This window comes from Phocoena phocoena, chromosome 2, assembly GCF_963924675.1.
Source record: "Phocoena phocoena chromosome 2, mPhoPho1.1, whole genome shotgun sequence".
Classification (NCBI taxonomy): domain Eukaryota; kingdom Metazoa; phylum Chordata; class Mammalia; order Artiodactyla; family Phocoenidae; genus Phocoena; species Phocoena phocoena.
This window is the reverse complement of record NC_089220.1, coordinates 13,322,723-13,882,045: the sequence shown is the minus strand read 5'-3', so window position 1 is coordinate 13,882,045 and position 559,323 is coordinate 13,322,723. Positions and strand designations below refer to the sequence as shown.

General features: G+C 42.8%; 5 protein-coding genes, 1 non-coding gene and 1 pseudogene across 7 annotated transcripts; 4 read left to right on the top strand and 3 right to left on the bottom strand.

Moving 5' to 3' along the window:
- The first annotated feature begins 45,201 nt into the window (after window positions 1-45,201).
- Window positions 45,202-45,450, top strand: LOC136119143 (cytochrome c oxidase subunit NDUFA4 pseudogene; annotated as a pseudogene).
- Window positions 45,451-97,749: 52,299 nt separating this feature from the next.
- On the bottom strand, window positions 97,750-241,308 carry EFCAB11 (EF-hand calcium binding domain 11). The gene is made up of 6 exons (XM_065872719.1): window positions 241,234-241,308; window positions 240,454-240,549; window positions 236,771-236,816; window positions 223,456-223,557; window positions 222,491-222,581; window positions 97,750-97,825 (listed from the first exon to the last, which is right to left on the bottom strand). Exons 1-6 carry the CDS (start codon window positions 241,306-241,308, stop codon window positions 97,750-97,752), a joined length of 486 nt encoding a protein of 161 aa, XP_065728791.1.
- Window positions 241,309-247,355: 6,047 nt separating this feature from the next.
- TDP1 (tyrosyl-DNA phosphodiesterase 1) lies at window positions 247,356-325,442 on the top strand. 2 transcript variants are annotated; one of them, XM_065871549.1, is made up of 15 exons: window positions 247,356-247,904; window positions 251,234-251,277; window positions 252,456-252,511; window positions 255,234-255,330; window positions 260,274-260,308; window positions 265,220-265,312; window positions 276,417-276,584; window positions 277,033-277,111; window positions 279,184-279,366; window positions 279,977-280,025; window positions 282,243-282,309; window positions 283,829-283,936; window positions 307,708-307,810; window positions 318,248-318,356; window positions 325,117-325,442. In XM_065871549.1, the coding sequence occupies exons 1-15, from the start codon at window positions 247,358-247,360 to the stop codon at window positions 325,188-325,190; spliced, it is 1,812 nt and encodes a 603-aa protein (XP_065727621.1). In that variant the 5' UTR covers window positions 247,356-247,357; the 3' UTR covers window positions 325,191-325,442. The 2 variants fall into 2 exon arrangements, with proteins under 2 accessions (XP_065727621.1, XP_065727622.1); XM_065871550.1 differs by lacking the exon at window positions 318,248-318,356 and having other exon boundaries at window positions 247,358-247,904; window positions 325,117-325,209.
- A 16,681-nt stretch (window positions 325,443-342,123) lies between these two features.
- On the top strand, window positions 342,124-454,252 carry KCNK13 (potassium two pore domain channel subfamily K member 13). The gene is made up of 2 exons (XM_065872747.1): window positions 342,124-342,463; window positions 453,194-454,252. Exons 1-2 carry the CDS (start codon window positions 342,124-342,126, stop codon window positions 454,084-454,086), a joined length of 1,233 nt encoding a protein of 410 aa, XP_065728819.1. The 3' UTR covers window positions 454,087-454,252.
- A 42,248-nt stretch (window positions 454,253-496,500) lies between these two features.
- PSMC1 (proteasome 26S subunit, ATPase 1) lies at window positions 496,501-509,648 on the top strand. The gene is made up of 11 exons (XM_065872550.1): window positions 496,501-496,541; window positions 499,695-499,748; window positions 500,349-500,445; window positions 502,140-502,264; window positions 502,878-503,063; window positions 503,252-503,380; window positions 504,454-504,550; window positions 506,720-506,909; window positions 507,390-507,541; window positions 508,117-508,271; window positions 509,290-509,648. The coding sequence occupies exons 1-11, from the start codon at window positions 496,539-496,541 to the stop codon at window positions 509,422-509,424; spliced, it is 1,323 nt and encodes a 440-aa protein (XP_065728622.1). The 5' UTR covers window positions 496,501-496,538; the 3' UTR covers window positions 509,425-509,648.
- On the bottom strand, window positions 503,519-503,591 carry TRNAW-CCA (transfer RNA tryptophan (anticodon CCA)). Its single transcript has one exon. It is a non-coding gene; the product is annotated as a tRNA-Trp (tRNA).
- Window positions 509,649-511,598: 1,950 nt separating the features above from the next.
- Window positions 511,599-542,590, bottom strand: NRDE2 (NRDE-2, necessary for RNA interference, domain containing). Its single transcript, XM_065872273.1, has 13 exons — window positions 542,490-542,590; window positions 541,222-541,485; window positions 537,995-538,144; window positions 531,618-532,068; window positions 530,441-530,846; window positions 528,721-528,854; window positions 525,815-525,935; window positions 521,519-521,694; window positions 518,879-519,265; window positions 517,170-518,098; window positions 515,506-515,644; window positions 512,243-512,314; window positions 511,599-511,724 (listed from the first exon to the last, which is right to left on the bottom strand). Exons 4-13 carry the CDS (start codon window positions 531,930-531,932, stop codon window positions 511,599-511,601), a joined length of 2,805 nt encoding a protein of 934 aa, XP_065728345.1. The 5' UTR covers window positions 531,933-532,068; window positions 537,995-538,144; window positions 541,222-541,485; window positions 542,490-542,590.
- Window positions 542,591-559,323: the final 16,733 nt, after the last annotated feature.

Here is a 559,323-nt window from a genome sequence, read left to right as displayed (position 1 = left end):
CCCGTGAGCCATGGCCGCTGAGCCTGCGCGTCCAGAGCCTGTGCTCCGCAACGGGAGAGGCCACAACAGCGAGTGGCCCGCGTACAGCAAAAAAAAAAAAAAAAAAAAAATCCTCATGAATGGGCTAGATGTGTGCCATCCCATAGAACTTTCTGCAGTGATGGAAATGTCCTGTATCCATGCTGTCCAGCAAGGTAGCCACTACATGCAGCTTATTTAACCCTTGAAACGTGGCTAGTCTGAATTGAGACATGCTGTAAGGGTAAAATACACACTGGATTTCCAAGACTTAGAATGAAAAAAAGAATGTAAAATACCACATTAAAATGTTTATATTGATTACACGTGGAAATGACAATCTTTTGGATAGATTATTAAATATTACATACTATTATTAAAATTAATTTCACCTGTTTCTTTTTACTGTTTTAACGAGGCTACTAGAAAATTTTAAATTTAAATGTAATATTTAAATCAATGCACACATTATATTTTTATTGAACACCACTGAGCTAGATCATGAAGTTCTGAGTCAGGTGCTATGGAAGACAGAAGGGTATAGAGAATCAAAAAGGAGGGGCAAGGAAAAACAAAGCTAAATTGTGCGCACCTCAGCAGACAGATTTTGTAATGCAACTTCCCCTTCCACACGGAGTGTTAGAATGTTGGGAAAATGCATCACGAGTTGCCTGTATTGGTCTAGGAGGAGAGGGAGACACACCCAAATATTTAAAACCATGAGCAGTACGTCTGAGTCTCAAGCATAACCTATATTCCCCTTAACCCTCCTTCCTTTGGTGGATGGGATTAGGACATGGTTTGAGAAGTTTCTACAGAATTCTGTGAGAAACTAGGCTCAAATTTTCAGTCCTGCTTCCAGTAGATGTGTCCTATTTCCAGCCCCAATCTGAGAGGAAACATTGTCGTGTTTGTTTGAGAATTTACGTCAGATCATCACCTACCTTGAAATCCAGAACCTCTCTTTTAGATGGGGAACCATAAAGCGTAGACTAAGGTGTAAACACCCTCAGTAAATCAGGAGGGCTGAGGCCATATAGGACTCAGATTTCATTTTTTTAATCTCAGGTCTTCCCTTTCTCAAGAAGATTTAAGAAACACAGCACAGTCATTCCAATACACTTGATGTCCAAGACCTACTTTTTGTTCTGTTTTTTAGAAGTAGGGGTGGCTTCTGAATCTGTCATCAAAAGCATCTCATGGAGGGCAAATGCTGCAGCCAGCAGAAAAAAGTTTAATTTCAACATATACAAAAAAGGAAAGATGGGGAAGGGAAATTTTTTTCCTACTGCATAGAAATCCAAACTTTCAAGCCTTCAGCCATAAAGGATGTGCACCTTAGTGAGACAGAAGTCATGTTCTAATCAGGAAACTTTGATCAAGTAGAAGTTAAATAACTTCCCACCTGCAAAACCATGAAGAAGGAAGCACAACAGGAAGCCCTGAGCGGTAGCGAGGCTGGTACACAAATCCTGACTGTCTCTGCACGCGCCTTCTGGGACTTTAACATTCACCCAGAGAGTGGGAACTATAAAAATAGACGACATGTTTCTGAAGAAGTGAAAGACTTATTGCATAATGGTGGCAAACTCTGTCTGCTAGAACAGAACGACTCTGCATGCAAACAGAAAACTAAAAAATAGCTACCACTCTAGACAAATGTATTTTTGAAATATTCAGCCTCCAGAAAAATGTATGGCTGCATTAGCAGAGTGAAAGCCTCGTCACCTGATATTGGGAAAATGGAGTCACCTTCCCTAGTCCACAAATCTGGCCCATAAATCTGGCTAATCCATGTTGACCCCTCCCGAACTGTAAGTCTCAGAGTTATTTCTCTCCTCTTTCCTTCCTTTTCTCTGCAAGACTTGTACATCAATAGAAAGGAAATAATTTGTGAACAGAAAATATCGATTTTGGCGGAAGCCCTGTAAGGCAGAGATCTACCGTTTCCTTCATTTTCATCGTGGGGAACGAGAGGAACGAGGGAAACATCCAGACGCAGACACAGCTGTCAGCTTGAAGAGGCATCTCCTCTGGTGTCTCCTTTGCTCTCTGCCCTCCCTTTTCCGTGTCCCCTCCAGAGTTTCATGCCGACTGCATGAGTCTCTGCCCAACCCCTTCTTCCTTGATGACTACCCATCTGCTGATTCACTGACCCTTACAACAAATATTTATTAAGCAACTAATATGTGCAAAGTCTGGATTAGATGCTCAGAGAGGGGGCTTTGGGGAGGGAGAGAGAGATGCAAAGACAATTAAGATATAATAATTTTCTTAAAGGAATTTAAAATCCAGGGGAGATAAATATGAAGATTGCAATAAAATACCGAGTATATCACGTGCTGTGATTGTGTGGCAGGAAACCTGAAAATGCCCTAGGATAGGGCTTGTCTCAGAGTGCCTGGAAGTCCCATGGGATGCAGGTGGAAGTCTAAATGCCCGATGAATTGAGAGGCCTTTTGGGAAAAAGTAAGGGGGAGAGAGATTAGAGGTACATAAGATGGCTGCAAATTCAGTGCTTCCGGGTCAGAGTAATGAGACACACTCAGTGCAACAGGGCTGTCAGCTGCATCCCTGAGTCTTACAGGGTGAGGCCCAAGTGGACAGAATCCTTCTATCAATTACATGCCCATGGGGGTATCTATGGCCCACGGTTACATTGTGTCCTCGCTGATAGACCAACTTCATCTCCCTCTGGAGTTATTGTTTGAGCCTATACAGACATGGCACTGACCCACAGTTCTAAGCAGCTGGTCAGTCCAGCCAGGAGCTGCACCAAAGATGTGTAAGAGGACAATGTGAATCTGCCATTGTGATTGTCAGCAGCAACCTGGTGGCCTCGGAAGATAGTTCCTTTGAAAGGCTTCTCTTTGGCAGGCGTCAGCAATTGTGCCTTCATAGCATCACAGATAGCAGAACAGGAAGGGAGAAAATAAGAGACCCTGGAGGGCAAGGCTAACTGCCGATGAACAAAAGTCAGGTGCCCCATGGAGCCTGTGTTCTTTACAACCTGAATGTTTATTGGGCATCACCCATGTGCCTAGCATTGGATTAGACCCTAGGGCCACAAGGACCAACCAGTCAGACACTAGCCCCTGCCCCAAAGGGCTGATGGTCTGCTGGGGGCAAACAAGTAGTAACTCATACTTGCATAAATGATTATTTCATTGGGTAAGTGCTCTGAAGGAAAAGCATCAAATTGGGAAAGTATAAAGAAGTTAGGGGCAAGGTCATCTGAGGGGTTATAAACGCTTCCTTGAGGCAAGGAGTAGTTGGGCAAAGGGAGTTGGATGGAGAAGTTCCTACAGTTGCAGGCAGGGACAGGACTGGAAAAAAGCTGGTTGTGACTGGTGTTATGGCTCTGTTATTATGCCAAGTCTGGGTATCCTGGAAAAACAGGGTACAAAACCTATAAAAAGGGACTGTGGGGACCCACGGGCAATTGACTTGCAACAGCTGAGAAGCCTTCTTAGAAAAGGTGGCCTTTTAGTTGAGCTTTGAAATATGAGTAGGGTTTTGACAGGTGGAGGATGGAGGCAAATGGCATTCCAGAAAAAGGAAGAAACAGTAAAAGCAAACACTAAGCATGAAGGGAAGAGATGAGCAATTGTATATCTATACCTATATCATATATATCTACACACACATCCCAATATCATGAGGTAGTTGTTATTTCTGTTTTGCAGGTAAGAAATGCAAGGTCTAAAAGATACAAAGGTTGGAAAGACTTGCCCAAGGTCATCAGAGTCTTAGGTGATAGAGCCCACATTTAAACCCCTGTCTAAATCTGCCCCATGTTGCCTTCCTGAAAGCTCATGGCACATAATAAGCCCTCACTAAGTGGATATCATTATAGATACAAATGCGACAGCAAAAATGATCACGTGATGCGCCCAAGGGCAGTTGGATGAAGAGGGGGGTACCGGGAATTGGGATGGAATAGCAGGAGGAGTCAAGCTTTGAACGTCTGTTAATGTAGCCCATGTGCAGTAGGTATAAAATGATCAAACAGCAAAGTCTCAGCCAAATCCATTATCCCAGGATCCTGTAAGGCAGAACCTGCTGTTTCAGTGCCTCCTGGGGTTTGTCCAGAGTCAAGAACAAAAAACAAAAAAAAAAAATAGGAGCAGATTATAGAGATATATTAATGGTAGTTGATGAATCCTCTGTAGTTGAGGCAGAAAGCCTGAATTTTAAGGACAGAGGTCTGAGAAACTGCAGACAGAAGAGTTTGAACACTGTCACCAAACTGGTGCATTTCAGCAAGGGGGTGACAAATCTCATGGCGACACAGCTAGGTTTCCAGAAGTGAACTGCAGACAATGATGAGCGGCAGGGAGCAATGACCATGCACATAGAGGATGCTGGCTGAGGAGAGGTGGTAGTTAATGCCATGGCCGCATTTTAGAACACCGGAGGTCATGTTAGTAATACGCTTTGTTTCAATGGATGCTTGTCAATCTACGGTTCAGTAATTTCATTTAGAGGTCAGCCACAGTATTTGCTTAGGAATTTCTCAAAAATCCCTTTTGATAGTCACTCTGATTTTATGAACTCTTTCAGGTTTTTAAAGAAGGGATATCTAATCAACCAGTATGGTCTCAGTGCTCTTGTCCTGGTTAAAATGCTTTCGATATTTGCTTCTTAAGTGGGAGAGTTGGGGTGAGGTGAGGACAGGGCAGGGGACCTTCCTGTTTGGATAAGGTGGATAAACATCTTTTACAATAAGGAATTTGATATTTATTCCATAGTAGATAGAGTCATCAAAAGCATTTGAGTTGGGGCTATGACAATCAGCTCTGTATTTTAGGAGGAAAATCCCAATAGCAGTGTGAAGGATGGATTAGGCCTTTCCTGCACTTTTCTTTTTTTTTTCATATACTTTATTTTATCAAAACTTAACTGCTCCCCTTTAATCAGTACGAGGGTGATATGTATTACAATGAGTATCTTAGTGCCTTACTCCTATTAGCTAATAAAAGTGAATGTAATTGAACTTCAGTTGAATTGAATAGTTCCTAGAAATGTAACGACAACCCTTCTAAACACTGGCTTTTTTTTTTTTAACATTTTTATTGGAGTATGATTGCTTTACAATGGTGTGTTAGTTTCTGCTTTATAATAAAGTGAATCAGTTATACATGTACATATATCCCCATATCTCTTCCCTCTTGCGTCTCCCTCCCTCCCACCCTCCCTAACCCACCCTTCTAGCTGGTCACAAAGCACCGAGCTGATCTCCCTGTGCTATGCGACTGCTTCCCACTAGCTATCTATTTTACATTTGGTAGTGTATATATGTCCATATATACACTACCACTCTCTCACTTTGTCCCAGCTTACCCTTCCCCCTCCCCATGTCCTCAAGTCCATTCTCTAGTAGGTCTGCGTCTTTATTCCCGTCTTGCTCCTAGGTTCTTCATGACCTTTATTTTTTAGATTCCATATATATGTGTTAGCATATGCTATTTGTTTTTCTCTTTCTGACTTACTTCACTCTGTATGACAGACCCTAGGTCCATCCACCTCACTACAAATAACTCAATTTCGTTTCTTTTATGGCTGAGTAATATTCCATTGTATATATATGTCACATCTTCTTTATCCATTTATCTGTCGATGGACACTTAGGTTGCTTCCATGTCCTGGTTATTGTAAATAGATCTGCAATGAACATTGTGGTACACGACTCTTTTTGAATTATGGTTTTCTCAGGGTATATGCCCAGTAGTGGGATTGCTGGGTCATATGGTAGTTCTATTTTTAGCTCTTTAAGGAACCTCCATACTGTTCTCCATAGTGGCTGTATCAATTTAATTTCCCACCAACAGTGTATGAGGGTTCCCTTTTCTCCACACCCTCTCCAGCACTGAGACAAAAGACCTGTATGCAGAAAATTATAAGACACTGATGAAAGAAATTAAAGATGATACAAATAGATGGAGAGATATACCACGTTCTCAGATTGGAAGAATCAACATTGTGAAAATGACTATACTACCCAAAGCAATCTACAGATTCAATGCAATCCGTATCAAACTACCACTGGCATTTTTCACAGAACTAGAACAAAAAACTTCACAATTTATATGGAAACACAAAAGACCCCGAATAGCCAAAGCAATCTTGAGAAAGAAAAACAGAGCTGGAGGAATCAGGCTCCCAGACTTCAGACTATACTACAAAGCTATAGTAATCAAGACAGTATGGTACTGGCACAGAAACAGAAATACAGATCAATGGAACAGGATAGAAAGCCCAGAGATAAACCCACGCACACACGGCCACCTTATCTTTGATAAAGGAGGCAAGAATATACAATGGAGAAAAGACAGCCTCTTCAATAAGTGGTGCTGGGAAAACTGGACAGCTACATGCAAAAGAATGAAATTAAAACACTCCCAACACCATACACAAAAATAAACTCAAAATGGATTAAAGACCTAAATGTAAGGCCAGACACTATCAAACTCTTAGAGGAAAACATAGGCAGAACACTCTATGACATAAATCACAGCGAGATCCTTTTTGACCCACCTCCTAGAGAAATGGAAATAAAACCAAAAATAAACAAATGGGCGCAAGAGGGAAGACACATGGGAGCATATGTATATGTATAGCTGATTCACTTTGTTATAAAGCAGAAACTAACACACCATTGTAAAGCAATTATACCCCAATAAAGATGTTAAAAAAAAAACAAAAAAACAAATGGGACATAATGAAACTTCAAAGCTTTTGCACAGCAAAGGAAACCATAAACAAGACCAAAAGACAACCTGCAGAATGGGAGAAAATATTTGCAAATGAAGCAACTGACAAAGGATTAGTCTCCAAAATTTACAAGCAGCTCAATATCAAAAAAAACAAACAGCCCAATCCAAAAATGGGCAGAAGACCTAAATAGACATTTCTCCAAAGAAGATATACAGATTGCCAACAAACACATGAAAGAATGCTCAACATCACTGATCATTAGAGAAATGCAAATCAAAACTACAATGCGATATCATCTCACACCGGTCAGAATGGCCATCATCAAAAACCTGACTTTCTTATGAAGGGTATTTTAAGTTCTAGGAGAGGAGGCAGTAGAGCAAACATTTTGGAGAAGTACCACCAAGCATAGCAGCCTTTGCCCTTGCCATCCCAGTCTTCTCCACCGCTACAGGTCACTCAGAAGTATCTGCTGCAAAGTGGGATAATGCCCTCATTTGAATATTTACATTTGAAAATAACAGAAATAGATTTTTTGCAGAACTTTTTTTTCTGCAGTAAATTTCTGGAAAACACAGCTTTTGCTGTGTTTAAATCAAATTGTTATGACTGTGCTTAAATGTGGCTCGCAGCTCTTCCACATTACCCAGTTTTCCTCATTTCCTGGGACTGCGGTTACTGAGAATTGACATACTTTGGGCAAGAATCTGTATAACAGATCTGTCAGCAGAGGCTGAGAAATAAATTTCATTTCAGACTGCTCTGTGTTTAAATTGTTTGAATGAGTATTGGTTCTCTTATTTCGTACTTTCTGAAACCTGCTTACCACCTGCACCTTTTTCTTTTCCTTCTTTGATTATTCATTCATTCCCTCAACAAATATTGGTTGAGGTGTACTTGTGCTGGGTACTGCTCTGGGGATAGAGATAAGAAAGGTCCAGTTCTCGTCACTGAGAACAGTGTGGTTTACTGGGGGGAGATGATGTGATGGAGGTTGGAAGGGGCTCCAGAAGTTCAGAGGAGCCATGTCTAACACACATTGCAGAGTCAGGGAGCAGTTCTCAGAGGACCTGGCCCTTGAGTCGGGTCTTCTGGATGAGTAGATGCTAATAACATCGGGAAGAAGAAGGAATTCTAGCCAGAGGCAAAGAGGTGTGTTTCCTTTTGTCACTTTCAAACTCTTATGCCTATATCCATTCTCTTTACCTTTTTAAAATTAATCATCCAAAGTGGATAAAGATGGAGAGGAAAACCCTAGAAAGTAGCAAAAGAAAAATATTTTTGAAAATACTTTTATCCAATGTCAAAAATACGCAATTCTGTGTGTTCATAAAGAAGCAAGGAGGCCTCCCTGGTGGTGCAGTGGTTAAGAATCCGCCGGCCAGTGCACGGGACACGGGTTCGAGACATGGTCCGGGAAGATCCCACATGCCACGGAGCAACTAAGCCAGTGCGCCACAACTACCGAGCCTGTGCTCTAGAGCCCGCAAGCCACAACTACTGAAGCCTGTGCGCCTAGAGCCCGTGCTCCGCAACGAGAAGCCACCGCAATGAGAAGCCCATGCACGGCAAAGAAGAGTAGCCCCGACTCACCACAACTAGAGAAAGCCTGTGCACAACAACGGAGACCCAATGTAGTCCAAAAAAAAATTAAAAGTTAAAAAAAGAAAAAGAAACACCAGCTAATGGGCATGGGTAATTATTTTTAAATGCTTAAAAAAAAAAAAGACTGTTGTGATGCTTTTCACCATCAGTTTATACTAAAAGATTCATAGCCCATATTGATTTTTCTTCCCCCAAAGACATCTCAGTTTTCAACAAGCCTTTTGGCCTGCCTCTTCCCATACACTCTTCTCCTTTCTTCCTCTGCTATCTCTAGCCTGTGGCTACCTTCCAAGGCAGTCCGTTTCCTAAACATGTATACTTTTAAAGAAATTTTAGCGATGATATCTGGTTTGAGATATTTTATTGCTCATTTGTTCTTTGAGGTTGTGTTGAGATGTTCAGGGAGAAACAGGTAACATTAGGTATCTCCGTATATGGATAGACTTGAACCTGCGCATTGAAGATGAACTAACAGGGCCAAAGTTTCAGCTAGAATTAGGGAGAAAAGCAGGGGAATTAGGGGATCTTCTTAGAGTAGCCACAGCAAAAGCACCAAGATACAAAGGCTGTCTTCCATACAGTCTCACTTCCTTATTTGGTGCCGTTCTGTCTCTCTGGGTTGGGCATCCTTGTTCCCCAACCCTAAAGATCTATTTTAGGGAATTAATTTTGTTTCCTGACATGTCAGGTTGGAAATCATTCCTGATAGGGTTGTAGTGAAACAAACAAAGAAACAAACCATAATAACAATAAAAAAAAACAAAACAATAGCCACCAAAAAAAAAGTCTCCTAAAGGTGTTTACAATGTGATTCACTTATTCCCTTAACAAACGGTGGCTGGGAGCCTACGTGTGCCAGACACAGTGTTAATGAAAGGAGATGAAACGATGAATATTCAGAATGCAGTATGTTAACTGCTAAGATAGATGTATGCACGAGGTGCTTGAAAGCTCAGAAGAGATCAGGCATAGTGGGCCAAGCTCTGCATGCATGATTTCAGTGCCTTCTCACTACAGTCTTGAGAGGTACATACCTTCATTACTCCCATCATGCACATGGGGAAATGGAGGTTAGGAAGGATACATAATTTACCCAAGGTCGCGCGGTGAGTACGTGGAAGAACCTGGAGTTGACTGACTGCAACCCCGTGCATCATGTTTTAGCCAGGCTGCTTCCCAGAAGAAGACACGCTCAGACTCAGTTTAGAAAGAAAAGGATTAAAAGCATCCCAGGCAAAGAGAACACATTCAAGGGTTCAGAGGCAAGAGTCATGGCGTGTGCAAGGGATCCCATGTGGATCACTGTGGCTGAGAGTGATCTAGTTAAAAGAGCACTGGGCCAAGGGCAAACCTGGGGAATCCCAACATTTTAGGTGAAAGGGGGAGAAACCTGAGAAGGAGTAAACCATAAGAAAGGAATGCCACTGAAGCCAAAGAATAAGAAACCTTCATGCAGGAAGGAGAGATGCAGAAGAATGAACGAAAATGAAGAATGAAAGCCCCAGGGAGTGAAGGGTGGGATTTCGGGCACCTGAATCCCAGGGGATGGGAGAGATGATTTAGAGGCCCTTCCTTAAATACATAAATGAAAATATACCGCACAGGTGGTCACCTATCTCCTCCCACGTTGACCACTGACAAGGCCTGCTGATGGGTGGACCGATGGATGGAATCACAAAATTTTAGAGAACAACGAGATGATTTAATTTAATCATCTAGTTTTCCACAAGAGGAAATGGAGACTCAGAACTCTGGAGTGATTTTTTTTCCTGACATCGCATAGCTAATTAGGGATAGAGCTGTGATTAGAATTCAGATCATCTGACTCTCTATCTCAAAGGGAAATTTTTCAGACATGTATTCTTTGCAAAGGACGTGAATAGACAATCCACAAACGGCCAACAAACATGAAAAAATGTGTTCAGCTTCACTTGTAATCAAAGAATCCTCAACAGTACAGGGGAGCAGGCACACTCACGTATTGCTGGTAGAAATCTAGATTGTAATAATTTTGGGGGGAAGCTATTCTGGCAATATGGAAGGGGCCATATAGTGCAGTGATTAAGAATATTGGGCTCAAAATCAGACAGACTTGGGCCCAAACACCAGGTCTGCCAACCACTGTCATGTAGTAACCATTTTCTGGGCACAGGCCTCAGTTTCTCCTGAAAAAAAAATGTGGATATTAATAGTACTTATCTCATGAATTTGTTGTGAGGATTAAATGAGAATATGTTGATAGCATACTCCCCAGCATATGGAGTCCAATAGAATGTATATTCGTGATCCTTACAACAAAGAGTTCTACAAATATATTCCTTGGACCAGCAATTTCATAGCTAGGCATTTATCTTACAGAAATAATCAGAACTGGGCATTAAGATTTATGTACATGGATATTCATCACAACATCATTTATAATAGTGAAAAATTGGAAACACAAATGTCCAACAATAGAGTGGGTAAATTAATGATGGTTCGTGTGGTTGACGGAATACCACGAGGCCATTAAGTATCAGACTGCGAAAGAACACTTCATCACTGGAGGAAACATCCATACTAAGTGACAAAAGCAGGTTGCACAACAATGTATACGCATAACACCGATTGTGTAATAAACCATACACACATATGTGCATTCTATACATATAGAAAGTACTGGATGGCAATTCGGTGAGAAAGGAAGGATCCCCACCCCCATAAATCCATGCTGGTCATACAAGTGCATGTCTGTGTGAGACGCCTGTCCCCCAAATTGAGGAAAACCTAGTTTTAGTGGACTGTGTTGTAAACTCTGTAACAAGACTAAGATAGAAGAAAAAATGAAAATAAGTTCCTTTTTCCGATACTATCAAAATGACATAAATATTTGAGTTTAATGAGCCATTCTCAACCTTCCAGATTTGAAAAGGCTTGGAAGGAAATTATATTTTACAGTTGTAAACTGATTTCAGCATGCTGGGATGTACACATTGAACTTCTATTAATGCTTTTCAATGCCAGCATGAAAACATATACCTTAGACAATCTTCCTCAGTGCTATTTCTTACAGGGAGGTAATTAGACTAAATAAAATAAAGTAGTAAACAAAACAGGCAAACCCTCTCTGGACAAACACTGAAAAAGGATGTTAGAGTTGATTTGTTTACTACTTTCTTCTATCGATAAATCCTAGGAAACCTACAGAGGAATTACAGTACAAATGAGAACAGTAAAGAACCCAAAGGAATGAGCGATCTTTTTTCCTACACCTATGATTCCAAGTGGTTCACTGTAGTAAACTTTGAAAAGACTATAGTACGCATTCTTAGCTGTAAAGCACTTATCTGCTCCTTCTAGTTGCACATTATTTGTGGAAGGTTTGGAACATACACACCAAATAGGTTCTACAAATACAAAGACTCCATCATTATTGGTTTAGTGCTTTAATTTACAATGGAATTAAGTTATAAATGTGCTTCTAATAATGTACTCTTGGACAAGTCACGTAGCCCATCAAAGCCTCCATAGCCTCATTTGTAAATAGTTATAGGATTGAACAGAATGATTTCTAAGATTCCCTCTAGCTCTGAAATTATACAGCAAGCTATTAACTTATAAATTAAAAAATTTGTCAATCTTTTAGGTCAGAGGTTGGCAAACTAGAGCCCATGGGTCCAATCTGGTAGGTTGCCTACTTTTTAAAATAAAGTTTTACTGGAACACAGCCACACCTGTTCGTTTACACATTGTCTATGCTTTGCTCTTGTGCTACAGCGGCGGCGGTGAGTAGTTGCAGCAGAGACCACAGGGCTCACAAAGCCTAAGATATTTACCACTGGCCCTTTACAGAAAGTTTGCCAATCCCTCTCTTGGGTTCAGTTTACAGATCTTATTATTCTTTACATAAAGTTAGCAAATCTTGACAATCGCTTTTAAGGAGACTTTTATAAATTCAGTTAAAATGCCATCAAACATTTTAAACTACAGGTATACGCTTGATGTATTAGATCTCCTTTTAATGTAACTCAGGTGTCTATCTTAACAACTTTCCAAGTGTTTGTATTATTCTTGTAAATCTAGTAAACCATGCTGAATCTTGTAAATATAACCATATATTCATATTATTTTTATATAACTTATAACCATTACTATAATCCTACAACTATTACATTCCCTTGAATGTTTCAATACTTTGTATAAATGTGGAAAAGTTTCAGTGAGAAGTCAGACGCCTAAATCAATTATAATTTCTATTTAAGATAACAAGACTGACCTATTTAGCCAAGAGGTTAAATTCTCTTAAAAATTAACAGATACGAACAGATGCCTTCTTGAAATAAAATATAAATATTAAAGGTTGGATCCTCTTACATGTTTCTATGCTTAATTCTAAATCATCTCAGAGTTAAAATATGGCAACCCATTAAGGAAATAATTATATCGTCATTATAAATAGTTTGGGGGCCTCCCTTCTCAATGATGGATATTGCAGTAATAGCAGTGGAGATAACAGACTGGACATTTCTTGGCAACAGCGATGGGACTTGCTGAGCTCCATTTATGAGCCATGACAAGGGCACCATACATTACAGTAGGGGTGGTCACAACAGTCTATATTAGTTTGCTACGGCTGCCATAACCAAATACCACAAACTGGGTGACTTGAACAACAGAAATGAATTGTCTCTCAGTTTTGGAGGCTAGAAATCCAAAATCAAGGTGTCAGCAGGCAGGGTTGGCTCCTTCTGAGGGCTGTAACGAAAGGATCTGTTCCAGGACTGTCCTCTAGCTTCTGGTGGTTGCTGGAAATCTTTGTTATTCCTTGGCTTGTGGAAGCATAACCCTGATCTCTGCCTTCAGCTTCGTATGACATTCTCCATGTGTGTATGTATGTCTTTGTGTTCAAATTTCTCCTTTTCTATAAGGACTTCAGTCATATCGCATTAGTGCCTACTCTAATGACCTCATCTTAAGTTAACCAACTATATCTGCAACAACCCTATTTCCAAATAAGGTCACATTCTGAGGTAGTGAGGGTTAGGACTTCAACATATGAATTTTGTGGGGGACAGAATTCAATCCACTGACAGAGTCCACATCCACAGGCTTGACAGCAGAGACTGGAAGGCTAAAACTATCTTTCCTGAATTCTCTTGACATTGGGATGGTGGCTCTAACGTAGGTTCAGTACTCAAGTAAAATTTGGAAGACAAAAATGGGGCAGAGGTCCTGCTTCTGCTGTTTCTTCAGGAAAGCATGGGCATGGAGGCATTTTGTTTCTCTGTGAGAGTTTTCAGCGCACCCCGATGGTTTGGAGCTGTGTCTAATGAAAGATTCTTGACTGTGGTCACTCCCTGAATATGGTAGCCTTCCAGACCATGGCCATAACAGATGAATCTGAAGGAAGCAACCTACACTGTATTAACGTGACTGATCCATTTACCAAGTAAGCTGCAGGGCAGTCAGTTTTGAGTGGGAGAGAGAGAGAGCAAGAGAAAATCCTCAAGCTGATCCAAAGCAGGCAGTTCTGCAATTTGGTTCTTATGATCCAGAGTATCTAATGGTGGGCACAGCATCTATGACAGGTCAGAGTGCTCTCTGGAGCCTGTGATGAGCCCCAGTGGGAGGGTCCCAGCATAGGATTTTGATATTTTGAAACTAAAGCCGCATCTTCTTTGCAAAGAACTATTAAGAAACAGCTCTCGGTTTGCTGAATGCTTGACAATGGAAAACCAAGTGATCTTGTGACCTGTCTTCCCATCATGAAGTGGGTGCTGCATGGATCCACTCACCCACAAAGCTGGCGGAAGTGGAAGTGGTCTGTGGGATACTGAGCCTGTGCAGGTTCAGATGGTCCAAGGAGCTCGAGTGGTTCGCTCACACTCCCACAGCGCCTGTTCTCGTTGCTTGTCTCCTTCAATCCACACATAAACCCTCATGAGGAGTTCCCTACGAAAAGACTCTTTTTAAAGGTAGAGAGAGAGAAAACCTGAACCCGGCTCATGGATGGTTCCAGCTAACATGGAAGCCTCACTGTTAAGGGACTGTGCCAGCATTACAGACTCAGAGGTGGAGAACAGCAATCTTCCCAGTGGTTAGAACTTTAAATGATTCATCCGGTTGTTCAGTTTGTACAGAAAGAGAGATGATCAAAAGCATGGGTTTATTTAGGGACTTGGAAATAAAAAGAGGTGACTGGTGACATGGTGGTCTGGGGAATAGGGATGTATACAGCCCTCCTGGAATAAACCCGGAGTGTGATGCGTCCCACAGGTTTGCTTGCCAAAGGGCAGCACGGCATTTGGGAGGGAGGCATGAACGCAAATGATAAGGCAGATAAGATGCCTTGTTCAGTGCCTGTGAGTCAGCTGTTTCCTCAGCCACCCCAGACTGCCCAGAAAGCAGCCAAAAAGCAAGGATGGGGGTCACACCTGGGCTCAGTCATAGGGGCTTCCGTGTATCAAGGCACATCCGGATACCTCCCACTGCTGAGGACCACCTTACCAACAGCGGACTAACGCTGAGCCCCTGGCGACACATCACACCGCCGGGCAGCAGGTTTCATATAACTGACCTCCTCCATCGTGGAGGGGGCGACAATTTGTCCTCACTGGACTATTTCGGTTTGGATTCGCCTTCTCTGTCTGCCATGCTTCTGCCAGCAATGCCATTTATGGACGCAACAAATGCATTATTCATTCTCACAATATTCCACACAACATTATTTCTGACCAAGAAACGAATGTTACTGCCAGAAAAAAGCAGGTGGCTGACCTCCATGGGACTCGCTGACCTACCTATGTGCCCATCACTCAGAAGGCTGCCACGCAGAGAGTAACGGCCAGGGGACACAGCTGAGCCACACCTCGCGAAGTGCTTTCCTTCTCGGTGTGACATACGCTCCAAAACAGGTGCTCTTAGGTGGTGTTGATGCTCTCACGGGCGGGTCTCACAGATCTGGAAACCAAGGGGTGGAAAAGAGAACGGCACCTCTCCTTATTAAACCTGGTGCTATGTAAAAGCTTTTATTTGCCTCACTGGGACTTGGAGTTATTGTGGAATTGGAGGTTTGTGGACTCCTCCATCGGGGAACACACGGTTTCACTGGACTGCAAGTTGAGGCTCCCACCTGGTCATCATTGGGCTCCTGACTATGAGGGAAAATGAAGGTCGCTGCTACACAGTGAGGGCCAGTAGATGCTCTGGAGCGCCTCCTAGGACTTCCACACCCAGGGGCAAAAGTTAGAGCAGACGTCAGCAACCCTAGAACTCAGACACCTGGGAAAGGAAGGTTTAGATCATGCCACTGGGCAAAGATGCTGGCCCACTGAGCAAACCTACTGGGAGCAAAGATGCCATGGAGCAGGTAGCAGAGGAAGGAAATTGTGACTGCCGGCTCTGGACTTGTGAACCATAGCGAAACGGAGGATCCTAGTAGGGATCATAGTTTTTTCTTGCTCTTTATGTATCATTTACATACATTAACCGCTTTCATTTTTTCCCCCTCCCCTTTGTCCCTAATGTTTTATAAAGGGTCTGAGGGGCATGATTAACTTTACAGTTCAGCCCACAGGTTGTGGAACATCAAGCCTGGATTGTGACTGGGCTTAAGAGAAAATGAACATTCCCCACATAGATACAGGGAAGGTTGGTCTCCCTTTGTGGGGAGGGCAAGTGCATTTGTATGTTAGGGAGGATCTGTTGTTATTGTTATAATTTGTTTTTTGTTTCTTTGGGTTTTTTTTTTTTGCTGTTGTTGTTTTGGGCCGCACTGTGTGGCTTGTGGGATCTTAGTTCCCCGACCTGGGATTGAACCCAGGCCCCCGGCAGTGAGAGCCGAGAGTCCTAACCACTGGGCATCCAGGTAATTCCCGTTATTGCTATAATTTGGAAGCTTAAGTTTGGGAAGAGCAGTGGACAAGGTTCCAACCCTTTCATATGCCTTCCTCGACTGCAGATGTGGTGGGAACGCCACAGTTTTCAGACATCCTTAAAGCAAAGTTCTGGATATAATTAGGTTCTCACGGCACACTGGCACCATCCCAGCTTCACTTCTGGGTTGGGCTGTTCCTGCCAGCAAGCACGCTCAAGAAGCCACTGAGGTGAACAAGGTAACACTGGTGCCAATACTAGCCTTCTAGGTGTCTGGACTTTTCTCCTTGTATGCTCCCCTCCTTAGTCAAAATGTCTGTTTTATGTCCTGTCAGAATCCTATCTGTGGTTAGTCTAATCTAATAAACTAATTTAGCCTAAGTTAATTGGTGACAGTGGCATCATTCACTGAGTGTTGATTTCGTGCCAAGTGCTTTACAAGAATTATGTCGTTTAATCCTTTAAAATTGCCAAACTTAATGAACTAAGTGCTATTATCTCCATTTTACAGATGAGGAAACTGAGGCCTAGAGAGGTTAAAAAAAACTTAATTAACATCACATAGCTGACATGTATACACTGATGTGTATAAAATTGATGACTAATGAGAACCTGCTGTATGAAAAAATAAATAAAATAAATTAAAAAAAAAACAAAACTTCATATAGCTAGTAAGCGTTAGAACCAGGATTTGAATCCCAGTCTGAGTTCAGTGTAGTAGTCTCCTAACTGCCTCTTCAAATCCTACGGAATGATCTGAGAATATCAGGTGACCTTGCAGCCGGATGGGAACAAATATTTTGAGATTTCAAGATGGGGGAATCATCCAGCAACAGATGCACATATATTTTCCCGAGATCGGGAGATCTAAACTTAAGACATTAAGAACTAATGTCTTAACTAAATAAGCACTAAACAAGAACACTTTGTGGTAACACAGTCATCTCTGTAGTAACAAGTAAGCATTTTGGTTTATTTCATCGTATAATGAAAGTGGGAAACATGAATATTTAAAGAAGGAAAAAGGTACGCGGGTAAATGAGCAAAAATAGAGAAATCTGGAAAAGTAGAGAAAGGTTATTCTTATGATAAAATATTTCATTAAAGAGCCCATATTATGATAAGCCTCTAAAGGATTGAAGTAGTACAGATAAAGCAGTAAATCAAGTTTAATGCAGGATTAAATAAGAGGCTGGTAGCCAGTAATAAGGATAAGATGCTCAAAGCTTAAGGTCACTGATTATTTGGAAAAGAGGAAAGGTGAGCATGAAAATGGATCCTGTGTTTGGTAAGTATTAGGTTCCTAAGAAACAATAACCATAAATGATAAGGTAGAAACCTTGTAATGATGGAAACTAACTGCGATGGCTATGTGGAGATCATTTTCACGTTAGGAAATTATGCAGAAAATCTAGTAAGGTTCTCGACATTCATGTATTCTTAATAAAGTAGGGCATGCAGTAACTCTCTAAAACGGTCAATGAATTCTAAGGAGTGAAGGCTGGGCTAACTCATGGGTATAACCAAACCTCTACCTACCTAGAGAGAACAACCAACCAGTTAGAGAGCTGAAATGGTCAGTTCTACGTGCCATGTCAGGCACGTGTGGGTCCGTACCAATATCTTGCAATCAAGCCGGTCTAAGCTCATACTGATAAATAACTTCTGTGAAAAGAACTTCAGGGTAATGAATGAAGAATCAGACACTAGGAAAATTACCAAAGAAAAATGAATGTTTGCAAATGCTAATATTTTATTATAAAATATATTGTTGTTTCTACCATTCTAACATTTAAACTACCGAATCGGAAGCACATTCGGCAATTTGCCTCACGCACAAAAAAGTTGTTACTATACATAGTTTTGTACATTCTTTTTTTTCCCCTCCAATTAGTGCTAAACATAAAACTATTATTTTCAGATCCTTGATTTAGCTTTCCGAATGCAAAATAAAGGTTCTGTTTTGATACTGGGGGAAAAAGATACAAACACACATATTCATATATAAATGTAAATAATATGATCATTTGCCCAATTACATTTTCAACCGAAGAAGTATGTGAAAGAGGCTTTCTGAGAGATTAAATATTCTGGCAAAATGAAGAATAAAGGAGTTCCAAGTGAATGCTCCTTTAAAGTGGGAAAAGGTTAGCTGTGAACATGCTTGTGAAATACGCTGAGGAGGATTCTCATTCTGAGATTATGGTCGTTCTTGCCTCCAGCTTCAAGTGTCGCTCAATCAGCAAGGTGCTCAATTCACGGTGATTGCTGCGCATTTGCTTGTTGATCAAGAAAATGCATAATCTCAGCCTAGACACATTTACCATAGAAATGAATATAAGAAATAGGATTTTGATTTAAATTTTCCAGTTGCAGCAGATCGAAAAAAATATATGCAGGAGAAGATTCCACTTGAAAAGCTCTGATTCAAATAAATCCAAAGAGAACGCATCTCTATGTACCTAATGCAGTCTTCGCATTACATAGCAAGCTTTTCTCGCTCAGATCCCTTGTCCATTTGATTAAACTCACGAACACGTGACCGACTCCGCCTCTGTTTAAAATACTCTCAACCAGGGCTTCCCTGGTGGCGCAGTGGTTGAGAGTCTGCCTGCCGATGCAGGGGACACGGGTTCGTGCCCTGGTCCGGGAAGATTCCACATGCCGCGGAGAGTCTAGGCCCGTAAGCCATGGCCGCTGAGCCTGCGCTAGAGGCCACAACAGTGAGAGGCCCGCGTGCAGAAAAAAAAAAAAAAAAAAAAAAAACCTCTCAGGTCAGAGAATGAGTGAGATCGTGTGGCTTTGTCTTTGTGACTGGGTCGTTTAACAGAGCATTCATAACACAGAATACTAGCTAGGGGCGTATACGTTTAAATTTAACACCCCACAACTGAATTCTCCAAACGCAGCTCACTGCAGAGAGGGATTTAGAAGAATGCAAATTCAAGTCCAGAATCCCGACTACCCTTCCAGGCACGGACAAATCAGTTTAAAATGGCCCTCGTGAAACATGATACTTATTTGCAGGGTTGTTTTTAAATGGCTGATTTGGAAGCCGCTCTGTTTTCTGCATATTCTCTTTCCAAGATTAAACATCCTTCAGGTGAAAGACGCTAGGCCATGTGTGTACGTGTTTCTTGCGTAGCTGGGGAAAAAAGGTGCGATGAGATTCCAAAACCAAACAGTTCATTCAGCCTAGACCTGGCCCGGACGACCAACTCCGTCCCCACGAGACAGACTGTAAAGTCTCCAGGCCGTTAGCTGGCTCAGGCGGCGGGGGACCGAGTCGGGACCAACGACCTTGCGCCCCGGCCACGGCTGCAGACAGCTCGGGTCCCCCTGGGCTCCAGGCGAGCGCCGGGTCCCCTCTAGGCCGGAGCTGGAGCAGCGGAGGTGGATGGGCGCCTCCCGACCGCCCACGCTGGGCCCGGAACCCTGGTTTCCCTCCGGCGCCGACGGCGTCGGGCGCGGCAGACGCGCTACCATGGCAACGGCGGCCCGCCCCCCCCTCCGCTTCCCGGCGCCGCCGCGCCAAGCCAGGCGGGATGGGGCGGGGCGGGTGTTGCTAGGACACCGCCGGCGGGCGTCAGCCTCCGCGGCGTGGGCTCTCGGCTTCCACCCTTCACCTACTTCAACCCTGCCGAGAGGGCTGTAGGGGAGGGTCGGAGAGGAGGTCGAGGAGCCACGTGGTGGCCGAGGGTGTCAGGGCCTTTCTCCTTTGAGGCCTGCCCTTCTGGCCGGCAGGACGTCCTCTTTCCCTTTGCCTTGCAAGTAGTCCTGTGCCCTGGGAGGAAAAGTGAATGAAAACACTTGGGCGTTGCCTCTGCCCAAGCTGGCTCTATAAGGATAGTGATGTCCCCGGACTCCACTGAAGACGCTGTATCCGCTGTTCTTCCCCTTCCGAAAGGAACCATTTCTTGAGCTTTACTAGGACAAGGAGCAACGCTAAGCACTTTGCCTACATTAATTCTCTTTCAGTTCTGTGAAGTAGGAGCTAGTTAACTCCATTAGAACACGAACAAAATGTGGCCAAGGTCATAGAGCTGGTTGGGTGGAGGCAGGATTTGAAGTCCTGTCTTGCTTAACTTCAAGGTCCCTGCTTTTTCACAATGCTTAAGTGTTCTCCCTCAGCTGCCTCTTGGCTAGCACATTATCCTTTGCTATCCAAACACCACACCACCTGGGACACACTGTCTGGAAATGGTCTGACAGGGAGATTAAAAAACTGAATTCAGGGTTGTCCAAAAAACCTGGGGCATGTGTTTTACATTGATGTATCACTGATAATTTACAGATGTCCCCGTCTGTAATATACTAATGCAATCGCCACTTAGCATCCTCAGATTCTTACTAAGGGAAGAGAGTCTAAACCAAAGAATTTGCCAAAACCCAGATCAACTCCTGGTAGGTATCCCATGCGGGGCTACATACGGTGGGAGATTAAAAGATTTTTTTTTTCCCCTAATTAGTGTCTATCCACAAAGAGCTTCTGTGCTACTAGGGAACTGTCTTGTCAAGGATTTCTTTGCAAGTAATTTATTAAGGACATGCTTCCAGGGGAAACTTGTAAGGGAAACAGAACAGGGCAGAAGAAGAAAAGGCAGCAATTTAAGGTCAAGTTCCAGCCTCAGCTTGATCCAAAGGCAGCTCTGGAGCACAAGTTACAGTGAGTTGATCCCACCTTGAGGCAAGGGACCTGGATTTTTATACCCCTGCACTAATCAGTCACCGGCTCCAGGCCTTCCTGGAGGGGGTGGGGGACATAACACCCAGCACTTCTGATTCCAGAGTGAGCCTGGGTGAAGTGGATCTGGTCGATTAAGGTAGTTCTCTGAAGGTTGGAGGTGTGAGCCATTAGGAGAGAAGCACCCAGTAGCTGGGGATGTGTACGGTGAACCAGTCAAAGGTCTCTGAAGGGATCTGGCAGAGCACCAGAAGCATCCACTACAGTCCACTCCTTACAACGCTCAGATTCACATGTTCTCACATTAAGTCTCCATCTTGTCATAGCTTATTCAAGATTCTAATTGGTCACAAATCTAGTGGGACAAACCACAGCCCTTGCTGCTGCAACTGGTCCCAAGATTATAACTAACATCCATCATCTCTCTTCTCTACCATCCATTCTAGACTCCTCTCATCCTCAACTAGCCCTTCTACCCATCTAGGGGTTTGCCTGGTGGAGTGTCCCAAATCTTCATCCTTGAGGGATCTGAGCTCCTTGCTACCAGGTCTTTATCAGGCAGTGGTTGCCACGACTGCCTATTTTCAGTTAAAACTTGGCAAGAGAGACTCCAGTGAATCAGCTGAGTGCCAAACACATTCCTCCCCCATTATGTAACAGCAGCCCTGCATTCTTATGATGATTGGGGTCAGTTACCTCTGCCAGTATGATCATAGCTTTCTTTGCTCACATGGAGTCCAAAACAATAGGACTACAGCAGTAGCTTTAGGTTTAGTGTGAAGTATTCTCCCTCTGGGAACTAGAACCTCTAGAACCAATGCCCTAGAGTTGTGAGGACAGGAAGCATGCATTCCCCAAGCAGGTCACTGAGAGTGGCAGTGAGCCAGGCTACTCCTCTTTCCACCCCTTGGTTCCCAGACCCATGTATTCCACTCACTGGAGACAACACAACGTAATGGCTTTTGGTTTAAGGCACACGCTGCATCCTGAAGGATGGTGCCCCAACCTCACAGGGTATCATTTCTAAGTTAGTGCCTTCCTCTGCCTTCAGAAGGTGGTTACAATATATTATGCTAGAATGGCGTGGTATGTTGTGGGATCCGTGGATCCCCTAGTCATTTGCCCATTACCATACCTCTTTGGGACAAAAAAATGTTTTGTGAGATTCTGTGTCCATAAATCAGACATTCTGAGACCTCAAATAGTGGATCTTATCAAAGCACTGCAGTCAGGAAAGGCAAATTCATACAATGAATTTGTACCAATCAGTCAGAACAGAATGCTGCCATTGCTAGGGTAAAAGGGGTCCTACGTAACTAACTTGCCATCAAGGCTCTCGTTGGTCTCTTCAAGGAACGGACCTATAGTGGGGACTCAAAGTCAACCTCTGACAGGTCAGACGTTCAGCAGTGGCAACAGCTAGATCAGCTGTAGTGAGAATGAGCCCCAGGCTTTTGGACTGATGTGTAGCCTCCAGTTTTGTTACTGTAACTACAGTAACAAAAATGAGCCTTTAGGACAAGAACTGAGGTAGCTGACAACAAATGCTGGCTGACATCTACTGATGAGTTATCCTGCCCGCCAGTTTGCTTAATGCCTCCTCTGCAGTCAGCGCCCCCTGGTGGGCATCAGTGTACAATACGAAGGTCTTCACTCCCATGGGTCCTCTTTCCTCAAACCTCCTTGTCCCCCATCTTCCAGTTGTGTGCCTTCCAGTTCCGTGACCAGCCTGTGGAGTTAGTGTCCATTGCCCATAAGTCTATCTGTATCTTTACCTTGGGCCACCTCTCTCTCCACACAAATTGCATCACCAGGTGCAATGCCCAAAGCTCTGCCTATTACAACGATTTATCTTCACTAGTCTCTTCAGAGCCACCTCTGGGTGGGGCTATAGTGCAGCTGTCCATTTTCAGTTTGTGCCAGTATACTGAGTCAACCCATCTGTGAGCCAGACTTGGGATCTTTCCTCTATCAGCTGGTCATGGGGGATACCCCATGAGGCCACAGGTGTGAGCTGATGAAGATGTCTTGGTTGGTGGATAACACAGAGTCTGGGTCTCTACTTTGTGCAATTTACTCATGTGTTCTGGACCTGCTCAAGCCCAATTCCACCCAATTACATAGTCCTTATAGTTGTTATTTCCTCTATTTCTCAAAGGCTAGAGATGTTGCACGAGCCAATGCAGCTCCTTTTAGCTGTATGCCATCACAGTCACCAAGAGTGAGAGTCTTAGTAACTTTAATGATACAAAGATAGAGAATGCCACAATTAATGCTTGCTACATAAAAAATATTCTGCTTTCCTCTTTTTTTTAAAATAAAGGTGCTTTTGTCCACTGATTTCTTTTTTTTTTTTTTTTTTTTTTTTTTTTGCGATACGCGGGCCTCTCACTGTTGTGACATCTCCTGTTGTGGAGCACAGGCTCCAGACGCACAGGCTCAGCGGCCATGGCTCATGGGCCCAGCCGCTCCGCGGCATGTGGGATCCTCCCGGCCCGGGGCACGAACCCGTGACCCCTGCATCGGCAGGCGGACTCTCAACCACTGCACCACCAGGGAAGCCCGTTGTCCATTTTTTTAAAAAAAGGTTTATTTATTTTATTTATTTTTGGCTGTGTTGGGTCTTAGTTGTGGCAGGCGGGCTTCTGTCTAGTTGTGGTGTGCGGGTTTTCTCTTCTCTAGTCGTGGCACGCAGGCTCCAGGGCGTGTGGGCTCTGTAGTTGTGGTGTGCAGGCTCTCTCTTTGAGGCGCGTGAGCTTAGTAGTTGTGGTGCGCGGGTTTAGTTGCCCTGTGGCGTGTGGCATCTTAGTTCCCTGACTAGGGATCTAACCCACATCCCTTGCATTGTAAGGTGGACTCCTTACCACTGGACCACGAGGGAAGTCCCTACTCTGCTTTCTTGATGCTTCATCATAAACTACTACTTAGAGGTTTGTTTGTATCAATATGTATGTCCTTAAATGTAAGTAAAATTACATAAATTATTATATGCAATTTTCTTTTGTATAAAATAAAGATATGCTGATTTTCTAACAAACACAGAAAAAAAAAATACAGAATGCCACCTACCACCAGAGATGAGATCTCCATCTTCATCTTGCTGATGAATGAGCTGTATCCAGAATCCCTTTCTTAAAGTCAGCTTCCTGGGACTACTTATGGCACCATCTGTTTTAAGCAGGTTCCCCAGATGCAGACCCCGAGGAAAGGGTTTTTGTGTAAATAATTTATTAAGCAAGTTGCCGCAAGAGAAATTAGAGAGGGAGTAGGAAGAGCAGAATAGGGAACAAAAATTAGCCAGGTAAGGTTGTGATTTCAAGTAAAGTTCCAGACTCAACTTGAACCCCTGAGGAGCTTTTGAGAATAAATTGCCTAGTAGAGTTTATCCTTCCTGAAAGTAAGGGAGCTAGGTTTTAATACTTCTGCACCAGTCAGTCATTAGCTACAGGCCAAAATGGGGATTTGTAATTTCCCAGGCTGTTTTGGTTCTGGAAGCATCTGAATGAAGTGGTTCCAGGGGATCCAGGGTAGTGCTCTGAAGAAAGTTATAGATATGAACTCTTTGGAGCACAGCCTGTAGAAACTGGGGGATGGGCGCACTGAACCAATAATGGGAGCTTACAGGGATTTAGACAGAGAGCCACAATTGCTAAAGGAGCTAAGATTCACATATGGAAAACTGACATAGAGCTTCCCGTTGCTGACAAGATGGTAAACTAAGTTGAGCTTCTACCTTCTCCCAGAATCTAACTCTGAAGAAACTGGTAGGGAGACAGAGAGAGGTTGGGTCCCCACGTGTGTTGATGGGGGGGCACAGTGCATGGACGTTCAGAGCATCACAGAGATGGGTGCTATGGAGACTTTTGCTTCCCTCACTGCCCTGAGCAGATTATTGCCTTCTGTGATTAGGCTACATAAGATTATGACTTCCATCTTGCCAGTACACTCTCTCTACTGCATGTCTGGGTTGCATGTCTTTTTTTTTTTTTTTTATGCGTTACGCGGGCCTCTCACTGTTGTGGCCTCTCCCGTTGCGGAGGACAGGCTCCGGACGCGCAGGCTCAGCGGCCATGGCTCACGGGCCCAGCCGCTCCGCGGCATGTGGGATCTTCCCAGACCGGGGCACGAACCCGTGTCCCCTGCATCGGCAGGCGGACTCTCAACCACTGCGCCACCAGGGAAGCCCTGGGTTGCATGTCTTGATAAAGCAAGCTGCCATGTTGGAGAGGCCCACGTGGCAAGGAACAGGTGGAGGCCTCCAGCCAACAGCCAGCAAAGATCTGAGGCCCTCAGTACAATAGCCCTCAAGGAACTGAATTCTACCAGCATGAGTTTAGGATTCTTTCTGGGTTGAGCCTTCAGATGAGAGCACAGCCCTGGCCAATACCTTGACAGCAGCCTTTGAGAGACCCTGAAGATAGTAGCTGGCTAAACCAATCCCAGATCCCTAACCCATAAGAACTGGGAGATAAGATGCATATGTTATTTCGAGCCACTAAGTCTGTGGCAACTGGTTATGCACCAATAGATAACAAATGCTAGCATTCTGCAGCTGGTCTGGAGGCTTGAGCATATCCTCTTTACAGATGGTTATCTGTGTACAGATTATATCTACCTGCTAGAATGCAGTGCCCAACTCTGGGTCTCCCTGTAGCACCTAGGGTATTGCCCTGCACATAGCAGTCACACAGATAATGATTTCTAGGCAGGAAGTCCAGGCATTTATGATAATAACAAAAATGGATTGAGTCCTTACTATGTGCCAGGCCTTGTTGTAGACACTTTACAAATCTTAATTTATTTAATCCTCATTGATGATCAGATTAGGTAGGCTCTTTTAGGATTTCCATTTTGGAGCAGAAAAATGAGGCTTGCAGAGGACAAATAACTTACCCAGGTCTGATGCTTGTGAGTGGCAGAGCTGGGATTCAAGCCCTAGATAGCCTGGCTCCAGAGCCTGTGCTGCTCTCAGACCTGGGAAGAGATGGGGATCAGTGCCACACAAACACTGTCCTTTTCTGAAGCACCAGAAAGAATTCCAACCTGTCAGCCGCTGCCCGTCAACTGTTGGAGGGCAGGAATATACCTTACCTGATATGAAATCTCACTTTTAATATTCAAAACATGGCTATAGTAGGAGCCTTAAAAGTTGGCTGGGGCTTCCCTGGTGGCGCAGTGGTTGAGAGTCCGCCTGCTGATGCAGGGGACACGGGTTCATACCCCGGTCCGGGAAGATCCCACATGCCGCGGAGCAGCTGGGCCCGTGAGCCATGGCCGCTGAGCCTGCGCATCCGGAGCCTGTGCTCTGCAACGGGAGAGGCCACAACAGTGAGAGGCCCGCGTACCGGAAAAAAAAAGTTGGCTGAATGAGTGAGTGAGTGAATGAATGAATGAATGAGATGCCTTGAATAGGATGCGGAGAGAAAAGAAAAGGGAACGCACAGAAGGCTCTATTTCTGAATATGACACCAGCAGACTCAAACGTCTCACCCCCAACACGTTTCTTTGCAGTTGCTACCAATATTACCTCTTCCGGTGCTTATCTGATAGCCTGGCTTAAGAAATACGATGTGTTTTTCTTGATTTGGAATTGAGAGCAGAAAATAATTCATAAGAGGTAAGTGAGGTGGAAGGCGGCTATTGTCCCTAACAAGTGTGTCCATTTCTTACTGGTCTGACTGCACGTGCACACACAGAAAACCCAGGATTATATCTAATTCTGCCTTCATAGCAGCTCATTACCTGCAGGGATAAGCGAGGTTATATAATGGGCTGGTTCAAAGAATGTGCTGTTTGTATATGCAAGTATCTGTCTAAATTACTTAAAATAACAAGCTGTTTAACACCCGCCACTGAGGGAATTTGGTTTGAAATGTTCAAACATTAGGCCTGCCTACTCCAAGCACATGAAGTGAAAGATGGTTGCTTAGCCACACAATTTGTCTGAAGAAGGAAAGACGCTCAAGTCTTGTCTCATACTTCATTGTTTTCAGGTACTAGAATCAGAATAATAGTTAACAGTCTTTATGATTAAGTTGCTTTGGTTTCTTGACACAGATGAAAACATATGGGAGAGTTTGACTATACAGTCATCCTTTGCTTAATAAAAGTGGACTCTGGGCTTCCCTGGTGGCGCAGTGGTTGAGCGTCCGCCTGCCGATGCAGGGGACACGGGTTCGTGCTCCGGTCCGGGAAGATCCCACTTGCCACGGAGCGGCTGGGCCCGTGAGCCATAGCTGCTCAGCCTGTGTGTCCAGAGCCTGTGCTCCGCAACGGGGGAGGCCGCGGCTGTGAGAGGCCCGCGTACTGCAAAAAAAAAAAAAAAAAAGTGGACTCTGACATTGTAGGCAGTGGTATTTGCTCCCTAATAAGATGTGAAGGACTGAGCTTAATTTCCTTGGCCTTTTTTGGCCTTCTTCCTCTCTTTTAGTGCCATCCTGACTGAGCCACACAAAGCTGATCACATCACACCTTGGTTAAAACTTTGTACTGACTCTCCCAGTCCCCTCAAGACAGGGCACACTTCTTGGCCTGATATCCAAGGCCTCCGTCATCCAGTCCTTACTCCTCTGACTGACTTCATCTTTCAGAGGTTTTCCCCACCTTCCGGCCTCCCTATTCCCACTCTTCTGTTCTATTTTTGGTTTCTCAAATTTTTTATGATCTCCAAAGCCCTGGGCCTTTGCATTTGTGGTTCCCTCTATCTTGTTCCCCTTCCTTTCCTACCCACCCCCGAGCCCGGCCGGCCTCCACCGGTCCCTGCTGTCACCGCCTGGGAAGCATTCCCTCCGCTGAGGCTCGGTGCCCTCCTCAAGGGTGCTATGGCTCCCGGCACAGCCCCACTGCGTTAGCGTTGTCTGATTCCCCTGCTGGACTCTGAACTCCTAGATGGGGTGTCTCGACACCCAGCACAGGGGCCTGATTCATGCAAGAAACTAAAAACACTAAAATAAAAATCGGTTGAATGTATTTCTCATTACTCTCCTGTAACCTTTGTTTCTCTACTCTGAGCGGATCTAAATTGTAATTAGTCCAGTTTATACATTTCAATCCAAATGAATGACAGTTTACTTAAAATAAAAACCGTTAGCACAATAGAAAATCTTCCTGAAAACAAAATTAACTTTTGAAATTTTAACCACATGAAATTCATTGCTATAATGTAAAGTGCAAAATTGGAAACCAGTTCTCAAATGTTAGACCCCAGAACTACTTCCAAATCCATCTATTTTCATTTCTCACAGACCCCCATCATTCTATGGGAATAAGCCCCCATGGACGACGCTGCCTCCCACCCTCCCTCCACAACTTTTCTTAGAAAGTGTGACATGCATTTTTTTCTGCTGGCATAATAATGAAAGGAAGGGTAAATACAGTAAGATGTGCTTCATGTAGTGCTGGTACAGAACAGAAAAACAGCTAAGAAGATCTAAAAAAAATGCTTCTAAAATATAGTGTTTATTAGCAAAATTGATTTTTATTTAGAAGGGAATTCTCTCTGTGCAGGGCACACTCTCGCTTTGATACCTCCTCAGCTCTTATCAGCAGCAATAACAGTTTAGTCAAAGAGATGAGACTTGATCATTCCTAATCGGACCCCAGCGCTCTCTAGAACGGAGGTGACTTTAAAACAAGTACTGGGAGTTGGGACTTTGTTATTATTTTGGAAGTTCTAGTGGACTTTGGTCTAAATACTTTGTAAACCATAAATCACTACTGTAGTTTTGCTCAGAGTCTTAAATTGCCTTTATCAGTTTGAATTTTTAGAGCCAGGGGGCCCAATTTGTACATTATGTTGTTATTCTGGGAAAAACTCCAATGTTTTCTGAACATTTTGTTCAGGAAACTGAAGTAGGCCTGACCCCACTTACCAGGACTGACTTCCCAGATCTGCTGAAAAGGCATTCAATGGCTCACCAGGCAAGTCGGGAAACAAGAATAAAATGAAAGAAGAAAGCATAAGATATAGAGGGTGTATTAGCTTCCTGGGGCTGCCATTAGAAATTACCACAAACTTGGCAGCAATAGAAATCTATTCTCTCACAGTTCTGGAGGCCGCGAGTCCAACATTGAGGTGTCAGCAGGATTGGTTCCTTCAGGAGGCTCTGAGGGAGAATGCATTCCATACCTCTTCTTAGCTTCTGGTGGTGTGGGCAATCCTGGGCGTTCGTTGGCTTGTAGATGCATCACTCTGATCTCTGCTCCATCTTTACATGGCCTTCTCTTCTGTGTGTCTGTGTCTGTGTCTCAAATCTCCTTTCTCTTATAAGGACTCCAGCTGCTGGATTTAGGGCCCGCACTTCTGCAGATAAGCAAATACCTTATCCAGGTTGACCTTAAGATCTTTAACATCTTCAAGGATCCTATTTCCAAATAAGGTCACATTCACAGGTACTGGGTTAGGACTTGGACATATCTTTTGGGGGGATGTAATTCAACCCACTACCCAGGGAGAGTTCACCTGCGTAAAAACCCTTCGTGCTTTGACCCTCCCAAGAGCTCTCTGCATTTTGACCTTCTCAACTTTCCCCTCCAGCCACTGAGACAAATCCCTGCCTCTTGTCTGCACTATTTACAATAAAACCAGAATCTGAGATACTATTGTGAGGAGCTCTTGAAGACTGAAAAAGAGAAAAATAACCAAGAAACAAATAAGAACGAAGACTGGTCCTAGAATCCTAAAAGATGGAACTTTAGAACTAGTGATGTATAACATGGCCCCTCTTTTTTTTTTTTTTTTCTTTTGTAAGGTTAGATTGTTTATTTGAGATTTTTCTTGTTTCTATTTCATTTATTTCTGCTCTGATCTTTATGATTTCTTTCCATCTGCTAACTTTGGGTTTTGTTTGTTCTTCTTTCTCTAGTTCCTTTAGGTGTAAGGTTAGATTGTTTATTTGAGATTTTTCTTGTTTCTTGAGGTAGGCTTGTATAGCTATAAACTTCCCTCTTAGAACTGCCTTTGCTGCATCCCATAGGTTTTGGATTGTCGCGTTTTCATTGTCATTTGTCTTTAGGTATTTTTTGATTTCCTCTTTGATTTCTTCAGTGATCTCTTGCTTATTTAGTAGCGTATTGTTTAGCTCCATGTGTTTGTGTTTTTTACGGTTTTTTTCCCTGTAATTGATTTCTAATCTTGTAGCGTTGTGGTCAGAAAAGGTGCTTGATATGATTTCAATTTTCTTAAATTTACTGAGGCTTGATTTGTGACCCAAGATGTGATCTATCCTGGAGAATGTTCTGTGTGCACTTGAGAAGAAAGTATAATCTGCTGTTTTGGGATGGAATGTCCTATAAATATCAATTAAATCTATCTGGTCTATTGTGTCATTTAAAGCTTCTGTTTCCTTATTTATTTTCATTTTGGATGATCTGTCCATTGGTGTAAGTGAGGTGTTAAAGTGCCCCACTATTACTGTGTTACTGTTGATTTCCTCTTTTATAGCTGTTAGCAGTTGCCTTATGTATTGAGGTGCTCCTATGTTGGGTGCATATATATTTATAATTGTTATATCTTCTTCTTGGATTGATCCCTTGATCATTATGTAGTGTTCTTCCTTGTCTCTTGTAACATTCTTTATTTTAAAGTCTATTTTATCTGATATGAGTATAGCTACTCCAGCTTTCTTTTGATTTCCATTTGCATGGAATACCTTTTTCCATCCCCTCACTTGCAGTCTCTATGTGTCCCTAGGTCTGAAGTGGGTCTCTTGTAGACAGCATATGTATGGGTCTTGTTTTTGTATCCATTCAGCAAGCCTGTGTCTTTTGGTTGGAGCATTTAATCCATTCACGTTTAAGGTAATTATTGATATGTATGTCCCTATGACCATTTTCTTAATTGTTTTGGGTTTGTTTTTGTAGGTCCTTTTTTTCTCTTGTGTTTCCCACTTAGAGAAGTTCCTTTAGCATTTGTTGTAGAGCTGGTTTGGTGGTGCTGAATTCCCTTAGCTTTTGCTTGTCTGTAAAGCTTTTGATTTCTCCATCAAATCTGAATGAGATCCTTGCCAGGTAGAGTAATCTTGGTTGTAGGTTCTTCCCTTTCTTCACTTTAAGTATTTCATGCCACTCCCTTCTGGCTTGTAGAATTTCTGCTGAGAAATCAGCTGTTAACCTTATGGGAGTTCCCTTGTATGTTATTTTTCGCTTTTCCCTTGCTGCTTTCAATAATTTTTCTTTGTCTTTAATTTTTGCCAATTTGATTACTCTGTGTCTCAGCGTGTTTCACCTTGGGTTTATCCTGTATGGGACTCTCTGTGCTTCCTGGACTTGGGTGGCTATTTCCTTTCCCATATTAGGGAAGTTTTCAACTATAATCTCTTCAAATATTTTCTCTGGTCTTTCTCTCTCTCTTCTCCTTCTAGGACTCCTATAATGCGAATGTTGTTGCGTTTAATGTTGTCCCAGAGGTCTCTTAGGCTGTCTTCATTTCTTTTCATTCTTTTTTCTTTACTCTGTTCTGCAGCAGTGAATTCCACCGTTCTGTCTTCCAGGTCACTTATCCGTTCTTCTGCCTCAGTTATTCTGCTACTGATTCCTTCTAGTGTAGTTTTCATTTCAGTTATTGTATTGTTCATCTCTGTTTGTTTGTTCTTTAATTCTTCTAGGTCTTTGTTAAACATTTCTTGCATCTTCTCGATCTGTGCCTCCATTCTTTTATCCGAGGTCCTGGATCATCTTCACTATCATTATTCTGAATTCTTTTTCTGGAAGGTTGCCTATCTCCACTTCATTTAGTTGTTTTTCTGGGGTTTTATCTTGTTCCTTCATGTGGTACATAGCCTCTGCCTTTTCATCTTGTCTATCTTTCTGTGAGTGTGGTTTTTGTTCCACAGGCTGCAGGATTGTAGTTCTTCTTGCTTCTCTGGCCCCTCTTTTTGACACATAAAATTGCATGTATGTTCATAGAAAATGTCTGGAAGGATGGATACCAAAAAGTTGACAGAGGTAATCACTGGGTTCAGTGATTATGGGATCTTAAATTTCTTCTTTATGTGTATTTATATTTTATAATTTTAGGTAATCTTAAAATGTCTCTTTAAACATTAGAACCAATAGTTTATTAAAAGAGAATGAGATCCCGGGATGGTAAAGAATCATTCACTTGGTCTGGTTGTTCAAAGAAGCAATTGCTCTGAAATCAAGTAGAGAAGGTGGAACAGGGGTCAGTTGGCATCTTTCTCTGAATCTCCTTTAATTGGTATGAATTCCACACAGCATATCCTGCTGTTTGGTCACTATCTGGATAATCTTACTGAACTGTAGACATGAAAACTGGAAGAAGCCATACAGATCATCATGAGAAAAAAGAGAACCCTAGAGAGGGTGGCACACTCTCCTAAGGCTCATGGACAGAGGGAGAGCTGAGACCCGGGGGGGCTTCTTCTATTACTGCAGGAGACTGCTATCAAGGTCTTGTACATGGACCGCTGGACTAACACAAGTCATAGCATTTATTTCCAGTTCAGCTTCCAATGAATAAGCCACTTGTCTATGCCAACATTTGTGAAGGCTTATCCATCGAACAATCACTGAATACCTGTACCCTGTCCCAACATATTCTGGTCACTGGGTATAAAGATGGAAGTCTTCAGGATCTACTTACTAAATGTCCCCAGGCCTAGCTAGACATTTAAATTTAAAGACATTTTAATAGAAAGGCCCAACTCTCCATGACTGAAGTCCCAAGTTGCTCTCCTGGGCATTTATCGCCCTCACCTTGGTTATTTTAGGGAGTCTCAAGACGGGGACATGAGGGTTAGGGTTTTGCTGGTAGTCTCTCACAGACATGTTCCCCACCCACCCCCAGGACCTCATTTGGGAAGTCAATGGTCCAAAAACCATTTGAGGAGATATGATGGTTAATTTCATGTGTCAATTTGCTTAGGTCAGATATTCAGTCAAATACTATTCTAGATGTTTCTGTGAAGATATTTTTAAATAAGATTAACATTTTGAATAAAGCAGATTACCCTCCATAGCCACTCAGTTGAAGGCCTTAATAGAAAAAGAAAAAGACTGACCTCCTGGAAGATGAGGGAATTCTGCCAGCAGGCTTGGACATTGGACTCAAACTACAACTCTTCCCTGGGTCTCCAGCCTGTTGGCCTACCCTGCAGGTTTTGGACTTACCAGTCTTTGTAATCATGTAAGCCAATTCCTTCAAATTCTCTGTGTCTGTCTCTCTGTTTTTGCTCTCTCTCTCTCTCTTTCTCTCAACCTCTCAATCTCTCTCTCTCTTCCCCCTACTCTGTGGATAGATAGACAGATAGATAACCTCCTTTTATCATTATAGATAGATAGATATCTAGATCCTTCCTATTGATTCTGTTCTCTCTAACTCACACAGGAGGAGAACCATCGCTAGCACAAGCCCAGAGAACCCTATCTTCTTGCTACTCTAGTGACTAACTGTGCTGCTACTTCACAGCCACCCCCAGGCCCTGCCGTTTTGTCCTGGGACAGAAATGGGAGGATGGATGCCACCTCCTCGACTCTGTGTCAAGCTTGCTTGAATCAACTAATATGACAAAGGGATGTAATGCCTAATGGCAAGAGAGACTTCTAAAACTTCTTAAAACATTTTCTTTTACTAAAATAAAACTATGAAAATAGCAAAATAAATAAAAATAGCATTAATAATAATTTATAGATTTAAAAGTACTCATAAAGACTCTTGCATACTTTTCCATTTTCCGTATTTTACTGTCTGGACACTTTTCAGATTTGCCTTCCCTATGATTTCACAATGATTTGCTTGTAAATCAACACTTTTTTGCAGATAATAGGCATGCTAAAAAGTTTTTTCTTCTATGTTGGATTCTTCATCCGCATATTCAGTGTGTTTGGCACTTTTTGGCATGGACTTGTGGGGCTTCTCTCTCATGTCCTATTGTGGTCCCAGGAGTATGGAATAACTTGAATAAAATAGTAGCCTCATTACGTATTACGTGAGAAAGGTGTTATTATCCCTATGGTACAGAAATGGAAACTGAGGTTCAGAGATGTCCGATAACTTCCCTCATATCCTTCAACTTGAATGTCCCAAAGCTGCCCCGAACCCAAGGCTATGTGGATCCAAGCCCACACTGACTTCCGTGATATAGATGATGCGGATCATTTTTATTTAATTAGCTCAGCCTAGCTGAGCAGTGACTTGCCGAGTTTGTGCCACCACACGCAAGGTCACTCAGCACCTTGCCGGTGTCCATGATAACCTCACGGCCTGGCCTGTGCTGTCTGTTCCTCTTAGATGTGACCCTGTTCTCTGCCTCCTCTCAAACTCAGCCAGCTGGTTGGTCTCCAGCCTTTGTTTACTTCCCCTCAGCTTCCATGATCCTTCCCAAGGCTTCAGTGCTTCTTCTCTGCCTTCTGCTGTACCTCAGTTTTCTATTCCTCACTCTTAGCTGACTCCCAACAACTGTTTTTTTCACCTGATTATTCTTAACAGAAATGAGTTTCATGTACATGAAGCAAAATTTTCATGGTTGCAAAAAAAGGCACCGTATTAGTCAGCACAAGCGACTGAACCCCGATTCAATCAGTTTTAGGGAATGAATTGGCTCAGGTACCTGGGATGTCTGGGGGCGCTGCCTCCGGGCATGGCTGTATCAAGTGGCTCAAGCAATGACATGAAGAGTTTGTCTGTTTATCTTTTGACTTGGTTTGACTTCTCTCAGATAGAATCTCTCCAATGTGGCAGCAAGAATGCCCTGGCATATCTAGGTTCCTATCCTACCTCTCTTGATCTCAGGGCAAGAGAAAGAAACTCACCCCTACCCAACCCTCACCCCCAGCTCTCATACAAACCCCCATAATGATTTTGATTTACCCTGTTTGGGTTGCATAGCCATCCCTTTGGCAAAGGGGTGGGGACATGTTTGACAGCCTCAGGGACATGACACAAAATTGGTGTAATGTTACCCATTACCTTTAGAAAGGGAAGCAATGACTATCCACCTTGGTCCACATAACAAACTTTCCCTGAGGAACACTCATGACAGCAGAGAGAACACGAGTTCTCCACTTAACCCCCATGATCACCACAGGCTGATTTGGGAAGATTTACCCCCCATTTCCAGCTGGCTTGGGATGGGAGGGGGCCCAGCATTAGAGCCAGACAGGCCAGGAGAGAACAGCCAGAGGCCACAGGCCTCGGTATCCGGAAGCCCCTCCCTCATCATATATGTCCCAGTGACCCAGGGACCTGCCTGAATCCCTGGTGAGGAGCGTGGAGAGTGTCCAGTCGCTCCTTCCACTGCTTCCCCTACCCAGGCAACCTCAGGGACAGTTTTCAATACACATATTCCCAATGGCCTTCTTTTTTCTCCCAGATCTAAATGATGATGGTGATGGCACTGCTAATGACAGTGACAGCGTAATAATAGAAAACTAAAGCTTACTGAACACCCAAGTACTGCTCGGGATGCTTAAGAGGCATTAACTCATCTAATCCCCGCAACAACTCTGTTTTACAGGTAAGAAACTGAGGCATAGAGAAATTAAGAAATTTGCCCAAGATCACAGAGCTAGCAAGTGGAGAGCTGGGCTTTGCACTCAAGCAGTCCCTTAACAGATAATGAAAATGAATGTTAACTGAGCACTTGGTATGTCCCAAGTGCTTTATAAGGATTATCTTTAATTTTTACAGCAGTGCAACAATGCAGTGACTATTATCCTTACTTCACAGAAGAAGAGAGTGAGGTGTAGGAGGAGTAAGTAACTCGCTCAGTCCCCAAAGTCTGCAGGGCCCCACCCGGCTAAGTAGTTGGGAGCCGGTTCCGAACAGCAGAAAGATATATCTGAAGCTGCACTTTTGGAAAATGAATCTGGCAGCGGCGTAGAAGAGAGACTGTCTTTTCTCGCCTCAGTAGTACCAGCTGGAAGATCTGACCACAGAGCCAGCAAGGGGCAGAGCTGGGGTTAGAACCACATCTGTCTGATTTCAGTGCCTGAGTTCATATCCCCTCGGCCAAGTGGACTGAAGCTGGATGAAGGCTTAGGCTCCACAGCCCTCTTCCCTCATTGTGGGTGTTCTGGTGCCTCATGGCCCCGCTGTGCTTCCTCTTGCTTTGAACCCTTCTATTGGCCCATCTCAGCGGCAGACAGTTCCTCTGAGTCAGATATGCTCAGAAAAGCCCAAATCCGCCACCAGTTGGAGCTGGTAAGGCTGCAGTACTTCCTGTTGAAATGGATCCTGGGGGCAGAAACTGCAATGTCATTTACACCCAAAGCTCTTTATTCGTGGGGCTTTACAAAACACAGAAGGCCGAGTCCTGTCTCACGGAGCCAACAGACCACAGACCTACATAAAATAACAGAGAAGAATAATAAACTCTCCCCCCTCTCCTTACACCATAACTTCCATTCTGCCTGAACAGCCCCCTCCCGCTGCCCCTTTTGTTTCTTTCATTACCTTCCTCTGAGCAGGCTTATTACTGACATAGACACCTAATTAACACATCAGTTTTCCCCTTTTCCAAAAAGTGTCAGAAATTTGCCTGTTCCCTGATGCTGTTCACTCGAAGCCCCCCCTGCCATCTTTATTTGTTCTGCTTTTCATCCTGGCTTGGATCATTTGTTTCTCTGTATTGAAAGCTTGTCAGCTCATGGAACCTGGCACGTATTAATTAGGAGGATGGTCCAGCGCACGTCGCAGCTTGATGGAAAGCAAGCCTGAGTGGGGAACTGGGCGGAGAATCAGAAATAAACGGAAGCAAGCAGGAGTGGGAGACGGCTTAAGACCATGACCCAATTTTCAGGCCCAGGGCGACCAACGGTCGGCCTTTTTTTCCCCTTTTTTAAAATAACTATATCTATTTATTTTTGGCTGCGTTGGGTCTTCGTGGCTGCGCACGGGCTTTCTCTAGTTGCGGTGAGCGGGGGCTACTCTTCATTGCGGTGCTCAGGCTTCTCACTGTGGTTTCTCTTGTTGTGGCTCACAGGCTCTAGGAACACGGGTTTCAGTAGTTGTGGCACGCGGGCTCAGTAGTTGTGGCGCACGGGCTTCGTTGCTCCGCGGCACGTGGGATCTTCCCGGACCAGGGCTCGAACCCGTGTCCCCTGCATTGTCAGGCGGATTCTTTTTTTTTCCTTTTTTTTCTTTGCGGTGCGCGGGCCTCTCACTGTTGTGGCCTCTCCTGTTGCGGAGCACAGGCTCTGGATGCGCAGGCTCAGCGGCCATGGCTCACGGGCCTAGCCGCTCCGTGGCACGTGGGATCTTCCCGGACCGGGGCACAAACCCATGTCCCCTGCATTGTCAGGCGGACTCTCAACCACTGCACCACCAGGGAAGCCCTGGCAGGTGGATTCTTAACCGCTGCGCCACCAGAGAAGTCCCAACAGTTAGCCTTTTGTGCCGTGATTCTTTACTTGGGCTAAGCCAGTCTTCAGCTTGTGCCATTAAAGCTCATATCGGGTCTCGCTTCTGTGCCTCCACCCAGTTTGTTTCCCTCGGCCAGGATGCCCTTCCTTCTGTCTTCCACCTCTCTGAATTCCACTGATTTACAAGGCCAAGATGAAGCCCCATCTCCTCCAAGAATCCTTCCATGATTCCTCCAATCCTAATTAACCTGCATTTTCATGACACTCTTACAGTATTTGTATCACAGAATCTAGCCCTTGACTATGTAGTCTTCTCAAAGAGGACTGTCTCAGCCTCTCCTTCCCTCAGTCTGGAGAGAAAGAAAAAAAGTGTTCCTCCAGACACAGGCTGAATAAGAAAGAGGCTTGTCAGGTGTTTTGGGTCAGACGTACCTCCAGAGCAGTCCTGCAGCCACTGCAATGAGGGCAGCAGGAGAAGAGCTCAGCAGGCACCTAAGATTATACAGCAGCTACGAAGGGGAATCACCAGCCATTGTTCAAAAGTATGACCAAGTATACACACCTCCCCTGTTGCCAGCTGCAACGGGTTGCCCACCCGTGAGGGAAGCAGCTCAACTTAAAACCAGCTTCTGCAATTTGAAGTGTCTGCCTTTAGAATTTTGGACTCATCTGAAATACCTATTCCTTGTCCTGTACACAGGTTTTAATACATGTGATGAACTACTGGGTGTCTCTGTGATCCCCTCAAAATTCTTTTTCCATTTCTGGATGCCCTACCCTTGGCTTCTATGTTTGCATCCAATGGCCCGCACCAGTGACTCTCTTCAGAAGACTGAAATTTAGATTCTCTGGGGGGGCCGTTGGTCGATGACTGACTGGTACCCAACATGAAAGCTCAGCTCTCTGCCCAGAGTCGGGATCAAGTCTGAGGTGTAACTTACACTCTGCGGCCCTCCCAGGGTCAGGCTGAGGCTCGGACTTGCCTGCAATGGCTCCCTGGCTTGGCTTCTTTGTGTTCTCTGTCCTGCCTGTCTGGCCTCCCACTCCCACCCCATCCCCTCTGATTTTCCCCAGGGAGCAACTCCTTTAAAAATTCCTTGCACATGAATCTTCATTTCCAAGTCTGTTTCTGGGAGAACCTGACCTAAGATAATACATATGGTGTGTGTTTTCTTTGGTCATTGGCAGTCATACACCCCACCCCACCCTGCCAGGTCCACGTCTTTGAGTGACGATTGTCATTCTCTTTGAAGTAGCCCTCCAGGACCCAACTCCGAGTAAGTTTCGCCACACAGCCCATATTTCACGTTACGTCATTGCAAACGTGCCCTCCAACCCAGTAAAAATCCACCCAGTCACTCCTAGGTGATGTGATAGCAGATACACAGTCAGAAACCTATTCTTACTTATTCCATTTAGAAGATAAAATGTATCTTATTTTTTCTTCTCGGATTTTCCCCATTTAAAATAATTTCTATGGAATACATTTAAGGACATCAATGTACTAAAATGTTTTGTCTGTGAAAGAGAGGAACCATTAGGACCAGAAGGAGTCACGGAGCTTGTATATATAATTAAGACTATGATGGTTACTTTCGATCCTGGGTAAAGGTTTCGTTTCATATTTATATCCCAAAGTTTGCAAAGATAACCAATTAAATGTCATCTTTCATCCTCCTAGAAAACAGTAATACCTTCGCCCTCTGTGGCTTTGGATGCTGTCAATGGAGTCACTGATAGATTTCATTCACTTTTCTAGATCCAGCTTCAGCACCCCTGGCCCTGCCCTAAACTCTTCTGAGAAGCTACCAATGAAGCAAAGGAAGCATTTACCTTTCTGTTCTTGGTCACAATCACTAAACTCTTCCTAACTTCATTAAAATCTATCGCTAAAACCCCACCAGCATGTTGTCACCTTTGTTGCAGGTGTGCATGTTCACTGCCTACCTCTCCAAGCCCAAGGCCAAGCCTTGTAGTTCTGTGTTCTCCTGTTTTGCTCGGCACGGGTCCAGAGTCACACCTGCCAAACGTATCAGTCTCATGGGAAATGAAAGTCTATCAAGCCAGGCAAATAGGGTCTGTACAAGATTCAACCTATTCGTGGGTCCAGGCGACTTTGCAAGCTAGAGCCTCAACTTGGCAGCCGCAATGTACTTTTCTACAATGTAATTTCTCACACTCCTTTAGCTATCTGCTGTAAGGTGCACTTGGTTTTCTTTCTAGCTCTATCGTTCTACAACTTGATCCATTTTCCTGCCTCCCTGAGATATTTACGTCCTCCTGAACTCAAGGATGTCAGTACTTCAGATTTCTAAGGAAGGCAGTTTATTAGGAAACCTGTGTTTACTCAAGTATGTGGCAAGTCCCACTTGGCCAGCAAGCTAAATGTGATTCCTTGAAATTCTCTTCCAAGCATGGACTCCAGGGAGCTAAATGTAACATTTAGTCATCAACAGGATAATTTAGGTTCACTCTTTCTACTTGACTTCTAAGAAGGGACTGGAGTTCACGCTGGTAGTCTCTAGAAAATGCAACTACCTTCCCACCCTGTAGCGGTATGTTATTATTGAAAGAGCCTCCTGTTTCCTGCGCTGGCTTCCTCTACGCTTTGGGACTCGGGCACAGTGTCTTTTCAGACGTGCTGACTCTTTATGGCTTCGGCAATGTAATAGTGGATAAATGCCTTTGGCCGTTTACCATTTGGGATTCAACTCCACGTCTGGATCTTGTTATGCAGGCATTTTCAGAGCATTACAGCTCAGCTGTGAAAGCACTCTGGCTTAAAGCGAAAATGCAGTAGAACCTTGCTAATCTAACAGCTTAATCACACTTACCACCCCTTCACAGCAAGGACTTAATAGTAAGACTCAAAGTGAGGCTTCACGTCTTCAGAATGCACAGGAACACATTCTTCTGATGACTGTGTTATCATAAATAATCTCCAACTTTGCTTATTGAAGCAAATGAGACATTACTTTACCGCTGTGCTATCCTTTTAATGCAGCCTTCCAGGATAGCTTCAAAATGCTGGAGAACTTGACTGAGATATTCTGCCTAATGCCTTGAATTCTATCCTTCAGTACCAAGACTCTGTGAAAATGTATTGTGATCCTGGGCCATTTCGTGTCTTCAGGTGCCAGAAGACAATCTTTAGAGGAATGTTCTAGACAAGGAATGTTTGGATTTAGATATGGAAATTCACACATATATAATTCTAATTATTTGGCCAGAGTAGCTTAGTCCATTTTCTCTCCCTTTGGGGGTGAGGGAAGCTTTCATATTCATATTGAAGTTGTTTCCAGTTAGCTAAACGATTTCCATGGCATATACTAGATAAATTTGTTTTCTATTTACCTTGTCGCCATTCATAAAACAGAGAGTGTGTTTCCAAAAGAAGAGAGACTGAAAAAGTGACCTATTGTTATTTTTGAAATCTAACTGATCTCACCTAAAATTCTACTATCTCTAACCAGGAGATCACAGTTGAAAGTTTCTCTGTGTGTGTGTGTGTGTGTGTGTGTGTGTGTGTGTCCAAAATCGTTATACTCTTCTATATGAGGAAGTTTTTTACAGATTCCAGAAGACAGCCTTCAGTAACAAAGCTTAATGGAGATACAAGAGGGAGAAGTTGACGGCTCAGGTTCACAAGTTCCCACGAAAATGACTACCAGTCTATCCAACAAATATGTTTTCTACTGAGTATAGTGCCTGAATCTGAGTACAACACAAATACCCTGTACAGATGGAAATGGCCATTTTAAGTGACTTAAAATGTCTTGATGGTTTGGGTTATAATCCAGTGTCGTGCAGGCTTCCCGTACATGGGGCTTTAGAATGCCCAGTCTCTGGTTATTTCAGAATAGGGTCTAGGTATGTGACTTGCTTTGTGGAGATCCCTTATTTTTTGGCAACAGGTTGCTCAAGACTTCCAAAGTAATTGGTATTCTCTCTTGTTACTTCATCTATTCTAGAGATGACATTTGTCAAAGATGGAAAAGACACCTCAGAGTTTTGCCCTGACTCAAGTTGTCCCAAGTGATGTCAATTCAACATCACTCCTTATAAATAAATTTCTACAGACCCAATCATCAGAACCAAAGTTTCTCTTCAAGAAAAGGGTATTTTTCCACATATGCAAATTGAGCCAGATATTTCTCTTGTCAGAAACTCAGCATCATTGCATGTGGCAGGAGAAACATCAGTAGTAATCCAGTATTCCAAAGAATTCTTAGCTGATACCTTCATCTGTGAGGGAAGGAATTCCTAGGAAATCAGTGGAGAGTAACCACTGAGGTCTGCATCTCAACTTTTCTGGGTTTCATGATCAGTATGATCTTTCCAAGTGAATTCTTGGGGGTCTACAGAAAATCTTTGCAAATTTAAAAATAATCCTTTACAAACATATGTGAAATTATGTCCCTGCCTTGCTCAAAACACTCCCCTGAGGGCTTCCCTGGTGGCACAGTGGTTGAGAGTCCGCCTGCCGATGCAGGGGACACGGGTTCGTGCCCCGGTCCGGGAAGATCCCACATGCCGCGGAGCGGCTGGGCCCGTGAGCCATGGCCGCTGAGCCTGCGCGTCCAGAGCCTGTGCTCCGCAACGGGGGAGGCCGCGGCTGTGAGAGGCCCACGTACCGCAAAAAAAAAACCAAACGCTCCCCTGACTTCCCATGACATTCGGAAGAAAATTCAGTCTTCACCATGCCTCCAGGTTTCCTCATGGCTGGCCTCTGCTTGAATCTCTGGCATCCTTGCCCTCCCTCATGGGTTCTGTTCACCACAGCCTCCTTGATATTACAGCCTCCAGCCTCCAGCCTGTGCACCCACTGTCCCCCTGCCAGAAGCGCTCTTCCCCCAGATGACTCACCCTACACCTGTGACTCGTTCCCTCATTCGGTCTCTGCTCAGATGTCTCCCCTCCTCAGAGAGGACCTCCCTGAACTCCCATTATGGGCTGAATTGTGTCCTCCCAGAATTCATATTGAAGCCCTAGCCCTCAGCATCTCAGAATGTGACTACATTCATCAACAAGTCCTTTAAAGAGGTGATTAAGTTAAAAAGGGTTTGTAAGCGTGGCCCTAATTCGATATGACTGGTGTCCTAATAAGAATAAGAGATTAGCACAGACAAACACACACAGAGATGACCAAGTGAACACACAGTGAGGAGATGGCCATCTATAAGCCAAGGAGAGAGGCCTCAGAAGAAACCCAAACCGCTGGCACCTTGACCTTGGACTTCTAGCCTCTAGAACTGTGAAAAACCACATTTCTGTTGTTTAAGCCACTCTATCTGTGATATTGTGTTACGGCCACCAAGCTAATACACTCCCCCAATCTAAGGGCCCTTCCCTGACTACTCTCCCCCATTCTGTGGTTTACATCTCTTCCTAGCCCTTGAGAGTACGAACTTGTTTATTTATTTATTTATTTCATTTCATTTTTTTCTTTTCCATTATGGTTTATCACAGGGTATTGAATATAGTTCCCTGTGCTATACAATAGGACCTTGTTGTTGATACATTTTAAAATTGAGATTTAATTGACATATAACATTATATGAGTTTCAGGTGTACAATGTAATGATTTGAGATATATATATATATATATATATATATATATATATATACTGTGAAATGGTCACCACAAGTCTAGTTAACATTCACCAATGCACATAGTTACAATTTTTTTCTTGTGCTGAGAACTTTTAAGGTCTATTTACTTTCTTAGCAACTTTCAGATGTACAATACAGTATTACTAACTACAGTCACCGTGCAGTATGTTACATCCCCAGGACTTATTTATTTTATAACTGGAAGTTTGTACCTTTTGACCACCTTCACACATGGTAGGTGTTCAGTAAATACTTGCTCAATGAATTAATAAATATATTAAATAATGCACAGTAGTCTAGCTCTACAATAACTCTACTAGGAGCTTTGAGCCATGTATAAATACAGATATTAAGGTCTTGTGTTTAAATCAAATGAACCAACTTATTCCCTAAATGTATAGAAACCTGGACTGAAATGATTATAATCCTGGCAGGCACCTCGAAAATGACATTGAAATGAACCTAAGAACTAGAAAGGTACTAAGTGGAAGCTGTGAATATGGTATCAAATTCAAGAACATAAAATGGTTTTTCTTTCTGCTTTCTGGTCATTATACTATATTTGGAATAGTTAAGAAAAAACACACAACAAAGAAGCTAATGTTCTAAAAGGCAGAGATACTTGAAAGTCTTTGAACACCTCACCAGAAATAATTTAACCCAATAAGATTAAAATTCCAGATCAAAGGTAGCAAAAATACAGAAAGGGAAGAAAGACAGTTGTAAGGCCTCCCATTCCCACACACGTTTACCACCACGCCAATAATTAGTAGACGTGGGGTTCCCATAGCAAATAATTTCCATTTCTACCACCCGTAAGAAATAGCATTACATCAGTGTTCTCGGAAACACAGCTGGTCTCCATCACTCATGATCTGATTGGTCTAGGAACAGATAAACAATAGAGAAAAAATAATGATACACAAGGATGAATCCTTACCATCATATAATCAATCAGCAAACATGTATTGACTACCTGCTACTATTTGAAATTCTATCCATGGTGTCATAGGAAAATCCAACATTATATTCAAAAGCTTCATATGATTTATGTAGTCAAGCAAACCTACATTAAATGGACATTAAGCCCCTCGCTGGAATGTAAGCCAGGGCCATGACACCGATTCACCTCTGTATTTCAAGATCCTTACACCTAGCTAGGGCTGCATTAATATTTGTTGAATGAATAAATGAATATCAAAATAGAAGTAAAAATATGGCAGTGGCTCAGTTTCTTGAGTAATCCATGAGTCATGAATTCAAAACTGTTAGAATCTTTAAAAGGACTTTCGTCAGCAAGCTTTGTAGGGAAAAAACAGGCTACTGGACATCCAATCCAAAGATAAAGATTCCCTACACTCAACCTCATGGTCAAATATCATCCAGTGTCTACCACTGACTGCTTTGCTGGCAGTGGCAACGAATGTCTGTTATTTTGGTCAGTCCTGCATGGACTCCCTCCTTCTTTGAATACCGACATCTCAATTTGCCTTTCTCAGCCTTGATTCACACAGTCTAGGTGGAGCCAAACCCTCTCCCCACCCAGCGAAGGTGGGCAATTGGCTCAGGTCAGGCCAAGCCAAGGTTGCCTTCCACTTGACCACAGTGATGGGTTTAGGGATATTAGGTGACTCAAGACAGGTCCACAGGACTCAAGGCCAGATTCACGCTGACTTTCTCAAGTTGCGGCGAGAGGGGGCTGCTCTTCGTTGTGGTGCGCGGGCTTCTCAATGCTGTGGCTTCTCTTGCTGCGGAGCATGGGCTCTAGGCACGCGGGCTTCAGTAGCTGTGGCGCACAGGCTTAGTTGCTCCGTGGCATGTGGGATCTTCCCGGACCAGGGCTCGAACCCGTGTCCCTTGCATTGGCAGGCGGATTCTTAACCACTGCGCCACCAGGGAAGTCCCAAACTCTAGACTTTTAGATGTAGGTCTGATGCTAGTCAGTTTAACCATGTTAGCAGAGAGGTGGGCAACTCTAGAGGTGGAGAAAATGTGTGTGTGTGTGTGTGTGTGCGCGCGCTCGTGCCTGGGTGTGCACACGCTTGGGCATAGTGGGGGGAGAGGGAAAGAGAAAGAGAGAGAGAGAGAGCACACCGAGAGAGCACGTGAGCCACCATTTAGTCACTTGGATACAGCTGTGCCTGAAACTGGATACACACCACCGATAAATTCCCATAGTGCTTCAGCAAATTTGAGTTGGTTTCCCAGGCTTTCTAGCAAAATAACTTGAATAATACAACAACACAGAGCAAGCCTCAAACTAGTCTGCTTCTCAGTGGAACATCCCATGGTGAAAGCAGTTGTCAAGAAAAAGGAATACGGTAGACTGTTCAGTCCCAGGCCTTGAAAGTTTGTTCTCTCCGACTGGACTCGAGGCTTCTGTCACAACCATGCTCCTCCAGATCATCCTTCAGGCCAAGAGGCATCCTAGCTCGATCCCCATCTTCATATATACTGGAGTGGGAGGTACTGGAGCAGCGCTGTATGTCTCGCACCTGGCGTTGTTCAATCCAGATGTCAGTTGGAACAGAAAGAATAACCCAGAACCCTGGAACAAGCTGGGTCCCAATGATCAGTACAAGTTCTACTCAGTGAATGTAGATTACAGCAAACTGAAGAGAGAAGGTCCAGACTTCTAAATGAAATGTTTCACTATAAAACTGCTTAGAATGAAGTTCTTCTAGAAGCCACCTGCACAATTTTCCACTTAACCAGGAAATATTTCCCCTCTAAATGCACGAAATCATGTTGGTGTATTGTGCTGGGGTTTACACTGATTAATAAATAGTCTGAAACTTGAAAAAAGACAAAAGAAAAAGGACTACAAATTTATGGACAAGCATGGAACTGGGAAAGTTACCTCCCCCCTCTGTGCCCAAGTTTCTGCATCTGTGAAATGGGGATAATAATGAAACCTCCCTCGTGGCATTATTGTGATTAAATAAGTCAATAAGAAAAGTGTTATATGAAAGTATCCCAAATGTTGGTACGATTGGTACTATTATTAGTTATTGTTACTATTATTGTTATTTCCATCGTAAAAATGATTATATCAATGCTAGAGTTCTATTGCTCTACGTGAAGGCTCTACTTTGGAGTCATATTTGAATTGTTACCAAGTTGAATTAGCTACCCATAGGGTCTATTATTGGATACATTGAGCATTTATTCAATCATTCAGAAAGGAAATCCCAGCCAAAAAAAAAAAGAAAGAAAGAATTACAAAGGAACTTCCCTGGCGGTCCAGTGGTTAAGATGCACTTCCAGTGTAGGGGGAGCGAGTTCAATCCCTGGTCGGGGAACTAAGATCCCACATGCTGCTGGGCTCCCCAAAAAAGGAAATCCACATCCAAGTCTGGGATCTGGCCTGACTCCTGAACCCACAGGGAGCACCCGTGGACAAATAGGAGACCCCTGGAGGAGAGGGTCCTTATCACTCCAAGAGCCTGTCAGGACCAGGCGGCCTGTGGCTCCATCTGCACCTGTGGAATCAGGCAAATTTCCCTTCTCTGTGGAATCCGGTAGGGAAACAACTATTTTTAAGGGAACAGAGGGAAAAGGATAATGGTAGCTTTAGCTTGAATCTGAGGCTGCTGTAAGAGAGAATAACAGTGTTGGTAATTTCTCCTTCCTGTTTAAGCACTTTGGTGAAGTGCCTTCCCCTAAATTAAACTGGGAAGTAAGAAAAAACTAGTTCACATGCCAGCATACAGACCCACAGGCCCACTTGGCTACAGATTTCTAGCACACGGGAGTTGTCTTAGAGGAGAACTGGGGAATTGGGCCAGACTGCAATAGCAGAATTTCCCTCCACTGCGGGAAAAAAAGAAAAAAGAAAATGAACTTCAGTCATCTCAGCCAAAAATGTACTGAGGTTGGGCTTCCCTGGTGGCGCAATGGTTGAGAGTCCGCCTGCCGATGCAGGGGACACGGTTCGTGCCCCAGTCTGGGAAGATCCTATATGCCGCAGAGCGGCTGGGCCCGTGAGCCATGGCTGCTGAGCCTGTGCGTCCGGAGCCTGTGCTCTGTAACGGGAGAGGCCACGACAGTGAGAGGCCCGCGCACCACAAAAAATAAATTAAAAAAAAAATGTACTGAGGTTTTCTTCCCAAACTCTTTATCTTTCTTCTCAGTCTCTTCTTCTTCCTTCTCCTCCGCCTCCTCTTTTTAAGAAAAACTGTGGTAACATATACATATATGTTATACATATATGTATACATATATGTTTAAAACTGTGGTAACACATACCATATCCATAATGTTAAAGTGTGCCATTCAGTGGCACTGAGTACTTTCACATTGTGCAACCGTCCGCACCATGCATCTCCAGAACTTCTCATCATCCCACCCTGAAACTCTGTCGACATTAAACACCAGCTCTCCATTTCCCCTCCCCCTAGCCTCTGGTATCCACTATTCTACTTTCTGTTTCTATGAATTTGACTGCTCTAGGTCTCCGATATGAGTGGAATCACACTGTATCTGTAGTTTTGTAACTGGATTATTTCACCTAGCTTAATGTTTTCAATGTTCATGTTGTGGCATGAGCCTGAATTTCCTTCCTTTTTAAGACTGGATAATGTTCCATTGTATGTACCACATTTTGTTTATCTGTTTACGGACACTTACGTTGCTTGCACCTTTTGACTCTTGTGAATAATGCTCCTATGAACATGGGTGTACAAACATACATGTTCCAGTACCTGATGTCAATTCCTTTGGCTGTATGCCCAGAAGTGGAATTGCTAGATCATGGGGTAAATCTACATTTAATTATTTGAGGAACCATCACACTGTTTTCCTTAGCAGTTATACTGTTTTCTATTCCCACTAGCTATGCACCATGGTTCAATTTCTCCACTTCTTCACCCATATTTGTTATCTTCTGTTTTTCTTTATTAAAGAAATAATGGCCGCATTAATGGGTGTGAAGTGGTACCTCATTATGGTTTTGATTTGCATTTCCCTAGTGATCAGTGATGTTGAGCATCTTTTCATGTGTTTAGTGACTTTTTGTATATCTTCTTTGATGGAATGTCTATATATTCAAGTCCTTTGCTCGTTTTTTAATTGAGTTATTTGGTATTTTATTGTTGAGTTGTAAGAGTTCTTTATATATTTTGAATATGAATCCCTTATTAGATATATGATTCACAAATATTTTATCCTGTCTCCTGGGTTGGCTTTTCACTCTGTTGATAATGTCCTTCCATGCACAGAAGTTTTAAATTTTGACGTAGACCAATTTATCTATTTTTTCTTTTGTTACCTATGCTTTAGGTGTCATATCCACAAAATCATCACCAAATCCAACGTCATGAACTTTTTTCTTTATGTTTTCTTTGAAGAGTTTTATACCTTTGACTCATGTTTAGGTTTCTGATCCATTTTGAGTTAATTTCTGTATATGGTGTAAGGTCCAACTTCATTTTTTGGCATGTGAATATCCAGTTTTCCTGTCACCATTTGTGGAAAAAAAAAAACAACCCACAATGTTTAGTTTTGAAAACACTCATAACTGTGAGGTGTAAAATCTTTTCTCAGTTCTTTTAGTGTTTGCTTCGTGTATATGAAGCTCTGTGAATAGGTATATACTCATGTAGAACTGTTATGTTTTTCTAATGAATGATCCTTTATCATTGTGAATTGTTCCTCTTTTTCTCTGGTTATATTCTTTACCCTGAAGTTCACCTGGTCTGATATTAATATAGACACTCAGCTTTCTTATTATTAATGTTTGTATAGTATATCTTTTTCTATTCCTTTATATTTAAATTAGATCTCTTGTAGGCAATGTTCCATTGGGTTTTACTTTCTTATCCAGTTTGACTTTTAATTAAAGTATTTTTATTTAATGTAGTTTGTGATATGGTTGGATTTAAGTCCAGCCTTACTATTTTATTTTCTACTTGGCTATTTGTATTTTTTTCCTCTTTTCATGTTATCTTTTGGATTATTTTTAGATTCTATTTTCTCTCTATTGGCTTATTATCAATATCTACTTGCCTTATTTTTTTGATGGAGTATAGAGTTCACAATAAGCACCTTTAACATCACAGTCTACTCTCAAATTGTAATATACCACTAATATGTACCCTAAGAACCACACAATAGCTGTACTTCCATTTCTCCCTTGGGGTCATTTAAACAATTGTTGTCATTCATTTTACTTCTACATATATAATAACCCCCACAATACATTGCTATTATTTTTTTCCTTAAATGGTCAATTCTTTTTAAAAGAAAATTTTAAATTAGGGAGACACATTTTGTATTTATACACACATTCACCACTTCAGTGTTCTTCCCTTCGTGTAGAGCCAAGCTTCCAACTGGTATCATATTCCCTTCAACCTGAAAAGTTTCCTTTAACATTTCTTATGGTGCAGGTCTCCTGGATAAAAAGCCTTGTTTTGCTTCCATTTTGAAGATTATTTTTTCTAGATATAGAATTCTACTTTAACCTTTTTTTCCCCCTTCCATCTCTATAAGAACACATTTTCCTTGTCTTCTAGCTTGCATTGTTCCTGACAAGAAGTCTGTGAGCATTCTCGTCTTTGCTCTGTATATGTAATATGTCTCTCTTTCTGGCTCCTTTTAGTAACTCTTTTATCACTGGTTTTCAGTAACTTGTGATGTGTTTTTATTTGTATATTTTCTGCTTGGGATTCATTGAGCCTCTTGAATCTATACATTTATAGTTTTCATTAAACTTGGGAAAATTTTGGCCATTATTTCTTCAAATAGCATTTCTGTCCCCCCTCTTCTGGTACTCCCATTTTATATACGTTAGACCACTTAATCTTGTTCCACAGGTCACTAAAGCTCTTTTCATTTTTTTCAGACTCCTTTTCTTCTCTGTGTTTCAGCCTAGATAGTTTCCTTTGTGATTTCTTCAAGTTCACTGATCTTTTTTTTTCTATAGTGTCCAATCTCTTGTAAAGCTTGTCCAGTGAATTCTTCACTCATTTGGTTCCATTGAAATTCCATTCGTTTCTTTTTTTATAGTTTGTATTTCTCTCCTCAGTATGATCATGTTTTCCTCTGATTTCTTAAACATATTAATATGAGCTATTTTAAAGTTTTTGTTTGATGATTCCATTATTGCTATCATTTCTGGGTCTGTTTCTTATGATTAATTTTTCTCCTGATTATGAATCATACCATCTTGCTTCTTTGAATGTTTAGTAACTTTTGACTGTGATTTAAAATTTTTTTAAATTAATTAATTAATTAATTAATTAATTTCTGGCTGCGTTGGGTCTTCACTGCAGTACGCAGGCTTTCTTTAGTTGCGGCGAGCGGGGGCTACTCTTCGTTGCAGTCCGCGGGCTTCTCATTGTCGTGGCTTCTCTTGTTGGGGAGCACGGGCTCTAGGCACAGGCTTCAGTAGTTGTGACTCGAGGGCTCTAGAGCGCAGGCTCAGTAGTTGTGGCTCAGGAGCTTCGTTGCTTCGCGGCATGTGGGATCTTCCTGGACCAGGGCTTGAACCCGTGTCCCCTGCATTGGCAGGTAGATTCTTAACCACTGCACCACCAGGGAAGCCCCTTGATGTGATTTTAAATTTCACATTGTTTTGTGTCTGGCTTTTGTTGTCTTTCTTTAGAGCATTGATGTTTATTTTGACAAGCATTAATTTACTTAATTTTTTTTATCTTCAAGCTTTGTTAGGTCGAATCTAGAACATCCATTGTTTTAGGCTAATTTATCTCTACTACTATGGCCTAACTGTTCTGAGGTCTCTAGTAAATGCCTCAGTGGTTGTAATAAGCAAAATAATGGCCTCCCCAAATGTCCACATCCTAATTCCTGGAACCTGGGAATAATTAAGTTAAATGACAAAGGGGAAATAGGGTTTAAGAATTAAGTTTTGCTAATCATTTGACTTTAAATTAGGGAGTTTATCCTGGATTGTCTAGGTGGGCTCAAGGGTCTTTAAAAGCTGAAGAGGGAGGCAGAAGAGAGAACCAGAGAGACAGAGTGTGAGAAGGACGCAGCTCAATGTTGTTGACTTTGAAGACGGAGGAAAGAGGCCATGAGTCAAAAAACAGTGGGTGGTTCCTAGGAGGGAAAAAATGCAAAGAAACAGATTCTTCCCCAGATCCTCCAGAAAGGAATGCATCATACCCGCATTTGGGTCTTACCCCAGTGAGATCTGTGTCAGACTTCTGGTCTACAGAACTGTAAGTTAATAGATTTGTGTTGTTTTAAACCACTATATTGAGAGTAATTTGTTACAGCAGCCGTAAAAAACCAAGGCAGTGGTCAGTGAGATTTCTCCACACTGACTGGGTGGAACTCAACTGTCTTCCAGATAATTGTGAATGCTGAGAATGTTTCTGTTTATGGCTCCCCCGTGGTTCTTTCACCTTGTTTTGTTTCCCTTCCCTCAGGGATTATAGTCCTGCTGTCCAACATCTGAAAATAATTGTATCATATATTTTATCCAGTTGTCTAGTTGTTTATGGCAGGAAGGGAACAAATAGTACTGGTTATTCCAACATGGCTAGAGGCAGAATATAATGTGTACAACTTTGCATATTGAGAAACAAATTTATATAGCATGACTTTTTTTTTAACATCTTTATTGGAGTATAATTGCTTTACAATGGTATGTTAGTTCCTGCTTTATAACAAAGTGAATCAGCTATACATATACATATGTTCCCATATCTCTTCCCTCTTGCGTCTCCCTCCCTCCCACCCTCCCTATTCCACCCCTCTAGTGTATATATGTCCATGTCACTCTCTTACTTCATCCCAGCTTACCCTTCCCCCTTCCCATGTCCTCAAGTCCATTCTCTAGCTCTGTGTCTTTATTCCTGTCCTGACCCTAGGTTCTTCAGAACCTTTTTTTTTTTTTTTTTGGATTCCATATATATGTGTTAGCATACGGTATTTGTTTTTCTCTTTCTGACTTACCTCACTCTGTATGACAGATTCTAGGTCCAACCACCTGACTACAAATAACTCAACTTCGTTTCATTTTATGGCTGAGTAATATTCCATTGTATATATGTGCTACATCTTCTTTAACCATTCATCTGACGATGGACACTTAGGTTGCTTCCATAACATGACTTTTTAAAAAAAAACTTCCTTAAGTATAGAACTGAAGACCCAGCTCAGTCTTACACTGTCAAATTAAAGCACAGCCTTCTTTTGGTCTTGGCAGCCACTGTTGATGACAAAAGGAACTTTATATGTCTTCACGTGGTCTTCCCTTTGTGTATGTCTGTAATCTAATCTCTTCTTTAAGAACACGAGTTATATTGGATTGGTGCCCACCTTAGTAACCTCATTTTAACTTTTAGTCACCTCTTTAAAGACCCTATCTCCAAATATAGTCACATTTTGAGGTCCTGGGGGTTGGGGCTTCCACATATGAATTTGGGAGGAGGTGCCCACGTCCAACATGTAACAGTGCTTTCCCATGCTTAAAGTTACTGTTTCCAAAAAGACTGGAAATCTTTTCTTCCTCTGTTTCTATGGCCCATTGACTGTTCTTTATTAGTTAATGGCAGCGGGAATATTTAATGATGTCAACTTGATTCTGGACAGGGTACTAGAATATGGTCAAGATACAATTCCTGCCCTCAAGGGGCTCTCTGCTTGTGGTGGAATTATATTTCAGAAATATTAGCTGATTTTTTTTTTTTTTGTCCTTAGTACCTTCTTCTACCGACTGACCCACAAACAAATTTCTATACACCCTGGACTCTCACATAAGCTTCTTTATCCTCACATACCTATAAGCAGTATGAAAATGCTGAGTCTTGGACCAATGGAGGGAAGCCCTACAGTCAAGAATGAGTGAAAAATCCCCAGTTAACTGACAATGAAATCCCAAACAGAAACGAGAATGCCTGCATCCAGTGATGATACTGAAGACCAGATGCCCATCCCCACAACCTAAAACTTAGATGGAACTCCAAAAGAAATTAGGAAAAACCCCAATTAACTAGAATTCCTTTTCTGCTATGTCAGAAGCATGGAAACTCAAGAAAGGAACTGAATAAAGAAAGTCACATTTCTTTTACCCTGAAATCAATACCTATGATATTGTCTATTTGGGAAAGGAAGACATTTCCATAAGAAGAGAAGCATTGACACTGGCTAGTAGATACAGAGAGTAAACAAGCTGTGTAGCAGATACTTTCTATAGAAGCTCAAGGCCTTTGAAGCCTGTGGAGGTGGAGAGGACACCACAAATGGCCAGTGACCTACTTGAATATTAACTGACCATACTGGTTAAGGCGGGGGTCCCCAACCCCCGGGCTGCAGACCCATAGTGGTCCTCGGCCTGTTAGGTATCAGGCCGCACAGCAGGAAATGACTGGCAGCTGCCGTTCCCCATTGCTCCCCATCTCTCACATTACTGCCTGAACCATCCCCTCCCCATCTGTGGAAAAACTGTTTTCCACAAAACCGGTCCCTGGTGCCAAAAAGGTTGGGGACCACTGGGTTAAGGTGAGGCACTGTGGCTAACAAGCTGGGTGCTATAATAAGCAAACCCCAAATTTATTTATTTTTCATTAATTTTTATTGGAGTGTAGTTGCTTTACAATGTGTTAGTTTCTGCTGTACAGCAAAGTGAATCAGTTATACACATACATAGATCCACTCTTTTTTATATTTCCTTCCCATTTAGGTCACCACAGAGCACTGAGTAGAGTTCCCTGTACTGTACAGTAGGTTCTCATTAGTTATCTATTTTATACACAGTAGTGTATATATGTCAATCCCAATCTCCCAATTCATCCCACCTCCCCTTCCCCCCTTTGTAACCGTAAGTTTTTTCTCTACATCTGTGACTCTATTTCTGCTTTGCAAATAAGTTCATCTGTACCATTTTTCTAGATTCCACATATAAGCGACGATATATGATATTTGATCTTCTCTTTCTGACTTACTTCACCCTGTATGACAATCTCTAGGTCCATCCATATCTCTTCAAATAGCACTATTTTGTTCCTTTTTATAGCTGAGTAATATTCCACTGTATATATTACCACATCTTCTTTATCCATTCCTCTGTCAATAGACATTTAGGCTGCTTCCATGTCCTGGCTATCGTAAATAGGTGCACGCATCCTTTGGAATTCCGAGCAAACCTCAAATTTAAAAGTTTAACCACAATAGTCTACTCCTTGCATGTGTAACAGTTTGACAGTGGTGATTCTGATTGCTTCCTCCACACAGTCATTCAGGAACCCAAGATGCTAGGTCTCCCCAGAGCAAGGTGGAACATTGAAACAACAATACAGAGAGTTCCTAATGAAAGGGATCGTCATAGTTCCCATTCATCGAGTGCTTCCTGAGTGCCAGGCACTGTGGTGAGACCCACCATTCCGTCCTCACAACAGCACTTTGTGAAGAAGCCAGGGTTTGGAAAGGCTCACGCCCAATTTTGCCCAACCCCAAGCCAGATTCTTAATCATTCCACTCTACATCAGCTTCCTGATTTATGCTGATATTGCATTCCTGAGAAGTGACAGTTAATTCAAAAACATGTAGAGCAAAACTGAATTTTCTCACCAGAAACGAAGGGAAAGAAATGCAAGAGAAATGCTCTAGCAGACTGCAAAAGATTCCAGTCATGTAAACGTTTCTGCTATATTGCATTAATACGAACAGTAAATAAGCAGTTTATGGGGAAAGTTGAATATATTAAAATTTATTCATGGAATAACAAGAAAAAAAGAGCCACTGACTAATGGAGAACTGGCCAATACAGCCTGCAAATGTGAGTATGCAAGTCTCCATTTTCTACATTATGAGAATTTTAATGTGTGAAGTCTCTCATCACATTACTGGTGTTCCCAGCCAAACAATCCTGTTACTCTTGGTGGCCCTGCTTACATCTTTTCTTAGCGTTTTCATCAGAGAGAAGCATACAGCCAAAGCCTATGACAATACTAATTCATGATAATAATAGTCAAGAGCAAACACTCACTGAGCACAATGTGCAGACACTGTTCTAAACACACGCGTTGATTCATTTCGCCTTCATGTTCACCCACTAGGATAGGTTCTTTTATTATCTCCATTTTACAGATGAGAACACTGAGGCACTGGGAGATTAACTTCCTATGATTGTTGCTTTTATGTGTCAACTTGGCTGGGCCATGGTGCCCAGATATTTGGTCAAACATTATTCTGGATGTTTCTATGAGAGTGTTTTTGGATGAGATTTATATTTAAAGCAGTGGACTTTGAGCCAAGCAGATTGCCCTCAATAATGCTGGGTGGGCCTCATCCAATCAGTTGAAGGCCTGAAAAGAACGAAAAGCTAACCTCTCTCTAAGCAAGAAGAAATTCTACCAGCAGACTGCCTGTGGACTCCATCTGCAGCACTGGCCCTTCCTGGTTCACTAACAGACTGCCTTTGGATTTGAAGTGCAACTCTTTCCTGTGTCTCCAGCCTGTTGGCCTCCCCCATCAGATTCTGGACTTGCCAACCCTCCACAATCACATAAGTCAATTGCTTAAAATAAATCTCTTTCTACATATGTATCACATCCTACTGGTTCTGTTTCTCTGAAGAACCCCAACTAACACACTTGCCTAAAGTTATATACCCAGTAAATGGCAGAACTGGCTTTCAATCCTGCAGTCTGGTGCCAAAATCCGTAGTCTTGATGGGAACTGTCCTGTTAGCCCTTGTCAGTGCAGCTGGTAACCTCTATTCTTATGTTAGTAGCTTTTTCCCCACTTCTTCAAATTAAATGACCATATTGGTTAAGATAGTGCAAATTGCCTAAGAAGCTAGCTGCCGTAATAAACGAACCCCAAATTTCAGAGGCCAAACACAATATACATTTGCTTCTTACATCTACCTGTAGCCATTTGACAGGGGCCATCCTGGTTGCTAGGTGACCTTCCTTCACACACTCATTCAAGAGACCCAGCTGCTTGAGGCTCTGCCATCTTCAACAGGTAGGGTCCAAGGTCACCCTGGGGCTTGACTTCACTCCAGCTAGCCAGAAGGGGAAAGGAACATGGTAGATCATGCATGAGAATTTTTATAATCACTATTGCTAAGGAATTTTTTGTTAAAACAATTTGGCAAGCAGTTTAAATTGTGTTATTCTGAAATTATTTTATGTGCATGTGTGTTGCTCATTCACTGTTCTCTTTTTTTTGCGGTACGCAGGCCTCTCACTGTTGTGGCCTCTCCCATTGCGGAGCACAGGCTCCGGACACGCAGGCTTAGCAGCCATGGCTCACGGGCCCAGCCACTCCGCGGCATGTGGGATCTTCCCGGACCGGGACATGAACCCGCGTCCCCTGCATCGGCAGGCGGACCCTCAGCCACTGTGCCACCAGGGAAGCCCCATTTTCTTTTTTATTGTTCATTTTAAAGAATGTAATTCTTTAAGATGACATTTAAAAGCACATTTTAAAGTTGCTCATTTTATTTCAAACTCCTTAAATTAACAGGGTGTAAAATGAGAGGCAGGTGCATTTCTTAATGAATCAACCAAATTGACTAGAAGGGTTGTTTATATAGAGGATATTATGAGAGAAGGTTGGAGGTGAAGTTGGGACAAGATTATGGAGGGCCTTGAATGCCAGGCTAAGCGGCTTGGACCTTTTCCTTTGAGAGATCTCAAATTCTTGCTCTTTCTCCTCTGAACTAACAGCCCTTATTCTCTACACTAACTAATCATAGGTGATGTTCACCACCACACTTGAGTGTGATAATATTTACCTCATCATTTGTTTGTTTCTCATTGCCTCTCCTCCCTCCACACCCATTGCCTGGATAAACTGTATGCATCTCAAGGGCAGGACCGTGACTTACACTCTTATTAATGCTGCGCAAGCCTAGCAGAGCATCTCGTATGTGAAGTCAAGGACTACATTCTGTTGAAATTCAAGAGATGTCCCTGCACCTTCAAATATCCCACAAATTGGTGAATGTAACTATGCATATAATTTTCTCCCCAAATGCAATATATTCTAACTGAAAAATATGAATGATGTCTTGAGGCTTCTGATGACTTTATAAACTACCATGTTCTGGTTGGGGTTCTCACCAAAATGACTTACCCAATTATGCTCCCTGGCTTGGGGATTGCATCCTTTAACTGTTTTCACGTCATAAAGCCAAGCTGCCATCACATTTGGCATTCTGTTCTTTGAAATGTCTATTATTAGGTGGGGAATCTCTATTTCTCAGGCCTCTTTATTTTCCTTTCACTTCTATCACTAAGACTAGCAGTCAGCTGATATTTTTTAGCACTTTTTTGGGGGAGCAAAGCATTTAAAAAAATTACATCAAAAAAAATTACATCAAAAAAAAATTACATCAAAAAAAAATTACATCAAAAATTTATTGCATAAGGAATGACCAGTAGAGAACAAAATCCTATTTGTGCCGGTAGTCAGCTAGGATCACTCACTAGCTGAGAAACTCGCTCCCACCCACGAGCCTGGGACTCAAATTCATGGCTCAGCAAAATTATACATGACCATACATCATGGATCTGGGATTTACAAATAATCAAAAGCACGTGTGCTGACTCTAGAGATGGTAAGTATCTAGGATATAATAGCAAATGTGACAATAGCATTGATACCACTAGTTACCAAGCTGTGTGACTGTGTGTGTGTCAAACTGGATATGTGTCTGTATGAATACATTTGCATACAAACGTGAGTGTGGGCATGTGTGTATTTTCAAGTTCTTCATTGCTACATAACAAGCTACCTCAAACAGTGGCTTGAAACAATCACCATCATTTCTTCTCCCACTCAGTTCTGGGACTGACTGAGCTCAGCTGGGTGACTCTCACTTGGGGTGGCTCCACGGCTGCAGTTAGCCTGTGAATGGAGCTGAAATCATCTCAAAGACCTCTTCACACACATGTCTGGGGCTTGGACCGGGAAAACCCAAAAGATCTGGGAGCTAGGGCTGGAAGATAGGCAGCTCCTTGGGCATCTCTATTTCTATTTGGTTTCTCCATGTGGTCATTCTAGTATGGTGGCCTCAGTGTAGCTGGACTTTTACATGGCAGCTCAGCACTCCAAAAGCATGGGTTCAAGGAGAGAGAGACAGAGACAGAAACAGAGAGAAACTCTAGCAAGATGGGTGCTATGCTCTTACAAAATCCCACGCACATAACCAAGTGCGTCTTATTGCCTTCGCCACCTTCCATTGATTAGGAGCTTGTCACAAGCTCCGCCCACACTTGTGGGGAGGGGAGTGACACAAAGGTATGAATACCAGGAGGGAGGGATCATGGGGTCCCCCTAAAGGCTGTCTGCCACATGTGATGAAATTAAGCAGCGTGTTCCAAATCACATAGCTAGTAAGCCCCACAAATAGGATTTGACCCCCGGTGGTCTGACTCCAGAGTCCCCATTCTCAGTTATCATACTAAAGGGACATTTGGTGTGAGTGCATATTTTCAGTTGTCATAATCCTCTTTTTAAATGAATACATTCTCCTGTGCATCCTCAGTTAGTAAGAAACTAAGCTGACAGAATCATGCTTCTGAGTGTGCAAAGCTGAAGACCAGCCCCCAGGACAGGACACGGCGACTTCGTGCAGGTAACGCCGCACCCGTCAATGAGGCTTCCTTGGTGGCAGCTGCTCCATGCTGATACCTTCAGGTCGTAATTATATACCTAATATATTTGTATAAACAGAGGAAGATAGCTTGTCAGAAGACCATACACTTCCTTGGAACATCTTCAGGCCAGATGGCACGTGGGCAGGAACAAACGGCTAATGTTGCGATGGAAGCAACTGGGGGAAAGTCCTGTAGATGCTGGGCCTTCAGCCTTGGGAAGGACTCCAGCAGCAGCTGATTCTCTACCATACAACGGGCTGGAAAAAACACATCTCTGTAAAAATAAAGAAAAGCCTAACTGAGTGCAGCTGCCATCCTCCCAATAATTAGATTCGGAGGATTATGCTGAGATGAATGGAAGATATCATATGGTCACTGCTAGAAATATTTGCCATCTTTGTCTAACTGCACTACCAGATACTAGAGTTCTTAGCGGACCCACACATGTTTGTTTTTAATTAAAATGTGCTGAATGAACCGTTAGCTACGCTGAAATAATGAAGAAAAGCAACACAAGACAAATCGGCTAATTGACAACTCCAAACATTCTATTTTATACCCTTCAGTTATGTTAATGGAGAGTTCCAATATGTTCTAGTTGAAATAATAATTACACAGCACAGTTACATAATAACCTAACAGGTAGATAAAAATGTTATAAATAACTACAGCAGCAAAACCCACAAATGGGTCAAAGGATCACAAATTCATTTACTCCGTCTTTATTCCAACAAGTACATGTTGAGTGCATATTGCTTATTATGTGTCAGGCTCTCATAGGTTAACGCTTATGATGAAATATTCCTAGTGTTTTCAAATACACATTTTTGTTTAAGACAGCACGTTCTGTGAGTATCGAGGTGCTACTCAGGGTACCTCTCCAACCACATGATGAAACAAAACAGCAAGCAACTCTTGAAAAGGAGAGACCATAATTTTAAGACATTTCAAAAGCTAGTTTATATGAAGGCAGAGAATCTGGCCAAGATCTTGACAAATTACATTTTATTCAGTGCACAAGAAACTAGCACAGCTGCCTGAAGGAAAATGTGTCCTGGGATAGTGTACACAGAGCAAGGCCAAAGGGCAGCCATATTCCAAGTAGACCGTGAACAGGGGATTGATCGGAAGCCTTTCCAAAGATCATGGCAGAATTTCAGCTGTGCCATACCAGAATTCTGGTCAAAATTGGGAGTGATGGAAACCGTCACATATCTTTGGATATTTTGTGGAGATTAATCCCTTGTCTGGGTCGTCTCTGATGAACGAAGGAGAATAATTCAGAGTCAGTCACAGAACACTCTTGCTCTTAACTGGAGGGGCAGGATATCAATGAGGTAAATTAACTCCAGGGCATTTAGAGTTTATTTACAACTAACTGCAAAGCCTCCATCTCATCCATATTCAATCAGAGAAAATTGTGGCTCATCCAAGACAAGATATGAGCCAAATTTGGGGCGAGGCGAAGGGTGACATCATCTGAAAGGGCTGGAAATGAAGTGCAAATTTGAATATCATCTGTATATAAGTGATAATTAAAGCTGTGAGACGCAATGTGCGCCAACAGAGAAAGTCAATACAAATGAGGAAAACAGTGTCCCAAGCTACGTGGTACTTCTGAAATGGAGATTTAAAAAAAAATAAGGTAGTGGGGACAAGATTTTCTTTCCTCTTGAATGATCTCAAGACAAATGCAGGTCATTCGTGAGAAAGACGCTCATCTACTTGCAGAAAGTCACTCAATCACTTGATAAAGTAGAGGAGTTTTCCTGTAAGATTTACATTCCAAGGAAATAAGTTACTTCATTTAGTTTAAGGAAGACCATTCTCTCTCCCCAAATAGATCATTTTGGTAAATAATAACAATGAGAATCACCCATTCAAGCTGACATTTGCTTGTCCTTTTCAAGTTCAGTATTATATTTGGGCAGGAAACACAAGTTGCTTTATCTGGGTGTTAGGTGATTTCATTCATGCAGTGAAGAAATAGTTTCTCTTTTCCTAGCTCTGTCTGAACACTGTAACAGTAGCATAACTAAAGGAAATGAAACATGAATCAAATGGAATGGAGACTAGTTCATAAGGAATTATTCATTACGAAAATGGCAGCTTTTGCCCTAATCATCCCTCTAGAGATCTATGACTTAGGGCTCTCTTTTTTTTCTTTCTTTTTTTTTTGGACTACCAGCTCTCCAGGTCATAGTATCTTCCAAACAACCTGTTCCTCAGTAGCATGGGCTGAGTGTGGAGTGACCCTCACCCTGAGTAATGAGTGTTATGGGCTGAACTGCATCCCCCCACAATTCCTATGTTGAAGTCCTAACTCCCAGTACCTCAGAACAGGACTGTACCTGAAGACAGGGTCTTTAAAGAGGTAATTAACTAAAATGAGGTCATCAGGGTGGGCTGTAATCCAATATATGACTGGTATCCTTATAAGAAGAGGAAATTTGGACACAGACAAACACATAGGGATGACCATGTGAAGACACAGGGAGAAGGCGGCCATCTACAAGCCAAGGAGAGAGGCCTCAGAGGAAACCAACCCTGCCGACACCCTGACTTCAGACTTCTAGTCTCCAGAGTTGTGAGAAAATACATTTCTGTTGTTTAAGCCTCCCCAGACCATGGTACTTTGTTATGGCAGCCTGAGCTGACCAATACAATGGGACAAAAGAAGCAGGGCCAAGGACACGATGTATTTTCCATGGAAGAGCCTTACGCTGAACCTTTTCTCTCGTGCTAATAGACCTACCTCATAGACTTGTTTGTTCTGTCATCATGAGCAACAACAAAAACAAAATTTATTTTACTTCTCTGAGCTTGAGTCTCCTTATCTCAAAACTGGGATGAAAAGTCTCAAATTATTGCTCTGGAAGTAGATTTTCTTTTTTTTTTTTTTTTTTCTTTATACATTTATTTATTTATTTATTTATGTTTGGCTGCATTGGGGTTTTGTTGCTGTGTACAGGTTTTCTCTAGTTGCAGTGAGCGGGGGCTACTCTTCATTGCAGTGCTCGGGCTTCTCATTGTGGTGGCTTCTCTTGTTGCGGAGCATGGGTTCTAGGCACGCGGGCTTCAGTAGTTGTGGCGTGTAGGTTCAGTAGTTGTGGCTCACAGGCTCAGTTGCTCTGCGGCATGTGGGATCTTCCCGGACCAGAGCTTGAACCCATGTCCCCTGCATTGGCAGGTGGATTCTTAACCACTGTGCCACCAGGGAAGTCCCCTAGATTTTCAACAAATTAACACGAACTTGTCTCTTTCCCCTCTTCCATTCCCTATACAGTCATAAAATACTATGGCTTCCCAAATATTTTTTTCATCAAAATATCCTATTAAGGTTTGAATTTAGTCTGGTTTAATCACTCACTATGTGACTTTGGATAAGTTACTGAAACTTACTGATCCTCATAACCTGCTTCACAAGGTTATGAAAATAAAAATTCAAGTGACAATTATTTAAGGCTTCTAGCAGAGTTCCTGGTACATGGTAGAAGTTCCGTGAAGGTTGCTTTCCTCCTTCTAAAAGCATGAGCCCGGCTTCCCTGGTGGCGCAGTGGTTGAGGGTCCACCTGCCGATGCAGGGGACACGGGTTCGTGCCCCGGTCCGGGAAGATCCCACATGCCGTGGAGTGGCTGGGCCCGTGAGCCATGGCCGCTGAGCCTGCGCGTCCGGAGCCTGTGCTCCGGAGCCTCCCGGAGCAACGGGAGAGGCCACAACAGTGAGAGGCCCGCGTACCGCAAAAAAAAAGCATGAGCCTGTTATCCACCAGCAGAGAAATGTTTATTGCATTTCATTGATATTATACTTGTTTTATTTATTTATGCCACTCTTCACTCTAAAAGGAATTTATCACTTCAGGAAAATATCTCCAGGATAAATTAGCCTTCATAAGGGAAAAATAGTATGGGGTGGTAGACAAGGCCATGGACCACATTTTTATAATGAACTCAGAAGGAAGTTCAGAGGGCTGATCCTTAAAGCATCCTGTATTTGCATGACCTCAAAATGCAGTGGGAAGGAGTAATGCTTTGCTAGGAAGGTAGAGGTGAAATGAAGTCTTGCTTTGCAGCTCCTTTATGGTTGGACTTCACCTCAAAATAAATGTAAAGTATCTTTAGGAATGGACGAGTTGGTCTTCCCTTTTGCTTTTTCAACCTCTTTAAAAATTTAAATATATAAAAACTACAAAGAATATAACAACCAAACTCCCATATTATACTCCCTAGAATTAGAAACCATTCACATCTCACCATATTTGCTTCCAATATTTTTTATTTTTTTTTAATCGGGATAGAGTTGCTTTACAATGTTGTGTTAGCTTGTGCTGTACAGCAAAGTGAATCAGCTACATGTATATATATATCCCCTCCTTTTTGGATTTCCTTCCCATTTAGGTCCCCACAGAGCATTGAATACAGTTCCCTGTGCTACACAGCAGGTTCTCATTAGTTATCTATTTTATACATATTAGTGTACATATGTCAATCCCTATCTCCCAGTTCATCCCACCCCCTTTTCCCCCCTTGGTGTCCATACGTTTGCTCTCTATGTCCGCTTCCAGTATTTTTTAAAGAAATAAAGTACTACATATAGCTAAAGTCACGTTTAACCAACTGATATGGAGGCAACCTCCAGTGCATTTGAATTAATCCTTCCAGAACACTGAAATGTTTATACATATACAAAAGTTATTTGTGTAGGTCTGTGTGTGTGTTTCATGCCCATAGTGGTGAGTGGTAGCATATGGCACATACTATTTTGCTAATCAACATAGATTTTGCAACTATTTTTCAACTCCACATTGTTTTCTGAGTTGAAGCGGCACTATTAGATGTGTATCTCACCCATTCCTCATGGGGGCTGTTTTATGGGATGTATTGTGTGCCCCCAAAACTCGTATGTTAAAGTCCTAACCCTCAGTGCCTCAGAATGTGACTATTTGGACATAGGGTCTTTAAAGAGATAATTAGGTTAAAATGGGGCCATTAGGGTGGGCCCTGATCTAATATGATTAGCTCTTATGGAAGAGGAGATTAGGACACAGACACACAGAAAGAAGACCATGTGAGAACACAGAGTGAATACAGCCCTTTGTAAGCCAAGGAGAGAGGCCTCAGAAGAAACCGACCCTGCTGACACCTGGGTCTCAGACTTCTAGGCTCCAGAATTGTGAGAAAATAGATTTCTGCTTTCTGTTTAAGCCACCTGATCTGTGGTACTTTGTCACGGCAGCCCGAGCAAACTAACGCAGGCAGCGAACTATTGCACAGAATACACAGCCTACAGTGTTTTAGCCATTCCCCCACTGGTGGACATTTAGATGGAAAAGCATAAATATGCATCCTTGAACATGGCTCCTTGTGCAGGAGTATCTCTAGAGCAATACCTAGAAAGGAAATTGCTGGGTTATACAGGAGGCACATTTTCAAACTTTCAAGATGCTGTCAAATTGCTCTCTGAAGCATGTGTCAATTTACACTCCCACTGACAGTGAATGAGAGGACCAGTTAATTCCCTCACATCTTAGCCAACATTTAGTATCCTCAGACTTAAAAATTTTGTGCCAATATGATTGGCAAGAAAAGAGTTTTCTTAATTGCACTTCCCTAATTATATATGAAGTTGACTAACTTTTCATACATGCATTGCCCATTCTTATTTCTTCTTCTATAAATTCTCAGCTCATATCCTTTGCATGTTTTCACTTTGGGTTGTATGTCTTTTTCTACCTGACTTGTGGGAATTATATACATTTTAGATAATAATCCTCTGTCTGCTAGCTGTTTTATAAATCCTTCTCCCAGGCTACCACTTGTCTTTTAATCTTGTTCATGGTGTTATTATTTATTTATTTATATTTTGCGGTACGCGGGCCTCTCACTGTTGTGGCCTCTCCCCTTGCGGAGCACAGGCTCCAGACGCGCAGGCTCAGCGGCCATGGCTCACGGGACTAGCTGCTCCGTGGCAAGTGGGATCTTCCTGGACCAGGGCACGAACCCATGTCCCCTGCATCGGCAGGCGGACAGTCAACCACTGCACCACCAGGGAAGCCCCCCATGGTGTTATTTTGGCAATAGTTTTCTAATTAGGTGTACCTCTATTTATACTTTGTCTTTTCTGTGTCATCTAAAAAAACAAACAAACCTTTCCTCTCCAAAATTCATAATTTATTTTCTCACAATTCTGGTTTTTTCTTATGTTTTCTTCTAATAGTTCTAGAGCATTTTCACCATGTTTAGATCTTCAGTACATCTTTATTTCTGTGATTGGGATAGGTAGGACTTTCTAATTATTTCCTCTTTGAGAGTCAACTGTCCCAACACCACCTACTGAAATAGCAGACACTTACTCTAAAAAAAAATCTCAGTAAAGCACCCACAGACCATCTCATTTTAAGTAGTGTAATTTTCTGATAACTCCTCCAAAATGTATTAGGAGGAAAATGTGCCCCTAGGTAAGTAAATAAGCTGACCTAAATGGGTATTTGGATATGAGCCAAGCAAATGCTAGAAGTTGTCTGCCAAAAATGGTTTCGATGTTGGAAGGGTTGATGTCAAGCCCTTCTTCCTGACAGTCACTGGATAGTGGGACCAGGTGTCTCTCCGAGGCCATTCCAAGTGTGCAATGATTAAACCATCAGTGGCATTTAGAAGGCTTGTCCTTCCATTGTCCCTGGCAAGGGTATGTGCCTCCTGCCCACCAGAGCAGTGACCCCTGCATGGAAATCTCTGTAGAAGGACATGCTGAAGCCAGCTACAGTATTGTCTCTGGAGATGGGGGATGCGTGTTTGTGGGGAGGCTGATTTTTTGACTGAATTCCCGCCTTTTTCTTTTGGACCATATGCATGTATTACCCACTCAAAATAAGAATTTCTTTTTAAAGCTAAAAAAGAAAAAAAGGCAATATGTCACTAAGACACTAAGTAAAACCAAGAGAAAACATCCCTGTGCTATTCTGTCTAAAAAAAGAAACATAGATTGATGAGAATTTTGGAGAGAAGTAATTCAAATAGAAATTACACTTCACCTGAATTATTTGAATAATTTAGACCATTGGTTTTCAGATATTTCTTAGCCACAAAAAACTTTGTTCAAACTAGACCTTTCTTGGGACCTCCTTGGTGGTCCAGTGGTTAAGAGTCCGCCTTCCAGTGCGGGGGATGCGGGTTCGATCCCTGGTTGGGGAACTAAGATCCCACATGCCGCGGGGCAACTAACCCTGTGTGCCGCAACTAGAGAGCCCGTGTGCCACAACTACAGAGCCCACGCACCACAGCTAGAGAGAAGCTCGCGTGCCACAACGAAGACCCAACGCAGCCAAAAACAAACAAAACCAAAAAAAACCCAACTAGACCTTTCTCAGAAGACCAATATATAAAATTGATGAAAATAAAGCAGTCTTGTTTAAAATGAGGATCCCCACTGAGGGTCTTTGAGGGGGATCTGTGGGACCCCCCCCCAGGGCTCTTTAGAGTACACTGAAAAGCCTCCTTTAAAGTCAAGGCATTTGAGAATTAGAGATAAGTTATATAATTCTCTTTTTCACTTTCTTCGTGTAGTAATTCTATTTCGTCTCTGAAATTCAGTGTTATGTGTTCGTAATTCTGTAAACATTTCTTGAGTACATCTACTGTTTTCCAGGCCCTGGGATAGGCACCCAGGAAGAGGAGGTGGCATGGAGATGGTGAGGCCTGAGAAAAAATTTGAAGTGTGAGGAGGAGACAGCTGAAAGCCAGGGAGGGCATGCCAGCCCAGGAGACTGCAGGGGAAAGCAGCAAGGAAGCAGGCTGGCAGATTAGAGGCGTGGCGGGCCGGCACAGCGTGGGGAGATGCACAGGGCATTTGTTGGTGGTGGCAGGTGCTGAAACTGGAGAGGCAGGGAGGACTGAGTTACTATGTGCCTGGAGGACCTTTCTAAGTTTGGACTTGGAAGGCCACGAGGAAGCGATTGAAGGGTTTTAAGCAGGAGATTGACACAGTCATATTTGTGCTTTGGAAGGATCACTCTGGCCCAAGTGAGCATTGAAAGGGCACGTGATTAAGGCAGGGAGACTGGGTAGGAGATCGTTGCAGATATCCAGTGAAGAGATGCTGTTGGACTGACCTGAAGCCGAGTTACAGAGATGAAACAGAAGGGGGCTGACTAAGACAAGATGAGTTGGATGTTGTACAGAGGAGGAAAACAGAAGTGCCTAGAGGATTCCTGGAGTTTGTGTTTGTATAACCGAAATGGGTTGGACAACCAGTGCCATTCAACACAGCAAGAGAGATGGGAGAAAGGATGATGAGTTCCAATGGGGGCGGGTCTTGTTTGAAGTACCTGTGAGATATCAAAGTGGAGATGCCCAGTAGGCAACCAGATATCCAGTCCTGAAGTTCAGAGGAGAGATCTGGGATGGAGGGGATGATTTGGGAGCCACCCTGAGCACGATGATAATGGTGGGTCAAGAAGGTGGTTAAAATCCTTGAGAGACTGGAAACAGTACAGAGAGTAGAGTCCCAAGAAGGCAAGGGAAGAGGACCCTAGGAAGTAGACTGAGATGGCTCAGCACAGAGGAAGAGAATCAGGGGGAGTGGGGTTCAAAGAAACAAGGGAGAAAGTTTTGAGATAAGGAGGATTTATGAGGAGGTTCAAACGCTGCGTTGAGAAGAAGAAATGAAAGAATTGTGATGATGAGAGAAGTGTGAGCTGCCTTGAGGTGGACGTGCTTTATGATTCTGGGGAGCCACACACAGAATGACCGGGTGGAGGATTATCAACTCTAACCGCACAGTAGAAACACCTGGGGACTTTTTTAAAAAAATAATAAATCCTGGGTCATAGATTTCATTGGTCTGAGGTGGAGCCTGGGCCAGAATACATTTTTAAAGCTCCACAAGAGAGCCTAGTGTGTGGCCACAGTTGGGAACCACTGTTCCAGTTATGCCCTATTTGAGCCACAGAGGATTGAAACAGGCTCCTCTGGGAGAGGTCAGATGACTTTCACGTTGATCTGTGTTGTTGGGATGCGCAGGAAGTGGAGTCCAGCCAATTACAACGCATCTGTGTGGACCCATGTCTTTTTGGTAGGGACAGGTCCTGAAATTGGGGGAATACCAAAGATGAATCCTCCATTGCTGGTGAAGGGAATTTTGCTGGCTTTCCCAGAATGTAAGAGATCTGTCCCCAAATCAGGCCAAGTTTATACCCACCAAACGTCTTTCTGGTTAATAATTAAGCTTTACCTGGTAATTTAAAGATTACACGTATTTTTCAAAATTTGAAAGGAATGCATATATAAGGATAAAAAGATACTACAGCAGTAGCATTCTTTCCCCTCAGATCATCTCTATCCACAACTACATCCCAAAGCCAACCACTGGGCCATTTCTGTCTATGTGTCTGGTGGTTACCCCATAACTGTAAATAATATGCCTACCTCTCTCTTTCCTAATTTATCAACGCTGTACCTTACCTATCAATAACAGAAGATCAGCGTTTACTTACTCTGCTTTTACTGCCCCTTCTCCCTTCCAAAGTTTGGTAGTCTCAGTATTATTTTTAATTCTTCTTTGGGTTACTTTCATAAAAGTATACTTTAGTGTATTTAAAGTTCTATTTCTCATTCCATGAACTTGACACAGTATTTCTTAACTCCACACAGTGTGAGATGAAGATATCAGCTCCCCCGCTTTCCTCTTTCAACTTCTGTCAGTTTGATCTGTGCATTTCCATTGTTCTGATTGACAGCATTACATTCTGTTCCGTAACCATAAGTCCTCTCTGCTTGGTCTGCCGGTTAATTCTGAGTTGAAAACCAAAAAACTGCATTTGAATTATTTTGAGTAGGGCTTCCCTGGTGGCGCAGTGGTTAAGAATCTGCCTGCCAGTGCAGGGGACACGGGTTCAAGCCCTGGTTTGGGAAGATCCCACGTGCCATGGAGCAACTAAGCCCGTGCGCCACAGCTACTGTGCCTGCGCTCTAGAGCCCGCGAGCCACAACTACTGAGCCCATGCGCCACAACTACTGAAGCCCGTGCGCCTAGAGCCCATGCTCCGCAAAAGAGAAGCCACCGCAATGAGAAGCCCGCACAGCACAATGAAGAGTAGCCCCCGCTCGCCGCAACTAGAGAAAGCCCGTGCGCAGCAACAAAGACCCAATGCAGCCAAAAATAAATTAAAAAACAAAATTATTTTGAGTAGGTAGATGCTGTTCCCTGGAGAGCCAAGGACTGTGTCAGCACCGCATTTCTTCCTTTTGGGTCCAATGCCACAGCTCTTGGGTGACTTAGGGAGAGTGTTCCCAGAGTAGCTTGTTCTGATTCTCTTTTATTACACTCCATCAATGACTCAAAATCATGGTTCATTTTAGTTTGCCTCCTTTTGGATCATGCTTTTCTTGTATCTCTTTTCCTAGACTTCTCTTTTTTCTTGTTGAGAAAAGAAACATATTCTGTCTTCATCGTGTCACAAACATTTCTGGCATCTTACTCATCCCATCTCTGGAAGAAGAATAATTGAATGCCTTCAATTTTTCTTCTTACAGAGAGATTTCTTGGAGCCCAATTACTTCCTGTTTCAACTTGAACCTGGGAAAAGGGGTGTTAGAGATAAAGAACACAAATATTTTGATCACTGCGAAAGGATGGTCTCATTGTAAACAAATCAATTTGCTGTGTATTCATTAGTCTTGTCTGAATTTAGTTAGTGTGACCTTGTCATGGAGATGCCAATTATCTATGGACACATAAAGAAAATTCCGGTTCTGGGTCTCAGAGATTAAGTATCTGAAGGTAGTCACTCAGCCACCCCAAGAGTCTCACCACAATCAGCCAAAATCCTTCAGTGCACTTGTAGTGGATGCTGTGATGTGTTGCCAAGACGTCCAAAGGACTAAGGCACTCAGCCCCTTGCCTCAGTTCAAGACATCCCTGAAGGGCCATCCCACGTTCAGAGTTCCCCATGGGATGGGCTGAGGCCTCTTTTGCAACTGCTTTGAACTTCAACTTCTTTTACTGTCCAATCCTTCCTTCACTCTCTGACAGGTGTTGTTCCCACAAGTGCTCCCCAATAAATATCTGTCTCAAAGTCTGTTTTCCGAGGAACCGAACCTACAATCCTACTTTTCTCTCATACATAAACAAACAATAATATAATAAACAACAGATATAAACAAACAAACAAGAAGGTTAATTTCTTACGGGGATATTGGGTTATTGTGGGAGGGGGTTGTTTTCTAGGCAGGAGATGGGATGAGGGGTGGGATTCAGTTTCAGGAGAGGCAGGAGGGGCTGGGATCCAGGACATCAAGGGATGGGAACAGGAACTAAGCTTCATCAGAGACAGGAAGGGAGGACAGTGAGGTGCTGAAGATGTTTAAAGGGGTTGGAATGGGGGAGCAAGTTGATGACGTGGTAATGATGGTTGTGACTCTGAATTTGCTTGAGGAGAAGAGCACTCTATCTCTAACTTCAGTTCTTCCTCCTATTATACCTGTACCTAGAGACCCTGACCGGAGGCGGAGTGGGGGTGGGGAGATGGGATGGGCGTGGACCTGAACTCCTCCCCCATGATGGTGCCCTGTCTAGATACTGCCAATGCCCTCCCTCAGGAGTCTGGTCCCTCTCTTTGCCGTGTCCTCCATCTCTCCAGACATAGGCCAGGGCCCTCTTTGGATGAAAGAGATCCCCCATTAGATCCCATCAGGGTCCTCTTTGGATGGAAAAGATATACCCACATCCCACTACCAGGCCATGGATGGGACTTTCAGTATCACTTCCTGCCTGGGCCATTGCCTCACCTCCCCCGACCTCCCCATTAAATTGTTCAAATTGTACTTGAACTTGACATGCTTCTCAGCTTCCCACCAATGATGAGGGTGAACAAAATCTTTTCCTCCCCACAAAGACTGATCTGGTAAAAACGAAAATCTGAGGGAATCCATATTTTTTTCATTCAAAATGAGAACTTGAGTCCCAAGGGAAAACGTGCAGCCTTGGAGCTTAGATCACCAGCTTTGAGAGGGGAGGGACCTCTCAGCTCAGAGAACACACACCACAGTCTCTGTCCCACCTCTTGCCAGCTGGGTGACTTGCGCCAATAACTTACTGTCTCTGACCCTCAGTTTCCACATCTGTAAAACTGTCATAAGAACAGCAGGTACCACGCAGAGCTTGGAAAAATGTTACGGAAAATTAAATGAGACAACCACGAAGATCTGCTGGCACACTGCCTAGCACATGGTAAGCACAAAGTAAATATTACCTATGATTGTGGTTATGATTACTGAATTTTAAATATCAGTAGATTGCCACTGATTTTTAGTTGCTAAAATGCTAATACCCGGGCCTTTGTGAGAAGTAGCTGTACAGAGTCAGCTTTCTGTTTTGTTCTGATATGTTGTCTAATCCCTTGTTTCTCCTTCCCCTTCGAGGTTCCAGCTGTAGAGGTCCCAGGATGCCTTAAATCCGAGGAGGTGTCACGTGTAAATCAAAATCAAGTCTGTTTCTCTTTGGTAAATACTTACACTGCCCCACGCAAATGCCTGCCTACTCCATGTGGCAGATTCATCTTTCCAAACCGTCATCTCGGAGATTGGTCTATCAGCCCACACACATCCATGGCGTGGATGTCACATCTTGGGTGGTACTCGAAGGCCTGACCAGGTGGAGAACTTGTCCTTTGGGGACAAGGCTGCATTCTCCCTCTACCTGCTCTTTCTTTCCTACACGTGGATTTCTTTCTGTCATCTTATTTTCTCTTTGTCATTTTTGCTTTCTTTTTCTACACAAGTGTGTGTGTGTGTGTGTGTGTGTTTACATATTAAATAAGTAACATATGCTTAATTTAGAAAACACAGAAAAGCAAAGAGACGGGGCAAAGTGTAATCCCACCACCTTGGGTGTGTATCCTTCCAGAACACCTAGACACGCATACAATTTTTGTTTCCATGAAAATAAAATCATATAGGCTAGACCAATGGTTCTCCATCAGGGAGATTTTTGTCCTTCTCTCAGAGGACATTTGGCAACGTCTGGAGACATTTCAATTGTCAAAACTGAGGCAAGTGGTGCTACTGGCATCTAGGGTAGAGGCCAGGGATGCTGCTACACATCCTACAACGCACAGGACAGCCCCACAGCAACTGACTGTCTAGCCCCAAAGGTCAAGAGGGCCAAGGTTAAGGAACACGGGTCTGGACCAGGGTTCGGCAGATTAAAGCCCCTGCTGGTTAGCTGCCTGATTTTATAAATAAACTTTTATTGGAACACAAGACGTCCATCCACTTACATGTTTTCTCTGGAGGCTTTTGCCTTAAACAGCAGCTGCGTAGTTGTTACAGGGACTGTGTGGACTGCAAAGCCTAAAATAGATGTGAACCACACATGAAATTTTAAGTTTTTCTGGTATCCAGAGTTTTTTAAAGTACAAAGACAACTCAGTAGCAAAAGAAACAACCCGACTAAAAAACGGACCAAGGATCTGAATAGACATTTTTCCAAAGAAGACATAAAAATGACCAACAGGGACGTGAAAATGTGCTCAACGTTAACCATCAGGGAAATGCTAATCAAAACCACAATGAGGTATCACCTCACACCCGTTAGGATAGCTATAATGAAAAAGAAAACGTAAGTGTTGGTGAGGGTGTGGAGAAAAGGGAACCCTTGTGCCCTGTTAGTGGGCATGAAATTGATGCAGCCACTATGGAAAACGGTACGGAGGTTCCTCAAAAAGTTAAAAATAGAACTACCATATGATCCAGCAATCCCTCTTCTAAACTTATATAATAGGAAACGAAATCATTGGTACTTCAAGGAGATATCTGTGCTCTCACATTCATTGCAGCATTATTCACGATAGCCAAAATATGGAAGCAATCCAAATGTCCATTGACAGATGAATGGATAAAGAGATTGTAGTATATATAGGCAATGGACTATTATCCAGCCTTAAAAAAATGAGACCTTGCCATTTACAACAACATGGATGAACCTGGAAGACATTTTGCTAAGTGAAATAATCCAGACCCCAAAAGCAAAATACCGCACAACCTTATTTATATGCAGAATCTAAAGGAAGTCGAATACATAGATGCAGGGAGTACAACGGTAGTTACCGAGGGTGGGGAGATGGGGGAAATGGGGAGATGTCGGTGAGCGGGTACAAAGCTGCAGTTGTATAGGATGAATGAAGTTAGAGATCTAGTGTGCGGTACGATGACTAGAGTTAATAATGCTGTACTGTGTGCTGGAAATTTGTTAAGAGAAGAGATTTGTACTTTCATCACACAAAGAAATTCTGTGAGGAGATGGAAACATTAATTAGCTCGACTGGAGTAATCATTTCACTCTGTACATGTATCAAAACATTATGTTGTATACCTTAAACATATACAATTGTTCTTTTTAAAAATAAAAGTAAATAAATATTTAAAATGTACCAAGAGGCAGGTGAAATAAATTTGAATAGCATGTCCAAAATATTATCATTTCAACATTGCAATCAATGTAAAAATTATTAATGAGATATTCTATATTCTTTTTTTCCATACTAAGCCTTTACTTACAGCACATCTCAGTTCAGACTAGTCACATTTCAAGTGCTTATGTGGCTCGTGGCGACTGTACCAGACAACACAGGACTGCACCATTACAAGCTACACCATTTACTTAATATAAAGGTCCTTTCTTGTCCACGCTACATTTTTATATCACTTTTAAATGGCTCAATTTATTTAAAAGATTCCCATCTTTTGGATATTTATATTGCTTCCTAGTTTCATAATTATAAACCATGCTGCCATCAACATTCTTACATTAAAACTTTATACCCCATCTTTAATTATTTCCTTAGGATAAATTCCCACGTGTGGGTCAAAGAGCATACATCTGTGCTCAAATTTTTAAGCCTTTTAAAATATATTGTTTAATAATAATACCTCTCCTGACAAGGTTGTTATGAGGATTAAGCGAGCTAGTACATGTAAACCAATTTCATTAATTCAAGTAAGGTTAATAAGACTTCAAATAGTAGTGCCTTGCACATAAAAGCATTCTATAAATGTCATCTATTATTATTACCAGTACTACGTCTGAATGCATCTCCAGCACTGTTATACTAATTTAGACCCCAGTTAACAATGTCCACGAATGCCTGATTGCAGCGTTCTCTCTCCAATACAATTATATTTATAGCTCTTACAAGTTTCATATGCAAAAGTGGCTTCCTGTTATAGTTGGTTTAATCTGACTGTAGTTCATTAGTTTTCTTAGAATTAGTTTTTCTTGGATAGACCTGTCACAACCTCAGTCTATATCCATGTATCTACCGATACTAAATAAAATAGTTCAACTATATAGATACACATATACACATATATCTAGTTGGACTATTTTTCAATGAACTGTGTAGGACAATAAATGACCATTTGTATCAGTCAGCTTTCATTTGGTTATGTTGTTGTAACAAACAACCCTAACATTTCAGGCACTTGAAACAACAAATGTGTATTTCTTACTCTCATTCCATGTGAGAACCTGGGCTGAAAGAGCAGTGTCTATTGGGGTTATGCCTTTCTAATGGCAGACAGAGAGGAACGAACGATCAAGAGTAAGAGTGAAGTCTGCTATAACCTCTACCCTTACCTGTCACTCAATCTCTCCTGCTCGCATTTCATTTTGCCCACGACAAAGCAAGTCACGGCACCAAGCTCAATATCAAGGGGGTGGAGAGGTGTGCTCCAACCATAAGAGACACTGCAGCTCACATGGCAATGGGTGGGGATTGAAAGGGTGAGCAAACGATTGAGGACTAATAGGATCCACCCCACCAGTCAAATCAATCCAGTTAAGTTAAACTGGTTATGTGGCTCCACCCACCTGAAGTCAGGAATCCTTTAGGACTCATTGAAGTCCCACAGGAGTGCTGTGGCCCCTACCCCCTAAGGGGACAGATAACAGACGCTGAGCTTCTGAACTGCTTCCAAGGTGCTCTAAGGACAAACTGATCCAGACGGACTAAGCTTAAAGCAAATATGGCTACATCTCCACTCCCTGCATGAAGGTACAATCAATGAAAAGAGCCTTGTACCTAAAGAAATCATTTCATCTTCAAACAACTAGGAAATGAGAAATCCCTGGGTGCTCTTGCAGCCATCAAACAAACTAAAGGTACCTCGATTCTCTAGGAAAGACGGTATGGCAGTCTCCTTAGGACAGGGGAGAGTGGTGTTCATATCCTGGCTGCATCACCTGTATGACCAATGGTTCTATCATCATCATCATCACCATCATCACTGCCACAACCACCACGTTTTAAGGTCCAGCCAGCTGCCATACTCCTGAAGCCAGCCAATAGCACCCCGGTTGGCCAAAGGGGCATCTCCATCCCAGATAACTGACCCCTGTCCTAAACAAATGAGCCACAGGCTTTGGCTGCCTGATTAAGTGGAAAATCACTAAGCTATTTGAAACTGCATAAAAATGTATTTGTAAAATCCGAACACTAGATAGTTTTGGAAATAATAAGTGTGTAGTAAAATCACAAGCCTATTTCACTGCAAACGTAAAAGAAAGCATTCCAGGAATATGAAAAATGAAAAGGAGAAATGCCTGTTTCCTATGGTAAGTCACTTCATATCTGAATCATGTATTTATATAACAAGCCTTTCTGGACTGCTTAAGGGAACTGCCAATTACACTCACCATCCTTTCTTCAGGTTACAGAGAAGCACGACGTTTGTTCTTGCTTTACATGAGAGCGCCTGGGCTGGAGATGTGTGTCTTGGCAACCAGACTCTTCCCCATGTGTGTCAGCCTCTGGAAGGATTCAGTGCTCAGAGGGAAGCACTTCTCATCCCGAACCAATGGCAGAGGAGAGAAAAACAACAGGGTCCTTTCCATCCCACAGTGCTACTGAGCTTGCCTGAGCCTTTGAAAATGGTCAGAAAAGAAAGTACAGTGTTTTCTTTTTTATGCATTTTTAAGCTCTAAGTCTTTCAAGGCCCAGTTCAAATCCCACCTCTGCTGTGAAGCCTTCCCAAACTCCCCCCAGTGACCATGATTTCCCATCTTCTGAACCCCAACTTGTATTTCCTGACTTTACCCCCTCTTCGGCACTGTCTTCACTCCTGGTAATGTTGGCTAACTTCTCAAGTAGACTGTTGCAGGTAGTGATTTTACAGATTCATTCCAATCTCCATCTGGGGTTCAGAGCAATGAGTTCAGGGGTGAGCCTGTGACCCCAGCAGGACCATCCAGCACTTGTTCTGCATAATTAAAAATATATGTTGGAAGAGAGAAGCTCCTGTCTTCTCCTGGGTCATGAACTATAAGGAGATTTTAAGCCTGGAATTTCTGAAGGCCATCTTCCCTGGACTTCTGCAGAAAGGCCAGACCGAGAGATGGAGAGCCCTAATGACATCGTTTGAACCCCTAGATCCAGCTATGCCTGAAATTCTTACCCCAGACTTCCGAATTACGTGAGCAAGTATACTCGTTTTGCTGCTTCAGTGGATTTGAGTTGACTCTTATCACCTGCAACCTAAGTGACTCATCTGCTCACTCAGAACTCAAGAAAAAGGATGCTTAAAGATTCTCTGGACCACAAAGCCTCCAGAATCTTCCCGTCTTGCTGCTCTGCTCTTGTCCTTACGCGGTTGAAGCTGACTGCTCCCCCCCCCCCCCCCCCGGGTTCCAGCTGGAAATGGGTAAAGCACACGGAGGAGTGCACAGCCAGTGTCTGAAGGCCCGGCTCGGGAGCTGGCACAACTGCCTCCCTCAGAGCCCTGTGGTCAGTACTTAATGTCACAGCTACACCGGCAGGGGCCTCTGGGACATGCAGTCCATCCAGGCAGCTGTGTGTCCAGCCATGACTCTATTCCTGAAGGAAAGAACAGATGTGAACGCACAACCCTCCGTCTAAAGCACACCAGCTGTTTGCAGATTAAAAACAGTTGAAATGCCAAGTCTCCTTGAAGTGCATTCGAGGCTGGTTGTGAGGTGGGGAAAAGCCACATCCTAAGTGAAAAGTGCTGGTGAGCGGAGCTCCACGTGGTCCACCGCGGAGGTGTGTTACCAGGGCAACTGCGCTAAGCGGGAACCACATTTCCTAGCGTGCCGCTCCCCATGTGGCTCCGCGCCGGGCTTGGCCACGAGAGAAGTGAGCATGAGGTCCAGAAGGTGGCGGTGAAGCAGCAGCCGTTACACTCTGAAGGTCGGCGCAGGGAACCTCGCATTGCCGCAGCTCGCGGGCCGCAGCTCTTCTGCTGCTCGCCTGTTGCAGGGGGCAGCGGCCTGCAGCCTCTCAGCCAATGCCCAACCTCCTCTTTCAGATTTTCCAAGTCCTCGGCCAAGTGCAAGCGTCGCTGCACAGCACAGGACGCCAGCAGCTTCCGTGGGTCACCCTGCATGGAGCTTGGACGCTGTGGGAGACAAACATGGGCTCCAGCCGGCCTCGCAGGTCCCAGCCTTTCTTTACCTTAACCTTGAGGTTTCTCAGCCTCAGCACTGATGCTGTTTTAAGCCAGATGATTCTTTGTTGTGTGGGGCTGTCCTGTGCATTGTGGGGTGTTTAGCAGCATCCCTGGCCTCTACCTGCTAGATGCTGGTAGCGACACTCACGGCAGTTGTGGGAATCCAAACTGTCTCTAGGCTTTGCTGAATGTCTCCTGGGGGGCAAATCACCCCGGGTTGAGACCACTGTCGTCATATCCATGTTTCCTTCCCAATTTCCGGCCTTGTGACCTACAGCAACTTCAGGCCCACTTTCACACGCAGAGGCGTATGACTCAGAGACTCCTTGAGACCTCGCCGCCAGCTCCCACGGTCACAGTCTAACCCCACAGTCAGTCCCTTATCTTGTGTTCCTCAGGGCTGTTCCGCTCAGGGCTGCATTATGACGTTCATGTAACCCTTCCTCTATAAAAAAATAAAAGATGATATGCAAAGGCTATTTTGGTATAAAAACAAATACTATGTAGGCTGGATTTATTATTAGATATTCATTTTTATACTCATTTTAACTAAAATTAGAGCTTTTGTGGGCCACTGCAAGGAAGGGGGAGCCCTAAGCATTGTGTCTTTGATAGAGGAGTTGGCCCTGGGCCTGCTTCTTCCCCCGGAGCCTAACAGGTGCTCTCACTTCCCACAATTATCTTCTTTGTAATCAGAACAAAAACACATGCAGCAGTGATTTGCTTCTTTCAAGACCAGCCTGACTTTAGGGGAGGAACTCCAAGTACTTGAGGCTGCAGTCAATGGGAGCAGAGCAAGATTGGGCTAGGGCCCTCCACGAGTCTGCCTCTTAGCCCACTAGCTGGACCAATAGAAATGACGGATGCGATTTAGGGAATTCGGGCAAAAGATGAATGTGAAATAAAACTCCCTTTTAAAAGCACATCAAGGAAAACACGTGTGTCTCAAGGTGAAATTGTAGACATGTGTTTGCTATGTATTTTCCACTAGATTGTTAATAATCGGATATAAATCATCCAGTGCGATCAGATGGACCAATCCTGGGGTCCCTTTCCCCACCAGTGACGGCTGTTTCTGACTAGCACAGAGCCCCCTGCCCTGACGAACAATGGTCTCCTCTCGGGCCATAGAGGACAGGAAATTAAGCCATCAGGCCTCTTGCCTATTATTCTCACGCTATCCTCAAGCTGTAAATCCATCAAATATGAAAGGCAGAAATATAAATTGGGGCCAAAGTGGAGGAAGTTGGAGATGCAGTTTTATTCCACACGTCTCTCAGAAAGTTTGTCCACAAATGTTCAGTATTCACTCTGGAATTAAAATACCCGCTTTACAGCAGATGTTTTATAGACGGGCACCACTGTAGATGGTAAGAAGTTTGTATCAGAGCACCAAATATTTCCTTTAGCAAGAACTCTGCTTTTATCTATGGAAATATCAGGAAATCATTTTGAGTCGAACAACCAAAATAAAGGCAGTGGAGTTTGAGATAAATGTTAGGAAAATTGCGTAACCCCTGGCGCTGTCAAAAAGATTTCTGAATCCAATAAGTAGCTGAAGAAGAGAATTCAATTCCATTTTTTCACTTTGTCTGCCAATTTTATAGCACTTCATTTAAAATGGAATCTCTAAAGAATCAATTCAAATTAGTTTTACAGTTTTCCCCCAAAGAATCTGCTTTAAAATAAATTGAATTGGAGCATGTGACATAATATGTGAGCATAAAATTCATGTTAACTAGTCCCACGGAAAAAAAGTTCTCATAATAAGGAAACAAATAATCACACATGACTGAGCTAAAAATAGTCTTTAGATTTGCCAGTTTCAAAATTGAACAAAAATAGGGAGAGTTGTTATAATAATGATATGGCACATTTCCTCCTAATGAAATGGCCTTGAATTCTGTAATCAATTACAGAAAGAGAATCCTCTGGGCAAAAAGAAAAATACCAGACATGAGTTGCTGTCATAAATAGAGTGACAGCAATGCAAATACCTTCCAGCTGGGACTAAGCTGCCTCTGCTGGAGGCTTCATTACTGAAGCCAGAGCCGAGCTGCGGTGAGCAACAGACTGAGGAGGACCCTTCATCATCTGTGGCCCCGTTTATAAAACAGCTTCTGCCGCTGTACTTGCTCTGTTTTGATCAGGTATATTGAGTATAAATATTTATTTGAAATCTCTTTATAAAGTTTATTAGGAGTCTCAGGCTCCTTGAGAATAGGGACAATAGCTTATGTGACTTGGTAACCACCCGTACCTATCACAGCATCCGACACGTGGTAGGAATCCCATACGTGTCTGAGGGAGGAACGTAAGAATGAATAAATCAATGAATCAATTTAGCGTTAAAATCACATTAAACTTAGTTATTATACCTTAAAAAAATTTCACAGTTAAGTTAGGAAATGTACTGTTAGTTTAATTAAGGAGGGGATAGTTGGGTGGTGGTGATTTTTTTTTTCCTCTGTTGAAATCAAGAAACAAATACGTAGGTTTATCACTGAATAAGGCTTGATGGAGATTCTTTTTTTTAATTTAACTTTTTAATGTATTTTATTAAAGGATAGTTGATTTACAGTGTTGTGTTAGTTTCTGGTACACAGCAAAGTGATTCAGTTATACATATATATAATAGTTTACATCTGCTAATCCCAAACTCCCACTCCATTCCCCCCTCACCCTTCCTTGGCAACCACAAGTCTGTTCTCTATGTCTGTGAGTCTCTTTCTGTTTTGTAGATAATTTCATATTTTAGACTCCGCATATGTGATATCATATGGTATTTGTTCTTTTCCTGACTTACTTCACTTAGAATGATAATCTCTACCTCCATCCATGTTGCTGCAAATGGCATTATTCCATTCTTTTTTATGGCTGTGTAGTATTCCATTGTATATATGTACCACATCTTCTTTATCCATTCGTCTGTTGATGGGCACTTGGGTTGTTTCCATGTCTTGGCTATTGTGAATAGTGCTGCTATGAACATTAGGGTGCATGTATCTTTTCAAGATACAGTTTGGTCTGGATATATGCCCAGGGTTGAAATTGCTGGATCATATGGCAACTCTATTTTTAGTTTTTTGAGGAATCTCCATACTGTTTTCCATAGTGGCTGCACCAGTTTACATTCCCACCAATAGTGTAGGAGGGTTCCCTTTCCTCCACACCCTCTCCAGCATTTGTTATTTGTAGACTTTTTTTTTTTTTGCGGTACGCGGGCCTCTCACTGCTGTGGCCTCTCCCGCTGTGGAGCACAGGCTCCAGACGTGCAGGCTCAGCGGCCATGGCTCACGGGCCCAGCCGCTCCGCGGCATGTGGGATCTTCCCGGACCGGGGCACGAACCCGCGTCCCCTGCATCGGCAGGCGGACCCTCAACCACTGCGCCACCAGGGAAGCCCCCCTGTAGACTTTTAAATGATGGCTATTCTGGCCAGTGTGAGGTGGTACCTTGTAGATTTGATTTGCATTTTTCTAATAATTAGCGATGTTGAGCATCTTTTCATGTGCCTATTGACCATTTGTATGTCTTCTTTGGAGAAATGTCTATTTAGGTATTGATGGAGATTCTTTAAGGCCCTGCCTGAAAGTAACCATATAGGAGAAGTTTAACTTAGTGGGACCCGATATCTTGGAATTTAACTATGTCTCGAAGTATGGGCCAGTCCCTCTTTCCACAATACCCATTGGAGCTTCCTTGCATTTCCACCTTACCTATCCTTCCATTCTTCAATTCACCCATGCATCGGTCTATAGCCATCTATCTGATCATCTGTCCATCAAATACTTAGGGGTACAGTGATGAACAATAATAAGAGCTAACATTTACTGAGGACTGACTTACTCTATGTCAAACACTGTTATTAACACTTTATGCTAATTAACTCATTTAATCATCCATCATCCGCTTCTATGAAGGATGTACCATCATATTCCACACTTAACATTCAAAGCAACTCAGGTGCAGCGAGATGAAACACCCTGTCCAAGATCACATCACTAGGAAGTAGGGGAGTCGAGATTTGAACCCAGAGGGTCTGGCTCTAGAGCTACCAGTCTGCTGCAATAATTAGGCAGAAATGCTCTTGACCTTCACAAGCTTTATATTCTAGTGGGAGAAACAGAATTTAAACACATAATTATGTAATTTTAACCATTAACAACTACTTTGAAGAAAAAGTATAGGCGTTACAAGAGTATGTAAAAGGGACATGTAGGGCTTCCCTGGTGGCGCAGTGGGTGAGAGTCCGCCTGCCGATGCAGGGGACGCGGGTTCGTGCCCCGGTCCGGGAGGATCCCGCATGCCGCGGAGCGACTGGGCCTGTGAGCCGTGGCCGCTGAGCCTGCGCGTCCGGAGCCTGTGCTCCGCAACGGGAGAGGGCACAATGGTGAGAGGCCCGCGTACCGCAAAAAAAAAAAAAAAAAAAAAAAAAAAGGGACATGTAGCCCAGTCTGAGGAATTCAGGAAGGCCTTGCTGCTGAGGAAGTCGACCCTTGGGTTGAGCGTGAAGGGTGGGTGGGTGGTGAGGCATAAGCAGGAAAGAGTGTTCAAGGCAGAACAGCATGTGCAGGGAAAAGAGGTGTCTGTGCTGGGGACCCATGGGGCCTTTGGTGTCTATTGATGTCAATATGATCAAAAGTCAATTCTAACATGAGCCTCTTCTGATGCTCTCCATCCCACTGACTTGCACCTAGGTAACCCAGTTATAGAAGGCAGACATCTCCAGTTAAGGAGACAGGCTTGTCATCTTCTCCCTCACCCAGTGCCCAGCATATCCACTCTTGCCATCCAGTGCCACCAAATTTAACCCACTGTCCCCATTAATCTATCAGATCCACTTGTTTCTTTCTGATCCCACCCCACCTCCTGAATACAAGCCACTTTCATTTCTTGCTTGGATGTCTGCAGCATTCTCCTGTATCCAACAGTCTTCCAGAAAGCACTCCAGAACCCCTCAGATCCGTTGTCCACCTGCAGCCAGACTGATAATTTCCAAAGGCAAATCTGGTCATTCCACCTCTGCCCTCACTAAAAACCTCCGATGGTCTCCCATTGCTCTCGAGAAAAAGACAAAATTCCCTGCCCTGGTTTAGAGGGCCCTGCATGGCCTGGCTGTCCCCACTGACAATGTCAGTGTAATCCTAGCCCCATGCCGTGTCTCACAGCTCCTCAGCCACCATGGTTGCCTCCCCTTGGTCTCTGCTTCCTGCCATGCCCCTCCCACCGGGAGGCTTGGCAGTGCCCTTCCCTCTTCCTGGAATGCCATTCCCCTCCACTGTGTTTAGTTAGCTCTTAATCATCCTTTAGATTCCCATTTAATCCTCAGCAAGCCCACCCTATGTCCCTGCTTGGGTACCCATTAATACCTGACCCTTCCCCATTAACATCTCCATCTGAACCAGATTACTCTCTGTTATGGCTGAGTGGTGTCCCCCAAAATTCATATGTTGAAGCTCTAACTCCCAGTACTCAGAATGTGACTGTTTGGAGATAGGGCCTTTAAAGAGGTGATAGTTAAAATGAGGCTGTTACGGTAGATCCTAATCCAATCCGACTGCTATCCTTGTAAGAAGAGGAGATTTGGACACAGACATGCACGCACACAGAGGAAAGACCATGTGAGGACACGATGAGAAGTCTGCCATCTGCAAGCCAAGGACAGAGGCCTCAGATGAAACTAAATCTGCTAAAACCTTGATCTTGGACTTCTAGTCTCCGGAATTGTGAGGCAATAAATCCCTGCTTTTTAAGCCACCCGGTTTGCAGTATTTTGTTATGGCAGCCTGAGCAGACTAACCCTTTCTTTCATAGAAACTGTCATAGTTAAAGTTAGTTGTCAAAATTAGTTGCAGCTTAACTTTCATTTCATTATTTGATTGCTATCTCCCTGATAAGAATGCAAGCTCTGTAAGGACAGGAACTGGGTCTGGTTTTGCCCACCATGGTATCGCCAGAGCCTGGCACAGTGCCTGGCATATAGTAGGTGCTCAGTAAATACTTGGGGCGTGAATGAATGAACAGACAAGTAAAAACACATGAGTGAGTGGATGAACACACATGGAGAAGAAACAGTAATTACACAGTGGTTTTACCTTTGGAAAGATTCACTTTGGGCCTGGGCTGCATCTGGAAGCAAGGGCACCTTGTCCTGGCCAATTTGAGTATTAACATGCATTTATGTAATTTCGCTAGATACAGCAAATTCCTGGAATTTCAAGTTTTTACTCCCTCAGAGCAACACTGTTCAGTGAAATTTAATCTCATGGATTTTATTTTTAAAGAGGCAAATAACTCTCTCTAGGGTAAAAAGAAGATAATTCTAAGAGACATAAATCCAGCATCCTTGCAATTGGAAGAAAATATCTTGTTTGTATCAAACCATGATACAAACGGCATGCTTGATTTCCGCTTGGAAAATGTCCTTGATGGCTTCCACGGGACAATGACACAGTGAGAGCACCGTGGAATCACCACACAGGAGGGAGGGTGGGACACACGTGAGAATTTCTGTTGCAGTTTTAAGAGGAGTCTTCTTTTCTGAGAAACTCATTATTCACTTAATTATTCATTCTGTTTATTTACTGTAGAGTTATTACACATAAATATGGTGCAAATCCCTGGAATCCTCAAACACCAGATGCCAGTTTCCCTCTGCAGTCCCAAAAGACATAGCCAAGCCATCACTGTGAGAATTAAAACAACAACAACTAAAACCCAATTAAAATTGTGCCAGCATGTTCATTTCCAAAATAAAAACCCTGGGAATGAATAAGCTTTTAGTCACTCCCCTGACTGCTTCTGCAAAAGAACAAACACAAAAAACTTTAAACTAAAACTGGCATATAATTAGTATTTAAATCACAGTTACAATGAACCTCGTATCTGCACAGAAAGGGCATTGGCTAAGTCACCGTCGTATTATTTCTCCCATTTTCAAAAATCACGTGATTGAAGAAAACGCCATTTTGCTTTTCAGAATTTCTGTGTGTCTGGCCAAAGCCCAACGATGGTGGAGGAAGAAGCCAAGATGGCGACATGAAGTTTGGGGTCTTGGAATCCACAGGTTACACAACCTCTTCCTCCTCATGATGTGAGGGGGCCTCACACCCAGGTGCATCTCACCCACCTGAGTATAAGACTGGGCACAGGAGGGGATGAACATGCAGCCCGTGTTCTTGGAACAAAGGCCAACAGAGCACAGAGGAGGCCTGTCTCCTTCAAGAAATTGTTGGGAGTGCAGAGAGAACCACACGACTGAGGGCAGTGCAGGGCTGACCGCTGGGCTGGAGGACGTTTGTGGGTGTGGGGAAGAAGGAGAGGTCGGGTGTGTGTGTGTGTATGTGTTTACAAGTCACCAATCCCCAGGTGATACTGGCTCCACGAAGAACCAAGTGGACTTTCTGATGAGCGTGTGACTGTGGTCACCTCCATTGGAGAGCTGCAGAGTGATGGGAGATCTGTCTGGCCTGCTACGCCCATACCAAATCACCGTCTGCCCAGGGCGTCACTGTGAGACCCGAGGTAACCTTGGAGGTGCTGGCAAATGAGTGCGTTAGTGGAAATATGTGAAGCTCTTCTGGATAGGCCAGAGGCCTGCGGTGCCTCCCCTAATCCGGAGCTCAGACCTGAAAGGCCAGGGGTCTCCATTCTCAGCGTTGTGGTTATAAGGGCGGGCTCAGAAGACAGGCTGTGCAGGTTCAAATCCCAGGTCTGCCACTGACCTTCACTGCTCTGTGCTTATTCCCCATCTTGACAATAAGGATAATGCCTCTGTCTTAGAGTTGCCACAAGAATTATCTGTGATAGTGCGTGTGAAGTGCTGACAGCAGTGTCAGCCAATGGCAGGCACATACTAAACACTGGTTTCTACCATCAATGCTGGTAAATTCCAGTCCGTGTGGCAATTTATCACAGGGCTGAGCTTTGTGCTAACACTGTTGTTTTCTACTTTGTATTTCCAAGGCAGCTGATAAACTGTTTGTTTCACTCCTGAGCAACAAGAATGTTGCTATTCCTGGCACCTCAGATTAAAATAAATTCATTGCCTCCTGTCTCACAATGCCCATGGCCATTTTTGTTACCTGTTGCAAATATTTTCTAGTCACGTAGCCTAATCTGGGGCCTATTTGCTGAGAAGGCAAAAACATTTTCTAATCTTTTTGGCAACCACAGTGTAAAGTATCAGGTCCACAAAAACACAAAAGGTCTTCATTACTAATATATGGAATAGGAACTCTGTAATATTTCATTATTGCTTTCTTATTAACATAACGTTAATAGTCTGTAGCTGCTTTAACAATTCCTGGGCATGAAAGCCCGGTATATTAAGTTATGGCTAAGATTAGATATATTAAATTTACCTCCATGATATGATGAAAGAAACATGATAGAGCTGAGAAAATCAATTTAAATTAAAATAAAATCATTCTGTCTTATGCTTCAGTTTTCAAGGCAGCTGCTCTTAGATCAGCTCTGACGTGACCTCACTATCTGAGGTCTGAAGTTAAGTGGGTGCACCCAGGTCTTTCCTTCCGGGTGTTTCAAGTCGAGTTGCTCAGTGTCTTCACTTGGGTAGAGCAGGGGTGCAAGGGGAGATGAGGAAGCAGGGGCAGAGGGAGTGGAAAGTTAAGTGTGTGGTTTATGAGTTTACAGTCACACCACTCGTCAAGTTAGGTACCAGGGACGGTAAGATGGCAGCATGTTCATAAGACACAAAAACATCGAACTGGAAGATCACTTAGAGACAGCTAATCAATCATTTCCCAAAGTATAATCCATGGAACATTACTTCTTTAAGACGGCTCTCTCTATATCCTCACGTGCACAAAACACACACACACACACACACACAAACACAGAATTACATGGTCCATCAAATAAGTCTGAGAATCTCTGCATTGTACCCATTCCTTGGAGTGCCATAACGGACTTCCACATTTTAAAGTTTCTGTGAACTCCTACAGTAAGAAAACACCCATTTGTCATGTTTGACCAAGTATTTCCTGAGCTTCCCTGGCCACGGCACCCTTTGTTCATATAACACTTATTTACGTCTAACAGGCAATGAGCAATCTTATCTAAGTCAACCTCCTCCTTGAAATTGATGAGGAAGAGGAAACTGAGGCCCAAGGAAAGTGTTTGACTTGCCAAGGAGCATAATTCAAACACTGAGTGGAGAGGGGAATTCACATCTTTGGATTCTTAGCTCTGCCTCTCAGAGAAACTTCCCTCTCATTCATCAACGTATGAAAACCTGTCCTGCACAGGCACGGTGCCAGACACTAAAGACACAAAGATAAAAAATGGTCCTGGGGGCTTCCCTGGTGGCGCAGTGGTTGAGAATCTGCCTGCCAATGCAGGGGACACGGGTTCAAGCCCTGGTCTGGGAGGATCCCACATGCTGCGGAGCAACTAGGCCCGTGAGCCACAACTACTGAGCCTGCGCGTCTGGAGCCTCTTCTCCGCAACAAGAGAGGCCGCAACAGTAAGAGGCCCGCACACCGCGATGAAGAGTGGCCCCCACTTGCCACAACCAGAGAAAGCCCTCGCACAGAAACGAAGACCCAACACAGCAAAAATAAATTAATTAATTAATAAACTCCTACCCCCAACATCTTCTTAAAAAAAAAAAAAAAGGTCCTGGCTTCAGGAAGCTCATAGTCCAAAGCTGGAGATGGAACTGGAAGTGTACCGGCCACGCTACAATGTGAGGAGAGCTCAGAAGTGACTGCTGTGGGAGTGGGTCCAGAAGAAAGTATGACTCATCTCCCAAGGGGTTAGGAGTTAGTTGTCACACAGGACGTGAGGTTGGCATGGGGCCTTGAAGGGTGAGCAGGAGTTTGCCTCAGAATGTTTTTATCTCCCTTAATCCCTTTCTAAGGAGTCCCCACAGTAGCTCCCTTGTGTGGGATGATGTTCGCATAAATCACCACAGGATTCTGTCACCTGACTGGACCAGGATCAGGGCCCCAGGGCAGCCAACAGGAGTGTCTAGGGAGTGCTGTCCAACAGAACTCTGTGCAATGATGGAAATGTTCTCTTTAGCGTGGTTCAACATGGCGGCCACCAATCATAGGTAGTTATCGAACACTTGAAATATGGCTACTGGATATGGCTATCCAGTGAGGAACTGAATTTTTTTTTTTTTTTTTTTGCAGTATGCGGGCCTCTCACTGTTGTGGCCTCTCCTGTTGCAGAGCACAGGCTCCACACACGCAGGCCCAGCGGCCATGGCTCACGGGCCCAGCCGCTCTGTGGCATGTGGGATCTTCCCGGACCGGGGCACGAACCCGTGTCCCCTGCATCGGCAGGCGGACTCTCAACCACTGCGCCACCAGGGAAGCCCTGAATTTTTAACTTTATTTAATTTTGATTAGTTAAAATTAAATTTAAGTAGTCACATGTGCTGGTGGCTTTAGACAGCACAGCTTTAGACTGATTAACAGATTCAGTTTGTGATCCCAATTTAAAATACAAGTTGGGGGACTTCCCTGGTCGTCCAGTGGTTAAGAATCTGCCTTCCAATGCAGGGGACACGGGTTCGAGTCCTGATCAGGGAACTAAAATACCACATGCTGCGGGGCAACTAAGCCCGCATGCCACAACTAGAGAGCCTGAGCACCACAAATACTGAGCCCGTGCACTCCAGAGCCCGCACGCCACAACCAGAGAGAAGCCTGTGTGCCTCAACAAAGAGCCCGCACACCGCAACGAAAGATCCCACACGCGGCAACTAAGACCCAACACAGCCAGAATTAATAAATAACTATTTTAAAAAAATACAAGTTGGTTTAGACTTATGATTTTGAGTTGAAATTCGAGTTTACAAATACTATTGAAACATTCAAGAGACTTAAGACATCAGATTATAGAGTCTACTTAATTATACTTAAAATTTATTTAAATACATGGGAAGACGTATTTGTTCACTGGAGAACGGAAGGGCTTAAAAGAGAATTGATTCAAGGATTTGAAAACATTAAAAATAAGTCCTCTGACCAGTGGAATTAGCTAGAAATCAATAACGAAAACTAGAAATGCCACATCCTTTGAAAATTTAACAACGCATTTCTGTACAGTCCATGGGTCAAAGAAGAAAGTACAACAGAAATTAGAAAATATTTTGAACAAAATATTAATGAAGACAAGACATACCAAAACTTGTGAGATGAAGCTAAATCAGGGCTTAGATGACACTTACAGTCTTTTTTTTTTTTTTTAAACATCTTTATTGGGTTATAATTGCTTTACAATGGTGTGTTAGTTTCTGCTTTATAACCAAGTGAATCAGCTATACATATACATATGTTCCCATATGTCTTCCCTCTTGCGTCTCCCTCCCTCCCACTCTCCCCATCCCACCCCTCCAGGCTGTCACAAAGCACCGAGCTAATATCCCTGTGCCTTGCGGCTGCTTCCCCCCAGCCATCTACCTTACTACGTTTGTTAGTGTGTATATGTCCATGACTCTCTCTCGCCCTGTCAAAACTCACCCTTCCCCCTCCCCATATCCTCAAGTCCGTTCTCCAGTAGGTCTGCGTCTTTATTCCGACACTTACAGTCTTAAATATAAGTATTAGAAAAGAAAAAAGGCTGAAAATCAGTACAGTATTTGTCTTTCTCTGTACGATTTATTTCACTTAGCATAGTGCCCTCAAGATCCATCTATATTGTCACAAGTGGCAGCTTTTCTTCTTTTTTTATGGCTGAATAATATTCCATTGTATGGGTACAGATACAGATATATTTTATATTTTCTTTATCCACTCATCCATCGATGGACACTTAGGTTGTTTCCATGTTTGGCTATATTAACATATTTACAGGCCTTCTGAGACTGGCCACAGGGAGAACCTAGGAACCATACCTGTGGGTTTTCTCAGTGCTGTAGGAATTATGAAGTTCAAAAGACATGCAGAGGGCTTTCATTTCGATAGGTCCAAGGCCAAGGGATTTCCTCCTTTGAAATGTATATTGCAAGCAGTATTATAGGAAAGCTAGGCACTTTTGTTTGTTTGTTTTTTTGAGGTTCTCCAAATGCAATTCAAAAGCAGATATATGAGGTCTCTTCTTCGTCAGAAATCAACCCATATAACAGGTTGTGAGCGTACTTCCCTATGGCAAAAGCCTGACCCCACTGGGACACTGCTGAGAATTCAGAGTCCTATAAAGTTGCCATTAAGTGGTGGCTTTCCATTTCTTGCTAATGTATCCTATAACATTATTTTGAAAAGCTATATATAACCCCTTTATATATATATTTTTAATTGACATCTAGACTTGTAATATACATTTAAAGTGGCAAGGGATATAATTTCCACCATACAGTAATACCTGAAAATTTTAAAATAAACTTTTATTTTAGAACAGTTTTAGGGGCTTCCCTGGTGGCGCAGTGGTTGAGAGTCCGCCTGCCGATGCAGGGGACACAGGTTCGTGCCCGGTCCGGGAAGATCCCACATGCCGCGGAGCGGCTGGGCCCGTGAGCCATGGCCGCTGAGCCTGCGCGTCCGGAGCCTGTGCTCTGCAACGGGAGAGGCCACAACAGTGAGAGGCCCAAGTACCGCAAAAAAACCCACCAAAAAACAAAATAGAACAGTTTTAGATTTACAAAAAAAAAATTGTGAAGATAGTACAGATTTCCCCTACCCCTCACACCCAGTTTCACCTATTATTAACATTTTATATTAGTATCATACATTTGTTATAATTAATGAAACAATTTTGATATTACTATTAACCAAAGCCCATGCTTTATTCAGTTTTCCAGGGTTTTTATCTAACGTATTTTTCCTTTTCCAGGATCCCATCCCAGCTATCACATTACATTTAGCTGTCATGTCTCCTTAGGCTCCTCTTGGCTGTGACATTTCTCAGGCATTCCTTGTTTTTGACCTTGACAGTTTTGAGAAGTGCTGGTCAGGTATTTTGTAGAATGTCTCTGAATTAGGATTTGTCTGCTGTTTTTCTCATGATGGGACTGAGGTTGTGGGGTTTGAGGAGGAAAGCCAGAGAGGTTAAGGGTCATTTTCATCACATACATAAGGGTACATAGTATCAACAAGATTTATCACTGTTGATACTGACCTTGATCACCTGGCTCAAGTAGTGTTTGTCAGGTTTCACCACTGTTACTCTATGTCTCCCGTCCATACAGTACTCGTTGGAAGAAGGTCACTCTATGCAGTCCACACTTAAGGAATGGAGAGTTATGCTACCCCTCTTTGAAGGCAGAGTACCTACGTAAATCATTTGGAATTCTTCTGCAAAGGAGATGTGTCTCAGCTCTGCCATTTATTTATTCAATCATTTATTTGAATCAGTGTGGACTCATGGATATTTATTTTATACTTTGAGTTATAATCCAATACCACTTTATTTTGTTACTCATACTGTTCCAGCTTTGGCCACTTGGAGCTCTTTCTATTGGTTCTTGTGTCCCTTTGATATACCCCTATCAATGTAAGTTGTTTTTTTTTTTTAATTTTGTTTTGTTTTGCTTTTTGAGCACTTCCTCACTTTCTGGCTCATCTTGCATATTTTACCACACTAAAAAAAAAAAAATTCCCTGTGCTTTACCTATTCAACCCTCCTCCACCACAAAAAACCCTTGATAATCACTGGTCTTTGAGTCATCACTACAGTTTTGCCTTTTCCAGAACGTCATATTGGTACCATACAGAATGTAGCCTTTTCACACTGGCTTCTTTCACTTAGAAATATGCATTTAAGATTCACCCATGTGTTTCTGTGGGTCAACAGCTCATTTCTTTTAATCACTGGATAATAATTCCATTGTTCGGTTGTATCACATTTTGTTTATACAGTCATCTCCTGAAGGACATCTTGGCTGCTTCCAGCTTTGGGTGATGATGAATAAAGCTGCTATTAATAATCTTGCACAAACTTTTTTGTGGAGAGAAGTTTTCAAACCAGTTGAGTAAATATGTAGGTTCATGATTGCTGGATCGTTTGGTAAGACTATGCTTAGCTTTGTAAGAAACTGTCAAACTGTCTTTGGAAGTGGCTGCGCCATTTTGCATTCCCACCAGCAGTGAGTGAGTAGAAGTTACTGAACTGAAAGTTAAACTGAGGGAGGAAGAGAGGGGGAGGAGGAGAACAGAAAATGAGAGACGTCAGGTCACATCGGCGGCCTAACATACGTGTAACTGGGTTCTGAGAGGACATTCTCTTCAAGGGTGTCAGAAAAGAAGTGTTTGAAGAGATAATGGCCAAGAGGTTTTCATATTTGATAAAATACATGAAGTATGCTGGAATTTTGGTTTCTATTTGTAGTGGGGGGGTGGAATCTGTTGACACAAGGACATCGGTTAAAAAGCAGGTCAGATAGAACCCTGGATGGCTCAGTGTATGTAATTCTATCTATGGATGTGATAGGGATAGCAGAAACAAAGGCAGGAAGGGCGGGAGGGAGGGAGGAAAGGAAGGAAGAAAGTAAGGAAGGAAGGAGGGAGGAAGGGAGGGGAGGGAAAAAGGGGGAGAAAAGAAAGACAATGGGCTTCCCTGGTGGCGCAGTGGTTGAGAGTCCGCCTGCCGATGCAGAGGACGTGGGTTCGTGCCCCGGTCCGGGAAGATCCCACATGCCGCCGAGCAGCTGGGCCCGTGAGCCATGGCCGCTGAGCCCGCGCGTCCGGAGCCTGTGCTCCGCAATGGGAGAGGCCACAACAGTGAGAGGCCCAAGTACCGCAAAAAAAAAAAAAAAAAAAAAAAAAGAAAGAAAGTAGCAGTAGAGAATGCTTGGTAAAGAAGTTGACTCAAGCACTATTTCCGCCATGTTTAACCTTAGAAACATCATTTAAAGTCAAGGTTGGCTTCCTTCTTTAAAACAAAGAAGATGACCAAACCTGGCTTCTACTTTACAGTGACTATTACTATAATACGTGGGATGTACTTCCAGACCCTTGGTCAATTTTTTGTAAAAATTCAGTATTATTGAAATTATTCTTCCTAATGAATATACTACAGCAAACCTAACTGCTTTGTTCTCCTTTGAAGCTTTTCCCCTGCCAAGGATCAGTAAATCATAAAATAAGGAGTATATTTGGATTTCAGTTTATGTTTTCATATAAATTAATCTGCATTTTCTGTGAAGTTAGAGTGATGCTCTTTTTGATTCACACTTCTGAGCATTTTACCGATTTAGCAATCTAAGAGAAATTTAGATTGAACACTCCATATTTTATTATGTTAAATTGTTTTCAGCCACTTTTGAATCCACGTGGCCAAGCCAATTTAAATTTGTTTTGTAAGAAAGGTCACTCTGTGAGCTGCTATCCCTAATGCCATTAGATTTCCATTTGTGTGGGTTTTAACTGTCTAATTCTGCAGTTCTAAACAGATTTCTCAAAAGTTACAAGAAAAAGGAAAGCAACCGTTTTTATTAAACCGAAATTACAATTCTGTAAGTGAAGCGTGAACCCCAAGTACCGTGACTATTGAAAACTACGGTTTAGAATTTACACACGTAAGTGAGTGTTGCCCAATGAGGATGCACATCTGTTTCAAAAATGCTTCCATTGTTCAGAGCATTTCTAGAAATCCTCTTTGAAAACCGCCTTTAGAGCTGGCAGCACATTTTAAAAGATATTGTCTCTGGTGGCAAATCTTTGTCTCTTGAAAGTGGATTTGATTAATAACCCAATGTAATTTGGATTAAGCTTGGTGATGTGTAAGATGGGAATTAGTATTTAATACCTACCATGTGATAGAAGCTTGACCTGGGATGGCCAATGAATCGGGATAAACTCATCCTGGATCAAAAACAAAGTGTGACCGAAGAATACGGGCCAGTGTCATAGATGATTTTCCCACTGGAGGTGATGTAGCAGAATAGCAGTTATTTATGCTTAATCAGGCTGGCAGGTTTGGCTCTCCACCCTGACACTCCACCCATCGCCACCAGCTGGCCTGAGCCGCGTTACTTAGACTCTCTGAGGTGGTTTCCTCATTTATAAGAGAGGATGCTAATGTCTGTCTCATCAATTTTCAAGAATAAAATAAAATAATACAAAATACCCAGCAAAATTAGCCCCCCTTTCCCCCCCTGAAGGTGACAATGGGGAAGGAAAAATATTCATACGGACACTAATATACCTAAAATAGATAACTAATGAGAACCTACTGTATAGCACAGGGAATTCTACTCAATCCTCTGTGGTAACCTAAATGGGAAGGAAATCCAAAAAAGAGGGATATATGTATGTGTATAGCTGATTCACGTTGCTGTACAGCAGAAACTAACACATTGTAAAGCAACTACACTCCAATAAAAATTAAAAAACAAATTCACTAGGATGAAGGTGGCCCAGTGTTTTTTTAAATGGAATTTTATCTTATGGTGTATTTTCCTATTACCTCATCAGATATGAATTCCAAGGTTATTTGTTAATTTTCTATTTGGGGCAAAGATCTAGTTGTTATTTTGGTGTTTTTAGGCTAAGGGACTTGTATGTGTGTGTGTGAGTTGCCTGGTTGTGGGATGGTATGGTAGAGGTAGTTGTGAAAGATAAAGCTGAACAGACAAGTGGAGACAAGACCGTAGAGGGCTTTGAATGGCACATTAAGGGTTAGACATGACCCAAAAGAAAAGATGGCTATTAAAGCTTCTGAGCAGAGAAGAAAAAAAAAAAACAATTCTATTTGTGCTTTGAGAAGATAACTGACACGCTGGACTAAATTTCATGACAGTGGGGTTTAGTTCTTAACTTGTCACCACACCCTTTACTCATCTTTATAGCAATGAACAGAAGAACATATGCCCCAACGGACGGATGGGAGTGGGAATAAGAACATGGGCCGAGAGATCATGATGCATGGAGGGAAATGTCATGAAAGTTTTTGCAGATGCAGACTCGAAGGATGCAGTGACTGACTGGATGTCACAGTGAAGGAAGATGGGGGAGATTTGAAAGAAACTCCTAGGCGTCTGGTTCAGATGAGAGCTTGGGGTGGGGGATGGGATGGATGCCATTAACAGAAATAGAAAACACAGAATGAGAAGCCAGTTTTGGAAATCAGAGAAAACAATGAGTCTGATTTTAGTTCAGTGAGCTTGGGTTGAGGTGAAAACGTCCAACCGGCAAATGAAAACACAGGTCTGGATGCAGCAGAGATCAAGACGAAAGATAAAGTTTGGTTGGTGGAGTCACACCCATAAAGGTGATAGCTGAAGTCTTGGGAGAGAATGAAATCATCCTTGGAGAATGTGTTGATCAAGAAGAGTGGCCAAGGACTCCCCTGGTGGCGCAGTGGTTAAGAATCTGCCTGCCAGTGTAGGGGGCACGGGTTCAAGCCCTGGTCCAGGAAGATCCCACATGCTGCGGAGCAACTAAGCCCGTGTGCCACAACTACTGAAGCCCGCATGCCACAACTACTGAAGCTTGCGCACCTAGAGCCCGTGCTCTGCAGCAAGAGACGCCACCGCAACGAGAAGCCTGCACATCGCAATGAAGAGTAGCCCTCGCTTGCCGCTCCTAGAGAAAGCCCACACGCAGCAACGAAGACCCAACGCAACCAAAAATAAATAAATAAATTTATTAAAAAAAAAAAAAAAGAAGAGTGGCCAATTAGAGTACCCGGAGAATACTAACACTTACAAGATAGTTGAAGATACAGGAAAAGAGAGTAGAATGGGAAGAATGGGCACAGAAATACCACGAGAGAGCAGTGCTATGGAGGCTAAAGAGAGAAGGACCCAAGAGAAAGGACAAGTGTGATGGGGTCCGAGAGGGGCTCGTGCGTTTGGCCACTGGAAATCACTGGTGATCTCTGAGAGACAGCTGTTGCCAGAGGGGAAGACTGGAGCTGGTCGCAGTGAAAGATCAGGTGGAGGCAGAGGAATCAGCGAGAGAGATCTGGCGACAGCTTCCTCTTCCATCTTGGCTGCTTCTTTTTAGTCTGTTTAGAAGACTCTTTTCTCTGCTGCCCCAGTAAATGTTGATGTTACCTAGTATCTGTCCTTGGCTCTATGCTTGTAACAGTTAGGGTTCTCTTGGTTTCAGATAACAGAAAGCAACTCCAGCTGGCTTGAGCAGAAAGATTTATTGGAAGGATACAGAGTTACCTCATAGGACCCGAAGGGTTATGACTGGGCCTTGTGTATAAGCTTTAATCAGAAATCCAGTACCATGGGTTTCTCTAGTTCCTCTCTTGTTCCCCTCTTGGTGTCTGTTTCATTTTCTGCTCTCACTGCAAACCAGCTGCCTTGGTTTTCCAGGCCACATGGTGGCAAACACATCTGCCCCTCGCCCCCGAGTCATAACCACTCATTCCACCGGAGGAGCGCTGTTCCGCCTCCCTCACTCTCACTCCTGAGGTCTTCCACGGGGAGAGATGCCCATCCTTGGGCCATGCAACTGAAGGGAGACCAACAGGATCACACTGCAGACAGCATCACGTGGCCTGGGAACGAGGGTGGGGCAGGGGCCTGGCAGTGAGAAGCTGGGGCAAAGCTCACAAGACAAGGATCCGGACGGAGTGCAGAGGGAGTGGTAAGGAGGGAAGGTGACACGAGCAGCTTCTCACGGCCCCTTCTTTTGGTCTGTGCTCTGCCCTGAGAGCCTGGGCCCTCCTAAGCATCAAATCCTCCAGGTGCTCTCCCTCCTAGAGAAGGTCCAGGTCATATTGCTTTCTTCTAAAAAAAGAACAGGGGATGGCCGCCCAGCTCTTATCAACTTCCCCTCCTGTGACCAGCCCTCAGCACACCTGGCTGAGTGCTTAGGGACCAAGCCTATACCCTCAAGATGAATCAGAGTTGACTGACCCAGGGGCCAACTGAAGCCTCTCTCTAGGGTCTTTGCATTTGCACAGACGACGGGCCAATTCCTTTTTAGAACGGTGTGAGGCTGCAGTGACCAGGGGACGGGGGCAGAGTCCGGAGGTGCTTGTGTTACTCGTTCTCATTTTCCTGGAAACCCAGCTGCACCACTGCCCTTCCTATGTTGGATTATATAAGCTAGCCCAGTATTTTCTAGTAAATTCCTTTTCTGTCTAAGCTACTCTGGGTAGGTTTCTGTCACTGAGACCTCACTGAGACCGAAGAGAGCCTGGACTAATCCCGGATCAAGGCAGTTGCCCAATAGCTCTTCCCACCCTGGCCTCCTGCCTGCCACTCAACGGGAGGACGTGACCTCTCCCTCTCTCTTGTCATGATTACAGGAAGAAATAAGGTCCAAAGAGTGATTGCAATACAAGGTTTTGGTATTCTGGCAATTACTGAAATCTAAGCATTTTGTTGGTAGATTACTCTAATTTTTATATTTTAAACATCTAAAAGCAGTACCACTTATGTACTGAGATGAGGACCAATGACTCACCTATTCAATTTATGATGAAAATACTTGCTGAATAAAACTCTACCCAAAGTCAGAAAGTGCTTTTCATGAGCCAGAACAATTTGTCCTAAAACGCACGTGATGCTCAATGATACCATGGATCCACTTTGTTCTTGAAATAATATTTCATGTGTACTTCTTAATGATTTTCAAAGTTTTCTTCATTTTAGATAGTGTTTAGTATGCTAATTTTGGAATAAGACTTTATTTTTTAACAACCTTTTAATTTTGGAATAGTTTTAGGTTTATAGAAAGATTGTGAAGATAGAATAGAGAGTTCCCATGTACTCACTCACTTTCCCCTATGATGAATATTTTCTATGAGTATGGTACATTTGTCACAATTAATGCACCAATATTGATATAGCATTATGAACTAAAGTGCATACCTTACTAGTGTTTACCTAATGTCCTTTCTTCTATTCCAGGATCCCCTCCAGAACACCAAATTACATTTAGCTGTTATGTCTCTTTAGGCTCCTCTGATTTATGACAGCTTATTAAGTTTATCTGCTAATACTTTGTGTCAGAAGGATGCTTATTTAATGTTTCTCCTTGACAAATGTACATATTTCCTTGACCTTTAATACTTTTAAAATTTGAATTATATTAGATGTTTTCACAGTGTTGTTAATGTTTAGCATTCTGAACATTTACAGATAAAATATTAGTACTGATATGAGTATTTATTTAAAATAAGTGCTGAAAGTCCAGGGTCACAGTTTTTGTTCTAGGACAGCAGTCCCCGGATCCCAGGTATGGATGGGCAGAAAACAGAGGACGGGAACACAGATGGCTAAGGCTCTCGTGGCAGGGCAGAGCCGCCCAGAACCAGGGAGGGTACAGCACAGGGCAGCCGGGCAGCCCAGGGCTTGTTCTCCTGCAGGAACCGTAGGCCCAGGCCATTCTAATGGGTTCTGCAGGTAAGTCTTTTGCCTCCGATATCCTTACTGCACCCTGTCCTTCCTCTGTATGCAGCTGGAGAAGACCTGTACTAACGTCAGCTCAATCTGGTTTTTCCATCTTGCACAACCAGCGCCCTAGGGCCATTTTTGCGATGATGATTTTTGATGACTACTAAGGATACATTGTCTTAGAGAAGTCTTAACTTTGTTTTCCAAAAGCCTTGCTCATTGCTTGGAACACAGTCAATACTCAGTTGCATGTACATGCTATTATTTGTTCAACCAAAGCTGAATGCAGGAAGGAAACTGGTACCACTGGCAGTTCCTGACACTAGGAACTGCTGAGGATCAGGGAGGCTGTGGGTAGGGTGGCAAGGACCAGTAAATGAGTGGAGCGTCCTGGCTGGCAGCATTGGTGCGGGGGGGAGTCGGGGGTTGAGGGTAAAGAGGAGGGGGGGTTGGGGGCCATCCCAGTGGCAGTGCAAGCAACTGTGAGCATCTGAGAACCATGATGAAGAATTTAACAGAAGGTATGCAGCATGACATCATTGGTAGAGTGGGATTCGACATCTAAATATATCACAATCTATTTCGGTCTCCCCACAGGTTGCCCAAAGCAGCACACAATAGTTAGGCTTACTTTTGTCCATAGTTCATGGCATATTCGAAGTCTTTAAAGCTGACGTGACCATCTGAGTCTTGATCTACTTCCCTGGAAAATGAAACAGAAAGTTATTCACAGGTTAGTTTCGTCTCACCTTATGCATCAAGAGTACATCAGAACCTTCATTTCTTTTCGTGTCTACGTGAGAGGCACGTATTTTAACTACTTGAATGCTGAGGTTTATGCTTATCTTTTTTTTTTCCTTGATAATACCTAAGGTGTGAAGGAAAGGAAAAGTTATTTACTAAAACCTACAGAAATAATATATTCAATAAATTTAAAGGAATGTCATCAAGTGCACAGGTTATATTAAAAAAGGCAGGAGTGATGATTTTTCTAGTCATCCTGCAAATTCTTTCTGTGATATGTCAATAAATATACATGCATTTGTCAACCAAAAACACAATGCAGGAGGCTGCAAAGAAAAGAGTTTATTTAGGGTCTGAAGAATTGCAGTTTGGGAGATACAAATTCGGGTAACCCCGAAAGAGTGTTCAAAGGGAGAGACGAAAAGCCACGGGGTTGTTAAAAGCTGCTTGGTGAAATCTGTGACTGACTCTGACTCAAGTTAGAAAAGATTTGCCCTTGTGGAGTCACACGTTGTTTTAAGGTAAGGGTCCAGTAAATATTTTGCGTCTCTGGAAGGTGTTCTGGATGACGTCACCAGGACAAAAGATTTTGATGTGCAGAAGTCACACTTCCTTAATGGTCTCCTGGCTCCATTTTAGAGAACTCTCTTAGCAACACCAACTCCATTTTGATTTTCCTTTCACACATTACACAACAGAAGTGTGGAATAAAGAATTAAGAGATAAGAAAAACATTTGGGGAGTAAATAATAACGATGGGAACAGTGACTGACACCCTGCCTCGCACTGTCTTTATATCACCTGTCTCAGCAAATCTGTGCACAGATGCCAGGACGGGTCCATTTTACAGACATTGAGCCTAAAGCGGTTCAGTGGTTTCTGAAGGATCATGTTGCTGGTAAGTAACCAGGTTGGAAATTCAAATCATGATTGTTAAATTCCCAAACCAGGGCTCTATACTCTATTCCACATGTCTCCCTATGTAAATAGGATGGTCCAGAGAGAAGCGGTTGTGTTGCAATTCCCATGCAGCTAACTCAAGCTCCGGAAGTTTTCACTGGCTTCATTCATGGCCTCGGAAGCTTCGTTAATTCCTCACAAACACCTGATAAGCTTTCCTGACTCCTATGGAGAGGTGAAGATGTGAGCCTCTGGCTGGTCAGTGGAGGGTGTGGGCGGCCTCAGCTGGGTTGTCCGTGTGTGTCCCTACAGACACTGAGACAGGGGCATTGCTCCTTGAACAGGGAGCAGAGGAATGGCACCCATTCCACCCGGTCAAGATAACACATGGCAGAAGGACAAAATCATGGCATAAGCAATACCTTCAACTGCTACCAGAGAAAGCAGTGTTTAAGAGTGTGTTTGAAAGATAACTGATGAGCTGTGGTCCCAATTCCTCTTTGCGGGGCACTCTAAAACAATGCATTACGTGCCGTATTTGCCTTATTGGGTTGGTGCAAATTATATTTTGTTGAAACGGCAAATGGTATTAACCATTACATCGGGCTTTTTAAAGCAAGGACTGGCCCGAGTAACAAAGCCACTAATCACTGTAATAGTTTTAAAGCAGGCTTTTAAAATATTGAATTCTAAAATAAACTTTCTGAATATTTCATGCCAAAGTCTCTGAAGTCTATAATGGTACTGGATAGAGTGATAATAATTTTTCATTCTTTTGAAGTAGAGAAAATCCCTACTTCTCTGCCCCAGGGCAAAACCATGTTGCAGTATGTTAGTATAAAATGATTGCAGACTGTAGGGGCCATTACTCTTGTTACTTCTTTTGGTAAAATATACATGACGATTTCATGCTATACAGTACCAAAAGCAGAATGTCGGATCCCTTCTAAGGGATTAGAAATAATCAGTATCACATGTTACTGATTACAGAGTATAAATCATCCCTCCTATTAAATTAGATAATTGAAGATTCTTAATATTGCCTACATATTTTTTCTCAAGGAATTGGATTAGATAAATGGCCTTTTTTCTTCCCACTCTGAACTGATATGATTGAACTATAAATCTCATAGGGTGAGTTAAGTGGATAACCTAGAAAAGTAATATTTAGAATAAACTGTTTCTGATATATATACATATGTGTGTGTGTGTGTGTGTGTGTGTGTGTGTTCATTCACTTACTGAGATGCTGAATGCTTGTAGAAAAGGAAATCCTTTTGCCTGATTTTCTCAGTAAATAACTTTATTGTAATTCTATTAACTTCTTATTTTTCTTGCTGCCTTTGCCAAAGCTTCCCATCATAAAATGGGCACAGTATAACCAAGAGGTAATAAAATGGAAAAGTTTATTCGTAAGGCTTGGAGTGGCGTTTTTATAATGAATGGAGGAACATCATGTTTATATTTAGAATGAGACATGGTAAAACACTGTCTTCAACTTTTCTCCCTCATCACATATATATACGGTCGTCTCAAGGAGAATGAAAAGGAAATTCACATTTCAGAGCTATAATTTTAAAAGCTAAAATACTGTTTTTCATTGCAGACGGAATTATTCCAAAGAAGGAAAGTTTCACAGCACCCACACTCAAGTCACCATGTGATGGATGAGCAGATGTGGCAGGTGGGTAGAATTAGTGGTATGCTGAGGAGATGAAGAAAACGTCATTAGGTAAAACGTTTCATTGTTTCTGTTTACAGTGTTTAACACTAAAAGGAGTATACTCTCCTTATGAAACTAGAGTGTGCTGTCTTGGTGTCACCAACATACATTCAGCACTGAAATATTCCACCACCGTCACTCCAACTAGAAATAAACTCTGGGAAGGCAAGGACTTTCTCTTGTTTGCTGCTGTGTCCCCACCTCTTAGCCCGTAGCGGGTAATGAATGTTTGCAGAGTGAATGAATTTGTGGAGTAAATGAATCTGGGGAAACAGCGGACAACATTTTGGAATATCTACTGCCTCCCAGGAGGTTTGGGGGGATTAAAGAAAGTATATCATCACTGTTTTTATAGAGTCTAAAATACTAGCCAGAGAAATAATAACACACTGAAGAAGGCACCTAGGAGCCATCACTCAGGGACCAATAAGGAACGGTCAATTGTGGTCTCCATGCCCCAGCACATTTTGTAAATACAGACCGGGTACAGAGAGATCAAGTAAGACATGGACTCTGAAAGATGAGGGTGCTTAGAGCAATGGATGGAAGGAACCCCTTGAGTGTCAGGCTGACAACTTAGAGATAAAGAGCTGGAAACTGGAAACAAAGGCAGAGCACTGGACACATCTGCGTCTAACCTGCCCTGCAGCTGAAGTCTAAGCACTTGAAGCCACTTAACGAATTGCTCTTTTACTGGACATGTGGCTACAGACACAGATATAGATACATGCATATATACACACATACATACAGGCTTATATTTCACAACTGTCTTTTTAAAGGAATGAACAAAGTTTATACAGATGGATGAGAGGAAAATAAATTGCTATGAACAACAATAACTGCTTTCTAGACATGTAAATCCAGTTAAATTAAAGGCTTTTTGGTTTGCTTGGTTTTGAGATGCAAAGGGAGAGCTGGAATTGATGTGGGGAGTACAGACTCAAGAGAGCTGAACTGCTCTGTGTAACTCAGTATGGACAATATAGGACCATCTGGGAGGAAGGAGATGATGAGCAAGATAAGACAGGATGCAGGGAGAAGGGCTTCTGAGGGGTAGGGAGGAGGTTGGGATGCTACATGACGGGAATTGGCCCAAGAAAAAGGCCCCAGTGATCAAAGGTCCTTTAATTAACCGCTACGTTTACTGTGTGCTCCGAAGTTGTTCGTGTTGTGTGTTATAACCTCTCCTTTATCTTCACCAAGGGCTTGATAGGCACACAGTCTAAGGGGGGATGGTGTGTTTGGGGAGTGTGTGCTGAGTTCGGCACTGGAGATGAGTTCTGTCTGAGCGGGTGCAGTAGGAAGCAACAAAAGTGGGGTATGGTAAGATGACCATCAACTGAATTAACTCAGAGAGATGAGAACTCAGAGCCACAGGCCTTCCAGAAATTTGCAAAAACCTAGGAAGTGCTTTAAAATTCCACAGGATATGGAATGGGAGTCCCAGGCAATACTATCTGGACTTCGAAGGGCAGAAGACCCAGGGTGACAATGGGATACACTGAGAATTTCAGGCAGGACTAGACTCTGCCATTCGGCTGAATTCCAATAGTTTTCATATCTGTTAAAATACAAACATTTTTTGACTCATCAGATAAGTGGTTATAATTACTTTTATCACCATGAGCTTTAGCATTTGTCTCTTTACATCCTGATTTGTTAAGCAAGATTCTGCTCTTTCCTTTTTTTTTTTTAAACATCGTTATTGGAGTATAATTGCTTTACAATGGTGTGTTAGTTTCTGCTTTATAACAAAGTGAATCAGTTATACATATGTCCCCATATCTCTTCCCTCTTGCGTCTCCCTCCCTCCCACCCTCCCTATTTCACCCCTCTAGGTGGTCACAAAGCACCGAGCTGATCTTCCTGTGCTACGCGGCTGCTTCCCACTAGCTATCTATTTTACGTTTGGTAGTGTATATATGTCCATGCCACTCTCTCACTTTGTCACAGCTTATCCTTCCCCCTCCCTATATCCTCAAGTCCATTCTCTAGTAGGTCTGTGTCTTTATTCCCATCTTGTCCCTAGGTTCTTCACGACCATTTTTTTTCTTTTTAGATTCCATATATATGTGTTAGCATACGGTATTTGTTTTTCTCTTTCTGACTTACTTCACTCTGTATGACAGACTCTAGGTCCATCCACCTCACTGTAAATAACTCAATTTCGTTTCTTTTTATGGCTGAGTAATATTCCATTGTATACATGTGCCACCTCTTCTTTACCCATTCATCTGTTGATGGACACTTAGGTTGCTTCCATGTCCTGGCTACTGGAAACAGCTGCAATGAACATTTGGTACATGACTCTTTTTGAATTATGGTTTTCTCAGGGTATATGCCCAGTAGTGGGATTGCTGGGTCGTATGGTAGTTCTAATTTTAATTTTTTAAGGAACCTCCGTACTGTTCTCCATAGTGGCTGTATCAATTTACATTCCCACCAACAGTGCAAGAGGGTTCCCTTTCTTCCACACCATCTCCAGCATTTATTGTTTGTAGATTTTCTGATGATGGCCATTCTGACCGGTGTGAGATGATGTCGCATTGTAGTTTTGATTTGCATTTCTCTAATGATTAATGATGTTGAGCATTCTTTCATGTGTTTGTTGGCAATCTGTACATCTTCTTTGGAGAAATGTCTATTTAGGTCTTCTGCCCATTTTTGGATTGGGTTATTTTTTTGATATTGAGCTGCGTGAGCTGCTTGTAAATTTTGGAGATTAATCCTTTGTCAGTTGCTTCATTTGTAAATATTTTCTCCCATTCTGAGAGTTGTCTTTTCATCTTGTTTATGGTTTCCTTTGCTGTGCAAAAGCTTTGAAGTTTCATTAGGTCCCATTTGTTTATTTTTGTTTTTATTTCCATTTCCCTAGGAGGTGGGTCAAAAAGGATCTTGCTGTGATTTATGTCATAGAGTGTTCTGCCTATGTTTTCCTCTAAGAGTTTGATAGTGTCTGGCCTTACATTTAGGTCTTTAATCCATTTTGAGTTTATTTTTGGGTTTGGTGTCGGGCGTGTTCTAATTTCATTCTTTTACATGTAGCTGTCCAGTTTTCCCAGCACCACTTATTGAAGAGGCTGTCTTTTCTCTACTGTATATTCTTGCCTCCTTTATCAAAGATCACAAGCACTGAAATTGAAACTGTGATTAAAAGTCTTCCAACAAACAAGAGCCCAGGACCAGATGGCTTCACAGGCGAATTCTATCAAACATTTAGAGAAGGGCTAACACCTATCCTTCTCAAACTCTTCCAAAATATAACAGAGGGAGGAACACTCCCAAACTCATTCTACGAGGCCACGATCACCCTGATACCAAAACCAGACAAAGATGTCACAAAGAAAGAAAACTACAGGCCAATATCACTGATGAACATAGATGCAAAAATCCTCAACAAAATACTAGCAAACAGAATCCAACAGAACATTAAAAGGATCATACACTATGATCAAGTGGGGTTTATCCCAGGAATGCAAGGATTCTTCAATATACACAAATCAATCAATGTCATACATCATATTAACAAACTGAAGGAGAAAAACCATATGATCATCTCAATAGATGCAGAAAAAGCTTTCGACAAAATTCAACACCAATTTTTGATAAAAACCCTCCAGAAAGTAGGCATAGAGGGAACTTTCCTCAACATCATAAAGGCCATATATGACAAACCCACAGCCAACATCATCCTCAATGGTGAAGAACTGAAACAATTTCCACTAAGATCAGGAACAAAACAAGGTTGCCCACTCTCACCACTATTATTCAACATTGTTTTGGAAGTTTTAGCCACAGCAATCAGAGAAGAAAAAGAAATAAAAGGAATCCAAATCATAAAAGAAGTAAAGCTGTCACTGTTTGCAGATGACATGATACTATACACAGAGTATCCTAAAGATGCTACCAGAAAACTACTACAGCTAATCAACAAATTTGGTAAAGTAGCAGGATACAAAATTAATACACAGAAATCTCTTGCATTCCTATACACTAATGATGAAAAATCTGAAAGTGAAATTAAGAACACTCCCATTTACCATTGCAACAAAAAGAATAAAATATCTAGGAATAAACCTAAGGAGACAAAAGACCTGTATGTAGAAAATTATAAGACATTGATGAAAGAAATTAAAGATGATACAAATAGATGGAGAGATATACCATGTTCTTGGATTGGAAGAATCAACATTGTGAAAATGACTATACTACCCAAAGCAATCTACAGATTCAATGCAATCCATATCAAACTACCACTGGCATTTTTCACAGTACTAGGACAAAAAAATTCACAATTTGTATGGAAACACAAAAGACCCCGAATAGCCAAAGCAATCTTGAGAATGAAAAACGGAGCTGGAGGAATCAGGCTCCCTGACTTAAGACGATACTACAAAGCTACAGTAATCAAGACAATATGGTACTGGCACAAAAACAGAAATATAGATCAATGGAACAGGATAGAAAGCCCAGAGATACTCTTTCCTTTTGTGATGCAGTGTAGACTTAGCCCAGACTAGATATGTTCCTGTGACCTAGAGGCTAAGTGGCCCCCACCTTGAAGGAGCCAGGGTTTCACATGGTTAATTTTTTTATTAAGCTCAGCACCAGTGCTGCTCTAATATTACATTCTAAAGAAAAACATAGGTTGTTTTTAAATTTTAAAAATACATAAAAAGCAAATGTTTCTCACAAGTAGTAAATTTACATCATACCAATTTCTTGTAATGTTTTGAAAATAATTTTTGTTGTAAAATAATTCAAGATGGGCTTCCCTGGTGGCACAGTCATTAAGAATCCTCCTGCCAATGCAGGGGACACAGGTTCAAGCCCTGGTCTGGGAAGATCCCACGTGCTGCAGAGCAACTAAGCCTGTGCACCACAACTATTGAGCCTGCACTGTGGACCCCGCGAGCCACAACTACTGAAGCCTGTGTGCCTAGAGCCCGTGCTCTGCAACAAGATAAGCCACCACAAGGAGTAGACCGCGCACCGCAACAAAGAGTAGCCCCCGCTCACTGCAACTAGAGAAAGCCCGTGTGCAGCAACGAAGACCCAAAGCAGCCAAAAATAAATAAATAAAAATTTTAAAAATAAAAATAAAATAATAATTCAAGAGTGCCCCATGGCCAGTTCTCCAAAGCCAGATTTCAAATTGGAGTGCGTGCTTCTGCTCAAGTTACTTTAAAAAAAAAAAAAAAGAAGAAGAAGGAAGGAAGGAAAGAAATGAAGAGAGAGGAATTGAAACAATGGAATATTCTCTATTAAAATGATGTAAAGACTATAAAAGTGACATTTTTAAGTAGAAACAAGAGTACGGACTATATATAACTGCTATATTATAAACACCTATATTCATTTGGGCAGAAGTTGAAGATTATAAGCTAAACACAAACTTGTCTTATGGGTTATTTTGGCTTAAAATAGTCTTTAATATTCATCTCTTTTTCAATTGAAGGAAGGAATATTTTTTTCTTTTTGGTCTGAATTTTCTCAACAAGTGACCTTATTTATGTATAAATCCTCAACAGCTAGAGCACGATTTCTCAGTGTCGGTGCTGCTGACATTTTGGGCTGGATCATTCTTTGCTGTGGGAGCTGTCCTGCACACTGTAGGATGTTTAGCAGCATCCTTGGTTCCTACCCACTAGATGCCAGTAGGACTCTCCCCTGGCCCTCCCCAGCTATAACAGTCAAAAATGTCTCCCCTTATTGCCAAGTGTCTCCTGGGGGGACAAAACCATCCCTGATTGAAAACCACTGAGCTAGAGGAGCCAAAGTTGGAGGCAATTCTCTGGAACATTCCAGCTAAATCTATACTTACTGGAAAATTGCTTTAAAGACTTTTTTTTCTAAACAAGTGATTTCGGGGCAGAGGAGGCACACGTTTCTTGGACAGATTAAGCAGATAATTGCCTCAACCCTCTGCCTCGCCGACACTAAGGTTTTGAATGGAGCCCAGAGAAGAAGGCAAGCTTTGCCTTCTGGTGATAACAGAGCCAGTGGCGGGCATATCTGTGTTCGCAGCACATACACTGACAGTCGGCAATTATTTTGAGTCACTGTGATAGTTACACGGGGTGTTGAAAGTTGACGCTGCATTTGATTCACCTGAAACATGAATGAGAAATTTAATGTGGAGGCAAAGATGTAAATGAGAAAAGTTTTCTGAGTGGAATTTTTGGGGCAGGGAAAAGGGAGAGAGGCCTTCTTTCTGATTCTTTACGGAATAATTTAAAGGAAAGTCAGAACTACCATTATATTAGGGACAAAGCCATCATACTGACCGAACAGTGAGAGTAAAAATTACCCTCCAAGCAAGGAGCCCCTGCTGGGCATGAGAGGACCCGCCAATTGAAGCTGCGATGCTGACAGCTCCTCCCGCAAGCAGCCTTCTCTTCTGAGGACCCTGCCGGTTCTCCCCACTGGCATGCTTGCCTCTTTGTTGATGAGAGTTCTGCAGGGCTCGACAGCAATTCAGTCGGAGATGTGTTTATTAATTTTACCTTTTTAGAGATGTGTTGTTATAAAGCAGAAACGAACACACCATTGTAAAGAAATTATACTCCAATAAAGGTGTTAAAAAAAGGAAGAAAGAAAGAAAGAAAAGCCATTCAGACACCCAGGAAAGACAGAAGAGCCACGTAGATGGTTTCTGGTCCTTTGCAGGTTCCTACATGGCTCTGGCAGATGCCTTCCCTTTAGTGTGTGTTGCACCCCCTTCGTGCCCCGCCTCACACTCGCCACCCATCTTTTGCTCCAGCCTTTGCTGGGGGTGCCTTGCATCACCAGGTACCTCCCGCTGTTCACCTGGGATTGCCTGGAATCACCTGGGCGGGGCCTAACCCTTACAGCCCTGAAGTATGAAAAAAGGAGTTAACGCCCCATAGGTGACCCTTGACCAATGAGGGGACAGGCGTCAATGGATAACCACTTTCCCTCAGTCCCTCTGAGGTTCTCTCGGCTCATGGGAGGTTCTGGTGGGACTGAGTCGCTCACAGAAGTAACAACCGCGGTAAAAGGTCCTTGCGCCGGTTTGCTTTCATTACCTGTTCTGCTCTTGCACACCAAGGTTGTGCCCCAAACAAGCAACCTGCAATGCAAGCCCTCATCCGAAGCTCTGCTTTCAGAGAGATCCCAGGCTGACACAGTGAAAAGTTTATGTTGAGAGATGAAGTTCTCACGGGGCATTTAAATTGCCATCATCAACAGCATGTCACATCAGATTCTCATTCAAGTAAAAGGGAACTCACTATTGAAACAGATCAGTTTCTTCTATGTGGAAAATGATTTTTAGAGCAAATTAAATATTCCCTTTAAGAAGAGCTCTGAAGGTTGAAGTTCCAGGCAGTTGAAATGCCAAAGTCAACCAGAAAAAGAGCAGCATTCTCTTCATTGTATCATATGCATGTCTTACTTAATGCTATCTAGCCTGCCAACAGTAAACGGTACTATTAGACTTTAGGTGAGGATAATGTATTCCTCAGTATAAGAGACTTCTGCCACTTGGATGCAGAGGTACAGCTATGGGCTGGCTGTGGACAGGTGGTGGAATTGGCCATTGAGGATGAACTGTGGAGGATAAAAGGATGGCCAGGAACAAAGAATGACACAAGCCAGGCAAAACTTTGGCCTCATTAGGATCAGGCTCAGCCCACTAGATGAAAGACACAGTGGATGCTGTCAGCTACTTCCCCAGCATCTATGCCCCCATCCCCTGTGCTACTCAGCAGCTGTGTGATTCGGGTGGATGGGTTCCCACCCCAAGCTCCAGAAGCGGGATCCCACTGGCCTAATAAGCCAACCAATTCAATCCCACTCTCCTTAGTGTGGTGACTGGTTTAAGGATTCGCTGGTTGATTAGTACATGGCATTCCTCCCCTGACCACTGCTGATGGGCAAAGAGTTGGGTCAACCATAATGAAGCCTGGAAATTTTGTTTGCGAGCTGAGAAAGGAGAAGCTCTTTCAGCTGGGATGCAGAGGTGACACGATATTACAATGGTCCTTCTCCTACCACAAGAGTACAAAGTCCACAACAGTTCTATGAGCCATTGATCCAAAAATTTTTGCACCTGCTTTTCATTGTCAATTATCAGCCTGAAAATGGAGCTATACACAGTGAAGGGAAGAATCAGAAAAATTAGAGTGAACTGGAGCCTAATCAACCAGGCCTGAAGCATGCCCAATTTCAAAACTCTTAGTCACCTGATCCAATAAATTCCCTGGGTTGTTAAAGGAAGTATGAAATGGATTTCCTGGTACTTGCAAATAAAAGTGTCCTGACATGCCAGGTATCCCATCTGAAATCTTTTCTAAACCTTATAATATCTGGAACTTGGTAGACATAGAGTAGACACTCATAAATTCAATATTTTTGAAATAAGTATTCCATTTTGAAAGAAACCCTAAAATAACTCAGATTTTTCTCTTTGGGTGCCATCTCAAGATCCTGGATTATTCTCCACAGTTCTGCATTCTAAAGAAGTTACTTCCTTGCTGTAATCCAACAAAAATCTTTGTTTACAGTGGCTTAACTGTGATTATGTGCTGAAAGAAGGTATTGATGGGACCGATATGGTTTTTCCCTAAAGAGTGACAGGATAGATTCTCCAGTCCAAGAAAAAGAAAGAAGAAAGGAAAATGGATGTGAAATGCAGTCACAGCTGGCAAAAGTGATTAACCATAAATAAGGACTCACTTTTTCCTATTTACTAGGATTTTAAAATGAGGAGTCTTATGTAAAGCTAGAGATATTTTAAAAGGAGGAAAGAATGTAATTTCAGTATGCCTGATTATTGACTACTTGTGTGCATGTGGATAACTGCAATCAACATATAGCCCAAAGTCTCATTTCTGGCAAAGAGTTTCATATTCCTTCTCTACCAAGTGTTTTAGCAGAACTGCTAATAAATAGTGACATGATCTTTTTTCTCAGTTTGAATCTCTGGAAGAGAAATTGTGATGGAAGAAAATAGCATGGATCAGACAGCTTTAAGGATAAAGAACAAAAACAAAAGTGAGCCTCTTTGGACTAAGCATAAAAAATCTGGTTCCTGTACTTTTGGGTCACTACGTCCTCCGTTCTCTCCCCACGCCATATCTGTGTAAGAGGCTTACTCTGAATACAGCAGGGAGGCAGTGTGATCCACCAGAAAAGGCCTAGGAGGGAGCTTTCATCTTAGCGAGGCTAGGTGACCCTGGGCAAGTGTCTCAGCAGCTGTGAATCTCAAGCTTCTCACTGGTCAAGCTGCTCGACTATGGTTGCTAAGATTTGATACAGCTGTACATTTTGATGAATCTATGCTGGATCTTAGTCTACAACTAGTGTCTCTGTACCGAAAGTCTAAAAAGGCAAGTCAACCCCCGTTAGCCATTTTTAGCCTTTAAAAAGTAGTTTGAGGGCTTCCCTGGTGGCGCAGTGGTTGAGAGTCCGCCTGCCAATGCAGGGGACACGGGTTCGTGCCCCAGTCTGGGAAGATCCCACATGCCGCGGAGCGGCTGGGCCCGTGAGCCATGGCCGCCGAGCCTGCGCGTCCGGAGCCTGTGCTCCGCAACGGGAGAGGCCACAACAGTGAGAGGCCCGCATACCGCAAAAAAAAAAAAAAAATGTAGTTTGACTCTTTAACCCACAGACAGTTGTAAGGAACCATAAACATATATACATGTAAATGGGAAAACAATGATCCTGCCTTCAATAGTATGAAATATGAATGGAGATAAAGCCATTTCTATTTCAAATATATAATCACTTCAGCTGAGATATCTAGTATCATCTTGAACTTGATTATGAGATAACAGAAATGGGACAGAGATGGCAATCATTTAATCTCTTAAGAACAGCTATTTTGAAGAGCTTTTCACTCTATGCTCAATAGATTTCTAGCAGGTTATGATCTGGCTAGAAAGAAAGCATAATGATGAGGAAAATTATGTTTTCAATAACACAGGCTTTTACACTACAAGTTCTTCCACAAAGGAGGCAATAAAATGAACTCTGACCACTTTAACTGATGGCATAATGGCTCCATGAACAGATGTGGCCTCTCTGAAAGCAACAAGTTCATATCCTTGATTGGAGGTTTAGAATGAGCTGAACTTTCAAGTGTAATGTAGGAAAGATTACATACTTCCAGACAAGAAAGCTGAGTATTAGGGGGTTCAGATGCTTGGAGAGACGGACTAAAAGAATAAAGCTTAATAAGCTTCATTTTGCTAATGCAACAAATAGAGTTGAAGTTGAAATATGAACTATAAACATTGAGTCATTTATAAATGCCCTGCTAATAATGCTGTTAGCCACTGTCAGATAGGAAGCTTGCTTTTTTAAAAAGCATACTTCCTCGGAGTCAGAAAACACCAATTGTCAGATAATGCTTATTTTCCCTAGTAGTATAATGTTTTCGAGAAGAATATATTTTTAATAATATATGATGGGGGACTGTGGAATTTTTTGTTTGCTTATTTCAAATTGGTGGGGATAAACAGGTTGGTAGGAAAAGGAGCTGGGATCATTTACTATCCATTTATCCATTTGGGAATGGCTGGAGTCTGTTTCCATGGCAGAGCCTGCTATGTGTTCAACAAAACTTATTTCCTTCTCTTCCTGAGAACGTAGCTAAACCACATTTTCCAGCCTCCCTTGCAATTAGATGGGACTGGGAGTTCTGGCAACAGAAGGATAATAATATAATAATATAGAAACAAAGAATATCCATTGCTCCATCTAATTAAAAGCACTCACATTTCAAAGGAGTGTACAGGACCTGACAGTCACCCCAGGGACTCTGGCACAGCCAGATCCTGAAAGATATTCTCATACTGTGTTAGTAGAGACTCACAGTAATCCAAGGGATTAACTCTATATAGCTTGGTAGAGGAACAATATTTTAAAATTCTATCAAGTCAGGGTGGTTTTTTTTTTTTTCATTAAATGAGAGTACAGGAATTTATAAAAATTAAGGTTTTTAACTGCTTACACTGTAGTTTTAAATAATCCACTAGGGAAAATAAGATTTTACATCTCAGGCCAGTTCTCAATGATATGCATCACTGAGCCAATAGAAAATCTGGCCTTACTTCATAATTGCAATAAATTATTTATGTTTTTGTTTACAGCATACTCTCAGCATTTAAAACCTCTGGGTCTGTGGACAATAATAAGCAATATGAAAAATGAATAACACTTCATAATGAAACAATTCCCTCAGATGATCAGAAGTAGCCTATTAATAAAGCCCACCTATAATCACAAAGTCACACCAAATGGAATAACCACAAGGGCTTTTTTAGAATTTCAGTCAAAATAGAATTCCAGTGGAAAGAGATGAAAGTTCAGAGGGCGTATGGCAAGTGTTTAGAAAATCATGAAATGCAAAGAGAATGAACATGGCCAAATTAATCAAATCCTAGGCTAAGACCAAGGGACTCCAAGTGCAACTGCAGAGGGGATATTTTAGGACCAGAACCTGGAAGGGCTTCTTCACACAACAGCTAGAAAACAGGACTCCTTTTCTATCCCTGAACTAATAATTCCCAAGGTTGGTATGGGGATGGGTGAAGAAGAGGGGATGTACCCCACTTAATGAGGTCTCACAAAGTACATGACACCCCCCTGTTCCAATCCTCACGGGCCTCTCCCCTCCCGTTCGGCACTGAGAATCACTCTCCAGCGGGGTGACCACAGTGCCGGGAGCTGGCATGACATTTGCCTTCTGAGCGGGTGGGAGGGTTGGAGAGTATCCGGAGGTCTCAGGCTGAGAACAGAAGCTGGCTCAAGGAGGGTTTCAGTAATGCGTAAATCACCAAGGGACATTAGGAGTGTGTTGGGGGGTAGGGGCGGGGCCCTTCTTAGCCTTGAGAAGAAAATGGACTCTCCCATAAACGGCCACAGCAATACTGATTTCAGGGGTTCAAATTACTGGTCCCAACCAGCGTGACGTTTTCTACCCATTATCTAGTCTCTCCTGCCCACAGGCAGGGCCACATCACTGATTACAGAGTATTCCAGCCACTAAAAAAGATCCCGATCTTCATTAAAGATACAAAGTGTTGATCTGTGCTGGCTAAGTGAGGTAAAATGTTTGTGCCCTTCTAGTAACAACTCAACGAGGCTATTTCAGGATATTTATTAAACCAATTAAGTATTTACACTATGCTCAGGTACAGAGGCACAGTCATAGAGTACATAAATATGAGAAGATGAAAACAAGAAAATTTATGCTGGGAAAACTGTTTTTCCGGTTTCCTCGAATTGGGTGCAGAGGACGCACTGACTGTTTGGGAACGAGTTTGCGTTGAGCAGGCATCAATGGTGACCTCGTGACCACCTGCACACATCTTTTTGCTGTGGTTGAACTAAGGTAACCAGGAAAAGTTCATCACCTCCCCAGATGTTTTCCTTGTGGGGTGTACAGTCTACGTCTTGGAAAGTGGTGATTAAGGGCTGGAAAGACAATTTAGGAAATCTTCAAAGCCTAAAGACTAAACGAAATGGGTCTATTCCTACAATTTTCCCCGTCAATTAAAATTTTTAGTGCCATGATGATGATGAACCCAAACTACAAATACTTTCTTTAGCCTATGGTGCACATGTGGCAAAGGAGTCCATGTTTTCTCAAATACAGTGATAGTCCGTGAATACTGGACCACCTGTGTTATATTATTACTAGTTTCCCTCCTCACTTGACTGTAAACTTGCAGTAGGCAGAGACCACATACATGTTCACTGTGCTGTTCTGAGACTTGATGCAGTGCCTGACACCCACACTGGCATTCAAGAAACATGTACTGTATATATGAACATGTGAATAGGAAAGTTTGGAAACGGGAGAAAAGAAATGTCACTTACCATCCCATGATCTTAAACCAGTTGCTATCATCATTGTGGCACTTTTCTTTCTGATTAGGGTAAGAAATTCTGTATTCTGCCCTTTTAAATGTGCTATAAACATTTCCCCCATTGTTATAGTCTTTATTATTTCCATTTTTAATGGCTGTATATGATTTTATCAAATGGAATTGTAATAATTTACTTATTTTTTGGACTTTTTTTTTTTTTCGGTACGCGGGCCTCTCACTGTTGTGGCCTCTCCCGCCGCGGAGCACAGGCTCTGGATGTGCAGGCTCAGCGGCCATGGCTCACGGGCCTAGCTGCTCCACGGCATGTGGGATTCTTCTGTATCGGGGCACGAATCCGTGTCTCCTGCATCGGCAGGCGGACTCTCAACCACTGCGCCACCAGGGAGGCCCCTATTTGTTGGACTTTTGAAATGCCCCAGTCTTTTTGCTTTTACAGCTGTGTCAATGAACACATTCACTAAAAATGCTTTTTCTGAGAAACAGATTCTTGAGTTCATTTACTTATTCATCAGACACACACTAAAAGCCACTATGGACCAAGTGCATTAGGTTCTGAAGATGTAGGGGTGAGCAGAAAAGAAATAGAGCCCCTTGCAGCTTTTAGTTCAGCCAGGGAGAGAATTAAATAATTCTACAAGAAAGTAGAAGCACCAGTGTGCTAAGTGCCCTGCAGGAGAGACAGAAGGTGGTGAAGTACAGGGCAGGGACGGATTGCCCAGAAGAGGGGACAGCATGCACAAGGGCCTCATGGCAAGAGACAGCAAGTACATTCAAGGAACTGGAAGAAGCAATGAGAGTACAGAGCGGGGATGAGCATGGAGCCCAATGAGGCTGAGGATGAATGGAATGAAATTGCTCAGGACCTGGTGGGCCACTTAAGGATTCTGGTTATAATCCAAAGAGCTATGGGAAGCTGCCAAAGTGCTTCAAGGAGAGGGCTAATGTGCTTAAATATACATTTTGAAAGTTCATCCTTGCTGAGGTAGGCAGAAGGATGGCCCTCCAAAGATGTCCATGCTCTAATCCCTGGAACGTATGGTTGTGTTCCATGGGAAAAGGGGGATAGGGTTGTAGATGGAATTAAGGCCGCTGACCTTAAAACGGAAGATTATCCCAGATTATCCAGGTGGGCCCAATGTAATCTCAAGGATCTTTAAAGGAGGAAGAGAGAAGTAAGTAGAAGACTCAGGAATGAGTCAGAGAGAGATTGGAAGATGCTAAGCTGCTGGCTTTGAAAATGGAGGAAGGTGCCCTGAGCCAAGGAATGCAGGTGGCCTCCAGAAGCTGGAAAAGGAGAGGAAGTGGATTTTCCCCTAGAGCCTCTAGCTGTAAGGCAGCCCAGCTGACATCTTGATTTTGGCCCAGGGAGGCCCATTTTGGATCCCTAACCTCTAGTATGGAAAGCTAACAAATGTGTGTTAAGTCACTAAGTCTGGGGTAATTCGTTACAGCAGCCATAGGAATTTAATACAAGGGGGCAGATCGTGGGTTTTGTTTTGGATAGTTGAGTTTCACATGTCCTCAACATAAAGAATAGGGACATTTGGAAGTATTCATCTATTTAGCTACTTTTCTAATAAGTTACATGATCTGTAAAGAAATTTGACTTTTCACGACCCCAGTTTTATCATATATAAAAACAAGTTTTATTTAAGGTCGGTTCTACTTCTAAATCTCTCTGAGTTTATAAGCTTGAAAAGAAACAAATATGCTTTCCCCTTAGATTCCTGTCAGTACTTGGCAGTCATTCGGGAAAAAGTGATATTAAAAATAGTGGATCTAAACTAAAGGGGGAAAAGATTCCATTAAAAATGCACCCCATATATAAAATTATCTTTAAATACCTTAATAAGAAATGTGTTGAATTTACATAAAGAAAACTACAGAATTCCATGGAGACCTACAAAAGGATATTTTAAAATGTCCATATGTGTGTTCCTGGATGGGAAGACTGAACGTTGTAAACATGCCAAATTCTTCCCAATTAATTTATAAGTTGAACGCAATTTTCATCGGAACCCCACAGGGAGGTTTTTGGAACTCTGCAAAAATGATTCTACCATCCATCTGGAAAATAAACAGGCAGGAAGAGCTGAGAACAATTTGAAAACAAGAAATACCAGGTTTTAGAATATATTATAAGAACTGGGGGAAAAAGTGTGTCCTTGGTGTAAGAATAAGGGAAGAGAGTAGATCACAGCCTGGAAAGGTCCCCTAGGATGTGAAAGAACTCAATACAGAATATGATAATCAAGACATTATATATAGGGCTTCCCTGGTGGCGCAGTGGTTGAGAGTCCGCCTGCCGATGCAGGGGACACGGGTTCGTGCCCTGGTCTGGGAAGATCCCACATGCCGTGGAGCGGCTGGGCCCGTGAGCTGTGGCTGCTGAGCCTGCGCGTCCGGAGCCTGTGTTCCGCAACGGGAGAGGCCGCAACAGTGAGAGGCCCGCGTACCGCAAAAAAAAAAAAAAAAAAAAAAAAAAAAAAAAGACATTATATATAAATAGGGGTTATCTAGCAAATTATAAGGGGAAAACTGGTTTGCAATTTGGAAACAAAAATGTTTAGATCATCACCCTATGCTAAATACCCAACTAAATTCCAAAGCACTAAACAATCTTAAAATTCAAAGCAACCAAGAAAATGGAAGTGGATATTAACCTGGCCTCTAGATGAGGAAAACTTTCTCAGTATAAAAGCAGTGGGAAAAAATTGCAAAGGAAAAGATCACAGGTTTGAATATATGAAAACTTAAAACTTTGCAGATCAAAAAATCATCATAAAATAAAAGGAAAACAGCACACTGGGAATAATAGTTGTGATAAAAATAGAAACAGGTCAATATTCTCATCATAGAAAAGAGGTAAATGACATGGATAGATAATCCACAGAAGAGAGAATAGGCAGAGCTAATCAACATATGAAAATGTTCAATATTACTAGCAATCAGGGAAACAGAACCAAACATGAGATACTGGTTTCCACCTATTAGATTATCAAAGATTTGAAAAATAAATAACATTCAGTCATCAGTGAGAGCACAGAGGGGCGGATGCTGCAAGAGGCAGTCACATTTGTTAATTAGGCAATTTGGTAAGAAGAATCAGGAGTCCTAAAAATGAAAAATAAGTTCATACTACCCAGTATGGTCTTCCCACAACTAGGAACCTCTCCTAAGGAAATAACTTAAAAGTGTGAACAGATACGTTGATTGTAGGGTTATTTATAAAGTGAAAACGGCAAAATGATTGAAAAGCATGGGATCTAAAACTCACTTAACAAAAACATGGAGAGAAACAAGAAAGACTAAATACCAAAATATTAACAACAGTTACCTTTGATTTGCTAGGGATGTGGTTGGTTTTTATTCTCTTTTTCTTACCTTTCTCTATTTCCAAAATATTGTACAAGGAGCATTTGTTACTTTTGTAGCCAGATCTCTTCCCCGCCACACACACACGCACAAGCACCCCCCTGCCGCCCCCCGCCCCCACAACCACCTCTTCTCTATTTTGCCAGCTTCCCCCTGCATGCAACTGAGAGCTAAGGGAAAATTCATGTTTGATAAAATCATGCTGCGAGTGATGGCCAACAAAGGAAAAACATTTAGCACTTCGAGGGCTTATTTGAGTTTATAAGAAAGGAATGGAAGGAAAGATGTTATGGACAGAACTGTTAAACAAGTGTGTTCAAAGGAGGGTCCCGGGTGCCGCCATCTGGGCGCACATCCCTCCGCGGCAGTTTTCTTTCTGTGACTGCATGGTCTGACTATTCGGCACACTTGACACTCTTTAGCAATAAATATATCCCGCGTATGGAAGTTTTACTGAAAACACCTCCCAGCGGGGAGAGAAAACAAACAGAACCCTTTTCTTAGTTTGAATCAAACCGCAGGGATAAAACGAGTCTGAACTTCGCGCTTGGTATTCTCATCTCTGGAGGATCGTACAGAACAAACACCCTGAGGTGGGAACGCTTCATGTCTTCTTTTCTTCCCTGTCACTTCTCTGCACCCCTACCCCTGCCCCCCGCCCCGCCCAGTGAAGTGGGCTGCTGCGATGAGGGCTTCAGATCTGCCGCCTGTCAGCCCCACGGGCTCTGGGACCCTGGGATGGAGGGGGGGTCTAACCTGCCCATCATGCTTCCAAATTCCCACCCCCTCCCCAGAATAAGAGCATGCAGGCATTTTTTCCTTTTACAGGAAACACCCAGCCCATTCTTTTTTTTTTTTTTTCCCAACCCACTCTTGCCATTTTATGGATGAGGAAATTGAGGCTCAGAAGCATAAAGCAACTTTCCTAAAGCTACCTATCCAGCTAGCAACAAAATTAGGCCAGAAAACCAGGTCTCTTGATTCATAGCACAGTCCCATGCCCAGCTAATAGTAATTCTGTGCTTTCCGAGATCATAAAGACCTTTGTCAGAAATCCACGTGGATCCTATTTTACACAGAAAGAAAAGCCAAGTTGTAGAATACAAACAGCTCAAAGCTACATACACACTGAATGTAGTACTAGAAGCAAGACTCTGGGACTCATTTCCAACTCCTAGGCTGTTCTCACTGTATGTGGGAATATGGGATAAACTCTGGGATTAGGATGACTCTGTTGTACAATCAGCCAAGCTTTTCACAGCTATGCAGTTACGGGCTGAATAAGACCTGGACCTGGAATGCCCTAGACCATGACATCACATTGAGTGTCCTCCCCAGAGCGCCACAGAACAGCACAGAGAACATTCCACTAATTCAGGGTTGGGAAAAGACAGCACAAAAACATTTCAAAATGTTAGTGCTTCAGAATTATGCAGTGAGTGTACATTTGAAAATTTTCCATTAAAGTTCTTAATTAGGTTTTTCTCCCACAGACGCTGGGTTGTACTTAAGAGCCCTTAGCAAACTTTGAGTTTAAGAGAAGCACTGGCATCAAGATTAGAGGAATTTCATTATAAAATACTTTTTAATTAATGCTACATAGAGAGCTGTAAACTTGAGTTTTGAGCAATGGTGAGGAGATAAACTATTAGAGGACAGTGAGTGCTCCTGGACCATCATGAAGATTAGAGTTTTGACGGATTTGATAGAGCATCTAACTGGAAAAATAAAAATCAAGGGGAAAGTTGAACGAACAGGTTAGAGACAGAGCTGAGACCAGAGAGAATGTGAACTCTACAGGAGCCTGAGCAACAAGATGAATGAATGCTAAAGCCTCTCAAAATTCAGGGCAAAAGATGAAAAATTTGTGAAGCAAAATGGAAGGTAACCAAAAAGAAATACATTTTTTTTTTTTGCGATACGCGGGCCTCTCACTGTCGCGGCCTCTCCCGTTGCGGAGCACGGGCTCCGGACGCGCAGGCTCAGCGGCCATGGCTCACGGGCCCAGCCACTCCGCGGCACGTGGGATCTTCCCGGACCGGGGCACGAACCCGTGTGCCCCGCAACGACAGGCGGACTCTCAACCACTGCGCCACCAGGGAAGCCCACAAGGAAACTTTTGATGGTGATAAATGTCTTCAATATCTTGACTGTGGTGATAATTCAAGAGTATATACATCTCAAAAACTATTAAACTGTATACTTTAAATATGTGCAGCTTGTTGCATGTCAATTATATTGCAGTATAGATGTTGAAAAATGCTTTAGGTAGAAAATCATCTATACCATCATCTTTTACGATGGCAAAAACCCAGTAGGAAATCCAAGTGTCCTACAAAAGGAATATAGCTCAGTAAATTATAGCTCATCAATGTACCATAAAGCTTTCCTGTTATTAAATAATATATGTGATGCCATGTAGATATAAACTAATATTTTCTCATAGTAGAATATGAAATGATATACACAACATTACTACAACTATACAAAACCCTGTGATTACATATGGCTGAAGACTAAAAGAGGCCATAGAGAAACCTAACAGCTGTTATTGCAGAGTAATACATTATACGTATAAATGTAGAGTTGTTGAAATAAGTTTCTTTTTTAAAAAAGAATAGTATGTTTGTATTTTAGAGTTTTGTTAACATCTTTCTAAAGCTCCCTCTAAAGTATTCTGTCTCCTGTGGTAAGGAGACAGAGAAACTAAGTGAAATTTCAATGCTGGTTCTCCAACAAAATAATTATTTGCCTCTTTCCTCTCTCTTTACAGGCACTCTGCTCCATTCCCACTGGTCCCACTACTGCCATGATCTTTCCATCCCCAGGATACTGCTTTCCTCAAGTCCTTGCCATTCTTCCCCCAGCTATCATCACGATTCTGCACGTTAAACCTCAGTTTCTATGCTGCCATCAAGACAGGCTACATCACCAATTTCCCTCATAAAAACAGAAGACTCCCACTCTGCCCACACACTATGGTTAACTCCTTAACATAAGTCTCTCATGAGCTACTGCAACCTCTACTTCCAGCCTTATTTCCAAAATTATTTCCTTATTCCCAGACTCTTATTTGTTAGTCCTTAATTCCTATGTACCACCCTAGGCTCTGGGGGTATAAAAATGAACAGTATTTGTGTGGTGGTTAATTTTTTGTGTCACCTTGGGTAGGCTATGGCGCCTACTTATTTGGTCAAACACCAGTCTAGATGTTGCTGGGAAGGTTAATTTTTTAGACGTGATTAACCTTTAAATCAGTAGACTTTTGAGTCTGGCAGATAACGCTCCACATGGGTGGGCCTCATCCAATCCGTTCAAGGTCTTACAAGCAAAGAGTGATGCTTCCCAAAGAAGAAGTGATTCTGTCTCCAGAATGCAGTATAGAAGCCTTGGCTGAGGGACTTCCCTGGCGTTCCAGTGGTTAAGACTCTGAGCTTCCACTGCAGCGGGTGTGGGTTCTATCCCTGGTCAAGGAACTACGATCCCACATGCCGTGTGGTGTGGCCCCCAAAATAAATAAATAAATAAAATAAAAAAAAAAAGAAAAGAAACCTCGGCTGAGTCTGCAGTCTGCAGCCTTACCTGTGGACTTCAGACTTGCCGGCTCACAATTGTGTAAGCCAAATTCCTTAAAATAAATCTCTCTCTAGATATGTCCTATTGTTTCTGTTTCTCTGGAGAACTCTAATACCATATGGCTCCTACACTTACGGAACTCGTAGGCTAACCCAGGAAATAGAAATATACACAAATAATTCAATCAAACTTGGAGAGTACCAGAGTAGCCCTTCTGCCATAAACAATGAAAGATATTTTTTTTTAAATTTGTTTTTTGATGTGGACCATTTTTTAAGTCTTCAATGAATTTGTTACAATATTGCTTCTGCTTTATGTTTTGGCTTTTTGGCCAAGAGGCACGTGGGATCTTAGCTCCCCGACCAGGGATCAAACCTGCACTCCCTGCAATGGTAGGCAAAGTCTTAACCACTGACTGCCAGGGAAATCCCGAAAGATATATTTTTTAAAGTGGCTTTCAGAGATTGGACAGCAGAGAGCAGGGCTTATGATTCCTGAGAAGAAAAACAAGTGAAGAGAGCCCTATAATTATCCTGGCTTTCTGCCTAGAGGCACCATCCGAACGGAGGTAAAGGGAAGGGAAACTCAAGCAGGGGATGGCGGTCTTACTGAGCTGAGGAGACAGAGGTCAGAGTCTGGGGCACAGAGCACCTAACATATTTGACACCAGGAGCCTATCATTTCTTAAACACCTCTCTTCTCTGTATGACAAAATTATTTTCAGCAATAATCGTGTAATAATCAGCAATAATCATTATGTTCTTGATTTATTCTCTGGTTTTAAAACAAACCATTAACGATGCAAAAAGGAGAATAAACATCATTTTACAAAATTATATTGAAATCTGTAAAATAGTTCAGGTGTAAACTAAACCTTACACTTAACAAACATAAATGTGATGCCTCACATTTCCCACTTGGTTTCACTATTTTGCATTGTAAACACAAAGTAAAACTCTTAAGTGGTCACATACAATGACAGACTTCAATAACTCACATTATTTCCTTACCTTCACAACAACTGTGCTATCATTGTTTATACCAAATCTATTCTTTAAACATGGGAGTTTCTTATACTACAGGAGATGGAAACACAAACTATATTTGAAGCCAGTCCAAATGATTCTGAACTGCTACTGCTAGAAATGTACTCTCAAAATAAGCACATTTAGCTGTTTAATAAAAGAAATACATAATAAGGTGCAATTTAAAGTTTACACGTGTATTATTAAAACTCAAATGTAACCTCAGCAATTGTTTAGAATGTAGGCCAACAGAAGTCCCGTTTCCCACCCCATCCCAAGTATTTTATCACCTGATTAGTCAGAGTTGTAGAGACATGATGATAAATACAAGATAGACTTTTAGTCATTTTTATAATTATTTTAAAATTCTCTTCCAACTACATACCTCCAAATTCCCAGCGCCTGCGTTGGACTGCTCCCTCACCCTAACCTTTGCGGTACCTAGGTTGGGAGTGGCTGAGGGTCTGGAATTTGCAGTGTGGAGTGCCATGGGGAAGGAGCCATGCAGAGAAAGAGCTCCAGAAATCTGCATGGGATTCCCTGAGGACACGCAGGGGTGAGAATCAAAAACCTGGGGAAGGAATTGCCAGGGATGAGCCAGCTGAACAACCGCTGATCTCACACAGGGCTTGTACCTGTTGAGGTTCCCACTAGTGAGACTGGAGAGACAGCATTGCACACCTTGGCTATAGAGTAGACACTGGAAAGGCCATACCTCCGGAGTGGGGCTAAATTAGCCGTAAAGGGTACTCTAAAACTATACAGTTCACCCTTGAACAACACGGGTTTGAACTGCATGGGTCCGCTTATCCGTGGATTTTTTTCAATAAATATAATACCTGTATTTTCATTTCACAGATCTTTAATCAAGTGTGGGGAAAAGTTTGTGTTTGCTTAGAGATCACAATATGTGGCATCAAAAAAACTAGGGTTTGAGACCTGATTCCATCCAAACAGTTTTAGCTTCCTGACCTTGGGTGAGTCATCTTTCAATTCCTTTGTTTTTCGAGGCAGAGATAGCAGTACATGGATTTTTGACTACAAGGGGATCGGTGTCCTTAACCTCTGCATTGTTCAAGAGTCAACTGTACAAACAAAGCTTATAAACAAGCCTTAAAAATCAAGCCTATTTCCAAGTAAATTTAAAACCTGTCAGAACTAATCTCAATACCCAAAAGAAGACATCAAAATCTCAACTCTCAACATCATAACATTCATAATTGTGGTAGGCAGAAGTTCTAGGAATGGCTCCCGAGATTCCATACCCCTGAGTCCTCAGAACCTGGGAATGTTATGAGAGATCATTTCCACGATTGTTAAATAAACCAGGTAAAATAATCCAGGCGGGCGTAATCTAATCCCATGAACCCTTAAAAGCAGAAAACTTTCTCCAGTTGGAAGCAAAAGAGATCAGAGAGACTCAAAGAGTTAAGAAGGATGTGACACACCACTGCTGCTTTGAAGATGGAGAGGACCACATGAGAAGGAATGCAGGCATCTTCTAAGAGCGCAGAGTAGACTGGCTGACAGCCGGCAAGAAAACGAGGGCCTCTGACCCACAGCCACAAGGAAGCTTCCAAAAACCCAGATGGGCTTGAAAGCAGATTCTTCCCATGAACTTCCATATAAGAGCTCAGCCCAGAGTTTGCATGCCACAACCAAGGAGCTGGTGTGCCGCAACTAAGGAGCCAGTGAGCCACAACCAAGGAGCTGGTGTGCCGCAACTAAGACCTGGTGCAACCAAATAAATTAAAAAAAAAAAAAAAATCTCAGCCCAGCCAATACCTTGACCCTAGGCATAGAACTCAAGTGAGCACATCTGACTTATAACCTGCAGAACTGTGAGATGAAAACAGAGGCTGCTGTAAGCTGTTAAGTTTCTGATAATCTGTCACAGAGCAATAGAAGATTAATAAAGTCTAGAATCCAATAAAAACATTATTATACACGCTAAGAAGTAAGAAAATGTGACCCATAAACAGGAGAAAAATCAGTCAAAAGAACGAGAACCAGAAACAACAAAGATGACAGAATTGGTAGACAAGGACTTTTAATTGTAAGTATGCTCCAGGATTAAAGAAAAGATAAACTAATGAAGAGAGAAATGGAAAATATAAAAGAGAACCAAGTGGAACTTCTAGAGACTAAAAGTATAATATCTGAAACAAATAATTCATGGGATGAGATCAACATCATATTAGACATTACAGGAAAAAATTGTGAATTTAAAGAAATGGAAATAGAAACTTCCCAAATTGAATCTGAGAAAAAAACAGCTGAGAGTGAAATGGAAAGAACATCAGTGACTTGTGCGGTAATACAAAGTGGTCTAAGTTACATGTAATTGGAGTTCCAGAATATCAGGGAAGAAGAAGAGACATTTGAAGGAATGATGGCCAAACACTGTCCAAATTTGGTCAACACTAGAATACCCCTGATCCAAACTCAACAAACTCTAAGCAGTATAAATAAAGAACACTATAAAAAGGAACATCATAATCAAATTGCTGAAAACAAACAAAATAAAATCTTAAAAGATGCCAGAGAAAATGACACATATGTTCAGAGAAAAAAAAATATAAAAATTACCACTGACTTGTCATCAGAAATAATGGAACCAGTTAGAATGACAACTTTAAAGTGCTGAAAGAAAATATCCTTCAAAAATGAAAGTAAAATAGACCATTTTCAGACAAACAGAGACTGAGAAAATTTGTCACCAGCAGACTAGAAATTTTAAGGAAGTTCTTTAGACTTATAAAAAAATTATAAAGAATGGAAAATTGGATCTATGCAAAGGAAAGAAGAGTCCTGGAAATAAAGGTAAGAAAGGAAAGGAAAAAAAAGGACAAATAGAAGAAACAGAAAATAAATATGAAGATGGCAGGCTTAAACCCCATCCTATTGATAATTACATTAACTGTAAATAGGATAAACACTCTAATTAAAAAGAAGGGATTATCAGAATGAATAAAAAAGCAACTCAACTGTATGCCATCCTTAGGAAATCCACTTTAATCATAAAGACACAGATAAATTAATAGTAAAAGAATAAAAAAAGATAACAAAAGAGGAATGGCTATACCAATATCACCTCAGAACAAAGAATACTATCAGAGAAAGAGGTGTTTCATAATAATAAGAGTCAATCAATTAATCAAGAAGACATAATCCTAAATGTATATATACCTAATAAAAGAGCTTAAAAACATATGAAGCAAAAAACTGAGAGAACTCAAAGAAGAAACAGACAAATCTATTATTATAGCTGGTTATTTTAATACCCCTCTGGTAGTAAATATCAACATCTAAAAGATATTCATTCTACTCCATTTCTAATGGAACATTCACCAAGACAGATGCTGAGACATAAAAAAACTTACAATAAATTTAAAGGAGTTGAAGGGAACAGAATTAAATAAAAAGTCAGTAACCAAAAAATCTGGAAAATATCTAAATATTTGGAAATTAAGCAACATATTTCTTAATAACCCATGGTTCACAGAAGAAAACACAAAGAGAATTAGAAACTATTTTGAACTGGATGATAATGAAAACACAAAATTTGTGGGATGCAGTTAAAGCAGTGCTTAGATGGAAATATAAAGTTTTAAATGTTTACGTTGGAAAAGAAAAAAAGACTAAAATCAACGATGGAAACATCTACTTGAAGGAGCCATAAAAAGATCAAGTAAACCAAAATAAGTAGAAGGGAATAATAATATAACAACAGCAAAAATCAAGGAACTAGAAAATGGAAGAATAATACAGAAAATAAATGACACCAAAGATGGTTCTTTAAAAAGATCAGTAAAATTAATAAACCTCTAGCTAGACTGATGAAAGGGAAAAAACCCCACAAATTACCTATATCTGGATTGAAGGTGAGGCAGATTTTACAGCCATTAAAAATATTGTTAAGAGAATACCATGCAAAATTTGTGCTAATAATTTTGAACTTAGATGAAATGGACACATTTCTTTTACATTTAACATTTCTTTTAAAAAAGAGAACGAGAGAGAAGAAAACACAATCAGAAGCAAATATGGCAAAATGTCAAAATCTGTTAAATTTGGTTGGTAGGTACCTGGGTGTTTGTTACGATATCGTCTGAATGCTTGAAATGCTTCATAACTAAAATTATAAATTAACTGAGGAAAAATTATTTCTCAGAATCATTCAATCAACAAATATGTATTGATCACCTACTATGTGGTAGGCATTGGAGCAGCGTCCTGGGAATACAGTAGCCAATCAGACAGACAGGTCTCTGCCCTAATGGAGTGCAGTTTGGTAGGGGGGAGATGAACAAGGAAGTAAAAAAGATCTACAAAGATTGCGGTAAGTGCTATGAAAGAAATGAACCTGTGATGACATATTTACAAGGGGAAAGGGTTGAAGGGAAGCAGTCACATACGAGAGCTTGGGGACGTGAATTGCAATGAGAGAGAACTGTAAAGGTGGGAGTACCACAGCTGGAAAGAGCTAGAAAGACTAGAACAACTGAGAAGAAGAAAGCGGTTTGAGATGAGGTTGAAGAGGTTAGATTTTAAGTGCAATAGGATGTCACTGGAGGTTTTAAGCAGAGGAGCTGGTTTTAAGGCACTTGGGTCATCATATAGAAAATGGGTTGTCAGAAAGAAGGACTGGAAGCCGGAAGCTATTGCAAACTTCAGGGGAGAAATGAGGATGGTGTGAGGTAGGATGGTGCAGTGCAGATGGAGAGAGGTGGGATCATTTGAGATTTGCCATCTATGACGACCTCAGTGTTTAAAGACGTGAGCTTGTCTTTTTTTTTTTCCTACAAATACACATCCAGGCAGAAATAGCCACCCCATTCCCCACTCTTAGTTGTCATCATTACTGCAATGATGGGTACACGCAGCAGCCTCAAGTTTCTTTCTTCAGTGGGCACTCCATTACCATCAACCCCTGGGGGTGATCTGATTAATCACGATGCCACTGCATGACATGGATTACTACCACTTCCCACTGGCAAGCTGCTCGGCACTGCATTCAGGGCCAGACACAACCAAACCACTGCCAGGCCAGCTGGGGCCACTGCTAGTACATCAGCTGGGATCCAAGTCAGGAAATCCAGTCCAGAAATACCACAGTTATTTTAAAAGAGAGATTTTAACCTAAGAAATAGTTAGACAGGTATTGGAGGACTACAAGGCAAAAGGGAAACACAGCAGTTATTAAAAAGAAAAAAAAAGTTGTAACTATGAGTATATGAAGCCTCTACCATCGTCAGGGCTGAAGAAACAGAGGGAAGAGGCTGAGGTAGACCCAGAAGGCTGGTGGAGGGTCCTGGGAAGCTGGAGCCCACCCTCTGGGAGCTGTGGTTGATGTCTCTGAGGGGTCCAGGGTGAGAAACAGTGGGAAACTGGAACCAACAGCAGGAAACTAGAACCAACAGCAGGTGCTGGAATGAAGTGACCCTTCTGGGAACCGGGAGGAGACAGGAAGGAAAGAGCCACTGCTGCTCCCTTCTCCAGCCGTCAGGCATCCTCTGGACGTTGGGAAGATGGAACCTGCTGAGAGGCAGCTGGTAAAGGAGAAATGCGGCCTTCAGAGTCTTAGTCCCAGCCTCACCATGCAGAGTAGAGAAGGGTGGGTTTGGGGCTGAGAGACAAGAGCTTAATAACCAACACACGCTGCTTTTCCCATGATCACGTTTCATGAAACAATTTTATTCATTCTTGACATGCGGCTTCATATCAATGTTTTCATTATCACCAGAGCCACTTTTAGAGACATTAACTCTATTTTCCAGCGCATGACACTTTCACATCTGTTAAAGTTGTCTGGAATACAGGACTTTGTAAATTCCGTGCTTGGTACTGACACTAGAAATTTTTACCTAAAGCCACTTGGTAGCTATTTGCGTAACATTATAAAATGTATGTTTTGGGTTTCTTTTTCATTCAATCTGAGATGTATATTTGTGATCTCTAATATGTAACCACTTACTGGATTGCTTTTAAAGTATCTTGAAAGGCTTGTTTACAATGACAGCCAATATTTGCAGTTATGAGTTTATAACATCAGGCAGAAGAACTGGATCTGTGTGACATTTCCTTCCTCCTTTATTTGCCAATTTCATCAGATAACCTCTGTAAGCATCAAAAACTCACACTGACTGAGGCTGCTTCAGGCTCAACACTCTTTTCTTGTTCAAAATAAAGTAACTGAGAACATGTCTGATAGTTTGAAAGACTTCGTAAGAGAACTAATTCTTTTCAGAGGGTATGTTTTGAAGAAAAGCCTCATTTTCTATTAAGTCCCCTAAGGCAGTGCTGCTTAAATTCTCTTTGGTAAAGGACCACTTTAAAAAATTTTTCCAGTCTGTTGCAAACTGCTACTTTGTAAAACTTAATACAAATTGCTAGAAAAATGAAATAAAAAGACTTACAAGTTAAAAGCTGCAATTCTGTATTACTAGTTCAACCAACAGGAAATTATATTGCAATAAATATTACCAAAGTATGCATAAGGAAAAAAGTATGAAAATTGTACATGTTGTTTGTTCATGGAAAGTATGTATGTAGGCAGCTAATATGCAGTATAGGCTCACTATTACACTTGCAACTTTTTTTTTCATTTTGAGGTAAAAAAAATGAATCCCCATATTAAATGTCTATAGGCACACTTTGAATGAACACAGTGTATATAAATGTTTAAAATTTTTAATGTCACAAGCTGACTTGCTTCTTGATTGATAATTTATCTAATCTAGGTGCTTTCGCCAGCAAGGCTACTTGCAGTTGATAAGGTACATCTAATCTATTTCTATGTTTTATGTTAATAATAATAAGAGGAAAGAAACCAGTCTCGCAGAATGGAATAGAAGAAGAGGTTTTAGAGCAATTTCAGCAAGCTCGGTTTGTTCATTTAAAAATTTTATCTAAAATGGAAAAAGTGCTACTATGTTTTCAGACTCCTTTAAATCCTTCAAAAGAAGTCAGTTCCAGTAATGTATCTTGTAAGTTATGGTTAAATTTATCTTTTGATGAAAGAAATGGATTCTGGATCCATGAATTTTTTAGGCGCAGATCTTCTTTTGATGGAAAATAAAATTCAAAATGCCTTATCAAATTTTAAGGTGTTTTGTGATAGCTTTTCACAGATATGCAGTATAAAGATCATCACCTGCATCATTGATAATTGTTAATTTATGGAACGTGTGTCGTAATAATCCGTAGAAATTCTGTTCTTCCAAGCTCCATTCTTTTTTTTTATCAGCCACTGAAAAACATGTTGCATTTCTTCCTTGCATGGAAATATTGAGATCATTAAAAATACTGAAGGTATTAGATACATACGCAATCCTGCTTGTCCAATTCATATCTTCAACAAGACGGGATCAAACTGTCTTCTGATTTTACAGAAACGTTTAGAGTTGTTCTATAAATTGAACATTCTCAAACACTTGTCCTCTTGATTATCATCACACCTCAGCATGTAGTAATAGCTGTTCATGATCTGCCTACACAGTGTCATGTAACACAAGAGAATAATCCAGAATTTAACACACCAGCCTTTACCTAATTCATGATTTTTAGGACGGCACTAAGCCCACAGTTTAGTTCCACCAATATTTCTTTTCATAGCAGGACTTCCTCATGAGAGAGACAGCCCACTGATTTACATTCTGGTGCAGCCCCTAAATCAGGGCGATGTCTTCAGGATGTTTTCTGCACCATCGGGACACGCTCCTACACAAAATGTAAACTCCAATCCATGTTTGTTGACAACTAATCCTTCATCTACACAGTTCAGACTTAGTTGTTTGTCAGCGACAAAACTGAAAAAAGAAATTCTTCCTTCGTATCACCAACATGTTCAAATTGCACATAAATAGGAATATGAGTGAAATTATCACACTACAATGAAAAAACATGTTGCTGGCTTCAGCTGCTCTATGAATTAGTCCTCCACACCATTAGCCGGTTCCAGAACAGGCTGAGCTGCGGGGGCCCTGGAAGTATACTTGAGCTACCTTCTGTGCGCGGATTCACCCAACATTTCTAGCAAATACCTTTGATACAATCCTTCACCAATGTCTCACCAACTGTATATGGATTTTAGCCTTGGCGAGCTGAAAACATTACTTACTAAGAAGCCTGTAGAACCCTCATGTTTATAAGTGAAATACTGAACATCTGTTTGAATCAGCTTTTTAATCCTCTATTCTTCCTTTCAAAAAATTCTCGTGGCTTTGAACTTAATTCTTTTTTTTTGGATGCCATTAAAGAATACTTTTTTTGTGTGTCATTGTGGATTCTACTACCCTATATGTTTATTTTTAAATTTTTTTTATTTTTGCGGTACGCGGGCCTCTCACTGCTGTGGCCTCTCCCGTTGCGGAGCACAGGCTCCGGACGCGCAGGCTCAGCAGCCATGGCTCACGGGCCCAGCCGCTCCGCGGCATGTGGGATCCTCCCGGACCGGGGCACAAACCCGCGTCCCCTGCATCGGCAGGCGGACTCTCAACCACTGCGCCACCAGGGAAGCCCCACCCTATATGTTTGGATGGTTCCATTGCTTCATAGCCACTATGTCTCTACAAATCACTAAACATTATGCTTTTAGGATGTCAACATCAATGACAGCTATAAACTGAACTCAGTATGTGAGGGATCACAGTTTTGAGGAAAACAAAGATGTACTCTTGGGCCTTTGTTTCTTCAGAATCACTTCCACCTTCACCATTTGGTTTATACTCTTGCCACATTCAGAAAAGACAAGTGTTTCCTTGCCAACAAGCTAACAAAAAACTCCAGTGAGGCTTGTTTTACCTTCTGTAACTTGAGGGTGAAAATAATCAACATAAATTTTATTTCCTTAATTAACTAATAATGTTAAATAATAAAAAGTTTTGATTAAAAATGAAAACTTGTAAATATAAGTTATAAAAAGAAATGCTTACATCTTCACAGGTTTTTATACACTTTGAGAATACAGCTGATAAACCAATCATAAAGTATCACATACTGTAATATGGTCCTATTGCACGGGATTATTTATTACACAACTTGCACCACATATGACTCACCATTTGAGCTTGCCAGAACTAAAGATGTCTATACCCTGTTCAATGAGATGAGTCTGCCATTGTGAATGTGGCATCATGACAATTTCAAACTGCTGTAAAAGCTTTTAATGCTTACTCTCAATGTCTATACCTAACTCATCATGGACCAGCACTGATCTGCTGACCACACTTTGAATGGCACTGTAATAAGGTATTATGAATAGAGAACCAATATTATTTGCTGATGAATTGCATTAGGGATGTGGGATAAGGGGAGGCAAGTAAACGGAAGGTAGGATTCAAGGAAGACCCTTGGGCAATTTTTAGCTTGAGTCAATGGATGGATAGTGATGCCACTTACTGAAATAGTAGGGAGAAATATGTTTGATTATGTGAAGTCTGGGATGCCATGAGTCACCCAAGTAGAGATGGTAAGTATGGATGAGCCTGGATCTTAGGGCAAGATCTGGTCCGAAGGTGTAACTTTGGAAATCACCAGCATTTTAGTGTTGTAACTCTGCATAAGATCACGTAGGGAAAAAACGTGGATAGAGAAGAAAACCGGGAACAAGGCCCGAGCTCTCCAACATGCAGAGGTAGGTAGAGGACGGGAGTGAGTCAAGGATGGAAAGGCTCTGGGTAGACGGTTCTGATGTGCATCACTGGATTAGTCTTTTCAAAGTTCCCCAGTGAGCATAGGCAAGGAGCAGATCTTCACCTTTGATTTGCAGAACTCTTGACACAGAGCACTGCCTATAGAAGCACTTAATAAATAAGCACTGGATGAATGAATGAAAGACATGATAGCCATGAATATTAGTGTATCTTCTATTCTGGTACCGAAATTTTGTGGCACTTTAATGGCCTAATGATTATCTGTATGACTAACTTACTCCTTCAAATGAATAGCAGCCCCTTCAACGAACAGAGCTCTTAACTGTTTTTGTACCATGAACCCTTGTGGCAGTTTGATAAAGACTCTAATTTTAAATGCATAAAATGAAACCAATTATACTGAAATAGATATGAGTATTAAATAAGAAATTAGCAATAAGGTATTATAGGTGCTTCTTTATTAACACATTAAATAACAAGATCTAGTGGCGAGACAAATAACTAGTGGTGGGTAAAGGAAAGGGAGGATTCAAGGGAAGGAGGATTCACTGTGATTCCAAAGCAGTGAAGAGGGTGAACATATTCAAGACAGCCACAACATTTATACTATGATACAAAAATATCTGTGTCTTCTGTTAGTGACAAAGTCACAGATACTGTTAAAATGACTGTGCTTTGTTGGCAACATTTCCAGTTTAAAAAGACACTGAATACCTTTAAAAAAATGCTGAATAAAGTTTATGTTCATGGACTCCAGATGAAGGATCCCTGAATTAAAAGGTCCCTTTCACTTGTAACCTCACCACTACATCCAGGTTAAGTTCTATTTTAAAATACATCTTTTTTTTTTTTTACAGGAAGAATCATATAGTATACCAAATGTACAACCTTTATGGAAAGCAATTTACAATACCTATTACATTTAAAATAAGCATGCCTTGGGCTTCCCTGGTGGTGCAGTGGCTGAGAATCTGCCTGCTAATGCAGGCGACACGGGTTCGAGCCCTGGTCTGGGAGGATCCCACATGCCGCGTAGCAACTAGGCCCGTGCGCCACAACTACTGAGCCTGCGCGTCTGGAGGCTGTGCTCCCTAACAAGAGAGGCCGCGATAGTGAGAGGCCCGCGCACTGTGATGAAGAGTGGCCCCCGCTTGCCACAACTAGAGAAAGCCCTCGCACAGAAACGAAGACCCAACACAGCAAAAATAAATAAATTAATAAACTCCTACCCCCAACATCTTCAAAAAACAAAAAAGAAAACCACAGCTTTTCTCCTTAAAAAAAAAAAAAAAAATAATAAGCATGCCCATTGGCTCAGCAATTCCACTTCTAATAATTCACCTTGAAGAGAAGCCCCACATGCAAGCAAATAAATATGTATGTGGACGTTCACAGCTGACATGTTCATAGCATCTGTTCATTCAACAAGTAGCTACTGTCAGCCTCCTGTGGGGCAGGCAGTCTTCCAGATGCTGAGGATTCCACAGAGAACCAAATAGACACATTTCCTGCCCTCCTTATCTTCCACGGGTAGAGACAGATAATAAAGAAAACAAAAAAGTAACCCCTATTGTAAAGGACATTAGATGGTGATAAGTACTACAGAGAAGAGGGCTAGAGAAGGCTGGGAAATGTTCTTTATAAATACCCTGGGCAAGGAAGACCTCACTGAGAAGGAGACTACTGAACACTTGAAAGTGTTAGGAAGAGCACTGCTGACAGAAGGCAGAGCATGTGCAAAGGCCCTGAGACAGGAGCATAGCTGGCACGTTTGAAGAAAAGTGAGAAGGCGAGTATAGCTGGGGCAGCATGAGCAAAGTGGGAGAGCTATAGGTGAGTATGGGCGGGGGAGTCAATGGCGGAGAGGGTGGCGGTGGTGGGGCTGATCATTTAAGGCCTTATCCACCAGTATAAGGACCTTGGCTTTTACGCAAGTGAGACAAGAATCCACAGAAGCATGGCCTGACCTGCCGCATATTTGAAAAGGATCCCTCAGGTTGAGAACAGCCTGTCGGGTAAAGGCAGAAGCATGGAGCTGACTTGGGAGGCTGAGCTGGTGCTGATATAATGGATGTGGAGAAAGAGAAGGGAGCCTGAGATGATTCCAAGGGTTTTGGCATAAGCAACGCAAAGGATGGAGTTCCGTGAATCATGATGGAAAACTTTGGGCTTCCCTGGTGGCGCAGTGGTTGGGAGTCCGCCTGCCGATGCAGGGGACGCGGGTTCGTGCCCCGGTCCGGGAGGGTCCCACATGCCGCGGAGCGGCTGGGCCTGTGGGCCATGGCCGCTGGGCCTACGCGTCCGTAGCCTGTGCTCCGCAGTGGGAGAGGCCACAACAGTGAGAGGCCCGCATACCGCAAAAAAAAAAAAAAAAGATGGAAAACTTTAAGAGAAGCAGGTATGGGGGAGAAGATCAGGAGTTTGGCTTTGAACGTGGAGACGGCTATCACACCTCCTTGTAGAGAGTTGGATGTAGAAAAATAGAAAAGCTAGAAGCAATTTAAACGTCACTAATAGGGACTGATTAAGTAAATTATTATATATTGATAAATAGCTGTTACAAAGAATGTGATATAATCATACTATTATGAATATTTGTGATGTATTATATGAAAAAGCAAGTTGAAGAATGGTATGCAGTATTTTAATATTATATTTATGCATAATCTATGCGTGTAGGTATGTGCATGTATATGTTAGTTTATATGTTCAGAAAAAATGTGGATGAATATACACCAAACAGCTAATAATATTTATCCAGGGAACAGGATTGGCAGAGGGGAAAAAGGAAGAAACTCATTTTACTTTAGTCTCTATACTGTTAGAACTTTTCAAATGAAGAACATGTATTTTATATATATAATATAAAAGCTAACAAAGATTGAGAAGTTTTAAAGTGTTTTAAATGATGCTTGGTTAATACGTACACACTCGCAAACCCAGGCACGTTTCATTAGTTATTATTACTTTTTTAGATTTTATTGAAGTATAGTTGATTTACAATGTTGTGTTAATTTCCTCTGTACAGCAAAGTGACTCAGTTATATATTCTTTTCCATTATGGTTTATCATAGGATATTAAATATAGTTCCCTGTGCTATGCAGTAGGACCTTGCTGTTTATCCATTCTATATATAATAGTTTGCCTCAGCTAATCTCAAACTCCCGTTCCTTCCCTCCTCTACTCCCACACCCCCCTCCCTTGGCAACCACAAGTCTGTTCTCTATATCTGTGAGTCTGTTTTTATTTCGTAGATACGTTGATCTGTGTCAAATTTTAGATTCCAAGTGATATCATATGGTATTTGTCTTTCTCTTTCTGACTTACTTTGCTTAGTATGGTAATCTCTAGGTCTATCCCTGTTGCTGCAAATGGCACTATTTCATTCTTTTTGATGGCTGGGTAATATTCCATTGTGCATGTACGTATACACACCACATCTTCTTTATCCATTCATCTGTCGATGGACATTAGATATTCTTTGAAATGAGGTAGAAACTTTGTGATTGCAGCTCTCGGCTGAAGTGGCAAGCAGTCCGAGATACAGGGTGGATGGTGGTGGGAAGTAAAAGAGTGAAAGAGGGTATGTGGAAAGGGGAATGGAGGACATAAAGCGAGGGATAGGCATACTTCAGAGATCTAACACTTTGGCTGGGACAGTACTCAATCTCTAGACATGTTTTTGTTTGGCGAGCACAGTGTTTTTCAATTTGTTAAACATGGATGCCTTTAGGCCACTTAGGAGCTCTCCAGGTTGCCAAAGCCCCACCACTGCCTGTAATCTCCCACCCAGCCTAAGTCATGCATTTATGTTACCACTGCAGGCAATGGCTTTTCCATTCCTAGGCTAACATGCATTGGGCTCTTATTCTGGGCTGGGACTGTATTCAATTCTGCCTTGTGCTCTCTTGGGCCCCTAGGTAACGCCAGAAGATTAATAGCATTAATAATGTTTCCCACGAAATCTGCACGTCTCATCTATCTCCCTTTTAGCCATATTCATTTTCTTAGACATGTGGATAAAAATTAAAGTGGCCATAGTATTACTGTTTTAGCTCATACTTACGTTGTAGAAACGTGAACTGTACAGATCAGCAGGCAATGGAACCCTGACTTCTGATTTAATTTTGACAAGTCCTTCTTTCCCTGGACTGGTAAGAGTTTCCCTCTGCTTAAGTATAGAGGAGCACAAAGATACCACAACCCAAATCACTATTAAAATGACTGCAACAGGGAAAGATGGAATATAATAATATGACACATACGCAAAGTAGGTCCTGCTGGCAAACACATTCTGAAGGTGGGGAAAAGAAACCTTGGCAGGTAAAGGCCAAATAAAGTAAAAATAAACTCAGCGTCTCTTTTTGCCAAGCATCTTTCTGCACATTAAATAATACCCATTCTAAGATGACTTTAAGTGGCTATTAACATAATTATTTGTGGAATGAATGATCAATGAATAAACAAATAAATGCTCTACATGTGGCATCTCTTTATCTCAATGAAAAGAGAGCCCTAAATAGTTCTCTGTGGAATTCTTTTTTCAAAGTGGGTTCCAAGATCTATTATGGCCCCTAGGCTGATGTTTGGCCCTGGAGTTTTGGGTTTGGAATGTGGAGCTAAGAGAAACTTTACCACGTTTCTCTTAGCTGGAAGGGAAAAGGCCATAATGTTTAATCACATGTCTCTAGGGAAAAAAAAACAATTTTGAAAATGTTCTATTTCTAATAATCATGGAACATACATTGCCTTTTAAGATTTGTTTCTCAGAACAGCAGAACTCATTTAGTCTAGGAGAACACAGTGTGGCTTAATTATTTTTTTTTCTTTTCTAGATTCTCTGCCAAGAACTACAGAGCAAAATGAAATGACAGTGCAGGAGACAGCTGCTCACTTATCTCTTTGTTGTATTTCTAATAAGATAGCGACATAATTTCTGTTGCTAACGTATAGCTGTGTTAGTTCTGAAATAAGCTATTATGATTTTTTCCCCCTCAGTGGACTCCAGTTCCAATAAGTAATACATCATTCATAATTGGAAATGTGTATCCCTCCAAAAAAAAGTTTGCTCCTTCTTGCTTAAACTTTTAAAGACTTGAGTTCCCTGCTTGAATCTGAAACCACTGCCTGATTTGCATACATAATTTGAGATCGATCGAGCACCCACAGGTCAGTGCTGAGAGTTTAATGAATAAGAAGAGAAGCAGCTGAGGGCAGAGCTCTGAAAAAGACAACAACGAAGGGAAGGAGACTCAGAAAGCTGCCCGGAAAAGCAGGAAGAGCATGGATGTCAAGGGCAAAGAGCATGTTTAGAAGGCCAGCTCACTTGTGTCAAATACTGTGCAGAAGGACTAAAGTACCCATCGGCTTTAGCCAGTAGAGGTGACTGTTGGACCTGATCGGAGAGGTTTCAGTGGAGTTACTGGGGCAGAAATAAGACCACCGTGGACTGGAGGGGATTTGGAAATGAGAGGCAGGCAGTGACTGCAGCTTAAAGGCAGAGTGTTAGAGGAGATCACTGATGCAGTTAGGTCCGCAGCAAGCAGGAAGGGGCAGAATCCAAAGTCATGGTGGAAGGATCTGCCAGAGGCTGGGGGGCGGGGAAGCAGCCCCTTCACCTCTGTGACAGGAGGAAGGCGCCATGGCGGCAGGTGGGGCTTAGGGGTGGGAAAAGTTAGCCATTATCCTCCATCTTTATCCTCACCATCATTGTTAGCAGTGTCCAGTAAAACTGCAGAGGGGGCAGGAAGTAAAAGACACTGTGGCTTTGGTGACTTCTGTTTTCTGAGAGAAATGGGAAGCGAGGCCATTTGATGAGAGTGACAGAGAAGAGGGGGGGCAGGAGCCTGAGAAGGGTGGTGAAGTTTTGAAAATGTTTCGGGGGAACCAGGAAGAAGCTGGTGGTCCAGAGGTCCAACTGGGATGTGTATACTGCTTATACTGTTCACACGGCAGGCCCTCACCAAACCGAGCGTGAAGCAGGAAGACGGAGACTCGGGCTGCCGGGTACGAAGGATGGAAGGACAAGGGGGCTAGGAAGTTGAGGGCCTTGCTGAGAGTGTGATGGACCAGAGGACCCAGACCAGGCAGGGAGGCTCACAGTCTGAGAAAAACATAGAGAAGAGAAGGGACTGGAGGTCTTGATGAAGATGAAGATCAGGTGCAATGGGACCAGCACTAAACCCAGGCCAGAGGGGACCCTGCCCTGAATTGTAGAGGGCTCTGCTCTGGCCCTTCTCTGGCTGCACCCCTCTCCACAAAAGGAGTCTGCAAGACGAACAAGATGTGCCCACCCCTACATCCTCCATCCTCCACCTTTCAGACCCCATTCCAGGTACCAGGGACCCTAGGATTCCCTACCCAAGCAGCCCTAAGCACGCTTTCAGTGCCCGTGCAGGCCTCTTCCTGAGGGTCCACCCAAAGGGTGGCTGTTTGTAGGTCATGTGGATTAAGGTGGGATGTGAGGGCTGAGTGTCCACACAAGTGCATGTGAGGCTCCTGACCACCTGGAGCAGAGCCAGGGACAGAGGGCAGCTCTCCCCCATGCCATGAGTGCCCCACGTGCATCTCCCAGGAACCGATGAGTTCCAAATCACAGCTTTGCCTTCGAGTCATTATTAAAGTGTATTTGTCAAGGTAGGAAGATAAAATATATTTTACCTAATAGTTTACCTTGATTTATAATTTTCATATCTATAGACATACAGCATGTGGGCTTCTGTTTGTACCTCGCCCCAGGCCCTGCAAACGTTAGGGGTGTGCCCGAATGAGAGATTCAGCTGAGTAAGAGGTTGGAGTAGGGATTATTAGACTTCTGAGTCAACATGGCAGGGTAAATGCTTGCTGAAAATTCTCAGTCTGCTGCAACATATAGAAATAACAAATGAAATTTTTTAACCAAAAAAATCACATAAGCCTTGTATTATTTATTTATTCTCTACTTTCATATCCCTCCAATCCATTCCCTGCCTTGCTCTGGGCCCCTCTGGGCCCTATTACCTGGGCTTCCTTGCTGGTACCTTCCATCTGGGTTTGGCCAACAGAAGTTACCAGCAAGAGATAGGAGAAGAGGGGGAGAGAGGATGGGGTATTTCTTTCCTGCTCCCTCCCTGCCTCAGGTCTTCCTTCTGGTAGTGGCTACTTCCCTCCAAACCCAGCTTCTACCCTCCTCTATAGCTCCAGCTGTCCCTGGCCTCCAATAATAACATTCTCTCCCTTGTCCCTTCAGACTGGGAGTGGCGACAGCTTCCTAGTCCCTGGCACCTCAAATGACCTTGTTGGATTCTTTATTCCTGTGCATAGTTCTGTAAATAGTTTCTTCATTAAAATCTCTTGAATTTAAGTATCTGAGTGATGCTCTATTTTCTGCTGGGACCTTTACCGATTGAAACCATTTTCAAAAACAAGACAGGAAAGTCTCTGAATAGAAAAGGATCATAAGCCCACGGTGCTAAGTGATGACTAAGATTCTGTGGCCATTGTGAGGATGGGGTGGGGGCAGGTGCCAGAAAGACTGGAGGGGTCTGAGGTTTCTACATCTGCAAAGGGGAAGGGACTGAATATGCCTCACAGGTATCAGGGGTGCGGTGGGGTGAGAAGAGCTCCATTTTTTTTTCGGTTAGGATCAAGACCCCACATTACCTGTGACTAGACATGAAGATAAGATGCATATATCTCACTAGCAACTGAGTCTGAATCACACGTGGGCACAGACATTTTTATGTCCCTGTAGTAGGATTCCCAAGCCATGCTTCATTTATGACTTGTTTCAGAGCTAAGAAATTCATGGGTCTGGGATTGAGGAAATCTCAGAACCATCCTTCAGAGAGAGCTCTTATATAGCAGATCCACAGGGGAGGTAAGCTCTCAAGAAAAGAAAAGAAAACTACAGAATATGCAAGGATATGCAGCATGATTAACTGCACTCTGACAAAAGAGACAATTCACATCTGAGGAAGTAGCTATAATAGAACACTCTGAAAGAGACTTTTAAAATCCTCAAAGCCATCATAATGGAGGGACTAACAGCTATCAAACAAGACTGTGAAATCAGAAGGGTGTAAAAGAAAAAGAGGTAGAAATGAAAAGAAACCAACAGAAGATCTTGTAATGAAAAAATATAAGTAGCAAGTTTCATACAGCTTAAGAGAGATTTAATGAACTGGAAGGCAAAACTAAGAAAATCTCCCAGAATGCAGTAGAGAGAGAGAAAAAAAGATAGGGGGAAAAACTGAAAGGAAAATTAAGGAGACAGAAGATGTAAGGGAAAGCTGTGACATTAAAGAAGTTTCAAAGGGAGAGGAAAAATGGAGGTAAAAAAAAATTAATGCTGTAAATATCAGATTAAGGGAGAAAAACAATATGAGAACTTCACATGTGTAGGAAAAAAAAATTCACAGAAGCCCAACATCTATTGACAAATGAAAAAACTGAGCAGATTTGGAATATAAAGGATTTTTTTCCTTCCACCAAAACCCTATAGCAATATCATACTAAATGGTGATATAAAGACTTAGAAGCATTTGCATAAAAAGCCAGAAATACAACATGGATGCCCACTACCATCCCTACCACTCAATACTGTATCAGAGGTCCTGACTCACAGAAAAGAGTTATTTGAATGTGAGACTTTAGAAATGGTGCACTTCCTGGTAATGGTCCAGACATTACCAGGACCAAACAAGGGTCCTGCTAAGTGAGCAGTCAGCTGAAGTAATGGAGATGAAGGTCGCTGGAACTGAGAGGGCGAAGGAGCTGAAAATCTAAAGTACTGGGTAGCACCCAGGATGATGTCAGGGCTTTGAGTTTGCAAAGAGGCTGTATGTGATGCAGGTGATCTGGAGCTTGATGGATGACAGTGCCATGGACACAGAAAGCAAATCAATCAGATTCGGGATGATCAAAAGGGGAGGGTCCACCGTAGGGTGGGAAATGTTGGTCTCCAAACAGCATTGCGCTTCTGAAGTAGTGTTCCCTCAAAAGACCAACTGGGCAAAGCTCTTGAAGAAGAGCTGAATGTCAGCTAAGGCAAAGAAGGAAGATGCCATGTTCTACCACTCAGTTAAGGATGCAGGAAAGTTCACTTACAATGAAAGAAAGATTCCAAGGATGTCCTTGGAAAGCCTGAGTGAGGGGAAGAGTGGAGGCCAAGTCAGAACAAATGAAGATCCAAGTAGAATAGGCATGAGACACCCAGAGAGAGTGGAGGAGCTTCTGTTTATAACAGAGATGGTGGGGCTGGGAGCCGGATGGGATTAAGTGGCATGGAAGACAAAGCTCTCTCCATTAGTCTGCCCCAGACTGGATATTGACAGGAGAATCCACTATACAAGTTAAGAAATGGAACAGACGGCCTCTTGGGGGTTACACTGGGAAGAAATAAAAAAGTAAACTCTGACCTCCTGGTCAGATCCACTAAGTATTAACTGCAGATTTCTCATTTGACAGTGCCCTTGTACTGTACTGTAGTCCACACTTATATGTACACAACACAGGGATATTCTCATTTACTAATATTAGAAATCTAGAGAAATTAGGATATGTCATTAAAGAATGTATCTGGGACAAACACCAAAGTCTTAAGTACGATAAATATTTAGTAGAGGGCTGTAAACTTGGAATCTGTAAGTATTTAATGGCTTAATCTTATACTGAAGCTACTTGAGATATTTTATTTTACGATTTCCACAAAGAAACTGTTTCATACTTTGCATAATTAACCTCAGAGAAATAGATGTTGGAGACCAACGTCTCTGTTGATCACTTAGCTTAGCTGTGCCCCCAAAGCAACTGTCTCCATTACATCTGTCTTATCATTTCCCCTGATGCAGACATGGCATGTACAAGTCTTAGGAAGCATCCCTTTCAATACGGAACAAGTATCAAAACAAGCAAGGATTGGCATCTGTTAGCCTATGAATCTTGACTGTTAATTATCTAAGACAAACACGGTGTATTCAAGAAAACAGTACCCATTCATCCACTTTTTTTCCAAAATAGAAACGCACTACATTTAATTTTCGGTTCTCTGCGTTTTAAATAGACAACTCAATAGAGCAATAAATGTGTTCATAATGAATAGATTTTTCTACATGGGGAACTCAGTGTCAGGAGCATAGCTGAAGATTTAACCCGGTGGACATAAAATTAAACAACAGAACACACAGGAATAATTTGAATTGGCCAGAAAATGTTTTGGTTAAAAAAAAAAAGCATCACTGTTATAGAGGGTGATTTTTAGGTTGTGATACAAATGCATCATTGTGCAAGAAGAAAAGATTAAATTACCAATATCTGTAATTAAATTACCAATATCTAAAATAAGATCCAGCTCTCTATGTATCCTGCCTGTCTCCTCACATAACTGTTCTACTTGGCCACTCTGGTGAGCCCCTCTAGGCTTTGTCTCCCCTGTCTTCTTCCTCACGCCGCTCTGCCTTTTTTCTCCTTTGATCCAAACGCCCACTACTCTCCTCCTAAAACCTTTCCAATGGGCACCACGGAACTTCCGTTTCAAATTAAACTACCCTACATCTTCTTCAGCTAATGCTCACTGTACCCTATGCCTTAATTGAAACTTGGTTCTCTGTTGGAGACATAGCTTCCCTCCACCTGTTCTCCAAATCCCCTTCCCTCCTTAGTCTTCTGGAACCTCACCATTGATTTCCCCTTGCCTCTCGTGTCTTCAACCTTCTCTCTCTATGGGCTCCTTCCCATAGAATTATAATAACTCAAATCTCAACATCTCTCTCTCTCTCTCCCCACTCACCCACCACACCTTTTTCTATTTTTCCCCTCCTGTCCTCCACCAACCCCCTCCTCTCTCCTCTTCCTCACTCTTCCAGCTCTTGGAGCCTAGCGCTCCATTGACATTGTTCTGGATACAGTCAATGACTCAACAGCTACTTTCTTGTTGCTCAGTCTAGAAGACTCTCTTAATCATTTCACTGACTTCTTGACAACACTGGTCATCACTGACCCCTCCTTCTTCCTCTCTCTCCTTGGTCTCAGTGACCACACAGTCTCTGGATTCTCTTAATTCTCTGGGCACTTTTCCCAGCCAACTTTGCACACTCTTCAAATCTATGTCTCTTGTCCAGTTCTTCCTCCTCAGCTTCAGAACCACATATCCAAATGCTGACCTGGGCATCTCCTGTTGGATAGCTTGGAGATGGCTCAAATGGAATACATCCTCCCCCTTTTACAACCTGTACCTTCCGTTTCCCTCTGTCAGTGAGCATTATCATTACTCCCAGGTGCTAAACCTGGAACCTAAATTCAGTCTTGTAAAAAAAAAATTTTAATTGAAGTATAGTTGATTTACAATGTTGTGTTGTTTTCAAGTGTACGACAGACAGATTCAGATATATATATATATACTTGAATCAGATACATATATAATCTTTTTTCAGATTCTTTTCCATTATAGGTTATAACAAGATATTGAATATAGTCCCCTGTGTTATACAGTAGGTCCTTGCTGTTTATCTATTTTATAAATAGTAGCATGTATCTGTGTATCTGTTAATTCCAAACTCCTAATTTAACCCTCTCCCCCACTTTCCCCTTTGGTAACCCCAAGTCTGCTTTCTATGTCTGTGAGTCTATTTCTGTTTTGTAAATAAGTTCATTTGTTCATCTCTTATATGTGCAATCTAAAAAAATGATACAAATGAACTAAATTCAGTCCTGATGCCTACCCTTCCCTCCTTAACCACACCCAATCTATTTACCTAGATCTGTAAACTTCACACAAATCTCCCTTAAATCTGTCCACATCTCTCCAACACCTGGGCCATACCCTAGCCCAGGTTCCATCATCTCTTGATTTGGTTGCCATGGTGACCCCTAACCGGTCTCCCTGCCTCTAGACCTCCATTCTCTACAACCAGAGAGATCTGTCTAAAATGCAATCTGAAGTCACTCTCCTGACTTAACCCCCTCCCCCGGGATCCTCCATTCCCCTAGGGGGAGGTCCTCACACCTCACACACTCACAAAGCCCTTCACAACCTGGCTACTGTCTTCTAGTCCAGCTTCACATCTCACCATCCCTCCACTCTGTGCTCCTGTTACACGCGACTTCTTTTACTTCTGCAGTGAAGTCATGATCTCTCACGTGGGGACCTCTGCACATGCTTTTCCATATACCCAAAGCAATCAAGCTCTCTTTGCCTGGCTAACTCTTACTCATCCTTCAAGCATCACCAGAGACATTAATTCCTCCTGGAAGTCTTCCCTAAAAAGGGCCAGGTGCTACCATATCACTTTGTGCTTCTCCTGTCATGACACTTCCCACTCTATGGGAACTATCTGTTTAATTGTAGGTGACTGCTAGCTCTGAGGGCAGGGCCCGTGTCTGTCCAGTGCACCATACTATCCCTGTACCAGTGAAGGCCCAGTACATGGTAAGTATTCTATATGTACTAAATCAGTGGTTCTCAAACTTTTTGCCTTCAGGATTCCTTTAAAAACTGAGAACTCCAAAGGCTTCTGTTTACATGCGTTAAATCTACCAATTGTTACCATACTAGAAATTAAAACTGAGAAAAATTTAAAAGATTAATTCATTTAAAAATAAGTTAATTACGTTTTAACATAAATTTTTAAAATGAAAACTAAGTAAACTTTCCAAAACAAACTAAAAAATTGTGGTAAGAGAATTATTTTACACTTTTGCACGTCTTTAAAATTCTTAATATATTACAGCTGGATTCTCCTATCTGCTTCTGAAATCCCTCTGTGGCATTCTGATTGGGGTATATAAAGAAAAATACAGCCTCACACAGATATGTAGTTGAAAAGGGAGGAGTATTTAAATAGTCTTTTCACATAACTGTAGATATTCCTTTTGATATTATACCATAACTCAGTAAGTGGTAATTTCTTACAGGCTAGCTGCAATGTATAATTTGAAATCATATCAATTAACTTTTCATACTTTGCTACATTAAAATCCTTTGGTGTATTTTGTATTTTCAATGGATCTTTTACCCAACCATGATTTTGTAACATCATGCATTGGTTATCTTCTAAATGTTAACACATTTCATTATACAATATTTTAAAAACTACATTTGTTACTATCACCACTGAATTTATCAGAAAAGTCTTTAAGTATTGAGAAACTGTCAAGCTCACAGTGGCAGATATAAGTCTCCCAAATTTTAATTTTCACTTGAAAGCTTGAATTTTAGCGTTGGCAACAAATACTGTCACAGTTGTTTTCCTTGAAATGACAGGCTCACTTCGTTCATTTTGAAGAAAATGTCGACCAAGTACTCAAGTCTAAATAACCGTAGTTTGTCTGTCAGTCATTCTTTCAAATAAAAATAGTGTTCCATTAAAACAGTGGCCAGTCTACATCTCAACTTAAACAACGGGGCAAGAGCTTTTCCTGGAGACAATCATCATGCCTCCACGTGTGACAGAAATGCAGTATGGGTACTTCCCAGAATGTTACAAAGAGGTGCACTTGAGAATTGAGATTTAATAAAACAAGTTTTTATTGCTTCATCAAGGATACTCAAGTGAAACTGACTTTTTTTTTTAGCTGTGAGGGCAAAGTGGCGAAGAATACAATGACTATCAGTACAATTTAGTGTTACTGCCTTGATTTATGCTAAAAACAGGTGAAACGATTCATGCAGTGCTACCTACCACAGATTTTGCATCATCAATGCAAATGTCAAGAGAGTGAGACAAGGCACACAGTGCCTTAGCATTATGAAAATAGTTTGGACCTCATAGACCCCTTGGGGCCGGGGATCATACTACAAAACTGCTGGGCCAGATGAATGAATACAAGGAAGGAGACCGCAAGCCAGCTTGGGTGCTGGTGACACTACTGCCCAGCACTGGCCCTCCCAACTGGAAATCCAGCCTGAGCACCTCCTGCATGGCTGACCCCTCTGCTCTTTACTCTTGGGCTTCTGGTTGCTTCCTCCCAGCCAACCCTTAGGTGTTGACACCTGCGCCTTAAGAAAGTCCTGGTTGGAACCTGATCTCCTGGTTTCATTTTTGTTATTTCTGGGACACGGCTTTGGGTATCAGCCCTCTGGCCTTAGGCCCCATGATGAGGAGTATTTTTCTGGACCATTCTGGGGGGTACTGGCCGGGTTTACCTCTTGCTAGCTCTGTGTATTGCACTGTGTGTGTTGGAGAAGGCAGTGGGGGAGGGGAAGTACAGGGTTAGGGATTTGGTACAAATTGATATTTTTTAGGGATGTACCTAACTTTGAAAGTAAAACAAGACTGTTTTGCTGTTTTACTTCTTGTAAGACAAGGTGAACTATTCTTATACTCTTGCAGATAGGGGTCAAATAAAAAACCTTCATCTGGTCAGTGAATATAAGTTGAAAGAAATGACCAACATATTACGGTTTTAAAGATGTGTGCTCATCCGTTTCTCTCCCATCAGTACCTTCTGAATACGCATCAGGAGTTCATCCAAGTATGAGACCTTAGTAAATGCATCTTTTAAATGTGAAAGTTGGAGTTGGGCCTGCACAAAACAAGGTATCATTTCCTGAAAATAGCTTTCAGCAAATAGCAAATTAATTTAGTAGCAAATTAGTGTAATTTTCAAGGTGGTCCTTCCTATTGAGTAACTCATTTTTAACGTTACACAAGGAGTGCTTTCTTCTCCTTGCATACTTCTTATATTACTTTTCTGAGTAATTCTTTTTTTTTTTTCTAAATTTTTATTGGAGTATATTTGATTTACAATGTTGTGTTAGTTTCCGGTGTACAGCAAAGTGAATCGGTTTTATATATATATATATATATATATCTCCATTCTTTTTCAGATTCTTTCCCATATAGGTTATTACAGAATATTGAGTAGATTCCCTGTGTTATACAGTATGTCCTTGTTAGTTATCTATTTTATATATAGTAGTGTGTAGATGTTAACCCCAATCTCCTAATTTATCACTTCCCCTTACGCTTCCCCTTTGGTAACCGTAAGTTTGATTTTGAGATCTGTGAGTCTGTTTGTTTTGTAAATAAGTTCATTTGTATTGTTTTCTTTATGAGATCCCACATATACGTGATATCATATGATGTTTGTCTTTCACTGTCTGATTTACTTCACTTAGTATGATAATCTCTAGGTCCATCCATGTTGCTGCAAATGGCATTATTTTGTTCTCTTTTATGGCTGAGTAATGAATATTCCATTGTATATATGTACACATCTTCTTTATCCATTTCTCTGTCAGTGGATGCTCCCCTATCTCGGCTATTGTAAGTAGTGCTGCAACGAACACTGGGATGCATGTATCCTTTCTTTTTTTTTTTTTTTAAGAAATTTATTTATTTTTTAAATTTATTTTTGGCTGCATTGGGTTTTTGTTGCTGCACGGGGGCTTCCTCTAGTTGCAGCGAGCGGGGGCAACTCTTCGTTGCGGTGCGCAGGCTTCTCATTGCAGTGGCTTCTCTTTGTTGCAGATCACAGGCTCTAGGTGCGTGGGCTTCAGTAGTTGTGGCACGCAGGCTCAGCAGTTGTGGCTCAGGGGCTCTAGAGCACAGTCTCAGCAGTTGTGGAGCACAGGCTTAGTTGCTCCACAGCATGTGGGATCTTCTCAGATCAGGGCTCGAACCCGTGTCCCCTGCATTGGCAGGCAGATTCTTAACCACTGTGCCGCCAGGGAAGCCCCATATATCTTTTCGAATTATGGTTTTCTCTGGATATATGCCCAGGAGTGGTATTGCTGGATCATATGGTAGTTCTATATTTAGTTTTTTAAGGAACCTTCCATATTGTTCTCCACAGTGGTTATACTTTTCTGAGTAATTCTTGAACTAAAGTTTCCATATCAGCATAACTACCTCCTTGTGTTTTGTTCTGTTCTGTTTTGTTTTGTTTTTGTGGTACGCGGGCCTCTCACTGCTGTGGCCTCTCCTGTTGCAGAGTACAGGCTCCAGACGCGCAGGCTCAGCGGCCATGGCTCATGGGCCCAGCCACTCCACGGCATGTAGGATCTTCCCGGACTGGGTCACGAACCCGTGTCCCCTGCATCGGCAGGCGGACTCTCAACCACTGCGCCAGCAGGGAAGCCCCCTCCTTGTGTTTTGAACAGTCAAGCTCCCATCATAGTAATGTGTCTGTATGAAACAACCCTTTAATATTTTCCAAGAGTTGGTGATAGAATGAAATGCTTTTCCTGCCATTCCTCAGCTCTCTTGCAATAAGAGGCCAGAGGTTTAACTTCTGGGGGGAATTGGGGAAGACTTCTCATGCTGCCCTGGCAGTGAGGGGCACTGTGGTGAGAAAGCAGCGCTGTATGGGGTGATGGATGCTCAAAGGCATAGAGTCTGTGCTCTGAGGAGAAGCAGGCTGAATGTGGGTGGGCACTGGGGAGATGGAGGCCATCCAGGAGGCCTAGTTCCAGTGGTGCATCTCTGGGACAAGGGATCTTGAGGGTGACCACCTTCCTCTTCCTTCACAAACAGGAATATGCTGAAGTCCAACACGAGGCTGGCCTAGGTATCCTCCGCCATTGAGAAGCTAGGATCTTGAGTTCTGAAGGGAGAAGGCCTGAGTTTGAATGCTGGCTCCGTCACTTACAAGCTGACTGACCTCGGGCAAGGGACTTCTCTAATCTTCAGAGCGCTTAACTGTGAAACAGCTAGAGAACGTGTACCCATCTTGTTATAAGGCTGTAAAGAATCCTCTACGTAAGGTGCCTGGCCCAGCAGCTGGCATGTGGCAAATGCTTAACAAATGACAGCTGCTATTATTAACACTCTTCTTCAGAAAGTGTAAGCTGTACATTTCCCAAAAGGAGAAAAAATGAATCTAGGACTTTTATATTGTTCCCCTACCAATCCCAGGAAGAGGTTCCTAAGAAAAAGTTGAAGATTCTGTCAGATTCCCCGGCCACCAAGTAAAGAATATGTCACTCCCCAAGAGGAGTGTTTATACCCTAACTGGGAGGGACATCTTTATTTTTTATTATTTATTTATTTTATTGAAGTATAGTTGATTTACAATGTTGTGTTAATTTCTACTGTACAGCAAAGTGATTCAGTTATACACATATATACATTCTTTTTCATATTCTTTTCCATTATGGTTTATCTCAGGATATTGAATACAGTTCTCTGTGTTATACAGTAGGTCCTTGTTGTTTATCCATTCTATACATAATAGTTTGCATCGGGCTTCCCTGGTGGCTCAGTGGTTAAGAATCTGCCTGCCAATGCAGGGGACACGGGTTCGAGCCCTGGTCTGGGAAGATCCCACATGCCGCGGAGCAACTAAGCCCGCATGCCACAACTACTGAGCCTGTGCTCTAGAGCCCCCGAGCCACAACAACTGAGCTCGCACGCCACAACTACTGAAGCCCGCGCACCTAGAGCCCATGCTCCGCAACAAGAGAAGCCACCGCAATGAGAAGCCCAGGCGCCGCAACAAAGAGAAGCTCCCACTCATCGCAACTAGAGACAGCCCGCGAGCAGCAACAAAGACCCAACACAGCCAAAAAAAAAAAATTTGCATCTGCTAATCCCAAAGGGGGGGACCTCTCTAGACATAAACATTTGGATTAATAACAAAGAATTATAAAAAGATGCACTCTTATCAGATGAAGGACACCAGTGTGAGGTCTCAACCACAATTCTAGGCCTTGAGTCCCTTGATCTCCTCAATTCTGATGACCTTCACCTCTACTCTGCTTCAAAAACTGAACTTAATGGCAAGACCGGGGGCCTTGCCAACTATCCAGAACTTCTCTGCATATGAACTGTTGAGTGTCAAGATCCCATTCACTGTGGATAACTCGCCATTCTTACGACTCTACTGTTCATTTATTCCCAACTTCCTTTCAACATCTTCTGAGACTCCTAGGACCCTGACCGCTTAACGTTCTCTCGGTCTGTGAATGGCCATCCAGGTTTACTTGTCCTCTCCCTAGCCTAGAGCCCACAGGCCAGCCTGTAGTTATACTGACCAGTATCCTCAATTCTCTGCCTCCTCATTCCTCCTAACACACCCAGCCCACATGACCCAAACTCAAGATCGGTCCAGTTATAATTCTCCGACCAGGCTTTGTTTTTGTTTTTGGTTTTTTTTGCGGTACGCGGGCCTCTCACTGTTGTGGCCTCTCCCATCGTGGAGCACAGGCTCCGGACGCGCAGGCTCAGTGGCCATGGCTCACGGGCCCAGCCGCTCCGCGGCATGTGGGATCTTCCCAGACCGGGGCACGAACCCGTGTCCCCTGTATCGGCAGGCGGACTCTCAACCACTGAGCCACCAGGGAAGCCCTTCGGGCAGGCTTTGGATCCCACCAACCACCTCCTAAGGCACTTGGCTCCTTCAATCGTGTTCCTACACCTTCACTTCTATCAATACTACTATTTCTTCCCAACACATATATGTTGTTAAATATCTCCCTAGGTTCCCAGTTCGTTCTCTAGCAGCTGATTCTTCAAAAGTCGTTTCCACCACTTCTCTCTACTTGCTCGCCATCAATTCACTCCTCGACCAAAGTAACCTGGCTTCTGCCGCCATTACCTTATCCAAACTGCATTTGTTAAGATTATCGATGTTGTTCATCTTGCCCAGTCCAAGGAATCCTTTCTAGTTCTTACCTTTTATGACTCTGCCCTGTGGCATCTGAAATGGTTGATCCTTCCTTCCTGCTCTAAATTCTCAGCTTGCCTTTTAAAACACCAGTGTTGCCTGGGGCTGCATCCTTGCCCTCTCCTCTTCTCACTCTATAGACCCTTCGGGTGTAAACCCACTCAAACCCAGGACGGCAACTACTCCCAAGACTAATAAACAGGTACCATCTAGCTTAGATGTTTTTGAGGAACGGAGACCCCATATGCAGTTTAAAAATGTAGACTCTGAATTCAGACAAACTCGCATCCAAGTCCTGTCTCTGCCCTTAGCCGCTCTCTGGCCATCAGAAAGTTATCTTACTTAAACCTCAGTCTCCTCAGCTACAGAATGGGAGTAATCATATCACTGGTGTCTATGCTAGAGTTCTTTTGAGCATTAGCACATGTAAATTATTTCTTTTGAAATAATACATGTAAAAGCACATACTTAATAACGTTCAACAATGTTAGCTACCGTTGTTGTTATTAAAGGATTTTTTTAAATCTAAAAGCCTCCAAAGCAACTCAAACTTCATGTAATAAAAAAAATTAACTTGGGACTTCCCTGGCGGTCCAGTGGTTAAGACTCTGCAACCCCTCTGCAGGGGGCATGGGTTCGATCCCTGGTCGGGGAACAAAGATCCCGTATGACACAAGGTACAGCAAAAAAGACAAACAAAAACCCCCCCATGAACTTAATGCCCTCACGCTCCTCCTTCATTGTAGTAATAATCATAATAGCTTCTGTCTTTCAAGTTTTAATTTTTATCACTAATCTGCAAGTTAAATATTAGCGACCCCATTTCACATATCAGGAAACTGAGGCTTAGAGAAGTTAATTACTCTGCTGGAGGTGGCAGGAAAGTGATGGTTAGGATTCAGACCCTGGTCCTTCTGACTCCAAAGTGAATGCTTCCTGGCCCTGATATCTGACTTTAGTGTTCGAGTTCCACACCAAAACCCAGGGCATTTATTCTGGACTTCTTCCGTCTTAGCCACATCTAGCAATGTGCTGGGGAACTGGCTCTCATGCAAAAAAGAAAAATCTCCTGATTTGCAGCATTTGCTGATTTCAAGCTACCAAGGTGACATCAGGGCAGAGCTGGCTTGAGGGCCTGCACCAGCAGCTCCAGCAGACTACCGGATCCGTAAGGCCCCAAATCCTGTTAATTCAGATCTAGATAACTTGACTGACAGCAATTTTCCAAAAGCAACTTAGTCAAAATCAGGTTGCTGAAAACAACAAAGTATACCGTTTGGTGACAGGCTGCAGACTTTTTCTCTTTTTATTTGCTAATCTCTCCAGCCTCCACACCCCTCAGCCTTCCCCCTCCACACTCCAGCCTGACCGGACAGCCCTCCACTCCTGCCAGGCACCATGGTCTCCGCACCTGCAGTGCCCTTGGCCTGGAACGTCTATCTCTCCGGCCTGCCGTCTTTCCCTGGCTGCCTCCTATTCTCACCTTTCAGTTTAGGCATCAGCCACGGGGGATTACCGGGAACAGAGTAAATGTCAAACAATGGGAGTTAAGTTGGAATAGTGCAAATGTGAGACAATTGGAAGACTGCTTAAACAAATTATACTAGTTTTCAAAACACACATGGCATGACCCTATTTCAGTAGGGAAAAATGTACATAGACACAGAGAAGGATCTGAGAAGCTAGTCTCTAGGGGTTTTAGCAGTGATTTTCTAAATAATGGGTGGGATTCTGTGCATTTTTTTTTTTTTGGTCTATAGTTTCCGTAATAAGCATGCATTGTTTTTGTAATAAGAAAACCTATTTCTATACAGCCCTTTTATTGTTAATGTCTTTGTATTCCAATTTTTCACAGTGATAGACCATTCTGGACAAGGATGAGTGGCTGACTATTCATTCGATAGAAAAAGAACCTGGAAAATAATGGAAAACAGGTAATTGTGTGTGCATGTGCTTTAAAATGACACGTTCATTATGTTACAGTTCTGGAGGTCAGAAGTCCGAAATGAGTCTCACTGGGATATAATCAAGGTGTCAGCAGGGCTGCGTTCCTTTCTGTGGCTCTACAGGAGAATCCATTCACTTGCCTGTTTCAGGTTCTAGAAGCTGCCTGCATTCCTTGGCCCATGGCCCCCTTCCTCTAACTTCCGAGCCAGCAATGTTGGCCTGAGTCCTTCTCACACTGCAGTCTCCCTAATTCTGACTCTCCTGCCTCCATCTTCCCCATTTAAGAACCCTTGTGATTACACTGGGTTCACCTGGATCCGCCAGACTAATCTTGTTAGCTGATTTGCAGCCCTATTTCCCAGCTGCAACTGTAATCCCCCCGGCCAGCCATGTGCCCTCTGCCCCAGTAACACAAACTCCATGTCCCTGAACATGTCATGTGGCTTCAGTTCTCCACGCCTCTGCATGTGCTATGTGCTCTGAAATGCCTTTAAAACACATATCTGCACACACAGCGCGACACAATGTGATTAACATGATCACATCATAGACCATCAGTAATAATACTATCTGCCCTGTGGACATGATTGTGCCTTCCTCACCTTGGCATTCTGAGTGTCTCTGGAACTCAGGTACCCAAAGCGTGCTCTGTATACCAGCAGTATCAGTATTACTTGGGACTGTGGCTACTAGATATGCACATTTTCAGGCCCTGCCACAATATCTACTGAATGGGCAACTCTGAGGATGGGGTCCAGGAGGCGTGTTTAAAAAGTCCTCCAGGTGATTCTCATGCACCAAAAGTTTCAGAAGCACTGACCCAGGTCCTCCTTAATGCTTGTTGAATGAACTGATAAATGGTTAAAAACCAGCGATGCTCCTTTACATTTTTAAAAACATACCTCCAGTCCAAGCTTTTGCTCTTATATGTGTCAACCTGGACCGATGTATATGTATATACATAAATAAAATAAATAACCAATCTTTTCAAGATGTCCAGTGAAATCTGACTCATTGGATCACTATAGGACATTACACTTTCTTCTCTATAAACAGGCAGTTAACACAGGGCTTCATTTATTATTTGTTAGTTGTTCAGCAGCTACATTTGCATTACAGTTCTGAATTTTGGTTGCAGGAACAGAACCCCAGGAAGGTAAACTCACAGTGCCTTGCCTAGGACCACACAGTAATTTAACGGGAGGCCAGGTTCAGACTGAGCAGCCTTGGAATTTCCCCCTATGGCTGAGTGTACAGAGTCACAATGCTGTTCTACCTTCAGGTATATCGCGGTAATTAACTTGGTATAGAGACCTCAGGTTACAGTAAATACTTTGTTTTGTGGTCAGGTAATTAAATGTGTAAAGGTCCCTACCCTCTATTTGATCCTTGCCTAAAGGACATTCCTATGGGGCCAGAAGTGATTTGTTGTTGTTGTAATATAGGCAGCCTTTTTACATCTCCCTCTGTAGCTGCTGAAATCTTGGCTGGCACCCAAATGCCCCACTTGGGTTTTGTTCAGGAAAGATTTCTTCCAGCTGCTTTATTTGTTGCACAATTACACGTATGAGCTTCCAGAATGTACAAGATCACAAGTCAAATGAAAGGCTTCGGTTCCCAGTTCGCATAAAAGAGATAAAATTTGAAACCAAGGAAACAACAAAACATGGCTAAATGAAGGGCTAAGTAGAAACGAGACTGAATAGTATTCTTACTAAAAGGTTAGCACGTGCCAAAACTCAAAGGAAAATGAGACACCATGGGGTAATCATAGTATCCTTGTGCTATATTTATGGCCACACTTGCAAAGGGACTCAGACTTCCTCTTTAACATTTACAATTTGGGGCACAGCAAGCTGATAGAAACAAAAATATATACCTGTATTTAAGCAACTATACTCCAATAAAGATGTTAAAAAAATAAATATATATATACGTGTACTTAAAAATAAAAACTTGCACACCCACATTCATAGCAGTATTATTCACAATAACCAAAAGGTGGAAACAACCCAAGTGTCCATCAACAGATGAACAGATAATGTGTTATATACATACAATGGAATAGTACTCAGCCTTTTAAAGAAAGGAAATTCCTTTTAAATGTGGATGGCCCTTGAGGACATGATGCTAAGTGAAATAAGCCAGTCAAAAATGAGAAATACTGTATGATATTACTGATATGAAGTACCTCGAGTAGTCTAACTCACAGAAACAGAAAGGAGAACGGTGGTTGCCAGGGGCTGGAGGGAGGGGAAATGGGAATTTGTTTTGCAAAATGAGAAATTTGTAGAAACTAGTTGTACAATATGAATATAGCTAATGTTATGGTACTATACACTTAAAAATGGTAAAAAGAAAATAAATAAATAAATACAACCACATATACAGGACTTCTGTTTTAAGGATTGGAAGAGTATATTTAAAAATGAAGTGAGGTATCCTGGAGATTGGCCATGATTTATGTCAAGAGCCTGAGGATCAGGGTAAACAGGCAGGTCTAAATGGAAAATGTAAAGTAAGGGGAGCGGGAGTCCACGGTTACTTGTGGCAGATGGAAGAGTAACTGCAGAATCTGCAGATAAAGATAGGACGTGAGAGGAAGGTGACCTTTGGCACAAACATGGAGAGTTGGACCAAAGGAGGAAAAAAAATCATCAAACGCCAAAAAAAAAAAGTCTGGAAAATTTAAGAAGCAAAAATTGGAGGTTTCATGAATTGCAAAATCGGGTTGGCCAAAAAGACCATTTGAGTTTTTAACAGAAGAAACCAAATGGACTTTTTGGCCAACCCAATATATACTGGAAAGTATTTAGAAGTCGATGGAGTCCCAAACATCATTTGAGCTTCAAACACATCACACACGTATCCACTGTGATTAAGCCTCGCAAGCTTGCTATCGGATTGGCCAAAAAGTGCGTTCGGGTTTTCCCCACATCTCACAAAAACCCGAATGCACTTTTTGGCCAGCCCAAATATATCACAAATGGGACAACTGGTGTATGTAAAGATCAAACACAGTGAGACCTTCAGAAGATCATGCGTAAGCAGTGAAGACGCTCTTATCTGAAGCCATCTGGACCAAAAGTCAATCAGCCAATTAAAAAAAATCTGTTGAAAAGGGGAAACATGCGAAAAATGGACACAGCCAGTTGTGGATGCTGGGGACCATCACATCCCCCAACTGGAAGTGTCACCTGCTGAGAGTAGACAGGTGAGAACCTCCTGAGCTTCACTTCCAGCCAAAGGAAGTTGCCTTGCTCAAGGTGATGCCCACCTCCACTGGGGGGTAGCCCACACCCCACGTCTGGTCATTGCAGGAGGACAGTATGAACTGCCTCACTCTGCCACATCTCTGAAGAGCGGTCGGCACTAGCATCCCCACGCCACTGGCTGAGGCCTGAGCTTCAATTCTCCTTCTATTAGTCCTGCCTCTCTCACTCCCATCCAGGCCTGGTTCCAAGAGCGCTCACTCCCCAGCAAGCTTCCTGCATGCAGATCTCCATCTCAGAGCCTGTTTCCCCGGAGCCCAATCTAAGACACACACATAACTTAAACGGTTAATTTAAAATTTTAAATATAAACATGCTTTCAGGGCTTCCCTGGTGACACAGTACTTGAGAGTCCGCCTGCCGATGCAGGGGACACCGGTTCGTGCCCCGGTCCGGGAGGATCCTACGCGCCGCAGAGCGGCTGGGCCCGTGAGCCATGGCCGCTGGGCCTGCGCATCTGGAGCCTGTGCTCCGCGGCGGGAGAGGCCACAGCAGTGAGAGGCCCGCGTACTGCAAAAAACACACACACACACAAAACATGCATTCATTCTCTGATATTTTGATCTATGCCAAAGCCTTCATCTTCGAGAACCGGTCCATGGATCAGCATGCTTTGTTCTCTTTCTTGCATAAACTACACCTAAAATTTTAGAATTACCTATTATTTCCGATTTTGGAACTTAAAGACCACTAGAAAACAACCTAGATGTGGAATTCCTCTAGCTTTTTAAATTCCACCAATCCTTAACAGGTATCTCATCCACAGTTAATGTGACAGATTAAAACAACTTTTTAATTTAATAAACTACATATAAAATTTACCATCTTCATTCAGTCGTATTAAGTGGTACATTCATATTGTTTCACAGCCATCACTACCATCCATCTCCAGAACTCATTTCATCTTGCAAAACTGAAACTCTGTCCCCATTAAATAATAACTCTCCATTCCCCCTTTCTCCTCAGTCCCTGGCAACCACTATTCCTACTTTCTGTCTCCATGAAAATAACGATTCGAGGTACCTTGGAAGTTTTTCTTTAATTTATTGAGTTACCTTTATTAAGTCTTTCCAAAATTTATTCTGTATAGAAAAAGCAGCTGTGGGTCTTCCCTGGCAGTCCAGTGGTTAGGCCTCTGCGCTTACACTGCAGGGGGCACGGGTTCAATCCCTGGTCAAGGAACTAAGATCCCACGTGCCACACGGCCAAAAAACTAAATACATATATACAAATGTACATGCATACAAGTTAAAAAAAAAAAGCACTGTCTTTTTGGATTGCACTTACATCCTGTTTGCTTAATGTTTAATTAAATCACCTAATTACAATTATAAGTTCAACTGGCATAAATAGGTTTGAGAACAAACAACACAGAACAGGTCTGGGGACAAATACAACTCAGACAGCTGGAGAAGTACATGAGGGCGCTAGAGAGAACGCTCCGATTACAAGTGTTCAACATGCTGTGGGCAGCCACTAGAGGGCTCTGCACAGGGACTGGAAGCTTCCTTTAAGCTGCTGAACTGGTTAAGAGAGCTGCTTCTACTGTATAAAAATAGATATTGATAGCATTTATTGAGCACCTATTATGTTCCAGACATTGTGCTAAGCATGTAACTGGCATTGTGTCACTTAATGTCCATAATCCGTAAGGCAAATATTATCATCTTCATTTTATAATACCTACAGGAAACTGAGGCACAGAGAAGTACTCAATCAATTTATCCAGAGTTGCACCACTAAGAAGTGGCACAGCTGAGATTTTCAAGTTGGTGTGAATCCAAAACCTGTCCCCACTCTACCTGCCACACTGGCTCTTCAAATGAATATTAAATAAAAGGTGTAACAAGAATAAAACCACAGAAGCGAGCCTTTGTTTTCTATTGGCATCACACAAAATGACAAAATATGTCACAGGTAGCTTTTTTAAGACTATAATTTAACAAACGGGATGCACTTAAATTCTCATAAGACAGGACTGTAGGTAACACAATCTGCAATTGTTATTTGTTTATATAGGAATGATTTCAGTTAATCAAAGACAGAAGAGTTTAGGCAGTATTTGTAAGGAAAGAGCTGAAGTCAGACATTTTAATTATGCTATCAGATTAGCACAAAAAAGAGAATAAGCTGGAAAGTTTACAGAATATAATAAAAGCTAAGTATGTTGTGTCTCAAGATAACTCTTTGGATCAAGAAAAAGAGAGAGAGAGCACATCTAAAATAATTCATAGAATCAGATAATAAGTGACTAATCAAAGAGCTCTCATTACAACCATCTATATCAACACCCACATGGAAAAACCAAGCTATAGGTTTTTTTGGCCACACTGCACGGCATGCAGAATCTTAGTTCCCCGACCAGGGATTGAACCCATGCTCCCTGCAGTGGAAGCGCGGAGCCCTAACCACTGGACTGCAGGGCATTCCCTTTTTTTTTTTTTTTCCCAACCTACAGTTTTATTAGAAGCATTTTCCCAAGAAAATAAAGCATGAATTTGTGGTTGTCTTTTAAAAAGAAAAATGAATGACAATTCAAAATAGATACAGACAACACTGAAAGCTAACCAAACAAAAAAAAAAGGGAGGTATTTAAGATTGCCAAATCATGAGTACAAGCAAGCTCCATTTAGCAGCCTCTGGGAGACCTGGCAGAGAGATGAGCCCTCGTCATCCAGGACAATGTGGCAGCTCCCTTCTACATCTACAAGCAAGAGGTCACTCATTACTCCCCAGTCCATCCAGGATGTTGAGATATAATGACAGCTATAGAGATTCCCAACAGAACAGCACAGCCAAGAAAGGCTGCCTGTACCACTGGGCTCTTTTCTACACCAACAATCCATGAACCATCAACAGAAACGCCTCTAAGACCTAGGCTCTCTCCCAGATACCCTGACAACTCCTCTCTCATGGGGCCATCTGACCTTGATGCCCATTTCTAGACAGAACACCTTCCCTGGTTGTCCCACAGACACATCCCAAGTTGACATCATCATAAACCCCACACCCGCTCCTCCTCCTGTGTCCCCTGTCACCCTGAATGGAGCCACCATTCACTCAGATTCCCAGGACAGGGCCTTGGGCCCATCCTCAACTCCTCCACCTTCCATATCCTGCTGCCATGGTGATTTACATGCAAAACATCACTTGAATGCATGTGCTCTTCCACTACTCCCTTAGTTTAGGACCTAGACTCTTGCAAGAAGGTTTCTTAGTGGTGATCAGTTTGGTCAGGGGATCAGATAGACAATCTCCTCATTTACTGAGCTCCAACTTCATATCTAAATACCATGTTTGATTCCTTTGAATCAACCAGGGTAGAATTCCTGGAAAAAATGGGAAAAGAGAAAGGAGATTTTCCCTTAGCAATTTAGGTGTGAGAAACTTTTTGCATCCCACTTAGAGATGAAAGAACATCAGGTTAACACCAAAAATTCATTTGTAGCCCAAATATAATAGGCCAGTTTATTTTCAATAGCCTTTTATTCAATCAGCAAACTGTCTCCTTCTAGCAATCTCTCTTAAATCACAGTGATTCATTCTGGGTAAACACAGAGACACCGCCTAAGGAATTTCTCCCAGGTGAAATCTGTAAGGGTGCTACTTGGGCCTCCCAACACAGGTACCTCCTAGAGTCTTCCCAACACCATGCTGATGAACAAAACATAGACCTGACTTTGAAACACAAACTCTGCCACTTACTAACTGCAGGGCTTCAATCAAGTTACACAATCTTACAGAGAAAAAGAAGACAATGGTACTTAGTTGTATATAAGGCTTGTTAAGTTTAACAAAAAACAGATCAGCTAAGGGCCAGGCATTGCCTTGAGCACCTGAGATTCAAAGATGAAAGTCACAGCTCTGCCCCTTGCACTTCCAGTCTAGTGGGACAGACAGATACGGACCAACAAGTGTGACAACATATGTGAGTGCTGCAATCAAGATGTGAGCAAGTTCCATGAAGAGGTAAGGCTGGGGATGATGGAGGAGAACTGAAAGAGAACTTATTTGAAATGGGATAATTATGTAAACACCTGATACCTGGCTCACTTAAAAAAAGCTTTTTGGTTGTTTTCTTAAAATTAATTAATTAATTTTTAAATTATTATTATTTTTTAATATCAGGTTTTTTAAAACATCTTTATTGGAGTATAAGTGCTTTACAATGGTGTGTTAGTTTCTGCTGTATAACAAAGTGAATCAGCTATACATATACCCCCATATCTCCTCCCTCTTGCATCTCCCACCTAGAGGGGTGGGATAGGGAGGGTGGGAGGGAGACACAAGAGGGAGATTTTTTTTTTTAAACCCACATTTAAGCTTACAACTGTTACTGATGTAACCTTTTTCTTGTCTTCCTGAAAGTTCATATATAAAGTCACCAACAAAACACCTGATGGTCGGGCTTCCCTGGTGGAGCAGTGGTTGGGAGTCTGCCTGCCGATGCAGGGGACACGGGTTTGTGCCCCAGACTGGGAGGATCCCACATGCCATGGAGCGGCTGGGCCCATGAGCCATGGCCACTGAGCCTGCGCGTCCGGAGCCTCTGCTCCACCGTGGGAGAGGCCGCGACAGTGAGAGGCCCGCGTACCACACACACACACACAAAACCACACATACACAAAACACCTGATGGTCACTCTATTATGAAGACACTCAAAGAGCCCTGACAAGAGGGCCTCATGCAAACAAAAGACAATAAATTACCAGGTGTCTGAAGGAGGCACCTGGGAAGTGAATCCTCCAGCCCCAGTCAAACCTTCAGATGACTGTGGTCCTGGCCAACATCTTGAGTGTAACCTCATGAGAGGACAGGAGTCAGAACCACCTGCTAAGCCATTCCCAGATTCCTGACCCACAGGTATTATGTGAGGCACTAAATATTAATATTTATTGCTTTAATCTGCTAAGTATCAGGGTAATTTGTTATTCAAAAATTCATAACTAAGACACAGGTCAATAGGGTATTAGTGATAAGGTTTTCGTATTCAGGACAGCATAATTTTCTTAGTTAAAAACCAATTCCATTTCTTTTCTCTGGAGCACAGAAATATGATACACACGATGGTAGGTTGTGAGGCAATGAGGAGTTAATGCTGGTTCTACTTCTTTCCTTGCCTCACATCACCACCCTCCAAAGGAAACTATAGTTTAAAATACCAGAATTATATAACTAAAAGAGAGTGATGTGTTGTGACTTCTTAAAGACAATTTAAAACAAGGTATATGGCAAGGCAAGTAATAATGAAAGCAAATGAGTTATCACTAGATTGTAAGAATTAAGCGAATAAAGCACCGTAGTTCTAGCCACAATTATTAGTAACAAACTATGAGTTTTGAATTTATCAGAACTGATGATTTGGGCCCTCAATCTATTTCATTTCTTTAAAAATATAATTTATTATGGGTAGTATAAATTAGTATTTAAAGTTTCGAGGTGTTTTATCTGTAGCCAAAAGAAAGGGCATTTTATTCTCATTTATTATTGATCTCAAAATTAAGATTCATTTATTCACACACATTTACTGTACACCTAATTTCTTCCAGAAATTCCCCTAGGGTTTGGGAATGAACTGATGGAAACTATAATCTGTGACCTCCAGGAACTCACAGAGGGTAGACCACTGCTTCTCATATGAGCCTGACCTATTTTTAAATATGGATGCAAAGGCCGATTTCTAGAAACTCAAATATTGACGGCAGGGGAGTGGGACCTGGAGATCTCCATAGTTTTACACTCATAAATGCTTCTGATGCTTGGTCCGATGGTTCCCCACCACCAGGGTGGACGATAATACAGTACAGCCCATTTACTCGATCATCAAATATTTACTGAGCACCTGATCTGTACCGTGGGTGCTGGCTGCTGGGGGGTGGGTGGTGGGTGAGGCTGTATACCAGAAAATACACAACATGAAGTTAGAAGGATAAGAGAGTCAGTCAAATGAAGGAACAGATGATGTTCCATCATTAGCAGAGCACCTCCAAATGTGGAATCACACCGTACGGTAGGCTTGGTGACGAAGTTAAATGATAAAGTATATTCACGGATTCTGATTTTTTTTATTCGAAAGAGACCTAATTGACCCAACATCACGCAGCAAAGAAGGGAACTGAATCTAGGTCCTGTGACTCCAGTTCTTACGCACTTTTTTCTTGATCGGTTCCTCTCAGGAGTAAAGCACATCTTCAAGGACCAGAACAAGAACAAAGAATATTTCTCAATTCTAAAAAGCTTGTGTTGTTAGTACAGGCATACTATATCTTAGGAGCTATCAATCTGGGGCGTTTTTGAAAAGATGCAATCAGTGAAGAAAAAATCAAGGTGGATGTGAAAAATGTCTTTGAAGCTATTTCAGTTGCTACTGCCGGAAAATGTTTGATTTTCAACTCTAGTAGGCATAAAATAAGCTTACAGAAAACACTGGTTTTGGAATCTGAATCAATGACCTAGAAATAAATCTCCAAGAGGGATAGGAAAATTTTGAAAGAGTAGAATCAAAGAAAATAAAACTGTTATCTCTAAATGGTTTGTAAAAATAATGTTTTGGGTTACAGTTGGAAATAGGTTCATTTTAGAGCTACAGGTATTAATGATATACTGGAATTTTGTGACATAACACTAGACAGCTAAGGAGTAGATTTCCTTCAAAGGGGTTTATCACTGGACATAATTGAAGGAAGGATCTTGTCTTACAATCTCACCAATAATAAAAAAAATCTTCTCCCTATTCTGGGTCTTTGCCATCTGGCATCTACTCCTGCCACTTTCCTGAGGTTACTCAGACCTCTTATTTTTTGATTTCTCTGCTCACCCTGTCTTCCTGAAACATTGTCTTCCCTTTGTTCCCATGAAACTGTAGGTTCCTGGCTCTCCTCTGACCTCTCCTTGCCTGGCTTCCCTCCGAATCATGGGCATTCTCTCAAGGTTTTGTCTGGTCTGCTTCTCTTTCTAATCCTGCATTTATGCTAACATGCAACCATGATTCTCCCACTCACACAGGCTCCCCAGCCCCAGGAGCTAACTGGCATTGCTTTGGCATTGCTTCCCAATATCCAATCAGCTTTTGAGGCTATCAGATTCTTTCTGTGTAACATTCCTAAGACTTGACCTTCCCTTCATATGTCCATTTCCTTTACTCTGGAACCTCATCGATTAAGCCCTAGTCAGTTACCATGGCTTCCTGTGGGCCAGCTCGTCATTCTCTGTACATCCTGCAGCCTGAGGCCACATGAAGATCCTTTTCATCATGCCCCTTCCTTGTCCACGGATCAGTACATACCTTGCTGAATCCAACCTCAGTGCCCCATACCTGGAATGACTTTCCCCTTTGTAAGCCAAATATTCTGCTTTCTCCAAGATCCAACATGAAATTCCTTCTCGGATGATACCAACCTAATCCTCTTCCACGGTGAATTTTAATTTCCTCAGCAATCATATCTGGATCACTCTGTCTCAAACTCGCTTTATTGCAACTAAAGGGCAGTTCTTGTAGAGACTACCATAATGGGGGGTGGGCAGCAAAAGCATCTCCATGTTTGCTAAATTGAACTGAATTTACTGCAGCTCTGCCAAAATTCAATTTAAATTATATAAAGATTGAAGGAACGTAGAAAGCAGATCTTGCTTCAACCATAACAGTTATTACTTCAATTTCTTAAAGTATAATAACAGAAATAGATACACACTAAAAGCATTTTTTAAATTAGGAAAATCAATGGAACAAAAATCTTTATATATTCTTCTTCGTTTTCTCTCCCCTGACATTTTAGGTGATCTTATCACTCCAATTACAAGACGGTCTTTTGGCATCTGAAGAGCTAAGGATGGATGACAATGAATCGGTGGACTCAAGTATGTGAAGGATGAATTGTATCCAGAAGGCTGTGGGTCAGAGAGAGATTTTCCAAATGGGAAATGAATTCTGACAGGAAGCTGCCTGCTGGGAAATGAAGGAAGGCTTTGAAAAGCTAGCAATCTTGATCAAATTGTAGTTGTGTTGACTGGTCAGAAATACACATGTGGAATCTACAATGCAGAAGTTGTTCTGAAAAGAACTTAATTATGCAGAAGAGGAAGCCAAAGATCTTTTAAAATGTGATCATCCACATCGTCAAACGTGTTAATACGTCACAGATAACAGGTCTGTCTCACAAAATAACCTATGTTCAAAAGTTCTTTGCGAGACTCATAAATCTTACCTCCTTCAAATCAAGATTAGCTCCTGACTAGGTAAAACTAGCAGGAAGTTGCTTTAATAAGATAGATTGTTTAAAAAAATGTGAAAATTAAAATCATACACATGTATTTATACCTAATCTCTTCTCTATTATTTCTTTCTAATCATATGTGAAATGTTGTTTTCATTCATTCACTGAACATTTATTGAACACTGTCCAAAGCTCCAGGGATTCAATGATTCCTACCCAAAATGAACTCACAGGCCAAAGAGGGGCACTCACAGGCTCAGTGGAAAGAAATGGAGAGTAAAGAACAGGAAATAACTAAAACGGAAGAAGTAACACTTAAATGGAAAATTTTATGTTTACTCCTAATTTACTAATTAAAGAATAATCCAACAAATCAATGTCAAATAAAGCCAGTGAAGAACTCTGCCAACTTGATCACAGTCAGATTCAGTTTTCTGAAATTCTCATATGTGAATGTGTCAAGCCAAGACAGCAGTGAGGAACAGTCTGGAACACTTAAAGATGCTGAAAAATAGTGACTGTGTAGGTAGAACAGGCTTTAGCACCTACAGATAAGAAATGGTTCCTACATTTATTTCACAAGAAATATAACTGTTGATACTTTTATCTTCTAGCTTGCTTTTGGCAATAGTTTATCACTATAAAAGAAATTTAGAATTATATATCATTATAAAACAATTCTAAAAGGACAACAGGGAATCATTACAGAAATTTTGGAAAATAACAAACGGTCGGAAGTGATCCATATAACCAAATCCTAACAATTCTACAGGAAACTGTGATACAACAAAGAAATTCTTGGAATCAAACAATATGCTCAATAATAATTTTAGGGAAACTGGAATAAAAGGCAACTGCAAAAGCAAAGTTACCTGGTGGCCTGGGGAGCTCTCCCCTTCCCTGCTGTATCTGAGCCTCTCCCATCCTCTGCAGGACCACCCGTCACCCCAGAAACTGCTCCCTCTTCTGAACTGCTTATTTCATCTTACCCAGTGGAACCAGACAGTGAATAACCTGCTACTATTTATTTTCCATGTTTTCGCCTTTTCCCCCCAAATAGATCATATGCTGTTTCCTGAGGACAGGAAGTACGCCTTCTATTTCTCCGTATCCCCAGCAAATGGGAAGCACCCTGCACAGGATAAATGTTTGTTGATGAGGGTGCATATGCTCATTTTTAATGCTTATGTGAATATTAACAAAATCTAGTTGGTTACTATTTTGAAGAAAGGACCTGGGGTTAAAATCTTCTAATATTATATATTTTGCCTTATTTGGCAAGATTTCTGAAGCAGTCAGTAGAGCTTTGTATTATTTAGCCAAGTAAAAATGGTAATAGAACAATTCTCATTAAAAAAGTAAAAATTCATTTATTCTGAATTTTGAAATCTCTAAACTTCGATAAAATATACAGAGAACAAAAGGTTATCAAACCTTTCACTAACCAGTAACCCATATTTGTCCTTCCCCTCTGCTAAACTCCAGTTTATAAAGTCATTCTAATATATCAGTGAGGAACACTGTTTAAAAAAATTTTAATAACAGTTTTAAATAATGCATAATTATATGGGGATATATGTAGATGTATAGCTGATTCACTTTGTTATAAAGCAGAAACTAACACACCATTGTAAAGCAATTATACTCCAATAAAGATGTTAAAAAATAAATAATGCACGGCTTCCCTGGTGATGCAGTGGTTGAGAGTCCGCCTGCCAATGCAGGGGACACGGGTTCGTGCCCTGGTCCGGGAAGATCCCACATGCCACGGAGCAGCTGGGCCCGTGAGCCATGGCCCCTGGGCCTGCGCTCCGCAACGGGAGAGGCCACAACAGTGAGAGGCCCGCGTACCGGAAAAAAAAAAGCATTAATTGTCCTAACCAAAAAGGACCCACACCTTTTTTGAATTCCACCTAGCACACCCCCTACACTTAGCCTATGTAAACTTCAGACTCCCAGGTTCAAATGCCAACAGCACAGGCGTGTCAGAGACAAAACTCACTGTGTAATCTGAGAGCCGACTGAGATCAGCTACACTGAGGAAATGAGACTTGGGATGGGTGGGGGAAGAGAGAGGAAGCAGCAGGTGATTCTGGAGCAGTGCGATCAGAGGGCTCTGGGGACCCCTGAGGGAGGAGGACACGAAAGAAAGGGTGAGCCCAGAGCCCAGAAAGGCAGAGGAAAAGCTCCCCCTCCTTCTCTCTCGGCATTTTAACGCTGACAGGCCCACAGGCATTAGGGCGGGATTAAAGATGCTGGTGGGCTAGCCTGGGAAACTAAGCAGCAGTCTACTACACTCCAAGCTCCAGATTCCACTTTCCCAAACTTTAGAAACCAATCCGTTCTTAGTTGGGGGCTATACTCTGTCACTTCCAAAAGGGAAAAGTGTGTACTAAGCCCATAGTAAGTGTGCCATAAACACCCATTTAACTGATGGATCAACAGTGTACGATCTGATCACTGCCTCAAAGAACCTGATCCCTGGGGAGAAACTCAGGACTAAACAAAAGGAAACGTTTCTTTTTGATCATCTTCCAAGACCTGCGCGTAGTTTGTGAGAGTGGCCTGCGTTTCGAATTATGCATTATATTTCAACCATCACTGCGCATGAGATTGTGTGGTCCTCAGGAAGTTTATGATATGAGATATTCCTACTACAAGGATCTTGATTTTGCATCAAGCTCCACCAAAAGAAGGCATGTATAAGTACATATCGAGGTAAAAGTACCCCATAGAGCTGAGGAGTGAACCTCTCCTGTCAAACGCTTTCCTGGAAACACTACAGCTGGGGGTTCTCTCCCTGAGTCATAAACACCCAGCACTCGCCTTCCAGGTGCTGCCAGACTGAGGCACCCTCCGGTGCAGGGTCCTCCTGCTATCTTTCTGCTGCAGTTCCTTGTTTTAAGTGCTCTGTAAGTCAGATTAAAGTATTTGTTTATTTTTTCAGTAGCCAACTAAAAATAAATCTGCAAGCTAAGGATAAAAAAAGACACTTCAAACTCTGCCTTTGAAGCCCATTTCATGGCAAGTAATTGACTTCCCTCCTAGGGACCAGTTATAGATCAGGGGGAAAACAGCATTCAGAGCTTTCACCAGAATACCAGAGACTGAAACACGATTCGCACCCAGCTTACTTTCTCCTAGAAACAAAGGTGTGCATGCCCTGTCTCCTTCCCTCACGCGAAAGAACTATCACCATGTTTAGCAAAATAAAAATTTCTCTAAGGTGCTTGTCCCTCCTCCTCATACTTTAGGAATGTTACCTCCAGCTTTTCCAAAAATATCAACCACCCAGATACCAACGACAGGGTTTTGATAAGAAGAAAAAGTATAAGATTCACTAAAAAAGAGGGGTAACGGGATCTCGGCAACGTAGTCTCCCTCCTGCCTGCAGGCCACAGAGCTTGCCCACTTGTCCCTACTATGTAACTTCCTATCGCCACAACCCTGTGGCATTCTGATATCCATCAGATAAAAACATTCTGTATGCTCACATGACACTGTTAGAATTAACGGATGAGATGACAAGGCTGTCACACTGCTAAAAGTATGAGCTGTAGTATCCACAAACAGACTGCATTCTGGCTGGGAGAACATGAAGTTACTGCACTTCTCTCTAAGCCCTGCTTCAATAAACAAAACGGGGGTGATGATAACAGCCACCCTGGGGCTGCTGAAAAGAGTAAATGAAACAAAGTATGAAAAGCGTTTAGTCTCCAGTAGGTGATAAAAATATTTAGCGGTAGTATGATGACAACCTAAGGGTGACCTCACAAAGAATCTAGTGTCTTAACTCTCAAGGTCAGCTAGAGAAGGGTTGGAGAGCTCCCAGAGGTCTTGTGTGGGGTTGTCAGCAAGGAGCTGCAGCCATTCTTGAGGGACACAGAAGGACAAAATTCTCCTTAGAGTTTTGCCACCTGAGAAAGGCTTGAAGGGCCCTTGCTTTTCTCTTGCCCTCCCTCTCCCTCTCCCTCTCTCTCTCTCTCTCTCGACTAGATAGAAGACAGAGTTAGGAAAGGAAATAAGACTTCTCCATTCCCCTTGGACAGAGAAGTTGGTAGAGTACATATAATATTTCCCCAAATTTCCCAAATGCATGGGTAATGCCCTCTTAGTACTATAAATATACAAAGTGTTTACAGTCTGTTTTTAGGAATAATGAAAAAGAACAGTATCTAGAATTAGACATCAAGCTAAAAATAACTCTTAATTGGTCTTAGTTTAGGCAAATATGAGAGCCTTAATTTGCAAAAATTTCATGATGTATCCTCTCTCCAAGAAAGGTCAAACACTGAACCTCCCCAGTATTTCTTGCACAAAGGTATAGAGATTGTACCATTTTCCTATTGCATGTGGTAGGGCTCTCAAGGGAAGACATTAACCTCTACCAAAATCCATATAGAAATCTAACAGATGCTATGCCATTCATAGCAAACCAATAATTTTAATTATAAACTAAATTTCCCTAAGCTGGTCATAAAAATTTATTATGTAATAGTTGATACACACAAAAGAACGAATATATGTTAACAAATAGCTACATTATGAAGCTTGATAATAAAACCAAAACCTGTGAGCCCAACCCCAACTTAAGAACTAGAAAATTTCCAATATTAGTGTAGCCACCTGCGTGCTCCTTCCCGATCTCAGCCCCGTGGCTGGCCTGCAGAAGTAATCGCTTTCTTAAACTTTGAATTTATCATTCCCTTCCTCTTCAAAATATTTTTTTGCAAAGATGGATCTTCAAGTGTGTATTATTTACTTTGGCTAACACTGCAAAAACTTGGAGACCTTTATCTCCAAATGGATCTAATGTTGGCGCCACAGAGCCTAGGATGTCTCAGCTGTTGCCATTCTTCCTTAATAGGCATTATGTGCCCGGCCCCTCATCTCCCAAGAGAGTCAACAGAAGTTCTAAGGATTCTCTCGGTTTGTGCCCACAGCAGTCACAAAATTTCCTGCATTCTCAGAATAGGTGTCTGTCTACACAGCTGCTGTCTGAAATGGGTAGAACTTTCTACCCACCCAATATGGGGGGGGGGCATGTCACTGCCAGCATCCCATCCTTGTTGATAAAACTGTTAAGAACTGCGAAGGGCCTGAGAATTCAGCCTCCTTGCAAGCTACCAAGGTAGCTTGCCACAGTTTCACGGATGCTGGCAGAAGATCCAGGTCTATTGGTTCAGAGACAAAGGACTTCACTACTCACGGCACAGAAAGCGGCACGAGCATCACACATTTGCATCAGTTTCCTGTACCCCCAGATTCTACGGGGTAGTGTGGATGGGCTCAGATAGATGCCTGTGCACACACAGGGCTGCATCACAGAAGAGGGACCTTGAGCTTATGGCGTCCAGCATGCCTGCCTTTTGTTCTGGAAGGAGACACTAACTCCATCTTCCAAGGATGTTCACTATACAAATATCCTTGAAAAGAGACTGTGGAACAAAAAGCAGTCAGTGCCTTACTCATAAGATGTGTAGAAACAAGAGAGGTCCATGGAGTTCCCATAGTCAACCATTATCTGTTATACTTCAATTAAAATTTTTATTTAAAACGTTTTTAATGGTATGATTGTTTTAAATTCTATCTTGAATCCAGAAGTGACAATCATATTTACAGAACCTCGTGGAGGAATGTGTGATGATGTGCAGGAAAGGGTCCCCCAAAAGATACTTGTTTATTACAGCTGACAAATATGTACTTTACAGGTTCTGGACTTCAGAGGCTTTGAGGGCATCTTTCTGACTCCGTTTTTTTTTTCTCTACTAAGCAAGAACAGTAATTTTCCTCTGTAATATTAGCTTAGAATTTAATTAATAATTCTAAAAGACATAAAGATCTGCTGTGAGATAGAACTATAAGAATACTGAAAGTTCTAGCCACGGTCTGCATGGCCAGCAAGCTTCCTTGATATGATGTAAGCTCATCTTTACAGTAAAGCCCCTACTTTACATTATCCTACGATTTGCACCTTTTCTTCCCAAATCTGCCAGTTTTCTCATGCTACTGATGTACTGACCTCTTCTTTATATTACTCTGTAATTTATGCCTTTTCTTTAAGTCCATCACCTTCCCTGCATTACTAACAGACTGACCTCCCCTTTATATTATCCTGCAATTTACACCTTTTCCTTCTGACTCCATCAGATTTCCTAATGTCACTACTAATGTACTGACAGCTCACAATTTGTACTGCATTTCTTGCAATTTGTACTCATTTTTCAGAAAAGCTGGAGGAAAGCTGCCTTGTTACTGTGTGTCTAGGGCTGAAGACCAGAGACTGCTGAGCGTGCGTGCTTCACTACAGGCCTGTGGACAGGGCTCCTGACTTAGGACGGCAATGTTACGAAGTGATGAAAGATGATGAGCTGGGTCCTAAGTTGTTGACTAAGTATCAATAGATGATGAAAAGGAAGATGTACATTTTATTTTATATTTTTAAATTTATTTATTTTAGGCTGCGTTGGGTCTTCGTTGCTGCGCGCGGGCTTTCTCTAGTTGCGGCGAGTGGGGGCTACTCTTCGTTGCGGTGTGCGGGCGTCTCATTGCGGTGGCTTCTCTTGTGGCAGAGCACAGGCTCTAGGCATGTGGGCTTTAGTAGTTGTGGTGCACGGGCTCAGTAGCTGTGGCGCACGGACTTAGTTGCTCTGCGGCACGTGGGATCCTCCCACACCAGGGTTCGAACCCGTGTCCCCTGCATTGGCAGGTGGATTCTTAACCACTGCGCCACCAGGGAAGCCCAGGAAGATATACATTTTATCATCTGTCCTTTAAGAAAATTTCAGGGCCTCCATAGGATGAGGAAAGTCTATCACAACTAACTTAACTTACATTTAACACATACTTTTTCACTGAGTTCAAATAAAAGAGAGGCTTTTTGACATGTTAACAAGTTTCCCTCAGTTTGTACTCTTGCTATTTGCCATATTTCCTCCCGGTCACTCTGAAGTAAGACTTCCTGCAGAATGTGCTACCTATGTGGAGTTTGAAATGAATTAGAGTTGGTAAAACAAAGGGAGGTAGGGTTAAGAAAAAGAAAATTCCAGATACAGGACACCGCATGCGCAAAGGCACAGAGGTGCAGGTCCAAAACCTTTAGGGAACTTCAGCTATTTCAGAGTGGCTGGAGCACAGACTGAGTAGGAAGGTGCCTGGAGCAGATAATGAGGATGTGCCATCTGAAGGAATCTTGACAATCTATATAATCGGGAGCCACTGAAGAGTTTTAGGCGAGAGTAATGTACTCATATTTGAAATCAGAATAATCTCTCGGATGGTGGAATGGAGGCCACGTTAGAATGGAGATGACACTGGAGGCAGGGAAACAGATCAGGAGAGTACACAATTAGCTAGTAAGGAGGTGACAAGGGCATGTGTTATGGGCTGAATTGCATCCCCCTAAAATTCCTATGCTGATGTCCTAGCTCCTAGTACTTCAGAATGCGATTCTATTTGGAGACAGGGTCTTAAGAGACAGCCACTGGTCTCAGAAGAAACCAACCCTGCTGCACCTTGATCTCAGACTTCTAGCCCCAGAATTGTGGGACAATAAATTTCTGTTGTTTAAGCCATCCCATCTGTGGCAGTTGTTATGACTATGACAGCCTGGATCAAGGATGGTGAGCAGGAAGAAACCTGAGACAGACTTGGGTGGTAGAATACCCAAACTCTGGTGACCAGCTGGTATAAGTGGTCAAGAAAGAAGCTGATTTAGAGGATCCTGGTATGGGTAACTGGGTAGATGGCCATATCATGGACTAAGAAAAGTAATACAAGAAAAGAGAAAGATCGGCAGTTCTGAGGTAAAAGACAACATCAAGCATTCACAACATGTGGAGTTCAGTAGGATGTGAAGACATGGGTCTGGAATTCAGAAAACAGGACTGAGATCAAGGCAGGGAACTGGAAGTCCTCCACGTGGAAGTGGAGGCTGTGAATGAAATCTCCCAGAGGAAGTACACTGGTGTAAAGGAGAATATTGGAAGGAGGATGCATCCAGTGAAGGAGATAGAAAGGGATGCATAGGTAGGACCGGACCCAGGAATGACGATTGTCACAGACATCAGTGGAAAAGGGTGTTCAAAGAGGGAGTGGTCATCGGGGTTGAATGTTGAAAAGAGGTCAGAGACTTAAGATTATCCATTGAATCTGTCAATTAGGAGCTTATTGGTGAACTCAGCAAAATTATTCAGTAGCGCTGTCAGAGGTGAAAGCCATGCGGCACTGAGTTGACAAGTAAAGAGGTCGGGGGTAAATGAAAACGGCAAGCACAGATCACTCGTGCAAGAAGCTTGGCTAAGTTGGAGCTGGAGGTGATGCAGGGCTCAGGGTGGGTTTTCTCATCATCACCATCATCAGTAGCGGTGGTACTGGCGGTAGTGGAGGAGGAGGGGCGGGGGGAATAGTACTACTGAGCAGGCAGGTGGTCACATCCTAAGGTCAGAGGGTGCTGGGCCTGCCTCTCTCACATGTTATTTCTTCAAGATGAAATCAAACATCATCTTTACAATGAGTTGTTCTAACTCCCATTTGGGGTGGCTGATTTGGATTAGAGTAATTTGCTGTTCAAAGTATGGTCATGGGTGCAGGCAGCCCACTGGTGGAGAATCCCTCATAGATTTCTCTGCAAGGTGAGGTAGATTATATTCATTTGATATCATGAAGGGGTAAGTTGGGTCAGGGGAAAAATAAGAGGGGGACAGGAAATCAAGAAGGAGGTGAAGAGGAACTTTATCCCCTGGCAACACCTGTCATGGCTGAAGCTAGGTGAATTCGAGTCCCTTGCTACGCATTTACTCTCCCACCAGACTGCAAGTTCCCTGCCTGCAGCAGTAAGTTACCCAGAGCACCCACACAGTGCCAGGCACCTAGAAGGAGCCCAATAAATTCGGAATGAGAGCTCTACCATGGCCCTACCACGTAGAGATCATGGCCCTAGAGCTAGGTCTTCATGCCCTGATGCCCAGTCCTGCCCACAAGGCAAGAAATGAGCCCAGTGAGTATCCACACCTGGAGGTCTACATCCTCTCACAAGACTAGGATAGGTCAGGGAGGGATGTGTACCTGAGACGGTGAGAGACCACCTCTCCGGGTAGATCCCAAATTCTTTCTGAGTGAAATCAAGGTTACATCTAGGGAAATAGGGGAATGAGGCCAAGAAGAGGGTTTTAAAAGGCAGAATAAAGCGAACTGGATGGGGATAACACTTAACATAGGAAATCTGAAAACAATTCAGAACCAGGTGGCTATGAAATGTTTGTTAAGGGCTTAAGGTGCACATTATCTTATTTCATTTATAATCAGGACACCTTTCCCCACAATTTAGAATCTCCAAAATTGTGGTGCATCTTACAATAACTGGTATCTTAGCACTGTCATAGCTTAATGGGCAGACTTTTTTTTCATTAGTGGTACATGATATGAGGGTGCCCGAGAATCAATGGTGTCTTAAACTTCATGATGTGGTATTTTACTCTATGAAAGGCTATGGCAGTTGTTTTGATCTGCTGCGTTAAAGTACTCAGCTTATGTGACAAAGTGAGAGAGTGGCACGGACATATATACACTACCAAACGTAAAACAGATAGCTAGTGGGAAGCAGCTGCATAGCACAGGGAGATCAGCTCGGTGCTTTGTGACCACCTAGAGGGGTGGGATAGGGAGGGTGGGAGGGAGACGCAAGAGGGAAGGGATATGGGAACATATGTATATGTATAACTGATTCACTTTGTTATAAAGCAGAAACTAACACACCATTGTAAAGCAATGATACTCCAATAAAGACGTAAAATAAATAAATAAAAGTACTCAGCTTTAGCGATGGGTAAACTCTAAGTACTATCTCAACAAAAGAGTATCTCAAAAGGCACCCCTTCACATATTAAGTCACTGAGTAACTATTTTGAGATCCCAACTGTGCACTTTAGTTGATCACTTCCAAAACAGTGAGCAGGAAGAACTCTAACTCACAGAAAGCTCTGTTACGCTACATCGTGAGTAGCAACATTCAGGACCCAAATCTCAGGAATAAAAAGAGCCTGATTATGACCATTTTCTGTTCAATTGGTTCTACATCTGTAATTAAGTCTGTGCCTTCTCTCCAACACTGTGGAATGCTGATGACTTACTACATGGGTCAGAGGAAAAAGACTTGAGACTCTATTTCAAAAGATAGGAGGAAAATTCTAGCTTGCAGTTGGGACAGACTCTGAAGGATATTTTGAGACAGTCGTCTTTCACCAGATGAACCCTGTGGTAACTGTGGTATTACTGGGGGTTGGTAATGCTTTCAGTGTTTACAAGGTCAAATCTAAATTCATATCCTGGAAATGTGTTCTATTTTCACTGCTGAATACGGGCTGCCTCAATTTATTTGCTTATTTTTAAATGCGTCTTCTGGCCTTTAGAAGCTATTATTTACACAAAGGTAGTTTTGAACTTTACAAACATGTTGGATGCTACCTACTGTCTACATATTTTAAATAAGGTTAGATATGTACAAAGCAACAACCTATATCCAAAATAAGAAAATGAAAGATGGAAATCATTGCCAAACGCCTTCCTAAATCATATTTTAAAAGAATCATTTTCACAGATTTGTTTTTATCATACTGAATTAAAATATACTTTCTTAAAATATTAAACCATATGAATATCTAAATCTATTTTCAATGTTTTATACGAAGAGTATGGAAAACATTTTTTAGAGCAATCAATAGGTCTACTTCGGGCAGTTATTTTATTTAATGATTATTACAACCCAGTGTCTGTTTTTTAAAATTGACCTAAGAGACAATCTAAAAATGTGAATATTTATCTTAACCTTCTTTAAGATCTAAATTCGCTTTTCATCTTGGCTTTTCTCATTTTCACCTTGTACCTGATTACTTTACAAGGCATATGTCTCCTTCTTCCTTTAATTGCTTTTTGTACCTCCTTTTTCATTTTTTACAAAATTGCCTGTTGTTAAGCAATGTGCATAACATTAGGATATACATTCATTATTCTAGAACACTGTCTACTTGGTATTATTTTCCTCTATTCCTTTACCTCATTTGAATTGACCTAAACTGTACTTTCTACTTTCTTTTGACATTTCTTTCTGTCAAAACATGTTCCCCCATCTTCCTGTCCTTTGATCACTACTCAATAGCTATTGTATTCAATATTTAGCCCCATGTTTTTCTGTTCTCCATTGTTTTGTTAGGCTCTGGTGGACAGGCTCATGGCATATGGCTATTTTTCTTCTTAGTCTACTCTGCCTTACTTCTTTCTTTTGTATTTAAAGATATTTAGGTCTTATGAAATTTAGGTCACTTCCTATTATTTTCCTTTTTTATGACTTTTGCTCTTCCAGATGTTGGTTTTTTCAGGACCACAGCACCTGTTCTGCTCTCTTCCTCATCTTACTGTAGTGATTATAATACTGACTATGGTATAATCCTATGAAGCCGCTTCACTTACCCAACTTAAATTTGTTCTATTTTTCAATGACCTACGATGCGTTTAATTTATTTAGCTATGGGAAGCTGCCCAAAACAAAAAGCTCCCCCAGAAAACCAAGAAACAAAACAAAACACCAAGCACGTCAATTACTTACATATACCATCATTTTCTTTTACATATATGTCTGAATAAATATTTTTGAAGAACACAACGAGCACACTTTACCTTTACCAAACCAAGCTAACTTGTAGCCTAACTTGTACTGCTGGGCTCATATAGATTCTTGTTCCTATTATTATTCTTGAAAACAATGATTTCTAAGTAGAGTGTGGACGGGTTTATGACACAGGGTTACCTGATATTCAGCTTGACTTACTCTGGTCATAACCGTATAAGGTCTTGCTTTTCTAATTGTAAAAAGAAAAAAGTGATGATTCTTCACCTACTGTAACACAGGGATGTTACAGAGTTACAGAATAAGTTTAAGCAAGATTCAGTATGGATAAACTCTCTGGAACAAAGTTGTTCTATCAGAAATGTCAGAAATGTGTATGGGTACACATGCTAATATTAGTATATCCTCTTTCACATCTGGCCTATTAATACTTTTCAAGTTCTATTTAATCTAAACTTTGCAAGTATACCCTTCTTAATATTTATTTGTATGACTCCTTTCTCTTGAATACTGGACGGCACTGTCAGACAAGAGGGCTCAAATTAATTGACCTCATAGTCAAAGGTTCTTACCATATTTCAAATCGATCCTCAACTGAGAACTGGCTTCCATTTTATTTTCTTTTGAAGGTGGTTTATAATAAGTTGAAAAATAACAGTGGAAACTAAATAATAAACCGGAAAAAAATGTTAATCACTTAAATGATAAAAACATGCCAGCTATGTCTGTCTATAAACTCTATGGCTTACTGAGAGGCAGCTAGTGTAGTTGTTAAGAGTATAGGTTTTGGAGTCAATCAGCTTGGTTCTCTGGACTATTTCATTAAAATGAAAGCGAATAAAACTTATGGAGCAGCAGAACATAGTGGCTGAGAAGGTAAGCTTGAAAAGTTAGAAGGAAATGCACTGAGTTAAGGACAGTCAAGGTAATTCTGAAGAAATTACAAAGCTCTAGGACTTATACTACTAGATATCAAGACTTATTATAAAGCCATATAATTAAGAGAGTGTGGTATTGGCACAAGGATAGACAAATAGATCACGGCAAAATAACATAGAGTTGATATTACAGTCTCTCAAGTCTGAAGTCAGTCTAGAGGCAGAATTCCTTCCTCCTCAGGGAATCTCAGTCTCTCTCTTTTTTTTTAACGGCCTTTAACTGATTAGATGAGGCCCACCCACATTAGGAAGGGTCCTCTGCTTTACTCAAAGTCTACTGATTTAAATGTCAATCACATCTTAAAAACATCTTCACAGCAACATCTAGACTGGTGTCTGATGAAAAACTGGATACCACAGACTAGCCAGGGCCACACATAAAACTAACCATCACACTTGCATAGGCAAAGAATAAGATAAGACCAAAAAAAGCATGAATCATAAAAAGCTGATAAATTGGACTTCATCAAAATAAAGAACTTCTGTCTTTAAAAGCAAATGTTAAGAAAATGAAAATGAAAGTCACAGACTGGGACCTGCATCTGGAATATACAGAAATCTCTTACAACTCAGTAGTTTAAAAAAAAAATTTCAATATAAGCAAAAGATTTTAACATACCCTTCATTACAAAGGTGTGGATGGCGAACAGAACACAAAACAATTGTTTAAGTCATTAGTCACTAGGGAAGTACAGATTAAAATCACAATGAGATACCACTATACACCTATTAGAAATGGGTAAAAACAAAACAAAAAATTAATAATACCCAGTGCTAGTAACAATGGACAGCAAATGGCAGTCTCATATTCTGCTAGTGGGAGTGCAAAACAGTAAAGTCGATTCAGAAAAAGTTTCCCAGTTTCTTTACAAAATTAAAACATATACCTACCATGTGGCTCAGAAATCATACTTATTAACTCAAAAGAAATGAGGATAAATATCCAAACAAAAACCTGAACACAAATGTTTATATAGCAGTGTCTTGCATAATCACTCCAACTGGAAACAACCCAGTGTCCATTAACTGGTGAACAGATAAACTGGTACATCTGTACAACAGAACGTGACTCAGCATTTAAAAGGAATTAACCCCTGATATGTGCAACGGCATGGATTTCATATGCATTATGTAAAGGGAAAGAAGCCTGAGACAAAAAATTACAAACTGTATGATTCCATTTACATGGCATTCTGGAAAAGGCAATAACATAGGGGCAAATTATCATCATCATCATCATCATCGTCATCAGTAGTGCCAGAGACTGGGAGTATAGGGAGGGAACTGAGAGGGAAATAAATATTTTATATGTCGATTATGGTGCTGGTTACACAACTGTATACATGTGTCAAAACCCACATGACTATGATACAACTATTAACGGACAATTCTACAGTCTGTAAACTATACCTTAATAAACCTGACTTTACAATATTGGCAGTGAAAGCCAAAAAGATGAAAAAAACATCACATTAGGATGCAACTTAGTGGGGGAAGAAAAATTGAAATACGAGTTCAAAAAGAAAGGATGTAAAATTTCAAACTGGTAAAGAACTTTTTCACATAATTTTAAATGCTTGTTCACACTTTTTTTTTTTTTTTGCGGTACACGGGCCCTCTCACTGTTGTGGCCTCTCCCGTTGTGGAGCACAGGCTCCGGACGCGCAGCCTCAGCGGCCATGGCTCACGGGCCCAGCCGCTCCGCGGCATGTGGGATCTTCCCGGACCGGGGCACGAACCCATGTCCCCTGCATCGGCAGGTGGACTCTCAACCACTGAGCCACCAGGGGAGCCCTGTTCACTCATTTTTGAAAGAAAAATAACGACTGTCAAATCACTGTGGTATGTAAGTTCCACCTGATACACTTAAGAGTGACATAACAGCTTTATTTTTAAATGTCAATGTTTATAATACACTGGAAATTATATGCTTTGCAACCATTAAACTTACTTTGAAAAGTTTTAGCTATCATTCTAAAAATGCACAAGGAAATGCATAGTTTTTAAGAATCCTTTTAGAGAAATACAAAGACTCCTGCTCTAGAAGATAGCTTCCCCCAAACTCTGCCACAGATGGTTTGCAGGTGTGGCGAGATAATGAGCTCCAAAGTCTCTTGGGCAGGCAGGCTGTTTGCCTTGAGCTAAAAGCAACTTGTCTGTTTACCTAATGTGCTTTTATTAATACTCTCATTGTCTCTGAATGCAAGAAGGTGAAAGAGATTGTAAGACACTGTCCTAGAGAAATTCTTGCACGTGAGTACAGATGGAAAGATACAAGAAAACCTACTGCACAGTTAACTGAAATACTGAATAACTGAACAACTTAAATGTCCATCCACAAGCAAATGGATAAATAAAATGCAGAATTACCTTTCAGTGAGGTTTTACGTAGCAGTGACAATGAATGAGCTACAAGAGCTCTATGTATCATTATGATGAATCTCAAAAATTTAATGTTGAATGAAAAACATCAAGGTCATGATTACATACAGTATGACACCATGTACAAAACATTTGAAAACATGCAAAACAAGATAACGGATTGTTTGTGAATAAATATCTATGCAGTCATACTAAAACATGCACAAGATTGATAAATACCAAAATATAGATCATATGGTTCTCTCCAGAGAGAAAGGGTAAGAAATCAGGGAAGGATGCATAGGGGTTTTCAACTCTTTGTGTAATATTTTATTTCTTAAAAAATCTGAAATAAATATGGCAAATGTTAAGACTGAAGAAAGTTAAGTAGCTGAAATGCAAGTGTTACATTATATTACTATCTATGCTGTTCTGTGTTTAAAATATTTCCAATGGACACACACAAAAATTAAGTATGTATTTGGTATCCTAAAATTTGGCAAGAGTTCTGGTTTATTGTAGATGTCGTGATTTATAACAGATACAAAATCTTCAGAGTCTGAAGAATCAGAAAACTTGATCAAGCCTGAGATTAAATATACACATTATTAACTTTTTAGTTAGCTAATCAAAGGAAACTAAACCCAAGGCCAGTCTGGACATCCTCTTCAAGTTCTAAGAAACTTAAAGAAAATCTGATGCACTTGAATTGGTAAAGATCGAAAATTATATCTAACATAAATGACTTACTTTTCTGTAGTCTTTAATAAATGAATTCATTGATTCATCCGACAAGAACTGAATGACCATGTGCTCTGTGCTAACTTGAATATCCAGAGGAATCAAGACAGAACAGACGCATCGCTGCTCTCATGGAACTTTATAGCCAAGTGTAAGAAACAGACAGTAATCAAACAAAGAAAAAAGATCGTCTCAGAGATTGGTTAAGTGCCATAAATGATACAAAACTGGGTAGTAGAGATTTATTGTTGGGGGGAAGGAGGGATAAGGTGAAGCCACTTTGGATACAATAGGCCTCTCTGATGATGCAATGTTTAAACAGGGAACCATAGTGCAAAGACCCAGAATAGAAGGCAGCAAATGTCTTGAACAACCAGATGCGTGGGACCGCATAAGCATAACAAAATAGACGTAAGCTTTACCAAGCCTATAGAAATACAAGGATATTTATCGTCAGGTAGTAGTTTAAAAGTTTTACAATTTTTTTAAAGCAGTTAAAACTAGAAATACCTTGTTTCCTATCCAGGAGCACTTTAAGTATCACACCTCAGTCATCTAGCTTGACTTCTTATCTGGTATTTCAGTAAAAATAGTACTTTGGTATTATACTGAAATAAAATAACACTGAGAATAAAATAACAAGGAATCCTCAAGGTACTTTCTGAATGACACCAGTAAAAATCAACCTTTTTCTAACATATGTACCGACCATTTAGAAAAGACAACAGACTGTAAATATATTCTTGGGAACAGATGTTATGGAATAAAGCAAGCACGCTAAGGCAGGGATCAAAAAAGCAGGTGACAATGAACAGTAAAATAATATTACAGTAAGACATTAAACATCTGTATCATATTTCAGCACATGTGTTAACACTCAAACTTTTCTTGAAGCTATAAAGTATTTTCTTGGGAATGGATATAGTGAACAGTGGATCTCTTCACTTCAATCAGAAAAAAATAATCTAAAGTAGACTTACAGAGAGGCAAGCTCTATCAGCTATATTAGTTACCAGCTATATCCCAGATGGCCATCTAGGGGTATTTAAAGACTACTACCTACGTCATTGTCTAATATACTGAGGTAGACAATGTGGTTAATACAATGAGAATTACAAGGAAGGAAATAAAACAGAAAATGCTGTCCTGTCTTTGTTCATAAACCGTGATGCAGTGATACCTTCCCTGTTTGCAGTTCTAATTGCTACATCTCAGAAGATGCCAAAAGGAGGTATAGAAAGAACAGTGGAACTAAAATTAGTGGTCAAAAACCAGACAAGCCTTCTGTAGGAAGATGGAAAAACAAGAAGAATTCAGATCCTCTAATCCAGAAACAGGAAGGCTGAGGAAAGCCTATGAGATCAGGAAAGGTTTGCATATGATAATTAGAATGATTTTCCAAATCTGAAAATTAAGAGCCATGAAACAACACTGAAGATTAAAAGAGGTCATATGGGGACAATTTCTTTGAATCATAGCTGTATGGAAATGTATAAAACATCTTATCCATGAGGTGGAACAAAATGAAAATAATTTTTAAAAATCAATAAAGTGTTTGATAAATCATGGATTCTGAAGCCTGTGTTTGAATCCTGACTTTCTACTTATTAGCTGTGCAACATCGGACACGTTTCTTAACCTCTCTGTGTCTCAGTTCCTCATCTAAGAAATGGTCGTTGTGAGGATGAAATGAATAAAGAACAGTGTTTGACACATAGTAAATGCTTTAAAAACTTTAGTCATGACTCCATGTGCAGAAAAGAGTTAACATAGCTGTCCTGATGGCCATACTGCTTACAAGGATGGCCCTTGGCTGGCCTCCCACCAACATTAAGTCATAAGAGTGGATCACTGTGCTGAAAACTCTTTGTGCAACAATACGGTTTATGCTGAACCCCTGCTTTCCTTCTGGGAGTCTGGAATTTTGGTACATGCCAGGCAGAGAATGCCTACATGATCATCCAACAATAAAAATTCTGGGTGCTGAGTCTCTAATGAGCTTCCCTGGTTGGCAACATTTCACACATGATGTCACAACTTGTTGGAGGAATTAAGCACATCCAGTGTGACTTCACTGAGAGCGGACCCTCGGAAGCTTGCCCCTGGTTTCCCCAAGACTGAGCCCCGTGTGCCTTCTTTCCCTTTGCTAATTTTGCTTCATATCCTTTCACTGTAACAAATCATAGCTGAAAGTACAGTTACATGCTGAGTCCTTCCAGCGAATCATCAAAGCTGGTGGTGGTCCTGGGGCCCCATCAACACGCTCAGACATAGATTATTATTAGCAGTTATTTTACACTAGGTATAAGTATAGTAAAAAATGCATTTTAATAAATCTGGAAGTCAAGTTCAAGAAAAGAGACTTTTAGATATAACATCTTGATGAAAATAGAAAACATTGTATTGTTTCTTTTCATAAATAATGGATGAAAAAAACAAGTTGAGATTCAATGGCATGTTCATTCATTTATACCGCTATTTCCTGATAATATGCTTTTATGTAACATGAAAATAAATATTTAGCTGTTACACCTTTCTAAATGACATTCAAGACAAGAACAATAAGTGGTCAAAAATACTTGGGTACATCCTTCAAATAACAATAGAAGATACAGCATAACTAAAATGCCAGCATCACTAAACTGTAGGAATGCACCACTAATTTTATATATTTTCATCATCTCTTACAAGTAAGTGGTTAGTCTTCCCCAAAACTTAATAAATCCAATGTTCTGCCCAATAAATCTAAATGTTCTGTCTAAAAAATCAATATCTGGAAAAGAGAATTTAGAAAGAAAAGCCTGAGAGAAAAAGTATTTAATAATTCATGTGAGTTTCTATTTTTGGATAATCAGACCAATTCCCCCACTGAAAAAAACGAAAATGGTAAATAAGATACTAAAACAAAACTACCTTAAAGGCACTGAGTTAAAAAGATAGTGGGGACAGGCCATATTCTTGAGGCAGCTTGAATCCAAAGAGGTTAGTGGAAACTCAGCATCCCAAGGCCACTTTTGCCTTGGGGTGTCGGTCCATATCTGAACTTGAGCTTTGGTTTCATGGCTTCATGGGAGAAGAGGCCAGGAGTCAAGATCCAGGGCTTGCCCAACATGGATCATCTCATAGGATAACTTTCCCACGTTAAGCTGATACCCAAAGGGTAAGATGGAAGTTGCCTTGAGCAAAGAAGTAAACGAAAAATAAAAGAAAAAATGATAAGCTATGTCTGAAAGGTTATGGCTAATTGATTGCCCTCATGTAGACTGGTACCCTGAATCTGAGCAAACCTTGAGTGGGTACAATTTCAACCTGTGAACTTGTTTTAACATGGTCTTGTACTGATAGTACACACACACACACACACACACACACACACACACACACACACACACAAATATCTTAAGTAAAATATTAGCAAACTGAATCCAACCGTGTATAAAAAAGAATAGCATGACCAAATTACATATACACACACATATGTATAAGCCATTCAGCACATTAACAGATTAAAGTAAAAAAACAATATCATCTCCTCAATAGAGAAAAAGCATGTAATAAATTTTAATGCCCATTCTTGACAGAAACTCTTGTGCTAGACTAGGGAGGAACTTCTTTAATCTGACACAGGATCTAATTATAAAACATCTATAGCTATGATCAAAGTAAGTGATAAAATGTTGAAGTCTTTCTCCCTGAGTCTGGGAACAAGATATTATCAACACTGGAAGTACTAGCCAGTGTAGTTAAGTCCAGAAAAAGAAATTAAAGGCATAGGATTGGAAAAGAAGAAAGAAGATGTTACTATTTTCTACTGGTATCATAATCTTCTTAGAAACACCTTTAAAAATCTACAGATAAATTTAACAAGGTTACTAGATATAAGATTGATATACAAAAATAAATTACATTTCTATTTAATTGCTTCTGTAAGTAATTAAAAAACAATTTTCAAAAGCTACCATTTTAATACCAACAAAACTATAAAATACCATATTATAAACTCCAAAATTGCTAAGAGATTAAATCTTAATTGTTTTCACCACGAAAAAGAAATGATCATTATGTTACCTGAGAGAGGTGTTAGCTAACACTAAGGCAGTGATCATATTGCAAGATATAAATGCATCAAATCAACACGTTGTACAACTTATACAACATTATATGTCAATTACATCTTAATAAAAAACTATAAAATATGTAGGAATAAATCCAACACAAAAAGAGAAAAACCTACTTGCAATATAGAGTAGTGATTAAAAGCACAACTCTATACCCAGGCACCTTGGTTTAGAAACCTGCCTCTGACATTTACTAGTTGTAGGATCTTGGGCAAGTCAATTAACCTCTAGGTGCCTCAGTTTCCTGTGTGAAATATCCCATATTACTAGGATTACCTCATAAGGTTGTTAGGAAGACTGAATACAAAGTAACAGAATGAGGCCTGGCGCACAGGAAACCCTTAAGAGTGCTTTAGAAAGTGACAAGCGTAATCATTATGATGATGACACTGGTAGTGTGATGGTGTAGAAAATTATAAACGTTTTCTGAAAGGCTTTAAAGAATACTTAATTAAATGGAAAATATACCATAATCATGGATAGGTAGGCAATATCATTAAGATGTCAATTCTCCAGAAAATCTGCAGACTCAATGCAATGTTAATTAAAATGTGAACAGGGTTTTTGCCTCTCAATAAGCCAGTTCTGGAATTTAAAACAAAAGACTCGATCCAAACAATACACCGCTGCAGAAGAGAAGTAAAGAGGGAGAGTAGCCCTACAGATATTAAGATTTTATGAGAACAATGTGGCATTGGTGCAGGGATAGGCTAAGTGACCAAAGAAACAGAATAGAAAATTCATAAACAAAGGCAGAATGGCAGAGCTGTAGAGAAAAGAGGGCAGTCGATAAAAAGAGCTGAAAATATTGGTCATCCATATGGAAAAAAAGTGAAATTAGGTTCCCACACACACACTATGCCATACTAAAAGATCAACTCCAGAAGAATTAAGGACTTAATTTACAAGAGCAAAACTTTAAAAATTATGAAGAAAATATGAGTATTTCTCTGACCTTGAGATAAGAAGGGGTTTCTTAAATAAGACACAATCACTCTACTTCAAAAAAATTTATAAATTCAAACAAATTAAATTTGATTTATATTTCAAAAAAGATAGCTGAAGAAAGTGAAAAGATGAGCAACAAACTGGGAGATGACATTTGTTAACTGACCAAATATTTGCCCCAAGAACGTATATAAAGAACAGGTTCAAATCAATAGAAAATGCAGCAGAAAAAAAATGGGTAAAAATGACAGACATATTTACAATTTACAGATAGACAAAATACAGATATATAACAAACATGAAGAGATATGATAGATGAATCATTATTAATCAGGGAATACAAATCAGGCCCACGATGAGTTATTATGCCCACTCCACTAGAAAAGATTAAGAAGTCTGACGATACCAAGTCTTGAAGAAGATACAGGTCAACAGACTCTCTCACATACTGATGACTGGAGTGTAAATTAATACAAATGATTTGGAAATATCATTTGGTATTATAATATTTTGGCACAAAGTAAATATGCCACTTTGGAATAATTTACCGTAACACTTAGCTTATTTATACAACCTGCTGGAAAGACTAGCATGTAAACACTAGCTAAATAAGGAAGGAAAACAGTGTACATTACTTCCATAAAACTAATTTAAGGAAGTATGATGAACAGTTCTTTTGACGCTAAGTAACTAAAAATATGCCAGCAACAAAAAAGCCAAATGCACTGAAACCTATCAGTCAAGGAAATCAAGCTGTAAAAATACACACCAACTTTATATAAAAATAGACAGTAAAGCCATGATTCTATAACATATATACTACAGACTGAATGTTTGTATTCCCCCCAAATTCTTATGTTGAAACCTAACCTGCAAGGTGGTGGTATTAGGAGGTGGGGACTTTGGGAGATGATTAGGTCATGAGGGTGGAACCCTCATGATTGGGATTAGTGTCCTTATAAATGGGACCCCAGAGAGCTCCCTTGCCTCTTCCACCATGTCAGGACACAATGAGAAGACAGCTGTCTGTGAACTAGGAAGCAGGCCCTCACCAGACACGAATCTGCCGGCACCTAGATCTTGGACTGCCCAGCCTCCTGAACTATGAGAAATAAATTTCTGTTGTTTAAGCCACCCAGTCTATGGTCTTCTATTACAGCAGCCCAAATGGACCAGGACACCACGCTGTGGCTGAGAGACCTTGTTCTTAACCTTGATTTTACGCCCATCTCGGTGTGCAACCTTGGGTGGATTATTTAAACTCGCATGTGTAAAATAAGAGACTGTACCAAGTGTTCTTTAAGCATCTTTTTATTGGTGTCTATAACCCTATAAGAAACTATTTTTATCAAGAATTAGTAAAATCGTGATGTAATTTCCTTATATAAGTAGCATGATATTTAATCCAGACTCAAGTGCCTTTGGATAATAACAATATCCACAAGCTCTGAGGAGAGAATGAAGCATTAATACAGCATTACTATAGGATTAGTTAAAAGAAAAAGTTGTTTTCCACACATAGAGTTTCCAAGTGGTAGATGAATTTGCTTTTTGGTAGATCAGAGGTGTTTTATGGTATAGCCTATTAACTACACTGAGGGAAAAAAAATCATAATTTAAGTATTAAGATTTAAACATGAAGCATTAAATTCTATAATGTCAAAGAATCTGAAGAGTAACATAAATCTTGTAGAAACAGTGTTCAAAGAGCCTAATATAAAATAGGAAAGATTAGCAGTTGTTCAAAGACAATCCACATACTTTCAACAGGCAGAAAACATAAGATCCTATTAGTATGCTCAAGTGATACTACCCACATCTTCTATATAATTTTAGACTTTGGACATGTCAAAGTTTATAAACGAGAAAGTCCTCTGATATCCCAGATATATGTCAAAAGATACCCTAATAAAAAAATGAAAATACAAGCCACAAACAGGTAAAATTTTTTATGACTCATAAATGAAAAAGGATTAGTACTGAGAATATATAAAGAACCCCTATAGATTAACATAAAAGAGACAACTCAATATTAACACGTGGGCCAATAATATAAATAGGCAATTGACAGAACAGGAAACTCAAATGGCTAGCAGACATGATGCTGAACTTTACTAGTAATCAGGGAAATTAAAATGATAATAAAATGCCATTTCACACTCATCAGCTTGGCAAAAACTACAGTTTGATAACAAGTGTTGATGAGGATATGGACAGAAAGGAATTCTGACGCACTGATAAGAGAGAACGTGAAAGACCACTTAGGGAGCAAGTCGGGTTACAGATCAGCATGGCTCTGACCCTGCCATTCCGCTCCTATGTATATGTGCTCTACAGGATAGCTCCCACATGTGGACAAGGAGACATTGTAGCACATCTGTGATAATAACAAATGAGTCTATCAACAAGAGAATGGATATATAAATTATGGGACACATATAATAGAAAAAGATGTTCTGGGGAAAACTTCCTTCTCCCTGTCTATTTCCATGCAGAGGGACCTCTTTGGGAGTAACATTCCCAGCCTCTCTCCACCTCCCCACTCATTCCTCCTAGAGAAATAATTGGTGCCCACTTCTTCTTTTCTCTGTAAGAGGCACCTGACCGTGTGGGGCATACACAGTGCTCTGCTCCCCAGTGCTATGGGGGCAGAGCTCAGGTGGGGAGTCCCAGGCTAACTGCACAGCCTGTGATTAGAAGGGTAAACCTTCTATTTAATCCTGGCTGCATACTAGCAAGCCTGTCCCTCCAATGGAGCTATCTCACAAATAAAGCTGATATTTTTATCTACCACTCTCTAACACTTGCATCTATTTCTCAGTTTATTCTAGATGGCAAGAGAGGGTGCTAGTTATTGTACCTCCTCAGGCTTCAACAGAATACTATACAGCAGGGAAAATAATTGAAAGATACCCGTATCAAGGGGGCTAAGTCTTTAAAACATAGTAAGAGAAAAGGCAATGTGCATTTATGTAAGCTTGAAAGATAAAACAATACTATGTATTATTTAAAATACATAAATCTGTATCATAAAATATAAAGACATACATGAATGATTTTAAAAATTCAGGATAGTGGTTATCTCTGGGGCAGAGGAAGGGAAATGCAACCAGGCAGGGTTACCCAGTGGGCTTCTCCATCATGTTTGGAATGGAATGTTTTGTTTCTCAATCTGGGAGGAACATACATATTTTTTTCAGCCTCAAATATTTCAAATACACACACACACACACACACGCACGCACGCACACACTTACATACCACATGTACATCTACAAGAGAATAAGCAGCAGAGCTGGAGAAGCTACAAGAACTGCCTGAAGTGGCCTGCCCTATTAGTCAGGCCTGGCCAGCTCTTTTCCAGACCCCCTGGAACCAAGCCAGTGGGAGGAGGGATTGTCCATGCCTGGAGACGGATGCTAAATGTAGTGCTGGCTTCTACAGTGTTATTCTCAACAGGAGGAAAATCTATTAAACCACAGAATCAGTGACAGTTAGAAAGGATAAGGCAAAACAAGAATCCAAGGAGTGGAATTACTAGCAGCAAACCACTGAAAGGCTTCTAGGACTTACTTTTGCTAGAATGAAACCTAAACTATTGCCTTTATAAAAAAATCTTTTTATTAATTATCTCTAAAGGAAGATTCAATAACTGCTCTTAGTAATGCATCTCAATGTCTTATAAATCACTAGAAAGTTTAATTCAGTGGAAATTTTCAGTCAGTATATTATGACTACATATGGTCTGAAGATGCACAGAAAGGAGATAATCTGTATTATTTCCTGATTCCCTAGGCTAATCAGACACTCTGAATCATCACCATAATAATAGAACAGAGTCTGCAAATCTGTGTTGCTTCATTTAAAAGAACATATATATTTTAAACTTTCATATACATTTTATTAAATTGTTAATTTTTAACAACTTATTTCTTCCAGAAGAAAGGTATTTAAATGATAAATTCTTTTTAGCCTGATGCACACGCAGGCCTCAAAATACCATATTTTTTCTTGTCTTGTATCTCCAATGAAGAGGAACAAATGAAGACTATGTTAACATTACAAATCACTGACATTTAGACTAGATATTCGGTCCTCAGTACACGTTATGATTTGCAACCTAGGGGTAAATAAGATGTTAGAAAAGGTAGCTGACCACTGACTGAAATAATAGATACAGCGCAGGAAAGCTGCTTTCCAACGAAAGCCTATCACATTTTCTGCTGCGTCAGTCTATAACTGCCCGGTAGACTCATCACTTTCTTGTGCCCAGCACGGACTCAGAAAATATCTACTGAACTGATTCACTGACAATTAGAAAGAAACATGGGAAGACGGTGAGGATCCAGGAAAGGATACTACAGCCCACGAGCATGACTTTGTGTACTGGGAATGCTCAGAAAACCTACACATCTTGAGGACTCGAACATCTTTCTTTAACCCTTCATCTCCCTGTTTACAAGGTATAGAAACATAAATATATAATATTTATACAATATGCTGAGATATGGTATGATACAACACAGCATAGAGAATAAAATAATACAGCATTATATGGGGCAGCATCCATGAATAATCCATTATCTTGCCCCCCTCTACCTTTCAAATTTCACTGCAGATCTTGCCTCTTGCCCACTGCAGTCCAGCCACTCTGGTTTTCTTTCAGTTTCTCAATCCTGCCAAGCTTATCCCCACATCAGAGCCTTTTTAACTGCTTTTCCTCTTTCTGGGCAGCTCTTCTCCCAGACGGCAATCAGCTTTTCATCATTTAGGTCTTATTCCAAGGTGACCCTCCCAAAACGCCTTCCCTTACCTCCCCATCAAAACCACCCCCTTGTCAGTCATTCTTTCATTAATTCTGTTTTACTTTCCCTATAGCACGCTATCCCTACTTGAAGTTAACTTGTTTGCTTATGTGGTTATTGCCTACCTTCTTACTACTAACCTGTGAACTCCTTGAGAGCAGGGACCTTGTGTGCTTTGTTCATGGCTCTGGCCCTGGGACCCAGAAAGGGACCAGGCACACAGTAGGTCCTCAGTAACCATTTAATGAATTAACAAAAATATGCCTGCTCAATTTAAAATCCCTCAGTTTCAAGGCTTTTTCAAAGAATGTAACAAATGCATTCCCTATTTTACCAAATTCAAAATCCTGAATATTGGGTTTACTTAAAAATGGGGGCGGGTAGAAAAAAATGGAATAGGATGAATATTAGAGAGCCGATCCCACTGCAAAGTGAATGCGATCGTTTTACATATTTTTAATCACACTGATCCGATCCATGAAAAACCAAAAATAAATCCTTCCACTATTTTTACAGTAAGCACTAATTTAATTATATTCTGTTACTATAGCTATTACATTTTCTATCCAAATTGCATTGTACTTTCCTAGCAATGATATGAGCTATCTCAATATGTCACGGGTATTCTTGTAGTCTGAGAAACAGTAAGAGGTGAAACACAATATGAGCATATTATTGTATAAAATGCTTATAAAATGTCACTCCTTCTCTCAGCCAGAAAAAGGAGCTACAACACATTAGGTCAATCATTAGGAGAGTAAAAGCCCACGAACAATGAATGAATCTGTGTTATGCATGAATCCGGCTCTCTTACATGTCTACTAGAATCTGAATAATTGTGTTTTACTGAATACACATTTAAAGGAGAAAGCCATCCCTTAAAAAAAAAATTCAAGAATCATTCAAACATAATTTTACTGGCACGGTTTCAGAATCTATCGTTAGGTATTCCAAGTGAAATTTAAAACTCCTCATTTTTCAAGCTGGCCTGTTACAACTAATAGGTTTTAAAATGATGAACAGCCACAGAACCATAAAAAAGATTCCATTTTATAAAACCAAAGATCATTCTATCTGAAATGAAGTTTCACTTTTAAAACATCATGCATTTGAAAAAAAAATCATATACTCCTGGAAGCAATGGGCATTTTCCATGAAATGTTACTGGGACACAGCAGCAGCACAGAAGTGAAATATACACTGTCAAAGAAAAGCTGGTTTGCCATTTGGCAAATACAGAGCTTGTTTCCATATAATGGGTAGGAGAGAAGGGGAGGGGAGACTCCAAGATTATGTTCAGGAAATTAGGAGAGACAAAACAGAAGTACGGCATTAGAGCATGTAAATAATCACAATTTATTATCTACTTTTAAGACCCCTTTCTACTGAAGTGCAGAACTTTAAAATGCAGTAAGACTGTGGTTAAAGAAGCATCTCAAACCACATCTCCTATTTGCACACAGTAGGACAAAAACTCAGGGGCTAATGGGGCAAAAGGTATGGCTTCTGATGGAGTCCTTTTGGGGGCGGGGGCTCCCAAGATCACCCTCAAGTTTGATGATTTGCTATTTTTTCCTCTGTCCTTGGGTCAAAGTATTTGGAGAGAGAGAAATAAATGCCTCTTGATGGCAGGAGAGTCAAACCCCTTTGCAAAGGCCAGCACCAACAGTGGGCGGGGAGAGGACTGGTTGTGGTCATTTTTGCAAACAACCAACCACAGCAATCTGTGAATGCATGTGGCCATTTTCCAGTGAACCATGTCTCTGAATAATACGGCTTTGGTGGATTAATGTGAGATCTGTTAACTCACTGAGTTGATGTGAGAGATGTGCTATAATGACCATAAAAATTGCTATCCTCGTGCATGCACAAGGGACATGGAAACTTGCACCTTGGGGTATACAGCAATGTTCTGAAGATCGTGAGGGGTCTAATCTCCACTCCTGAGCACCTGTGAGAGACAGATCACACACAGGAAGAGCAATATAAGGCAGGTAGCGTGCACTCAGAGCAAAATGAGAGGTTGGGAAGCCACCATAACAAGCGCTGGGAAGAGGGGGATACTCACTGAGGAATGGACTGACCAGAACGCATGATAGAGGAGGAACCCGACCTCAACCTGAGGGAGGCGCAGGGCTCACAGAGCAGGGAGCACGGGAGGGGACATCCCAGAAAGGAGCTATCATGCACAACGGGGGCCACGCGGAAAAACAGCAAGATGTGTTTAGGTAACTAGTTCATCGCGAAGGAAGTGAGAACAGAAGCAAGTAGGAGCCACAGGGTAGCCAGCCTATGTGAATATTGAGTTAAGAGTTTGTTCTTACAAATGCTGGTGAAGATGTGGAGAAAAGAGAATCCTAGGGCACTGCTGGTGGGAATGTAAACTATGTAGCCCCTGTGGAAAACAGTATGGAGGTGCCTCAAAAAACTAAAAATAGAATTACCATAAGATCCAACAATTCCACTCCTGGGTATATACCTGGAAAAAATGAAAAAACTAATTCAAAAAGATACACGTAACCTGATGCTCATAGCAGTGCTATTTACAACAGCCAAGACATGGAAGCAACCTAAGTGTCCATCAACAGATGAATGGATAAAGAAGGTGTGGTATATATATACAGTGGGATATTACTCGGTCACAAAAAAAAAAAAGAATGAAATTCGGCCATTTGCAGTAACATGGATGGACCTAGGGAATATTACACTTAGTGAAATAAGTCAGAAAGAGAAAGACAAATCCTGTAGGATATCACTTATGTGTAGAATATAAAAAATAATACAACTGAATATATATGCAAAAAAGAAACAGGCTTACAGATATAGAAAATAAATTTGTGGTTACCATACGGGAGGGGGAAAAGGAGAGGTGTACGTTGGGGTATGGGATTAATAGATACAAACTACTATGTATAAAATAGGAAAGCAGTAAGGATATGTTGCATAGCACAGGGAGTTTTAGCAATTATCTTGTAATAATTTATAATGGAGTATGATCTGCAAAAATACTGAATCACTATGCTGTACACCTGAAACTTATATAATATTGTAAATCAACTATACTTCAATAAAAAAAGAAATTCTGGCCTTTAGCCTCTACACTTAGATGTAAGGCCTAGACCCCTGGACTAGGGTAATGGAAAGAGGGCTGACAGCACAAAGTCACTGAACAAGCAAAGCGACTTGATTTAGAGCAAGGACAGAAAAGGAAAAATCAATGGCTGTGAGAATGAATCTGAGAAAATCGTGGTATCACTGACAGAAATAGAAAGAAAGAGCTGACCTGAGGACAAGGATAATGACTTTTGATTTAAATATGATGAACTGAAGGTGATAACAAGCAACTTGAAACATTTTCAGCTATGTGCTAACTGTGTGACTTTGCGAACATTATTCAACCTCTAAGCTCAGTTTTCTCATCTGTAAAACAGGAATAATAATAGATGACTGTGAGGATTGAATGAAATAATGGCAATGCCCAGCACTCACTAAAGCACTCGAAAAATGACAGATATTTTGGCCATCATTGTTATTCATCTTATATTTGACAAATTGCCCAATAACTCTTTTTTTGTCACATGAACTTATGACTATCTGATACACCTCTTATCAGGGTTTTTTTGTTTTTTTTCCCAATACAACTGAGATAAGTCAAAACACTATTCTAATTGCAGTCCTTGTAAATTTTCCACAGCACTAGAGACTGAGCAATTTGCAACCTGCAGAAGGCTCCAAGTCTATGACAAATTCATCACTGCAAACCATTAAAAACCTAGTATGTCAACTGATCCAGTTGGATTAGATGTGAACATTTGATGGCTACGGTTCTCCCTATGAAGCAGTAGGTTTATGGGGCTTCTTTACATTGAAAACATGAAAAGAAAAATTCTGTACATGATTTAATAATAATTTGCAACATATTAAGGATCCCTTTGAGATGAAAGTTTTCTGTTTTGCTTTGTTTGGGGTATAAGAAAATAAGATTAAAGAGAATAAGATTCTAGAGTAATAATGTAGCCATGAAGGGTACATTAGCAATGGGGAAACTGAGAGAAGGTAAGTTCCAAGTAAATCTGAGAATTTAACATTGTAATTATTAGTAATGCTGGGCAGTGAAACACAAATATTTATCATGTACATGGTAGGTGCTTAATAAATATCTGTTAAATAATGCTGAGTGAAACTGATGACGGTGATTGATGAAACTGATGATGAGATTGATGATTTGCTTGCCCTTTCCTTCATTTCTGGCGATTAGTTCACTGTGCTATTAATCATAATTTTCTTTAAAGAGTAAGTAAACAAAAGGTATGGAAACAGAGAATCAAGGTATTTAAAGCTAGAAGTCCTTTAGGAGAAGAAACTGAGGTCCACGGAGGTTAACAGACTTGCCTAAGTCAATTCCCCATAACATGAGATCCGAGCCTGAACAACTAACCAACAGCCCTGCGCACATCCCACCACCCCACGATGGAGAAGAAAAGAGTTACGGAGAAGCTCAAGCCAGTCAGTTCTGTGACTGGTTTGAAGATCTAACAAAGGGGTGAGATGAGTATACGGATTCTGAGAAACAGTGACTTCAATTATTTAAGCCATAAATGTTTCTCATTATGATGTTTAAACAGATCATGACAGGCTAAAATACAGATTTTTTTTTTTTGCCATTAATGCACCCACATTTTATAGTATTGAAGTATGAGGTTTTTGATTTTTTTAAAAAATAAATTTAGTTATTTGTTTATTTTTGGCTGCGTTGGGGTCTTCGTTGCTGTGTGTGATCTTTCTCTAGTTATGGCGAGCAGGGGCTACTCTTCGTTGTGGTGCATGGGCTTCTCATTGCGGTGGCTTCTCTTGTTGCGGAGCATGGGCTCTAGGCGCACGGGCTTCAGTAGTTGTGGTACGCGGACTCAGTAGTTGTGACTCACGGGCTCTAGAGCACAGGTTCAGTAGTTGTGGCGGATGGGCTTAGTCGCTCCGCAGCATGTGGAATCTTCCCGGACCAGGGCTTGAACCCGTGTCCCTTGCACTGGCAGGTGGATTCTTGACCACTGCGCCTCCAGGGAAATCCCATGAGGTTTTTGATATTTTTATCAAAAGATTTTATGACCAAATTGTCAGAAATCAGGGAATTTTATAAAAAGGGTATACAATTTAGCTTAAGTGTTTTCGTATATCCACAGCCTTAGGTCCATGAAAAGGCTTATAGCCATAGATTATATAGCTCTATTTTTGACTGCAAAAATTTATATGCTGTCCAGATCTTTATTCTACTGAAATTGAACTGGAAAAGGCCCTTAACTGAAATTCCTTCAAAATTATAAATTGTAGTAGATCTGACTGATAAAGAGATTCAAAAGCACATGGGGAGAGATGTAAAAGGGAAAGAAAGGCAAAGATTCTCCATGTGTATGCCTATTTGTGTTTCCAATCTGGAGTCAGAATGTCTGGGTCAAAACCAAATTCTATCAGTTACTGTGATCTTAGCCAAGTTACTTGGCCGCTCTGTGCCTCAGTTTCCTCACCTGTAAAACAGGGGTAATAACAGTAGCCACCTCGTGGGGTTGCTGTGAGGGTCACAGTTAAGACAAGCAAAGCATTTAGAATGGGGCTTGGTGTACAGTAAGCACTCTGTGTGTTAGCTCTTTAGATCACACCCTCAGGTCTACTCACCTTTCCTGTTCCATCTCCTACTCTCTTCCACCCACTCTTTGTCTATGCTCTTCTCTCTCCTGGATGCTTTCCTTCCAGGGATTCTTCAAATCCTAACTCAGTTGCTAAGTTCCTCGATTACCCTGGCTGGAATTAAATCCTCTCGCCTCTCTATTCTTCTACAGTAGGTACCATTTTCTACTTACAGTCACTCTGTGAAAGACTGTCCCTGTCTAATTTGTTCCTGTAGCCCTGAAAGTACCCTTCTCAGTGTCTTGCACATGGCATTCAGCAAGTACTTGTGGAATAAACCAATATATAGGGAGAGTAGTCTTCTCCTGCCTTATCAACTGGTAGCTGTTATTATCACTATTATTAAGGAGGAAAGGCAGGTCCTAGGAGGCCCAAACTACTGATGCAAAGCTGAGGCAAACATCATGACTGTCTTTTGGAATAAAGCATAATTTATGAAATGCAAAGCTAATTTAATTTCATGAAAATTCAGAGAATTTCTGGAACAAAATCAATGGAGAATAAAACCTCAGGTTTGAAAGGAAGCCAGGTTGGTCACTACCCGGACTGGGAAGGGTGTAGTATTATTACTATCATCTCTCGATTACCCACTGTGAAGAGGCGTGGCCCTTTCAAGATTAATCTCATCTGCCTGGGGCAAATTATCCCTCAAGTCAAAATCCTTCTATGTTCTCCCGCTTCTTTCTCTCCAACAGTCTAGACACCTTCATAAAATCATTAATAAACAGTGAGTGCCTACTATGGGACAAGCAGAGTGTTTTTCATGCATCCGCTTATTTGATCCTTCAAACAACTCTATGGTGTTGGTTCTCTTAATATCTTAATATCAGGAAACTGAGGCATGGAGACATTAAATAACTTTCCCAAAGTTTACTCGCTACTTCAACTCATCTTACTTCAATCCATCTCCCTACATTTATTGTCCTATATGGGAGTGGGAAGGGGATCAGTGTGTAATATCTGGAATATTCAATTGCTGGTGGGAAAAAGGGCTAGAAGAATTCTTCAGGGGTAGGTCAGGTCTGGTCTGCTAAGGGCCGGGCAGGAAGTGCCAATCTTACAAACTGCAATGAGTTTCAGGGGTCAAAGGAACCCAGTGAACTCAGGCTAGATCCCCAAATCCTGGGGGAATCCACGCTGGTAGGCAAAGCAATGGACTCTCTGGGCAATGGTAATATAGGGACACCAGCAGACATTCCAGGTGACACAGTCATTTCAGAGCAAGAATCAGCCAGGAGCTGGGAGAAGGTGGAGTCCTGATCATCAAGACAGGAAGCTAGAAAAGGGAAGCGAGAGTCTGGGATAAGCCTTTGTGTTAATCAGGAAAATGTAGGAAGCTGGATGTGCTGAGCTGGACTTACACTGTGGGGTTAAGAAGGTGAGTTTGAGCCGGGGGTCGCTGGGATCAACCCAGATAGAGGTTATTCTTCACACTGTAATAGGAGACACCAGGTAAACCACAAATCCGATCCTGTGGCTTCCCTACTTAAAACATTTCAATGGCTTCCTGCTGTCCTTAGGATCAAGTTCAAACTTCTCAGCAACTTCCAAGGCCATTCGTGACCCAGGCCCTGCGTGCCTTTCCAGTCTCATCAGTCTGCATTTACCCTTCTGGCCCCACCCACCCAGGCAAACAAAAATGAGTATAATCAACAGCAGACTAGCTATAGTTAACAGCCCTTAGTTATTCAAAGGGCCAGTCTCCCCTGCCGACCTCTGCGGATACACTCTGCCTAGAACATGCTCTCTCTTCCTCTGCCTGGCTGTTTCCACCCTTCAGGTCTCCCATCAGCCACCACTCCCTCTGAAGTCAGCCTCCGTGCCCCTTCCCCAGCCTGCAGTCAGCAGCCTTCCTGTATATTCCCACAGTGCTCTGTAGTCACCTTTCAGGATTGACCATCTTGGATTCTGACCACCTATCTCCCCAACTAGACAATAAGCTCCTAGAAGGCAGGGCGGTGTCTGTCTTGTTTTCTTTTATATATTCCCAGTGCCTGCAATGCAGTAGATGCCAACAAATATTTGTTTCCAAAACAAAGAAAGAGCACAGGACAGAGACACCTCCTCTAGAGACCAGGGTGCAAAGAGAAGACAAGAGTGCATGGTGCTCATTAAGTGTGAGGTGAGAACCATGCAGCCAAGCAGGGGCCCAGGGAGGATTTGGAAACGTTATCAAATATGTAGGGAGGGTCTAAATTTCAGTCACCGATTTGAAAGCTATACACAGTGTGTCCAATGCAGTCACAGAAATACAGCGGTCCCTTGAGTGCCCAGGTCACCGTGGGTGTTGACAGCTTCTCACAGAAGACATGAGAGTCTGACTCCAGAGTTTTTATCACGTGGGGAGAAGCAGGAAGAATGACAGTGAAGGGGAAAACACAATATTCAGAAAAGTTAAACTGTTATCTCTTTGGAACTGGCATGAGCCTGCCAATAAGCAGCCAGGGAAAAACAAAGAGGTAAATAAAGAGAACCAGGAACGCTGTGGTATAATATTTGAATGTGGCAAAGGGGAAACCGTAAAGACCATTTTGTTTTAATCATTAAGAAAAGTGCACCTAGTTCACATGCTATGGATCAGGCTCGGGGCAGCGGGGGGGAAGACAAATTAATCTAAGGCTATTCATTTTGTGATAGCTTAACGCAAACAACTTTTAGCAACATTATGAAGCCAGCTAGTAAAATAAATAGAAATGAAGTCCAAGGGATTTAAAGATGAAAAATTTGGGGGGTGGGGAGAAAGAATTGCACAAAGCAAATGGGACAAAATATAAGGCTAACCAAACAAAAGCTGAATCATATAAATAGGCATTGCCGTGTGCCCTGGAGGACTGCCAAGGAGAGTGAATTTCAACAAAGAATGCTTCTGCTACCAGTCTGGAAAACTTCAGTTCCAGGAAGGTGGGAGGGAGGCTGCAGCCATTGCTGAATGACACGGGGAGTGTGGGGCGGGGAGGCAGGCTCGGTAGACAAATGCTGGAACCTTCCCCTAGCAAGCCATGAACAGGCAGCTCACTCCCTCTCCATGCCCTCCCATGTACCCCACACACAGCCAGTTATGAGAAAAAAGCCCACGTCTTAGATGAGAAATTGGCAACAAGGGCAGCGGCCTTCTCTTCTCCATTTGCAGATCAAAAGACCACTGTAAACACCCCTAGGCTACCATGCTAGTATCCAAAGGGTTGAGATGAACCCAGTCCCTGCAGCCCAAGTCAAACGAGGCATTGGCAATTATCTGTGAACTTGGATGCTGGGGACAGAGCCCCGGGCTCGGTGTGGAATCCTCCCTGGAATAGTCCGAGTCTAAGAACAGTACTGTAACCCTCGCAGTGATAACCATCACCACCACCAAAACAGCCCCCCCACCCCGCCTAAGCATTTATCCCATGGCAGGCACAGAACTAGGCCCTTTGCATGGATTATCCCTGTGAAGCCCCCTCTCAGCCCTTATTTTCTTAATTTTATAGCTGTCCTCTCTACAGATAAGGAAACCAAGGCAAGTTAAGATATTGATACTTTTCAAAGGTCTCACAGCCAACAAGCAACGGAGCAGGGATTTAGATCCACACAGTTATTCCCAGACAAGCTCTCTTAACCAATAAAAATAAAACCCAGTAAAAGAAGGTGGATAATCAACAAGCACTTATTAATGGTGGGCATGGTGTGTACTATGAACTCTGCTAGGTTAAAATGGGTAAAATGGTTTCTTTAAAAAAAAAAAAAAGAGGAAGACTAACTAGAATTCCTTTTACTTAATCTGTAAAAAAAATTCTTGAACTTTATTAGCCTTCAAAGAAAAAAGGGTCCCTACTCTAATATCTACCACAAGGCTCCAATAAGTATGTAGGTTGCTCAAACCCCTACAGAAACTAACAAAACAAACCAAAAGGAGAGTTGATAACATCTAGCTCAGTGGCTTTTTTGGGATTGGCATTACCCAAAATGCAGACTTAGCGCCAAACACTGGGAGACCTGCGAATCTGAAGTTCCTTAAGATTTCCTTAGCATTAGAAATGCTTTCTCCTCAAATTTCTGTATTGCTGTCTTTATCGAGATCTCTGTACATTAATATGTGCTTTTTAAAAAATATGACCTATTTTTCCAATGGGACTGAGGGGGAAAAAATCACAAATGCATATTTAAACCCATAGAATATTTAAATTCTCCCAAATCTTATCATACATTTTTAGTACTTTCTTTTTGAGATGAAAGATAAAAACGTGTGTGCATGATTAATTGTCATGATGAAAGAATACTGGGCAGTTGCTTAAGAAACGAGAACAACAAAGGAATAAACTACTGCAGGCATCACCAGGACTGGAATGACACTGCTCTGTGTACTCGATTTCCATGGCAACTAGCAATGGGAAGATGAATGTTTCATAGTCACTCTGCTCTGCGGTACACGTCTATAAATCAAACTTACATAAAGAGCACAAGATTTCTGCTGTGGGCTGTATGCAGAGCCGGTTTATTTTCCTGTTACTGTATAATTATGGAAAAGCAGCACAGAACAATGAGGTCATCTTGAGTGGGGAACAAACTCAGAAATTACTAATACACCTGAGGCATAGAATGCCATTCGTCTCGCAGGAAACCGGACGCAGGCAAGGCAGACGGCGAATGGAAACCCTGCCTGCCTCTGTCAGGTATGGTCCTGGCACTCATCTGCTCTGGCTGAGAACTGCATGTTGCGTACCTGGCGTGGGCTCCCTCCCGCTGCTCTGCTCTGAAACGTATGTAGGGGCACCTTAGTTAACTGCCTCCCGAATGAAACTGCAAGGTTTCATTCTGATAAACTGGGCAGAAATGATACACCATGCTTCGTATGAAAGTTTACTGAGGCTGAATAATCATACACTTGTTTTTATTTACACCCAAAATGGCTCGTCTTGTAGAAGTCAGGATGGATAATTAATGCTTTGGCATTGAATTGGGAGTCAGAAGGCCCAAGTCTTGACTCTGGTCTAGGTAACCTTGGGTAAGCCGTGAAGTTCAGGTAGCTTCCATTTTCTTAGCTATGTTACGAGAGACGGTGGATGTGATTTTTAAAGTCTCTGCCGCCATCTGCTTCCATGATTCTGTATCTTGAAAACCCAAAGGTCTGAATCAATCAGATCTAACCAAAGATATTAGTTGTGCTATTCCTAAAAAAAAAAAATATATATATATATATATATATATATATATATATATATACCTTACACAGTTATACTTTTAAATTCTATACCGGCTAAAGTGCCTAAGTCATAGTGTTTTATGATTACCATTGCATTGAAGCTTTCTTCTGATTTGTTTCAATTTTTCAAACACAGTATATGCTCTGGAAAACTTAATGAAACCATCAGAGTTTGTTTGTTTGTTTGTTTGTTTTGCGGTACGCGGGCCTCTCACTGTTGTGGCCTCTCCCGTTGCGGAGCACAGGCTCCGGACGCGCAGGCTCTGCGGCCATGGCTCACAGGCCCAGCCGCTCCGCGGCATGTGGGATCTTCCCGGACTGGGGCACGAACCTGCATCCCCTGCATTGGCAGGCGGACTCTCAACCACTGAGCCACCAGGGAAGCCCAACCATCAGAGTTTTAAATGCAAAAAAAAAAAAAAGTTGTTACAGATGATCCTAGAACTGATTTTTATGGTATAATATAAACAATATTTAAATTTAAATAATCTTCCTGTTACCTAGATAAGGGCTGCCTATCAATTCCTACCAAATGGGAAGCGTCCCGCTTCTTTTTTTCTTATAATTAATTTATTTTTTATTATTTATTTATTTCTGGCTGTGTTGGGTCTTCGTTTCTGCACGCGGGCTTTCTCTAGTTGCGGCGAGCGGGGGCTACTCTTCGTTGCGGCGCGCGGGCTTCTCATTGTGGTGGCTTTCCTGGACCTCATCTTTGGAAGAGTCATGCTCAGTAAATTTTGTGGAACAAATAAATGGATGGATGAACAAACTCTTAGTAACACCTTTGCTACACCTTTCAGAAATCTTATATCCCCTTCCCTGATCTTACATGTTTAGGCAGATTCAGACCAACACGTAAATATCCCCAGGATAGACAGGCAAATATCTGAAAACCAGGTATAACTAGATGAGTATCTGTTTTGTGAGTCTGTGAGTCTACAAAACCCTTGTGAAACTTTACAAACTAGAAACAGCTCTTCATTAGTGGAGCACCAGGCGTGATCAGACACAGAGAGGACCTCCCGTGCTAAGGCCCTGGCTGAGTCCAGGAGTACCATGGGGGCTCAGAAGTAACGGAGTCACAGTCCCTGTCTCACGGGAGGGAAAACAACACCCAAAAGCACCCGGTACCTCATCTAAAGCTTACACCAGCTCTGGGGAAAAGACGTCATTATCTCCGCTTTACAAGTTGGGAAAACTGAGCTATAGAGAACTGATATAAGTGATAGTTATGAAAAATGTAGGGATATTCAAAACCTGACTTCCTGAATTGATAGGCAGCCCTTATCTAGGTAACAGGAAGATTATTTAAATTTAAAAATGTTATAAAAATCAGTTCTAGGATTATTTGTTTAAAATGGGTTTTTGTTTGTTTGTTTTATTGGATTTTTTGCTTTTTTTTTTTTTTTTTTAACTTTTTAAGACTGATAGTTTCATTAAGGTTTCCACAGCATATTCTATGTTTGGAAGATGGAAACAAATTAGAAGAAAGCTTCAGTGTGATGATAAAACCCTAAAACACTATTAATTAGGTGCTTTAGCCAGTACAGAATTTAAAAGTATAATTGTGTAAAGTATATATTTTTAAGAATAGCACAAGCAGGGGAATTCCCTGGTGGTCCAGTGGTTAGGACTCGCTGATTTCACCTCTGGAACCCGGGCTCAATCCCTGGTCGGGAATTAAGATCCCACAAGCAAGAATAGAACAAGTAATAACTTTGGTTAGATCTGACTGATAGATTCAGACCTTTGAGTTCCTGACTCCAAGACCTCTGTGCTCTTCTGACTGCATCTCAGGACACATTGAAGCAACAGACTGTTGGTCTAATGGACTTCTTGGGCACTAAAAAACAAAGTTAAACAAACAAACACACCTAGCCCCTAAAAAGCCCATTAATAGTTAAAAAAAAAAAAAAAAAGTAGTAATAATATAAAACAACAGTAGATTTCTTAAATTTCTTAAATCTACTGTGCTAGCCCACGTTACGTCCCGCACTTCCATTCCCCAGTCAGCAGGTTAACGGCTATTTCCAGGATGGAGCCAAGTGTTATACAACCATGCAATTTCCGATACGTGAACCTTATGGGAGCCAATGACACCTTTACAAAAGTTTATTAGAAATGTATTCTGCCGTCAGAGACACTTGGTTTGGTCCCTAAGCTTAGAAGATGCAGTCATTTGGGCACACATTTTTGGCACTGATTTTTCAAAAATTAATAAAGTAACATTTATTAAGAAAGCCTCCAGGTTAACCTCCTTGCCTTCCAATTAGTTTCTTATCAGAGTTTTTAGCACCACCAACTGGCTAAAGAGATCAACTACAAATCTGCTTGGCTCTCAATCTGCTTTGTTCATTAAAAGAGGATCATACATATATTTCACATTTAATTTATGTTAAAGTAATTTATTTCAGTCACTAAATAAAATTAGAAACGCCTTTCCTTGTTAGTCATATAAAAAATAATCCACTTTGGCTTTTTCACTTAAAAAGAAGGTACATTTTGCTTAGTAAGTCATTAAAGAAAACTAAATCTACCCACTAAGGCTAATCTGATTTACTCTACCATAAACTCATACTCAAAAAGCAAAGACTAAGAACTACAATAAAAATTAGAAACTAAGAGAGCGATAGCAAACTAAATGGTATTGAACACTATGTGAGTCTACTGTGTCTACATAAGACATTAATTTAATTGGAAATAAAAATGATTGAGGAGGTAATTTCACATTTTTAAAAATTTGAGCTTTTTCTATCAAGATTCCTGACGTAGAGATGAATGCTGCCATGTGACACATGAATATTTACTGCCATTTATCTTTCCCTCCTGTTTAATTGAACCACATCTAGCAATGGATGGTGTACAGATTGGGGTTCAAATCTGATTTCTGTACAATGAATCAATTTGTGAAAATATGTATTCCTGAAGAACTAAGTCCAATTTTTTTCCCCAAAACAACCAATTTGTGGATACAAGTTGCCTTTGAAAAGTACATCCAGCCACTTGTTGTCATGACACGTTTGTAACGGGCAGAATAAATGGCACCACACTATAACAAATTTGGTCACCAACAGAAACTTCTCTACTAGACAATGTACAAGAGGGAAAGAAAAAGAAGCTTCCATCCAATTTATTAAATTTGACTCTGATAGCAGAGTTCTGTTAAAAGCTTTCTGCTAAGAGTTTAAAACTGCTGTAATAATTTCACGATGACAGCAGTTTCAATCTCTACACAAATGGGTAGTCAAGTTCATACTTTTTAAAGCCTGACTCTAAATCTGCAATTGAAAATCCAGTAAAGAAGATAATTTGCAACAGACCCAGATAAAATTAAGGACCAGCAGCTGCCCTACTCCATTTAACACACAATTTCAACATGTGTACTTTGATCTTCATTCTATTCTTTTGCTCATTTATTTACTCATTCATTCTTTCACTCATACATCCATTGAATATTCTCTCTCCAGCAAAGACAGTTAAATTTCTGCAAAAAGGGAAACAAGAATAAGACTCTTCTACTGTCCCCTCCTCTCCTTGGATGCCAGCCTTGATATGCCGTCTCCAAGGCATAGAAGATTTCCATTTGAAATCATGAATGGATTACCAGGAACCTTAACAGTAAGAAGACTTGGGTTAAGAAAAGCATTTTATAACTTTTATTGTTGTTGCTATACATGTTCTTTAACATGACTCTTGAATGATACTTAAAGCTAAGTGTGTTTAGACATTTTAACTGTAAATTTTGTCTACTCTACTATTATTATTAGACAGCAGTATTCTTAAATCAAAAAATACAACTTTGAGATGTAGCAAAAACATCTGTCCATTAACAAGTACCAGCAACGTGACTGCCATCAAATTAAAAAAAAAAAAAAAAGTTGATTACTTGTCAATTTCCTACAACTTTTCTTCTTTAACCAAAAGATAAAATGATTGAGAAGTCTAAGTCCAGTTTGGCTTGAGATTAGCAATAAAGGTGCTCAGCTTTACCTGTAGAATAGGTATGCATAACAGCTGATGTGCAGATCACTGCATCAATTCAGCAAGGTAATACTAGCAGGTGTTTAATGAATGGGAACTGCCGTCACTGGCACTGGGGTGGCACGGTGTCACAAAAGCTGGGAAGGAGCGAGCATCAAGGGCAGGGTCCCAGGCAGAGTGCTGAGTGCCTTGAGTAGCTGGCAAGAATAAACACTTAGAAAAAGGACAGGGAGGCAGCCTAGAGGAACTTAGGTACGAGGAGTAGCTTTCTAGGCTGCGGAAACTGAAGTTTATCTGCAGGCAGGGATGTTAGTTATAAACAGGAGAGGGAGTGACTGATGGAGAAAGGTCTAAGAAGAAGAGAAGGGGATGAGACAAGAATAAATGGGAGGAACTAGAACAAAGAAAAAAACTAGAAACAGAATTGAAGGAAAACAGAACTCTGGAGGTGAAGAGGAAACCCAGGCAGAGGCCATGACCCTGTCCATGAAGCAGAAGGCAAGTTCACCTGCAATGCACAGCAGTAGGAAAGGTTTGGTACAAATGTGACAGAGAGCAAGTCAGTCTCATGGTGTGTGACATGCTAGTGAACTGGCTTGGGGTGTTATACCAAGAAGAATTCTGAGTCTCATCAGAAGAGTGTAGGCCACGGGTATAAGGAGGTGACGGTGATAGCACACATGCCAACGATCTGCCATCCCTGAAAAAGGGAATTGAAAACAGATGAGCTAAATTCTCCTGGACGAGTTCAGCACGAAAAGGAAAGCAATCTGGAATGACATAGGACCCGGGCTGGGGAACTGTGTACAGAAGATGGGTTTGGGTGGTCTAAACACTTTGGTCAAGTAGGCACAGCGTCTGCCTGACCTGAGAACTTGGTTCCATTCCGGGACAGGCAGCTGGGAGAATCAAGGCAGGCATCTGGGATCAAAGCAAAAGGATCCAGGAAGGTGGACACAGAACTCTGAGATCTTTCAGACATGACACTTGCTGGGAGACGGAGGGGGAGAGTCTTGAGTGTGGTGTGTTTGAAGGAGAAGGTGGATGCATCACAGAAAGAAGACAAAGGGAAAGCTCGCTCCAGGTCTCAGATTGGCGAGGAGCAGCTCCAAGGACTAGCGCACACTCGAGAGCCTACAGTACAGGACTGCGGGCAGGTCAGAACCAAGGCGGGGGCCTTGGATGGAGGCTCAGCCCAAGGCTTGTGTTAGAAGTGAAGGTAAGGAGGGGAAAGCGGTGTCAGCATTCTTGGGGCTTAGTCGCAGCTGAAGAGAACAGAGGTAGGAGATGTGGAAGATACAACAGGGGAGGAAGAAGAAAGATGGGGCCACATGAGGGTCCAGCAGCCATGCTTAGCCACTAGGAACCAGTCCTGAGATTGTACCATTCTTGGTCCTTTTGGGGGGAGGGAAGGGAAAGGTGAGTGACAGGCAGGAGGGAGGGACAGGAAAGTTATGGTTAACAGTATTAGTGCCTGTTCCGCCTCTCCTGGGGCCAGCTTAGGAACAGGGAAAGGCAGGGGGAAGCGTAGGAAGAAAGAGATGCCGCTCGGAGCCCGTAGTGCACTGAATTCCTACTTTGCCCTGATCTTCTCCAGCAGCAGGTTGCAACCAAGGAGGGAAGATGAGCAGACAATACTGACGAGCTGGAAACGGTAAAAGATGACGCTAAACTCACAGCAACTGATCAAAAGGGCCTTACAAGTGAATCAATGTATAATCCCGCCTTGTAAAGAAGACAGTCACAAATTCAGCTTAGCATTCCCACCCCAGCTAAAGTGATGAAACCTCATTTGTCAATTTTAAACGTTTCTTGCTTTTCCAGTTGATGTGGCAAAATCTTTCACTATTGTGATATAATTCCAAAGGCAACACGCAAAACACAAGGGTTCCTATCAAAGCGACGTGATCTGGAATGCCTGCTACCGTTTCATGTAATAAAATGCTGCATCAGTTTCCTTTTGCACATTTTTGTAAATAGTTCCTTTCATTTATGTGCAGAAAGTCAAATGAAATCTCAAATGTAACAATCCAAACCAAACCAATTCATACGAAGAGGGAAAAGCTATATAATTGTGCAACTGGTTTACCAAGAACACTTCCAGGCAGAGCGAACATGCCTTACTTAGTCAGCTTTATGGCAGGCATTGTGGGGATGCAAAAGCATGCCTGGTTCCTACTCTCAGGACGTCCATACTGTTAGAAGAAGTGAGAAGGTAATATTACAGTGATTAAGAGCACAAGCAAACCTTCGTTCCGTTACTCAGCAGGCAGCAGCATCTAGCAAGTTGTTTGACCTCTCCAAGCTTTGTCCTCGTCTGTAAAATGGGGACAGACAGAGCCTAACCCAGGAGGTTCCTAAGAAGATTCCTTCAGACCAGGGTCCGGTACATAGTAAATACTCAGCAAATGTCAGTTGCCAGTGTTACTATTATTAGATGCAGTACTCTCGCAAGTGCTACAGAAGTTCTAAGGAAGAAAAAGGAAATTTTGTGAGCTGGAGTGATCAGGGAAGGCTCCCTAGAAGAGAGAGTTCAGCTAAGTTCAAAGGAATGGATACCAGTAGATATGTGGATGGGGAAGTCAGGAGAGGAGAAGAGAGGGCAGTGGAAGAGAAATGAGATAGGATCAGAACACAGCAAGTAAATCAGAATAGTGGATTAGAATCTTTGATCTGGGCAGGCCAGGTCTGTGTGTGGAGGGGCCTTGTATGTCAGGCTAAGGAGTCTGGGTGTCATCCGGCAGGGGATGAAAGGTTACTGAAGTCAAGAGGTAACATTAAAAAGTAATGCTAATTTACTCTCATTATCCAAAATTGAACGAGGAGGGTGGACCAGTGATTTTCAAACTTTAATAAGTGCATATGGATCACCCAGGGATCACATAAAACACATCTGATTCAGTATGTTTGGAGTGAGGCCTGAGATTAGGCATTGCTAATCACTGCTAACAAGTTCCCGAATGCTGATGCTGCTGGTCTCTGGAGCTTTGAATGACAAGGATGTATCTCTTCAAGGTAGCCTGATGGAAGAGAATGCATGGGTAGGAGGATGGTAGACAAGATGGCTAGACGTGAGGTCGCAAATTCATAGGTCGGTATGCCATACATAAAAAAATAGCATTAGAAGCCTTTGGACTTGATTTTTTAAGCTATATCTAAGGGGGACAACTGAAACTTTGTAGTGAAACTCTTAATGCTGAGCCTATTTTTTTTTTTTTTTGGTGACATCTTAAAACAATGTTAATTTAATTATCTCCTATAAAATAAAAATTTCTTTTATTAAATACAAGTTTTTCTTATTTTATAAATACAACACACAGTATTATCAAAATTTTCACCCAGAAGTTAGCTATCTACTACAAAAGAAAAATGTAAGAAACAGATTCCTCTTTCTATAAAGGAAAATGGCATGAATACCTGCATGATGTGCGCCTATCACTAACTTCCAGGATGACTGAAAGCGTTAGCAACATTTGGCCATAAGAAAGAAACCATGGCAGGAGTTTCTTATGTGACAGTTGGATTGAAAGAAAAATAGTCCTCATGCTATTACAGCAAGAACAGTGTATTTTACCACATATGTAGATGAGGGATTGGAAACGTTGACCATAACACTTGTTATAGTGACATCTCAAAAACTAAACCCAGGGTTGGAGAGCTGTCAGCCCAGTAATTTTCTCTTGAGAGCAGTCTTTGTCACATCTGTATTCACATGGTGGTGGATTCTGAATATTATGTGGGATATGCAGAGAAAATCAAGGAGACCGCCATGCCACCCTCCATGACAGATAACCCCACCAGTCGGTTCTGGAACAAGAAGCACAAGCCCCTCATGTCTGAGATGAGGAGAGTGTAGGCCTGAAAGGTTTCGGTGAAAGTCTGTTCGCTACGTAAGCCATTCATTTACATAAAATTCAGTCACTTACTTGACACGTATAAAACTGTGCTACGGGAGTTCTGTACTCCCATAAATATCCCACTTGTGCTTGTTTATATTAAGCTCACGTTCTAAAACTAGAAATAATTGATGCATGCAAATACCTATGTATAAGCATACAGAAGAAAGATATTTATGACAGATTAGGAGTTTCAAGCTGAAGGAGGAGACAAGTTCCTTTTTGGGGTAGAGAGGGGTTGGGTAGGGTGTAGGGTAGGGCCAGCTTTCAAGATAAGAAATATTTTGTTAAGAGCTGGGCCTTGAAGGAGGAGTAGAATTTGCATCTGGATGGGTTTAACCTCAGAAGAGACTACAAAATCTGGACATCTGGAATGTGAAAGAGATTAAATACTTCTTCCAAACAAATAGTACATCCTTGTTAACGGGAACTAATTAGCTTAACTGAAGAAACCAAAATAACATATTCTGTTTGAAAATCTACGTAATGAAGTCATTATTCTTCTCTACTTGTTTTCTGGTCCAGTTTCTGAGCTTCAATTCCTGCATCACCAATTCTAAAATTTATACCAGTAAAAAAAGACCATCCTCAAATGCAAGGATATAATTTTTGTTCATGGAGCAAAATCAGTCAAGAACCCTCTGAAAAACTGACATTTTCTTAAAGTGATTAGCATATAATTATTTCTATAGCTGGATTTTTAAAGTACAGTTGTATTTAACATATTACATGTGAAAGTCCCCAGAGAGGAGAAATTCTGAGGTCAGTTTGAAAAGCTTACACATATTCATATTCCCCATTCAGTGATCACATGCAAGAAAAAAAACAGAAATGGGAATCTCTGACAATAAAATTGTGAAACATAAAACACTGAAATAAAAACCAAGGCATTATCATTGCAGGGAAGATACAAAAATTCACGAAATAAAAATTGGAAACTCAGGAAGTCTACCTATTTGGTCGCTACACTCACACACTAGGTACAGCTGGTAACAGCTATCTACCTATAGTTACAAAGAATCAGATACGATTTCTAGTCTCTTTTATACTTTTCTATACACAGAAGCATGTAGACACTTACAGATCAACAATCATATTCCCCAAAGTAGGTACTCACTATAATAACTGCGATCTTGGTGAGGTCACCTGACTGCATTTATAAGATGATCATTCCGATGTACAGAATAATGACTGGGAAACTTTCTCCAGTTACAGACTGTCCAAGAAAATGATACACAACAAGTTGGCCGCCAGCAGAAAGGAATTACAAGAAGCTAGAGAGCACAGTGAAGAATAACACTTCAAAAGAGACGCAAATGATTTGAAAAAATATATTCTCTCTTATATCACTTTCCCTTGGGCTCCTTGGTTCTAAAAGACTCTTCCATTAACATGTTAATTCACGTTACCCAAGCTCATGAGGCCCCTTTCCCCCACGATAGCTGGGATAAAAGGCATATGTGATCTTTCTATCAAGAGGGTACCCATCATTCCCTTTTAAAATTGCATTCTTAAGCCCCTACCCCACTAACATGTTGGCAATGAAAATAGACTATCCAACAAGTCAAGATGCTCTTATTCTCAACAAATTTTTAATACTCCCAAAAGGAGAGTGAGATATTCTATGTTTTTGACCATCCCCATGTAACACGAAGAATGAGATTCTTAGACCAAAAATATCATATATCACTTTAAATGTCTCCAGTTGTGACTGGAGAGCATTTTGGTACGTCGGTATTTCCGCATTACATTACTATCTGGCAATCCACCTGCACTCACAGTCTTGGACACTGGCGGGCCTTCTGCACACCCATGTTTCATTTCATATGGCTGGAAAGCAGAAGAAGCTACCCAGAGCTTTTTGTCAACTGACAGGCGGTAAGAAAGTGCAAATCGCAGCACTTACAATGAGATGGAGAAGGCTCCTAGGCATGGAGACGCAAACATACCCACACAGAGAAAAACACCAGCCAGAAATATCACAGGGTGCTGATGGTGGGCGAAGTCAAGAGAGCACATTAAGCCAGCTCCCTGACAACAGCTGGGGCTAAATCATGAACTAAAAATGTCTCTAAAAAAAAACCACAAAAAACAAAGAGAGGCCATCAGAGATTAATTCATAAAAATCACATGTAGAACGAGAAAAATAGCAGGCAAAGCCACATGTGGTTAGAAAGCTCCTGATTGCATTTTAAAGGATTCTTGCCTAGATTATAAGAAATTAAAACCATAAGAAAATTACAAGTGAGGATTTTACTGTTACTGGGTATTTGGAGTAAGTGACAATGGACCAACAATTATTAAGTAACTAGAATGCATAAGGCAACATGCTGAGAACAGTGGAAGTTACAGATAAATTTGTAAACTCAAAGAGCTTGTAGTATTTTATGGAGCTAATCGTAAACACTGTATTTTTGTTTATTGAGTAGACGATTGAAACAATTACACAACCACAGTACTACCAAAATTCAGAGAAAGGAGAAAAGGCTGTTCAATGTAAAGAAAAAAAGACTTTTTTGTGTGTACTTATTGAGCAGGACCTTGGAAGATAGGTCTAATTTGGACAGATAAGAAGTAGAGAAAGGCACTGCTGGCAAGAGCAACAGAATGCAGTATAAATACACATCCCATATTCAAAGGAACAAGCATTAGGCAAAGGGAATTTGGGATGATGAATGAAAGATGAGTTTGGGAAGGGGACCAGATGTTGGAGACCCAGGTTAAATAGTTTTAACCACTTTTTAGATTCACTAAAGATTTTTGAATGTTTAAGAAAAAAAAAAAAGTACTACAAAGTTTTTATAATGTTCTATTAGTATTAAAGAAGAAAAGATGTTTTTTGTTTTAAACTTTCAGTGCTAGAAACAGCCTGTTAGCTCAGATTCATCCCACTGGACAAACAGCATTACTCAGTTCTCGCACCTCTTAAAACGTCTGCCATTTGTAGGACAAAAGAAAAGAAAACTCTTCATGAGAATTTCCTGAGAATTTCTTAATAATAATGAAATGTCATCCATGATATTTATTAGCTTCAGTTATTTCAGTGCACAGGTACACAAATCATGATTATCAGCTCTAAGTGGAAAGCAACGTTGTAAGTTTTAAACACTGAAAGGAATCTCAAAATTTAAAAACATTAAGCCTTTTTAAACATACCTTTAGAGGTAATATAAAGTAATACCAATTTTTGTTTTTTACATAAGATATCACCTCTTGCTTTATGAAAGAAACATTCCTCAAAACCCATCCCTCGTTAGAAAACTTGATTTCTTAATTTACATGAAAAAAACTATAATTAGCAGCCCCCAAGCAATCAACCATTAAAAATAAAACCTCAAAAACTACTTTCCCCAATAAAGCAAACACCTCCATAAAACGAGAGATGAAAGTAGATACAGAAAGGCTTAGGGGAGATACTATAAAATAACAAGATACAGCAAAATAACAAAATGAAACATCAGTAGATATAGCTCAAGAAAGAAACGTAAGGAGAAAATAAAACCATAACAGAGGGAGTGCTTCAAGATGGTGGAGGAGTAAGACGTGGAGATCACCTTCCTCCCCACAAATACATCAAAAATACATCTACATGTGGAACAACTCCTACAGAACACCTACTGAACGCTAGCAGAAGACCTCAGACTTCCGAAATAGGTCTTGGTGCTCCTGCCTGGTGTCAGGCCTGAGCCTCTGAGGTGGGAGAGCCGAGTTCAGGACACTGGACCACCAGACACCTCCAGGCCCCACATAATATCAATCAGCGAGAGCTCGCCCAGAGATCTCTGTCTCAACGCTAAGACCCAGCTCCACTCAACGGCCAGCAAGCTCCAGTGCTGGACACCCCATGCCAAACAACTAGCAAGACAGGAACACAACCCCACCCATTAGCAGAGAGGCTGCCTAAAACCATACTAACTTCACAGACACCCCAAAACACACCACCGGATGCAGCCGTGCCCACCAGAAAGATCCAGCCCCACCCACCAGAACACAGGCACTGGTCCCCTCAAACCAGGAAGCCTACACAAGCCCCTGAACCAACCTTACCCACTGGGGGCAGACACCAAAAACAACGGGAACTATGAACCTGTAGCCTGCAAAAAGGAGACCCCAAACACAGTAAGTTAAGCAAAATAAGAACACAGAGAAACACACAGCAGATGAAGAAACAAGGCAAAAACCCACCAGACCAGACAAATGAAGTGCAAATAGGCAGCCAGCTGAAAAAGAATCCAGAGTAATGACAGTAAAGATGATCCAAAATCTTGGAAACAGAATGGAGAAACTACAAGAAACATTTAACAAGGACCCAGAAGAACGAAAGAGCAAACAAACAACAAACAATGATGAACAACACAAAAAATGAAATTAAAAATTCTCTAGAAGGAATCAATAGCAGAATAAATGACGCAGAAGACCAGATAAGTGACCTGGAAGATAAAATAGTGGAAATAACTACCACAGAGCAGAATAAAGAAAAAAGAATGAAAACAATTAAAGACAGTCTCAGGGATCTCTGGGACAACATTAAACGCACCAACATTTGAATTATACGAGTCCCAGAAGAAGAAGAGATAAAGAAAGGGTCTGAGAAAATATTTGAAGAGATTATAGTTGAAAACTTCCCTAACATGGGAAAGGAAATAGTCAATCAACTCCAGGAAGCACAGAGAGTCCCATACAGGATAAATCCAAGGAGAAACACTACAAGACACATATTAATCAAACTATCAAAAATTACATACAAAGAAAAAATATTAAAAGCATCAAGGGAGGGCTTCCCTGGTGGCGCAGTGGTTGAGAGTCCGCCTGCCGATGCAGGGGACACGGGTTCGTGCCCCGGTCCGGGAAGATCCCACATGCCGCGGAGCGGCTGTGCCCGTGAGCCATGGCCGCTGAGCCTGCGCGTCCGGAGCCTGTGCTCCACAACGGGAGAGGCCACAACAGTGAGAGGCCCGCGTACCACAAAAAAAAAAAAAAAAAAGCATCAAGGGAAAAGCAACAAATAACATACAAGGGAACCGCATAAGGTTAACAGCTGATCTTTCAGCAGAAACTCTACAACCCAGAAGGGAGTGGCAGGACATGTTTAAAGTGATGAAAGGGAAAAACCTACAACCAAGATTACTCTGCTCGGCAAGGATCTCACTGAGATTCAACAGAGAAATTAAAACCTTTACAGACAAGCAAAAGCTAAGAGAATTCAGCACCACCAAACCAGCTTTCCAACAAATGCTAAAGGAACTTCTCTAGGCAGGAAACACAGGAGAAGGAAAAGACCTACAACAACAAACCCAAAACAATTAAGAAAATGGTAATAGGAACATATATATTGATAATTACCTTAAATGTAAATGGATTAAATGCTCCAACCAAAGGACATAGCCTGGCTGAATGGATACAAAAACAAGACCCATAAATATGCTATCTACAAGAGACCCACCTCAGACCTAGGGACATATACAGACTGAAAGTGAGGGGATGGAAAAAGATATTCCATGCAAATGGAAATCAAAAGAAAGCTGGAGTAGCAATTCTCATATCAGACAAAACAGACTTTAAAATAAAGACTATTACAAGAGACAAAGAAGGACACTACATAATGATCAAGGGATCAAACCAAGAAGACACAACAATTGGAAATATTTACACACCCAACATAGGAGCATTTGCCTCAAAACATAAGGCAAATGCTAACAGCCATAAAAGGGGAACTCGACAGATACACAATAATAGTTGGGGACTTTAACACCCCACTTTCACAAATGGACAGATCATCCAAAATGAAAATAACTAATGAAACACAAGCTTTAAATGACACATTAAACAAGATGAACTTAATTGCTATTTATACAACATTCCATCCAAAAACAACAGAATACACTTTCTTCTCAAGTGCTCATGGAACATGCTCCAGGACAGATCATATCTTGGGACACAAATCAAGCCTTGGTAAATTTAAGAAAACTGAAATCGTATCAAGTATCTTTTCCAACCACAACACTATGAGACTAGATATCAATTACAGAAAAATATCTGTAAAAACTACAAACACATGGAGGCTAAACAATACGCTACTAAATAACCAAGAGATTACTGAAGAAATCAAAGAGGGAATCAAAAACTACCTAGAAACAAATGACAATGAAAAAACATGATGACCCAAAACCTATGGAATTCAGCAAAAGCAGTTCTAAGAGGGAAGTTTATAGCCATACAATCCTACCTCAAGAAACAGAAAACATCTCGAATAAACAACCTAACCTTGCACCTAAAGCAATTAGAGAAAGAAGAACAAAAAAACCCCAAAGTTAGCAGAAGGAAAGAAATCATAAAGATCAGATCAGAAATAAATGAAAAAGAAATGAAGGAAAGGAGAGCAAAGATCAATAAAACTAAAAGCTGGTTCTTTGAGAAGATAAACAAAATTGATAAACCATTAGCCAGACTCATCAAGAAAAAAAGGGAGAAGACTCAAATCAACAGAATTAGAAATGAAAAGGGAGAAGTAACAACTGACACTGCAGAAATACAAAGGATCATGAGAGATTACTACAAGCAACCATATGCCAATAAAATGGACAACCTGGAAGAAATGGACAAATTCTTAGAAAAGCACAACCTTCCACGATGGAACCAGAAAGAAATAGAAAATATAAACAGATCAATCACAAGCACTGAAATTGAAACTGTGATTAAAAATCTTCCAACAGGGGGCTTCCCTAGTGGTGCAGTGGTTAAGAGTCTGCCTGCCGATGCAGAGGACACGGGTTCGTGCCCCGGTCCTGGAAGATCCCACACGCCGCAGAGTGGCTAGGCCTGTGAGCCATGGCCGCTGAGCCTGTGCATCCCGCAATAGGAGAGGCCACAACAGTGAGAGGCCTGCATACCAGAAAAAAAAAAAAAAAAATCTTCCAACAAACAAAAGCCCAGGACCAGATGGCCTCACAGGCTAACTCTATCAAACATTTAGAGAAGAGCTAACACCTATTCTTCTCAATCTCTTCCAAAAGATAGCAGAGGGAAGAACACACCCAAACTCATTCTATGAGGCCACTACCACCCTGATACCAAAACCAGACAAAGATGTCACAAAAAACGAAAACTACAGGCCAATATCACTGATGAACATAGATGCAAAAATCCTCAATAAAATATTAGCGAACAGAATCCAACAGCACATTAAAAGGATCATACACCATGATCAAGTGGGGTTTATCCAAGGAATGCAAGGATTCTTCAATATACACAAATCAATAATGTGATACACCGTATTAACAAACTGAAGGATAAAAACCATATGATCATCTCAATAGATGCAGAAAAAGCTTTCAACAAAATTCAACACCCATTTACGATAAAAACGCTCCAGAAGGTAGGCATAGAGGGAACTTACCTCAACATAATAAAGACCATATATGACAAACCCACAGCCAACATCATTCTCAGTGGTGAAAAACTGAAACAATTTCCACTAAGATCAGGAAGAAGACAAGGTTGCTCACTCTCACCACTGTTACTCAACATAGTTTTGGAAGTTTTAGCCACAGCAATCAGAGAAGAAAAAGAAATAAAAGGAATCCACATCGGAAAAGAAGAAGTAAGCTGTAGATGACATGATATTATACATAGAGAATCCTAAACATGCCACCAGAAAACTACTAGAGCTAATCAATGAATTTGGTAAAGTAGCAGGATACAAAATTAATGCACAGGAATGTCTTGCATTCCTATACACCAATGATGAAATATCTGAAAGAGACATTAAGGATACACTCCCATTTACCATTTCAACAAAAAGAATAAAATACCTAGGAATAAACCTACCTAAGGAGACAAAAGACCTGTATGCAGTAAACTGTAAGACACTGACGAAAGAAATTAAAGATGGTACAAACAAATGGAGAGAGATACCATGTTCTTGGATTGGGAGAATCAACACTGTGAAAATGACTCTACTACCCAAAGCAATCTACAGATTCAATGTAATCCCTATTAGACTACCAATGGCATTTTTCACAGAACTAGAACAAAAAATTTCACAATTTGTATGGAAACATAAAAGACCCCGAATAGCCAAAGCAATCTTGAGAAAGAAAAATGGAGCTGGAGGAATCAGGCTCCCTGACTTCACACTATACTACAAATCTACAGTAATCAAGACAATATGGTACTGGCACAAAAACAGAAATATAGATCAATGGAACAGGATAGAAAGCCCAGAGATAAACCCACACACATATGGTCACCTCATCTTTGATAAAGGAGGCAAAAATATACAATGGAGAAAAGACAGCCTCTCCAATAAGTGGTGCTGGGAAAACTGGACAGCTACATGTAAAAGAATGATATTAGAACACTTCCTAACCCCATACACAAAAATAAGCTCAAAATGCATTAAAGACCTAAATATATAAGACCAGACACAATAAAACTCTCAGAGGAAAACATAGGAAGAACACTCTTAGACATAAATCACAGCAAGATCCTTTTTGACCCACCTCCTAGAAAAACGGAAACAAAACCAAAAATAAACAAATGGGACATAATGAAACTTAAAAGCTTTTGCACAGCAAAGGAAACCATAAACAAGACCAAAAGACAACCCTCAAAATGGGAGAAAATTTTTGCAAATGAAGCAACTGACAAAGGATTCATCTCCAAAACATATAAGCAACTCATGCAGCTCAATATCAAAATAACAAACAACCCAATCCAAAAATGGGCAGAAGACCTAAATAGACATTTCTCCAAATGAGATATACAGATTGCCAACAAACACATGAAAGGATGCTCAACATCACTAATCATTAGAGACATGCAAATCAAAACTACAATGAGGTATCACCTCACACCGGTCATAATGGTCATCATCACAAAATCTACAAACAATAAATGCTGGAGACGGTGTGGAGAAAAGGGAACCCTCTTGCACTGTTGGTGGGAATGTAAATTGATACAGCCACTATGGAGAACAGTATGGAGGTTCCTTAAAAAACTAAAAATAGAACTACCGTATGGCCCAGTAATCCCACTACTGGGCATATACCCTGAGAAAACCATAATTCAAAAAGAGACATGTACCACAATGTTCACTGCAGCTCTACTTACAATAGCCAGGACACGGAAGCAACCTAAGTGTCCATCGACAGATGAATGGATAAAGAAGATGTGGCACATATATACAATGGAATATTACTCAGCCATAAAAAGAAACAAAACTGAGTTATTTGTAGTAAGGTGGATGGACCTAGAGTCTGTCATACAGAGTAAAATAAGTCAGAAAGAGAAAAACAAATATTGTATGCAAACACATATATATGAAATCGAAAAAAAAGTGGTTCTGATGAACATAGGGGCAGGACAGGAATAAAGATGCAGACGTACAGAATGGGTTGAGGACACAGGGAGGGGGAAGGGTAAGCTGGGACGAAGTGAGAGAGTGGCATGGACATATATACACTACCAAATGTAAAATAGCTAGTGGGAAGCAGCCGCATAGCACAGGGAGATCAGCTCGGTGCTTTGTGACCACCTAGAGGGGTGGGATAGGGAGGGTGGGAGGGAGATGCAAGAGGGAGGGGATATGGGAATACATATTTACGTATAGCTGATTCACTTTGTTATACAGCAGAAACTAACACAACATTGTAAAGCAATTATACTCCAATAAAGATATTAAAAAAAAACCATAACAACAACAAAAAAGCCACATTGGACACAGCACAAAGGAGAACAGACACTGCTGAAAATATACTGAGAAACATGGTGAACAATTTGAGCAAAAGAAATAGAAATTAAACAATTTAAAAGGACTTCCAACATAAGCACAATCAGCATTTTCAGAGAAAAAGAATGTGATTCAAAAATGTTAATGTTTGGACTTTCCTGGTGACGCAGTGGTTAAGAAACCTACTGACAATGCAGGGGACACAAGTTCGAGCCCTGGTCTGCGAAGATCCCACATGCCGCGGAGCAACTAAGCCCACGAGCCACAACTACTGAGCCCACACACCACAAATAAAAAATAATTTATCTTTGGCTACGTTGGGTCTTCGTTGCCGGGCACGGGCTTTCTGTAGTTGCGGCGAGCGGGGGCTACTCTTTGTTGTGGTGCGCCGGCTTCTCCTTCCAGTGGCTTCGCTTGTTGCGGAGCACGGGCTCTAGGCGTGTGGGGTTCAGCAGTCGTGGCTCGTGGGCTTAGTTTCTTTGCGGCATGTGGGATCGTCCCAGACCAGGGCTCGAACCCGTGTCCCCTCCATTGGCAGGCGGATTCCTAACCACTGCGTCACCAGGCTAGCCCCTAAATTAATTAATTTTTTAAAAATGTTAATGTTCAATCTATTATATGTTTTTATTCAAGGACAATGGCTCAGATAAACATTGTTGAACATGGAAGACACCAGGGAATATAGTTCTTATGAACCCTACCTAGAGGATAGACTTCAGCTTAGCAGAAACTATAGCACAAAGTCTGGAGGTGAGCTTTGAATCCATTTAACTATAGAACTAAGATTTTTTTAAAAAGGTTATGATAGCAGAACAGGTTATGAATATTACGAATACTGACAATATACACTTTTTTAAAAACCACGTTGCTTTTATTCATGAAAAAATCGCTAAAAGTAAACACCACCAGAGTAGTTAGTGAACAATTCACAAACTTTATAAACGTATCTCATTTACTTCTTGTAAAGCCCTCAGATTTAATGAATGATACTCCAGTGTTTCCATCAAGTTACAAGATGAAATGATTCTTTGATGCCTTATGCTTCAAATCTGTCTTTCTGGACGGTTTGCTTTGGGTGTTTAGTTGGTTTTATTGTTGTGGTTGGTTGGTTTGTCTTATAAAATGAAGGTGTGATATGAGCAAGTATCACAAGCCTTCTGGAAAGAGACTACTCTTGGTCCTAGAAGTTTCTTTGGGAAGAATCCGGCAATCTAAGAATTGAAGATTGTGAAAACTTCTTTCATCATTCAAACCACAGCTGACTCTGGTCATATTGGAAGTCTCCCTCTCTGGCCGCCTTTTTATAGTGGTCTTCATATATCAGCTTTCTTCTGAGTAACTGTGAACCTGGGAATGAACTCCATTCACACTTAAGTGTGAATTAAGTCAAAGCTATTCAAGCTTCTCACACAGTGTCTAACCTTAGAAACATTATGTAATTTGCATCATCACTAAGGCCCCAGCAGCTGCTCTTCTTTTCCTTATTCTTTCTTTTTTTTTTTTTGGCCACGCCGCACAGCATGCAGGATCTTAGTTCCCCGACCAGGGATCGAACCCGTGCCCCCTGCAGTGGAAGCGCAGAGTCTTAACCACTAGACCACCAGGGAAATCCTTCTTTTCCTTATTCTTGAAAATTATTTGTACCACTGAAACAGAGACATGTGGAAGTTAGACATCTCTGTTTCTCTGGCCAATTTCAGTTTACACTCAGAGGAAATATTTTTCTCTCTTTTGGTGTCACAACTTCATTTAATTCTTATCATGCATCATTTATTCTGGTTTAGGGATTGTGGTGCTATAAATAATAATACAAATGAGACTTTAAGCAGGGCATGTTCAGTTAGCTAAAATGCCTTGTTTGGCTGTTTACTGTAGTAGTCTCTAAACGGTTTTGATCGCAATCCTGGGAAGTACAAGATTTGTGGGCATATGAATATATTTATGTATAGATTATAGGGACATGTGCCACAATATTAATATGTTATGTTCATTATAAAATGTAATACAGAAATTTCTAAGGAATTAAAGGTAAAAACATTTTATTCATTAATGGCAAATGACTTTTTGCCATCACTTGAAATTATTAATAACATCTAACAAGAGCAATGTGATTACACATACTTTATTATTTCTGAACATCTCGGTTGGATCCTTTGTGACTGAGCAATTTCAAGTTCAGTTTGTTTTACTATTTGGTCTTAACGGCTGTCAGAGATACCTCACAAAGGTATGTAGATCTAAATGGGAAAAGGGTATCATGACACCGAATCCCTGTTTTTAATTCCATCCTCTGATAATGAAAAAGCTTAAGGGTTTTTTTTTTAATTAGTTTGTTGGTATTGTTAATTGAAATTCAGCTAATAAATATCCATCACTCCTGATACCAATTAGTTGCTCTTGAAAACTTATCAAAGCTATTGAATTTTTATACTTTTAAAAACTGTGCTCTCAAACCACTGAAACTTTTTTTTTAATTTTTATTTTATTTATTTATTTATTTTTATTATTTTTTTTAGAGGATGATTAATAAATTTTACGGATTATCTGGGCAGTTATGTGATTACAAATAAAATAGTTTACATTTATTGAGTTCCTACTGTTTACCAGAAACTGTTCTAAGAATTTTATTTACTTTATAATAAAAATAAGCTCTTATGAGTTTACCTTAAATATTTTACATTTTTTAAACATCTTTATTGGAGTATAATTGCTTTACAATGGTGTGTTAGTTTCTACTTTATAACAAAGTGAATCAGTTATACATATACATATGTTCCCACATCTCTTCCCTCTTGCGTCTCCCTCCCTCCCACCCTCCCTATCCCACCCCTCTAGGTGGTCACAAACCACCCAGCTGATGTCCCTGTGCTATGCGGCTGCTTCCCACTAGCTATCTATTTTACGTTTGGTAGTGTATATATGTCAATGCCACTCTCTCACTTTGTCACAGCTTACCCTTCCCCCTCCCCATATCCTCAAGTCCATTCTCTAGTAGGTCTGTGTCTTTATTCCCGTCTTGCTCCTAGGTTCTTCATGACTTTTTTTTCTTAAACCACTGCAACTTTGTATGACTTTTTTCACCAGATTAGAACATTCCATTTTTAACTTATTAAACATGCAGGTATGAAGGTTTCAATAGGTGTACACATTTTTTAAAACAGAATCACATTGCCAAATGTCTATTTTCAAAAATGCTCTCCCAATAACGTAGATTTCTTTTGAGAAGCAGTTACTTTCCCACTCACTGTTCAAAGACTGCTTCTATCTTGAATGGCTATATTTAAGTGGATTTTTCAAAATTATATATGTGGTACAAGGGGGCACCTCCTGAAACCATTTAACACAAAAAGGTCAGCAAATTTGGACACTTGTCTTTTTAAATTTTATTTATTTATTTTTGGCTGCATTAGGTCTTCATTGCTGTGCACGGGCTTTCTCTAGTTGCGGTGAGCGAGGGCTACTCTTCGTTGCGGTGCACGGGTTTCTCATTGCGGTGGCTTCTCCTGTTGTGGAGCACGGGCTCTAAGCACGCCAGCTTCAGTAGTTGTGGTGCGCAGGCTCAGTAGTTGTGGCTCGTGGGCTCTAGAGCACAGGTTCAGTAGCTGTGGTGCATGGGCTTAGCTGCTCCGCGGCATGTGGGATCTTCCCGGACCAGGGCTCAAACCCGTGTCCCCCACATTGGCAGGAGGATTCTTAACCACTGCGCCACCAGGGAAGACGGACACGTGTCTTTTTGTAAAAGTAAAACGAAGTAATTCTTTTTGTGAAAAAACCACCACCATGTGGTAGAAATACATTGACTTTCATTACTCTTCTCATCACAAAGTGTGCACAAAGATGCTACTATATTTTAAAGGTCTTGATGTTCTGGAATCACCTAAGTAATACTGGCCTCAGGCACTTTGTCTGCGCCTGGCTTGAACTCCTTTGCTCTTCAATAGCTTGCTCAATAATCTGCTTGCAAATGATGCAGCAAAAGAATTTCATATATGTCACTGTTAATGACAGTGAGCGCAGATCTTTATTTCAAATAACCTGCTTGATAATTCCTACTGAGCAGGGCTGGCTTCCGGTCAGATTTCACGAAATTACTTTTATCCACATGGGAACACCTGCCAGATGTCCCCCAGTATCTGTTCTCTCCTTCTTCCTCAGTATCAGAAACTCCATTTGAGCGCACATGACTGCCCAAAGCAGGGACTACATTTTCCAGACCCACCTCCCCCTTGTAGCTATTCGTGGCCTTGGAACTAAGTTTTGGTCACTGAGATGTAGGAAGAAATAATGGATAGCCTTAAAGGGAGGGGCTTATCTTCTGCTCCCTTTTGGCCTACCTAGCTGGAATTCAGGTGTGATGGCTGAAACCTCGGGAGCCATCTTGAAGCAAGAGGGAGAAGCCAGATGCTGAGGCAGCCGAACAACAAGAGGGGAGGAATCTGGGTCCTTCACAGCTGTGCTGCCATCAAATCAGCCCTGGACTCTCCTGTGTTTATTGCTCTCTTTTTTGAGCTTTGTTGTTCTGGGTTTTCTAGCTCTTACTGCTGTATGAAACCCTAATTAACACACCTGGTAACAGGGTTGATGAGGAACTCATGTTAGCAGTCAGAGAAGAGGCAACTCTGCAATTTTCTTTGCAAGCATGTGCTTACACTATTCTTACTACTTTCAATCTGCAGTTTCCTAACGGAAACTGCTTTTAAGCCACTTGCCATTTTGTCAGAATTAGTTTATAAAGAAAACATAATATAGTCTTTAAATCTACTTCATCAGGTGTGTGTGAACTGCAACATGGGTCTATAACTTTGAAAACAAATGAAGGAGGCGCCACCACTGATCAACCCAACTCTACTCTCCAGATAACTCAAGGACCATTTGAAACCCATATCTGATGAAATACAGACCATGGGAGAACACCAGCATCCATATTAAATATTAATAAAGCTTCGGGGGGGGGGTTTTGGTCAATACATAAATATACAAAGAAGTTCTACTTTCTTTCTGCTCCTCTCCACCCCTACTAACAAATGATTTTTGCACCTTCCTAGTATACAAGCACTCCACCCACTTTAGAGCCCACTGTCAAGGTGTAGATGGACTAATAGCTAACTATAAAATTCTCTCCTGGGGCTTCCCTGGTGGCACAGTGGTTGAGAGTCCGCCTGCTGATGCAGGGGACACGGGTTCGTGCCCCAGTCCGGGAAGATCCCACGTGCTGCGGAGTGGCTGGGCCCATGAGCCATGGCCGCTGAGCCTGTGCGTCGGAGCCTGTGCTCCGCAACAGGAGAGGCCACAGCAGTGAGAGGTCCGCGTACCGCAAAAAAAAAAAAAAAAAAAATTCTCTCCTGGACCATGACAATATGCTGTAAGATGAAAATGTTCACTAGTGAAAAATAAGCATAAATGAGTGTTCTCCATAAAACTGGAAACTTGTAAAAGCAAATGGTAAATCAAGGGGTGGGTATACATAAAGATTTTGGCACCTTACCTGAATACCTCGAGAATAATCCTTTCCGATAACTTGGGAGCCACCTGCTTAAATGCTTTTTTGAAATCTTCCAGAGTTAAATATCCACGATCTATTTGAAACCAGAATACATAACATTCACACACTTCTATCAGCCCCATGAACTGCTATTTCAGCCATAACCTACGTGTGAGACTTTAATCTATTACTAGGAGAAAAGCAGTAAATTACAGTTGATTTTACATATAAGGTAATCTGAGATTGTCTTGTTGGAAGAATTTGAGAATCTAGTAATACTCTCCCTCAGTACAGCCCCAGATGCTCCTGCAGGTTTCTTCCAGCCCCATGATTTGCTGATTCCCTGACTCCCAGGTAAAGGACTAAGGGACAGACACTGCAACAATGGCATTAGGCTTCAAGTCTTTGTGAATTGCCAAAATAATTCATTCTTCAAAATTCACATTTTTTTCTTGCTTGGTATTAGAACTATATTATTATTTAGAGGAAAACCATTACAGAAGCCAAAATACTGAACCTGGACTCCACAAGTCTTTCAACCCTGTGTTATGTGGGGAGGGGGTCTGAAGCTACTCCTCTGGGCCACCCCAGCGTGGGAAAACAATTCCTCCAATTATGTGTGGGTCAAAGGAGGAGTCGGCAAAAAAGGCCTCATGGTCTCCCAAACTTCCATAAGTAGCTCTTCACCTATATCCCCGCACGGCCAGCCCTTCTGTTGTCCCTATTACACTGCAGGCAAATCATAAGTATTGTATAATTATATAACTGTAGATATTATTTCACCCATCGTAAGTGTCAAGAATTTAAGATTGTGACGGAGAAAAAAAATGTACACCAACATCTAAGGTAATAGCTAATGAATACAGTAAAATAACCTTCCAAGTTTATTATTTTAGTTACTGAATATGTTCCCATTCACAGTTCCTTAACAGCCATTTTTTATATCAAAACACTTTAGAGATACTTACAGTGCCTGTCAAAAGCTGTGAAGATGTGTCTTATTTCATTCCGATATACTTGAGCTTCATTCTTTTTCCTTACAATGTCTAAAAACTCCTTAAGTAATATCCCTAAAAGTTGGAAAAAAACAATTTACTTTCTTCCTCTTTAAGAAGGAAACAAACCATAAACAGAAAGTGATACTACCACAAACAAATGTTATCTTAATTTTTGGTGAGTAGTATTTATTCATAAAGATCTCTAAAGTTGAAAAGACATTTCCTAAAGCTAAGTAGACTCCACATTAGCAATCGATGGCAAAAAGGATAGACACTTTCGGAGCTCACTGAGCTCTTCCCGGAGATAAAAGATGATGACCTCGAAAAAGTATGACACTCTTCCCTCTGACAGATCTAACAGACAGGCCCGAAACTACTTATAAAATAAGGTCTCATAATTTTCTTTCCTTATGCATCTTTGATCCCTTTTTTCCTAGCCAGATGTCATTACGACAGGTTTTTTTTCCAGCTGGGAGATCGGGGCGAAGAAGTAGTTTCTCAAAAGTCAATACCAACTGCATACCACAGATAAAGGTGGAGAGAACATTCCATAAACAATAGCGTTGGCACTGTCCCCAGCCTTAGCTACCTCCCATGACTGTTCTGCAGCCTCAGGCTCTGCTTCCTGTGATTCTCATAATAAAAGAGCCCAGCATGATCATATGAGATTGGATACTGTGCTTACAATGTCTATTAAAATGAATTCTAGGGCTTCCCTGGTGGCGCAGTGGTTGAGAGTCCGCCTGCCGATGCAGCGGACACGGGTTCGTGCCCCGGTCTGGGAAGATCCCACATGCCGAGGAGCGGCTGGGCCCGTGACCCATGGCCGCTGAGCCTGCGCATCCGGAGCCTGTGCTCCACAACGGGAGAGGCCACAACAGTGAGAGGCCCGCGTACCGCAAAAAAAAAAAAAAAAAAAAAAAAGAATTCTAATGTGATCTTTGTAGTAGGTTTAAAGAATGCAGCCAAGAATTTAAACATTCTAGTGAACTGAGTCCTAAATATCTAAAAAGAGCAGTTCGTTTTTACAAGTCAGAATTTCCATTTAAAAATGTATCACTGTTTTAAAAATAGCCCCAAATCACACAATAACCACGTGCTAATTTTTAAGAACTTGCACCCTTTCCAAAAGGGAATATTTTGGTGAGGTATACTGAACTATACACATTTCCCGAAATAGTTCCGATGGTTTTTTAAAAAGTCGAAAATAGTTTTCTTAATTTTCCACATTTTTCTTACTTGTAGTTAAAGATTCAGAAATTTAAAAAGTCCATCTATCTTTATGTGTTTATGAATGATTCTCTTACAACTCTTTAGGACCCACTGGGTGCCAGGCACTGCATTAAGCTCTGGGAATAGAGGGGAAAAGAGAACACACACGATTCCAGTGCCAAGGGTCACTGGTCTAGTGACACAGACGGTGATGATACAGATTCAATGACAAACGTACACATAATTGCAAACTGTGGCGTGCGCAACAAGGGGAAAACAGGAGGGTATAAAACGCGTCACAGAAATCCTCCCGTAGAGCAGACTCTGGGGAAGGAGAGATCTCGCAGAGGAGGTAATAGTTAGGCTAAGACCTAAGTGATGAGAAGACACCAACTGGCTAAAGGTGGGAAGAAGAGCATCCCAGGCCGTGGAAAGAGCACGTGCCAAGGCCACGGGGTGGGGAGTGGGAGAAGTGAAAACAGGCCACAGGGGCTCGAATGTGGTGAAGATGGCGCTGGTGAGGTGGGCAGGGGCCCGAACGCACAGCCCCTCATGGGTCCCGGGAAATAATCTGATTTTTATTTCAGTTGTGATAGGAAGTCAATAAAGTTTGAACTGAGAAGTGACATGATCTGATTCAGATTTTGGAAAGACCTCTCTGGCTATTGTTTTGAAAAAGGACTGGGGAGAAAGCTGAATATAAAAAAGGAGACTCGTTAGGATCCTACTGGCAGGAGATGTGGTCACGAGGGTGCAGGCAGCAGGAACGGAGGGCAGGGGAAGGTTCCAGACATATTGCAGAAAAGATGGAGGGTCAGACGTAGTGCAAGAGAAAGAAGATGTCAAGAATAAGCCCTAGGTTCTGGCTTGAGGACTAGGTGGTTTGAGGAGTCATTTAAAGAGATAAGAAAGACGAGGGGAAGCAGGATGGGGGTGGTGCTGAGATGGAGCTGCAATTTGGAGACGTAAGCTGTTTGAGGCTTCGGAGAAAACCAAGAGCAAGAGTCAAGAAAGCAGCAGCAGGCGTATCTCCTGGCACCTACCAGAGTGCTTGGCATGTGCTTAATAAATACACATTGTATGGAATTAGCATTTCCCCCATGGCAGTGGAGGATGTGCAGTGATGCAGCTCCATTCTCATTGGGTCCCATGGTAACTATTTGGCCACACGTCTGCCTGAGACACACTGAGGGAAAGGACTGCCTGTTGTCAAAATTTATCCACACAATATTCAAACCTAAAATTACCACTTCACAAAGACTTTCCATAATTCTACTGCCACCACATTTCATATGCAATGAGAAATGCATTACCTGTGTCCACCCCTGGAGTGAAAGTATGTTCAGAACATTCTAATTCCAAGCAGATACCTGCTTGTAGGAGGCATTCCTCACATGTTTGTTGAATAAGTAAATAAAATCATAGGAAGACGTTATTTCTAGTTTTCAGCAAAAAGCGTTAAAATGTGTTTTAAATGCTCTTATAACTGTAAATTAATGCCAAAAAGTAGGTCTCTATTTATTCACATATCCAGCAAAATCGTCATTTTAGAAACCCCAATTTCTTAATACCTATGACACAGTAAAAAACAAACAAAATTCAGAGGAAAAGGAAATGAATGCATAATATTTGCTCTTCATTTAATTGCATCTGATTTCGGGAAACGGTAAGAAAAAAAGCACAGTTCCATGGTTCAATGTGTGATTCAGATTCACAAGAAAAAAAAAGTGCATGAGTGGTGAATGATATATTTTAAACCACATATTCAGAAAACTCATCCGTACTTGGGGCTATAAAGTAGTCAGGTCTTTTTTTTTTTTTTTTTTGCGGTACGCGGGCCTCTCACTGTTGTGGCCTCTCCCATTGTGGAGCGCAAGCTCAGCGGCCATGGCTCACGGGCCCAGCCGCTCTGCGGCATGTGGGATCCTCCCAGGCCAGGACACGAACCCGCGTCCCCTGCATCGGCAGGTGGACTCTGAACCACTGCGCCATCAGGGAAGCCCAGTAGTCAGGTCTTTATTTCATATCTTGGGGGATAAAAAGCACATGTTCTTTAGTGTTCCCTAGGAGAAAATATATGTGGATTTCAACTATATGTTTATTACCATTTAAAAAGAAGAAACCATCTAATAATGCAAATAACTCTATTTACGTAATCAAGTTCATTCACACTATTTTCCCCTATTTTCCCGCAGGCTCGGATACCTTATTTTTTAAAGTCAATATTAAACCATGTAAACATATCTCACTGCCCCATCCCCATCCCCTTGTCTTAATCTTCGATGGCAACACATACAAATGCATTCAATACCATGCAAGTCCCTTTTCTAAAAAGGATAGAGAAGTTTCCATTCAGCTGAGCTCTCATGTTGTAGTAGTATGATCACTTTCCAAAGCCAAGGCATAAAAGGTTTGCTATTCCTACAGCTCTGTAATGCAAACACATTAATGTAAGTTTTATATGTCTTACTGCTGTTTAAATAGCCTAGAAATAGAGTTCCTACTACTAGCTCCACCTGCTGTCACAACATTCAAACCTAAAATTACCACTTCACAAAGACTTTCCATAATTCTACTGCCACCACATTTCATACACAATGAGAAATGCATTACCTGTTTCCACCCCTGGAGTGAAAGTATGTTCAGAACATTCTAATTCCAAATACGAGGTTGGGTCTTCTCTGTAAACTGTCCCAGCAATAAAAGTTACCTAAACACACTTTGCTGTAGCTAGACGTTGGGATCACAACAGGAACCACGTAGACCTATATGTTTATCTGTGTTCATTATTAATCTGCAGAAGGTGTTCAGAAGTTGCCCGGGTAGCTGGACTCTACCGGTAGTTTTCTGACTTTGTTTTAGCTGTAGGAAAGGTTCTTCTTTCTAAAACAGGAACGCCCAGTGTGTGGAGATGAAGGCAAAGCTATTCGGTTTGCAGTGAGGTGGGCTCCTCACCGTTCCCTCTCCAGCAGTGCCTCTGCAAGTGCCCCCCACAGGACACAAGACTGAGGATCATGCCTCAAAGGCCACTGGGACCAATGATCTTTACGAATCCTTCCAGACTCTGCAAGTCTGTGCATTTTCCGTATCACTGAAAGCACTCCCTTCCATTTTATAAACTACTCTTGGCGAAATGGACTCTTCATGTTCTATAATGAATATATATATTTTTTACTTTCCAATCTACTTAATACATGTGATATAGATACATCATATACAGAAGTGTTATCTTTTCCCCCTTTTTTGTTTTTAAGCAATTTCCTAGGAAGGTAATCATCTTTCACCACAGGGGTGGAAATATTCAAAAAGTCCAATAAAACTATATCAATTTTCCCTCGAAAGTTGTTTTTTTTCTTTTTTTTGTGGCTCACAGTTCTAAGCTTCAGGGTCAGTGCGTACAGAGAAATCCTCTTGAAAATGTAGTCATCTAGTTTCTGGCTATCACAGAGAGCTTAAATTAGAAACTGCAATAAACCTGCGAGAATGAAAGAGAAAATAATAAAAATGCCAAGTGTTTTAGACTGTAAGTCTGGTCCTGGATTTAGTAGAAAAGAGAGGGCTCACAGTCATTGGGCCATCTATTAATTTTTCCAGGGATTGAAAATGCCTAAAAATAAGGGCTTAAAAGGATTAAGTGGCCTTTTAAAAGGTATAATACAAGCCTTTTCTAGTTTGAGAAATAAAATTCAGATTATGACTTTTGGAGGCCATGCAGGAAAAAAAAAAGGATAGAATGTGTTTGCATAAAAAGATTGTAAGGACAGAAGGCCTTTCGGGGCATCAAGAGCAGTGAGTTGTCACAGTAAGATGGGTAAGTAAATCCAGAGGACTAATATTTTCTTCCAGCGACACGCATAAGAGTAGGGGCATGAAGGGAAAAGAATCCACCTTAATGGAAGAAAGCAAGTTTTACTCTATCATTGGGAGGGAAATGAGGAAGAGTAAAAACAGGTTACAGTGGAATAGAGAATTCTGAACCAACGAAACCTTACTCCTACCAAACGTGGACAGGAATCGTCATCTTTTTTTATTATGCACATCTCCTGCTCATAACCCTTCAAAGGTTCCTCAGCGTTATCAGTGCAAAGCCCCGATCCCTTATTCTGGAATTTAAAGCTTCACTCTTCCTTCCAGGTAAACTGATCCTTATATCTTCCCCTCTCCAACTCTCAGCTTCCATCAGGGCTGCTCGCAGGGGTGCAGCTGGCTTGCGGCTCGCACCGCACTCCCCGCGGCAGCACGAGAAAGCAGCACTCCACGGGGGCGGGGGCTTCCGTTACCGCAGGACTTGATACCAACACAGGAACAGCTGAGGAGCACTTTGAGCCTGCAAATCTGAGGGGTTGACCGGCAAAAGGGCGCGCTGTAAAACGGGGGGCAGGGATCTGAGAGAAGAGGGTGAGACGCTTGGGGGTAGGGGGTCTGTAGGAGAAACCCCACAGGGCTAGCATGCAGGAAGAGACCCTGCGGAGGAGAAGAAAGTGATGGAGGGACCTGTGATGGAGGGCGAGTGGTGAGTAATAAAGCCCCTCCTCTGGACCATTAACAGACACCTCGGCAAAGTCTCCAGGACATGACAGGCAACGTTTGCATGGGTGTGGACTGTGCAGGGAAGTCTAAATTTGCACGGAGTTCTTCATCCATGCTGGCACCAGCAGAGCACAGGCAGCACCAGGAGCTGGAGGACAAGCTCGCAGCTGGCATCTGCCTTTATTCATTCTCCCTGTTCTCCTCTTTGCTTCTCCACCTTTTGCAAACCCCACCCAGCCTTCCACATCCGGCTCTGGCCCACACCTCGGGCAGGAAGGGAGTGCCGCTCCCTTTGAAACCCTTACAGGTCTTGTCTATTGTGTTCGTGTGACATCTGGCCATCACAGAAGTGACAATACTTCTTTAATCTTCCCTATCAAATATGATTTTTGTTTTGTTTTGTTTTGTTTTTTTGTTTGTTTTTTGCGGTATGCGGACCTCTCACTGCTGTGGCCTCTCCCGTTGTGGAGCACAGGCTCCGGACGCGCAGGCCCAGCGGCCATGGCTCACGGGCCCAGCCGCTCCGCGGCACGTGGGATCCTCCCGGACCAGGGCACGAACCCGTGTCCCCTGCATCGGAAGGCAGACTCTCAACCACTGCGCCACCAGGGAAGCCCAAATATGATATTTTTAAAGAGTGTCTTTAGGTCAGTGTCTCCTAATTCTTTTTTACCCCTACAAGGAAACTTACTCATCATCTTTAAATGGGGAATTAAATACACTAATTGAGAGGGGAATATCTGTGGGCGATACCATAAAATGGTCCTATGATTTCAAGATAAGGTAAGTATAATGTGTATGTGTTTCCTGATGATAGAAATGAACAAAGAAGTCAAGTGAAATCTGAAGTCAAACAACAGCCTGCTACACCTGCTATACGGCGGCCTCAGTTCCTTAGATAGGGGCCCAAAACAACAAAATATACACAAAACAAATACAAAAAATGTGTTTACAATGTAACTTAGAAGACTAGAAAACAGACATTTAAATTTAGGAAAAGAATACTTTTATAGTGAACTATCTGGCCCAAAACAACTCAGCCAAGATAGCAATAAATAAAAGCCATTAACCTCATCATCCACAAATTATTTTTCAATTAAACTGACCCTGGATAGCATGACTGAGTCAAACAGTCCATCATCACCATTGTAATGAATCAATCTCTTTGGTTTTTCCATTGTTTAAAGTTGCAGTTTAAAAGTAAGCTCCTGGAAAGCTTTTTTATTTCTAAGTATGAAAGTAAAATACGTTCAGTGTATTGAAAGGGCAACAATATAAAAAAACAAAGAAAGGGGAGAAAAAAGCATGATCTAATCACCCAGTGGAAACAAAATTCTGATATTTTGTTCTGGTTTTTTCCCTCAAGCATATTTTATATAAATCTGGGATTAAAAACACACAGACAGCTGTGTGAGAATGCAGTGGGGTGATGTGCATTGAGCAGATTAAGCAAAAGTCTTATACATCTTAGCTGTTGTTATTCATATAAAATGCTCTACGATTTATCCCACAATGAAGTCAAACCATCTGAGATCACACATGGTCTTGCCCTTCATAGAACTGCCCAGACACGTTTGGCATTAAACCACTGGCCTATGCCGAAAAAAGTTCAAGAAACGGCCTTACAGACTTCACTGAAGTTATTGAACAGTTTGTGGACATCAGTGTCCACTTATCAGTCTCTCCTCCACGAGACATCGTGGGGGAAATATCCCACATCGGGGAAAACTATGTCTCTCTAGAAAAGGAGTTTCTGTGGTGTGGATGCTGACTTCTGCACTTGGTTGTGATTCCCTGTTTGATCTGGACACTCAGTAGCTCGGAACCAAATTTGACATCAGCCTCTAGCGGCTGCACAGAACCTTGTGATTTGTGTTTTGTGTACTGACCCACTCCTGATTTCGACTCATTCATTCATTAAGTTCCCAGGACAATGAAGACTGGCCTCAGCTCCATCAATATGATCCATGACACTATTAACCTCAAGGGAAGGGTTTATCAAATGGTTGAGAGGGTAAGCTTGGAGATTACACTACTGTGGTCTGCCACCCTGCACAGATTACTTAACCTCTCTAAGCTTCAGGATTGTTTTAACTTATAAAATGGGATAATCCTAACATAGAGTTGTGTTAAATTTAACAATCCATGCATAATACTCATCACAGAGTCTGCACGTGGTGAACACTCAGGGAATCAAAGCTATAATTATTATCTATAATAATAATAAATACTGTAACACATGTAAAAGTATCTTATAAACCAATAAAGAACCATCAAATGCCGGGATTAAGATTTTTTATTCCTCTCTGGAGCTCAGTTTCCTCATTTTAAAAAAGGAAATATATGACTGTTTTCTAGGCTCTTCTAGTTGCAAACTTCTTTCATTTTCTATAGTTAGAGGAGATATGAAATGTTCTTATACCCTTAGAGAACAGAAGTAAAACCCTCTAAAATTAGGTAGCAATAGTGTGTATTGGAACCAATCCCAACACTGATCTGCTGCTTCCTTAAACAAGTGGCTTGATTTTTTTTTTCTCCCATTAATATAATTCCTTGTTCCTGGTGCCTAAACAGTTTTTGCTGATACTCACGTGCTTGTTAAGTTATAGGCATTAAAAATGTCATTAACACCTTTTTGCTACTCATTCTGGCTGCCCTCAAATTCTCCCAGTGTGACTTCCCTTGAGACATCCTACTCTTCTAATGGCTTTGTCTTAACTTTTCACTCTTTTTAATTTTCACAAGGAACCTCTACAGAAACGACCCACCTTTTAGAGAGACCTTGGGAAGCAGGGTCTGGACATCCAGGTTTAGCTACTGTATGAAATGTGTGCATCGTCAGGGCTCTGCCCAGTCAGACTCAATCCAAGATGTGAGTCTGGACCTTCCCCCAGGAAGCTGGGCAGCAAATGGGCCCTGTGTGGAGGGTCCTTTGGGGTTGCATGCTGGAGATATGGCACAACCTTGTCTGGATGTAAGAAGAGCTACACCTAGTGGGAGAATTCCCAAGTCACAGCTACTCAGAAGAACTCTGGGAAGTTGATTACCTGAATTAATAGCTCCCAGAAAGCCAAGGCCAACCTTTCAGTTCTTCAAGATCAAAACATTAAGGAGAGAGATAATATATTTGGTAGAATAATCTGTGTATAAACTCTCTTCGATAATATATTTGGTAAAATAATCTGTGTATAAACTCTCTTCCTGTAAGAAAAATAACATGTAAATGTGACTCATGTCACTGAAAGGGAGAAAAGGAGCTGGTCTGAAATTGGTTCACTACTAACAGTCCTAATGAAAAATTTTTATGTTAGCAGCATTCAGAGTTCAGCAGTGACTTCCTGCTAAGATGGCTATTTTACTCTTTCCCTGGGATGTCTGTGGTCTTGAGTCTCCCCTTTCAAGGGGACATGAACTGAAGCTAAGTCTACTCCTTTAATCATGAAGAAAGTGATACTTTGGGAAAATTAATCTGCTGTTGATATCAGGACCAGAAGAGGAAGGGAAAAGCCTGGAAGCTTGTAGACTAAGGAAACCCCTTCCACAGTAATTCTGGAGCAAGGTACTAAGCACCTACACTTCGACCTCTTTCCTCCAACCATCTTCCCTTGAATTTCTCAGATGACTAATTTACTTTGTAACCTTTTGAAATATACTTAAAAATTAATTATTAAGAAAAGATGCTGTGACAGGAAGCATCCTAATGACCTGATGGGGAAGTGGATGTGAGAGTACCTATAATATCCCTGATATTAAATGCAAGGGATGTGCATACGGGAGCAGGTCCCGGAGCACATCACCAAAGTCGGAAAGCCCTCATAGGGAAGCCTACTTTCAGCATCAAAAACTCCAGTTCTGAAGCAATCCTTAGACTGTTATGAATTTGAGAAAATGTCCCATAATAAGGCAGTTTTCATTATACATAAGAGAACTCAGGTGTGGGATAGGCCACATGAAGGGAATGTAAAGAACCTCATTCAAAACCTAAAGCTTTAATGTACATCAGAACTAATATTAAAAGGAAGCTCCATGACTGCAAAAATGTGAGAACTGTTTCTGCAGGAAGTCCAAATCCAAGCATTAGAGAACTCAGGAAGGAGAGGAAAGGTTCATGAAATTTACAAAATATCTCCAGCCTCAAGTCAACCCTTTCTCAAACATCAGAAAAAAAGAAAAGGCAGGGGAGGAAACTAACAACCGCATACTTGGAAGATCCTTTTGCCACAGAGCAGTCCTCATTTTGTATCAGAGCACTCACACTCAAGAGAAACCTTTAGAATGTAATGAAGGTGGGAAAACCTTCTGCCAGAATTTACCCTTCAATGTACATCAAATTACCCATAGAGAAACCATATGAATGTAACACATGTGTATAAGTCATATCTTACTAAATGTGAGCTAATACACATGGGGGGAAAACTCAGGATACTGAATGTGGAAGGTTTTTTCAGAAGTCAACCTTTATATCAGAGAATTCACTACACCTGTAAAGAACATGGGTAACCTTTCTTCCAGAATAACACCTGTCTGTACATCAAAGAACTGATTAAGGAAAGAAAACCTTCCGTGTGAAGTCAAATCCCTAATTCGGAACCAAAGAACACACATAAGGGAGAAAATCTCCGAGAATAATGAATGTGAGAGTGCTTTTGGCAAACTACACGTATTTATGTAGAAACACTACATAAGCAAGAGCAGCGTAAGACATGCATCCAGACAGAATCACTCACTGACTCTCAGGGGACTCCTAAAGGAGAGAAACCCTAACAATGCAAAAAATGCGGGAAATCCTTCTGCCAGAAGACAGAAATCTTTATAGACTGGAATATTAACATAGAAACCCAGAGAAAATATGTAAGGAAGGCTTCACCAAGAAGTTACAACCTAAATTGAACAGCAAAGAAACAACATTTGAATACTTTGAAAGCATGAAAATTTTTAACATGAAATTTAAAGCCTGGGGAAATTCTATCAAGTTAGGGAGTATGTCAAAAACAACTTCTCCTAGCAATAATATTGTTCGAAAAGTCATGTTTAATATGTGATACCAAGCCTGTATCCAAAAAATAATCTAGTAAACTCTTCTGTAAATCCAAAATTTATAAATAAAAAGATTTTTAAAAAGAAAAACGTCAAGCCAGTCTAAAGGACACAGAAGCCAGCTCAAGGAGGCACTCAATGGCCAAATCTGTGGTAAGTGGAGCACTAAAATAATTTAGTAATGAATTATAAATCATTAAAAACATACAAATTTATGAGTCCATACTGATAAAAGAGAAATAGATTGATCAATCAAGAAGACGGGAAGTCTCTTGCTTACAGTAAAAATGCCAAGGGCTAACTGAAAGAAGCACTGGTATTATAAAATGATTACTTCGCAATCATATGGCAAAAACTGGATCAGACAAGAATCATAAATGGATACCAAACCCAGGCGGAAATTTTGATGAGAAGCAGAATATCTGCAACATCGAACGTGTCTCTCCACAGGCTGCTGATTAGTTGCAAGGGAAGAAAATATAAAGAGAAATAATACAATGGAGAAATCCGAAAACGTCATGACCGGTGATAAAATTAGTATCTACAGGAGACAGACAGACATTGTGTGCCTCCAGATGTGGCGCCCTGAGAGGGACATATCACCCAAATAGGATTCTGGCTGAGGGTGCTTAACCTCAACCTACTTACAGAGAAACGTCATGCAAACACAAGATGAGGGCTGTTCCTAAAAAAAGGAAACCATGAGGGGTGGGTTATTTCCTCAAAAATATCAATGTTGTAAAAAGGCAAAAAAATAAAGGGCTTCCCTGGTGGCGCAGTGGTTGAGAATCTGCCTGCTAATGCAGGGGACACGAGTTCGAGCCCTGGTCTGGGAGGATCCCACATGCCGCGGAGCAACTAGGCCCATGAGCCACAACTACTGAGCCTGTGCATCTGGAGCCTGTGCTCCGCAACAAGAGAGGCCGCGATAGTGAGAGGCCCGTGCACCGCGATGAAGAGTGGCCCCCGCTCGCTGCAACTAGAGAAAGCCCTCACATAGAAATAAAGACCCAACACAGCAAAAATAAATAAATAAAATCCTACCCCCAACATCTTCTTTAAAAAAAAAAAAAAAAGTCTCTAGAAATATCCCAGATTAAAGGAGGCTAAAGAGACATGATACCAAAGACTAATTCCTGTATTAAATGAGGAAAGATGCTAATAAGGACATAATTAGATCAAGTGACAACATTGCAATACAGACGGTAAAGCAGATAAAGACAAGTATCAATACAAACTTATGATGGGTGTGCTGTGGTTATGGACAGCTCAGCGAGAGGATGGAGAAGAGGCAGAAAGTGCAGAAGAGAAGGTAGATGGGGTAAAATACGAACAGTAAGTGAATCTGGCTAAAGGGTATACAGCTATTCTCTGTACTATTTTTATTTTGCAAATTTCCGTAAGCCTTAAATTACATCCCCCCAAAAAGGAATTTTTGAAAAGCCAATCCAGCATGCTCTGGACCCTATCTCCTCCAACAATAGGTAGTTATCTCTCTGTCTCACTTGCCTTTCCCCTCCTCACTAGATCATTCTGCTAAGCTCAGAAACATCTTCTTCATGTTCCCAAAAAAGGCAAACAAAAGCAAAGCAAACAGCTCTTGGTCCACAGCTACTGGACCCACTGAAAGACTTATCTACTCACATTGTCACTTTGCCACTTTCCCTTTATCTTCAAACCACTGCAGCCTGGCCTCTGCCCCCATGACGTGGTGACACTGCTCTTCCTAAAATCACCCGACACCCCCGGGTTGCCAGCTCCACGGATCCTCTTCAGTTCTTTTGCTACTTAACCTTTCAACAGCATTGGACACTGTTGACCATACCTCTTCCCTGGAATAGTCACTTCTCTTGGCTTTTGATCAAATACTCTTGATTTTCCTCTGGCCCCTCTGCTCCTCGTAAGTCTCCCTTGCCATCTCTTCATCCCCTACCTGACTTTTAATGGTTATAGTTCCTATGGGTCTCAGTCTACACTCTCCCTCAAGGGGTCTCATCCACTCCCATGGCTTCAAAACCATCCAAACGCTGATGACTCTCAAACTTATGTCTGTGTCCCAGATCCTTCCTCTGAATTCCATACTCATACAGCTCAATTGCCTTGACATCATCGACCAAAACCTCTCAAACTCAACATATTCAAAACTGAACTCTTGCACTCCCCAAACCCTAAATCTTCTCCCCCAGTCTTTCCATTTCAGGAAGTGCCACTTCCACTCACTCAGCTGCTCAAGTCAGAAAACCTAGATCATCTGTGGGATGTTGAAATTATCAGCAACATTTTTTCTTTATGCTTTTCAGTGGTTTAAAATTTTCCTACAATAAACATACGCTTGTGAATACATTAACTAACTAAAATTAAAAGCACCAAACCTCGTTCTTTTTGGGTAATCAGAAACAAAACAAAGATTTGCTTAAACATAATGCTTTATAGCCTCTATATTTGTTCTTAGTTGTAGTTTCATGAATGTCTAAGTAAGAGTACTAAAAATGAACATTCACATTACCGGAAGTGTTTGGATCTACTGAGGACATCACAGAATCAGCTTCTATCTAGAAAAGAAAAAAACATAGGGTATACAATTTCATCAAATGTTTTCACAGTACAAGTTCTTAATTCCTGGGGTGCGGGGAAGGAATGTATTTTATGAGAAACCAACTTTGTTGAATCCAGCAGACAAGTAACATCACAGGACAGCTATAATAGTCATTTTTCTCTTCTATTAATAAGATACCAGATGCTGATCTACTACAGACTCTGATGGCCCCCAAAACTTTATTGCATTGACTAAAACAGTTTATCATATAAAATCAACTTAACTGTCACATATACAGAATAACCTAAAAGGTAACATTTCTGTTTTAGACAAATACAAGCAATTGTTACAATGGGCTCTATGGGTTTAAATTTTTTTTCCTGACTGTAATAGTAACATGATGTAGAAAACATGAAAAATATTTTTTAATTATGAAGAAAAACATCTAAATAACCAGCCATCCAGTGAAAACCACTGTTAACATTTAGGACTAGTACAGCGATTTTTTCCCCCCTCCATGCATTTTTAAACATATTTGAGAATACACTATATATTAAGTTCGGGGACCTGCCTTCAATAAATATTAAAACATAAGTGTTTTCCCACATTGTTAAGAGAGCTTTATAAACATCATGGAATTAGAACCTTGGCAACATCTGATGTAGCTTCTCTACCTTGGATTCCATGCCCTGCACTTCCCTGGTTCCTCCTGCCCCTCCCAGACAACCAGTTCCCAGTGCATCTTCTTCATGGAGTCCCCACTGACCCTTAAATGTGGGTATGCCCCCCATGTCTCCCCTCAGGACACCAAGCTTCACACTCCACATACTCCTTTTGGGCAATGCCACCTCAGTCTCATGCTTTGAGCTACCACCTGTGAGGAATCCCAAATCTATCTCTAGCCCTCGCCTCTCCACCCAACTTCAGATTCCTACATCTAAGGGAGGTGGCACAATCTGAGAGCAGATCTTTACCACCATCACCTCAACACCCAGCACAGCACTTAAAAAAGGAATGCACTTGGGGTGCTTCTACCCTCCTCGAACTTAATATGCCCCAATCCGAACTCACTGCCTTTCCCCCAAACCTACTCCTTCTGAATTTTCTTATCCCTTTAGTCCTGTTGTCACATCACTCTGATACGGCCACCACATGCAACCATGAATCACCAAGGCATAACTTCTCCCACCACCACAAAGCGCTCCCAGACACTTCATATCAGAGTCTACCTCTGCTGCTCTAAATGATGCCCAGATTCCTATTAAAGTTACCACAGAATTAGACCCTTCTCCTTGCCCTCCTCCCTTTCTGTTCTTAATCTCTTCTCTATCTTAGTATTTATCAGAGTTTCATAAGTCTCTCTACACTAAACTGTGAACTATTTCAAAGTAGGGTCTATGTTTATTCACCTTTATATTTCTAGCAACTAGCAAGTGCTCCTTTTATTAAATGGGAACACAATAAATTTCATTCTGTAAACATTTTCATGAATGCAGAAGTGATTTATTATTTTAGTGCCTTACTGCTTCATGACCTGCATTCAGTAAATATTTCGTTTGCTGAAAAGCAATGTTTAAAAATAAAACCCCAAGTTGAATGCACTAGTGGGCTCTACGTTTTTTAAGGATATACAGTTGTTTCAATGTCACTTTTATCCATACTTCTATGTATGTAAACATATCTTCACAGTTTACACTTCCATTTGTATCTGCTGGGCTGGATTAAGCTTTGTCGTGATTGTGACCAATATTCAGGCCACGTGAGCACATCTTATCACATCGCCAATTAGTTGTAATAAATGTTCAATGTAAAACAACCCCAAACCTCAACCTATTATAAGAGGAAAAATCTGTTAAATTTCACAGAGGGAATACATTAAGTGTCACTTCACTTAATAAAACTTCATGATTGTTACAAATGATTGTTAAGCGTATGGGTGATTTGCTATATCAGTATTTCACTGTTTAGCGATCTGCAGTAAACAAGCATTTCCTTTGATTAAAAAATAAAATCCAAAACCTCAACCAAAAGTAAAAATCTGTTAAATTTGATGGTGTGTATGTATGTATGTTACCATATCTCTGTACTTGTCATTAAATTCCTCACTTACATGTTCTAAAATTAAAATCAAGTAAGTAGATCCAAAGGTGATAAAGGTAGAATGAGACCAGATATCTTTCCAGCTGAACCTGGGTTAAATTCAATGCTTCAAAAGCTGAGTCCACTTAGCTGACCTGCTCTGGAATTCCAGCTGAAATGACTGCAGGTTAACAGGAGAGCTGCAATTTCTGGGAGCCAGCCCTGAAGCTCCATAATCAACATCTCAGTAACTAAGCAACCCCTAGCAGTTGAACCTACCTGGGCGGTTCATGGGACATATTTATAACAACAGAACATATTAACGATGAAGTTGTAATACATTTAAGTATAATGAAGAACAGAGAAGTGGGACATCACGTGGTCCCTGGCTTTACAGGGCCCGCAATCCGACAGACAGGTAGAGCCCACTCATAGGGAACAATTGCGCCAAAGTAGTTGCCCAGCCACTTTGTCTAACAACAGCAGGAGGGATGACATTCCAGGCAGAGCCCTGAGTGCTCCCTCTGTTTGATGCCTGCAGCTGAATTTCTTAAACCTGGCCAAGATCTTGCCCCTGATTAATTCCAGTTCAGCAGCTTACCAAGAGGGATCCATCACTAGAATGGACGTAACAGACAAGAGGAGCACAAGGACAGGAGGCATAGGAAACCTGTCCCACTAAAATGGGAGATTCACTGAAGTTCAGCTCAACTCTCCTTAATTAGTGCAACCTTTCCTGGAGAGCAATGCCCAACAAAATTTCAAATGTACCTAGCACTTGTATCTCTAGGAATTTATTCCACAGAGATATATCCACAAGCAGAGATCTAGTTATAAGAGAATGCTCACGGCAGCTATATTTGTAGGAATGAAATATAATAGAAACAATTGAAATGACCAAAACAAGGAAACTAGCTAAAGAGAACACTAAGCAACTATTTTTTTAATGTGGTGTGTGCTTTTATGTTCTTCTATTGTGAAGCGAAAAAAGCAAGTTAAAATAAAATAGGCATACTATGCACCCATTTTTCAATACAATGCTAGGTGTGTTTGTCAATACATAGGAAATCTTGCGATGATACAAAATAAACTGTTACTAATGGTAACTCCTGAGGAGTGGGACCCTTTGGTAGGGAGGGAGGGGATTTTACACCCAACTTTATACTTTTCTGGACCATTTTAATTTTTTGACTATGTAAATGCATTATTTTCATAATTTAAATGGAGCAATTTTTTTTTTTAATTTAAGAAAAAAAAAATCCTGCATGTCACTTCCTCTGTGAATTCCTTCTGTTACCAACATCCCACTCCCAGGCTTCCCTCTTGGAACCTCACTAGCATCTCATACTTAATATTATTAGCAGCCTGGTGACTTAGTCTTGATGGATTCTAATTCATTCCTGAGTTGGATTCTTAAGACAAAAGTAAAATTCAGCACTGGACACATCTCTGAAATTGCTCAAAAGGCAGCGGTTTGCTTCATAAACATCCTAAGCTAGCCCTCTGCACTTTATTTAGAAGCCATCCACTATTGTATTGTCAGCCCAGTCCCCAAATACAAAAGAAAGTTCTACCTTGGAGGGCTTGTATCCAAACAGCATTACAACAGCAACTTTAAAGTCCTCTCTGCTTAGATAGCCTTTGTTTTCTTCATCGCATGCTTTAAATACCTAAAGAACAGCAAATATCTTTAGTTAATAAGACAGAAACCGTTTGTTCTACTATTACTAACTTGTATTAAGTTTAGACCTCCCAAACCTAAAACTTAGCCAAGAGTAGGGCTGGGAAATGGAATTTCATTATCCTAATTTTAATCCTCAAGAAATCTTAATCTGCTGGGACTTCCCTGGAGAACCAGTGGTTAAGACTCCTAGCTTCCACTTCAGGGGGCACGGGTTCTACCCCTGGTCGGGGAACTAAGATCCCGAATGCTGCCCCCAGGGCCAAAAAGAAAAAGAAATCTTAATGTGCTAAAATTTACCCCCCCCCAAAAGTGCAAACGAGTTAATCGCTGGGTTAATTCCTTTAAACCATTCGAATAAATTCTACCGAAAATTCAACCCTAGAATTGGGAAGGTGAGGCAAAAGGGCTGGCTTTGAAAGGCGGGAGGAGAGATGGAGATTACAGCTTGTTATACACAGACTATGTCGCGGAGAAAAGAAGGAGTTGAAAGTAGAACACTGGACAGGGATCCAGAAGCCTTGCAGCCCTTGCCTCGGTCATTAACCATGACACTTCGGAAGGACAGTCCAGCCCCTATCTGTGCAACAAAGCTGAGCGAGAGCCAGGCGGGGTGACGGAAGTGAAAGTCCCGGGTCAAGTTTAAGTCCGAGACAGCCCTCCGGGCACTTACTTCCACCCACTTCTTGTGTTCCGACTGGCTGGCTTCCCACCTCCGCGGCCGGGCCCCGGCCTGGGAGAAAAACATCGCGACAGCCACACGAGAGTCGGGACGCCTGAACTCGCAACCTCTACGGCCTACTCCCGGCTTGCAGCGACAACCCGCCAAGCTCCCCGCAGTTCGGGAAGCTGAACTTGGCCGGGTACCCCCAACGTCTTCTCCCATTGGACGGCCTGCGAGCCACTGGCGTTGACCCCGCAGCTCTATTGGCCAGAGACTTTGTTTAATAACGTTTCCTTGGAACAGCCTATGGCGGAGGGGCTTCCAGGCACGCCCCCAGCCTTGGCTCCGCCCCTCTCGTCCCTTTACCTCCTGGCGCGCGGCTGTGGATCCCGCACACCCAGGTGCTGTTTCAACGTGTCCTGCAGGATTCTTCTCATCTTCTGCCCCCACACCTTGTAATAAATTATTTTTGATAATTTTGATCAATGGCACTATGCTAAACATTATAGGAGACACAAAAAGAGTGTGAACAAAGCATAAAAGGAACCAATTAAAACAAGACCGGGGCTCCCGTGCAGATCAGCAAGTCATTGGAATCGAGCCCTCCAGGGTAGCTACTGTGTCTGTTCCGTCCTCCCTATAAGCCTAGCACTGAGCACGGTACCTGGCACAAAACAGACTTTCAATAAACGAACCAAGTGAGCCCTTAGGACGTTTACCCCAAGTTATTTCATTCAGTCCTCTAGGAGAGGTGCCTGGTGTGAAGGAAACTGAGAATAATATCAACAGCACTGAACCCAAATTCCACAGCAAACATCCTTATTAAAGGCAAGGAATATGGCGAGGGATACGCTTTGCAAAGGAGTTTATCTCAGACCTCTCCTGACAAATCAGTAAGATTAAAAAGGCAACACACAGGCACACGCGCCTGTTTCAACGAAGAAACGGGCATTCGAGGTTGAGTCTAAGGGAGCGCGTTTAACCTTTTATTTTACAGCAGGTTTTACAGTCCGCTCCCCCAGGAGAACCCACTCCTCCCGGGACACCGGTCTCAGCCCTCAGCTTCCTCGAACCTCTCAGGTGATCTTGTCTCTGCCTTTAAAATACCCACCCCCTCCCACCCCCCCGCCACACACACACCTCGAGCTCCGGGAGTATGAAGCTATGAGAACCTCTGCAAAGCGGATGAGTTTTGCTAATTAACTACAGGAGAAGTGAGGGAAATTTCTTTTCCTCTCTTCCCCTTTTAGGAGACGCGCCCAGGAGGTGAGAGGGGAGCTGGAGGCGGCCAGGTCTTCTCTCCGCCCCTTCCTGCGGGAGCGCCCCCTCAGCCCCTCATGACCCGGAGGGCTTTAGGACCCAGCTGCGGGCGTCCCGGAAGGGGAAGGGGCAGGGCCACTCTACGCGCGCTGCCGGCTGGAGGGTTTGAAGCGCGCGCAGGCGCGAGTGGCGGCGGAGAGGAGGGATCCTAGGTGGCTACGCGTTCTGGGGGCTTCAGGTGAGTGGAGGCCGCGGGTTCTGGGGCCTCCGGTGCGCGTTCGGCAGCTGCCCGCGCTTTTGCTCCTTCCGGCCTGGAGCGCTGGCAGCCGGCGTCCGGCGATTTCTTGAGTGTCCCGCGGGGCTGGAGGTGGATCCGGAGGGAAGCGGAGCATCTTGTAAAGACACTAGGTAGGGTCCCCTTCTGGGCCTCGGCTTCCTCCAGTAATAGTACCTCTTTGGCGCGAGCAGCTGCTGCTTGAGGAGACCAGAGTCCTGCTGGAGGGGTACCCCTCCGCGGATCCTTATTCTGGCTCCTCCACGTAGTAGGCAGATGGTCTGGAGAGTTAGTGATAGCTAGCATGTTGGGCGCTTACTCTGTGCCAGGCACTTAACCTCTGTGTTTAGTCTCCCCATAAATGGAAACAGTTGTGAGCGTGAAATGAGTGTATGCCCAGTAAAGGTGAGCGCACAGAAAACAGTGTACCCCGGAATCAGCCCACTTCACTCCATCCCGACCGCCTTCATGAGCTACCAGAGTCCTTGCAGGAGCCGCCTCACTTCGACTTTTGTCTCCCTCCAAACCATTCTCCATACGGAGTTGTAGGGAACGTAATATTTTAAAAAAGTAGATCGGACCAAGGTACTCCCCTTCAGTGGGGCCTACTGTTCTTAGAATAAAATCCAGGATCTTTAACTTACTCCTGCCCAACCCCTTCATCCTGGACCACCTACCTGTCTTCCTTACCCAAGTCTTTCTGTGTGTTTTTGGAGTTACTACACCCTTGTTCTGGTCGTTGCAGGTTGGGTTCCCTCACTTGGAATACTCTTCTTTCCCTCCCACACTTTTATTTGGCTGATTCCTTTTCACCCTTCAGAGCTCACTTAGATGTTAAATTCAGGATAGTCGAAGGTAAGGGTATCCCTGTTACTCTCTCATACCTGTAAAACATAATGAATATCTGTAAAGATATCTTGGCTTTTTTGGTTATTTTTGTTTGTGTCAGTCTGTTCCTTTCTCCTTGAAATAGAAGCTTTTCTAGGACAAATTGTTTCTATGTTGTTAATTTCTTATTCCCAGGGCTTGGCACATAGTAGCTGCTCAATAAATATTTTTCGAATGAACATACTCTGGGAGGTAGGTATGACACCCGTTTTACAGAGGAGGAAGTTGAGGCTCAGCAGTTAAGTAACTTGCCTAAGTGCACATTTACCACCTAGTAATGACTGGATTTGAAATTGGAGTCATATTTGCCCACTACTGGCCATACCTGGCCTCAGTTGAGATTGACTCCCATGCCCTCCTGATGGTCTGCAAGCTCTATAAGAAGGGTCAGCTGGAAGCGTAAAAGAAATAGCCCAGCTGGGTCTGGGATGGTAGGGGGAGAGGAGGAGCCAGCAGCTTTAAGAGGAGTATCCATTTGCATCCACAGATTTTTTTTTAGGATCTAATAGACACTTTAATGTTATGAGTTGGCATCTGGTGGTAGAATTTCTTTAGATTTTTACCCTCCTTGGCATTGTAGCTTAACGCAGTGTTTGTCAAATTTCAGTAATGTGGTCGGTTGCTTCCTCCCTAGTTTTCTCTCACTCTCAACATCTGTACTACTATTTGCATAATATTTTCATTTGAAGCCACTTTTACATAAACACTATCTTTTAGAAGTAGACTTCAGTTATTGTAAATGTAATGGAGCCATAAGATACCTTCTGTTGATATTAAACCAAAGTGTTACTGCCTGCAGAAGAGCCCAAAATCTGTTATTTGTTCAAAAGCAGGAATAGAGACATTTCTGCAAACAGCTTTCTCCTTGATTAAACTGAGACATTGGATTGGAATGGGAAAGGGAGGTACTTTCATAACGTAATGTTAGTTAATGTCAGGTCCCAGTCACCTCCGCTTTGGGAAATACTGCACTTTGCTGACCCACTGAATGTCAGCTCTCAGAGTCAGCCCACCTGTGTTGTAATTCTGATCGTGGTGTCACCACTTACCCAGAGTGTGGTGTTAGACCTGTGCTGTGCGAGACACTGCCCAGGGAAGACAAACCATGAACAAACAATTGAAGGAAAACACTTAGGTTCTATCCTTGTAAAGCTCTATGACTTGAGTATGAAAGCTGTCTGAGAATGCAGAGAATCTGGGCCTGTGTGAGAGAGAAATGAAATTCTGATCCTGAGACCAGATCCAGTCCTCCAAAGTAGAATCAGTTGCTGGTTAATCTTGGTGTTTACCAACAGCTCCTCTTCAACAGGCTAAGCGCCTTGACTGCATAGAGAGGCTGGTAACCTGCTAGGCTTAATGATTTGTTACAGTTTTATTAGCATGTTACAAAGGTTTTTTTGCCTTTAATTGGTAAATCTCAGGCACATTTTGGATTGTGAGTAGATCCAAAATTTAAACCATGTATAGAGCAGACAAAAACTTTTTTTTTTTCTCTCTAGGAAATGTCTTTTTCAAAGCTTTATTTTTTACCCACTTGTCCTTTTTTGGAGGGAATTCTCTGTCCTCCTCCCCTCCCCCACCCACATGTGGTTCTAGAAAGTGTAGATAATGATAAAACTGAAAAATTTAGAAATCTCCTAAATAGCTCACACAGTCACTAAAATCGAATAAATATTTTCCTTTTAGAGTTCTCAGGATTTTTGAATTCCATTTTATTTATACGTAATTGATCTGGGAAGAGGGGTGGTGGTGATCTCTAAGGTCTGCATACAGCTCCTTTTCTCAGGCTGGGAGCTGAACCCTTTTTTCACCTAAAAACGCTGAGACCCTCTCTGCTTTAGGATGGGGCAGGAATCTAGGGAGAACAGGCTGAGGAATCTCAGTTGAAGATTCTATTACTCATTGCCTAGCTTTAGAGCTGGTTTAGAATTCAATGGAAGCTAGAGCTTACAGCACAGTAGTTTTTCCAGAGATGGTTCTTTTGTTCTTAAATCATTTTTCAATTACAAACTAACTGACAAAATGGCTCCTTCAAAGTGAATTGTGATAGCAGTCTCCAGAATCTAGAACACTAAGGGAACTTAAGTTTTAAAAAAACAGTCAAAACAAACAAAAAACTGAGCTGTTTAAGTAGGTGTTAAGTAGTAAGTCTGTCTTAACCCCTTTCATGGGAAAACCTGGTTCTCAGATCCTGTTAACTGTAACAATACAGTTCCAACAAGCTTGATTATCTGGTGTCTTAACCTTTATCAGATTAGAAACAATTTAGGGGGAAAAACCTACTCAGAGTTCAAACAGCCCCTAGAAGTGGACTGAACACAGGGGGAAAGGACAGAGAACTTTTAGAAAAGAAGACCTAGACAGTCTAGGGCCCTTATTACAGGAGCAAGTGTCTGCATCCATCTGTGGTCCCTACAGTTGTGGCTGCAAAACACTGTCCATGCCAGGTGGGCTTAATAGTGACCCTGGGCCATGAAGAACGAGTCACATTATTGTCTAGATGCACTCTGCTTAAAAGCTCCTTGAAATGTGTAATTTACAGGAGAAACCTTATCTGACTTGGTCATAAATTGAAAAAGGTGAGAAGTTGTGCAAAGTGATAGATACCTTAAAAAATATATACTTTTTAGCTTGAAACATGAAAGTATATTCATTAGCAAGTCTTTCAGTGCAGAATTTAGCCTTTTTTAAGGAGTGGGGGTTATGCTGCAGTCTGTCCTATATCTGCACTCATAGCAGGTCCTGCTAACGCTGTAGAGCAAACATGTGGACACTCTGTCCGCGATCTGAGCACAGACTCTTGAGTTGTGTAATTTTCCTCTGGGTCTTGTACTAAAGTGTATTTTTTTTTTTTCTTTAATCACACTAAGGAGCTCTTCTTTAGTTATTTGGGAAATCTACTTAGATAGCCCTTTACCCTTGAATTGGTGACATTTTGTAGGTAAGAAAAGCAAAAGTTTCATGTGTTTTCCTCTTTTGAGAGCAAGAAAGTAGAAGTTAAACTGTGTGGTTTAGAAAACAAGTAACGTTTTGCTTTAGTACAAGTTCTTTCTCTGCAGGTTTTCATGGTTTGTTCTAGGATTAGATAATCATTGAGTCAGCTGGGTCCTCATGGAAGCATCCCTAGATAATGTATACATAGAATTGATCATTTGTTACTGTCTGGAGGATTTCGTTAAGCTCTATGGTAGTAGCTTATCTTGGGGGAGTAAGAAGTAGTCCCTGAAGTCCTTTGGGCTCCCATACCTGGGTGAGGAATAGGTGATAAATTCCAATTTGACCTTAAAAATATGAGCATAGTCAGAGTTACTCCTGAAATTCCTTAAACTGACCTTAACCCCAAACACCTGTTGGAAGCTTCAGGGCTAAGAGTGCACATTTTTGTTTTGGACTTTGGCTCAACTCCATTTCCTCAGGCATTTAAGAACAAGGTCTAGGTGGAAAGACAAAGGGAGAGAAGCAGAAGGTGAGCAGGATTTTCGCCATCACTTTATTTGCCAAGTTCTCATGGCAGATTGTGGTGATGTGCCGTGAACACTTACAGAGCCGCTGATGTTAGTGACACGTCTTGGCATCTGGTAAGTGTCAGGTGTGCTGTATGTGTCCTAGAAGCTCAGGACACGGAATTTGAGAGCGAGAGCATGAGTGTGCCGGTGGCCTGGTAGATGGGAAATGACGAAATTTCCACCTTTCATTTCCAGAGGAAGTGTAATGTCTCAGGAAGGCAATTATGGGAGGTGGACGATATCCAGTAGTGATGAAAGTGAGGAGGAAAAGCCAAGAACGGACGAGCAATCTACCTCTTTTCTCCCGAACGCTGAGCAGGGAGCAGCCAGTGAGCCAAAGTACACCTGTTCCGAGGCTCGGAAAGCTGCCCACAGGAGGAAGATCGCACCCGTGAAATTCAGCAACACAGATTCCGTTTCAGAAGCTTCACCTCCCAAAAGGCAGAAGGGCGGTTCCCAGGAAGACCTGGGCTGGTGTCTCTCCAGCAGTGAGGATGAGCTGCCACCAGAGACGCAGCAAAAGCAGGCTAAGGACATGGGGGTCAAAGAGGAGAAAGGCCTCCCTTCTCCCAGAGATGGTGCTGTCCCGGGAGCTGGGCATCACAGCCCGTCGGCCGGCCACGGGCTTGAAACGTCAGGGGAAGGCCAGGACATCTGGGACACGCTGGGTAAAGGGAACCCCTTCCAATTTTACCTCACTAGAGTCTCCGGAATTAAGCCGAAGTATAACTCGGGAGCCCTCCACATCAGGGGTGAGTGAAGCCGGGGGTCTGGGAGCTGCACTTGTGGGGCTTCCCCTCGAAAAACAGGAGGGATGCCTAGAAGGGATCTCTTAAGAACCCTCTGAACTTCTCTCAGGGGGAAAAAACCCATTTTGACAAGCAGATGCATTCGTTTGACAGCAAACTGCTTAGGTCAGGAAGCCAGCGGGTGTCTCCCAGAGCCCTGCAGGTCACCCTGCTGGCACCCCTTGCACAGTGCTTAGAATTACTTAACTTGTAATTTAAAGGTTAAACTCGGTCGCTGACACTTTATTAACCAAGTAGCCAGCCCTTGACAGCAATAGTTCTCTCTGGTCCCTGGACCAGCAGTGTCAGCACCACCCGGAGCTTGTTGAACGTGCAAATTCTCGGCCTCCTCTTCAGATTCCCAGCACCAGACTCTGGGAGCCTGGCCCTGCAATCTCCTTTAACAAGCCAAATCAAGTTTGAGAACGATTGCTTGAAAGCCTGGTTTTGGTTCCTGGCGCAGAAGCAAAACAAGAAGTGCCCTGGTTTTTGGTTGCTGTGGTTAGTCCCCAGGGAGTATCTGTGTGATATTGTGATGTATACAGATATTTGGTCTTCACTCCAGTTATAGTTGGGGTTTGGTTTTGGTTTTTGTCCCAGGTTCCTGAAATAGCTCCAAGGTGATGAAGGGTGAAAGGAGCATCTTTTTTTATTCCTAACAAGCCCCTTTCAGCCACACCAGAGTGGAGTGTATGTTAATGCGATGACTTTCGGAAAGCCCCTAGGAAGGGGGGTGCTGGTTGCCTGGGGAGCCAGCCTGGTGATTAAAGCTAGAACTTTCAGCCCTAACCTCCACCTCCGGGGAGGGCAGAGGGGCTGGAGATCGAGTTCACCGCTAAGGGCCACTGATTTAGTCAGTCTTGCCTGTGTAATGAAGCCTCTGTAAAAGAGCCCTCACTGGAAGGGTTCACAGAGCCTCCAGGTTGGTGCCGATGAGGAGGTGCTGAGCCGTGGCACACCTGCAGAGGGCATGGCCGCGCCCCGTCCCCCATACCTCGCCCTGTGCATCTCTTCATCTGGCTGTTCCTGAGTTGTGTCCTTTTATAATAAGCTGGTAATCTAGCAAGGAAATTGCTTTTCTGAGTTCTGTGAGGCCTTGTAGCAAATTATCGAGCCCGCGGAGGGGATGGTGGCAACCCCCAATTTATAGCCGGTCGGTCAGAAGCACAGGGGGTCCGGGCTTGTGACTGGCATCTGAGGTGGGGGCAGTCCTGTGGGGTCTGATGCCACCTCCGGGTGGACGGTGTCAGAATTGAATTCAGTTGTAGGACGCGCAGCTGGTGTCCGTGGAGAATTGGTCTGTGTGGGGAACCCCCCCTCCCTCCTGCTACACTTGGTGTCAAAAGCTTTGCGTGCAGAGAGGAAACAAGGGTTTCCTTTGAGAGAACGGCAGGGCCCCTAGAATCCCAGACACGGGGCCTCACCACCCGATTGCTGTGTTGGTAATTAACAAAGGACCTAACATTCTTCACAATTTCAGTTCACTCACCTTTAAACTGGGGATTCAGAAAAAAGGGAGATAACACATGAAGTGCCCGGTACAGTATATTCACATGGCAGAGACACAAGATAAACGTCGTCACCGGTATTTCACATTACCTTTCTTGCCCACATTCAAGAATAGATTGTGTTCACTGTGAATAGTGTTTTAATTATATACCCAATGTATAATTTCATCTTATGTGATGTATAAATGTTGGTATATTTAATTCCATACTATAAAGAGTTTGATTCTACAAGGTGTTTATTTTTCCTTTTTGCAAATGTCTAGGTGCTTTGCAGAAATGTAAGACAGATCTCAGTGTTTCATTTTATTTGAGAGAGATTGAAACAGGAAATAGAGAACTATGCAAGGTTTTGCTGTATATAATAAAGTGATAAAGACTGGCTATTAGCACCAAGATACGGAAGAAGGAGAAGTAACATGATAGGAGCTTTTATATAGATTATCTCCTTTAATCCTCGGAACAGCCTTATGAGTAGATGTTACAGTTGTCCCCCTCGGATAGGTGACCGATCTGCAGAGAAGTTAAATAACCTGTCCAAGGTCGTAGAGCTGGCAGATGGCAGAACTGGGATTTGAATCCAGGCATTGCAGCATCACAGTGCATGCTCTTAAGTGTTCGGTGTACCACTCCAGCAAAGGCCATAATTGTAGGTTGTTTAGAAGATCTCATGGAGGAAGAGGGACCTCAGATGGGCCTTGAAAAATGGGTAAAATTTAGAAAGGTAGAAAGAGGAGTGGCAGTGGGGGCAAAATGGGGGCACCACGTTGCAGTTTCTCTCTTGATTGTACAACTCTCCCTTTAAGGTAGGAGCTTCCTTAGAGGACTTTTTCGTTCTTTGAAAATCTTTGTACCCTGGCATTCATCTCCATGTCTGGAAGACAGGAGGCACTCAATAAATATGGGTCAAATAAGCGAACGAGCCCAGTCTGAACCCTCAGGGTTGGATTGGTGGTTAGAGCGGAAGCGCTGGAGCCAGACTGTCTGTTCAAGTCCCGACCCTGCCTGACTCCAGCTGTGTGGCCGCGGGCGGCCCCCTAAGGAGAGACTCTCCATCTACAACATGGGAACGACAGACCCCCACGGACAGAAAATGGCTGCGAGGAGTGAGAGTTAACACGTGGAAAGCACCAGGAACAGGGCCTGGCACCCAATGGGTCCTGTCCAAGTGAGGCTGTTATAATCGGTGGTGGCGATGAGGGTTGTGTGCGTCCTCTCAGGGTGTAGACACGGCTTTCTGTTTTCTCTGAAGTAAAGCCTGAGTGGGTGCAAGGTGAGCCCTCCTTAGAGATGACCTGGGTGCTAGAAATATGAGCTTGGAGCTGTGGGGGCCTCTGTCCTCCCTCCACGGGAAGCAAGAACCCTCAGGCTCCAGAGAGCTGTCTTGCTAGTCCCAGACTGGGGAGGTTTCCTGGCGAGAGACCAGTGAGTACTTGAAGGAGGTAAAAAATTAAGAGATCTGGAAAGAGGAAGGACACTCATCGTTATTGTCCTTATTGGCAGTTTGTAAAATTGCCCAGTCATCCAGTACTAAAGTTGTAGATCTTGATTTTCCATTATGTGTGGTTAAATAATACTGATACATAATAAATATTATTAAATAGCCCAGGGAAATTTTCTCTTGAATTTTATGGAACATTAAAGTCTAGTCTTGTAGTACCTTTTCAGTGCATCATTTTCTAAGCCAGAATCTCGTCAGTGACTATTTAATAAGTCAGTTGTGATTATTATTACTAGGTAGTCTTTATCAAAAATATGAAATTAGATATAAATGTTTTGTCTCCCCAGATATTTTATCTCCTCTATTTGGGACACTTGTTTCTTCAGCTCAGGTGAGTTTACAGTTTTTTCTTTGGACGGGAGGGGCAAATAACTCTGTAAGAAAGTGAGCAGTGGGACCTGTGGGCCGGTCCTGTGCAGGGTCCCTGAGATGGCACCTGGAGGCTGGCACCAAACGCCGCGGTTGTGGGATCCATCAGCCTGGAACGTGGATGCACGATCACTGGGGCTTCTGACTCTCGATTGGGCCATAAGGACTGGCCAGGAAGTCACTCTGGAAATTCCAACCTGAGGGACTTCTCTTTGGGACACTAATAATCTCACAGGACTCTGGTGCACCTCCCTGGGAGTGTGGGTAGAGAGGTGAAGGCCATGTCAAGTTTGATTTGATTTAGAGAAGTAAATGAGAAATTTCCTACACCCTCCAAAGAGAAGTGAGTAGAAGTTATGGATGTGGGTACGTCTGCATGTTTGATTGACGTGTTTGATTGGCAGCTCTCCTGCCTGACAGAGCTGGTCCCTTTGCGTTGATAAATCACCTTCATGTGCCAGGCTCTCCAGCAAATAGAACAAGGTCTTGTGCCTAAAGAAGGCAAAGCTTTCTGTGTGCTCCATGTTCTGCTTGGCGGCGGGAATCCTGGTCTCCAGATGGAACGTGGGGTGAATTTGTGTGTGTTCTCCTGGCTAGATTGAGTCAGTATGTCCAGGAGGAGGTCCAGGGATTACCCAGACCTGGGGAGGACCCCCGTGGGTAAGTCTAGTCCAAAACCTGTAATCAAGATGTAATTGTCATAAGCCTAGTGAATGTCCAGTCGCAGATGCCTGTTTACAAAGCTAGCTCATAAGTTAGGCTGAAAGGAAATGTTCTTTTCCAAAAGTGCTTTTTATAGTCATCTAGGGGAAAAGGGATAAATTTATAAGCCCCATTAATCAGAGGACTCTTAGAAATATTGTAAAAAGACTCAGTTTACAAATACAAATGCTGCCAAAGCATGCAGAGGTAATTTTCTGTTTTCTCAGGCACTCCCGCACTAATTCAGAACCTTTGAATGATGTATTCCCTTCAAGATGTATTTTAGGTTTGTTTATGAGTATTGTAGCAAATTGTCCATGTTTATACATAATATATGTAGTTCATCATTAGAGTTTCTTTGAATTCAGTAACCAAACACTTCTCCTTATAGACTGCTTTTCTGAATTGCCCGTGACTTCTTTTCTTCCCCCCATCCAGTTTAACTACTGCTTTGATGTGGACTGGCTCGTAAAACAGTATCCACCAGAGTTCAGGTGAGTTCCACAGAGTGATGGATGACATCATAACTGTACTTCAGCCTTAAAACACAATATTTGTGTTTCTCAGGCAGCTGCCGTGCATCTTCTTTGAATATTTCTTTTGGAACTATTGAAATCATAAAAACGTTAAGTTATACTGGGAAAACAGCATTTTTTGATATATTCTAACTAATCGCAAGACTTCCTAATACAGATTTTAGCGTGTCCTTCTGTTCTGTCCAGAAGTAGATTAGGACAAATTTCAACCCAAATAAAAGAATTATAGGTCCAATGTTAATATGAAGGAAAAGGTCACTGCCACCTGCGTTCTCGACCTATAAGCATGCCATGCTTCACTGGGCACATCAGTGCTGTTCTTTTTTTGAGACTCTCTTGTTTCACAAGTGAATTTTCACGTAGCTTAGGAGTTAATGCAGGGGTCATAGGGCCTTCCCTTACCCAGATTATGGAAGTGATGGGTTTCCAGTCTGTCTGCCTCATATTAGGCAGTGCAAACCAAATAAATATGGCATCCCATGGTGACATGGCATCTGTCCCATTTCTAACACATGGACGTGGCAGAATCCCATAACAGCAGGTAAGGTGGAGGAATACACATGCAGGAGAATGGTTGTCAGGGTCCTCAAAGTCCATGGTGCATTTAGCACATCAGATTGTGGGAAGCTTCATTATTAATAATAGATAAAATGCTGGGAGTTCCCTGGCAGTCCAGTGGTTAGTACTCAGTGCTTTCATTGCTGTGGCCCAGGTTCATTCCCTGGTTGGGGAACTAAGATCCTGCAAGCCACGAGGCACAGCCAAAAATAATACTAATAGATAAAATACTGTTGAAATTTCCCAAGCAGCTTTGGCACTCAAGGGCTCATATTTGACCTGTAACACGTAAGATTAGTTTCAGCTGCATGTAACAGAAAAGTAGAAATAACAGTGGCTTAAACAGGAGAGGAAATAATTTCACCAACCTATTCAAAGTATTGGATGATGCCCACCCACATTAGGGAGGGCGATCTGCTTTGTTGAGCCACCGATTCAAATGGTCATCTCCTCCGCAAGCACCCTCACAGACACACCCAGAAGTAATGTGTTTTTTTTTTTTTTTTTTTTTTTGCGGTACACGGGCCTCTCACTGTTGTGGCCTCTCCCGTTGCGGAGCACAGGCTCCGGACGCGCAGGCTCAGCGGCCATGGCTCACGGGCCCAGCCGCTCCGCGACATGTGGGATCTTCCCAGACCGGGGCACGAACCCGTGTCCCCTGCATTGGCAGTGGACTCCCAACCACTGTGCCACCAGGGAAGCCCCAGAAGTAATGTTTTATCTGGACGCCCTTGGCCCAATCAAGTTGACACACAAAATTACCCATCGCACTGCCTTTTTGTGATAGTTTTTAGAACACCAGTAAATCTGAAGTAATTAATGAGGACTTCAGCTTCTGTCAATAATGTTTAATCTTTTATTTTTTAAAAAGACCTGATAATCTGATAACAGGAATCGTTTCTAGGTAACACATGCATGATTATCTCTTACATTATTCTCTGTACTGTGTTTCTAGTTGTAAAATAGAAAATTTTTTCCAAATAGAAACAAACCGGGAAGGTGTGTTTCTTAGTTTTATTTTACCTGACATGTTAGAATAAAGCTATCAGGTTTAGGGGTTAGGAATCAGCCCTGGATGTGCGTTTTCTGTCCTGGTTTTTTTTTTTTGTTTGTTTTGTTTTTTTTGCAGTACACGGGCCTCTCACTGTTGCGGCCTCTCCCGTTGCGGAGCACAGGCTCCGGACGCGCAGGCTCAGCGGCCATGGCTCACGGGCCCAGCCGCTCCGCGGCATGTGGGATCTTCCTGGACCAGGGCACGAACCCGTGTCCCCTGCATCGGCAGGCGGACTCTCAACCACTGTGCCACCAGGGAAGCCCCTGTCCTGTTTCTTTTTAGTTGAGTGTTGTCCCTTCACGTGTGGCAGAGAATCATTCTGCATGTGATTGATGATTGTGGAAGTTGTTCATCTTGCTTGATGGAGAAAAATCCAATTTTTGTTTTGTTGGGAGAGCTTATAAAGGTATATTGATTTCTAAGGCTTATCTCGCTTTGAATTAACCAGAGTAGGTCATGGTTCCTTTAAAAGCCCTTTTAATCTATTCCTGCAGAATGTTTTTATATTGTCCTTTTGAATTTAAAAATAGGGCATTTTCAATGTGCATTGGGCTCTGTTGCATTGAAATATCACCACCTATTAGTGAAACTACATGCTGTGGGCCTGGGCCCCTTCACTTGTATTCTGGGCATCTGGTGCAGGACCTTGCTCACAGTAGGGGTTTAACATATGGCTAGTGAGGAAGTGGTCTATTGTTTGGGCCAAGAGAAGGGAAAGAAAAGAGCATCATACTAGACAACAATGATTGTATATCTTTTAGTCTATCTGAATTTAAATATATTAACACAGAGCTGATGATGTGCCCTTTTGGACCAAAGAAGATAATTACTCGAGGACCTTCTTGAGTCACAACCCCTCCAGGTCACAGCAGAGCTTCAGGCTCAGGCCACAGGGCTCCATTATAAAGGTAACCAGTTACCGAAGGTTAGCCGGTCCATGTCCTGTGCTGGCCCCCTACTTAGTCACCACACAGGCCAGAAACAGATGTCGGTGGTCAGCGACCCTTAACTGGGTACAGTTCAGCTTCATGAATGATGGATTTTAAATACTCCTGCTCTCTTTTTCAGGAAGAAACCAATCCTGCTCGTGCATGGCGACAAACGCGAAGCAAAAGCTCACCTACATGCCCAGGCAAAGCCTTATGAAAACATTGCCCTCTGCCAGGTACGGTACTCATTGCCCTTCGAGATCATGCTTAGTCTGAGAGTTGGAAGGAAACTGAGACCTTGAGTCTATCCACCCACCTAATGCAGGAATCCTCTCTCCAGCATCACCAACAGACATCTCTCCAGCCTTGGCTTAAACGCTTCCTGAGGTAGCTCATCCTATTTGTGGGTACCCCTCATGGTTGAAAGATTTTCCTTTATGTTAACCTGATAGCTCTGTAATTAGTCAGGGTTCTCCAGAGAAACAGAACCAATAAGGGTGTGTATGTGTGTGTGTGTGTGTGTCTGTGTCTCTGTGTGTGTGTGTGTGTGTCTGTGTGTAGACAGAGATTTATTTTCAAAGAACTGGCTCACGTGATTGTGGAGGGTGGCAAGTCCAAAATCTGCAGGGCAGGCTGGAGACCCCAAGAAGCACTGATGTTGCATTTTGAGGCCAAAGACCGACTGGAGACTCATTCCCTCTTCCTGCAGGGAATCAGTCTTTTTTTAATTTCCTTTCCACTTTTCAACAGACTGACTGAGGCTCACAAACATTCTGGAGGGTAATCTCCTTTACTCAAAGTCCACTGATTGAAACGTTAATCTCCTCAAAAAATACCTTCACGGCAACATCTGACCAAATATCTGGGTGCTGTGGCCTAGCCAGGTTGACACACACAATCTTCTTCCTCTGCCTTCTACGTTGGTCCTAATTTTCCCGCTCTGGAGCCACATAGACTAAATCTCCTTGCACGTGTCAGTGATTCTCGTATCTGAAGTCATCTATTTTGTCCCCCTAGTTTTCTCGTTCAGGTTCAAGCGTTCACTTTCTTCAGTTGTACCTGGTATATCAAGGGTTCCCTATCTTTCCCCAACCTGCCAGCCCTCTGGTTGTATCTATTTTGTCCATGTCCCTGTGGAAACGGAGGTTCCAGCATTATTGAGCAGGTTTTTTGGATTCAATTCAGTGGCAGCTTCTTTCTCTGAAGGCAGCTTAAAACTGGTAGTTTTTATTGTGACATTAGCTGCCATTGACATTTCACCCATAGCCCTTAGTTCTTTTTCACAAGAATCACTCAATACTGGAGAGACCCATAGATCGATCAGAAGCAGACCTGTTAGAAAACTACCTTGCGAGTTGTATGCTGCGTGTGATCCTAGTCCGATGAGGGGCGTTAAGTGGTCTCGGAACAGGCTTGGTTTGCTGGGACCAAAGCAGAGAAGAGGTGAGAAGGCTGTTTCTTTATATATTCCCATAATTTTGTCCTGATACTTTCCAGTCAGTTCATGGAAATTCAGTGTGACCAGTGAGTCTTGGAGTTTCCTTAGGACTCCTTGTTTTAGCCTCCACGTCTGAAAGGATCTTTTCATGTGTGACATTTTGTGTAAGAAGCAGGCACACTGGGCGGGGAGGGGAGGCAAGGGGGTAGCATGGAATTCAGAAAATGTTAACATTTATCATTTCCTTCCTGTGGTGATTCTGAAGTGGCTGATGTAATATTCACCTCTTCCTATTTGAGCAAGTTGGTCAGTCCATTCGTGAGCAGCTTGATGAATGAGTCTTTCATGGCCCTTTTCTCTCCGGGCCAATAGCTTAGTGAAACTGGCTCAGGATTTCTGCTCTTGGCGTACAGAGGCAAGAGTGAATTACATAGAACCTAATTATTTTTCTTTTCCGTTTTCCTTCTAACGTCCTTTTTCCTCCATCCATACAAGGTAAAAGAATTCCAACTCACGTTTTATCACTTCTTCTAGCTATAGAATATTATGTGTATGTGTATATTTTTAAAGATTAAAACAGTGAGAAATCTCAACCTGATCCATTTTAAACCCGTCTCACACCATTTTCCTGTGATGTAACTCACTGTACTTTATGTAGTTGGAATTTTAAATTATTCCATCTCTTTATCCATCCTGTTTGCAGCTCACCTTCTACATAGGATATGCCTTTGCTTAGCAGTTGCCTAAAATCCCCTTGTTTTGCATTTGTTTCCAAAAACAGAAGAGGTTAAACTGCAGTAGGATAGCACTTATCAGACTAATAGTGGGCAGAAAATAAAATAACACGGGAATCCTGAAAAACAGCAATAAAATCAATGGAAATACAAAGTGTTTTTCAAATGTACTGAAAAGTTTAGGAGAGGTGGTGGCATGCCTAGTGGCGTGCTTCAGGCCAGCCACTAGAGGGCGTAACGAGCCCTGTCTTCCAAACCTTGTGTGAAGAGCCTCCGTAAGCTCCCAGCTCTAGTCTGAGGGACATGGTGATTGCCCCATCCTGACTTATTGAAATACCTTTATATCTTGTCTTTAAAATGAATTTTTGAATTTCTTTTAGCAACGTAGTGTCACTTGACTAAGCTGGGTCACGTTAAGTCAAAGAATAAGTGGATGCTGACACTTTTCCCATTTTGCACACCTGGTGGTCCAGGTTCAGACTTCCTGGGTTCTGTCCCAGCTCTCTGCCCGCTAGCTGTGTCATTCTGGGCCCATCACTTAACCACTTAAAGCCTCATTTCTTCATCTTTAAAATGAATTACTAATACTGTATCTCATAGGGTTATTGGGCAAAGAATTTGGTGCATTTGCCAAAAAGAAGCACCCATTAAATATTATCTGTTGAAATTATTATCATCCTTGCTTTTGTGCTTAGACTTGCCCAAAAGCCCACAACAAATCACAAAACTAAACTCAGAAGCCAAGTATTTTGACCATTGCTTTTTCTGAGCTAAATATCAATTTACAGAGTGGCAGCCTTTGTTCTAATTTTGTAATTTAAAGATGTGAAACACTGGGATTAGCATATACACACTACTATATAAAAAATAGATAACCAACAAGGAGCTACTGTATGGCACAGGGAACTATACTCAGTATTTTGTAGTAACCTATAAGGGAAAAGAATCTGAAAAAGAATCGAGATATATACGTATCAATATAACTGAATCACTTTGCTGTACACCTGAAACTAACACAACATTGTGTTAATTTTTTTTTTTAAAGAAAGACATGAAATGCACTTTCCTGCTCACTCTTCTGTGACCAGTCCACACAAACGTGTGCCAGTTTGTGAGCAGCCCGAACACTGAGTTTACAAGAGCAGTGAACTTGGCCATCTGTCCGTGAGCATCCCCAAGACGGGCTATGTCATTCTCACCTGTGTATTCCAGTTGCCTATCGCTGCCCCCAGCAGACAGGCCCACCTGTGGAGAGTGGGCAGGGGGGCGCTTTGATTTTAATAGCACTTGATTCCATTTATAGAGTGCTTACCCCGTGCAGCTCCTTTTCCTAAGCGTTTTATGTGTACTTCTCTCATTTATTCCTAACAACTCCCTGAGTCTCCTAACAGTACCCTCATTTCAAAGAGTAGAAAAATGAGGCATAGAGATTCAAGTATTTTCCGAGGCATAGAGATTCAAGTATTTTCCAAAGTCCTACATAGTTGTGAAGACAGGATTTGTGTCCATACACAGAATTCCTAGCTGGTAAACTATTCTTGACATCTCTATTTATTTTAACTTTTTCATCTTGAGGCCTAACCAAGGTCTTGCTATACCGGATTTCAGATAAAATGTTTTACTTCCCCACCTACCCCCCCATTTGTTTGTAAAGGTATCATTTTAAAACATGAAAAATGGATTTAATATATTTATTTTCAGCATCTTCTGTGTTATAAATGTAAGAAAACCTTTAATATCATAATGTCTCAATACTGCCACCACTTTCAATGTTTCTTTTAAATATGCTTTGAAAACTGTGTGTGTATTTCTGTATAAGCCAAATATCTAATTTTAAAACGTTGCATAGAGTCTCGTTTGTTTTTACTAGTTTTCTGGCTTCTAAGGAAATTAGGCTTCTCACTTCTAATTAGTGTAATTAAAATGCAATATGTGTTGAATCATTCTGGGTAATGAAAAAGAAGTTTTTTAAAAAATGAACCTCACTGGATGCTATTCTAAAAGCTGTTTTGAATCTAAAAACAATAAATGCTGGAGAGGGTGTAGAGGAAAGGGAACCCTCATACACTGTTGGTGGGAATGTAAATTGATACAGCCACTATGGAGAACAGTATGGAGGTTCCTTAAAAAACTAAAAATAGAACTACCATACGACCCAGCAATCCCACTACTGGGCATATACCCTGAGAAAACCATAATTCAAAAAGAGTCATGTACCAAAATGTTCATTGCGGCTCTATTTACAATAGCCAGGACGTGGAAGCAACCTAAGTGTCTATCAACAGATGAATGGATAAAGAAGATGTGGTACATATATACAATGGAATATTACTCAGCCATAAAAAGAAACAAAACTGAGTTATTTGTAGTGAGGTGGATGTACCCAGAGTCTGTTATACAGAGTGAAGTAAGTCAGAAAGAGAAAAACAAATCCGTATGCTAACACGTATATATGGAATCTAAAAAAAAAAAAAAAATCATGAAGAACCTAGAGGCAAGATGGGAATAAAGGCGCAGGCCTACTAGAGAATGGACTTGAGGACACAGGGAGGGGGAAGGGTAAGCTGGGACAAAGTGAGAGAGTGGCATGGACATATATACACTACCAAATGTAAAGTAGATAGCTAGTGGGAAGCAGCTGCATAGCACAGGGAGATCAGCTCAGTGGTTTGTGACCAGCTAGAAGGGTGGGATAGGGAGGGTGGGAGGGAGGGAGACGCAAGAGGGAAGAGATATGGGGATATATGTATATGTATAGCTGATTCACTTTGTTATAAAGCAGAAACTAACACACCACTGTAAAGCAACTATACTCCAATAAAAATGTTAAAAAAAAGATTAAAAAATTAAAACTGTTTTGGCGATCAAGGGCTTGTCCACTAGAGGGCAGTAACAACTTTAAAAACAAAAAAAAGTTGACCTGAATCTTTTCTAATTTAATTTTCAATAGATAGAGATATTATTGAGTTTTTAAAAAACAAGTAACTTGACCTCTTTTTTATCCTAGGCAAAGTTGGATATTGCATTTGGAACACACCACACGTAAGCAATTTTTATGAAATGGGGAGGGGAGGATATGAGTTTAATAGATCAAAGGATGCTCTTCAGAAATCGCCCTTAGAGGGACTCACATGTGATGATTTTGCTGGGGGAAAAGCTATCACTTAGGAAGCAGAGGAAAAGGAGTTGTTTCTGAACAGCCTTAAGACCAAGTACCAGGATTCTGGCTCTGGACATGAAAGTCTGAATCTGTGATGCGGTTTCTGCTTTCTCTTGAGGGCGTTCATTATAGCCAACTGAGGGGGATAGATTGTGGTCCGCGGTTACGCATGACTGTACGTGCGGTAGTCACATGCCTATGGATTCCACCACTTTAAAGAGGGTCTTGTGAATTTCATAAGATTCTGAGTTGCATCAAATAGAATATTGTTGGGTCAACTGTGCTGTGATTGAAAGAAAAACTGTTTTACAAGAAATTGTCATCTTGAGAGGCTGGTACCTGTCCCTGCTTCAAGACATCTCAGAAAATTCTCTTAGGATAATTTCTGAGACATTGCAAACAACAGACAGGAGAAACTTTTCTCTTACTTCCTACTTGATACATATCAGCTTGACTCCCGTTTTATTTGAGTCTTACTGTTTAATGGAGCCATTTTACATAATTGTTCTCTAGCTGAGAAAAGAATAAGACATGGTTGCCTCGATTTCAGTATTTTTGTAAATCATATTTCTCTAGAAATATGTCACACTCAAAAGAGTGACAAAGGGCTTCCCTGGTGGCGCAGTGGTTGAGAGTCTGCCTGCCGATGCAGGGGACACGGGTTCGTGCCCCGGTCCGGGAAGATCCCACATGCCGTGGAGCGGCTGGGCCCGTGAGCCATGGCCGCTGAGCCTGCGCGTCCGGAGCCTGTGCTCCGCAACGGGAGAGGCCACAACAGTGAGAGGCCCGCATACGGCAAAAAAAAAAAAAAGAGTGACAAAACCTTATCTTTCTTCTAGACCAGCAGTGGAAACAGGTAGCCTGCTGCTTCAGGCATGTCCCTTTGGGTATCTGTCCCTAAGGCAACAGGGAATCTCATGGGAGGAAGTGTTTGCCCCGAGTCTTTCAGTGACCACTGTTTTCCTGATACTACGCCAAAAACGAGGGCATACGTTCATCATTCTCTTTGTAAGCTTAAAGCTACATTTTGCCAGTCTGTCTCCAGAAAGGAACCAGAGCAGAAAGCACTGAACCACTTTGTGAAAGGATACCTATCAAGCATACATTATCTGGTCTTAGGTGCTCTTGTGTAAATGTTGCTGCATTTACCAAGCACCCCTAATTGGTAACTTTAGTGTAATGGAGGGTTGTTGAGAGTGACCTCAAGCACCTACCTAGCTGGAGTATCAGGCACAGAGCTCACAGAATGCTAATTTCAGCAAAGGATACAAAATAGCACTGAATAGGCCGAGTCAGAATCTTAGGCTCCTATAGCTGCACCACCGTGGGAGACGCTGATGGGCGGCAGTAGTAGTCAGCCGTCCTGGGAGACATTCTGCAGTAAAGCGTCGCACCAGATGGATCTTTGTCCCCCGCCCTTAGCTGGAACCCTAGCCTAAATACCTTACTGATTCCAGAATACATTGAGCAAACCCTGTTTTGGATCCTGGGCATGATTTGCTAGACCTGCAGTGCGGGGTTCCTGTGCAGAGCACATGTTCTGTGCCTGCAGCCAGCATTTCTTGGGCACTTTCACACTGCACTTAATATGCTAGCGAGTCATAGGAGAGCCTGGGTCAGGGGAGGGACTGAGTGCCGGGCCGGCCCAGATCTGACACAGTGGCATTTGAGGGGGATGGAGCTATCCTTTTTTTTTTTTTTTTTTTAATGCTATTCAAAAAATTACTTGGTCCTTTGTCTTCATTTTATAGACTAGAGGCCCCAAGTAGGTAGGCAGTTTTCCTCCAGCCAGTGTTGGGAGACAGGACTAGAACTGCTTATTTTTGCTTAAGTTCTTAATTTACTTTTGTTGTTTCCTCACTGCTAAAATTAAACCTGTTTCCTTTGGCACGCGCACGCACACACAGGTACACACACGCGCGCGCGCTTTGCAAGCCCATTCTTCCTTCGCCTCCAGCACATGCATTTTGCAGGTTAAACCCAGCAGAGTTCCTCATTCACAGTTGAAAGTGCCTAGGGAAGTACTGATAGACCCTTTCCCCACTCTGTAGTATGTGTGTAGTTTACATTTTGTTAAAATGCCAGCATTTTGTAGGAGATTGAACTCATGCCTTGAAATAACTTTCAGTTGTTCATTTTAAAATATTTTAAGAGTTATTCATTAAATATCTATTATATTCTTGAAGCACAGCTCAAGGGGATGTAAAGTGTTTTAAGACATAGTGGCTTTTGTCCTTCCAGCTTTTAGTCTTTGGGTGAGAGAGGCAAGACAAACACATGAGCTAGGAAAGAAGGAAAGCCTTCCAGCTCCTGGTGACAGGTGTGAACACGTCCCCCGCCTCCCCCAACAGAGTGGAGCTGCCACAGTAACTCTGAAGGAGTCTCTGGGGTCACACTTGAGTCAGCTGGCGGGTGCTGACCATGTACTACTTGCGGCCCCATCCCCCAGGAGCTCATGGTCCTCTTAGAGACAGTGAACGTGCTCCATACCTGCTTCCAGGATGCTGTGCAGTCCCGGGGCTTATCTCATAGTGCTTTAGAATGCTGAAGCTCTTTGGTGGCCTCCAAAGCTGGAAGCAAAGGCACCTCCCACGGCCCTGAGAATCCACAGGGGGAGGGAAGCGTCAGATCTGGCTGTGCAGCCTGGAGCAGACTGCAGGATGAGTCTCTCTCCTCTTCGGGCTGTAGCAGGGCCCCCCTCCGTGTGACCCACTCCTGCCCCAGTAGCATGAAGTAGCTGCGGCCTGTCCAGCCCAAGGGAAGCCGTGCACAGCGAGAGGAGGATCCAACACGTGTAATCCAAATAAGCGCTGCTTCCGGTTCACGTGGGGAGCTGGGTAGTCCCCATGAGCTCTCCTAGCCACGGATTCTGCAGTTGTAAAATGGGAATGATAGCGCCTCCTCTGGATTGGGTGGCATTCTGTGTGCTAGCATTCTGTGCGGCTTCTAAAGCAGTGCCTGGTACATAAATGCTCCACAGACATTAGCTTGCCTCCTCCCTGTGCAGGAACAGCTTCACATAGGGGAAATGTCCCTTCTGCCACCCCCGTAGCTTAATAGATAATACGCAGGTTAGTATTCTTCAGGGAAGACCTCATTTCTTTATATGTTTTATCCATTTTTAACTCTGACCTTATTGGGACATGCCATTTTGTCTATGAAAAGATTAATGTGACTCCCCTTAGATTAGTTCTCAATGCTATATGATAGGATTCACTGACATTAGTGCATGATTTTCCTGTTAATTGATACCTTAACTAATGGAAATATTTGTCAAAGTTAAATCATGAATTCGTAACTGGCTTATTCTTAATTACAGTCAGCTACTAACGTGGCAACAGCGTATGTAAATTTGCCCAGATTTCAGGGAGCACATCTCATACGTGGAGAGAAGATTGGCTCAACAGCTGTCTTTTCTCCAGCTTCGCATTAATTTACTATTTGCCAGCTTGGGTTAAATTCTCGTTCTGGCAAGAGCTAAATTTCATCCTCTGTATAGTCTTTTCCGTACTTTTTAATGCTAATAACCCCATTCGGTCGAGATAGTATTTGGGATGTTGTTTACTTGAGAGAACCAGTGGTTCATTTTTTTCCCACGTGTAAACTGACTTCCATCAGTAAATGTTAAGTAGCATTTTGGCCTCCACAGAAATAAGGTAGAGTTACTGCCTTGAGTGAATCTCTAGTTGGGGGAGAGAGAATTTATGTTCCTGAAATAATTAGAAAACCATCGGGAGGCCAAGAACCATCCGAAAGTAGATGGCAAAGTAAAGCAAGGCATGGAAGCAGTAGAGGGAATGTACACCTGGAGTGTTTTACATTTAACAAAACATGTACTGCATTTCATTCTCACATCAGCCCTATGAAGTGAACACGGGGTTGATCCTTTATGCCACAAGTGAGAAGCCGAGGCTCAGGGGACATGGAACGACTCAGATTTTAAATGACTTACGTAGGGTCCTATGGCTTCTAACTGATGAACACTGGTACTTAGGTCTTCCAGCTTCGGATGGAAAGCTCTTATCTGTCCTGTTCCCTCCCTCTCACTGGAATTAAACTAAGAGAAATAATCTGATGACTGGGGAAGCCCCATGGGAAAGAAGGGAATCTCTAGGGCTGATTTGAGTAAAGGGAGAAGAAAAGGGAAGACTTACCTCAAGCCCAGGTACACGCTGGTGACAAGTCTGGCGTCTATAGAGTATGAAGAAAGATCAGTCTCTTGAAAGTGAAGCATCTTTCAAACTTAAACTGCAACCCACAGCAGGAAATGCGTTTGTCATTTCAGTCTGCTGTACCTGTCTGTGCTGATAAGTGCTGAAACCAGAGTTTCACGAACCAGCACTTAAATATATGCAATATACTCTTGAGTTTCTAATTTATTCTGTTGCAGTTTTTTTTTAACGCGAGGTAGCCACAGCGTAGCAAGAGGTTGTGACCATACTCTGAAAACACTGGACAAGAAGATTCCTGTTGTCCCTGATAGTAATGGGTGATGCTGAATAGATAATAAGGAGCCAGACTACAGTGTGGGGAGGGGTTTAAAGTGCCAGGGCTGGCCACGTGGAGCAAAAGTTCATTTACCACCAAATACTCAGCATTTTGGAAGGTGGTTTTCCACTTGTCACTTAAGCAGACTTTGGTAACAATGATGTATGGAAGAAAAGAAGACTAAATGTTCAAAATTGGGATAATGTAATAAGAGTTTAAAGAATTCCTTTAGCTATTGCATTTGCATTAGAAAGGTATTATGAGAGTACCGTTAATGCTTTTTGATCCTTTTTCTGTTTTTAAAGGAAAATGATGCTACTGCTATACGAAGAAGGCCTCCGGGTTGTCATACACACCTCCAACCTCATTCACGCCGACTGGCACCAGAAAACACAAGGGTTTGTAGGGTTCCGTTCATTTCTTCGTAGTCACTGTGTGTGCTGAGAAAGGTCAAAAGCGAGAACATTTGATTTATTCTTTTTCTCCTGTTTTTTAATTGTGAAAAAAACCAGAATTATGGCATAGAAAAGAGACACATGCAAAAAAAAGTGATAGTATTCTTTTACTACCTCCCCCCAGTTCCTCTCTTGAGGTAGCCGGTGTTAACCGTTTAACACATAATCATCCATAACTGCCTTTATTATACCTGTAAACATACGTATTTATACACCGTAGTTTTTTTCTAGTTTTGACAAAATGGCATCATACATACACTCTACAGCCAAGTAGATCCAAGGATCTGAGGCAGGAAAGAGGATGAAAAATGAAAGGCTTGGACCTATTATTTTTCCATTAAGACCCTCCTGATAACTTTCTTGGTCCTCACTTACTCCTGCATCCACTTGTACTTGCCACTTCCCAACAGGTACCAAAAGAAAACTTGGGGGTTGATTGTACACTAAAAATGTCCCCTCACCCCCAGTCAGTTTAGTTTCCCATAAAACAAATCTAAACGGCTGTCTTTTTAGAGCCTGTAACATGGTTGTGAATCTCCAAAAGAATTGAACATGAAGGTTTTTCATGGCTTTATTTTATTTTATTTTTTTAATTACTAACCCTTTGTCCTTGGTGCATATATACCAGATCTAGGTTTTGATCTCCTAAGAGAAGTTTAGGTTTATTTTTAGGGATTTTAGGGACTTGTTCAAATCGTTTCACCCTTTGTTCTCCTTCCCGATAAGGCTTCATTATGACCAGCCTTAATTTCGCTTTCTTTCACTTAAGCTAGTCTGCATGTCTCTGTTTTCCTGTGTTAGAAGGAACTCACCCTTTCAAGGTTCGAGTATCTTCCCCTGCATCTTCCTCCTCATTCCCTCGCTCATACCATTGCCCAGCCTGGGCTAGAGCCCTATTCTGGGACTCTGACTGAACCCAAGTTAGACCTTCAGTTGAGCTGAGACAGAGAACCTCCCAGCCCCCATCCTCTGGGCCTGCTGGACCTGAGTGGGCCGGGCAGCATCACAGCTGCCTCTTCCCTCACACAGCCTTTCCCTGAGCCAGGTGTGTGTCGTCCTCTCTTCACTCCCCTTCCCCACCATAGAAGGTGGCTTGATCCCCTGTCCCCACTGCCTGATGGTTTTCCTACAAACATGTTCTAGTTTCCAAGTGTCCCCACTTAAGATATGCTTCTCAAAATGCAGCAGCGTTCTGACGGGTTCAGGGTCTCGGGGATGGACTGTCTCTAAGAGCCTCAGCCGCGGTGCTTTTTTTTTTTTAACCTCTTTATTGGAGTATAATTGCTTTACAATGGTGTGTTAGTTTCTGCTTTATAACAAAGTGAATCAGTTATACGTATGTTCCCATATCTCTTCCCTCTTGCATCTCCCTCCCTCCCACCCTCCCTATCCCACCCCTCTAGGTGGTCACAGACCACTGAGCTGATCTTCCTGTGCTATGCGGCTGCTTCCCACTAGCTATCTGTTTTACGTTTGGTAGTGTATATATGTCCATGCCACTCTCTCACTGTCACAGCTTACCCTTCCCCCTCCCCATATCCTCAAGTACATTCTCTAGTAGGTCTGTGTGTTTATTTCCGTCTTACCCCTAGGTTCTTCATGACCTTTTTTTTCCCTTAGATTCCATATATATGTGTTAGCATACGGTATTTGTTTTTCTCTTTCTGACTTACTTCACTCTGTATGACAGACTCTAGGTCCATCCACCTCACTACAAATAACTCAATTTAGTTTCTTTTTATGGCTGAGTAATATTCCATTGTATATATGTGCCACATCTTCTTTTTTTTTTTTTCATTTTAACATCTTTATTGGAGTATAATTGCTTTACAATGGTATGTTAGCTTCAGCTTCACAACAAAATGAATCAGTTATATATATATACATATGTTCCCATATCTCTTCCCGCTTGCGTCTCCCTCCCTCCCACCCTCCCTATCCCACCCCTCCAGGCAGTCACAAAGCACCGAGCTGATCTCTGTGCTATGCGGCTGCTTCCCACTAGCTATCTACCTTACGTTTGGTAGTGTATATATGTCCATGCCTCTCTCTCGCTTTGTTACAGTTTACCCTTCCCCCTCCCCGTAGCCTCAAGTCCATTCTCTAGTAAGTCTGTGTCTTTATTCCTGTTTCACCCCTAGGTTTTTCATGACATTTCTTTTCTTAAATTCCATATATATGTGTTAGCATACGGTATTTGTCTCTCTCTTTCTGACTTACTTCACTCTGTATGACAGACTCTAGGTCTATCCACCTCATTACAAATAGCTCAATTTTGTTTCTTTTTATGGCTGAGTAATATTCCATTGGTATATATGTGCCACATCTTCTTTATCCATTCATCCGATGATGGACACTTAGGTTGTTTCCATCTCTGGGCTATTGTAAATAGAGCTGCAATGAACATTTTGGTACATGACGCTTTTTGAATTATGGTTTTCTCAGGGTATATGCCCAGTAGTGGGATTGCTGGGTCGTATGGTAGTTCTATTTTTAGTTTTTTAAGGAACCTCTATACTGTTCTCCACAGTGGCTGTATCAATTTACATTCCCACCAACAATGTAAGAGGGTTCCCTTTTCTCCACACCCTCTCCAGCATTTATTGTTTCTAGATTTTTTGATGATGGCCATTCTGACTGGTGTGAGATGATATCTCATTGTAGTTTTGATTTGCATTTCTCTAATGATTATGAGCATTCTTTCATGTGTTTGTTGGCAGTCTGTATATCTTCTTTGGAGAAATGTCTATTTAGGTCTTCTGCCCATTTTTGGATTGGGTTGTTTGTTTTTTTGTTATTAAGCTGCATGAGCTGCTTATAAATTTTGGAGATTAATCCTTTGTCAGTTGCTTCATTTGCAAATATTTTCTCCCATCCTGAGGGCTGTCTTTTGGTCTTGTTTATGGTTTCCTTTGCTGTGCAAAAGCTTTTAAGTTTCATTAGGTCCCATTTGTTTATTTTTGTTTTTATTTCCATTTCTCTAGGAGCTGGGTCAAAAAGAACCTTGCTGTGATTTATGTCATAGAGTGTCCTGCCTATGTTTTCCTCTAAGAGTTTGATAGTTTCTGGCCTTACATTTAAGTCTTTAATCCATTTTGAGCTTATTTTTGTGTATGGTGTTAGGAAGTGATCTAATCTCATACTTTTACATGTAGCTGTCCAGTTTTCCCAGCACCACTTATTGAAGAGGCTGTCCTTTCTCCACTGTACATTCCTGCCTCCTTTATCAAAGATAAGGTGACCATATGTGCGTGGGTTTATCTCTGGGCTTTCTATACTGTTCCATTGAGCTATATTTCTGTTTTTGTGCCAGTACCATACTGTCTTGATTACTGTAGCTTTGTAGTATAATCTGAAGTCAGGAAGCCTGATTCCTCCAGCTCCGTTTTTCGTTCTCAAGATTGCTTTGGCTATTCGGGGTCTTTTGTGTTTCCATACAAATTGTGAAATATTTTGTTCTAGTTCTGTGAAAAATGCCAGTGGTAGTTTGATAGGGATTGCATTGAATCTATAGATTGCTTTGGGTAGTAGAGTCATTTTCACAATGTTGATTCTTCCAATCCAAGAACATGGTATATCTCTCCATCTATTTGTATCATCTTTAATTTCTTTCATCAATGTCTTATAATTTTCTGCATACAGGTCTTTTGTCTCCTTAGGTAGGTTTATTCCTAGATATTTTATTCTTTTTGTTGCAGTGGTAAATGGGAGTGTTTTCTTGATTTCATTTTCAGATTTTTCATCCATAGTGTATAGGAATGCCAGAGATTTCTGTGCATTAATTTTGTATCCTGCTGCTTTACCAAATTCATTGATTAGCTCTAGTAGTTTTCTAGTAGCATCTTTAGGATTCTCTATGTATAGTATCATGTCATCTGCAAAGAGTGACAGCTTTACTTCTTCTTTTCCGATTTGGATTCCTTTTATTTCCTTTTCTTCTCTGATTGCTATGGCTAAAACTTCCAAAACTATGTTGAATAAGACTGGTGAGAGTGGGCAACCTTGTCTTGTTCCTGACCTTAGTGCAAATGCTTTCAGTTTTTCACCATTGAGGACGATGTTGGCTGTGGGTTTGTCATATATGGCCTTTATTATGTTGAGGAAAGTTCCCTCTATGCCTACTTTCTGCAGGGTTTTTATCATAAATGGGTGTTGAATTTTGTCAAAAGCTTTCTCTGCATCTATTGAGATGATATGGTTTTTCTCCTTCAATTTGTTAATATGGTGTATCACGTTGATTGATTTGCGTATATTGAAGAATCCTTGCATTCCTGGAATAAACCCCACTTGATCATGGTGTATGATCCGTTTAATGTGCTGTTGGATTCTGTTTGCTAGTATTTTGTTGAGGATTTTTGCATCTATGTTCATCAGTGATATTGGCCTGTAGTTTTCTTTCTTTGTGACGTCCTTGTCTGGTTTTGGTATCAGGGTGGTGGTGGCCTCATAGAGTGAGTTTGGGAGTGTTCCTCCCTCTGCTATATTTTGGAAGAGTTTGAGAAGGATAGGTGATAGCTCTTCTCTAAATGTTTGATAGAATTCGCCTGTGAAGCCATCTGGTCCTGGGCTTTTGCTTGTTGGAAGATTTTTAATCACAGTTTCAATTTCAGTGCTTGTGATTGGTCTGTTCATGTTTTCTGTTTCTTCCTGATTCAGTCTTGGCAGGTTGTGCCTTTCTAAGAATTTGTCCATTTCTTCCAGGTTGTCCATTTTATTGGCATAGAGTTGCTTGTAGTAATCTCTCATGATCTTTTGTATTTCTGCAGTGTCAGTTGTTACTTCTCCTTTTTCATTTCTAATTCTGTTGATTTCAGTCTTCTCCCTTTTTTTCTTGTTGAGTCTGGCTAATGGTTTATCAATTTTGTTTATCCTTTCAAAGAACCAGCTTTTAGTTTTATTGATCTTTGTTATCCTTTCCTTCATTTCTTTTTCATGTATTTCTGATCTGATTTTTATGATTTCTTTCCTTCTGCTAACTTTGGGGTTTTTTTGTTCTTCTTTCTCTAATTGCTTTAGGTGCAAGGTTAGGTTGTTTATTCGAGATGTTTCCTGTTTCTTAAGGTAGGATTGTATTGCTATAAACTTCCCTCTTAGAACTGCTTTTGCTGCATCCCATAGATTTTGAGTCGTCGTGTCTCCATTGTCATTTGTTTCTAGGTATTTTTTGATTTCCTCTTTGATTTCTTCAGTGATCACTTTGTTATTAAGTAGTGTATTGTTTAGCCTCCATGTGTTTGTATTTTTTACAGATCTTTTCCTGTAGTTGATATCTAGTCTCATAGCGTTGTGGTCGGAAAAGATACTTCATACAATTTCAATTTTCTTAATTTTACCAAGGCTTGATTTGTGACCCAAGGTATGATCTATCCTGGAGAATGTTCCATGAGCACTTGAGAAAAATGTGTATTCTGTTGTTTTTGGATAGAATGTTGTATAAATATCAATTAAGTCCATCTTGTTTAATGTGTCATTTAAAGCTTGTGTTTCCTTATTTATTTTCATTGTGGATGATCTGTCCATGGGTGAAAGTGGGGTGTTAAAGTCCCCTACTATGAATGTGTTACTGTTGATTTCCCCTTTTATGGCTGTTAGTATTTGCCTTATGTATTGAGGTACTCCTATGTTGGGTGCATAAATATTTACAATTGTTATATCTTCTTCTTGGATCAATCCCTTGATCATTAGGTAGTGTCCTTCTTTGTCTCTTCTAATAGTCTTTATTTTAAAGTCTATTTTGTCTGATATGAGAATTGCTACTCCAGCTTTCTTTTGGTTTCCATTTGCATGAAATACCTTTTTCCATCCCCTTACTTTCAGTCTGTATGTGTCTCTAGGTCTGAAGTGGGTCTCTTGTAGACAGCAAATATATGTGTCTTGTATTTGTATCCATTCAGCCAATCTGTGTCTTTTGGTGGGAGCATTTAGTCCATTTACATTTAAGGTAATTATCGATATGTAGGTTCCCATTCCCATTTTCTTAATTGTTTTGGGTTCGTTATTGTAGGTCTTTTCCTTCTTTTGTGTTTCTTGCCTAGAGAAGTTCCTTTAGCAGTTGTTATAGAGCTGGTTTGGTGGTGCTGAACTCTCTCAGCTTTTGCTTGTCTGTAAAGGTTTTAATTTCTCCATCAAATCTGAATGAGATCCTTGCTGGGTAGAGTAATCTTGGTTGCAGGTTTTTCTCCTTCAACACTTTCAATATGTCCTGCCACTCCCTTCTGGCTTGCAGAGTTTCTGCTGAAAGATCAGCTGTTAACCTTATGGGGATTCCCTTGTGTGTTATTTGTTGTTTTTCGCTTGCTGCTTTTAATATGCTTTCTTTGTATTTAATTTTTGACAGTTTGATTAATATGTGTCTTGGCGTATTTCTCCTTGGATTTATCCTGTATGGGACTCTCTGTGCTTCCTGGACTTGATTAACTATTTCCTTTCCCATATTAGGGAAGTTTTCAACTATAATCTCTTCAAATATTTTCTCAGTCCCTTTCTTTTTCTCTTCTTCTTCTGGAACCCCTATAATTTGAATGTTGGTGCGTTTAATGTTGTCCCGGAGGTCTCTGAGACTGTCCTCAGTTCTTTTCATTCTTTTTTCTTTATTCTGCTCTGCATTAGTTATTTCCACTATTTTATCTTCCAGGTCACTTATCAGTTTTTCTGCCTCAGTTATTCTGCTATTGATCCCATCTAGAGTATTTTTAATTTCATGTATTGTGTTGTCCATCATTGTTTGTTTCATCTTTAGTTTTTCTAGGTCCTTGTTAAATGTTTCTTGCATTTTGTCTATTCTATTTCCAAGATTTTGGATCGTCTTTACTATCATTATGCTGAATTCTTTTTCAGGTAGACTGCCTATTTCCTCTTCATTTGTTAGGTCTGGTGGGTTTTTATCTTGCTCCTTCATCTGCTGTGTGTTTTTCTGTCTTTTCATTTTGCTTATCTTACTGTGTTTGGGGTCTCTTTTTTGCAGGCTGAAGGTTCGTAGTTCCTGTTGTTTTTAGTGTCTGTCCCCAGTTGCTAAGGTTGGTTCAGTGGGTTGTGTAGGCTTCCTGGTGGAGGGTACTAGTGCCTGTGTTCTGGTGGATGAGGCTGGATCTTGTCTTTCTGGTGGGCAGGTCCACGTCTGGTGGTGTGTTTTGGGGTGTCTGTAGACTTATTATGTTTTTGGGCAGCCTCTCTGCTAATGGGTGGGGTTGTGTTCCTGTCTTGCTAGTTGTCTGGCATATGATGTCCAGCACTGTAGCTTGCTGGTTGTTGCATGAAGCTGGGTGCTGGCGTTGAGATGGAGATCTCTGGGAGATTTTCGCCCTTTGATATTATATGCAGCTGGGAGGCCTCTTGTGGACCAGTGTCCTGAAGTTGGCTCTTCCACCTCAGAGGCACAGCACTTACTCCTGGCTGCAGCACCAAGAGCCCTTCATCCACACGGCTCCTTAATTTGGGATGATTCGTTGTGTATTCATGTATTCCACAGATGCAGGGTACATCAAGTTGATTGTGGAGCTTTAATCCGCTGCTTTTGAGGCTGCTGGGAGAGATTTCCCTTTCTCTTCTTTGTTCTCACAGCTCCCAGGGGCTCAGCTTTGGATTTGGCCCCGCCTGTGCATGTAGGTCCCGGAGGGCGTCTGTTCTTTGCTCAGACAGGACGGGGTTAAAGGAGCCGCTGATTCGGAGGCTCTGGCTCACTCAGGCCAGGGGTAGGGAGGGTCACGGAGTGCGGGGTGGGCCTGCTAGTGTTGGAGGGTCTCCTGCAGAGGCGGGGGGCAGCTGTGGCTCACCAAGGGACAAGGACACTGGCAGCAGAAGTTCTGGGAAGTACTCCTTGGTGTGAGCCCTCCCAGAGTCTGCCACATCTTCTTTATCCATATAAGACACTGATGAAAGAAATTAAAGATGATACAAATAGATTGAGAGATATACCATGTTCTTGGATTGGAAGAATCAACATTGTGAAAATGACTCTACTACCCATAGCAATCTACAGATTCAGTGCAATCCCTATCAAACTACCACTGACATTTTTCACAGAACTAGAACAAAAAATTTCACAATTTGTATGGAAACACAAAAGACCCCGAATAGCCAAAGCAATCTTTAGAACAAAAAATGGAGCTGGAGGAATCAGACTCCCTGACTTCAGACTATACTACAAAGCTACAATAATCAACATGGTATGGTACTGGCACAAAAACAGAAATATAGATCAATGGAACAGGTTAGAAAGCCCAGAGATAAAACCACGCATATACGGTCCCCTTATCTTTGATAAAGGAGGCAAGAATATACAGTGGAGAAAAGACAGCCTCTTCAGTAAGTGGTGCTGGGAAAACTGGACAGGTACATGTAAAAGTATGAAATTAGAACACTCCCCAACACCATACACAAAAATAAACTCAAAATGGATTAAAGGGCTTCCCTGGTGGCGCAGTGGTTTAGAGTCTGCCTGTTGATGCAGGGGACGCGGGTTCGTGCCCCGTTCCGGGAAGATCCCACATGCCACGGAGCGGCTGGGCCCGTGAGCCATGGCTGCTGAGCCTGCGCGTCCGGAGCCTGTGCTCTGCAACGGGAGAGGCCACAACAGTGAGAGGCCTGAGTACTGCAAAAAAAAAAAAAAGTGGATTAAAGACCTAAATGTAAGGCCAGACACTATCAAACTCTTAGAGGAAAACATAGGCAGAACACTATGACATAAATCACAGCCAGATCCTTTTTGACCCACCTCCTAGAGAAATGGAAATAAAAACAAAAATAAACGAATGAGACCTAATGAAACTTGAAAGCTTTTGCACAGCAAAGGAAACCATAAACAAGACTGAAAGACAACCCTCAGAATGGGAGAAAGTATTCTCAGTGCTCTTAATCCACCGAGTTTCTGGTAAACAAGGTCTTTGCTGCCCCAGGAGCTTCTAAGCTGCTAGCTTGCATTCTGCGATTCATGACTCATATGTAGCCCCATTTAAAAAAGGAAGTGATATTAACATAGCTTGTTCTTGAGGGAACAATAATTAACATAGCTAAAGGGATTTATTGAATTGGCTCTCCTGTGGCTCAAAGAATCCCACCCACAGCCTCTAGCGCCTCTGGAGCTTGAGTTTATAGGCAGCCAGGCCTGTTTCCTTAGGCATCTCTGGGTTGGCTACTATGGGGAAGGGATTAAGGGTAAATGGCTCTGGTGTTCATTTTTCTCCTTTATTTAAAAAAACTTCACGTGGTTCAAAACTCAGAAGTACCAAGGGTATGAAATCTCCCTCCAACTTTCCTCTGCCGGCCAGCCCAGAATAGGAGGTGCTGTTACCTCACGTTTAGTCTAGCTTCTACTCTCTCTGATACTTTCATGTCGTGAGTTGTAACTTTTTTAAATATTGGCTTGGCCAAAAGGTTCGTTCGGGTTTTTCCGTAAGACCTTATGGAAAAACCCAAATGAACTTTTTGGCCAGCCCAATATTTAAAAGTAGTTTTTTTGTGTAATCTCATTTCCTGGTCATCCTATCATGGCTCTGCTGATTCTTGCCTTTTCCACATGTGTTCCAGCCATCCTTTTCACCTGCTTCTTGGTCCACCTGTTAATTTCTCAATTTTAAAATTATTTGGCCCAGGGTGATTTCTTTTCTTATTTTTGAAATGTTGGAAACGCCTCACATCTTGGTATCCTCGTTTAGAAAGTCGTCATCTGTCATGTTCCTCATTCAGAACTCTCGTGAGTGAACCTCTAATCCAGGAGGAGCCCCACTCACCCTGTCGGCTCCGAGTTGCTACTGGGAGGAGAGACCTTAGCCAGCCAGCCCGACATGGTCGCGTTACACGCACAGGGTCCGAGGGAGGCCCAGAGGGGTCACCGAGCTTGCCCAGAATGACACAACCAGGTAGTAGCAGATCCAGGTCCAGAGCCTGGACTCCCGTCCTGGTCACAAGTATAACCCCTCATGCGAGGGGTCACCTCGAGGTGGGAAGGGAAGGTGTGACTTGTCACTGCTAGAAACGTGTACAGAATTCACAAGACGCACAGCCAGGATCCTCGTGGTCCTGGATCCTTCCTGCCCTGACAGCCTGCCTCTTACTAGTCTCCTTGGAGGGCCGCTGAGTGAAAGAGGAATCGGGCAGTTTCTCTTTTGGCTTGTTGGGTAGAAGTGTGGAAATAACCCAAGAAGGGGAAAAAGGCAGACACAGCTTGTGCTTGCTGAGGCTGCTTTAAGTTAGACCCTGTTCATTACCTCTGGGCGCCTTGGCGAGGCAGGGCTGTTAACCTGATTTTGCTGTTGAAGAAACAGCACAAGAAGTTTGAAGCCATACTTCTTTGTAATCTACGAGGGACCACTTCACAGAAGGACTGGGTTTCACTGTGCTTGTTTGCCATTTGTGGGTATGATATAGAAGTTTTGGCAAAGTACACTGACAAAGAATTGATGAAAGATGTCTTTAAAGTTTTTTTACTGAATTATTTGAAAGTCTGAGGTTAGTGTTAATGTAACATAACTAAATGTGGTCTGTACTCATTCCAGACACCAGATGTGGGATATGTATATCCCATATGTTATATATGAAAATGAGTTTGTTTATTGAAAACATTTGCACATTTTTTTCTTAGATAACTTTTATTTTCCACTTGGCTAAAGAGCTACACTGATGTAGGCATGGGCAGAACCTTGCTGGGGTTACTGCTGGTGGTGTGGAGTTGCTATAGCAGTTAGAAGTAGAACACTTAACTGTTGTCATCGAGTCTTTAAAAATGATGTAGAGGTGCGAGCGGGAAGGTACGTGAATGAAGGAGGGAGCATGGAGAGACTGAGTCGGGAGAGGCGGACAGAGGCCAGGTCTTACTGGGTCTTAAATTCACGGTGAGGTTTTCAAAAATAATTCTGAATATGATGGGAACCATTGGAGTGGTGCCATCAGATTTTTTTCATGTTTTATAAGGATGACCTTACCTACCATGGAGAGAGGTAGTGAGAATTCACCTCTTCCTTAGGGTGAGTGCCTAATCGATACAGAGGTACCACTGCGATCAGCTGTGCTTCTGACTGTTAAAGGTTATACATATGTTTTTCCATTCCAGAATGTGGTTGAGCCCCTTGTACCCACGAATAGTCCATGGGACCCACAGATCTGGAGAATCAACCACACACTTTAAAGCTGACCTCATCAGCTACTTGATGGCTTATAACACCTCTCCCCTCAAGGAGTGGATCGATACCATCCAGGAGCACGACCTCTCAGAAACAAAGTACGTGGCGTCTTAGCAGCTTGGGGTGCTTACCTTGAGTGCCATGCGAGGTCTGGGACACGGGGACCCGGCAGGAGATGGCTGTCCTTCGGGACGTGATGAGAACAGGCCTGTCACTGTCTGCGCCTCCTGGTCCTCGGGCACTGAAGTGGAGGCTGGGAGATCTTGCCCCTCACCTGAGTGCCATCACCCCACCCCCTCCCATCCCAGCTGGAGAGCTTTCTCTTAAAATTGCTGAGCTCTTTGCCTGGTACCTCACACTCCGTGGGTGCCCCACCATTACTTGACGTGCTCAAAAATGATTTTGTGTCAGTCTGAAGAGGCATCTCAAGAAAGTGGGTTGGCTCTTAGAATATTTCTTGCTTAATGTTGCTTTTCATGCATATTTTGTGATTTGGGGAGTCCACAAATCACTATGTTCTATAACTTGTGCTTTATATCTTTTTAGTGTTTACCTTATTGGCTCAACCCCGGGACGCTTTCAAGGAAATCAGAAAGATAATTGGGGACATTTTAGGCTTAGGAAGGTAACAGAATTTTTACTATTTTACCATTTTTTTTTAAATGTAATGTATGTTCTGTCCTTTTTCATTTATGATTGGTATATTTTGAAGGCAGCTTCGTAGTATCTCTAGCACAATTCTGGGCAAATAGTAGGCACTTGATAATTGATTGCTAATTATAGTTTCCAATAATTACTTGCATTTTAACATTTTGCCTCATTTATAGGTGTAGAGTTAACAATTCTAAATGGCAAAAGTATATGGAGGTTTTTTATTTCTTGTAATAAAGATAGAGATTTTTTATTCATATAAGTATTATAGCTTTTCATCAGCGCATCAAGGATTTCTAACACAAATTCAACAAAGAACAGAAAATAGTGTTGAGTGAAGACTACAACTGAGCTATGATATGTTTTGTTTGCTGAACCATTGCCCTGAGAACTGTAATTATGGCAATGACATTTGCTGCTGGTGTGAAAATAAGCCAAGAAGGATCTTTAACAAAATAAAACAACCAGCAAGTTAAAGCTTAAACTTTTCTCCACCTCTCTCTAGGAGTCAGTTTATCGACCTTGGTAAATTCCTCAAAGGGGCTTTCTTAAAAGCCCCTCTTTTTCCATAAATTATGTTGTGTGAGAATTCCGCCCGGCCAATGACAACTTTTCACTTTAATTTCCTTTTGTAAGTGAGACCACAGCTGAAAGCGGGCAAGGTCTTGAAGCCACCATCTTTCTGTCTTGGCCTGGGGCGGAGAGGGTCCCACATACTGGCTAAGTGCACAACTTTGTGGGCGGATACCCACACCCGGGGCCAAATCCTGACCTGGTTACGAGCCATGTGATCTTGCCTTGCTCCCTAACCCCTCTTGACATCCATAAAATGGGCATAATAATAGTACTTCCCTCACAGAATTACGTAAGGATTAAATGAGGAAATGAATGCAGGGCATGTGTTGAGTGTTCGGTAAGCGCTAGTGTGTATTAGCCTGTGGGCCAGTGTTCAGAACGGCCAGGTGATCGCACATACTGTACGGCCTCCCAATCTTATTGAAAGCTGAGGAGCATCTTGGAGTTTGCGACCACTTTCCACTGTCAGGAACTCGTGGTGCATCATAGCTGCATTCCAGGGAAGATGGGTGATCAGACGTGTGTTCCACTGAGGTGTAAAGAGAAGCCCAGGGACTTGGCTAGGGTCATGTACCTGATCAAGGACTGAGCCCACAATAGCCCAAAATAGAAGCTGAGTCTTGTTGGCTCAGTCCTGTTTCCTATGCCATGCTGCACCCAGGGTGGAAGTTGAGAACTATTTGGGCTCTTTGGGGAAGTGTGTTTATAAATATTAATGCCTACACTGTGGTAAGGAAAATAATACATATAAACTAGACAATACATCCGTCAGAATATGAGCTCCACTGGGGCGGGAACTGCGGCTTTTTTTTGTTGTTGCCATCTCCAGCCTCTAGGAAAGACCCTCGGTATGTATTTAAATGGATAAAATTTCCCAGTATTTTCTGAATTGTTTCTGCAGCTTTGCATAAATATTAGACAAAGCAGGAAATGCAGGTCAGTCTTCTGCAGTGTTTATGGTAGTATGTATCTATATGTAAATATATTCCCTTTTATTTCCAGAGCATCACAGCTGCCTAGGCCCCAAGGGTTAAACCTGTTTCAAATGATACGAGTCAAAATATACAATAGCTTGACCTCCTAGTATTGTTTAGGTATGTTAAACCATTGCAACTTCAAGGCAAAAATCTAATTTCCTATGGCAGGTTGGTGCTTTATCTGACATTGCTACTAAAATGGGTCTTCTTTTTATTTTTTTTAATCTGTTTTTGCTTTTAGTACAAATCAGAATTTTGGAAGAAGAATACTTGTGTCCACTTACTCCATTAAAATAAAATATCTTCAGTGTTTAAAAATATTTCCCAAAGAAGGAAAAAAAACTACACATGGGTATGAACTTGGTTGCTAATATTTTCAGCCTTTCCTTGTGAACGAGGCATTCCAAGGGCAGAAAGTCATGTTCTGAGTTGTCACAGCATTTCTGTTCACGTGTTTGGAGTAACGGTATCATTCGTTTTTATTCTCTCACAGATTCTGAAAGAGCATGCCTTGTCCATACCTAAAGCAGAGTCCTGGCCTATAGTAGGTCAGTTCTCAAGCGTTGGCTCCATGGGGGCCGATGAATCAAAATGGTTGTGTTCTGAGTTTAAAGAGAGCTTGGAGACACTGGGCAAAGAAAGCAGGGCCCTAGGAAGTGCTGTTCCTCTTCATCTGGTGAGTGTCCCCCTCCTCGAGGTCACTGTCCTTATCCTCTAGTCCAGGGGAAGAATCAAATCAGTCCTTGTTGTCATAGAGAGATGTTTCATTCCGTGGTTTGGGGATGGAAACAGCAGTCCCTTAGCATAGTCATTTGTAATCAAGTGGCCCTAATATCATTTAGTGCTGGGAGCTTGCTGGTTTGCTCAGAGCTCCATCTCAGCCACAGACTAGCCTGCGAATTCTCCATTCCTTCCTTGAGGTCGTCAAGCCAAGGGAAAAAATACTTGATAAAGCATTGCCAGCAGAATTACGAGCATTATTAATTTAGAAACCTTTGAATTAATAATTTTGCATTCAATTCAGTGTTAATTTGTCATTTCAGAGGGAAAAAAGTACTCAAATGGAAATGTAATTTTCTTTCATTGACTGTAAATGCTTTCTGTAGTTCAATTACTAGAAGTTTAATTTTTTTCAGTAAGATGGGAACTTGTGTAAAATTTAAAGCACGTTTTCTAAGTCTTTAGGTATTTCTAATTGAGATTTTCGTTTTCTTAAAAACGAATCTTCATTCCTTTCAACAAATAGTTCTTCCATGTGGTACATTCCAAGTGTTTTTTTTTTTTAGATCTATCCTTCAGTGGAAAACGTGCGGACCAGCTTAGAAGGATATCCAGGTAATTGTTGGGGAAACTGTCCTGATTGTATTTTATGTGTGTGTATATTTCATAAATGCCCTGGTAAACGTTTTCTTTTTTAATTTTATTGGGATATAGCTGATTTACAATGTTGTGTTAGTTTCAGGTGTACAGCAAAGTGATTCAGTTATACATGGCCCTGGTAAACTTCTTAGAACAAGTAATAAAAATGCCTTCCTCCTTGAGACCAGAAAAGTGTTGGTTAGAAATTTAGAGATTATTCTCTCTTAACTAGATAAGGATCATGACAGTAGGTAATACTGAGCAGTGCTGTGTTCCAAAGATGATGCCATGCAGTTGGGCAATTTGTGTGTTATTTAATCCTCACAGTAATGCTCCGAGTGATTGATATTTTTACCAATAAGATTGTTCTCACTTCTGCCACCAGCAGATTGGTTGTCCAGACAAGACGTCCGGATAAAACCAGCTTCCCCTACAGCTGTGTGTCATACATTTCTCTGACCTCTCTCTCCCCACATCCCCCCCGCCTGAAGTACTGTGTGGTTCTTCCAGATTTGAATTCCAGATACAGATAATATTGAAGGTCCGGCACTTATGCTTAATACTGAGATGAAACCTTTGGTATAACCCAGTTGATATATCTTGTCTTGCAAGAGCTTCATCTGTAAATCCTAGGACTGTTTTGTAGACATCTTTCAGTCTTGTCCTCTATTTCCCTTACGTCAGTGCTGGGCACTAAACTTATTTAGAATTCAGCAGCCCCCCCGCCCCCCCAGATAGTGCATTCAGGAGGTATTAACCAGAAACCCACACAGGGTAATGCCTTGGAAAAAGGGCAAGTCTGATTGGCATTTGCTTATGGCTGGAAGCAGAGTGCTCTGAATTAGACCAGCTTAGTCCATTCATTGCTTATCAAACTACATGTGACCCTGCCAGGAAAATCTCAGTAGAGTTTGGAGTGTATTAGCCCATTTGTTGCTTTTTTTTTTTTTTTTTTTTTGCGGTACACGGGCCCCTCACTGCTGTGGCCTCTCCCATTGCGGAGCACAGGCTACGGACGTGCAGGCCCAGCGGCCATGGCTTACGGGCCCAGCCGCTCCGCGGCATGTGGGATCCTCCCAGACCGGGGCACGAACCCATGTCCTCTGCATCGGCAGGCGGACTCCCAACCACTGCGCCAGCAGGGAAGCCCCATTTGTTGCTTTTTAATGGCAAGCTAAAATCACTTCACTGAGACTCAGGGACATGGAGATTTTCTGGTTGGTTTGGCTGCTTTTTTTTTTTCCCCCTCCTTTCTGTACTTCTAATAGGCTAGATCCATGCAAAGCATGTTTTTTAGTAGGGAAGAACTTGGTATTTTCAATAAAGCTATTGGGTAACTGGTCCTTGAAACCTCAGCTATGTTCTTAGTTAATTTGTAGTGAGAGATACAACATGCCTTATTCGATATGTCAGAAATTTAAAGCCCTCTTTGGATATAGATTACTATGGAGAAGTTCTAACGTGTTTGGAAAGTCACTGATGAATCTACAGTGAACTTTCTTCCTTTCAAAGAGGAACAAAAATTGGCTTCTAATTGTGTTTCCACTTGGAACTGTATCTTCGTTCTCTTTGTAGGACTATGGCTTTTAGAATTCCTTTTTAAAAATGTGCCTGTTTACTGAACATTTTAATTTAGTGATCCTTTTATTTCATTTGTAAGAATCTGTGTAGCTAGGACAAAGTCTATTTGGAGATATCAGTGTAAAAGGTGAAGGAGGCAGGAGAACCAAGTTTTTATCCTAGTGTGCCTTCCCCCGAGTGTCCTGGTCTTGGGCAAAAAACAGGTGCACCAAACCTCATCTTGCAAAATGTGGCTAAGGGTGTCTCAGCTGCGTGAGGACAGCAGGATGGGCAGAGATTCATTCTCTAGTCTTTCCTAACATTTCAGATCTGTGCTATTATAGATGTTAAATTTCCACCACCACTACCACCCCAGTGATTAAATACCTTTTTCTATTCAGATAGTAAACATTTACTATTTGACATGCATACCTAAGAAAGGAAACCCCATTGAGAGAGCAAACCCAAAGCAGTTTTGTTTAGCCATTTTCTTTCAAAGAACTATTCCATAAGATGAAGTAAGTAGTGGTTTTCTTTTACCTTCCAACTGTTCGCTGTAGATTTTCTTCTTAACAAAGGATCCTCAAATTATAGTCAGTAATTTTCATTTCTTTATTTTTCTTATTTTAAAAGCTGGGGGCTCTCTTCCCTATAGCATCCAGACGGCGGAGAAACAGAATTGGCTCCATTCCTATTTTCAGTAAGTAATAGGTTTAGAATGCTGCCTTTGCTTCTTTAGGGTAAAATAAGAATGTTATTTGTCAGTATGATTTTTTTAAAAAAAAGGACCTTATATAATATAGCTATATTTTTTATCTGCATATGTTAGTGATAGAAATCATTTAAAACAAGGTTCTAAGCATTTCTTGGAAATGGTTTTTAATACCAAAGAGTCAAATATTGGCATACAGAGAAAAAGGTAAATAAAAGAGCATGTTGGGAAGTTTCGAATTTACATAAGCAGCATTTTCGTCCGTATTTCCAAAATATGTCATCCTTCCGTCTACACATTCATACTCTGTGAAACCACAGGCTTACCGGGGGAAGAATCCACACCACTCTCTCCAGGGCACGGGGTGCCTTTGGCTTGTTGTAACAGTCAGCAAATGGCCGAGTGTTCAGGTGAGCGGGGTGTCCCGCGTCCTCTTCTGGCTGCAGTGGCTGCACATCCTGCGTGTTCTAGGCCAGTTCTAGTTTCATACTTGCTTCAACAAGCATTCATTATGCTGGACGCCAGAAACGAAGGCAGATTACATTTCTCTAGCTTTCAGTCTGGGAGTTCCCTGGCCGTCCAGTGGTTAGGACTCCACGCTTTCACTGCCGAGGGCCCGGGTTCAGTCCCTGGTCGGGGAACTAAGATCCCACGTGTGGTGCAGCGAGGCCAAAAAAAAACAAAAAAAGCTTTCAGTCTAATTCAGTACGCCATTCATCCTGGAGCCTTTCTTTAATGCTTTCTTTGGAAATGTTTGGTTTTGCAGAGGACATTTTTAAAAATTGAACTCCTTTCAGTATTGTCTTCATACAAGTGAATGTAACAACCTAATAACGAATCTACCTAATCTTGATTTTACTCTTACAGACAATCTGTTTTCTTGAGGGACCATCCTCTTATTTTCATAAGTAAGGATTGTTGCCTCATAATATAGGTCATTTTTTCCCCATGGAACCGTAGTCCTAAAAATGTTGGAAACTTAGAAACCAAACTCAGACATATGAATATCAGCATTTGACTGGAATATTTCTGAACTGTCCCCCTGCCTTTCAGCATTCCATTTTGATATTCCTACTGTTTGTATTTTTCCCATTTTGTAGTTTATTCTTTCAACAAGCATTTGGTGAGCCTCTTGTACTCAGTAACGTGCTCCGGGAGCACAGTTCCTACTTTCAAGGAGACCAGATGTGCATACATGCGGTTAAAAGCACAATAGAAATCATATGTATGTGTATTCATAACAAGATGGGAAGGCCATACGAAAAGTTACAGTGCTTTTTGTAGGTGGTGGTAAATTTGTCTTCTACGTACCTACATTCTAAAATGAACATGTGTCATGCTGTTAGCTGAGTACAGTTTAAGGAGATATCACAGGTCATATCACAGAGAACAGTGTACTCACTGTTTTTTAGATGATAGGAGTTTGCTTTTGAGACAGTTTCCTCATACTAGGACTATGACCAATTTATATTTTCTAATTAGTGATGTGTGTCTTTCCCGTCACTAGCAAATGGTCAGCTGACACGTCAGGCCGCAGCAATGCCATGCCACATATTAAGACATATATGAGACCCTCTCCAGACTTCAGTCAACTTGCGTGGTTCCTTGTCACAAGGTACGTAGTTCTTACATTCCTGATGGGAGGAGTTGTTACAAGTGTATTTGTAACTCCTGCTAAGGGTACTGAATAGGGTTCCAAAAAGTGACTTTGTGGATTGTCGTTAGTTTTCTTTGTGTATGTGTGTGTCTTATATGAGCCTTATTTAAAGTAGGCCCTTGACATGAATCCCTTGGTAGAGGGATCATTGCCTGATTTTACTTATAAGTGTAGATGTTTACACAGTTTGCATAAAGTTTGTGTTTACTTCTGTATTTAATACTTCAGAAATAGGAATTAGGCAAATTGACATTTGGAGTAAATAAAGAAGAATAACATGGTAAAATTAATATTCCTTAATTATTTTCTTCTTAGATAAGTGAAACTTGAGCAATCAAATCTCTGTGTTTTTTTTAAACATCTTTATTAAGGTATAATTAACATACTATAAAGTTTACCAATTTGAAGTCTACAATTTAATGATTTAGTATATTCACAGAATTATGAAACCATCACAGTAATCCAATTTTAGATTATTTTTGTCACCCCCTATAAGAAAGTCCCTACCTATTAGCATTTTTGTGTCTGTTTTTATAACAAGCTATAAAATAGAGCTGGACTAGAACTTTAGTTCCTGGCTTCTAATCTACAGAGACCATTAGGTATCTCTTCATAATTTAATAACACAGTTGATGCCAATAGCAACTAATTAAGGTATCACAGAGTAGAATTATTTCTTTAATTTGAACAAACTTTTAAACAGAAGTTTAAAAGCTTTCATGAACACACTTTTCAACCAAAGAACCATTTAGAAGCAACCAAGTTACTTTCCTAGTTTATGGAAATTAGTGGCTAACCTTTGCCCCTGGCTCCGGATACGGGTCCGAGACTAAACAGTGTTAGTGGTGGAGGTTAGATGTGAGAGAGGGCTTCCCAGACGTTTCTGAGGAGCCATAGCACAATGGGAAAGCATACTCTTGAGTCCTAAAGATCAGACTCTTCTGTTATTTACTAGCTCTGTGAACTTGGGAAATTTATTTAACCTGAGGCTCTTTCCTATTGTATAAAATGGGAAAGGTGATGGCTGCCTTTGGGGGTTATTGTGAGAGTTAAATGACAGAGCCCAGTTCTGGAGACATATCAGCCCATGACATGAGAGCTGTCATTACGCTTGTTCAAGCTCTGCCCTCAAGGCCGTGAAGGATGGCCAGGGGAATTAGTGCCCTTCTCTTTGCTGTGTGCCTATAAAAAGAGAAACTACTGCCTGTAAAGAGTAGGTTACCTGAGTATGAGACCTGAACTGTAGATCCCCTGGGTGGAGAAGTCATTGCCTGAGACAGATAGGAAATGCCACGGAGAGCAGAGGCATGGAGGCCGTGTGGCCCCTCTGTGGGTGAGGAGTTTGGGCCTTGGTGAGTGGGAGATTGTTACTTCCTCCCCCAAGTGTATTTTAAATAAAACACACTTGAGAAAGCTAGATTATTACCAGTATTCCTGAATTCAAGTGATGAGAAATTAAGTTATAATACTACTCAGTCTTCTATGAAGTTAACCAACAAAAACATGAATTGGGGCCTAACGTGGATCCTTGAACAGCCTCCCAAGTGACCTGGATACTCAGAGACCACATTTCCGTGTCAGCTCACCTGTGTGCTCAGTAACTGTCTGTTAAACCAGCTTACTAAGTTGCAAGGAGAAAAACCTGGCTTTTAATCCTGGTTCTGTCACATCGTGATGCTGTGTGTGACCTTCGCTTCCTTGTATATGCTGATGAGTCAATAGGACTCAATGAAATTATCTACTTGCTTCTGATTCTACAACGCTACCACTGGAAGCATTGCGGAGTGGTAGGCCATCATACATCCCAAGGGCTACTTTATTACAAAGCTTGTTGTTTTGCTCTGTGTTGAGTACCTGAAATGATGTGACATTTCCCTCAATCAGATCTGACAGGTTCTCTACCCATTATATTATGTTTTTATGCTCATCGAGGCTCTTACTGAAATCATACCACTTTGCGGCAATGTTGAATTGAATCTGAAGGCTATTCTTCCAACTTTGGTTAAAATCCTCTTAACTATTAGCAGAATGTTTTTTCTCAAAATAGGGTGAGAGGGTCAGAGCAATATAAAGAAACATATCAGTCATTGGGGAAAAGTGGTCTCGTCTAGCGTCATGGGTTTTTTGGCTGAGAAAACAGGTACCCCAAGAAATTAAGCATTGAAAAGCGTGCGGCTCACCTTTCATCCACAGAGTGATCAGAAGTGATCTCTTTTACTCCCCTCCTGCCGTTAGGTAGACTTTTCCTCCAAGATGTTAGTGTTGAAGTCTTCTATGTAAGAGTGCTTGCTGTGGGTCTTTGAGGGTTACTAGAGATGGAAATCCTGGTGCCGGGGACCAAGGGTTAAAGGAGAGGAGAGGCTGTTTGGAGGGCTGGCCTGTAGGATAGAAATGGAAACGTTGGGTCCTGGGCAGGGAGGGACGATTCCTCTCATGCTGCCGTGTTAGTCAGGGTTCTCCAGAGAAATGGAACCAGTAGATGAGATACACAGAGAGGTATTTTTATTTTAAGGAATTGACTCGCGATTGTGGGAGCTTCAAAGTCCCTAATCCATAGGGCCAGCCCGCAGCCTGGAGTCTCAAGTCTCCGGTCCTGTGTTGCAGTCTTGAGCCTTTCTTTACTTTCCCTGGGAAAGACAATTTGGGGATTGTTTTTCCTCAAAGTGGAGTGAAAAGGATAGATGTGCTTCACAGAAGTTGCATGAGATCTACTGATTATGATTTAAGGGCACTAAGGGAGGTTGAGATTAAGTTAACCCCGTGAGTAATCCTTTTCTACGGGCTGAGTTTCATAGTTTAACGATAGTGTGTGCTCAGCCCTGGGAGCACGACTGGGAAAAAGAGTGAGGCGTGCTCCTGCCATGCAGGGGCTGCCGGGAGAGACGACGCTGGCCCCTCGTCGTTCCGCTGTGTAAGGACCAGTGTTAGAAACATATTTTCTGGCTGGAGCAGGGTCTGGTTGTGTGAGAGACCACCAGCTAAAGAAAAGAAAGTGGTATTTCATGTAGGTCTCAAGGTAGGTCTGGGTGTAAACCAGGTGGATTGGGAGGGGAATCTGAGCCGAGGAGCTAGGGGGCGAAGGGCACAGAGCTGAGAAAGCCCATGGGGCTTTCAGGGAGAATCTGAGTGAGTCCATGCAGCTAGATGAATAAAAACAGATTCAGATACCTTCAGAACAGATCTTCTCAGACAAGTGCACCTGTGTTCTTGCACTTAAGTCCAGAAAGCATCTACTGTCAGTTGATACATTTAATATTTGGTGGTGGTTTTGTACTGTGAATGTCTGCTGTAGTACTGACTGGCTTAATTATAACTTGCAAGTTAATTGAAGAATTTGAAATTTGTCTTTGTGAATCTGTGGCTTCTAATTTTATTCTGGAGCACCTAGACCAAAAACTATACTTGCCAAGATGTTTAAAGGATAACAAGTAACATTCATTCAGGGATTTCGACATGCCAGACGCTGTTCTAAATGCTTTATGTACATTTATTCATTTAATGCTCACAACAGCTCCACGAGGACTTGGAGAAATGAGTGGTTGAGAAGGCTGCCCGTGGTCACACGGTAGTAAGTGGTAGAAGCAGGATTTGAACCCCAGGCCTTTGGCTCCGCGACTGGCACTCTTCAGCTCTACCTTCTAATGCCTCTTAATTAAGATACGGTTTTAGTGCTCCTGTTTTCTGTGAAGACCAGTTAGGTCAAAAGAAACTGCAGCACGTTTTACTTTGTTATGTAAAAGAGAAAAAGCCCCCATAGCCCTCCAGTTTTATGAAAGGATACCTGAGAAATGTAACTTCTATAACAATTTAGAACATACTTAGAGCCCGCTCTCCAGCCCTTTCATAACAAGGGAAGGTACAGATCCCAAGTATAAGTGACATCTACTAGTAACTCCTTTCTTTTTTGTTTTTGTTTCCAACCTTATCTCCCAAACCGAGCTCCTCTATCTAGAAGGAGGTTCTTTTCCCATCATCCCTCTTTGCCCCAGAGGCACCTGCCCACTCTCATCAGGCTTGAAGCCCAGCTGTCCTCTTGTGCTCTTCCTTCCTTGGAGCGTTTACCGAGGTCCTTCCTCCTGTGGATGCTGGGCACTCGGGATAAAACAATGAGAAGATTTACGTAGTGCCTTTGAGATGCTCAGAATCTCGGAGATGTCAGAAGCCAGACACCGAAATGATTTCAATAGAAAGAGACCAGCTGTATTCTTGAGGTGGGCATGTGACGCTTTCAAAATAGCTATCAAGGCTTACTCGTCCTTCGGATGTCTCCAAGTTTCCTTTTCTAATCCCTGGACTTCTGAAATGATTGCCTGTCTGCTGTCCCATCGCACAGGTCGTCCTCTTCCCAGGCCACCTGTCCTCGTTGTCCATGACCATTCATCTTTCAGAGACACGGGTCTTCCTCACCGTCCCATGTTCAGAATCCCCGCCCGTTTCCTGTAAGCTGAAGTCTGGAGTCCTCCGTTGACATTCAGACCCTGGCCACCCCGTTTCCACCTTGCTTCTCCTGTACTTCCTGGCGGGAGCCGCCAGCAGCCGCCGGGCTGGCCTCCTTTGCCCCTGAAGTCATCCTGCCAGCAGCCCATGGAGTCCCCTTTCCAGATGCCTTGGTCCTTTTCCTCTGCCTCTCCAGCTGCTGCTCATCTCGTCAGTATTGTGCTCAGGGCTGGCCTCTTCTCAAAGAGGCTTTGCCAGCCGCTACTGGTCTCTCCCTCCTGCACATCCTTAAGAGCACTTGTGCGTGTGCTTGGGAGCTCACTGTTCTGTCTCATCTTGTAGAGAAGAGAGAGTATGAGCTTTACATCATCAGACGGTCCTGGACGAGATTATCTGTCTACTCCTGAACGAGTCTTGCCGTGAACACGTTTCTTAACCGCTCTGAGCCTCAGACGCCTCATGTGCACAGCAGCCACGAGGGTGTGAGGTGCCACGCTTGGTGATTTGAGCCACAGGCAGAAGAGTTCAACTTTAAGTTCGGAGCGGTAAATCCACTGATAAAGTATAATGAAAGAACTGGGAGTGGAAGAGCACAATCTTGACACACGGGTCACTAATGATAGTCCAATGCGTGTGGCCCCTCCGTGGTACCTATTCCACCGTTAGAATGAGAGGTTCATGCTCTCGTGGGATTTACATTAGGACCAAAGAGGTTCTGTCAAACAGCTGGTTGTATATGTGTTATGTAGTTGCAGTGTAATTCTGACCGTTCTGCATAAGTAGATTTTCACCCAGCAAGGCCTACACTGACTTTCAGCTCTCGCCTTAAACGTCACTGAAACTGAAACCTTGCTTCCTCAGCCTCCTGGTGTCCATCTGTCCAACAACTCATGGCACACATATTACTTATTTTAGCCATTGCTCTTTCCAGACACTGCTCTGTTCCAGGCAGGGTGTCCATATGCCCTGGGCTTCTTGCATGGTCTGTGTTGTTTCCCTTTCAGTGTGGTTGCTTGTGTGATCACTCGCTTCCCCTCTCACCTCTGAGCCAAGTCCATTTCTGTCTTGTTCAGTGCCCTCCGGTGCCTGGCATGGAGGGGCGATCAGCACAGATTCGTTAACGAGGAATTGAACGAAGGCCAAGATGGAGGCTGTACCAGTGAAAGCACTGCCTAGACTTTGTGCGTAATTGACTGTGGGAGACGCTTCAAAGGCAAGTCCTGGGCTTGGGGTGTGGCTGGTAGGGAGATGGGGGATGGTCACCATCATCAATAGAGAAGTCAGGAAGTGAAACTGGTTTCGGTGGGAGAATGGTCAACTCGATTAGACTGATTTGTTATAGTGGGGCGGTCAAGTGGAATTGTTTATTGGCGATGTTGCACTCAGAAGGTCAGTGTACACATGGTATATTTTGGAGTTCTCTTTGGAACTGATCATGGACACCCTGAGCCTTTGTGGATGGTCAGGGAAGAGTGGAGCACGAGGTTGGTGCCTGGGAGGGGAGGAACATACAGGGACTAAACATCACATTAACCCAGTGTTCCACTGCCACACAGATGAATTGGATCCAAGCCTTCCCTCCTGAGTTAAAGAACAGCTAACTGGTCACCATCTTCCATGAAATAATCTTCCTTCTACCTAAGAAATGTTCTGTGTTGTATTTTGGGCATCATAAAATTTAACCATTCATTTCAACACGTATTTATTGAGCACCTGGTATGTGGCAGGTACTTTTCCAGGTGCAGGGAGTGCAATAATAAAATGTAATCCTTGACTTTATGATGGTGAGAATTACACAAAAACCAAGTTTATATGTATCAAAATGGTGATAATTGCTCTAGAGAAAAATAAAGTAGAATAATAATTTAGGTGCACAGTCCTTTACTCAAAATCCTTGAGACAAGATGTATTTGGAGCATGGAAACATAATATGACACATATACCATCTATTAACATCCTTAGTGGTGTTACAAGTAGCCTCATGTTAGCTTAGGTCAACTTTTGTCACCTAGTGAGTTAACAAAATTAAGTTTTGCCGTTAACTATAATAAGTTAGGGAATAGCTTAATTTCCAAGTTGGTTTCGGTTGTTTTAGATTTTCAGAGCTAACATAGTGCTTACGCTAAGTTCCAGGCATTCTTCTAAAAGCACAGTCCATACACACACATACGCTCATGTAATCCTCATAACAACCCTGCAACAGAGCTGCTGGTCCCCTTTACAGATGGGAGAACTGAAGCACAGAGAGGGTCAACAAGCACCCAGGAACCCAGTAACATCCTCAGGCACTATGCTATCCCTGTGTCAGGAAGGGAGGCCGCTCATGAATAGGATGGTCAGGGAACACCTCACTGACGTGGTGACATTTAAGCAGAGACCTGAAAGAAGCGAGGGAGCTGTGTGGATGGAGAGCTGGGGGAAAGCATTCTGGGCAGAGGGGCGGAGCTGGGGATATTCTGGTTTGTGATTGAGAAACCAAGTGGGTATTGCTGGAGTGAGTGGGATTGGAGCGCCGGGGAGGTCAGAGCAGTAACTGGCATTTTGGTCAAAATAATCCTTTGTTGTGCAGGATTGTCCTGTGTGTTATGGGGTGTTTAGTAACCTGGGCCTCACATACAAACCGCCACGTCACGCTGAAAGCCATCCAGATGCCCCATGCCTTTCTAAATATCCCCTAGATTGTCTCTTCTGGTGGATGGTATTGTCGTCTTTGAGAATAAATTCAGAACTCTGTGAACAACTGATTTATGAGTGCTGCTGTTCTTTCATTTAATGCATTTTCCTACTTTAGCGTGATGAGGTGGGGTTGTAGAGAGAACCATGGATTCTAGTCTAAATGAAACGATAATGCCAGCAAACCTTACAATCCATCTACAGAGTGGCAGACGTATTATGTTTTAAGAATGGGGATTTTAGTGAAAGATAAATACATCAAAAGCTGCATGCATTTAACTCCCTTTTTTTTTTGACACTTTACTACTTTGACCTATTACCCCTCCATGTTAATGTTCACGTTTGGGATGAATAAATACCTTTTACTAAAACAGATTTCCCAGAAAACAAATATAACAGTAATAAGCAAGATGGATGATAAGCAATGTGAATTTTGACTCTAACCTAAAAATGAGACTTCTTTTTTTTAATAAGCCAGAATTGCATGTCCAAACAAGTGTTGCCCTTCAAGGTGGTCACCTTTTGAAACCAGATATTTTATGAAGAATACTGCCACTGCTCAAATCCTTTTGCCACTCTTTGGAATTTCCTTCAGAATGAGTTTACATGGCACGTTAACGAGTACTGTTTCTTAATAGACATGCTTCTGTTCTAGGCCTTGTATAAGGTTATTGTTGCTTTGTAATAAGTTACCACAAACTGAGTGACTGAAAACAATGCAGATTTAGTATCCTGCAGTTTCTGTGGGTCAGGAGTCTGGACATGGGTTAGCTGCCCAGGAAAAAAGTGTTGACCAGGGAGGGCTATGATCTCCTCTAAGGCTCAGGGTCTTCTTCCAAACTCACTGGTTGTTGGCAGAATTTAGTTGCTTATGGCAAAGCATAGCTGTTTGCTTCTTCAAAATCAACAGGCGAATCTCTCCTCAGGAAGGACCTAGTCCCTCCTTTTAGGTTTCACCTGATTAGGTCAGGCCAACCCAGGATTATCCCAAACCTTTTGATTAACTTAAAAGTCAAGGGATTAGTGACCTAATCATGGGAATGAAATCCCATCGTACTCACAATTTTTGCTCACACTCCAGGGGAGGGGATTATACTGGATACATACACCGGGGGCAGGGGCAGAAATCTTGGGGGCTGTCTTCCAGTTCTGCCCTCCACCGGCCTCATTGGTATTCATTACCCAGCTTAATTCATCCATCTTATTCTCCAGTCTTGACTTGAAATAATTTCTTACTATTTTTAAACTTGAGGTTTATTTTCCATAGTTAAGGGAAATGCCCCTTGAATATACTCAAAAGACTGAACCTCAGGCTCTAGAGGCTGTTTAAGAAGCGAAGTTCTAGCATTATTTGGAGCCAAAGAAGGCAGCTTTATTGGAGTGAGGTAATAACCCTGCAGCATGATTGCTTTGGAGAACCACATTCACTAGGATGTGCAGAGTTGTTAAAAAATAATGACGGTAAGTCTTATAAAAGATAAGTAGGATCCTAAGAGATCTAATTTCCAAAAAAACACAAAAAACCTCGTCACTTTAGAAGTGTACTTCTCATATTTCCTATAGTGTGTGCATAATGGTCACTGGTCATTTCTGTACCCGTCGTAAGTAGAGGATGTTGGCTTCCTGGTCATAGGGGCTTGGTTTTACCCAGTTGACATTTCACAAATGTGGAAACTGGCTTGAAGATCAGGGACTGAAATCTTATAAAAATGCTAGCCTTAATATAGTTTTCATCTTCTGTTTTATTTATCCTTTTAAATACACAAAAATCACAACGTTTTCATTTCCTCTCTTTCATGATGTGTTGTGATTGGGATTCTGACCGAAAACCTTTTTTATAGATCCTGGGTAGTGCTTTAGTATAGAGCTGCCACATCACCCCAATCTGCACTAAAACCATTTTTAAAGAAGTTTCCGCGTGATTGGACTTGTATATGTTAGTTTTTGTTCTACTCTAAGAGAAAATGATTCCCATACTTTTTTTCCTACGAAAATGCTCTTCCTGACACTTGGTAATTTTGTGTGATGTCTGTTTTCTTTCAGACCACTAAGTATAGCACCTACTACAGTACCTGGTCTGCAGTGGCTCAGGAAATTTTGAATGAATGTGTGGTATCCCTCTTAATCTAACTACAGTACCATTCATTTTCTGACCGCTTCTCAGGTTTAAGTATGTTTTCCTTTCTGTACTGTCCAGAACACTTAAGCTTATCCTTTTTTTTTTTTTTTTTAACTTAAGCTTATTCTTAAGGTTGGTCTCAAATCTTCCCCTTTGCAACTTCTTCTAGCTCAGCAGACATGATTCATTGTTTTTCCTTTGTGTTTTCAAGCACCTCTTGCCTGGTCCTTTTACATCTCCCTTGTTGGTCTTTGGGCATCCATTGGCCTCAATTTATTATGAGCTGCTTGAGAGTGGGTGCCAGGTCTTACTCACCTTTATCCTCAGCATCTAACACTGTGCCCAGCGTATGGTTAGGGACCAGTACGTATTTGAATCAGCGCCCTTTTCAGAACTTCTGTTCAAATAAATTATATCCTCACATCATAGAACAAGGGTGTGCAGAGCAGGTTTGTCATCCCACTCCTGTTCCCCAGCCATTCTGCTCAACCCCAAACCACTATTGCTAGTTTCTTAGCTTTAACCTCATCAGCCCTTTCAAACTCAGGTACCTCAGATGATGATTTTATCCAATCAGCCTTCATACTGTGGAGGAAATGGCCCTGAGGTAGAGTCCAAAGATCCATGTCCTAATTCGGGACTGCCGCTTACTAGCCTTGCCTCTCAAATTTTGGGAAAGTCATTTCTTTTGAATTTTATTTAATTAATTTTTTTATACAGCACGTTCTTATTAGTTATCCATTTTATACATATTAGTGTATACATGTCAATCCCAGTCTCCCAGTTCATCACAGCACCACCGCCACCCCCGGGAAAGTTATTTCTAATCTGAGCCTTTTCTCACTTATGGAATGCTCAGAGGAGGAAGATAGGAAGTAAGTGTGAAGGTTACCCGTTAAACGGTATGATGTATGATGATGTTAGTCAACTACTTGGTTTTTACTGGCTACTGACAACCACGTGTTATTATTAAGGTCATGTTCATTAGGCCTCTAGGGAGTCAAGAAAGCTTATCAAAACTTTATCTGTTTTGTTTATATGACATATAGATGTGTAGTATGTGACCTAAAGATTTTCCATAGGTATAGCCTTTTCTCAACTCAATGTGGTTAAGTTAAAAACTGGTCATAATTATTCTATATAATCAAGGCAAGTATATTCAGCCAGAAGAATGTGTTCAAAGAAACTTAAAACTAGCACTTTAGCTTGAACTTATTAGAATGTTTTATTGGCTGGCTTTTGTCTGGTTGCTATTATGGAAAGCTATTTATAGTTCTCCGTGCTACTGTGAAATCATCCTATGTTTGATGGGCAGCCTGTTATGGAATTACTGGAACATAATGACAAATACAGTGTTTAAATTTTACCACAGGACCAAGCAGGCAAGAAGATGAGCTTGAAGAAGCAACCTTGGCTGAGAAGGTAGTGGCTAGGAGTAATTGGCAAACCCAGTGAGAACAATTATGAAAGCTGTGCATTGTGGGTGGGCAGAGAGCAGCGATCCCTGTTACAGTTGCCTAGCAACCGACAGGCATCGCAGGATGGTCGGGGTGAGTAGAAATGTTAATGCTGCCACTTTAGGGGAAAACAAGACAAGTGCTTGACTAGAAAACGACTGTGGCTTTTTGAGGAAACATAAAGGAGACTCTCCTCCCCTCTGCTTTTCCACATAGCTGTGCAATGTTTCTCTTATGCCTGTTCCTTTGATTCTGAAACAAATAGTCTTTTTCCTCCTTTGTCTGAGCTTTTTGGTAAAAATCAGATTGGATCACACAGAAGAATATTCATCGATGTTATTGGAGTAGACTTGGTTGCCTGGCACTACAGCTCCAAGATGGTATGTCTCAAGTACTTGGTTACAAATAATGGTTATTATTATTATATATGAAAGTCTGCAAATGACTTCCTTTATATGTTAGAGATGATTCAAGGTCCCTCACTTTCTTGCATTTTGGTACAAGTAGACCAAGGTCAGTACATGCCACTTTTCATGCTTGTGGGAGCAAGTCTCCTGAAGCACTATCCCTGATGGGAGAAAGCTTGAGACCCCCAGCCTAGGGCCTCTAGACCCTTCGTACACTGGCATTGCTAGTGACAAGTTGTACCTGTGGCTAGAGATGACAAGGTACTGTCTGGGAGCTCTGCACCAGGAACTGGCCTCCAAAGAAGCCGCCTCACAAATGATAACAAATACTTGTGTGGTGCTTATTATGTGCTGACTCATTTAATGCTGACTCATCTGATCCTCCCAGTTGAGATCTAGGTACTATAATCCTCATTTTAGAGATACGAAAATTAAGCATAGAGACCTTGAATAACGTGGCCCAGTAGGCAAGGTGGTAGAGCTAGGATTCAAACCCAGAGAGTCTAGCAGGAATGTTTCTTGCCTGTGTGCCAGACACTGCTCTATGCTTTGGTGATGGATGATGAACAAGACAGGCATGGTCCCTGCCCACAAGGAGCTTGTGTTCTAGCTGGTGTAGCCCTGTTGCCTTCTGCTTCAGGATCAGCACTGCTGGCTAAGTCTCTGGCAAGAACACGCAGCTCAAAAACTCACCGCAGCCCCCTTTCCTAAGAGCAACTTGTCAGATCGTGCTTCCTCCCCGCTAACAGCCTGCAGCACTGCGGAGCCAGGCCTTTCCCCGACTCTTCTCTCCTGGCCCTTCGATGAAAATGTTCTGACTTCCTACCCATCGCTTTGCCATAGCTTCCCCACCCTCCACCCCCAGCTCAGTGAAGGTTGTGGTTTCTGCCATAGCTGTCATTTGTGGCCCCTGCTGCACAAGCTCAGATGACAGTGTGGCTGGCCGTGAGAGGCCTGATGCTGCTTCTTCCTAGCCTTTGTGTGTCCTGCCTCTGTTAGTCTTGTGAGCATCTGGTCTGTGCCAGGCTTTGGTAGGGTCCAGTGCTTAAACCTTCCAGGTTCTCCTAAAACACTTCTTCATCCTGGTCATCAGTTCCCACTTGCTAGTCAACATCAGGGCACCTGACAGATTTCTCGAGCGCCTGAGTCCTCTGGCTTCTGCCCATCTACACTGTTCATACCAAACTCAACCACCCTGCATAGTGGTTCATGCCGCCTAGAGCCTGGATCTTCTGGATGTACCTGTCATCCCACATTGCTTTGAAGTCCCTTATCATTCAGTCTTTTGCTCACCTGCTCTTCCTTTGCAGACGCACATTCAGTACCTATTCTTGATACCGTGGTGGGCCTATGGGCCTGCAGACGTCCCCGAGCTTGGGATATTGATCACTAGATCTGCCCATCTACCGAGAGTTTGATCGGGATGTAGGTAGGTGTGTGCACGTGTGTGTGTTTAGGGGAACTCACAGTTTACCCTGTGGCAGTTCAGGGCATCCAGGGTGGCAGTAATGCAGGGGTGGTGGTTCAGAGAAGAGAGAGATCACTTCTGCATAAAATAACTAGATGAAGCTTTGGGACGTGGCATGTTTTGTGTTTGATAGGCCGAGGTGGAACATTAGGTAAAAGAAATCATGTACTTTGAAGTCCTGAGTCAGGGGGCGCTGCCAGAGGGGGCGGTGGTCTGGGCTGGCACGGAGAGCTGTGGGGTGGGAGGGCAGCCTGACCAGTGGATGGGGCAGGGCTTGTGGCACTGGCCTGACGGGCAGAGGACTTGAGGCTTCACAGGTAGGGAGCACTGAATGCCTTTGAACAAGGGAGTGAGATCGCCAACAGTGTTTTGCTAATGTTACTGATAGTGTCTGTCCTTGTTCAAGGCTTTATAACTGATGTACTGTTCCCATGATAAGGCCATCCCCGTGCCCTCTGAGATCTAAGTGGAGCAGGTATGTTATGAATGTAGAAACAGGTGCAGAGCTGAGGCTGCTCATCGAGGACATGGTCGAACCAGCACTTGAACGGCTCTTTCTTCTAAGTCATGACTTTCTGGAATTGGTTTATGGGATAGAATAGAGGAAATAAAGCATGGGGGCAGAGAAAACTACTGAGAGACTGGTGCAGAGTTCCAGACACAGACTATAAAGGTGGCCACAGAAGGGAAAAGCAGAGGGGCGTTCGCAATAGAAACCTTACAGAAGAATCCAGAGGAACAGGCTGATGAGAGCAGGGCGGGAGGAAGCTGGAAGAATTGGGTTACCTGCAAGGTTGTGAACGGAACTCTCTGGGAAAGTTACAGATGCAGGCAAAGTTCGTGGAGCTGGTCGCTCACCCCAAGGAGGCTGCCCCTCACGCCGTCTCGGAAGGTTTTTGTGGAAACCACTTGTTGGCTCTGCAGCATCAGTACTTGGTGCTATTGGCTGTGAGGTTCCCAGAGGCTGCCCCGCTGTGGGACCCAGGGAAGCAAAGGCGAGGTACTTGAGCAACGTCACAGACTTTGTTTGGGGGCTCAGGGAGGGATCTTCTTCAGAAAGCCTTTCAAGGTCTCTAAGGGAATTGACCAAATACTGGCTATTCATCAGACCTTTCAGTGCTACCTGGCTTATAAACAGTCCACTGCCTGCAGCCACACCCTTGCTCTCCACAGCTCCTTCCGTTTTCTAAGCTGTTTCCTCACGTGGGAAACCAGGGGCTGGACTAGATCAGTGGTTTGGGGCTGTGGTCCCTGGAGCCCTAAGGGTCCTGGAAACCACTTTAAGAGCTCACTGTCCTGCTTTAAATGTTTCCTTTGAACAAAGGACTCTCCAGGTTAAAAAAAGTTAAAAATATATTACAGTAGATAGCCTCCCAGAGCCTATTCTAACAAAATTTCATGGATCTGTTCAAAGTATTAATACTTTCCAAATTTCCTAAGCACTTTCACCTAGATTATTGTATTCATTCCTCATTATAACCCAGTGAAGTGAACAGATGGTGTTAAACCCATATTATAGACAAAGAAATTGGTGCCCAAAGGATGTAACCCCAAGGTAACAGCTGACCAAAACCAAAACTCAGATCTTATGAACCTGTTGCTCTTTCCAAGTTCTTATTTTGCCTTTCCACTATAGGAGATGGACCAAAATAATGGAACGTTTCAGTAGAAAATGAAATAGCAATCAGTTTTGGGTTATCACATTGGTTACTATTAAATATACACTGACATTGTTTGATATGGTGTTCTAAATACCAGTTTCGACCCGAAATTTGAAAAGCAACTTTTGATTCCGCTTGACAGTGTTTTTTGTCATTCTGGATTCTGTATGCCGACATGATGGCTTTTTAAGCCCGTGTGATTCGATCTGTGGGATCAAAGAGAGATGGATTCTTTTACAGACTAAGTTGACCGCTAGGCTGGACCGTGCCGTGGATTGAAAGCTAGGCTTCCAAATCCAGGTTCAAAAGGGGGTCGTAACATGCCTGTGACTGAGAAACAAAGTGAGGCTGCAAGTGGATTTCTCAGTCTGTTTGGTGATCTGTCAGAATCGTAACTTGCAAAAGCGCACACCCACGTATCTTATCTCCTCCAGACTCTGCTCTTGCTTATCTTTGGAAAAACATGGGTCATAATCATTTTTGTTTTTCTTTTTCTGCTGGCATTTCTTTGTTGATACATTGTATCTATAAATCAGATACCAGCCCCCAAAACACAGCTGATGTGATGTGTCCTTTTTGGCACTTAATCTGACGAGATTGTTGGACATCTGCATGATTGGTTTAATTTTAACCATGCTTTTAAGTTCCTGGCACTTTATCGCTCATATCTGTATTGAAAGTTGGGGGGCATATGTCTGTATCAAGGAGACCAAAATCCTTTGGACATCCTTTACAAAATAAAATAGAAGCTCACTGTATCTCTGCCTCGGGAACTTGTGATAGGATTTTTTTTTTTTTTTTTTTTTTGGCGGTACGCGGGCCTCTCACTGCTGTGGCCTCTCCCGTTGCGGAGCACAGGCTCCGGACGCGCAGGCTCAGCGGCCATGGCTCACGGGCCCAGCCACTGTGCGGCATGTGGGATCCTCCCGGACCGGGGCACGAACCCATGTCCCCTACATCGGTAGGCAGACTCAACCACTGCACCACCAGGAAGGCCCTGTGATAGGGTTATTGAATCGGTGAAGCAATCTGATGAATGGTTTTTGGACCCATCTACCACTATAACCTAGGATTAGGAGGCCCAAATGGACCTGCCTTCTGGAGAATTCCATTGCTTGGTGAGTCACACCAGAGAGAAGGACCAGAGTCAGCCTCCCATAAATTTAGCCAAGTATTCAATGATGGTAATGGGTAGTATCTGTTAAGCAACACGTATGCGCCTGGGACTTTACACACCTTATCTGATATAATCTGCACATCACTTTTATGAGGCAGCTGCATTACCAGACCTTACAGGTACAGAACTTGAAGATGAGCAGTGTTGGCTGTAATTGTGATTGAAAGGTATGTGAGCTCAGATTCTGCTGTCACCCACTGGCCTACCGTGCCTCTCCTGCTTACTTGTCAACAGTTAGACTTTTTCCCTAGATTTTGTGGTTTAAAAGTTTTTAATTCTCTAACCACAATGAACAAAATAGTCTTGATAAATTGTATCTTCTAAGCCTTTGTGTATTAGTCTCTTTTCTCAAATTAATTAGATATTTCCTGCCCACCTAACATCTGCAGGATTCAGTCCTGGGAGACATCTGTGGGCTGGAATAGCCATCAACAGCTTCTTGAAAGAGCTGGAGGAGAAAGGGCTCAGTTATCCACAGGAGTGGGTAGGGTGGAAGGCATCGTGGACAAGGAAATGGTGTTTGTGAAGATGTGGAGGCAGTCGGTAAATCAATTTAGTTAAGGGTAGGGGAGTCAAGAAAAGACGTGCTGCGGAATAAGGCTGAAGGGGGGCTTCCCTGGAGGCGCAGTGGTTGAGAATCCGCCTGCCAGTGCAGGGGACACGGGTTCGAGCCCTGGTCTGGGAAGATCCCACATGCCGCAGAGCAACTGAGCCTGTGCACGACGACTACTGAGCCCGCGCACCTAGAGCTGGTGCTCCGCAACAAGAGAAGCCATCGCAATGAGAAACCTGCACACCGTGACGAAGAGTAGCCCCCGCTCGCCACAACTAGAGAAAGCCCGCACACAGCAACGAAGACCCAATGCAGCCAAAAATAAATAAATAAATTTATTTTTCAAAAAAAGAAAGAAAGAAGATTGAAGGGCATAAACTTGGTCAGACTGTGGAGTTTCCTAAATGCCAGGCTATACATTTGCTTTATATATGCTTCAGGAGAAAGGATGCATTGATACTTGGAGAGCCACTGGAGGAAGACATAGAATGAAAAACCAGAGACAGGGCAATCCGTTTGGATCTAAAGTCTGGGGTGGGAAGGACTGAACTAGGGAGATCTTCTTGGAAAGAGAAAGAGAATGTTACAAGGGGTTAAGAAAGTTTGATATCTGACTGTACATAGCTGCCAGTGGAGCGGGCAAGACCAAAGTCCCTGAGATTTCTAAGCCTGACTGAGATTGTGGACAGAATCGAATTCCAAAGAAAGCTGGTTTTCAGAGGGGAAGGCATGCTGATAGTTTTCGGTTTTTGGAGTGTTGGATTTGGGGTAACCATGTGATATCCCAGTGGAGAAATCCAGCTTGTGGTTGCAGATGCCCATTTGGAAATTTGATGATCAAAGTTGGACAAGTCTGAGCGTCATCTTGTTAAAGTAACGGTTGCAGCTGGTGAGTGGAAAAGTCCCTGTGGGAGGGAAGAGAGAGGAACCAAGGGCAGAGCAGAAATTTAGAGGGTACGGTTCGGGGTGGAAAGAGCAGCACATCTGAGAGAAGCTGAGTCAGAGAGCTGGGAGAGAACCAGAATAGTCAAGTGGAGGGAAAGCCAAGGAAACCAGAGGCAGGGGAGGAGGAGACAACTACATCAGCACAGCAGAGAGGTCTACAGCGGTAGCTCAGCCGTGGCACTCCTGAACATCTGGGGCCGGGTCGTTCTTTGTTACGGGGCCGTCCTGTGCATTGTTGGGTATCTCGCAGCGTCCCTGGCCTCTAGAAAATGTCCCCAGACATTGCTAAATGTCCCCTAGGGGCAAAATCACCCCCAGTTGAGAACCACTTGTCTAGAAGCCCATGGGGTTTGGCAGTTAAGAATATTATTTGAGTGGAAGGCAGACAACAGATTTGGAGGGGAAGAAAGGGAAGCTGCCAACACCTTGTTTTAGCCCAGCAAGACCCATTCCAGACTCTGACCTCCAGAAGTGTAAGACCAAAGATTTGTGTTGTTCCAAGCCAGTAAATTTGTGGCAATTTGTAAGAGCAGTGGGAAACTAATGCACACTGTATATCAATAAAAAAGACAAGTGACAATTTAAAAGTGGATAATTGGCAGAATTAAGACATAGTTTTAGAGAGAAATTTGACAGAATCCATCAAAATTAAAGATTCTTTCCTTGCATGTACCTAGATACAACTCACATCCTTTGCAGTGAGAATATCTTCTGTCTTCCTCAAAAATATTTTTTCAGTACATAAAAAGAAACAGAGCCCAAGCACAGTACAGGAAAACCTACAGCAAATGCAAAGGGGAAGGTGACTCACAGTGTCAGTGTGTGTGTGTGTGTGAGTGTGTGAGTGTGACAGGCACGCAGCAGTGGGGTTTGAGGACAGGGTGACAGCAGCACGAGCTCGAGTTGATCGTTTTCCCTCCTTGCCACCCCAGCTGCTCCATCTCCATCCTCTCTCACGTCCACTGTCAACGTTCTGTTTACTGCATCTGTCTGTGAGAGCATCTGCTCCTCCACCCCCATCCTCCAGGATGCGTGGCTAAAAGCTCGGTCTGTTAGGCATCTCTGTGCTCTGGGCAGCCACTGCCAACATCAGATACCAACCGTGAAAGAAGTGCTGTATCAAAGGACACATTTCCTAAAGCAGCAGTCATCCTCAGGGATTCAGACACCTTGCAACAGAATCTTAGAAGTAAACTCCGTCAGCCGCTCCACTGCTCAGGCTGGGGTTGGAGGTAATGGCTCCCGCTGCTGCTGCTATGACATGTTAAGCTTTCAGATGCCGTTGCAGGGTCGGCCCAGAGATCACCTTCGTTGCTCCCTTCTCCTTTCTTGCGTGGCTGTTTTCCCAACACGTTATCATGGATTTTATCTTCATGGTTGGAGTATGTAGGTGGAGGGACTGAGTTAGTTAGAGGCGAGTACGGATATCTCTAGTCATTGTAGACTGTTGTCTAGAAAGGGATTTTTGGCCTCATCGGCTGAAATCCCTCATTCTAGAGACGAGAAGCTAAGGCCCGGGAGGAAGAGGAGTGCCTTTGGGTGTCTTTGTGGGCGATACCCTCTTTCCTGATTTGGGGTCCAGGGAGCTGTTCTCAGCATTGGCCTTCCTTTCTTCACCGTGTCCCTTATGTGGCATTCCTGTGCTTTACTGAGCTTTCTTTCAGGAATTCTCTGTTATACATTATTAGTTTAAATTTACTCTTAAAGCTTTAAACTGTGGGTCAAAATTCCCATCGTGTGGGCTGAGATGAGATCTCTAGTTACAGCCACGCTCTGCAGGCCATGGCAGAGAACTGACACAGCCGAGCTCCTGGTCATTAAGGGGCCCATAAACTGCCCAGTTGAATAACTGACCGTTGGTCAGCTTAGCAGGTGCTCAGGAAAAAAACATCCCACCCTGTGGAGGCTTTGTAATGTGTCAGTTTTACACATTTCGCAGAGTCCCTTTTCTGGGCTGGACCAGGGCTGAACCACATTTTGCAGAGTCCCTTTTCTTGTACGTTTCCGGTTAGTTTTCTTGTATGTTTCTGGTTAGGATGGGCCCCAAAGGAGATTCTTGTGGGAATTTAGAGGGCAGATGCGAAGTGCACTGTCGTGATAACCCACACATTGTCACCTTGGGCTGGCTCACCTTGGCTTGAGGTGGCAGCTGGCCGTGCATTGCTGCATTTTCTCCTGGTCCTGCTGCAACTTCTCTAACCCTGGACCTCGCCAGTTATGTGCGTTTAGCGCTGGTGAGGGCCCGGCTTCTGCAGGACACCCTACCCTCGATGCCAGAGGCAGCACGAAAAGACATGGTTTGAGCCTGTATATGTGGCTTCATCTCGTTGCCTGTGGTTCTGGCTTGTCCTCCACTGTGTATTCATCCTCTGGCTTCTGTCCACCCTGCAGACCTCAAGCTGCGGCTCTAGGGCAAAGACAGCAACGTTACCCAGACTGCTTTACTGGCTCTCACAACTACTTTCCTGATGTCAAATTCTTGTAAATTACATACATTGTATATTTCACACACACACACACACACACACACACACACACACACACACAAAGTGGTTCTGCTTCTCTGGTTGAACCGTGACTAATACACACCTCCATCCCCCAGAAGCCACTGTTTTATTCACCATTACTTTCTTAAAGGCTTGGGCAGAGTTTCTGATGGACAGTACAACGCAGGACATCCAGAATCCTACCCTCCGAAGTTCTCCAACTTACAAATTTTGGTTCGATACCCCAGAGAATGCAAAGTCAGTTCAGACCCCAACGCTCTTAGGTGATGAAGCACATCCAGTACCCAGAATGAAAGCACAGCACTGGGGGGAGAAGCAGCTCAGGCCAGCGGGGGATAGAAGTCATGGAGAACTGAGCTTGAGGGGTGGTAGTGGCCACAGCAAGAAGCCAGGACGGGCAGTAGATGTGGGTCCTGAATGGAGAAGACGAGAAGCTGGAACTCCTTTGGCGTTTCAGGAGTAAACAAGCTTGTCATAAACAGCCCTGTGGTGCCACGATGCCTCTGCCAGACACTGGCGGATGCCCATCCACACACACAGCAGGCGGGTCAGAGTCTGCACATATATACCTCATGTGCTGGCCGCCCTGCGTACCAGTGAGCCAAAGTGTATTCAGCGTGTAAAGAAGTATCAAAGATGCTATTTCAAGGAATAAAAATTTATCACCTAGACAGCCTACAGGAGACTTTTAGTCTCATTATTCAGGATAGAGTTGAAGGTTCCAGATGCTTAGAATTCTATTAGAAGCCAAATACAAAGGAGAGTTGCAGGAAACCGTCTGAGGAGATGTTCTCATGATCTCCATTGATCTTTACCTTGGAATAAGCCCATAGATCTTGGGATGTTGAGGAAAACGTGACTAGTGAGGGAAGAGTGAGAATAAGCCTTCCGGAAAGTGCCTCTCGCCTATAACGTTCTGCCGACAAGTTGAGGGAGTTACCAGGAAGGCGATAATCTGGAAAGCTGGAAAAATTATTCATAGGAAGACGGCTTCCACCTCACGCTCACTGATTGGTTTTGCCATTAAACCTGTGTCTCGGCCCAGGCAGTCACTTTATGTTACTAAGAGGCGAGAGAAATAAAAGCAAGCTGTTTTTCTAGAGTCGTAATATCACTTTATTGTCAACTTCCCACTTCCTCTGCATTGTATGTCTTTGTGACACATTCATGATTGTGGCTCTTGGGCATCAAAGAAAGGTCCCCTGTCCTCAGTGTGGTCCATTTAAGAAGGTAGGGAGGTCTGTGAATACCCTTTTTTTTTTTTTGAAGTTGTAGCTTAATTGCTTTAAGAGCTTCCTTAGCTCTGACTTCCATACTCCTCCTTGTCTGTTCCCATAGAATGCTGAGCAGAGAGCGTTCTTTTCACCTTACTGACGCCTGTTTCTCCTTGGCTTCAATCCCCACGACGGCAGTCCCAGTCCTTGGCTCAGGAGAGTGGCTGATGCCCCAGTGAATGAATCTTTCATGAATCTTTCTGTTATCCACAAAGTCAGGCTTTAAGGGTCTAAGTAGCTGAGGTTTTACTCTCCATTCTAAAAATGAGATAGAATTTGGGTGAGCCTAATTGAAAAAAATGGTCCCAGTGAGTTTACACTGATTAATGGATGGATGAGTGCTCTCGGCCTGAGTTGCTGCAGGAGAGAGTTTCTAAAGATGCCTCGGAGCTGTTTCATCTCTGCTCCTGGGCATCCTGCTCGCATCCTGGTGCCTCCGGTCAGGTCCAAGCCTCTTCCTCCCACTGCATCGTGTGATTTTCAGCCATATCTACACTCTTTATCCACATAAAACATGAAACTAAAGGCACTATTTCTTTCTGGATACAAATACCAATCTAGTGCCCTTGGAGCTGTTTTCTTTTGATTGAAAGCAGAAATTAGCACTCCCTGGCCAAAACCAAAGGCAGAAAAGGGAATGTGAAGCTTAAGATACTACTCTGTAAGATTATATTGACAGAGTTTTTTTTTTAATTAAAGTATAGTTGATTTATAATATTAATTTCAGGTATACCATATAGTGATTCCATATTTTTATAGATTATACTCCATTTATAGTTTTTATAAAATATTGACTCTATTCCCTGTGTTATACAATATACCCTTGTGGCCTATGTATTTTGTACACAGTAGGTGGTACCTCTTAATCCCCCACTTCTGTCTTGCCCCCCACTTCCCTCTCCACACTGTAACCACTAGTTTGTTCTCTGTATCTGTGAGTCTCTTTCTGGTTTGTTATATTCATAGTGGTTTATCTTTTAGATTCCATGTATAAGTGGTAACATACAGTATTTTTCTGTCTGACTTCATAAGCATAATACCCTCCGTGTCCATCCATGTTGTTACAGATGGCAACTTTTCATTTTTCATGACTGAGTAACGTTCTTGTGTGTGTGTGTGTGTGTGTGTGTGTGTGTGTGTGTGTGTGTGTGTGTGTATTATATATACGAGGGGTCCCCAACCCCTGGGCCATGGACTGGTACCAGTCTGTGGCCTGTTAGGAACCTGGCCGCACAGCAGGAGGTGAGTGGCGGGCAAGTGAGTGAAGCTTCATCTGTATTTACAGTTGCCGCTCCACACTGCTCGCGTTACCGCCTGAGCTCTGCCTCCTGTCAGCATTATAGTGAGTTGTGTAATTATTCATTATATATTACAACGTAATAATAATAGAAATAAAGCGCATAATAAATGCAACGCGCTTGAATCATCCTGAAACCAACCCCCCCCCACCCCGGTCCGTGGAAAAATTGTCTTCCGCGAAACTGGTCCTTGGTGACAAAAGCGTTGGGGACCACTAATATATACCACATCTTCTTTATCCATTCATCTGTGATGGGCACTTAGGTTGCTTCCATATCTTGACTATTGTAAATAATGCTACTATGAACAGGGGGGTGCATGTATCTTTTCAAATTAGTGTTTTTGTTCTCTTAGAATATATACCCCAGAGTGGGATTGCTGGATCACATGGTAGTTCTATTTCTAGTTATTTGAGGAACCTCCATATTGTTTCCATAGTGGCTGCATCAGTTTACATTTCCACTAACTCTGCACCAGGGTTCCCTTTTCCCCACATCCTCGCCAACATTTGTTGTTTGTGGTCCTTTTAATGATAGCCATTGACAGGTGTGAGGTGATAGCTCATTGTGGTTTTGATTTGCATTTCCTTGACATAGTTTTTTTTCTTAAGCTACTTTTATATACAACAAAATGAGATCTCCTGTCTAGGGCTACAGCAGGGTCGTGAAGAAGAAAGGGGTTTTGGGGTGGGGGTCTTTCTAAGGAAGGATAATTATTTTAATAGCTGCTCTCGGGGAAAACGCAGGTGAGGGTGAAGCTATCTCTAATTAGCAGTTGGATAAATCTTTTTTTTTAACATCTTTATGGGAGTATAATTGCTTTACATTGCTGTGTTAGTTGCTACTGTATAACAACGTGAATCAGCTATACGTATACATATATCCCCATATCCCCTCCCTCTTGTGTCTCGCTCCCACCCCTCTAGGTGGTCACAAAGTACCAAGTTGATCTCCCTGTGCTATAGAGCTGCTTCCCACTAGCTATCTGTTTTACATTTGGTAGTGTATATATGTCCATGCCACTATCTCACTTCATCTCAGCTTTCCCTTCCCCCTCCCCGTGTCCTCAAGTCCATTCTCTATGTCTGCATCTTTATTCCTGTCCTGCCCGAGGTTCTTCAGAACCATATATATATATATATATATATATATTTTTTTTTTTTTAGATTCCATATATATGTGTTAGCATACAGTATTTGTTTTTCTCTTTCTGACTTACTTCACTCTGTATGACAGACTCTAGGTCCATCCACCTCATTACAAATAACTCAGTTTCGTTCCTTTTTATGGCTGAGTAATATTCCATTGTATATATGTGCCACATCTTCTTTATCCATTCACCTGTTGATGGACACTTAGGTTGCTTCCATGTCCTGGCTATTGTAGATAGAGCTGCAATGAACATTTTGGTACATGACTCTTTTTGAATTATGGCTTTCTCAGGGTATATGCCCAGTAGTGGGATTGCTGGGTTGTGTGGTAGTTCTATTTTTAGTTTTTTAAGGAACCTCCATACTGTTCTCCATAGTGGCTGTATCAATTTACATTCTCACCAAGCAGTTGGATAAATCTTGAGAATTATATAGCACAGCAGGATTTACATTCCATTTCCCAAAATGCAGGACTCTGCCAGAAGCTGAATGGACATGATTGCGGCTCTCGGGCGTTGACTGTCGCTCTCGCAGCTGTGGGAGTTTGACCCGCGCTAAAACGCCTCACTGAGTCAATCCTCTCCCTGTCCTTGTCCCCGCAGCGCCAATCTGTCCAAGGCCGCCTGGGGAGCGTTAGAGAAGAACGGCGCCCAGCTGATGATCCGCTCCTATGAGCTCGGCGTCCTTTTCCTCCCATCAGCATTTGTAAGTGCACACTTGATAGATGATTGGTCATGAGTGAAGCGAATGGGGGTTTGTGTTCTCTTCTTGAGTCTCGATGACCTGCCCGAGGTCAGGAGGTCGCAAGCTTGTGCACTGACCCGGAGCCTGTGCTCCTAGCCGCAGGCTCGAGCCGATGAATTTATTCACCGATCACTGTTCTGGGTGTGAGGGGATCGTTGCTCTCAAGGAGTGTTCCAGATTAGTGATCAAAGGCATTGCTTTGGGTAAAGTTAATAACAACCTTTAAATGAAGATTGTGAACCGGCATGTGAAAATTTACTATAAGGTAGTAAGTGACAAGTCACCAAAGGGATGAGTCAGCCAAGTGCGAGGCTTGTTCTAGGTGACTGGAGACCGCCTTCAGAAGCTGCTCGGCCTGGGGGCAACGAAGGATGCTGAGGATTCTCCGTCTGCGGAGAGGAGCCGGGGAAGGGCAGCCTCGTGGGAGGAGTGGCCTGAGCACAAGCCGGGAGGGAGGCAGGGAAGCTCACAGCATCTGCTAGAAACAGAGTCCCGGGGGTCGCAGAGGACGTGTTACCAGGCTCGCTGGGAAGCCCCCCAGAAGGGCACCGGAACAGCCAGCTTGCATCCTGGCGTTGGAACAGCGCTCAGTTTCTGCAGCTGAACACCCAGCAGAGTAGTTAGTTATTGTGTAGGGACTGGGTTTTACAAGCCGTGCGTTTCTCTCAACACTAGAATTCCTCTTGGCCCAGAGAGCTGTTCCCTCTTTAAGAGGCACACAGCGTCCCCAGTACCGCCTCTCACCCCCAGCCCCACTCTGGCACGCACTCATTGGTGGATGCAGTTGGAACTGCCCACACCATGTGATGTGTAATGCTTTTCTTTTTCTTCTCTCTTTTGCCACTTGCTCTAGTTGAGCTAAACACATACATGATGCAGCCCCACGGCAAACCACTTGGACTGGACCAGAAGACTTAGCCAGGGGAGAGCTGTGTGCTTGTCCCGAGACTTATATCCAGGCCCTGTGATGTGTGGGCATCGTCTCAAGGCGAGCTGAGATTGCCCTCCTGCCCAGCCTGACAGGCCTCTCCACTGTTCCTTTTCTCACGCATGCTCTGGGGAAGAGCTCCCCTCTCCCTTTCTTCTCCCCTCACCACTCTTTATCCATCCTTTTCTCCGTCTCAGAGGGTTTCACTACTGAACTGTCCCACAGGCCTCTCCTGAGAGCAGATTCTAGCACTTTCTGTTTCTTTCCCATAGAGTCAAACAGCAGATCCTGATGCTGCTTTCAGCTAAAGATCACCACCTCCACAGCCCCGTCGGTAGATGGTTTCCATAGACAAGGAGGTGACTTCCCTAAGGTTCCACCGCTGAGTGAATCTAGCTCTCAAGCCTCCGTCTCTAACTGATCCTCCTGTGATCTCTCAGCTGTATCACAGGGAGGTAGGAGATTCTCAGCACCGGGGTAATAATACACAGTCATGTGGTGTGATTACAGTGGCTGTAGCTTCGAACTCAAGCTAGAATTAGCTCCCAATAATCACCTAAGTAAAGGAATAAATTCCGCGTTGCTCTTGTTTGGCTTTTCATGTCAGCATTTGCAAAATTCTAGTCATTTCTAACTGTTCTGACCTTATCCCTCATCATAAAAATGATGCTAGGAAAGAAGTATACTGCACTTCCAGGACCACTCAACCCTTCTAAGCTACTAATTTTTACCTCTAATATTGTTTCTGTCTGTACGTTAGAGAAAGAGTGGGCATAATCATTTAGAATCCCCAAATCGACTCTAGACTAGGCTATTATTCCTATACTTTTGGAATAAGAGCGAGTCCCACTAGAGTGCATTCTAGGCAAAGTAGAGATTTAGTTATTTATAAAGACCATCAGGCAAGAATATTAAAAAATGGACTCCCCCACCCCCACCCTGTCCTGTGCCAGCAGGTTCAAGAGCGAGGCCCCCAGCAGGGGGACCCGTGTAGTTGACATACTGAGACAGTGGCTTCTCCAGCAGACGGTTCCATGGCATCTCAACATGCAGATCCCACGGGGAGCAGTGCTTTACAGCAGGCTTGCTCCACAGCATTAACGAGGACCCACACACTGCCGCTGTCTTGCTATCAGACTTTTTCCCATCTGGACGGATCGTCGTGTCCTTTAGCAAATCAGAAATGACTTGAGCAAAGCGCTGAGATGAGACGTGTGGACAGTACACAAGTATTTGACCTTGCCTCCAAAGGAGCTAAGGGTCAAGTGAGCAAGAAGGTCATAGAGGTGAAGCAGACGCCTTGTTTGAGAGACGTCCCAGGTGCGAGCTTGGGTGCTCAGACATGTGAGGAGGGCAGCTGGCCTGAGCGTGCAGAACCCAGAGGGCTCAAAGTGCGTGTCCGAGTTCTTTTAGGTGCATTTTATAGACACGAACTTGAGCTGACATAGGCCCATAGAAGGGGGAGAGTCATGGAATCAAAGGAAGGGAGGAACAGCCGAGATGTGGGGGGGACGGGCCGGCCGGCTCTGGGGCCCGGGCAGCAGGCAGGCTCTCTGGGCTGCCGCCCCTGCTGTGACTCCACCACATGGCTTCTCGGCCCTGTGACCAGGGGTTCTGCATTTATAGTCACTGCGCAAGCTTGGGTCTGCCCCGCACGCCTCTCTCCTTCCCAACCCCGTCCCCCAGTAGGGGCCTGTTTCCAGAAGAGGGGGTTTGTTGTGAGCTAGGAAGCCACTCAAGAGGTAGGAACTTAACTGCCAGAAGGTTTCACCTGTAAGTGGGTTGATGTGTGTTTTATCTGCAGAAAGCAGTTAAAGGGGATCTTGCAACATAGGGGACTTTGTCCTTAAGCCACTCTAACTCATCTGCTTCATTTACTGTTACGTGGAGCTTCTGGGAAAGTAGTAGACCTTTGTTTGCCCTCACAGAATTAACATTTATGGTTTTGACTTTGAGGGCAACCCAAGGTCTATGACAGGAGGTAATTAGTCATCTTGCTGAGGCTATAGGAGCACAGAATGAGACTTAGCTTGTGAAGGAGTGGCTGTCCGTCCTCAGAGTGCACGCCAGGCTCGTCACCGGACATCTGGCTGCCTGAGATGACCTCTTGTACAGCCAGCTCCATAAGCACCTCCTGCGTCCTCTTTGGCTCCTCCTGGGAACACAGGGAGGAACAGATGGACTCTTTGTTCTCAGGAAGCTCGTGGATAAGTTAAGGAAGCAGACCCAAGTTATCACAGTAGGTGATGAGAGCTATGGGGTGTCCAGAATATAAGGACTGAGAAGAGGGAGTGAACAGTCTGCCTGGGGGGCTTGGGGAAGGCTTCATTTAGATGACGTTTGACCTGGGTCTTGAAAAATGAATGTGGGTTCAACCCACCATCAGGGGAGATGAGGCTTCCGGCCAGAGGGAACAGTGCACGTTATATTTGAGAAATAGCAACCAGCTCCACGTGCCTGGAATGGGCCGGGGGGTGGCCTGGGCTGTGCGGTTGGAGTCCTGTTCTGAAGGAAGGTGGCAAGCAGGACGTGCTGGAGTGGACTTTGTCCCACACGAATAGTGGAAAGCCATCAGTTTTTTTTTTTTTTTTTTAATGTTGGGGGTAGGAGTTTATTAATTTATTTATTTTTGCTGTGTTGGGTCTTCGTTTCTGTGCGAGGGCTTTCTCTAATTGTGGCAAGCGGGGGCCACTCTTCATCGCGGTGCGTGGGCCTCTCACTGTCGCGGCCCCTCTTATTGCGGAGCACAGGCTCCAGACGCGCAGGCTCAGTAGTTGTGGCTCACGGGCCCAGTTGCTCCGCGGCATGTGGGATCCTCCCAGACCAGGGCTCGAACCTGTGTCCCCTGCATTAGCAGGCGGATTCTCAAGCACTGCGCAACCAGGGAAGCCCAAGCCATCAGTTTTTTAAGCAGGGTTAGTGGTCTCATCAGGCCAATTTTCAGAGAATTTGAATCTGTAAAACTTATCTCCCCTTAGGATTATAGTGTAATTTATATTATGCGAGGTACTTGAGGAGAAGGGCCTTACAGATGCCGTCAATATCATATCTTAATCACCTACACCCCACTGTTATAAAATTCTGATTCTGAATGAATCGCCCTTTGCCTTCACCCACTGTCCCAACTCAGGGTGTAGGAAGTCATCCCCCACTCCTTGTTCTCCCCCCACATGTTTAATCACCTAGGCTTGTCATCCCCAATTCCTAATGCACCCTGTTAAATCTGTCACTTCTGGCCATCCCTGCTGCCACTGCGGCCAGACCTGCCTCCCGGCCCACTTCCTAGGCCACCTCCAAGCTGCTCAGCCCACTGCTGCCAGAACATCTACAGACCATGAATCTGGTCATGTCTCCCACCTGCTTCAAATCCTATGACTCCTTAGCATGGCCTGCTTTTCCCTTTGCGGCCTGACTCCTGACTACTCGGGTCTGACCTCTTGCCTCTCGATCCTGGCCTTTCATGTTCCAGCCACACAGAGCGACTGCCTCTCATTCTGGACCAGGCCTCTTAGCCTTCTCTGGAGAAACAGAACCAATAGGATATATAGATCCACATAGAAAGAGACTTACTGTGAGGAATCGGCCCACACGATTTTGGAGTGCAAGGAGTCCCAAGCTCTGCCGTCTGTGAGCTGGAGACCAGGAGGGCTGGTGGTGTGGGCCAGCCCGAGTCTGAAGGCCTGAGGACCAGGACCCCATGCTTTCCGTCCCAGTCTGAGTTTAGGAGAAGACAGATGTCCCAGCCAAGCAGCCCTTCCTCGGCCTTTTTGTTCCATTCAGTCCCCCTACTGGCTGGATGGTGCATCATTGGCGGGGATCATCTTTACTCAGTCCACTGATTCAAATATTAACCCCATGCAGAAACACCCTCAGCGATGCCCAGAGTGATGTTTACCGGTTACCTGGGTATCCCATGGCCCAGTCACGGTGACATGTAGAATGAGCCACCATACCACCCTTCTCAGCAGCCTTAATCCGTAGCAGGAACGACCCCCTGAGGCCCCTAACCCCACCGGCCTCTCACATCTCTGCTCCAGGGGTCCCTCCTTTGTGCCCCACAGCCCTCAAGAACCGGGGCTTTTCCTGTGTCCCCTGTGTTGTCATCGATGACTCGTGTGTCTCCTTGACTGGGCTGGGAGCTGCTCTCACGGAGGGCCGGCACACGGCAGGCTCTTAGTGAAGTCTGTCGGTGTTGCTCCCTTGAGGTTCCCGGAGTACCCTCTCCCCTTTCTGTGAGGAGAACACGTGTGCAAAACAGTGGCTGCAGAGGCCACGTGGATTTAGTCCGAGGGGCGTCGGGTGCAGTAGGTGCTTAAGTGTGCTCACGGCTCGTCATGAGCAACTTGCAGCGTGGGATAGCTCACCTGTAGCTGTTCTGTGCAAGCTAAAACGTACACACAGGCTCGCGTTCGCTCTCACTCACAGAAGTCTATTGCCTTAACTACAAATGCCAATCCCTATATATTCATTTAACGTCTTAAAAATTTCGGTATTGGCCATAATCTTAAAAGAGTTACTGACAGTAAGGCAGTTTGTTGTGAAATGAAGCCCAGTGTGATTCCTTTCTTTTCTCCCTTCAGTACTATCAAGATAACGTCTTTTTATACCTTTAGTTACACATTTGCCAAAGAGTTACTTAGCACCCAGTTTTGTAGTCGTTCTTCTGACTGGACAGCATCCAAAATCCAGTTTCTTGAGGTCAGCCCACCTTTGTGGCCCTTAGGCAGAACTGCATGTCCGAAACGCCCACGTTTCTGAGTTAGCAGCAGCCAGGATTGCTGCTTCTGTCCTTCACCAGTGGGCCATCCTGATCTCTGTGCTCCTGAACGCTGGCTTGAGGCCAGCGTTGCAAACGGTCAGGTTTTGTGCCCAGAACGGCACAGTCTCAAACGCTGCAGAGGTGGTCGGCCGGAAGAAACCCGGCAGCTCCCCTTTCCCGCAGCCGTCATACAGGCCTGTCACTCAGGAACCAATGGCTGTGTGAAGGGACACGCTGTGTGGCCTACAAACTGCAGTGGGCGGAGAGCCAGCACTTTCCATTCATAATTAAGATGCCATTTGAAACTTTGGGGATTGATCTGGAAGCTGATAAGTCCCTGGTAACCGAGTATTGATTTTTTCCCATTTTTTCTGCTGCTTTTAAACGAATGAATCAATAAACACATCATTACGAAATTAACCTGACTTGCCATAGAGCATGGAGTCAGTAGCTTTCCCTGTGATTAGGAACACTTGCAAGGGCTTTGGGGCTTAATGTCAAGGTACATTTGACTGTGTACCCAGCACTTGGCTGTTGTTGCTACATAGTAGGTGCTTAATAAATGTTTAATTGAAGACTTGATTCTTTTGATGTCTAACATCAACTTATCAGTTTTATTATGCTTTTTGAGTTGTCCCTTTAATTTAAGTGTATTTAACTTTTAGATTAGACTAATGCATTTAGGTTCAGAAAAATCTCAATATAGGAAAGATCATCTAATGATTTCAAAGACCAGCAGCTGTATTCCAAACCCTCAGGCATCTGTCTTTCAGGGAGATAGAAATTTTCTCTCTTTGAACTCGGTGCATTTTGGTGTTTACTGAGTACGTACTTTGTCAGGCGCCGACTAGGCTGCCCAGCACTGTGTGTCTAGAACGCCTCCTACCTCTGGGAATAATGCACAGACCATCTCAGAATCATGGATCGATGTCCTGAACTCCTTCCTCCAGAGGAAGGTACCCTGAGCATCCCTGCCGTTGTCCCAGGGCTGAGAGCCAGCTCAGGCCCTGCTCAGCCCCAGGTTCATTTGCTCCCCAGATGGCGGGCTCTCTTTCCTACAATCGGAGTCAAAAATGCTGCCACTAAATCCCCAAGAACTTTCAGTCTTCAAGTCTTTACTTTCTCTTTTCTCCATTCTGGTTAAACTATTTTATTGTCCCTCTGTTGCCAAAGATGGCTCTGGCTGGAAGAACTAATACAATTGACAAGAGCTGCCACATTAACTCCCCCTCGTGCTCCCCGCACCACCTCTGACAGCCTGCCCTGGGCCCAGCGCATGGGTTCAGGGCTCTCAGCGTTTCCCAGGAGGCCACAGCTGGGCAACATTGTTTCAGGTGGTGTTTCTTTGTAACCTCTCATGTTCTCTGACTCAGCGAATAGAGCCACGTCCTGGCATTCCACTGCTGCCACTCGCCCATCCATACCCAGTCATCCCGTTCGATCCCATCTGCCCAGGCACGAATTCTTTTTTTTTTTTTTTTGGCCACTCCATGCAGCATACAAGATCTTAGTTCCCTGAGCAGAGATTGAACCCATGCCCCCTGCAGTGGAAGTGTGGAGTCTTAACCACTGGACCACCAGGGAAGTCCCCCACTTTCTTTTTTTTTGGCTCTGATTTTTACTGCGTTTTCCCTCAGCCTCTTTCAGATCCATTTCTGTCTTTCTGTTTCTCATCCAAATTTACCTCACTTTTATCTCAGCTTTTGTTGTGATGATACTTGGATCCCCATTACCATCTCTAATCCATCTCACATTCCTGTTGTAATAGCTCTTGGTCTTCGGGCTCTAGCAATTCCCAGTCCAATGCATTCTCCCGTCTGTGCCATTCCACCTTTACACTGGAACTTCTCTGTTCAAAACCCTGCACCTCGGGACTTCCCTGGCGGCACAGTGGTTAAGAACCCACCTGCCAGGGTAGGGGACATGGGTTCAAGCCCTGGTCCGGGAAGATCCCACATGCCGCCGAGCAGCTAGGCCCACGTGCCACAACTACTGAGCCCGCACACCTAGAGCCCGTGCTCCACAACAGGAGAGGCCACCGCAGTGAGAAGCCCGTGCACTGCAACAAAGAGCAGCCCCTGCTCGCCACAACAAGAGAAAGCCCGCGCGCAGCAAGGAAGACCCAACACAGCCAAAAATAAATAAATAAAAAATTAAAAAAACCCCAAAACCCTGCAACTCCTCACCATATATCACAGTAAAGGCCACACTCTAAATGGGGTCCTGTGACACCCTGGGTTGTAAGTGAAGGATAACCAGCTCAAACTTGCTTCAGGCAGGGCTAAATCCAGGGGCGTGGGACATGTCATCAATGTTCAGTTCTTCTAACACCCAGTTCTGTTTGAAGGACGTGAGGCGCCCCCAGCAGCTGAGGGCTCGCGCCTTGCCAGGTGAGCTCCCCAGAGAAAGGTGAACTCTTCCCCAGCACCTCTGACTCAGGCCGCTTCCCATCCCGAGTCACTGTGGCCAGGAGTTGGGCCCAGATAAACAGGTAGAAGCCTCAGATGTCCAAAGCCGCTTCCTTCAAAACCCTCTGCAGCCTGTCTCTGCGTTTCTTCTCCAGTGTCCCAGGCTCTCCTCCTGGGCATTGCTTCACTCGCTGTCCCCCTGAAATGCCAGCTCTGTGCTTTTCCAGCTCCGCCTTTGGTCATGCCGGTCTCCCTCTGATGCTCTTCTCTGCCAGCTCTCTATCAAAATTACATCAATTTTTCAAGGCCCAGCAAAAATATTTTCTACAGACCCTTTTCTTAACCTGCCACTGGCAAGAGGTCATTTCTTCCCTTTCTGCCTAGAGTTTGTGCCCGGCGTCTGTCACGTGTTGCCTTTCACGGAGTTACTAGCCACCATCTTGGTTGGTGCTGTCACCCCTACCTTCCTGTAGGTCTTCACTGGCACAAAGCACTTTTGTGCATCTTGTTGAATTTGCTTCTATGCAGTCGCCTATAAAGTAAGCAGGGAAGGTACTTTAATCCCATTTTTGCAGCTCAAAATTGCTTGACCAACTATGCACCAAGACTTGTTCTAGGTGTTGAAGTAAGAAACGTTAATATGGTAACATCCAGAAAGTTATTATTCCAATTTTACAAATGAGGAAACTGAGGCCTAGTGAATAAGTGGCCAAGTGTCCCACCGACCATCTTTTTTAGTTCCTAGCACATGCAAGCTCTTTGCCACCTCTGGGCCATTGCAGATGCTGTTCCCTCCTCCTGGAACTTTTTTTTTTTTTTTTTTAATTTGGCTGCACCAGGTCTTCATTGCAGCATGCGGGATCTTCGTTGCAGCATGTGGACTTCTTAGTTGCGGCATGCAAGTTCTTAGTTGCGGCATGCGGGATCTAGTTCCCAGACCAGGGATCAAACCCAGGCCCCCTGCATCGGGAGTGCGGAGTCTTACCCACTGGACCACCGGGGAAGTCCCTGGAACGTTATTATTTCCACTCTCAACTGACCAAACACTATTCACTTTTCAGAGTTTAATTAAAATGTCACTTTTTTAGGGAGGCTTCCGCTGAGCACCCCCTCGCCCCCATATCTAAAACAGGCCTACTATTCTCTCTTCTAGGACTCCTCTGTTTTTCTCATAGCGCTTATCAAAAATTATAGTTGTTTATTTTACTTCTATAAATGCATTTGTTTAATGTCTCCCTACTAGACTGTACATGCCATGAGAACAGGGATCGTGATAATTGTTCTGACTGCTGTGCACTCAGTGCCCGGCACCCATGCCTGACACAAAAGAGGGACTCAAGAAATAATGTGTGGGATGAATGAATGCAAATGTGAGCCATTCACACAGCCCGTAAATACCAGCACAGAGACTCAACTCAGGTTGCCCAATACCCAGGTCCACACAGCCCTGACACTTACCTCATCTTCCGAAGAACTGTAGTTGTAGCTCTTTATGTGGGTTCATGGACGTTAGCACTGTTTGATATGTGGGTGTTTAGGATGAGAAGGGTGGATCTGTGCGTGGATGGGTGGCCAGAGGAATGAGGCAAAAACAGAATGCCAGGATCATCCGGGAAGGGGGCCAGGAGATGATCGATGCGTGGAGGCCTGGGGAGGGCAAAGCCGACGTAGTAGGCACCCCCACTACCGGGCAGGCCCTGTGTGAGGAGGCAGTGCAGTGTGTACATCGGCCTGGGTGTGGCACCTATAGTTGCACCCTGATTCAGATCCAGAGTTAATAGTAGCCTATTCTCGAGTTCTTGGGATAAACCTTCCATTTTGACGGGTCTTGAAGAGTTCTCACTTTTATATTCCTATCCCGTCGTATTGGACACTTTCATGATACATGAAAGCAACTTTCATTCTTCACCAGAGTGAACAGCCCATTACTACAGATAGCAATATCGAAAGTATTCAGAGGTACTTTTACACAGTGTCTTCTACACACTCCTTGCTGCTGTACACAGAGATTAGTAGAAATGGGCTGTAACATCCAAAATTGTTTTTCTCATGTCTTTGTATCCTTTATTACACTTTTGCAAACTTTGCTATAATTTATTTTCTGACATTTGGACCTCTCTTATTTTTAGGAAAGAATATTTGGGGGAGTGTTGTAAATATATTTGACCCACTGAATATCAAAAATAGCGCTGAAATAACAAAAATAGCTCTGAATTTTGTTGTGAGTATCATAAAAATATAATTGCTTCTTGCTATCTTTTTCCAGAAAATGAGATGCAATTATAGATTCTCTGTGTCTGCAGGGCCTGGACAGTTTCAGAGTGAAACAGAAATTCTTCTCAGGGAGCCAGGAGCCGACAGCCTCCTTTCCTGTGCCATATGACCTGCCTCCAGAACTGTATGGAAGTAAAGGTGAGACACTGGTGAAAGAAAACCTTGGGTGTGTGTACCAGAGCAGAAACAAACAGAGCCCAGGGAAAGCCATTGGGTTGGGCTCTCCCTGGGAGCCTGGCTCGTGGGTGGCCATGGAAGCGCAGGTTTTTGCAGAGTCTCCCTTGCTGCCCTGTGTGTGGCCACCGGAGCCGCAGTTCTCAAACTGGTTGGTCTCAGAACCCCTCTACGTTTTATTACTGAGGACCACAAAGGGCTTTTGTTTACGTGGGCTTTTATAGCTATTGGTATGTATCATATCAGCAATTAAAACCAATAAATTTTTAAATATTTATTAACTTATTTAAAGATACTAATAAACCCATTTGTATATTTAAAAATATATAAAATGACTATTCCCCAAAACAATTTAGTTTGGAAGATGGCATTGTTTACCTTTTCTGCAGACCCCTTTATTATCTGGGTTAACAGTCGGATTCTCACAGCTGCTCTGTTGTGTTATCACACAGGTCGTGTAGCGTCTGTACACTCATGTGAAAGTGACAAATAATGGCTTAATGTTATGTTGACAGTAATTTTGACTTTACAGGTATTTCTCCCTCCCCAACCCCCTTAAAAAGTCGGTCCCCAGGCCACACACTCTGAGAACTGCTGTGCTAGGTGAGGACTTCAAGGGCAGTGACCAGGTATTTTTCACAGGAGAAAGCCAGTGGAGTATTGGTCCAGGTTCCCAGCGCTTATGGGAGGAAGGCTGGCTGGGATGCGGGCATCACCTCATCCCAGCTCTAACCCAGCCCCGCCGGCCGCAGGGCTGCTCTGCTCAGCCCCAGAAAATGTCTTTGGGGTGAGTTCACACTTCACCAAGCTCACCCCGGAGGAGATGTGTAATCAGGACAAGCTTATTAATTTAAAATGGCAGATTCTTTTATCACTGTGGCTGGCGTATTTTCCCCTGGACGGTAGAGGCCTACACAGGTAGCCAGATTGTAATCTGTGGTTTTTGAGTGAAGGCTGAATGTGAACAGGGAAAATTTGGTTTTTGATTGGTAAATTTTGATGATGCCACCCCATTAATATTCCAAACTCTCGGATTCCCTAACGGAGTCAGCCTTGCCCCAGTGGGTCCCTTCCTTCCCTGAGCGATGCTGGTTGGGTCCTAGCTACCTCCCCACCCTCACTCGCCCTTTTGGCTTTCGTGGTGAACCAAACCTGCCCTGCTGATGGACCCACTTCTCCGATTGTATTGGCACACCTGGCAGAGTTCATCCTGCCTCGCCCAGGTGACTTCATCTCTCTCTGATCAGTCGTGTGGATGCTGTTTTGGAAAGTATTCTTGTTCCCTTCCTTCCAAGCCGTGTGCAGTTTTCTGAGTCCTCTAAATGTGTCAAGTCCAAGTTCACACACGTTCACTTTTCACTAGCAAGAGGTTTTACCAGAATTTCAAGAAATCTGTGACCACTCCTCCCCACCCTCCAACCCACAGATGCTTTAGATCCAGGCCGTGTTTATGTGCCAGCCTGACAACTTATTAAGTGACCTTGGGCAGTGGTTTGTATTCTCTATGCCTTAGTGTCTCTGTTTGCAAAATGAGAACATGAGAGTGCATAGCTCACTGTTGAAGAGTGACCGAGATATGGTCTAGAAAGCATCTAACTCAGCGTCCAGCTCAGTTAGCAGCTGATTTCTGTTAGCCATTGTTTCTGTTATTTAAAATGTCCAGTTCAGTTATAACAGTGGATTGATGGCTATCCCTCCCCCTCCTCCTGATGAGCTGACATTCAGAAGAGCCTGAGGCTTGTGTAGGACAGTCCCTAACCCAGGACATGACCCAGTGAGTGACCTTCCCCCCTTCTGGCTTTGCGCTGTACCTCTGCCTTCTCTCCCTTTCTCTGCTCTTCATGTCCCTCACCCCTACCCCCATTCAGTGCTCCTGAATAAACAGGTGGAGGTGGGAAGGACTAACTGTGACAGTCTCATTTAGGCTTAGCCTCCTGCAGTCTGGCCTCAGGCATTGTACCTCCCACCCACAGCCAGGAACCTTGGCTGGAATTTCACCCCCTCCTTTTAATCCTAATCTCCAAAGGACTGTAAAAGCAAGAATGGAAGAGGTAGAGGAGCCTTAAAAATATCCTGAGGTTCCCTCAGTTCCACTAGAAAAAGCATTCCCAAGAACTTAAAAGTTTACAACTAGGTAGTGTCTTAGACAATGTAATAAAAATGGTAATCCTTTTATTTGACCAGCACGCAGAAGTTTTCCATTGTTTAAGTGAGTTTTCTATTTTTTACGCATTTCCTTTGAAAGACATATGCGAGAGAGGCTGGAACATTTTAGTTTTTTTTATCAGTACTATTTTACCTTCCACACTGCTTTACTAGCATGTAGAATAATGCCAGGGATTCAGATATCACCATTTCCTGTAAAGCCAACATTCGGGGGAGTCATGTGCACCTTAAAAAAGGCATCTTGGGCTTCCCTGGTGGTGCAGTGGTTAAGAATCCGCCTGCCAATGAAGGGGACACAGGTTCAATCCCTGGTCCGGGAAGATCCCACATGCCGCGGAGCAACTAAGCCCGTGCGCCACAACTACTGAGCCTGTGCTCTAGAGCCCGCAGCCCATAACTACTGAAGCCTGGATGCCTAGAGCCCGTGCTCTGCAACAAGAGAAGCCACTGCAGTGAGAAGCCTGTGCTCCGCAACAAAAAGTAGCCCCCACTCACTACAACTAGAGAAAGCCCGGGCACAGCAACGAAGACCCAACACAGCCAAAAATAAATAAATGTTAAAAAAAAAAAAAAAGGGGGGGGGGCATCTTACCAGTGCTTGGAAAAGTTGAGTGGTTTAGAACATTTCAAAAGCACTGTATTTGGGACTTTCCTGTTGGTGCAGTGGTTAAGAATCCGCCTGCCAGTGCAGAGGACACGGGTTCAAGCCCTGGTCCAGGAAGATCCCATATGCTGCTGGAGCAGCTAAGCCCGTGCGCCACAACTACTGGCCTGCGCTCCAGAGCCTGTGAGCCACAACTCCTGAAGCCAGGGCGCCTAGAGCCCATGCTCTGCAACAAGAGAAGCCACCACAATGAGAAGCCCGTGCACCGCAAGGAAGAGTAGCCCCCGCTCAGCGCAACTAGAGAAAGCCCGCACACAGCAACGAAGACCCAACGCAGCCGAAAATAAATAAATTTTGTTTAAAAAGCCCTGCATTTGAATAAGTGATTTTCAAGCCACTTCAACATATATAAGATCTTTTTCAGTATTTTTTAAGTCAGGAGACTATAAGAAAAGCTTAGCAGAGAAATATACTAATGTGAACAAATCACAGTTGGATACAAGAGACCACCAGACATCCTGACACCAAGAAATTGATCAAATTAAACAAAAACAAAGACTCAGCTACAGGGGTACCTGCTTCGTGCTTGCTGCTTATTCTCTCTCCCCACAGGTGTATCATTGAGAACCTGCTGTGCACAGATACCAGCTAGGTGGTTGGAATAGATCAGTGAACAAGACAGACACAAATCCTTGCCCTCCTTGAGTTTATATTACTCCTCCCATGAAAAGTTACACGTACTCAAACCCATTTTACAACAGGAACTGTGTTTTTAAAAGAAAACTTTTACAAAGCAAAATCACTAACATTGTAAATCACACACTGTAGCATGCAGTCCCTGACCACAGGGACACACAGAGCGAACCATGCCCCCCAGGTTGTCCTTCGTCCTCCCCCACCCTGGCCCTAACACAGGCCTCACCCGGACTCTCACCCGGACTGTGCTGCTCTTTATTTCCCTGGTTCTGCACTCCTCCCCCTGGATGCCATCTTCCACGCTGCTGCCAGGCTCCTCTGATCGTTCCCTCTCCTGTTTTAAATCCTTTCATCGTATTCCAGAAAAAAAGAAAAAAAGACGTTTTTCATCCCCTTTAGCCTCAGATCCCAAACAGATTCTGTGAAAATCACTTTTAGAACTTGACAAAGGTGCACATTGCCAGGCCCCAGCCCAGACCTACTGAAACGAGCTCTCCAGGGGTGGGTCCCAGAAAAACGTGCCAGCAATTCCCACATCAGCCCAGTCAGGGAGCTGCTGCACAGACACAGTGGGGTTCAGCGTCCCAGCAGCAGGGCGTGCCTGCTTGTCTGCTGCCCCCTGGACCGTAAACTTGAGAGGCCTTCATGTTTGGCTAGCGGAGTACCAGGCATCTAACCAGCACTACCAAGTATTTCACATACACATGTGACTGTATCATGTGAGGCAAGTTGTTCTGTCACGGGACAGTTTAGGAGGATTCCCTAAAACAGGCCGTCATCTGAGCCAGTGAGTGGTAATGGCTGATTTCCAGTAGTAATGGGTAAAAAGACACAACAGAATCATAACCCCCCTCATTTCGCCTTCCTCTTGGCCTTTTTTGTGGCCTTCCCCCACGGTAGTGGAAGGCCTTGCAGCTGGCATGGAGAGGCGCTGCCCGGGAGGTGCAGACATTTGCTCATTTATAAAGCAGAGCCTCAGGGGGATTTGCCAGGAGCGTGATTTCCAGGTCCTAGCTTGGTCATCGTTGGCTAAATTTAAGGGAAAGGAATAGTCATCCCTTGGTATCTGCCAGGAATTGGTCAAGGACCCACCTTGGATCCCAGAATCCACAGATGCTCAAGCCCCATAGTGAGCCACCCGTATCTGCAGTTCCACATCCCCAGATTCAACCAACCACTGATCGTGTAGTGTGTATTTATTGAAAAAAATCGCATATAAGTGGACTCTCACTGTTCAAACCCAAGTTGTTGAAGGGTCCACTGTAAATGCAGTGGTGGTTTTTAAGTTACAGCCTCATTGGCAAATGTCTGTATCACAGATCTGCACTGGTGAAGACTCTCTCTGATGGCTATTCATATAGCAAGGATTGGGGGGTCTTCTGCCTGGGGGATGAAGCAGAGCAGACATTGCTCAACAGAGCAGTTTGCAGGGAAAGAGGTAAATAAGGGGAAGTCCAGCCACAGAAGATGGTGTTTCCAATGGAAGAGAGTGGGTGCTTTCTTAAGGCCAGTGAGTAGCTGCAGAGTCAAGTTGCCAGCTCTGCTAGTCCCTTACCTCTTAAGAAACTTAATTACCAGAAAGTGTGGTTTCATGCTTTCAAACCATCTGGAGGCCAAAGGGGAGAGAACAGGGTTCTGATAACTTGTTGCCATCTTTGGCATTCTTTTCCTGCACTTCCTGCTGGGAGCTGCCATTTGCATACTTGCCCTGTGATTATTCAAAACAAACAGCGAGGCTGGGTGGAAGGAGCAACAGATACCATTGTTTGCTGGGTCGGCCTCCAAGGTGCCATCTGCCTCTGTTCAAGAAAAGGAGAAAGCCTCCCCCAGGGGCTGCGGGCGGTGCCGGCGAGCAGCTGCTGCAGTGAGGTGGTCCATCTCAGCTGACCTGCCAAGTGGCCAGTTTACTATAAGCATGCAGCCCTTCCATCTCTCTGCATTTCTCAGAACAATAGTATGGGGGGTTATTTTTAATCCTTGCAGTGTATTTATACCCTACCCATATATTTTTTAATTAAATAATTTATTTTTGGCTGCATTGGGTCTCCGTTGCTGCACATGGGCTTTCTCTAGTTGTTGAGAGCAGGGGCTACTCTCCGTTGTGGTGCGTGGGCATCTCATTGCGGTGGCTTCTCAGAGCAGGGGCTCTAGGTGCTCGGGCTTCAGTAGTTGTGGTGCCCAGGCTCAGTAGTTGTGGCGCACGGGCTTAGTTGCTCCGCAGCATGTGGGAGCTTCCCGGACCAGGGCTTGAACCCGTGTCCCCTGCATTGACAGGTGGATTGTTAACCACTGCGCCACCAGGGAAGTCCCAACACCCTACCCATATTATTATGGTTCTTTTTGAAATGGTTTGACTCTGGCAGTAGCCATGTGTGGTAAAAGAGATTTCCAATTTTTTCAATTTGTGAAACATCAGTTAAAAGGAAGAAAAGTTCACGCATATTGAGCACCTACAACATGCCAGGAACTTTCACAGATGTTCTCTCATTCATGCTTCACAATAATCCTGGGAGGTTGCTAATGTCATTACTTCCCATTTCAGAGATGGGGAACCTGAGGCCAAAATCCACATGCCTTCCTCAGGCTGCAGAGAAGGATGAAGGCAGGATTTGAGCCTAGGTCACCTTTCCGTTGTACCATTCCAAGGCTTGCTGCTTTTCTCAACGTGGGTCTACGGTCATTATACAGAGACCTTTCTGCCTTATCAATCACTAGCCTTAAGTTACAGAACAAAACCATTTCAGGGATGTGACGCTGGGCCTCTTGGTTCTGTGCGACCGTGACCAGCTGCTGAGAGCAGAAGAATGGCCTTTGACTGTACCCATTGTCACTGTTGGTTTCTCCAGGCTCTTAAAAGAAGAAAATGAGCTGCCCTCATTTGTCACATTCTCTCTGTGTGCAACACTGCGTCTTGTGCACTACACGGGTTTCTTTCATTTAATCCTCCAGACAGCTCCATGACTTAGATACACATAAGGAAACTGAGGCTCAGAGAGGTGAAGTGACTTGTCAACGTAAGTGGCAAGCCAGCATTCACCCCGGGCTTCAGCCTGCTCCCACGTTCACTCACCCGTGTCTTAACATGAACCTTTACTACAAGCTCTTACCTATAAGGGCTCTCGTCGGGGCTTGATTCAGAAAAGGCTCTTCATGATTTGTAGACTCCGGCCCATGAGTAGTTTTATCCTGTCAGGTGGGTGAATTTTCTGTAATCATATTTGAATCATTATTATACTTATGTAATTTTTTTTCTTCCAGATCGGCCCTGGATTTGGAACATTCCTTATGTCAAAGCACCAGATACACACGGGAACATGTGGGTTCCCTCCTGAGAGCAGTAAAGTACTGTGAAGTTGACGTGTAAGGCATTGAACCCCAAACATTGGATGTTCTTGTTTGCACTGGGTGTTCACTTTTCTTAATGTTTTATCTGCCCCCCCTACAAAACTCTTTGCAAAAGTCGAGATTTCAAACACAGATGTCGGTTATCCTTTTAATGACCATTGTTAACATTCTCACTTAAAAAAATTATATATTTTCTTAATTCCCTTTTCTATGCTTTGGAATGAAAGCTATTAAACTTCACCACGTTAAAAGAATATATAGGTGTAAAGTGATCTTCCTACTGGACTTTTCACGGCGGTGTCGGCACTTGTGAATTGAAGGTTGACTTGTGTCAGTTGTGCTCTGTCAGGAGAGGTGCTCTGGATTCAGCTGGAACTTCTCAGAGCAGGAACGTGACCTCTCACCCAGCCCTCTCTCAGCTTTCTTAGTGTGTCTCGGGGTTGCTGGAGGGAGTCTGGGGTGTGTCGGCTGGTGCGGCTACCCCGACGCCATGGGCCGTGTTGACCATCGTCACCCTGCAGCTTTAGACGACGTTTCATGCCCCCCGCCCCCGGCCGTGCTGGCTGCCTTCCCACTCAAGGACCACCTGCCCTCCCCTCACCCATTCCCCACAGTGCACGGTGTCTCCTCCATCCCCAGAAATGTCCACAAAAGACAGCTTGCAGGATCATAAAAAAGCACACAAGTATTTCACTCACAAGAGCCCCTGAAAGGTGAACTGATTGGGTGCCTTTAATTCACAAGTGAGGGAACTGAGGCCCAGAAAGGTTCAGGACGTCCCCCAGGCCCCAGATGCCTGGGTCAGAGCGACGAGCATCTTCCTGCTTTGTGTCTGCGTGCCCTTCACACACAGGATCGCACTCTCCTCAGATGACTTAGAGCCTTCTTGTTTTTTCTTCTGTGTGAGGCTCATTTCCAGGTTGTCATCAGCTCCTTCATCGTAGAATTTAGAATAGAGTTCAATGTTAATTTTGTTTTGTTTGGGGTTTTTTTGGGTTTTTCTTTTGCGGTACGCGGGCCTCTCACTGTTGTGGCTTCTCCCGTTGCGGAGCACAGGCTCCGGACACGCCGGCCCAGCAGCCATGGCTCACGGGCCCAGCCGCTCCGCGGCATGTGGGATCTTCTCGGACCGGGGCACGAACCCGTGTCCCCTGCATCGGCAGGTGGACTCTCAACCACTGCGCCACCAGGGAAGCCCCAATGTTAATTTTGAAAGATTTTTTTAAGATACTAGTTTTCCAGACTGTTCCTCAGAGGCCGAGGATGTTCACATCGGAAAGCTGCTGGGGTGGGTTAGGGACGGGGGCTCCTCCCTTCTCCTTCCCTGATCAGAGGAGCCTTCCTTCACCGCTTTTATATATTGGGTTCTCTAAAGGATACTATCTGGGTGGTTTTTTGTTTTGCATTCTGCTTAAAAACATAAAGTTGAAAAGCCACTGAATTCGTTTAACCTATTTCTTCCGCTGGTAAGAAAAGTTAGGCTTAATCCTTTTCGCACCCTGCCTTCTACTTGAGGGGCATTCAAACCCTGTATCACATGAGCCCAGCTGCCTTGGAAGGCAACAGGGAAGGTGCCCTGGACTGGTAGTAGGGGTGGGGCCGGCCCAGAGCGGGAGCCCAGGAGTCTGAGCTGGGTGTCCAGGGGACTGCCATCAAAGACCTGTGATTCCCACCAGCACAGTGGTCTGTCCTGGGTGGGCGTGGGGGGAGTGCCAGCCTCCAGGCAGCAGGGGAGCATCCCAACCGCCGCCAGTAGTCGGCCAGCTCCGGGCAGGACCCAGGAAGCCCGGGCTGCTTGGGGCCCAGCCAGTCAAAGGATAGCGGACTCGGGTATGTGGCTCATCTGATCCACATGACTGCAAAGTGGGTTGGAGCCCAGAGCTGGAGTCAGGCTGCCGGGCTTTGAATCCCCGTTCTGCCACCACTTCTCTGTGCCTTGGTCCCCTCACCTGTAAGATAGGGCTGGGGTAATAATCATTCCCGCTGCAGAGGCTCACTGAGACTGTCCAGTGAGTTAGGACATGAAGGTGCCTGCCCGGAGTGGGGACTGTACAGGGGACACCCTTGGGTCATTAGGCTTGTCCTCATTTTTCTGATAAGGAAACCTGGACTCAGACAGGTGAAGTGCTTGTCCAAGGTCACACTTCTCGAAAGTGCTCTCACCGGTGTTTGAACCCAGGTCCGGCAGCATCCAGAGCCTGTTCTGTACTTCCAGGGGGCCCAGGCTCCCGGGCAGCGTGGTGGACAGTATCTGAGGAGATGGACCATTTTCCCCCAACCCACTGTGGACAGATACTTTTATAGGATACAGGATCAGGTGCTTGGATGTCCCAGCACTGTCAGATTGCTAAGAAAGTTTCTAAATGCTCACTTTTACTTTCTGTACTCGTCACAGGCTGGCCTGGCCCACAGCCACACTTGGAGCGGCACCCTAGACCCAGCAGGGACCCAGAGTGCCCTTCTGGAAGCTGAGACGATCTCTGTAGGATGGGCTGGTTAGGTATATCAAGGTACAGTTAGGGGAGGTCCAAGGTCAAGGGGCATGTACCCAGTGGGTGTGCAGGCTCAGCCCCGGAGAGCTGCCTCCCGTGGCCCTTGCCCTGGTCAGCGTGGGCTCAGCGAGGCAGGGCTAGGCCAGGCCAGCGTAGTCCCAGGTCAGTACCACGAGCTCTCTGGGCACAGTTGATAGCACATGTGGAAAATAAAGTAATGCCTCAAGAGTAATCAACATGGGATTGATTAAATCCCATGAGGTTCAGCAAAACAAGAGGTTCAACCCCATCTGGTCCTTTTATTAATGTGACTGGCTAAATTACCCAAAGTGCTACAAAAAAGCATCATCAACGCCTGTTAATTTTTTTTTAATATTTGTCTAGTTATTTGGCTGCGCTGGGTCTTAGTTGCGGCACGGGGGATCTTCATTGCAGCATGCGGGATCTAGTTCCCTGATCAGGGATCAAATCCAGGCCCCCTGCATTGGGAGCCTGGAGTCTTAGCCACTGGACCACCAGGGAAGTCCAAACACTTGTTAATGTTTGAGGAAACCACTTCTGTTATTCTCAGGTTGGGGTTCAACAATTATTTCTCCCCAACTCAGGAAACCCTCACCTCCCTCTGTCTGCCATAGCTGTGTGCCACTTTTTATCCTTTTTCCCCACCTCTTTCCGTCCTTTCAGATCTCATGGAAACACTTATCCAGTGACTTTCTACCTGCTGAGGGCAAACTTCCGTATAAAAGAATCCACCCTCTTCTTCGTAAGCTGCCTGATACAGGAGACTCATCTGCTGAGTAAGGAGTTTCTCTGCATGTGGACGAAAAGAACCAGTGCCTCTTTTTCTTAAAAAGTTTTATCTTGTTCTTTTGAAATCTTACCTAGCATCCTCTTACAGAGATGGACATGTAGCCAAAAATCTAAATGAGATTTTCATATTGGACAATGAATTTCAATAGTATTCTAAATGCTTAAGCATTTAAGAGACCCTCCCCAAATTTTTGGAGGCAGGAAATTGTCATCCCTGGCACTTGGTGACTTAAAGGAAGTCACTTGCCATTTAGGCAGGAGGATTCCATGTCCCCTCACTTCTCTGGTACTCTCTGGTGAAGAGAGGAATGATCTGCCACCAGCTTCTTTCTTGGGGGAGGGAGGGAGATGGGATTTTTAAATTATGTTTTATCCTCATACTCCTGGGAAAGGAGGCCTAGTTTTAACCATAGTTGATAAAAATCAGCCTTAGAAGTTCACTGATTTGGAGACTGTATTTTTCTACATAATGTAATAGCTGATGTTTCCTGACTTCTTCCTATGTTTCAGCTCCTGTACTTAAGTGCTTGTTTAAGCGTCACATCTCTTTTTTTTTAATCTTTATTGGAGTATAATTGTTTTACAATGTTGTGTTAGCTTCTGCTGTACAACAAAGTGAATCAGCTATATGTATACATATATCCCTGTATCCCCTCCCTGTCTCACCCTTCTAGGTCATCACAAAGCATCGAGTTGATCTCCCTGTGCTATGCGGCTGCTTCCCACTAGCCATCCATTTTACATTTGGTAGTGTATATATGTCAAAGCTACTCTCTCACTTCGTCCCAGCTTCCCCTTCCCCCCACGCTGTGTCCTCAAGTCCGTTCTCTACATCTGAGTCTTTATTCCTGCCCTGCCACACTAGGTTCATCAGTACCTTTTTTTTAGATTCCATATACGTCCGTTAGCATACGGTATTTTTCTCTTTTGACTTACTTCACTCTGTATGACAGACTCTAGGTCCATCTATCTCACTACAAATCACTCAATTTCATTCCTTTTTATGGCTGAGTAATATTCCATTGTATATATGTACCACAACTTCTTTATCCATTCATCTGCTGATGGACACTTAGGTTGCTTCCATGTCCTGGCTATTGTAAATAGTGCTGCAATGAACATTGTGGGACAAGACTCTTTTTGAATTATGGTTTTCTCAGGGTATATGCCCAGTAGTGGGATTGCTGGGTCATATGGTAGCTCTATTTTTAGTTTTTTAAGGAACCTCCATACTCTTCTCCGTAGTGGCTGTATCAACTTACATTCCCACCAGCAGTGCGGGAGGGTTCCCTTTTCTCCACTTCCTCTGCAGCCTTCTCTTAAATAACGTCCGTAAGATCCCACAGTGAGCAGCAGCACGAAGCCTCACTTTCCTGGTGTGGAAGTTTTCTCATGTGGAAGTTATACAGTTGTCCTTAATAGAAGTTATTAATACCACATGGCTTTTCAAATGATCATGGTTTCTGCATCAGATTCAGTATGCTTAAAATGAGGATCTTAGATTTGATTTTGTTGCAACTTTTTTTTTTTTTTTTTTTTTGCGGTACGCGGGCCTCTCACTGCTGTGGCCTCTCCCGTTGCGGAGCACAGGCTCCGGATGCGCAGGCCCAGCGGCCATGGTTCACGGGCCCAGCCGCTCCGCGGCATGTGGGATCCTCCCGGACTGGGGCACGAACCCGTGTCCCCTGCATCAGCAGGCAGACTCTCAACCACTGCGCCACCAGGGAAGCCCTTGTTGGAACTTTTTTTCCCACATGAGAGTAAAAATTCACTTTCTAAGAAACAGTGTCTAACATCATTTGATCCATTGTGAAACCATTTTTGGGTGATATAAGTGTTTGATTCAAATCTTAAGACATTTTGACTTCCATCCCCCCCACACCGCTTACTGTAGAGTTAGAGCTTTAACTAACCCCATCCTTGAGAATTCCTTGAGAATACTTGCTTTTGACTGAATATGTCAAAGAAAAAGGTTAGGTAAGCACTCTTTTTTTACATTCGTAAAATGTAGCAATTGTGTTGATGCCTGAATGATACTAACTGTAATGATAAAGTATAATGACAGAAGTCTGTACAGGAACTCAGTGACTGGCAGAAATAAATTAGCTTAACAATTGTATGGAATTAAATCTAAAATTCTTTTGATTATGTGCTAACACGTGTTATGCACAGGTCACATCCCATTATGATTAAATCTTTGCCGAGTTTGCCAAGTTTAGTAGCCCACTTATTTCAAGCAATATGCAGGACAAAAGTACTACAAACAAAACTGTACAGTTTCTTACTGAATTTCTATCAACCAGTAAGTTATATGTCTTAAGTGGCCGTTGCTTGCATAGTAGGATTCACAGGCAGAAACAAAAGATGAGGCCAGAAAAGGGGCTCCTGGGAGATGCCAACAGAGCAGCGTAGAGGCAGGGACCACCTCTGAGCTCCGTCTCTGTCCACTGGTCCCTGAGGAGTAACACTGACCCACAAGTACTGAGTACTTGCTGTGTCCCGACTACTGTTCTGTGACTTATGCATATTAACTAACTGAATCTTCATAAGAACCTGATCAAGGAGGCATTAGTATTATCCCCATGTTACACATGGGGAAACTAAGATGATTTGTCCAGAGAGTCACACAGCTGGCAAGGGGCAAAGCTGAGATTTGAACCGAGGCGGGACTGCTGGGAGGAGCCGGGCAGCAGGTGTGGCCAATGCTCCAGTCAAGGAGCAGGGCTCCCATTCATGATTTGTAGCTGTAGCTACAAAACCGGGTGCACTTTCAGACGCTGCAACAGTGCACGGTTGGCGGGACAGAACCCGCTGGCAGTGCACAAAATCAGCCACTAAATGCAGCCTTAGCGTGCAGGGCTGAGCCACTGCAGTGTTAAAGCCAGAACCCGGCAGTGGAGCCGGTTCCTTTCAAGAGAGAACGTCGGTGGCTGAAAACTTTGCCTTGTTGAGTGTGTTCTCTTCAGTTCTCTGAAACCTGGCGTTTCCACTGACTCAGTAGATCTAAAGCACAGAAAACTGGCAGCGTAGAGGATGCTGGAGGGGGGAGGGCAAGAGGCAGCCCAGGAAGTGGGGAGCAGGGATGTGTTGAAATGAGGGCACGTCATATATTTAAGGAGGGGTGACGAGTAGTCACAGGGCCAAAGCATTGCAAGTCTGGGTACGATTAGTAGCCCAGTTTTTACAACAGAGTTCCAAGCAGGTGTCTCAGTGCAGAATCCAACTGCTGTGTATACATTACACTTTATTCTCTCCAGGTCTACCAGAAGCTCTACTGAAACTGCAGTCTGATTAATGTTAATCGGTCGAAGGCGCTTGGCTCAGTTTCTCCTGTTCCCTTTGTAGCAAGGTTTTCGGAGAGCCCCATTGCAATGGCCAGTTTTCTTAATACGCACAGAGACTCTCAGAAGGGAAAGGCAAAAGAGAAATTGCATCCGTAGGGAATTTATTATGGGTTATGGTAGTAGGTAACTTTATATACATCATCACACGTGGGGCAGGTTATACCTCATTTTGTAAGAGGGAGAAGTAAGGTTCAAGGTCACAGAACTAGTGTGTGTCCCTTTGTGGCCCCAAGGACACAGGTAATGCCACTGTGTGTGATCTGGGTGGCTCTGTGCTCATAGGTTCTTCAGAAATTAACATTATGACAGCTGAATGCTGATTTTGTTTTCTTCAGATAATTGACATTACTAAAATTTAAAAGCCTCCCTAAATATTTGTTATTTAATAATACTTTATTAATATTTTTACGAAAGACTACATTAGTCAGGATGCTTTTATAGTTACAGAAACCAGATTAGTTAGGCTTAAGCAATGAAAGAGACTTTTAACACGAGTCTAACCAAGTCTACCTTCAAGTCTCAGCTCTGCTTTCCAGAATCTGGACATCATTCTCAATCAAGCTCTCTCCACCTGGAGGCTGAAATTCCCACTCCCTCACCACCACCACACGCTCCAGGATCCCATATTATATCCAGCTAGTCACGTCAGAGAAAACAAAATACTTCTTTCCCAACTGCACTGGCCAAAGTCCCCTGACACATCCGATTGGTCAGGTTGAGTCATGTGTCCATCCATGATGCAAGCACTCCAGATCAGAGACTGCCCCTGCTGAGGAGGGGGCAGGTGCGGAGTTCACCAAAGACAAGTGGAAGATGCCTGAGGTCCAATCCAGAACAAGAACTATCTCTAGGTGAAGTATTAATATTGTGCCAGAGGAACCTTCTTTATGCCTTGTTCTTAAATAACGTGTGCAAGCATGCAGATTTTATTTAAAAGTAAAAGGATGCAACTAGAGATTATCATACTAAGTGAAATCAGTCAGAAAGAGAAAGACAAATACCATATGATATCACTTATATGTGGAATCTAAAATATGACACAAATGAACCTATCTGTGAATCAGAAACAGACTCACGGACATAGAGAACAGACTAGTGGTTGCCAAGGGGGAGGGGGTTGGGGTCAGCAGATGTAAGCTAGTATATATAGGATGGATAAACAACAAGGTCCTACTGTATAGCACAGAGAACTATATTCATTATCCTATGATGAACCATAATGGAAAAGAATATTAAAAAAAAAATATATATATATATGTGTAACTGAATCACTTTGCTGTATAGCAGTAATTAACATTGTAAATCAACTATACTTCAATTTTAAAATAAATAAATAATAAAAGCAAAAGGAAACCAAGAAGGAAATTTTAAAATCCAAGTTTCTCGAAAAAGCTGGTTACATAAGTGAACCCCTGTAACTTGAGTGTTCTAAAGCAGTGATTTTTCAAACTTCGGGTCACAACCCTTTAGTGAATCATGAATCAGTTTAGGGTGTCATGACCAGCACTTTTAAATGAAAGATAGTAGAAATTATCTGTGTGTAGCACAAAGTAAGGTGATTATTTTTTTCTTTCTTTCTTTTTCTTTTTGGTACGCGGGCCTCTCACCGTTGTGCCCTCTCCCGTTGCGGAGCACAGGCTCCAGACATGCAGGCTCAGCGGCCATGGCTCACAGGCCCAGCCACTGTGCGGCATGTGGGATCTTCCCAGACCGGGGCACAAACCCGTGTCCCCTGCATCGGCAGGCGGACTCTCAACCACTGTGCCACCAGGGAAGCCCCAAGTAAGGTTATTTTTGTTTCAATGTGTGTGAGTGGGTTCAGGGTTACAATCTAAAATGTATTCTTCCCCAGGTTTGCTAGTTTATCCACTCTGAATGAAGACAGATGGTCACCTGGGTGATGACTTGAGGTTTTACCGAAGCCTGAGCAGTGTCTCACTCTTCATTAGAATTGTCTAGCCCCAGCTCTGCTCCCTCCCGCCATGAGACCTTAGGCAAGTCATGTGATGCCTCTGAGTCTTCATTTTCTCCTGTTATGTGGGGCTAATAGCTATCCTTCCTGCCTTGTGGGATTGTTGTAAGAATCAAATGAAATGGAGCTCCTAAGCACTGGTAAGAACTCCCTCAATGTAAATTGGAACGATTCTTGGTAAGTACCAAACTGGCAGTGTCTCCCTGGGGCATTTAGAGAATGGTAACTCAAGTGTAAAAAAATAAAACCCATGCCTTCTGAAAAGTTAGCTACTTGCCACAAATATTGCTCCTTCACCCACTACTAAAGGCAGGTTTTTCTGACAGATGGGGGTAGATTGAAGAGTCCTGGATGCAGCAGGGTGGCTAGTAGGCCTCTGGATTCCAGAGGTGGGGGCTCTATTTTCAAGGGAGTCTTTGTCCGGGGGCGCAGGCTCTCAAACGCGCCCTGAACAACTCTGCAGAGCTGACCCACATACTTCCTGCCCTGAAAGCACGGATCCATGTTGCCTCCTGCCTCTGGGAAAGAGGGGTCCTCGTGGAGGCTGAGTTGGGACTGAGGGTGGGGTTGGGAGTCCATGTTCATGTGAACCCCACGTGTGAGTTGACCCTTCGGCCCTGGGAGGAAGTCCATTTTACAAATGAAGAAACTAAGGTGCAAAGAGATCTGTGAACTGCCTACAGTTGCCTTCTGTCCTGAACGCCTCTGATACAACAGCCTCAAGAAATGGGCACCTTTACTTGTGCTTGGATTGGCAGAATCTTCCTTAAGAGAGAGGAATGAACTGTGTGATCTCAGCCACTTACCTCTCTAGGAACAACCTGGGAGGAAGCACTTAGGAAGAGCCCAGTCTAGCCTGGTTCTGCCCTTCCATTCCATTCTTCTCTGGCATTCCAGGACATACTTGGCCGTGCATGACCTCTCCCCTGGGTCTCTAGTTCCTGCTCTTGGTGTGGCACCCAGCCCCTGCCCAAAGCAGAGCTGGGTGGCCTTAAAAATAAGTGCAGCTGTGGGGAGAGGGGATTGAATGCATGAGGGAACTTTTAGGGGTGATGGAAATGTTCCTATCATGATGGTGGCATTGGTTACACTTTACAAACCCCCTTGCATTATACACCAAATTGGTCATTTTTATTGAATGTGAATTATAGCTCCATAAAGCTGCTTTTTAAAAACTCAAAGAATGTACCAGCTCAGATATGTGCATTGTATGTAAATTCTACATAAGAAAAAATCAGGAGCTGAACTCTAGTTATATATATACTGAAGTATTTAGGGGCAAGTGTATTGATGTCTGCAGTTTATTTTGAAATGCTTTAAAATAAGGTGTATTAAAGGACGAGTAGATACATGATAAAGTATAGAAAAATTTAATCGTACAATCTAGATTGCGACTCTAAAATTCTTTCGACTTTGGTGTATGTTTGAAAATTTCATTATCAAACGTTGTGGGGAAACCACGTAACTTCCGGTTTCTGGCAGCGCCCAATGGCTCCTATTGAACCAATTCTTTCACAAATAAAAGTTATACGCTCTGGGGTGGAGCTTATACCAGCCACTGAAAGCGACCAAAAGCAGGCAGAAAAGAAGAGAGTCAACGACGGAAAGAAAAGCACTCCACTGGGTGAGTTTCCTGTCTTTTCACCACTTTGGGCCTGAGGTCAGGTTTATGCATGGCAGGTAAACCACCCGTGGGAAAGCTACAGTCTTCTTGGCTTGGAGGTCCAGAGTACAGGGTTTGGAGCATCCACAGCCTCTGAGAGTGAAGAGGGAAATAACAGAAGAAAGAGCGAGAGGGGATTCCCGATGTGTTTGTAAACTCTCCTCACTGGCTGACCGCCGAACCCTCCGTGCGTGGCTAAGGCTAGAAGAACTGAACTAGAACTTGAGATACTTCCCGCTGTAGAGATAATTCTGCAGTTGAGTTCAGCCAAATTTACTGCCTGATTAAGAAGTATTGTTTTTAGAGGAACAGAATCCAGAATTTCTCCATCATAAATTATATACAGCAGTCACTAGCCACATGTGATATTTAAATATATTAACATCAAATAAAGTTAAAAATTCAGTTCCTCACTTGCACTCGTCACATTTCAAGTGCTCGGTAGCACCACGATGGACCACTTTATAGAACAGCATAGATACGGGATATTTCCCTCATCACGGAAGTGATGGACAGTGTTTATCTGATCAATTAAAATGTGGAGATTGTCACAACTGACCAGAAAAATGGAAAGAAAGAAGACCGAACTGCTATATGCTGTCCGTAACAAATCCACCTTAAATATATATAAGGACAGACATAGGTTAAAAGTAAATGGAAAAGATACCATGCAAATGTTAAGTAAATGAAGCCTGTGGTAACCAGATTAATATCAGACAAAATAAACTTCAAGGCAAAGAGTATCACCAGAGATAAAGACAGACATTTCATAAAAATAAAAGGGTCACTACATCAGGAAGATATAATAATCATAAATGCTTATATTAAATAACGGCTTCAAAGTATGTGAAACACAAATTGACATAATTAAAGGGAGAAATAGACAATTTGACAATCATAGTTGGTGATTTTAATACTCTCAATAATTGTTGGAATAACTAGAACAAATGTCACTAAAGACAGAAGATCTGAAAAACACTATCAACAACCTTGACGTACTTGGCATTTATAGAACACTACGTCCAACAACTGCAGAATACGTATTCCTTTCAAATGCATATGGTACATTCACTAAGAACATATTCTGGACCATAAAACAAGTCCCAATAAATTTAGGAATACTGAAACATACCAAATATGGTCCTCTGACCTGTGAATGAAAAACACTGCCTTCCTTATCAGTAAACAAAAGATGTGGCAGCCATCAAGCCACTGCAGCCACTCCCAGTGGTGCACCCTGAGGGCACTCAGGATGGGAAAGAACAGGATACTGGCCCCAGATAGCTCAGGTGCACGTCAAAGAAACGATTTCACTGAGGCCAGATGTTGCATCTTCCCATACCCGGGAAAGTGCTAAATTCATTAACTTGAGATACCCAGTTTTCTTTACCAGTAATCTTTTGGTGTTCCAGCTACCTGGTTTTTGTTGGAAAACTCCTGTATACCCTGGCTCCTCCCCTCCCTCTTCAGAGCAGTCTCTCAGAACTATCTGAGAAGCTGTGTCCTGGGCTTGAAATCCTCAGAAAGTCTGACAAAACATAATTCTTAACTTTTAGGATGTGCATTTTTTTCACTTGACCACATTGAAAATGTTATAATTTGTCTTTAAAAACAGACTTAAAAAATTAACACAGCTAAATAATTTGTGGGTCAAAGAAGAAAAAATTGGAAAATATATTCAACAAAATGATGTAGAAATACAGCATACCAAAATTTTTAGGATGCAGCTAGCCCAGGGCTAACAGAGATTTATAGCTGAAAAATGCGAACATTGGAAAAGAAGATCTAAAATTTGTGACCTTACCATCCACTGTAAGAAGTTGTAAAAAGAAGTAAAGTAAACCCAAAAGGAATTAGAAGAATGAAATATGAGTAGAAATCCCAAGTGGAATTTATCCCAGAAATGCAAGGTTGGCTTGACATTAGAAAACAATAAATGAAATTCAAAATATTAACAGAATAAAGGAGAAAATTATATGATCGTTACACTAAATGCAGGAAAAGCATTTGATAAAATTCAGCACTCATTCATGTTTAAAAAGAAACTCTCAAAAACAAAAGTAAAAGGAAACTTCCTCAACCTGATAAAGGGTATCTATGAAAAACCCACACTGCAGTTAATGGTGGAAGAACTAAAGGCTTTCCCCTAGGATCATGAACAAGACAAGGATGTCTGCTTCCACCACTTCTAGTCAGTATTATACTGAGGTCCTAACCATTGCAGCATGACAAGAAAAAAAAAGGTAAACATCAGAAAAGAAGAAGCAAAACACTATTTCAGATGCCATCGTTATTTACATAGAAAATCCTAAAGGGGGACTTCCCTGGTGGCACAGTTGTTAAGAATCCGCCTCCCAGTGCAGAGGACACGGGTTCAATCCCTGATCCAGGAAGATCCCATATGCTACGGAGCAACTAAGCCTGTGCGCCACAACTACTGAGCCTGTGCTCCAGAGCCCACGAGCCACCACTACTGAGCCCAAGTGCTGCAACTGCTGAAGCCTGCACACCTAGAGCTGGTGCTCCACAACGAGAGAAGCCACCTCAATGAGAAGCCCACACACCGCAACATAAGAGCAGCCCCCGCTCACCGCAACCAGAGAAAGCCCAGGCACAGCAATGAAGACCCAACACAGCCATAAATAAATAAATAAAAGAAAATCCTAAAGGAATCAACTACTTCAGCTAATGAGTGAATTTAGCAAGGTTGCAGGAACCAAGTTAATTTGTAAAAATCATTTGCATTTTTACATACTACAGCAAACACTTGGAAAACAGGATCTTGTTATTTCATTTACAATTTCATCAAAAAACCAAAATACTTTAGAATAAATTTACAAAGATGTACAAGATCTCTACATGAAAATTTGCTAAGTCTGAGATAAACTGAGGGCTATACCTCATTCATGAATTAAGATGTCAATTCTCCCTAAAATAGATCTGACACAATCCTAATCAAGATCTCACAAGGTTTTTTCTGATGAAATTAACAGGCTGATTCTACAATTTTTATGGAAATGGTAAGATGCTATAATACCCAAAGAAAATCTTGATAAAGAAGAGCGAAGTTGGAGGACTCACACTTCCTGACTTCAAGACCGATTATAAAGCTACAAGTAATCTAAATACTGTGGTATTCTTATAAGGATGGACAAATAATGAGCAGGATACAGATTCCTATAATAAATTCACTTTTGTCTTTTCAGCAAATGACACTCAAATAACTGTATAGCCACACGGACAAAATATACCTCGACTCTTTTACCTCACGCCATACAGAAACAGACTTAAGATAAATCATTGACCCACGTACAAAAGCTAAAACTGTAAGATTTCTACAGGAAAAAAAAACCGTAAAACTTACGCAACCTTAAGGGAGGGGATGATTTCTTATTACACAAAGAGATCCAAACATAAATGAAATGATTGATAAATTGGGCTTCACCAAAATTAAAAACAAACATCAGAAAACATCTTTGAGAATTAGGCAATCCAGAGACTTGTCGAAAATATTTCCAAGATACATATCTGAGAAAGGACTAGTATCCTGGATCTATATAAAGAATCCCTACAGTTCAGTAGTAAAAAAGAGAAACAAATCTTTTAATGGATATTCAACAGATTTTACAATATTTCAAAAGATAAAAAAGCAGATATACGAATGGCCAAGAAGCACATTAGTCATCAGGGAAATGCAAATTAAACTACAATGACATATGACAACACATCCACCAGTATGTTTAACATTAAAATGACTGATACTGCCAAGTGTTCACAAGGATGTGGGACATCCAAGACTTGTATCTTGTTGGTTGGTACAGCTACTTTGGAAAAATGTTAGGCAGTTTCTTATAAAATTAAATACACACCACCCCTATGACCCAGCAATTCCACACCTAGGTATTTACCCAAGAGGTATGAAAACATATATCCGCAAATACTTGTGCAAGAATGTTCCTAACGGTTTTATTATTTATGATGGCAAACATTTTTAACAGCCCTGGTTTCTATCAATAAGAAGAGAATGAATATTCAAACAATAAAAAAGTAGCAATAAAAGAACAGATTACTAAGGCATATAACATGGATAGATCTCAGAAATACAGTGCTTTACACAAAAGAATACATAACTGTATGATTCCATTTATATGAAGATCTAGAACTAAGCAAGACTAAGTTCTACAAAGTGAAAACAAGTTGATGGTGGAAAAATCCAGAACAGTGATTTCCTCTGTAGGAATGTGGGTAGGGATTTGCTGGGAAGGGACACACAATATTTGGTTGAGAGGCTGCATAGGTAGGTGTTTAATTTGCAAGAGTGTACGCATTTGCGAGACCTCATTCAATGGTACATTTAAGATGTGTGCATTTCATAGTATGTAAATTTTATCCTCCCCCCAAAAATCTGGAAGTAAATAGGGTTGTGTTGAACTCTAGGTAGTAATATGCAGGGAGAACTTGGGGGGTGGGGTGAGGAGGGGGCGTGTAGTGATGTCTACAACTTACTTCGAAATGAATCCAAACAAGATGGGTTGATGGATGGAAAGAGGGATGAATAGATACGTAATAAAGCAAGTATAGTAAAATGTTCGTTGAGAATAAGGCTATTCACTGTAAAATTCTTTCAACTTTGTTTGAAATTTTTCACAATAAAATGGGATGGGGGAGTAATTGCAGGACTCACCCAGTGTGTATACACATGCGCCTCCTGTAAGCGCTGCCACCTAAAACTCTTGCCCTCGATAGGCTAGATAAAAGAGGGGTATCCGGGGGTGGATAACGGGAGAGGAGTGGGAGAGGAATCCTAGCAGCATCAGGGCTTCTTACGGCAGATGCATTGGAACCCGGAAGTGTGTTTTTTTTATTCTCTGCTCTTGGGGAGTATAGGTGGGTGGCCTCTGAGCCTGGGGTCACTCTCTCGGGAGGCGAGGAAATTCTCCTTAGTTCGAAGATGCCCATGCATCTTTCCTTCTTGTATTCATACTCACTCCCAAATGCTAGGGGCTGGTGATTCCGAAGGGGCAGTGTGTGGCTGGGTACGCAGGTGGGGGCGAGATGTGTCTGAAGGGGACGGAGCGCCCTCTTCTGGCCCTGGTGGGGCCCACACAGGCCCGCTAAGCACCTGACCTGACCCTCCTCTTGAGCACCCACTCCCGGGATCTGCGCGTCCCGGATGGGAGCGCCGCAGCCCCCAGGTGGCCCAGCAGGGAGCCGGGCATCAGCAGGCGGAGACTAGTGCTGGGGGCGGCTCCGCGCGGCCGGGAGGCGGAGGACGGGGTGGAGTCGCCACCGCTGCTGCCAGCCGAGCGGCTCCACCTGTTGCAGCGTCGGAGCGCGCGGACCAGGCAAGGCAGAGCGCGGCGTGGACCTCTGCTCCCCCCGCAGAGGGACCCGGAGGACAGTGCTGACAGAGCGGCGCGGAGGGTGCACTCCCCGGTGAGTGAGACTCGAGCGCGGCGCCAGCGCCCCTTGAAAGGCGGGGTCTCGGGGAGGGGCCCCGGCGGTTTGCTAGCGAGCCTGTGGCTAGGGTGGGGTAAAGCACTCTCAGCGGAGCCCTGTCGGCGCAGGATCTCTGGAGCCCACCGAGGCAGCCAAGCCAGGGTGCAGGAGATGGAATTCTCCGGGGTCACTGCCTCCTGCCCGCGTGCTCCTCCAGTCCCCGGTCCTTGGCAGCCTCCCCAGGAGCTGGGGCTGGCTCGCGGCGCGCGCTTCGAGCGGGCGGATCCGACACGTGGGGGTGGAAAACGCCCCCGCGCGGGATCCAGAAGCCAAGGGCGTCTGGTCGGGCAAGGCTAGGAAGCCTGCCTGGGGGAGAGGCCCCTAACTTCCTTCGCTCCGTCACTCCAACCTCCCTTTCTGGTCTCCTCCTCCAGCAAGTCGGCCCGCCGGACGCCGCGCAGCGTCGGGGGCGGGCGGGAGGTCGGAACCCGTGAACCGCGCTCTGCGCAATCCCTCTGTCCGTGCGCCCGCCCGGGACCTGCTCCAGCCTCTAAGCGCCGGCAGCCGGGCCGGTGACCTGAGAGGCCCGAGGCTCCGTGCGACGCCGAGCCTGGGACACAGCACTGCGGCTCTATCTGGGGAGGCACTTCCAGCACTAGCGGACTGAGAGCCCGCGTCCTAGACGCCAGCGGCTTGAGAAGCGACGGTCAAGGAGACAGAGACCGCGGGGCTCCGCTCACCCGTCAGCCCCCGAGGCCCCTTGCTTTGGGGGAAGGTCAAGCCCACCCGAGTTTGCCCTTAAGATGCGCCACGCCCCCTCCCCAATCTGAGCCGGGCAGGACACCAGGGGGAAGCAGCGGCTGCATCCTCGTGCCAAGCAGAAGCGGACTCTGTGCCGGGTCACTCAGCTCTTCAGCTTTTAGGAGAACTCCTAGGGGGGCGGGGACGGCGGCGAAAATGCGGATTTGAAACCGGGAGTCGAGGCGGACGTGGGGGGCTGGCGCCGCAGGAGCGGTCGAAGCGGCGGCCCAGGGAGCCGCGTGGCCTGGAGGAGCGTCCGGCGGTCATGGGCGAGCTGGCTGTCGCGCGGCCAGGGGCGGACTGAGCGCCGGGCCGAGACCCCACCTCCCGGGGCGCCCGGGCGACAGTCAGACGGCGGGCACGGCCGCCCGGCTTGGGGCTGCCCCCGGGCGTTTGGCCATGGCCGGCCGGGGTTGCGGCTGCAGCTGCGGCCCGGGTCACCTGAACGAGGACAACGCACGCTTCCTGCTGCTCGCCGCGCTCATCGTGCTCTACCTGCTGGGCGGCGCCGCCGTCTTCTCGGCGCTGGAGCTGGCGCACGAACGCCAGGCCAAGCAGCGCTGGGAGGAGCGCCTGGCCAACTTCAGCCGCCGCCACAACCTGAGCTGCGACGAGCTGCGCGGCTTCCTTCGCCACTACGAGGAGGCCACCGAGGCCGGCATCCGCGTGGACAATGTTCGCCAGCGCTGGGACTTCACCGGCGCCTTCTACTTCGTGGGCACCGTCGTGTCCACCATAGGTAAGTGGGCCCTGCGGGAGGGCGGTGGGGCGGCCATCCTCGCAGGCGTTTTTCTGGCCCGGCGCTTCGAAGGGCGTGACCGCGCTTCCCAGCCCTGCATTCATCCACCTCCGCGCTAGGCCAGGTGGCACCGATGTGAGCTGTTGGCCTGATCCACAGGTGGTATTGCCTGCCTGCTTCTTTAAGTGAGGTCCACGGACCAGCTGTGTCATAATCACTTGGGAGCTTGTTATAAATGCAGCCTCAGCCCCTCCCCAGACCACTTGAGTCAGAATCTGCGTGTTAAAATCTCTAGGGAATTTGAGTGATCCTTAAATTGGAGACGTTCTGCTCTGGGAGTGTTCCTAGTTAAGGAGACTGAGCTTGAATTCATGGAACATTAGGGAGAAAGCTTACAGATCGGGACAGGAGCCTATAAACGTTAATTGAGTTAGTACCATGCGTGAGGCACTGGTCTGAGGGGGAGAAACAAATTTTAAAAAGACTGTCCATGACTTAAAACTTAATAGAGAGAAAAAATAGATCGAAAACGAGATTGGAAGTAAGGAGGCAAGAGTGCTAATGAGGATGGAAACTGTTTTCTGCCAGGAGAAAGCAGGTGGTGGTGGGGAGAAGGAGCCTATGGGCTGAACCGCTAAGTGTTGGCCTGATTGGGCTCTGGAAACTAAAAGTGCTTTACACTCCGGAGGAGGAGAGAATTGCGTTCAGGGTCCAGTGAGCTCCCTGATCTGTCGGGAGTAGTGGAAGGAAAGCTAGGGGAGTCTCCTGGCTAATGGGATGGAGGGGGGAACTCTAGTGACAGACTCAGGAGCTAGAGCTTATCTAGAGGCAGTTGGAGGCTATTGAGAGTTTTTGAGCAAGCGTGTCTCATGGCTGCTGTCAGTTATGCCTTTATTACCAGCAGAAGGAAAAAGATTGGGAGTCTTTGCACCACACTCCTAAGGACTGTTCATGCGTAAAGCATACTTGAGTGATAAGGGGGTTGGGAAAGATGCTGTAGAAATTCTGAAGAAAGCAGAGAGCTGGAGCGGAGGAGGGGGCTTTGAAAGGCTGCGCAGAAAGGGAGCGGCTCCCGGCTGGCTGCCGGAGCACCGGAGCCGCAGCAGGGCCGGCAGGGGGCTGTGCAGGGGCTTGGCTGCCGTAGCCCCTGTGCTGACTGGCAGAGCTGTCAGTGAGGCGGTGACAAGGCGGACTTCTTTGAAGCTCCCACGCAAGGTTGTCTTTGGTAGACGTTCTTCCAGGAGAAGGAACACAAGGTACAACAGGGATCAGCCTCAGGCCTGATTAGTCAAGAAAGACTTCCCAGGGTTAGTCTAGAAGCCCAGGGCTTCAGGTGGTGAGTAGGAGGAAAGGTGGGGAGGACTGGCCTGATTCCAGATACACGGGCTACGTCTGAAGTGCTTTGTGCTGAACTGCCCAGCTCACCACCGCAACCCTCTCTTATTTCAGGCGGCCCTGCCCATCCGTGGGCCATTATGACACCACAGTACCTGGGTATCTGGTAAGAAAGACTTTCATAGCATTCTCCACGATGACCAGAACACGGGCCCTGACGGGGATGGAGACAGAGTAATACCCTCCACAGCTCTCTCCCCCAGCCCACATTCTCCACTGGACTCTCTTAGCAGAATTGCCTAAGTCCTCCCATTTCTCAGAAGACAGTTCCAGAACTTCTATGTAGGGAGGACTTGGGGTGAGCAAACTGATTGGGAAGGGTTGCTGCGGAACTTTCTTTGAATCTGCTATGTCTGTGTAGCTGGTACAGGGTTTTGATTTAGATTATTCATTTGGGGGTGGTTTTGGTGGGAGATTGGGGAGCTAAGTCCTCCCCACGCCCTCCACAGGCCCCCCCCGTTTGTACTTCCCATGGCCATGGACGTAGGAAGGAGCAGAGTGTGTGTAAAGACTGGTGAACACCAATGCCAGAGGAACCGCGGATGTCGTGGATGGGTGGGCATATAAGCACACAGTCATCTGGGGGCACAAATAGAATAATGAAGCCTGATGGAATAGAAGAAAACCTGGACCGAGAGTCTGGAGTTGGAGCTACTGACCCTGCCTGTACGTTGGGCCGGTTCCTTAACATTCTGAGCCCCATCCTTCTCTTCTGAGATACCTACAAGTGCCCACCTTGGTATCTGGCACATTGTAGCTGTTGAGTAAATATTAGTCCTGTCTCCTTCCCACACCCTGCCCCTAAGGCCCCTCTCGCAGGGTTCTTGCCAGGGATGATGAGTTCATATAAGTGAATGTTCTTTAAAAAGGACAAAGCACTATGTAAGTATGGGCTTATTTTTACTTTCTCATTTCTCACATGTCCTTAAATTGTTTCATTAATCGCTGATGTAATAACAGCACTTGCAACCCTTTATTGGGGTACATAATTAGGCACATACTGTGATTATTATGTGAATGTGTGATGCAGCTAATTTCATCGATTAACCACAATTTCAATCAACACAATTCAGATATGTAGTATGTGATTCATATGTGTGAAGTGTGATTATCCCTGTTTTATAGATGAGGAAACTGAAGCTTCATGTTCTTTGTGAAATAAAGAAGAAAAAAAAAAACCATCTGTAATGACATCACCTAAAGTTGACCATGGTTGACATTTTGGTCATTTTTTTAAATTGAAGGTTAGTTGATTTACAATGTTGTGTTAGTTTCAGGTGTACAGCAGAGTGATTCAGTTATACATACATATATATCAGTTTTTTTCAGATTCTTCTCCCTTATAGGTTATTACAAAATACTGAGTATAGTTCCCTGTACTATACAATAGGTCCTTGTTGGTTGGTGCATTTCTTTCTATTCTTTTTCCCTATGGACACACATATGTACATATGTATTTTTCTAAATTTGGATCATATTCTATAAACCCTTTACATCTTGTATTTTAATCGTAGTATTACGTGATGGTTTTTTCTTCTAAAAATTAGTTCCACTCTGTTTTATTCTGCAAAGGTGTTGAGGTAACAGATAACAAGAAAGCATACAGTAGAATAATCATAAAATGTAAATAAAACCTCAGAACTAGGAAAAACAGAAGAACAGAAATATGGAAAGCAGTTGGATCTAGGAAATCGGTAGAGAGGAGCTTTGTCTTAGCTGAAGTTCCCTCAGAAGCAGCTTCTGAGCCAAGAATTTGAGTGCAAGCAGTTTACTGGCAGATTCAAGGGAGACGGGGAGGTGAAGGAGGAAGTGATACAAGAGAGGGAAGTCAGTCAGTATAGGGTATGGTATTAGGCAGAAAGCATAGTGGGCAACTGATCCTTAATCTCAAGTGGAAGCTTGAGAACAGTACAGAGCTCATTAACCAGACTTACCCCAGGCAAGGGAGCTGGGGTATTTATACACCCACACTAGTCAGAAAGTGGTTAAAAGCTGCTTGGAGGGTGGGGGAACCACAAAAGTATAATTTCCAGGTACTTCTGTCCTGATTTTTCATGGACGGCCCAAGAGTAGCCTTCTGATAAGATATAGGCACTGGCCATTCGAAGTCAGGCCAGTGTGTCCAGAAGTGGTAAAGGAGATGCCAGGGGGTGAGAACTGAGTACCACCAGCGACTATTCAAGCTTCAGATTTGGCTGCAGGCTCCATGGCGGAGTCATGACCCACACTGGAATTTTTTTTTTTGGCTGTGTTGGGTCTTCGTTGCTGCACGCGGGCTTTCTCTAATTGCAACGAGCGGGGGCTACCCTTCGTTGTGGTGCGCAGGCTTCTCATTACTGTGGCTTCTCTTGTGGCGGAGCACGGGCTCTAGGCATGGGGGCTTCAGTAGTTGCAGCACATGGGCTCAGTAGTTGCGGCACACGGGCCCTAGAGCACGGGCTTCAGTAGCTGTGACGTGCGGGCTCAGTAGTTGGCGGCACGTGGGCTCTAGGGCACGTGGGCTTCAGTAATTGTGGCACGCGGGCTCTAGGAAATGCGGGCTTGAGTAGTTGTGGTGTGCAGGCTCAGTAGTTGTGGCTCGTGGGCTCTAGAGCACAGGCTCAGTAGTTGTGGCACATGGGCTTAGTTGCTCCGTGGCATGTGGGATCTTCCCGGACCAGGGATTGAACCCGTGTCCCCTGCATTGGCAGGCTGATTCTTAACCACTGCACCACCAGGGATGTCCCCACACTGGAATTCTTAGTAGACAAAAGGAAGCATACACCTTTTCCCAATATGCAATTCTCAAAAATATTTTCCTCTTGGGATTTTATGTGGGAAACATTGCATAGGACAGTGGGTGATGCTCACAAACAACAGTTTCCTGGAAAATGCAACTGAGGATTTCATGCAACTGTTGTTTAATTTAAAAGTCAGAGCAGAGTAAAAAACACTGTGGCCAGTTTCTCAGAAGTTTAAACATAGAACTACATGTGACCCAGAAATTCCACTCCTAGGGAATATATATCCAAAAGAATTGAAAGCAGAGACTCAAACAGATACAGGAACACCTCAGAGATGCTGCGAATCCGGTTCCAGACCACGGCAATAAAGCGAATATCACAGTAAAGCGAGTCACATGAATTTTTTTTGGTTTCCCAGGGCATGTGAAAATTATGTTTTCACTGTGCTGTAGTCTGTTAAGTGTGCAACAGCATTATGTCTAAAAAATGTATATACCTTAATTTAAAAATATTTCATTGCTAAAAAATGCTAACCACCATCTGAGCCTTCAGTGAGTCATAATCTTTTTGCAACAGTAACATCAAAGATCACTGATCACAGCCCACCGTAACAAATATAACAATAATGAAAACGTTTGAAATATTGCAAGACTTACCAAAATGTAACACAGAGACACGAAGTGAGCAAATGCTGTTGGAAAAATGGCATCGATAGACTTCCTCGTCACAGGGTTGCCACAAACCTTCAGTTTGTAAAAAACACAATGGCCGTGAAGCACAGTAAAGCAAAGCACAGTAGAAAGAGGTATGCCTGTGTTTGTACACCAGTGTTCATTTCAGCATTATTCACAGGAGCCAAAAGGTGGAAGCAACCCAAGTGTCTATCAGCAGATGAATGGATAAACAAAATGTGCATACATACGGTGGAATGTATGGACAACGCAGATGGACCTTGAAAATATGATACTTAGTGAAATAAGCCAGACACAGAAGGACAGATACAATTCGACTTAGATGAGGTGTTTAGGATAGGCAGATTTCATAGGGATGGAGAGTAGAATAGAGGGTACCAGGGACTGAGGGAAGAAGGGAAGGCTTCTTTAATGGCATTTTTGTTGGGGATGATAAATAAGTTTTGGATATAGATAGTGGCGATGGTTGTACAACAATGTGAATGTATTTAATGCCATCGAATAGTACACTTATGAATGGTTAAAATGACAAATATTATGTATATTTTACCACAGCATAGAAAGAGCAGAATATTAAAACACAACTCAGGGAGTTGATTCTGAAATAGGCTGGTGATCAGACTTGAAACAAGAATGAATTTGAAGTACTCAGAGAAGTAGATTGACGTTATACTCTGTAAGTGATCTTCTGTAAATATCTTTTTTCTCTCAAATAGGCATTTGTTAGGCATTTGTTTTTGTGTTTGCCTGTGTATTTATAACTCAGCTTCTGTCCACAAAGGATATGAGATCATTTGCATATTGATATGGTCAGGGAAGCCTTAAGCCTTGGGCTACCCCATCATCTCAGTAGCTTAACACAACAAGAGTTTACTTCTTACTCACCCAAAGCCCATTGCAGGCGAGGTGCTTTACCAGGACAGTTGTCTCCTGGGTTGGCCCAGTGTTCCAGGATTCTTTTATCTTGTGGCTGCTCTTTATCAGCTCATGCCTCCAGTACTGCCCAGGAAGGGACAGAAAGGGTTGAAGAGTGTAGCCACCTGCAATTAAACGGCCACCACCTGGAGGTGACAAGAAGTCACCTCCACACGCGTTTCATTGGCCAAATCAAGTCCCATGGCTACACCCAACTTCAAGGATGTAAAGAAGCACACTCCTCCCGTAAGTCCAGAAGTGGATAAGACTTGACCTCGGTGAACAGCACGGATGCCTACCGCACATATATGCACAGTGCACTAGAAATGGATACTAATGGATTTAAGACATTGGGGAGATGAGAAAACATGAGTAGGATAGGACAGTTAAGCCACAAATTGTTAATACACAGAGATATATGTCAAAAGGACCCACGTAATTGCCAGATTTGGCTGTGAGTTTTCCAGTTGTTGAAAGAAAGAGGCAAGGGCAACCATTAAATGGTTCCTTTTATCCAGGCTGGCTGCTTGGAAGACACCCAGCTTTTGTAGATGTGAATAAAAATTTCTCCTATAGATTGTCGTGAAAGGGACAAGACAATGTAATGAGTAGTGTTCTCCACTGCATCCCAGCTCTGAAAGACAACCCTGTGCTCCTGCATGGCACGGCATCCCTCAGTACAAGGTGCAGTTCCATAAAAGCCCCTCTGCCTAAGTCCAAGGTCATGCAGGGCGGTGTCCAGCTTCCAATTGTGTGGTCCAGTAAGAACGTCTAGAATTCTCTACTGGCGGTTCCCAAGGTTCACTGTCCATAAGAACTTACCTGAGGGAACTGTGGTGCTTGTTAAAATGCAGCTGTTTGGATCCCCCTTTCAGATACATTTTAAGAAACTTCCCCAGATGGCTCTGATAGAGGCAGAACAGGAAGCACACTTGAGGCATGTGTGATAGGAGTTGGCCTAGGGTTGAAAATTGAGACCACCCCCAAGGATTGTCGCTACTCAAACAGTGGTCCGTGAATCAGCAGGACCAGCATCACCTTGGACCTTGTTAGAAATGCACGGTCACAGGCCAGCCCCAGACTACCTGAATTAGAAGCTGCTCTTCAACAAACCACCTGGTGAATTGTAGCCACGCTAAAGTTTGAGAACTCGAGTCTAGAAGGCTGTTATGTGATGTTGTGATGACCAGGGAAGGCCCCTCCCTGAGCTTTGAAACTTAGGCAAGCCGGTGGCAGGACTAGAATGGAGAGGGGTGAGATGTGCTTGTCTTTTGCCTTGGTGGACCTCCTCACCTGCTGGTGGTTAAGGAGGCAAGGGGAACATTAATTTAGAACATAGAACAACACTGGGACTTCCCTGGCGGTCCAGTGGTTAGGATTCCATGCTGCCACTGCAGGGGGCCACAAGTTTGATCCCTGGTCGGGGAACTAAGATCCCACATGCTGCGTGTCGAGGCCAAATAAAAACAAGAAGGGAAAAAAAGGCGCAAATGAGATAAGGAAAAACTCTTGGAAAAAAAGTCTAGAACTACACTATCAGATGCAGGAATATGCTGCATCTGAGCTGAGAAAGTGACTCTGGCTTGTACGGATCTGGGAAGCTCAGGCTCAGAGACGACCAGCCCCGCCTCAGTGGTGGACCACTCAAAGTAGACGACCAGATCTTCAACACAGTTTTATTTATTTTAACTAAACAGAGATGATCACAGTGGCGCCCCTTTTTGGACCTGGGTGTGGTTCATGATTAGCACCTGTGCAGTGGTATTCTACAAGGCTCTCGTGGGGTTCAGGAGCTGGGCAGACAGGTATGTGATTTGGCCTGGCCAGTGTGCACACCTCTGGGGTGCTGAACTGGATGTTGTTTTCAGAATCGTGTTTTTTTTTCCTACATGGAAAGAGCTTTTGAATCAAATTATATTAGATCCAAAAAATAAAATACTGGGAATCACCATCTTATAGTCTAAAGCTATAACCGAACATCAAAGATGATGAACAGGCATTGCGAAAGAGTAAAAACATCCCATGAATACATTAATAAATGTCACGTTAGCAGATGTCATACGTGTGTCAAGATTTAACTGACACATTGAATTGGCACTTTACAAAGCATTTGCACACAAATCTTTTTTTTTTTTTTTTTTTTTTTCGGTACGCGGGCCTCTCACTGTTGTGGTCTCTCCCGTTGTGGAGCACAGGCTCCGGACGCGCAGGCTCAGCGGCCCAGCCGCTCTGTGGCATGTGGGATCTTCCCGGACCGGGACACGAACCCACGTCCCCTGCATCGGCAGGCGGACTCTCAACCACTGCGCCACCAGGGAAGCCCTGCACACAAATCTTAGGAGATGGGCAGAGAAGTTACTATCAATTCCATTTTGCAGATTAGGAAACTGAGGTACAGATAACATAAGTATTTTACGACCACGCGGCTATAAAGCAGCAAAGTCAAGATTAGAACCGGATTTCATTTCGTTTATTGTCTGTTGATAAAAGAAATACATATTCATTTTAGAAGACTGGAAATATATGGGAAAGTATAAAAAAGAAACTAAAAATCACCCATAATTCTACCATCCAACAAGAACCACTGTCAATATTTTGGTATATTATATTGGACCTAAAGTACTAAAGATTTTACTGAATCTAGTATGCATCATTATTTTATGTACCATAAGAAAGCAAATAATGCTGCCAATTAGATCTTGACATGCTAGCAATTGTGAGATTATCCTGATTTCTGAGATATTAAAATATTGGGAAAAATATCTTAAAATCACTGAAATATATTTTGTATCTGTTTTCCATATAACCATTATAACACGAGCATATAACAGCTGTTGTATAAAATGAGCATATAACAACTGATGTAATTAAGTAAAAATGAATCTCATTATAGTTAGAATTTCTTTGATTTATATTAAAGCTGATTAAAATATTTATTAAAGATACAGTTCATCTCTGAATCAACTAGCTAATCCCCCATTTTTCTTTTGGGAGCAAGAGATATTGTGTTAATCATTGTATGGTTGTGCTTTATATTTTGAGGATTTTAGCCATTTGCCATGTTTGTATCTTACTTTCCATCTGTTGTCGTTTCCTGTTTAATGTTTATTTAGATATAGAAACATTTTTAATTTATGTGCCATTTCATGTTTTAGTTTTTCCTTCTGATTTCTTCCATTGCTTTTGTGCTTAGAAAATCTTTTCCCGTCTGTAAGAATGCTTATTGTTTTTTTTTAATTGAGGTGACATTGGTTTACAATATTAGGTAAGTTTCACGTGTACAGTGTTATATTTCTACTTCTGTATACGCTACAGTGTGCTCGCCACCAGAAATTTAGTTTCCATTTGTAGCCATACCGTTGATCCCCTTTACCCATTTTACCCTCACCCTGCCTCTTCCCTTCTGAGAACCACCACTCTGTTCTCTGTATTTACATGTTTGTTTTTGTTTGATTTAGTTTGTTTATTTATTTATATTAAAAAAAATTTTTTTTTTGCGGTACGCAGGCCTCTCACTGCTGTGGCCTCTCCCGTTGCGGAGCACAGGCTCTGGACGCGCAGGCTCAGCGGCCATGGCTCACGGGCCCAGCCGCTCTGCGGCATGTGGGATCTTTCTGGACCAGGGCACGAACCCGTGTCCCCTGGATCGGCAGGTGGACTCTCAACCACTGCGCCACCAGGGAAGCCCTGTTCATTTATTTTTTGTTTTTTATATTCCACATAGGAATGAACTCATACGGTAGTTGTCTTTCTCAGTCTGATTTATCTCACTTAGCATGATACCCTCCAGGCCCATCCATGTTGTCACAAATGCTAAGATGTCATCTTTTCATGGCTGAGTAGTGTCCCATTGCATGTATATGTGTGTGTGTATCACACTTTCTTCATTCATCTGTTGACGTGCGCTTAGGTTGTTTCCATATCTTGGCTATTGTAAATAATACTGCAGTGAACATTGGGGTACATATATCTTTTTAAATTAATGTTCTCATAGGCTTTGGGTAAATACCCAGAAGTGGGATAGTTGGGTCATATGGTAGTTCTATTCTTAACTTTTTGAGGAACCTCCGTACTCTTTTCCACAGTGGCTGCACCAATTTACATTCCCACCAACAGTGTAGGAGGGTTCTCTTTTCTCCACATCCTTGCCAACACTTGTTATTTCTTGCCTTTTTGATAATAGCCAGGATGCCAGTTTTTGTTCAGCATTTTTTCAGCTGCTCTGCACTTTTAGTCATAGCAATAGTTGTTAAAACACTTTAACCTATTGTTTCATGTGAACAATGATGGGTACATTTTAAGACTGTAGCCAAGGAGCAGTGCTGGTCATGGGGAATGAGGGAGCAGAAAGAGTGGCTGGTAGGAATTTGCATGCATTCATTCCAGGTAGGGTCATCTCTCTTGGGATCTACTACCAAATTTTCATGGGGAAGCTCTCAGACTGTCCATTCTGAGAACCCTGGATTTGTTTAATTATTTGTTTCCTACTTAGGAAACTTCAGTGCCTATCTTGAAATTAGAGACTTTGCAGGCCATAGCTCTTACTCCCCACTGCCCAGCATTCTCATACACACACATGTTAATTTCAGCTTGTTTCACTAGAAATTCTCGTTTATGTTATAAAACAGCGATTTCCTCTTCTTTTATCCTAAATTCCCTCCTGTTCTCTCTTCCCCTTCATACCTTTCTCTGTGAAGGAGAGATGGGTTTGGTATGAATGTAACCCAAATAATTCTTGGGCTCCTTAGGGTTCTTAGGGTATAGTGTTCCATACAAACAAGCATGTTCCATTAGCCCAAAGTAATGGAAAAATAAATTCAATTTTTGCTTGTGTATCTCTAAAGAATCTTAGTCTCCAACTTATAACACAAAGGAAAGCTTCCTCTCTCCCCATCTCCCAGTCTCTCATTCCTCAAAGGAATTCTGGAGCCTTTTATCCCGAAACCCCTCCCCAAATCCTCCCCACCTGGCAGCCCTCTCAGTCTTTCTGTCCTTCCTTGTCTCTTCTCCCCCATCTCTCTCTGCTCTGTATTATCGTGATTGACTTAACCTCTCCAACTTCTTTTAGCTTCCCCTCATTCAGCCTAGTCTTCATAGTAAAGCAGAGCCCCAGGAGCTGACCCAGCAAGCAGCAGTCCTTTCCCCTGAGGAGGAAAGAGAGAAGGACAGGGGATGATTACTATCTCCAGCCCATCAGTGACTTTATACGTGGGGACACTCTCGCCCTGCAGAGGAACACGTTACTGTGTTTGGATCCAGAAGCCCACGGTCCTGCTGAGGACAGTGGGGAAACACACCTCATCAGGAAACATCTCCATCATCGTGCTGCTCTCCCTTCACCCTCCAACCTTCTGCCTCCTTCTCTTCAGTTTATCTGCATTCCTGGACATTATACCACTTTTCTGAAAGGCTGCACCTTTAGCACACCCACCGCATCTTCCTTTGGCGGGAGAGCCATCATAGAAGCGTCATGAAATGTTCAGGATTTATTGTTCCCATTCTCTGATCAACCCCCCAGCATCTCTGCTGTTGATCACCTCTTCTTGGGAGGGAAATCCTGTGGTCAGTGAGCCCAGGGGTCAGACCAGAAATGCAACTGAGTGGGACTTAGAGATGTGGGACATTAGGGAGCAGTGGGGCATGTGCCCTGGAAAGAGCAGCCCCACCACAGGCCTTCAGATTCTAATTGCAAAACAACATCGTCCTGGCCAGACAGGTCTGAGGACAGCTCGACTCCAGAGTGTGAGTCCCTCAGTTAAAGCTTTGATCATCTGTGAGCTCCAGGCTGCTTTCCCTTTGGGAGGGAGAAGGATAAGAAGCTCTGAACTCTTCTTCATCAGTAGCAGCATCTTGATCTTTGCAGTTCACTTAAGTACCTGTTTGTGCAGGACACTTGATCATCACAGAGGGGAAATCTAACATATTCGCTGTCACGTTGTACACCCACTAATCTCTAAAAGGAGCTGGGGGGCTTCCCTGGTGGCGCAGTGGTTGAGAGTCCGCCTGCCGATGCAGGGGACACGGGTTCGTGCCCCGGTCTGGGAAGGTCCCACATGCCACGGAGCGGCTGGGCCCGTGAGCCATGGCCACCGAGCCTGCGCGTCCGGAGCCTGTACTCCGCGACGGGAGAGGCCACAACAGTGAGAGGCCCGCGTACCACAAAAAAATAAATAAATAAATAAATAAAAGGAGCTGGGGGTAGTTATCAATATATTCTCTTAACTCTTCTGATACTCATGACTAAACATATTGTATTGTAATCCATAAGTACCTACTATTCTGGTTTTTTTCCTTTCCTTTTATGTTACTTCCTATACACTTTCTCAAGAATTCCATGTGTTCAATTAATGTAGAATAGTTTATTCAATGATCCTTAAATTATTGGATTTGTGGGTTATATGTGATTTTTTTTTACTCTTGTGTTTAATTAAAAATTATGAAATTTATTGAGTGCTTTACCATAGGTTAAACCCAGTACAATCTTTACATATGTTTAATTCTTATAACAACCCCATAAGGGTAGGTACTGTTAATATTCTCACATTACAGACCAGGATCCGAGGCCCAGAGAGCTTCCAGGCAGTGTCTGAAGTTACCCAGTGGAAGTAGTGTGGGGCATCCCCTTAGAGCTTATACTGTGAACCACCACTTCTTTGCCATGTCTTCCTTTGGAGTCCTTGTGGGGAGAATTGCCAGTTAAAGAGATCACAACCTCTTTTTTCAGTGGTGAGGGTCCTTAGGCAACCTGGGGTAATAGAAGAAGACAGAGATAGCCTGGTTAGCAGAATGTCAGGATGGTAGAAGGTTTGGGTGGTGTTCTGCCTACCTCCCAGGAGTCCACATAATCAGAGCCTGTACCTCCCATTGGAATATTTGATGTCCTCTCAAAGTTGCAAGCGTCCTCCCATCACCGTGACAACTAATGTGCCTGCCCCCAGAATTTTACTCTCCAGTTTGGACATATTTGATCCCAGAAGTCACTTCCTGACTCTGCCCATGAACTCTTGGAATACTGGCACCAAAGCTGTGTCTTGGGTCTTCCCTAGTATTAAGCATCTGATGAAGATCAGATTGACCTTAGAGACCAATCTTAGAGACCAACATCGATCTTAGAGACCAACCAGGCAAGTGGTTTTCAAACTATGCTCCAAGGACCCCTGGGATTCTTTGTGGTATATAAGTGCTGTCTTGAGAGCCAAGGGGGACACATCAAGTTCTTATCTTTGTTGTGTGTATTTATTTATTTGTATATGTCCCAAATATTTATCCTATTCTGCTACCTTTTTATTGACTATTGTTTGGAATGTAGAAAATATTTTTATATACCCAAATACACTCATTTTCACTGGCATTTTTTTTCTATATTTTTTCATAAATTTAGGTCCTCTCTGTGGTTGAGATAAATATTCTTATCCATTCTCTGTTGAGTTCTAACTCATTTCAATGTTTTTCAAAAAGACTGTTTTATAAATGCTTTTTTATGGCTGGCTATATAATTATGCTTTGATTTATTTCTAAAATTATCACATAATGGTTTGAGAATGTGCACTTTCCAGAGTTCTCTTTTTTATTTGAGAGTTTCTGTGTATCCTGGTATCTGTATATATTTCAGTTGGATTTTTTCTTACCTTACAGAATTTTGGAGCAGGAGGGAACATAATCCCCAACCACACTCCAAACCTAGTAAACACACCCAAAATAACATTTGTGTGTTTGGGGACATATAAATTCAGTGTTATTGATTTCATCACTTGTATAACTTTAAATTTTATTAATAATACTTTTGTTTACTTCTTTATGCTTTATATGCTAACTATTTTTAAACTTACATTTGATTAAATTCCTGCATTATATTAGCCGAGACTTGCTGACTTTTGGATCATCTCTCTAGTTTTAATTTTTAAAGTAAACCACCTAATTTTTTTAATTTCCCGGTTTTAAAATTTTTATCTTTTTATTTTTGGCTGCATTGGGCCTTCGTTGTTGCGCACAGGCTTTCTCTAATTGCGGCAATCGGGGGCTACTCTTTGTTGTGGTGCGCAGGCTTCTCGTTGCGGTGCTCAGGCTTCTCGTTGTGGTGGCTTCTCTTGTCGCGGAGCACGGGCTCTAGGTTCGCGGGCTTCAGTAGTTGTGGCATATGGTCTCAGTAGTTGCGGCTCGCGGGCTCTAGAGCACAGGCTCAGTAGTTGTGGCGCACAGGCTCAGTTGCCCCGTGGCATGTGAGATCTTCCTGGACCAGGGCTCGAAAACGTGTGCCCTGCATTGGCAGGTGGATTGTTAACCACTGCGCCACCAGGGAAGGCCCTACCGTGACTTCTTTATCCATTCATCCATTAATGGACACTTAGGTTATTTTCAAGTCTTGGCTACTGTAAATAATGCTACAATGAACATGGGATTGCAGATATCTTTTCAAGTTAGTGTTTTCATTTCCTTTGGGTAAATACCCAGAAGTAGAATTGCTGGATCGTATGGTAGTTCTATTTTTAATTCTTTGAGGGAACTTCATACTGTTTTCCACAGCAGCTGCACCAATTTACATTCCCACCAACAGTGCCCAAGGGTTCTGTTTTCCACACACCCTCACCAACACTTGTTACCTCTTTGATAACAGCCATTCTAACAGGTGTGAGGTGATATCTCATTGTGGTCTTGATTTGCATTTCCTTGATGATTAGTGACGTTGAGCAACTGTATTTCTGCTTTGGAAAAATGTCTATTCAAATCCTCTGTCCAGGGGCTTCCCTGGTGGCGCAGTGGTTGAGAGTCCGCCTGCCGATGCAGGGGACACGGGTTCGTGCCCCGGTCCGGGAAGATCCCACATGCCGCGGAGCGGCTGGGCCCGTGAGCCATGGCCGCTGAGCCTGCACGTCCGGAGCCTGTGCTCCGCAACGGGAGAGGCCACAACAGTGAGAGGCCCGCGTACCGCAAAAAAAAAAAAAAAAAAAAATCCTCTGTCCATTTTTTTTTTAACATCGTTATTGGAGTATAATTGCTCTGCCCATTTTTAGATTGGATTGTTTGGGGGTTTTTGCTATTGAGTTGTCTTCGTTTTATATATAATATTTATTTATTTATTTGGCTGCACCGAGTCTTAGTTGCGATACTCGGGATCTTCGATCTTCATTGTGGCATGCGTGATCTTTTAGCTGTGATATTCGAACTCTTAGTTGTGGCATGCGGGATCTAGTTCCCCGACCAGGCATCGAACCTGGGTCCCCTGCATTGGAAGCGTGGAGTCTTAGCCACTGGACCACCAGGGAAGTCCCTATATATTTTGGATATTAACCCCTTATCAGATAAATATGATCTGCAAATATTTTCTCCCTTTCAGTAGGTTGCCTTTTCATTTTGTTGATGGTTTCCTTTGCTGTGCAGAAGCTTTTCGGTTTGGTGTAGTCCTTCTTGTTTATTTTTGCTTTTGGTGGTTTATAGTTTCTATCTCTCTTTTCTCTCTTAAAGTAGATGTTCATTCAATCTTACTCATCTGTGGGGTTCCTTCTTTCTTAGTTTCCTGCTATTTCCTATAAGCCACTTCCATTCCCACCAGAATCTTGAGATCTTTCTTTGGGACTTAAAATTTGAAAACTGAATTTATGCTACAGCTAGCATTTTCCCCACTAAGGGCTTTTTAAATTAATTCTGGCTGTTGATGTTTTCTGCTTCAGATGTTATATTTTTGGTATTTGGTGTGGAGACCTGCTATATGTACTATTTCTTGACCTACTGTATTTTTAGACTTAGTTTCTTTTATTTAACAGCCTGTGACTTAATACCAACATCTGTAAAAACAAATGTGTAGAAGGCGTGCTTTAACCACACAGGGATTTACTGGTGTTCCATTTCATGGAATGATGGATGGAGACCATCCATCTGGGAGTTTATAACTTGAAACAATAACTATCACTCTCTTTTCAGTTAATTAAGACAAATTTCCTGGAGGATATGAAGTCTAGGGCCTGTTTGGGAAGAGTTGATGACCTGCTTATTCTTTCAACAGTTCTTTGAGTTCTGGAAAGTAAGGCTCAGAGAGAGTCAGTAAATTTCCCAAGTACACACAGCTGTTAAGGGACTATATCAGCATCAAGTTACCAGACCCAAAAAGTAGTGGTTGAAGCAGACAAAATTTTACTCTATTCCAGAAAAGAGGTCTACACTGCATATAGACAATTCAGGGCAAGTATGCTGACTGCATAATGTCAACAGGGAGTCAGGTGTCTTCAGCTCTGCTATCCCTAGGATGTTGCCCTCATCCTCAGGGCTCAATGTGGTTGCTGGAGCTCTGGCCATCATATCTACACCATAAGTAGCAGTAGTAGGAAAGGGAGAGTCTTTCAAGGTCTGAGGTCATTTTCTCTAAGAAGCAGACTCTGGGCTAAATGTTTGGGTGGAAGTGATTTATCAAGGAAGTACTCTGGAAGAGACTAGTAGGAGAGTGAGGGGTGTGAGGATGGGAAAAGGGAAGAAGCCAAGTAGGAGGTTATCTTGTGGAGCTCTGCAGCATAAATTACACCTTGCGGTTTGTCCCACCTTGGGGCAGAGGAACTGGGCTTTTAGACGCCCACACCAGACACTCACTGGCTCTGGCTGGGGTGGGAAGAATGAGGCACTTTGCTGTTTCTGGGGGGAAAAAAATCACATTAAAAAGGGCGGGGTAATCCTTTGTTGTGGGGTTGTCCTGTGCATTATAGGACGTCTAGCAGTGTCTCTGGACTAAAGAGAAAATTTTGAAACACAGGGTTTGGAGTGTTTGCCTCTGTCCATGCCTCACCCACACCCCGACATCTCACCTTTAACTTGAATTGTTAACTGTAAAGTGGCTTTGTTCTTTTCTTTTAAAAAATATTTTTTCCATTAAAAAAATTCCTAAACTAATATATGCACATTTGAATAGATTTTCAAATAATTCAAAAGTGTTTAAAGTGAAAAATCAAAGTCTTCCTTTACTTTCTCATCCTACTCCCCAGAGGTAACCATTGTTTTTTTACACATACTGGGGTTCTCTTTTCTTTTTTTGGTAATAGCTTTATTGAGCTATAATTCATATACCATAAATTTCACATATTTGAAGTGTACAGTTCAGTGGTTTTTAGTGTATTCACAGGGTTTTGCAACCATCAACACAATCAATTTGATGACATTTCATCATCTCCCAAAGAAACCCCATCCCCTTTAGCAATCACCTCCCATCCCCTCCAGCCCTAGGTAACCACTAATCTACTGTCTGTTTCTGTAGATTTGCTTATTCTGGACATTTCATATAAATGGAATCATATAGTACACGGCCTTTTGTGCCTGGCTTCTTTGACTTAGCATAATGTTTTCAAGTCATCCATCTTGTAATACATATCAATACTTCACTCCATTTTATTACTGAATAATATTCTATTATATGGATGTACCATATTTTATCTATCAGTTAATCAGTTGATGGACATTTGAGTTGTTTTCACTTTTTAGCTATTATGAATAATGATGTACAATGATGAATAAGTGTACAAGTTTTTGTGTAGACATATGTTTTTATTTATCTTGGGTAGATTTGGAATTGTCGGGTCATATGGAAACTCTATTCTCAACCTTTGGAAGAACTGTCAGACTCTTTCCAAGTAGGTGTATCATTTTATATTCCCAACAGTGTGTGAGGGTTCCTATTTCTTCACATCCTTGCCAAGACTTTCAATAACCTGTCTCTTTGGTTACATCCATCCTGTGGATGTGAAGTGGTATCTTATTGTGGTTTTGATTTGCATTTCTCTAATGACAAATGATGTTGAGCGTATTCTCACGTGTTTTTTTTTTTAGTCATTTATATATCCTCTTGAAAGAAATGTCTATTCAAATCCTTTGCCCATTTTTAAATTGTTTTTTTAGTAATTGAGTTATAAATGTTCTTTATATATTTTAGATTCAAGTCCCTTATCAGATATATAATTTGCAAACATTTTCTCCCCTTCTATGGGTTATCATTTCACTTTCTTCATGGTATCCTTTGAAGCACAAACATTTTAAATTTTGGTGAAGTCTAATTTACCTATTTTGTCATTGTTGTTGCTTATGTTTTCAGTACTATATCTAAGAAACCATCACCTAATCCAAAGTCACAAAGACCTGTGTTTTCTTCTGAGAGTTTTATAGTTTTGCTCTTACATTTAGGCTGTTGATCCATTTTGAGGCAATTTTTGTATATGGTATGAGACGTGGGTGCAGCTCTATTTTTCCATGTGGTATCCAGTTCCAGCACCATTCGTTGGAAAGACTATTCTTTCCCCCATTGAATAGTTTTGACACCCTTGTCAAGAATCAATTGACCATAAATGTGAGGGTTGATTTCTGAACTCTCAGTTCTATTCCACTGATGTATATGTGTATCCTTATGCTAGTCCCACACTGCCTTGATTACTGTAGCTTTGTAGTAAATTGTGAAATCAGGAAGTGTGAATCCTCCAACATTGTTCTTCTTTATCAAGATTGTTTTGGCTATTATGGGTCCCTTGAACTTCCATGTGAATTGTAAAATCAGCTTGTCAGTTTCTGCAAAGAAGACTTCTGTTGAATCTGTAGATCATCTTGGGGAATGTTATGATCTTAAAAGTATTAAATGTTATAATCCATGAACATGGGATGTCTCTTCATTTATTTGGATCCTTTAATTTCTTTCCAATGCTTTGTAGTTTTCAAGGTATTGAATATAAGTTTGACACTTCTTTTGTTAAATTTATTCCTAAATATATTATTCTTTTTAGTGCTATTGTAAATTAAATTGTCTTCTTAATTTTAGTTTGAATTGTTCATTGCAAGTATAGGGAGTACAATTGATTTTTATATATAGATCTTGTATCCTGTGATCTTGCTGCACTCATATATTAGTTCTAATAGTTTTTTAGTGGATTCCTTAGGATTTTCTATATAAATATTATGTGATAATATCATCTATGAATAGAGATAGTTTTCATTCTTTCCTTCCAATCTGGATGCCTTTTGTTTCTTGTATTTCATGCCTCCAGTACAGTGTTGAATAGAAGTGGTGAGAGTGGACATTCTTGCTTTATTCCTGATCTTGGGGGGAAAGTTTCGGTCTTTCACCATGAAGTGTGATATTAGTTCTGGTTTGTTTTGGTAGATGGCCTTTATTGGGTTGAGAAAGTTCCCTTCTATTCCTACTTTGTTGGGTGTTTTTATCACAGAGAGGCGTTGGATTTTTGTCAGATTATTTTTCTGCATCTGAGATGATCTTGTGGTTTCATCCTTTCCGCTACTGATGCTAGGGTACTGCATTAATTAATTTGAGATATTAAACCAACCATGGATTCCTGGGATAAATTCCACTTGGTCATGGTTTATAATCCTTTTCATATATTGCTGCATTTGTTTGCTAGTATTTTGTTGAGGATTTTTGCATCTATATTCAAAAGATATATTTGTCTATTTTTTTTCCTTTCTTGTGATATCTCTGTCTTGCTTTGGTGTCAGGATAATACTGGCCTATAGAATAAGTTGGGAAGTATTCTGGGCAACCTCAGAAAGTTGCCCAGCATATACAACTGTGGTATGAATGTTCAATAATTTGTTCCTTCTATTGTGGGACATGTAGTTTGTGTCTAATTATTTGCTAGTACAACAGCTCTATAAAGCAAATTTTAATATTTAAACTTTCAATTGTAAGTATTTGTAGGTACTGCTAAATTTTTGAGTATTTTAAAATTTAAAATTTTCTTAACCAATTTATAAGAATTTTGTTATTCTCACAGCTAAAGCATATTGTATTCGTCTTCCTTGGTATTATGCTAAATGCTCTAGATACACAATTTTTCATCCTGTGATGTAGGATTATTGTTTTCCTCATTCTATTGGTGAGAAAACTGAAGCACAGAGGCATAAATAGCTTTCCCAAAGTGATACAAGTAGTAAGTGTGGGAACTTTAGTTCAAACTTTGTTTAGCCATGATTTAAATTTTGGAGAGGAAGTTAAGTCTCTGAGATAGCATTCTAGTGAAAACTGAAATAAAACCTATGACTCTAGTTCTATTTTTGCCATCAGTGGATTTGATGTTAGTGATGAATATTATTTGCACGTTATCGTTTTGAAGAACCTGGGCTCCCAGGCTGTATAATAAGGAAGACATCTAGATGTCCCTCACTGGGTTTGAACAGTCTTTTCTCCCTTCTTATCGTCTTAGAACCACACTCAGCACCCATCTTATATCAAGCAGAAAATTTAGTTTGGTTCAGTCAGAATTTATTGAATCCCTACTATGTGTCCAGCCTGATAACCTGGGTCCATGCATAGCATTCAGGAGGCCTATAAATTTGGATGGGAAAAGAATTCCGTCCTCATGTCTACTAACCTCGAACTAAGCAGCCTCTAGCGTTTCCTTCAATAGAGAGTATAGGCAACAGCTCAGAGGCAGAATGAGTGGCACCTGTAGCTTTGTCACCAGTAGAAATCACAAATGTGCTCCTTTCATTTAAGAATGTGGCAGATCCCACCATGGTCATCCCCCCTCAACATACTTCAAAATTATGGCAGTTTTTAGGCCTGTTCTTGTTATTTAATGATATAATAAAGTTGCTCATATACTATATCACACATTTGTTTCCTAGTTTAATAACTTTGTTTTAATATAGTTGCTTTTGTAATTCTATGCATTTTATTTCATTCATTTAAAAAAAGCATTCATAGATGGAACCCGCAGGCTTCCCCAGATTGCCAAAGGCTCTATGTCACAGAAAACAGGAATTGAGAACCAGACTGAGGTTAGGCTGATTCTGAATGAAGACAGAAGGGGAAATTGTAACTGCTGTTATTGCTGCTCCTTGCATGGCTGGCAAAGAGCTTTAATCCACTTGCAGTTGTTTGCAAACTGACTTGAAAGGCTTATTGCTCAATCGCTGTGCATAATCTCATCTTTTCCTGATGATTCAGAAGACATTTCAGGATGTTGCAATGTCTTTTTTTTTTTAATTTTATTTATTTATTTTTGGCTGTGTTGGGTCTTCGTTGCTACACGCGGGCTTTCTCTATTTGCGTCGAGTAGGGGCTGCTCTTTGTCCCGGTGTGTGGACTTCTCACTGTGGTGGCTTCTCTTGTTGTGGAGCACGGGCTCTAGGTGTGCAGGCTTCAGTAGTTGCAGCATGTGGGCTCAGTAGTTGTGGCTCGCGGGCTCTAGAGCACAGGCTCAGTAGTTGTGGTGCACGGGCTTAGTTGCTCTGCGGCATGTGGGATCTTCCTGGTCCAGGGCTTGAACCCACGTCCCCTGCATTGGCAGGCGGATTCTTAACCACTGCACCACCAGGGAAACCCCTGTTGCAGCGTCTTGAGGGTCATGGTTGGAGCATAAAATACCACACTCCCTCGGAGCAGTGGGGAAGCAGTAAGTGTTTAGAAATGTCGTATTTATAGGGTATACTTTTTCTAGGGTCACAGGCTCGGTTCAGAGCTGCCTCGCTGTGTCCTTACCTTTGTGTTCTCAGCTGATGATGGGGTCCCTCTGACTCATAGCCCACTGCCTCTCCTGTGGTTACAGTGTCACATGTACTCTTTGTTGTAAATACAGGTTTGGGAATATATACTACTTCTTCGTGGTTATTTAACATTACTTCTAGTTTAGTATTTAAATTAGAAGATGCAACTTTGGCCAAAGGCGACATGCTTTATTTGACCCACAGATGCTGGTAAATGTTTGACAATCAGCTAAAAAGACAAACAACCCTATTTGTAGCATTTGCCTGTTTCTGTGATGTAAATATTCCCCAAATGGCTGATTTCAAGCTATGAACATGAAGTCACTGAAGGCAAGAGTAGAGAAAATATCCTCTTGTGAGCCTATAGCAGCCAGCTCCAGGCCATGACTGTGGGCTGCAGGGTGTTGGAGAAAATTCAAATCAGCTGTCAACTTTTAAAAATGAGATTTCCAGTCAAAGTCTAGATTTCTGATTTCTCTTGGAAAATGGGAAACCTGGCTATGCTGGGCCCACATTCCTGCACGCCAACCACTGGATGAAGAAGAGCTATGGGTGCTCCCTTTGGGGAGCCCACTGGTTCCCTGGTCCCACCCCATCTAGGTTGAGTGTTACCTGCCATTCATCAGTGTGTTTGACTTCCTTCCTGTCCCCTGGCTTAAGCACTGAGGTTCTTCCTACCTCTTTGAGATATAAGAACTAAGTGATCTTGTCACCTGGCTCTTTATCAAAAAATCAAGAAGGAGTTGCAGAGTTGTGTCCCGTATGAAAATACTTTTTAGAAATTGCTTCCAGTTTGATCATGGGACAATCAATTTTCTCCTGATGGGATGCATGGAGATTTTATTCCACGCTTGTTGATTTCTCTCTGATCATCCCAGATCAGTAGGCAAAAGAGCTTTTCTTCTTAAGCTATGTAATAAATGAGGTTGAACTAGAAAAGCATGAACTTTATGACAGGCTAAAGGTTTTCCTATGGGAAGTTAAGACCCACTAACTGGAAATGGCAAAAAGTAACAAGTTCAAAGGAAACTCAGTGGAGTAATTAAAAATGTATCAAGCCCTGTACAGTAGGCAATAGACACAGCACAGTGAAAGGAAAAGAGCATCTCTGTGGTCTCCTTGGATACTGGCCATGTTGATTTTGGATAATGCCCAAGTGTCTGGGGGAAAGATCATTCTTAAACCTGGGACGCCAACCCCGCCAGAGTGATTGTACTGTAAATACCTCATTATTTATGGGTATTAAGGGACCCAGAAAGGGTATTAGACACTTTAATACCGTGTTCTTGGGTGAGGTGGAGTGCTTCTGCAGATGATTTAGGAATTCGAGGTTTAGAAAAGGGCTAAGGGAGAGTCTTGGAGTTTCCAATGCTGAGGGATGAGGGAAAGTCAGTCAGAAAAGCAGTGATGTTAGGAATTGCATTATATATGTACTTACTTAAACATTGGCAAGAGTGTTATTTAAGAATAAAGTCAATTTCATTGTGGGAAAGGGAGCTCCACTTTTTTTTATTCAAACAGAAAGTCACAAAAATTATAATCATCCTCAACAGTTCACTCAGTCCCGTGTAATTAATTTTTTTTTATCTTGATCTTTGGTTAGCACTTTTATGAGTTCATCAGTTTTCCATTAGAGTTCTGAAAACGCTTATTCATTCAGTTCAGCAGTATAGTCAGTTACCAGAAACCTGTACTTGTCAGAGTCTTTTCCATGAATTCCTTGAAGATGAAACACTCTTATAGGAACATTTTTGCAAAAGCCTCAGAGTACACCCAGAACTGTCTGTAAACGACAAAAGACTTAAAAATGACCACGGTTAAAGAGTTGATGAAAGTTCATAATAATGCAATTGACAAGAAAATTCAGTTATTTCTGAGATATACTTTTTTTTTTTTTTTTTTTGCGGTACGCAGGCCTCTCACTGTCGTGGCCTCTCCCGTTGCGGAGCACAGGCTCCGCAAGCGCAAGCTCAGCGGCCATGGCTCACGGGACCAGCCGCTCTGCGACATGTGGGATCTTCCCGGACCGGGGCACGAACCTGTGTCCCCTGCATTGGCAGGCGGACTCTCAACCACTGCGCCACCAGGGAAGTCCTGAGATATACATTTTAAAGTAATAACTAGAATTATGACTTATAACATTATACCAGAACATGTAAGATTTTTAGAAATTTCATGTAATGTCTGAAACATTTATATTAACATATTTCCATACAAATAACCCAAAGAAAGTTTAGTATTAGTTGTTTTCTTTTGTTTGTTTTTTTATACTGCAGGCTCTTATTAGTCATCAATTTTATACACATCTGTGTATATATGTCAATCCCAATTGCCCCATTCAGCACACCACCATCCCCACTCCACCGTGGATTTCCCCCCTTGTTGTCCATACATTTGTTCTCTACAACTGTGTCTCAACTTCTACCCTGCAAACCAGTTCATCTGTACCATTTTTCTAGGTTCCACATACATGCGTTAATATACGATATTTGTTTTTCTCTTTCTGACTTACTTCACTCTGTATGACAGTCTCTGGATCCATCCATGTCTCAACAAATGACTCAGTTTTGTTCCTTTTTATGGCTGAGTAATATTCCATTGTATATATGTATCACAACTTCTTTATCCATTCGTCTGTCGATGGGCATTTAGGTTGCTTCCATGACCTGGCTATTGTAAATAGTGCTGCAATGAACATTGAGGTGCATGTGTCTTTTTGAATTATGGTTTTCTCTGGGTATATGCCCAGTAATGAGATTGCTGGATCATATGGTAATTCTATTTTTAGTTTTTTAAGGAACCTGCATACTGTTCTCCAAAGTGGCTGTATCAATTTACATTCCCACCAACAGTGCAAGAGGGTTCCCTTTTCTCCACACCCTCTCCAGCATTTGTTGTTTGTAGATTTTCTGATGATGCCCATTCTAACTGGTGTGAGGTGATACCTCATTGTAGTTTTGATTCGCATTTCTCTAATAATTAGTGATGTTGAACAGCTTTTCATGTGCTTCTTGGCCATCTGTATGTCTTCTTTGGAGACATGTCTATTTAGATCTTCTGCCCATTTTTGGATTGGGTTGTTTTTTTCTTTAATATTGAGCTGCATGAGCTGTTTATATATTTTGGAGATTAATCCTTTGATTCATTTGTGAATATTTTCTCCCATTCTGAGGGTTGTCTTTTTGTCTTGTTTATGGTTTCCTTTGCTGTGCAAAAGCTTTGAAGTTTCATTAGGTCCCATTTGTTTATTTTTGGTTTTATTTCCACTACTCTAGGAGGAGGATCAAAAAAGATCTTGCTGTGATTTATGTCAAAGAGTGTTCTTCCTATGTTTTCCTCTAAGAGTTTTATACTGTCCAGTCTTACATTTAGGTCTCAAGTCCATTTTGAGTTTATTTTTGTATATGGTGTTAGGGAGTGTTCTAATTTCATTCTTTTACATGTAGCTGTCCAGTTTTCCCAGCACCACTTATTGAAGAGGTTGTCTTTTCTCCATTGTATATCTTTGCCTCCTTTGTCATAGATTAATTGACCATAGGTGCGTGGGTTTATCTCTGGGCTTTCTATCTTGTTCCATTGATCTATATTTCTGTTTTTATGCCAGTACCATATTGTCTTGATTACTGTAGCTTTGTAGTATAGTCTGAAGTCAGGGAGTCTGATTCCTCCAGCTCCATTTTTTTCCCTCAAGACTGCTTTGGCTGTTCGGGGTCTTTTGTGTCTCCATGCAGATTTTGAGATGATTTGTTCTAGTTCCGTAAAAAATGCCATTGGTAATTTGATAGGGATTGCATTGAATCTGTAGATTGCTTTGGGTAGTATAGTCATTTTCACAATATTGATTCTTCCAATCCAAGAACGTGGTATATCTCTCCATCTGTTGGTATCATCTTTAATTTCTTTCATCAGTGTCTTATAGTTTTCTGCCTACAGGTCTTTTGTTTCCCTAGGTAGGTTTATTCCTAGGTATTTTATTCTTTTTGTTGCAATGGTAAATGGGAGTGTTTCCATAATTTCTCTTACAGATTTTTCATCATTGGTGTATAGGAATGCAAGAGATTTCTGGGCATTAATTTTGTATCCTGCAACTTTACCAAATTCATTGATTAACTCTAGTAGTTTTCTGGTGGCATTTTTAGGATTCTCGATGTATAGTATCATGTCATCTCCAAACAGTGACAGTTTTACTTCTTCTTTTCCAATTTGTATTCCTTTCATTTCTTTTTCTTCTCTGATTGCCAAGGCTAGGACTTCCAAAACTATGTTGAGTAATAGTGGTGAGAGTGGACATCCTTGTCTTGTTCCTGATCTTAGAGGAAATGCTTTCAGTTTTTCACCATTGAGATTGATGTTTGCTGTGGGTTTGTCAAATATGGCCTTTATTATGTTGAGGTAGTTTTCCTATATGCCCACTTTCTGGAGAGTTTTTATCATAAATGGGTGTTAAATTTTGTCAAAAGGTTTTTCTGCATCTATTGAAATGATCATATGGTTTTTATTCTTCAGTTTGTTAATATGGTGTATCACATTGATTGATTTGCATATACTGAAGAATCCTTGCATCCCTGGGATAAATCCCACTTGATCGTGGTGTATGGTCCTTTTAATGTGCTGTTGGATACTGTTTGCTAGTATTTTGTTGAGGATTTTTGCATCTATATTCATCAGTGACATTGGTCTGTAATTTTCTTTTTTTGTAGTATCTTTGTCTGGTTTTGTTATCAGGGTGATGGTGGCCTCATAGAAAGAGTTTGGGAGTGTTCCTTCTTCCACAGTTTTATGGAAGAGTTTGAGAAGGATGGATGTTAGCTGTTCTCTAAATGTTTGATAGAATTCACCTGTGAAGCCATCTGGTCCTGGACTTTTGTTTGTTGGAAGAATTTTTAGCACAGTTTCAATTTCATTACTTGTGATTGGTCTGTTCATATTTTCTGTTTCTTCCTGGTTCAGTCTTGGAAGGTTTTACCTTTCTAAGAATTTGTCCATTTCTTCCAGATTGTCCATTTTATTGGCATAGAGTTGCTTGTAGTAGTCTCTTAGGATGCTTTGTATTTCTGCGGTGTCTGTTTTAACTTCTCCTTTTTCATTTCTAATTTTATTGATTTGAATCCTCTCCCTCTTTTTCTTGATGAGTCTGGCTAATGGTTTATCAATTTTGTTTATCTTCTCAAAGAACCAGCCTTTAGTTTTATTGATCTTTGCTATCATTTTCTTTGTTTCTATTTCATTTCTTTCTGCTCTGATCTTTATGATTTCTTTCCTTCTGCTAACTTTGGGTTTTCTTTGTTCTTCTTTCTCTAGTTCCTTTAGGTGTAAGGTTAGATTGTTTACTTGAGATTTTTCTTGTTTCTTGAGGTAGGCTTGTATAGCTATATACTTCCCTCTTAGAACTGCTTTTGTTGCATCCCACAGGTTTTGGATTGTCGTGTTTTCATTGTCATCTGTCTCTAGGTATTTTTTAATTTCCTCTTTGATTTCTTCAGTGATCTCTTGCTTATTTAGTAACATATTGTTTAGCCTCCATGTGTTTTTGTTTTTTACGTTTTTTCCCTGTAATTCATTTCTAATCTCACAGCGTTGTGGTCAGAAAAGATGCTTGATGTGATTTCAATTTTCTTAAATTTACCGTGGCTTGATTTGTGACCCAAGATGTGATCTATCCTGGAGAATGTTCTGTGCGCACTTGAGGAGAGAGTGTAATCTGCTGTTTTTGGATGGAATATCCTATAAATATCAATTAAATCCATCTGGTCTATTGTGTCATTTAAAGCGTCTGTTTCCTTATTTATTTTCATTTTGGATGATCTGTCCATTGGTGTAAGTGAGGTGTTAAAGTGCCCCACTATTATTGTGTTACTGTTGATTTCCTCTTTTATAGCTGTTAGCAGTTGCCTTATGTATTGAGGTGCTCCTATGTTGGGTGCATATGTATTTATAATTGTTATGTCTTCTTCTTGGATTGATCCCTTGATCATTATGTAGTGTCCTTCCTTGTCTCTTGTAACATTCTTTATTTTAAAGTCTATTTTATCTGATATGAGTATCGCTACTCCAGCTTTCCTTTGATTTCCATTTGCATGGAATATCTTTTTCCATCCCCTCACTTTCAGTCTGTATGTGTCCCTGGGTCTGAAGTGGGTCTCTTGTAAACAGCATATAGATGGGTCTTGTTTTTGTATCCATTCAGCAAGCCTGTGTCTTTTGGTTGGTGCATTTAATCCTTTCACATTTAAGGTAATTATTGGTATGTATGTTCCTATGACCATTTTCTTAATTGTTTTGGGTTTGTTTTTGTAGGTTCTTTTTTTCCTCTTGTGTTTCCCACTTAGAGAAGTTCCTTTAGCATTTGTTGTAGAACTGTTTTGGTGGTGCTGAATTCTCTTAGCCTTTGCTTCTCTGTAAAGCTTTTGATCTCTCCATCGAATCTGAATGAGATCCTTGCAGGGTAGAGTAATCTTGGTTGTAGGTTCTTCCCTTTCATCACTTTAAGTATATCATGCCACTCCCTTCTGGCTTGTAGAGTTTCTGATGAGAAATCAGCTGTTAACCTTATGGGAGTTCCCTTGTATATTATTTTTCATTTTTCCCTTGCTGCTTTCAATAATTTTTCTTTGTCTTTAATTTTTGTCAGTTTGATTACTATGTGTCTCAGCGTGTTTCTCCTTGGGTTTATCCTGTATGGGGCTTGATGCACTTCCTGGACTTGGGTGGCTATTTCCTTTCCCATGTTAGGGAAGTTTTCGACTATAATCTCTTCAAATATTTTCTCTGGTCCTTTCTCTCTCTCTTCTTCTTCTTCTGGGACCTCTGTAATGCGAATGTTCTTGCGTTTAATGTTGTCCCAGAGGTCTCTTGGGCTGTCTTCATTTCTTTTCATTCTTTTTTCTTTATTCTGTTCCGCAGCAGTGAATTCCACCATTCTGTCTTCCAGGTCACTTATCCGTTCTTCTGCCTCAGTTATTCTGCTATTGATTCCTTCTAGTGTAGTTTTCATTTCAGTTATTGTATTGTTCATCTCTGTTTGTTCTTTCTTCTAGGTCTTTGTTAAACATTTCTTGCATCTTCTCGATCTTTGCCTCCACTGTTTTTCCGAGGTCCTGGATCATCTTCACTATCATTATTCTGAATTCTTTCTCTGAAAGGTTGCCTATCTCCGCTTCATTTAGTTGTTTTTCTGGGGTTTCATCTTGTTCCTTCATCTGGTACATAGCCCTCTGCCTTTGCATCTTGTCTGTCTTTCTGTGAATGTGGTTTTTGTTCCTCAGGCTGCAGGATTGTAGTTCTTCTTGCTTCTGCTGTCTGCCCTCTGGTGGATGAGGCTGTGTAAGAGGCTTGATGGGAGGGACTGGTGGTGGGTAGAGCTGACTGTTGCTCTGGTGGGCAGAGCTCAGTAAAACTTTAATCCACTTGACTGTTGATGGGTGGAGCTGGGTTCCCTCCCTTTTGGTTGTTTGGCCTGAGGCAACTCAACACTGGAGACTACCTGGGCTCTTTGGTGGGGCTAATGACAGACTCTGGGAGGGCTCATGCCAAGGAGCACTTCCCAGAACTTCTGCTGTCAGCGTCCTAGTCCCCACGGTGAGCCACAGCACCCCCCCCCAGCCTCTGCAGGAGACCCTCCAACACTAGCAGGTGGGTCTGGTTCAGTCTCCCCTGAGGTCACTGCTCCTTCCCCTGGGTCCCGATGCACACATTACTTTGTGTGTGCCCTCCAAGAATGGAGTCTCTGTTTCCCCCAGTCCTGTCGAAGTCCTGCAATCAATTCCCACTAGACTTTAAAGTCTGATTCTCTAGGAATTCCTCCTCCCGTTGCCGGAACCCCAGGTTGGGAAGCCTGACGTGGGGCTCAGAACCTTCACTCCAGTGGGTGGACTTCTGTGGTATAAGTGTTCTCCAGTCTATGAGTCACCCACCCAGCAGTTACGGGATTTGATTTTACTGTGATTGCACCCCTCCTACCGTCTCATTGCGGCTTCTCCTTTGTCTTTGGATGTGGGGTATCTTTTTTGGTGCGTTCCAGTGTCTTCCTCTCAATGACTGTCCAGCAGCTAGTTGTGATTCTGGTGTTCTCGCAAGAGGGAGTGAGAGCACGTCCTTCTGCTCCTCCATCTCGGTTCCTCTCGGAGCTCCATTTTTAAAGACACTTGTTTTTGAACCTTAACCCAGTGAGACGTTTTTCATGACTCCTTTGTAAAAACCCTCTACATTCTCATGATCTCATGTTCGTTTGAGAGGAGATAGGGCCCAGTGCTAAGTCATCCTTCCCTTCAGGTTCTTCTTTCCAACAATTTGTATAAAATGAAGAGAGGAAAGGGTTTTTAACTGATGGACTGAGTTTATTAAACACAGATGCAATAAAGCCACAGTTAAAAACAAAGAAAAATACTGAGGTTTGCAGGCAGAAGGTAAGGAAACATGGAAGATAGATGTCAGAGGGAGCATTTTGAGGTAGAAGGAAAACCCACCAGTGAGGAAAGAAGATGGGTAGGATGTAAGATACAGAAAACAAGCTCTTCAGACATCAGCATCTTCATTTCTTTGTCTTTAGAGAAGCATCACGATGCTGTGAAAGGGCAGGGAGACCAAACAGCCACCACTGGTACCCATTTTGCACCAGATGCTAAATCTCCTCTGGGCACTGGGCAGACACTCCCAGTAGGTGCCCAGATTATAATAATTAAATTTGTTGAGCCCTTCAGTGTGCCAGGCACTGTACTAAGTGATGATATATGTACTAATCGTCCTGTTTGATCCTCAGAACAACACTCTGAGGTAGGTGATGATGTCGCCATTTCAGAGATGAGCAAACTGAGACTTAGGAAACTTGCTTCTCATCCCACAGCTGGCAGAAGGAGGAGCAGGTCCATCTGGCTTCAAAGCCCACACTTTTTCCAGACTGCTGTGTCACCTTCACAAGCATCAGATTGTGAACTAATTAATGAGTTGAGCATAACGCTCCCCGGAAACATGATGTAGAATTGCTGCTGTTCTCCCAGCACTGACGAAAAAAATTAATTCAAAATATCAGTGAAGATGGAGTCAGCTCCACTTCCACCTGATTTTATTCTTCCTTGATAGTATTTTTTTTAATAAAAGCTATTACCATTGCCCTGATTACTCTTTGCCACCTCTGCATTTTCAACAAATCCAGAGTGAGTCAGGGAGAATGGTGGATGCTTCTGATGCTGTATTCCAAGGAATCCTAATCCTGCCAGTGTGCCCAGCCTAAATTAGATGTGGTGTGAATATTGCTAAAGGGCTAAAGGACCCAAGGAGAGCAGACAGTACTGGGCTTGTCTGAGGGTTCCTCTCTCCCATTCACTTGCAGAGAACATTATGAGCTGTCTCAGTTCTCTAGGGTGAGTCCCTCGCAGAAGACACGAAGGTCTCCTTGACCATGCATGGGTGGAGACTTAAATCAAATCCTCATTCATGGAACTCTGGAATACAGTCCTAAATCTTTCTCGATAACTTAAATAGTCTTATTCTGTAGCTGAATTAGTGCCTGGCATTTGGAAATGCTGATTTATCACATAATTGGCTTGGCTGTATTGGGATTTGTTTAATGGGGTTTGGTGGGTGCCTCTTCCTTCCTCCCTCCCTCCCTCCCTCCCTCCTTCCCTCCTTCCCTCCCTCCTTCCCTCCCTCCCTCCCTCCCTCCCTCTTTCCCTCCCTTCTTTCCGTTTCCTTTCTTTTCTTTTCTTTTTATTTATTTTGGCTGCATTGGGTCTTCGTTGCCATGTGCGGGCTTTCTTTAGTTGCAGCAAGCGGGGGCTACTCTTCATTGTGTTGCAGTCGCTTCTATTGTTGCAGAGCACGGGCTCTAGGCGCACGGGCTTCAGTAGTAATGGCACACAGGCTCAGTAGTGGTGGCTCATGGGCTCTAAGTGCAGGGTCAGTAGTTGTGGTGCACGGACTTAGTTGCTCCGTGGCATGTGGGATCTTCCCGGACCAGGGATTGAACCCATGTCCGCTGCATTGGCAGGCAGATTCTTAACCCCTGCGCCACCAGGGAAGTCCCTGGTGGGTGCCACTTTCCCGCTCTGGCTCCTTTGTCTCATTACATCATATCTCATCACTTCTGCTTCAGCATTCACTCCATGGGGAAGGGTGGGGAGTCTCCCAGGTACCTTTAGGTCTTGCTGTCCACATGGAACCATGAATCCCCTGTCTATCTCATTTACTTCTGTGTGTCTGCACCTAGCACACAATGCCTGGCACACCACAGGCCCTCAGTAAATGTTTGTTGAGTGGATGAATAAATGGAACTACTTTCCGTGCGTTTTGACTGTGATGTTCTTGTGCCCTTCCTTTGTCGCCACTGGATGAGAACCCGGCATTCATATGATCTCCCAAAATGACTGTTTCTTCTGATAGCCAGAGAAGACAGAGGTCCAGCGCAAAGCCCCGAACCGGGGTTGCTCAAATGAATTATCAGGGGTGAGACAAGTGTGAAATGACTTATCTTAATGTTTAATAAAACATTATCTTAATGTTTAATAAAGCAAAACAGGGCTTCCCTGGTGGCGCAGTGGTTGAGAGTCCGCCTGCCGATGCAGGGGACACGGGTTCGTGTTCCGGTCCGGAAAGATCCCACATGCCACGGAGTGGCTGGGCCCGTGAGCCATGGCCGCTGAGCCTGCGCGTGCGGAGCCTGTGCTCCGCAACGGGAGAGGCACCAACAGTGAGAGGCCCACATACGCAAAAAAAAAAAAAAAAAAAAAAAAGTTAACACGATAAAAAAATAACTGATTCTGTAAGAGGAAATACCAGAGTGTGGAGTTCTTGCTTTACTTGCTTCCTTTTCCTCTGTCTTAATGAGATCAAGTCCTATCCCTGGTCACCTAGAAGGAGGACTAGTCCCCATTGCACGTGCACACAGCATTATCAGGTCTATTGGGCACCTCCGGGATGATGTGCTACATTATCAAGGATTTTTCTCCAGAATTAAAGTTTTCTCTAGAAATGCATTTGTCCTAAACTTGTTTCTAAGTTAATCATTTTGTTAGAAGCATTTTAATGAATTAAATGTTTGCATACTGATATTTATCATGTATCAAGATTTATTATAGTATTGGGTTGGCCCAAAAGTTCGTTTGGGTTTTCCCGTAACACCTTATGGAAAAACCCGAACTTTTTAGCCAACCCAGTATCATAGTGAGAATTTAGCTTTCTAAGCCTAAAAATCACAAAGGATAAGACTGAGAGGATGTGGGTGAAAACACAAAACTTCTGTGTACTTAACACCTAAAACAAAAGATAAAACGATCAACTACAAAAAGTGTTTCTAGCTAATGAAAAGAGTTAATGTCTGTTATATATACAATAAAGAAAACATGAATACCCGCACCCCTGGGAACAACCTAATATTCCATCAGTAGGGAAATGATTAAGCACATTATAGTAACAGTAGTAACTGCTACCATTTATTGAGTACCTACTATGCACCTCACATGGTTGTCTCATCCCACCCTCACAAATTCATCCATAACTGGAATGCAATGAAGCTATAAGAAGTATATTTTTACACAGAACATGATCATAATATATAAAATAGAAAATATGTCATAAAGCAATATCCTATTTATATAAGGAAAAAATATATACATAACCTGATAACATAAAGAGAGAAAGATAGAAACCCAACAGTGTGATATAAATCACAAAACAGTGGGTGACGTGATTCTAGGATGTAATTTGTTTTAATGCTTATCTTTATTTTCCAATTTCTACAATGAAGAAGTTACTTTAAAATTTTATGCACATTGCAAACTCAACCCCTGTTTTATTTTAAGAAATGGATTACATGTGATCCTACCTCCTCAAGAAGTATATATTGAACATAATTTAAGCCACTTTGGATGTTTGAAGCTTATCATCATGGGCAAGAAAATCAGCGTGTTTCTGAGCTAGGAAGGAATTCTACCAATGCCATCAAGGAACCACTGTGGTTAGCATTATTTGTCTTTACATTAACCTGTGACCACTAGAACCTTCCTTTGCTCAGATGGCCCTTTGTCCTGGGATCAAGTGGCTCTTCCTAATAAGAGTGCACATCAAAATCTCCTAGGAAACTTTTTTTTTTTTTTACATCTTTATTGGAGTATAGTTGCTTTACCGTGGTGTGTTAGTTTCTGCTTTACAACAAAATGAATCAGTTATATATATACATATGTTCCCATATCTCTTCCCTCTTGCGTCTCCCTCCCTCCCTATCCCACCCCTCCAGGCAGTCACAAAGCACCGAGCTGATCTCCCTGTGCTATGCGGCTGCTTCCCAGTAGCTATCTATTTTACGTTTGGTAGTATATATATGTCCATGCCTCTCTCTCGCTTTGTCACAGCTTACCCTTCCCCCTCCCCATATCCTCAAGTCCATTCTCTAGTAGGTCTGTGTCTTTATTCCTGTCTTACCCCTAGGTTCTTCATGACATTTTTTTTCTTAAATTCCATACATACGTGTTAGCATACGGTGTTTGTCTCTTTCTGACTTACTTCACTCTGTATGACAGACTCTAGGTCTATCCACCTCATTACAAATAGCTCAATTTTGTTTCTTTTTATGGCTGAGTAATATTCCATTGTATATATGTGCCACATTTTCTTTATCCATTCATCTGATGATGGACACTTAAGTTGTTTCCATCTCCGGGCTATTGTAAATAGAGCTGCAATGAACATTTTGGTACATGACTCTTTTTGAATTACGGTTTTCTCTGGGTATATGCCCAGTAGTGGGATTGCTGGGTCATATGGTAATTCTATGTGTAGTTTTTTAAGGAACCTCCATACTGTTCTCAACAGTGGCTGTATCAATTTACATTCCCACCAACAGTGCAAGAGGGTTCCCTTTTTTCCACACCCTCTCCAGCATTTATTGTTTCTAGATTTTTTGATGATGGCCATTATGACTGGTGTGAGATGATATCTCATTGTAGTTTTGATTTGCATTTCTCTAATGATTAGTGATGTTGAGCATTCTTTCATGTGTTTGTTGGCAGTCTGTATATCTTCTTTGGAGAAATGTCTATTTAGGTCTTCTGCCCATTTTTGGATTGGGTTGTTTGTTTTTTTGTTATTAAGCTGCATGAGCTGCTTATAAATTTTGGAGATGAATCCTTTGTCAGTTGCTTCATTTGCAAATATTTTCTTCCATGCTGAGGGTTGTCTTTTGGTCTTGTTTATGGTTTCCTTTGCTGTGCAAAAGCTTTTACGTTTCATTAGGTCCCATTTGTTTATTTTTGGTTTTATTTCCATTTCTCTAGGAGGTGGGTCAGAAAGGATCTTGCTGTGATTTATGTCATAGAGTGTTCTGCCTATGTTTTCCTCTAAGAGTTTGATAGTTTCTGACCTTACATTTAGGGCTTTAATCCATTTTGAGCTTATTTTTGTGCATGGTGTTAGGGAGTGATGTAATCTCATACTTTTACATGTACCTGTCCAGTTTTCCCAGCACCACTTATTGAAGACACTGTCCTTTCTCCACTGTAAAAAATGTGTAACTGCCTTGACCACTTGACTGGAGTTTTTGATTCAGTAGGTCTGAGGTAGGGCCTTGGAAGCTCCATATAAAACAAACTCCAGAGCTTCCTTTTTATCTTCTTTGAGAGCCAGTGTTATAGTCAACATGTCTTCTGTTGCTGCTATCAGCTGCCTTCACTTTTCTCAGGTTATTTGTGTGAGGACCCAAGAAAGGCTTCTTCCTGCTGCCAACACATTAGAGCAGTCATTCTCAAACTTGTTCAGATGATGAGATACCTCATCATCGTGGTCGTCCTTGCAGACTACAGTGAAACATTGTGACATTTAATTCTCTTATAAAAACTACAGACAATTTTGTTAGCAATAAGTATGACCATGTTTTCTGTACTGCCTCATTTTCTTACGAGTATTAGAACTCACTTGGATTAGCTCAAGGCAAAATGCAGAATGTATTATAAGGATAGAGGGGTAGTTTCTGGACCTGTGGGGCAGGAAGCACAGCCCTCCCTCCCAAGAGCCCTAAACTATGAGGTAGAAAACCAGCAGGAAACGGCATTTTCTCAATCTCTTGTTTTTGACTTCTGCTTCCTGCCTCTCCCCACTCTTGGAGGCTGATGGCCACCCCTCAGCCCCTGAGTTTTTATCTCCTGAGTTGAAACAACCAGCAATGACTGCCTGCTGTTTCTTAGTCCCGCCTCTGCATTCCTTAGAGAATCTGATTGGCCATATGTAAGTCAGGTGTTTATCCCTTGTCCAATCAGTTGAATCTTAGGGGGTTGGATCAGGCAGGATAAACATGACTGCAAAGGCAAAATCCCCAGGGAGGAAATAGGTGGAGGGAAACCCCAAACCTCCTTCATTTTATCTTATTTTACCTCTTAACATAAGCTCCCCTTCCTGTACACCTTGAGACATGGCCCAGTATAACCAGCCATGTTATCAACAGCCACAAATTGTGTTCCGCATCCTTGATGGGAGAATATTCAGAGTCCTGTGAGCTGCAGTGGAGAGAGGATCCTGGTTCCCAGGTGTGACCACCTACCAGCTGCCATTTGTGGACTAAGCAATCAGGTTACATCACCTACAACACAAATTCCCCTTTAGAAAAAGGAATGGGGTATAGGAATCACCATGGCATCACGTCCAGTTATCACCCATTGGTGTAGAGTGTATACAGCATCCTGAGGGCCGGAGAGAGAAAAGTGAACCCAGCTCTTTCAAACACAGGTATCAAAACCCACACACACTAACTTAAGCAAACAGAGAGAATCCATCACAAGGATCCAGCTCACTCTCAAAATCTCAGGGCAGACCTGGAGGGGATGACTCTCAGTCTCTCTCTGGGCCTCCTGTAGCTGCATCACGTTTCTCTCTCTACTTCTGTCTATCCCAGGCCCTAACCTGGGGACTCTTCATAGGCTCTAAAATATGAATTCAGAGGAACTAGAAATTCCTACTGCAGGGTTCTTTAAGTACCACTGGGGCTACATATAATTTTAGGTGGTACATGGAAAACACTATATTTTTAAATGGGTATTTAATTGACATTTATTTACTCCAATTTTTATTTAAACAATGAGCGCACACACACACACACGCACGCACACACACACACACACACACACACAAAACGCTCTGTGATTCTTGCTCTCTTTGTTTAGGAGGAAGTTTAGTTAGAGTTTCCAAGTGCTGCAATTTATATAACATTATTAGGTCCATGACCACTCAAGCTAAAGGTCGATATGGCCACATCATGGAGAGAGCTTCTGGAGACCCTAAAAGCCTCACCCAGATTTCCTTGGGAATGGAACTCGTCACATTAATGGGCTTCTCTTGTCATCAAGAAATACTAGGATCCTATTCCGAATCTTTAAAAAAATAATTTTGTATCCATCTTTGAAACTAAAGAATGAAAATCACCTATTATCTCACTAACCAGAGTTAGGGCTTCCACTTTTGTGTGTTTCTTTCCAAACACTGTGTGTATGGTTTTCACAGAGTTGAGATGAAATATTTCTAAAATATGTTAACCCACTCTGTTGTATCAGTAGGTAGAGTTTTTGTTTGGGATTCTGCATGGCTTCCAATACTGTTATGAACTGTTATGAACAACTGCAATTACAGGCAGTATCAAAAATGGACCTCTCTCCACCCTTATTCAAGTCACTCCCTTGGTGACTTTGTAAACGTCCTCAATAATCTCTGATACACCTTGTTTCTTGTTAATGGCCTCCTTTTCCTGAAAGTTATGTATAGGGGAAATCCCAAGAAAAATATAATGTCCATTAGTTGGGTTTCAGGAAATTGATCGTTGATTTATCTATATGAGTTATTAGATTGTTTCTGACTCAACGATTGGCTTTGAATGTCTCATAAAGTTTTCTGTCTGAGGCAAGTGGGGAAAAAGTGCTGATTGTTTAGGCAAGTTTTGAGGGCTCTAGATGAAAGGCATTGCTACCACAGAGCAAAGTGAAACCCTGTGTGATCAGAGCGGTAAGTCAACATCTGTGAGAACCTGACCATACAGCAGTAAAGTGGAAATTGGGGTGGGCATGATGTTCACAGAATTATTCAGAAGGGTTTGGAACATCTGCTTAAGGGAGAAAGTCCCAGAACCACATTCTTTCTCCTGCCAAGCAAACATAATTTTTCCTTCCAGGGGAAGCAAGTAGTGCAAACAGTTTCCAAATGGCATGTATTTGGCTTTGACATACAGAATGGTTTCTTCCCGCCCACCCCCCACCCCCAGCAAATTTCCTTCTCTGATAGATGTATATACACCTGACTAATGATGCAGCTCTTGAATTTTCTCAAGCTGCTGTTCTATTAGCACATTACCTAAGTCTTGGTTTTCTTCTGCCTTTCCCTTTGCAACACAATATTAAAATTAATTTGCTTTTTCTATGTTAGGAAGTACCTAAGGGCTTAGATAAACTTTCTTTGGCATTAATCCCACTTTGGTGTAAATAGTGTAGATAATCTACACCTGGATAAATAGGGACTGGCCACAGTCAAAAAAGAACAAAACTAAAAAGCGCTTGATTTAGGAACCCTGATGCAAGGAAGTGTGAATTCACTTTACGTTCTTAAAACTCCAGAATAGTTGCCATGGGTGCATTTCTGTGGCTTAATTTTTTGTCATTGGCCCATTCTCAAAGCTCAGTGATGTTTGACCCTAATCGAGTCTGAACTCGAAGTAGATACTGCGTAATGAAATTACACTTAATAAACCGCTTTCCGGGGAATTCCCTTGTGGTCTGATGGTTAGGACTCCGCGCTTTCACTGCCGACGGTCCGGGTACAATCCCTGGTCGGGGAACTAGGGCATCGCAAGCCATGCAGCATGGCCAAAAAATTAAAAATAAGTAAATAAACGCTTTCTGGCTGGTACCTGTGACCTCCAGGACATAAGGCTTTTCTGTTTCCTGGCGAGAAAACTGCCTACCTCATAGAAGACAAGCCCTGATCAGCCCCAAGGTTATTAGGCATCTTAAGTGTGAAGCAGAGGATTGAACAAATGAAAACAATAATTTTATCCAATTAGTAGTGGTTATTTTTGTAGCTTTGACTTGTACACGTGAAACAGTGGAATGATTTTGAAAAAATATTCTGAAGATCTGCTACTTATAAAATTGTATTTGCATCTTAGGGTAGCTATTTGACTCCTGCAGATGCCCTACGTGCTTTACAACTAAGTGGGCTGCAGCTTATCTGTGGATTTATCCCTTGCAAGATGCTTCACTCCTCTGTATCTTAGTTTCTCCATCAGTAACAGGGGGTGATAATAATCACAGCTCATGGAGTTGTGCTGAGGAATGACATAGGCATGGCGTTTAGAACCATGCTTTTTCACTGAAGTCACTCTCAGTACCAAATGGGCAAGGGACTCTTTCTGAAATCTTCATCATAAGTCCCAGCCTGTCTCTACTCTGATAGCTTATCCTGGATCAGTGATCCCAGTGAGGGTGTCTTTTCCTTTGCATGGCAAAACCAGTACTGAGACAAGGGAGCGGGGTCTCATCTTCAGGAATGGCCCTTTGGAGTGAACTCCTCTGCAACTGTGGGGGTGCTCCATTAATTCTGGTTGAAGGTGGAGACGTACACCTGTGGTGTGGTACAGGTGACTGTAACCACCATCGCAGAGAAAGCTCACTGGACACCAGACTCAGCACATAGCTCTTGCACTTACTGGAATACATTCACCTGTGGATGAGAGAAAACTGAGGCTTCGAGGGGTTAAGTAAACATCCTGCATGTTCTCAAATGCCTCGTGACAAAGGCAGGACTCCATCCTGGATGATCCGATTCCAGGAGTCATAATCTCAACCCTGGCTGCACACAGCCACTCTCAGACGCTGTCTTCTCTCCTGCCCCGTTCCTGGTTATCAGAATCAATTACATGAACAGTATCTTCTCTCCTGGGTCCCTCCCCCAACCCCTGTGAAATTCCTTCCCTTGTCTATATATAGCCCTTGGGAACTAGAGCCTTTCTTGGTGCTTCTAAATCAGTATGGTGTGTTTTCTCAGATGTTCACACTAAGTTTCCATCTCTCTGCTGGTTGCTGTTTTCCGGAGATCTAGTCGAATTGGAAAGCTTTAATCTACAGTGTTAGAACATTAGAGTTGGAGGAATTTTGTGTTCGTTAACACTCTGGGAATTTTAATGGCAACTTGGGTGATTTTATCCAGGAGATTTTCCCATGAAAAATAATGCAGGTATTTTTGGAGATTGAAAAATACATGGGAAGTTAGAGCACCCTCTCCACATCAAGGAGGAAAAGGTGTCTTTTTCCCTCCCTTGGGCCAGAGAGACCTGTAAGCGCATCGTGTCCCTCTGAAGACTTCTCTTTTCTTCTTCCGTTCTCCCTAGGCTAAATGAAGCATGGATCTTGTCCAGATGCTTGAGATCAGCCTCTCAGCTTCCTTGAAAGCTACCCCGCCTTTACCTCTGCACGTTTCTGGCAGCCAGGAGTCAGCCCTTTTGTCCGCTTGTAATCCTCCATTCTTTCTCTGCTGATCTTTCCCCTTTCTTCTGACAACCCCCTTACTTTGCTCCTGTGCCCAGTTTTCCTTCAACATCAGTTTTCCGCTTCCTGTCAGAACCTCCTAGTCTCGCTCCTCCTCTAGGACGGGAGGAATGAGAGCTTTGCTCAACCCCCCGCGCCTGTTCCTTTTCATGCTGTTTGGCCCCCTCCCTGCCTTCTCTTTGGGTGTCAGGAACTGAGTCATTTTGGGGCTTTCTCTCTGGACCCTTTTCTCCCTGAAAGCAGTAACCTTACTTTCTATAGAGACTATCTCAAATCCATGATTCTACAGGCCTTTCTTTGATGAGTTTCTGAAAGCACAGATTGTCAGAAGCCTGTTCTCTCTCTTGACACAGCAGAAGCAGCCAGCCGACAGCAAGTCACGCTGCCCTCGTTGCAACATGTGTGCCCATGTTTGGGGACTCTGTGACTTGCTTGATAATTTTATCTTTTAAAAATTTTCTTTGAAGCTTTTGTGTGATCATCTGACGAATTCTGCCAGAACTGTCTCATGAGGGTGATACCCATCCTGTTTCTCTCCCAGGCAGTGTGTCCTCATGGGATGACCAGGTTAAGCCCAAAAGAAGACTCTGCGCTACTCAAGTTTGGCCAGGAAGGTGGGAGAGTCCCGGGGAATCCCTTCCTTTATGAGGCATTGCCATCTTAAACTTGGGGATTGACTACTTTCCAACTCCATCTTGCTATTAACAAATAGTAGGGTGGTGGGGTTGCATTCAGCCGTACTCCTACGACCTTCAGTAATACTGTCCCTTACCCACGCGGGTCTCCTTTCTGGTTTTCCAGTCTTCCACGCTCCTTTCTGCTTCCAGCCCCTTTGGACTCACCTTTCTTTCTCTCAGCTCTATATGAAACTGGGTCAGCGTCCTTCAACCCCACCTGAGGACATGCTACCTTCTATTACCTGCTCTGGGAAGTAGCCCTCCCCTCATTTACCTCCTCTCTAGCCCTTACCTGAAATGATGGATGTTAGAGGCAAAGCTGTCACTTGATTTTCACACGCAGGATAAAGCAGGTGGCAGAACAACCAACATTTGAGCAACTCAAGTCCCTATACTTTTGTGGGAACACCCTGTGGGGACAGATTAGGCACCACCCACCCTGTGGTCCTGGATCGTTGTCACTGAGGGTGGTAGTGTATTAATGGGCTTAGCATCTCAGGCATTAGGTCTTTAGGTACAAAATCCATTGCCTTCCAGAATCAAGGAAGTTATTGTTTTTTTCTTGTCAATTTTCTTGAAGTCCCTTGAATCTAATCGCAAACAGACAAGGACAGGCAGTAATTTGTGTCCTGAGAGAGCCAGGAACAAGGGCTCCATTTATTTTGTAATTTGTAATTTCTTTGTCTCCAAGGAAAAGACCCTGGGTAAAAAAAAAATCATAATTGAGAGTCCAGCAAAGGTTTTGTGCTTCCTTGTGAAGTTGCATGATGTTACAGATTATTACCCAGGGCCTTGGTAAGAGCAGGGGCAGAGGAGGAGGTTTTCAGTGGAGACGAGATCTCCAGATGGCTGGGCAGGCTGAGTGGGCGGTGCTGGGGGGCAGAAAGCCAGTCCTGGTAGGGGCTGGATTCTTGGGTATCTGGTCCTACTGATGCAAGTTACCCCATGACCTTGGCCACTCTACCTCCCTGGGTTTCAATCCTTTATCTAAAAAATGAGGCAGTTCAATCAGGGCATTTTTTCTTAGGTCTGTCATACCCAATAACTTCCTTTTTATGTCAAAAGTTTTCTTATGGTACTAAAATGAAATTTTAACAAATAAGATATTCCTTTACTATCCTGAAATGAGATTGTATAAACAAAATAAGCGGTCTGTACACATAATTTCAAAAAAGACAGTATATTGACTTAATTTTAACATGAAGAAGAAAACAAGGGAAAATATAGTAAAATAATATGTACGTTAATAAATCCATTCTAGGGTCTGACTCTAATGAAATAGTCTGGTGCTACACCTACAGGTAGACTAACAGGTATGCTGTACTACACACAATTGCACTACCTCCCACAGTGGGATATCTGAGATGGTGTGTTAGAGTTCTCCAGGGAAACGAAACCAATGGGGGAGAGAGACCGAAATAAGAGGAGATTTATTATAGGAATCGCTCATGTGGTTATGAGACCAAGAAGTCCCACATTCTGCTGTCTGCAAGCTGGAGAACCAGGAAAGCTGGTGGTTTAACTCACTCGGAGTCCGAAGACTTGAGATGTGGGGGCGGGGGGGGTGCTGAAGGGGGTAAGTCCCGATCTTGGTCCAAAGCCTGAGAACCAGGAGCCCTGATGTCCAAGGCAGGAGACAATGGGTGTCGCGGCTCCAGCAGAGGGAACAGATTCTCCTTTGTCGGCCTTTTTGTTCTGTTCAGGCCCTCAACTGATTAGATGATGCCCACTGCTTTGGTGAGGGTGATCTTTACTCAGTCTACTGATTCAAGTGCTAATCTCTTCCAGACACATGTTCATAAACACACTGAAAAATACTGTTTTACCAGCTCTCTGGGCATCCCTTCACCTAGTCAAGTTGGCACATAAAACGAACCATCACTTATGGTGAACAACTCATAGTAATACTTAAAATCAATGTTGACTCTTCCCTCAGTTTATACAGCGGTTGCATTCCTGGAAATTAAAGTGTATGTAGAAATGGTTCCCCTCAAAAGGGTAAACAAGAATTAGGTTCTGGGCTTCCCTGGTGGCGCAGTGGTTGAGAGTCCGCCTGCCGATGCAGGAGATGAGGGTTCGGGCCCCAGTCTGGGAAGATCCCACATGCCGCGGAGCGGCTGGGCCCGTGAGCCATGGCCGCTGAGCCTGCGCATCCAGAGCCTGTGCTCCGCAACGGGAGAGGCCTCTGAATATCCAGCGGGATGTCTGAATGTCTGCAGGAGGCAGGATGCTTCTTTAACGTGTTGACCGTCCTGTACATTGCAGGATATCAAGCATTTCTGTTCACAGCCAAACCACCTATTTCCTAAATGCTCTGCGGGGGCAGCACTGCCCTGGTGAGACTCTGTCTTCCACGAGCCCAGGATATGCTGCTGAAACTTGGATGTGCGCACGTCACCTGGAGGATCTCATTTCATACATATGATTCATCTGCTCTGGGTTGGGCCCAGGATTCTGCATTCCCATCAGGCTTCCAGGTGCCACTGCTGCTGCTGGGCTGGGACCACACTTTGAGTAACAAGGACCTACAGGACTCACATGGCACTAAGCTTCTTGCACTAAGCTTCTGTAGATTCAGTACGTGGCTCTCCAAAGTGGGGTGTCTTTGAGAACCACTGCTATCAAATCTAATGGGGTGCTTTAAAAATTGTACGTCCCTGGGCTTCCCTGATGGCACGGTGGTTGAGGGTCCGCCTGCCGATGCGGGGGACACAGGTTCATGCCCCGGTCCGGGAGGATCCCACATGCCGCGGAGCGGCTGGGCCCGTGAGCCATGGCCACTGAGCCTGCGCGTCCGGAGCCTGTGCTCCGCAACGGGAGAGGCCACAACAGTGAGAGGCCCGTGTACCGCAAAAAAAAAAAAAAAAAAAAAAATGTACGTTCCAGAGCCTCACCTGGACGTCTTGAATCAGGAATTCCCTGTTTTTGCATCTTAATAATTAATTCCCTGAGTGTGGCCTTAAAATCGCTAACGTTGAAAACCCCCAAGTACGTATCTTGACATCTCTGGATCGTGAGGATCTTTGTGGAAAAAGCCCTGTTTCTCCAACAAAATCTCAGACGTGGCGCAAATCAAAAAACTCCTAAAATATCATATGATATCACTTATATGCAGAAGCTAAAAAATGATACGGATGAACTTATTGACAGAAACAGACTCACAGGCTTAGAAAACAAACTTACGGTTACCAAAGGGGAAACGTGGTCGGGGGGAATTAGTTAGGAGGTTGGGATTAACATATATACACTACTATGTATAAAATGGATAATCAACAAGGACCTACTGTATAGCACAGGGAACTTTTCTCAATACTCTAATAACCTATATGGAAAAGGAATCTGAAAAAGAATAGATATATGTATAACTCAAATCACTTTGCTGTATACCTGAAACTAACACAACATTGTAAATCAACTATACTCCAATATGAAATAAAAATTTAAAAAAAACAAAACTGTCCTGGTTCATCAGATAGCAGTTGGAGAGTCAACCACTCATCTGAAGTTCTAGAAGTCTTCTATTTCTTGACTGGGTGGTGGTTACACAGATGCTCAAGCCTTTTGCACACTTATTCACTTTTTTCTGAATGTATGCCACATTTCACATACCGGTAAGACCTCTCCTCGGTGGCTTTAATAGATGTGGTCGTTTAGCCCAGGGAAAGCAGGAGGGGAATTGTTATTTACTGTTCAAGCCCAGTTATACTTTATTTCCCAGCTGTGCCCTTTTTCTGTTGGTTTCACTTACTCTAAGCTGCTGGTGGGAGAGGGCAGCGTGGGAGACACAGTGAAATGTTTCCTTTTGTTGTCCTGAGACCAAGCAGAGAGCTGTTGACCTGCTCTATTGGAAAAGGCCATCCGGGGGCATCTGGAGAAGGGGTCAAATCTTTCTCTTTCTGGATATAGAACGTCCCTCCTCTCCCTCGATGCAGCATCTCTGCCCTGCATGGCTCAGCCACGATAAAGCCACTTCCCCTCTGTACTGGCAGGTGGTTACCACGGGAGTGTTACAGCTAAACCTTCTGAGAACATTTTTACCTAAATAAGGCCTCTGATCTCCTCAGATGAATTACCCTCTCTGGTGATTTCCTGGTTGCACCCCGTTGGTGCAGCCCTCGTAGGTGGGTCGCTGTGTCATGTTATAGATGCTGCAGTAGACTCCACTCCTCCTGTAGGGGTCTAAAGCGGGGAGGCCAAAAGTTCAGCAGCTTGGGGCTGGCCCACCCTGACCTTATACCCTGGTTCCAAGAGCTAGGACTTCTTCCCTTTGGCCACGCCTCTGCCTCGGCCCATTTCTGGTGCCCATGTCTCTGCCCCAAATCCTATTCTGCTTGTTCTGCTTTGCTCTTGTGCCTTGTCTTTCGTTGATCTTCTACGGCTGGCTGCACAGCCGGCTGCCATCCCATACAGCTCCAAGAGTGCCATTTACACTGTGCCCCGTGGGTAAGGCAGCGCTGCTGGGGTACCGGCATCAAAAAATCAAAGCCCCCTGCATTTTTTTTTTTTTTAAATGAGGCAGGTCATTTGACTCATTTGACCCCATTTGTTCTTACTTTGCCAGACCATGCATGTGAAGTGAGCTCAAGCATCCAGAAAAACTGGATGGACAACACAATAGATTACTTCTGGACAGTAGGGCATTCGTGGAATATCTGAGAAGAGCTGCTCAGTTCTTCCATGGCTTACCCAAAAGAATACGAATTATCTGTTTTTATCCAAGTTATCAGTACATGTTATTAGTAGAAATATCCAATGCAAAATGAAACTGGCAACAGTTAACACTGAACATAACAAGATGTTACAAATGAGAAACTCATGATTGTAAACTTGTTGGTAAGTTTGAAAAGTACAAAACAATTGAAGTGGGAAAAAACAGGTATAATAGGACACACCTACACAAAATAAAACCAGCAGAAGGAAACATGCATGCACATTGAAAATTGATTTTTTCCCCCTCAGTGGCATTTTTCACAGAAATAGAACAAGCAATCCTAAAATCTATATGGAACTACAAAAGGCCCTGAATAGCCAAAGCAATCTTGATTATATATTGTATATATATAATATATATAATATATAATTATTATATATAATATTATACAAATACTGAACCATTATGTTGTACACCTGGAAGTAATACAATGTATGTCAATTATACCTCAATTCAAAAAATAAAAATTGAGTTTTTTACTCAGAGGAATCAATCTCGGCACAATCTGGATATGCAGATATCTGACCCAGGAAATTGCTGTTGGTTGAAATGCGGTCATCAAAGCAAACTCAGATTGTCAGAAGCCATGATGGACAGCATTCATATAGACAAAAGTAATTGAAGAACCATGTATGTTTGGTAATATTTTAGCAGGGAAAAACTCCTGTTGAAAAAATTTCAAATCGGAACAACATGGTAATAGTTTAACCGCAGAGAATGGAAAAATTGTTGAGGGATTAAAGTGGTTTATGATGGAATTCACTGAGGAAAATATAGTTTCTCAATGAAATTTCTTCAGTGTTGGTAAAATTCAGATTAAAATCTACATATTCTTAAAGACAGAACAAAAAAAATGTTTTTAAGGGCAAATCACCAACTGGGTCAAATAGAGTCTTCAAAAATGGTGGGTGGGGACAAATGGGACATGATGACTAGATGACTAAATGCCATTTTAGATTGGATCCTGGGACAGAAAAAAAAAAGGATGGTGGTGGAAAAATTGGTGAAATCCAAATGAAGTCTGGAGTTCACTGAATAGTAACGTACCAATGTTGGTTTTTTAGGTATGGCAAATGTATCATAGTAATATCAGATATTTATATTAGGAAAAACTAGGTGAAGAGCATACAGGAACTTTCTGTATTATCTCTGCAACTTTTCTGTAAGTCTAAAATTGCTCCCCAAATATGGTGGGCTCAAAATGGCCTGGACCAGAGGAAAGAACAACCCAAACTTCCCACTGCAGCTCTCCCATGAGCCTTGCGGCTCACTTCCCGGTGGAGCCCTATGGTTGTGCTGCATTGATTTCTTTCTAGGGACTTGTACCTAATGCCACGCCTGCCCTCAGCACCCGTGAGCTCATGGCCAGCCTCTGGCCTCTCCCCACAATGCTTTCCTCCGGTTCCAGACAGCCTTCTACTGCTCATCCTGGAACCAGCTCCCTTGGATCTCCCAGCGTGTAGACCTAGCGCTCCAACTTGGCCAAATATTGCAATCATCTGAGAAGTTTTAACAATTTCTGGTGCCTGGTTGCCACACCCAAATATTCTGATTTAAGTGGTCTGGAGAATGGCCTGGGCCTCTGGATTTAAAAAACCTCCCCAGGGTCTTCCCTGGTGGCACAGTAGTTAAGAATCCACCTGCCAATGCAGGGGACATGGGTTTAAGCCCTGGTTGGGGAAGATCCCACATGCTGCGGAGCAACAAAGCCCGTGTGCCACAACTAATGAGCCTGTGCTCTAGAGCCCGCGAGCCACAACTACTGAGCCAGCGTGACACAACTACTGAAGCCCGCGCACCTGAAGCCCATGAGGCTAGAGCCCACGCTCTGAAACAAGAGAAGCCACTGCAATGAGAAGCCCATGCACCACAATGAAGAGTAGCCCCCGCTCGCAGCAACTGGAGAAAGCCCGTGTGCAGCGACAAAGACCCAATGCAGCCCAAAACAAATAAAAATATAAATAAATTTATTAAAAAAGAAAACCTCCCCAGGTGATTCTAATTGCAGCCAAGTTTGAGAACCCTTGGCATCACCTCACCAAATCCTATTAGTCCTTGAAAAGCCTAGTGAAGCCCTGACTTAATTACAGCAGCCCTTCCCTGTCGTCTGGACCATGGAGGTTACACATGCTCCTTCCACCATAGATGATTGCATATGTACATTGCGCCCACTCTGCTTTCATATATGTTAGTTAGCACCCTGTGGGCAGTTTTGTTGCGTATTTTTTTGCATGTCTACCACCTGGAGGTTCGTGCTCCTGATTCTCAGGATGTTCTTGTGAGTCATCCCCAGAGTGAGGAATAAATTGCTCGTTTCTCTTCTGGAAGCAGACGGCCTTGACTGTCCTGAGGGACTTCATTGTTAGGTAAGCACCAGCCTCACCGTGTAGCAGCCCACGGTGCCTGTTTCCTCTTCTGCGGGTGGCCCTTATCCCTGATGCAGTTGCTCGTCCTTCTCTGATCACTTCCTTTGCAGAGCAGAGACTCTCGGGTGCCCTCCAAGCGTGGCCTGGGCAGAACCTACTCTCTTGTTTGCACTTAAAGCCAAAGTCAGATCAAAATCACTTGACTCCCACTGATTCATTGCACATTCTGAGAGAGTTTGGGACCTGGGACCCTTTGCTGCAGTGCTGCAATGCTTGCACCTGGACAAACATCTCCTAGAGCTACAAATTACAGAGAAGCTATAAGGGACTAAAAATAATTTGTGGGCAAATTCTGGACAAAAGATACAAAAAGACCAAAAAAACTCCCAACTGCCTCTTCTGAAGAGCTGGGAGCAAAAACAGGGTGTCCAGAGCAAAAGCAGGGTAGTGCACGTGCCCCCCGCACTCAACACCACCAGAGGGGTGGGCAAAACACCTAAGCCACCGCTCCAGCCCAGCCCCTGGACACACCCCTACCCTCACCCCATGTAATTACCCGGCAGCCCCCTCTCAGGGAGAGAGCAAGGGAACATGTTACTTGTTTCGCTCCCTCCTGCGGCCACAGGGGCCCCAATAAAGCCTTCCTGAATTTCTTGTCTGGCTTCTAGTCAATTTCTATTGATTGTGGAAGGCCAAGAACCCTGGTCAGTATCAGTTCCAGTGTCCAGGTGGAATTATGCCTTTGAAATATTGGATCTGGACTGGGATATGGTCTCGTTTCAGCCTCTGAATGTCAGTATTCCCAAACACAGAGAGGAGTTGGGGAATTTTTTTGTTTGCTTCTTGATTTTTTTTTTTTTTTTTTTTTTTTTTTTTTTTTTTTGCGGTACGCGGGCCTCTCACTGTTGTGGCCTCTCCCGCTGCGGAGCACAGGCTCCGGACGCGCAGGCTCAGCAGCCATGGCTCACGGGCCCAGCCGCTCTGCAGCATGTGGGATCTTCCCGGACTGGGGCACGAACCCGTGTCCCCTGCATCGGCAGGCAGACTCTCAACCACTGCGCCACCAGGGAAGCCCTTGATTTTTTAGTAGCAGTTGATGGACTCTACCCTAGACCTTCTGATTCAGAATTCAGAGTCTGAAGGGTGACAGCTGGGAATCTGAGTCTTCCTAAATTCCTCAGATGATGCTAGGAGAGCCAGCCCACTACTGCTGGTTTTGGGCTCCACTGGGAACTGTATCAACCCAAAGCATCAAGGGACTGGTTCGGAACTCAGGGTTCCTCGTGAAAACCTCCTGGAATTTACAAAGACATCAGGCCCAAGCCCTAGCCCTGAAGAGCTGGCTGTGGAAAGTTGCAGGTAGTCGTGATCATCTGAGTGGTTTGTAAACTCCCCAGGTGATTCAAATGTGCAGTCCTGATCTGATGCCCGGATCAGCAGACTTTTTCTGTAAAGGGCCAGTGAATAAATATTTTAGTCTACATGGTCTCTGGTACAACTGCTCAACTTTGCCATTGTGGTGTGGAAGCAACCAGGGACTTCATGTAAACGAATGCACACGCGCGTGGCTGTGTTCTAGTAACGCTTCATTTGTAAAAACAGCAGGCTGATATAGCTCTCGGGTCATAGTTTGTCCACCCCTGATAGAACCACCTGGGGAGCTACAAAATCATCTTGTCCCCCAGGGCCAATTAAATCAGATTCTCCATTGGGGGTGCCCAGGCGTGGGTATTTATGAAAACCTCTTCAGATGAGCTTTCAATCAGCCGGGATTAAGACCCACAGCTGTAGTACATTATGATTGTACACCTCATTCTAAAAGTCTTGCCCTGACACGATGTTTAGTCTGCTGCAGAAGATTTTTTCTTTCTTTGTATGTTTGTTTCCTTGATTTTTAAAATTTATTTAAATGGAAGTATTCCAGGCATACTGTTCTATGCCTGCCTCTCCCTGGACCACAGATTTTTAACGGGATATGACATATATGCAGGTAAGTGTACAGATCTTAAGTGTACAGCTTGATGATTGTAAAAACATTTATTGATTGTATCCTTCTTCACATATATTATAGCCATGTAACCACCACTCAGATCAAAGTATAAGACACTCAGAGAAGCCCTGTTCCCCTTCCCAGTCAGTAGCCTCCTGGTGTTTTTTTGAAGCCTGCCTTGAAATCCATGTTCTCTTGGAATAGGTGTCACTAAGTCACCGAGCATTTGGTGCTTGCTTTGCCCACAGATCTTGGCATTACAGGGGTGAAAGCAAGCGTAGGGTGTGCCTGGCATTTTCCACTATACATTTCACTGCTGTGGCACACGGCGCCCTTGGAAGGCAAGCTCTGCAGGCCCCATTGGCCCATGATCCTCAGGGAACAGGGAGGGCTTTCAAGCGGGCCTGGGCTAGCGAGCTCACCACACTTCCATGGATTCTGCTGGGAAAATAACAACGAGCCGAGTAGACAGCTCATTTCAGCACAGCAGGCAGCATGAGCTTCATCTTCGCGTGGTCCCCTTGCCCCTCACATCCCAGGGAAGCCGTGTACAGCAGGCCCAGGTGAACGCTGCTCCCCGCCATGGGCCTGTGTTCCAACTGAGGAACCTGAGCGCAGGAAACCCCTAGTCTTATAAGGGACTGCAAACAAATGTGCTCAACGTTTTTCCCACAGAGAGACATTAGCTTTATTTTTTTTTAAATTGTGATGAAATTCACATAGCATAAAATTTGCCTTTTTCAGACGTACAGTTCAGTGGCCTTTAATACATTCACAGCGTTGTGCCACCGCCACCTGTATCTAGTCCTGAAACATTTTCATCACCCTAAAACACAACTCCATCCCATTGTCACCCCCAATCAGCCCCTCCCCTCAGCCCCTGGCAACCACCAACCCGCCTGCTGCCTCTATGGATGAATCTATTTAGTATAGTTCATGTAAAGGCCGTCATACAATATTGTGACCTTTGGGGTATGGCTGCTTTCATTTAACATAATGTTTTTGAGGTTCATCCGTATTGTGGTATATATCAGTGTTTCAGTTGATAGACTTTTGGGTTGTTTCTACCTTTTGGCTATTATACGTAGTGCTGCTATAAACTTTCATATATAAGTGTTTGAGTACTTGTTTTCAATTTTTGGGGTATAAATTGAGGAGTGGAATTGCTGGGTCATGTGATAATTCTATGTTTAACTTTTTGAAGAACCTCCATGCTGTTTTCCACAGCAGCTGTAACATTTTATATCCCACCAGAAGAGTACCTGGGTTCTAGTTTCTCCATATCCTCACCAACACTTGTCATTTTCCATTTTATTATTGCCATCCTAGTGGGTATCTCACTGCAGTTTTAATTTGCGTTTTCCTAATAACTAATGAGGTTGCATGTCTTTTCATGTACTTGTTGGCCTCTTGTATATCTTCTTTGTGGAAATATCTATTCAACTCTTTTATTCGTTTTTTAAATTGTGTTGTTTGTCTTTTTGTTATTGACTTGTAGGGTTCTTCATGTATTCTGGATACAAGACCCTTATCACTAGACCCTTATCAGATATATGATTTGCAAATATTTTCTCCCACTTTGCAGATTGTCCTTTGATAATGTCCTCTGACGCACCAAAGTTTCAAATTCTGATGGAGTTCAATATACCTATTTTTTTCTTATGATTTTTGTGTCATACCTAAGACACCATTGCCAGATCCTAGAATGTAAGCAAATCTGCTCCATGCGGGGACTTCCCTGGTGGTCCAGTGGTTAAGAATCCACCTTCCAATGCAGGGGACACGGGTTCAATCCCTGGTCAGGGAACATGCAGATCCCAGATGCTGCCGTGCAACTAAACCCACGTGCTGCAACTACTGAACCCATGCAGTCTGGAGCCCCCGCATCATAACTAGAGAGAAGCCTTCATGCTGCAACAAAGAGCCCATGCACTGCAACTAAGACCCGATGCACCCAAAAATAAATAGGTAAATACATACATAAATATATTTTTTAAAAAAGTCTGCTCCGTGCCTTAGAGCGGTTTTGGAAACATCCTTGAACATAGCTGCTAATACTCAGCTTTGCTCAGAATATATGCAGAAACACTAGAATTATCTCCCAATAGGCCAGCATGCAAAGGCTGAGATGAGAGACAGAGCTGAAAAAAGAATCTTCATACCAGTTTAGGGGGCTGCAGCCAGCTGTCCCAGAGTGAAAGACTGCTTTCTCTTAATCTGGTCATATGATCCAGTCTTCCTTTTCAGCTTAAACTAGCATAAACTGGGAGTTCATGTCTTACAAGTGATTGAGTCCTGAGCAATGTGGTGATGTACAGTGGTGGTCTTCTGTTCTCCTAAGTTTTCATAAAATCAGTAACAGCAACTGGCTCATAACTGATGTCAGAGAGGCAGCAAAAATAACCCCTCAACAAACTCCCCTTTCCAGCTCAATGCCAGACTTGAACTCCTGTCTTTGGGCAAGATGCTTTACAGGACATCCGAACTGTCTACCCCAGATGCCCTTCTGACCTGGCCAGGTGGGTTTGGTCACCCCAAGACACCCCTTAATGAGTGTTTTCTGTGTCCCTCTGCAGTGGGGCCCTACCCCTGGCTGTGCTTCCACGGCTGGGATATCTGAGGATTCTCCAGGAAAGTCCTTTGGAACGTGCCCATCTGGGCTGGGTGGTCAACCTTGAACTAGGAAGTGGCACAGTCCTTTGTTTCTATATCCCAAGGCCTAGACATTGATGAGAGTAAAGTGTTCAATAAATGTTCTTTTTTTTTTTTTGCAGTACGCGGGCCTCTCACTGTTGTGGCCTCTCCCGTTGCGGAGCACAGGCTCCGGACGCGCAGGCTCAGTGGCCATGGCTCACGGGCCCAGCCGCTCCGCGGCATGTGGGATCTTCCCGCACCGGGGCACAAACCCGTGTCCCCTGCGTTGGCAGGCGGACTCTCAACCACTGCACCACCAGGGAAGCCCGAAATGTTCATTTTTAAGAATAGCTAATAATAACCATTAACACTGACTTAAGTACTAGTTCATTCAATCCTCACAATAGCCTTATGCAATGGCGTTCCTATTTTACATTTGGAGAAACTGAGGCATGAGGATATTAGGTTTTCATGTCCAAGGTCACAGAGCTCATAAATGATAGAGCTGAGATACAGGCCTAAACAGAATGGCTTAGTGCCCATGCCCTTTTTACAGCTGCCCAAACAAGTGATGAAGTCTCCCTTTGCCTGGCAATGGCCCGTCTTCTTGCTTCATTCCGTTTTATTCCTTCTGGTTTTCCTTAGTTAAGTGTTGGTATATGTTTTTTGAGTCAACCAAGTATTCATTGTGTTACCACTGTGTGCTCAGAGCCCCTTGCTGCGGATCCTTGGTTTCCATTCTGCTCACTCTTCAAGTGGATGTGTGTGTTGTGTCGTGCTATGCTGTGTGTGTGCTGTGTGTGTGCTCATGCCATTCCAGTGAAGATACCCAACTAATCCCCTCCAAGAGTTTACTTTGAATTTTATTTATCTACTCCCGTTTACCCAAAATAATCACCATATATATATATACGCTTATAAAAGTAGTCTCATGGGCTTCCCTGGTGGTGCAGTGCTTGAGAGTCCGCCTGCCAACGCAGGGGACACGGGTTTGTGCCCCGGTGCGGGAAGATCCCACATGCCGCGGAGCGGCTGGGCCCGTGAGCCATGGCCGCTGAGCCTGTGCGTCCGGAGCCTGTGCTCCGCAACCAGAGAGGCCACAACAGTGAGAGGCCCGCGTATCGCCAAAAAAAAAAAAAAAAAAAGTAGTCTCATAACAAGCTCTGAATATGGGTCCCTGGAGTCTTGCTTTTGTTTTTCTGATGGGGGAGTTGGCAATATCTGTATCTAGCCCGGTGGCAACTTCTAGTCAGAACTTAACATTTAGATCCATTAAGAGGCCTCTTCTTACCACCAAGCACTCTGTGTTGGCAACCAGAGTGTGAGGTTCTCCGGCCTGATGAACTGCAGAGAAGTACCTCTGGCTGGGCAGTGTAGGAAGGGAAAGAGTGAGCTGGTGAATAGAAGCGTCTGGGTATTTTTCCTTGTTGTTATTTTGACGGAGCTGGGAATAGCCATTGAGATACTTTATTAGTCCAGGAGCCCAAGGAAACTTCTCATCACTGTGGTTCAAGCAAAACCCCCTTGCCAGGGGCTGGACGGGGTGCTGCTCTCCTGACAAGCGGGCCCATCAGTAGTTGTCTTCAAACTTTTTGTTCGTATGCTTCCTAAAAGAATTTTGGAAAACACACATTTAAAAGTCAGCATCTAGAATTTCATCATAAATGCAGATAGTAAAGATGGCTTTTTAGATACACTGTAAATATTGATATTTAAAACAAAACTGTCATATCTTTCTTTTAAATGTACCCAATGGAATCTAAATACCATAGCAATTTGATACCCACCAACCACCACCCATTTAAAAAACATAAAAACAAGATTTTCTTTACCTGTCAGAAATTTCATATTGTTTCATTTTCTTTTGGAACCTGTGTATCCATTTCACTTCCCCCACAGAAATTTATACTAATGCATTTTACACATAAATCTTTCTTTGATCACCTTTCTCCTACAACAAAAATATATACATATAAGTTTAAATTTAAGTTTTTGAATTTCCTGTGATCATAAGACTTAAAATTTTTTTTAATTTCTTCGTGATTGAGTTATCTTTCAATTATTAGAAGTATATTATTGATCAAAACCACATGAATATGTAACAACTTTGGATAAACAAGAAACACATAAAAAGTAAAATTTTACTGAAAATACATTTCTAAATGAGATGAATGGAGCTTTATAATTTTTTCCAATTAACTTATCATTGAATGAATGTTACTTATTGCTAGAAAGAATTCGGCTTAGAATTAGGAATTCTATTCCGATCTTTCAGTTGAATGTAAGTGTGCAAGCAGCCTTGTTTATATAAACAGGCAAATAAGAATGGAAGGAAATTTTGTTTAGCAATGCCACTCAATTTTCTGAATGTCTTCTGAGTTACATGCCCAAAATCATACATGCATTTTCATCAAAAATTATATTTAATGACTGTGGTAAGCTAAATGATGCCCCACTCCCCCACCACCCGCCCTGCCAGTATCTCCACATCCTAATCTCTGGAACCTAGGAATATTACTTTGTATGGCAAATGAGGCTGTGCAGACATGATCAAGTTAAGGATCTTGAAATGGGAGAATAAGCCTGGATTATCCACGTGGGGCTGATGTAATCACAAACATCCGGAAAAGAGGGACACAGGCAGAGTTCCGTGAGGAGAAGGTGGTGATACGAAGACAGAAGGAGAAAGAGTTTCAAAGATGCTGCGCTGCTGCCTCTGAAGGCAGGGGCCACGAGCCAGGGAATGTAAGGCATGCAGCACTAGAGGCCGAAAAAGACAAGGAAGTTTTCTCCCCTCAGATCCTGGATCCTCCAGATCCTTCAGAAGGAACCAGCCCTGCCCATACCTTCACGTTAGCTCGGTGAAACCGTTTTCAGACTTCTGACCTCCAGAACCATAAGAGAATAAATTTGTGTTGTTTTAAGTCACTATGTTTGTGCTGAGTTGTAATAGCAGCTGAAGGAATCTAATATGTTATCAACCGACAGTTCAGTTACATCCCCCTAGTAAGTAAAGAATTGGAAACCATGACCACCGTGTCTTCATTACAGCCCATGGGAAGCGGCAGGGGGAGAAGAGGATGCACATAATCCAGAAGTTGCCTCATCAGTCACATGATCTCACCTAATTAAAAGAAACAGGGAACTGTAGTTTTTTCCTAAGTGGCCATGTGCCAGCTCTTTTAGGAAGGTTCTATTACTATAGAAAAAGGGGAGGATGAATTTAGAAGGAAAGTAGTGTCTGGCTTAGAGTTGTTGAGGGAGAGACGGTGGTGGCATTAGCCATATGGAGAAGTGGATGATGAGGGATTTGGAGTCCTTCCGCAACAGGACCTGAAGGGTTGGTGCAGTGAGAGGGGTAGGGAGGCAGTGACTCAGTGCCTGGATTTCTGCCTTAACTGAGTGGCTGGCTGTGTCGCATGCAGCAGAGGTTGGGACCACTGTGTAGAGCGTGCTACAAAGTGTAGGAATAATATACATGCCTTATCAGAACTGCAGGTTTGTGTAAATATTGACTCTCATCGACAGGTTTCTGTTAACTTAATTAAGGAGAATGTTTTGTTAAAGGGATAAAAGAGAAGTTGCTGAAGCAGCACTTGGCAACTTCCTGCCCTCGCGTCTCTTTAAGCACTGTGACTTCCTTAGGATACGTTTTACACCCACACCAGGAAAATGTTCTGGCGGGGACGTTGTCATGCCAGAGCCGTGTCATTAGCTAAATGGCATTTGATCATTTGTATGCATTGTAATGAGACAGCTGAATCTCCGACAAAATGGATCACCTGGGTCCTGTTTTCTGTTGTTGGCTGTCTTATATTAGCTCTATTTTTATTTTCCCTTATGATAAATGTAGTCTACTCTCCTTTTAGAAAAAAGTCAGAGGTAGAGAACAAATGTATGGATACCAAGGGGAAGAGGGGTGGGGTGGGAGGAATTGGGAGATGGGGGTTGAGGCATATACACTACTGATACTATGTGTAAAATGGACAACTGAGGGGAACATACTGTACAGCACAGGGAACTCTACTTAATGCACTGTAGTGTCCTAAATGGGGGGGAAAGCCAAGAGGGAGGGGATGTATGTGTCTGTATGGCTGATTCATTTTGCTGTGCAGTAGAAGCTAGCACAACATTGTAAAGCAACTATACTCAAATAAAAATTAATTTTAAAAAAACATAATAAAATAGTAATACATTTTTAGTAGAGTAGCTAAAATTAAATAGGACTGATGATCCTAAGCATTGGTGAGGATGTAGAGAAACTGGCATTCTCACACATTTTTGATGGAAATTTCAAATAATACAGCCACTTTGAAATAGTTTGGCATTAAAGAAAAAATAGTGAAATATACACCTACCATATTATCTAGTATTCCACTTCTAGATATTTTCACAATAGAAAATAAAGCATATATCTATACAAAAATAAAAGTCAGAAACGTCAGAGAAGTAGAAGGAAGGAGGAAGATGACACATAATCCCACCAGCTAAGGTCCCCCTTTATTAGCACCTTGTTGGATTTCCTTTCAACCTTATCTCTGTGCATTATTATTTCTTTTTTTTTTTTGCGGTACGCGGGCCTCTCACCGCTGTGGCCTCTCCTGTTGCGGAGCACAGGCTCCGGACGCGCAGGCTCAGCGGCCATGGCTCACGGGCGCAGACGCTCCGCGGCACGTGGGATCCTCCTGGACCAGGCACGAACCCGCGTTCCTGGCATCGGCAGGCAGACTCTCAACCACTGCGCCACCAGGGAAGCCCTGCATTTTTAACTTACGTATTCTGCATCTTTTAATTAAGTAAACACCATAATATAAGTATTTTTCATAATTTCACTAGTTTTACAATAGTCTGTGTTGAGCATGTACTATTTTATATTTTATTTGGGCATTTAGATTGTCTCTGATTTTTCAGTTACCTATAATGCTGTCCGTACTAACCGAGTTATTTCTGTATTTAGCCTCTGTTCCTCAGAAGTAACAGAAGTGAAATTTCTGGATAATAGGATATGAATATTTTAACGGCTTTTCACTCATAATTTGACATTACTTTTGCAAAGGGTGTATCTATTTATATTTTAAGGATCCTATGTGAAAATGTTGGGTCTTATTTAGGATGTGATATTTACCAACTGGCCCAAGGCATTCAGTAAACAGCAGAATAAAGGAGAAGCTGCAACTGGGTGAGACCAACATTAGAACTAATTTTTTAAATTGCAGCTGAGCTGATAGAAGAAGAAGTTTGCATGGATTTGCTTTATGACACTCTGTTCATTCTTTCAATACATACCCAGTAAGCCCTCCCATCAAAATCAAAATCACACAGGCTGAGGAAGGATCCTAGTAGATTTCCCGTCACACAGATTTTTCCATCACGCGTTATCTCAGCAGTCAACGTGAGGTAATGGCATTTTACAGATGAAGATATGAAGCTTAATGACTTAGCCAACCAAGATCACATAGCCAACTAGTGGTGGAGATGGGACATAAACCCAGGCTTGTGGCTGCTTTGATTGGATTTATTGAGCTACCGCTATATTCAAAACAGCATGATAAGCATAATGAGAAACAGGTGAGAAGGCCAGGCCCAACCTGAGAGCTTGCACTTATTAAGGGAGATCAGATCAGATGCTTAAAAGGATATATTCATCTGCTCGGGCTGCCATAACAAAGTACCACAGACCTGGAGGCTTAAACAACAGAACTTTATTTTCCTTTAGCTCTGGAAGCTTGAAGTCCAAGATCAAGGTGTTGGCAGGGTTGGTTTCTTCTGGGACCTCTTTTCCTGGCTAGAAGATGGCTGTGTTCCCCCTGTGTCCATACATGGTCATCTCTCTGTGCATGTCTGTATCCTGATCTCTTCTTAGAAGGATACCAGTCATACTAGATTAGGGCCCCATCCTAATGACCTCACTTTAGCTTAAGTAATTAATAAGGTAACTTTTTAAAGACTCTGTCTCCAAATATAATCACCTTCTGAGATCCTGGGGGTTAGGACTTCAACATATGGATTTGGGGGACACAATTCAGCCCATAACAAAAGGTCATAGTGTCCAAAACATTGTGAGTCCTCAGTTATGAAATTTGGCTAATTCTAAGCCAGTGCCTCTCAGCCTCAGCTGCAGTTTAGAATCACCTAGGGATGGGCTTCCCTGGTGGCGCAGTGGTTGAGAGTCCGCCTGCCGATGCAGGGGACACGGGTTCGTGCCCCGGTCCGGGAAGATCCCACATGCCGCGGAGCGGCTGGGCCCGTGAGCCATGGCTGCTGAGCCTGTGCATCCAGAGCCTGTGCTCTGCAATGGGAGAGGCCAGAACAGTGAGAGGCCTGTGTACCGCAAAAAAAAAAAAAAAAAAAAAATCACCTAGGGAGTTCTTTTAACAAATAGCTGTGGACCCCCAGAGTCTCACTTGACTGGTCTGTGGAGCACCTGACAAAGGTGTTTTTTAAAAGCTCCTTGGCGATTTGAATGCGCACCCAGGACTGGGAGCCTTGTTGAATTGAAATACCAAAGAGACACCTGAGCTGGTTTTGTTGTCTGAAACTGTCCTGCTTTCTGTCCGGCCACCACTTAGCTGTATGCATAAAATACCTCAGCATCAGCAAAGTATCAGAGCAGCCGCTCAGTTTTGAGTCTCCACTTCATGCACACTCAGCTTTCTCTCTCAGTCATTAAAGGAGATAGCCGTTCGTTGAAGGCCTGTGAAGCACCAGACACTATGCTGATGTGAGAAGCTGAATAATGACCCCCACAGATGTTCATGCCCTAATCCTTGGAACCTTGAATAGGGAGATTATTCTGGATTATCTGCACGGGCTCAATTTAATCATACTGCTCTTAAAAGCAGAGAACCTTTCCTAGCAAAGTCAGAGAAATACGACCCAAGAAGAGCAGGAGAGTTTTGAAGCATGAGAGGGACTTCATCCACCACTGCTGCCTTTGAAGATGGAAAACGGGGGACAGTAGCCAGGGAATGCAGGCAGCCTCAGTAACCTAGGAAACTGGGCAGCTGGAAACGGCCTTCAGCTCTCAACCAGCAAGGAAGTGGGCCCTCAGTTCTATACCCTCACGTCATTGAATCTGTCAACAACCTGAACGAGCAAGGGAAGCATTCTCCCCTAACAGCTCCAGAAAGGGATGTAAGGAGTGTGGCCCTGCAGACGCTTGGTTTTAGCATGGTGAGACCCGAGTCAGACTTCTGACCTCTGAAACTGTGAGATTATAAATTTGTGTTGTTCTAAGCCACTAAATTTGTGGTAACTCGTTACAGCAGCAATAGGAAACTAATACAGCTTAAAAGTGAAAAATAAAATAATAACACATTCTCCCTGCTGTCATGGAGCTTAGCAACTTAAATTTGCAAAATTTATAAAAGGAGAAACAAATCAAGTTTCAGCTCAAGTCTCAGGCTCAAGAAGTTTTTGAATTCAAGGGCCCTGGGTGCTAGGTGGTGTGTGAGGCCCAAATTATGCACTTTTTAAAAGTGTAACTATAACTCTTATATGCACTGGGAAACCATATATATATACATACATATACATTTTATTTATTCATCCATCAGTGGACACCTGGGTTGCTCCCACATCTTGGCCGTTGTAAATAATGCTGTGGTGAACATAGGGGTGCATACATTTTTTCAAATTAGTGTTTTGATTTTCTTTGCATATATACCCAGGAGAGGAATTGCTGGGTCATATGGTAGTTCTATTTTTAGGTTTTTGAGGAACCTCCATACTGTTTTCCATAGTGGCTACACCAATATGTATTCCCACCAACAGTGCACAAGGGTCCCCTTTTCTCCACATCCTCGCCAGCACTTGTCATCTCTTGTCTTTTTGATAATAGCCATTCTCACAGGTGTGAGGTGATATCTTATTATGTTTTTGATTTTCATTTCCCTGATGATTACGAATGTTGAGCATATTTTCATGTGTCTATTGGCCATCTGTATTTCTTCTATGGAAAAATGTCTATTCATTTCAGTGGGTCCTCTACCTATTTTTTAATCAGTTGTTTGGGTTTTTTTTGATACCGAGTTGTAGAAATTCTTTGTCTATTTGGATATTAACCCCTTATCAGACATATTGTTTGCAAATATCTTCTCTCATTCAGTAGGTGGCCTTTTCATTTTGTTAATAGTTTCCTTCACTGTGCAAAAGCTTTTTAGTTTGATGTTGGCCCATTAGTTTATTTTTGCTTTGGTTTCCCTTGCCTGAGGAGACATAACAAAAAAAATATATATATATGTACGTATATATATATATATATATATATATATATATATATATATATTGCTAAGACTAATGTCAAAGAGCATACTGCCTGTGTTTTCTTCTAGAAGTTTTATGGGTTCAGGTCTTACATTTAGATTTTTAATCCATCTTGAGTTGATTTTAGTATGCAGTGTGAGAAAGTAGTCCAGTTTGATTCTTTGCATCTAGCTGCCAGTTTTCCCAACACCATTTATTGATGAGGCTGTTTTTTCAGAATGTTGTATATTCTTACCTCCTTTGTCATAGATTAGTTGACTGTATAAGTGTGGGTTCACTTCTGGGCTCTCTATTCTGTTCCATTGATCTATGTGTCTGGTTTTTTACAAGTACCATGCTGTTTTGATTACTGTAGCTTTGTAGTGTAGTTTGAAATCAGGGAGTATGATACTTCCAATTGTGCTGTTTCTCAAGATTCTTTTGGCTGTTCAGGATCTTTTATGTTTCCATACAAATTTTAGAATTATTTGTTCTGGTTTTGTGAAAAAAGCCATTGGTATTTTAATAGGGATTGCATTGAATCCGTAGATTGCCTTAGATACTTGTAGATAGTATGTTCATTTTTACAATACTACTTCTTCTAATCCATGAGCACAATATGTCTTTCCATTTTTTTGTATCATTTTCAGTTTCCTTCATCAATATTTTATTGTTTTCAGAGTATAGATCTTTCACCTCCTTGGTTAATTTTATTCCTAGGCATTTTTCTCTTTTTGATGTGATTGTAAACAGGATTGTTTTCTTGCTTTCTCTTTCTGATAGTTCATTATTAGTGTATAGAAAAGCAACATATTTCTGGATATTAATCTTACAACTACACTGAATTCATTTATTAGTTCTAATAGGTTTTTGGTGGAGACTTTAGGGTCTTCTATATATAGCATCATGTCATCTGCAAAGAGTGACAGTTTTACTTCTTCTCTTCCAATTAGGATGCCTTTTATTTCTTTTTCTTGTCTGATTGTTGTGGCTAGGACTTCCAATACCATGTTGAATAAAAGAGGCAAGAGCAGGCATCCTTGACTTGTTCCTGATTTTAGAGGAAATTTTTCAGTTTTTTTCACCATTGAGTATGATGTTAGCTGTGGGTTTGTCATAGATGGCCTTTATTATGTTGAGGTATGCTCCCTCTATACATACTTTGTAGAGAGTTTTTTTAATCATAAGTGGATGTTGAATTTTGTCAGAAGCTTTTTCTGTATCTATTGAGATGATCAAATGATTTTTATTCTTCAGTTTGTTGATGTGGTATACCACATTGATTGATTTGTATATATTGAACCATTGTTGCATCCCTGGGATAAGTCCCACTTAATCATGTTGTATGGTCTTTTAATGTATTATTGAATTTGGTTTGCTAATATTTTGTTGAGGGTTTTTGCAACCATGTCCATCAGTGATATCAGGCTGTAATTTTCTTTTTTGTGTGTGATATCTTTGTCTGGTTTTGGGGTCAGGGTAATGCTTGCCTTGTAGAATGAGTTTTGAAAGTATTCCTTCCTCTGAATTTTTGGAATAGTTTGAAAAGAATAGATTTTTAAAAAAACTTTTAATAGATCTTTATTGGAGTATAATTACTTCACAATACTCTGTTAGTTTCTGTTGCACAACAAAGCGAATCAGCCATATGTATACACATGTCCCCATCCTCCCTATCCCACCCCTCTAGGTCATCGCAAAGCACCAAGCTGATCTCCCTGTGCTATGCTGCTGCTTCCCACCAGCCAACTATTTTACATTTGGTAGGGTATGTATGTCACTGCTACTCTCACTTCGCCCCAGCTTCACCCTCCCACCCCATGTCCTCAAGTCCATTTTCTATGTCTATCTTTTTATTCCTGCCCTGCAACTAGGTTCATCAGTACCATGAAAAGAATATATTTTTAGCTCTTTAAATATTTGGTAGAATTCACTGGGAAGCTGTCTGGTCCTGGACTTCTGTTTGTTTGCTTAGAGTTTTTTTCTTTTAATTACTGATTCAATTTCATTACTGGTAATTGGTCTGTTCATATATTCTATTTCTTTCTGGTCCAGTCTTGGGAGATTGTATATTTCTAGGAATTTGTCCATTTCTTCTAGGTTTTTCATTTTATTGGCATATAATTGTTTGTAGTAATCTGTGGTCCTTTGTATTTCTGTAGTGTCAGTTGTAACTTCTTTTTCATTTCTGATTTTATTGATTTGGGCCCTCTGTTTTTTTCTTGATGAGCCTGGCTAAATGTTTATCAATTTTGTTTATCTTTTCAAAAAACAAGCTCTTAGTTTCATTGATTTTTCTATTGCTTCTTTAGTCTCTATTTCATTTATTTCTACTCTTATCTTTATGATTTCTTTCCTTCTACTAACTTTGGGTTTGTTTGTTCTTCTTTCTCTAGTCACTTTGGGTATAAGGTTAGGTTGCTTATTTGAGATTTTTCTTGTTTGCTGAGGTAAGCTTGTATCGCTGTAAACTTCCCTCTTAGAACTGCTTTTGCTGCATCCCATACATTTTGGATCATTGTGTTTTCATTTTCATTTGTCTCCAGGTATTTTTTAATTTCCTCTTTGATTTCTTCAGTGACACATTGAATGTATAGTAGCATGTTGTTTAGCCTCCATGTGTTTGTGTTTTTGAAATTTCTTTTCTTGTAATTGATTTCTAGCCTCATAGTGTTGTGGTAGGAAGAGATGGTTGATACGATTTCAGTCTTCTTAAATTTACTGAGACTTGTTTTGTGACCTAGTATGTGATCTATCCTGGAGAATGTTCCATATGAGCTTGAGAAGAATGTGTATTCTGCTTTCAGATGAAATGTCCTATACATATTAAGTCCATTGGGTCTAATGTGTCATTTAAGGCCAGTGTTTTCTTATTGATTTTCCATCTGGATGATCTGTTTATTGATGTAAATGGGGTGTTAAAGTCCCCTATTCTTATTGTGTTACTGTCAGTTTCTCCCTTTACGTCTGTTGATATTTGTTTTAAGTATTTAGGTGGTCCTATGTTGCATGAATATGTATTTACAATTGTTATGTCTTCTTCTTGGATTGATCCCTTTACCGTTACATAATGTGCTTCTTTGTCTCTTGTTACAGTCTTTGCTTTAAAGTCTATTTTGCCTAATATAAGTATTGCTATCCCAGTTTTCTTTTGATTTCCATTGGCATGAAATACCTTTTCCCATCCCCTCACTTTTGGTCTTGTGTGTCTTTAGATCTGAAGCAAGTCTCTTATTGGCATCATATACATGGGAATTTTTTTTTATCCATTCAGCCACTCTATGCATTTTGATTGGAACATTTAGTCCATTTACATTTAAAGTAATTATTGATAGCTATGTACTTATTGCCATTTTGTTAATTGTTTTAGGATTGTTTTTGTAGTTCTTTTCTGTTCCTTTCTTCTTGTTTTGTTCTCTTTCCTTGTGATTTGCTGACTGTCTTTAGTCTTATGTTTGGATTCCTTTCTTTTTTGTGTGTGTGTATCTGTTTAAACACATTTTAACAACCCTGCACTTTTACTCTCTCATCATTTAACATTTCTTAAGTCATATATAACATTTTTGCTTTGTGTATCCCTTAACTACTCATTGTGGTTATAGATGATTTTTACTACTTGTATTGTTTAACTTTTCTCCTAGCTTTATAAGTGGTTGAACTAGTGCCTTTACTGTATATTTGTCTTTACCAATGAGATTTTTCCCTTTGTAATTTTAATGCTTCCAGTTGTTGCCTTTCCTTTTCCACTTAGAGAATTCCCTTTAGCATTTCTGGTAAAGCTGGTTTCATGGTGCTTAACTCTTAGCTTTTGCTTGTCTGTAAAAATCTTTATCTCTTCTTGAAATCTGAATGATAGCCTTTTGGGGTAGAGTATTCTTGGTTGCAGGTTTTTCCCTTTCATCACTTTGAACTTTGAATATATTGTGCCACTCCCTTCTGGCCTGCGGAGTTTCTGGTGAAAAGTCAGCTGATAGCCTTATGTAACTTGTTGCTTCTCCCTTGCTGCTTTTAATATTCTCTCTTTAATTTTTGCCATGTTAATTACAGTGTGTCATGGTGTGATCTTCTTTGAGTTGGTCCTGTTTGGAGCTCTCTGTGCTTCCTGGATCTGGATGTCTGTTTCCCTTCCCAGGTTGGGGAAGCTTTTAGCTATTATGTCTTCAAATATGTTCTCTGCCCCTTTCTCTACTATCCTTCTGGGACCCCTATAATGTGAATGTTACTGTGCTTGATGTTGTCCCAGATGTCTCTTAAACTGTCCTAATTTTTTTAAATTCTTTTTTCTTTATTTCTGTTCAGCTTGAGTGATTTCCACTTCTGTCTTCTAGTTCACTGATCCATTCCTCTATATCATCTAATCTAATATTGATTCTTCTGGGTGTATTTTTTTATTTCCGTTATTGTATTCTTCAGCTCTGTTTGGTTCTTCTTTATATTTTCTAACTCTTTGTTAGAAATTTCCATCTTCTTACTGTGTTCATCATTCTTCTCCCAAGTTCTCTGAGCATCTTTATGACTATTACCTTGAGCTATTTATTGGGTAGACTGCTTATGTCTACTTTACTTAGTTCTTCTGGGATTTTATCTTGTTCTTTCTTTTGGAACATATTCCTCTGTTGCCTCATTTTGCCTATTCTCTGTTTTTATTTCCATGTATGTATTTGACAGGTTGATTATAGTTACTAATCTTGGAGAAGTGGCCTCATGTAGGAGACGTCCTAGGGGGCCCACCAGCATACTCCCCTCTGTTCACCAGGGCCATATGCTTTAGCATGCACACTATGTGGACTGCATGGGCCCTTCTGTTGTGGTTTGCTGACTACTGTGGTCATCTAGTAGGTGTGGCTGGCCCCCAGTCTGGTTAGTTGCCAGTCCCTGCCTAGTACAGATGCTGTTAGATGCTGGTAGGTGGGGCTGGGTCCTGTCACAGCTGGTTGCAAGGCCTGGGGAGTTTCAGTCCTGGTGCTGGCTCACTGGTGGGTGGGGTTGGATTATGATGTGACTGGCTATGGAGTCCTGGGGTGGGTCACAGGGCTAGTGTTGGCCCACTGATGGGAGGAGCTGAGTCCTGGGGTGGCTGGCTGCCGGACTGGGGGTCCTGGAGTACTAGTGTTGGCCTGCTGGTGTGTGGAGCTCAGGCCCAGGGGGTCCTGGGGCTGGTGTCAGCCCACTGGTGAGGGTGACTATGTCCTGGGCCATCTGTTGGGTGGGGCCGAATCCTGGGGTAGCTAGGGGCTCAGGGTCCTATGGCAGCCAGCCTGCTAGTGAGTGAGGCTGTGTCCCTACCCAGCTAGCTGCTTGGCCTGGGGCATCCCAGGACTGGTACCAATTGGCTGGTGGGTGGGGCAGGTCCCAGCACTAATAAGCTAGAGGGAGGATTACACAATGGCACCTGCCAGCACTAGTGTCCTCATGGTATAATGAACTCTAAAAATGGCTGCCACCATCATGTGTGACCCTAGGATGAATCCCATTTGCCTTCTGCCTGTCCAGAAGGCTCTCCGAGATCAGCAAGAGAGTCTGGCTCAGGCTCCTTTCAAATGACTGCTTCTGGCCTGGGTCTCATAGTGTGTAAGATTTTGTGTGGAGTCTCTATTTCCTACAGCCCTCTGCCTCTCCCAGGAGTAAGCGGCACTGGCCTTCAAAGCCAAACGTTCTGGGGCTCATCCTCCTGGGACAGGACCTCCAGGCTGGGGAACCCAATGTAGGGCTTATACCCCTTGCTCCTTGGGGAGAACATCTGCAATTATAATTATTCTCCTATTTGTGGGTCACCCACCCAGGAGTATGGGTCTTGACCATACTATGTCTCCACCCCTCCTACCTGTCTCATTGTGGTTCCTTCTTTATATCATTAGTTTTAGAAGATCTTTTCTCCTAGTCTTTGGGTCATCCTTATTGACAGTTGCTATGTAAATAGTTGTAATTTTGGTGTGCCCATGGGAGGAGGTTAGCTCAGGGTCTTCCTACTCTGCCATCTCGGGCACTCTCCCAAATTCTGCACTTTTGTTGGAAGTTTCTGGTAAAAGGAGAATGAGGACCCTGTTACTACAGATTGATGGAAAAGGGAAATTTTTGTAGCTAAATATAGGAAGGACTGATCATATAGAAAGGGTTGACTTTATATAAAGAAAATTATGTAATAATAGCTCCTCAGACTTCAGAGAAATACCTATCCTCTCCTACCCTCAGGCCCCAAATCTTCTTAATTTTAGTATGAAAGCTCATGGTAAAAATCATATGCATCTAGTAAGGAAATGCTCAGAATTAAAAAAGAAGAAGAAGAAAATTCCACAATGATGGGGGTATGTCAAAGGAACATAGGAGCCAACTGAAAGAGCTCCAAGTGGCCAAAGCTGAAACAATTTGAGGAATAAAATAAAGTAGTATTGGATAATAACCCAAATATAAAGTAAATATCCATGAGCCCATGCTAATATAAGTAAGTGATTCAATAAATAAGTGGGGAAACAGAAACAAACCTCCCGTGAAGAAGAATTCCAAATAATTTATGTAGATGCTCCACCCTCAAGGAGGTGAATGGAGCACAACTCCCCACCCCTTATGTGTGTGTGCACAGTGACCTCCTCCAAGAGCACAGGGCAGAGAAGCCTAGGTGGGGACATAGATAACTTTATAGTGGAGAAACCTGTCAAACTCTCCCTTAGCCAGGTGATCAGGGTTTTAGCATTATCTGTGATAAGGCATGTGGATAGTAAGTTTCCTTGACATGATGTGATGAGAAGAGCACTTCCCCTCTGTGGTCTTCCTCCCCAAGGATGTGATATTAGACATATCACCCAGTCTAATCATGAGAAAGCATCGGACAAGTCCCAGCTGAGGGGCAGTCTACAAAATACCTAACCAGTACTCAAAACTCTCAAGGACACCCAAAACATGGAAAGTCTGAGAAAGTGTCACAGACTAGTGCCATCTACGGAGACATGATGACTCAATGTAACATGGTCTCCTGGATGGAATCCTGCAACAGTAAAAAGACATTAGATAAAACAAAGGGAATCTGAATAAAGAATGGACTTTAATAATAAAGCATCAATATTGGTTCATTAATGGTAACAAATATACCATACTCATAAAAGCTGTTACTATAGGGGAAACTGGGTGTAAGGTATATGGGAACTCTTTGACTGTTTTTCTGTGACTCTAAAACTATTCTAAAATAAAACGTAATTTTTTAAGTAAAAAAGAAAAGCATATGCACCTTACAAATGTTTCTTCCATGGACCACATATGTTCCGTAGAGTAAGAATAATCTTTCTATATTTTCTGAAGGGGGAAAGGAGCACTGAGTGTGTGGATTTGGACACGGCCCCCAGCGCAGTTAAGAGGAAGAGGCATTTATTTTTCAAGTAGTTTAAAAGCACTCACCATACTTTATTATTTTTTTTGTACACCACTTTCTCTGTCTCACATACGACTCACTCATCATCCTACATTAAAGCTATTTGATGTTCCAAGAGTATGTTTCATTTAACAAAGTATAATCCGTGACCATTTTGAGTATACTTTTGGGAAATAAGGAAAAAATATGCATCATGGAAAACAGACAGAGCTTTGGTACTTGCCTGAGTTGAAGGCAAACCTGGTTTGACCCTGGGCCTCTGGGAGCCCAGCCCTAGCCCGTGCCATTTAGGAGAGCTTTCCACTCTAATTGTAAATCCATCTGCACATGGATTGTAAATCCATCTGCACATGGAAATAAAAATGGGTGCATTACCCTCTAGTCCATCAGAGGGAGCATAGGAATCGTGTATCTCATCTTAAACAGTGGACTTGATGGCGCAAACATTTAAGTACTTTGAGAGGTGGTTAAGTTCTCTATCTTCAAATGAAGCTAATTTACTCATTCAGGAAAAGATTGACAATTTTTCAAGCAGCAATTTATTTCCAGTCCCAGGGAAGATTCAACCAGTGGTAGGAAAAAAATATATATATGTGTGTGTGTGTGTGTGTGTCTGTCTGTGTGTGTGTGTAGTAAGAGTGCCTGTATGTATTGTTGTTGACATTTCAGGAGGCCTGGGCCTCCTCGGCCAGCTGTTCCTCGTGGTTCCTCTCCTCACTGCCTTACAGCTCATCCCTTGCCACTGACTTCTCACTGCTTGGCACACTGGCGGCTCAAGTGTTCAGTGAATGAATAACCCAGACAAGGCTGGTGGCAGAAGAAGAGCCAACACACAGCACTGTTACTGTCCTAGAGATGGAGGTTGATGAGGAGGAGGGAGAGGGATTCTCTGTGTGTGTCTACTTCCTTCATCCTCTGCAGACTCCTCTGAGGGCGGCAGTCCTTCCAGTCTCGTTCCCCTTTGGAGGCTTTTCTCATCCTTTCTCTTACAGAGTACTTTTCCTGAGCATTGTTCTCCTAATCAAACAAGAATAGTGTGGTACTTGTCAGAATTCATCCCCTTCCCCCCCTTTTTTAACTTAATATTTGATACACACAGAAGAATGTGTGGAACACAAATGTGACTTACAAATCTTCCTAATAAGGTGAACCCACCACCTGCTCTAAGAACTGGGAGTGTTACCTACGCTGCTGCGTCTCCCCACCTGTTCCCACCTCCCCACCCCCAGAAGTAACCATTACCTCAAACTATGTGGTTATCATTTCCCCAGTTTTTAAAAATTTATACTTTCATTACGTAAGTATATAGCCCTAAGGAATATACTGTTTCATTTTTGGCTTGAGGTTTACAAAAGATGCACCACACTGAATGTAGTCAACTGCAATGTTCCCCTCAGCCTCAAAATTATGTTCCTAAGATTCATATATATTATGTGGAGCTCTTAACTGTAGTTCATTTATTTTGGGGTCTATATAGTATGCTGTAGTATGAATATTCCAGTTTACTTCTCCATTCTCCTGACTTGGGGCATTTGAGCTTTTTCCAGGTTTTGTGCCTTTATGATTGAGGGCCCAGGCAACATTCTTGGTCGATGTCTCCTGGTGCATTTTCATATGAGCATTCATTAGTGTAGTAGGTCTCAGACATGTGCATGCATCAGAATTCTCCAGAGGACTTGTTGAAACACAGATTGCTGGATCCCATGCCCAGAGTTTCTGATTCAGTGGGTCCCAGAGATTTTGCATTTCTAATAAGTTTGCAGGTGATGCTGCTTTTGCTGCTGGTCTGGGACCGCACTTTGGGAACTGCTGTCCTAGAGAAACACCTCGGAGTTGGATGGCTGGGTTGCAGGGGATGTTATAAGGTAATACCCAGTTGCTTTCCAGTTGTTGTATCGTTTTATTTTCTCATGACAGTATAGAAAATTTCCATTGAGCCATATTTTCACAAATCCTTGGTTTTATTCGTGTTCTTCCTCTACATTCAATGTGACTGACACTGTAGGAAGGGAAAGGATTTATATACTGAGACAAGTATGTTTTACACTTTTTAAAATTGAAATATAATTGATTTACAATATTGTGCTAGTTTCAGGTGTATAGCAAAGTGATTCAGTTATATATTTTTTTTCAGATTCTTTTCCATTATAGATTATCACAAGATATTGAATATTGTTCCCTGTGTTCCTTGTTGCTTATCTATTTTATGCATAGTAATCTGTATCTCTTAATCCCATACTCCTAATTTATCTCTTCCCCCTCACTTTTCTTCTTTGGTAACCATACGTTTGTTTTCTATGTCTGTGAGTCTGTTTCTGTTTTGTAAATAAATTTATTTGTATTATTTTTTAGATTCCACCTGTGAGTGATATCATACGATATTTGTCTTTCTCTGACTGGTTTACTTCACTAAGTCTGACGTTCTCTAGGTCCACCCATGTTGCTGCAAATGGCATTATTTCATTCTTTTATATGGCTGAGTAACATTCCATTGTGTATATATACCACATCTTCTTTATACATTCATTTTTTTTTTTTTTTTTTTTTGGGGGTACGAGGGCCTCTCACTGTTGTGGCCTCTCCCGTTGCGGAGCACGGGCTCCAGACGCGCAGACTCAGCGACCATGGTTCACGGGCCTAGCTGCTCCACGGCATGTGGGATATTCCTGGACCGGGGCACGAACCCGTGTCCCCTGCGTCGGCAGGCGGACTCTCAACCACCGTGCCACCAAGGAAGCCCTATCCATTCATATTTTGATGGACACTTAGGTTGCTTTCATGTCTTGGCTGCTGCATTTTGCCCTTTTTAAAAAGACAGAGATCTTTACACTATTTGAGTGTGTTTCTTTGGGCTTAACAAGCAAAAGAATGGACTCTAACAGGTTTGCCAAGGGAATTAAATAGTGAACAATTGATATAACTTTAAAAGGACATCATTTACCAGTGTCAGGGGGAGCTGGATGGTTTAGACATTTAGGTTCTTTCCAAGTAGCAATAACAAAACTGGAGAAGGTCCTCACACACTAGCTGAAACGATTACAGACATTTTTGTCTGTTCTCCCATCAGAATACAATGCTGTTTAATCAAAAGGCACTTCTTTTTGAGAAGATGAAGACTCAGGAGGGATGTGTTTGAAATTTTTTTGATATTGTGACAGATAAGATGATCTAGGAGTGATGTATCACATGCCAGAACTGGAAGAAGATAAGAGATGGGTATTTAAAATAAATAAGAGGAGAGAGGAGACTGCCCTGTGCGGGACATGGAAGGATTAACTTGCCCACAAGGTGGCAAAACAGAACATGGTAGAAAGAGTATCAGCTTTCATCCGCCAGGCTTGAGCTTGAATTTTAGCTCCTCTAGCCAAGCTCTGGTGTGAGAACTGGTCCCAACTGCTTGCTCTGTCCTGAGCCTCAGTTTCCTCTTCTATGAATTGGAATCAGTCCCGTGTTGCAGAGGTTTACATGAAATAACACACACAGCGCCTGGCACATGGTAGGACACCCAATAAGCATTCCATGTCTTCCTTTCCTTTGGAACAGGTTTATAAGTATAGTAAGTATTGCCGTTTTTACATTAGCTCACTGTTTGCAAAGCCCTTTCCCATATCTAATTCTCATCGCGCCCAAGAGGATGCTATTTCCATCATCCTCATTACGTCCTCATTCACCTCACCTGCCTCACCTCTGAGGCGGTCACCTCTGTAATTAACGTCACCCCTTGCTCTCCGTGCACCGTTTTGAACTTTGAAGAGCGGTGGGCATGCGCCATGGTTCCTCACTCTCAGCGTATGGATGACGAGATCATTACGGACTGGACAGGTGTCTAACCTGATCCCCTCCTTGGCTCTGCAAAGATACATCAGCGTGAGGAGACCTAACTCTGAGTACTTCCTCTGCACCAGACGTTTGGCAGGCTTCTCATCTAAACCTCATAAAACATCTACATCTGAGGTAGATTCAATTATTACTTTCATTTGATACATGACTAACTAGCCGCAGACCGCAAAAATATTTTGCTAAAGTGAAAGAAGCCAGTCACAGAAGACCACATATTGTGTGATTTAATTTACCTGAAATGTCCAGAAAAGGCAGATCTATCAAGGCAGAGAGTAGGTCAGTGGTTGCCAGGAGCTAAGGGGGTTGGAGGGAAATGGGGAATGACTGTTAGTGGGTATGGAGTTTCTTTATAGGATGATGAAAGTGTTCCAAAACTGATGTGCAGGGAGTTGCACAACTCTGAATATCCTACATTGTAAATGAATTGTAATCTTTAAATGGGGGAGTTTTATGGGGTGTGAGTTCTATCTCAGTAAAGCTGATTTTTTTAAAGTCTTATTTAAAACAAAAACAAAACAGGCTCTGAGCAGTTAGGGAACTTGACCAAGATTATAAGCGCTAGTAAGTAGCAGGCAGACTGAGTTCAGAGGCCACACTTGAGGCTTCTGGGTTCCTCTCTCCCCATTTGTCTGCTTGACAAGCTCCAGCTGGTCCTTCAAGATTCAGCTCAATTCTTCCTCTTGTGAAAGGTTTTCTGCATTTCCAGGCAGCCTCTGTGCTCCCTCTCCGGGGCCCTTATTGTCCCAAGAAAACCTCCTCTGTAGAGCAGTTTGCACAGTGTCCTGTAAGGTGAGCTGCTTGTTCGCTTCCTCGGTATAACCATGTACGCTTCTAGAAAGCACGTAAATCAGGGCCTAGCTAGTGTCTGCCACCAATTACATGTGTTCAGTCCTGGCACTGTGGCTGAAACAATGGGGCAAGGGCCAGTCCCTTCCACAAAGCGTCCTTCGGCACCAGCATCAAAGAAGACTCCTGAGCGAAACGACCCCATGTGAGATACGTTTACGGACCCAGTTGGGTATGATGAGCTCGACTGATGCCTTCTTCACACTGATGAGGCCCAAGTGGCCAGTCTAATCTCCATGCAGGTCACTGAGCATTGCTTTCTTTTCTGTGATTGCAATTTGGACCCTCACCCCAGACACTTGTAAAGCCCATGCAGTTGATAAGATAGGATGCTAGAAATGACTATGTATCATTGGGGAAAAATACACTATTGCCTCTGGAAAAATATTTGCAAGTTCATGTCCAAGTGGTGGGAATGAACGCTCTTCCTTATACACAGAGCTGACACTTCTTAGTTTTTGACCCTCCATCTTTCCTCCTAATGATAGTTTTTAGAACATAGCCTTGGAAGATTAGTCAGAACCCAGCTGAAATGGAAAGGGATTTTAAGAAAAATTAAATTCCTCCGTAAGGTCCAAGGTGTGTGAAATGTTGATGTTTGTACATACAAACACACACACACACAGACTGCAAGGAAATACATTAAGATGTTATCAGTAAAGCAACACACATTAATTATCTCTTGTGTTGTGCTGAGTTCTTTACACTATAAACTCACTTAAATCCTCCTACTCTTAAACAATTATTTGTCCCTGTTTGGCCGTTGGGAAATCTGAACTGCGGAGAGCTGTGTTAACCGCCTTTTTCTGGACGGCAGGATTGTGAGGGGTTTTTAATTGCTTTTCTCTGGTTTTCTGCATGTTCTGAATGTCCTACAGCGAACATGTGTCATTAGGAATAACACATATGAAATGTTATTACAAAACAATGTTGTTAAAAACAAACCAGGGCTTCCCTGGTGGCGCAGTGGTTGAGAGTCCGCCTGCCGATGCAGGGGACACGGGTTCGTGCCCCGGTCCGGGAAGATCCCACATGCCGCGGAGCGGCTGGGTCCGTGAGCCATGGCCGCTGAGCCTGCGCGTCCGGAGCCTGTGCTCTGCAACGGGAGAGGCCACAGCAGTGAGAGGCCCGCGTACCGCAAAAAAAAAAAAAAAAAAAAAACAAAGAATGCAGCAACCGCTGAGGAGAAAACGCTTTCCCAGATGATGGGCTTCCCCGCCGTGGGGCTGGTGGGGATCAAGCTGGCCTATTAATCATGCACAGGACTGACTCAAGAGTTTCTGTCCTGGCTGCAAGGCTTACTAAAGCATGCCAGCTTACTTTTAAAGTCATGTGTGAATGCCTGACATTTCGCATTGTGAAATCGCAGAGGAATTGTGCTCAGTGGCTCATCTGAGGGACTTTCACCTCCACGCTGCCGGTGACCCAGGTCTTCTAAGAAAAACACACACATCTGTGCATAATCCTTCAACTGGGACTCATTCAAAAAGAAAACAAAGATAAGGATAAAGTGGGTTTCATGAAAGAAAACCGACCATGTGCTTGATGACTTCTTGGCAAAGGCGGACGGGAAGTGTGCTGCCGGCCAGCATCTCCTTGGCCGCCCCGGGCCTGTCTCGCCTGCCACAGCGTGTGGTCAACGTTTATCTCACCGAGAGCCAAGGGAAGGGAGGTGCTGAGGTTCACTGATGGCTCGCACTGTTTCCAGGCTGATACGTGATTTTTCAGGTTGTCAAAACATAAAGATGTTGAGGTTCCATTGTTTTCTGTTTGGTAACCAATGCCTGGTGTCAGGTCTGGGAAGACCTTTCCTGCCTTCATTGCCATTCGGGGGTGATTTCTGACTGATGTGGCTCCCGCGTCACGGGTGGGCGTGAGAAGCATCTGGCCTGGTGGGGAAGGTTGGAGGGCACTTGGCTTGCCTTTCAGCTCTAGATCGTGCAGATGGCCTCTTCAAGAAAAGGAAGCTTTGGGACTTCCCTGGTGGTCTAGTGGTTCAGACTCCGTGCTTCCACTGCAGGGGGCGTGGGTTCTATCCCTGGTGGGGGAACTAAGATACTGCCTGTCCCCGTGGCCAAGTGTTGAGGTCTTATAATTGAGTTTAGGGGCATGAGCTGCTCACAGAGTTTTAAAGAAGTTTCCCAAATTGCCTGAAAGGACTTATCAGAAGGAAGGGTCCACATTCACTGGGACAGCGGGAGATGCGGATAAGCCACTTTCTTGCCCCAGGAGAAATAAGGAGAGGCCTCCATCTGTCATCACTCACCTGACCTGAAGGGAACCATTCCCCAGGTGCCGCAGGCCCGCCACTGCCACCCACGCCACCTGCAGGACACGCACACCTGGCCTGAGTAAGCCATGGCCAGGGCAGCAGTGGTATGGACCGACAGGCCAAATGGTATCGGGAAATTGAAACATGTTACTGAAGAGGGAGGCTGGTCTGAGGGTCATGAACAGTGACCAGAACGTGAGTGAGAGCTGATGCGATGGGACGGGGCAGACGGCTGAAGGTCAAGGAAGTCGGTGCCTGCTGGGTGTGTACTCTCTATATCTCTGGTCTGAACGGCTCCTCCTTTCCTGCAAAACAAAGTAGATGGACCGATGGTCCCTGATCTATTTTGCAGGCCTCCTGTTTGCCCATCACAGAGCTTTGCTTCTGTTCTTGTGGTTCCCATGCAAGAGTCACTTCTAAGTGGGAACAGGAAGCTGGGCATAGGTGGCTGCTGATTGAAGTGGGGCATCTGGGGACAAGGAATCTGGAGACTCCTTACCAAGTAAGTCCTGAACCCAGAAGGGGGTATTCTTTAACAAGGACCCCACAGAAAGCATAACGTAAGCCTCTCCCTTAGTGCAGGGACACAAGCTAACTAACTGAATATAGGGTTTGTTTGTTTTTAATTTTAGTAACACCTGAATTGTCTCAGGTTTTACTGAAAATAAAATAGCTGATACTAATAGTCATCATTATAATAAAAAGAGTACATAGCATCCTGTAATGAAATGGCCCCTTACTCTCCATCTCTCCAGTTAAGTTTTTTGAGCTACTTGAGGGTGGGAGTCTTCCACCTCCATCCTCAGAGTCTAGGCAGAATAGATGTTGAATGAAGGCTCAAGGATGGTCTGGGGGGAGAGACTGGAGAGAGAGGGAAGGTCCTCCAGTCTCCCCGCCCCTCAGTCCAAGCTGAACCGAGGGTGACTACAGACCCGGTCGGCTTTTACATACCACTTGGGGTGGTGAAAGTCTACCACCAGGTAGATTTTTTAAATCACAAGCCTACTTTCATGAGTAGCTCTACATGTATTACTCTTGCTAAAACAGACAATGAAAGAGAATTGAAAAGAAGAACAAAGAAAGAGTCACAAAATAGCACACCAGGCAGGGAAAGTAGTTTCTAGGACCAATTAATTACCCACAGGTCACAGGGCAGCTCAGTGAGTTTTTCTGATTCGTATTTCTTCCTTTTCTGTTTGTGCTCATTTAAAAAGAGCCAAAGAATTCTATCAAACATTTACAGAAGAGCTAACACCTATCCTTCTCAAACTCTCCCAAAATATAGCAAAGGGAGGAACACTCCCAAACTCATTCTACGAGGCCACCATCACCCTGATACCAAAACCAGACAGAGATGTCACAGAAAAAGAAAACTACAGGCTAGTATCACTGATGAACATAGATGCAAAAATCCTCAACAAAATACTAGCAAACAGAATCCAACAGCACACTAAAAGGATCATACACCATGATCAAGTGGGGTTTATCCAAGGAATGCAAGGATTCTTCAATATACGCAAATCAGTCAATGTGATAAACCATATTAACAAATTGAAGGATAAAAACCATATGATCATCTCAATAGATGCAGAAAAAGCTTTCAACAAAATTCAACACCCATTTATGATAAAAAATGCTCCAGAAAGTAAGCATAGAGGGAACTTACCTCAACATAATAAAGGCCATATATGACAAACCCACAGCCAACATCATTCTCAATGGGGAAAAACTGAAACCATTTTCACTAAGATCAGGAAGAAGACAAGGTTGCCCACTCTCACCACTGTTATTCAACATAGTTTTGGAAGTTTTAGCTACAGCAATCAGAAAAGAAAAAGAAATAAAAGGAATCCAAATCGGAAAAGAAGAAGTAGAACTGTCACTGTTTGCAGATGACATGATACTATACATAGAGAATCCTAAAGATGATACCAGAAAACTACTAGAGCTAATCAATGAATTTGGTAAAGTAGCAGGATACAAAATTAATGCACAGCAATGTCTTGCATTCCTATACACTAATGATGAAAAACCTGAAAGAGAAATTAAGGAAACACTCCCATTTACCATTGCAACAAAAAGAATAAAATACCTAGGAATAAACCTACCTGAGGAGACAGAAGATCTGTATGCAGCAAACTATAAGACACTGATGGAAGAAATTAAAGATGATACAAACAAATGGAGAGATACACCATGTTCTTGGATTCTTGGAAGAATCAACACTGTGAAAATGACTATACTACACAAAGCAATCTACAGATTCAATGCAATCCCAATCAAACTACCGATGGCATTGTTCGCAGAACGAGAATGAAAAATTTCACAGTTTGTGTGGAAACACAAAAGACCCCAAATAGCCACAGCAATCTTGAGAAAAAAATGGAGCTGGAGGAATCAGACTCCCTGACTTCAGACTATAGTACAAAGCTACAGTAATCAAGACAGTATGGTACTGGCACAAAAACAGAAATATAGATCAATGGAACAGGATAGAAAGGCCAGAGATAAAACCATGCACATATGGTCACCTTATCTTTGATAAAGGAGGCAAGAGTATACAATGGAGAAAAGACAGCCTCTTCAATAAGTGGTGCTGGGAAAACTGGACAGCTACATGTAGAAGAATGAAATTAGAACACTCCCTAACACCATACACAAAAATAAACTCAAAATGGATTAAAGACCTAAATGTAAGGTCAGACACTATCAAACTCTTAGAGGAAAATATAAGTAGAACACTCTATGACATAAATCACAGCAAGATCCTTTCTGACCCACCTCCTAGAGAAATGGAAATAAAATCAAAAATAAACAAATGGGACCTAATGAAACGTAAAAGCTTTTGCACAGCAAAGGAAACCGTAAACAAGACCAAAAGACAACCTCAGAATGGGAGAAAATATTTGCAAATGAAGCAACTGACAAAGGGTTAATCTCCAAAATTTACAAGCAGCTCATGCAGCTCAATGTTAAAAAAACAAACAACCCAATCCAAAAATGGGCAGAAGACCTAAATAGACATTTCTCCAAAGAAGATATACAGATTGCCAACAAACACATGAAAGGATGCTCAACATCATTAATCATTAGAGAAATGCAAATCAAAACTACATTGAGGTATCACCTCACACCAGTCAGAATGGCCATCATCAAAAAATCTAGAAACAGTAAATGCTGGAGAGGGTGTGGGGAAAAGGGAACCCTCCTACACTGTTGGTGGGAATGTAAATTGATACAGCCACTATGGAGAAGAGTATGGAGGTTCCTTAAAAACCTAAAAATAGAACTACCATATGACCCAGCAATCCCACTACTGAGCATATACCCTGGGAAAACCATAACTCAAAAAGAGTCATGTACAACAATGTTCATTGCAGCACTACTTACAATAGCCAGGACATGGAAGCAACCTAACTGTCTATCGACAGACGAATGGATAAAGAAGGTGTGGCACATATATACAATGGAATATTACTCAGCCATAAAAAGAAACGAAATTGAGTTTTTTGTAGTGAGGTGGATGGACCTAGAATCTGTCATACAGAGTGAAGTAAGTCAGAAAGAGAAAAACAAGTACCGTATGCTAACACGTATATATGGAATCAAAAAAAAAAAAACGGTTCTGAAGAACCTAGGGGCAGGACAGGAATAAAGATGCAGATGTAGAGAATGGACCTAAGGACACGGAGAGGGGGAAGGGTAAGCTGGGACGAAGTGAGAGAGTGGCATGGACGTATATACACTACCAAATGTAAAATAGGTAGTGGGAAGCAGCCGCATAGCACAGGGAGATCAGCTCGGTGCTTTGTGACCACCTAGAGTGGTGGGATAGGGAGGGTGAGAGTGAGACACAAGAGGGAGGGGATATGGAGATATAAGTATATGTATGGCTGATTCACCTTGTTATACAGCAGAAACTAACACAATGTAAAGCAATTATACTCCAATAAAGATGTTAAAAAAAAAGAAAACTATAGAATTCCCACCCTCTCTCACCTCACTCTCCTCTCCAACCAAAATCCCCTGTGTGGGAATGCAGACACGTTATTAACTATTGGCTTGCATTCTGTTGGTTAAAACACTTGTTTACACATGAGCTTGCTAAACCTGTATACTACAAAGCAGGCTCATCTAAACAAGCACGGAAATCAGTTCTGATATTTCCTGCCGCTGTACATCCTCTACATCATTTTTTAAAGTTAATTAGTCTGTACAATTCAGCATAAGTAGTTCCATTCCCTTTCAGGTTCGGAGGAAGTATGCAAGTATGGAGTAGTAGGAAGAACACTGAACTCGGAGTTCCCAGGAAGATACTGCTGTGAACTTGGGGAAATCTCTTAAATCTTTAGAGCCTTAGTTTCCTCATTTTTAGAGAGGTGATAATGTCACTTCCCTGACCACTCTCATTTGGCTCTTGTGAGGATCAAGTGGGTCAGTGGCTGTGCTAGCAGTTTGAGAAGTGTAAAGCTCTGTTCCAACGCCATGTGCTATCATTATTACGAAGAATAACCAGCATAGGCTGTTAAACATTTCCCTTCTCATGAGCTTATGTCCTTTGAAGCTATTGTTATCTTCTTGAGTAGAATCAGCTCTTGTGAGGCATGCCCAGAAAATTCATTGTGGACATCGTTGTTTTTAGACTGCTAAGGTTAATCCACATGAGTGAAATTTATCATCTTCCTTCAGCATCTTTCAGCATCACCCAAAAGTATGTCTTATTTTTAAATCGACACATAACTGACGTATAACGTTGTGTAAGTTTATGGTATACAATACGTTGATTTGATACATTTATTTTACAATATGATCACCATCACAGTGTTAGCTAACACCTCCATCATGTCATATAGTTATCATTCCTTTTTTATGGTGAGAACATTTAAGATCTAATCTCTTAGCAACTTTGAAGTACATAATACAGTATGGTTAGCTGTAATCACAATGCTGTGCGTTAGATTTCCAGAATTTATTCACCTTTGTACCCCTTGAACGACATCTTCCCAGTTCCCTCACACCAAGCCCCTGGTAGCCACCATTCAATGCTCTGTTTCTCCGAGTTCAGCCTTTTCAGATTCCACGTATAAGTGATATCATACAGTATTTGTCTTTCTCTTGTCTGACTTCTCTCATGTAGCATAATACTCTCAAATTCCATCCAGGTTGTCACAATGGCAGGATTTTCTTCTTTCTCGTGACTGAGTAATATTCCATTGTGTGTGTGTGTATACATTTATACCATACCTTCTTTATCCATTCGTCCATTCATGGACACTTAGGTTGTTTCCATATCTTGACTACTGTGAATAATGCTGCAATAAACATGGGAGTGCAGATTTAAAAAAAAAAATAAAAAGAGCCAAAGTAAACACACAAAAACGTGGCCAACCTTCTTCTGACTTCTCGACCTTTGGTTTCCTTTCTCCTTGGTGCGCTGGGGTTGCTGGCTACTTAATTCCACTTGCATTTTCCTGCCCGTAATAAGGTATACACTCAACGGTGTGACTATCCCCCACTCCCCACTTTGCTGCTTTGTGGCCAGTGATCCTGTTCTTGTTTTAAAAGGACACATCAGGAACAAATGAGAGAAGACTATTAATTGTGAAGTTATTCCTAAAAATGGAGGAAATAAATGAGCTGTAAAAATGTGAACCATGTAATTGACTCTCAGCTGGGTGTTTACTGTATCAGAACTGCGAGTGCCAGAATTCATTTTCCCACCCAGTGGCTTGACACAGTGGTAATGAGTGGCTTACACGATTGTGTGTTTAAAAAGCCTGTAGTTTCTTATAATTAGAAATTGATTTCACTGTTAGCCTGGCAAGCCGTTTAACTGTTAGTGTGAAGGCAGGATTGTTCCGCCTCTGAGGAGTTGCTGTCGTCGTGTGGAGTGGGGTGATGTCCCCTGCCTGATTATTCAGCCCTTGGGCAGAATCTCCTCCTCTGACCCGAGTCATTTGGGGTCATTTTCCTGCTTACCAGCACCCATGACAGGAAGTAAAATAAAAAATTTTTAAATTGAAGTGTAGCTGATTTACAGTATTGTGTTAGTTTCAGGTGTACAGTAAAGTGATAGTTATACACATGTATGTTTTTTTCATATTATTTTCCATTATAGGTTATTACGAGACACTGAATATAGTACCCTTTGTTATACAGTAAATCCTTGTTGCTTATCTACTTTATGTATAGGAGTGTGTATCTGTTAATCCCATACTCCTAACTTATCCTTCCTGCCCTCCCTCTCACCTTTGGTAACCATAAGTTTGTTTTCTATGTCCGTGAGTCTGTTTCTGTTTTGTATATAGATTATTATTTTTTAGATTCCACATATGAGTGATATATAATATTTGTCTTTCTCTGTCTGACTTACTTCATTCAGTGTGATATTCTCTAGGTTCATCCATGTTGCTGCAAATGGCCATATTTCATTCTTTTTGTTTGTTTGTTTGAGTTTTGCTGTACACAGGCCTCTCACTGTTGTGGCCTTTCCCGTTGCGGAGCACAGGCTCCGGACGCGCAGGCTCAGCGGCCATGGCTCACGGGCCCAGCCGCTCCGCGGCATATGGGATCTTCCCGGACCAGGGCACGAACCCGTGTCCCCTGCATCGGCAGGCGGACTCTAAACTACTGCGCCACCAGGGAAGCCCTCATTCTTTTTTATGACTAATATTCCTTTGTATATATATATACCACATATTCTTAAGCCAATAATCTGTTGATATTCACTTGGGTTGTTTGCACGTCTTGACAATTGTAAGTAGTGCTGCGGTGAACATTGGGGTGCATGTATCTTTTTGAAAATTTTTAAATTTTATTTATATTTACTTTTTTATTTATGAAAGAAACTGAAATTCAAAGCAATTAATTTTACTTTTTATTTACAGTTTTTTAGTTCATGCTATTTTTTCCAAAACAGCAATATTATTATTATTATTTTCTGTTTAGAAAAGTAATGATAAGCTCATTTTAAAAAATTAGACCATTCAGAAATATATCAACTATAAAGTCCCATTGTAAATCTTACTCCCCCAAATAACTACTACTATCTACTGTCTTGTCTATCCATACTTAAATAATTCATTTTGATTTTCTAACGCGATCATGTATCTACTGAATTCTGTAACTTATTTTTTCGTTTTACAAAGTGCTAATGTCATGTGGTTGATAAAATGTGACAATGTGCTTCAAGTGTCTAGCCCAGCACCTGGCACATAGTTAGGACTTGGTAAGTAGTGAGATTTACGAAAGTAAGGTTTGGGGGTTCCCTGTGGCTTTCAGATCTTCACTATTTACCATGGATAATTGAGAGTTCATATAAAATACCAGAGAACTGAGGCTTACAGTGAGGAAGGTAAAAATCTAGCCTATGGGGCTTGACCTGGTATCTCTGAGGTGACCACTCAAAGATGTGTGTACAGCTGGGTGATGTGTGCACTGCACAAGAGGAGTCCAGCGGAGAGCTCAAACCCAGCCTGCATGCACTCCGTGCTCTGCACCCAGGGGGCTACATCTGCCCAGAGGGGAGCCTCTTTCTGATTTTCACACAAATCCCCACACCAGCTAAGTGGCACCCCCTTGACTACTAGTAAGAGGTTGCTTCTTCTGGGGTAATTTTCTATTACATCCTAAGACATAGCACAGCATCACCCTGAAGAAGTTGGTCTGGAATATTGAGCTCCCCTAAATGGGATTCTGCTAACTCCAGCAGGCCTCCCAGAGTGCACCGGGCAACATTTGCAAGATGGACTTGCACAGGCCTCTGGTGTTATGCTTGGAGGACCAGGGCTCCTGGATTCCAGACATGCCCCAGAAGCAGGGGAAGGAGGTAGGGAGGGCCTACCCTGCACATCCACGCAAGTGGTGCTTAGAAGGCGATAGTGGGGCTCCAGACAAGGCCCAACAAGGTAAAAAGGATTGGTTCCATTAATCACACAGAGTGTGGCTCAGGGGACTCTGGAAGGAGAAAACCACACGGGAGCCAGTGTGGTCCAGGCATCTGCTTGGCCCTGGAGAGACAGCAGAGTAAGACGATGAGGTCCGCCGTCTCATGGAGCTTTCATTCTGTTATAACAAGTACATAAGGAGGTGATTTGAGATAGGGGCAAGTGCCGTAAAGAAAATTAAAGCAGACTGAGATTATAGCGTGCATCTGGGCAGAGGGCCAGGCTGTTCTTTAGGTGGCCAAGGGCCTGGGGATACTGAAGCTGAGATCTGAAGTCAGCAGTGTGAATGAAGAGCTGGAGAAGAGCATTCCAGGCAGAGAGCATAGCACGTACCAAGGCCCTGTGGCAGGCCAGCATGGCCAAAGCATGGTGAGCTAGGGGGACAAAATAACTAAATGAGATCAGAGATGAGGTGAGATTTAGAGCATGCGGGCCCTGGAAGCCATGGTGAGAAGCTGGCGCTGTGTACTTTCCTGCAGTGGGAGGCCACTGAAGGATTTTAAGCACGAGTGTGACAAGATCAGAGTTATATTTTCAAACAATCGTTCTCAGAATGAAAAATTAACTTAATGATGAACTCTGCGTGCTGGGAGGAACCGGTGTTGTAGGTGAGCAGGAGAGGAAGCAGAAATGTCCTTTAGGAGTATCTGCAGTGGTCCAGGTGAGCAGTGAGGTCTTCAGCTGTGGGTGGCCATGCAGATGGGGAGTGGTCAGGTCCGCGATGTCAGGGATGCAGGAACCACGGTCTCAGGGGAGCCAGGATGGCTATCATGAGAGCCACTAGGATAGTAAAGGTTGAGACAGGCCCCCTGACTTTGGGGTGTGAGGTTAGAGGGTGGTTATAATAACCAGCAGGAAACCACACCCCAGCGCCTCTGAGCCATCATGTAGGCTCCTGAATAAGGGTTAGATTCTCCCAGTGTCTGGTCTCAACTACAGGATAAAAGACTTGAGAAATGTGTTCCTTTCTTCTGGTTCTCGAAGACCTCCTCCTCATTAAGAACATTCTGGTTCTTGAAGGCCCATTAAGAAGCAATGAACTTAAACATGTTAAACATACCGTACGACAAAGCAGTCATTTCGATCTGGGGAAATGGAGACAAGGAATGGTGCTATTAACTGTTAAACGTTGATGCAGGGCTGAGATCATGAGCCATCGCCCCTTCCGTCCCAGCCCCCTCTCTCCAAAGAAATAAATCTGGTACTAAAGCTGGACAAGCACAGAAATAATTTTCAACCCGTTTCATGTTAATGCTCCTGCTTTGAAAATCCCACAGGATCCCCTGTAAGATCCCAGGGTACCCTCTGAATTTTCTGAGGAAGGTGAATTATGTCCAGTAGAGTTTGAGGGTTAAGGGTAGTGGAAAGGAGCTGAAGATATATGTGCCAGTGACTTTTGTATGTTTTAGGTTCCGTGGTGAGAAATAAATCAGCAAAGGTTCATTCTCTCCCCCGGGCAGTGAATTTATTATGCTCATCCCTCCAGCCACTTCTGGTAGAGCTCTCACATATCCTGGGGAATAAGTAAGTAAATAATGGCAACTTAAAAGCAGCATGTGGTGGAGGGGGCTTGAGCCTCAGCCACCTGCCTCTTCCGTTAGGGGAAGTCACACTTTTCTCGTCAGACCAATTTACGCTCTTACCAAGAGTGAATGAGAGGAAAGACTTCTTTCCACCACCCACCATCCCCTCCCCCAGAGATGGGGGTCCTCCTGCACATCTTAGCTTCTCCAGGTCAAAACCAAGAGAGCTGGCCCCCTGCTGGCAGCCCAGCCAGGACCCTCCTTCCCAGTTCCTGGCTCTTCTCCAGGAAGAGACTCTAAAATTGATCACATTCAAGGAGCATTTTCCCCAGTGCAGACACAAACAAGGATGTGGCATCACTTCAAGGCTTAATAGCATAACCAGAGAGCTATTTACTTTAAACCATAGATTTTGTCTTTTACAACTTGATTGAAATATAATTGACATACAATAATCTGCACCTATTTAAGGTGTACAGTTTGATGAGTTTTGACATATGTATGCCTCCAGGAAGCCAACTAAAGAATTAAGATAATGAACATACCCATCGTTTCCAAAAGTTTCCTTGGGCCCTGTTGTAATCCATCCCTCCCTTCCCCATCCCCAGGTAACCACTACTACTCTGTCACTATGAATTAGTTTGCATTTTCTAGAATTTGTATGTAAGTGGGATTATACAGTTTTTAAACTGGCTTCTTTCACTTAACGTAATCATTCTGAGATTTATCCATCTTGTTGCATGTATCAATAATTCGTTCCTTGTTATTGGATGTCCATTATTTCTCTCATCATTTGTTTTGATGTTAAAAACATTTTCAATTCTCAGTTGAATTGCCTAGGCACCTTTCTAAAAAATCAGTTGACTGTGTGTGTGTGATGTAGGTCTATTTCTTGACTCTCTATTGAGTTCCATAGATCTGTGTGTCTATCTTTACACTAATACCTCATTGTCTAGATTGTTTTAACTATATCATAGCCTTGAAATCAGGTAGTATAAGTCTCTAGCATTGTGCTTTTTCAAGTTGCTTTGGCTATTTCAGGTCCTTTGCACTTCTATATAAATTTTAAAATTAACTTGTCGTTTGCTACCAAAAAAAAATGCTGCTGGGATTTTGATTAGGATTGCCTTGAGTGTATAGACCAATTTGGGGAGAATTGACATCTTCTGTGAAGTCTTCTATTCATTTTGCTGTACAGTAGAAACCAACACAACACTGTAAAGCAACTATACTCCAATAAAAATTAATTTAAAACAAACAAAAAAACCAATATGAAGTCTTCTGATCCATAAACATGGCATCTCTCTCCATTTATTTAGGTCTTTCATTTTTCTCAGTAATATTTTATAGTTTTCAGTGTACGGGTCTTGCATGTCTTTTGTCAAATTTTCCTTAAATATTTTCCTTTTTTTTTTAACACCTTTATTGGGGTATAATTGCTTTACAATGGTGTGTTAGCTTCTGCTGTATAACAAAGTGAATCTATTTATTTCTTCTTTGACTTTGACTTCATGACTCATGGGTTATTTAAGAGTGCTGTTTAATTTTCAAGTAATTGGGGATTTTGTGCCAATCCTTTTCTTATTATTTTCTAACTTAGGCCCATTGTGGTCCTCCACGTACTTATTATTTGAATGCTTTTAGATTTATTGCGTTTTGTCTTATGGCCGAGGATATTATCTATTTTGGTAAAGGTTCCATTGCACTTGAGAAGAATGTGTGTTCTGCTCTTGGTGGGTGGAGTGTTCTACAAGTATTAATGAGGTCTGGTTGGTCAACACTTTTGTTCGAGTCTTCCATATCCTTACTGATTTTCTATCTGCTCGTTCTGTCATTTATTGTGAGACATGTGTTGAAATCTTCAGTGGTTCTTCAGTGGTTATCATGGTTTTGTTTATTTCTACTTACCGTTCTAGCAGTTTTTGCTTCATATATTTCAAAGCTCTGTTATTAGTTGCTTAAACATTTAGGGTTTTTTGTCCTCTGGATGAATTGGTCCCTTTATCCATGGTAGGAGATCCCCTTAGAAATGATCCTCTTTCCTCCAGCAGTGTTCCTTGCTCTAACCTATGCTTTATCTTTAATGAATATAAACACTCCACCTTTCTTTTACTTAGTGTTAATGTGGAATATCTTTTCCATCCCTTTACTTCTAAATTCTCTGTACCTTTGTATTTAAAGTGGATCTCTTGTAGACAGCATATAGTTGGATCTTGCTTTTTCTTCCCCCAATCTGAAAATCAGTGCTGGCTAATTAGGTGTTTAAACATTTACAGTTAATGTGATTTGACGATTAGTATGATTGGGTCTAAGTCTACTATTTTACTATTTTTTCTGTTTGTTCCATCTATTTTTGTTCTCACTCTCTCTTTTTTTTTTTTTTTCATTTTCTGCCTTCTTTTGGAGTAACTGAGTATTTTTTATTATTCCTTTTTATCTTCCCTGCTGGCTCATTAGCTAAAACTCTCTGATGTGTTATTTTAACGGTTGCTAAAGGTTTATAATATCCGTATTTAAGCCAGTCTATGTTCGAGCATTATTATGCCTCTTCACATATAGTATAAGTACCTTAAAATACTGTGTTTCCATTTCTCCCCTCCCGGCCTTTGTTCTATTGTTGTCATACATTTTACTTCAACGTATGTGCTGCCTGCTGTTCAGTGTCTGAAAACTGTCATTTCATGTATTTTGTCCAATAGTTTTAGTCATTTAAGGCAAGAGGGTAGATTTAGCTCGTTATTCCATCATATTCAGAAGAGGAATCCTAAGAGTTTTTTAGCCACGTCTTTTTAATTTTTAAGTAAAAGTTTTTCATCTCTGTTCATTACAGAAATTTTAGAAAATGTCAGACAGTACTAAAAAGAAAATATTACCCATAAAATTATCACCTAGAAATAACCCCTATTAATATTTTACCATATTTCCCTTACCTTTTTTTTTTTTTACATTCTCACACAATTGAACCTATATATAGTCTTATAATTTAAGGGGAAGAAAGACATTTTCTTAAATAATGAACCAACATCATGTTGTTGGCTGTCTCCTAGTTCATCATCTGTTGGCTCTTTAGCGTGCCTACCCATTCCTGCCCTAGTACCATGCTACTAATCCATAAAACACAAATAAGTCTAGGGCACCTGATCCATCATAGGTACTGCCCAAGCCATGAGGCCATGAATGAGATCCTCTCCCTTCATCCCAGGGCCTTAAGACCCATCATGTCCAGGGAGGGAGGAATAACCTGTAAACAGATCATTTCACACAGATAACAAATGCTACCAAAGGCAAGAAAGGAAAAGAAACTCGGTCAGGGAAGCTGAGCAAATCTTCCCAAAGAAGGTGGCCTTTGAACTAGGCCTTGAATGGCAAGAAAAGGGGCACAGCAGGCCAAGGACACATACAGGTAGCATTCCAGAGGTGCAGAGCGGCATGGTGCCTTTGGAGAGCACCCAAGCTCTGCTATGTGCCGGAGGAGAAGAACGTGGCAGGAAAAGCTTCAGGAGGCCAGATTCTGGGGTCCTGCTAAGGAATTTATATTCTCTCCTACGAGCAACAGGAAGCTCATAGTGGTTTTTTCAAAAGGGAGCAATCCCTAAATCATACTTGCTTTAGGAGCCATCACTCAGTGAAAGATGCTGGTGATGCACAAATGAACAAGTAACAACACACAGTCCTTGCTCTCCGGGAGAAGACCACGCATTGCATTTAACTGTGAATACACACTGTAATAGCGATGTGTTACAGCTGTGCCCCACTGAGAGACGAGGTCAGGAAAGGTTTTGCAGGGTTTATTGCTCAGCAGGAAGAAGAGCAATAAGGAGATCAGAATAGGCCTGGTGAGACTAGAGGAAGGCCTAAACTAAGGCTACGAGGACCACGGTGATGGAAAGAATTCAGGAGGCTTTTCTGAAAAAGAACTCAGGTACACGTTGGATTCGGGGAGATGGAAGAGGACAAAGGATGATTGAGGTTTCTAACTGTGTTCACAAATGCGTACAGAGCAGCTACTGTGTGCCAGGCTTTGTGCTAGGCACTGGTGACGTATCAGCAATAAGTCATTCCCAGCCCTCCAACTGCTTGGAATCTAGAAGGTGAAACAGACAAAGCGACCAGCAATTACAGCACTCAGTTAGGCCTACCATAGGGATATGTAATGTTGCTCACAGGAATGTCCATGGGAGCTCACAGAAGGGACACAAGCCTGGTCAGTCCTCAAAGATTTGGCGGACTCATGATATCTAATCCAAAACTGGAGATACACTGTGGAAATGATCCAGCCAAAGAGGTGAGTGGTTAATAAAAGAGAGTTCTAGGCTTAGGTCCAGAAGTTGGGGAGAACGTGGCAGGGGTGTAGTATGAGAGGGGTGTAGCAAGAGATGAGATTGGAGAAGCAGAGAGGGGCCAGCATATCTGAGGAATTTGGACTTTATTCCAAGGACTACTACAGGGTTTGAAGCAGGAATGTCAATTTTGCATTTTAACTGAAGTTCTAGTTGCAGAATGAAGAATGGGTAGGAGTGGGACAGGACTGGGGGTACCCAGGCATGGGAGACGATGGCCTGGACCAGGGATATGGCAGTGATGGTTCAAATAACTATTCCAGTGCTGGAATCAATGGGACATGAAGTTTAACCGGATAAAAGATGTAGGGCAGTCAAGCTAACCCCAAGGGTTCTGCGTTGGGGTAATGGTGATACTCTTCACCCAAAAGGGAGGGAAGGATTTGGGGCTTAAGGATGATGACTTCAGTTTGGAGCAGGTTGAGTTTGAAGTGTCTATGGGACATGTAAAAGCAGATGTCTGGCTTACTGGAGAGATCTGGGTTGAGATATAACTTTAATGACATCAGGATATAGATAGTAGTGAAAGCTCAGAGAATGTGTTAGTGCTGTCAGAGTGTGCTGAAAATGGAAAAAGGACAGAACACAGAGAGTCGTGAGGAAAACCGACATTGAAGGGGAGTACAACAATAGACCACTCAGGAGAACAAGGAGGACCTACCAGAGGCCTGTGGAAAAGCAAAGGAGTGTGGTGTCATGGAAACTAAAGCTACAGAGAGTTCCAACAAAAGAGGGGTCAGTTGTGTCAAATGCTGCAGAGAGACCACGGAAGAAGAGGACTAAAACATATCCATTGGCCTTCCTGAAAAGAAGTTTCAGTGACTTGTCTGAGAACAGTTTTCTGGAGATGGGAAATTAAGCCCATATTCCAAAGGTTCCAGAGGAGTGAAATGGAGATAGGGAATGGAAACAACTGATTCTCTGAGCTGTTTGAAGACATTTGGCAGGGAAGTAGAGGAGAAGGAGGAGAGGTAGTGATCATAGGAGGAAATGGGAGAGACCTGAAAAGTGTAAATGCTGATAGGATGGGTCTAGAGAAGGAGAATGAAAGATATAGGAGAAAGAGGAGGTAAGTGATGGAGCAGGACCCCTTGGGAGACAGGTGGGAGACAGGTGGGAGACAGGCACACGTGGCAGGATTAACCTTAGTTGGGGAGGGCCACCTCATCCGCGGTGCAGAAGAGAAAGCTAGAAGCGTGTGGAAGCAGGGATGTGTGTAGGTTTCTTGAGAAGTTCTGTGCTAATGGCTTCTATTTTCTCTGGGAGGCATCTGGGTAGTTGAATTCACACAAAGATGAGAAGACAAAGAAAAGAGCGAAGTGTTGGCATTCCTTGGGGAGCACTAATCCCATGGGGTGGATGGAGAAGGAGAAACCAATGAAGGGATGACCAGAGAAACAGTTCCCTAAAGCCAAGGGGAGAGTTTCAATAAGGAGGAAGCGGATCAACATAGCAGAACGAGTGAGGACTAAAATGGACTGCTGGATTAGGCAAACCCAAGAACAGTGAGGCAGGAGTCAAATTGACAGAACTATTAGGAAAGTCATCTGGAGACAGCAAGTGTAGACAACTCCTAAAGTTTAAAAAGATTGAGTGGTAAATGGAAAGAGGTAAAAGAAATTCATCTAAGGGCAGTTCGGGGTTAGGTTTTTTTTCCCCTGTGGTCCTGCCGTACTCTCCCTGCGGGTGGTGTGGCTCCGTGGAGCAGATGTTCATCTAGTGTGATTTGGAGCTCGGGCTGGAGGCGGAGCTTGTCAGGGGCACGGCTTGTTGGGGGCGGGGCTTGTCAGGGGCTAGTCTGCCCTCCTCACCGGCTGTTCTGGGTACAATAGACAGGTTGATAGATGGAACTTTTGTGGCTCTTCCATGGGAACGTTGAGGAACAGAGGTTAAGTAGCTTGCCCAAGTTTCCACAGCTAACACGTAGCAGAACCAGGTTTTGAACCCAGGGAGTCTGGCCGTAGAGTCCACGCACTTAACTACTCTGATCTCCTGTTAAAGATGGGATCCCCAATCCAGCCCTCAAAAGCCTTCATGAACGAGACACTCCAACCCACAAAGTCCAGAAAAATATTTGCTACTTCAGGGAAGGTCTGTCTAAGGAAACTTCTTTAAGGAAGCCTATGGCTAACAGAGCCTCATAGGTAACACATTTTAACCGACACGGGGACTCCTGTTCAGGGGGCTTCATTCCGGACATTTCTGAGGCTTGAGAAATCTGTAGCTCATGGCCTTGCTGGACTACATCCCAGTAAGGGCCTGATCTGGACCTTGCCATTCTGTCTCCATCCCCATCCTGTTGGCACTTTCCTGGGCACACCATCCTCTTTTCGAGCCCCTTCCTAGGCACTGGAAGTTCCCTGGCCTGGAACATTGTTCCCATCATTCTTTACCTAGACCGCTCAGCTCAAGCATCCTCCATCCACCTCCCAGGGGAAGCCTTCTCTGATGTCCCTGGCACTCCTCCCCTGGCCTTTCCCTAAACCCAGTCAGAGTTAGGGGTCTCCCCACAGTACCACCTAGCACCCCAAAAGGCAGCAGGGTTTACTGATTAGGAAACAGCTTTGGAGTCCAAATACTGTATTTCTCTTACTGGTTCTGAGTCTTTATCGGCTATGTGACTTTGGGCAATTTATTTTACCCCCCATAAGTCTCATGTGTAAAATGGGAATAATAATACCAGTAGTACCTACGTCATGGGCTCCTAAAGTAAAGTAATCCATGTGAAGCTCAGAGCACAGAGCCCGGCGCCCAGTAGACTGTTGCTATTATTATTATTACCATTCACTTATACTTGGCACGTTTCTGTCTTCACCGCTGCACTTGCAGGCGGGAACTGGGTTTACTCTTTCTTTATGATCTCAGTGCACAGCCATAGCCTGGCATGCAGTGGGTAGTCAGTGAATATTGTGGTACGAATAACTTTCCTGTTTGCTCAAGGTCCTCCACCTGATGTCATGAGAACTGGAAGGGGAACTGGGAGGAAACACGGGCTGCAACCTGCAGGCCTCTGAGCTGTGAAGAAGCTTCCGAGGCAGGGAGCCCTCTTCAGGTGTGGCAGCTGCAGCCATGTGCCCTGTGCTCCCAGCCTTTCTCTCAAGAGCAGTGACACCTGGCAGGCTTTATGTACCCACCAAGAAAGGTGCTTAGAGCAAAGGCAAACAGCCTCTGTCCTGGGGGCTCCAGGTGATGGTGAGCGGGTCCTGGCATGGACCTGCCACCTCATGTGGTTAGTTCCATTTGGATTCTGACCTCTACCTGGTCCCTCATCTCTGATATGTCCCTATGCCTTGACCTCTGTCAGGATTCTTGTACTTTGCTTCTACCTGGCTATCATTAGGTAGCTCATGTTCTCTTTGGTTTGACCTGAAAGCACTGGAATTTTCTGCCCTTGCCAACAATCCTGAGTGATCTCTACCAGCCCTGCAATGGGCTTTCCTACCACAGTGCTGTGTTCTCCTACCCACAGTGCCTGCTCCCCTACCCATTTGAATAAAGACCTGAAAAGAGGTGAAGGGGTGAATCTTGCAGCTATCCAGGGGAAAAGCAGAGAGAGTAAAAGGTGCATGAGTGAGCCTGGGATGTAGGAGAAGCAAGGAGGCCACTGGGGCTGGAAGAGTAGAGGGGCTGGAGAAGTCGGAGGTGAATTAGGGAGGGGGCAGATTGGGTCCACTTTGTAGGTTCTTGTAAGGACTTTGGTGAATGGGGGTCACTGGAGGGTTTGGGACCAAGGAGTGTGTGATCTGACATATTTCAGAAGGGTGCCTCTGGCTGCTGTGGGATGTTTGAAGGACAGCAGCAGGGAGACCAGTCAAGAGGCTACTGTAAGTATCCAGAGAAGACAGCTATAGCCTTTCTGCTCAGGTTAGAAGTCAGAAATGGGGCCCACAGACTCAGCATCTGGCCCTCCTCTCCTTCCAGGGGCCCGCTGCTCTCAGGGCCACGTGCACGGCCAGTCAGTGGACAGCGCGGCCACTGTACACTGTCTGTTGCTGATGGCTGGCTCCAGTCAAATATGAATGGAAATGCTATTCCAGGTGCCATGGTGAGGGCAGGATGGTGGGTGTCAAGTGTACCTACCGTGTGATTGGGCCATTGTGATTATGTAAGGAGTTTTCCCAAGGCGCACGATGAACACTCAAGTTTACAGAAAGCATCACTTAGCAAACACTGTGCAAGGCACGATGCTTGGCCCCATATGTCAGTAACAGCGGCCCCTTTAAAGGACTGACTCTTCAAACTTGAAGGCACCACTCTAGCATTTTGCCTGTATTAGGTCATTTAATCCCCACAAAAACCCTATGAGGAAGGTGTTGTTACTACCTGGTTTTGCAGATGAAGGAACCGAGGCATAGTTTAAATAATTTGCTCAAGGTTAAGGTAACGCTCAAACCCTCTCTGCATCCCTTTCTAGCTGAGTGTCCTTGGGAGAGCGATGGGGCTCAGATCTGAGCCCAGACAGACCGACTTCAGGCTTGGTGTCCTTAACCATTGTGTGTGTGTGGCGGGGTGGCCCCGGGAGGGGGAAGGCTGAAGGACTAGACTCTGCTTTTAAGGAACTTAAAGTCTAACAGAGTACAAAGAAGTGCTGATCTGGAACTCAGTCCAGGCCTTCAGGCCAACAGCAAAATAAGAACACCCAGATTAGCAAGAGAAATTGTGGGAGTTCCCTGGAGGTCCAGTGGTTAGGGCTCGGTGCTTTCATTGCCAAGGCCTGGGTTTGATCCCTGGGCCGGGAACTAAGATCCCACAAGCTGTGCAGTGCAACCAAAAGAAAAAAGAAAAAAAGAAGAAGAAGAAAGAGAGAAGTTGTTTGTGCGGAGAGCAGAAGAGAAGTATATTCCAAGGGAGCTATCAGGCAACCACAGATATCTGGACATGGATGGGACAGATTGCCCCTTCAGATAAATTCTGCTGCCTTTTGGGCCTCAAGTCCCTTCGGCCAGGTGGAAGGAATCTCTCTGTGGAACCTACACCAACCACTCTCTTTTGCCTTCGCAGAGAAACTCGTCCAGAAGATTCACAAGCACAAAGAGAGAGCTGACTTTGTTATTACAAATTAAACTTTAAAGCTTTGAGTATCTGGTATGTGCTGAGCTCACAGTCTAGGAATGGGCAAGCGTTCATCAATAACTAGCACGGTGAGGTCAGGGCCTGAGAGAAGCAGGGAAGGCAGTTGCCAAGGGCCTCGAAGGATGGGGACATATGTTCTGGTTTTGTTTGGGGGTTTTTCTTGTGGAGGGGAGGGGGAGGCTCATAAAAAAATCTAGAAATAGAACTACCATATGATCCAGCAATTCCACTCCTGGGTACACATCCAAAGAGGTGAAAATGCTAATTTGAAAAGATGCACGCATCCCACTGTTCATAGCAGCACTATTTACAATAGCCAAGATATGGAAGCAACCAAAGTGTCCATCAACAGATGAATGGATAAAGAAGATATGCCATATATACACAATGGAATATTACTCAGCCTTAAAAAAGAATGAAATTTTGCCATGTGCAGCAACATGGATGGACTTGGAGGGTCTTATGGTTAGTGACAGAGAAAGACAAATACTGTATAATAGCACACATGTGGAATCTAAAAAATAAAGCAAACTAGTGAATATCACAAAAATAGAGACTCACAGATATAGAGAGCAGACTAGTGGTTACCAGTCGGAAGGGCGGGGGGGAGGGGGAAGATAGGAGTAGGGGATTAAGAGGTACAAACTAATATGTATAAAATAAATAAGCTACAAGGATATATTGTACAACACAGGGAATACAGCCAATATTTTATAATAACTTTAAATGGAGTATAATTTTTATAATAAGTATCGAATCAGTAAGTTGTATACCTGAAACTAATATAATATTGTAAATCAACTATGCATCAATAAAACAGCCAATAAGAAAACAAACAACAAAAAAATATATATGGTAGAGGGAAAGACTCTGTTCACACCACCGACAAAAGCTAAGAAACAGAATTCGGTGCGACAAGATTTGTGATGGATTTATATGAGGAAATTACAAAATTCTACTAAGGCTTATTTTTTAAAGATTTCTATGAATGGATAGAGATACAATGTTTTCCTGGTGGGAAAACTCAATTTAGTAAGAATGTCATTTCTCTACAAATGAATCTCTAAACATAAGGCAACTCTAATCAGAAATCCAGGGCTTCCCTGGTAGCACAGTGGTTGAGAGTCCGCCTGCCAATGCAGGGGATGTGAGTTCGTGCCCCAGTCCGGGAAGATTCCACATGCCGCGGAGCGGCTGGGCCCATGAGCCACGGCCGCTGAGCCTGCGTGTCCGGAAAAACAAACAAACAACAACAAAAAAAAAAAAATTGCAAGAAGAAATCCAAATACCTTTTCTGGAACTTAACCAAATAATTCTAAAGCTCATCAGGGAAATTGGACATGAAATAAGCTGGGCATTTTTGAAAAGAAAAAGGAGAAAGAAGGAAGAGAGGAGGGGACAAGGAAGAGGGAAGAGTCTTCACGGATATTAAAAAAGGAGAACTGTTTGGGTTTTGGGTACCATTCCCAGCATAGACAGATCAATGTAACAAAATACATAATCCAGAAACAAATTTAAGAAAGGTGCCGGGCTTCCCTGGTGGCGCAGTGGTTGACAGTCCGCCTGCCGATGCAGGGGACACGGGTTCATGCCCCGGTCCGGGAGGATCCCACATGCCGCGGAGTGGCTGGGCCCGTGAGCCATGGCCGCTGGGCCTGCGCGTCCGGAGCCTGTGCTCCGCAACGGGAGAGGCCACCACAGTGAGAGGCCCATGTACCGCAAAAAAAAAAAAAGGTGCCTCTGATAAAAATGACATTTCAAGAGAGTGGAAAAAAAATGGACTATTTAAAAATGATGCTGAAGAGCCTACACATGTGACAAAGTTGTGTAGAACTAAATACACACACACATGAGTACGAGTGAAAAAGGCAACATGTAAATATAAGATGGTAGGTTATAGCAATGTTAATATCCTGGTCATGATATTATACTGTAGTTTTGCAAAGTATTAGCAAAAAACTGGGTAAAGTATAAACACACAATTATTTCTTATGATTGCTTATCAGTTTGCAATTATCTCAATAAAAATTTTAACTAAAAATAGTACTGAGAAAAACAAACTAGTATTTTCAAAATGTTAGATCCCTACAGTTAAACAGGAATGATTATCAGGTTTTAAAATTCAAACTGTAAGTGAATACCAGTATATTCTTGGGGTAAGGAAGGACTTTTCTCTCCATGACTCCTAAAGCCAAACGCCACAAAAGAAGATTGATGGAAACTGATAGATTTTCCTACATACAAGTTAAAGTTCAGGGCTTCCCTGGTGGCGCAATGGTTGAGAGTCCGCCTGCCGATGCAGGGGACACGGGTTCGTGCCCTGGTCCGGGAAGATCCCACGTGCCGCGGAGCGGCTGGGCCCGTGAGCCATGGCCGCTGAGCCTGCGCGTCCGGAGCCTGTGCTCCGCAACGGGAGAGGCCACAACAGTGAGAGGCCCGCGTACCGCAAAAAAAAAAAAAAAAAAAAAAAAAATTAAAGTTCGGCACAGCAACAAAACATGTAAAAATAAACAACAGACATAAATTGGGAAAACTATTTCAACATATGTAAAAGATGACAAGTTAATTTCTTAAAAATCTATGAAGTGCTCTCACAAATCAATAAGAAAAACAGTAGATACCCTAATTGGAAAATGGACTAAACATGAATAGGAATTCACAAAAGAAGAGAAACAAAAGGCCAATGGACATGAAAAATGTAGGCAATGAAGCAGAAATTGGTAGAGAAAGAAAGTATAAATTATGGAAGAAATATAGTTGAAAAAAACTGAGAGGTGATATCTTATTTACTGATACGAATTAGCTCAGCGTCTGAAACATAGTACATGCTCAGTAAATGTTTGTTGCATGGATGAGTAAGCAGAGAGAAGAACACAGGTGACCTGTCAAGGAGAAGGAATACTTCACGCACATGGGAGAGAATAGAAAGGTAGAAGTGTAGCATAATTTTAAGGGAGAAATGGGCAAATTAGGTGGACTTTGATCATAGAGCCTGTTTTGCCAGTTAAATCAGAAATGATGTCATCAGAAGAAAATCCCTTTGTGTCAACTCCAGAAAGCCTCCAGTGAAAGTACACTCAGATAGGAGAGTCCCTGAGATAAAGTTTAGGGTTTAAACCATTCTTTTCAAGGCCCATTGTCTGAATGTGCAGCCGCTCACTCCTCTTCCCATCCCCCAGTGGGTAACGAGTGCCTTTGCCCTTTTCCAGCCCCATGATTTTGCCATCAAATCTGATGCCGCTCAGCATAAGCAGTGTGATTGACGAGATGCACATCAGATTCAGGGTGCACCTGAATTCTGGTTTGCACTGGGCACCTCAGACTTGTTCTCCAACTTTTAAGTTCACATTTCCATTTTCGGAGGTAACTTAACAGAGACCCTCGCATTTGGGTTAATAGCCTGAGTTCACAGGAAGTGTTTGTCTTCAGTGTTTTTTCCCTCAGTGGGAAAATCAGTCTTAATGAACTAGCCCTTTCTTTCCCCACGACTAGCTAAACTACCGTTTTGTTATACTATTTTCAAACAGCTCTGCCGGCAGTTGTTATACCAATTCCATTTGTGCCACAGGTGTCATGGTGCTTTCTGAAATGGGTTCTCGACTGGCTTTGGGCAAAAGAAAGTTATAATTGCTTTCTGGAACTAATAATATCAAAATTAAATGTTTTTAAGAAAAGGCCCCAACAGACCCTGCAAAGCACAGTTTATTACAGAGCAGTGACTCATTTAGATACAGCCCAGAAGGTGCCTCTACAAAGAATGAGGTTTGAGTCTCTAAAGACTTTTTCAAAGAAATGGAAGGTAGGAGACTAGAAGCAAAGGAAGGAAGGGGAAAAAAAAGGAAAGAAAAACTTGATTTGCTGTAGGGAGCTTTGATTCCCTAGAGCTAGTTTTCTTTGCAAACATGAGGATGTTCGCCAAATGTTTCTAGGAAATTGTAGGTAATGCAGGGTAGGTATGGGTACAGTAGTAACGTACTGTCTTAGCTCAGACTGCTATAACAAATACCATAGACTGGGTGACTAATAAACCACAGAGATTTCTTTCTCTCAGTTCTGGAGGCTGGAATACCAAGATCAGGGTGCCAGCTTGGTTAGGTTCTTGGGTGACAGCTCCCTTAGGTGTTTCAGACTGCTATCTTCGCCTTGTATCCTCACGTGGTTGAGAGCAGAGAAGAAGAAACTAGCTCTCTCTGTTGAATCATAAGGGCACTAATCCATCATGGGCTCCACCCTCATGACCTCATCTAATCCTGTTTACTTCCCAAAGGTTCCACCTCCTAATGCGTCACGTTGAGGGGGTAGGGTTTCAACATATAAATGTGGGGAGGACACAAACGTTCAGTCTGTAACATGTAGGAAATTTCATGAGTTTCTAGGGAAGCAGTACAGACTGGGGAGGAACATATATTATGATAGTATAAATAACACATTGATATTCTTCAGTCTTATATGATTCTGTCATTTAGCTTGCCTGGGCCATACTTCTTTCATCCTTGTTAGATCATACATCTAAGTAAAACCCTAAAAGTTAGAGAAACATCAATATTCTGTAGGTCTTTGACTTTCACACCAGATATCTAGAAGTACTAGGGTCCCACGAAGGAGCTAAAAGGCTGCTGCTGTGGGAAAAGCGAGGTGTTGAGAAGGTGGGCTGGGAGCCATCCCAGGTCAAGCAGAACAGGTGGGCATCACTGTTGTGTACACCAGCTCCCACCACTCCGGGAGAACCTTACATCCCTCTCAGCAGCAGCAAGAAATTCAAAAAGGCAGGTGCATTTGCTTGTGCTGTATCTGGATATCCATTAAAATAAAGGTATCGATTTCGTAATGTCTTGCAGCCAGATCCTCTCACTCATGTTGAAGAAAAGGCACCTTTCCTCAGTTGCCACCTGTGTTGTGCTAACATTCTACTTAATTGAACCATTTCTTTGTAGTCTTGGGGAGGGCAGTTTTGTTCAAGAGAGAACATAATTACAGGTGCTTTTTTAAAAAATTTATTTATGTATTAATGTGTTCATTTATTTTTGGCTGTGTTGGGTCTTCGTTGCTGTGCATGGGCTTTCTCTAGTTGCGGTGAGCGGGGTCTACTCTTTGTTGCAGTGTGCGGGCTTTTCAGTGCAGTGGCTTCTCTTGTTGCGGAGCATGGGCTCTAGGCGCACAGGCTTCAGTAGTTGTGGCTCGCGGGCTCAGTAGCTGTGGCTCGCGGGCTCTAGAGTACAGGCTCAGTAGTTGTGGCACATGGGCTTAGTTGGTCTGCAGCATGTGGGTTCTTCCCCGACCAGGGCGCAAACCGGTGTCCCCTGAATTGGCAGGCAGATTCTTAACCACTGTGCCACCAGGGAAGTCCCTAGGTGCTTGTTTTTAAGGAATAGTTTCACTGTTTAAAAATTAAGAAAGGGCTTAATTTGTGACCGTAGCCACAGGGCACAATGCTGGACCAGGAAGGAAAACTGAAAGAGGCCAGAGAAAGCCAATTTTGCGTCCCATCGTTCCTTCTTGGTAATTTTCCAGCATTTGGTTGTGGAGAAAGAACCGTGTCAAAGGCGAGGCATTCTTAGCTTGATGTTACTAATTAGAAAGGACTGTCTTTTTAGTTTGTATAAGGAAGATTAGGGTGACCACAAACATGGTGCCATGTGAAATCCCATCAAGCCAAAGGGATGTTTTGTTTATCGGCAGAACTCAACAGAGTGTTTAGGATGGGAAAGGAGAGACTTTTAAAGTTTTAGAAGGTCTTCAAAAACTATGAGTCATCCTCTTGTTCCTTTGCCTTAGTACAGGGGTGCCTCAAGTGTGAGGTGAATGGAAGTTGTTTCTCTCCTGTAGGGCGTGTCAGCATTTGGTACACAACCACAGCTTTCCGTTAGAGCGTTCAAACCCTGGCTTGTCATAGAAAATTCCTGACAGGGGCTTCCCTGGTGGCGCAGTGGTTGGGAGTCCGCCTGCCGATGCAGGGAACACGGGTTCGTGCCCCGGTCCGGGAGGATCCCACATGCCGCGGAGCTGCTGGGCCCGTGAGCCATGGCCGCTGAGCCTGCGCGTCCGGAGCCTGTGCTCCGCAACGGGAGAGGCCCGCGTACCGCAAAAAAAAAAAAAAAAAATCCTGACAGGGTGTTAACACATAAGCAGTTTCTGGTGTTATTGTGTTGTTTGAGTGGTCATTTACCATTAAACGCTTCACTATAAACAGGTAAGTGTGTGTTGTGTACGTTAACTTCAGTTTATACCCTAGCAGCAGTTAGCCATCAATGGAAGCATCTCTTCTGGAATCCATTCTCAAGACGTGGCTGTTGGGACTTCCCTGGTGGTCCAGGGGTAAAGAATCCGCCTGCCAATGCAGGGGAGGCGGCTTCAATCCCTGGTCCGGGAACTAGATCCCACATGCCGCGGGGCGGTTAAGCCTGAGCAACACAACTACTGAGCTCGCGCGCCGCGTGCTGCAAACTACAAAGCCCACGCACCCTGGAGCCTGCACGCCACAACTAGAGAGAGAAAACCGGTACACCGCAACTAGAGAAAAGCCCGTGCACCGTAACTGGGGAGAAGCCCGTGTGCTACAATGAAGAGCCCACGCTGCAACGAAAGACCCATATGCCTCAATGAAGACCCTGCGTGCTGCAACTAAGACGCGACGTGGCAAAAAAATAGATAAATTAATTAATTAAATAAATTTTTAAAAAGAGGTGGCTGTTTAGCACTATGAATATTGTTATGAAAATCTATGCCATAGGGCTGAGGTCCCCAACCCCCGGGCCAAGGAGGGGTACCGGTCCATGGCCTATGAGGAGCCGGGCCGCACAGTGCCGCCAAAAAAATAATAATAAAATAATGGAGGGAGGAGCTGGAGGGGGCAGGGAAATAGAGAAGATGCCTGGTGAAAAAACTGCAAGTCCCAGAGAGAAGTCATTTCATTATCCATTGCTTGCTATGTAGCAAAGCGCTCCAAAGTAGTGGCTTAAGCAACAACCATGGACATTTCTCATAATTCTGTGGATCTGTTGGGCTCAGCTGGTGGTTCTTTGGTTCCATCAGGTATCATCTGGTATAACTCATACAACTGCATTTAACTTGGAGCTCGACTGGGGCTGGAATGTCCAAGATGGCTTTACTCAATATCTGGGGAGGCTGGAATGGCTGGGGAGAGCCGAGCCTCTTTCTCCAGCTAAGCGGTCACGCTTCTTACACGGCAACTCATGGATCCAGAGAGAGAAAGACAAAATTGCTGGGCTTCTTACCATTTAAGCCTGGAACTGGTGCAGCCTCACTTCTACCACATTCTGGTGATCAGAGCCAGTCTCAAGGTCACCCAGGATTCAAGGGGAAGCGAAGTAGGCTTCACCTGTTGATGGGAGGACCAATAAGTGCTTACAGGGATGGGAGCAGTTAGCTCAAAATCATCTCTGGAAACAGTTGACCACAGGCAACAAGAGTAAAGGAGGGCAGTCTGGATGGAGAACCTGGGTTCAGGCCAAGCCTCCACCACTCATGAAGGTTACCTGGCTTACTGGTGCCTCAGTTTCCTCACCTGTAACACAAAACCTTGGACGTGAAGGCTGTGTAGAGATAGTGTAGTGTGCCTGATGAGACCCTTGACTCTTCCATCATTGGAACCCACTCCACATCCCCCAACCTCCCCCCCAAGAATAATCCATGGGGTCTGCTCTTGCCCCCTTTTTCCTTCCCAATTGAAATTGGAGGGTCTTTTGAAAAAAACACCCACAAACCCCTATGAAACCTCTTTCATCCCACACAAAGAGGCTTAACATTTCTGAATCAAAAACCAAAAAAAAGAACTTTACTGGTGGCACAGTGGTTAAGAATCCGCCTGCCAATGCAGGGGACACGGGTTCGAGCCCTGGTCCAGGAAGATCCCAGATGCCGCGGAGCAACTAAGTTGTGCATCACAACTACTGAGCCTGCGCTCTAGAGCCCGTGAGCCACAACTACTGAAGCCTGAGCGCCTAGAGTCCGTGCTCCGCAACAAGAGAAGCCATCGCGATGAGAAGCCCGCGCACCGCAACGAAGAGTAGCCCCCACTCGTTGCAACTAGAGAAAGCCCGCACGCAGCAAGAGACCCAATGCAGCCAAAAATAAATAAATAATAATTTTAAGAAAAAACAACCCCCCCAAAAAATTCTAAAAATAAATTTTTTTTATTAAAAAATTTTTTTAATAAAAAATTTTTTTAAAGATTATGAAAACATTTATTCAAGTCAAAGTTTGATTTCTCGGTGTATTAACGAGATGAATCAAGAGGAATGCTTCTTCTGGGCAGGTGTTTACCTGCAATCTGAGGAAACATTCCAGAATATTATAACATATTTTTCTCAGTTTAAAGGTAGTAAATGATATAAATCATTAAGAAAGAATTATCACCACCCTGAAATAACCGATTAAAACTTTTGTGTCTTTCCCTTTATTTTGTTTTTTTCTGTGTATGTCTGTGGCAGACATTGACTGTTTTGAGGTCCCTCTCTTCCTCAGGGGCGCTGGTAAACCCTGACCAGTCTAAGAGGAAATCCATTCCTCCTGTAGATAACTGGTTTGAGAAGTGGGTGTGTGACACGGTGCTGCTTAATGGTATACAATGGGAATTTTGCTAGGGGGTTTCTGGAAAGGATTCTCTCCTCCGATAAAGACGTAAACAAGGCAGGAACACAACATGTTCTGACTCTGGACACTGATGTGTGAGGAGGTAACTCCTGAAGCTTTTGGCGTGGAGTGGGGACTAGACGACATGTTGATGGAGCCAGAGCCAGAAAGGTGAAATATTCGAAAGCCATCTAATTAACCGTTCCTGGAGCTGCCCTATCTCCAAATTTCATGTTCTGTGAGATAATATATCCCCTTCATGTTTAAGCTACCCCTACTTATGATTTGCTCTTACTGGCATCCAAAAGCACCCTAAGTGCTACAAATATATATATGTATAAATATATTTTGTAAAGTTTATTCTTTCATCCAACAAATATTTAATGAGGATGTCCCAGGCGTGAGTCATTCCGCAGACACACTTTGGCGCTGCTTTTTTCCACTTAACGTTTTCTCTAGTCATTAAAAATTATTTATACATGTAATTTTTAAATTGAAGCATAGTTGACGTACAATATTATATAAATTACAGGTGTACAATATAGTGATTCACAATTTTTAAAGGTTCTCCATTTATAGTTATTATAGAATATTAGCTGTATTCCCTGTTTATATGTCCTTATAGCTTATTTTGTACATAATATATATATCTTATGTATACAGAATTTTAAAAATTTTATTTTATTGAAGTATAGTTGATTTACAATGTTGTTTTATTTCCGCTGTACAGCAAAGTGATTCAGTTATACATATATATGTATATATTCTATTTCATATTCTTTTCCATTATGGTTTATTACAGGGTATTGAATATAGTTACCTGTGCTATACAGTAGGTCGTTGTTGTTTATACATTTTATATATAAAAGCTTACATCTGCTAATCCCAAACTCCCACTCCATCCCTCCCACATCCCCCTCCCGCTTGGCAACCACAAGTCTGTTCTCTATCATCTGTGAGTCTGTTTTTGTTTTGCAGATAAATGCATTTGTGTCATATTTTAGGTTTCACGTATAAATGATATCATATGGTATTTGTCTTTCTCTTTCTGACTTACTTCACTTAGTATGATAATCTCTAGGTCCATCCATGTTGCTGCAAGTGGCATTATTTCATTCTTTCTGATGGCTGAGTAGTTTTCCATTATTTATATGGACCACATCTTCTTTATCCATTCGTCTGTCAGTGGACACAGGTTGTTTCCATGTCTTGGCTACTGTAAATAGTGCTGCTATGAACATAGGGATGCAGGTATCTTTTCGAATTACAGTTGTGTCCAGATATATGCCCAGGAGTGGGATTGCTGGATCATATGGCAACTCTATTTGTAGTTTTCGGAGGAACCTCCATATTGTTTTCTGTAGTGGTGCACCAATTTACATTCCCACCAACAGTGTAGGAGGGTTCCTTTTTCTTCACGCCCTCTCCAGCACTTATTATTTGTAGACTTTTTTTTTTTAACATCTTTATTGGAGTATAATTGCTTTACAATGGTGTGTTAGTTTCAGCTTTATAACAAAGTGAATCAGTTATACATATACATATGTTCCCATATCTCTTCCCTCTTGCGTCTCCCTCCCTCCCACTCTCCCTATCCCACCCCTCCAGGCGGTCACAAAGCACCCAGCTGATCTCCCTGTGCTATGCGGCTGCTTCCCACTAGCTATGTATTTTACGTTTCGTAGTGTATATATGTCCATGCCACTCTCTCACTGTGTTATTTGTAGACTTTTAATGATGGCCATTCTGACCGGTGTGAGGTGGTACCTCATTGTAGTTTTGATTTGCATTTCTCTAATAATTAGCAATGATGAGCATCTTTTCATGTGCCTATTGGCGATCTGTATGTCTTCTTTGGAGAAAGGTCTATTTAGGTCTTTTTCCCATTTTTTTGACTGGGTTGTTTGTTTTTTTATTCCTGAGTAGTATGAGCTGTTACATTTTGGAAATTAAGCCGTTATTGGTCGCATCATTTGCAATATTTTCTCCCAGTCCGTAGGTTGTCTTTTCATTTTGTTTACCATTGCTGTGCAAAAGCTTATGAGTTTGATTAGGTCCCATTTGTTTATTTTTATTGCCTTGGGAGACTGACCTAAGAAAACATTGGTATGATTTATGTCAGAGAATATTTTGCCTGTGTTCTCTTCTAAGAGTTTTATGGTGTCATGTCTTATATTTAAATCTTTAAGCCATTTTGAGTTTATTTTTGTGTAGGGTGTGACAGTGTGTTCTAACTTCATTGATTTACATGCGGCTTTCCAACTTTCCCAACACCACTTGCTGAAGAGACTGTCTTTTCCCCATTGTATATTCTTTCCTTCTTTGCCAAAGATTAACTGACTGTAGGTGTGTGAGTTTATTTCTGGGCTTTCTATTCTGTTCCATTGATCCCTATGTCTGTTTTTGTGCCAGTACCATGCTGTTTGATTACTGTAGCTTTGCGGTATTGTCTGAAGTCTGGGAGGGTTTTGCCTGCTGCTTTGTTCTTTTTTTCCTCAGGATTGCTTTGGCAATTCTGGGTCTTTTATGGTTCCATATAGATTTTAGGATTATTTGTTTTAGTTCTGTTATGTATGTGTAATTTTAATGGCTTCATTTTAATGGCTACTTTTATTTAGTCCTTGCCCTGTTATCTGACACTTAGGTTGCTAAAGATTTTCATTATTAAAAGTAAAGACAGGGTGACATCACTGTACATAATTAGTCACATTTCTAATACTTTGGGGGATATATTCCTAAAAATAAAATAAACAGAGAGAAAGATATAAATATTTTTTAGATGTCTGATGCATATTCCCAAATTGCTTTCTAGACAGTTTATGCCAATTTGTATGTCCCCATGCAGTGTTTGAAACTTGCTACTGCATCTGAAGTCACTCTCATAATATACATTTTTCCCCAAATGTTTCTGGAAAAAATTATGATTTACGTCTACAGGACACATTTGCCCAACAAGTCAATGGCATAAAAAAAAAAGGGAAGGGAGACTGTTAACAAATGAAAGAGACTTAAAAGATATACTGCATGGACCTTATTAGGATCCTGATTCATACAGATGGTCTGTAAAAATATATTTTTGAGAGACTGAAATATGGACTGGGTATTGGTGTTAAAGAGTTAGTGTTGGGCTTCCCTGGTGGCGCAGTGGTTGAGAGTCCACCTGCCGATGCAGGGGACACGGGTTCGTGCCCCAGTGCGGGAAGATCCCACATGCCTCGGAGCGGCTGGGCCCGTGAGCCATGGCCACTGGGCCTGCGCGTCCGGAGCCTGTGCTCTGCAACGGGAGAGGCCACAGCAGTGAGAGGCCCATGTACCGCAAAAAAAAAAAAGAGTTAGTGTTAATTTTGTTAGGTGTGATAACGACTTAGTGGTTATACTGGGAAAATAAAGCCCTTGTCAGTTACAGGTGCATCATTATTAATGGATGAAATGGCATGCTGTCTGGGATTTACTTTAAAAAATTCCAGCAAATAAAGGGGGTAGGGTGGGATAGGAGAAACATGATTGGCAAGATCTTGACAATTGCTGAAACTGGGAAATGAGGGCTTATTTTAGTAGTCTCTCTACCTCTGTATATATTTGAAAAATATAATGCAAAGCTTTTTGATTTTTCACCTTGACTAATTTTTTGAAAGAATATGTAGTTGACACTATACGCATGAAAGGGTGGGAGACGGTAGACCTATTCTCCTCTCTTCATCGTCTAAGTGAAGGGCTCTTCTGGGGTTGACTGGGATGCTGGCAGTGCCTAATTGCTTCATTCCTGGCCCCAAGGACACCAGGGAGCCCGGTTTGGTCCCAGGAGCACATTAAAACAGATCTGAAATGGCCAAGGGAGCTCAGCCGAAGTAGACTGCCAGGCGAGCTCCCTTGGCCTCCAAACCAAACCTAGATGCCCTTGATCCCCAATCAGCTAGCTCATCTGCTCCCAGACTCAGGGGCTGGACACAAATCAAAAGACTGCAGGCTTGAAGCACAGGAAAGAAACCGTATATTGGAAAGCACCACCTGTGACAATCAGATTCATTTGTGTGCCTATGAAATACAAAGAGACCGAATGCATGGGGTATAACAAGTTTTTTAAACTGATTTAATGGCATCACGCGTTGGGAGAGGCACACATACATTCAGAAATGTAAGTGAAGACTGTAGGGTTTCAGCTTCTGATTCAGCCGATCCCCTGATTTTGGTACCAGATCTGGCAGCTACTACAGTCTGGGTGTCTATGTAAAGCATTAGACGCTTGGTTAATTTCCCTCTCTCAGTTCTACTTACAGTGTGGACACCTGACAGTGGTTTCACTCACTTAGTGTAGGCAGGTGGAAAGATCACAAGCCTGGGAGACAAGATAAACCTAGGTTCTAACTCTGGCTTTACTTTACACCTGTACACCCGGGAGCGGGCCTGGGTATTAGGAGTCAGTGATACCTGGCAGAGGGCAGGCCTTTGATAATGCCTGCGTCCTTTTCCTCCACTAAGGAGGACCCTGAGGCTTATTATTCCCAATCCAAGGGATCCGTAATGCTCAGTATTATGGGACTCTAAAAAGTGGGAGACTTTCTATGAAAAAGCCTGCATTATTAGCTGACACACTGTTAAGCTCTGAGAGTAGTAAAAGCCATGGCAACACCTCTAACTGCAAATATTAGGAAGCTGTCTCCTGTTGCGTCTATGAATAACACCGCTTGTGCCATCTTCTGTCATTTTTGCTGATTGAAAAGATGGTAGTGATCAAGCAAATAGTGTAGGTAATGGAAAGTCACAGGTTTAGGGAGGGTGGGAGGGAGGGAGACGCAAGAGGGAAGAGATATGGGGACATATGTACATGTATAACTGATTCACTTTGTTATAAAGCAGGAACTAACATACCATTGTAAAGCAATTATACTCCAATAAAGATGTGAAAAAAAAAGTCACAGGTTATCCTTTCTTTCATAAAATTGAATGTTTTAAAACCAACCAAACAAGATAGAATATAGAGAGTTTAAATCCCTGGAACGTGTTGCAAAATCACTAGAAGTCTCAGTCATTGGAAAACAATCAGCTTATCAAGCTTGTCAGCTGGCTTCAGCAACACGTCTACATGGAACCCAGTCATTCATCCCAAGTGAGGCTGCATTTGGGACCCTGAAGCCAGGATAGCACCACTGTGACTTTACTTTGGCCCTTGACTCACTCTGCCTTGTTTTGTAGACAGCAGTTTATCTGTCGCAGCCTGGATGATGGGCTCCTGGAGGCCGAGGACCTTGTCCAGGCCATCATTGTCTGGCCCAGACACCTAGTGCTGCCCCTGACCTTAACAGATGCTCAGTAAATAATTGTTCTTACCTTTGACTGAGAGCTACTCATTACTCCTGCTTCTCTGCTCTCCAAGAGGAAAATCATTAAGTTCCTTCTGGGATCAGAGGAAGATTTTGTAAAAGAAAACATTTGCCCACTTGAGTCTTGCGTTACACAAGAAAGCTCTCTGATTGTTGGCAAATGCCTCCCCTCACTCCTCCACATATACACCTGTTGTTACCTCTGGGCCTTCCCTTTTTTTAAATATATTTTTTAATTTAAGAAATACAGCTCAAAAAGTGAGTTGCCCTGTTGAATTGTTTTTTGTTGTTATTGTTTTTTATTGGGATATAGTTGCTTTACAATGTTGTGTTAGTTTCCACCGCACAACAAAGTGAATCAGCTGTATGTATACATATATCCCCTCCCTCTTGGACCTCCCTCCCACCCCACCCCCCATCCCACCCAACTAGGTCACTGCAGAGGACCCAGCTGAGCTCCCTGTGCTATATAGCAGGTTCCCACTAGCTATCTGTTTCACTCATGGTAGTGTATATATTGTCAATCTCAGTCTCCAAATTCATCCCATCCCCTCTTCCCCTCCGCGTCCACATGTTCATTCTCTATGTCTGTGTCTCTATTCCTGTCCTGCAAATAGGTTCATATGTACCATTTTTCTAGATTCCACATATATGCATTAATATACAGTATTTGTTTTTCTCTTTCTGACTTACTTCATTCTGTATGACAGACTCCAGGTCCATCCACGTCTCTACAAATGACCCAATTTCGTTCCTTTTTATGGCTGAGTAATATTCCATTGTATATATGTACCACAACTTCTTTATCCATTCGTCTGTCGATGGGCATTTAGGTTGCTTCCATGACCTGGCTCTTGTAAATAGTGCTGCAATGAACATTGGGGTGCATGTGTCTTTTTGAATTATGGTTTTCTCAGGGTATATTGGGCCTTCCCTATTTTCAATAACTTTATCCTTTTTTTGGAATGTTGTTGAGTCAATAAATGACTGCAGATAAACGTTTCTTCTTTTTCCTGCGTGTTGCCTCAGTTCTGTTTCAATGAAGACAGCCACAATACTCTGCTAGCCTTACAGCTTTGGGGCAAGGGCTCCAGCTTTCATTTTTATATCTTCTTAGTGCAGAAGCATTCACAAGCTTTACTGGTTTCAGGAATTCACTGAGCCAGAGGAGGTTCCCCCCGCAGCCCTAAGTGATCAGGAACTAATCACTCCACACCTTGGTCACTCCTCCATGTTCTTCAGACTGGGTAGAAAAAGACACTGCTCTCAGCCCAGTCCTTAAACTCAGTAAGTTTTTTCTTAATTCTCCACTACTTCAACCGCCTCATTGCAACTCAAGCTTGGGGATAAGAATTAAAGTTACTAACAAGAGAAAAGACAGCAAAGAGAGAATTTCCTTACATCATAATGAAGATATCTAACAAATGAAACCTACACTGTCAAGAGTCACTAAAGGCCTTTAATTTTCAAAACAAGAGTTCCCAGAGAAGAGATGATGGTCTGACTTTCTCTCTACCATTAAAGGGCCAGGACTGTAACTCCCAGTGGAATTATTCCCTGCCCCTCGCTCCTTCCTTACCTGATCACCCATTCCACTCCATGCCAACCAGCTAAAAAGCAATCAATATCTTCCTGCAGGCTCTTGGCTATATAGTGTTAATTTCCTACCCTAGATAGACCCTTGTATGCTGAGAAAGGAAAATTGAATTTACTTGGAAAACTAAATGGTAACACAGTATGCACACCTAGGTGTTTGGGAAAGGTGGCCCATTGACTCCACATGAGGAAGCAGGAAGTCATAATCCCAGAAGTTCACGAATCGCGAGGTCTGATCTGACCACGTCCCAGGATGCACTGGGAGGCAGCCACGGGCTGAGCTGTGGCAGCAAAGAAAAGTGTTGGCTTGATGATAGCAGGGTGTTATCAGGAAAGAGGATAATGGGTGAATCCTAGAGATCCCAATGATGCGGCCTCGGTTAGGAAACTGAGCTTGATAATAAAGAAAAAATACAAAGAAGGAGGTTTGACTTGAATAAAAAATCTGAACCCAGGGTGGCATGATGAGTACTTATTTTTCAGATGGTGTTTATTTTCAGAAGGACTTTGATGCCCATCCCCTCAAACAAATCAGACTCCTCATGTTTACTGAATCATTTGCTTGGAAGAATTTCGTGTCCCTCACAGTGGGCTGAAGATTAGTGCCCCTGAGTGAGAAACACTGAGTGTATTTTTCTTCCGTTTCTCCTTTTTCTTAGTGATGTCCACTGTCCTACAGTTGGTATCCTTACTATCATATCTGTGTGTAGGGGTAGAAAGGTCAAGAAAGTCAAAACTGTGAACAGTAAGAGACAAAGGCAAGAGAGACTTTTTATATGTTATCAAACTATAACAACTAACACGTCAGCTACCACTCCCAAAGCATGAGAGTTTTGTTTAAAGGTGGGAAAATCTTGAGCAAATTGTTCATTTCCGTATATGCTGGCATGTGCTGTTTCTCTGCCTGAAACATCACCACCACCACGCACACACACACACATCTACACACGCACACGCACACACACATACACACACATATACACCCGCACGCACACGTGCACCCTCCTTGCCTTGCCTAACTCCTCTTTAGCTTTAGGTTCTTCTCCCTGTTTAGTCTTCCTAGACTCCAAGTCTGAGATGGGTTTCCCTCTTAATAGCTCCCATAAGACCCTGAACATTCTCCAGCACCACGCTTATCACACCACTGATCACATAACATAGTAATCACTTCACTACATTAGAGCTCCATGAAGGCAGAGACCAGATCTATCTTCCTCCACAGTTCTATCCCCCATTCCTGGAATGGCAGCCAATAAGTCTTTATAGAGTAAGTGAATTCTGTAAGACTTTTCTTTGTATGAGCCTTCGTTTATCTCTCTGAACAATGTCTGTTAAGTATGGTCGTTCAGGTCATCTACTGTGTGAGGACATCTCTAGCAGAATCGGGAGGGGAGGCTGAAATCCAGCCCGCATTCTCGTCACCAAGCCACTGTGACTGGTGGTATCCACTCAGAGGAAGAGGTACCTTTTTCTGATTTGCACTGTGGCACCATATGGGCTTTGAGCAGCCCAGCTCTGAACAACACTTAGTGTCTTCAAAAGCAAGTCAGAATTCTCCCTCTCCTTCCTAGAAAGGCTAGGACAGAGTGCTTTTACAAAACTGTTTCTTCAGGTCCTTTGCCAGCCATCAAAGCCAAGACTGCCCCCATTCACGGCAGAGATCACCCTCACTCTCCTCTGATTTTTGTCTCCTGCAGGGTTTGGGATGACGACTCCAGCAACAGTAGAAGGAAAAATCTTTCTGATCTTTTATGGTCTCCTCGGGTGCTCCAGCACCATCTTGTTCTTCAACCTCTTCCTGGAGCGCCTGATCACCGTCATCGCCTGCATCATGAAATTGTGCCACCAGCAGCAGCTCCAGAGGCGGGGGGCCTTGCCCCAGCAGAGCCTGAAGAACCCGGGGAAGGGTGAGGTGGACAGCTTGGCTGGCTGGAAGCCCTCCGTGTACTATGTCATGCTGATCCTGTGCATGGCCTCCCTCCTCATCTCCTGCTGCGCGTCCGCCATGTACACCTCCGTGGAAGGATGGAGCTACTTCGACGCACTCTACTTCTGCTTTGTGGCTTTCAGCACCATTGGCTTTGGGGACCTCGTCAGCAGCCAGAACGCCCGGTATGCTAGCCAGGGCCTCTACCGCTTCGCCAACTTCGTCTTCATCCTCATGGGCGTCTGCTGCATCTATTCCTTGTTCAATGTCATCTCCATCCTCATTAAACAGTCCGTGAACTGGATCCTGAGGAAGGTGGATGGCGGGTGCTGCCAACAATGCCAGAGAAGACTCTTGCAGTCCCGGAGGAACGTGGTGATGCCAGGCACTGTCCAGAACCGGTGCAACATCTCCATAGAAACGGATGGAGTCATAGAGAGTGACACGGATGGGCGGCGTCTCTCCGGTGAGATGATCTCCATGAAGGACTTCTTGGCGGCCAACAAGGTCTCACTAGCCATCCTCCAGAAGCAGCTGTCCGAAACGGCCAATGGCTGCCCCCACCAGACCAGCACTCTGTCGCTGGACGATGAATTCTCAGGGGGGATAGGAGCCTTTGCAATAATGAACAACAGGCTGGCAGAGACCGCTGGGGACAGGTAGGGGCAAGGAGAGTATGGACAGCGAGGGTACTGCCACCCAACTCAGCTCTGTGCCCTGGCTGGGTTCATTCTGTTCCTTCTAGCCTGGAGCCCAGCTTGAGAAATCTCATCTTCTTGTCTCCAGCCACTTCCCAGAGCTGCGGGAACCTGCAGCCTTGATGCCTTTCTCCTTATCTTTATTCTTTAAGTCTGAATTCAGTCTTTTAAAAATGAACCACAAAAGCAGTCTAAGACATCGTATTGTCTTCTTTACCCACCTTGCTCCAGGGCTTTAACTGCCTAAGAGAGGGAGGGCTTCCTTAAGCCTTGATCTCCTGCTGCTCTATTCTTCATTTGGAAATAAAAATCCTGAAGATCCTGACTTTCCCCTGGAACTCTGAACAGCTGAATTCACTGCCTCTCTTAGTCCCGTCAACAAAGGGAGGGTGGGAACTGTTTGAGAATGTGACTGGGCTTTCTTTTTGCTGGGCTTCCTTCTAGGCAGATTCATCCATGGGGCCATGGCTAGGGAAAGCATCTGTTCCTCTTTATAGCTGCTTCTCAATTTTTGTTTTTCTTTTCTTTTGTTTTTAAGCTCTTAACGCTTGACTAAGGTGTCTGTGGGACCTCAGTGTGGTAAGAAAAGAAAATTCAGCTTCAGGCCTTTAAACTGAGGCATGGTAGTGGGAAGACTCGCTCTTGTCACTAAAGAATAGAGCTTAACACGTTAAACTCTATTCTTAACACGTTAAGCTCTGTTGAATGGATCCTTTGAATGGTCCCAGAGCCCACTTCATTTTTACCAGGGTTTGGGGCCCATTGCAAAGATAATGGCTGACTATTTATTCAAATCGAAAGTTTAATAAATCCTCATTTTATTAACGAAGATTACACGAGTGCTCATTGAGGGCATTGCGGGGAGGGTGCCTAATTAGACAGGCACTTATTGTGCTCAGAGAAAAAGGAAACAGGAAGTTAACTTCTAGGAATGCAGACATCATCTTGGATTCTTGGCTGGAGAAACATTCTAGACCAGATAATGAAACTTGCCTTCTCTTGTCTAATCCGTTTCAGTTCTGCCTTGTGGTATTGTAACAAGTCGAATTACATAACCTCCCATGTTGTTAAAGCGGTCCATGCTAGGAACAAGAGCTGTTGATCTTCTACGTCTACGCAGGAGAGAAGATTTGGGGGGATGAGAGCAGAGTTCATAAGAGATAGCTGCACTTTTTATAAGAATGGTGTCCAAAAGGCACTTTCAGAAATGAGGAAGAAAGATGGGCGCCATAAAGAAGACAAAGCAGAAAAGCTCTGCCCAGTGAAACTGAGCTGTTGAGCAGAAAGCATCAGGCTGGGAGGACCCTTAGGAACCATCCCATTCAACCCCCTTGTTTTTGACACAAGGAAACAGAGGCACGCGGGGATTGCTCCTTGTCTGAATGCTCAGGGCTGATGGGACGCAGCTAGGAGAAGCGCCCGGGTCTCTGCTGAAGTCTGGGCTCTCCACCCATTGCTCTACCCAGCCTCGGAACACCCCCAACAGCTCCCTCTCCAGGCTGAGTTGACTTTTCTTCCAGCTGGCAAACCCAGATATTTTCTTTACGGTACCAGGAGTGCCCTAGGACCAAAGTGCAATAAGCAGCAGCGCTGGGCTTTGAACTTAGGGCTGTGAAGCTCCAAAGTCAGAGATCTTCAACCATTACCTTGTATCACTCTTACAGGGCAGCAGCCTGGAGCTACTGCAAAACCCTTGTTAGGAACTTCTGATCATAAACTGAGCTCCCTGGGGGCTCTGACCTGCACGAGGCACTGTGGGGATGGGGAGAGCATCTGGGTCCCTGCCCGTAGGGGATTTCTTGATCTCCACATTCCTGGTACAGGGACTGGCACGAAGCAAGGACTTGCTTCTCTAACCTGGGTCCCTAGAGATCTCGCAGGTGTACCAAGAGGCCAAGGAGCATCAGTATAAGCAAGCCTCATCTTCCTGGAGGGTCAGTTTTACTAAATGATTTTTGCAGAGAAATGTTATGTCAAAACACATCTATTTAAGTAGGTCCCGAAATTGGCGTAAACATTTAAGCGAAACATGAAAAACATTTGTGATCTTATGATGAGCTTTCTAAGTCTTCTCAGAGTCTCAGAGGATGAGTTTGTTCTCCTCTAGGTTGGGGGTTCCCTGGTGGAAACACTTGAGAACCAGTGTAAGGAGAGAAAAGTGCGATGCATTTAGGATGGATGGATAGATGGATAGGAGTAACATGCCAAAAAAATCACAAAGCTAGGAATCTTTGTTTAGATAAACCTCTTTATACTTACCCTTAGGCGTGAGTTGGTCAATAAGAGAATTTCTAGATAGTAATATCAAAGCTGGAGTTCAAAACCTGGAGCCCACAAATCCCCTAATATTGTTATGTATGTGTACACGAACGTGAGCGGAAACACACATGTGCAATTTCCTAGGTAACAAGCTTCACGGTTTTCATCATGTTTCCAAAGGGGTCCTCACATCTTCACTAGAGTAAGAACGTTTACTGCTATTTTCTCTGGTTACCTTTGTCCCCACTCAGCATGTCTCTGGCCCTCCTGACCAGTTCTCTCTATTCTGTTCTCTCTGAACTGTCACTGTGTGACCTCTAGGTTGGCCCAGGTTCTTCTGTTTAGGAACCCAGAGACTCCCCAGAGTGATTAAGGACCTATTGACTCAGCATCTTGAGGTGGTCAGGCTTCATCCACGGCTGCCCTCACAGCTGGCCATCTTGAGCTCTCTGTGACGCTATAAATGTGAACTGGCCTTGAATGCAGGGACCTCAAAGCCAAGACCCAAGTGACCATCAAGTTTCTCAAGGGACCATCACCCCACACACTTGCACAAGTTTTGTTCTATCTCCATCCTACCTGAAATAGTATCTTCTTAATATTTTAATCAACTCAGTTTTAATTAGTTTTGTTTAAAAAGAAACTTTGTCTCACTACCTAAACAGAAGACTCATATCACTTGCCATAAACAGAAAATAGAGTCATTGCAAAAATCAATATAATGAAGCTAAAACTATGTTATTAAATTCTAACAAGATCCCATATCCTAGTAAAGGCTTTAATCCCAAGATCTTTTCTCTCTTGGTTAAAAACTGAGATTGGCAAATGTGGGGGAGTTGTTATAAAAACTCATTAGCACCAAACAGAGACTCTCTTCATGATGTAATGAAAGGACTGGAAGAGAACTGGGAAGGGAGTAACTTTCTGACCGTACGGTTCAGTGTTAATTCATTCCAAGCCTGAGGGCCCCTAAAATCATCTTATGTTCCACCCAAATCATTGGTGCACATCCCACATTGGGGGGGCTACATAAAAGTAACAAAGTACAGCACAGTTTCTGAGGTCATGCCCCCCACGTGGTAAAGAACAGTTCTCGGATTTGAACACCAAGCCCAGTAGTTCTAATGTGAGAGACAGTGGGCGGCTCTCTCAAACTCACTGTGTCCCATTCCCTCTGTACCTGTGATGTGGAAACAGTAGCAACACCAGATCAAATGAGGAGATGCTCAGGGCAGGGCTTTGTGGCCTCTGAGGAGCTGCAAATGCAGTGGGTGCTGGTGGTCCATGTGCTGTGGGGGTGGGGGGACATTACATCCAACAGGGAAGGATTTTGTTCTCTTCTTGCACCTTCCACCCAGCACTTGCCACACTGCACTTCATTAACTGTTCTCATTTATTAAATGGTGTCACTCTTGGTGATGGTTTTATACTAAACCAAAAGACCACAATGTCTTTATTTCTGTTCCAGTGAGTCCTTTTATTTTAGTATTAGCTGAGCCAATTGAATGATTTGACACAGTAGAATGTTCTGGGAAAGCTGTAATATCTTGGATTTTGCTAGAATTTTATAGCTTTTAAGGCTTATCCATTCACAGTTGTAATATTTTGACTTTCATAACCACATTGCGAAGTAGATAGGGTACTTATCTTCAAACTGCCTTTAATCTTTTCTGAAATAAGAGAGAGAAATAATCATACTTCACATAAAAATTAACTGGGGTTCAGATTGAAGTAGGTTAGAGAATAAGTAAGTTAAAATTGTACAGGGCTTCCCTGGTGGCGCAGTGGTTGAGAGTCTGCCTGCCGATGCAGGGGACATGGGTTCGTGCCCCAGTCCGGGAAGATCCCACATGCCGCGGAGTGGCTAGACCTGTGAGCCATGGCCACTGGGCCTGCGCGTCCAGAGCCTGTGCTCCGCAATGGGAGAGGCCACAACAGTGAGAGGCCCGCATACCACAAAAAAAAAAAAAAAAAATTATACAGACTGGGTTTGAAGTTTGGGTTTGTCACGTTCTGGTTATATGAATATGGGAAAATTACTTAATGTTTTAAAACCTAGTTTCCTCATTGTTAATGTGGGAATGGTTGTATCCACATTGCGGCATCACTGAACCAGGTAAATGAAGTGATCTGGGTCTAGGCTCTCATCATCAAGACTATGATCCCTAAGCCCTTGGAAGTGAAGGATGATAAGTCACAGCATTTCAGAAGCCAAAGGAAAAACAAGACGAGCTTCTAGAAGAGCCCATTTTATTCCAAAATTTGGAAAGAAAGGAAGTTTCCTCCTTCCTATATGACATAATGTAATACATTCTTTTATGACCAAGTGGGATTTATCCCTAGGATGCAAGGACAGTTTAACATTCACAAATCAATAAATGTGATACACAACGAATAGGCTGAAGATAAAAATCAGAGTCATCTCAATAGATGTAGAGAAAGAATTTGACAAAATACACCATCCTTTCATGATAAAAAAAAAAAAACTCTCAACAAATTGGATATAGAAGGAATGTACCACAATGTAATAAAGGCAGTAGATGACAAGCCCACAGCTAACATCATGCTCAGCAGTTAAAGGCTGAAATCTTTTAAGGTCAGGAACAAGACAAGGATGCCCACTCTCATCATTCCTATTCAACATAGTACTGGAAATCCTAGCCAGAGAAATTAGGCAAGAAAAAAAATAAAAGGCATCTAAATCAGAAAGGAAGAAGTAAAAATTCTCTCTGCAGATGATATGATCTTACATATGGAAAATCCAAAAGACTCCACAAAAAAATGTTGTTAGAATTAATCAGTGAAATCAGTAAAGTTGCAGGATACAAAATCAGCTGTGTTTCTATACACTAACAATGAAATATCTGAAAAATAAAGAAAAGAACCCCATTTATATTAGCATCAAAAACAATAAAATATTTAAGAATAAATTTAACCAAGAAGTTGAAACATCTGTACATTGAAAACTATAAGACTTTGATTAAAGAAATTAAAGACAAATAAAAGATATCCCATGTTAATGAGTCCGAAAAATTAATATTGGTAAAATTGCCATACTACCCCAAACCATCTATAAATTCAATGCAATCTCTATCAAAATTCCAATGGCATTTTTCACAGAAATAGAAAAACAACCCTACAATTTGTATGAAACCACAAAAGACCCCAAATAGCCAAAGCAATCCTTAGAAGAACCAAGCTGGAGGCATCACACTTTCTGACTTCAAACTATATTACAAGGCTATAGTAATCAAAACAGTGTGGTACTGGCATAAAACCAAACACATGGACCAATGGAACAGAATCAAAAGCCCAGAAATAAACCCAAGCATATGCAGTCAACTAATATTTGATTAGGGAGCCAAGAATACTCAATAGAGAAAAGACAGCCTCTTCAATAAATGGTTCTGGGAAAATTGGACATTCACAAGCAAAAGAATAAAACTAGACCCTTGTCTTACACCACTCACAAAAATTAACTCAAAATGGATTAAATACATAAATACTGAAACCATAAAACTCCTAGAAGAAAACATAGGGGGAAAGCTCCTTGACATTGGTCTTGGCAATGATTTTTTTAGATATGACACCAAAAGGACAAGCAATAAACGCACAAATACACAAGAGGGACTACGTCAAACTTAAAAGCTCTGCATAGCAAAAGAAATAATCAACAAAATGAAAAGGCAACCTACCGAATGGGAGAAATTATTTGCAAACCATCTATCTGATAAGAGGATAATATCTAAAATGTATAAGGAATTCATGCAACTCAACAGCAAAAAAGTCAAACAATCTGATTTTAAAATGGGCAGAGGACCTGAATAAACATTTTTCCAAAGAAGACAAACAAACGGCCAACAGGTACGTGAAAAAATTCTCAATGTCATACTCTCTGTGCCTCCAGAGGAATGGGGTTATCTATAGCCATGTACCACATGGGGAGCAATAAGGAAATTCCCACCCCTTATTTAAGCAAAAAAATGTACTAGAAGATTCAATCTTCTGGTATGGAAAAAAGGTAGTCTAGTGGTTTGATAGACTATCTTGTTGTCTCATTTAAAAATTTAGCTACTGCTTCCTGGATATACAGTGGTGTGCTAATCAGGTGGGATGGAAAGTACCAGATGAGACGGGAATTCTCATCCCTGGCTGTGCATCAGCATCCTTTAAGGACTTTTGTTAACATAACAGATTATCAGGCTCCATTCCTCACCTACTGCAAAATATTCTCTGATGCTGGAACCTCAGAAATATATTTTGCACAGTTTTCATTGGAGCTTTTGATGTGCAGTCAGGTTGAGAGCCCCTGTTGAGGAGGAGCTTGTTATCTTGGGTTCCGGAAATTACTGTATATAATTAGGATGATCTAACAAGAACAATACCTTACCTGGCGTAATCTTTATACTTTTCGAAGAGCTTCCATGTGTTCCATGTGCCACTTGATCCTGATGACAGTCCTGTGAAGAAGGCATAACCATTCCCACATTTCTGATGAGGAAACAGCCTCAGCAAAATGTAAGGACTTGATAGAACTTCTGGCCTCTACCCCTAGATGTGGAGAGCTGGAAGGAACATCACTCCAGCCAAACAATGAAAAAGAGCCAGATGAGCTTCAAATTCTCCACTTTGTGGGGGAAATCACTGGAGAGCTGAGGTCGTAGGGCAACTGGCCCAAAATAGGAAGAAAAACAGATAATCTGCCGAAGAAGAGGAAACGCAAGTGCTCACTTAGCTGGGGTGGAAGCATTTAGCCAGAATAATTGATGAACTGGTGAATGATGATTCTAACTTCATGGGATGTGTGAAGCCCCACGGGCCACAGAAACTGGAGGAGCCCACACCCTCTTGCAGATCTTTTCTCCATGAACCCCACTGAGCACGCACAGAAGAGACCAGAAAGAGCTTCTGGGGAGGGGAGTGGCTGCCACGTGGGGAGAGAAACTCCACCAGGACCCTCTCTCTCCTGTCTCCCCATGGGACAAATGCCTTAATGTGGAGTGGAGGTGGGGCAACAAAATCTGCTCTCCTTAGGGCAGAGTGAAAACTCCCTGCAGGGGGGCAAGGGGACAGAAAAAGCATCTCTGCTTCGGGGAGAGAGGCAGGACTGTGTGCTGCATCAAAAGGCACAGGCAGGGGACAGGCAGGAGGACTGGGATGAACATGCCCCTGATGCCCAAGGGCACGGCACCTCTCTGAAACAAAGGCTGAATCTGAGCAACACAAACACTCCCAACATCCTCCGCATCGAGCTCAGGAGCTTCCGTTGACAGGAATCAGTGGCAGGAAGATGAGAGTGTGCAAAGAGATCCCCTCTCAGGAGGGTGCAGGGAGAAGACCTAACATTCAAGATCAAACAAACCTCGCTCTGGCAAATCAAGTTTCATTCTAAACACAAGGCATTGCTACAGGAATGTGAGGCCTGAGGAGCGCTGAGGGTAACCATAGCAACCACCAACCTCAAGTCCAGGCCAACTCCTAACTGGATTAATTCAAACATCCACACTAAGCATTTATCAATAGGAAAGGCATGCTCGTGTCTAGGCGTAAAAACTCTGCCTCAGTCTCTGCTGACATACACAAGATGCCCAGCTTTCAAGAAAAAAATTATGAGGCAGGCAGAAACATCAGAAAAAGAAAACTTCCCCCAGAGACAAAGCAATCGTCAGAACCAGACTCAGATTTGAAACAGATGTTAGAAAATATCTGGCAGGGAATTTAAAATAACTATCATTAGTATGTTAAAGATTCAAGAGGAAAAAGTGGACATCAGGCAACATAGGATGGATAATTTCAGTAGGGAGATGGAAACTATAAGAAGCAAGTGGAAATGCTAGAAATAAAAAACATAGCAACAGAGATAAACAGTGCCCTCGACAGGCTCGTCAGTTGACTGACACAGCCAAGAAGAGAATCCACGAACTTGAAGACAGGCCAATAGAAATTGCTCAAACTAAACCACAAAGAGATGAAAGAATGAAAAAAAAAAAAAATGACATCCAAGAGCTTTGGGACAATATCAAATGGGCTAGCACATGAATAATTGGAATCCCAGGAGAAAACAATGAGAACAGAGCAGAAGATATATTTGAAGAAATAATAGCTGAGAATTTTCCAAAATTAATGACAGAAGCCAAGATCCAAGAAGCTCATAGTACGCCTAGCAAGTTTTAGGTATAAACACACACACACACATACATAATACACAAATGCACACCACATACACCTAGGCATATCATATTCAAATTGCAGAAAACAAAAGACAAAAAATCTTGAAAGCAGTTAGGAAAAAAAAGAACATTACATTCACAAGAACAAGATAAAAATTACAACAGATCTCTCATCATAAACCATGGCTGTCATTAGACAATAGTATGACATCTTTAAAATGCTGAAAATTTTTAAAGAACCCCTGTCAATCCAGAATTCTATATCCATCAAAAATCTTTCAAAAGGGGAGGAGAAATAAATACTTTCTCAAAATAAAACTTAGAGAATTCATTGCCAGCAAACCTACCCTTCAAGAAATGTTTTTTAAAGTTCTTTAACATTTTAAGACAATGGGAGAGAAGGAACAACTCTTCCAAACAGAGGAATTCTACTTAGTAAATGGAGAGGAAATTAGGGAAATAGAGAATTACCATTAGAACACCAAAGTAGTCATTGCTGCAGGTGAGACCCACAGATGGATGCTAAAATTAGTGATGTAAAAGTTGAAGAAGAACCAGGATATTTGCGGTCTCAAAGGATCTCCACCAACCACCAAAATATTTAGTCATTACAAAAAGAAAACTAGTCACTTCACAGTGGACAATTCTGGCAGACACCACATTAATCAGTTGAGTGGAGTTAACGTCACCAGTGACACCATGATGTCACAAAACATGAGCCACCTAAAATGATGCATCGAGACGGGAGCAGCACCTAAAGCATCCTTTGCAATAACTTCAATCTAATCATGAGAAAGCGTCAGACCCAAACTGAGGGACATTCTACAAAATAACTGACAAATATTCTTCAAAAACTTCAAGCCAGTGAAAGACAAGACTAAGGAGGCATGACAACTAAATGCGTGTGGGATCCTGCATTGAATTCTGAACTAGAAAACAGACTTTAGTGGACAAACCGGGGTGACATTCAATAAATTCTGTAGTCTACTTAATAGTATTATACCAAGGTTACAGTCTTAGTTTTGATGACTGTTCTATGGTTATGTAAGATGTTAAATAAGAAGCTGGATAAAAGGTATATAGAAACTCTCTGCACTATTTTTACAACTTGACTGTAAGTCTAAAATTATCTCAAGAAGTTAGAAAGAAAAAAACCCAAGAATTTCTCGAGTTTGCACACAGCCAGTCACAGCTCAGCGTGGGCTGTGACTTGAGCGTAATTCACCCATGATTCCAGTTCAGTTCTCACATCCTAAGCAGGTCTTGGCCATCGCTGTAAAGCTGTAGTTCTAAGAGTGTGGTCCTCAGATCGGCAGCCTTAACAGCAGCACCTGGGAAGTTTGAAGTGCAACTATCTGAGGCCCCAAACCTGACTTAAAGAATCAGAAACTCTGAGGGTAGGGCCCAGCAGTCTGTATTTTAACAAGTTTTTCAGGCAATCTTTTCCAGTAAAGAGTGCTTTCCTGAGCATGAGCTATAAAGGATGGGAAAGAGACCCTCCCTGGGACCCAGCCTGCATCCCCATCAGGTTGTTCCGCTGTTGCCAGATCCCAGTGGCTTCCAGAAATTAATTTCTTCTGTATCTCAGAGCCAATCATTTTGAATTTCCCAGACACTAAAATAACTACTCTGGAAACTCTGCTCCCTGCAAGTTATTAGATGAAGGTAATGATTCTGGATTTAGGCAGAAGATGGTGCTTTTTTGTTTGCAAGGGATTTTAAAAAATATATCATCTCATAGTTGTCCTTGGGTAGATTTCTTTGTGTTCCTAGGGCATTTGCTGAGTGAATTTTGTTTAGTCTTCCCAGCAGCTGGCCTTGGAATTTAAGTTATTACAGAATTCCCTGCCAGTGAGAGCCATGCGTCCAGTATGTCCTACCCTCCTCAAAAATCACCATAATCCCCTAGGGAGATTGTTTTTAATGCAGATTTTCAGGACCTCCCCAGACCTTCTCAATCAGAACCTCTATGGGTGGGACCAAGGAATCTGCATTTTTTATTTGAATATGCATCCACCATCCCCGTAAAAATCAGTCCTTCAGCACATTAACGTTCGAGAACCACTGCTTTGTGGGGTTAGGTGGGAGGAAGAAAGGACATCGCCTCAAAGAAGGTGCAGGAGCTGCCTCGGGTTTGCTGAGAAAGATTCGTGGACACCTGAGATTGTAAGTTGCAGCAAAGATTCGTGCATTCAGCTTGGTTGGGCTGATGGCCACTGAGACGATCAGAAACCTGCATGGTGCACCCGTTCCCGTGATTTATTCCTGACTTTCTCTGGCCCGTGTGGGAACTTGGGCACCACCCCATCTGCTTCTCCATGTGCAATGGAAATGTTCATCTCTGCTTTCTCGCGGGCTCTTGTAAGTCAGTTTAATATTTAGTAAGTATCAAGACCTGTGTGAGCTGCTTTGAAGGTGCAGAGCGAATCTCAGGCAGTCAGTCCCTGACTTTAGGGACACACTCAACACACTTTATATAACTAAGCATTGAAGACAAAGTCTCTGAAACATGTCCAGGGTGACCAGGAAGGGCTGAGGGTCCGTGCGGACTTAGCAAGTCAGGGAGATCGCATGGAAGAGGTGGGCTGGGAGCTAGGACCGGGAGAATGGATACGAGCAGTAAAGAGCTCTCTGCTGAAGGCGTAGGTAGGTGAGAAAGGGAGAAGGAAGATCATGACTGCAAGGAAAGAGACTGTGTCCTGCAGACAACACTGAGTATTTAAGAGCACCTCCCATGCGCAAGGGAAGTCAGGGGTGAGAACAAGTCTAGAGCTGAAGGCAGCTGCTTGCTCATCTTCTTCTGGAATTCTTTTTCTCCCTCCTCTAAGGAGAGTCTGCCCTGACTCTTCTCTTTCCTTTACTAGAATCTCTCTCCTTCTTGGTCACCCTGGGTCCTCCGGGATTTTACACTAACCGCAAGGACCCTTTAAACTGTCCGTGAGTCGCTTAAGCTCGATCTACTGGGAATGGAAGGTAGCAACCAGCAGCAACACCTCGTGCTCCTGGAGAAGAGACATGGGACAGAGGAGAGTGATGAGCTGAGAGGCACCACCTGGGGAAGATGGGCAGGCCACAGCCTGTTGTATTAGCCAGCATTCTGCAGAGACACGGAACTCATAGGTTGTGTAGATACATAGAGATTTCTTTTAAGGAATTGGCTCATGCACATGTGGGGACCGGCAAGTCCAAAATCTGCAGGGCCGGCCAACAGTCTGGAGACCCAGGGAAGAGTTGATGTTGCAGCTCAAGATTAAAGACAGTCCAGAGGCAGAACTCCCTCTTCCTCCGGGGACCTCAGTCTTTTTCTCTTGAGGTCTTTAACTGATTGGATGAGGTCCACCCACGTTTTGTACAGTCATCTGCTCTACTCAAATCTACCAATATAAAGGTTCATCTCTTCTTAAAATAGCTCCACAGCAACATCCAGACTGGTGTTGGACCAAATATTTGGGTACCTTGCCCAAGCCAAGTTGACATAAAACCAACCATCATCACATCTATTAAACACCTCAGAGCCTAAAGCAGAAAAAAATTAGAAACTATCCTAAACCCTGAAATCCCCTCCAGTTAAGCTTCAGAGAGAATGCCCAAAATGGCACACTCTCGCCTCAGGGGTCTGGACCTCAGCTCTGAGGGAGGGGCGAGCACTCCTCTAAGTGTCCAAGGTCCCCCTCAGCCACTCTCCCTCTGCTCTGGGGGCGGTAGCTGCTTTCTGCAGCTGCTACATCTGCACGCTTAAGATCCTCCTTCCCCCTCTGAGTGGTTAACACCTTTCACCAGATAACCATTCCTTCTGTTAAATTTTCCCTGTTCAGATTGTTGGTGTGGTTTCCATCTCCAAATGGACTCTGATTAAATCAGAGGGAGAGCCCTGAGGAGAGCACCTTTGATCCTTCCCTTCCCTAATTCAGCTGGGAGACTGAAGAAGGGAGAGAACAGAAAATTCTATCCTCTGCTGAAAGTGAAAGCTGCTGTCTGTAGCGTCTCCTCTAGCCTTTTTCCTTCAACAGGGCATCCTCTTCTCTCACTGTACACTTGAATCATTTGAGAGCTTTAAAAAATATATGATGCCCCATTTCCATCTCCAGGGATTCTGGCTCAGTCGGTCTGGGATGATGCTCAGTTATGAGTATTATTTAGTTGCTTCCATAGTTGTTACAAGACAGAACTGCATGAAGTACTCAATTTATGCTGTATAAATTGCTATATAAATTCTGTGTTCCTATGTATTTTTTAATTTTCCCTGAGCTATATTTTGTAAGATTTGTTTTGAAATTTTTATCCTGGCTCAGGAGAGAGGTGGTTTGGTCCTCACTCTGCCTCAGGAGAAGAGCATGAGTAGGAAAGTGAGATTAGACATTCATGCCTTGCCTCCTGCATGGAGGCCACAAAACATGCTCTTCTTTGTTGGATCCACGTGTCAAAACATAGTTTTCAAAAAATTAAAATCATAATTCTCATGCAAATATACAGTGAGCAAAAATAGAAGATTTTTAAAATAGAAGATACCTTTAACTCAATGAGGGAACAAAAAGGAAAGAAAAAATGAGAGATGACAAATCATTCAAAGGATGATAGGAGATACATAATTCATATGTATGTACACACACACAGTGAAAGAAAAGATGCCGAATAAAATTGCTAAATTAGATACAAAGTGGGTTAAGCTAACAGATTTATACAGAACACTCCACCAAATAACAGCAGAACACACATTTGTTTCAAGGGCACATGGAACAGTCTCCAAGATACACCATATGTCAGGCCACAAAATAAGTCCTAACAGAAAGATTAAAATCATACAAAGTATCTTTTCCAATCACAACAGAATGAAACTAGAAATCAATAGCAGAAGGAAATAGCAGAAACTAGAAATCAATAGCAGAAGAAAACTTCACAAATATGTGTAAATTAAGTAACTCTTATGCAACCAATAAGTCAGAGAAGAAATCACAAGGGAAATTAGAAAATATCTTGAGACAAACGAAAATGAAAACACAACATACCAAAACTTATGGAATGCAGCAGAAGCAGAGTTAAGAGGAAAATTTATACCTATAAGTGATTACGTTAAAAAGAAGCAAGATCTCAAATTCATGACCAAACTTTACACCTTAAGGAATTAGAAAATGAACAAAGTAAACCCAAAGCTAGCAGAGGAAGGGAATAAGAAAGTAGAGTTAAATAAAATAGACAATACGACAATAGAAGAAAATAAACAAAACCAAGAACTGGTTCTTCAAAAACATCAACAAAATTGACAGACGTTTAGCTAGATTGACTAAGGAAAAATGAGCAAAGACTCAAATGACTAAAATAAAAAAATGAAATTGGGAACATTACTACTGATTTTACAGAAATAAAAAGATTATAAGAGAATACTGTGAGCACTTGTATAGCAACAAATTGGATAACCTAGGTGAAATGCAGAAACATCTATAAACATACACTCTACCAGGACTGAATCACAAAGAAATAAAAAACCTGAATAGAGATTGAATCGATAATCAAAAACCTCCCAACAAAGAAAAGCCCTGGACCAGATGGCTCCACTGGTGGAATCTACTAAACATTTAAAAATAATGCCAATTCTTCTCAAACTATTCCAAAAGTTGAAGGGGAGGTAACATTTTCTAACTCATTCTGCAAGGCTGCATTACCCTGATACCAAAGCCCAACAAGAACATGACAAGAAAACTATAGAACGATATCCCTTATGAACATTAATGCAAAAATCCTCAAAAGAAAAAAATACTAGCAAACTGAATTCAACAGCATATTGAAAGGGCTATACACCATGACCAAGTGGGATTTGTTCCTGGAATGCAAGGATGATTCAACACATGAAAATCAATCAACGTAACACACCACATCAACAGAATGAAGGGATGAAAAACACATGATCATCTCAATTGATGCAGAAAAAGTATTTGACAAAATTCAACACCCTTTCATAATAAAAACGTTCAACAAACTAGGAATAGAAGGAAACTAGCTCAACCTAATAAAGACCAAATATGAAAAACCCACAGCTAGTATCATTCTCGATGAAAGACTAAATGCTTTTCCTCTAAAATCAAGAACAAGACAAGAATGTCCACTTCAGCCACTTCTATTCAACATAATATTGGAAGCAGTAGCCAGAGCAATCAGACAAGACAAAGAATCTATGAGAGAAACATCTAGTTAAAAAAGAAAGAGGAGGGCTTCCCTGGTGGTGCAGTGGTTGGGAGTCCGCCTGCCGATGCAGGGGACACGGGTTCGTGCCCCGCTCCGGGAGGGTCCCACGTGCCGCGGAGCGGCTGGGCCCGTGAGCCACGGCCACTGAGCCTGCGTGTCCGGAGCCTGTGCTCCGCAGCGGGAGAGGCCACAACAGTGAGAGGCCCACGTACCACAAAAAAAAAAAAAAAAAAAAAGAAAGAGGAAAGAGAAGGGGATGGGGGGAGGGGAGGAAGGAAGGGAGGGAGAGAGGGAGGATGGGAAGGAAGGCAATTATTTCAACCTCAATATTTTTCATTACTTTACATGGATCGTTTCAGAAATATCTCTTGAAAAGAAGAAACATTTATTTGAAGTTTAATGATTTCTTCTATTTCTTGTCAGTTACTTCTATGAAGTTCAAGTAAGATTAAACGTAATTAGTCTTCTAAATGTCATATATAGATTCATCCCATTTTTGCAATAGCATTTCTTTCTACAGCTATCTATTCATCCATTTACCCATCTGTTTAGTTATCCATATTCTGATGCCTAAAAAGATGTCTGAAATTTTGTTCAGGCATAAACCTGGAAATAAATATACTTAAGATGCTAACAATAATTAATTCTGAGTTTTCGTATGGCTGACTCTTAATTGCTTCTTTGTAGCTATCTATTGTTTTTAAATATTCAAGAATTAAAATAAAATTACAAAATAAAATGAGTTCAGTAATATGTAGTGGGAAAATCAGACAGATTTCTATTTGTGTATTGGCAACTTTGTTAATTTCTCTGACTTTCAGCTTCCCCATCAGTGGAACAGAATAATTATACTCACCTTACAGCAGAGTTGCACAGCTGAAAAGATTTAATGTCTGCAAAATGACCAGAAGTTCCTGGCTCAGAGTAAGCTCTTAAAGGAACTAACTTTGACTCTGTTCTTGACATGTTACTGTCTCCCTCCTTTTAGGGTCATCCTGGCAGCTGTCTCTTTTTCAGCTACCACTCTGCCTTTTGGACCAGCCACTCTGCACTGTCTCTCCTAGTTAACGCTTCTAAAATAGACCCTTAAATGAATTTTAAATTATTGATTAAATATGAGTTACTAAAGCTGAAAGAGAGTCTAAGCAAGAATGACTGGCTTTACTGTAGAGTTTATGGCATTTTAGGGCCAAATCTGTGTGCTGCTATGTTCGTTCAATCAACCATTCATTTAGCAAATATAGATTGAGCATCTACCATCTGCCAGGTGCTACGCTGGGCATTAGAGGTAGAAAGATGAATAAGGCACAGTCCAGACTTAGGAGATCCACAGACTTCAGCGTTTATTCCACAATATGGAACTTGTCAAAAAACTGGTGTCTGATGCTTAGATGGGTGTTAAGGTGGATTTCTCTGTCCCCGAAGAGCTAGATCAGTTCAGGGAATACCCTGGCTGTCCAGTGGTTAGGACTCCGTGCTCTCACTGCCGAGGGCCCGGGTTTGATCCCTGGTTCGGGACCTAAAATCCCACAAGACGTGAAGCACAGCATAAAAATAAGTTTAAAAAAAAAAAGATCAGTTCAAAGCCCTCCCCTCCCTACTCCCAAGACTGCTATGAATTCTGGGGGAGCCATTGCTTTTGTGGTCATTTCTGGCTCTGAGATTCTTAACAGTCTAAACTAGTGTTTTTTTCTAAATAGGTCCTTAAATGCCTTCCTGGGTGAACACATGTGTGGTTCCTGTTGTGTGTGCTCCCACAAGCACACAGGCACCATTCTTCTGGCTTCTCTCTCCCTCTTCTCCTTTGTGATGATTAATTTCATGTGTCAACTTGACTGGGCCGCCAGATGCCCAGATATCTGGTCAAACATCATTTCTGGGTATGTCTGTGAGGGTGTTTCTAGAAGAGATTAACATTTGAATTCATAGACTGAGCAACGCAGATGGCCCTCTCCAATGTGGGGGGCACCATCCTATCTGTCAAGAGCCCCAGTAGCACAAAAAGGTTGAGGAAGGTTGGATTTGCTCTCTGCCTAACTGCTTGAACTGGGGAATTGATCTTCTCCTGCCCTCGGAGCTCCTGGTTATCAGGCCTTTGGACTACACCACCAGCTTTCCTGGGTGTCCAACTTGCAGACAGCAAATTGTGGGACTTATCAGCCTCCGTAATCCTATGAGCCAACATCTCATAATAAATCTCTTTATCTGTATCTGTATCTCTATATCTTCATATCTCTATCTACCTATCATCTATCTATTATCTATCTATCAATCTATCTATCATCTATCTATCTCTTATTGGTCCTGTTTCTCTGGAACACCCCAACTAATGCACCTTCCTGCCTCACCTTCTCATCCTCTCCTGGATTATTCTGGGGAACTACCAGTTCTTCTCATCATTTATGAAGAATTATAATATTTCCTTCTCTTCACTGTCCTCCTCTTTTGAATTATGCCCCTTCAATGTGAAAAGGGCCTATCGTTGAATCTAATAAATATCTCTAATTAGCATCACAAAGGAGAAGAATTATTTTAAATTATTGCTCAGAAGGATGCCATTATATACTATAGGGAAAGATCTTTCTCTAATATGAAGTGGTTGGGGGCGGGAATAACCAGTTACAATCGTCTAATTGTTTTTGATCCAAAATATTTCCTGCTTCATTTGTTTTGCTTTTTTCTCAGATTAGTGTTGGGGGCGGAAGGATTGAATCACAGCATGGTTTGAAGCCCCATGTGTGAGGCCAACAGTAGCTTCTTGTGGAACGTTTCAAGGATCTGTTCACTGGGCTGGGAGTGCAAGCACAGTTGTTCTTCATCTCCAGAAATGGCCTCTTTACTCAGAGGCTCTCAGAAAAATTTAAGAAACATTCCTCCAATCAGTTCCATTTTCAAAGGCTTGCTTAAAGGGATCCTTAATTAGAACCTTCAGTATAATGGATGCCACTCCCAGACAGTCGTAATTAAGTTACTTGATAAGTTTCTGAGTCTACGTTGTAGTGACAGGCCTATTGCAGGGCAGTTCCAGGGGTCCCTTTTGGTCCAGACACTTGGTTGCATTTCAGCCACTGAGCCATCTTTGGCTGTCACTTCTAACTAGATGAAGAGATTGACCTGCAGATGTTACAACTTTTCCACCCTGGACTCTCCATTGTCTTATCTCAACTTAGCCCCTGTGATCCCCCACTTCTCCCATTCTCTTAATTTCCTGGTCCTCACTTCAAAAGCCCGTTTCTGGTGCCTCCCCATGGCCTGACCTGGGCCAGTTTGGTCATTTACAATTCTTATGTTTTCTGTGCTAGATGCTGGAGACCACCAAAAGCTCTGAGAGGAAAAAGAGTTAAGTACTCCACCAAACCTTGCTGCCAGGAAATAATGAAAGGAAGTCTTAGACCAAATTCCACCCTACATATCGACGTTCATTAAATAACTATTTATCAGCATGTCGGTCCCAAACCAGTTCCTACAGCCTGTTCTGTGAGCTTGACGGAGTCCCAGCCCCTGTCCTTCTATACCCTCTGACCACACTCCACATAGAACATTCATCAGGGCAGAAGGTCCAGTAGCCAGCCTTAAAACAGATCTCTAGGTTCTGCGTTAGCCAAGGGACACTTGGAGACTTGGCTGAGGGACTGGGTTCAGTCATCACCCCTTCCCTTCTGCACAGTTGATCTCTTCTACTAGCTCCCTCCACCAATAGAACAGCCAACACTTACTGAGTTCTTGCTGTGTTCCAGGCACTGTGCTAAACGCCTTGTAGATGTTATTTTATGCAGTCCCCATAATAACCATATGACCTAGGAAGTATTAGAAGCCCCGTTTTACAACTAAGAAAGTGGAGCTTGGAGAAGTGACTTGTCCTAGGTTACAGGAATTAAAGGTACCCAAAGTTAGAGGAATAAAGAGGGAGGTCTGGCTGGTGCCAAAACTTGAACCACTTAACCACATACTGCATTTAACCACTGCACTGTGCTTGAGTCACTCCCAGAGGAACAAATAAATAAAGTAAAAAAGAAACAAGAAACAAAAAAATTCCTTTGATCTGCCACCTGGGCTCTCGTCTTCCCTTCAGAGCCACGCTTCCCCAAGCAGGAGTTGAAGCTGCCATTTCCTCTTCTCTACCCACCTCTGTCCCGCTGCAGCACAGGCTGTGCCTCCAGCGCCCACGAGATATGGTCACCAACAGCATCCATGTTGCCAGGGGCAATGGATACTTGGGCGCAGACCTTACACTGTCTCCTGGCGTATTTGGCTCTGTGGTCCACGGCCTCCCCGAAATTGTGTCCTTGCTAGCCTGGCTGACAGTTTTGTCCTACTTCTCTGAGCACCCCTCCTCCAGGGCTCTTCTTCCTTGTGCATCCCGCGAACATCCTCCAGGGTTTACACTCACCCACCCACGTGCCTTTTACTCCCACCCTGTGGAACCCTGCTTAGAGCTCTACTGATGTCACTCGTCCTGCTGGTGGTAGAGAAAAAGGCAAAGCAAGTTTCAGCCTGTGTAAGGGATACTCTCTTTGCAGACGTTTCTCTCCCTGTTATATTTGTCAATACTTCAGTATGAGAAGTGTAGTGGGGAAGGCTGCGCCCTCAAGATAATCCAAACCTGTAACACCTCCGCAGGGGTGCCTAACGAGCATAAGGAATGACAGAGCATCCTTTGGTTGGTGGAATTACAGGTGAAGTATCGGGACCCACTGTGTGATTAAGTATGAACACTGGTGAGCCCTTATGATGGGGAAACCTCTGGAAGTCTAGTTTGACCACAGCCCTTACCTGTGAGCCATGTTGTCACTCAAAGCTTTCATGCATGGGGTAGATGTGAGTCCCTGAGATGGAGAGAGACACCTTTCCTGAAATTCCAACCGCTAGTGAGACTATCCAGGCTGTTTACTAATAAATGTCTGTGCGTTTGGCAGAATCTGGAGGGGACTTGCTCTCACTGTCACTCATCTCCTGGTGGTGGCCATGGGGGCGCAGAGGGGCGCACAGCTCCTTTCTGCCTCCAAACGCTAGAAGCTGCCCAGAGTCGTCAAAAGAACCCGACGTTCAACAGATTATAAGATGAACTTTTGGTTCACAACACTCCATTTGGAAAGGATAAAATCTAAGGTCATAAAAAATGTCCTGCCAATGGAGGTTTTTTATTTAATACTTTATTTTTAAAATAAATTTACAGGACTTCCCTGGCAGTCCAGTAGTTAGGACTCGGAGCTTCCACTGCAGGGGGCGAGGGTTCAATCCTTGGTCGGGAAACTAAGATCCCACATGCCACGAGGCGTGGGCAAAAAATAAAATAAATTTTCTATTTTAGGATTATTTTAGATTTACAGAAAAGTTGCAAATATAGTACAAAGTTCCCAAATACCCCTCACCCAGGTTCCCTGAACGTTAACAGCTTACGTAACAATGGCACAATTGTCAAAACTAGAGAGTAGTACTGATACAGTATTATTAACTAAACTAGTCTTCCCACTGATGCGCTCTTTCTGCCCCAGAATCCCAGCCAGGGTCCCACACTGCAAATTAGTCATCGTGTCTCCTCGGTCTCCTCTGGTCTATGACAGCTTCTCAGCCGTTGCTTGCTTTCCTTTTCAAGACCTTGACAGGTTTGAGGAGTACTGGTCAGGTGTTTTGCAGAATGTCCCCCAGTTTGGATTAGTTTGGTGCTTTCTCTCAATTAGACTGGGGTTATATGTTTGGGGGGGAGAGTCAATGCTGGAAGTCCCCCCACAATGCCCACTGAAGCCGCCTCCACTGAGCAGGGACCCCCAGAGTGCTCTGTGGGAACCGTAGGCTGGGAAGGGAGCTGGAGCGACTAGGAGACAGTGCCTCGGAATTCCATGATGGGACATCACCCTGAAGAGTTGTGTCGATTTTGTGGTCACTGGAAGGTCAGAGCTAGAGAAAGACAATGGTTGTTGATGAAGGGGGTAAATACATCTGAGGCTGAAGGAGGGAGAACAGTACAGCTGTGCATGGGGAACCCTCACCCCTGTGTGTTGTAAATAGATGGGCTAAACATCCTGTTGCTGTTTCTTATTTTTTCCAAGTCTAGTTTTCCACAATAAAGCTGTATTTCCTGTCTAAGAAGGAAGGAAAGAAGGAAGGGAGGGAGGGAGGGAAGGAGAGAGGAAGGAAGGAAAACGTACTAGAAAGAAAGAACCTGAATATAATCCACCCTGGATTGTATTTGTCTTTGAACCAATGCAATCATCAAATATAATTTTAATAGGTTTTTTTTTTAAGAGGAATGGGACCACGAAAGTTACACCACAGCCTTGCTCCAAGTGCTGGCAATCTTATTTATTTCTTGATTGAATGCAGGTCCCTGAGGAACAGGGTTCCATGAAGCTTAACTTAGGGTGAATGTTTATCAGTCAGTGTCCCCAGTAAGAGGGGAAAGATACAGCCAGAGAGCCTTTGGTGCCCACAGTGGAGGGGGAAGTATTGGTTGAAGCAGAGTCCACAGTATTGCTAAGGGCTGGACTTGTCCTTGAGAACACTAGTTCCTTGAGCTCCACTGGGGCAGAGTCCCCATTCCACACTAATTGATTAGTGGTAAATGGCAGAAATAAATGGACAAATAGGCTAACAATTTAAATTAGTTTACAACCAGAAATGAAGTTAAATGCACAGAGCCCCAGTCTCTAGAGGAAGAGGCAAGATTACCATGAAGCCGGACATGCCTCACCTTCAGGGAGCTCACTACCTAAGGAGAAAGATGAAGAAGTAAACAAATAATCACAAAGTAATAACACATTAAAGGGACAAAGGGGGTGCAGAAGAGGAAAATCTATGCCTCAAAGTCAAGGATGACTTTATGAAGAGGTTAATTTAGACTGGGTCTTGACAGATGCGAAAGAGTTCACCAGATGAAGGATCAATGTGAGATGGTAAAAATCACAGGTGTTGGAATCAAGCAGTCCAAGGTTCCAATCCCAGCTCCATTCTTTACTGTTCATATGACCAGAGACAAGTTATTTAGCCTCTCTGAGACTCAGTTCCCCTATCTATAGTATACCTACTAAGAAGAGTTCTTGGGAAGATTAAAAACAGTAATGTACATATAGTATCTAGGTGCTGCCTGGCACTTAGTAGGCTTTTTTGTAAATAGGAGCCACCAAAAGAAGGTGCATTAGAAGATGAGGGTGTTATAAAGGTGTATCGGAGGGATGAGTCACACAAAGGCTGGGGAGAGGGTATGTTGGAAGGCTGTTGGAGCCCAGGGAGCCTGGGTTTTCATTTCTTCCAGTCCTTGACTTACAAGCTGCGTGATCCTGGGCTAATTAGTTAGTTTCTCTGCAACCAGAAGATGTGGATAATAGTAGCACAACCTCAAAGGGCTGTTGTGATGATGCAATGAGTTAATGCAGGTAAAAGGCCCAGCACAGAGTGACCAATCAGCACAGGGCACCTATTATTCCTGTTGTCATCATCGTTCTTTTTGTCATCATTGGGAAAAAGGAAGTGAGAGAATGGAGCTAAGAACCAACAGCCTATATCTGGCCCTCCATCTACCTTGACAGTATTTATTGATAGGTTTACCTCTTCATTGTATCTCCCCACCAGAACATGCCCTCCCATGAGGGTGAGCTCATGGTCTTATTCACTGCTGAGAGCCCAGTATCCAGCATCGTGCCTGGCATGTAGTATGTGCTCCATAAACATATGTAAGATGGGTGGGTGGGTGGATGGATGGGTGGGCAGATGGATGGACGGATGGATGGATGGGTAGTTGGGTCATGGACAGATGGATGGATGGATGGGTAGTTGGGTCATGGACGGGTGGGTGGTTGGATGGTTGGATGGATAGTTGGTTGCTTGGTTTGGAAATAACACAAAGCCCATTACAGGGAGGACTCAGAGCAGGAGAGTGACTGCGGCTCAGCTCCACATGCAGTTAAAGCTCCAGAAACGTTTCCAGCAGTGGCCCTGGGAGAATAGAGCAGGAAGAAGGCAGATGGGTGCCATTGCAGGTGGGTGGGCGTAGGTGGAATGCACCCCAGCACCCGCACACAGGTGCAAGGTCAGCTGGACCTTCAAGGGGATCCTTCCCAGCCCCCAGCCACTGGCCCTAGGGAGCCTGGAACCCCATCCAGACAGCAGTGATGGGAGCCTGGCCTGGGTCCCCGAGGAGGGATGGTCGGGGGAGTGGAAGTGGGGCCTCTCCACTGCTCAAACTCTGACCATCCTTTGTTACCCTTTTCTAAGTATCAGGAGACCCGAATTCAAGTCCCGGTTCTGCCACTCACTGCTGTGTCTCTTAAGCCAGTTACACAACCATCTGTGCTTCAGTTTCCTCATTTGTAAATAGTGGGGAGAGGACCTACCTTCTAAATTGCTGTGAGCATTAGACCCAACACAGAGGAGGCCCTGGACAGAGGTGGCAGCTGTTGTTACTACTGTTATTATTATTTTTGATAATAAAATGCACTTAAACAGCTGTAATTATTACTATAGGCCAAAGGAATCTCTTTTTTTTGCTGAACAGCATAAAGAAAGCTTTTCCTGTCTCAGCTACAAAATCCCCCTCTAGATGCAAAGCTCGTTTGGGGCTGTGGCCTCTGAGAATCATCCGTGTGTGATTCTGCTTTCCCTGGCTGTCAGGAGCTCCTGTGTCACCGACGTGGTCTCTCTCTCTGTCTCTTTGTCTGTCTCTCTCTATCTCTATTTCTCTCTCTCCTCCTAACTCTCTCCTCCTTGATGTTCTCTCTCCTGAGGTCCTCCCAGCCCCACTCACCATCACCCTTAACCGGAAGTGACCCCCTCGCGACTCCCCGCCCCCCCTCCCCCGACTCCTCTGGGCAACTTTGCACAGAGCCTCAGTTTCCTTGCCTGTAAAAGCAGGTATGGTGGCAGCCATCTCTCAGGGCTGTGGGAGGATTCAGAGAGATGGAGCAGACAAACTGCTTAGCCCAGTGCCTGGCGCTGGGAAGCGGTCAGTCACAGGGCAGCACCTGTGACTACGTTTGCACCTCATTTCCTTCCCTTCATCGTGAGCCCTTAAGTCAGGCACTGCGCTCTGGCGTCATCCCTGAATAATTCCCAGCATGTATCACGGCGTCATCTGGGGACCAGTGAGGGGCGAGGAAGACACAAAAGGGGACGAACAGAGCGGGCGATGAGCTGGCCCTGCTCATAGAAGATGTAGTCCTTTTACTTGTTTATTTTGTCGTTGTTGCCTTTGCTTTTTTTTTTTTTTTTTTTTTTTGCTGTATGCGGGTCTCTCACTGCTGTGGCCTCTCCCGTTGCGGAGCACAGGCTACGGACACGCAGGCCCAGCGGCCGTGGCCCACGGGCCCAGCCGCTCTGCGGCATGCAAGATCCTCCCGGACCGGGGCACGAACCCGCGTCCCCTACATCGGCAGGTGGACTCTCAACCACTGCGCCACCAGGGAAGCCTGTTGCCTTTGCTTTTGGTGTCAAATCCAAAAAATCATCTCCAGAACCAATGTCAAGGAGCTTACTACTTATGATTTCTTCTAGGAGTTTTAGGTCTCAGGTCTTACATTCAAATCTTTAATCCATTTTGAGTTAATGTTTGTGTATGGTGTAAGACAGTGGTCAAGTTTATTAATTTGCATGTAGCTGTACAGGTTTCCCGGCACTATTTATTTATTTATTTATTTTTGAATTTTATTTTATTTATTTTTTTTTACACAGCAGGTTCTCATTATCATCAATTTTATATACATCAGTGTATACATGTCAATCCCAATCGCCCAATTCATCACACCGCCACCACCACCCCGCCTTGGCTTTCCCCCCTTGGTGTCCATACATTTGTTCTCTACTTCTGTGTCTCAATTTTTGCCCTGCAAACCGGTTCATCTGTACCATTTTTCTAGGTTCCACATATATGAGTTAATATACGATATTTGTTTTTCTCTTTCTGACTTACTTCACTCTGTATGACAGTCTCTAGATCCATCCACGTCTCAACAAATGGCCCAATTTCGTTCCTTTTTATGGCTGAGTAATATTCCATTGTATATATGTACCACAACTTCTTTATCCATTCGTCTGTCAATGGGCATTTAGGTTGCTTCCATGACCTGGCTATTGTAAATAGTGCTGCAATGAACATTGGGGTGCATGTGTCTTTTTGAATTATGGTTTTCTCTGGCTATATGCCCAGTAGTGGGATTGCTGGATCGTATGGTAATTCTATTTTTAGTTTTTTAAGGAATCTCCATACTGTTCTCCATAGTGGCTGTATCAATTTACATTCCCACCAACAGTGCAAGAGGGTTCCCTTTTCTCCACACCCTCTCCAGCATTTGTTGTTTGTAGATTTTCTGATGATGCCCGTTCTAACTGGTGTGAAGTGATACCTCATTGTAGTTTTGATTTGCATTTCTCTAATAATTACTGATGTTGAGCAGCTTTTCATGTGCTTCATGGCCATCTGTATGTCTTCTTTGGAGAAATGTCTATTTAGGTCTTCTGCCCATCTTTGGATTGGGTTGTTTTGTTTTTCTTTTTCTTTTTTTTTTGCAGTATGTGGGCCTCTCACCGCTATGGCCTCTCCCACTGGGGAGCACAGGCTCCAGACACGCAGACTCAGCGGCCATGGCTCACAGGCCCAGACACTCCACGGCATGTGGGATCTTCCCGGACTGGGGCACAAACCCGTGTCCCCTGCATCAGCAGGCGGACTCTCAACCACCGCGCCACCAGGGAAGCCCAGTTGTTTGTTTTTTTAATATTGAGCTGCATGAGCTATTTATATATTTTGGAGATTAATTCTTTGTCTGTTAATTTGTTTGCAAATATCTTCTCCCATTCTGAGTGTTGTCTTTTCGTCTTGTTTATGGTTTCCTTTGCTGTGCAAAAGCTTTGAAGTTTCATTAGGTCCCATTTGTTTATTTTTATTTCCATTACTCTAGGTGGTGGATCAAAAAAGATCTTGCTGTGATTTATGTCAAAGAGTGTTCTTCCTATGTTTTCCTCTAAGAGTTTTATACTGTCCAGTCTTATATTTAGGTCTCAGATCCATTTTGGGTTTATTTTTGTGTATGGTGTTAGGGAGTGTTCTAATTTCATTCTTTTACATGTAGCTGTCCAGTTTTCCCAGCACCACTTATTGAAGAGACTGTCTTTTCTCCATTGTATATCATTGCCTCCTTTGTCATAGATTAGTTGACCATAGGTGCGTGGGTTTATCTCTGGGCTTTCTATCTTGGTCCATTGATCTATGTTTCTGTTTTTGTGCCAGTACCATATTGTCTTGATTACTGTAGCTTTGTTGTATAGTCCAAAGTCAGGAAGTCTGATTCCTCCAGATCTGTTTTTTTCCCTCAAGACTGCTTTTGCTGTTCGGTGTCTTTTGTGTCTCCATACAAATTTTAAGATTTTTTGTTCTAGTTCCATAAAAAATGCCATTGGCAATTTGATAGGGATTCCAGCACCATTTATTGAAGAAGATGTCCTTTGTCCATTGTCTTGTAAGTTGTTATGGGAAAACCCGAACGAACTTTTTGGCCAACTCGATATATTCTTGGCTCCTTTGCCATAAATTATTTGACCATATATGTATGGCTTTATTTCTGGGCTCTCTATTCTGTTCCATTGATATGTGTGTCTGTTTTTATGCCAGTACTGTGCTGTTTTGAATACTATGGCTTTGTAATATAGTTTGAAATCAGGAAACATGATAGTTCCAGTTTTGTTCTTTTTCAAGATTGCTTTGGCTATTTAGTGTCTTTTGTGATTCTGGAGTGTGTTGCATTTCTGAAGGGCCATTTCATTGTGATAGACTGTTTCAGGCATCATGAGATGTCCAGCTTTCTGGCCCACTAAATGCCAGGACAACCCCTCCCCCCAATCATTATGCCAACAAAAAATACCTCCTCATGCTTACAAATGCTCCCCAAGGAAGTGATATTATCTTATTTTAAGTACTGAGTCTTACCTGGGGCTATTTGCCATGCTCTTTTGTCTGACACAGACTGGTCAAAATGTCAATACTTTCATGAAGCACATTGGGATTCTGTGGAGCCTCCCCATGAGGACCTCCACACTGCTCTGTTCCCTGACTTTGGCTTCAAATTCTCCAGCTGACCTCTCACGAACAACCCCCCTCCTGCCCCTGGGGGTATGCCACACAGACTCCCCCTGCTGGGGTTCCTACATGCTGGCAGACGCCTCTTGGTTGGGATCCACTGAAGGTTCAAGCCAGCTATTTTCTGTGGCATCCTCTTGTTCCATGATGAGCAACAATCAGGCTGCCCCCTCTTCCAATGGCCACAGCAAGCTGGTCCAGTCACCCTCCCACACGGGCCCCCCAACTACAGGCATACATGTCAAGTTCCCACCAAAATTACTCTCACGTGCTGCAGCCTGGCACCCCCATATCTCTGCAACTTAGCAAACCTGCAGCCAGGGAACCTGCACTCATCCCCTTTCTGACGGGGAGCCCCACATCTCTAGGGGTGATTCTGCTTGGGTTTGCTCACTTGGTTTGGGAGGGGGAAGGAAAATCCAAAGTACTTTCTGCTTCCAGGTGTGACCTTCTCTCTCCAATTCCTTTATAGGCACCATGATGGTGGCTGATGGGAGTTGATAGGACCAAGCCCTGCAAGGGTGTATCTGGTACCTCTCTTAGCAGGTGGAAGGACTCGTTGTCTGCTGTTCTCAGTTTTAGGGTTTCTCCTAACTTCTGTCACCTTCCACCTCCCCTTACAAATGAATGAATAAGCACAGTTCTTTGCAGAATGTAGGTAGGTCTCTGAGCCTGGAAGCCAGATTGTATACAGAGCCGATGAGAAAAAATGAGTCAGCTGGAACCCCAGAATATGTACAATAAGTGTTTATTATGTGCTAAGCTCCACACTGTGGGCTTCCCATGCATTATCTCATTTAAAACCTAATTTTACAGAGAAGGAAACTGAGGAGCAAGGAGGTCAGGTGACTTGCCCAAGGTCACCCAGCTGGGTGGAGGTTGAGGAGCTAAGCTGTGAACCAAGGTGGGCTGGGGAAAGCCAGGCTCTGAACTCCTGCTCTGATTAAGGTGAACCTCTGGGCGGGTCCATCCTGCTGGCAGCTTGGACCACAAAACCCTGTGGAGGGGATCAGAGGGGTCTTCATTATGGAGGTGTTTGTTATCCCAGCAAGCAACAGTCCCAGGCTACAGGAAGCAATGCTGCCATTTTACTAATGAGTTCAGCCGTTATAAAACCGGTGCCACCCAGTCACCACCCCCGCTTCCCAGCACACGGGGTCCATAGCTTTGTCCTCAGTCTCTTGCTCATGTCTGATTGTCAGATGTTGCCATCCAGATGCAAGAGCAGAACATTGAATCTTGACAACGATGCTGGACTTTGGGACAGTGATGCTGGAGAGCTGCTTGTGTCTCAAGCAAAGGTCTGGTCCAGGGAGGATGTGGTGAGGACAGACCAGTTAACACCCCAGGACAAGAGCTTCAACAAGCGGGTGGTGACATGTAGAAAGAGAGTGATTGAATTTTGAGAGTCCAGGAGGCCGTCAAACATTTTTGCTAGAATGACCTTTCTGATTGTGCCATGAAAATCAACTGGGACATGAAGGATTTAGTATGGCACTGTCATTTATGCTTTTGCTGCAGAAATCACTCTAGGAAGCCACCTCCAAGCAAGCAACGTCTGATTCATTCTTTGTTCACTTTTAGAATGTATGTGGGATGCCATTACACCCTAAATGTCCTTATATATTATTTTCCTAATTATGAGTTCTATTTTTCATAACTGAGTTTCAGCCATGTTTTTTTTCCTCTCTACTTTCTATTCCATTTCAATCCTTGCTTTAAGAGCCTGATAGGATGGGGAAAGAGAGAAAGACTGAGGCTAGGGAGAACTCAAAGGGGGAATGGAAAGAGTTTAGGAGATGGCTTGGAAGAGGAACAAAGGAACCAGAGGCCGTGACGTTGGGAATGGCAGCTGGTGAGGGCCTTACTGGGCTTGGTGGGTGTGGCACAGACACCATGGGTCTGGGGAGGCCTTGGCCATACCTTTATCCACACATATTCCCTGAGTGCCTACTGTATACCAGAAGTGCTGCTGGGGACACAGAGATGGAAAAGACCTTACAGCTCACAATCTATTAGGAGAGAGATACATGAACAGATAATTACTATATAAGGGGATTTTACAAAACACTAATAGTGAATCTCTAGGAAATTGTGTTGTTATAGATTGAATTGTGTCCACCTCCCAAAAAGATATGTTTGAGTCTTAACCCCCATGACCTCAGAATGTGGCCTTCTTTGGAAATAGAATCATTGCAGATGTAATAGTTAAGATGAGGTCACACTGGAGGAGGGGGGGCCCTAGTCCACTAGGACTGCCGTCCTTATAAAAAGACGGCCAGGTGAAGACACAGATACAGAGGGCAAGCCACGGGATAATGGAGGCAGAAGTCACGCAGCTGAAAGCCGAGGGACACCAAGGATTGGTGACAGCGCCAGATGCTGAGGGACCTAGGACAGGTTCTCCCCTAGAGCCGTCGGGAAAGCATGGCCCTTCCGACACCTGGATTTTGGACTTTCAGCCTCCAGAACTCAGAGACAATACATTTCTGTTATTTTAAGCCACCCAGTTTGTGATACCTTGTTGCCACAGCAGTACTAGAAAACTAACACCTATGCTGAGTAAAAAAAATCCCCAGGGGCTTCCCTGGTGGCGCAGTGGTTGAGAGTCCGCCTGCCGATGCAGGGGACGCGGGTTCGTGCCCCGGTCCAGGAGGATCCCACATGCCGCGGAGCGGCTGGGCCCGTGAGCCATGGCCACTGAGCCTGCACGTCTGGAGCCTGTGCTCTGCAATGGGAGAGGCCACACAGTGAGAGGCCCGCGTACCACAAAAAAAAAAAAAAAAAAAAAAAATCCCCAAAGGTTACAATCTATATAACTCCATTTATTTAACATTCTTGAAATGGCAAAATTACAGAAATGAGAACAGATGGGTGGTTGCTAGGGGTTAAGGAGGGGGCGGGGGTGAGAGCAAAATGGGTGTGGCTGTACAGGGATCCCAACCGGGATGTTCTGCATCCTGACTGTGTCCCTCTCGAGATCCTGGCTGTGATCTTGTAGTACAGTAGTGCAAGGTGTCAGCATTGGAGGAGCCTGGGTAAAGGGTATGCAGGGTCTCTCTGTATTATTTCTAATAATTACATGTGAATCCATAATTATCTAAAAATTTAGAGTTTAATTTTTTTTTTTTTTTTTTTTGCGGTACGTGGGCCTCTCACTGTTGTGGCCTCTCCCGTTGTGGAGCACAGGCTCCAGACGCGCAGGCTCAGTGGCCATGGCTCACGGGCCCAGGCGCTCCGCGGCATGTGGGATCGTCCCGGGCCGGGGCACAAACCTGCGTCCCCTGCATCGGCAGGTGGACTCTCAACCACTGCACCACCAGGGAAGCCCTAGAGTTTAATTTTTTAAAAAAACGTAGCTACCATTGATTAAATAATTACTGTGTGAAAGCACGTGGCACGTCTTATCTAATTCTCACTAAGATCTGAGGAAGAGGTATTATCATCCCTATTTTATGAGGAAATGGAGGTTCAGAGAGGTTAAGGAGGATGTGGCTAGGAAGGGTTATGGGTCAGGATTTGAACCCAAGCCTGAATAACTCAAAAGCCCAGGGGCTGAGAAGCACATGCTGCACTAAGTGGGGAGAGAAGGTCCAGAAGAAACTGAAATGTCCAGGAGGCAGCTGGGGATTTAAGACTAAATCTCAGGACTGAAAAAGAGACAAAAGAGATTCTCCTTCTGAAAGTGGTGGCATGAGGTGAGTACCTTCTTCAGGAAACGCATATAAAACTGGACAAAGTTATCAAAACGACCATCGCAGGGCCATGGAAAATGATCAGAGGCAAATAGCTTGAGAAGTGTTTACTCATGAAAGCACAGCTCCTTCATGGAGTGGGAAGGCAAGTTCAAGGCATTCTTTTTTTTTTTTTAAATTGAAGTTTAGTTGCTGTACAATATTATATTATTTACAGGTGTACAATATAGTGATTCACCATTTTTAAAGATTATACTCCACTTATAGTTATTGTAAAATATTGGCTATATTCCCCATATTGTACAATATATCCTTGTAGCTTATTTTATACATAATAGTTTGTACCTCTTAATCCCATATCCCTATATTGCCCCTCCCTGCTTCCCTCTCCCCATTGGTAACCACTAGTTTGTTCTCTGTATCTGTGAATCTGCTTCTTTTTTGTTATATTCACCAGTTTATTTTTTAGATTCCACATGTAAGTGATATCATACACTATTTGTCTTTCTCTGTCTGACTTATTTCCCTTAGCATAATACCCTCTAAATACATCCAGGTTGCTGCAAATAGTGATATTTCATTCTTTTTTTGTTTGATGGAGTAATATTCCATTGTATATATATACACCACATCTTCTTTATCCATTCATGTGTTGATGGACACTCAGGTTACTTCCATGTTTTGGCTATTGTAAATAGTGCTGCTATGAGCATAGGGGTGCATATATCTTTTCCAATTAGTGTTTTTGTTTTTTTTGGATAAATATCCAGGAGTGGAATTTCTGGGTCATATGGTAGTTCTATTTTAGTTTTCTGAGGAACCTCCATACTGTTTTCCACGGTGACTGCACCAAATTGCATTCCCAACAACAGTGAAGGAGGGGAGGGTTCCCTTTTCTCCATGTTTGAGGCATTCTTGAGTGGGGTGTTCCACCCCCTCCCCAGCTCAGGTGGCAAAACCTGCAGTTTTCTCAGCCAGAGGTGGTGTCTGGACCAGGCAGGTGGCAGAGCAGCTATAAAGCTAACACAGCGATAGTGAAGTGAGAGAGCCAGGAAGACTGAATAGCAAACGCCACAATCCCTGGCTGACTGCCCAGCTACACATGCGAGTGGGGGACCCCAGAGAACCCAGAGAAAATTCAAAGCCTGAAGAGACTTCTGAAATTCTGCACTTATGAATGCATTTCCCATTCCCCACACAGCTTGGGCTACAGAGGGTAGTGAAGTGTCTGAACAGAACCTCTACTGACCACTTAAAATATGCAGCTGCAAGGGAGACCCCTAGGGAGCGAGCCTCTAAAAACAAAAACCAAAAACTTTGAGGAAACACATCAGCAGCTACATATCCCAAGAGATACAGATTTTGCAGTTTGAGTTAATTACTTAAAAAAAGACAAGAAACAAAAACAAAACGCCAGAACCCTCAGAAGAACAAAAGAGAAGCCAGAAATGTTACAGTGATACCACATGTTGTTCACAATGTTCAGTTTCAATAAAAAAATTATTAGACCTGCAAAGAAACAGGACGGTGTGACCTATGCTCACTTCTGAGTGGGCACGTGAGATTTAGCAGAACAAGACTCCAGAGCATTCACGATTATATATTCAAATAATTAAAGGGAAATGCGTTAGTAATGAGTCAACAGTAGAGAATATTGACAGATAAATGCAAACTGCAAAAAAAAAAAAAGAACTTCTAGAATTTAAAAGTGTATTTAGTCTGAACAAAAAACTGACTAGGTGGGTTCAATGGGCAGAAGAAAGAATGAGTGTCTTTAAAGAAAGATGAATAAAAATTAAACATCCAGAAAACAGGGAGAAAAGGGAAGAAAAATGAACAGAGCCTCTGAGATCTAGGACAATATCAAGTGTAACAACATAGAAGTAATTGCCGTCCCAGAAGGAAAGGAAAAAAAAAAATGAGGCAGAAAAAATTTTTTGAAATATAAATTGCTGATAACACCTCAAAGTTGGTGAAAAGGATCAACTTACAGATCCAAGAATTTCCATGAACTCCAGGTAAAATAAACAACGCAGGAAAGAAGGCGGAAGGAGGTGGGAGCTGTCTTCACAGAGGGGCTGGCTGAAGTCCTGGACTCTCCTCGGGGAGGATGTAGGGAAAGCAGCCAATGGGCCAGGCTGACTCTAGTGAATGGCTGTAATTAGAGGGACCGGAGGAGGGACAGTTAAGGGCGAGAGGCCAGCCTAGACAGTGTACATACATGTCAGGGAGGTGAGGGGGAGAGAATCGCATGGAGGTCAGTGGTATCACGTGCACAGAGCAGCGTAGAATTAAGGACAAGGGACCCAAAGCCCACCGGGTATGGTCCTTACATCTCTAGGGCATATTCCGCCAACACCCTCATCCTCTACTGTTGGGAGGGCAGCCTGGTGCAGACTTGCAATATGGCAAAATGGCAAAATATTTAAAAATGCTAACTTTGACCCACTCACTCTACTTCTAGGAATTTATCCTATAGAAATTACTAAGCGAGGCACACAGATTTCTCCATATTCATTGCAATGATAATGACAGCGGACTTTTGTTAAGTGATTTCCAGGTGCTGAGTGCTCTGCGTGTGTTATTTACCTCAATGAGGCAAATGCTATTTTTATACCCATTTCATAGATGAGGATACTGAGGCGTAAAGAGATTAACTTAACAAAGGCACATAATACAAGGGAAAGCTCAGGTCTTTCTGACACAGAGCACCTACTCTCAAATGTGAAAGCAGCATAAACGCTGAAAAATACCAGCTTGGTATAAATGATGGTATATCCAACAACCGAAGTATCACTCTATCGTAAATCTCTTTCCCGTGAGAAGGTCAGCTCCATGAGTGTGGGGTGTTTGTCTGACTTGTTCCTCAACGCCTGAAACAGTGCCTGGAACATAGCAGATGTTCAATAAATGAGTTTATTTCATATTTGTTCATAAGGTAAATTCATAAAATAAGTGAAGGAATAAGCCTATATAATAGAATATTAAAGGTCATTAAAAATCATTTTTCAAAGAGTAGTTAATGACATGAGGGAAATATTCATGATAAACAACTGTGATAATATTTTAAGTAAAAAGGAAATATGTCACATGAAATTTATAGTATGTTCCTGATTTTGCTTAATTATTTATTATACATAGAAAAAACAGCTTAAGGAAACAAACCAAAATGTTAAAGGGGTTACATCTGAGTGGTAGAACAGCAACTGACTTGTATTCGCTCAGTTTTTCTCAACTTTTTTCTGTTTTTAACATTTTCTGTAATGAACATACGGCACTTCCAGATTTAGAAAAAAAAAAAATGTTATGGACAGGGTCAGCAGAATGAAGGTCACGGAAAGCACACGGCAGATGGAAGGTTGAGGAGAAATCAACTGCAGGGGCATGGAGCAGCGGTCCCACCAGTCCTGCTGCGAAAAGGAGAGAAATCAGACAGAAACAGGAAGGGCAGCCGGGTCCGCTGAGGCTTCTTCTAGGTGACGATGATCCCGAACCTGTCTGAAGGCAAGGTGGGGAAGAAGCCCGAGGGGCCAACTTTGAAAACCCTGGAGGAGAGTAGAAGTGGTTTCCGTTTAAATGCCTCTGTATTTAGCCAGACCCACTGCAGAGCAGCAGAACTGCTCCCAGCTGAGCAGTACCTTCCTTCAACCAGTAAATGGTTAAGGAGGCCCCACCAAGTGCCTGGAGCAGGATACAGTGATACAGGGATGCAGGGGTGAGCAGTAGATGTGGCACCCAGAAGACAGTGTCTGAGAATTGTAAACTTTTGTTTCCAATGACAAGCATCTAACTCTTGTGGGATTCGTGCTCAGAGAAGAGAAGGATGAGAAGATATGGCTGGGGTAGGGATCAGATCTGCCGGCCAGGGAAATGTTCTGAGGTGGATGCTGTTATGGGAGAAGAACTCTTCCTCTACCCTCTAAGGTTAAGTGAGTGGGTACATGCAAATTAAACTGACAAGAGACATATTAACAGGAGAAAAGGTTTACTCATATGCATATGAGAGGTAACAAAAGAAGTAGTCGCTCAATAAATGGTTAAAGTTAGAGGCTTATATACCTAATTTAGTAGCGTAAAGGGAGGGGGGAGAAAAGGCTTCTACGGAAGAACAAATTGGTTTCTTTAGGAAAGACAAACATATTTCAGGAGAACAAATGGGAGATAAGAAAGGTTGTGATGATATTTGTCTATGCAGGTTTGAGTTGGCTTTCTGTCTTCTTCGGGGCCATAGAACTCCCTCAGAGGGAGGATTTGTGGCTGGTTTACTCTTGGTCTCTCTCCTGGAAGTAAACTGCCCCAAGAGGAAATTCATGGCAGCCTCATTTCCCCAAAGTTGCTGCTTTTAGTCAGATAAGGGAAGCTCCTAGGCTTCTTTCCGCATCTGTTGACTCTCAAATGTTTTCAGCTTATAATAATTTTCCTACCAACTCTGGGATTCTGAGTGGTTACCCAAAGTATCTAAGCTGAGATCTGCAAGTTAAGTAGGAGGAAGCCAGGCAGAGATGTCCCCAAGCAGAGGTCACGGGGCCCCCCAAGGGCTGGCTGAGGCACTGATCCACTGTCTGGGAAGTGTAGAATGTGAACTTGAGGCTGCATCCCAGTCCTAAAACCCTCTGGATTTTCCTGCAAAAAAAAAAAAAAAAAAAAAAAGGCGATGAAAATAAAGGTTGGGAGCCGGAATGTCTAAGTTAGACCTGACTGCGCATCAGCTGTATGGTCTAGAGCAGGTCATTTAATGACTCTGAGCTCCAATTTCTCATCTGCAAATTGGGGGTAATAAATGAAACTCAAAGCATTGTTGTGAAGTCATGTGAGCCCAAGTCGAAGAAGGTGGCCAGGGGGCACTGGGTGAGAGTTAAGTGGACTCCGAAGTCTTTAGCGTTAGTTCATGCCGTGGGGTCAAGGGCCCAAGGGGAGCAGAAATGAGGAGGAGTGGGAGAGCAAGGGAGAGCAGCCCGGCGCCTTCCGGGCGCCTTGGAGGAGCAAGAGTCCCGCTCCACGAGGCGTTTCGAGCACGACCACTGCGCAGTATTTCGTTGGGCGGCCCCCTCTGCTGGTGAGTCTCTGAACTGCATGCACCCTTCAGCCACCCGGAAAACTGGCGGCCGTTCATTCCTCCTTCAGTCCCCCGGCTTGGGAGACACACCGACAGTAACAAGCAGCCTGGGCGCTAACTCTGGGGTTTCTTCTTGTTGGAAGGTTATCAAACTTCAAGTCATTTAACCCAAACCCTTTATTAAAAAAGATAATTTAACAAACATAACTGCTTACCACACTGTTTTATGTACTACAAATGTCACCTAGTTTGTTATTTTAAGTACTTCTGTGAGTAGGGTCGGTTAGTGCACCCGCTTTACAGATAGGGAAACTGATGCATGGGGTCACACACTGACATGCTGTGTGAGTGGCACACTGGGGGTCAAACCCAGGCAGCCCGGCTTTAGAGTCTCTGCTCTTAACCATTACTCTACACCACCCACTCCTTTATATATATATATATAAAATACATATATATATAATATATATATATAAAACAGCTTTATCGAGATATAATTCACAACCGTACAACTTATCCACTTAAAGTGTACGATTCAGTGGTTTTTATATGTCTTCACAGATATGTACAACCATCACTGCGATACATTTTGGAACCTTTTCACCACCCCCAAAAGAAACCCACTACCCACCAGCAGTCAATCCCCATACCCCTCACCCATTCCCAGGAAACCACGGATCTATATACTTTCTGTCTCTATCGATTTGCCTATTATGGACATTTCATATGAATGGAAGCATATGTGGTCTTTTGTGACTGGCTTCTTTCCCTTATAATTTTTTCCAGGTTCTTTCATGTCATATGTGTCAGGACTTCATTTCTTTTACGTCTGAATACTATCCCACTGTGTGGATATATACCACCTCATGTTCATCCATTCATTGGTGGACATTTGGGTTGTTTACACCTTTTTGGTAATTATGAATGTTGATGAGAAATTAATTAATAGTCAATTGAAGAAAGAAATGGAGAATTTTACTCCAGCCGACTTGAGGATTATAACTTTGGAGGCAGTCTCTCAGAAAGCTCTGAGGACTGTTCCACCCGTTAGAGGTCAAAGCACAGTCCTGATTTCGAGACAAAGGGTTATACATCAAAGTAACATACTGACAGTTTACATGGTCCAGATCTGCACGTACAAGGCCAGTAGTGGGTCATTGTGACCCTTTCCAGGACTGGGAAAAGAATGTTATCTCCTAAGGAGTTACCTTGCTGGCACCAGGAGAAAACTGCTCTTTTCAGTTGAGCAGGCATTCCTGTGTCTTCCAAGGGGATCTGGTTAATGCATAATGTAGATACACAGTGCACACTGTAGGGGTAGTGGCCCAAACGGGCAGAGAGAATTTTATGGGTAAAAATTTTCTTGTCATGCCTTAAAAATAATTTTATTCCATCAGAATAATGCTGCTATGAATGTTGATGCACAGGTTTTGTGTGAATGTATTGTTTTCATCTCTCATCATCACCCAGGAGTGCAATTGCTGGGTCACAGGGTAGCTCTGCTTAACCTTCCAGAGCAGCTTCCAGACTGTTCTCATTATTATTTTTTTAAAAATGTATGTGTGCTTTTTTTAAGGTAAGGCCCAAGGAGGGAAGGGACTCTCCCCAGGTCACACACAAGGTAAAGAAAAGGCCAGAACCTGACCCCAAGTCTCTGACTCCTGGCCAGTGCCCCTCCCACTACACCACACCGTCCCTTGGGCCGGTGGCCTCACCCGTTGGGTCAGCTGAGCTGCCAGCACTGCCACATTCCACCCCTTCCTCCGCCTGCTTCCCTTCACCTTCTACACCAAATAGCAGAACTTCCTTCCACACCAAGGTCCAGATGACGCTTAAACCCTTCCCAAGGGCTTCGGCTTTACAGCAAGAATCAAGCCTTGAGAAGAAAAATTAGTCAATTTAATGGTTAAAGTTCATGGTTGATGCAGAAAGAGTCCGGTTCCAGGCTCTGATCCTCAGACCACAAAGATGCCTGGCGGTAAGGTATTGAGAGTCCTGGTGAATGCAGGATGTTTCATTGTGTGGGGTGTCCCTGCCCACCCTGCCCCCAAATACCAGTTACATTCCTCCTCATCACAAGGACCAAAAGCTGCCCCAGAACTTTCCCAAGTGTCCCATTAGGCGGCACCGTCCCTGGGAACCCAGCTCTGAACACCCACTCCTACCCCCAGATTCCCTTCCTGTCTTCTGCACCTACTACCCTCCCCACCAGCCTGGGGAGAAACTTCATTCTTAATCCACGTGGACTCTATCAAATCTATGTTCTAGGTCCTGAGATCTTTCCTTGCTCCCTTGAAGCTGGCTTCTGACACTGGCTTAGGAAGCAGGGGCTCCATTTTCTCTGCTCTGCGCCAACCCCTCCATCCCTCACCTGGAGCAATGGGTCCAGGAGAGCCCGGCAGAATGGGGGAGGGCAAAAGGTAAAAGGCGATGTTGGAAACTGGGACACAAAACAGCCAGTGGTTAGGATTTTCAGACTATTCTTTCACCACAGCACCTAAAGGAGACTGACACCAGCAAGAACAAAGGCAGCCAGTACTGAGACAGGGGTTTTCAGGTAACGCCAAGCAGCCCACTTAGCTGAGGAGGCAACTCTGAAGGGAAGGCACCTGGGCTTCCCTGGTGGCGCAGTGGTTGAGAGTCCGCCTGCCGATGCAGGGGACACAGGTTCGTGCCCCGGTCCGGGAAGATCCCACATGCCGCGGAGCAACTAAGCCCGTGTGCCACGACTACTGAGCCTGCGCGCCTAGAGCCCGCGTGCCACAATTACTGAAGCCCGTGCGCCTAGAGCCTGTGCTCGGGAACGAGAGAAGCCACAGCAATGAGAAGCCCGCGCACCTCAACGAAGAGTAGCCCCCCCGCTCACTGCAACTAGAGAAAGCCCGTGCACAGCATAGAAGACCCAGTGCAGCCAAAAATAAATAAATAAAATAAATAAATAAAAGAATGATGCATCTTATGATAGAGGTCAGGTCATCAAACGAAACTTGTCATCACTCCCACTTTGCCTGTTTCCCCATGTATAAATTCAGAACGCCGCACCATGGCTGCAGTACTTCCTTCCGACTCTGATGTGGCTGAATAGCTTGAAGTTGAGCATTATTTGCCAATTAGACATTTTTCATAAATAGAATATTCCAAATCCCTGATGCACCACAGTTTTTGCCAAGATCTATTTAAAGAAGTTATGTGACAAAAAAACTCCTAAAAAATATTACAATATTTCCAAAGCTGTAATGAAATTAATGATGTTAAAATGTTTCCCAACTTTCTTTGAGGCTATTAGTTTAAATAAGGGGTTTCTGAGTGAAGGGGTAATAAGGATAATAGATAATCTTTTGATGTGTCATGGTAAAGCCTTTTGGGTGCATTTCCCAGAAACTGAGAGTAAACGGCTTTGATGACTGAGTAGTAAATCCTTTTGTACACCCAATGTTTTCTAGTTCCTTGCCATCACATGGAAGAAAGACTTAATTCAAATTATCATTAATAATAGATTTTGCTGATAGATCACTATGTGATTTGGGATATACGACACAGAAGGATTTAAAGAATTGGGTGACATTTTAATTACTAAATTCTTTCCTTTGCTTTTTAATTCCTAAAAATTAATTTATCACAAACTATAATATATACTTTTGATCAAGTGTGTACTAGTTATAGTTTGTAATAACTCAATCTAGAAAACATTTTTAACACATGGCACCTTAAAGACAGAAAATAAAATACATTGTAAAATTCTAATTTGTATAAAATGTTTACAGAGATGTTTGGGAGATTGATCAATAACATATTTTCAAGCACAGAAATACATGACATTAGGATAAAAGTATGTGGGATGGAAATGTGAATTCAAGGAGAAAAATTTTTTTAACCCTACAACATACTCACCACCAAAAATTTATTTTCCATCTGTCACCATACTGTTGATCCCCTTTATCCATTTCACCCTTCCCCCCCGCCCCTTCCCCTCTCATAACCACTACTCTGTATTTATATGTTTGGTTTTGTTTGGTTTGTTCCTTTCTTTTGTTTTGTTTATTAGCTTTTTATATTCCACATATGAGTGAAATCATAACGTATTTTTCTTTCTCCGTCTGACTTATTTCACTTAGCATAATACCCTCAAGGTCTGTCCGTGTTGTCACAAACGGCATGATTTCATCTCTTTTTATGGCTGAGTAGAATTCCATTATATATATACATATGTATACCAATTACATCTTCTTTATCCATTCACCTGTTGATGAGCACTTAGATTGTTTCCATATCTTGGCTTTTGTAAATAATTCTGCCATGAACATGGGGGTATCTTTTTGGATTAGTGTTTTCATATTCTTTGGATAAATACCAAGAGGTGGGAAAGCTGGATCACGTGGTAGTTCTGGTCTTAATTTTTTGAGGAACCTCCATACTGTCTTCCCTGGTGGCTGCACCAATTTACATTCCCACCAACAGTGCATGAGGGTTCCCTTTTCTCCCCATCCTCACTAACACTTGGTGTATGTTGTCTTTCTGATAATAGCCATTCTGACAGGTGTGAGGTGATATCTCATTGTGGTTTAATCCGTTGTTTATTTTTTTGTCGTTGAGTTGTATGAGTTCTTTATATATTTTGGATATTAATCCCTTTTCGGCTATATCATGGGGAGAAAATTTTTCAATGCTAAAGAAGAACCTGTGTACATAACTTACAAATGGATGGTGTTAGATATCAAGCTATTAAGCTAGTTAGATTCCACTGGATAGCAGGAAAACATCAAGACTTCAAATGTGCTGATGAATGGATTCCTTGCAGCTATTTAAAACTTAAGATGAAGTTTAGATGCCAACTTAGAATGTGTCACACAATACGTGGTTTTGCAGAGGTTTTTGTTTTGTTTTGTTTTGTTGGTACGCGGGCCTCTCACTGCTGTGGCCTCTCCCACTGCGGAGCACAGGCTCCGGACGCGCAGACTCAGCGGCCATGGCTCACGGGCCCAGCCGCTTCGCGGCATGTGGGATCTTCCTGGACTGGGGCACGAACCCGTATCCCCTGCATCAGCAGGCGGACTCTCAACCACTGCGCCACCAGGGAAGCCCTGCCACTGTGCCACCAGGGAAGCCCTGCAGAGTATTTTTGAGGACACGTGTAGGCAAACGTGTTTGAAGATCTCTGTACCAATAGGTTATAAATTTTGTGAAGGATATGTGACCATTTAATACAGCACAGAACAAGGAAACTAGTAGCAATTCGTGTATTAAAAACACTACTACTAATAATTGTAGCTGATGCTTACCGTTGTAGGCACTTTAGTCCTCAAACAAGGACTCTGTGTGGGAGGAACTCTGTTTTGTTTTGTTTTTTTTAATTTTATTGGAGTATAGTTGATTTACAATGTTGTGTTACTTTCAGGTGTAAAGCATAGTGATTCGGTTATACATATACATATATTCATTCTTTTACAGATTCTTTCCCAATATAGGTTATTATACAGTACTGAGTAGAGTTCCCTGCGCTATATGGTAGGTCCTTGTTGGTTGTCTATTTTACATATAGTAGTGTGTGTATGTTAATCCCAAGCTCCTAATTTATCGAGGGAGGAACTTTTAAGGCCCCTATTTCACAGATGGCAAAACTGAGGCACAAAGGGCTTAAACAGCTTACTAAGACCACACAGCTCCTTAGTGAGAAGGCCAGAAAGGAGACCTGAAGTGGGGGCCCACACCCTTAACCCTTGTGCTGATTGCCTGTTGTTTAATTGCTCTTCTTTTTTAAATAAAAGATTTAGTATTTAGTATCTAAAATAAAAAGATTTATATTTAGTTTCATTTTTAGCATGAAAACATTCTGATTTCTTCCCATACACTGATGGCTGTCAGCTGGGTGGAGAATATTGAGAGGGTCCGTGATGGGGAGAAAAGAGAGGACCATGTTTGCTCTGCATTAAGGAGTCTTTTAAAATGAATATACTCCAGAATAACTTCTTAAGTTTTCACTATTAGCCTGTATTCTTTGAATGTGACGCAATCTCAGGGGCACTGTACTTCTTCAGATAACACACAGATTTCCTAGACATTCTGCACAACTCTGGAATTGCTTTCCGCTTTCCTGAAGGGACAGTTGTCTTGCCCCTAACCTATCACATCATTTCATGTATCATGTAGATGCCACATTTGTTAGTGGAGTTTGACAGTGTCAAGACTTTCTATTACAGTATTTTAGTGATGAAATAGAAAGAGTAATTTCCTGTTGCGTGTTAGGGAAATATTTTTAGACTTTCAAAATTAAAATGCCTAAATTAATCTGGATGGGGATGGGGTGGAAATCAGACAAATAAATCCATCTCTCCAGTTCAGCGAGATGCAGCATTTTGAGCACCTGTTATGGAAGTTTCCAGAGGCCAAAAGGATGCTTGCCATCTTTCTAATGTTCTGATGGACGTAATAAATAACGAACTTTACAAACTGGGTACAAGATGAGGTGAGGACTTTTAAGACAACATTTGGCATCATCACAAGTCATCAAAAAAAACCCAAAAAAGATTTAGGTGATTCATGAGACAGCCTCTCAGATGAGCAGATTAATTCCAGAGACCAAATCAGAGCTTAAATGTTGGTGCAAAAGTATATGTTAACTTCTCAGTTCCAAATGCCAGTCCAGTTCTTGGAGAAGTAAGTAAAGGTCTTCCCAGCTTGATTTTTGCATATTAAAAAAATTATATTTTCACAGTTGTCTTAGTTTGACAGTCGAGGTCATTGTCTTAAGTTGTTGACAATAACCTAATAACTGCGATTAAAATTTTTTTTCAAGTTAAATCTTTATAAGGCTCAAATCTCGCTTGTAAGTTAGCGCATCATTGCCCACCCGCTCGCACAAGCCCTGAGAGCTCATTGGTGCGTGCGGGATTTGGTTCCTATCGGCCCCCGTGGAGTCCCTCGTCAACTTCCGCCTCTGGCGGGCCGCCGAGGCGGTGCACTTCCGGCAGCTGCGGCTCGAGCGGCCGAAGCAAGATGGTGAGTGACTAAGGGTTTCGGCTGGTAGTGGCGGTGCGACGGGGTCGAGGCGGCTGCCGGAGGCACTCGGTCCACCCGCCGGCCCGGTCTCCTGGGGCGGGCCTTATCCCGGGTCCCCGGGGCCGGGGCTGGGCACGGAGGGTCCCCCAGGCGGGCCACGGGGGCGGCGGAGCGGGTCAGGTGGCCCGGCCTCACTCCTCCGCCGGCCAGGGCTCTGCCAACCGGCGCGGGGTGTTTCGGCGGGTGCCTGCTCGAGTAACTGGGACGAGGGCTTTCGGAGCCGCGCAAGTGGAGGGATGTGCGGCTTGAGCGGAGGGAGGGATTCGCTCCCTCCTGAGGAGGGAGAGCGAGTCGTGGGATACCGCCCGGAGTTGGAGGCATTTGACGGAGGCCTTAAGATGCCTTTCTAACAGGTGGACCTTGGAGGGAAAGGTCCCGTGGTGCGCTAGTAATAATAAAAGCAGCTAGCATTTATTCATTAGTTCGCGGATTGATGCTGGTGGAGGGAGGGCCCAGGCTCTGCTCTAGGCGCTGGGGATCCAGGGGATGAGCATGACTGACCTAGTCTCTGCCTTTTGGAGCTTACATTCTCAAGAAGGCAGACAAAAAATAGAGGAAGGGATATGTGATATGACGTCGGGGCGGGTGGCCGTCGCTTAGGGCTGTTCTGCAGAAGGGGATAGGATGGGGAAGGGTGGCTGTTTTACATAGGATGTCAGCGAGTCCCCATGAGGAGGTGAGATTTGAGCAGAGATCTAAATGAAATGAGAGAGTAGCCTATGCGGATACCTGAGGGAAACTGGTCCAGGCAGAAGCAACAGCAAGTGCAAAGGGCCTGAGATGGGAGTGTGTTTGGCTTGTATCGTGAACAGCAGGAAGTCCCGACCAGTCTTACAGGTCTTAGAAAGACTTTGCGGTAGCAGTATTCTAGGTATGATAAACACGTGGCAGGTACTTTTCCAGCATTGGGTCATTATTCTTCTCAACAGTCCCTTGAGGTAATTATTATTAGAGGAAACTGAGACAGGGTAAGCAGCTGTGCTAGAACACAAACCCTGTGGGTCTTTGCTATGAGGTACTAGTTATCCGGGCAGTAGAGAAACACAGGTATTGGCGTCCCGTGGACCTGAGTGTGATTCCTGGCTACCTCTCTGACAGCTTTGTGACAACAGGCAAGTCACTTTATCTCTCTAAGCCTTCACTTCCTTATCTGTAAACTAGGGGTAATGATGGTGTCAAGAATAGAGAGAATCTAAGAATAGAATGATATGATACCCTGAGAATGTTTAGCACACTGCTTGGCATATAGTGTAACGCATATACTTGTTATTATTTGAGGCTGAGAAACATCACATAAATGGCCCAGACATGAAGAAGTTCAGGACCGACTCAGGAAAACATCCTCCAGTGGGGCCAGACTTGTAGGATCATGGGAAAGGTAGATGAACCTGGGAAAAGTTAGTTGCAGCCAGTTTGGCAAGGGCCAGTTATGCCAAGCTAAAGAGTTTGGACATTACACTCTAAATGTTAGGGAGCAGTTGAAGGTTTCTGAGGAGATTTAAAGGATCGACTCTTTGCTGTAGGCGGTAATAATTGGATTGGTGAGGGAAGAAACTGGACCTGGAAATCTCAGTTGGGAGACTAGAGCCCAAATAAGATATGATGGCCTGGACAAAACAGAGACAGGGTGTGGACAGGAGAGAGAGTGAGGAACTGAACCAGAGTGGATTTGTTTCAGAGCCCAGACTTTATAACCAGACTGACAAAATCCTGACCCTGACATTTCTTATTCACCGATGATATTGTATTGAGTAGGTACTATGAGTCATGCAAATTTGAAGTGTTTTACGTGTATTACTTCATTTTCAGCAACAAATAGGAGCTAATACCATCCCCACTTTACAGTTAAGGAAACCAAGGCTCAGAGAGGTGGCTTGACTTACCTGAGGTCACATAGCCTATTAGGAATGAAGTCGGAATTCAAACCTGGATACATTTATTTCCTTAGCCCATGTTCTCAGGCTTGTTGCAGTTCCTCATCTAGAAAGTAGCAGTAATGAACCCTACCTTGAAGGATTGTCCGGGATTAATGGGGTGGTGAAGGAGAACGTCTAGTACAGACTTAGGCGCATCGTAAACATCTCAGACGTCAGCTGCCCCAGCCAACAGCACACTTCCTTAGGGGTGTAATTGATTGTGAAAGGCCTGCAATTTGGACGGCTTATTGCAATAAAACTAATTCTATTTCCCAAAATTTCTCAGAGCCTTGAATTACCTTCTTCAGAATAAAGTGCAAAGTTTTAAGAATCCTGCATGTTGGGAAATAGATTTGACTTTAACTCTTTCAGGTAACGATGAGAGGGTTGTTTCGTCCTGATAATGAAGCTGGTGCTGTATTAATTTAGAGGAAGTGATTTGAGGGGACAGAGGGCCCCTCTAGTCAAGTAAATTCACTATTGCTCATTTCAAATGCCGTCATTTCTGAGACACTGCTCTGTGTGAAACATTGTCCTGTAACTGAAGGGTCTGTTTTAAAGTCAGAAATCCCACTGAACTTATTAATACACTAAGTTCTTGGTAGCTTAAGGTGATTCAACATTTTAGATTGGGAAGAAGGACCTGCCCGAGCGCTCCAGGCTTTAGGGATGGGAGGTATTTAAGCTGCCATTGAAAGGAAAGTCTCCTGGATCTTGGCGTGATGCTAGTAAGGAGTAAGTGACTGACAAGTGATTGTTGAGTAGGTTAAATGATTTAGCTTTCATGGCCCAATTTCATGAAATACGCTCTTGGTGGCCTCAGCCAGGTAGTTTTATATTAGAGAGTGTCAGGCTCTATGCCTTCCCCTCAAGAAAGGGCGGTCTTAAGATCTTAGTCTCATAATGACACATTAGTTATATCTGTTTCTTAATAGAGTTGTCCTTGATTTAAGATGCAGTCTGTGGCAAGGTGCACCACTGATCTAACAGCTTTCCAGGAAAAAGAAATTCTGCCACATTAAATGTACACGTTGACTGCAGGGTATATCTTGAGTTCAGAAATATTAAAATGTGGGGAAGTGTCGGTGTCTTAGAATCGCAGAAGAATAAGAAGGATTTTTTGAAGTGATCATATTCTGAATTTATACCTCTGTCTTAATTTTTTTCTTTTTTTCAGGGTCAGAGTCAGAGTGGTGGTCATGGTCCTGGAGGTGGAAAGAAGGATGACAAGGTAAATAAATAAGAAGCCAGATATGTCTGTCATGTGAGTAAATTGCGAAAAATGTCAGATCTCAGCTGAGAAGTTCTTTGGGGATTCATGAATTTTAAAATGCAAAATAAATTATCTCTTCCTTTAACCAGCCTAGCCTACAGATACAATACCCTTTTCGTGTTTTACAAAAGATTATTGACCGTCACGTAGGTATTTATGAATTAATGATTTTTAAAGGTGTAAAATTAATAACGTTACAGAAGTGTTAAAATAAATTGCCTATGATTTTAGTGTTTAATATCCTTAGGTGTGAAGACTTGTGTCAAATCATTTCACCTCAGACTTCTGGCATATTATTCTGAATTCTGACTTCTGTTCCTTATTGAATGATCTATCAGTGTGTATTATAATAAAGAAAGATCAGTTACATTCACATATTAACATTGCAGGAATGTAAAAACAGATTTGGGGTTTTTTTTAGGACAGTCTTTAATAACATCCTAAAAGATGAGGAAAATTATATTACCTGAAAATAGATGATGGTCCCGCATAAGTAAGTTTGTGTTTTAATATGATTTCTGTGTGATTTTTTTTTCCTTACTATTCTAAAAACTCAAGGACAAGAAAAAGAAATATGAACCTCCTGTACCAACTAGAGTGGGGAAAAAGAAGAAGAAAACAAAGGGACCAGATGCTGCCAGCAAACTGCCCCTGGGTAATGACATGGTTCCGATTCCTAGGGGGACTATCTCTGTGTGTGTAGCTTAGAGGTCTGAATGTGGAGACAGGAAATAGGGCGTGGTTGAAGCTCTAGGTCTGTGACTTTGTGGGGCATTCTCTAGGTTGGAATAAAAGCTATATTTTGGTTTTAACAGTATACACAGGATACGACTGTTATTCATTTTAAGAAATTCCATTAATTTCCTCTAAATAACCAGCTCCTCTAGTGTATTAGAGTACGGGGTTAGATTAGAAAACTCAGGTTGAGCTTGGTTACCTTAGAGATAAGATACACTTATTTCATGAAGAAATGGAATTTAGTGTATTGGAACTCACAGCATGCGATGCCTGCACATAAAATTTTTCAATGTCTTCCTACCAAGCAAGGAATAAAACTCAATCAGGTGACCTCACCCAGCCCACTGCTCCATCCTCAGCCTCTTGCACTCCCCTTGTGTGTCGTTCTTCACACTGCCCTGCCTCGTGTCCTTTGAATCTCCTGCATCAGGGCCTTTGCTTCCCCCAGTCCTTCCCATGGCTGCCTGCTTCTCATCCCTTCAGGCTTCAGCTCAAATACCTCCGCCATCCTCATCTATCATCTAAACAAGTCTATTCCTGCTTAGGTGCAATAAAACAATTTTTAAAATATTGCTTGGTTAATAATAGAGTCAGACAGTAAAAAAATGTGCCATTAACCTACCGTAGTGAATCAGTATGGTATTGATAAAGAATAGATCATCAGATCCCCAGAAAAGCATATAAAATTCAAAAACAGAGTCAAGTTATGGATAACTAATATGTGGTAAAGGTGACATTTCTGTTCTGTGGAAGAGGATGGGTTATTTAATATAAATGGCTGGTATCTTTTATTTGTTATTGAGAGAAAATGAAATTAGACCCCTTGCTCTTTGCCAGATGAGTTAGATATACATATATAAATAAGTAAATAAATGAAAATTCAGAAATACATTTAACCTTTTGAAGAAGCCAAGAAATAAATAAATAAAGAATAAATAAAGAATAAATAAATAAAGAAGCCAAGAATACATTTAACCTTTTGAAGAAGCCAAGAAACCCAGAAACTACAAAAGAAAAGTTTTCTATATAAATGTTAAAAGTCCTATGTAGCACGAGACTTTAGGCCAAAAGAAACAACATACGAGTGTGGGAAAAACTGTTTGCACGTATGTTAATATCCCCAGTATTTCATAATCCTCCTATAAATGAATGTATGTGTTACAGCTAGGGTGCAACAACCTGTACTGACCGGACAGCACCTGCAGCTATCTTCATTAGCACCTGTGGGGAATAATAGACCAAAGCAAACTACCTTTGTGGTCAAGAGTTTTTTCTTCTTTGTAGACAGTTACCACATGTCATTTATATTATCTGTTTGGTCATAGGCCTCATCCCCATTATTATTGGGTTGGCCCGAAAGTTCATTCGGGTTTTTCTGTAAGATGTTATAGAAAAAACCGAAAGAACTTTCTGGCCAATCCAATACATAAAATCCCTCTCCCCTTTGCATTTAGGCACCTGCTTACTTTGGGTCACCAAACTTTGAATTTTTCAGTGTCTGTCCAACTAAACTAAGTTTAAGTGTTAACTTCTTTTTGTTCTTAAGGATGAACCGAATTAATTGCAAACTTCAAGCTCCAACTATAATAAAACTTTCTTTTTTAATTACAGTGACACCTCACACTCAGTGCCGGTTAAAATTATTGAAGTTAGAGAGAATTAAAGACTATCTTCTCATGGAGGAAGAATTCATTAGAAATCAGGAACAAATGAAGCCTTTAGAAGAAAAGCAAGAGGTAAATTGAGAAATTACTGTAACTTGTTTTTTTTACCAATTGAATTCTACTTAGTACTTAAAACTGTTAATGAATAAATGAAATTCATTTTCTGGCTTTAATGAATTATTATTTAGCTGCCTTTTTAAAAAAAATTTTATTTTAAATTTATTCATCCATTGATTGATTGGTGGCTGCGTTGGGTCTTCCCCATTGGGTCTTCGTTGCTGTGCGCGGGCTTTCTCTAGTTGCTGCGAGCAGGGGCTATTCTTTGTTGCGGTGCATGGGCTTCTCATGGCGGTGGCTTTTCTTGTTGCGGAGCACGGGCTCCAGGCGCACGGGCATCAGCAGTTGTGGCACGCGGGCTCAGTAGTTGTGGCTCTCGGGCTCTAGAGTGCAGGCTCGGTAGTTGTGGCACACGGGCTTAGTTGCTCCACAGCATGTGGGATCTTCCCAGACCAGGGGTCGAACCCGTGCCCCTGCATTGGTAGGCGGATTCTTAACCACTGCGCTACCAGGGAAATCCTTAGCTGCCTTTGAAAAGTACCAACTGCTTTGTGAATCTAGTGAACTGTCAGCATCGTCTACTTTTTAGGTCTAATCTGCTTTTCCTTCTTGGCCTACTCTTATGTAGGAAGAAAGATCAAAGGTGGATGATCTGAGGGGGACCCCAATGTCGGTAGGAACCTTGGAAGAGATCATTGATGACAATCATGCCATCGTGTCTACGTCTGTGGGCTCAGAACACTATGTCAGCATTCTTTCATTTGTAGACAAGGATCTGCTGGAACCGGGCTGCTCGGTCCTGCTCAACCACAAGGTAAGTTGATAGCCTAAGAAAGCCCATCGGAGTGCTTGCTTCTTGCTTGCAGATCCGTCCCCCTGTCCCGTGGAAGTAGATCACCAGAGCACTCCAAAGGGTAGAGAAAATTCTGTGATTGCCATTTCATTGTAAGTGGATTGTGTGAACCTTACACGCCTGTGTTAAAGCTTAATGTTCCCTGTTAGGTGCATGCTGTGATAGGGGTGCTGATGGATGACACGGATCCCTTGGTCACAGTGATGAAGGTGGAAAAGGCCCCCCAGGAGACATATGCTGATATTGGGGGGTTAGACAACCAAATCCAGGAAATTAAGGTATGTCAAGGAACCAGCTCTGGGGTTTTATTATGTATTTATTTATTTACTTAAAAATATTTATTTATTTACTTGGCTGCTCCAGGTCTTAGTTGTGGCATGCGGGCTCTTTAGTTGCGGCATGCATGTGGGATCTAGTTCCCTGACCAGGGATTGAACCTGGGCCCCCTGCATTGGGAGCTTGGAGTCTTAACCACTGGACCACCAGGGAAGTCCTGAGCTCTGGCTTTTTAGACCTTTGGTTTCTTAACTGCCGTCTCATTTAGGGCGCGTGGAGTTGTTCTGCGTGTTTTATTTTTTCTTTACTGATCAGACCAGTGACTGACTCAGACCTTACTAGTGGTGGTGCTTTGTGTTGTTAATACTGAGTTAGGTAATAGAAGTAAGTATAAATTGTATGATAGTTCTTGGAGCAGCAGCAGCTTAATACTTTTTACATGTAATGTTTAATAATTATCTGTGTGAACATGTTTCCAATTGTACTGACTTCAGCTGTGGCTATCCAGAAACCTCCAGTGATGTCTGGGGGTAGGGTGAGTGGCACACACTTGCACAGTGCTGGCGTCTAGAACGTTAACCCCAGCTCCTGCCATGGTCCTGGGGTCAGGGGCATGTGGTGGGCCAGCCCTCTGCAGGTTCTTTCATCTGCAGGGAGGTCATTCAGAGTGATCACAGATCTCCACTGGTGACTCTCAGACAGCTGGGAAATAGCCATCATGTCCCTTGGTGGTCACAACAGAAAATCTTGCCAGCTCCTGCCTGCGGTTTCATTGAAAAGGGTGAATTTTAGCTTTAAGTTTCTTTTGCTCAGGAAGGGCTTAAATGTTACTCAAGGTTGACTTTTACTGGGAAATGAAAGGGAAATTGGGTGCTATTAGGAAGAGGGGATCAGTGCTGGGAGCTCAGGTAGGACAGAGGTCCTCTGTGGAAGTCAAACGTTGTCTCTAACAAGAATAATTGAAATTTTAGCTTATTTTTGTTGAAAGTGAGATGTACCCATGATGTCAGTGAATGAATCTGATAAATTTCAGTAAGAAAGCCTTTTATTTTTACCAAGTGTCTGTTTTCTTTAGGAATCTGTGGAGCTTCCACTCACTCATCCTGAATATTATGAAGAGATGGGTATAAAGCCCCCTAAGGGGGTCATTCTGTATGGTCCACCTGGCACAGGTATGTGCGCTCTGTGCTGGTCACTTTCCAGGCACTGAGCTCATCTCTTGAGCAGCAGCATTAGCTGGTTATAATGACTTAGCTGTTGAGTGAGGGTGCCACACTTCCTTAGTTTGAAAATGTGCTCTAAGCAGCATTTTGGACATTTCTGAATAAGCAGCTCCTCTGGAAAGATACCTATTGCATGAAAGTATATATTTGTGTATAATAGGTGTACTAAGAAACTGAACTATCTTAGGCTTGTAATTGTAGACTTAACAGAGTTCATGTGTTAAAAACAATAGTAGGAATTACAACAGAAGGTAAACACCAGTAGGCAACCCCCAAATGCCGGCTCGATGTGAATGCATTTCCAGCTCCCCAGCACACCTGTTGTATACTCAAATGTGCTAGATTTATATGTTGTAAAACATAATGCCTTTAAATATTTTAAAGAGTAATGTGAGTCTGTTGAAAATATTTTGTAAGAAAAAATAAAAATAAACAGGGTGCTCAACTTTGGCTGTACGTTGGAATCACCTTGGGAGCTTTAAAAAATACTGATGGCGGCTCCCATCCCCGAAGATTCTGATCTGTTCATCTGGAGTGTGGTCAAGCATCAGCACCTTGGTGGAGGACCACTGTTTTAAAAGCTATCCTGTGCTGTTCAGATTAGGTTCATCCTCCTGGTCCAGGTACTGAGTGAGTCTACCATTGGATGAATAAATGGATAAAGATAAAAATGCATATACGTATCTGGTTCATTATGCAGTAAGTTGACCTGAGTAAGTTGTATAGTCATTGCTATGTAAATTCCAAAGGAAGAGAGGTTATTTGATTGAGTGAACTGAAGCCATGTTGCCAAGAGGGTCTGTACTGAGGATTGCCCACGCTGGAGGGACAGGGAGCCAGCTGTACCCTGAGGCAGGGAGCTACTGTAGCCTGTCATTTTATAGCCCAGGGAAGTGAGTTTCAGAGAGGCCAGCGACTAGCCCAAGGCCCCATTAACTCTGGGAATTGAGCTGGTACCAGGGCTGGAGCTGGAACACAGGCATTCTGACCCGCAGCCGTGAGCCTTCTTTGGGGCACATGTGCTGACAAGGGCTGGAGTGGAGTACCGGGTGTCAGCCCTGTCGGGAGGAAGAGGAGACTGGTTCAGGGATCCCCCTGGCCATTGAACATCCCGGCAGCTGAACCTGGCTGCTTCTGGACTGTAAGATCCCATCCACTTAGAAGGTCCTTTTGGTCTTCTGTCAGCCATCCTTAAATGATGCTCTCAGGAAGCAGTCCAGCCCTCTAATAGGCATTTGAACCTGCCACTCTGACTGCCCGGCTGAGGGAACGCCATTGCCCCATCTTGTTACAGAGCTTAACTCCCTGTCCTCCTTCCCGCTTGCACGAAATCTTTTGTGTCACTCACTCGCCTGCCGGCCTCCTCCCCTCCCCTTACAGGCCTGAGGATGGTCCTCTGCCAGCTCTGCCTCTAACTGCCTCTGTGTCCTGAGGTGACTGCCCAGCCCTCACCATCAAAGGGGCCATGGTCTTGAGCTCGAAAGTTCTCAAGTTGGTACTCTTTGCTTACTCTTGTTCTTGATCTGAAGGAGGAATATCAGGGAACAAAGCAGGGTTGGAAATGTCAGGTCTTCCCTGAGATCAGTGAGGAACGTCCCGTAAGGGCACACCACAAGGAGAAAAGTCTCGAGCTTTCAGCAGCTCACAGCTGTGGGCTTCATCAGGAGCTGGTCTTGGCTCAGCTGACTGAGCCCTGGGGCAAGCCCACAGCAACGTCTTCAGGAAGCCCCAGGGCACTGCAGGCCCTGCTCAGGGACACTATGTGTCCTTCGGTCAAACCTAGGGCTTCCGGGCCTTTTTTTCATCACTGATAGTTTTGTAGGAGTTGAGTTTGGTTCTCTAACCCTGGTTGCATAGGTCAGGTTAATATTATATGCAACTTTGCAGTAAAAAGTATTTTCTGACATTATCATGATGAATTTAGGAAGATGGTTAAAAATAATCAAAATGTTTTTTAGGTTTTTTTGAATTTCCTCTTGTCTGCTTTGGAGAACAGAATGCTTTTCATAGAGGGATCCTCCCATTCTTGATGTCTTTTTAAGGTGACAATGAGGGTTTTAAAGTTAAAACAGCACTTGAGGTTTTTTTTTCCCCTTTTCCTCTTTCAATCTAAAATAGGTAAAACCTTACTAGCCAAAGCAGTAGCAAACCAAACCTCGGCCACTTTCTTGAGAGTCGTTGGCTCTGAACTTATTCAGAAGTACCTAGGTGATGGGCCCAAACTTGTTCGGGAACTGTTTCGCGTTGCTGAAGAACATGCACCGTCCATCGTGTTTATTGATGAAATTGATGCTATTGGGACGAAAAGGTAGACTTTCTCTTACCTCTTTTGTGTTATTTAGAGGTAAAAACCATATGGTTCTTCTCTGAGAACGCCCGACCGCTGGGCACTCCCTATGTGGCCTGCATGTTGGTTTGCCACAGCCCGTACTGGGTCGCTTCCATGGATTCTTTAGGCTCTGCTCTCCCATGTGCCAGGTAACAACTACCCGGCAGTTGATTGGTCAGTCAGTAGCCATGCCTTGAGCACCCGCTCTGAGCATGGCACCACCCTGACTCTGGCGACACAGCCATGAGGATGAGTCTCTGCCCTTGAGGAGCTCAATTGTGGAGACTGAGTAAATCACATAATTTCAGGCATGAAAACCGCTACGAAGAAAATAATGTGTTGTTTATCTTGGGCTTTGGGAGGGTGTGACATATAGGCTGAGACAGAGCTGTGTTTTGTAATCCCCTTTAACAGGAAGATCAGTTGGATCTTCACTTCTCCCTCACTTCTTTTCCAAAGGTATGACTCAAATTCCGGTGGTGAGAGAGAAATTCAGCGAACAATGTTGGAACTGTTGAACCAGTTGGATGGTTTTGATTCAAGGGGAGACGTGAAAGTCATCATGGCCACAAACCGGATAGAGACTTTGGACCCAGCACTTATCAGACCAGGTCACATTTGCTTTGGTTTCATTGTGGAGAATGAAGGTCCTATGTGGATTTGTATTTCTTAGGAGCACTTTGGGGAGAATATAAACGATACGTGTAAGGCAAATACTGCCTGGAAACTTAGAATAATTCACCAACACTGTGTTCCCTTGCGATAATCGTGATGTAGCCTGTGTAGCTTTGGCCCTTTTAGCCTCCAGACGCCTGTTTTTTTTTTTTTTTTTTTAAGAAATATGACAGCTCAGGTCCATTTTTTACATTCAGGTAGTACCAAAAGAAGCAGTAGCTAATCTTACTGTCTTTTGTAATGTTTTTAACATGATTGATCTGTCCTTTTCCACTAACTGTGCCATTTAGGAATCTCCTTCCGTTTGTTTCCCAAAGTACCAGAGCAGAGAGGATTCCGTAAATGAGATGAATTCAAACGTTGATATTTACAAACTACAGACATGAGTGTTCACTTTTTAAGATCTGGACCTCCTTCCATAGGACACTGTGTGACTGAGACCACTCATGTGGAGACTAAGGCCTCTCCCGGGGCCCCGAGGAGTGTGACTGAAAGCCTTTTATACCCACAGGCCGCATCGACAGGAAGATCGAGTTCCCCTTGCCCGATGAAAAGACGAAGAAGCGCATCTTTCAGATCCACACGAGCAGGATGACACTAGCAGACGACGTAACCCTGGATGACTTGATCATGGCTAAAGATGACCTCTCTGGTGCCGACATCAAGGTGAGGACCTGGGCTGGATTGTACCTCTTTGTTTTATCATATGTGTGTATGAGTTTGGACGTGTCTTCCCAGATGACCAGAGTTTAAAGCAAGGCCTGGCAGCACTGCATACGGCCACAGCCTGCCTTCTGGGGGAGGACCTGGGTTGATGCCATGGTTAGGTAGGGGCGGCGCACACAGGCTGTTTCACGCTGGTGCCTGCGCTGAACTGCGTATCCCTGGCATCTATAGAACTAGGTTAGTGTCTCAGTTGGGGAGTAAATCTCTCTTTTTAAAATTTAAATTACCTTAAAATTCTGCACCAACTTTTTATTTAGAAAAATTTCAAGGCTTCAGAAAAGTTGCAACAAAAATACCCACATACTCATCACCCCCATTTACCAAATGTTACCCTTTTACCTGTTTCTTCTCTCTGTATGCAGAAACACTCTCTCTTCTGAACCATCTGAAATAAATATCCTAAAGGCCATAACCAGATAGAACTGTCAGTGCCAGGATTGTGTTTTTACCATATCATGTTGCTTGGGTTCTTGTTTTACTTTTGGCAAGTAGTAGTTGAGAAAATAAATATATTAGAATAAATACTGTACTAAAACTTGTAAATATTTAACCAGAAAATACAAGTTCTCTTCTGACTATAGGTAAATGAAATGGATGTACACTCTATGTGGGCTCTAAATTTCTGGAATAATTTTATAATTTTATCTATTTCTTAGGAAGATTATTGCCTTTAATGAAAGCAGGGCTGTGAGAACTTACTGACCTGCCAGGCCACACGGCGGGGGTTGGAACCCGAGCCAGTCCTCTTCCTTAGTGAAATATTCCCAGTTTAAGCCACTTCAGGTCCTTTGAGGAAATAATGAGAATGTTTAAAACATTTAAAAAATCGAATCGTTCCCAAATGGTTTGAGAATTTCGTGTTTAGGTTGGGTGCCTACACCAGATTTCAAAATAGCACTCTCTGAATTGTTAGAATAAAAAGTATTTCACTTTCTGAACACACTGTTCCTTCTTACAGGCAATCTGTACGGAAGCTGGTCTGATGGCCTTGAGGGAACGTAGGATGAAAGTAACAAATGAAGACTTCAAAAAGTCTAAAGAAAATGTCCTTTATAAAAAACAAGAAGGCACCCCTGAGGGGCTCTATCTCTAGTGGACCACAGTTGCCTTCCAGGAAAAGGCTGGAAGTGTGTCGACCCCCTGAGGTGTGAGGTGGGGGAAGTTGCCCAGGAGTCCACGTGGTGGTTGATCTTCACTAGCACAGCACCCCGCGTACCTTTTGAATGTGACGTGTAGGATGCCCGTCTGGCCCTCTTCGTATGCTGCCCGCGTGCAGCGCTCTCTCTCTCTTGCCAATAAAGCGTGCTCTTTCTCAAACACACACTGAATCCTGTTTCTGGGCCCTCCACACCGGCTGCTCAGTAGCAGCAAGCCGATGGATCTCGGTGCTAAGGAAGCTGGCTGACCAAAAGGACTGCAGACTTCAATACCTGCTGCCCCGTCACACCCCCAGAGCTGGTGGCAGTTGTTCAACAACAGCTGATGGGAAAGCAACGAGCATACGTAAATAGCCGGTTATCTTTGTTGCTTAAGCAACAAGGGCTGAGGAGTCCCTACAGCCGTGGCTTCCCTTTTGGAAGGTCGGTGGAGCATGTGGGCTCTCAGGGCTCTGGAGGCAGGAAGGAGGTGTCGCTGTTGCTAAGAGACTGAGGCTCCTACAAGAGACCTCAAAAGGGCAGGGCTGAAGAGTCCCATACCAGCCCTGCCATCCCTTGTTCTCGGGTTCAGAACCTGATCCCTCCCAAGAGTGTTCAGAAATGTGTCAAGCTTCCCCTTCCCTTTTCTTTGTCTATTATTTCCTGCTCTCCTCTCGTTTCAGAACAGTCCCATCTCAAAGCCTGTAAGTGGGGCAGATCAAGGAAAGCCTCCACTTGGTTGGCCAACTTCCTTGGGTGCTCCAAGATGCTCTTTAGAAAGTGCTCTAGCTCAGGGGTCCCCAGTCCCTGGGCCTCCACCTGTTAGGAACCACCGGGCCGAACAGCAGGAGGTGAGTGGCAGGTGAAGGAAGCTTCATCTGCCACTCCCCATTGCTCGCACTGGGGCCTGAACCATCATCCCCCATCTCCCTCCCCCCCACCCCACCTTCTGTGGGAAAACTGTCTTCCACAAAACCGGTCCCTGGTGCCAAAAAGGTCGGGGACCGCTGCTGTAGCTGTGCTGCCCTCTGCTGCTTTTTCCCAACCAGTGTCCATCGATTTCTAGCCAAAATTCTATTCCACAGCACTGGCTTTTCTGGATGAGGTGCCAAGGAAATATGCTTTCAGCAATTCTAGAGAGCATGATTTAAAAAAAAAAAAAAAAAGCCAGAGAGAAGCTGTCCACTTTTTAAAAAGCAGGACCTCAGAGAAGATAAAGCAATTTCCTCTCAGTCAAATGTAACTCAGTGCCTGGAAATCAAAACGAGAGCGTGGCCAATACCGCTGAAAGCCACCTTCGGCACGTGTCACAGGCAGCACTGGGTTTGGTAGGAAGGAGCTCGCTCCATTTTCCACGACTGGCTGCTGGTGAGCTCCCCGGCAGCGGGGTCCTTATTTGTTCAGGCAGTGCTTTCTACACGGTAACGTACACACGACGTCCCCTAACAGGGCGTCCTATTAGAGCCCAGGTTCTGACAGCAGGGCTGGGGAGGGGCCTGAGGGTCTACATTGCTCCCAAGCGATGCTGGCTGCTCAGGCCATAGTCGAGGACGTCACTGAATAGGGTTCAGGGAGTAATGAGAACTTAACACATTTGATACAGGTGAGAATACCAAGGTTTAAACGACTCCCCACTGCTCTGGTCTGAAGATAAGGGTAAAATCTGCTAACCAGCCCAGGAGAGGAAGTCCTAGTATTGAGTAACTAGACTTTTTTTTTTTTTGACTGCAAGACCCAGGAGACCTGGCAGGACCACCAAGGATGCCAACCGAGAAGGTACATTCACCCCAGCAGGGCTGGCGCTGGCTGGGCAGGGGAAGAGTGGACCAAACGAGAACTCGCACACCAACCATGACAGGTTCATTTATCACTTAGCATGATTCCTGTCTATGCACATATATACACATACATATATAATATGCAAAACGATGGCTTTTGTGTCATTTGCACACACAATGTACAAGAGGTGAGAGACCCATAACCCAGACACAAACTATCAAGAAAGAAACTCCAAAGGCAGAGGTCTTAACACACTCGCACCCATGTGTCGCCGTCTCTTCTGGTATCTCCTGCTCCCACGGGGCCGGCGCCGAGGCCTCGGAGGCACACCCCACTACCCTCCTGGTAGTCTCTAGTCCTCAAGCAGAAGCTCCAGCTCCTCCAGCGGCAGGCGCACCCGGAGCTCCTTCTCCGTCATCAGGTCCAGGATCTCCTGCATCTCATCGGGGAAGTACTCCACGGCATCCAGGTACAGCACCTGGGGCCGGAGAGCAACATCCTCGTCAGCCGGCCGCTCCCTCCAGCTGCCCCGCCACAGCCCACGCTCCCCTTGCTGTCCTAACCCAGCAACACCTTGACGTGCTTCAGGAAGGGCTGAACTCAAAAGCAGAGGGACAGTGAGTAAACTCAAAGTGAGACCCTCTCTTTCCAAAGTGGGGCCGGCAGCTGTTGGCAGACACTGCGGTCACCATCAGTCTGGTCTCTGAACGTCTCCTGACTTGGGCTGTACAGGGCAGAGCTGGGACGCGGATCCCAACGCTCTCAGCATCTGGGCTGAGCTTTGGGCAAATGTTGGGCACCAGCCGCCTACAGCAACGCTTCCATGAAACGCCAGCTCCAGTGCAGGGAAAGGACACAAATGCCCCTCCGTCTCCACAGGGGATACTTTGACTATGGAAAGGCCTGGGAAGTGCCCTGTCCCCATGACACTGACTGGATGAGGCTTGGCAGGGAGGTCCTTGGGAATCTGAAGAGACCATGGCCTTTAGAACTCACCTTTGCCCAAGGACAATTCTGAAGTGCTTTGTAGAACACACCTTTGCTTCTTTCTTTATTTCCTAAGGAAACCTGAGGCAAGGGGAAGAAATACAAAAATGACGAAAGAGAATCCAAGGCCATCCCGGTACTGATCCACCCGGGGCACTGCCACAGTGGCTGATGGGTGGTATGGGTCCATGTACCACGGGATGCCCTCAGGGGCCACTGCTGTGTCTCAGTGGGCCTGGAGTTGACCTTTAACACTTCTGACTTGTTTTCATCTCCTCCATCACTGTGGGCCATCACGCCTGGCATTACTAAGAGTGCCTAGAACGAGGCCTGTGCATGAGGTGAGGGTGATAACTACACAGAGAAAATATTTGCTTTAATACTTTGCCATTTCTTGAAAACTATCTTAGAGAAATGAGGTAACCAGGATTACTGAATCAGTAACCTTATCAAAAGCAAATTTCGCGTCAAAAATTTCAGTCTGAGAGCATGCAGATATTCAGCACGTTTTTAATCTAAGCACATTTTTATACTGATATAAAATCCTTATATCTTGTATCAACTCACAGACAGGCGCTTTTTCCACACCTGCTGTGGAAGCCGGAGCAGCGTGTGTCCTCCCCTCCATATCCCCGGGCCTCTCCCGAGTCCCGGGGAGGGATCTGTCCCTCCTCCAGGGAGTCACAACCCACCAGGCAGCTCCCCAGGCGGGCGTCCGCAGCTGTGAACGGGCACAAGCCGAGCTCACAGAGCTGAAGTCTGTTCCTGGGCTTCCTGCCCACCCACCTCCGCCAGACTTCCCCTTCCCACAGCAGAGCTTTCTAGTGGACGCTGGCTCTGCCAACCAGGCAGCCAGGGCATGGTGTCCAGACAAGACCGGTGAGGGCTGTTGACCGACCTCTCAGAAACGCGGGGGATGGCATCAAGAGACCCCTATCCACAGCTCAGGACCTCTATCTACCAAGGACAGCCTCGCCTCCTTTTCAGATCTTTCAGGTTAACTCCCACAGTCAGGAAGACTGGAACCCCGGGCTGTAACCAGCATCTGTGATAACCTTCAGGCCGGCAAGGCGCAGGCCTTCCTCACCCCCTCCCAGTGCCACCCACAGAGTCAGCCGCGTGGCCCGGGGGACTCCTGCCTCCCTCCCTGGTATGAGCCTCGGCCATTCTGAGGCTGGACCTCTGAATTTATACCCAAGAAGCCAGTGTGAGCTGTCCTTTTTTCACACACCAAAATACTTCAATGTCCTCTGCTAAAATAGTAACTACACTTAAGGCTTTGTTCTTGAAAGAAGAAAAACTCCTGTACTTTCTCAACCATTGTATTTGTGAGACTCACAGTTAACCCTGGAATCCAGCAAATCCAGGTACGTAAGTTGGCTAGCCTCAAATGAGAACTGCCCTCTGCTATCTCCTTCATCGGTCGGCCACTGGAAAACGCCTTTGCTGCATCAGGTATGAAAGGGTTAAACGCCAGGTGAAAGCGTGGTAGTGACCGTTTCTCCTCCAGGGAGCCAGAGCCACACCCTTCCACAGTGGCCCCACGGCGTCCTGCCCTCTCCTGGCACTCAGAGCCTACACCTCACATTTTGGCCCTAATTTGATTTTTTCACTGAGTTTATCAAAGCGTTAGGAGCTCACCCAGATGCCTCAGAAACTGCTAGGAGTTTCACTGCTCTAATTAATTCTTGGTCTGATGCTAATCTTTCCAAAAAGATAGACATTCCTTAATGGTCCCAGGCTTTTTCTCTAAGTCAACAAGAATTTTTCTGTCTACAGTCCACCCAGACTTGGCTCATGGCAGATCCTCAGTGAAAGTACTACAAGTCTGCACTTCACCCTATTTGTCTCTACCTAAAAAAGACCGGAGAAGTTAAACTGGCAAGTGTGCAAGCTCTCCCTCTTTTAAAATTTAGAGTCTTTCACTGGCTTAGACTCCCAGAGTGTTAGCGCCGGGACCATTAGGGAGCATCTGGCGCGCTCCTTCGGTGAGGGCCTGACCACGGGGGTGAAACTCAGTGGGAACCCAGCCCTCCTGCTGCACCCCAGTGGCCTCCTCTGGTAACAGGCAGGGCCCGCGTCCAGGCCGCGCGTGCCCACGGACACCACGCTGGCGTCTGGACTTCTCAAGGTTTCCATTTCACACAAGGGAGTCAAGACGTAAAATCTGAGCTTTTGAGTCTGAAGAATAAACATTAAAAACACAGAAACTTCGCTGGTAATTCATCTTGATGCCGACTTCTGCCCACGAAATTGTGCCCGTTTGTCCTGGGTGTGCTGTCCTGAGATCTGTCCTTCCCTGCTACTCAGGCCTTTCAGAGGTCAGGGGAGGTGCTCCCCAATGAATTCTGGACTCTAAGAGGATGGGGGAGGCCCAAACCTCTCCTAACCCCTAACTTACACTCTCTGTATCTCTTTACACCCGACTCTGTCAAATGTCAATGGGAAACGTTCAAATACTTTGATCAACTTCTGAGAAATTATCCTATGGAAACAATCAGAGAGAGAAATATTTATCTTCTTTTTCAGGAAGGTCACTCCTGACTTCTGAAAGGTACAATATTCAATGGAGGTCACTCTGATATGATTCAATAGCCTTGAGCTAAACAACACTCAAGTGGCCCAGAAGATTGTTTCTAAAAAAGCATGCAACTTAGCAGTAGATGTATTATAGTAAAGGAAGCCCAGCCCAATGCCAAGCCTTTAAGCAAAGGCAAAGACAATTCAAGACTCCAGGAATGAAGCCCAGGAACCACCTTTCAGCCCGCACAACACATTAACAAAACTAAACGGCGTCTCACCATATTCAATCTCTGTGGTACTTTTAAGTGAAAACAAAGTTGCTTTGGAAAGATCTATTTTAAAAACCACATTCCAGACTGAATCTTATCTTTCAGTAACAAAACAGAATCAGGACCTGGAAATTCTTAGAGGCAGAACAGCAACATATTTAGGTCTCTTTCAAATGAAAGCTCTTAGACCATTTCCAAGTTGTTGACTCAACAACATCAACCAGGAGAAAGCCACGTGACCTGCTGCTGCACCGAACAGCCCAGGCATCACTCCTCGCTATCGTTCTACCAAAGGCCCCAGTAGAAAAGGCAACTTGAGACCCCTCCCACATCCGGAGGGACCTGACGTCATCCCACCAGGACGCCCACAGGATGAGCCAAGGCTGAGAGGGGTGCGGGCTGCTGGACACCGGCACCGCTCACTTACGAAGGAGGAGGCAGAGCTCTGCATAAACACAAAAACTCCGCATCTTTTCTTACCAAAAAATTCAAATACATCCTCCACAGTAAGGGGCACTGGCTGCCGTAGTCACTCCGCATTGCATTTTCAAACAGGGCTCTGATCCGATGTGTCAGGCCGGTCTCGGGAATGGTGGCGTAGACCTCTCTACCATCTACCCTGCAAGACAGAAGCTCATGTAACTCCAAGACAACTTCCCACACCTACGTTGCAGTGGGAAGAGACACGTCAGTGACAGCTGACGTCAGCGACAACTGGATCTGAGCAGGTCGGAGGCAGTGCTGCGGCCAGGTCTGGGGACACGGGGGTGCAGGATATAGTATGATGTGGCTCCTCCAGGGCCAGAGGAAGCCAGCGTCGAGGGTGCTGTGGTGTCTCCGCCACACTGGGTCTGCCTAGAAGGCACACAAACTCCCTGCTTCTCTGTTTTCTAAGGAAAACCTACCCTTTCATCAGCAGAGTGCAAATTTTACCGTATGGGAAAGAAAGACCTTTCAGTTGAAAGTAGAGTGAATAAAATCCTGACGGAAGAAGTAAAAAACAAGTAAACTGAAATACTATTCTGGACCTCCCTGGTGGTTCAGGGGTTAATAATCTGCCTGCCCACGCAGGGGACACGGGTTCGATCCCTGGTCCGGGAAGATCCCGCGTGCCGTGGAGCCACTAAGCCCTTGCACCGCAGCTACTGAGCCTGCGCTCTAGAGCCCACAAGCCACAACTACTGAAGCCCGCGCACCTAGAGCCTGTGCTCCGCAACAAGAGAAGCCACCACAGTGAGAAGCCCGCGCACCGCAATGAAATCAGAGAAAGCCCACGTGCAGCTACGAAGACCCAACGCAGAAAGAAGGAAGGGAGGGAGGGAGGGAGGGAGGGAGGGACGGAGGGAGGGAGGAAGGAAGGAAGGAAGGGAAAGAAAGAAAGGAAGGAAATAAAAGTTAAAAATTATTTATTAAAAAAAAGAGAAAGAAATACTATTCAGAGGCAATTCTGAACACTCGATTTCTAAGGTCACAGTGAAGTAACAACAAAGCTTCTGGAAGGAACAATGATGCCTAAGCCAATATGTTCCCAAGCCTGTCGTTTAACCTTCAGATATAAAATACTGTATCCAAAAAAACCCCAAAACATTTAAAACATGACACTGTTATCATCAGCAATAATAACAGAGGCTAGTAATTAGCCTGCACTCTCTTTGTGCTCGGTACTCAACCTTCCCAGCAGCCCTCTGAGGTAGGTCTTTATTCCCATTTTACAGAAGGGGGCACCTACTGGAGACATGAACTGACTTGTCTAAGATCACACAGCTGCTGAGTGGAAGAGCTGGGATTTGACTCCAGATTCCAACTCCAGAGCCTGTGCTCTCACCCCCATGCTTTTACTACACCTTCTCAGACACCTGAAGACCTGGCAGTCACCACTCACGCACCATAAGCAATGCTCAGGGATCCCAAAAAGCACGGCCTAAGGAGACAGCCACAGGAGCCTCTGACGAAAGGTGTTGCTACTTGCAAGTCTCTCATTCCTTTTTCACCATGTTTTTCTACAACACGGAGAAACCCCCTGGCAGGCGTTCCAGGCCCAGGCCGCATTCACTTCTGTATTCTGGAGGCCGACTGGGTGGTGGGAACATGGCAAGCATTGCATAAAGGTTTCTGGACACACAGACAAGATGCTCTGTAATTACCTCTGCACAGTTTCCACTAGTCTTTTCCTCATTTTCTCAGCTTCAATTGCGAACAACCACGGCTCCAAGGGTTTGGCAGACCTGGTGATCGCATCGAAGAATCTTCTGGTCTTACTGGCACTGTGGGACTTATTCTGAATCTGTACATACGACCTCCAAAGAACCTGGTTGTCCGGATACAACTTTAAAGCCTCCGAGAGAGCCTCTCGCAGAGGAGCCAGAGGGTAGACGGCGACTTTCATGTGGAATCTAAGCAGACTCGTGTGCATCAGGGTGACGGCCTCAAGGGCACTGCTCAGGCTCGGGGGGCTGGCACTGCCCTCCAGACCAGGGCCCTCTGCGGAAACAGAGACCTTGTGTTTCGCAAATACCTGCTCATATATCCGCACAGCAGCGTCGATCCCTATGGTCAAATACTGGAAGAGCATAAAGCATTTAACCAGGCTAATCAGGCGGCTAAAGGAATCGGCGGGAGCTGGATCGGAGACACAGCTCTCCCCCAGACAGTCCTGCAGCGCGTGTTCATAAGCCTTCCGAGCTTTCAAAATGTGAATGGCCAAGACTTGCCCGGTGTAGGGCCCGTAGGCCCCATCCTCGGTCAGTCTGGTCAATACGTGAATGGCTCGGGCTGGGGCGGCCCCTCTCACGTCCGGCAACAGCTCCACCTCCAGCTCGGCGTAGAGGAGACCGAGCTCACACAGCTCGTGGTCCTTCAGTTCTCTGCTCCCTGCCATGCCGAGTGCTGTATCGAAAACTCTTCTGGCGTCCTCTGTGTTGCCGAGCAACCACTCCAGATGCGCATACTGCTTCCAGAGGCAAAAATTGTTGCGGTTGTCGGGCTCCTTGAGGAGATTCTTGGCTAGTTTTTTGCAGTTCTTTCCTTGTGATTTTAATCTCTTCTTGTTTTTAGTGTGCAGACACCAAACGACCTAAAGGTAAAAAGAAAAGAATGACTCCAAGTGTTCTGTGATATTAAAGACATCCCTGTGTGCTGTCAACTGCAGAAAGCCGCACAAGGTGCCTTCACTGCCTTCCTTTATCACGGGTCTGCTAAACACTTAGGCTCTCTGAGAAACAAATCAGGATTCCACCAGGGCCACAGGAGCCCCCAAATGAACACATCTAGGTTTCCATCTGAAATCCCTACAAAGAAGGCTTATATACTCCACATGCTCTTCTCCAAAGATAGATGACCACCAAATTTTACCAGGCACTATTTTAATAATACAGCCTGGTGTGTGCAACCTGCAATTAAAGCATCAGAACTTTGGGTTTTATAATTCAATACTAACCGGTGGCCAGCAGAGGGCAGAGGAGTCAACCCTAGATGAACTTCTAGCAGATAATGAAGAGCAGCGTAAGTAAGTAGCTTATTTTATCTATTTTAATAAGCCCCTAAATCCTCTAACCTGGCTTAAGCTTAAGCTTGGTCCTTAACACTAACTGCTCACATAATCACAGACATCCGGTAATAAAGAGTCAACACAACAAATAGCTCCCCTCACTGATGCGCTGGACTCACTCCCACCTTCCTCCTCTTCCCCGTGGCCCCTCAGAAGGGGCAGCCGCACACCCGGTGCCTTTGGGTCCCCAAAGGAGGAGGTGCTGTGGCCCAGAGCCGTGAAGAACACCAAGAGCCTGGCCATCCCACTGACAAACAGCGACGGGAAATGAGGTCCTCACACAGGGGAGGAGGAGGCCGGAGTTACCTTTGCAATCTCGTACCGTAACCAGGAGAAGCAGAGCTGAGACCTCTCCTTCCCTGAAAACAAAGGCATCACGAGGTGGAAGATGCTGCGGATGAACTCCTCGCCCTCTCGACTGTGACCCCTGGTCCAGTGCCGGCAACCCAGCTGGTCTGTGCGTCCGACACAGCTGACGCCGGAAAATGAAAGGTTGAGAAAAGTCAAGGGCTTTTCATCATAAAGTCCATTGTCAAAGATGCTGTTCTCATCCATGGCCAGATAGAGGCAGGAGGCCGGAGGGCTGAAGCCGGAAGGCACACCCAAGAACTGCAGAAAGGCTGCAATCAGCCGAAACTGAAGATCTGGGCTGGAAAGCTGGATCAGAGACTGTCCAATATCATCAAACAACACCTGCAACAAAGACAAAATCAAGTGACCGAATGCAACAAACAAAAAAGCCTTCACAATTTTTTCCACAATTCTTTTTAGAGGGATATACTTATGAGTCAACATTATTCAAATTAAATTTTAAACAGACAGGAGCTAGTTGTCTGCAAGACGCAAAAAAGCTAGAGGCCTCCCAAGGCAAGCTGAGGGCGGGAGGGTGAGTGCCAGGGGTCCTGCAAGTGCCGGCAGCGTCTCACACGTCCTGGGAATCCTCCACAGGAGGGGACACCAAAGTGGAAACTTTCAAAGTCTCCTAACGGATTCACAGGAAATCTAAAATCACATTCACTTCTTTTTTTTTACATGCACTTCTGAGAACACACAAAATTGCTTTTCTAGTTACTTTGATAAGTTACAATTGTGAAGAATTTTTATTTTAAGATAGAAGAACTTTACTACTTTGTGGTTTCTTTGTATAAAATTGCTTCAGGAAATGAAAAATACGCTCATAAATACACAAACAGCAGCACAGTAAAAAGAAAACTGCAGGAGCAGCGGACCACGCTGAAAACAATGGTAAGAGCCCAATACTGACTGCAACTGTTTGTAGCTGACTTCGCGTAATAACTTTAGAATGTAAGGCCCCGGGGACTACACTGTGTCTCAGGCCCTGCTTATCTGACTGGTCTCTGTGGCCTCAGCAAAGAGGAAATCAAAACACGAGCACAATAAAAGTGGACTACCTGGGACTCAGCTCATCAAAACCATCAACTAATCAGAAAGCTTTTTCTCCTCCAGGCTTTGACTAGAGAAAAAAAATCTAAGAAATTGCTCACGGCAGTAGTTTGCTCCAGAAATGAGCCTTGAGAACTAACTTCTGAAGGGTAACCATGAACTCTGTAAAGCCATCAAACACCAAAGACCGAGCCCACCCACCCTGCCTGAAAACTGGCGGGGCGGGGACCTCACGGGCAGGCTCGCCTCAGAAGGTCGAAGGTCACCGCATGAGCAGCCATTCGCCTGGGCGCTGGCCCTTCCCTCCTGCCCAGAGGCCACCTCCGTCCTTCCTCCCAATTCTGTTTTCTCATTCTGGCCCCTCCTCGAACACCCCCAGCCCTCTGGTTCCTTCACTCATGCTGATCCCTCTGCCTGGAGCCGAAGCTCTGGCATCAAATAAATACTCTCCGCATCCAGGACTATTAACTGAGCGCTCACCACTGGGCAAGCTTCGTCCAGGCACCGCTGACGCAGCAGTGACAGAAACAGGAAAAGTCTCCACTCTCACGGCACGTGATTTGTAGGGAGCGAGCAGGTCAAAGCTCAGGAGCCTTGCTGCTGTAAAACCTCGCAGACTGTACTTGTGACCTGTCGCATGCCAAGCAGCACAAAGTAGACCCTTGAAGAGCACGGGTTTGAACTGGGCGGGTCCACTTACACACAGATCTTTTAACTAAACATGTCCCACAGGACCCCGTGACCCGTGGCTGGTTGAATCCGCAGCTGTGGAACCACGGATGCGGAGGGCTGACTGCAAAGTTATACTCGGATTTTCAATTGCTTGGGGGAGTCGGTGCCCCTAACCCCCTCGTTGTTTAAGGGTCGACTGTAGTAGGTATCTTGTCAAAGTGGCTCAATTCCACGTATCAAAACAGAATCTCCTCCTTTCGTTTAATGTAAAACTTCCAAAGCTGCTGGCCACTGGGCACAGTAGCAGGCGCCAAGCCATGCAGCAGCCGTGAGGGACGCAACCTGAGCGCCTGGCGAGCACAGGTGCGCAACAGATGCTACTTCCTCCCCAGCAAGACGAGCTGGACACCCACCGTCCCAACTCGGCCTCTACATTCCTGTCCCTCTTGTCTTCCGGAGTCACACCCACCCACCCATCTTTAAGGATCCAAGAGTAGGGTGGGGAAAGTGGACACAGTTGAAGAATCTAGGACAGTGACTCCACGCTTTTAAACCCTGAGCCCCCAGGCTTCCGTGTGAAAAATTAACTGAATAACCCGGAAGACAATCTCCAGAAGGGGGACCACCAGAGCCGACCCTCCTCCTCGGCGACAAGAACTATCAGGTCGAGTGCCTCGATGCTCCCCCATCACTAGCAGCCAGTGAAAGTCTCCCAGGTTTCCGGGAAAGAGGGGAGTTTCCGTAGGCAGGAGCAGGCTAGAACCTCCCAAGCCAGGCAGGCGCCCAGAGAGCCCAGCAGACTCCTTCCGGGGAGCCAAACCCCAAGGGGAACGGGAGCAGAGCAAAGACCCCGCGGGGGACAGCGCTCACCTGCCTCTCCGGGTCCTCACAGTCTTCCTCCGCCTGCTTCTTGGTCTTCTCAGGGCGCCACGGCCGCCAGTGTCTGTGGTCTCGGGACCGCTCAGCAGCAAGCCAGATCTGCCACCTGGGCAGAGTCTTATCTTTAATTTCCTGGTCGTCGTCTTCTGGTTCATCATCGTCATCATCTAGGCAAGAATCAAACTTCTAGACACCTAACCAGCAAACAAAGCCACCATCAACACTTAAATCTACCTGCTGGTTCCAGCTACAGAGGTGGGCACCTGGAAGGCCAAGGTAAGACCCAGGCCCAGCCTTCTGCGACACTCAGCGGCATTTACAGACTCTCCCATAATCACTCAGGTTCCCAGAAAAAAACGGCAGGTTAGCCGGTGAAATCAGATGATTGTTAATGCTATCACAGCCATTAAAATGGGAATGACACATATTTAGGACAGCACTGCCCAGCGGAACTTTCTGTGATGCCGAAAGTGTTCCAATTCCGCGCTGAGTAATCTGATAGCTACCAGCTACAAGTGACTTACTGGGCACTTGAAATGTAGCTGGTAGGATAACTGAATTTTCAATTTTATTTCATTTTAACTAATTTTAATTAAAATAATTACATGTCACTAGTGGCTACTGTACTGTACAACACACTTCTAGAATGCTAAATGACATTTAATGAGAGCATTGCTTTAGATTTTCTTAAGCCATCAGAATTTTTAGCCAGTGGCTCTATGATTATGACACATGTTCACTTTTTTTTTTTAAAAAAAAAGAAGCAAGCCAAGATATCCTATACTTTATTTCACTTTGTTTCCTAACTCTGAACATGCAAAATAGGAAAGGAAAAAAGTCTGAGTCTTCTGTAAGGTTCAATATTTAAAAATAAACAAACAGAGTATGTAAAATGGTGCAGCCACCCAGAAAACAGTTGGGCGGTTTCTTATAAAACTAAACTGTGCTCAACATAAGACCCAGAAACCGTATTCCTCGTGCTGATCCCAGAAAAATGAAAACCTATGTTCACACAAAAACCTATACATTAATGCCCACAGCAGTTTTATTCATAATAGCCAAAAACTGGCAACAATCCAACTGTCCTACAGAGGGTGAACGGAGAAACAAACTGTGGCACGTCTATGCCATGGGCACTGCTAAGTAATAAATATGAAGAAACTGCTGACACACGCAACAGTGTGGACGGATCTCAGGGGAACTCTGCTGAGTGAACAAAAGCCAACCTGAAAACGCTACACAGAAAACAACTGTTAGCGAGGACGTGAAGAAACTGGAACCCTCGCGCACTGGTGGTGGGGATGTAAAATGGTGCGGCTGATGTGGAAAACAGTATGATGGAGCCTCAAAAATTAAACACAGAACTACCATATGATCTGGCAATTCCACTTCTGGGTATATACCCCAAAGAACTGAAAGCAGGGACTCAAACAGGTATTTGTGTATCCACGTGCATAGCAGTATTATTCACAGCTGCCAAAAGGTGAAGCAATCCAAGTGTCCAGCCATAGATGGAGAGAGAAATAAAATGTGGTGTATACATACAATGGAAAATCATTCAGCCTTAAAAAGCAAAGAAATATTGACACATGCTTCATACTGTATGAACCCTGAAGACATTACACTAAGTGAAATAAGCAATCACAAAACAACAAATATTGAATGATTCCACTTATATGACGTTCTTAAAATAGTCAGATTCATAGAGACAGAAAGTAGAGTGGTGGCTGTCAGGGGCTAGGGAGAGAGGAGAGGAATGGAGAGTTAATACTTAATGGGTATAGAGTTGCAGCTGGAGAAGATGAAAAAGTTGAGGAGATGGATAGAGGTGATGATGGTCACACAAGTGTCTGAATGTAATTAATGTCACTGAACTGTACACTTAAAAACAGTTAAGATGGTAGATTTTGTGTGTGTTTTACAATAAAAAATGTTGAAAAGAGTTACATGCCATGTGATCCCATTTATATAAACAGAGGTGAAATAACACAGTAATATAATAATAGACATGGAGAACAGATCAGTGGTAGGAGTGGGGGGGAGCAGGGAGGAGGTGTGGCAAGAAAGGTACAGCATAGGGGGCTCTGTGGCGATGCAGTGGTTCTGTATGTTGATTGTGGTTACGTGAAGCTGCACATGTGGTAAAACCGTAAAGTACGAAACAAACACAGGCAAAGACGAGTGCCTGTCAAACCAGTGAAATCTGAATAAACTCTGTGGATTGTACCAGTATCGATTTCCTGGCTGTGCTACTGTCTGCAGCACTACCACTGGGGGGAGCTGGGTGAAGGGTGCACAAAACCTCCCTGTGTATTTTTTTTCCCAACTTCTTGTGAGTCTATAAGTATTTCAAAATAAATAACAAGCAAAAATCTCAAAAAATCGAAATGCATGATACGTGTACCAGCATTTTAAACCCAATATTCTACCCAATGCTCTTCTGAATTCCTCAAAGAAGAGAACAAATTTAACTATTTATCACCTTCTTCTAAAGGTCTACATTTGAAGTAATCCTTTAATCACGCTGAGAAACTTACTATAAGAGAAATTACCCCTGTGAGTTACATATCAGACTTAGATACCAGAATTTATTACATCAGTAATTCAAAAAGTTACATGGTTGTGGACAGATGTACATACGTAACAATCACAGCCTAACAGGAAGCGAGGGTAAGCAAGGAGAAGTAAGTTGTACCGTATGAAGAAGTACTTCAGAATCAATGAGAAACACCAGCCACTCTCTAAATGCCAGCCCTGTCATGATGAACCAAAAACTTAAAAATAAAACAAAACCAAAAATAATTATCCACTAGTTTTCTGAAAACAAGAACCTTTCAACCTTTCTCCTGATGCTGCTGGGGTTTTGCGTACTCCCATTATATTCATTAGAAAGAAATTCATTGAATTCAGTAGAAGATTCTCTATAATGGAAACTTTGCAGGAATATTAGCACCAACGTATGTCCCTAACTTGATACTAAAAATCAAGGTTTCAACACTGGGGTTACCTTTCTGAGAAAATTAACTTTACATCTGATTATGAGTGACGATCAGACATTTGGACATTTATCAGAGAAGTAATGTTAACTTGGTCTCTGGACACTGCTATGAGAACTCCATCCTCATAGAAATGCAGAATACGGTAAACTTTAGAACGTAGATTCCACGCAGTCTAAGAGTCTTGCTCATTCACAGAACACAGAAACAAACAAAAACAAGCTGAAAACACAGAACCATGCTGAGTCGGTCACTATTACCCAACCTGCCTTAGTGGAGGTGGGGATGCCACCTGGCCTGGAGCTCTGCGCTGCCACGCAGACCTTAGCTAATCCAAAGCTTCCATGCCGCGGATGAAGAAACCAAGGCCCAGAAAGGTCACACCTGTGAGAAGAGGCTGGCCGAGTCTGGGCTCTCTCCCCCTCACACTTTCAACAAAACCAGAAAGTGAAGCAATTCCTGAATAGCTGAGAGCTGTACTGTCCAATTCAATAGCCACAGTATGAGGCTGTCAAGCACCTGAAAGTGGCTGGTCTGAATTGAGATGTGCTCTGAGTATAAAATATACACGAGGTGGCCAAGTCTTTGTATGGAAAAAAAAGAAGGCAAAATATCTCATTAATTTGTTTAAATTGATTACATGTTGAAGTGTTCATGTTCTGATATACTAGGTTAAACAAAATACATTATCAAAATTAATTTCACCTCTTTCTTTTCACTTTTTTAACGTGACTACCAGAAAACGTGAAGTTACATATGTGACTTGAATTATATTTCTGTTGGTCAATGCTGTCTTGAAGAATACAAATCTGGAAAATACTCTGGAGTCACTTAGGATGACTACTGTATAAATGCTAGTTAATAATTATAGTATTCCTGAAAAGGCAAGTATTTTTCAAATAACCTGTTGGTCTGTACATTGCCAAGAAAACGAAAAGACAGTCTTAAACACACACAAAAATGGGAGGAGGGAGAGCAGGGGATTAGTAACAAAATTACTAATCAGAAGCAACCTACAAAATGAAAATTACTTCCTCTGGAAAGAAATTCAACCCTCAAGAGTGTATGGACTAAAGGAGGGGATGACAGTCAACTGCTTTAAAATGTCTAAGGGGAAGAAACAGTCTTTCTCCCAGGTCAGTTACTTCATGAGTTTTTGACACTTTGATGTTTGCACAGTGTTCTTAAGCTACTGATAAATAGCTCACACCTACAAACAAATAACCCGTGAAGACGTGAAAACAAATTCTGGAAGGAAAAGGCAGAGCATCTCAACTGAGAGGCGCCTTACCTGGGCTGACGACCACCCAGCCGCCCCGCTCCTGCTGCTGCATCCACGCTCTCCAGCCTCGGGCGCCCTTCTCCCCGGCCCTGGGCTCTCCACTGTCCCAAAAGGGCTCAAAGAATTCTACCTGTTCGGGTTTAAGATACAGAGGTTAGCCTACCTTGTACAGAACTGCTAAGTCACTGGGCAAAATCAGTGCTGACTGGCATAAGAGGGGCTTATGATTCTTGAAATCTTGCCTGTCATCAGTCTTGGGAGTAGATATACGATACACAAAACAGAAAAAACAATTAGTGTGACAGGCAGCCACCAAGAGAGGCCCCCGTGGCCCTCCGCTGCCTTGAAGTATTCACACCCTTGAGTGTGGGGTGGGCCCAGCGGCTTCTAACAAACAGAATATGGCACAAGGTGATGGGACGACACCTCTGAGGTTAGTTACAGAAAGACCGGCCAAGCCCACCAAGAGGGACCTGCAGCTGGGTGGGAGAGGGACGATTTGCCGGTTCTGACCCTGGTAGGCCAGTCTGACCAGGGACAGTGGCACTGCCAGTTCCCTGAATGCCACTGGGCCCCCTAACTGATACCTGAAGTCATGTTGCTTTCAAGACCTTTGGAGGGGAAGGAGATTCAAAGTCTTTTTTAAAAATAGAATTACAGTTGATTTACAATATTATATTACCAAAGTTTTAACAGGACAGACTGTGAGCTCTTGAGGTCAGGACCACATCTCAATTACAGTAAATTCCCAGCACCTGGCACTGTGCCCAACACACAGGAGGGACTCAATAAATGTTTGCTGGGAGACAGCTGAACATGGCTGGTACCCAGCGAACAAACAGGCCTGCAGGGTAAAGCCTGGTCCCCGCCTCAGTCATCTGGCCACCAGGCCTGCAGCGTGTGGGGGCAGTTTGGCAGCAGCAATTCCCTATGGAACAAACGTGAACACTTCCATGAACAGGAAACTGAATATGTCATCACCTGACAATCGGGACTTTGAAAGTTGGCCAGTAGGGACTTCCCTGGTGGTGCAGTGGTTAAGACTCCGCGCTCCCAATGCAGGGGCCTGGGTTCGATTCCCGGTCAGGGAACTAGATCCCACGTGCTGCAACTAAGAGATGGCATGCCACAACTAAGGAGTCCGTGAGCTGCAGCTAAAGGAGCTGGCAAGCCGCAACTAAGGAGACCCGGTGCAACCAGATAAATAAATAAATACTAAAAAAAAAAAAAAAAAAGTGAGCCAGTAACCTGTTCAATGAAAGCTTTTGCAAGACACCTCTTGAAGAAGAACGAGCAGGCTTCAGAGGGCAGGAGCGGCAGACGACGCAGCCTGAGCCCCAGTCTGCATCCAGGAGGGCCACAGGAGGGCCAGGCCCTTGCGCTCCGAGTGCAGGCAGCCACCTCGGCAAGGGGAACCGCGAAGACTACACTCCCTCTTTACAGGATTTGCTCTTATAAAAGGGATGGCAGAAGCGCAGGCAAGAAAAAGAAGGTTTTGTTTTTTTTTTTAAGTGTGATGAATGGTTATAACCAATTCATTTATTCCACAGAAAGACAGACCAGTAATCCCAGACTCTGCCTGTTTTCTGTTGTACTACTCTGTTTATGGTAACAATGTCTCTCAGTTACAAAGGTATGGAATGTCATTAAACAAAAGCTTCAAAGTTGTCATACACATGCTTTGAAATTACAGACCTCTTATTCACTGGGTGCCCACCACCTTCAGCTCTGTGCCAACAAGCACTGGTCCCTACCGTGTGCTGGGAACACGTATTAAGCTGAGGTGTGGTCATGCCCTCAAGAGTATTTAAAGCCTCAAGTGCGTGGGCCAGTCCTGGGTGATGCTTCTGTCCTGGGCAGCGCCCCCCAAGCCCATCAGCAACTGCTCCCACCCCAGAGGGTGTCAGCAGAGGGGTGGGGGTGAGGGAAATTCTGATCCTGGCCCCCAGCACACACCCCAGGCTCCACAGAGAGGTTTAAGAACCACTTCTGCGGCACAGCAGGTGCTTCAAACAGCAAAACGTGTCTTAAAGTAACTGTGTTATCTGGCTTATTATACTAATAATCAGTTATACCAATACTAACCAATATTCTTTAACCCAATTTTGTCTAGGAAAAAAAGGTTAAAAATAAGGATGATAAAAAGTCTTTACAGGCAGTTCATGAAAGCTCCACAAGATGGAGACCACAGCCTGTCACCAAAGACTTCTGAAAGTTCACCATAAATTCAGATGTCCAATCCATCTCTCATCAGACCCTCTTTGCTGAGTAGAAAGCTGAGTTTTCTTGAGTGGAAGAAGGGAAAAGAAGGTTTTCTTATTTGGATAGTTCCACGGTAATTTTTTTTATTGCTTCACATCACAAATATTGGCAATGTTCACTCATCTTCTAAATGACTCACCCCCCCAGCCCTACCCACCCCCAGTTAGGATCGGTGTTGACAAAGCACCAACATGTGCTTGCAACTCCACTTGCAACTCCAGCAAAGATTTTAGGTGGTGGAAAGGTTAAGCAGGGAGAGACACGAGACCCAGATTAGCGTGCAGAGGCAGGAGAGAGAGGACCACAGTTTAAAGGGCATGACAACTGCCTGCCTGGAGGGCGGGGGCAACCAGCATTTAAACACGGGCAGTTAAGTAAGGGAAAAAAAAGGAACATAAGTGAATCTTTATATTTGGGGAGGTGGAGGGATCGTCTTTCCTCTCTCCATGTTTCACTAATTTCATTATGGAATTTTCCTTGCATTGCCAGAATATTTCTGAGGAACAATCCTCAACAGGACTGATGTAAAGAAGGATATAAATATTTTAAAAATATGACCACCACCTCCCATTATCCACACACCCCCACGAAAGAGGGAGAGGGGGAGGGAGAGAGATGGAGACGGGGTGGGGGGACTCAAGCAGGACTCGCACCTGTCCTTTGGTAGGCAGGTCTTTCACACTGTCGGGTTTGAAGAAGGTGAAGTCAACCATGGCCTGGAACAGAGAGACGGCCTTCTCGGAGTGACCAGCCTGCCGCAGAAAGTGGCACTGCTGAAGAAAGAGGGCTGCAGGCAGGGAGAGCAAAGGGGCAGAACCCTGGTTAACACCCAAAAAGGGAGAGAACGTAACTCCTACAGACATGCAGTTTAACACCCAGAACATCTTTTCCCTGAAATTAGTGACTTAATATTTTCAAAGCTGTGAGACAATACACGTCCTGATTTTAAAGGACTCAAATAGTACCGCAATGAAAGCAGATTCTCATTTTTATGTGAAACTATCACAGAGTACGAATAGTAACAATAAAATAAGGCAAGAGGATGGTCTGAATATTGGTTATCAAATACTCAAAGCTCGGGCTTCGCTGGTGGCGCAGTGGTTGAGAGTCCGCCTGCCGATGCAGGGGATGCGGGTTCTTGCCCCGGTCCGGGAAGATCCCACATGCCGCGGAGCGGCTGGGCCCGTGAGTCATGGCCGCTGAGCCTGCGCGTCCGGAGCCTGTGCTCCGCAACAGGAAAGGCCACAACAGAGAGAGGCCCACGTACGGCAAAAAAAAAAAAAAAAAATACTCAAAGCTCATTAATACGAGAAAAATTCTAGGAAAAGGATGGCGTCACAGATTTTTTATCAGAAAGCAAAGATCTGTACTCAACTGATCACTAGATGGCATTATTCACCAGCAATTTTCATTGTGTACTCAGTCCGCTGTAAACAAATCAGGGTTCCATGTTTGAAAATTTCAGTTCATTTAAACTGTGGTACAATTCCATCTACTAAATACCATTAAGCTATTTGAGCTCATCACAAAGGATATCAAACATGAGACTCTTTTAAGTCAGTGGAGTAAATGCTTATTATTTCTAGAGCAATATATTTCTATCTTTAGAAATTAGTAGCACTATTCGATAGCAGGGATTTGATCAAATAAACGCCTGCTACATGCCAGACCCTGAGCTAGACCCACCATATATTATCTCAGCTGACATGCGCAACAATCAGGTAAAGCAGGTATTGTACTATTGCTGCTGAGGGAGAAACTAGAGCTCAAACAGGTTAAGGAACCTATCCAAGGTCACACCAGAGCCCATGAAGGGCAAACTCAGGATTCAAGTCAAGAGTGACACTCTCTAGCTCCTGCGTAACATGCAGTCTCCCGTGCCTCATTACTGGACACAATTTATATTCTAGTCTCCTTCAGGACCTGCCAAAAATGGTAACAGTATAATAATACCAAAAACCTATACCTATCAGTGATGTCCAGCCAGTCAGGGCAACCCGCACACACAGTAGTGCCTCAGACCCTACGCTATAATGGGTCAGAGGAGCAGTGCAGGCATCTCAACAGATAAGGCCACCAACAGCCAAAGCAGTTAAGAGACTTGACTACATTTACCTGATTAATAAGTAGAAAAGTTGGAACTTCTAGTCTGGTGATATTTTCCGAACCCTACTGGCTCTAATGCCCCACCACCAAGAAGTTGGAGGGGGAGAACCTGTTATCAAAAGGAGTCATAATAATACCTTTTTTAAAAATCAGTTTTATCGATTTAGACATTCCTAAAATAAACCAAAAATAAATCTTCATTTTCAAGTTAGCCAGAAGAAAGTACAGCTCCTCCCGCGTAAGAGGATCTGGTCATCATCTCCTTACCAAACATGGCCTCCTCAGTGCCAGGCAGCTCGGGGTGAGACAAGATGCTGCCGTCCTTAACAGCAGACAAAGTACTCAAGCATTTTCCATAAAGACTCTGAATTTTTGATATGGAAAAGGTGCTAAACTGGCTCTGGCAAAATAAAAGGTATTTCTGCCAAAGGGCTGTATTGTTGGGATGTAAAAATATCAGTTTCTGCCACTCTTTGACCAGAGTGGCGGGCTCCCAGAACTCGGTGCAGAGCTGCAGCTTGGCAAGTTTCAGATCCACGCTGCTCGGGTTGCTTTCCACGGCCCGTTCCAGAATGGCCAGCTTCTTCTCCAGAACCAGCCTCAGGGACCGCTTCTGCTTTTCCTGCTGTCCTTCCTCGATGGCGTACAGGCCCGGACTTCTCATGACCTCGTCCTCAACAACAAAAACACTGATTTACAAATGCAAATGGAAGTGGGGGACCCTCAGGATTTCAAGGCTGCTTGTAGAGTGACTTATAAGCCCCAAACGGTTTCTCAGCTCTCAAAATGAACTGTTATTCAGACATGTTTGATCTTGTGTTTAGTTCACCTAATTTACCTATCCACTCTCTGTCATTTTAAACTTAGATTTATGTATCAATAAGTAAAAGCATGCAATGTCTTGAAAACCTTTTCTGAAGAGCCAGTTTTACCAATAACACAGCCAAATGTAGGACAAATATGATAATTATATAAGTGGTTCAAAAAGATAAGTGGGACGAAGACAAATCCATGTGTTCCAGAAGGGGAGCACACAGCTCTAACTACGTCATTCCACAGGCAGCCCCTCTTTGCAGTTCTGTGCACTTCGCATGTGCTGTTTGTATTTCAGGAACACCTCCCCCTGCCTGGTTAGCATCTACTGTTCTTTCACGATTCTGTTCAAGTTTCACCATCCCTTGGAAGCCATTTCTTACTCCCTAGTGGCAAGTCACCCTCTCATTCCATCCCCAAATTAGATGTTATAGCATTTATTACCCCAGATTGCATTTATCCTCCCTCACTGGGCTTTGAGTAAACTCAAGGCAAGGGCTGAATTCTAGTTATCTTTAGAGGCCCGGCACCAGGGTTCCTCCTAGGAGCTCAAAAATCACTGCAGAGTATATCAGTGCCCCAAATTATGACCGTCATTCTAAGGTAAGAGAACTGGGACAGTGATACTTACCTGAAAAGCAACAAATGCCATCCACAGCTGAATATCCCGAGGATTCTCCCAAACCCTCCTGTTAAACTCCTCCACCTTGGCCTTGAGAAGCACATTCTCTTTGTTGGGCTGTGAATCTGGCTGCTTGGATTCTTGCTCTGAAGGACCCCGGCCTTGTAACCACTGCGTGGTGGCTTCATCATAAATCCCCAGAGGGTTCAACCAGGTTGTAACAGGGGAAACCACATCCTCTGCACCCTTCACTGGGATAAATGAGATCGACTCTGATGAGGGAGGTTCAGTTTTACTGCTAATGGCAACTCCGTCAATGTTCATTAATCCCACACTCTTCTTTGTAAAGTAGCGCTCGACATGCTTGTGTGACCGCTTCTTTTCTGTGGAAGTCCCCTCCCAAGATATACACTGCTTCCTAGGGTTAATGCCAAGGCAGGAGTCTCCTTTCCTCTTGTATCTTATATTTGAAAAAGAAAACAAGTTACTGAGAGAACATGTGCCCTGGATCCTAATGACTGAAGGCCCAGCGGACACACTCTTGTTCTGCAAGTTAACTGCATATATTCAAATTCACCTTCCCTTCAAATTGCTTCTATTTAGAGAAGTACGAGGATTAGCTGCTAACTTTTTCTGCCTGTTTGACTTATTCCTCTGACATGACTCTTTGTTTACGTCTCATGAATTTAAGATCATGCCTGCCTTCCAGATCTTAGTAACTTATATTCTCCTGCAGCTTTGTACAGCTCTGTCCCATACATTGTGTCATTTGAACATCACAATCATGTGTGACAGGCAAGGCGGAAATCATCTCCTCTTTTACACCATTCCTAGATGAGGACGCTGAGACCTCAGGTGACACTATGTCATCTGTCTCCTAGACCAGTCCCTTTTTCTCAGTACTGCCCTGTGTCCCTACTTAAGATAACAGAGAGGTCTAAGATTCTTTTTTTAATCCTGAAACAAAGTATGTCAAATAAAATTACATTTGGCTATTTTCTACTCTACAGGAAAAGAGGCTGGGTTCTGAAATGCTTTTATGGATCATGTAGGCGTCCCTAGAGTTAAACACAAGATTACTGAATATGTGCACAAAAGCTAAGGAAAACTGTGCACACTTTTCTGTATGTATGTTATACAAACAACCCAATTAAAAAATGGGCAAAAGATCTGAGCAGAAATGTCACAAAAGATATGAATGACCAATAAGCACATAAAGTGGTCAACATCATTAGTCATCAAGGAAAAGCAATTAAAACAGTGAGATACAGCACAGGCCCACCAGACAGCTAAAGTTAAAAGGACTGACAATACCAAATGTTGGCAAATGATCTGTGGAGTAACCAGGACTCTCACATGCTGTTGGTGGGAATGTAAACTGGTACAATCACTTTGGGAAAAGGTCTGGCAGTTTCTTAAAAAAACTAAATGTAGACCTTACCCTATGACCTAGCAATTCTATTCCTAGGTATTTACCCAAGAAAAAGGAAACCACAGGTCTACACAAAGAGCTGTGCACAAATGTTCTCAGCAGCTTTATTCGTAACAGCCAAATACTGGAAAAAGTCCAGGTGTCCATCAGTAGAAGAATGGATAAACAAATGGTGGTACGGTATTCCCACCAGGAAAGAGGAACAAACTACCGATAAATGCCACAGCATGGATGAAACTCAAAAACATTATGCCGAGTGAAAGGAGCCAGACACGATGGAGCACATACTATATGATTCCATTTATATGAAATTCTAGAATAGACCATACTAATTGATGATGGAAAAAAATTAGAATGGTAATCTACTCTAGGGAGGTGGGGTGTGGACTGAGTGGAAAGGAGCCTGGGGAAACTTCTTGGGGTCATAGTAATGTCCTCTATTTTCATAGGTGTCTGGGTTACACAGGTATATGCATTTGTCAAAACTCAGCAAATAAAGATGTGGATTATTACACTGTAAGTAAATTTTAAATCAAAAGAAAAAAATAAGCAAATCTTGAACTCTAGCCAATGATATACACACTGAAGTATTCAGGGAGCAGTGTATTGATTTCCGCAATTTACTTTGAAATGCATCCAAAAATTAAGATGGGTGGGTAGACAGCCAAATGGACACGTACGTGACAAGGCAAGCACAGAAACATCAATGGTAGAACGTAGGGCATGGTTATATGAGTGCTCACTGTAAAATTCTTTCGACTTTGGCTGTATTTTTTAATTTTTTCACAATAAAATGCTGTGGAGAGAAAAAAACAGGAGAGAGGTGCTGCCATCTTCTGTCAACTCCCAGAGAACTTCTCTTTCACCTCCTCCTGGTCCAGCTCCGTCACCTCCTTTCCTTCCTCACTGTCAGCAGAGACCTGAGAAGCTCTCTGCTCGCCTGTGCCTCCCTCACTGCTCCACTGTGGTGGATTCCACTTTAGGGGAATAGTTTCTCTTGCACACACAAGTTTTCTCTCAAACCCTTTCTCTTTATTCTCTCTCCCAGTTCCTCCTGGATTACCTCTGGATAATCTCTCTCCTTTCCATTTATGAGTCAAACAACTTTAGCAAAGGGGTGATGAGATAAAATAGGCTAAAATAGCTCTATATAAGCCTTTCATCCCCTAAGAAACAAATTTTAAGTTAAAAACTAGTTTTGTTTTCCTTAATTACTATTTTCTTTTATTTTCACTAAAAATGAACAATAGTTTACATATTCAATCTCTTAAAACATGCTTTCTGACTTTAAAACTGCATTTTGTAAAACTGATTTTAATAGCTTCCTTTTATAACGAATTTGATGAAAATGATAAAGGAGAAAAAAGAATGCTACTGGCCTACATTATTAAGTATCAACTTTCAGATAATGTGCATATGCATATATACATACACACATCCTTTTTTAAAATAGCTGATATATAGCTTCAGGCTTTCCTCCCTACTTTTAAGCATTTCCCCATACCATTAGTTTTAGAAAATACAATTCTTATTGGCTTCAAACTGGTTCATTGGAAGAGTGTGTCATAATTTATTTAACCATTTCCCTACTGTTGGATATCAGGTTCTATACAATTCATCACTTATCACAGAACCTTAATAATTGGACAGGACCTAGGATTAATGCAATAGTTCCCCAAATAAAGGCACTTTTCCTATAAAATCCTTACCAAATAATCAGCTAGTCTTCACTTGAATAATTCCAGAGGTAGGGACCCTCACTTTGTTTGGAGGTTCAGTGAATGATATCACATGTATCTAATTTAAATAAATTCAGATATAGGTACTTAGTCACCTCCCCAAAAAAAAGAGAGAGAGAAAGAAAGAAAGAGTGAAAGAAATGAAAAGAAAAGAAAGAGGGAAAGGGTTTGGGAAGAGAATATGTTTAAATCAAACACCCAGTTCTGTCCTGAATCCACTCAGTGGGTCTGAGCCCCAGAGTAAGCTGGACTGAACAATATGAATTTGTCTTTCCTTTGGCGAATTCAATTCACACATGCCTTCTGAGTGTCTGACTGCCTAGGTCCAAATTCCAACTCCACCATTTACTAGCTGGGTGACCATGATCAAGTTTTAAAAAACAAACAAACAAACTGTGCCTCAGTTTCCTTGTCTGTAAAACAGGGATAATAACACTACCTTATGTCAGAGAATTGCTAGGATGATTAAAAAAGTTTATATATGTAAAGTCCTGGGACTTCCCTGGTGGTGCAGTCATTAAGAATCTGCCTGCCAATGCAGGGGACATGGGTTCAATCCCTGGTCAGGGAATTAGATCCCACATGCTGCGGAGCAACTAAGCCTGTGTGCCACAAGTACTGAGCCTGTGCTCTAGAGCCTGCGAGCCACAACTACTGAGCCCACGCACCACAACTGCTGAAGCCTGCACGCCTACAGCCCCGCAGAGAAGCCACCGCAATGAGAAGCCTGTGCACCGCAACAAAGAGCAGCCCCCGCTCGCCGCCAACTAGAGAAAGCCCACATGCAGCAACGAAGACCCAACGCAATCAAAAATAACTAAATAAATAAATAGAAAAAAAATTAAATTATATATGTAAAGTCCTTAGCCACACAGTAAGGACTAGATAAGTTTAAATTATTATTATTATTTCATACAACTTGGCTCCTAAACTTAAGCCAATTATTTCATCTGGTATATAGCCAAAGAAACAATCATCTCTTCCAAAAGTGGAGAAAAAACTAGCTGAACTTCACTGACAGACAGTATACTAGTCCTATGGAATTTTCCAAAGGTAATTCTGACTTGTTATACACTCACTTTAGAAGCTGGCCCTTGCTCACCACAATGCTCCAAAACACACCACATCACTGCTGGGATGCTCGCACTCTTAGATCGCTTTCATGCGGAGCCAAACTTCCCCTCACTGGTCCTGGTTCTGCTTCCCAAGTTACACAGGACATTGCCAACCCACCTTCCAAAAGACAGTCCAACAAAGCCTACAAAACGACGACCATATCCCTGACAGGGGCCAAATACCCACAAGCCCTCACCTCCTCCTCACACGATGGCCTTTAGCCAAGTGCCTGCTCACCTTCCTCTCAATGCTCTTGGTTTGTCAGTATCCCTCTTAAAAAGTGTGAAAATTCGGTACCTGACACAGTATTCCCAACATCCCCTGAGCAGCTCGGAGTGCCATGGGACCAACACCTCCTCAGACCTGGACACTAACAGTTGTACAGCTATTAATCTGGGCAAGACTTGCCTCACTTAAGTTTTAGTAATTTACTAGGAAATCACACCAATGCCCTAAGCCCTTTGTAGTAGTCTCTTTGCAGTTTAGATTAACAAAGTTGTCTTTAATTACTCTTCCTGAGCTCTGGGCCATTCATTAGCAGAGGCTCAAGAGCCACTCTCTGTTCATATTTTTTCCTTTTGTCAATCTATTACTAAATAATAATTCTTTCTATCTGCACACCAATTTCTAATTTCATAGCAAATATTTTTGATATTTGAGTGTAAGGCACAGCAGGCGTTACAATTCCCAATTTACAACTGAAGAAATGGAGGCTCAGAAAGGTTAAGAGACTTGCCTGGGATTACATTACTAGTCAACAGCAAAGTCAGAATGAGAACCAGAGTCTTCTGTTTCCCAGCCTAGAAAATGCCCTACCACCCAAACTATCTCCTCTTTTTGTGGACAGTGGAAGAACATCTGAAGTCAGAGAAATACAGGTTTAAACCCCAACTCTCCTGCTTCCTGGTTGTATGACCTTGAGAAGGTACTTCATCTCTGAGATTCCTTTCCTTGTTGGTAAAATCAGAGTGCCCCCTCCTCATGGAGCAGCTGTGAGGGTCAGACAGCCTAGCATCAGTGAGAGAACACGCACAGGATCATGCTACATACTTCATGCCAGGCCAGCATCTGCTGTGTATCCCCACATCTGTGGCATGAAAAACCCGCACAGGACTTTAGGGAGCATTAAAATCATTCTAAAAATACACAAATACACTTTATATATTAAAGTCATTTACTCCCTGCCATGAGGTTTTAGTAGACAGTATGGAGATACAAATATGCACCAAAAAATAACTGATATAAACTCATCATAGAGGGAATCTTAGTTGGAGGTGCGTATGTGGTGAGTTACAGTGTCAACGAGTGACAACGTGACTAAAATGTGGAGGTGCAGTGAAGTAATGGGAACGAAAATTTACTTTAAAAAGTAATTAGCCCATGAAGAATGATAATGATCTTCAAGGCCTCCTCTTGGCCGTATATTCCATGATCTCTACCTTCAGTTTTCATTACCCATAAGCTGTTTGGGAATAGAGACTGTGTATTACTGTTCTTACAAAGTACTAAGTGTCTCAAGGGTTTACTGAGGATTCCAATATTTTTGATTGACAGATTAGAAAAGTTTAAACTCATTACTGAAGCAGATACCATCACCTGTTTTTATGATTATCTGGTGACATCTGCATGCTGGAAGCAGTTTGAAAAGGTCATTACCAGGTAATGTCATTTTTTAAAATGGCACGTGTGCGTTGCAAGGGGTGGACAAATAAAAGGCTTTTGTAACTTTTAAGAACGGCATGTAGATTAGCCCAAATGGTTCACGGATAGTCACAATTATTTCAAGGTATTTTTCGGTTCATTCATTCTACAAATATTCATTGAACACCTACTATGCCAACACACTATGCCAAGCACCATGGCTAAATAAGATTAATCTGACCTGGGTCCTGATCTCAAGGTTTAAAATTTTATTTTAGAATGTGAGATTACTCACCTTCTATTGTATATGCTTACACAACTTAACAGTGGATAAAAGTCAACAGAGTCGATGGGGGGCGGGGGGAGGCAAAGAGACACAGACAGTGCTGAGAGAGCACAGAGGAGAAGGAAGTTCCCTCCCACCAGGGAAAACCAGGGAGCGCTATCACGATGGATACCTTGCTACATCTCCTCGGTAAAGAGACTTATACTCCCAGTTTGCAGGATCCGGCTTCTTATCTGTTCTGAAGGTTTCTCCTGTCAGAGCCTGAATGTCCTCAAGCCAAACAAAGTGACGTCCAATATCAGCAGTGGCATTATTTTCTTGACTGTGGGACAAAGGAAGGCGAACAAGGAAAGGGAAGAGGCACTTAGAAATCTCCCAGTTACATATCTCATGTTTCAGAAATGTGAAAGTTACACACTTCAAACTCCATACAGCATCAAGCACACCTAAGTAAATAAAATGTGCACATGCCATAAAAATGGGAAGAGGACTCCTACTCTGGAGAAAGTTTTAAAATACAGAGCAAAAACTGTCAACACTAAGTGACCCTTTACCAAGAAATGAAGTCAACTTATCCCAGAAATACAAGTGAAGGACATAGGTGTTTTTTTTAAAAGATAATTCATTTAAATGATTATAACTTGATTTTCAAGTATATTTATAAACAAGGTTTCTTTAAAAAAAAAAGAGAGAAAGATAAGGCTGCCCTAACTTTACCTAACTTTCTTGAAAAGTGCTCAGATAATTTATTCCAATTAAAAACTTAACAACAATGGCAACAAAGCCACAGTTCTGAATGCTTCAGTCTTGCGTGCTACTTAGCATTATGGTCTAAGTCTCGTTTTTATAGTCTGGGCTCTGTGTAGGGTGTTTTGCCTATACGTCCGGACCTCTATCTAAAGGGCAGAGAGTCCACTATAAGACAAGACCCTTATTTATCCCTTTGAACCAATTTGTGACTTGGCAGACTTTCAGATACAAAGGGAACCAGTTCCCTAGGAGTCACAGAAGAGGGAGGTTTTTTTCTGGCATCTAACATCTTTCTTCCTCTAAAGAAAATCAATTCATAATGCTGCTGACACAAGAAGGTGCCAAAGTAGTCAAAACAGCCATTAAGTGTTGTTCCATCTTTGCTTTTCGGCTCTGCCCAGATAGAAATAAAGATTCTAAAGGCTTCTAAATCATCCTTGGCTGGCAACACAAGGGAATGGTATTTCAGGGACACAAAGTAGCTACTCAATAAATATTTGTTGAATGATGCATCTCGGGTTAAAACACATGGTGATTTTTAACACATTCCCCTCCAGAACAACTGTGGAGGGTTTTCTGAGGACAAAAACCGAAAGGGGCAGCAAAGGGAGAGAAAAAGATCGGTGCATTCCAGAAAGAAATGGAAAGCCAGTGTGGAGAGGGGGCGGGAAGGGCCAGGCTGCCGACCACCCCTAGGGAGCAACAAGCCCTCATTCCTCCCCTACTGGGTACTGTGGTCAGGAAGCAGGCTGTGGTCTAGGCTGTGTAAGAGGAAGGATGCGCCTCCCCCGAAGGTGAAAAAGAGCTCATCCTAGGAGACAAAGGTCAGTTATAAGCTGTGACCTCTGGGGAAGCTGTCCCTCGATCACCCTGAAATAGAGTCCCATATGGTATGCAACCCACCCCTCCCTCCAGGCCGCTTTCCTGACCTCACGGAAAGACTCTCACAACTCAGTAATATCTTACTCCCTGTCTGTACAGAAACAAACGATCCTTCCAGGCCACCGTCCCTGCATGAGTGAGTAGTGAGAAAGTAAAAGACAAGAACAATCCACTCTGATCTTAATGGGGATATTCTACAAAATATCAACAGACTTAAAAATGCTGTCTGGATCATAAAACTATCAAGAGGCTGTAAAGATCACCTCTGATGTGGTTAAGCACAGGCTGAAAATAACTATCTTTCAAGTTCTTATGGTCGTTCCTGTACAGTTTCAGGAAATCCTTTAAAACTCATTTTCCTCAGCCATAAAAAAGATAGTTAAAGATGAGTCTTCAGAACACACAGCAATTAATGTATTTTGCTTTGAAGACATACTAAAAAAGCAACAATATCAATGGTATATTCATCCATTCATTCATGCAACAAAAACGTACATGAGCATTTACTCCACATCAGGCCCAGTGCCAACCGCTGGGGGGACTCAAAGGCAAGCAAGGTGGGGTGGTTCCCGCCCACAGAAATTCAGCCAAGTTCGAAACCTTGCTGCTAGACTCCTTTATTCCTTCCTCCTCTAGGCTTACAGGGATAGCACCTGAGACACAGAGAAGGCTAAATAAATCTGGGTCCTCTGAGCCACAGAGGACTGCGGCATTCTCCAACACTGATCTGCTGACAAAAGGGTCCCGGAAGACTACGGTGTCTGCCTCTCTGGAGACTACGGGCCGGATTCCAGACTCACTCTGACCAGAGCTCTCACGGACATCAATGGGACTTCTAAGCACACCACAAGAGCAAATAATCCCTGAAGAGTCGCAAAGTCTTAACAGCACTAAATTTTTTCAAGTATGCCTTGGACAGGACTTAAATTTTCTCTCTTCTAGACCACATGAACAAAGAAAAGAAAAAAAGTTAAATGAGGAATAAAAATTCAAGTAGTTTCACCACATAACCACCTGTCTCACGCATGGGAAAAGTGCCTCCCTATGTAAGAGGAAGTTAGATTAAGCAGAGAGGAAAAGCACCTGCTCTGGGGTCAACCTGTAGAACACCTGGAACACCATGCTCAGCGTAGACAGCAGAGCGAAACACGGGGAGGAAAAAAAGCCCCTAAGGAAAGGAAATGCTGTGGTCATGAGCCATTCTATACCTTTAACACAGTGGTTCTAAACAAATGTGAAATAAGGACAAAAGCAATGATTGTTCTTAAGTGCTATATTAACCTTAACGTGTGTGTGTGTGTGTGTGTGTGTGTGTGTGTGTTATGCACACAGGGGTCCTGATGTGAGTGACTGAAAGGAAGACATATCAAGAAAGAGAATGATGACATTCTTCTTACTCGTTACAAAAGCGTGTAAAGCTAAGTAGTGACCCGGTTCACATGCCCACTGTAAGGCACATCCGCCACCTTTCAGAAATCCTGTAGACTTTTTGTCTGAATCAGATTTGACACAATCGTTACTGTGTCTAAATAATATTTCTCAAATAAAATCATGGTCCTATTTTTTTTTAATGAAAGTTTTCTTTTCTTATGTTGACCTAATGATAGAGCTCTTTTTGTTTTTTTCCCACTTTACTGAGGTATTTATTGACTCTATTTTGATTGAGTGGCTAAACAAGTCATTCAGATGTCTAACTTGTGGCAACGATCAAGGGAGAAAAAAATCAAGATTTGAAAAATCATAGGTATCTGAGAATAGAAAACCTACTTCGGTTTCTCTGATTCCTTTTTACTGCTTCTGATGCTTCTGGAAGATATGTCTTTTTCAGAATCAGTGTATGACTCAGATCCACTGCTACTTGACTGCCCACGTTTAGATCCACTGCTACGTGACTGCCCACGTTTTCTCTTGGTTTTCCTGTGGTGCTGATGCTTCCTTTTCTTCTTTTTCTCTTTCTTCTTTTTTCTGCTTGCTTGTTTGGGCTTTTTGTTAGTGTCACTTTCATCTGAAGGCTCTGAATTCAGAGGACTCCTGTTTGGGAAAAGCAACATTAGAATTATTTTCAAAAGAGAATTAGGGAAATAATATGTAAGTAAGTATGCAAATAAACAAATATGCAAAAGAAAATTCTATAAATGCCCACACAGACTTACTATGTGCCCATACATTATACAGTACCTTCCTGGATTGCAACTCACCTTAAAGATTTAAGAGTTGGACCTAAAATAACATCAGCCGAAGAAATTCTAATCTTTCTAAGATTTCTAAGCTTGTAAACCTATATCTTCATAGCTATATATTTTTAAATTAATCTACCAGTTATTTTATCAAATACAGTATTTTTTAATGCTATAAAAGGTTTGTTTTCAGTCTTACATATTATGCCAGCATACCCTAATGCCAAAAAAAAAAAAGGTTTAACTCTGGTCCTTGTTTTTTAAAGTTATAATGAGATCTTCCTCATTACTCCCTCTCATGCATTAACTATTCTCAATTTCTAAAAGCTTCCTACACTTTTAGAGTACATCATATTAATGAGACCATTTGGCCTATATTTGTGAGAGAGCTCATTTCTCAATCCAGTGATCTATAACAAAATTCTTTCAAAGCTGGGTACAGATGCGTGCCATTTTGCTTTCCCCAAAATTTTCATGAGGTTTTATCCTATCCTTCTATTTTTGCATGCAACTTCTATCTTTATGCAACTAAAGAAATATCTGAATTACAATATTCTAAAGGTTACTAATGAGGTTAATAAAGTTACTTAAGAATCACAATGATGCCATTTCCCTTGTGGCCTAATTACTGGCAGTAACTGTGTCAGGTACTTGCCACTCCAATGGAAAGGGAAAAAAAAGGATAATCTGTTAAGAGTGAGATAAGGGAAAATAGTCAAAGATTACCTCACTACATCAGGTAAAAGGAAGAGTTTTACTTAACTCTTTTATCACAGGGTTTTCTATGGAGCATCATTCAAACTAAGCTATAGATGGTACACTGACAAAGACTAAAAATCCACCTATCAAGAAAACTACCTGGTCAGTAGCGACTCTTCAGAAACAAAGGCTGTGACCTCTTCAGTTTGCTGGCTCAGAGATGTTATGGTTCCAACACAAAAGCTTGGGTTGCTCAGCCAGTCTAATTCTGCACATGGGCAAAAAGGAGAAAAGATCAATGAAATTAGCTCAATAGGATTTCTAAAGCAGGAAATCCATCTTACCAGCTGACATCTTAATTCACAGCCAACGTCAGCCAGACACTTTGAACAGTCCACAGAAGCTGAAGGGAATCCATGAAATTGTTATTTCATAGGGCATGGGGCTTTAACACACTCTAAAATATTTAAAACTGAAATCCTCTTGTGATATCAGGCTGCAGCTTAAGCAAAAGCCATGTAATAAGCATGGCCTAAAATACAACTAGGCTTTACGTATTCCATCCACACTCTAATGAGCATGAATGCTTCCAAAGCATTAGGTTTTAATGACCCCAAGTTTGATTTAAACAATTGTGAAAAGTTAAAAAAAAAAATCAAATCATGCATAGAAACCCACCAGGCTTAACATTATTCCAGAAGATTCAGATATTTTTCTTTAAAAAAAAATTCCAATGTTCTTAGTACAGTAACTTAACATAAGCTTTTCCTTATAACAGTACTCTGTGAAAATAAAAACAGAAGGTGTCAACTTTTTAAATTAATGCTAAAATTATATAAGATGTTAATAACGATTATCTCTGGACAGTGAGGTTAAATGTCCAAAATTTTTCCTCTTTCTGCTTATCCATCAATTTCTAACTCTTCTATGATGAACTATTTCTAAATTACTTATTTTCTAACTTTTAGGAGTCTTGGCTGTGAAGGAAAGAAAAAGAATGGTGGCAGCAAGGGGGCCCACGGTGGTGTGTGTATTTTGTCCTGCTTTGTTTTAGGGTGGGAGGCCACAGCATAATCACACGCTCAGGAGAAAGGACCCACAAAATGGCTGAAGTTAGAAGAGAGAAGGGTTAATTACATGTTTTAACAGTGGTACTGGGATATAGATTATATACAAGGTTCACCCATTTAAAGTGGACAAGTCAGTGGTTTTTAGTATATTTAGAACTGTGCAACTGCCACTGTAAGATAATTTTAGAACATTTTCATCATCCCCAAAAGAAACCCCACACCTATGAGCAGCAACTCCCCATCACCCACCTCCTGCCCTCTGACTCCCACAACCAGCCCTAGGCAATCACGAATCTACTTTCTCTCTCCATAGATCTGCCTATTTTGGACATTTAATATAAACAAGATCATACAAGGTATGGTCTTTTGTAACTGGCTTCTTTTGCTTGGCATAATGTTTTCAAGGTTCATCCATGCTGTATCATGTATCAGTACTCCATTCGTTTTTATTGCTGAATAATAATTCCATTTTATGGCTATACCACATTTTATCCTTTAACAGTTGAGGGACACTTGGGTTGCTTCCACTTTTGGCTATTATAAATAATGTTGCTATGAACATCCAGGTACAAGTTTTTATATGGACATATGTTTTCAGTTATCTTGGGCAGATATCTAGGAGCAGAATTGCTGGGTCATATGGTAACTCATGTTCAGCATTTTGAGGAACTGTCAGATTGTTTTCCTAACTGGCTGCACCATTTTATACTCCCATTAACAAGGTATGAGGATTCCAATCTCTCCACAGCACTGCCAGCTTGTTACTCTCTGTCTTTTAGATTACAGTCATCCTACTGGGTATGCTGTTTTCTCACTGTGGTTATGATTTCCATTTCCCAGGTGACTAACGATGTTGAGAATCTTTTCATGTGTTTGTTTGTTGGTCCTTCATATTTCAATAGAAATAGTTATTCAAATCTTTTCCCCATTTTTTAACTGGGTTGTCTTTTTATTATTGAGTTGTAAGAGTTCTTTATATATTCTGTATTCTAGTCCCTGGTGGTAACTGCATCTTAGTGAAGAGGGGATATCGGAATGTATGCTTCATGATACGGTACCTTATTTTATTCACTGCTGTATCCCTAGCACTGAGAGCAATGCCTGGCATATATCAGTAGGAGTTTAATAAATATTTGTGGAAAAGAGGGGGTGAAGGAAGGAAGGAAAGTTCCTAAAGAGAAAAGGTACATTGAAAAGCAGAGGAAAAAGGGAAAGAAGAGAGGAAATCTAGCTTATGAAGGGCTTTACTGTAGGCCAAGCAACAGGTTGAGCACTTAATTTACATCTTTTAATCCTCACAACAACCCTCTATAGGAGGTACTACAATCTTCATTGTACAGAAGAGGAAACTAAGGCTCAAAGGGATCAAGTAATTTTTAAGGTCATACTTAATAAGAGTTAAAAGAATTCTTCATGCAGTCTTTCTTCTATTGTCTCCTTTTTCCTTCTGTGGGGTTCCCTTCCCTTGGGCCTAATTCCTGGCAAGAGGTCTATGAAAACAGTTCCTGTTGCTCACTGAGATCACAAGTATTTTCACAATAATTGGATTCTATCATGAGCAAAGGAAAAGTGGGAAAAAATGGAACAAACAATATGCAAGGAGAGATGCTCTCAAAGAAGTCCATTATATTTTTACATAAATATCTGGATAGTGAGGAGAGCTTGGAGGAAATGTAAAGAAATAGATACGTTAAAACAACAAAGTGTGTAGCTCTCCAAAGTCCTTCAGAAGGTACAAAAAAAGCTTTTAAAGGATGCATTTAAGGCTTTGCCATATGGGACCACTGTGGGGAGAGAAAAAAAGTAGTTTATAAAGAACTAAAACTCTTGGGTTTTGAACTCAGATCATCACTGACCCTCTGAGTGACCTTCATCTCAATCAAATGACCTTTTATAGGAACAAAAGGTATTTTTACCTGATAAGAAGTTGCTGCTGCTTTTTGGGGGGTGGGAGGAGGGAAGCTATCATATTAGTAACTATGTGTGGAATATTAAAGTAATAATCATTGGGTGTTAGGCCTAGAAAAATTTGGGAGATCACCTAGTCCACAGATTTTCAAACTTTCTTAGCCAAGGAACTCACTGTTCAAGTACAATCTTTCAGAGAAGTTCAAAATGCAGAACAGAAAAAGCAGGATGCCCTTGTTGGGGGCTCACAGGGAGGGAGCAGGTCCACAAAGGCTCACTGGAGCACAGCCTGGATACCCTTCCCTCATTTACAGATCAATAGCCAGAGGCTCAAAAAAGTTAAGTCACACACACATCTGAACCTGGATCCGGGATCCTCCATCCCGCCCTCTCTAACCATGCCATGGTGCTAACTCTTCACCGCCTCAACTAAGGAGCTGCTTTTCCTATGTCTCCCTGCAATCGGTACAGGGGGCTACGACAGCAATCTTCACATTGTAATCTCATTATCTGCACGTCAAGTCTTCCCATCATATTCTAAGCCAAAGGCCAACAACTCAAATCCTTACAGGGACCAGATGAGTAATGATTACTATGACACTATCGACAGTGACAACAGAAAAAAAGAAAACGACAAAAATATTCTTCCAGCCAAACAAATATACCAACTGGTTTACAACTCGTGCATCCAAGTTGCCAGCTTGCCTCCACTCCCACTCCCTTCTTCCCAAACCAAAAGAAACATGAGGGCAGGAGCCATGACTATTCACTCCTGTATTCCCAACTCCTAGCATAGTACCTTGGTACAAAGTAACTGGAGTCAATAAATATTTGTTGAGTAAGTAAAGTGAATGAGGATCTGAATCATATCTCTGCATCCCTGTACCCCCAGCACCTAATTTACAGAACTGAACAAATTTGATTGTTAAAAGCATGCCATTGGGGCTTCCCTGGTGGCACAGTGGTTGGCAGTCCGCCTGCTGATGCAGGGGACACGGGTTCGTGCCCTGGTCTAGGAGGATCCCGCATGCTGCGGAGCGGCTGGGCCCGTGAGCCATGGCCGCTGAGCCTGCACGTCCAGAGCCTGTGCTCCGCAACGGGAGAGGCCACAACAGTGAGAGGCCCGCGTACCGCAAAAGAAAAAAAAACAACAAATTTTGGGGGCTTCCCTGGTGGCAGAGTGGTTAAGAATCCACCTGCCAATGCAGGGAACACGGGTTTGATCCCTGGTCCGGGAAGATCCCACATGCCGCAGAGCAACAAAGTCTGCGCCACAGCTACTGAGCCTGAGCTCTAGAGCTCACGAGCCACAACTACTGAGCCCGTGTGCCATAACTACTGAAGCCCGCGCACCTAGAGCCCATGCTCCGCAACAAGAGAAGCCACCGCAATGAGAAGCCCGTGCGCCGCAACGAAGAGTAGCCCCCATTCACCGCAACTAGAGAAAGCCCGCGCACAGCAACGAAGACCCAACACAGCCAAAAATAAATAATTTTTTAAAAAATTAAAAAGGTAAAAAAAAAAAACAAATTTTGAACCACAGGTGGATAAAATATCCTTGTTCTACACCCACTCCCCATTGTATTAGGCTTTCCCCTGCTTTTCCAAAGTTCACTTTACGGCACTTTCCTCTTATGAAAGACCTTCAACTAGTACCTATTTTCACTAGCCAAAATCCGAAGAGGATTTTCGCTTTTACAAAAAAAAAAAAAAAAGGCAAAAAGCAAAAGTAGCCTTCAGTGTTTGTTTTGCAGCGAGCCTTCAGAGAGGCAGTGAGCACCCCAAGAAGCAACAGTGGCCTCACCAAGCTCCTTCCCCAGGAAGGAGCTCAGCATCAAGCTGCCACAGCTTTGAACTATGTCTGTGAGTATCTGTGCTTTATCCTGATTTACTCTGTGCATCCGTTAGCAAGATGTGTCCTGAAGTAACTGTTTCTTCACTGTACACCATTTCAGCTTAGGACAGGTTTCATCGGAACGCTGCTCTACCTTCAGATAGTGGGGGAAACCTGTATAACAAAATAGCACTGATTATGAGTTTACGTGAACTCAGAGGGAAGCACCACCCCTTCAGTGATAATTCAAAAGACCTTTCTAGGGCTCTACAGCATATATATTAGGGAAGGGGGTTATTCCTTTAAAAAGAATGAGCCAAGCTCTTTGTTTTGATGGAAACACTTGATTCCTGACAGCATCTGAGAGCACAAGCATTCGTACGAACAGCACTGGCAAACATGACTAAACTGCATTTAAGACGGTGAGTACAGAGAATCCAAGCAAAGTCAGCCTTTCCACAGAGCTAAGCTACAATTTGAAGAGACCCAGGGATCCCAAAGGTAATGTTTAAACAACCCCAAAGTTCCAATATCACAGTGTGGTTTATAATACAATTGCCGGTGTCAGAAGGACGTGCGTTCAAACACTGGCTTTAAAGTTCATTAGTTGTGCAACTCGGAACAAAAAGCCTAATCTCTCCAACTCTTCTCCTTTCATCCAGCACCTTTTCCCTGAGAGCCAGGCATGGACAAACCCAGGACAGCCCTCAGGGAGCGGACACACTGGCAGTCATTTACATGCAATTAGACAACGCCAAGATAAAGAAAAGTTACAGGGTATAATGAGAGCACACAGCTGGGTTCCCTAGTCCAAACTAGGTATGGATCAGAGAAAGCTGCCCGGGAGAACAGCTCAATAAGACCTAAAGGATGAGGAAAAAAAGTAAGCAAATATGCTCCTAGGAAGCATCTAGGCAGGGGAAATGGCTTATACAGAGGCCTGAGAGTGAGAAAGCATGACTCTCTGGGAAACAGGAGGGAGCTGCTATGGCTGGACCACTGGGAGTGAGGGGGCGGGGGGGGGGGGGGGGGGGGGGGGGGAGCAAAATGAAGCCGGAGAGGTTCAGGGGCCTAAAAAACCCTATCAGAGTTTGTGTTTACCCTAGGAGCAATGGGGAAATGCTTGAGTTTGTGGCAAGGGTGACAAAATCGGGCCTAGGGTTCAAAAGATCAGCAGCAAAGAGTAGTGTTTAAGCACACACGTTTTGAAGCCAGATTGCCTGAGCTCAAATCCTGCGTCTGCGCCCGTTTCCTCCTCCCTAAAAATGCCGACAATAATACCGACCTCACAGGGTTGTTATGAGGATTCAGTGACTTAATATGTATTTGTAAAGCATTTAGACCAGTGAATGGCACATAGTGGTCTTTTAAAATTTTTTTTTTATTGAAGTATAGTTGATTTACAATGTTGTGCCCATCTCTGCTGTACAGCAAAGTGACTCAGTTATACACATACATTCTTTTTAATGTTCTTTTCCATTATGGTTTTTCCCAGGATACTGAATATAGTTCCCTGGGCTATACAGTAGGACCTTGTTGTTTACCCATTTTATATACAATAGTTTGTATCTACGAACCCCAAACTCCCAATCCATCCCTCCCCCACCCCCCCCTCCCCTGGCAACCGCAAGTCTGTTCTCTTATGACTGTCTTTCTGTTTTGTAGGTCAGTTCATCTGTGCCATATTTTAGATTCTACATATAAGTGATAGCATATGGTATTTCTCTTTCTTTTTCTGACTTACTTCATTTAGTACAATGATCTCTAGGTACATTCATGTCGTTGCAAATGGTATTATTTCATTCTTTTTTATGGCTGAGTAATATTCCATTGTATATATGTGCCACATCTTCTTTATCCATTCATCTGTTGATGGACATTTAGGTTGTTTCCATGTGTTGGCTACTGTGAATGGTGCTGCGATGAACACAGGGTTGCATGTATCTTTTTGAATTATAGTTTTGTCCAGATATATGCCCAGGAGTGACATTGCTGGGTCATATGATAGTTCTATTTTTAGTTTTCTGAGGAACCTCCATACTGTTTTCCACAGTGGCTACACCAACTTACCTTCTGACCAACTTACATTCCCACCAACAGTATAAGAGGGTTCCCTTTTCTCCACACCCTCTCCAGCATTTGTTATTTGTACAGTTTTTAATGATGGCCATTCTGACCAGTGTGAGGTGGTACCTCATTGTAGCTCTGATTTGCATTTCTCTAATGATTAGCAATGTTGAGCATCTTTCCATGTGTCTATCAGCCATCTGTATGTCTCCTTTGGAGAAATGTCTATTTAGGTCTTCTGCCCAGTTTTCAATTGGGTTGTTTGGTTTTTTGCTGTTGAGTTGTATGAGCTGTTGGTGTATTTTGGAAATTAAGCCCTTGTTGGTCGCATCATTTGCAAATATTTTCTCCCATTCTGTGGGTTGTCTTTTCATTTTGTTTATGGTTTCCTTTGCTGTTCAAAAGCTTGTAAGTTTGATTAGGTCCCGTTTGTTTAGTTCTGTTTTTATTTCTATTGTCTTGGGAGACTGACCTAAGAAAACACTGGTACGATTTATATCAGAGACACATAGTGTTTTTAAATAAGTAGTTTTAAAATTCTGGCTATGGTGTGGAGAGTGGTTCAGGGAGTGACTATTTAGAAGGCCGTTGTAATAATCCAGGGGATGACTGTGGTGAAAATTATGCAGTGGCAGTGAGAATAGAGGGAAACTAACGAATTTAAGAGTTATTTGGAAGGACTGGATGAAGAACTGAATAGGGGGAACAGGAAGTTGAGGTATGTGTCTAAGTTTTGGCCTGGGAGAATGGTGGTGCCATTTTCTGACATGTGCACACAGGAAGAAGAGCAGGTTTCAGGTAAAAAGACAATGTGTGTAGTTTCTTCCCCCAATATAAATAATAACCTGCTTCATATGCCTCATATCTTCCAGCCCAACTCTGTCTGAATATTCAACCCCCAAGCAACAATGTTTTAGAGTAGACAAGCCTAATAAATCTGATGGTGCAGAAAGAAAAGCTCGAGAATTGGAGGGATCACACACTGAGGTCTTTCTGCTGCTCCTAACACAAGGGAGGCGCTGGATACCTATTTGTTGACAGAATGAATGTTACTGAATTTAGCCTCCCCAAAACACTTACTGAGCGTGATGCCTGCTTAAATCCTGGCCTAACTCTTAACAGTACCGAGAGAGCGGCGAACAGAGCCTCTCTCACTTGCTTTGGTATTGCTCATCTTTCCTGTCCAGGAGTTTTTTGTTTCTGTTTTGTTTTTGTTTTTAATTGAAACTCTGCACACGCCAGTCCTAACACCATCTTACATTTTTATCACATTTTACAGTGTAAGGCCAAAAGCACAGTGCTTCTATTTTTAACAGCAAAAGACCCGAAACAGTCAAAATGTCTCAGAATAAAGTATGTGACATCCACACCATGGAGCTCTGTGGACCAGTCAGAAGAAGTGAGCAAGACTTCTACACTCCACTGTAGAGTGATATCTGGGATTTCAGGTAAAATGCAGAATTATATGCATTGAAGAAACAGAAGTGTGGGCTTCCCTGGTGGCGCAGTGGTTGAGAGTCCGCCTGCCGATGCAGGGGACGCAGGTTCGTGCCCCGGTGTGGGAAGATCCCACATGCCGCGGAGCGGCTGGGCCCGTGAGCCATGGCCGCTGAGCCTGCACGTCCGGAGCCTGTGCTCCGCAACGGGAGAGGCCACGACAGTGAGAGGCCTGCGTACCGCAAAAAAAAAAGAAACCGAAGTGGAGGGGGGAGGAGAGATAAATTTGGGACTTGGAATTAACAGATATACATTACTACATATAAAATAGAGAAACGATGAGGACCTATTGTATAGCACAGGGCACTATATTCAATATCTTGTAATAACCTATAATGGAAAAGAATTGGAAAAAGTATATATATATATATATATATATGTATGTATGTATAACTGAATCAATTTGCTGCATATGTGAAACATTGTAAATTAACTATACTTTAATAAAAAAACAAAAAATTTAAAAAAAGAAAGAACGGAAATGCAGTTGCTCATGTTAAGGAGGAAAGAAATGGAAGGATATCATTGATTACTAATAATTCTAAACTGTAGGGGAAAGTTGGAGAATTGAGATGGAGGTTTATTCTCCGAAAATAACTGGGTTATACGTATTTTCAACTTTAGAACCATGTAAATGTTTCACAACATTACAAAACGGGACCAAATCAAAAAGAAGAAAAACACAATCCCCCAAAGTTAAAAACAAATATACCTAATTGTATATCAAATTGGTAATGAAACCACACAGAGAATTATTTCAAGTGAATTTAAAACACAGTAATTTGACAGCAGATGGGTTGTGGGATTCAGCGTAAGGACAAAGAGAACCATAAAGAAATAGTGAACTATTCAGTATTAGTCATATTACTATTGTTATTTTGGACCTATACATAATTGGACTAATGACACTAAGAACTAATATTTTCAGCATAAGAGGAAATGAATATAAATAGTAAATCAAAGAAATCAATTAAAAATCTCATAATCTTAAACTTGGATTAGAAATATCAGTATGAAGCCATGATGTATTTTTTCTCTTTCTGGTTCTGGCCATTGAAAATGTTTAGAAGTAATGACAACCCAGTGCCATGAGTATTCCCAACATCCAATTTGTGGTTTTAACATACCCATACCATTTTCCACTAAAAGAAACCAGGGTTCCTTTGAGAAATGGTCAATTCCAGGCCATAATAAAACATGTAAGCGATGAGCTCTGAGCAGCTTTTAGGGCAGAAAGCAAGGAAGTGATTAAAGACAACGGGTTTATGCTAAAAAGACACAGGCCCAACTTGATCAAGGCCCCATTAGCCAAAAATGGGACAATTTGAGCATTAGAAAACAGTATTCGCAATGGACTGAAATATAAGTATGTTAAAAATTCATCAGTTCATAATTAAAGGGGGTGGGGGGAGAAACACCTCACTTGTCACCTCTAAAAGGTGCCAAGACCCAAACTTGTTATTCTGTAAACTGACAAAAGGAACAAACCAAGTATTCATCCTGTCCTTCCTGCCTGAACTGTATTTCGGGGTATCCCAACAGTGTTTCGGGGTATCCCAACAGTGTTGAGAAAAAGTTCTTTATAGGATAACTGATACTAATAAATATAGGAGGAATGCTAAAAACGGAAAATACCATTTTGTAACCCCAATGAAATGGTGGATCTAAGCAATAATCATAAATGGCTGCAAAAATCATTAGGTGAAAGACTGATGGGCAGCTTCATAATGGATCAATCAGGCCATCCAGGAATCCACTGATCAATCTTACTACTAAAAGGGAGAAACCTGGACAGCTCATCTTCCTGATTTGGCTCAACAGCAAGTGTAGAGCACACCCAATGAGGTATTTTCAACTAAAAAAACTGTCCCTGAATCTAATTAACTCTCTACATCTAACTACCAGTTTACAGGAAATGCTAGGGTAGAGAAGCATGTTAAATGACACCATAAGGCTTTGGTGGGAAATGTCTATAGGACAAATGATGCAGTTTCCTCAACAAATCACAAGGGAAAATAGAAGGGAGGGAGAAATTGTTTTATATTTTTTAAAAAGACCTAAGAGACATATCCAAAATGCAGTGTTGGATTTCTTTGGATACTGACTTGAAGAAACCAACTGTAAAAGGCCATTTTTGAAACAACTCTGGAAATGTGAACATTAACTGACAATTAGATGATATTAAAGAATTATAGTTAATTTCATTATGGCTAATAATGTTGTGTTTAAATTTTTTTAAATACAGTACTTTATAAAAAGCTCTTAACATTCTCTAACACCATACACAAAAATAAACCCAAAGTGGATTAAAGACCTAAAACATAAGACCTGATGCTGTAAAACTCTTAGAGGAAAACACAGGCAGAACACTCTGATATACACTGCAGCAATATCTTTTTGGATCCACCTCTTAGAGTAATGAAAATAAAAACAAAAATAAACAAATGGGACCTCATTAAACTTAAAAGCTTTTGCACAGCAACGGGAACCATAAACAAAACGAAAAGACAACCCACAGAATGGGAGAAAACATTTGCAAACAATGTGACCGACAAGGGATTCATCTCCAAAATATACAAACAGCTCATACATATAGCTCATATTGATACAGCTCAATATCAAAAAAGTAAACAACCCAATCAAAAAAAAAGAAAAAATGGGCACAAAATCTAAATAGACATTTGTCCGAAGAAGACATACAGATGACCAAAAAGCACATGAAAAGATGCTCAGCATCGCTAATTATTAGAGAATTGCAAATCAAAACTACAGTGAGGTATCAACTCACACCGGTCAGAATGGTCATCATCAAAAAGTCTATAAACAGGGCTTCCCGGTGGCACAGTGGTTGAGAGTCCGCCTGCCGATGCAGGGGACACGGGGTTCGTGCCCCGGTCCGGAAAGATCCCACATGCCACGGAGCGGCTAGGCCCGTGAGCCATGGCCGCTGAGCCTGCGTGTCCGGAGCCTGTGCTCCGCAACGGGAGAGGCCGCGGCTGTGGGAGGACCGCGTACCGCAAAAAAAAAAAAAAAAGTCTATAAACAATAAGTGCTGGAGAGTGTGTGGAAAAAAGGGAACCCTCCTACACTGCTGGTGGGAATGTAAATTGATACAGCCACTATAGAGAACAGTATGGAGGTTCCTTAAAAAACTAAAAATAGAACTACCATATGACCCAGCAATTCCACTACTGGGCATATACCCTGAGAAAACCATATTTTGAAAAGATACATGCACCCCAGTGTTCACTGCAGCGCTATTTACAATAACCAAGACATGGAAGCAACCTAAATGTCCATCAACAGATGAATGGATAAAGAAGATGTGGTGCATATATACAATGGAATATTACTCAGCCATAAAAAAGAGTGAAATAATGCCATTTGCAACAACATGGATGGACCTAGAGATTATCGTAGTAAGTGAAGTCAGAGAAAGAGAAGGACAAACACCATAAGCTACCACTTATATGTGGAATCTAAAAAATGATACAGATGAACTTATTTACAAACCAGAAACAGACTCACAGACTTAGAAAACAAACTTATGGTTACCAAAGCGGAAAGGTGGGGGGTGAGGAATAAATTAGGAGGTTGGGATTAACATATATACATTACTATATATAAAATGGATAATCAACAAGGACCTACTGTATAGCACAGGGAACTCTACTCAATACTCTGTCATAACCTATATGGGAAAAGAATCTGAAAAAGAATAGATATATGTATAACTAAATCATCTTGTGGTACACCTGGAATTAACACATTTTAAATCAACTACACTGCAATATAAAATAAAAATTAAAAAAAAACAAAACGAAAATAAATAAATTTAGAAAGCTCTTTTACAATCATTACCCCGAGGCTGGGTACCCAGAAGATGTCCAATAAACACTGGTTAAGATAAATGACAAGAGCAACACTCCCCTGTAAACCTGCCACTTCACCCTCCCAAAATAAAAGGATTAATCCTTGGCCTGTTATTCAAGTCAGTACCATCCCTCATCACCAGTTCCAACCATATTTCCCAAGGTGCCTCCTTACACCTCTACATTTCCAGACAAATTGAACTACCTGCAGTTTTTTGCAGACGTCTCATGTTTTCCTTCGTGTGTGCCTTTGAAGGCCCTGGAATGCCCTTCCACTATCTCTTTGTCCAAATCTACCCTCTTGAAGACCCATCTCCAAAGTTAGCTCCTATATAATGCTTTCTTTGAACTTCCCCACAGAAGTCATTATTCCGCTGGTTCACCTGTGTCATCTATAACATCCCACCTTGTACGTACTGTTACTTTTTTGTTAAGTACTTACTATTGGTCTGTACATTCAGCTAATATTTATCGAACACCTACTACACTTTGGGCCTGTGCTAGGGGTTAACGATGCTGCAATGAATAGACAAACACTGTTTCTGACTACATGGATGTTACGGTCTAGTAAAGGATGACCAAAATTATACGAGTTATATAAGAAATTACTCACAATTATGAGAAGTATACCAAAAAAAGAAATGTAGGAATTACGACAGGATACGATAAAGGTGTCAGACACAGCTGGACTCTACCACATAAGGGCATGATTTAGGATTAATCACTTTAAATTACAACTCACTATGTGCCACAGCTTTTAACAATGCAGACCTGGGAACGCTTAAGGCTTAAATAAAATATGTAATGCCATTACCTGACCTACAGTAGACCCTCAATAAATAAACGTTAGTTCTTATTCCCAGCAGCTGTGCCCATCTGGAGAGAAACTGTGTTTGATTAGCCTTTGGATCCTAATTCTCTAGCTCTTGGTCTGCCAAAAGATATGAGTCCAATAAACAATTCAGAAATAAGAAGAACAGAGAAGGAAAAAAGCTGTAATAAGAACACCCAGCATTTGCATCAGGAGTCTCCCCGAAATGTGGAGTACCATTGTTTCCATTTTACAGGTGAAGTAACTGAGGCTGGGGGGAGAAAACGGGACTCAACAATATGATTACATGGAAGTCCCGGCTCCGAGGCCTCTCCTGGTCTGTCTTTCTCTTTTTGGACTCTACAACTCCAGCCCAGAAACCCGGACGAGTGCCGCTGCTCCTCCCACAAGGCTTTGCAGCGCCGCGGAGAACTCTGGGATACAAACGAATAAACAAATCCAAGGCAAGGGCGAGACCTGGGCCCGAGAAACTCCGCCCTAAGCCCACCAAGTACCTTCTTCATCCCTTTTGTGTGCTTACCTTTCCTGGGGCTCCCGCTCTCGGGCTCCTCACTAACACCCGCAAAGGCCGGGAACAGCGCCATGATCACAGGCCACACCGCCTTTTCACTCCACAAAAATGGCGGCGGGAAGCCGAGGCCGGTAGTAAGGCCCTTGCGGTCGGTGTGCACTCTGGGAAGTGTAGTTTTCCCGTCGGTCCTTTGGCTTGTACCCAAACCGCGGGGGCGGGGCGGAATGAAAGGGGACGGGGCGTGATGGGGGAGGGGCGGAAGGGACCACTTCCCAGTAATTAGTACCGTCAGGCTTCTGTGAGGACCAGAAAATGCTGAGACTGGAAGTGCAACTGTTCAGAGCAGAAAGTTAAAGGAAGTTGGGATTCTGATTACACCCCAGAGTTCACATCATGGCTTCCTAACTGAGTCAAATCAAATTCCCTAAGCTTCAGGGGTTTTTTGGGGTTTTGGGGGTTTTTTTTTGCGGTACGCGGGCCTCTCATTGTGGCCTCTCCCATTGCGGAGCACAGGCTCCGGACGCGCAGGCTCAGCGGCCATGGCTTACGGGCCCAGCCGCTCCGCGGCATGTGGGATCTTCCCGCACCGGGGCACGAACCCGTGTCCCCTGCATCGGCAGGCGGACTCGCAACCACTGCGCCACCAGGGAAGCCCTAAGCTTCAGTTTTGATGAAATAAAAATTTGTATTTTAAGGCAAGATAAAAATTTAAACAAATTTTTTCTCTGCCCATTTGTACCTCCTCCCTCCCATCTAGTGTGCATCCTGCATCTGCATTATGCGTTAACCAGACCTCCGCAATGGCAGAAATACCTGCTCAGCCATAAAGATCAATTTTTCTTTTTCTGGTGCCAGCTGGGTAATTCCTCAGAAGATAAAATTCCTTTCTCAATCCTGTAAGGGGTCATCTATGACCCACCACTCACCCTGTATGTGTAGGCATCTTTGGTGGACTTTATGTACAATGCCAATATGTCATTTCCCTTAAAGATAGTGATTGGTGCAGAACAGACTGGTCAGACGACCTGCGGAGAGTACTGGGCCACACCTATGGAAGTTCTTGGCTTAAATACATATTTATGAACTTAATGTTACTAGCTATATTACTTGTTTTCTGTCTATTCTATAAGATTATTGTTTCCTGCATTACCAAATGTGTGACTGAGTCTCAGATAAAATTAATGATGAATAGGTGCCTTGAAGTGATTGATCAAATACATAGTTCTATAAGATCAATGATTGTAGTAGTGTAACTCTAGATACGGGAAAAAGCAACAAGAGGGAACCATTTCCTGGACCATAGAAGACTAGTAAGACAGGCAGTCCAGAGGCTTTTGGTTACTGATAAAGGGGCCTAGTCCAGTAACAGTACCTTGAGGGGCCTATCAATGAAATCTTTGCTTGACCTGGGAATGAGCATTCCTGGCACCTTGGGACAAAGTGGTCACGAAATGCCTCCCAAACCTTGGTCAAAATTAAGACCAAAAGGGAGGGGATTGTAAAATAAAGAATGTCACCCACCATCCAGTTCTACAAGAATCAAGTCGCTAGCCACTGCAGTCACTGAAAGGAATCCCTGAAAGGAAATCAGGGCAAGCATCAGAATGAGGCACTTTTGTGCTCTGGGAGAACTGATAGAACTGGCCCTCAGATAGTTAGATATTTTCAGGTGAAAATTTTATGAACCCAGTTTCTTGCACCTTCTAATAATTAGAAAAGCACTAAAACCATTAACTAAGATATCTTTTCCTCCCAAATAGCAGTAACCTTCTATCAAGATGAGAGTTTGCATGTAACCCTTCACCAAAATCACATACATTCTGGCCTCCTACTGTATCTCTTCAGAACAGTTCTCAGAGCTGTCTGGGAGATTGTCTCCTGTATTATAATCCTCAGTTTGGCTCAAACAAAACTTTCCATTTCTTTCTTAGATTGACAATTGATTAAGTTTTTTGTGTGGACAGTTTCTTCTGCACAATGTTTTGAAAGTTAAATTAGCATAGAGGTAAAGTGCTTAGGCTTGTGCCTGGCTCGTGGAAAGCACTTAATACAAGTTAGCTATTACGTGAGTTGTGACTGCAAGTCTGACTCAAAGCCTTGTGAGATATCCAAACTTCAATCAATTTATCATTTTAAATATTTTAGAAATACAAAAGAATTCAAGGTCTTCTCAAGTTCAAAGGTCTTTGCTGGTTAGAAAATATATTTACCCACTTATGAAGTATTCTTGACTTTAAAAAAATTGAATCTGAATCTAATGAAGACTGCTACCAGAAATATATGGGTAAAGGAACAATTTAAAGAGCTCATACCACCTAGAAGCAATCAGCCAAATTCGGAGTGTAGGAAATTATAGAAAACAACCCAGTTTCTTCAACGAATCAACATCTTTAGGGGGCGGGAGATTGAAATAGATTAAAAGATTTTAGAGATATATCAACCAAATGCAATATACGGCCTCATTATGATTCTGGTTGGAAGAATTGTAAAAATTCTTTTTTTGAGACAGATGGAGAAATTAGAAGTCGACAGAGTATTAGATGACATCAGGTAATTCTTATTAATTCTGTTAGATGTACTAATGTACTAATGGCACTGAGGTTACTTTTTTAAATTCTTATATATCAGAGATATATAGTGAAGTATTTGCAGGTGAAAATAAATAAATGAAAATATATTTGGGGGGTGGTGGAGTCCCAGGGAGTTCAAAAATCTTTAGTTAGGAAATAGATTAAGAGTGGGAGATGCAAATCAAGTCAAAGGATAGATGGACTCTTGTGAAAGCTGCAGACCTGTGTGAGAATTAGGTTGTGTGCGTCCAAAATGAGCACCCTTCAAGTTTTTTTTGTTTGTTTTTTTGGGGTTCTTTTGCGGTACGCGGACCTCTCACTGTTGTGGCCTCTCCCGTTGCGGAGCACAGACTCTGAACGCGCAGGCTCAGCGGCCATGGCTCACGGGCCTAGCCGCTCCGCTGGATGTGGGAGCCGGGCACGAACCCGTATCCCCTGCATCGGCAGGCAGATTCTCAACCACTGTGCCACCAGGGAAGCCCACCCTTCAAGCTTTGAAGGCCTCTACACATTGCTTACAAAAAGAGACTTAGTATGACGATATGAGCAGGAAAAGTCTGCAACTTTCAGGTTCTACCAAAATCTCTGGCTCTAAGGTCCCTCAGTTAATCGGGACAGCTTCCGCCTCCCTTAGCAGACACCTCCCTTAGCAGACCCCCCTGGCTGCTGCGTTTCCCACCGCTTCGTATCCTTCCATTCCAGAAGAGCAACTAATGTGGAAGGGTTAGGAGAATCAGGGCCATAATAGTAACGTTTTTGTCCTAAGAAGGAATCTGGGCATATTAGATATTTTCTGTACTACAGATGGGGAAGAGAATTTGGCTTAAGAGAT

What these genes read in the sequence shown, in the direction of transcription:
- KCNK13 (XM_065872747.1), top strand. Translation starts at nt 342,124, where the DNA reads ATGGCCGGCCGGGGTTGCGGCTGCAGCTGCGGCCCGGGTCACCTGAAC. An exon ending in CACCGTCGTGTCCACCATAG is followed by an intron (nt 342,464 to 453,193) that starts GTAAGTGGGCCC and finishes TGTCTCCTGCAG; the next exon opens with GGTTTGGGATGACGACTCCA.
- NRDE2 (XM_065872273.1), bottom strand. Translation starts at nt 531,932, where the DNA reads ATGAACATTGACGGAGTTGCCATTAGCAGTAAAACTGAACCTCCCTCA. An exon ending in GTGAGGACCCGGAGAGGCAG is followed by an intron (nt 519,266 to 521,518) that starts GTGAGCGCTGTC and finishes TCTTTGTTGCAG; the next exon opens with GTGTTGTTTGATGATATTGG. An exon ending in TACGGTACGAGATTGCAAAG is followed by an intron (nt 518,099 to 518,878) that starts GTAACTCCGGCC and finishes TTTTACCTTTAG; the next exon opens with GTCGTTTGGTGTCTGCACAC.
- PSMC1 (XM_065872550.1), top strand. An exon ending in GTGGAAAGAAGGATGACAAG is followed by an intron (nt 499,749 to 500,348) that starts GTAAATAAATAA and finishes TAAAAACTCAAG; the next exon opens with GACAAGAAAAAGAAATATGA. An exon ending in GTATGGTCCACCTGGCACAG is followed by an intron (nt 504,551 to 506,719) that starts GTATGTGCGCTC and finishes AATCTAAAATAG; the next exon opens with GTAAAACCTTACTAGCCAAA.
- EFCAB11 (XM_065872719.1), bottom strand. Translation starts at nt 241,308, where the DNA reads ATGTTTTTCTCCCAGGCCGGGGCCCGGCCGCGGAGGTGGGAAGCCAGC. An exon ending in CACAGCTTTTGACAGGCACT is followed by an intron (nt 222,582 to 223,455) that starts GTAAGTATCTCT and finishes GGTTTCAAATAG; the next exon opens with ATCGTGGATATTTAACTCTG. An exon ending in ATTATTCTCGAGGTATTCAG is followed by an intron (nt 97,826 to 222,490) that starts GTAAGGTGCCAA and finishes TTCATTTTCCAG; the next exon opens with GGAAGTAGATCAAGACTCAG.
- TDP1 (XM_065871549.1), top strand. Translation starts at nt 247,358, where the DNA reads ATGTCTCAGGAAGGCAATTATGGGAGGTGGACGATATCCAGTAGTGAT. An exon ending in AAAACATTGCCCTCTGCCAG is followed by an intron (nt 255,331 to 260,273) that starts GTACGGTACTCA and finishes TTTTTATCCTAG; the next exon opens with GCAAAGTTGGATATTGCATT. An exon ending in TGGCTCCATTCCTATTTTCA is followed by an intron (nt 282,310 to 283,828) that starts GTAAGTAATAGG and finishes TCCCGTCACTAG; the next exon opens with CAAATGGTCAGCTGACACGT.